Raw genomic sequence first — 576,716 nt, 5'->3', positions numbered from 1 at the left:
TGTTTCAGGTGAAGGTACGGTTGTGTTTCAGAGGGAGCATGGAGCTCCCCTCACCCTGCTGATGTAAAGTATGTACTAGTTCTGAAGAAGAATCTTGTGTCTATCGCTATGCTAGAAGACAAAGGCTATGATGTAGTCTTTAGTAAAGGAAAAGTATTCCTGAGGCATATCGATACTGGACAGACAAAGCAAATTGGGATTCGAGTAAAGAATCTCTACAAGCTGGAGGTAGACGACTGTGCTGCATTGAGTTCCAAAGTTGAGATGGTGCAGAGCCAAGATGTTGGCGAGCTATGGCATAGAAGACTGGGCCACTTGCACCATGGAGCCCTGAAGATCATGCAGCAGATTTCTACCAGATTACCCAAGGGAAAACTTGAGCAGACGAATACATGCAAAGGTTGTACCTTGGGTAAGTATGCGAAATCTTCCTTTCCGGATCGAGACAGTAGAGCTGGAGCAATCCTGGAGCGAGTTCACTCAGATGTTTATGGACCTTTCTCTACAGCCTCCACCGCTAAACAAAGGTACTATGTTATTTTTATTGATGATTTTTCTCGTAGATGCTGGATCTACTTTATGCAAAATAAGGATCAGACCTTCTTGAGGTTTTGTGAGTTTAAAGCCTTGGCAAAGAAAGAATCTGGAAAGAAAATAAAAGCCTTGCGTAGAGACAATGGTGGGGAGTATGTCTTGCAACAGTTTAAAAACTTCTGCGTTGTAGAAGGAATTAAACGGGAACTGATGGAACCCCATAACCCACAGCAGAATGGGGTGGCCAAAAGGAAGAACAGATCGATTGTGGGAGCAGCTCGAGCAATGTTGCATGACCAAAGCCTACCACTGCATTTGTGGGCTGAGGCATGCAATACAGCAGTATACTTGCAGAACAAAAGCCAGCACCGTATACTAGGGATTAAGAAACCTATGGAGGCCTTTTCCGGGAAGCGACCTAATGTAGGTCACTTTCGAATCTTTGGATCATTATTTTACTGTCATTTGACCAAAGATGCTAGGAAGAAGCTAGACCCAACAGCTGAGTTGGGAATACTTGTGGGGTGCATGTATACACCCCACAACTATCAGGTGTACCTGCCTTCCACTCAGAGGACTGTGGTACGCAGGGATTTGAAATTCGATGAGAAGAAAGCCATGAGCTTATCACTTGAGAGGGAGCTCAAGTTGCATGCAGAGGAGGAACTTTCAGTTCCAAAGGAGGAGGAGCCTCAGATTGATGCGGAGCAGTCGCATGCAGAGGATTTGGGAGTGGAGACATCCACTCATGCTAATACTTCCAGAGATGGGCAGAAACGCTCAAGGGAAGCTGACAGGTTGATGTTGGATGCGCAGGAGAATGCGGGACAACCATATTCTCAGCGCAGACAGAGGAGGTCGCCCGAGCAGTACACTGGGTACACGGCCCTGGTTGGGGAGTGTGTAGATACCGAACCTTCTTCATTCGAGGAGGCAATGCAGCAACCAATCTGGGTTGATGCAATGGTAGAGGAGTACGACTCTATCATTCAGAACAGTGTGTGGGATGTTGTCCCAAGACCTCAAGGTAAGTCAGTGGTGAGTTCCATATGGCTTTACAAGGTAAAGCAGGCAGCTAATGGCAGTGTTGAGAAACATAAGGCAAGGTTTGTTGCCCGGGGTTTCTCACAGGTTGAGGGGATCGACGACGATGAGACTTTTTCTCCCGTAGCAAGGTACTCATCGATTAGATCGATGTTGGCACTATCAACTCAGATGGGGTGGAAGATCCACCGGATGGATGTGAAGACAACATTCCTCAATGGGAATATTGAGGAGGAGGTGTACATTGAGCAGCGAGAGGGTTTTGAGACCTTCAATCATGAGTCACATGTGTGCCGACTCAAGAGGGCTTTGTATGGGCTGAAGCAATCACCCTGTGGTTGGTACACCAGGATCGACAACTATTTCACCAGGTTGGGCTTCACCAAGAGTGAAGCAGATGTGAGCCTTTACCACATCATGGTAGAAGGTAAATCATTTATCATTGTTCTTTATGTCAATGATCTGATTTTGACAGGTGATGATCAGGTGATGATCAGTTGATACAACCTTGCAAGGAGGACCTTGCAAGAGAGTTCGAAATGAAAATACATGGGTCTTATGCACTACTTTCTAGGCATGGAGGTGTGGTAGAAAGATGGTGAAGTATTTGTGTCTCAAGGCAAGTATGCTAATGAGATACTCTGGTGCTTTCACATGGAGAAGTGCAAGCCCATGCAGACTCCTCTAGCTGGGAACTGGAGGAAGGAGGATGCTACTTCAGGTGAGGTAGTAGCTGCTATTGTCTATCGACAACTGGTGGGTTCATTTATGTATCTGGTGAACACACGACCCGACTTATGCTTTGTTGTGAACCAGCCGAGTCAAGCTATGGTTCAGCCTACCAAGCTGTTTTGGAAGGCAACGAAGCATGTGCTAAGATACCTCAGAGGCACATCTTAGTTCGAATTGTGGTACAGACGAACAGAGGGTGTGAAGCTTCAGGGCTTCATAGATGCGGATTAGGCAGGGAGTCCATCAGACCAGAAGAGCACTTCTGGAGGAATCTTCAACCTTGGTTCAGTTGCAGTTTCCTAGTACAGCAGGAAATAGAGATTAGTTTCACTTATCTCAGCAGAGGCTGAATACATGGCTACTAGTCAGGCTACATGTGAGGCCATTTGGATGCAGAAGATTCTAGTGGGATTGTTTGGTCAGAGGATGGATCTAACCATGATCTACTGCGATAATCAGAGTTGTATCAAACTCTCTAAGAATCCAGTTTTTCATGATAGGTCCAAACACATTGATATCTGGTATCTGATATCTGGTGGATTATGTTTCGACCAAGGAACAGGATGTAGATATTTTGACAAAGGCATTGTCAAAATGCAAGTTCGAGTTCCACAGAGACAAGATTGGGGTTACTGATAATCCCTTTCTTGTTGAGAGGGAGTGTTGAAAATAGCAACAAGAAATGCTAAATATAGAAGTGTTAAATTTAGTGCTACTATAAATAGCATTCTAGGATACCTTCCTATTTTAGTCAGTCCCTAAACTAAAATAGAGAAGTAAATTTCGAATTTGATCTTAGCAGCTGTTTGTAAAATAATTAATTAATTCATCTTGAGTTAATTAGTTAAGGAAAATCAAACATGAAGGCTATGTGGGGACATGCAATAGTTTCTCCATTAATTGAGGAATTTATCCATCAGTTAAAGAGATAATGATGAGTTGTAATATTGAGTTGTAATTAGTTGGCTCAGTTATCTAAGTCAAGTCCAGTTAGATTAATTCAAACAGTTTGTTGAATTAATGTGAGTTCAGTTAGTTAATGCATGCATGCATGTAACTGCTGCACTTCAGATAACTGAATATTCTCTCATAAATAACTCATGCATGTCAGTTCAGACAAAGACCCAGTTGAGATTAGATGGAGGGGCAGTGTACTATCATTTGCTAGAATATTCCATTGTGAATATTCCTTGCATGCAGAAGGAATTCTTTTCTTGAGGCATGCGCAGTTACGTCTTCAGGTTTTGTGAGTGTGATGAGGCCAATTCACACATGTGGCTTCACTGGACCCCAAGAAAAATTGCACAAGGAAATAGGAGGCTTGGAGGGCTTTAGGAGGACATATACAGTGTCTATTCAGTCGGTGAGTTGTATTGTTTGATTGCAGAGAGAGCAAGATAGCTTGAGAGTTGATTCTTTTTTGTAACTTGAACATATTACCACTTGTATGATAATACAGAGTTGGGGTTTTAGGCTGAGGCTTTCCCCGGGTTATTTCTTCTATGTTATGTGTGATTGATTTCTCATTCTTAGTTATATGTGTTCTCATTGATCGTGCTCAAATTGATTAAGCTTCCACAAAGTGTTGTAGAAGTAGATCTTGTATTGCGTTTTAGTATATTGCATAATCTGTTGATCTACAGTGGGAATTTCTACAATAAGAAAAATTAAGAAGTTGAATATTGATGATGCCACACCCTTAGAGGAGCCATCTAGTCCTCGTCCAAAAAAACTAAAGTGGTTGTTCAAGATATTTGAAAGTGCCTATCCTTATGAGACCTGAAAGACTAAAACCAAGAGTTCTACTAGAGATGACAATAGAGGTGCAAATTCAAGTGATGTGGATGCCACAAATATTTTGTATAATTTTGAACTAAATTTGTCTATTGACTTTGAACCTACTTCCTTCAAAAAAGTTGCTTCTCATGATGAATGGAAAGAATCCATGTAGAAGGAATATGATGCACTCATAAAAATGGAACTTGGAAGTTAGAGGACCCTCCATACGGGGAACCAAACCAATTGGTTGCAAATGGGTCTTTAAAAACAAGTATAAAGCAGACACTTCACTTGACAAGCACAAATCAAGGCTCGTGGAAAAAGGATTTGCACAAAAATAAGGTGTTGACTATGAGGAAACCTTCACTCCCACAGAAAAATGGGTGACCATCTGGACCATATTCTCTTTGGCAACACAGAAAGGATGGAAAATCCATCAAATGAACTTGAGGACAACTTTGTTGCATGGGTATCTGAAAGATTTTTTTTTATGTCTTGGCTTGAAGCTTTTGTTGTGAAGGGACAAGAAAAAAAGGTATGCAAGCTTGTCATCCTTGTATGGTCTAATAAAGGTACCACGAGCGCGGTATGAAAATTTAGTTGAGAATATTTTGAAGCTAAATTTCAAACACTGTAATCTTGATGATGCAACTTTATTTGTTAAAATGGTTGGAAAAATAGTTGTGTATCTTGTAGTATATGTACATGATATTTTAATAACATGCAACAATGAAAATTATGTTGCATTCATGAAGAAAGATATGAAGAAAGGTTTTGAAATGATAGACTTAGGACATCTTCATTATTACTTAGCCATTGAATTCAATCAAAATCATATTCATTTCCCAAAAAAATCACATTGGAGAACTATTGAACAGATTTAGCATGGCAATATGTAGCTCTCTCTCCACTCCAATGGAACAAAACTTGAAGCTTACATCAAAAGAAAGGAATCAATTTGAGGATGCAATGAAGTATGAAAAACTTGTAGGAAGTCTCATCTACCTCTCCACAGCCAGAACATATATCTCATATGTTGTGAGCATCCTTTCCAAATTTATGCAAAAACCATGTGAGGTCATTGGTCTACTGCAGAAAGAGTCTTGAGATACTTAATGGGAACTCAAGAGTATGAATTAAAGTACACCAAGGTGGACGGCTTCAGTCTTATTGCACATTCTGATTCAAACTTTGGTAGGGACAAGGAAAATGGAGTGTCAACTTTAAGATATCTCATCAGTCTAGGATCAGTAGTTGTCTCTTAGAGGTCACACAAACAAACAATTCCGCTAGATTCCAAAATAGAGGTAGAATATGTGGTATTTGCCGAAGTAACAAAGGAAATTGTGTGGCTCAGGAAAATGCTTGAAGTCTTGCAAGAGAAACAAGTGAACTCAACTCCTCTAATTTCGGTCAATACTTTTGTAATCAAGTTGGCCAAGAATCCTAAATTCCATGATTGATCCAGGCACATCAACACTAAGTATCATTTGATTTGACACCATGTAGAGGCCAAAAAAATCATTTAATACAATGTTTCATGGTTGAGAAAATTGCAAACATCTTCACCAAAGCACTTAGAAGAGAAAAATTTGAAAATTTCAGAACGATGCTTGGGCTCACAAACACCCCTTCAGATAAAGGGTGAGAATGTTAGACACCTTATTCCTATGGGATTATGGTAAATAGTAATTACGTGTCAATATGTAACAAATACTTCATTGGGAAAACTAATATCCCACGTATTTAGAGAATTGTTTCTCCTTGTAATAAATTTGTGTCTTTCATTAATGAATAATGTTGGAGATTTTTGTACGATGCTCAATCTGACGCAAATCATTTAATTTTCAATGAATTTTTTGCAAGGCATTAATTGTAACCCTTTATGATGACCTCTCCATTGACTTGTATATCTTTGACTATCATTTTCTTACATATATGTGGATGCCACTCACCTTCACAACAAGTCTTAACATTTTAGCAATAATATATTTGAGTAAAAAATTGTTCTTTTGAGTTTTATAAAAAATGATTCATTTGAAACATAACTCAGAACTAGCACAATCATATAAATTAAATGGTTCATAAATGCCGACAGGTATCAATCATAATAACCAACAAAAGACTTACTTCATGATACATCTCATGTTGCTAAAAATTAAAAGACCATAAAAACTAACTAAATTATAACTTTATTTTAAATTATTTTTATTATTATTATTTATAAAAAAATAATATATAAGTTAAACATATATACATTTAGAGAAACATGGAATGAAATTCTTAATTATGGAGATTTACCTCCTCTTTACTATGGAGATTCTTCATTTGTAAATAAGATTTATTACAATACAATGGGTCAATATCATGGCTTATCAATACCACATGCTCAAAAGCCATAACCCACTCCATATGACATTTGCTTTAATTAATCAATTTAATTAAAGAGGTAAAAGGAGCATAACTACTTTGGAGATAAATCTCAACCATTGATTTGTGTATACAATTATCAATATCCTAAATTATTCTATGGAAGTAAAATCCATACCATTCACCTAATAATTATTGATAATTAAATCAAAATTTTGAAAATCTTATTCCAAAATAAACACACTTCTTAGCATAATAATACTTGATTTGTATAATATATATAATAATGATAAAAAATTACTAATTAGATACACAACCTAAAACTATAATAAATAAACACATAATAATCTTGCGCATTAAATCCCTAAAATAAAATATATATTTTTATTTCCTACAAGTAAAACAATCTATCATTCATATCATCTATATATCAGATAGATGGTATAAAAATCTATTTAGCTAATAAAACTCATACTCTTGGTAAGAGATTAACACATTTTCCATGTATCCTTACCAAGATTTAGAGATCATTGATGGTTAGAAAGAAAACTATAAAGGAAAATGTTTTCCCATATGCTTATTAAATTTTTATTTTAATAAAAACAAATTGGAATATTACTATATAGATAGTTTTGCCACGAAATATAAGAATTAAGTATTCTTGATCTAAACAATCTCATAAACGCTATGAATCATTCTCATAATATTAATCATGATTAATCCATTTACTTATTTTTAATAATAAAATTATATATTAAATAATAATAAAAATTATAAATTATAAATATTTTAATCTTCCATATTTACAATCCTCCATCTATCAGTGCATGGTTCCTTACGGGTTACACTCACCTTCAAGTTCAATCGTATTTACTATTTATGAACGTTTTGTATTCAAAACAAGGGCAGCTGCGAGGCAGCGAGTCCCTGCATTAAGTTAAGAACAGGGAGCTGGGCAGATAGCGCAGTGGAGAGACAGTTGCAACTTCAAGCAAGCAATATTTCAATAGTTCCAAGTCTATTGAGCCATAAATAAATTGGAGCAATACTTCCAAGTCTATTGAACCTATATTAAAGAAATTAAAGAGACAGTTGCAACTTCAAGCAAGCAATATTTCAATAGTTCCAAGTCTATTGAGCCATAAATAAATTGGAGCAATACTTCCAAGTCTATTGAACCTATATTAAAGAAATTAAAGCAATATATGGGCCGCGTATTCTTGCAGTGGGTGTAAAAAAAATGTTTCAAGTGGATATTAAGTCAATTCAACTGATACAAGAGTCCAAAATAAGAGTTGCGAATAGTTACAACAACATTTTCCAGTTGCAGGATCAGATCAATCTCTGTTTTTAGAGAGAACAAAATGAACTATAGAGAGATGACTGATCCCTGATCAATGCATTGACATCTAATCAGTCCAAAGAGCAAGGAGATCCCCCTCCTAGATAGGAGGTCCACTTGAGAGCTCTGTTCCTTGAAGATGTGGCAGAAAGAAATCGGATTGAATCATTCTTTATAGCTTAGATTTGCAAGAGCCAGTGGGATAGTGAGGGGACAGTTTCACTGCAAAGAAAAACAAGAGAGTTTAGAGAGTTTTGTGTAAGATTCAAATTCACATGTTATTAAAATAATTGAAAATTTGCAGTTCAGGCATGCAGATATAAATTAGAACATTTCCAAGAACCAGATTCAAAACAGCATGAAGAATTAGAGACAGAAGAACCTTATGCATACATGGACAATAGAAACACAAAAAAGAATAAATGCTCCTTGCTTACCTGCTGAGAAGCATCGCTTAGCTCATGTTCTAGATCCTGGAAAACCTTGTCTTCCTCAACATTTGAAGAAATCAGTGCTTATTAACGGGCATTTTATCAATTAGAAGGACAACTTTTATGAAAGCAGGCATTGGACTATGTGCTAGGAATTCAATTATGAAAACAACACAAGGCATATAGGCACAAGCAGATTACAAATTATCGTACTAATCAATTGAAAAAAGATCTTGGAAAAGTACGAATCCCACAGAGCATCTTCAACCATATGCCATATGCGTGGTTGCTTGAGCCCTGTGATGTGAACTTGTTATGAAATAAGGTACAAGGCACATGACCACAAACAGATTTTCTATTACCATACCAAGCAATTGAAGAGGTTGAAAAAGTACAAATCCAAAAGACCATTTATGTTCAACCATATGCTGGTTGAGCCCTGTGACGTGAGCTGTTTGTTTGTGTCTCTGCCCTTAGATTGACATTATCAATAGATGCAATGCAATTATATTCGTACTTAAACCTGCCCATTGTATTTACGTCAATTGAATTCCTCATGGCTTGCCAAATTTCTTGCCGGTCACAATACTGTAAACTCTTCATGAGATAAATGTTTGCATGAATACAGTCAAAGCACACTGCTTTCCTGTGCAATAGAGGTAAAGGCTCCACTAGAAGGCCATGATCCATATGGTGTATGCTCTTTTAAGCAATTAAAATCAATGTCTGCACAAACCTTTTCATATTTTTGGACCATTAGTATCCAAAATATCCAAAAAAAAATGGCATCCCAACTCGCTATGTCATAACATCTAGCAGTGCCAATGTCATCATTCAGAGATATTGAGTTCACTAGAGACCCTTGTCTGGAGCACCGCAAACACTGCTGAACCTTGAACATGGCTTCTCTAACTTTGAATTGCCTTGGAAAGACATGATCTGTAGATCTTTCCTGTACTCATCAAACTGCAAGTAAATAGTTACAGTTAGATTAGACGTCAAAGATAATTTGCAAGGCAACTACATGATATTGGAAGTGATAGTTTGGCACAGACCTTGTCCTCTGACATTTCTGTGAAGCCAAATTTGCTTATCCAGATGGACTCAGCTTCCTCCGCAGCAGGCAACACCAGATTTTCAACATTCAAGAATCCAAGCAGCCTCTCAATACATGAAAATAATGACTGAAAATAACCCTGTAGAAAATTATCCCTTGTCATTCATACTGCTTTCTTTCTGTCCGTTACAAATTCTAATTCTTTCTAGCCAATGATGGTTTGCTAACAAAATAATTATACAAATTCTAATTCTTTCTAGCCAATGATGGTTTGCTAACAAAATAATTATTCAAACAGAATTGTATCAATGAAGTCACAAAAATTCAAAAAATTCGGACAGCATAACTAATTTCAATCATAGACAAACAAGCATCCCAAAAATTTCTTGGCTAAGTGGAAAACAGTCCAATAAGGACAGACAGGGCAGGATAAGCTTCATGTCAAAACAAGTAGTAATTGGAAAGGTTTTTCATCTCTAAACCAAGTTGGGTGTACAGGAAAATTTGAGAATAACATGATCAAAATAAACCCTCATGATCAAACAGTCACCTGTCCTTGACTTCTCGGGCTAGTAGCAACAAGTGGTAACTCTGCAACTTGCCGTCCAAAAATTCGAAACACTGCAGCTGAAATCACTACTGAGCTGCAAATACATAAGAAAAATCACATATTTGTGAAATAAGTACTAGGTATACACCACAGCCTATAGGAAATAAAATATCATAATTTCAGTATCACTCATAAGCAAAACTGATCAATCTTTTAGAATTGAATATTTCAGATACTAAAAACACTGCATCTCAAAACACCAAAAGGAATTCTTAAAACACTTACTCTGCTGTCAAAACTGCACAATACATCCCTCGAAATTCCTGAGCCTTCATGCTTTTACTGCAGAAGAAATGCCAGTGCACAGTTTCAGCAAGAAGGACTTTCCAGTATCAAACATACATACTGAAATCCAAAGGTAGCCTGTTAGAAAGACGTTACAACAAACAAATATATGGGAAGGGGCTCAATCACCTGTAGACCAGCAGCAGCCTCTGAAAGTAGTACCCTACTGTCAGGGTCCCCTGTTTTGGCATGAAGAAGCTGCCAGGATATATTGGCACTAGAAACTTCTTCCAGACCCTTATCACGTCGCTTCTTCATCAGCTCATCAGTTATAAAAGAAGGTAGGCTTTCTGGTCCATGTGAAACCAATTTTTGCAGTGCAGAATGAATTTTTGTACAATCATTGGAGCAGAACCATTCACCCTCTGGCAATTCCTGTTGCACATAAAAATCCCTATCAGGATTAACACAATAAAGTAACAAAAACGCTACTCTGTCAGATACCTAAACTGCTCAGAATTCTTAATTAAAAACCAATCCTTTGCATCAAAGAAATAAAACAGAAAGTATTTACAATGAAAATATCCTTAAATTGGTTAAAAGAGTAGCATTTCTCATATGGAGTTCAGACATAAGGATTTGACCTACTTTTAAATCTGCCATGCCCCGTTCTCTTAAACAGCCAACGTGGAAATCCTTCTCACACTGACCATGCAACATATGATAATTAAGCATTCACTACTCAAAACGACTAAAACAAACAATATGCAACAGCATGAAACAGGAAAGTATCTGTACTTGGTCACAGAGCATAACAGTGCGATCCCCAAATGCCCGTTTATCGAAATCATGAAGCCTGAATCCACATCACAAACATGCACGAATAGTGTTAGCTCATATTTGTCTGTTCCAAAGGCACTATACAGTATAACTATAATGAGAATGAGCATCCTCATCTATTTTGAATATATGCTTATACTGTAATGGAATCTGAGACCAAGTTGCTTAAACATCCATCCAGCCTATATACAAGAAGCTATGTTGTTAAGTTCCTCAAACACAGTAACCAAAAGTGAGGTTCGCAATTTGTTTAGGAAGCATAAGCATAGAGAAAGAAACTGTACCAGAGTCGAGTGACAGGACCTTCAGCTGCTGTGCAATAAGAATCCCTGGATACAGCCTGCACTGCTCAAATCTGCCATTAAAGTCACTTTCAGCTCTCTGGTAAGAACAGAGCATATAGATACAGAACTTTTAAAGAAGAAGTGCTGGCTTTAATTAGGACTCACCCCTGCAGCTTTGTCACATTGTATGAATTTTTCTTGCAGCTCCAGAATAGCCCTTTTCCAGAAATCCTCCACATGAAAGCATGCCATGAGACCTGACCCCTTCACAGAGAAACCAGAAGAATGAAACTGCGAATGAAACTGGTGCCCTGTGTGACCTGTGTAGGAGACGAGCGAACCGAACGGGGTTTTGGGCACGGAGCTGTTGATATTGGGGACTCTCCTGAGCCGGTAGGCGGACACCTCCCGCCATGCAACCCTTTAGCATACGGCCGACACCTGCAAAACAGCAAGCAAACCGACACCTGCAAAACAACAAGCAAACCTTAGCATATGTATGCCTGTTCGCACATAATACGAATTAACATTAAACATTAACGAATTAATGTTAGCATTAAGAGGAAACCGCTCACGGTCAGGGCCAGTTCATTGTGCGTAAATACCAGTTTAGGCTATGGTCCGGCCTCTTCCGCCTCGGGAAGAGGCCAAATAAGATGGCGAACGCAAGCTGAACTCCAAACTTTAGAATATAACTGCAAATAACGCTAAAAAACCTTGCAAATTAATGCTAAGTGCCCTCCGAACGGTTACTATAGTCCCTGCCGGATGCCAGATGGCAGGGACTAATAATACCACTTTGTTAAGTAATAATGTTTTTGTTCATCCCAATATATACCAAATGCATGGGCTTTTCCAGCTTTATACTTTGGTATTTTTTGGTAACCCATAAAACTGAATTGTTTGTATGGCTACAAAATTCCAATTAAATATCACGTCAAAGTATTGAAATTAATATAATTTTATATTTTAAACCATAGTGAATTACATTAGATTTTAATGAGTAGTTCAATGGGTTAAATTACCTAAATTTTATCTCTTTCTTTTTGTCGTAAGACACAAGTTCAATTCTCTTTAAATTCATCAAAATCAACTCTCATCAAATTTATTAAAATCAACTCTAACAATTGAATTCACTAAATATGAAACTTTTTCAAATTAACTTATCTAAAAAAATATTAATAATAATAATAAATTAACAAATCCCAGATAATCTTACTTAACAATATCGACCCTCCAATAAAACTCTGAGGAAAAAATCTAATAATAATAATAATAAATTAACAAACCCCACATAATCCCACTTAACAATATCGACCCAATAAAACTCGGACCAAAAAATCTAGATGAGTTCTCTTAAATACAACGTTGTGAGATATATTAACTCTTTGATAAGGTTGTTTGAATCGATTGTTGTTTCATGGGAAGATAAAGTTAACTAGGGGAGAGATTCCTAATGTTGTGCAGGGACCAGTAATTGATATAGTACTGGTCCCACCAAACCACCAATAATTGATACTTTTGAAACCAAAATTTAAACAGAAATAAATAACATTATGTATAAATAAGTATTAATTTATGTCCAAAAATCACCCATACATTGACTGGGCCCACAACTGTCCATAAATAGTATTTTACTACTTAATATTGCAAAACATATTGACCCAAGTAGAAAACAGCTAAAGCCATAAAGGCTTGCAAACTAGTCTATTCCAGAAGTACAAAACAGCAGTCACTTCAACCCCCACTCATCAGAACTGCAACTTTGCATCCCAAATAAATATGCCTACCTACACATAACAAAAGGGAATGTATGTCAGCCATAACTGTTGTGTTGTTCAACAACTAAACACCCTATGTTCAATAAATGACACCCAGACCCAATAACTGCAATAAATGACACCCAACTCACTCTATTTCTCATTAAAACGGATCAAAGCACATGGATCAACAAATAACCAATTCCCAACCATTAGATCACATCAAATTAAATCCATACCACACATTCAAAATGAAGCCATTGCAATCCATGTACATCCATGTCCACCAATTAAATTCAAGTCCCCAAAACTATAAAAGAAGTCCACCCATTGTTGAAGTTGCATCTTATGCTTTCAAACTATTCAGCAAACTTGAAGACAACATCACAAAACAGTGGCCAATATATCCAAGTTAGTTATATGAATTACAACTCATTCTTCTTACAGTTCTGTTTTCATTGTTTTCATTTATCAGATTTCTTACATGGTCTGTCTGGCCATAACTGCTAGAAGGATACCTGGATGGTTTCACAAACAGCCATTGAAAGTCGTTGTTCTTACAGTTCTGTCCATAGGGTTACAGTTAACCTTTTTTATACAGTTACAGTTAACCTTTTTTATACAGAGTTTATGTATGTGTTCTAGCTTATTATGGCGACACTTATTCGATCATCAACTTAATATTGATTACAGCTTACATATCACAGAGGTTACGTATGTCATGTTAGTACTGTAGTCACAACTTGTTTAGCTTACAGGAATTGAACCTATTGAATACAGTCATATCCATCTAATCAACCAACTTGGTCATAGCTCTGATTACATCTTATGCTTAAGACGTGTTGTTTTTTGTATGTTGAATATGGATATGCTTACCTTATGAACTATGATGAAACGATACAAGCTCTGATCATAGCCGAAGCTAAGTAACTGTTTAGTGATACTAATGAAGCTTGCGACTAGTGATAAGGAACTTGTATTACTAAGGGTCTGTGTTTCTTACATGTTATGATAGTATTAATTAGGGATATACCTATACAGATTACTTATAAGTTAGAACAGGTATACTAGTATGATTACGGTCAGAGTACTGGAATTGATGAAACTCGTGTATCTTACTCAATATGTGATCTAGTATGAAGCTAAGTTGTATAAGCTATATAAGATAATACATTGAACAAAGGTATGTATCATATTCAATGGATCTCATTCATCTTATCACTAGTAAGCTCTATACACTAAAAAGCTCATATTAGTATCTGAGCATGGTTTCAGTTCACCCTTATCTATGAGTGAGCTAGAACAAAGCTCTGTATAATTACATATGTTATATCTATATTAAAGCTGAATCCAGTCTATTAGGGAGATAACCAACCTGTGATACAGGTACTTTATCATATCTATACATGTATTTCTTAGGTTAGTACTGATAGGTCAACCTTTAGATGATGCTACTTATAAAATATATGTGCTATTACTCATGTCGAGTGTAATGAGAATGAGACAAGCAAGTGATTAGGTAAACAAGAATGGTTAGAAAGAGTCATGTGTAACTACTGTGTTCTAATTCCATAGCTTGTCATAAGCTTAGATAAGGTACAAAGGTGACAAGCTAATCAATATACAACATGATATCCCGGGGTTCTCACTCTTAGTCATTCCTATTATATAAATACCTTTTTTCTTATTGGTATATAGAGTACCGTTCTCTCCATAATCAATACATATGGATAGACTGTAATCACTGTATACGCATATCCTAATGTAACAAGCTCTGTTTCCTCATTACTTTGATTTCCATGGTTCTACTTATGGCATTGATTCAACCATTAGTAATGATTACACTCTACTCTATAGGGTAAGTACATATTGAATAGACCTGCTTATTACCTGTATTCCCTAATCTTTAACAGATATAAGGAGAATGATGTAATTCATACATGTTTACATACCTCATTGATTTAGCTGTATAAAGTTGTTAAAAGTAAATGGAAAATGATATTTGAAACAACTATCATAGAATCTACTTGAATCCACATAAAAGTTGCTAAATTGATGAACTATGGATTTACTTGGAATGACATTTGCAAAATTTTGACACTGCCCTATGAAAGTGAAACATTTACTCTCATTATGAAAACAGTGACATACATGTTGATAATTTCCTGTAATAGAGGAAAAGTATTTTTGCAGAAGTAATAAAGCATAATTTGACATATATTCTAATGTCTAAATGCAACATACATGTTGATAATTTCCTGTAATAGAGGAAAAGTATTTTTGCAGAAGTAATAAAGCATAATTTGACATATATTCTAATGTCTAAATGCATGCAATAATTTTACAGGTTGTTGCATCTATGGCAAAAGGAAGTTACTCTGCTCGTACAAGGAGAAGTGGCAGGAGAGTGACAAGGGGTGCGCAGCTGCGATGCACATCGTCTGATGATGACAGGCCAGCTGATGTTAATGCCGGCAATGCACCAAGGAACATTGTTGAAGATGACCATGTGATAGCCGCTGATGTTAACACACCATCAGCCACAGAACCACCATCAACAACAGTCCAAGGGGCAAGCTCAACTAAAAAGATCAGTGCTATAAGAGAATGGACAAAAGAACAAATGTTAGTTGCAATTGATGACATAGAGTTTAATGGATACTCAGTTCGGGCATCTGCAAAAAAACATGGTATTCCTCCCTCATCAATACATTATTGGATAAATGGACTGACTCATACAAAACATAGAGGGCCTCTTACAGTTATGACTGAGGAGGAGGAGGTCGAGGTGGTTGAGTGGTGTAAAGAGATGGCCCAACTAGGACATGGGCTAGAGTTGATACAACTCAAATCAACAGTTGCTCAAATCTGTCAAGGGAGGCCAAACCCATTCAAAGATGGGTTTCCTGGTAAATCATGGTGGTTTGGGTTTAAAAAAAGGCATCCAGAACTTGTATTGCGTACTGCTAAGGGCCTTGACAGAGACAGAGCATTAAATTTGCGCCCTGCAGTTGTGCAAAAGTTCTATGACACACTTTCTAGTGCTTACGATAAACATTCTTATGGATTAGACCATATATGGAACTGTGATGAAACAGGTTTACAAGCAGGGAGGAACTGTGGCATGCGGGTAATTGCCAAGATAGGGAGCCGAAATGTGCCAAAGATTTTGCCCAAGAGCAGGGAGTGGATAACTATTTTATGTTGTGTTAATGCAATTGGTACTTCAATCCCAGGATTTTATCTATTCAAAGGTAAAAATCCACTGAAAAACTATATACAGAACTGTGAACCAGGTGCATGCATGGCTGCACATCCCCATGCATGGATGACTAAAGAACTGTTTCTAAGTTGGATTTTTCACTTTGCTGCATCGGTACTAGGTGGCATCTCGCCTAATAACAGACACCTTTTGATATTAGATGGACATGGGAGCCACATGGCTGTACAAACAATTGAGGGAGCAAACAATTTAGGCATCGACCTGTTGACATTGCCTGCTCATACCACTCATAGGCTGCAACCCCTTGATGTTAGTGTGTTTGGCCCTTTCAAGAACTATTTCAGGTCGGAGCGTGCTGCATGGATGGCAAAGAATCCAGGGGTTGAGGTGAAAAGGTTTGAGCTAGCAGAGCTTGCAAGTAAAGCTTTTAAAAGGGCTTTGACACCATCAAATATCAAGGCTGGCTTTAGGAGGACAGGAATTTGGCCACTAAACTATGATGCTCTTATGCATGATACTGGTTGTAGCCAAGCGTTTCATGTGGATGGTCAGGAAGAAGGGAATGTCCAAACAGGTGTTGAAGTGCAAGAAGTAGATTACCAAGATGATGTTGTTGCAGCTGGTAATATGACTTCCCTGTCTCAAGGACACTTATATGCTAAAGATGATGAAACTGTATGTGAAACACAATATAACAATGAACAAATTCCTAGTAACATGGAGATTGTTCCACCAACTCAAGAACATGAAATTCCTGTTGCTGATATTGCTAATGATATTGTTGAACATGCAGTTGACAATGACCAATTGACATTGCCAAGCCAAGTAACCCCACCTTCATGGCTAGCAGAAGCAATGATCAATATGAATGCACATAGTGTCTCAACAACCAATGAAGAAAGCATGAACATGCCCTCACAACCAGCAGAATTGAACAGTGAAATTGTTCATTTTTTTGTGGACAATAGATCAATGGAAGAAGATGAAGGACATAATGAGGCATCAAATGAAGATAATGATATGGTTCAATCAGTTCCAACAGATACTGAAAGGGAAGTACCAAGCAATGACATGCAGGTGGGAGGGGTGGAGAAGACACTTGGACGGTTCCTAAAGCTACTAGTAGAGAGAGTATCAATGAAAAAAATCAAGGTGCACCGGGTAGTCTTCGTCTGGGCCGAAGCTCACAGTTACTCACCTCAGAGGACTATATAAACCTGTTAGTTGAGTCAGAAAAAAAGAAATTTGAAATGCAAGAATTAAAACAGAAAAAGAAGGATATAGTCAAGGAGAAGAAGGAAGCAAGGATTGTTGCAACACAACGTCGAGCAGAAGAAAGGATTGAAAGAGATAAAGCAAGGCAAGTTAAGGACCAACAAAAGCAAATGGAAAGACTGGAAAAGGAAAAACGAAAGGCACAACAAATGCTTGAAAAGGAACAAGGGATGATCAACGATACAAGAATAGCTGATGAAACCAGGATTATTTCAAACTCATTGGACTCCATTGCAGATAATACACCATTATTCCAAGATCTCATAAACATTCAAGTGCCCCACTATCAAACTGAGGGTTTACCCACTTGCCTTGTTCCTACCAGAGCTGGTGTCAATTCTCTGTATGCTCATTACACACCTCCACTTAATGCAGGGGTCAGTAGTGCAAATGTGAGGTATGGGTACTCAGTACCTCCATGGTTGGAAGTTGCAAATTGGAATCAATCATATGGCATCAATCAACCATTTCCTAATCAGCCCTTGACTGGTAGGCCAATCTACCTGGCTCAAGAAGGTAACTCAGGGAGTTTTGGCACTCAAGATTCTCAGGGCCATAAAGAATAGGGGTGTCATATGTTTTTGGTTCTAACCACATTATGATGTGGATTTTGGATGGATTGTATCTTTTTCTTGGCACAGAAACATTTTGGATTACAACCTAGTAGTGATTTCTTGTGGCAACCTAACTGTGTGTTGATAAGAAATTTTCAATGGAATATGTCTTTCTGTAAAATATTAATTATGATAAAACTATTTCTATAAGTTATTCTGTGCGCACTGTACAAAGCTCTAAACTCACTTATGGCTCCAATAAGTGGACCGTTATCTAAAGGAACACCATTCAACTTATAAAAAATAAGTGCCATTGTAAATCTCTTCTAATGGGTCTGCATTCACTACACCACTATACTGTCCTGATTTAGATCGAACATATTTACCATATAAATTTTATTAGAAACAAAAACAGTTATAATGTGATGACAATGCTGGGCAAGTCCACAATCACTTAACACTGAATAGAAGTCTACACTCGCAATTAGAAACACCTCCTGCTCGCTTCTAATGTACAAACCATAAAAACACAAACGTTAACATGCAAGAATAACTCAGCATGTTGCCACAAGAAGGCAGTTAAGGAGTTGACAATATTAAAGTTGCAATAGCTATTGTTCAAATGTGTAGATTATCTTGCAGTTTTGTCTTGACTCTGTTTATGTTAGCAAAAGTTTCCTGGTCAGGTTATGATGCTAGAGCCAACCAAACCAGAGAAACAGTTCAAAAACTAAACTTGCTAAAATGTACAAAAGTAGTCATATCTACATGGAATGAAATCCCAAATTCAATGAAAAAAATACTATAGCAGGGACAGTAAAAATGCAACGTTTTTATCTATAAAGCAAACGCAGTAACAAGGGGCTACTCTGATAGGCATGTCAAAGTGATAAGCCAAGTCCACTTGAAATTTACATGAATTCTACAGAAAAAGATGATGGTGAGATTTTTCCAAAGGATGCCTTCGATCTCAACATTGAAGGCATCAAATTTGCAGCACTGTACAAAGCTCTAAACTCACTTATGGCTCCAATAAGTGGACCGTTATCTAAAGGAACACCATTCAACTTATAAAAAATAAGTGCCATTGTAAATCTCTTCTAATGGGTCTGCATTCACTACACCACTATACTGTCCTGATTTAGATCGAACATATTTACCATATAAATTTTATTAGAAACAAAAACAGATATAATGTGATGACAGTGTTGGGCAAGTCCACAATCACTTGACACTGAATAGAAGTCTACACTCGCAATTAGAAACACCTCCTGCTCGCTTCTAATGTACAAACCATAAAAACACAAACGTTAACATGCAAGAATAACTCAGCATGTTGCCACAAGAAGGCAGTTAAGGAGTTGACAATATTAAAGTTGCAATAGCTATTGTTCAAATGCGTAGATTATCTTGCAGTTCTGTCTTGACTCTGTTTATGTTAGCAAAAGTTTCCTGGTCAAGTTATGATGCTAAAGCCAACCAAACCAGAGAAACAGTTCAAAAACTAAACTTGCTAAAATGTACAAAAGTAGTCATATCTACATGGAATGAAATCCCAAATTCAATGAAAAAAATACTATAGCAGGGACAATAAAAATGCAGCGTTTTTATCTATAAAGCAAACACAGTAACAAGGGGCTACTCTGACAAGCATGTCAAAGTGCCAAGCCAAGTCCACTCGAAATATACATGAATTCTACAGAAAAAGATGATGGTGAGATTTTTCCAAAGGATGCCTTCGATCTCAACATTGAAGGCATCAAATTTGCAGCACTGTACAAAGCTCTAAACTCACTTATGGCTCCAATAAGTGGACCGTTATCTAAAGGAACACCATTCAACTTATAAAAAATAAGTGCCATTGTAAATCTCTTCTAATGGGTCTGCATTCACTACACCACTATACTGTCCTGATTTAGATCGAACATATTTACCATATAAATTTTATTAGAAACAAAAACAGTTATAATGTGATGACAGTGCTGGGCAAGTCCACAATCACTTGACATTGAATAGAAGTCTACACTCGCAATTAGAAACACCTCCTGCTCGCTTCTAATGTACAAACCATAAAAACACAAACGTTAACATGCAAGAATAACTCAGCATGTTGCCACAAGAAGGCAGTTAAGGAGTTGACAATATTAAAGTTGCAATAGCTATTGTTCAAATGCGTAGATTATCGTGCAGTTCTGTCTTGACTCTGTTTATGTTAGCAAAAGTTTCCTGGTCAGGTTATGATGCTAGAGCCAACCAAACCAGAGAAACAGTTCAAAAACTAAACTTGCTAAAATGTACAAAAGTAGTCATATCTACATGGAATGAAATCCCAAATTCAATGAAAAAAATACTATAGCAGGGTCAATAAAAATGAAGCGTTTTTATCTATAAAGCAAACACAGTAACAAGGGTCTACTCTGACAGGCATGTCAAAGTGCCAAGCCAAGTCCACTCGAAATTTACATGAATTCTACAGAAAAAGATGATGGTGATATTTTTCCAAAGGATGCCTTCGATCTCAACAAGTTATGCAAGTCAATTGAGAGCAGCGATAGAGAGTTTCGAGGGTTTGTTTGGGGTCATTGCTGCGATGTTCCATTTTCCCTTTGTCTTTCTGCTCGGGGTCGGCTGTGGGGCGAAGCCCTCCGTCGAGGATGGCATGGGATGGCCAAGGGCACAGGACGGCCGAGGATAGCACGGGACGACAAAAATAACAGTGAAAACAGCAAAAATAATAGCGAAAACAACGAAATTTCCAAAAAAACCCTAAACCTTCAACAACAAACAGCATCAAAATATCCAAAAACCCTAAACCCTCAAAAAAATCCTCAAAAAAATGCCATAAAATGCCATAGAAAGTTTACAAAATATCCAAATAGAGTTGCTTGTGTTGAAAAACATAGAGAAATTGCTGGTAGGATTAAAATCCTACTGGATACAGGGCATGGATGGTCGCCGACCTCCCCCACCTTCCCCGGAGCTCGCCAGACCTTCTCCACACCTACAACGAGAAGAAAAAGTCATTAGGGAACAGAAAACCACCAAAAACACCAGCACAAAACAACAAATTCTTATTTTACCTCGAGCTCAGTAAAACTGCGACCAACTCCTCCCCAAACAACAAAATCGCCGAATAAGACCACCACCAAAGAAATGATAAACAACCAGCATTCCATGCTAAACAACCGGCATTCCAGAACGACCAAGAAATCCAGGCAGAAAAGCACAAGAAAAGCAGAACCGTTGTTCCAACCACAAACCCTGAAACTCCAGCAAACATTTGCACCAGCACCTGCATACCAGGCGAAGCGCGCAGGTACACAAACCCTGTCAACCGAACAAACACTTCAAACAACACACGAATAAACGACGAAGCGCGCAGGTTCTGGGGTCGTCCCGCGCCATCTTCGGCGGGGGGCTTCGCCCAACAACCGGCCCCGAGCAGAAAGACAAAGGGAAAATGGAACATCGCAGCAATGACCCCAAACAAACTTGTGAAATGTCACGAACCCAAAGTTTTATGCAATGATATGATGACCAACACATGGAGCTCCACAGTGGACAGGTGTCATACCGGCTCCATGTGGTTTGACGCGTGGTTTTGTGACGTGGCGGGGAGGGCACACATGTAATGGCGACCTTCCCCTAAATAGTAAAAAATGTTCTTATCAATATTTCATTATTTCAATAATTAATAAGAGAATTTTCTTAAGCTTATTTTATAATTTTCGTTTTTATAAAAGTAAGATTTAAGAGTTAACACAATGTGGCAAAACCATCTAATTTCAAAAATGTAAAGTATAATCTATATTTCGAGATAGCCGTATAATTTCAAGATGTAAAGGATAACCTATATTTCGAGATGGCAGTAGAGATTATAATAAATTATTTCTCGTTTAATATTAATCTTTGTATACATGTCAAAATATTTAACCTAAAGTTTAGCTCCAATTGTATTGAATGCCTTTCCTCCATCTTATTAAATATTTATAATTATTTTGTTTTCCCAATCACAAACTTTGTGGCTTTATTTGTCCTCATGGCAAAGGAACGTTTTCATGAAATAAATTTAGGAAACCTATCATATGTTTACATTGTCTTTTGTTGAGATCAATTATTGTTAGATTTGAGGTAGTATTAATTTAAATATAAAATGATATTGTATTTTTCATAAATTAATTTTGGGTAAAAAAATTTATGGTCTTATTATTAAGTGTAGGCCAAATGGTTTCATGTTTTGGTTAATGGTGTGTTAACCGTTTTCCATGATTATTATCATTGTGAAAACAACAATATTTCTTTGGTCATAGTGTTTTTTCATTCACTATTTAGCTATTCACCATTTATCGTATTCATGATGTTGTGCCTCTTGGGTATGATCAATTACCCTATTCATTAGGCCACTTGCAATTTGAGGCACTTAGGTTTCCATTTGTAATTTGAGGTAGTGATAAAGGCAAGAGAGTAGCTTCAAATCATTGTAGTGCTACCTCAATCGAACATAATTCACAAACAATTGCTACTTACATTAATAAAAAATCAAGCAAAAATGGAATTTCATTCTATAGCAATTTCTATGATAAAATTCATTTATAATAGTTTCTACAATTTCTATGATGAAATTCATTTATAATAGCTTTTACAATTTCTATGATGAAATTCATTTATAATAGCTTTTACAACGAAATTAAGTAAATTAATTGTAGCTAATCAAGAAGTTGGCCATGGTTGCATTGTTTACAAAAAAATTGAGTTCTAAAACGTTCTTGGTATATATTCTTATGTTGATGGATTTCATATAACAACTAAAATATATAAATGAAAATGTACATGTTTTGAAAATGATAAGTATTTGCAGTGGCCTATGGTGATGATCAGAACATCATTGCAATAATGTTTTTGAATAAAAAAACTCACTACTAGGCCATCCATCTTGATGTTGAGAAGATTAATAAGTTACTAATGAATTCTTCTATCAGCTTGAGATAAAACTTGTTTTTCTCTTATTTTCTTCATTTCTAGTTGAGTTTTGCTTAAGTTTATTCCTTCATGTAGGTTAGCTTCTCACCCATACATTCAAGTAACAAAGGTACATAAGGAGGGATATATGCACTAGGAGATAGGTATAAAGAGAGCTTAATTGGAAAAACATTGCTTTAACCATGGCATCGATTCTAATCCATGTTCACTACATGTCTTTCATCTCCCATTCCTCAGCGAAGGAGACCATTTCCATGGAGGTTACTTTCAAACATATACACACGAATTAGGGTAACTTATTCGTGTCACTTAGTAAAAACTAGAGTTATACTAATTCGTGTCACTTAGTAGAAATTAGAGTTACACTAATTCGTGTCACTTAGTAGAAACTAGATTTATTTGAAACATAAACCAATTGAGAAACATAAAGGCATTGATGAACTCGCAAACGCAAATCGAAATGAAATCATCATATAAAAGTAAGTTATTAAAGTTATAAAATATGTTATTAAAGTTGTATACAAATCAAATTATTAGATTTAATTGAATTATAACTTGTTAACAATAATAAATTTTATAGCTTCCAAAGGTAACTCAATTGGTGATGGTCGGGAAATTGAAGTGTTATTTATGAGGAGGTTCGAGGTTCAAATCCCTCGATTCAAATGTGCTTGCAAAAGGAGCATATGTAGGTATGTAAAGGTTGTAAAGGTTATAATGGTAGCAGTTGGAATCAACCTCGTGTCACACAAATACAGTGGTAGCAGTTAGAATCAACTTCATGTCACACGAGTACAAGGCTAGCCCAGTTGTTGATTTTTAATCAACCTCGTGTCACACAAATACAGTGGTAGTAGTTAGAATCAACCTCATGTCACACGAGTACAAGACTAACCCAGTTGTTGATTTTTAATCAACCTCGTGTCACACAAATACAATGGTAGCAATTAGAATCAACCTCATGTCACACGAGTACACGACTAGCCCAGTTGTTAATTCTTCTAAATGCAATAATAAATAAACAAATAAATAATTATAATAAATGTATATAAATATATTAATATTTTACAGTACCATTATGAACATAAAATTATATTATAAGAACAAATTATTAAAAGTTCTTAAAATTTAATTATTAAATTAATAAACATATTATAAATTAATTATAAATTTTACTTATGAAATATATTATATAAATTTATATTATAAATTAAGATATTTTAATTATAAAATGTATTATATAAATTTATATTATAAATTAAGATATACAATATTAAAAGTTATATTAAATTATTATTATTAAAGTTATACTAAAAGTTATATTAAATTATTAATATTAAAGTTATACTAAAAGTTATTATATTAGGGATGTATTATAAACCAACATGACACAAAAGTTATAAACTTTAAATTATATTATATTAATTATACACCAATGTTTAAGTGTTATTAGTTTTTGTTATTAATATATGTTTTATTAATATTGACATTTATTACATTGTTATGTTAATGTTGACCATGGTTGATGTTATATTAATGCTAATGTTATTGTTACATTAATGTTACAAAAATGGTTAAATTAAGGGTTGAAGAGGGTTGAAGAGAGTTGACTATTATTAATCGAGCCAAACCATGGTTGAACAAGTATCAGGGGATAGATTATGGTTGGTTATGGTTGACCTTAGTTTACCATGGTTGAACTTAGCTGACCATGTTGAACCACAACTGACCATGGTTACAATGGTTACCTAGGGATGAGGAGGATAGATCATGGTGGAGTGATTGTGACCGTGGATGACTATGTTGACCATGGTCATCAAGTTGACAATGTATTTATGTTACGATAATCTAACAATGTTACATAATTTTTGACAGTTGTTACATTAGTACATTAATGTTAACCATGGTTGACCTTGGTTGACCATGATTACCATGGCTGATTTTGACATGTTGATTTTTTATAGTTTGGGAGGTAATCCAAGCCCTAGGGTTTGGGATTTGGAGGTTGGAGCACCAAAAAAGTCACTTGTGGGCTTGGAACCCAAGGTTGGGGTTTTGCACCCAATGATGTTTGATCCTAAACCATGGAGCATTTTGTACATATGATGGATGGAGATGATAGAGGACGTTGAGGATAATCCAACACAACAAGAATCATCAAATTCCAAGTTGTCTAGGATGAGATATGAATTTTTGAAGGTTAAGGATGGGTTTTTAGCACATTAGTCATGTAGGCTTAAGATGAAATGTGCCAAAATACATGTCTCTTCAAGGAATTCGTGGAGCCCTTGTATTGGTATAAATATAAGGTGATTTTAGGATCATTTGAATCATCCAAGAGCATCAAATCATAGAGAATATATCTATGAGGAAGCCAAGTTAGAAAGAAGGCAGATTGAGCTTCTTTGAGGCTAGTTGTGTGGGTTTATTTGTCTCTTACAGGGTTGAGATTCTACAGGAGGAGGCCGCAGGCTTGAAGGCATGTTTGATGATGTTTTAGGGTCTGTTTTGGGTGGGTGTCTCTCCTAAAAGGAGGTCGCAACCCTAGCTATAACTTTCAAAGAAGTCGCAAACCTATTTTCACTTGGAAAGGAAGGTCGTAAGGCTAGTAGAGGCTACAAGTGGGGCTGCAGACCAGAAAAGTGGGTTAGGAGTTGTGTGGAGGCATTTTATTAACCCAAAGTTGCAACAAAGAAGTCTTGGATGGAGGTCACAACCAAACATAGGTCAGATAAGCATAAAGAAAGGGTTGTAGCAACATTTTGAGCAAGCCCTAACCAGTGACCAGTTTGCAGAAAAGACATCAGCCTTCAGGAATTGTAGAGGTATGTAAATTTTGATATATTTGTGTTGATTTGATGTTAGGTGGAAGGTTGTCCTACTGTTTGGACAATTTGTGCAGCTTGTGGGAGCCAATTGGAAGGCTTAACTTGGCCGTTGGAAGCCTTTCCTAGGAGAAAATTTCATAGTGGAGTTGTGACAGTTGTATTGGGCATCATTGGATTGTTGGAGGGAAACATGTTGGTGTCCAAAGTAGCCCTAGATCATCGTGACAAGAAGGACATTTATAGTTGTGCGTTGAGTGAAGGAATCAACATAATGTGTAGCTCTTTGATGGATGAAAGAAGCTACTAGATTGATAGTTTTATGCTCAGGGATTAGCCAGCCTAGAAGAGAAGATTGGATTAACACGTGTTCATTGTAGCAGAAGCGACTTGCAGCAGTGATAGGTGGCAGCCCTCCTAAAGTCTCTATGTGTTGTTCCTTAATGGACTAAAGGGCAGCTAGAGAACAAAATGGAAGTGAAGGACCGATAGAACGAGATACAACATAGAGGTTGTGATTGTGAACTAGAGCAACGAGATTGTCATTATATCATGTATTCTTGTACTTACGAATATTTGAGGGGCATTATCCCTTGTAAAAGAGCCCTAGACTATTGTATTATATGTTGATAATATAATGAGGTTGGGTTACATATATTGTTCTTATTGTACATGTCATTGATTTACTGCATTATATTGTTCTATTTTGCAAAGTAGCTTTGTTGAGATTCTTGGTTTGGTATCATCAGAGATTTAATATTCTATCCTAGCACCAGGGTTATGGAAATTTAACATGGTATAAGAGTGTGTCTGAGCTACTTTGAGAAACAGTGAATCAAAGAGCACCAACGAAGTATGGCTTAAGAGGGAGTTGGTATTATAGGTGAAGGGATCACTACAATGTCAAAGTTGCAGGTTGGTCTCTAGTACCAAGACATGTTGGAAGGGTTGTCCAATTTTAGTCCTTGGAAGGAAATAATCAAGTTGGTATTGCAGGTCAACAGGATTTGGGAGTTCACCAAGAAAGAGATCAAGAAGCAAACCAACCCTAAGGAGTTGGAAGTGTACGAGGAATTGGATACAAGGGCGAGATTGATCATCCTTGATGGTGTGAAGGATCCCCTAATACATCATTTTTCCAGGAAGAACATTGCACATGAGATGTGGATGACTCTTCAGAATTTGTTCTAGAATAAGAATAAGAATAGGGTACTAGTATTAGAGGATAAGTTGAAGTCCACCAAGATGATACGGGGTGAAGTGACTTTGTATCTAACGAGGTTGTCTCTAGTCAAATATGAGCTTGCTGTCGTCAGTGCGACTATTCGAGATTCTGATATGGAGAGGATTGTTTTGAAAGGGTTCACTGAGGAATAGAAGCCCTTCATCAAGGGGATCATTGCTAGAGAGAAGTTTCTAGACTGGAATAGACTGTGGGACGACTTCATTCAAGAAGAGTTGCGAGACGAGGATCTTCATCTGAAGAAAAGGGCTTCAAATGATGATGTGGCACTTGTAGCATGAATGAAGGGTAAGTAGAAGAAGGACTTGAGCAAGATCAAGTGTTTCAACTATGGCGAGATGGGCCATTTTTCGTCGAGATATCTAATGAAGAAGAAGACAGGAGATGATGTGAAGAAGAAAGGGAAGTAGATCATCAATGTTTCCACCTCTGCTGAGATAGATGCTCTCACCAGGAGGTTGGAGGAGGAGGAATTTGCTATGATCTCTCATTTTTCACGGGGTGCCATCGATGACGATGGATGGTACATGGACAGTGGTGCATCGAAACATATGACAAGGTCACAGGAGGCATTCAAGACTCTAGTTGAGTGGGACTCGAAGTTGCACATCGTGTTGGACAATAAGAGTTAGAAGGAGATCTGAGGATCAGGAGTTGTGCCATTCAGGATGGAGTCAAGATGAGTAATGTGGGTCCACGATGTACTGTTTGTACCGAGACTTCGATATAGCATGATATTTGTCTCGGTGATCGAGAATAAATGGTTTGAGGTCTTATTCCATGATGGGAAGGCAAGACTCAGTCCCATAGGCTCCAGCTCCACAGGTATTGTGCTTCGAGTTAGAGAGCATGGTCTATACAAGATGACAAGCATACCTATGGATCATGGGAAGAAGATGCAGGATGACCAAGTACAGGTTCTAGAGAAGTCGTTGCAGGTGCAGGCTTCAAAGGTGCAAGTACAAGTTCCAAAGTAGAAGGTCCAGGTTCCGAAGGCTCAGGGGGAGTCGAGTTCTAGAGGGAGTTTGTAGGTTCAGAGGGAGAATTTGCAACCCAAGAAGAGCACATGGTCATTGGTGAGAAAGGGTGCTTCTACAGCTTCCAATAAGAAATCATGGATGGATTGGAAAATGATATATGAAAATAAGAAGAAACAGGAAGCTTCCAGCGACAATGATACTTTCGAGAGAGGCGTAGTTCATACTACAAAGATTGTTGCAGTTGTGAGTGCCAGGAATTGGGTGATTTTTGTGAGCAGTGATGATGATGATGAGCTAATTCCTAGTCTTGGAAGTACCTCCCTCGAAAAGAGGGAGTGCTGATTTTGGATAGTTTGGGAGGTACTCCAAGCCCTAGGGTTCGGGGTTTGGAGGTTGGAGCACCACAAAAGTCACTTGTGGGCTTGGAACCCAAGGTTGGGGTTTTGCACCCATTGGTGTTTGGGCCAAAACCATGGATCATTTTGGAAATTTGATGGGTTGAGCTGATAGAGGATGTTGAGGAGAATCTAATGCAACAAGAAACATTGAATTCTGAGTTGTCTACGGTGAGATATGAATGTTTGAATGTTAAGGATGTGCTTTTGGCACATAAGTCATGTAGGCTTGAGATGAAATGTGCCAAAAGACATGTCTCTTCAAGGAATTCATGGAGCCCTTGTATTGGTATAATATAAGGTGATTAAGGATCATTTGAATCATCCAAGAGCATCAAATCATAGAGAATGTATCTTTGATGCAGCTGAGTTATAAAGAAGGCAGATTGAGCTTATTTGAGGCTAGTTGTGTGGGTTTATTTGTCTCTTACAAGGCCAAGATTCTACAGGAGGAGATTGCAGGCTTGAAGGCATGTTTGATGATGTGTTAGGGTCTATTTTGGGTGGGTTTTTCTCCTAAAAGGAGACCGCAACCCTAGCTGTAACTTTCAAAGAAGTCGCAGACCTATTTTCACTTGGAAAGGAGGGTCAGAAGGCTAGTAGAGGCTATAGGTGGGGCCACAAACCAAAAACATGACTTAGGAGATGTGTGGAGGAATTTTATTAGCCCATAGTTGCAGCAAAGAAGTCTTGGAGGGAGGACGCAGCAAAATAGAGGTTAGATGAGCATAAAGAAAGGGTTGTAGCAGCATTTTGAGCAAGCCCTAATCAATGGCCAGTTTGAAGAAAAGATATCAACCATTAGGAATTGAAGAGGTATGTAAATGTTGATATATTCGTGTTTATTTAATGCTAGGTGGAAGGTTGTCCTATTGTTTGGACAATTTTTGCAGCGTGTAGGAGTGAATTGGAAGGCTTGACTTGGTGGTTGGAAGACTTTCCTAGGAGCATATTTCATAGTGGAGTTGTGACAGCTGTATTGGGAATCATTAGATTGTTGGAGAGCAGCATGTTGGTGTCCAAAGTACCCCTAGATCATCGTGACAAGAGGAACATTGACAATTGTACATTGGTGAAGGATTGAACCTAATCTGTATCTCTTTGATAGATGAAAGAAGCTACTAGATTGGAAGTTTGATGCTTAGGTATTGGCCAACCTATAAGAGCAGATTGGATCAGCTTGTGTTCATTGTAGCAGAAGCGACTTGCAATAGTGATAGGTGGCAACCCTCTTGGAGTCTCTATGTGTCGTTTCTTGATGGACTAAGGGGCATGTAGAGAGCAGAATAAAAGTGAAGGACCAGTAGAACAAGATACGACGTAGAGGTTGTGATTTTGCACAAGAGTAACAAGATTGTCATTCTATCATGTATTCTTGTACTTGTGGATATTTGAGGGCCATTATCCCTTGTATGGGAGACCTGAATTGTTATATTATATGTTGATAATATAATAAAGTTGGGTTACATATACTATTTTTATTGTTCTTATCGTGCATGTGATTTATTTACTGCATTATATTGTTTTGCAGTGCAAAGTAGCTTTGTTGAGATTCTTGGTTTGGTAGCATTAGAGATTTAAGATTATATCCTAGCACTAGGGTCGTGGAAATTCAACATGGAAACCCCAGGATAATTCCCATTTATTTTAAATATTTTATATATTTTGATTATAATTAAAATTCCTAAGAATTGGGACACAAATTCTAGAGTTTGAGGAAGGAATTTGCTTAGGATTTGAAGGAAGCTTGATTTTCTTTATGAAAGCCATTGAAGGCTAGTAGGTGTGCCTTAAAAGGACTGGTTTTACAAATTGATTGATCTAGAAAGAAGGACAAAAAGTACCATGCTTTCCTTGGATAAATCCACAAGGCATAAAGGAAAAAATTAAAAGGAGAATGGGTTACATTGGTAGTTGGGGGATAATGACATCAACCAATAGGAAGTGGGTCGGAAAGGGAGATGACACAACAACATCCCCACCACTACTCAAGACAGAACCACTGTAGTCAAGAAGGAATGGGGCGCCAACAATGTCTACCCACACAACCAAAATTAATGGTTGCAATGGCATAAGGAAAAAGGCAAGTGTTCTCGAGGATCAAGACACCCCACACACTGCAAACAATAGAGAGAACTTGCTTGCATTGAGGGAGAACAATTATGATACTGAGAGAATAGAGAATGCAATAGAGCATAGTTGAACAGGAACAAGAGAAGAAAACTCAGAGATACTACCAAAACATAGGGAGTAGATTGATCCTTTGTTTAGGAGGTGGAAGAATAGCTTTCAGGTGAGGACAATAGCCTTTGAATTCCCTATAATATTGGATGGTTGAGATGGGTCTCTTTGGATTCTCTTGACAACTTAGGCAGAGGCTTGTTCCTTGGACTCCTGGAAGGAGAAGTTCTTTAGCGCCCTCTACTTGTTTTATTGGTTTTTATAATAAGATTTGGACTCCCTCATTGATTTAACAGTGGAGGTATAGCCTTTGGATTACCTTGTTGATTTGAGTGTGGAGGTATAGCCTCTGGACTCCCTTGTTAAGTTGAGGGTAGAGGTATAGCCTCTGGATTGCCTTGCTGAATTGAGGTTAGAGGTATAACCTCTGGACTCCCTTTTTCGATTTGAGGGTGGTGGTATAGCCTTTAGATTCCCTTGCTAATTTGAGCGTGAAGGTATAGCCCCTAGATTCCCTCGTTGAATTGAGGGTGGAGGTATAGCCTCTGACCTCCCTTGCTAAATTGAGGGTGGAGGTATAACCTTTGGATTCCCTTGTTGATTTGAGGGTGGAGGTATAGCCTCTGGATTCCCTTGTTGATTTGAGGGTGGAGGTATAACCTCTAGATTCCCTTGTTGATTTGAGGGTGGAGGTATAGCCTCTGGATTTCCCTTGCTGAATTGAGGGTGGAGGTATACCCTTTGGTCTCCCTTCTTGAATTGAGGGTGGAGGTATACCCTTTGGACTCCCTTGTTGAATTGAGGATGGAGGTATAACCTCCCTTGTTTATTTGAGGGTGGAGATATAGCCTTTAGATTCTCTTGTTAATTTGAGGTTGGAGTTATAGCCTCTGGATTCCCTTGCTGAATTGAGGGTGGATGTATAGCCTCTGGACTCCCTTGCTAATTTGAGGGTGGAGGTATAGCCTTTGGATTCCCTTGTTGCTTAAGGGTGGAGGAATAGCCTCTGGATTCCCTTACTGATTTTAGGGTGGAGGTATAACTTGCAGATTATGTTGTTGATTTGAGGGTGGAGGTATAGCCTCTGGATTCCCTTTCCGATTTGAGAGTGGAGATGGTGGACCTTTTGGATTCCTAGTGAGGTATTGACTGCATGAAGTAGTTAGTGGGTGGAGGTGGATGGTCCTTTGGATCCCTATTTCAGCCAACATATTTGGTTTAATCTCTTAAGCACTCATCTTTAAGCTCTTGAATCAAGCTCAGGGGTGACTACTATAGGAAAGGCTCGGTTGTAGTGTGTCTAAGGTTGGATGGAGAGTTGAAGTCCCAATCTCAGTTGCTTAGTTCAATCTACCAAGGATTAGTGTCTTCTTATGACTCTTATGTTCTAAATATTCAAGTGTTAAATTGAGCATAGTCCTTGTCTATGTGGCTTTTCTGCAAAGAATGTTTGAATTCATAAGTTCTTGATTCAGAACTATGGTCCATGTGCCTAAATATAGAAGAGATGGGTGAATCTATGCAATGATTATACTCTGTTAAAAGAATGTCTAGTAGGTTATGTTTCTAATCTGTAAACCCGTGAAGGCTAGAGATTTTGCATGAAGTAATGTGCTAGTTTAATACCTATGATATGTTGAGGAAAATTAATTCCTATATAATGTCAAGTTTTATGCCATGGATGAGGAATGGTTCAGTCCCCCTCGGAACTGATATCTATGTTCTGTATGTTTCTTGTAATGATTATTATAGGCTAGTGCAAGGCTATTAATTTTATCTACTTAATGAATCATCTATTTGGCTTCCTGTAAGCTCAAGAAGAAAAGTTATGATATACATGCATGTGTGTATTTATGTGGCCAAGTTTGGCATGTATTTAATATATATATATATATATAGCCAAGATAGCCTGGAGTTTGATTGTAAGCTCAGAAGAGATAGTGGGAGACCTGTGAAGGCGTATTCATTGCAAGTATTCCATATATATAGGTTGTATACCAGATTGATCAGAACCCTTAGCTCTTTGGAGGAATGGTGTTAAGCCTCATAAAATCATGTGAACAAGAGCCATGACCAAGGGCATAAGTGAGAGAGATTCTAGTTGTCAGATTTCACAAGGTGTTAGAGCTATCCTGGTGTCCCATAGGTTTGTCACATCAGAGATTTCAATAGGAGGCTAGAAAAATCTTGCCAGGAATGAAATGTCAAGACATCATGGCACGTGGGGTCGTTTGTTCAATGATTAGTGCATTGAGGTGGAGGACCCCCAAAACACTTATAGCATGAAATTTGAAATTATTGTGCAGTGGAGGGATAGGCAAGGCCCCCAGTTAATGTGGTAGGTGACGTAGAATCAAATCCATGTGACATCTTGGAAGGAAAACATGTGTCAACTAAATTTGAGGGTTTTGTGAGCCCAAGTGGCCTAGATTCGAGTGACATATGGCACACTTAGAGTGTATCCATGTGGAGGGTGACGCCACCCCAATGGAAAGGGTTGTTGGCGTCACTCTAACACCTTGTCCCTAACGATTTCTATTGGGGTCTGGTGCAATCCTACTAGGATTTAATCCCCGGGATGATGTGGCTTGATAGATCCCACCCCCACAGGCATAAGGGGGACATTGTTGACGTCACTCTGACACCTTGTCCCTAACAATTTCTAATGGAGCCTGGTGCAATCTCGTTAGGGTTTAATCCCTGGGGTGATGTGGCTTGATAGATCCTATCCGCACAGGCATAAGGGAGACATAATTAGTTAGAATTGTGTTGATGTGGCGGGTGGCTAGGTGGTTGTTCCACGTAAGCCCCAATCCATATTCCCCATAAGTTTCAATGGGGAACTGCATGGGATATCGCCGATATTTTATTCCCGAGATGAAATGGTCATAAAGGGGCCTGAGATCACATACCTTTTGTGTGATATATCTATATGAGATATGTGTGTGTGTGTGTGTGTGTGTGTGGACCTAGTGATTTATGGAAGGGGTAATACGTAACCCAATATGAATGGGTTGGCGACTAAGGTTGAGCTACCAAGTGTTGATGAGATGAATATGACTTGGATAGCCATGTGGGCACCACATGTTAGGTCAAGATGATGTGGCATTATCTCATAGGAAAATCTTTGAGCAGCCATATCTTTTGATCCGAGAGTCAAATTGAGGAAAATTTTATATGATTGGAAAGGACTCGATGATATTGCAATGACGACATCCATTTCAAGTTTTGAAAAAGTTGAAAAGAGTTGAAAATATTAGACCCCATTTCCTAACTTGATTTTGGAGGTTGGTTCAACTTAGTAACTACCTCCTTCTAACCTTAGGAGGGGCTAGGGATGGTAGGAAACATGTTACACATACCATGGGTAAAGAGGATCGATTATCATTGACTTTGACTAATTATGGTTGGTTATGGTTAACCTTAGTAAATTATTGTTAAACTTAGCTAACTATGGTCAACCATGGTTAACCAAGGATAAAGAGGATAGATTATGGAGTAAACGTGACCATGGATGATGATGTTGACCATGGTAGGACATGGATGGGTATGGTTTGAAAATATTATTTGCTATTGATTATGGTTAAGCATGGATGAGCATGGTCACCATGGTTGACCATTGTTAGGTATTTATTACAGTTGTTAATCAACGTATTGGTACAATTATATAGGCTTGAACATGGTTAACCAAGGCTATCAATGGTAGACCATGGTTTTCTATGGTTGTGCATGGTTAATGATGGATGAAGAGGATAGATTATGGTGGAGTAAGTGTGACCATGGATGACCATGTCGCCAAGATTAGGCATGGTTAGGTATGGTTTTACCATGTTGTTTACGGTTGGCTATAATCTATGGTTGAGCATGGATGAGCATGGTCACCATGGTTGGCCATTGTTAAGTATTTATTACAATGGTTGATCAACTTATTGATTACACTTGTTGAGACCTTAACATGTTTTCAACATGGTTAAAAATGGTAGACCATCGTTGACCATGGTTAATGATATTTGAAGAGGGTCAACCATGGTTGATAATGGTTGATGAGGATCGACCATGGTTGATGTGGATTTACTATTAGTGAACATGGTAGACCATTGGCGACAAGGCTTGAACATGGTCAACTATGGTTAATTATGGTTGACGGTTTGAAGATGCTTGAATATAGTTCACCATCTTGTTCATGTTTAATTGTGGATGAACTTGTAAGAGCATGGTTGAATATGGGTGAACATGGTTTGCAATGTTTGAATATAAATGAATATGGTTGAGCATGTTAACTATGCTTAATAAAGTGGTTGACCATGGATGACCATGGTGGCCATGGTCAACCATGGTGAACATGATTGACCATTGTGAGGCCGTTTCAACCATCATTGATTTTGGTTGTACTTATTGACCATGTATGACCATGTTTGTCTGTGGTTGAGCTTGTTTGACATTGTTTGAATATGGTCAAGTTTAGTTCATTATGGGTGAACATTGTTGACTATGATTACATGTATTTAACTACAGATAAATATGGTCGATCATGTTGATTATGGTTGATAATGGCCAACCATGCTTCCCATGGTTGACTATGAGAGATGAGAAGAGCATGGTTGGTTGAATATGGTTTTTCCCATGGTTGACCTTCATTGATTATGTTGGTCATGTTGACCATGGCTAAAGCAAGGGTTGACCTTGTTGTCTATATTGTCTAGATTAAAAGTGGTTGCTATATGTCGATTGAATATGTTTGACCACATTTGACTGTGAAGACCATATACGACCGTGTTTGGTCATTACTAGTTATGGTTAACCATTGTGACATTATGACCATGTTTGATCGTTCTAACATTGTGATATTCGGACCATGTTTGATGTGGGAAAATTGTGATATGGTTCGTTGACCATGTTTCTATGTTAGTTATGTTGGTTATGGTTGATTATATTGATTATGTGATGATGTTGATTATGGTTGACCTTTATGACGACGTTGGCTATGGTTGAATATGTTGATTATGGTTTACCATATTTGACAATGAAGAGTATGTTAGACCATGTTTTTCCATGGTTGAATATGGATGACTACTATAACATCATCACATTGTGACACTAATACTTGGTTGTCACATTGTGACATCAATTTTGTATTGTCTCATTATGATGTTGATGTTTCTTGATTGCATTGTGATGTGAATTTCTTTTCACTGCATTGGGATGTCAAATGTTGGTTGGCATGTTGTGACATTATTATTTGTTTGTCACAATGTGACATCATTTTTCTATTCATCATATTGTGATTTTGATTTCGTGTTCGCCACATTGCCAAGTTAACGACATGCAATGATGATATTTGTTTGTCACATTGCGATGTCAATTTATTTGCGTCACATTTCGATGCCATTTTTTTGTTCTTCACATGCAACGTCAATGCTTTTATGTTAAATTGTGATATTGAATTTTGTTTGTCACATTGTGATGTTGATTTTAGTTCATCACATGCAATGTCAAGTTTTGTTCGACACATTGTGATGTTGATTTTTCTTTGTCATGTTGCAACATTTATATTTGTTATGAAATTGTAATGTCAACTTTTATTTTTTCACTGCATTAAGACATCAACTTTTGTTCATCACATTGCAATGTTGATATATTTCCATAACATTGTGATATTGGTTTTTGTTCGTCACAATGAGACATTGTTGTCACACTGTGATGTCAATTTTTTGGAACAAAGTTGACCTTGTTTTGAGCTTGTTTGAACATGGTTGAATGTTTTTGAGATTCCTTGACCATTGTTGAGCTTGTTTGACCATGGTTATCAAGGTGTTACCAAAGATGTATATGGTTGACCATATTAAATAGAAATATATTATTATAGAGGTTATATTTTCAAAATAATATTATTAAGTTATAATACAATTATTATTTAAGTTATATATTTATCTTATAAGGTATGTTATATCATTAAAGCAGGTTTTAAAGTTGTATACAAGTTTTTTAACCAAAAAAAAATATTTGTATATAATTATGTGTTTAGTTTCCAATAAATACATAAAGTGTTAGAAAGTTATTCATCAAAATTTTCCAATTGTTTTCTCCTTCCCAAAAGGAATATATGATTTCCTTATGAGAATATATTTGAGCAACAAAAAGAGGGGTTTTATAGTTGAATACATTACAAAATTGCCCAAACAAAACACAAAATTTACAACACATCATGTTACTAGGGAATAGTTTTTAATAGATTTCATATAATGTTAGGGAATTATAACAAGCTTGATTTGACAATTAATCTTTAATTCACCTATCTTCAATTTACACCCACTATTGTCTACTCCTATATTGATGTCTCTTAAGACATAAAAATATTCTTTGGATGGGATATCTTCTGCAATTTCCCTTATTCTTTTCATGATATTTTCCATATATTTCTCCTTTCGGATGGAGCTTTTGACTAGATGATGTAGGATTAGGAGAGAATCTTCTATCACTGTTATTTCTTAAGTTAAAAAAAGTCCCTGGTAGAGACCATATATTTGCGCTTGATTATTTGTCAAATAACCAAAATTCCATAAATACTTAAATATTTTCTCTGCCTTAAAGCCATATAATACTCCTCCCTCTCCTACCACTCATTAAAATTGTATACAAGTTACTGTTCAATTAAATTATCCTTATTAATAATAATTTTTATATAAAATATATTAATAATTTTATAATACTATTGAAGGCTATAAAATTATATTATTAAAAGTACTTAATATTATTATGATTATAAAAGTAAGTTATAAAAGTGGTATACAAATGAAATTATTAAATTGAATTGAATTATAACTTAAAAATAATAGTTTTTTTTTTTATTATATCAAATGCATTCATATTTTTATAATACCACTAAGAATATAAAATTATAATAATACATTTTATAATACTATTAAAATTATAATAATACATTTTATAATACTATTAAGAATATAATATTATATTATTAAAAGTAACTTAAAATTTATTAGTAACATCGTAATATAAAAGTGGGTTATGAAGGTTGCATATGATTTAGATTATAAAATTTAATTTAACTATAATTTATTATTAATAATAAATTTTATAGTGAATATATTAATAATTTTATAATACTATTACATTATAAAATTATATTATTAAAAGTGCATTATATAATTAAAATGATAATATAAAAGTAAGTTATTAAAGTTATATATTTGTTAAAATATGAAATTATAATACAAGTGCTATTATAAAGTTAAGTAAACTTTCTACTATTATAACTTATTAATAACAATAAATTTTATATCAAATATATTTATAATACCATTAAGAGTATAAAATTATATTATTAATAGTAATCTAAAACTTATTACTAAAATCGTAATATAAAAGTAAATTATTAAAGTTGTATACGATTTAAATTATAAAATTTAATTTAACAATAATTTTTTATTAACAATAAATTTTATATTAAATGTATTATATTTTTATAATACTACTACATTATAAAATTATAAATAAATTATATTATTAAAATTGTAACCTAAAATTAAGTTATTAAAGTTATATATGGTTAAAATATTAAATTATAATACATGCTCATCATAAAGTTAAGTTCTAATATTTAATATGAGAAAATTCTATTATTAAAATTGTATTATAGAGTTATATTATAAAAATAATTATTAAAAGTTTAAAAATTTAATTAATATTTAGTTTAGATATATTATAAACTAATTGTATATTTAAATTATGAATTATATTATATTAATTTATGTTTTTATAAAGAGGCATATTTTATATTTGTTGTTCAATATTGGGTGTTTAGTATATGGGTGATATGTGATTTTGTTCATACTTAATTTGGAGTTGACACATATCTCTTTTAGAAAAAAAAAAAAAAAAATCTGTAATTAGAAAAATAATGTTGGTTATAATAAAAAAACAAAAATGAATATGTATGTTTAGTAACTTTAATTAAAATAATGTTAGCTATAATAAAAAAATCGAAAAAGAATATGCATGTTTGGTTATGTTTAATTAAAAGCATTATAAAACATCAATAATCTCAACCTCACTATGGCCACTCCATTTGTTGTTGATATTACAATTCAATGTGGTAAAAAAAAATGTGAGGAAGAAATTTAAAACTTATACTTTCCAAAAATATTTCAACACATGATTTAAATAAACCATTTGAAGATCTATATTAACTAATTTATAATATTTCGACCAATAATGGAGAAGGTAGGTGGATGATTATAGGGGAGCTCTTTGCAACTATGGAGATAGCTTCATTGATCAGTGTTTTTCCCTCACCTAATTCCCTCGTCTCCTCGGTTATCTGTAACCAGTAGTTACATGGAGGTTTATTTTCATAATTTCTGATCGAGGGGCAGGGGTGTTTCCCCTAGGTTTTTTGGGGCCATCCTGTCTGCTTTTTCTGGTATCTCTTTGTCGTATTTTGCCTTTCTATCACTGGGTTTTCTCTACCTTCTAGTGTTTTCCTCCTAAAATGACATGAGAGCTTCTTGTAGGAAAGCCAGATGGTGTTATTGTGATGTCAAAAGGGAATGTGGAGAATATGGTCTCAAGATCCTTTCTTTCCCCTTCCTATTGGGATGGGGTCTCCCAGTCTTCTCTCACAACTCTTATTCCTGGTATCGAGAAGCCTAGTGGTACCTTGGGTAGTGATATTGAAGTGAGTTGTGTTGTGAACCTCTTTGTGCATGCTCTGATGGGTAAGTTTCATTGCATATCTCTTTCAAAGGACCAAATATTCATTAGGGGAATTTTGAGGTCTAAAATGGGCCTCCTAAGGAATTATAAAATAATAGCGGAAATAATAAAATAAGATTAGATTACATCATCAAATTTAAGAGGGAAAAAAGAAAAAACTATTTTTTCAAGTTGTATTTTCAATTTATCTCCCTATGGGTTTACTCAAATTTCAGGCAACAACACTTGTTGAATGCATAATTTGATTCATCATCCAAGGAGTATCCATGTTGCATACTTTCGATGAACCCTGCTACATGAAAAATGAGAAATACATGAATAATGTAATTGCAATCACATTTTTTCACGTATTTCTCATTTTTCATGTAGCAGGGTCCATCGAAAGTATGCAACATGGGTACTTCTTAGATGAGGAATCAAATCATCCAATGAATACTCTTGCTCGAAATTTTAGTAAAACCTTAGAGAAATAAGTTGAAATTACGAGTTGAAAAAAGTAGTTTTATTATTTTATTATTTTTTAAACTTTTTACCTTTTTACTCCAAAAATGGTGATTCAGCCCCATGGTTTAAATCATCATCTTGAATACTATTGGTTCTTATAAAGTTTATTTTGGTTGTACATTTTTCTTAGGAGGCCCAATTTAGACTTCAAAATTCCCCTAATGAACCTGGTTGACCATCCACTGAAAGCCATTTCTTGGATACTACCTTACCTTCAATTTCCTGATGAATAATTGGATTCATTTCCATTTTTTTTATGAAGGTGACTTGCTAACTATCTTTTTGTGTGCTTGGGTCATTAGTAGAGGGTTTTTATGGCTGTAGAGATAGTAGATATGGTTCAAACCTCTCACTGCAAATTCCAAGTCACATTACTTATGGGTTAAACTAGTAGGGTTCCCACTAGAGTTAAGTGTAACACCCTCCTCCCACATTTACCCAAGCTAACCATTCCACTGGGGTAAACATGTGACGAAGAGTCACTATGATATTATTCAACTCCCCATGTATAGTTAAGGAAGTGGAACTGACATGACAAGACCAATCTGACCTTCCTCAAAAGCTACAGAACCTTCAGGAGCCAACCAACCCCTTCAAGTGTCCAACCCTTGAGAGAACTTGATTTTTCACTACCCTAGAGCCTCAGTGGCTCCCATGACAAGGAAATCATGCGACTGGGACCCTCCAGTCACTCCCATAACAAGGAATCCATGCGACTGTGGCCTTTTTCTGGGATTTATGTGCTAGTGACCCCAGATTTTGTGCAACTTTTTTAGGGCTAGGACTCAAGTCACTACCCACAACTTTATGAAACTTCCATAAATGAAAAATAACATCGAAACAAGGATACTAATGCAAACACTTGAACAAGGACTTGATCTGATCCCTACTAACCATGATAGCAATTTCGTCAAACATATCACAAACATGTAATCTATAGGTTACAACAATAGATCTGAGAATAGGGGTCTCATACTTATCTGAGAATCGTCAAAGAGGATTGATATTTCCTCACAGTGGCTGAATTGTTATCTATTAGGTTATGCATTCATTAACATTTCATATGCTAATCAAAACATGATGAGAGACATACATCATAACTATTACAAAACATACTTATAATAAGAAAATAACCAAAGATACATCAATGAGGAAACAATCATTAAATCCACATAATATCAAGCACATTTACTCATGAACATACCAAGGAAAAGGAGCTCTTTATAACATATGCAAATCCAACCAAGTCAGGGACTTCCATGTACCACCTGACCATAGATTGGGCTCAATCAAATCTCTCTTTCATCCAATCACCCCCGCGCCATATTCCAGGCACGAATGTGGGATCCCATAAAACAAATCAACCAAAACCAAATGAGGGCTTCTAGGGGCCAAACCATCTCAACCCTCAACCAATGATTCCACCTCACGGTCATACGTCACTAACCATCACTAGATCGGTCTCTACCCAAGTTGTACAGTGCTCTAGAGAGTTTGTTCCAACCAAGGCTTCTAGGATTAGTAATGCAACCCACAACTGATGTCAGGCTCTAGCATGTTTGTCCAACCGGGCTTCCAAAACTAGTAACTCAACCTACCAAGGGCTCTAGAGTGTTTTTCCAACCAAGGCTTCCAGTACTAGTAACTCAACCCAAGTTGTTATAGGGCTTCTAGAGCGTTTTCCAAACCAAGGCTCCAAGAACTAGTAAATCAACCCACATTCATAAGGAACATGAGAACCAACCAAAAAGAAAAAGGAAGAAACCAGTAATACCATCAATATCCAGGAAATGGAAAGGCTAGGCAAATCCACTGTCAATCAAGGCAATCCTCCATGCTAATGATAGATCATAACCAAGAAACCACATGCATGTTCCATGCATGCCAAAATTAGCAAGGGAATCATACATGCAACTCGGTACCTGCAAGAAAAACCCATTGTAGTTGTTGATCTCGATGTCCTCTTGTGCTTTCATGCTCTTCTTTTTCTTTTTTGCTCAAAATCCCAAGTATGCCACACTCCTCCAAGAGTGCTCCAAGAAAACTCTAAGTGACCAAGAGTATGAGAGAGAGACTGAATAGAATGAGAGCTCCAAAACTGAACTAACAAAAAGCTACAAACTGATCCTCATAAGCCTTTTTATCAATGAAGTCTCTATTTTCTTCAATTTTCCATTATTTTCCTTCATTTTCTCCTCACATGCAATCTATGACCTTTCACCTCCATTTTATCCAATTGTCTATTATTTTCATAAATAAAATTTCAATAAATGTTTCATGCCTTTCCAAAGCATTTGTCATTGCCTTTTTGAATTTCCATACCCATTAATTAATCACAAGTGATCTTCCTCACTATATTTTTTCCCAACACTCAGCTTGGAATACGTGTCACGTGACATTGGTTATCATTTTGTCTTTATTAACTTTATTACATGAATTTTTGACCAGGGCTATTACAGAACCCTCCCCTTGGAGGAACACCGTCCTCGATGTTCAATGACACCTATAACCACCAAGACTGTTGAGAAGCAAAACATACTTGTCATGGAGATTTATAACTTAGCTCGTTGCAGTATTTACAACAGTCGTCATGTTGAGAAGAAAACCAACATAAGAAACATAACAACATGACACCCATACCACTTATTGGAGCTTTATAACACAGTTCATGGTGGTATTTACATCCATATAGATATATACACATGTACTAAAACACCACACCAAAACGTATGTCAAAAACATTCGCTCAACCATCGAATGGAGAAGGATACTTAACCTGCATCTGATAAACCATTTCCCATGTAGCTTCATCGAGCCCAAAGTGCTTCATTTTCTCTTTAACCTACTCGATTGCTCGGTTCCAGAGCAAAAACATCTTTCTCTGCAAAATGCATTGAGGTTTCGGCAGGGATTCTCCTTCTAGCTCCACCTGCAATACAAACCAGTCAAGCATATGATTAACATCTTTAACATACTTCTTAAGCAATTACACATGGAAAACATCATAGAATTTCATCGTCGAAGGCAGTGCAATTCGATAGGCTACTGATCCAATCCTTTCAAGAATATTGAAAGGTACACAATACCAAGGTGACAACTTGATAGATGATCCAATCCTCAAGGATCTCTTCTTGGGCTTGATGCATCAATACACTTGTTCTCCAACCTGAAACTCCTTAAACAACCTATTATAATCTGCATAAATTTTCTATCTGTCTTGTGATGCCTTCAAATTCTTCTTGATTACCTGCATCTCATGTTCCATCTCTTCCAACATGTGTGGTCCTATCAACACCCTATTAACTGGATCACTGCAACTGATAGGAGTGTTACAACTCTGCCCATAGAGTGCCTCATACAGACTCATTCTCAGAGACTCCTGATACCCATTGTTGTAAGCGAAATCAACAAGTGGAAGATACTCTTCCCACTTCCATTGTTGACGCATCACATATATCCTCAACATATCCTCCAATATCCTGTTGACCCTTTATGTTTTTCCATCTATCTGCGAACGATAATTTGTATTAAATACCAACTTTGTACCCAAACCTGCAAGTAACTCTTTCCAGAACCTAGAAGTGAACTTCGCATCCCTGTCTAACACAATCTTCTTCAGAACACCATGCAATCTCATTACATCTCTACTGAATACATGTGCTACATCATTAGTTGAAGAAGTAGACTTCACTGGAAAGACGTGTGTTATCTTTGTCAACATGTCAACCACAATCATGATAGAATCATGTTTTCTGGATGTCCTCAGAAAACCTATAATGAAATCCATGGAAATGACCTCCCATTTCCACTCTAGAATCAGTGTCATCTGTAGTAGACCACCTGGATACCTACACTTTACTTTTACTTGTTGAAAATCCAAGCATCTAGCCACAAACTTTGCCACTTCCTTCTTCAAATTCAGCAAGTAGTAGAACTTCTTCACTGTTGTCAATGCCTTACGATATCACGGTTGACCTGAATATGGCTTAGCATGAAACTCCCTCAAGATAAGCTTCTTGAGCTCACTATTGTTTGACACAAATATCTTGTCCCTAAATTTGACCATGTTATACTCCTATAATAATAGGTGTCATATTTCATGATTGACTGGTTGAGCTCTGTAATATGTTCATCCTTTCCTTGCTGTAAAGGTTTCCATATTATGAAAAAATAAAAAAATAAAAAAAATGTAAAGAGGGTATACCTTAAAAGAAAAATCAAAGGGTGGAAAAAATAAATGGTCAAAAGAAAAAATGAGGAAATGAACCCCAAACAAAAAGACCAGGAAAGTGTGCAAGTCCAAATGCCACTACTATTTCATTTTCTGTAAATAAAGCATTGTGTGCAACTTGTTAAAATCATTCCACAATTGGTGAATGGCCAAACAACTTAATCTTGGCCAGTTCATGTTTGAATTTCCTGTTTCAGAGATAGAGAATAAAATCTGTCCAAACTGTTTAATCTTGGCAGATGAGTAGATAGGTAGAGAAGCAAAGGAGCTCAACTGTTTAATCTGAGCCCTTGGAAGAAATAAGTGTAGACTTAGATAGGCTTACAATGAAAAGAAAAGAAAAATTGATGAGGGTTTCCCTATCCAAGTGCACCCAAAAGAAAGAAGAAAAAATGTTAGGCAAAGTAAGCTGGATAGGTAGATGAAGTTGCATAATGAGACTTGTGATTGATTTTGTCTCTCAAAGTGTTAATTTTACCTCTATCACAAGTGTTATGGCAGATATTTCTTTGGAGCAACTCAAGCGAGGCATGTCTAATCTCCCATTCATATTCTTCCCTAAATCACTTACTAATCTCCCCCAAAGGTATTGAGATCTGCTTAATATCCTTAAAATCACTCATTCCATTTTTCATCAGATGCCTAAGTAAAACTCCATTTTTACTTAGGAAAATGGCCACATTTCTGGTATAAACCCCCTTCAGCCTAAGTGTTAAGTGTTAAATTTCTAACATTATACTTAGCGTTGTTTATTTCATAAATTCATATTAACTGTTAACATTATTATATAAATCCCTTATAATTGTCCCCTTCCCCGTATTATATGTACATATAATAAAAATCCCCAATTGTTAATATCCCGCCCCGGTTTAATTATAAACCATATCACTGTGCAAATTGGGAATTAATGGTTTGTCCGAAACCCATTAAGAACCCTCCCCGCTCCATTCAAAGGATTAATTGACATTTGGTTAATTAATAACTTAACCCAAATCAACCCCGATAACCAATCAAATCCGCTCCGAAACCATTAAAAATGTGGTTTATAAGCCCAGGCTCGCACATTAACTCCTCGTCATGTTTCATTCGCGCCTGTCGTCCGATCAATCGCTCCACCATCCGACGGTCCGCGATCATTTCGCGACCCCCACCATTGCCGAAAGTTAAGTCCCGGGGAACTGGTGGTTTTTGCGCCGTACCCGGGACACGCGTCGTGCTCCCGCGTTGATCGCTCCCTCTCCGCCCAAAACCGCCCTAGCCCAAAAGCGGTGCGGGCGAAAACAACTTACAACCCTCCTGCTAACCCTTCGCTGACGTCAGCTGTCCCCTGCTGAAATCATTGCCATGTCACCTGATACGACATCCTTACCGTACCCCCACTGACGTCATCCGTACCTTGAACCAAATTTTCCCGCCAAAAATCATTTTTTGTCCATTAAAAGGGGAAAAGGTCATTTTTCTATGTTTTTCGCTGCAAAACTATGTTTCGCGCTCCAAGCTTACGACCGACTCAGTTCCAGTGTTTTAGCTGCCTCCGACCAGAATAGCCCCAGCGCCAGCTCCACAAGACTACCATTCAAACCGCCATTTTGCAATAACACAGTTGAACCAGCAAAAAGAAGGATTTCTAAGCCCGCAAAAGAGACCAATAAATATGTACAGGGACATTTTGTTACTCCGGCCATTGGAAACCTGCAGAAACATGAATGGCCAAAGTAAAGGCGGTGAGAAGACATTTTGCAGTTCCATTTTGCCAGAAAAGCGACGAGCAGGGGTCAGATCAACGATAAAGAGTATCAGAGGAGTCGATTTTAGCAAGTTAAAGAGGATCAAATCAAAGTCAAAACACATTAAAGAGTATCAGATCTGCCATAAAGAGTATCAGTGGAGAATTAAAGGCAAATCAAATCAGTAATAAAGGGTATCAGAGCCGACTAAGAGAAGCAGATCAGAAAGTTTAAAGAGCAGTTAATACAAACAGTCGGCACAGAGCTACAAAGGACACTTGCAAGCCGAACCCTAAAGAGGCAGCCTCCAGCACAGCATAAGTTAGTTGTTTATACTTTTCTTGTAAATTACTTTAGGTTAAACTTAGATATTATCTCAGAGCTTTAATGAGATTTTTTGTACATATTTTGTTGTATAAATACCCCCTTCATCAGAGTTTTGAAGAGGTTGGGTATGTGTAGATTTCTCTAGACTTTGTTTTAACTCTGAACTTTGGAATAGAAAGGTTGTTGGTATTAAGCTGTTGTCTGGCCTACTGGATGAAGAATTGATGCAGAAGACCTATCACATAATTCTTGAATCAACCTATGGATCAATAAGTACCCTTATATCTTGTGTTTTATAGTTTTCATGTTTACTATATCATCGGTGTTTCATGATTTGAATGATAAAGAGAAAGATTAATTCAGAATTTGCTTAACTGCACTCTGTTTTCAGTCTTTATTATTCTCCTTGTTTTCTTCAGAATTAGTATAAACAGTGAATTCTTAATTGCTCCTGTTTCCCCTGATTCTCTCATGTTGATTATTTGATAAAGAATTCTTAATTGCTCTTTGTCGGTAAGCTTTCACTTTCCCTCTTTCAATATGATGAAGGATTCTTAACTGCCCTTCACCCATTTGAGTCCATTCCATCTGATTCTAGCCTTTAATTGTTCCATTGTTTGACTACCTTGCTCTGTGATGCCATCCTCTGTTAAGAAACCAAATCTAGGAAGCCATTCTCCTTTTTGACTCCATCATGCCCAATGGACTAACCTATTCAGTTTTGCCTCACTGTTCTATTGTATCTCACCACCCAAACTCAAAACAAAACCCTTGTACTTCATAACTAGCATAAAACCTTTAAAAAATAAAGCTAAATCATAAAGAGAGAGCCCTCTCTGGATGCAGATTGGCTAGAATCTGTATCTAAAATATTGGTATGTGGTTACCTCGGTCGTATTCCCTTTCTTACAACTTTTGGGAACAACCTGAGTGATAACATCATTGGCGACTCCACTGGGGACCTAAATAACTGTTTGTTTCTACTGTTTTTTGTATAAGCTACAGATGGAGCTTGAAGTTAGCCAGGTAGCCTTTAAACTGCTTTTTCTTTGCAATTGCAGAAGTAAATAAATGCTGCTTCAGTCTATTTCAAGTCTAGTTTATGTTTTGAACAGTTGTTTCAAATTTTTGATCAGTTCCTTCTTTCAATAAATCTTTAAGAAAGTTCAAAAATTCTCACATTCAAAACCTCCTAGAAGGTATTGTTAAAGTCGTATTATCAAAACTATTTCAAGAAAAAACCAAAAACAGACCTTGAAACTAGCTCCAAAAAAGATTCGTTACACTAGATCAAATCCTGATCCAAATCCTCGACCTATGTATAAAAATCCTAATCTGATTTTTAGGATTCTTAGAAGTCAAGAGAGCCAAGAAAAATCTGCTAGTTCACATCTTGACAGACCTTTGCAGAACCCTATTCATTCTGAGCTTACCTATGAAAAAATACCAATCTTTTTTGTCATTGTTGCAGCTTCTTTAAGTTCACCCTTAGCACCTCAACCTATCTTTTCCAATCCTCCATCTACAACACACATTTCCATTGTTATCCCTACTCTTCCAACTGTCACATTTATCTCTGCAAACATGGCAAACCGGTATACTCCCATAAATTTACCTGCAAATCCAGGGGCTATTCCTCAAGATTATCAAAGAAAAATCACCTATTTTGATAGTGCTGGCACTTACACAGCTCAAAAACATACCAAGAAAATGACCGACTATTTTGAAAACTATGAGATTGATGATGATGATGTCAGAATGAAAGTATTTGTTCAAAGTTTGACTGGAGATGTTAGAACCTGGTTTAGAGCCCTCCCTGCAAACAGTATCATTGACCCACAAGCTCTTTACCAGACCTTTTTGAACAGATGGGAAAAGAAGAAAGATCCTCACCACATTTTATCTGAATATGAGAACCTAAGAAGAGGCACACAAGAAACTGTCCAAGATTACTGTACCAGATTCAACAATATTTACAATGCTATTCCTCAGAATCTCAAACCTCCTCCAGATTTAGCCTTGATCAAATTCCCTGATGCATTTGACTCTGATATGGCATACCAACTTAGGGAAAGAGCTCCCCGAAACTTAGAAGAAATGCAGAGTATATCTGTCAGTGTGGAAGCCAATCTAATATCCAAACGGTCTAGGGCTAGAGCTGAAAGAATGATACCTTTCAAAGAAGAACCTTCTGCCGTGGAACAAAAACTAGATGCAATTATCAAGGGAATGGATCGACTGGGAGATAGAGTAGAAACAATCGAGAGAAAATCCCCTTGGGATGGTCAACCAAGCAACACTGTGAGAAATCCAAATTTCAGGAAGAATCAAAATCCTAACACTGGAAAGACAGGGCCTGACCAAAATATTAGGCCCCCATTTCAAGAAAATTATGCTGAAGCCTCTACTTCTGATGAACCAGAAGAAGACACTCAAATAAATTTGATGGGACTCAATAATGAACAACAAGTTTTCTTGACCCAAGAGGATCAAGAAGCTAACATTCATCAACAATTCCAAACTTAGTCAGGTGAATCATTTGACTTTAGGGAGGGATATGATACAACCATTTATGAGGTCCACAAACAATACAATCTGAGAAGTAGAAGGATAGATGTCCTTAAAAACAGCAAATAGAATGATACCAAACAGCCTAACAAAGGTAAGATCAACAACCCCCCTGTACATATTCTTTCCAAAACAGATCCTAGCCCAACTAATCCAATTGTTGAAGATATATCAGACATTCAACCACCTAACAGACAGTGTTCCACTGCTATTCCTGCTAAAGGAAGAGAAGAACAACCTATAGAACATGATTTGGAAAACATTTCAGCATATAATCCCACGCCTGAAGAAGAGAAAAATGTAGAAAATTTATCTGTCCAAATTACAAAAACTCAGACCGAGAAACCTTTTAATTTCGAGACAGAAGTAGGCAAACTAAATATTTTTTATGACCAACCTGAACTGATATTTGGCCCTGAAGTAAATGGAAAAATAGCAGAGGGACAAGTTCCTCCTTTTTATGTGGCTTTAAAAATACATGATAAAATACTTCACAATGCCATGTTTGATTCTGGTGCTTCTCATAACTTAATGCCTAAATCTGTAATGGAAAAGCTTGACCTTGACATCACCAGGCCATATAAAGACCTTTTCTCTTTTGATTCAAGTCAGGTCAAATGTTTGGGTTTAATCAAAGATCTATGTGTCTCACTAGTCCAGTATCCTGCCAAAACCATTTTCATGGACATAGTAGTAGCAAATATTCCTCCAAAGTATGGTATGTTATTGTCTAGATCTTGGGGTGCAAAGCTTCAAGGATTCCTGCAGTTAGGCATGTCTTATGCTACTATTTCAGTGTTTGGTCAACCAAAGAGACTATACAGAGAAACCTTAATGAAGTATGTAGTGAGTAGTCAAGAGAAACCTCAAAATTTCCCTATCTACTCAGTACATTCAGATATGGATTCTTTTATCTTGTACAATGCTGAACTTGATCCCTCACATGAATTGAAAGTCCTAACAGATAAAATAGAAAAAAACAGCACATGAAAAGTCCAGTGCCCCAATCCAAGAGATCTCCGAAAGTCATGAAACGTTGGATAAACCAAAACAGTCTGAAAAACCAGATCTCCCTGCTGAAAGGATCCCTGCAAATCCAGACACTAACTATAAACATGAAATCCTTTGGTACTTAGAGTTTGATGGTTCAGTAAACAAATTAGGAGCAGGGGCAGGGGTATGGGTGCACAACCTTGAGAACAAACATGCTGAAGGTCATGCCTACAGGTTAAACTTTAGATGCACTAATAATATGGCTGAATATGAAGCTCTGCTGCTAGGTCTTAAACTGCTGAAGAAATTAGGAGCAACTAGAGTGTCAGTCCTAGGAGATTCTAATTTAATCATTCAACAGATAAAAGGGAAGTTCTTGACAAATGATCCCAGATTAAAAGAATACAGAGGAACAACCATAGAAATTCTTAACACATTTTTGGAAACTCAGCTTGCCAAAATTCCAAGAAAACATAACTTGCAAGCTCATAGCCTAGCAATGTTTTCCAGCGCCTATAAATTGCCATTCGAACCAAATCATCGATTCACAGCAGAAATTAGACACAGGCCAGCTATACCTGACAATCTGAAGAACTGGCAAGTGTTTGACAGTGATAAACAGATCAACGATTTTTTGACCCTAGAAGAGGAATTTTCCAGCACTAACACAGATGAAGGCATAACTAGTGAGTTTGATTCAACAAATCAGATTGAAGCAGACATTTCAACAGAAAACGCAAGTCAAATGCTTCGTACAACGAGATTTAACAAAGAGGAAATACAAGAGCTCGAACAAACAGACATTGATGAAATTATTGAAGAAGATTATGAAATTATCAATTTGAAAGACAATCACTTGCCTAAATGATTAGCTCCTTTGGAAGATCTTTTTGATTTCAATGACATTCCAAAGAAACCTCAAATGGAACCTCCAAAAGCAGACATTGAAGACTACAACATAGGAACTCAACATAATCCAAAAATGATAAAACTCTCCAAATCTTTGCCCCCTGATCAAAAGCTGAAGTATGTTGAACTGATCAAAGAATTCCAGGATGTTTTTGCCTGGAGCTATGAAGACCTGAAATCTTATGACACCGCTGTAATCTAGCATACAATACCCCTCAAGGAAAATAAAAAACCATTTAAACAAAAACTTCGAAGAATCAACCCTGTACTACTTCCTTTAATTGAAAAAGAAATCAGACGAATGTATGATGCAGGGATAATTTCTCCAATCAGGTTTTCAGAATGGGTGTCTAATTTAGTGCCTACCAGGAAAAAGACAAGGGAAATCAGATTATGTGTTGACTTAAGAAATTTAAACAAGGTTTCTTTGAAAGAAAGCTATCCTTTACCCAAAATGGATCATATTTTACAAAGGGTAGTAGGTGCCTCCAGGATTTCACTTTTGGATGGGTTCTTAGGTTTCAATCAGATTCTATTTCATCCTAATGACCAAGACAAGACTCCATTTACAACACCATGGGGTACATTCAAATATGTTAAAATGCCTTTTGGACTAAAAAATGCAGGGGCAACCTTTCAACGAGCAATGGACATAACTTTTGCAAAAGAGATTCACGACTTTCTGGTTGTATATCTAGATGACCTCACTGTGTTTTTCAAATTAGATCAACAACATTTAGATCATTTGAGACAAGTGTTCCTAAAATGCAGACAATATGGTATTTCACTGAATCCTAAAAAATCTCTGTTTGGTCTAGAAGAAGGCAGACTCTTAGGCCACATCATCTCCAAATATGGCATTCGAATTGACCCTGCTACAATTGAAGCTATTTTGCAAATACTTCACCCCAGAAATGTCAATGAACTTCAAGCTTTCCTAGGGAAGATTAATTTTCTGAGAATATTTATACCTAATTTGGCTGAATTAATTAGATTGCTGAACAATATGTTGAGAAAATATTCAAAGGCTAAATGGACATTAGAAGCCAAACAAGCATTTGAAGAAATCAAAATGGCTTTGACCAAGACACCAGTCCTTACAAGCTCAAAATTTGACAGAGAGTTCATAATTTTCTCATTTGCATCAGAACACACCATAGCAGCGGTTTTTCTTCAAAAAGATGACCAAGGATGTGAAAAACCCATAGCCTTTTTCAGTAAAGCACTTAATGATGCACCTCTGAAATACAAAATCATGGAAAAACAAGCTTATGCACTTGTGAAAGCCATTCAAGACTTCAGAGTTTATATATTGTACTCACATGTAATAGCTTATGTGCCAAATGCTGTTGTAAAAGACATCCTGACTCAGGATGGAATTGAAGGCAAACGAGGTAAATGGATTGCTAAAATACTGGAGTATGACATTGAAATAAAACCTACAAAGCTGATAAAAGGACAGGGATTAGCTAAACTCATGACTGAAACAAACTTTCAAGCCCTAGACATCAATGAACTGGATAATGAACAGGAGATGGCGACTCCACAAATCAGCCAGGCCTTCTTAGAATCACCTTGGTATGCTGACATAATTCATGTATTATTAAACCTGCAGGCTCCTACAGGGTTATCCAGAACAAAGAAAAGGTTTTTAAAGATGAAAGCTTCAAAATTCTGTATTTTAGATAATGCTCTTTTTTGGAAAAATCATGAATGTATTTTATTGAAGTGTTTAATAAAAGAAGAAGCTGACTAAATTATCAAAGAATTTCATGCAGCGGACTGCGGTGGACACTTGTACTGGAAATCAACTGCAGACAAAATCCTAAGGGCTGGATTTTACTGGCCATACTTGTTCACTGATGTGAAGAACTTTGTCACTGCTTGCCATAAATGCCAAATTTTTGAAGGTAGAAGGAAACTATTGTCCTTACCCTTGAGACCAATTCCCACTGAAAGACCATTTCAACAATGGGGTTTAGACTTCATTGGAGAAATACATCCTCCATCTTCTAGCTAGCATAAATGGATCCTTACTGCTACAGACTATTTCACCAAATGGATAGAAGCCATTCCTGCTAGACAAGCCAATGATACAGTGATAATAGGATTTCTAGAAACCAACATCTTGTGTAGATTTGGCTATCCTGAAAAGATCATAACTAACAATGTTGCTGCCTTCAAATCCAAGAAACTAATAAATTTTTGCAGCAAATACCATGTCACTTTAGGTCATTCCACAACATATTACCCTCAAGGTAATGGTCTAGCTGAGTCTTCCAATAAAAGCCTGATCAATATTATCAAGAAACTGCTGGAAGAGAACAAGAAAAACTAGCACAAGAAACTTACAAATGCACTATGGGCAGACAGACTTACTACAAAATGATCAATTGGAACCAGCCCTTATGAGCTAGTTTATGGCATGGAGGCCGTGTTTCCTTCATCTTTAGGAGTGCCTGTAATGAAATTGCTGCAAGAAGCTCAAGTGGAACCCAATTCCATTCAAAGAAGAATAAATCAAACCATCCATTTGCAGCAGATCAACGAAGAAGTGCACCGAAGATCCCAGGTGTTACAAGAGAAACTTAAGAAGATGTTTGATAAAAGGACCAAAGCAGAAGATTTCTACATTGGAGACAAAGTTCTGAGGTGGGATTCTAGGAGAGAAGACAGAGGAAAACATGGGAAGTTTGACTTCCTGTGGAAAGGGCCATTTATCATCCAAGCATTGCAAGGGAACAATACTTACTTTCTGAAGAGCCTGGATGGTACAGAAACAGAAGAAGGACCAATGAATGGTCGAATGCTGAAACATTATTTTGATCCATTTTTTTGATATTTTTTGACTCTAACATGTATTTAGGGAAATTCAGGTTCAGACAGCTTGAAAGAAGCAATCAGCTTGTTCATATCAGCAATGAGAATGAGGAGGAAAGAGCAGAAAATTTTGAAATCAGTAAAGTAACTTTACCATTTTTGTTTTGCCTCATTTCATTTATTAGTGATTGCAGAAGAAGAATTGGGAGCAGCAACATAAGATCAGATAATTCAAGTGGACTAACCAGAAAAGATGTACAATTGTTTGAATCAGCTCAGCAGTAGTGTATATATTTTACATAATCATTTTTGTACAGTTTCTACATTCAGCAAAGGAAGATTTCAGAGCACAGAAAAAGGTATTCATAAGGCCATCTGACCTGTTGTTCTTGACTTTCCACTAGGGAAAGCCATCTCCAAGTGGAGCTAGTGTTATACTCCTATAGTAATAGGTGTCATTTTTCATGATTGACTAGTTGAGCTCTGTAGTATGTTCATCCTTTCTTTTCTTTAAAGGTTTCCATATTATGAAAAGATCAAAAAATTAAAAAATGTAAAGAGGGTACACCCTAAAAGAAAAATCAAAGGGTGGAAAAAATAAATGGTCAAAAGAAAAAATGAAGAAATGAAACCCAAACAAAAAGACCAGGAAAGTGTGCAAGTCCAAATGCCACTACTATTTCATTTTCTGTAAATAAAGCATTGTGTGCAACTTGTTTAAATCATGCCACAATTCGTGAATGGCCAAACAGCTTAATCTTGGTCAGTTCATGTTTGAATTTCCTGTTTTAGAGATAGAGAATAAAATATGTCCAAACTATTTAATCTTGGCAGATGAGTAGATAGGTAGAGAAGCAAAGGAGCTCAACTGTTTAATCTGAGCCCTTGGAAGAAATAAGTGTAGACTTAGATAGGCTTACAATGAAAAGAAAAGAAAAATTGATGAGGGTTTTCTTGTCCAAGTGCACCCAAAAGAAAGAAGAAAAAATGTTAGGCAAAGTAAGCTGGGTAGGTAGATGAAGTTGCAGAATGAGACTTGTGATTGATTTTGTCTCTCAAAGTGTTAATTTTACCTCTATCACAAGTGCTATGGCAGATATTTCTTTGGAGCAGCTCAAGCGAGGCATGTCTAATCTCCCATTCATATTCTTCCCTAAATCACTTACTAATCTCCCCCAAAGGTATTGAGATCTGCTTAATATCCTTAAAATCACTCATTCCATTTTTCATCAGATGCCTAAGTAAAACTCCATTTTTACTTAGGAAAATGGCCACATTTCTGGTATAAACCCCCTTCAGCCTAAGTGTTAAGTGTTAAATTTCTAACATTATACTTAGCGCTGTTTATTTCATAAATTCATATTAACTGTTAACATTATTATATAATTCCCTTATAATTGTCCCCTTCCCCGTATTATATGTACATATAATAAAAATCCCCAATTGTTAATATCCTGCCCCGGTTTAATTATAAACCATATCACTGTGCAAATAGGGAATTAATGGTTTGTCCGAAACCCATTAAGAACCCCCCCATCCATTCAAAGGATTAATGGAAATTTGGTTGATTAATAACTTAACCCAAATCAACCCCGATAACCAATCAAATCCGCTTTGAAACCATTAAAAACATGGTTTATAAGCCCCGGCTCGCGCATTAACTCCTCGTCATGTTTCATTCGCGGTTGTCGTCCGATCAATCGCTCCACCATCCGATGGTCCGCGATCATTTCGCGACCCCCGCCATTGCCGAAAGTTAGGTCTCGGGGAACTGGTGGTTTTTGCGCTGTACCTGGGACACACATCGTGCTCCCACGTTGATCGCTCCCTCTCCGCTTGAAACCGCCCTAGCCTAAAAGCGGTGTGGGCAAAAACAACTTACCGCCCTCCCGCTGACCCTTCGTTGACATCATCTGCTAATCTCAGCTGTCCTCTGCTGACATCACTGCCATGTCACCTGACACGACATCCTTACCGTACCCCCGCTGATGTCATCCGTACCTTGAACCAAATTTTCTCGCTAAAAATCATTTTTTGTCCATTAAAAGGGAAAAGGTCATTTTTCTATCTTTTTCGCTGCAAAACTATGTTTCACACTCCAAGCTTACAACCGACTCAGTTCCAGTGTTTTAGCCGCCTCCGACCAGAATAGCCCCAGCGCCAGCTCCACAAGACTACCATTCAAACCGCCATTTTGCAATAACACAGTTGAATTGGCAAAAAGAAGGATTTCTAAGCCCGCAGAAGAGACCAATAAAGATGTACAGGGACATTTTGTTACTCCGACCATTGGAAACCTGCAGAAACATGAATAGCCAAAGTAAAGGCGGTGAAAAGACATTTTGCAGTTCCATTTTGCTAGAAAAGCGACGAGTAGGGTCAGATCAGCGATAAAGAGTATCAGAGGAGTCGGTTTTAGCAAGTTAAAGAGGATCAAATCAAAGTCAAAACACATTAAAGAGTATCAGATCTTCCATAAAGAGTATCAGTGGAGAATTAAAGGCAAATCCAATCAGTAATAAAGGGTATCAGAGCCGACTAAGAGAAGCAGATCAGAAAGTTTAAAGAGCAGTTAATACAAACAATCGGCACAGAGCTACAAAGGACACCTGCAAGCCGAACCCTAAAGAAGCAGCCTCCAGCACAGCATAAGTTAGTTGTTTATACTTTGCTTGTAAATTACTTTAGGTTAAACTTAGATATTATCTCAGAGCTTTAATGAGATATTTTTGTACATATTTTGTTGTATAAATACCCCATTTTTCAGAGTTTCGAAGAGGTTGGGTATTTGTAGATTTCTCTAGACTTTGCTGTAACTCTGAACTTTGGAATAAAAAGGTTGTTGGTATTAAGCTGTTGTCTGGCCTACTAGATGAAGAATTGATGCAGAAGACCTATCACAGAATTCTTGAACCAACCTATGGATCAATAAGTACCCTTATATCTTGTGTTTTACAGTTTTCATGTTGACTATATCATCGGTGTTTCATGATCTGAATGATAAAGAGAAAGATTAATTCAGAATTTGCTTAACTGCACTCTGTTTTCAGTCTTTATTATTCCCTATGTTTTCTTCAAAATTAGTATAAACAGTGAATTCTTAATTTCTCATGTTTCCCCTAATTCTCTCATGTTGATTATTTGATAAAGAATTCTTAATTTCTCTTTGTCGGTAAGCTTTCACTTTCCCTCTTTCAATATGATGAAGGATTCTTAACTGCCCTTCACCCATTTGAGTCCATTCCATCTGATTCCAGCCTTTAATTGTTCCATTGTTTGACTACCTTGCTCTATGCTGCGATCTTCTATTAAGAAACCAAATCTAGGAAGCCATTCTCCTTTTTGACTCCATCATGCCCAATGGACTGAATTCTTCAATTTTGCCTCACTGTTCTATTGTATCTCACCACCCAAACTCAAAAAAAAACCATTGTACTTCATAACTAGCCTAAAACCTTTAAAATACAAAGCTAAATCATAAAGAGAGCCCTCTCTGGATGCAGATTGGCTATAATCTGTATCTAAAAGATTGGTCTGTGGTTACCTCGGCCGTATTCCCTTTCTTACAACTTTTGGGAACAACCTGAGTGATAATAGACCAAACCATATTCTGTAAGCTGATAGTTTACATCCTGATCACCTGTACCCTGCGGTAACCTGTGCATAAGCTCCTTATACTTGTTATCCCGTTGTCCTGCCTGTAAGATCCGATCTCGTAAGTCTATCACATAGGAACTCATAGCTAATATATGATTCACTTGCACTCTTTTGCTAAGAGCATTTGCAACCTTGTTCTCTTTACCTTTGATGTACCTAATCTCAAAGTCGAACTCATTGATCGTGGCCAACCATCTAGCTTGCCTGGAATTCAGATTTGGTAGGTCAAATAGATATATCAATCCACTGCGATCACTCATTGGTACAAATCTCCTGCAAAGAAGATAGTGTCTCCACATATTCAATGCATGGATGATTGTTGCCAACTCAAGATCATGTGTCGGATAATTCTACTCGTGCTCATTCAGTTTCCTTGATTCATAGCATACCACTTGTCCTTCCTTCATAAGGACTCCACCAAGCCCTCTCTTTCAAGAATCTATACATACCACAAACTCTTTGTCTAGACATGCAATCTTTAGAACTAGAGCATTTGTCAACAGTTGCTTTAACTGCTCAAAATTGGTTGCACAATCCTCTATCCATTCAAACTTTTTACCTTTCATTTGCAACGATGTGATAGGATAAGCGATATGTGATAATTTCTTGATGAACCTCCTATAATACCTTGATAACCCCATGAATGATCTTACCCCATCCACATTCCTAGGAGTTTCCCACTCCATAATAGCTTGTATCTTTTTGGGATCTATTGGTACGCCTTTCTTGGAAACCACATGCCCCAAGTAGTGTACCTTTTTCTGAAAGAAACTACATTTGCTAAGCTTGGAATACAACTGAGGCTCTTTTAACAATCTCAATACTGTTGCTAAGTGTTCAATATTCTCTCCCACATTTTTAGAATATACCAATATATCATCAATGAATATAATGGCAAAATTGTCCAAATAAGGACGCAAAACACTATTCATCAAGGACATAAAGGTAGTTGGAGCATTAATCAAACCAACTGGAACTACAACAAACTCATAATACCCATCCCTGGTCCAGAAATCAGTCTTGTAGATGTCCTCTTTTTTAATGCGTACCTGGTGATATCTAGATCTCAAGTCAATCTTCGAGAACACTGTTTCTCCCTTCAACTGATCAAAGAAGTCATAAATCCTCGGCAATGGATACATGTTCTTGATGGTCACATTTTTCAACTACCTGTAATCAATGCATATCCTGAAAGTACCATCCTTCTTCTTCACAAACAAATCTGGTGCATCCCTCAAGCATTTCCTTCAACTGCAAGTTCAACTCCACCAACTTCGGTGTGCTCATTATGTATGGTGCCTTTGACACTGGTGCAACCCCTGGTACCAACTCAATAGAAAATTCCACTTCCTTGTGAGACGGAAACTCTGAAATCAATGCCAAAAACACATCCTAAAATTGTTATAAAACTGGGTACCTTCTCAAGACATCTGCATCCTCAACTTCCTTACCTTTTCCATTGGAACACCCTTTCCTAGGGTTTCACTTTGCATGCATAGTTGTCACCATTCTAACTGATGTTTCCTTCTTCTTACCCTGCAAGACCCTTTGTTCCCCATTGTCATTCAGGCACTCAATAGCCTTGTCATAACAATCCACCTTGGTCCTATTAAGATACAACTAGTCCATACCCAAAATCATACTATATGATCCCAACAACAGTACACTCAAATGTCCTGAGGTAAGCATACCATTCAACTCAAATGCACAAGCTCTTACCCAATGATGAACTATCTTCTTTGTACCTATAGCCAACTACACTAACCAAGATTATGCATGCACTTCTTTATTCAAACCACACTTATCGAGCAGGTCAGGATTAATATAACTATAATCAGATATAGGGTCAATCAAAATAAAAACAACTTGATCATGAAGCTTACCGTCCATCTCGATAATAGACACCTGGTGATTTTCCTGCCTATTATCCAGTGCTGCATAAATCCGAGGAATACTTTTTCCAACATCCCCCACTATCTGTGCCTCCCGAGCACTGTAGATCTATGGTCTACCACCATGATGTTGTGGACAATCTCTTATGTGATGCTCTCCTCTACAAGTCCAGCACTGCAAGGGATTCCTACCATCACCCTTGTTCTACTCCTCAAACCGAAATCCTTGTCCTCTTTTAGATGCATTGAACTTCTTAAGAAGTGTTGCATTCTCTTTGTTACTTGTGTCCTGAGGTCTTGTTCGCTTCTTATCCCAATTCCATTTATTCTTATCATTACCTTTCCATACCTACTTAGTCTCATATATGCGCTTTGATTAATCATAACAATGCTTTAGCTTCCAGATGGCCTCCTCCAATGATCTAGGTTCATCAAACTCAATCCTTTCCTTGAATGCTATCAGCAACCCACTAATGAATCTATGAATCTTGGCCTTCTCCTTGAGGTAAGGCACATATCTCAATAACTCCAAAAATATTCTTGTGTATTCGTCATCGGTCATAGATCCCGTCTTCAGCTTATGAAATTCCTTTACCCTGTCGTCATAGTATCTCTTTGATAGATACGTCTTCCTGAATAGTCTCTCGAACTCACTACAAGTCAACTCCTCTTCATAAATACCTCTGACATTCTTTACATCTTGCCACTAGATATCTACTTAACCTTTAAGACTGAATGTAGCTAGTATGGCCTTCATGTTCGTTGAGTAATCATGCAACCTTAAGAACTTATTCATCCCAAGCAACTATGCTTTGGCATCCTGTAACTTCTTCATTTCTCCATCAAATGTAGGTGATTTTTCTTTCTTAAACTCATCCAGCAAATATCCCCAGTCACTCCTCCTATAAATATGATAGTGATGATGACCATGATACTTGTCTAAACCAGAATTAGAGTAAATCCCATGTCCACTACCTCGCCTATCAGGTGTATCCAGGAATTTTTCATCTCTGACTGTTTTATTTCTATCCAACTTATGACCACCATGTGACCTACTACCATATGCTTCATTAGTCCTATCCTCCTATCCATGACTAATTCTAACTGGTCCTTGTCTCTGCAAGTCTGACAAGCTCTGAAGGATCATCGCATTGACTTTTGCTTATTTCTTTTGTGCCCTGGTAAGTCTCTCTTGTGATTGAATGATTCAGTCATTATCTTCTTTGCAAATCCTTATTTTTGCCTTCAAACTTCTCAAAGCATCTGCTATGTGAGGGGAGTACTCATCACCATGTTTCTCATCTGATATATAGGGAGAATCTCGTGAACTGTAGTATACCATCTTGCTAGTCATCTTTGTTCTTCTCTTCCTGCAAGCTATATCATGTCAACTAAACCAAATCATAAAAAAACCAACATACCTTAGTTTAGTTCGGGAAGGATATCTCATCTGCAAGATCAACCAGATTAGCACAATACATGTATAATCATAATCATCATAGTATATAGACATCATCTCAATCATCATCCAGTTACCATGCATGATTCCACAACTACAACACCAACCAGACACAATGCATGCATAACAACATATGTATGACACACATGCATACACAATACATACAAACACTAACATGCATTCATGACGAACACATTCTGACAACAACACCATCAACTTCTGCATGACATCACAATGAAAACCATGACCACCACCATGCATACACAAGCACATAGACCACAAGCATAAGGACACATGCAACCGACATGTACATATGACAACACATTCATCCAAGGAGAACGGAAACCATACATCACCTAAGGAGAAAAGAACCATGCTCTGATACCACTCTGTAACACCCTCCTCCCAAATTTACCCAAGCCAACCATTCCATCGGGGTAAACGTGTGACAAAGAGTCACTATGATATTATTCAACTCCCCATGTACAATTAAGGAAGTGGAACCAGCATGACAAGACCAATCTAACCTTCCTCAAAAGCTACAAAACCTACAAGAGCCAACCAACCCTTGAGAGAATTTGTGTTTTCACTGCCCTAGAGCCTCATTCACTCTCATGACAAGGTAAGCATGCGACTGGGACCCTCCAGTCTCTCCCACAACAAGCCATCCATGTGATTGTGGCCTTTTTCAGGAAGTTTTGTGCCAACGACCCCATATTCTATGCCACTTTTTGAGGGCTAGGACTTTGGCCACTGCCCAAAACTTCATGAAACTTCTAGAAATGACAAATAACACTGAAACAAGGATACTAACGAAAACACTTGAACAAGGACTTGATATGACCCCTACTATCCATGATAGTCATTTCATCAAACATATCACAAACATGTTATCTACAAGTCACAACAACAGATCTAAGAATAAGGGTCTCATACTTATTTGAGAATCGTCAAAGAGGACTGGTATCTCCTCACAATAGTTGCATTGTTATCAATTAGGTCATTCATTCATTAACATTTCATATGTTAATAAAAACATGATGAGAGTCGTATATCATAATTGTCACAAAACATAATTATAACAAGCAAATAACGAGAGATACATCAATGAGGAAATAATCATGAAAGCCACATAATGTCAAGAACATTTATTCATGAACATACCAAGGAAAATGAGCTCTTATTAACATATGCAAATCCAACCAAGTCAGGGAATTTCATGTACCACCCAACCATAGATTGAGCTCAACCAAATCTCTCTTTCATCCAAACACCCCCACACCATATTTCAAGCATGAATGTGGGATCTCATAAAAAAAATCAAACAAAACCAAACTAGGGCTTCCATAGGCCAAACCACCTCAACCCTCAACCAGTGATTCCACCTCATGGTCGAACATCACTAACCATCACTGGCTCGGTCTCTACCGAAGCTTTCCAGGGCTTTAGAGCGTTTGTTCTAACCAAGGCTTCCAGGACTAGTAACTCAACCCACAGTTGTTATCGAGCTCCAAAGAGTTTGTCTAACCAGGGCTTCTACGACTAGTAACTCAACCCACCAAGGGCTCAAGAGCATTTTCCCAACCAAGGCTTTTAGGAATAGTAACTCAACCCAAGTTGTTACAGGGCTTCCAGAGTGTTTTCCCAACCAAGGCTCCACGAACTAATAACTCAACCCACATCCATAAGGAACTTGAGAACCAACCAGAAAACAAAAGAAGAAACCTACAACACATTTCTATGTAGGAAATGGCAACGATGGGCAAATCCATTATCAACCCACGCAATCCCCCATGCCAATGACAGATCATAACCAAGAAACCACATGCATGTGCCATGCATGCCAAAACTAGCAAGGAAATCATACATGCAACTTTGTACCTGTAAGAAAAACATGTTGTAGTTGTTGATCCTGATTTCCTTGTTATGAAACCAACTCACAAAAAGATAGAAAAGATAGATCAACACCTTAGAAATAAGTCTATTCGAGGGGGCAACCTCCTTTACATTACACAAATGAACAATTCTTAGATGATTCAAATGACAAAACCTCCTTTCTATATATAGGAGTCTACAGGGTCACAATATAACCAAGCCGACCTAATAATAATAATATAAAGGCACAAAAATAACAATAGAGGGATTCTATGGGGCACAATAAGAACAATATCGGGACAATAGCGGCACAATAATAACAATAAGGGATACAACGACAATAATAATGGGGGGATCACTAATATGATAGGGACCTAACATGCCCCTCCTTCAAAAAAGTGTTGTCCTCAACGCTTGAATAGTTCTTGATGCTTCTATATAAAATTCTCATCCTCCCATGTGGAATCTTCAACGGCTAAGTTCTTCCACTTGATGAGATACTCTAAAAGTGATCTATTTCGTAGCTGTCGAGTTCTTGTTTCTTTGACTGCTTCAAGTTCCAATATGATTTTTCCTTCCTCATCAAGTTCTGGAAATATTGTCTGAACTGGAAGCTTGTCACCTATAACCTTCTTTAAGCATGAAACATGGAAAACTAGGTGCACTCAAGAAACTGCAGGAAGCTCCAATTTGTATTCCATAGTACCTATCTTTTGCAACACTTTGTACGGACCATAACTTTGGTGATAATTTGTTATCCTTCTTAGCTTGTTTGAGGGACATTTGTTTATATGGCTGTAGCCGTAGGAATACGCAATCACCTACATCAAAACTTTTTTCGCTCCGATGTTGATTTGCTTGCTGTTTCCTTCTATTATGTGCCAAGGTGAGGTTATCCTTTAAGAGTTGGAGAACTTGTCTATGATGCTCAATGTGATCTTCCACTGCTTGAACCTTAGAATTTTATCTTAAATATGATGTGATGGATGGTGGATGATATCCATAAAGTGCCATAAATGGGGTCATTTTTGTTGCAGTATGGAAGGAAGTGTTATACCACCATTCAGCTAGAGGCAACCATTTGACCCATTGTGTCTGTTTATAAGATACAAAGCAACGAAGATATCCTTCTAAACATTTGTTTACTATCTCAATTTGCCCATCAGATTGAGGATGATAAGATGAGCTATGAGCTAACTGAGTACCAAGACAAGAAAATAATTATGTCCAAAAATTTCCAGTGAAAATGGGATCTCTGTCACTTACAATAATCTTTGGGTTTCCATGTATCTTTTGAATTGTTTCCATAAATGCAGTAGAAACTGTACTCTCTTTAAATGGATGAGATAATGCACAAAAGTTTGCATACTTGGTAAGTTTGTCCATTACCACCATGATAACACTCTTTCCTTCGGACTTGGGTAAACTTGTGATAAAATCCATTGAAACCTCCTCCCAACGTTGGCTTGGAATGGATAAAGGTTGTAATAGTCCTGGAGTCTTAATTGTTTCAACTTTATTTTGTTGGAAAACCAAACATTCCACCACAAACTTTTGAATATCCGATTTAAGGCCATCCCAAAAAAAATCCTTCTTAACCCTGTGGTAGGTTTTTAGAAACCCTAAGTGCCCTCCTAAGGTAGAGGTATGCAACTCCCTAAGAATCTTTTGTTTGAGTTGGGAATTTTTACATAGGTATACCCGATCCTTGTACCATAACGAATCATTTTTCCAAATAAATGTATCAGATGTACTGGGATCTTGTTATATCTTTTGAATGAGTGCCCACACTTCCTCGTCATTCTTCCATTCATCCCTTGCTTCATTTATCCAATCTGGTTGGATAATAGAAATGGCACAAAGAAATGCTTCCACATCCTCATCCTTTCTTGAGAGTGCATCTGCCACAACATTTTCTTCCCTTTTTTGTAGATGATTTCAAAGTCATAACCCAACATCTTTGTGACCCATTTTTGTTGCTCTTCTGAAGATAATCTTTGTTCTAAAAAGTATTTAAGACTATCATGATCTGTTTTTACCTTGAAGTGTCTTTCCATTAGGTAGGGTCGACATTTATTAAGTGCATGTAGTATTGCCAACATTTCCTTCTCATAAATAGCCTTGTGTAAATACTTTCCTTTGATTGGACAACTTTCAAAAGCAATGGGTCTTTCTTCTTGCATTAAAACAACACCAATTCCATTTCCTGAGGCATCACATTCCACACTAAAGGTTTTTGTGAAGTCTAGTGTAGCTAATACTGGTGCTTGTCACATTGCCTCTTTAAGATGTTCAAAGGCCTTTGTTGTTTCTAGAGTCCATGAAAATGCATCTTTCTTCAATAATGTTGTTAGAGGTGCTGCTATTCTCCCATAATTCTTAACAAACTTGCGATAATACCCTGTCAACCCGAGAAATCCTCGTAGATGCTTTATGGATGTGGGGATTTTCCATTCCTTAATGGTTTTAATTTTGCTAGGGTCTACCTTAACACCTTCATGAGATACAATATGACCCAGATATTCCACCTCTTGTACTCCAAAGAAACATTTGGAGATTTTTGCATATAATTGTTTCTCTTCCAATAGTTTGAGCACCATGTCAACACGTTGGACATGATCCTTCCAAGACTTGTTGTAGATTAGTATATCATCAAAAAATACTAACATAAATTTTCTAAGGAAGGGTTTGAAAATGGAATTCATCAAACCTTGAAATGTAGAAGGTGCATTAGTAAGGCCAAAAGGCATGACCAAAAATTCATAATGACCCTCATGAGTTCTAAATGTTGTTTTTGGAATGTCTTCAGTCTTCATTCTGATTTGATGATATCCTGAACGAAGATCCAATTTGGTGAAGTAAATTGATCCATGCAATTCATCCAATAATTCATCAATGACAGGAATGGGAAATTTATCTTTAATAGTGAGCTTGTTGAGCTCCCTATAATCTAGACACATGCGCCATGATCCATCCTTCTTGTGAACTAATACTACTGGAGCAGAGAAAGAACTTTGACTAGTTTGAATTATACCAGCCTCTAACATTTCTATAACCATAAGTTCAATTTCACTCTTTTGGGCATAGGGATATATGTACGGCCTGATGTTTGGAGGAACACTTCCTGGAATCAAGTGAATAGCATGATCATGATCACGATAGGTGGGAGACCTTTAGGAGTCTCAAATACCTTGGAATGATTGTCAAAGACTTTTTGGAGATCTGGAGAAATAGACGATTTCGATGTGGGAACCTCTAGCGAACACAATTGTGCAATTACACCTCGTTGTTTCTTCTTTAGAAGCTTTGTCATATCATTAGAGCTGATTATCTTTCCCGGTTTCCCTGCGATACTCCTTAATTCAACTTCCTTTCCTTCTGTAGAAAATTTCATGAAAAGTTCTTGAAAATTAAAAGCTATTGTACCCAAGGATTGTAGCCATTGGACTCTTAGTACAACATTAGCACCACCCATTCGAATGGAAAGCATTGGGCTATTCAATACATATTTTCCCATGGATAACTTGATATTATGGCACTTTCTAGAGAAATTTATGGTTCCTCCACTTGCAACCATCACTTAACACTCTGGTGCTGGATATAGGAAGCAATTCAATTCCTTTGCTATCTTACAATGAATAAAATTATGGGTACTTCCCAAATAAATCAACACTATTACCTTTTTCTTCTTGATATGTCCTTCTATCTTGATAGTTTGAGGAGTGGTAATTCCAGCCAATGCATTACAAGATATGGTCAGATTCATTTCTTCTTTATTTAAGGTTTGTTCTTGGAGTATATCCTCTTTTTTTGACATTTCTTGATCCTTTTCTTCGTCCTTTTCACAATCTATGTAGAATAATTTCTTCTTAGCACACTTATGACCTTTAATATATTTTCTATCACAACTGTAACAAAGCCCTTTTACTCTTTTTTCTTCCAATTGTTGTGGTGTCAACCTTGTAGGTTGTGGAAGGCTAGGGGAAGCAACACTTCCATCTTTATAGTTGTGAGTGGTAGGCTTCCTGCTTGCCATAATTTTGCTTTCCATTTTTCTTGCTAACCTGAATGCCTTCTCCAATGAATCAAGTTCCCAAAGGCGAACCTCATGTTGGATATTATCCTTTAAAGTCCCTATGAACACATCAATCTTATGCTCCTCTGGAATATCTTTTACCCTTATGTTCAATTTTTGGAAGTCCTCAATGTGCTCCATCATTGAACCCTTTTGTTTGAAATTTATCAATTGGCTAAAAAAGGTGTTGCTTTTTGTATCCTCATAATGTGCTATCATTTCTTCTGTAAAAATTGCCCAAGTGACAATTTGTTTACGAGAGCAAAGCCATCGATACCATACAAACTGATTTGGTTCCAAATATAAAGTTGCAATACGTACCTTTTGTGTGTTTTTCACATTATGGAGATCGAAAAATTGCTCCATCTGTAGTATCCATGTTCCGGGATCCTTGCCATCAAAATTCCTCATATCAATTTTTGGAACATGGTGGGTCTTCAATACAACATTAGAGTCTATGAAATCATGATTAACATTTATTTTGTTCTCATCATGTGTTTCCTTTACTACCCTTTCACCATTAGCGACCATCTCTTGTAGCAACTTATTCAAATTTATCTTCAATTCTTCCATCTTATCGTCCATGCCATTCATCTTAGCGTACATGCCATTCATCTTATCTTCCATCTTAGCATCCATGCCATCCATCCTAGCTTTCACACCGTCCATCTTAGTTTCCATGTTGTCCATCTTAGCTTCTAAGTCATTCATCTTAGCTTCTACGCATTTCTTTAAACCATCCATCTTAACTTCTACGTCTTTTTTTAAACCATCCATCTTATTTTCTATTACCTTTTGTGCGAGTGAAATTTGTTGCATTTGGTTTCGTAATATCGATATATCATGTTGCATTTCTTCCTCTTCTTCATCAGTCATGCTAGAGCTTTCAGGTTGCTTACTATGTGTTTCCATTTTCTTTCTTCGGGGCATCAATTACCGATAATAATGCTTCACTATGCCCTTTGAATTCCTTCAAACTAATTTTTCAAACCAAGCTTATGCAAAAATTTAAAAAATACACACCTTTTTTCACTTGTAGGAGCTCGATATTGAATATGATGTACCTTTGTAATTTTGGATCTCCCAGTTCTGAAATCGTGACCTGCAGTAGCCCTCTACGTCCTCTTTCCAATGCCACCAGTCTGATCAAAATTGGATTCTCCAAGGAAGAGTTATGCCAAATCTCCCATGGTGACCTGATTATAGACTAGTTCAGTAGAGTGAACTTGTACGACATGCCACGTGTCATTGTTTCGACCTTAGTACCTGAAACTGATACATAGAAAACTAGAGGTCGTCCTATTTCTGAAACTTTACGATATTTCAATCTGATGCTCAAAAAGAAAGTTATGACGATTTTCCCCAGGTCACCTATTTGGAATGTAATTTGGGAATCTACAAAAACGCTAAATTCCTTAGATCATATCTCCGCAAATACAACGAGAAAAGCTCTGAAATTTGGACTGAAGTTTAGAACTATTTCAGCCCAAATGGGTTTTTTTTTAGCTTCTGAAACGTCGCAGAAAAAAAGTTATAGCGAAAATGGAACGATGGCTTGTTTGGAGCAGCGAAACCCTAGAATCCGCAGCTCTGATACCAAATGTTATGAAACCAGCTCACAAAAAGATAGAGAAGATAGATCAATGCCTTAGAAATAAGCCTCTTCGAGGGGGCAACCTCCTTTACATTACACAAATGAACAATTCTTAGATGATTCAAATCACAAAACCTCATTTCTATATATAGGAGTCTACGGGTCACAATATAACCAAGCCGACCTAACAATAATAATATAAAGGCACAAAAAGAACAATAGAGGGATTCTATGGGGCACAATAAGAATAATATGGGGACAATAAGGGCACAATAAGAATAATATGGGGACAATAGGGGCACAATAATAACAATAAGGGATACAACGACAATAGTAATGGGGGGATCACTAATATTATAGGGACCTAACAGTCCTCTTGCGCTTTCCTACTCTTATTTTTATTTCTTGCTCCAAATACCAAGTATGACACACTCCTCCAAGAGTGCTCCAAGAAAACTAAGTGTCCAAGAGTATGTGAGAGAGAGAATAGAATGAGAGCTCCAAAACTAAACTGACAAAAGCTACAAAGTAATCCTTAGAAGCCTTTTTATCAATGAGGCCTCTATTTTCTTCAATTTTCCATTATTTTCCTTCACTTTCCTCCTCGCATGCAACCTGTGACCTTTCACTTCCATTTTCATAAATAAAATGCCAATAAATGTCTCATGTGTTTCCAAAGCCTTTGTCATTTCCTTTGTCAATTTCCATAGTCATTAGTTAATCACAAGTGATACCCATCACTATGTTTTTTTCTCAACTTTCAGCTTGGAATACATGTCCCATGAACTTGGTTATTATTTTTCCTTTATTAACTTTATTACATGGATTTTTGACTAGTGTTGTTACATTATGGACGAGGAAAATAATTATGAAAATGGCTAATAGTGTTGGGAAGTTCATTTTCTTTGAGGAAATGTCTTTGGTTGCCTTCGATAAGTGGATTTTATGGTTGTTAGTAGAGATGGACCATAAAAAGGGTTTTCCTACTGAAATGTATATCTTCTTGCGATGATGTTTATTTTACACGACAATTAGATTATTGGAATGCTTCATTTTGGTGCCCAGCCTGTCACCAAATGGGACAAATAAAAGCATCTTGAAGTAATTTGAGCTCGAAGGGCAATCAAAACCCTAGCCATGGTATACTAGATGGATTCCCTCTAGTCCAAAACCTAGGATGTCGTAAAATCTCGGATTGAAGGTGTATCTCACGGGAAATCTCATGGTAATGGCCCTATCAAAGGAGTATGTTGGCATTGATTGTTCCTGGAATGGTGGAGGTTGCTCCATCCCCTTTAGCTTCGGTGCCTGAAGTGAATGGGGATCCCTATTCTAGCTAGTTTGTCAGCTCTAGGAATCCTTCTTCTTCTACTTCGGGCTCTTCAGCCTTTATGGACATTATTTCAGGTAAGATTTTACATTCTCTCATGACATATGATGTTCAATTATTGGATAATATCGCAAACCCTGTTTCTAAAGAATTTGATGTTATTAATCCCGACTCTCGAAGCTTACCCTTATTCCACTATACATCCTTCTTCTATAAATGATTCCCTCTCCAACCATCCTCCTCCATTTGTCACCCATATCCCCTCTATATTCAATCCCTCTTCATCATATCGACATAACCCTTCTCTCCACTCCTTCAGTACTTCCATATCCTTTCTATTTACCTCTCACTTTTTATAAAGCCAACAATCTTCCCAGGATAGGCAACCACAAAACTCATCTTCTTTCGAGAAGGCCCATCAAGAGAACATATACCCTCTAGTACCTTCCTACTCCTCACCATTAAACCTTGAAGTCATTCCATCCTTCCCCTCCCCTTTGTCCAATACTCCCTTCCAAGATAAATAGTTTGCATCCTTCAATAATGTCACTGTTAAGAAGAAATGCCCGAATAAAAAGGAACTTGCTCGAGAATCTATCTCGTAGGGTGATCCCTTTGTAGAATCCATGCATCTTTCTGAAACTGATAGGGCCCATGGAGAGATGATACCCTTATCTTTATTTTCCTAATGATCATCATGTCCCTGAATATCAGGGGAGTTGGGGGTCCTCCCAAAATTTGATCCCTTCGTAGATTAATGTTTATCTAACATCCCCCGATTATCTTCTTTCAAGAAACCATGGTCACTGCAGATAAAGCTAGAGATGTTCTTCTCAAAATCTTCCCAGATTGGTATATATGTTTTGTGGGTGCAGATGGTCGTTTTGGGGACCTTCCTTTCCTTTGGAATCCAAGGGATGCTACCCTCATACCTTACTCTTCCATGGGGCTATCTATTAAATAATATTGAAGTAAAAGTGAACAATTGGTGCTATGGATGGCTCTCAATAGGTGGAAAAATGACTCTGCTCAAATCATCTTTGGAAAGTATACCCATGTACTGGTATAAGACTTGGAATAAGTACATCATTTATTTTTTATGTGTGATTTTTCTAAGACACTCTGGTCAGAAGCCCTTAGGTTATTAAACATTCTCGCCAATGGCCCAATGGCCACCTCTTGACTCATGCTTTCTATGGTGGGAGTAAAACATGAGAATTTATAAAGCTTTACCCATCTTCATTACGTGGGGCATCTGGAAAGTTTGGATTAAATTCATCTTTGAAGGCAGACATATAGAAATTGTTGAAGAATCTAGGGCAAAGTAGTGTTGTGATGATTCTTCATTACTAGATAACAATTTGTGGAGTCTTTTTACTTTTCTTGTTAGCTTATGCTTCTTCTTCTTCTTATTAGTGTGTATGTGTGCACTTCATCAAATTGTTATTAAAACAAAATAACAATAACACAAAGTTTGGAATCTGCCAGGGACAAAACCTCTCCACTCTTGAGAGGAAAACGCTTTGTAAGTTTTCTCTTATTGAAGCTTCTTATTTGAACAACTGACAAACCCTAGAACCTTAATTAGGATATTCTCCAAGCATAATTCAAATCCTTCCTTTTTCTGCACTATCACTTCTGGCACTTCTTTTGACACTTTGTCTTCCAGCATTTCGTCTTCCAATTAGAGTCCTTTTTACTTTAGAATGATGGGCTCCTTCACTAGGCTTGTGAGTCCTTGGAGGCTTGATCTCTCACCCAAACAAAGAATTGTTAGTTGTTGTCATACCCTTACTGCACCTCGCACGTGTGACTATTTCTAGCCCTAGAAACAATCCTCTTCTTCCTCGGCTTTCTCTTTTCTTCCTTCGTTTGTGAGGGTCTCTCCTTCACTTTAGAGGGAGGCCTTGTAGACCTTAAATTCCAACCCAAACAATGATGATCCTTGAACTATTATTATTTTCTGCTATGGCCACAATCAAACCTTCCTTGACCTCGCATGTGTGACTGTTGTTTCTTCAAAAATGTCCTCCTTTACTTCGTTGTTATGTCTTCTTATTACGCTACCCTTGTAGCCCTCTTCCTTGTCTTCTCTTCGTCCTTTCCAACCCTCTTCCTTGTCTTTTCTTCGTCCTTTCCAGCCCTCTTCTTGTGTGCGGAATTCAGAGTGATTTCATTTTCCTTTTGAGGAGTGGACAACCTCTATAAATAGAGGTTTGTCCCTCGTCTTCAAGCTGACATGACAATTTATTAGGTTGACTTAAAATTTGCACTATAATTCAACTTTTATTCATCGTTTTGCTACTTGGAGACTTCGTTGATGCTAGGAGAGGATTTGACTATGCTTGGAGGTGTTCCCATGACCTTGTATGATGATGTAACATGCCCTCAAAGGGTCTTATCATAATTACATTTTGAATTTGACTTTCTAGAAGCACTTTAAAATGTGCTTGACTTATTTTCAATGAGCAAGAAACTCGTTGAAAAATACTATAAAAATAATTTCTGTTTTTCATGAATAAATACAAATATCAAAATTACATTTATGAAGACTGAACCTAGTTACATTTCCTTCAACACTCCCTCTTAACTAGGAGGTATTCATACAACATTACAAGGTGTTTGGAAATTTTCAATCTTGAAGAATTCACATAAGAGAAACCGTATTTGCAATCCATCTGTTATAACATCATAATCATCAGCGTTGTCATAGTGCAAGGCCTTGCCTAACAACTTCATCTCTTTACGAGACCATGAGCTACAATGCTGGCAAGACCAATGATTTATAGACACCTTCATCATTGTCTCTCAAGGTACATAACCACCTAGGTGTTCTCCGAGTATGACCTTCTAGGACTATTCTTATCTTGGGTTCCCAACCCTCAAAGAATATCGGTCCTCTTGCCTACTCTTGTCTTGGATGCCATACACATCCTCAAAGAGTATGGGATGTCGGATGATTACCTAATCCTCCCATTATTGCTTCCCAAGAGAAGACAATAATGTTGTGTCTATCTTGTGTCTACATTTCCATTCATGGTCTTCATCTAGAATTATGGCTATTAGTCCTGGTCTAGTGCATGACCCATGAAATGGAAAACACAATTGTCACTCCTTTGTAATCAGGGGTGATCCAAAAACCTCCCTCTTGATCAGGGACCTGTCAGAGCTCCTTCTTGACTAGAGACTCTTTCCTTCATCAACAACTTCTTCTCCTTCAGCTACTTGATTTCCTTTCTTTCTTGATGTCATGAAGTCTTTGTTCAAACTTCTTCTAGGTAGTGCACCATCCATTGATCACTTTCCTTCTTGGTTTGTCATGTCATTGCTTCGTGGGAAGTGACTATCAAGTTTTCTTGTCATCTTGGATACTCCTTTGTCATCTTTTCCATGCTTCGGAATACTCTTCTCGTGGATGCTTCATAGTACTTGCTAGGTTACATGCTTTGACCTAGTGGCCCATCATGACTTCATCTTGATATTGCTTCAACATTTCTTTTTATTTTTTTGGATGGATTCTTCATCGCGACATCTCTGTAGAGTAGAATCAAGTATCTACACCTTTTGTATCTCCAATGCCTTCATAGGTGTCAAGGGTCCTTTCTTTATCAGAGTTTTCATGCCTTCTTTCGGGAGATATCTTAGAGGCCTTTGTGAGATAGTGATTCTCGTGATCATGGTGTTCTTCACATGCTTGATCTATTTTCTTCATTTTCTTCTCCTCAAATAGATAGGTCAACCATCTAATGCTTCTTGTGAGAGCATTCCTTCATTGCTTGCTTTCTGGACTTGTCAGCATTTCTTCTTGCTTCTTAGTCAGCAATCTTATGCTCCTTATGTGAGCATATTCTTTTGTTGACCTTCATCACATTGTAGTGCATGCCTTCGAGCATGTCCTTGGTGAAAGAGATCATTTCATGCTTGATCATGTTATAGAACTATACCCATGACTCAATAATATACAAATGATAACATGACTTAAACTTTGATGCATACATACCTCATCTTGATTCTCCTTTGATCATCCTTGCTTCATTTGATTGACCTTGGTGTGGCCCTTCTTGCTTCATCTTAGCTTCCCTGCATATCATCCCTTTTCTTGAATCCCATGAATGGGATTCCCAATGAGACATCTGCCTTGGTTCATGAACCTTCTTTTGAATATTCCATAATAGGATCTTAAAGATCCTTGCCTTTCAATTGTTTCCTTTCTTTTTGATGAAGTAGGTCTTCTAAGATTCTTAACATGAGCAATTTTTCTTTCATCATGTATGAGGTCCTATACTAGGTATGCTTCTTCTACATTAATATCTTGAGCTATATTTGCCATGCTCCTATATTCTAGAAGATATTTCTACTTATGCATTTTTGTTCTTCTCATAAATGCTGCATCTACATGAGTGTCTAGAACTCTCTGTACATCATGCTGCTAGATTCTAGAGGGTGATTCTAGCCATGAAATTAAATTTATTCCTACATGCTCCTATATTCTACTCAAAACTTTGAAAAAAGCTTAGAAGTAAAGAATTTTACCTAGTCATAGTAGAGATCTGGAGGATCTTCCTTCTTTTGTTTCTTTCCTTCTACTTTCATCTCTCGAGTTATGTGAACTTCTTCCCTCTTCCTTTGTTATTGTTGTCCTCCTTAAGCTTAGGACAATTCCTTTTGAAGTGTTCATATTCTTGGCATCCAAAACATTGGATCTTGGACATGTCTTTGTTGTTTGTTCTTCATGGACCAAACTTTCCAAATTTACCCTTTCTTTTGGCCATGGTAGCAAATGCTTGCTCCTTTGATCCCACATCTTCTTTTGCCTTAAGCCTGATTTCCTCTGTTTTGCATAGAGACCACATTTCACTGAGAGTTGTTGCTTCCTTCTTGGCATATATGCTTGATGTGAAGTTTCCCCACTCCTCAGTTAGAGCGTTGAGTACAACAGTTGTCATTTCTCTATCAACATGACTTCCCCAAGCTCTTGAAGTTGATCTCTCATTTCAGATATTTTCATGAAGTAGGGCGCTATTCCTTCCTTTTCTATCTTCATCTTGTAAAATTCATTTCTCAGAGATATTACTTCTCCAGTTGTGGATACTGAGAATAGCTCTACTAGCTTATCATAAATTTCTTTGGATGTATCAAACTTGGAGACATAAGGAATGAGAGATTCTTTGATTGATTCTATCAGAATCCTTTAAGCTATTGTCTCATCCTTATTGTACTTGGCTAAGGCTTGAGTCTGCTCCTTAGCAGGAATAATAATATTCCCTTTGACATGTTCTAGGAGTTCATTCTCCTTGAGTAGTAGATCAGTCCTCTTCTTCCATGCAAAAAAGTTATTGGTACCTACCAATTTATTTCTTTCCTTGCAAAAAGACATTGATGTATATTCAAAAGGGGACATGTACTTGATAGATTTTGAAATGTAATGGATTTTCTTCCTCCTTGAAACCTTGATGGCTTGTCTTCCCTGGATCTTGATGTCTTTCAAGTTGTCTTCTTCAAGTGGACTTGCTTGGTGATGAGGTTTTCTTGTGTTAGGTCCCTATACTACTAGTGTAACCCCTTATTGTTATTATTGCAACCCCCTTATTATATTGTTGTGCCCATGTAGTCCCATATTTGTTATTATTGTGCCCCATAGAAGCCCACTATTGTTATTGTTGTGCCCTTAAATTATTATTGTTATGTCGGCTCTGATGATATTATGACACCTTAGACTCCTATATATAGAAAGGAGGTCTTCTCATTTGTATCATCCAAGAATTGTTCATTTATGTAATGTAAAGGAGGTTGCCCCCTCAAAGAGGTTGATTTCTAAGGCATTGATCTTTCTTTTGTATCTTTTTTTGAGTTGGTTTCATAACATTTGGTATTAGAGCTTTGGATTCTAGGGTTGCGCTGCTCCAAAACAGGTCATCGTGGAAGTTTCGCTATAACATTTTCTCTACACAGTTTTAAAAGCTAAGACAAAAACCCATTTGAGCCGAAATCATTCTGAACCTCAGGTCCGAATTTCAGATCTCGTCTACTATAGTTTTGGAGATATGATCTGAGGAAGTTAGGGTTTTTGCAAGCTCCAGAATTCCATCTCAAACAAGTCATCGTGGCATTTTCACTATAATTTGTTTTCTACAAAGGTTTAGATTCTGCAATTAAAACCCATTTGAGCCACAATCTTGGTGAAGCTTAGGCGCAAATTTCAGATCTTGGTTCTCTATATTTTTGGAGATATGGTCCAAGACATTTAGGGTTTCGGCAAGCTCCCGAATTACATTATAAACAAGTGACCTTGGTAAAATCATCATAATTCTCTCTCTCTTAGCATCTGATTCAAATTTCATAAAAAGTGACAGAAAGCATACAGACTGTAGCTTGTTGGGTATCATTTTCAAAACCTAAGGTTGAAACAGTGATGCGTGGCACGTCGTATAAGTTCGTTCTACTGAACCAGTCTATAATTAGGTCATCATGGGAGATTGGGCATAACCCTTTCTTCGGGAATCCAATTGCGATCAGACTTGCTGGGTTAGAAAGAGGACTCAAGAGAGCTATCATAGGCTGAAATTTCAGAACTTAAAGATCCGAAATTACAGAGTTACAGTCGTTTCAGGATTGTGCTCCTAAAATCAAGAAAAAGCAATATGAGGAAGTTTGATGGCAAGGATCCGGTAAATTGGATACTACAAATGGAGCAATATTTTGATCTACATGAGGTGCAATTGTTACAAAAGGTATATATTGCATCTTTATATTTATAACCAAATCAATTTTTATGGTATAAAGGGCTTTGTTCTCGTAAACCACTTGTCACGTGGTCAATTTTCATGGAGGAAATGATAGCACATTATGAGGGTACAAAGAGAAACACCTTATTTAGCCAATTGATAAATCTCAAACAAAAGTGTTCAATGGCAAAGCACATTAAGGATGTCTAAAAATTGAATATAAGGGTAAATGATATTCCATAGAAGCAGAGGATTGATGTCTTCATAGGGAATTTAAAGGATAACAGTCAACATGAGGATCGCCTTTGGGAACCTAATTCATTGGAGAAGACATTCAGGTTGGAAAGAAATTTTGAAAGAAAAATTATGGCAACAAGAAATCATACCACTCAAAATTATAAAGATGGAAGTGTTGTTGCTCCTAGCCTTCCACAACCTACAAAGTTGACACCACAACAATTGGAAGAAAAAATATCAAAAGGGCTTTGTTACAATTGTGATAGCAAATACATTAAAGGTCATAAGTGTGCTGAGAAGAAATTATTTTACATAGATTGTGAAGAGGAGGAAGAAAAGGATTAAGAAACGTCAAAAGAAGAGGATATACACCAGGAACCAACCCTAGAGAAAAAAGAAATGAATCCGACCATATCTTGTACTGCATTGGCAAGAATTACCACTCCTCAAACTCTCAAGATAGAAGGACATATCAAGAAGAAGAAGGTTCAAGTAGTGAAATATCAGGAAGAAAAGGATCAAGAAACGTTAAAATAAAAGGATACTCACCAGGAACCAACCCCAGAGAAAGAAGAAATAAATCTAACCATATATTGTAATGCATTGGCAGGAATTACCACTCCTCAAACTCTCAAGATAGAAGGACATATCAAGAAGAAAAAGGTTCAAGCAGTGAAATATCACATCGAGCATCAACAACAAGTTCTCCAACTTTTAAAGGATAACCTCACTTTGGCACAGAATCGAATGAAACAACATGCATATCAATATCACAACGAAAGAAGTTTTGATGTAGGTGACTGGGTATTTCTACGACTACAACCATACAAACAAATGTCCCTCAAGCAAGCTAAGAAGGATAATAAATTATCACCAAAGTATTATGGTTCGTACAAGGTGTTACAAAAGATTGGTACTATGGAATACCAATTGGAGCTTCATGCATCTTCCCGAGTGCACCTAGTTTTCCATGTTTCATGCTTAAAGAAGGTTATAAGTGAGAAGATCCCAGTTCAAACAATATTTCCAAAACTTGACGAGGAAGGAAAAATCATATTGGAACCGGAAGCAATCACAAAAATAAGAAAATGAAAGCTACGAAACCAATCAATTTTAGAGTATCTCATCAAGTGGAAGAACTTACCCGCTGAAAATTCCACATGGGAGGATGATAATTTTATACAGAAGCATCCAAAACTACTCAAGCATCGAGGAAAACTCTTTTTGAAGGAGAGGGGCATGTTAGGTCCCTATACTACTAATGTAACCCGTTATTGTTATTAGTGCAACCCCCTTATTATATTGTTGTGCCCATGTAGTCCCCATATTGTTATTATTATACCCCATAGAAGTCCACTATCGTTATTGTTGTGCCCTTACATTATTATTGTTATGTCGGCTTTGATGATATTATGATCCCTTAGACTCCTATATATAGAAAGGAGGTCTTGTCATTTGTATCATCCAAGAATTGTTCATTTATGTAATGTAAAGGAGGTTGCCCCCTCGAAAAGGATGATTTCTAAGGTGTTGATCTTTCTTTTCTATCTTTTTGTGAGCTGGTTTCATAACAACTTGTAGCTTGATGTAGGTTTTGTTTCAATATTCTCTTCTTTGTAGGTGCCTTTATATAAGGCTCTTCTTCTAGCTTTGTAGACTTCCTTGATGAATGATGGATTGTAGACCATTCTTGTCCTTGAAGTGATTGAGACTTCTAGGATTGATGCTTCAACCTTGTAGATGCTTCTCCTTGATGAGTGTTCTTGAGTTGCCCTTGATGTGTCACCTAACGCTCTAATACCATGTTGAAGAATCTAGGGAAAAGTAGTGTTGTGATGATTCTTCATTACTAGATAACAATTTGTGGAGTCTTTTTACTTTTCTTGTTAGCTTATGCTTCTTCTTCTTATTATTAATGTATATGTGTGTACTTCATCAAACTGTTATCAAGACAAAATAACAAGAACACAAAGTTTGGCTCTCTGCCAGGGACAAAACCTCTCCACTCTTGAGAGGAAAACCCTTTGTAATTTTTCTCTTATTGAAGCTTCTTATTTGATCAACCATCAATCCCTAAACCCTTGACTAGGATATTATCCAAGCATAAGTCAAATCCTTCTTTTTTCTGCACCATCACTTCTGGCACATCTTCCGGCACTTCTTCTAGCACTTTGTCTTCCAGCGCTTCGTCTTCCAATTAGAGTCATTTTTACTTTAGAATGATGGGCTCCTTCACTAGGCTTGTGAGTCCTTGGAGGCTTGATATCTCACCCAAACAAAGAACTGTTAGTTTTTGTCATACCCTGACTACACCTCGGACATGTGATTGTTTCTAGCCCTAGAAACAGTCCTCTTCTTCCCTCATCTTTCTCTTTTCTTCCTTCATTTGTGAGGGTCTCTCCTTCGCTTCAAAGGGAGGCCTTGTAGACCTTAAATTCCAACCCAAACAATGATGATACTTGAGCTATTCCTTTTTGTTGCTATGACCGCAGTCAAACCTTCCTTGACCTCGCATGCGTGACTGTAGTTGCTTCGGAATTGTCCTCCTTTACTTTGATGTTCTGTCTTCTTATTATGTTGCCCTTGTAGCCCTCTTCCTTGTCTTTTCTTCGTCTTTTCCAACCCTCTTCTTGTGTGCAGATTTTAGAGTGAGTTCATTATCCTTTTGAGGAGTGGACAACCTCTATAAATAGAGGTTTGTCCCTCCTCTCCAAGCCAACATGACTGTCCATTAGGCCGACTTACAGTTTGCACTATAATTCAACTTTTATTCATCGTTTTGATGCTTGGAGACTTCGTTGATGCTAGGAGAGGATTTGACTATGCTTGGAGGTGTTCCCATGACCTTGTATGATGATGTAACATGCCCTCAAAGGGTCTGATCATAATTACATTTTGACTTTGACTTTCTAGAAGCACTTTAAAATGTGCTTGACTTATTTTCAATGAGTAAGAAACCCATTGACAAATACTATAAAAACAATTTCTATTTTTCTTAAATAAATACAAATATCAAAATTACATTTATGAAGACCGAACCTAGTTACATTTCCTTCAACAGAAATCACCAGCATCCTAACCCAGATTATGGGATTCTTTTCAAATTATGTCAAGCCTTGGAAGCCTCCCTAAAGTCGATGCTTTCACTTTCCCCTAGTCTCTTATCTACAAAATATGGCTTTTTTGATGGAGCATATCAATCTAGGGTTTATGGAGAGGGTGCCATGACCTTCAAAACATAACTTAAACTCACCCTCAAACACACCCAGATTTATCCCTCAAAACATGCCTGATTTTTTGCGTTCTTTGTACCAAAAAATTAGTGTTCAAATTTTGCCTCAACAAGGAAAGATCACTACTCTCATGACATTCCTATAACTTGGCCTTCCACACTAGAATTTGACCCTCCACAAATCTATAATTCAACCTTCAAAGGGGACTGGATTTGGCCCTCAAGAACAAGTTTGTAATAATCCTTCTAACCAGGACCAACAACCTTCAAAAAGTGTGCCAAAATCCTTCCAAAACAAGCCAAACAAAACATTTCCAAAATAATTCAAAAAACCTTCACAAATATGCCAAAAGTCCTTCCCAAAAAATTATCTCCAAACCAGATCCTCTTCACTTCTGGTTCATGAGGTATGAACCTTAGAACTCCTTTAAATCCACACTTGCTTGAACAGAACTAAACTTACTTGAGTGAGTGACTTGAAATGCCCATTCTCATGCCTATTTATAGTGCAATCGAAGTCTAGACTAGGTCAACTTGTCCACTTGCTAGGCTGACTTGTCCACCCGCTGGGCCAACTTGTCCACTGCTTGGACTGGCTTGTGCAACTGGAAAAATCATTTCTCCTTAACCGTGAGGAGTTATATGGAGTGCCATATACCATTGGAAAGGCCTCAGAATAATATTTCCAACCATATATGTTATGGTTCCATTTGGTCCAAGTAAAAGGAGTAAAAACACATTCAAAGATAGAGTATCCAAATGGGGCATCAGAAATACAAAAACCATATTTTGAAATATGTTATTGGAATATGTATCTCTCTTTTATTTGGACAACCTTTGACATCAATGACAACTTCTTTCAACATTATTTTTTTCTTCTATACCTTTATGAAAAATATTGGGGTTGTTAATAAACATCATGAATTGGTTTTGCAGGTTTTCTTGTAGCTAATGAAGAGTTTGGCTACAAGTTTTCAATAACTTTCCCACATCTTGTCAACAATATAGTTGTGGGATTCTTGTAGCTTTCATGCATCATGTACATAGCTTGGGTACGATATTTTTAAGTATCTTTCCCCACAACATGTTAATTATTTATCTATAAGAGTTTCATGTAGCTAGATATAGAATTCTTTGGGCTTTCCTATAGTTGGCTTATGGTTTGTGAAACCTCAAATGTTGCAAATGAGCTTGGAATAACATGGTCCTGAAATTTCTTTTGCATAGGTGACTTGGTGGTATTCCTATTTCATAAAATTAGTCTTCAAAATTACTCCTTTATGATGATTGGCCTTTTTTATCTTGTTGTGACTTGCAAAAAAAATAGCACTTATGTCCAATAAAAGGTGAGATTATTGAAGAAGAGAGGTGTCTAGACTATATATATATATATATCTTAAGGAAAAAAACCATAATTTTATTCAACTTGAAGCAAGGAACAAGAGTCACATTTTGTAGGATGATGTAAGCATTCAAAAAGATAATCCTCTCAACATATGATCAAGAAGAAAAAAAACTAAAATAAATACATAAAAACTTTCGAAGTTAGGTATGATAATAATCACATAGCCTCTCTTTTTTTTCTTTCTTTTTCTGGACCTTTTGCCATCCCCCGATGTTGGGATCAACCAGAACCATTGCCAAATTGTTTCTTGTTCTCTTCAGTGGAAGTTCTTTGTTTGGTTCTGAGCTCTCTTTGCATCCCCATCTTGTTTTCATTGTCTGCCTCCTTTTTTTGTTGCTCTGGTGCTTGGTGTTGGAAAATGCAATGTGGCAGCTATTAATTCCAATTTCCTTAACCTTAATACTTCGTTGTGAAATTTATTATTCTTCTTGTGATTTTTAATTAGATTGTTTTCAAAACAAATATCAAGAGAAAAACAGCAAAGACAGTGGACACAGAGATTAGGCTCCAACCCAGGGCAAAACACCTCTGAGGGGAAAACCCATAAAAACTCTTCTCTTCTTATAGAATCTACTTTAAATGAGACAACAAAGACCCAAACCCTAGACCAAGTCCTCCTCCAAGTACAAATTCATCCCTTCCAATAGAATTAGATCACCATAGCTTAATCCTACATCAACTACCTTCTAGATGCAACTTTGACCACTTCTTCAACCCTACAGCTTCGTCTTGCAACTTCGGCCTTGTAGCTATTGCAGAAACCCTAACTCAGTTATTCAAGAGATCCTCCTTGATCAAGACGGATCCTTCCAAGGTCACCAAATTCAAAACAAAATATTTCATTTTTTAGCAACTTGGTACTTCAAGTCGTACTCTTGCAACTCGGCCCTGCAATTTCGACCTTCCTAGAATTGTAGAAACCCTAATTCTTCGCATGTGTGAGAGCAATAGAGCCCAAAAAAAAGTTTTCTTCCTTCTTCTTTCCTTTTAGGCCTTCACTCTTCTTTTCTTCTGCTTCCCAACTACAAATCGAACTTTCTCTGTTGAGATCGAACTTGTGAGTAAGTGCCAAATGAGGTTGAATCTGCTCCTTTATATAGCCATTCCAAGAGGTCAAATTCCCTCCTTTAGGCAGACTTGTACTTTGCAAGATTCCAGTTGCAAGATTCCAAGACTTTCTAGACTCAAAATAAATTCTTTTACAAGATATATTTTGCTTGGAAGGGTCTTATAAACATGATGTTGACTCTCTTGACTCATGACAATAAATCCTATGACCTAACAAACCCTAGAAGCAATAAGAACATGTTTCTACTTAGAAGACCATCAATAAAGAGCATGAAACCCATACTTTAAAATAATAACTTTTTCTTTTCTTCTTTTGTTTGTTACATAAGATAAATATTGAAATGAGTACAAAAACAATTATGAAGATTGAAACTAGTTACATTTCCAACACTCCCTCTTAAATAGGGAGGTATTCATAATTATATAACCAGTTTAACATCATTCTCAAACTGAAGAGTTCGCATATGAAGAGTCAGAATTATAAGCCAACTGTCAGCATCAACATTATGATTGACATTGTCTTTGAGGCCTAACTTGACAAGTTCATCTTCATTCAAGAGCATTATGCTAGGAGGCTTTATGTGTGATACCATAGTACCTCTACATGGAACATACCCCATATGGATGTTCACTAGGTATGTCCTTTTAGGACTATTCTTATCTTAGGTTCTTAACCCTCAAACCTAGACACATGTCCTCTCCTCAAAGAGTGTCAATCAATTTCCTTTCTTGGATGCTTTATCCTCAAGGAAATCACAAATTCTTATCCAATCCTCCACCATTCTCTCTCCAAAACCTTCACTTTGACGTATGGTTGTTAGACCTAGTCAAGTGCATGACACATGAAGAAGAGAATACACAGGTGATGTCCAACATCACTCCCTCTCAACCAGAGAGGATATCCCTATTCCCTTTTAATTAGGGAATAGATCCTTGCTCCTATTCAAGGAGACTCATTTACTCCCTTGCAGATCTAGAGGAGATTCACAACTTCCTTTTCTACTTGATAAGTCATAGCCACAATCTCTATAACTTATTTCCATAAGAGCATTCGCTACTAGTTCTGCATAGCTGCATGGCTCCCTCTTTCCTTCACATCTCATTATATTGAGCCTCCTTCCTTCTTTAATATTATGGAGCCATCTTCATTCTTCAATCTTATGACGGAATCCAGGTCATCCATATTACACATCATTTTCATCTTCTTATCTTCAATGAAGGCATTATCTTGAGCCTTTTCAAACCTCAAGTTGATCATAGCTTCCTCATGAAAGTGATCTTGTTGTTGTTGTACGAACTTGACCTTCAGGTTATCTTCTCACACTATTACCTTTCAATCCTAATATGGAGACATATTGACTTCACAATTACCAACTATCATATGTTGAGCTTGTCTCAACATCCTTCATATATTTCTGCAATGTCCTTCCAGGTAACAAAACAATATGTTAACCAGGTAACCAACAACAATTAAAATTAGACTTATCTCGCCATGATGACCTTCTCATCCAAGAATTAACATCCTCATGGTCCATCTCCATGCAAATCTTCCTTCATGCATTAGAGTACCCAAGGATCGAACTTGATTACCAAGTTAGAACTTTCTTCTAGAGATTACACTGAATGTTAATCAATATTCTACATAATCTAGAGGTAGTCTTAATTATTTATTCATCCTCGAGTAAGTCAAATTCTTCTCTTTAAACATCACATAATCATACTAATCATATTGCACATATTATCTAAGAGTTACTTTCAATATTCATTCTTGTGCTCTTATTCCATCATCTAGCTATGTGACCTATAATGAGCCTGCAACCTAACCAATTGCATTCCTCCATCCCTTAAGAGTATTGTTTCCATACTATATGGAATGTATACTAACCTTGTCATAATGCTTCTTCTAAAAACCTTCCAAGATGATGGTTCTTACCAAGATCATGATGATCCATTTTAGAAAAATGACTACCTCTAACATAATATTAGATAATGCTTGGATGAATATTATGTGAAAATGGTCCCAATCTTCTCAATTTTTTCGTAAGACTAGATGACTCCTACAAAGAAACTCAAAGATATTGTCATAAGATTCTATCTATGATGACATAAAACAAAAACTTCTAGAGTAAACAATAATGAATTCTATCCTAAAGGAAAGACCAACTTCACAAAGAACCTGATAGAGAGGATGCCTTATTTAATAGTAAAGATCTTTGACATCTTCTTTATTTGGCTTCTTCTCAGGTTCTCCCATTTCGTCAGCTATGTGTGCTTCACTTATTTCATTTCTTTTGTTGTTGTTCTTGTTTGGACAATCCATCTTAAAGAGTCCATATTCATTACATCCAAATAATTGAACCTTGGACATATCATGCATCTTCTTAGACTTTCCAAACTTTCCCTTCTTCAACTTCTTGATTCTAGCAATGAAGGCTTGAGATTGTTCATCTAATTCAATGTCAATTCATCAAAAGGAGTTGAGTCTTTATTAGAGTAGATACTCATTGTAAAACTGCTCCATTCTAGTGGCAAAGCATTTAGTACAAATATGGTCATTTCGGAGTCAAAAATTGTAATATCCCCAAGCCCCTGCAACTGATATCTTATTTGAGAAGTATTCATTAGAAAGGAGGCCAATCCTCATCCTTCGATTTCTTCATCTTATATAATGTATTCCTCAAAGACATCTTTTGCCCTGATGTACTTTTAGAGTATAAATTCACTAGCTTGTCATACATAGCCTTAGAAGTCTTCAAATTAGAAAAAAAAATGGAACAAGTTGATCCTTAATAGACTCAACATTGATCCTTTGTGCCCTTACTTCCCCTTTCTTGTATTTTTCTAGTTATTAAGTCTTGTCTTTGCTAAGTTCAGTAATTTCACCAAGAAAATATTCCATTACTTCATGTTTTGTAAGTGCCAGATCAATCCTTTTTTTCCATGCCATGAAATTTGTTGAGCCAACGAGCTTATTTCTTTCCTTGTAGAAAAAAACCCATATGACTTGCAGATTCAGACATAGAGTAAAAATATGATGCTTACTTGATAAGCAAGAGTCTTCTCTTCTTTGATGACGTCTCCAAATATCTCAAGGCTTTCAAGATCTTCAAGGATAATTCAATAATATCTTCCAAAAGTGATGATACCAAAATCCTTTGATGCCTGCTTCAAAGATGTCTTCCAATGATCCTTTGAACAACCTTCTTGTAACATTATTCTTCAATATTTCCTCTAATGCAGGCTTGATATAGTCCTTTGAAAGTGATTCCCCTTAGCACACCCTTCTTGTGTCCACAAGATGATTCTTCAAGCTACTTTCTCTTGTTCACCTTAGATCTAATACCATGTAGGAAAATGCAATGTGGCAGTTATTAATATGAAATGATCTTATGTTAAACTAAAGTAGAATTGATTAATGCCATCATTGAATCTAATGTTAACTTAAAGTGCTTTAACCGTGAGAACTGATCGAAAAGGAATGAATTGACGACAGAATTGAAACATAAGTAAGATGCAAACAGAAGTGAAAAGCAGCAAAAACACAGTGATACCAGACATCAATATTGATTACGGAGTTCGTCCCTGATGGACTACGTCTCCGGGTCCACTTTCAAGATGGGCGTCTGCTTTATTAGGATTGAATCCGAGGAGGTCGATTACGCAACAAATTAAATAGATTGATTTTGCACACATGCACTTCTGGTCACTGTCACAAGAAATCTCTCTGAATTAGCTTTCCAACGCCTATCACGGTTCCCAATTCTGACTCCCAATGCTCTTGTTACACTGAAAACAAAACAGCCTATGTCCTCCAGAATTTGCATACAAAACTCTAAAACCACTCCCCCTTCTCTTCAATGATAAAAACTGGCTTTATAGCCCTCCAGATGCACTCTAACTCCTTCATTTTGATTTTAGGAGTGAATCGGCTCAAAATAGGGTTGGTTTAGGGTTTTAGGTTAATGAATTAATGTCACCTAGTGACATTCAACACTTAGGTGTAATTAAATATCACAAATCCGAACAAAAACCCAATTTTGACCTTAGAATAGCCCGAAAACTGTTAGCGGTTAGCTAACCGGGTGGAGGCTCTGACAGCGCATGTGAATAGGTGGATAACCCCTGCGGTTAGGGCTCCAGCGGTTCCGTTGACTACCCCACTGACTACGCGGTCTACAGTTATGTGTTCACACGCTGCGGTTCCGACGTTGCGTTATTGCAACCTCCTACAGTCTTTTCACTGTAGCGGCTATCTCCACCTGCACACATGACCACAGTTTATACCCTCGCGGTTCCCACTGTGGTTAACTGCATCCGATAGTCTGCTACCTGTAGCCGCACACCGTTCACATGTCAAGGTTTACTCTCGCGGTTCCGATGCGATTAAGGACTATTGGTTATGTGCTTTGTAATGTTTATTACATAGGTTTGTAATGTAAACATGGCCTAAATGGGTTTAGACTTAGGTTAATGCATTTGATTTTTAATGCATAGATTTAGGTTCTAGGTTTAATGTGTTAGGTTTTTCATTAGGTTTGTTGCATAGGTTTTAGCAACGATTTAGAGTTAGTCTTTTATCACTTGCTCTAAAACAAAATCCATTTACAAAAATTGTCACAATGTGATAGAAACCCCACATGATGATAACCATGGACCACAATTGACAACCAAACCCTGGCGGAACTGACGACGAACACATGTCAACAACCAGGTACCAACACCATAAAAACCATATCAACGATAACATCACTACCGAAGCTGAAGATACCGGAGATTGAATGCTAATGATGATCACTAGCAAAGTTGATAAAGTTCAAGACCTCATCGACCATGATCATTTAAAGACCACTTCGATTTTGAACCACTGAAGACTCCACTCATGCTGGACTGATAAGATCCTCCTGGATCAATTCTCTCCACTTGAAATCTTTTGGACGACAAAAGTTTGACTAGACGGATAGTAGGTGAGCATAGAGCTCCCTCACTCTCCATCTTGCCTCGATGATGTAACAATACATTCGATCAACAACCTGAAAGTGATGATCCTAATGATGTTGATCATGGTGCATTTTGAATTTGTGAACTGTTTCATCCATCTGCAGTATGCACAACTTGCGAATATGGTTAAACAATCTTTCATGAACATGGAAATTGACTTCTTTCCACGAAGTACCATGAATTAGTGTTAAAATTGGCAACTAGGGCCAAACTCCATGTGGGTCAGCTTATTTATGGTAGCTGATATTTTTATTGGATCCCTCTCATTGAGAGGTGTAGGATTGATCTAAATATCATCCGATTCCGATAAGTATTTATGGAGATATTAATTAATTTTGATTATGGAATTATTATCAAGCCGACCAGCAACTTGAGTAAGCTCAAAAGCCCAATAGTCGTGTCTACTCATCATCTACGTTTTTGGTATAAATATAGAGGACTTGAAATCATTTGTAAAACACACCTCTTCATGTGTGATCTCCTCCTCACCATGTCTTGGGTTTTTGGTGAAGGAGAGACACACAAGAAGATACGTTGGGTCCAGCAGATGATGCCCTAAGCTTATATGCTATAATGGAGACACCCAGCCGTAGTAAGGGAAGGAATATAGCATGGATGGAAATACTTACACAATGTATACGCTGTCATGGAGGCAATATATATGCATAGTTATGGAAATCCTATAAGCTGAGCAGGTAATGAAGACATCCACGCAGTTCATATGTTGTCCAGAAGCCCTAACACGCAGTCAAGTTATGAACGCAGTCAAGGGAACGTTATCCAGAAGCCCTAATGAACGCAGTCAAGGGAGCACTCATACGTTGTCCAGAAGACCTGTTCATGCAGCCATAAAAGCACAAAACTCATATTCGGATGGTTCTAAGATTGGAAGAGGAGCCGTTGTGATATGAAGGAACTCATAGTCTATATGCACTCAATCACTGTCTTGAAGACTTTAATATGCAAGACATAAATACGCAGTCATAAAGACCTTTCTGCACAGATAGACATTGATACACAGTCAAAGGAACTCCACACGCAGTCATGGAATCTCATGCATGTAATGCAGACCATATACGCAACAATGGAGCAAACGCACAACTACATGTGATAGCAAACACACAACTACATGAACCCTAATCCATTGTATATATGCAATTATGAAACCATATACGCAGTCATGAGAACAACGTTGTCATGATGGAGAACACCATATACGCTGTCAAGATATATGCAGCTAGAACACATCTTACGTTCTGGGCCAAAGCATTGAAACCCTGTTGACAGCATGAGATGGACATCATGTAAACCCTTGAGTATTGTAGGTGACAGCGTGGCATATAAGGCAGCCTTAAGGCTCGAAGGGTTGTTAGCAAGGCTGGAAGTTACATTCATAAAGGGCAGCATCATGATGAATGGGATCATGAGCATGAGCAACATAATGATGTATGATGATATGAGCATAAGCAACATGATGATGAATGAGATCATGGACATGGAAAGCATCATGATGAATGAGATCATTAGCATGGGCAACTTGATGATGAATAAGGCCATGGAAGATGCAACATGATGAGCAGCATGAAGATGATGAATGAGAGGCAACACTACGATAGGTGAAGTCATCACCTTGGAGAATCAGTTGACGCAGAATGTCTTCAATTGATCTCATCGTTATAGGAAATGATCTATGCTCAGATCTAGATAAGTCAAAGTGTTGACTTCTGTTGTAAATGTACTATCTCTCTCACTTTCTCTGCTGAACTTTGAAGAACATAAAAGAAGAATTGATCAAGGGTTTCCCCACATTGGGGTTTGTCCCTGGCTGGCGCCACATCTTGTGTCCTCTTTTCTTGGCTTGTCTTCTGCGATTTATATTTATGTTCTATCTGCGGTTTACTTTAATGTTGATGTGATTGCTAACTGTGAAAATTTAAATAAATTGCTCTAGCATAGAACATACCTAAAATTAACATGGTATCAGAGCTGAGGTGAAGACAATGCCCAAGCAAGAGTGAAAGGGCAATCACCAAAGATAGTTGGGACAAGACAAAAGGATCAATAGGTTCCTCATAATTCACTCAAGGTGAAGTCAGAGCAGAGAATGTAATCAGAATAGCGCAACAAAAGGTTCTGATGGCCCATCTAAAGATCACTTCATTGAGAAGTTTGGGTCTAAGGGTGGAAGGAAAGGCGGATGCTTAGTTTCAATAAGTTTGGTCGTTATGCGAAGGAGTGTCCGAATGGCAGAGACACATCTCTTGATGAAGATAAAAATCATTCCAGGGACATCTTCAATGATCAAAGGAATGACTGGTAATGCAGGTCATCAAGGAAATGGTCGACTCTTCAAAGAAAGCAAGGAACCCCAGAATCACTTTTATGTACCTGATCGCAAGAAGAACCTGGTGTCCATCTTAGAAATGGAAGTCAAAGGTTTCAGGGTGGCACTCATCGATGGAAAGGTACGTGTTTGGAAATAGAATTTTCAAAGATGTTTTTGAGTTCAGGGTTGTATCAAATTGAAGGAAGTCCACTGGGGACCATGTCCATTATCACGTATCACCGAAGGTCTGTGAGTCAGATGGTGACAGGGATGCCTGAATTCAAAAGGAGCATGAAAGTACATGTCTAAGATGTACCGAAGGAAAATCTTACAAGGGGATCATTCCCCTCATGTAGCAGGTCCACAGGTTTGGAACAACCCGAGGGGTTTGAGATTGATGATCAAGAATCTCACGTATGCAGGTGAAAGAAAGCCCTCTATGGCTTGAAGTAAAACACCCCGGGCATAGTATGAGAGGATTGATAGCTGTCTGATGAAGCTGAGATTCACTAGGAGTGAAACCAATCCAAACCATTACTCGAAGGTTGTGGATGATAGACCTCTCATACCAGCACCTATGTCTAACAGGTGCAAACCCTCTCATTTGTAGAAGACAGAGGGAGTTGGATTTCGAATGTGGAAAGATAAACTGCAAGCCTGTGACTACCTCAAGGATCTTAACTTTTAGAAGTTACATGGCAATGATATCGGACCAGATTTGGGAAATGCCTCTAAGTTTCATAAACTCATTCGCATTGATGTTCTTGGTGAACCTCCATCCGGACATATGTTTTGCAGTTAGTATGGTGAGCTCATATTTGGTTGAGCTTCACTGGATTGGTGCCTAGAATCTTCTGAGATGTCTTCAAGGCACAATCTCTCATGGATTGAGATACACTACCAGAAATATTTCAAATGCTGAGTGGGCAGGCAGTGTGGAGGATCACTAGAGCACTTCTCAGTGCTAGTTCTCCTTGGGATCTGCTTTGATATCGTGGATGAGCAGGAAGCAAAATTTGGTGGCTTTGAGCACCGCCAAGGCAAAGTATATTGCTGCTAGCATGAATACTTGAGAGGCAGTCTGGTTACGAAAGCTCTTCAATGAGCTGTTTGGATACCACTATGTAGCAGGATGATTAATTCTCTTGTGAGGTCTGGATGATGTGTTCTCCATGACGATTATGTAGCAGGATGATTAGTTCTCTTGTGAGGTCTGGATGATGTGTTCTCCATGACGATTATGTAGCAAGATGATTAGCTCTCTCTTGAGGCTTGGATGATGTGTTCTCCATGGTGATTGTGTAGCAAGATGATAAGTTCTCTTGTGAGGACAGGATTGATTAAGTTCTCCTGTCGAGGCATCCTACCCATGTAGTCTGGGACTCATGGGAAGTACCTCTCACCTAATCAATGAGTAGGGAAATGAGATAGGAACCATAGTAGTATCGATGGATGCATCGTTGTATCTATCGTACTCCTTATGCTAGGATGACCTTCATTGGTTTGGGATCAATGATACTGGTTTGGGACCAGTGGTAGGAGTTGCACCCACTATGACATTGACTTTGGGTTGGTTAAGGACTAGTCTGGAACCAGTGGTACACACTCTGAGACTGACTTTGAGTCAGTGGAGGATGGTATGATACATCCTTGTGACCTTCATTAATATGGGATCAATGATACTGGTCTGGGACCAGTTGTACCTACTATGACGTTGACTTCGGGTCTATTGAGGACTAGTCTGGGACTAGTGGTACACACTCTGAGACTAACTTTGAGTCAGTGTAGGATGGTATGATACATCCTCTTGACCTTCATTGATCTGGGATCAATGATAATGGTCTGGGACCAGTTGTATGAGTTGTACCTACTATGACGCTGACTTCGGGTCGGTTGAGACTGGTCTAGGACCAGTGGTACATACTCTGAGGCTGACTTCGGGTCAGTGAAGGACTGGTCTAGGACCAGTAAGAGTGGTACATACTATGACGCTGACTTCAGGTTGGTTGAGACTGGTCTGGGACCAGTGGTACGCACTCTGAGACTGACTTCGGGTCAGTGGAGAATGGTATGAGACATTCTCGATCAATTCTTCTTCTTCATGGTTTAGTAGAGCTAAGTAGAGTAGAGCAGAGCCAACAAAGCTGAGCTGAGCAGAGCAGAGCAGAGCGGTAGAGCTGAGCAGAGCCAGCAGAGCTGAGCAAAGCAGAGCCAGTAGAGCTAAGCAGAGCCAGCAGAGCTGAGCAAAGCAGAGCAGAGCCAGCAGAGCAGAGCAGAGCAGAGCAGAGCCAACAGAGTTGAGCAGAGTAGAGCAAAGCCAGCAGAGCTGAGCAGAGCAGTGCAGGGCACTGATGGTAGAGACAGTACAGTCGGACATATGGATCAGCGGATGGAGTTCTCTGTAGTTGAGAGGGAGTGTTAAAAATGGCAACTAGGGCCAAACTCTATGTGGGTCAACTTATTTATGGCAGCTGATATTTTTATTAGATCCCTCTCATCGAGAGGTGTAGGATTGATCTAAAGATCATCCGATTCCGATAAATATTTATGGAGATATGAATTAATTTTGATTATGGAATTATTATCAAGCTGACCAGCAACTTGAGTAAGCTCAGAAGCCCAATAGTCGTGTCTATTCATCATCTACGTTTTTGGTATAAATATAGAGGACTTGAAATCATTTGTAAAACACACCTCTTCATGTGTGATCTCCTCCCAACCACGTCTTGGGTTTTTGGTGAAGGAGAGACACACAAGAAGATACGTTGGGTCCAGTAGATGATGTCCTAAGCTTATACGCTATAATGGAGACACCCAGCCACAGTAAGGGAAGGAACACAACATGTATGGAAATACTTACGCAGTTTATACGCCGTCATGAAGGTAATTTATACGCACATTTATGGAAACCCTATACACTGAGCAGGCAATGAAGACATCCACGCAGTTCATACGCTGTCCAGAAGCCCTAACATGCAGTCAAGTTATGAACGCAGTGAATGGAACGTTGTCCAGAAGCCCTAATGAACGCAGTCAAGGGAGCACTCATACGCTGTCCAGAAGACCTGTTCACGCAGCCATAAAAGCACAAAACTCATATTTGGATGGTTCTAAGATTGGAAGAGGAGCCGTTGTGATATGAAGGAACCCACAGTCTATACGCACTCAATCACTATCTTGAAGACTTTAATACACAAGACATGAATACGCAGTCATAAAGACCTTTCTGCGCAGATAGACATTGATGCACAGTCAAAGGAACTCCACACCCAGTCATGGAATCTCATGCATATAATGCAGACCATATACGCAGCAATGGAGAAAACGCACAACTACGTGTGATAGCAAATGTACAACTACATGTGATAGCAAACACACAACTACATGAACCCTAATCCGTTGTACATATGCAGTTATTAAACCATATATGTAGTCATGAGAACAACGCTGTCATGATGGAGAACACCATATACGTTGTCAAGATATATGCAACTAGAATGCACTTACGTTCTGGGCCAAAGCATTGAAAGCCTATTGACAGCGTGAGATGGACAACATGTAAACCCTTGAGTATTGTGGGTGATAGCGCGGCATATAAGGTAGCCTTAAGGCTTGAAGGGTTGTTAGCAAGGCTGGAAGTTACAATCATAAAGGGCAGCATCATGATGAATGGGATCATGAGCATGAGCAACATAATGATGTATGATGATATGAGCATGGGTAGCATGATGATGAATGAGATCATGGACATGGGCAACATCATGATGAATGAGATCATGAGCATGGGCAGCTTGATGATGAATAATACCATGGAAGATGCAACATGATGAGCAGCATGAAGATGATGAACGAGAGGCAGCACTACTATAGGTGAAGTCGTCACCTTGGAGAATCAGTTGAAGCAGAATGTATTCAACTGATCTCATCGTTATAGGAAATGATCTATGCTCAAATCTAGATAAGTCAAAGTGTTGACTTCTGTTGTAAATGTACTATCTATCTCACTTGCTCTGCTGAACTTTGAAGAACATAAAAGAAGAATTGATCAAGGGTTTCCCCACATTGGGGTTTGTCCCTGGCTGGCGCCACATCTTGTGTCCTCTTGTCTTGGCTTGTCTTCTACGATTTATATTTATGTTCTATCTGCAATTTACTTTAATGCTGATGTAATTGCTAAGTGTGAAAATTTAAATAAATTTCTCTAACATAGAACATACTTCAAATTAACAATTAGTGATTCATAAACATCTTTGAAAACAGTTTCTGTAGAATATTGTTCAATACTATTGACATGTACTAACAATCTATTTTGCAGAATGACAAAAACATTCAAAGACATCCTTGACATCATATAAGCTACTTGACTTGATGGACTTTCCTGATTCTTGATTACTAAGTGAACTCGTTGCAATAAACCCATCAAATTGTAATGTGAAGACTGTAGCAACTTAGTTTGACTTTGAAAGTATTGAAGTGGTTTTTGATTTGTTTGAATCGTTGTTTCCTCACCCATTAAGTGATGTCTCCATTGATTAACACATTCCCTTAATGCATAAGTTTCCCTTAGATGTATTGGATACTTTGACACTGCTTTAGAAAAGGCTTTGACATGAAAACAAATAGGCTTCCTCTCCACTTGAAAAGAGGCTTCAAAACTGTTTGAAACATGAAATGGTGATACAATACAAGAGAAATGTAACACTAACTTTCCCCAATACTAACTTGCATCCCTGTAACTTATAACTCCCAAACTTGGACTGAAATGATACATTCTGACATTAGGAAGAGGAGCTTTGGACATCAACTGTAACTCATGTTGTATTTCCTGCTTATGAATAAGATGTTTGGGTTCTTTAAATAGAACTGAAAAAGTTTCTACCTCCTTGACCAAACTATCTTTAAACTAAGACTCACAACCTGAACAAGTATCCCTTACATCCTTATGTTGTTCTTTTACACACGAGTACAAATCTCTTATTTGAACTTATTAATCGCTTCATCTGAATAGCAATAACTGAATTCAAGTGAGTTTTACTTTTATGTGCCCTGATAATAAATTCAACCTCATCTTTTTTAAGGTGATATTTATGCTCCCTCCTATAAAACATTGCATCACGATCATAAAGATAAGGACTTCCTAAGACAACTCCACATATGTCTATTGGAACCACATATAATTCCACTTCATCAATGTAATTAGTTGTAATGGAAAATTTTAACTGACACTATGTTGTGACATTTATCTGAGTTGATTTATTCAGCCAACCTAATGGGTAAGGTCTTGGATGATTCCGTGTCTCCAAACCCAAGTTCTTAACTAAATATTTAGATATTAAATTTGCTTGTGATCCACTGTCAAACATTGTATCTATCTTTGTGTGCTTAGAAGTTATCCTTATGTGAAATAGTTCAACTCTTTTATCCTCATTTCAAGCATTTATGTTTGATGAAGATGTAGTGGTATTAGAACTTGAGCAAGTGTTACAAGTTTTACCTATCGAAACTATGGCAGTTATCCTCCTTTCATCACCTGAATCGGAGCCTAGATCTTGTTGGATCACTGCATTTGCTTTCTTTTCGTCCTTCTCCTTAAGGAACTTATTTGGCTTAAGTTCTGGATGAATTTTCCAACACCTAGATTCATCATGACCGACTCTCTGGCAATGAGAACAAGTAGGTCTTTCCTTTTGAGTTGTCACTGATTTCTTTCCCTTCGAATTGATCTTCCTTTTACTATCATTGGAATCCTTGATTTCCAACTCTTTGGATGATTGTGGTGAAAACTTGAATGGTCTGCCACCCGATTCAATATGTATGGATTGAACACACACTTCATCAAAGTCACCAGGATTAAAAATCAATAATGTATGCTACAAATATGAATTTAAATTGTCGATGTATTTTAATAAAGTTTCACGTGTATCTAATGAAATACCAAGTGTCGGTGCTTTCTTTCTGAACTCCTGAGTAAACTCCTGACCACTCTTCCCTTTAGCTTGCCTCAAGTGTTGTCAATCAATAACAGCTTGTTGCATGTATCCTAAAGGATAGAATTGTTTCCTAAGAGCTTTTAAAAACTTAGACCATGAAGAGATGACTTTACCTTTCCGTTTTACATCTATTTGAGTTTTACTTTCCCACCAGATTAAAGTTGTTCCCTCCATTCTATGTGTAGCCAACTGAATTATCGTTTTATCATCAAAAATGTTATGAATACAAAAATACATTTCTAACTGCTTAATCCAGTTATCTAGCTTTTTAGGATTCATTTCGCCATCATAAATAGGTAACTCAAATTTTACATCAAATTTCAAAAGAGATGTTTTCTTAGGTTTCTTTTCTATTCCAGATTCTAAACTGCAAGAAGAAGAAGATGATGATGATGATGATGGAGATGATGGAGGAGAAGGAGGTTTATCAGCCTTGCCTTTACCCTTGTCCTTCTTCGATGTCTTTGAAGAAGAAGCTACATCTCTCGCCTTCTTATCTTTGTAGAGTTCTCCCAACATCTGTTGCATGCTCAAGAATGCTTGTTGAAATTGTTCCTCGCTCATCTTAGTTTCAGGAGTTTCACCTGCATCAAATCCTGTCATGGTCGACTTATGAGCGACTCTTCGCTTTCCAATCTCTAGATCGATCTCCTCGAGGATTCCTTCTCCACATTGCGACTTTGACTTGGTTAACATTCACTGGAAAAATTCTACAAACACAACCTGCTCTGATACCAAATTATATGATTTGAAATGATCATATGTTAAACTAAAGTAGAATTGATTAATGCCATCAATGAACCGAATGTTAACTTAAATTATTTTAACCGTGAGAACTGATCGAAAAGGAATGAATTGACGACAAAATTGAAATATAAGTAAGATGCAAATAGAAGTGAAAAGAAGCAAAAACACAGCGATGCCAGACAGCAATATTGATTATGGAGTTCGTCCCTGATGGACTACGTCTCCGAGTCCGCTTTCAAGATGGGTGTCTGCTTTATTAGGATTGAATCTGAGGAGGTCGATTACACAACAAATTAACCAAACTGATTGTGGACGCATCCACTTCTGGTCATTGTCACAAGAAATCTCTCTGAATTAGCTTTCCAAAGCCTGTCACGGTTCCCAATTCCGACTCTCGATGCTCCTGTTACATTGAAAACAAAACAACCTATGTCCTCTAGAATTTGCATACAACAAACCACTCCCCCTTCTCTTCAATGAGAAAAAAATGTCTTTATAGCCCTCCAGATGCACTCTAACTCCTCCATTCTGATTTTAGGAGTGAATCAGCTCAAAGTAGGGTTGGTTTAGGGTTTTAAGTTAATGAATTAATGTCACCTAGTGACATTCAGTACCTAGGTGTAATTAAATATCACAAATCCAAACAAAAACCCACTTTTGACCTTAGAATATCCCGAAAACCGTTAGTGGTTAGCTAACCAGGCAGAGGCGCTGACAGCACATGTGAATAGGTCGATAACCCCGCAATTAGGGCTCCAGTGGTTCCGGTGACTACCCCGCTGACTGCGCGGTCTATTGTTCTGCGTTCACACGTTGCGGTTATTGCAACCTCCTACAGTTTGTTCACTATAGCGGCTATCTACACCCACGCACATAACACGGTTTATACCCTCGTGGTTCCCACTGTGGTTAACTGCAACTCCAATAGTCTGCTACCCATAGCTGCACACATGTCGAGGTTTACTCTCGCAGTTCCAATGTGGTTAGGGACCAACGGTTATGTGCTTTGTAATGTTTATTACATAGGTTTGTAATGTAAACATGGCACGAATGGGTTTGGACACAGGTTAATGCATTTGATTTTTAATGCATAGATTTAGGTTCTAGGTTTAATGTGTTAGGTTTTTCATTAGGTTTGTTTCATAGGTTTTAGCAACGATTTAGAGTTACTCTTTTATCACTTGCTCTAAAACAAAACCCATTTACAACAATTGTCACAATGTGACAGAAACCCCACATGATGATAACCATGGACCATAATTGACAACCAAACCCTAGTTGAACTGACGACGAACACATGTCAACAACCAGATACTAACACCATAAAAACCATATCAACCATAAACATCATTGTCGAAGCTGAAGATACTGGACATTGAATATTGACGACAATCACTAGTGAAGTTGATAAAGTTCAAGACCTCATCGACCATGATCATTTAAAGACCACTTTGATTTTGAACCACTGAAGACTCCACTCATGTTGGACTGATAAGATCCTCTTGGATCAGTTATTAATTCCAATTTTCCTTAACCTTAATACTTGATTGTAAACATTATTACTCTTCTTGTGTTTTTTTATTAGATATTTTTCATCAAACAAATATCAAGAGAAAAATAGTAAAGACAATGGACACGGATATTAGGCTCCAAGCCAAGGCAAAACCCCTCTGATGGGAAAACACGGAAAAACTCTTCTCTTCTTATAAAGTATGCTTCAAATGAGACAACAAAGACCCAAACCCTAGACCAAGCTCTCCTCCAAGTACCAAGTTAGCCCTTCCAATAGAATTAGACCACCACACCTCAAACCTGCATCAACCAACTTCTAGATGCAACTTCGATCCTACACCTTCGGCCTTGTAGTTGCAACAGAAACCCGACTCCTTTCTTCAAGAGATCCTCCTTGATCAAGACAGTCCCCTGCAAGAAGCTGTAGAAACCCGAACTCTTCGCATGTGTGAGAGAGATAGAGCCCAAAAACATTTTTTATTCCTTCTTCTTTCCTTTTAGACATTCGCTCTTCTTTTCTTCTTTCTTCCCATCTAAAAATCGAACTTCCTTTCTTGAGATCGAATGTGTGAGTGAGTAAGTTCTAAATGAGGTCGAATCTACTCCTCTATATAGCCTTTCGAAGGGGTCAAATTCCCTCCCTTAGGCCGACTTGAAGCTACTAGGGCCAACTTGTACTTTGGAGGTTTTTAGGACTTTATAGACTCAAAAAAATTATTTTACAAGATATATTTTGCCCATAAGGGTCTTATAAACATGAAGTTGACTCTTTTTACTCATGACGATAAATCTTATGACCTACCTAACAAACCCTTGAAGCATGAAGAACATGCATTTACCTACAAGACCATAAATAAAGAGCATGAAACCCATGCTTTATAATAATAACTATTTCTTTTATTTTTTTGTTTGTTACATGAGATACATATTGAAATGAGTACAACAACAATTATGAACACTGAAATTAGTTGCATTTCCAACACTTGGATCTCTTGTGACTCGGTGCCTTGTTGCATATGGGATTCATTGCCATTTTGTATCGAGACACCCCCTTCTACTCATTTTGTACGGTTCTCCGTGGATTCTTCTTCTTCCTCTTCTGAGAGGTAGGAATAAGAAGGTTGTCATCCTTTTTGTTTGTGGGTCTACTCCTTTTTCTTTTTTGGGGCATTTTTTGCCTACATGCATGTGTTCTACAAGTGTTCTATTTGGTAACATATTTAACAGTTGAATGCATTTGGAATACCTTTACTGAGGACTTTTTCTACACATATTATAACAAGGGTGAATAGATTTTCTCCATTCTTTCGAGGTCCATCTTTTATAATGATCTAAGGGTATTCCCAATTTCCTCTAGAACCTTTTGGTCCCAGAAAGGAAGAGGGAGGTTTGGTAGTCTCACTCATACTGCCTTTGTTGATACGACCATTGTTGTGGCATCAAAATATGAGAACCAAGGGGTAATGAAGAGAAAAACTTTTCCAAAAAACCATGGCCCATCATTAAGAACTTTCTCCAAATCTTCCTAAGTATCAAATTGAACAATAAAAAACCCTTTGAGCATAAGTAAATATCATAGTTTGGGGTTTAGGTTAAGAAGACCCATTGGTGTAAAGCATCAGATTTAGGCCAAAACCTGCATATCAGAACCCTAGATTGGGCAGTAGAAAAAAAATGGTTTACTTATGATAGATTAACCTCCATGGAAAGCACTTGTTTCATTTTCTATACATTGTAAGGTCCTTGGTTGTATTGAGGAAGATCCACAAATTTAGATCCCTTCCTTATGTCGCATCCTTATAGGAGATAGATCCACCCAGGTTTTTGGATCCTTGGGCACCTCCACGTAGCCTCAGAATCAAGATTATAGTAGAATTTCTAGTGATGCAATAATCCATCTAAGTGAAGCCATGAAGCATATTTCCTTCAAAAATAAGACACTATGTTCTGGCAGGAATACCCAACCTATTCTTTATGCACTACTTCAACTTTTTCACTGGGTCTGAATCTATGATCTAAAAAAGGGTAGATTTCCCATGTAGATTCTTGATGAATATTTAGAAGTCTACCTATTCCAGCTCTTCATTTCTTCCCTCCCACTCAAATCATTGAGAGCTACACATGAGAATGGGATTTGATCCACTAAGATTTTTCGTTGGATAAGGCATGGGATGATCTTTGGAAAAAAAGTGGTGGGGCAAGAGGATTTGACAGTCATGGCCATGTCATTGCAAGGGTGCATAACAACATAAGTAGGAACTGCATCGATGCCTTCCCTCCCAATTGCGGCTTTGAGATAGTTGCATTTTGAAACCATAGCCACCATTGACGAGATCCCATAAACACATCCATTATTTTGCACACAGTTGCTTCGAAAGCTATTTTTCTCATCTACTCCATCATCTTGAGTAGCTCTTAAGTAGATATGTGAATGTTTAATAACTGGAATGTGTTGAAACACCAACAACAAACTCTTGGTATTCACTATATATATATATATATATATATATATATATATATATATATATATATATATATATATATATATATATATATATATATATATATGCAAATAATGGATATAGAATAGATCTAAAAAAATACACAAAACAACTTTCATTTTTAATATGTTGAGAAAAGGTGGCCAACCTAGACTACTCAATAATGTTTTGGTCACAACTTTTATAATTGATATTTGATTGAAATGGTTCCAAATTCATATTAAAGTAGATTCATGAGGATATTTCCAGTATAAATAGGATTTTAAACTTCCTTAGAATGATATGTCAAATACACTAAAAACAAATTGCATAGTAGAGTTTTCTTGTGTTTCTACTTAAACCAACAATCAATATTTTGGGCATAACTCTTTCTTTTGATACCGAATTAACATGATTTTGTGGGAGATGTAAGTTTATCCATTTCCTTATATTCCATAGAAAAAATGTTTGGAAAAAATCAAGAAATAATACATCAAATAAGATGCAAATTGTTAGCAATATAGACTTTTTAAGACATGCGGCGACTAAATTGAGTATATCATTTTCTCTCGATGTTGGATTAGTGTGATTATAATTAGAGATGAAAGTATATAAATTCAATGGAAACAATTTTTTAAGGTATAAATAATTTTGATATGAAATATGTTGATGAATAGCCTAAATAATGAAGTTGTTTTCTATTTTCAACATGAACTAACAATTACTATTTTGAACACAATTTTTTCATCTGATGTTGAATTGACATGATTCTTGTATGATGGCAGTCTTGAACATTTGATTATTATCTTCTTTAAATATTTGATCCTCCTCCATTTACTCATAAGATTGTGATACTGATTGGGAACAAACCATACCTTTGGGCCAAATAATAGTACTATAGAGGGTGACTATGAACTTATTATACTCAAAGGCCTAACGTCTGCCTGAGGATGACTCGTGGGGATATTTCTAGTATAAACAAGTTTTTAAAATTCCTTAGAATGATATGTCAAATACACTAAAAACAAGTTGTAGAGTAGAGTTTTTTTGTGTTTCTACTTAAACCAACAATCACTATTTTGGTACCAAATTAACATGATTTTATGGGAGATAAAAGTTTATCCATCTCTTTATATTCCATAGAAAAATGTTTAGGAAAAATCATGAGTCGATACATCAATTAGGATGCAATTTTTTAGCAATACATAATTTTGGGACAAAGTGGTAACTAAATTGAGTATATCTTTTTCTCTTGATGTTAGATTAATGCGATTCCAATTAGAGATGAAAGTGTATATATATATATATAATCAATGGAAACAATTTTTGAAGATATAAATTATTTTTATATGAAATATGTTAATGAATAGCCTAAATGATGAAATTGTTTTTTATTTTCAACATGAACCGACAATTACTATTTTCAACACAATTTTTTCATTTGATGTTGAATTGACATGATTCTTGTATGATGGCAGTATTCAATATTTTATTATTATCTTCTTTGAGTTGATGAAAATGCACTTATGTCTTGTCCTATTTTTCTACAATGTTGGTTTGACTTAACTTTCCATGTAAGTACAAAATTTGTCTATAGAGAGATATTTTATTGAATATATCAAATGATGATGCTCCCCCATTTACTCATAAGATTCTGATACCGAATGGGAACAAACCATACCTTTGGGCCAAACAATGGTACTAAAGAGGATGACTATGAACTTATTGTACTCCAAGGCCTAACATTTGCCTGAGTATAAAAATTGAACCATTGATCATCCTATGGGCATATTACCATCTACCTAGACACCTAGGTAACTAGCCACAATGCTCCCTAGTTCTCTGAGACAATAGTATTGATACATGATGTATCAACGTCAATATTTCACTCTCTAACCTTTCTTTATGTTGCTGAAATGGACTTTCATACAGGGCTTCCATGATCTCATCGTCCATGAATTCATCATCTCCATAAACATTCTCAAGATTTTCAATAAAAGTATCAACATGTTTACAACAGTTCTGAACTAATATTAAGGATGGACAAGATTCTTTATACCTTTCAAAGAACATGGTATGAAAATCCTTTAAACAATAAATACAAGCAGGCGACAAACTTTCATACCAAGATTGGGCTTCACCTTCCAGAGTGGCCATGAATATCTTCATCAAGAAGTCTTCAAGAAAATCAATCTTTAATCTACGCACATGCATGTGAAATATCACCAGATGAAGAGCAGCATCATAACCTTTCACATCTTTGAACATAGGCAAATTTCTTTGCCAATTTACCTTAGGAATTTTATTTGGGAAACCTAGATTGCGATCTCTTTTCAGTGGAGCATACCTTCCTGCAATGGATCCCATCTTAAAAGTTCTTCAAGCTACTCATCTTAATGCAGTGGAGTCGCCAGGTGAATGGTACAACCTTCCTATGTGTCCAACTGTTGTTCACCATCAACAATTAGATCTAAGTCATTGTCGTTCTTTCCCGAGGAAGATAGAGCTTTCGGTCCCCGGCAGTGGCGCCAGTATGCTATCACTCCTCCAGATCCCCAAGGCTGAGGAAGAGTCTAGCTGAGGTAACCACAGACCAACCTTTTGACTTGGTAGCTAGCCCTACCAAGCCGAAGAGGGCTCTCTCCAAAGAATCACAGCCAAGAGGGTTGGATAGATTAGGGTTTTAGGCTAGATATAGTAGCTCAGGGGGTTGTTTGATTTGATTTGATTGGGGTAGTCACTGGATGAGTGAATTAGGTCAGAGAGTGAACTAGGTCAGGGCAAAAGAGAGTCAGAATTACAGACATCTGATGGGGCAAGGTAGGCAAGTTACTTTAACACTTTGTAGTATAGTGATGAAATGGTTTAGACTGGTGAGGTGCTAAAAAGAGCATGAAAACCATGAATTCTTTTTAAACTGAAGAAATGAAACAATTTATGATGATTTTCCCAAAACAGAGCATGAAAGATGAATTCAGCTTATCACACCTTGAAAATCAAACATATTTAAAGTGAAATGGATCATGAAAGGTACAAAACATTCACACATATGTAACTGAAGAGGAAACAATATCAAAATACCATGACATAGGAATCCCACCAAAATAGTTGCAACTCATCCATATTTCATGCCAAAGTCTGAAACACTAGTACAACATCCAATGGAGTCCAACCTGTAGAATAACTGAGAAATTACATAATGTAGGCCTCAAACCAACTCATCCTAGCCTCAGGGGTCAAATCGATGAGAGGAGGAGCAGTGGAACCAAAGACTGAACTGATAGCTAGAGTGTAGGGTGGTCAAAGTGACTCACCCCTAACTTAAGCAAACTGATTCATTACAAGTCATAGAGGCCATTTGCCTAATGTATTTACCCTAGGTAACCATAAAAACATAATAATTACATCATCCTTATCAATTACATCAGTAAAACACTAATTTCCCATAGGTAAAAATCAAATTGGAGAGAAACAATGAAAATCTAGGTTGACTGTCAAACGTGCAGCACCAGTGTCAAATGTGTAGCGCCATCTTCAAGTTGACTTTTACCTACCTTGTTGATGTCCAAATCTAGCCCGGGATATCTCATTGGAAAGCTTATCCTGTCTAGTTTCTAAAACTTCCTTTGGTTTTCAAAATGGGCTTGATTTGCCCCTCCAAAATTCCATTCTCCCAAGACTACTCAAACGCGCAACACCTGGTCCATAAATGAGGCAGAAACATGATTTTTAGGTGGTTTTTTCCTTTTTCACCCACCAGTTTTTCTTTCCAGGGCTGGAAACATGGTTTTCCTCAATGTCTTGGTCCTTCTAAATCCAATGGTGGTGGCCATTCCTCCAAAAAGTGCCTCCAAAAAGTGTGCAATGCCTAAGGCGTTACGCGTTTAACCAAACTGTTGATATAAAAATTGCCTTAAAAAGACAAGAAAAGCAAGATGACAAAAATTGAGTTAAGGGTTTTCAAAATTGTTCAAGAAGTTGATGTCTGAGGTGGCTAGGAATGGAGTGAAGCCTATGTAAGTATATCAAGCTTCTTCTTCCCCTCATGGTGAGTTAGGGCTTCAATTCTTGCCCTAGCATCTTTGAGCTTTTCCCTTGCTATTTGGTTTCTTCGGCAATAATATTTTTCCATCCTTCTTTGAATGTCAGTCTCTTTTGGCCTTGTCTAAGAGGCTTTCAAGATGGGTGTTTGTTAAAATTGGCAACTAGGGCCAAACTTGATGTGGGTCATCTTATTCATGGCTGATAATATTTTTATTAGATTCCTCTCATCGAGAGGTGTAGGATTGATATAAAGATCATCCGATTCCGATAAGTATTCATGGAGATATGAATTTATTTTGATTATGGAATTATTATCAAGCCGACCTACAACTCATGTAGGCTCAGAAGCCCAACAGTCGCATCTATTCAAACATCATCAGTTGTGTATAAATACAAGAGGACTTTTCCTCATTTGCACTCACTCATCTCATCACATCTCTCTCTCTCTACTGCGCAGAAAAGAGTCTCTTCTCTACTGTGCAGAAAAGGGTCTCTCTCTCACACATGTGAAGCCGAAGGCTGCTGAAACTGAAGCTGCAACTGTAGAAGTAAAGTTTGACCTGCGTGGACTAGAAGATCTCCTCATATGAACTGTGTTGTAGGTTCATCTGAACCTCCTCTGAAAGCCGCAACTTTTGGTGGTGGAATCAAGTCAATCTGACGGACAGTTTGCAAGATATCGACTACCATAGTTTGAAGGAAGCTGCTGAAACTCAAGCCGCAACTGCAGAAGTAAAGTTTTACCTGCGTGGACTAGAAGATCTCTTCATATGAACTGCGTTGTAGGTTCATCTGAACCTCCTCTGAAAGCCGCAACTTTTGGTGGTGGAATCAAGTCAATCCGACGGACGGTTTGCAAGATATCGATTGCCCTAGTTTGAAGGAAGTTGCTAAAAATGAAGTTGCAACTGAAGTAAAGTTTGACCTGCGTGGACTAGAATATCTCCTCATATGAACTGCACTGTAGGTTCATCTGAACCTCCTCTGAAAACCACAACTTTTGGTGGTGGAATCAAGCCGATCCAACAGTTGGTTTGTGAGATATCGTCTGCCCTAGTTTGATGATGAAGCCGCTAATGCTGATGCTGTTGATCTAGGGTTTGCTACTGCTAATATAAATTAGATTTATTGTACTATTTCTCTCTGCTGAATTATTGAAGATAAAAGAAGATTTGATCGAAGGGTTTCCCCACACATTGTGGGGTTTGTCCCTGGCTAGCCGCCACATCTTGTGTCTCTTGTCTTGGCTTGTTTTTTGTCAATTGTTGAATGTTCTATCTGCACTTTACTTTATCTACATGTGATTGCTAATCTATGGAACATAATAAGAAAAAGAAGTAAACTGTTATAAGCATAGAACATACCATAACTTAACATGGTATCAGAGATGAGGTGAAGACAAAACCCAAGCAAGAGCAAGAGCAATCACCGAAGAGAAGATTGGCAAGGCTATCCTAAAAGAACTATGGGGTCCTCAACATTCTTTCCTGTAGAAGACAAGCTCCATGAGAAAGATGACTATCACGGATGGAAGATGTCTATCGATCTAACCCTAGAAGATCAAGGAGTGTTGGACCATGTAAGAGGCAATATTATTGAGCCTCCATCAAATTCATCCGCTGCTACCTGGAACAAATGGAAAACCGGAGAAGTCAAAACAGAAGATCATCCGAGACTCTATCGACAAGCACTTGGTGGCCTACATCTCTGATCTGAACACCTCCAAGGAAATCTACGATAGACTGGTGAGTTTATTTAAAGTTAATGATGCAAATCAAGTTTTGTTTCTTAGAAATAAGCTAAGGGAAATCAAGAAGGGTAAAGATGAGAGTATGCAAGCATACTTCTTAAGAATCACTGAGATCAAGAACGATCTCCTATCTATTGGGGAGACTATTACTGACAGAGAAATAGCACTCACGACTCTTGGAGGATTACCATACGAATGGTACGTGTTCAGGACTACTCTTCTGAACAATAATGTAATTTCTTGTTTCGAGGAATTAATGGCTAGATGCATTCAAGAAGAAACAAGGGTAGAAGAGCAAGAAAATGCCCTTGCCTAAAGGTCCTCTTGCTGCCTTTTCTTCTCATGCTAAGAAAAGAAATAATTCCGCGACTAAATCAAAAGGAAAGGCTGGACCTAAAGGACGATGTTACATCTGCGATAAAGCAGGTCACTATGCAAGGGAATGCCCTGATAGAAAGGACTCTCGCTGTGACGATGATCAAAATCCCTCTCATGGTAATCGAAGGGATGGAAAATTCAATAGCAAAGGTAAGAGGAGAGTTGGGAATCAAGGAAGAGGACAAGCATTCAAGAAGGCTAGAAATTCCAGGATGTATTAAATGCACTTGACCTCCGAAAGAACCTGGTGTCCATCTCGACAATGGAAGACAAAGGCTACAAGGTAACCTTCAGCGATGGCAAGGTACGTATATGGAAAAATAATGTTAAAGATGCCTTTACTCTTGGGTTTCGTGTTGATTCATTATATTAGGTCGATGGAAGTCTGCTAGGTGTCATGTCTTATGACACATCTCTTTAGTTTGAACATTGGCATCGGAGGTTTGCCCACCTTCATTATAAAGCTCTACTCGGTTTAAGACAAATGGTGATAGGGATGCTCGAATTCCAAGTAGAGAAAGAAGGTGTATGTCCAAGATGTGCCAAAGGAAAGCTCAAAAGGGGACCATTCCCTTCAAGCCAAAGCAAGACCTCCAATATATTACAGTTGGTTCACTCAGGCATATCTGAGGCTAGCATTAAGAGGGAGACTACTACACCACATACTCCTGAGCAGAATGGTGTGACGAAAAGGAAGAACCATACGATTATGGAAGTTATCTCTATGGATAGATGATGCCTGATGTGGAGGAACCCATGGATCTTATTTATCCACCTGAGCCTCCCTCTTCTAGAAAGAGGCCTTCATGGCTTAGGGGGATACTTGATGATGCTGAAAGACATGTTGCACCCCAAGGAACCTTCTATCAAAGTAAGAAACCTAACAAGTTTCAGGGATACCTGACCATCATGAGCACGATCATGCAAAATGAGCCTTCATCATTCTCAGATGCCGTCAAGCATCAAGTATGGAAGGATTCTATGACCATAGAATATGAGTCTATTATGTAGAATGGTGTCTGGGAAGTAGTTCCCAGACCCCAGGACAAGACAATTGTCACTTCTAAATGGCTTTACAAGATAAAGCATGCAACAGATGGAAGTATGGAAAATTATAAGGCTCGTTTTGTTGCTCGTGGTTTCTCCCAAAAGGAATATAGACTATGATATTTGCAACTATTGCCAGATATACGACCATCTGCTTGATCATAGCCCTTGTGGCTTCACAAGGATGGAACCTACATCAGATGGATGTCAAGACCGCGTTCTTGCACAGCTCGAACAAAGAAGAGGTCTATGTGGAGCATCCCGAAGGATTTGATATTTATGATTCAAAACCTCATGTATGCAGGTTGAAGAAGGCTCTCTATGGGCTGAAGCAAGCACCCCGAGCATGGTATGAGAGGATCAATAGCTACTTGATGAAGCTGAGATTCACTAAGAGTGAAGCCGATCCTAACCTTTACTTTAAGGTTGAAGATGAAAAGCCTCTCATACTGGTGCTGTATGTGGATGACCTCTTTCTAACAGGTGCAGACCCTCTCATTCACAAATGTAAGAGGGAGTTAGCTTCTGAATTTGAAATGAAGGACCAAAGACTTGAAGTGTGGCAAAAGCCAAGGGAAATTTTCCTATCTCAAGGAAAATATGTGGTAAAGATATTGGAAAGATTCGGTATGATGGACTGCAAGCCTGTGACTACCTCAAGGATCTTAACTCTTAGAAGTTATATGGTAGTGATGTCGGACCAGATTTGGGAAATGCCTCTGAGTTTCATAAACTCATTCGCATTGATGTTCTTGGTGAACCTCCGTCCGAACATATGTTTTGCAGTTAGCATTATGAGCTCATATTTGGTTGAGCCTCACTGGATCAATGCAAAGAATCTTCTGAGATATCTTTGTGGCACAATTACTAATGGGTTAAGATACACTGCCGAAGATATGAGACTTCTTGGATATACTTATGTTGATTGGGAAAGCAATGTGGTGGACCATTAGAGCACTTCCGGGTGCTATTTCACCTTGGGATCTGCTTCGATATCCTGGATGAGCAGGAAGCAGAAGTCGGTGGCTTTGAGCACCACCGAAGCAGAATATATTGTTGTTAGCATGGCCTCCTGTGAGGTAGTCTGGTTGCGAAAGCTCTCCAGTGAGCTGTTTGGATTTACATTGGATACCACTGTGATTCTCTGTAACAACCAGAGGTGGGATTCGATTATTGAGGAATCTCGTATTCGTCGATTGCTCCAACAGATAGACATCATCTGGGATATGGTAAGTCGATGAGCAAGGAGGCTCCATCGCATTAAAATGATGTACAGGTCGATACACCTTGTCAAAGCCCCGAGGAAAGATCTAATCTATGATTTTCCCAAACGACTTGGAGTCATCCAGAAACCCTTGTATAAGGGTCTTGCATGTTGCATACATTGAGCTCTGGGAGCTCTGAGGGCTTGCGGTTCTTACTAGAGCAACATACGACCACAAGGTGACTCACCCTCCCCTAGTGGTGCACACTGGAACAAGATGATTCGCTCTCTTGTGGGACAAGATGATTCGTTCTCTTGTGGAACATGATGATTCGCTTTCCTGTGTAGCAGGATGATTAGTTCTCCTGTGAGGCCTAGATTGATGTGTTCTCCTGTGAGGCCTGGATTGATGTGTTCTCCATGGCGATTGTAGCAGGATTGATGTGTTCACCTATGAGGCCTGGATTGATGTGTTCTCCATGGCGACTGTAGCAGGATTGATGTGTTCTCCTGTGAGGCCTGGATTGATATGTTCTCCATGGAAGCCTGGATTGATATGTTCTCCATGGCAGCCTGGATTGATATGTTCTCCATGGCGATTATAGCAGGATTGATGTGATCTCCTGTGAGGACAGGATTGATTAGTTCTCCTGTCGAGGCATCCTACCCACGCAGTCTGGGACTCATGGGAAGTACCTCTCATCTGATCAATGAGTAGGGAAATGAAGTTAGGTACCATAGTAGTACCGATGGACGCATCGTTGTATCTACCGTACTCCCTACGCTAGGATGACCTCCATTAATCTGGGATCAATGATATTGGTCTGGGACCAGTGGTAGGAGTTGTACCATACTATGACACTGACTTCGGGTCGGTTGACACTGGTCTGGGACCAGTGGTACATACTCTGAGACTGACTTCGTGTAAGTGCAGTACTGGTCTAGGACCAGTGAGAGTGGTACATACTATGACGCTGACTTCGGGTCTGTTAAGACTGGTCTGGGACCAGTGGTACACTCTCTTAGACTGCGACACTGGTCTGGGACCAGTGGTAGGAGTGGTACTACTATGAAGCTGACTTCAGGTCGGTTGAGACTGGTCTGGGACCAGTGGTACGCACTCTGAGACTGACTTTGAGTCAGTGGAGGATGATACTGGTCTGGGACCAGTGGAGTTGTACTCACTATGACGCTGACTTCGGGTTGGTTGAGACTAGTCTGGGACCAATGGTACATACTCTAAGACTGACTTTGAGTCAGTAAGATACATCCTCGATCATTTCTTCTTCTTCATAATTCGGACAAAAGCAGAGCAAAACAGAACAATGCAAGAGCAGAGCAGAACAGAGCATAACAATACAGATCAGTACAGGGCAGAACAGGCAGAATAGAGCAGAGCAGGGCAAGGGTCAAGCTGTACAGGGTGGTGCATTTGATGGATGAATAGTAGCGACCATCAGACAGATTGCAGATGAAGTTCTCCCTAGTTGAGAGGGAGTGTTAAAATTGGCAACTAGGGCAAAACTTCATGTGGGTCATCTTATTCATGGCTGATAATATTTTTATTAGAATCCTCTCGTCGAGAGGTGTAGGCTTGATATAAAGATCATCCGATTCCGATAAGTATTCATGGAGATATGAATTTATTTTGATTATGCAATTATTATCAAGCCGACCTACAACTCATGTAGGCTCAGAAGCCCAACAGTCGCATCTATTCAAACATCATCAGTTGTGTATAAATACAAGAAGACTTTTCCTCATTTGCACTCACTCATCTCATCACATCTCTCTCTCTCTCTACTGTGCAGAAAAGAGTCTCTTCTCTATTGTGTAGAAAAGGGTCTCTCTCTCACACATGTGAAGCCAGAAGCTGCTGAAACTGAAGCTGCAACTACAGAAGTAAAGTTTGACCTGTGTGGACTAGAAGATCTCCTCATATGAATTGCGTTGTAGGTTCATCTGAACCTCCTCTAAAAGCCGCAACTTTTGGTGGTGGAATCAAGTCAATCCGACGGACGGTTTGCAAGATATCGACTGCCCTAGTTTGAAGGAAGTCGCTGAAACTGAAGCTGCAACTGCAGAAGTAAAGTTTGACCTGTGTGGACTAGAAGATCTCCTCATATGAATTGAGTTGTAGGTTCATCTGAACCTCCTCTGAAAGCCGCAACTTTTGGTGGTGGAATCAATCCGATCCGACAGTCGGTTTGTGAGATATCGTCTGCCCTAGTTTGATGATGAAGCCACTAATGCTGATGCTACTGATCTAGGGTTTGCTACTGCTAATATAAATCAGATTTATCAATGTACTCTTTCTCTATGCTGAATTATTGAAGATAAAAGAATATTTTATCAAAGGGTTTCCCCACACATTGTGGGGTTTGTCCCTGGCTAGCCGCCACATCTTGTGTCTCTTGTCTTGGCTTGTTTTCTGCCGATCGTTGAATGTTCTATTTGCACTTTACTTTATGTACATGTGATTGCTAATTTGTGGAATATAATAAGAAAAAGAAGTAAAGTGTTATAAGCATAGAACATACCATAACTTAACAATGTTCACCCTCTCAAGCCAATTCTCCTAGTTCTCATTTACCATTTTGGCAAATTGCTCATTTAGGGTGAGCTCATTAGCTCGCTCAGCCTCCTTTTGTTTTTCTAGCTCCAAAGCTCTCTTTAGGCCTCTATTCCTTGGTCTTTTTCTTGGCACCTGTTCCTCCAACTGGTCACTATATTTTCCATATGCTTCATCAAGTAAAGCCTTAGCCTTTTTAGCCTCCCTCTTTGCCTTGATGAGTTGAATCTCCATGAGCTCATGTTTGGTCTCAAACTGCTTGTTTTCTTGCTCATAGTATGAAATGATGTATTTTTCCCTTTGCAAATTGACCTGGAGCTCTCCTATGAGTGCATTCTTCTCTTTGATGACAATGGTTGTGCTTTCACTATCATCATTTTCACTTAGGTCAACTAAGTGAAAATCTTGCTCTGTCTCATGGAGGTCCTCCTCTTGCTGGATCTCTGCCTTTGTCACCTTTTCCTTGCCTTTCTGTACCTGCTTTGCTGATGAAGAAGGCAAGGCCCCTCCCACAATCTGTGGGGCAAACACTTTCCTATGCCCTCTCTGATAGGTATGAGCCAAAGTACCCAAACCAACCCTTTTAGGCTTGTTGATCTCACCATGTTCAATGTGCTCTTGCTCTCTGCCTTCATCTCTTCTAGGTGACTGAATAGGCTCATGAAATGGTGATGATGGAGGTGATGGTGTGGCTGACTCATCAGATGAGGATGCATGATGTATGGGCTGAGATGGAGGAATGGAGGTGGATGATGAGATGATGAAGGGATTTTTTGAATACTTTGAGTAGATGCATGAGTGAATATGGGAATAGCTATGAAGGTACTCCATGCAATGTTGAGTTCCTTGAGACGATAAAGGACTATGATCTTAATGAGGGAATGATGATATAGGCTCTTCATTTGATCTTTGTACTCCCTCTTTTGGGTAATGTAGGCCATCTTCTCAACACTTCGGAAAAGATAGTAGGGTATATTGAGCATTTTTACGCTAGTGAAATGCATTAAAAGTCGGATATGATAAGAATAGACCCTGGAGAATCTTCCTTCACATGAAAATATTTCATAATAATCTTCATCATTGGGGCATATCTGTCAAGGAGGCGTGAAAAAGGAAAATAGACCCTTCTTTCATTTCAATACCTTGGTTTATGTAAGGCTCATAATAATGTTTCTCCAAATCACCTTGTTTAAACCATTTTCCCCCAACATCTGGAATCCCTGTGGTAGCTGATATATTGGCGGTAGATAAAGTGAAAGTTATACCTGCAAGAGTGACTTGGTTGTCTTGGAGTTTAGAAATGAAGAGCCTAATCAATTTAGGATGATGTTGGATTGCTTGCACTTGCTCATAGAAATCATAACAGCCTAGCCATTTAAAGGATGTCACAGTCATAGGGGATGCTAAGAGTTCCCTGAGATCTGTGGGCTCAAACCTGTGTATCTGGCCTCTTTTGTGTGGCCTCCTCTGTTCCTTGTCTTCTTCTCTATCTGTTTCCTCTTCCTCACTATGTGGTCTGTATTCCTCCTCTGCCATGGTGTTTAGTATCAAACCCTAGGGAGGTGTAAGGTAGGGGGAATATAGTTTTTAGGGAATAATAAATGGGGAAGGGTAAATATGAGAATGATGGATGAAGGGATATATGTATTGGAGAGGGATACAGGGTAGTAGTATGATAGTTTGGGGATGGGGAAAATTGTTTGCAATATAGGGGTTTGGGAGCCTAGGTAGTTGTATCACCTAGGACTTAGGGTTTTGGGACAAAGGGTTAGAGGGTATCTGGAATAAAAAGATTTAGGGAAGGGAAGGAGGGTGGAGGGTAGTGTGCAAAAGGGAATGAGAGTGGAAGGTAGTTTTTGGGGAAGATCTAGGGTTTATATATAACAATTAAACCAAATTTTCAATGAAACCTTTCAAACACTCAGGAATTGAGTTGAGGAGGGGGAAAAGCACATCCCTTAGCTGCTACTTACTTGTATTGAGGTTGAAAGCAATTTGGAGGAGTTGAGGAGGTGACTGGAGCGTTGTTGGACAAACACGTAGCACCAATTCAAAGTGCGCAGTGCCTCAGGCAAACGCGCAACGCCAGAAGAGAACACATGGCGCCAAAAGGAAACACGCGGCACCAAAAGGAAACGCGCAGCACCTGCCCTGCTTTTGTTGATTTCGCCCAGAACTGTGAAAAGGCTCTCTTAGGGTTTGCTCAATGAGTGATAGCAGGCAAATGAAGCTAAGTTTGAAGCCAAGAATTCCTTTATAGGTGAGTGAATTTGATATTTTGCTTTTCAAACCCACTTTCTAATGTTTCATTTGACCCCTTTTTTAACCTCTTTGATAATTTGCTTTTTGACTTTTTTCTTTGCAGGTGGATGATGTTGAAGGTTTGGCAATGTTCACTTTTGACTTTTTTTTGGATGATATTGGCAATGGAGTTTGAGTAAATAGCTAAAAATAGTGACTTATTATATATGATAAACATAAAATTACATAAATAAATAAAAATTATTACATCTCTCTTTTTTGAAATAAAATTACAAAATGGAACGAAATTCTTCCTTAAAATCAAAATTGGAACTTTAGTAACCATGGTTACATGCTTGTAAACCATTATTTCACTGAAAAAGGGATATTATTTTCTTCACTCTCATACTTTGCTGGCTTTATGCAATGGAATTGAGTTTTATTGGACCTTGGAAAATAAAACCTAGTGACCTAATGGGACCTTGAATAACTGAACTCCAGGTGGACTTGAATGACACAAAACATGATGAAATGTGCTTTATAATCAAGGTATGCTCAGCAAGACACATGAAGGTGGGCCAACAAATATTCATTTTTTGAGAGGGGATGGGGTTTCAACTTAGGCTACCATTAGTGAGTAAATTTTTACATGATGACATAGGTGAAATGACAAAAATTTCAGAATGGGACCCTAATATGATATGAAAAGAAAAATTTTGATCACTGATGGCAGTATGCAAACACTGACACTAACAGAATTAACTCAAATGTTCAAGAATATGGACACTAACCAGGCTCAACTCATTAAGAACATGGAGCTTAACCAAGCTAGATTACTAGCTGATCACGTCAGGGAAATGGGTTCTATGCAGAACAAGTTGTTGGCTATAGAAGAAAAACATGTTAAGGAAATGACGATCATGGAATTTAATCACTACAATCAGATAGCCACTATGCAGAATCATTTCATCACCATGAAATAAAATCATGAGAAAGAAATGAACTCTATGCAAAATTGCTTGATGGCCATGAAAGCAAACAATTATAAAGTGATAGAGACTATGGAAGAAAATCATGCCAAGGAAGTCAGTGCCATAGAGGATAAGTATTCAAATCAAATGACTGTTTTTCATAATAAGTTGGACAGGATGGAAAGATCACATATACAGAAGCTCCAACCCAAGCCAGATAATAAAGAGTTGTCAACAGATCATAAGCCTCCATGTTTGTTGAAGCAAGATCCATCATATTATGAGGAGGTCATTTGCTCCATCGAAAAGTCGTTAATTGAAGGCGATCCAGATAAAAGGGAAATTGAAAGAAATCAGGATAACATTTAAGGTTAAACCATCACTCCTGACAAAGCAGATGCAGAATGAAGAAAGGCATGTCACGAATATCTTCGATACTTCATTTGAAATTTTTCAAGATCAAGCAGAATGTTCTACATCATCAACATCACAGCCCACCACAAAGAACAATATGAAGCGGAAGAGAAAAAGAAAGAATCTTGATAAAGTTGATGTCCATATACAACGTAACATTGGGATGAGTTAGAGTCCTAAAATGATTAAGATTGCACATGGCACATCTAAGAAACAACTTATGGATCTGCCAAAGAGCAGGCAGATGCTCAAGAAGGACTTCATTGAACACATCTGATGACATGGGGCATCCTCTGTATTGTATTTCTAAGCCTACTCCTTGTTATTTATTTATGTTGTTAAAATAATTTTAATTTCATCTTTTTATTTCATAGATTAACTTTTATTTTCAGTAGAGCTTCTATTTCATGTGCTTAATGTTATATAATGATTTTTTGATGGACACTGCTTATACAATTTTGTGTGTTGCTTGGGTGCATATTTTGGATTCTCACATTCCTTCGGTGAAACAACGTGTTCCCTAGAAGAAACAAATGTTGATCACTCCATGTCAACTACGCTATAACAATACACTCATTTTTTTGCAAAAGGGATTTCATCATGTTCCAGTGTTAAGATCATCTAAGAATCACCATCAATCAACTTTTTGTCAAATTTATAAACACATTATGCATGTTTGTAATATAAATGATCTTAATAAGACCATTATGTATGTAACAACCTAGGTAAGCCTATTATTTTGGTGATGATCTCTATTCAATGAGGTTTTTCGTCTCACTGTTTCATTTGTGTTTTTAAGTACAAATCACCGACATAGTTTTTCCCTCTAGCCTTACCCCAAAGCTAGGGTGGATTTTATCGTCAAGATCTGAGATAAGTCCTAATGTTTTAGTCGAGTCTTTTGTAAAGTGATCTGGGAATAGTTTTAGCTAATTCACTAAATTATTTTATTACAAATCACTTGGTCTACTAGATCATAGTTGAGTCGCAAAATTGGGTAAATAATTGAGGGTCTATAACAAATGGGTTTTCCCCCTTTGAGGGTTGAAATGTAATTATCTTATGTAAATAATATTTTAGCCATGATGTTAAAATATTAGAGGGTTGGAAAAAATTATTAATCCCCTCATGTGTCAATTAATTAAATTTTCTGACAAAAAATAAATTAAAAATCTTAAGCCAAAAATTTAATTAATTAGAGTCAAAATTAAAGGCTTAGGGAAAATAAATTTTCCAAATAAAAAATTTGTGGGTCCTAGAGAAATTAATTTATGAAGGTTCTCCACCAAGAGAATATTAAAAATTTCAAGAAATTTTGGACCCTTGGGCCTTGGTAATTAAATCAAAGTCAATTTTTGAAGAAATAACCTCAAAATAATTAATTTTGAGCTAATTAAAAATGAATTAAAAAATAAATTCGAAAATCCCTTAAACAATAAATATTTTGACGGTGGAGATTAAAAGATAATTAAATCTTTATCAACAGTCGATATTACTTTGACGAGGATCAAGCCAACTAGCCGTTTGGAGAATTTATCTATAAATTAGAGGTCATTTGTCTCACAAATCATTCAATCATTAAGTTGTGTACTTACTCTTGAAACTCTCTTGTAATTTTTTCTAGAATAATAGTAATGCAAAGTTTTTGGGGTTTACATTGATGGTGGTGTTTCTCTTATATTTTATAATAATATTGTTTTTTAATATTCTGCAGAATATTATTTTCATAAATTGTTGGTTAATAGCCTTTATGGAATAGTCTATTGCATAGGTTATTGGGTTTAAATTAGCATTTAAATTAATAGAGTTAGCGGGTATCTCTAATTATTGAAAAATTACATTATTATTTTACGTCTCTATTAATCTAACAGTTTAATATGAAGTGTGTAGAAACCATTTGGATTTTAAAAAATTGGGCGTTTGGGAAGTCCTCGGCCATACATGCTGACTCCCAAGGCATAATATCTGGAAAGTCTTCCTGATCTAAATTCCTAGACTTATCTTACAATTTTCCTTTTGCAGGATTTTTAGGGCTAGTACCTCAATTTTTTAAATCAACCATCTTTTATAATTTGTGTTCAATATATATATGGTTAGGAAGAGCTTATATCTACAGATTTGGGAGCGAAGTCGAACTAACTCCTCAAATCTATTATATTTGTATTTTACTTGTATAGATCTGAAATCTTTGTCAAATAATTTTGATTTTCTAACTTTTGGCGTTTTGGATTTTGATTTAAATTTTATGTTTTGGGGTCTTGAGCATACTTGTAAATATTTTTTTAGATTTATTTTGTAAATAATTTTAGATTTCAAAATTGTAAATATTTATTTTATTTATTTATTTATTTTTTAATTATAATTCTTTGTAATTAGATTTAACTTTTAATGTTTTTAAGTTTTTTTTGTATCCCACATTCAAAACTTGAAAAGAGTTTCTCTAATTTGTATCTATATATATTAATCTTCCACCTTGTATTATTTCACTAACTCATTTCATTTTAATTCCTTCTGGTATATATAATTTCTTTTTTCTTTTCTTTTCTTTTTTAATATTTTAATTGTCTTTTAAACTTTGTAAATATAAATTTTTTAAATGTTTTATTTTAAAGTTTAATAATTGTAAATATTTTAGATTTTTCCTTTAGACTTGATGACTAATTTTTATGATTCTTATGTCCATAATTCTTTCCGTATATTCGTGAGGCTATCATTTTCTTCTCCGCGTGTTTAAAGAATTTGTAGGTTGTAGAAACACATATTTTAAGAAGGCCGCAAGCCACGTGGCTATTCTAGCTACACTGCATTAACTGAGAAGATTTTGGAGAAGCTGTTAGCATTGACGACTTTCTCTCACCAATTTGTGGCATGATTTTGTGACTCAGAAATTTTAATTTGCATATCTTATTGAGGGTCACAATTTTATATTTGATTTCCTAGCTAGATGGCAAATTTTCTCTAAACTTATTCGTTGCCTCAATTTTATATTATCTAATCTTTGTCAAATTTATTTTTTGAAGATTGTGTAATAGATTTTTGGGAAGTCACAGCAAGATCTAATCATCGTTTCACAGGGATTCATCATAAATTTTGGACAAAGGGTTTCCATCATTTCTTGAAGGCAGAAGTTCCATTTAAAAGTTGATTTTCAGCGACAAATTTCTTTAGAAATATACTGTCAATTTGAGGTTTTTTTCTCAGAGCCGAGAGCTCCTAGAGGAGCCTTCTTTTAACTGGTGTATTGGGCTTGTATCTGTCATTGATTCCTTGTAGCAAAGATACGCTTGTAAGTCATTTACTTAACGTCTTTCTCATCCATCTCTCAGCTAGGCCAAAAGAAAAAATAATTATTCAGTGAAGGTTGTGGGATTTTAGGGTGTTGATCCATTGCTTTGAGTAAGTTTTCAATTCCATTCACAAGTGGGTCACCCCCTCATTCCAAGGAGTGTTGTTGTAAGCTTTTTTTTACTCATTGTAGTTTTCTTTGAAAAGAGAAATCAGTAATCTCTCACGATCTAAAAATATCAGACCTAAAGCATCACATACAGAGCTTGATCACTCAAGTATTAATCACATTAATTACAAGGTGGCGTAAATATTTTTATGAATCTGGTTCTTGCATTTTTTGGTAAATATTCTTGCTAAGAACAAGCTATCTTGTGACTAGTCTTTCTTGACTGTGGGTTATTTTTTGACTAATATCTTTGGCTGTAGTACCTCCGAGGTTTGGTGCATATTGCTCATCTCTCTGGTCTCTAATTGTTGGTCTATTTGAGGACTTTAACTCTTAGATTTACTTAGCTAAATCTGATTGCTAGGTACTACTCACTTAACTACCTTTAGTCAGTTGTGCTTGCATTTTATTTACATCTCACTTGCCCCTAATTGCTATTTCATAAGGTGAAGAGCATCCTAAAAATGTGGTGTAGCTAAAGGTATATGTTTTGACAGTGTTTCATTAATCTATTTGTGGAAAAGGCCTTACAATCATGTGTTTCACACATATTTCATAAATCTGTTTGCAAGTCAGTTACACCGCTCACATTGAAACGTTTGTCCATTTAATTGAAGGAACCTAATCCTTGTTCTTGCATATTTCTCTTGACTAACAATGGGTTCTAGCAACTGATATTTCTTTTTTTACAGTGGTATATTTGAAATCCATGCTCTCTTTCATCACTAGAATTCACTAATCGTATTTCTATTTTCTAGCCTCTGCATTTGGAAACTTGAAGAGTAGCCATTAGTGTTTGATTGCTCATTGTTTTGGAAGGTCTTCTTGAAGATACATATTTGCATTCATTAGCTAGGCATACCCTCAACTTGCTTCTTAAATAATTGTTACCAAATCATTTTCAAAATTCACTTCTTCCTAATTGCTACAAAGTGAAAGTCTCAGCAAGTCACATAATTACAGGTATATTGCATCATAATGATTCATTGACATATCTTGTGTTTCAAATATTGCAACGTTTGGATAGCAATAACCTAATTCCCAAAATCATATTCTGAAAAGGATTCCTATTTTTTTTTACATTTATATAATTGATTGATATTAAGAAGTTTTCATCTTCTCCTATTAGCAATCTCACCTAATATTTGTGCTTGTAATATTTAAAGTTCACCGGTTTCTGATTGATATATCATAGAAGTGAAGATTAACTAAACAAGCACAAATATTAAAGAAATTGAGTGTGTTGTCCCTGTTGGCATTGCCTCATTGGATAATCCTAAAGTTTCTCCATTGGATTTTTATTGGAATATTGTAACCTTGTGTTCTAAAGTGATATTTCATAACCTTGGTCAAAAGGGATTTGTATTTCTCACTTTGAAGCATCTAGCTATAATTGCATCTCCTTGAAGCAATTGTTTTCTTTGATTCTAGTTTTCATCTCTCATCATTGGTTTTATGAGCATTCCTAACCTACTAGCAGATTGCATTTATCTTGTACTATTCAGTGCTTCTTACATTATAATACTCATATCTCTTTAAAGTGAAAGTACTTATTTCATTTAATTTGCAAGTTGTGTTTTGCTCATATATTAGTCTCATATTTTTGCTAGCTTTCCCTTGCAGCATTGCTTACTTGATAGCTTGATATATCATATATTGTTGTGCAAGCACCTTTTTGAGCTTTGTATCTAGGCATTAGTCTCTTATGATTTCATCTTTAAGTGTCATATTATTCTAACTGAAGTTGTCTATCCCACATTGCTCAATTTAATAACTCGCCCTCTAATCTTAATTCAATCTATCTAGAAAAGTAATTGTATTGCCTCAGATCTCCTAGAACTTGTTGTTCCAACAAGTTTTCCCCTCATTATCACCTTTAGGAACTATCCCCCTTACCCTGTCTAGGAGAGAGTAGGGATCAGGGTGACAACCCCTACTCTAAGCATTACACCTTAGGTGTACACTTGGGGCCACAATATTTTTTGGCGTCGTTGTCGGGGATAAGAGTTTTTTCTGTCGTTGGTCCTCACGACACTTTTCTAATCTTCTAATCTTTTCCGTCATTCATTAGTCCATCAAGCAGCACAACATTTTTTGGCATCATTTCCGAGAACAACTTATTGGACTTTGGCTTTGCCACATTCATCTTAATCATCTTCATCTTCTCAATCTTTCATCATTTCTTATCCCATCAACGCCACTTTTTCTAGCGCCATTGTATTTCTTTATCATTTCATCACCTTATCTTTTTCCTCTCACTAATCCTTTCATCTTCTCTATCTACACTTTTAGCACCTAGACATTTTGATTGGTTTCTTATTTGGGTGGCGACTCCACTTATTCATCCATTAGTTCTTAGACAAGAAGCCCTCCTTGATATCCATCTGCTTCTCCCTGACTAATCTTTCGATTTTTTCCCTTTGGATCTTAGAGCTAGATTCATGTTCAAGTGGCCACTCCATTTCTTTCATTTCTTACAAAATCTCCATTAGAAACTCGCTTCCTGTGGATCTCTTGATTTTCTTGAGCGCGGATCTTTCTCTCTATCATCCATTTGGCCTTTAAGAAAGTTATCATGGATGATTTCTTTGCTCCTTATTACTAACATTCAAGGAGTTATGCATGATTATCCTTATGAAGTTGGTGAAACCATTGATGAATTCCCTCCTTTCCTAGGTGACAATGCTTTCACTGTCCAGACTCACTTTTAGAATTTCAGCCTTTGTATAAGAAAATGTCACCCATATTCCGACCATGAAGATGTGAAGAGGAAGATTTCCGTTCTCACCTTATATGGAGATGCCTTAGAATGGTTTACTGAGTTTCCTGATAACAATTTTGATTCTTTACAATCAATCATTGATGCTTTTGAAAATAAATATGGAGATAAGAGAAAGGTCAAAGTGAAAGCTAAGGTAAAGGAGACTAAAAAAGCTGAAAATGATCTTATCAAGGAATTAACTTAAATGGCCAAGAATATGGAGACTAACCAGGTTCAACTCATTAAGAACATGAAGCTTAACCAAGCTAGATTAACATTTGATCAGGGAAATCGGTTCTATGCAGAACAAGTTGTTGGATATAGAAGAAAAATATGTTAAGGAAATGGCGATCATGGAATTTAATCACTACAATCAGATAGCCACTATGCATAATCATTTGATCACCATGGAAGCAAATCATGAAAAGGAAATGAACTCTATGCAAAATTGCTTGATGGCCATGAAAGCAAATAATGATAAAGTGACAGAGGCTATGGAAGAAAATCATGCCAAGGAAGTCAGTGTCATAGAGGTTAAGTATTCAAATCAAATCAATGTTTTTCAGAATACGTTGGACAAGATGGAAAGATCACATATATAGAAGTTCCAACCCAAGTCAGATAATAAAGCGTCGTCAACAAATCATAAGCCTCCCCGTTTGCTGAAGCAAGCTCCATCCTATTATGAGGAGGCCATTTCTCCATCGAAAAGTGGTTAATTGAAGGCAATCTGGATAAAAGGGGAACTGAAGGAAATCAAGTTAATACATGTAAGGTTAAATCATCACCCCTGACAGAGCAGATGCAGAATGAAGAAATGCATGTCATGAATATCTTTGATACTTCATCTGAAAATTTTCAAGATCAAGCAAAATGTTCTACATCATCAACATCACAGCCCACCACAAAGAAAAGTACGAAGCAGAAGAGAAAAAAGAAAGAATCTTTATAAATTTGATGTCCATATACAACGTAACATTGGGATAAGTCAGAGTCCCAAAATGATTAAGATTGCACATGGCACATTTGAGAAACAACTTATGGAACTGCCAAAGAGCAGGGAGATGCTCACGAAAGACTTCATTCAATACATTTGATGCCATGGGGCATCCTCTGTATTGTTTTTCTAATCATATTCCTTGTTATTTATTTTTGTTGTTAAAGTAGTTTTAATTTCAGCATTTTATTTCATAGATTTTTCATTTTCAGTAGAGCTTTTATTTCATGTGCTTAATGTTATATAATGATTTTTGGATGGACGCTACTTATACGATTTTGTGTGTTGTTTGGATGTAGATTTTGGATTCTCACATTCCTTCGGTGAAGCAACGCATTCCCTAGTAGAGCTGGATATTGACCACCCCATGTTAACTACCCTATAGCAGTACACCCATTTTTTTGCAAAAGGGATTTCATCATGTATCAGTGTTCAGATCATTTAGGAATCATCATCAGTCGACAATTTGTCAAATCTATAAACCCATTATGCATGTTTGTAATGTAAATGATCTTAGTAAGACCATTATGTATGTAACAACTTAGGTAAGCCTATTATTTTGCTTACGATTTCTATCTTATGAGGTTTTTCGTTTCACTAATTCATCTGTGCTTTTAGATACAAATGTTAGGCATAGTTTTTTCCTTTAGCCTCTCCCCAAAGCTAGGGTGGATTTTGTCGTCAATATCTTAAGTGAGTCTTAATGTTCTAGTCAAGTCTTCTGTAAAGTGATTTGAAAATAATTTTAGCTAATTAGCTAAATTATTTTATTACAGATCACTTGGTTTACTAGATCATAGTTGACTTGCAGAATTGGAAAAATAATCGAGGGTCTATAACAAATGGGTTTTCCCCCTTTGAGAGTTGAAATGTAATTATTTTATGTAAATAATATTTTAGGCATGATGCAAAAATATTAGAAGGTAGGAAAAAATTATTAATCCCCTCACATGTTAATAATTAAATTTTCTTGTAAAAAAATAAATTAAAAATCCTAAACCAGAAATTTAATTAATTAGAGTCAAAATTAAAGTCCTAGGGGAAATAAATTTTCCAAATAAAAAATTTGTGGGTGCTAAAGAAATTAATTTTTGAAGCCCCCTACAAGAAAATATTGAAAATTTCAAGAAATTTTGAACCCTTGGGCTTTGGTGGTTAAGTCAGAGTCAATTTTTTGAGAAAATTAGCTCAAAATAATTAATTTTAAGCTAATTAAAAATGAGTTAAAAGATATTCGAAATTTCTCAAAAAATAAATATTTCGATAGTAGAGATTAAAAGATAATTAAATATTTATCAACAGTCGAGATTACTCTGACAGGGATCAAGCCAACTAGCCGTTTGGAGAATTTATCTATAAATTAAATGTCATTTGTCTCACAAATCATCCAATCATTGAGTCATGTACTTGCTCTTGAAATTCTCTTGTAATATTTTCTATAATAATGCAAAGTTTTTGGGGTTTACATTAATGGTGGTGTCCCTCTCTTACATCTTACGGTAATATTTTTTTCATGTTCTGCTGAATATTATTTTCAGAAATTGTTGGTTAATAGTCTTTGTGGAATAATCTATTGCATAGGTTATTGAGTTTAAAATAACATTTTAATTTAATAGAGTTAGCAGATATCTTTAATTATTGAAAAATTACATTGTTATTTTACGTCTCTATTAATCTAACAATTTAATCTGAAGTGTGCAGAAATTATTTGGATTTAAAAAATTGGGCATTTTGCGGATTCCTTGGCTAGACCAACTGACTCACAAGGCATAAAATCTGAAGAGCCTTCATGATCTAAATTCTTAGACTTATTTTACAATTTTTCTTTTGCAGAGTCTTTGAGGCTAGTACCTCATTTTTTTAAATCAGTGATATTTTATAATTTGTGCTCAATAGATATATCTGTCTAGAAAGATATTATATCCACAGATTTAGGAGCGGAGTGGGATTCATATTTCTCAGATTTAGATTTTTATTTTATTTGTATAGATCTGAAATTTTTGTGAAATAATTTTGATTTTCTAACTTTTGGGGTTTTGGATTTTGTTTCAAATTCTATGTTTTGGGGCATTTTAGCATCATATATATATATATATATATATAAAATAATTTTTAGATTTCAAAATTGTAAATATTTATTTGATTTAAGTTTTAATTTTGTAGTTTTAATTTTTTTAATTAGATTTAACTTTTAATTTTTTAAAGGTTTTTTTGTTTCCCACATTCAAAACTTGAACAGAGTTTCTCTAATTTGTATCTATATATACTAATCTTTCACCTTGTATTATTTCACTAACCCATTGCATTTTAATTCCTTCTTGCATATATAATTTCTTGTTTTTTTTTCAATTCTTTTAAGATTTTATGTTTTATACTATTTGTAAATATTTTAATTGTCTTTTAAACTTTGTAAATATAAATTTTGTAAATGTTTTATTTTAAATTTTAATAATTGTAAATATTTTAGATATTTCCCTTTAGACTTGGTGACTAATTTGTATGATTCTTATGTCCATGATTCTTTCCATATATTCGTGAGGCTATCATTTTCTTCTTCATCAGTTTAAAGAATTTGCAGGGTGTAGAAACAAATATTTTAAGAAGGTCGTAATCCAGGGGGCTATTCTATCTACACTGCATTTTCATAACTAAGAAGATTTTGGAGAAGTCGCTAGCATTGAGGACTTTCTCTCACCAATTTGTAGCATGATTTTGTGACTCGGAAATTTTAATTTGCATAGCTTATTAAGGGTCACAATTTTATATTTGATTTCTTAGCTAGACGGCAAATTTTCTCTAAACTTATCCGTTGCCTCAATTTTATGTTATCTAATCTTTGTCAAATTTATTTTCTAAAGATTGCACAATAAATTTTTGGGAAGCCACAGCAAGATCTAATCATCGTTTTGCAGGGATTCATCATAAATTTTGGACAAAGGGTTTCCATCATTTCTTAAAGGCAAAAGCTCCATTTTAAAAGTTGATTTCAAGTGACAAATTTCTTTAGAAATCTACTGGCAATTTGAGGCCTTTTTCTCAGAGTCAAGAGCTCCTAGAGGAGCCTTCTTTTGACTGTTGTATTGGGCTTGAATCCGTCATTGATTCCTTGTAAAAGAGATACGCTTGTAAGTCATTTCCTTAACGTCTTACTCATCCATCTCTCAGCTAAGCCAAAAGAAAAAATAAATATTCAGTGAAGGTTGTGGGCTTCTAGGATGTTCATCCGCTACTTTAAGTAAGTTTTCAATTCCATTCACAAGTGGTTCACCCCCTCATTCCAAAGGAGTGTTGTTGTAAGCCTTTTTTTACTCATTGTAGTCCTCCTTGAAAAGAAAAAGCAGTGCTCTCTCACTATCTAAAAATATCAAACCTGAAGCATCACATACAGAGCCTGATCATGTTTAAACATTAGCAATATTAAGCCTAGAACACTCAAGAATTAATCACATTAATTACAAGGTGGCTTAAATATTTTTCTGAATCTGGTTCTTGCATTTTTTAGTAAATAGTCTTGCTAATAGCAAGCTATCTTGTGACTGGTCTTTCTTCACTGTGGTTTATTTTTTGACTGATATCTTTGACTGTAGTACCCTTGAGATCTGGTGTATATTGCTCATCTCTCTGGTTTCTAATTGCTAGTCTGTTTGAGGACTTTAACTCTTGGATTTAATTAGCTAGATATGATTGCTAAGTACTGCTCACTTAACTGCCTTTAGTCAGTTGTGCTTGCATTTTATTTACATCTCACTTGCCCCTAATTGTTATTTCATAAGGTGAAGAGCATCCTAAACAAGTGGTGTAGCTAAAGGTATTTGTTGTGACAATGTTTCATTAATCTATTGGTGGAAAAGGCCTTACAATCCTGTGTTTCACACATACTTCATAAATTTATTTGCAAGTCAGTTACATCGCTCACATTGAAACGTTTGTCCATTTAATTAAAGGAACCTAATCCTTGTTCTTGTATATTTCTCTTGACTGACAGTGGATTGTAGCAACTGATATTTCTTTTTTTTACAATGGTATATTTGAAATCTGGTGCTCTTTTTCATCACTACCATTCACTGATTGTCTTTATATTTTTTAGCATCTGCATTTTTCAACTTGAAGAGTAGCCATCAGTGTTTGATTTCTCATTGTTTTGGAAGGTCTTCTTGAAGATACAGATTTGCATTCATTAGCTAGTCCTACTGTCAAGTTGCTTCTTAAATCAATGTTACAAAATCATTTTCAAAATTCACTTCTTCCTAATTGCTACAAAGTGAAAGTCTCAGCAAGTCACATAATTAAAGGTATATTGCTTTGTTGTGATTCATTGACATATCTTCTGATTCAAATATTGCAACGTTTGGATAGCAGTAACCTAATTCCCAAAATCATATTCTCAAAAGGATTACTATTTTTTTTACTTGGATATAATTGGTTGATATTAAGAATTTTTCCTCTTCTCCTATTAGCAATCTCACATAACATTTGTGCTTGCAATATTTAAAGTTCACTTTTTTCTAATTGATATATGATTGAAGTGAAGATTAGCTAAACAAACACAAATATTAAAGAAATTGAGTTTGCTGTGTCTGTTGGCATTAGCTCATTGGATAATCCTAACACTGCTTCGTTGGATTTTTATTGGAATATTGTAACCTTGCTCTAAAGTGATATTTCATAACCTTAGTCAAAAGGGGTTTATATTTCTCACTTTGAAGCATTTGGCTATAATTGCATCTCCTTGAAGCAATTGTTTTCTTTAATTCTAGTTTTTTTCATCTCTCATCATTGATTTTATGAGCATTCCTAACCTACTTGTAGGTTGCATTTATCTTGTACTATTCACTTCTTACATTATAATATTGGTATCTCTTTAAAGTGAAAGTACTTATTTCATTTAATTTGCAAGTTGTGTTTTAATCATATATCATTCTCATATTTTTGCTAGCTTTCCCTTGCAACATTGCTTGATAGCTTGAGATATCATATATTGTTGTGCAAGCACTCTTAGATTTCTTTGAGCTTATTATTTAGGCACTGATCTCTTATGATTTCATCTTAAGTGTCATATTATTCTAACCGAAGTTATCTATCCCACATTGCTCAATTTAGTAACTTGCCCTCTAATCATAATTCAAGCTACCTAAGAAAGTAATTTCCTTGCCTCAAATCTCCTAGAACTTGTTGTTCCAACAAGTTTTCCCCTCATTATTAGCTTTAGGGACTCCCCCCCTTAGTTTATCTAGGAGAGAGCTAGAACAGAGAGAGTAGGGATCAGGGTGACAACCCCTACTCTGAGCGTTGTGCCTTAGGTGTACATTTGGGGTGACAACAAGAAACATTAAAAAAATGTTTAATAATCTAATTAAGTCATCTCTAGGTGGAATTTGCAAAAACGATTTCAGGGTTTTGGAGATCTCATGTACTCTAGCCTCTCCGCCAAATTTTGTGGCTAGAAGGCATCCGATGCTACATAAACTAACACTTCTTTTCAGCGAGGACTGTGTTCTCTCTAGTGTTGCAAACCCTGCCAAAACACCCTGTCTCTACACAACTTTCGATGTTTGGCTACTACAGCACAACTTTGATGCTACATCTGTGTTGCTACTGACACTGCCAACTCTGCATCTACACTGCAACTCCCTCTCATATGTTGTTGCTGCAACTGCCACTACTGCAACTGAGAAGCATCCAAAATACTAAATCAACTGTGTTCAGTATGATGCATTTGTCTCCGGAGTCTCTGACTGTTACTAGCATTTGCACTGTCACTGAAGAATCTTTACTACCACGAATTTTGCACTGAGCCACCTTCTTTTCTATCAACACTGCAGTGCGCTCCTCAACATCTAACTGCTACTAGTCTGCAATTGTCACTCTGATACTGACTACATCAACCATCACTAATCCATCCTGCTACTGAATATTGTGGGCCCTCATAGCTTGGTAATGATCCATGAGGTGGACTCCTCAAGGACCCTTCCCAATATCTGAAGCTCTCTAGGGCTACAACTCCAAATCACCCCACTTCACTCCTGGAGGTATGGCTGCCATTATTACGAAGTCTTCCTCTAATTTGGAGTGTTAGCCACCATTTTGTGGGTGATATCCCTAGGAGATTTTTTTTTCTCCAAGATGGTTCTCAGCCGACAACCCCTAGCCCCTTGCAGCCACCAACTAGCTCATTGTGCCTTTTCTCCGCCACCCGATCCATCCATGTGGTCCCTCACCCATCTGCCATGATCGTCTGTTTGAAGGTGGGCCTACCGAACCTAAAGGTATGTCTTGTCATTTGGTAATTGAGTATTGTAGTTTGCTTATCATGGACACTTCTGGGATGGATTAATGGGGGAATTCGGCATAAAGAATGGGTTAGTTCTATGCTCATGTCCCCTAGACCCCTTTTGAATATTAACCTTAGATTTTAGTCTCGTGGGATCTCTTTTACTGACCATTTGGCTTTACTGATGCTATTTCACAGGAAACCCTGATTTTGGTTCCATGGTCTCGCTCCCTTATATGCTTATATTACCCCTCCTTTCCACTCATTATTAACCTATTCATCATTTCTCTCACTTGGGTCCACATTCCTCCATTGGGTCCACATAGGATTAGCTCACCCCTTCCCCTTGCCCCCACCTTGGGTCAAGCCTTGAATGATGCCCCAGAGGTTGATGCAGCTAAAAAGAAAGATAAAAGCATATTTCGCCACATTCAACAAGAAAATGTACCACAAAATGCAAAAGATGGTCGGGGCAATCACATTTAGCATGTGGGAAAAACTCAATACATGAGCTCTACCCCATCATCATGGCCATCACATTGGTTCCTGCAAGTTCTATGAGCCTCCTTCATCATATAGGAACCCATGATTGTCCCAACCCCTGGTAGGCAATGAACCGCCCTACCATAAGGGAGTATTCACTTCTATATCTTATGCATCATGCTCTTACCCCTTGAGCCCCGCGTAGTTAATCAAAGAAAATCCTAAAAAGTCAAAATGCATATAAAGAAGGGTGGAAAAATCAAGGTTGGGGCACCTTATGTGTGAAATAAATTATCTATTGCAACTATTGGAGATTATTCTTCTAACTCAAAAATTATTTTTGCAGTTTATTTTCTTACAGCAAATAATGAATAAAATCACAGCTGCAATTTTCACTATAAAAATACTGCAGAAAATAAAATACTGGAAACAGAGAAATTCTAGCACACACACAATAAAATTGACAGTTATTTTTGGACAATTGTCCCCAGAAAAACCCAACTTGCAAAAACCAGTGCAACAGTGAGGGTTTTATTATTAATGTTCAGCGGCAATTATGAGTACAATAATTTAGATGCCCAGCTAGCAATCTAATATGAAGAAAACACTGGCAAAAATATTGTGAGATTTTTTCTCACCCCACAACTATTTTTCTATCTTCGGAATAGCTTCATTGACCTCTATGCAGTCCCTACGTGGGCCCTGTGAAGATTTCAGCCTTCCTTCCTTCGACTCCTCCAGGAACTGAAAACTTCCTACCGAATTGTTGTTGCCTTCCTCTTCCTCCTGCTACTCACCTTGTGGCTCTATCTTGTCTGTTGAGCTATGGCTATTGAGAAAAACTGAAATGCCTGGTTAACTGAGTATCTGCACAGGATGATCTCCAACATCACATCGACTTTCTTTTATAGTCCACTGTTGGAGCACCAACAACCAAGATAAAAAATTAATCAATGGCTAGGATCATTTTTGAGTCGATCTGTGTGAGTTTCTAGATGATTCTCGCCTTATCTCAATTAATATTGATTAATTAACAATGTTCTCTAAGTTTAGACTTAGATTCTCGCCTTATCTCTATTAATATTGATTAATTAACCATATTCTCTAAGTTTAGACTTAGGAAATATTTAAAAATTGGTTAATAATCTAATTGAGAAACTTCTAGGCGGAATTTCCAGAAACGATTTTTGGGTTTTGGAGATCTCATGTATTCTAGCCTCTCCACAAAATTTTGTAGCTAGAACACATGCGATGCTACAAAAACTAACACTCCCTCTTAGCGAGGAATGTGTTCTAGTGTTGTTGCCCCCTATAGCAACACCTTGACATTGTATCATCTCCTGTCACTGCTAATGTCTGGTTGCTTTTGCCCACCAACTACTATGCAACTCTTATATTCGTTGCATCTGTGCTGCTATTGACCCTTCCATACTACTGCCAACACTGCATCCGCACTACAACTCCCTCTCATCTGTTGTTGTTGCAATTGCAACATCTGCGACATCCAAAATAGTTTGTCTCTGCTACTGAAACAGGTTCTCCACCATACCCATTTGTTCTCTGAAATAGACGAACTTAGCTCTCCCTAGAGCTTTCGTAAGTGTATCTGCAACCTGCTCTTTTGTGGGAGCATACTATAGCTGGACTACTTCTCGTTGTACACAATCTCTGATGAAGTGACACTGAATATCGATGTGCTTCGACCTGTCATGAAACACTGGATTCTCATAGAACTTTATGTAACTCTGATTATCACAATAGACACTGATTGCCTCCATCCTCTACCTGAACAATCTCACTAGCAGCTTCCGAAGCCATATAGCCTCGTACGTAGCTGTGTTGGATGCCATATACTCTGCTTCTACAAAGCTCAGTGCTATTGATTTATGCTTCATGCTACACCAAGAAACCATCCCTGATCCAACGTTGAAGCAGTACCCAAAGGTATTTTCCCTGTCCACTGAACTGCCTGCCCAATCTGCATTTATGTACCCATAAAGTATGACATCATCCTCTCAAGTGTATTTCAACCTATACTTAATTGTGCCATGAATGTACCTTAGAATATGCCTTGCTACTACCCTTTTTGGTTCCACCATGAACTAACTAGGGGTATTGACTATGAAGCAAATGTTTGGCCTAGTGTTGATCAGATACATGAGAGACCCAATGAGTTGTCTATACAAGGTGGGGTCGACATCCTTGTCATCTGATGCATTTATCTTCTTCCAGTTGGTAATCATGGGTGTAGACATGGGTCTGCAATCCTGCATTCTGAACCTCTTCAGAATAGTTGTAGTGTATCTTCGTTGCATTATTTCCTAGGGGTAGAAGGATGGGGAGATCTTCCTTTCCATTACAAAGGAAGATCTCCCCATCCTTCTACCAACCCTCCAATCCTAGGAAATAATGCATCAATCCCAAATCCTTCATGTCAAATTTTGTTGCCAGGTTTCTCTTGCAATCCTTTATGAGCCCTGATGATCCTGTCAAGAATAGATCATCCACATACAAAACTAGAATGAGAGGCTCATCCTCCACCATCAAACAGTAAAGGATGGGATCTGCATCACTCTTGACAAACCCCATCTGCTGCAAGTAGGTGTCAATTCTACCATACTATGCCCTGGGAGCCTAATTGAGCCCATATAGAGCCTTCTTCAATTTTCACACGTGTGCGCTTCTCTTGAGTCTCAAAGCCCTCTGGTTTTTCTATGTACACTTCCTCCTCTATCACTCCATTCAAAAAGGTTGTCTTGACGTCCATCTGGTGAATCTGCCATCCCATCTATGCTGCTAGAGATATAACTGATCGGATAGAAGTGTATCTGACAACTGGGGCAAAGGTTTCCTCATAATCTATCCCTTCCTTTTGTAGATACCCCTTTGCCACGAACCTAACCTTGTACTATTCCACACTATCGTCTACCGCATACTTGATCATATAGATCCACCTCGAACCTACAACTAATCTATCTTCTGGCCTGGGCACTACCTCCCAAACATCATTCGTCATGATAGAGCTATATTCTTCTACCATGACATCTATCCACACCTGACGTTGTGCGGCCTCCTGAAACTAGAAGGTTTTGCAACCTGAGCTACTAATGCTTGGTACCTATCAAGTTGTTTGTGTTGTCTCTTGCTCATCCTACAAGTTCCAATAAACTCCTATGCATCTCTTAATGTCTGACGAACCTCTCTTTTGGCTCGACCACTAGTCGTGGGAGGTTCTACCATCTCTTCCTCATCCTGTCTCAACTGCTCCATCTGTTAAGAACTCCCTAGATTTCCTACACCTAAGGAAATACTAGTACTGGTCACCGTACTTGACCCTTGTGACTATCCTTCTCCTTGTCCCACGAGTTTCCCCTACTGTTGGACTAAAGGAACTTTTTTTGACTGATTCTCATCACCCGCAGGGATCTCACGAGACCTGCTGAAAGCTCGATCCTCCATGAACTTCACGTCTCGCCTTACTACTATCTTCCTACTGCTAGGAATGTAGATCCTGAATGCCTTTGAGGTTTCGATGTACCTAACGAAGAACCCCTTCTCTGCAGTCTGGCCTAGTTTGGTCCTTTTATCGTCTGGCACGTGATAATAAGCAATGCTGCCAAAAATTCTAAGGTGCCTGACTTCTGGCTTCTTCCCTGTGAAGACACCTTCTAGTGTTTTCTTTCTCAATGCTCTATGAGGAGTCCTTTTCTGAATATACACTGCCATGTTACATGCTTCTTCCCACATAAATATGGGTAGATCCTGGTCATATAACATAGCCATTGCTTCTCCAACAGTGGTTCTATTTTTTCGCTCCGCTACACCATTCTATTGTGGATTATATGGAGTTGTCCATTCTCTCTTGATGCCTTCCTTCACATAGAAATTTGTGAAGTCTTTATCAATGTATTCTCCACCATTATCTGAGCAAAGCACCTTGATCTTCTTCCTTGTCGCATTCTCCACGAGAGATTTTAGCTCTCTGAAACGATCGAAGACCTCATCCTTGGTCTTCAAGAAGTACATCCAGGTTTTCCTAAAATGATCATCAATAAAGGTGACGAAATATTTGGCACAGCTGAGAGCTCTAGTGGACATTGGGCCACAAATATCTAAGTGTATAAGTCCTAACACGCCATCAGCTTTGTTGTCACTCCTTGGAAATGTCGCCTTAGCATATTGCCCAAGTACGCACCCTCTGCACACATCATCGTGTTCGGTTCCAAGTTCGGGAACCCCTATTACGGTTTCTTTGAGCATCCTGAGTGCTCCATGATGTAGATGTCCCATTCTCTTGTGCCATAATTCATTCAGCTCCTTCCCACTGCTACTATTATTGCCTATCAATTCCATTGGAGAATTGATTTGTAGCCGGTACAACCTGTTACTTGGAACTCCAATCTGTCTTACCTTTTTCTAGCGCGGGTGTTTGACATACACTTTCTTCCCTACGAAGTGAACATCATACCCCTCATCCTGTAACTTAGATACTAAAATCAGATTCATACCCAATCCTGACACATGCGATACATCCGAAGCGTTGGTGCTTGCTCCTGACTCCCCATGAAAACCTATGGTACCTCTCCCTGCTGGAGTACATTTTGTTATGTTTCCCATAGTAATATGGAAATCCATCTGCTCCTATTTGTAGTTAGAGAAATATTCTCTAACCCCTGTCATGTGAGTTGAAGCTCCACTGTCGATATACCAAACTCCCTGTGAAGCTCATCTTGCTAAGAAAGTGAATTCATCTTCGATTCTGGAAGACAAATCTGAAGTCTCCTGAATGTTACTTCTGTCCATGGCTATACTGGAACAATTTTAGTGTGTTATTTCTCTTTTTCTCCCGATGCAAATTCTGCTCTACAACCTACAGCAAAAACCCATTGTATCCAACGAGGATTCTGCTCAGCAAAAAATCTGAGCTGCAACAGCTCCCTCTGATTGTTGGAATCACTAATCTGGGTAATTTGATTTTCCTGTCTCACTTCAACTGAAAAATCGAACTACTTCCCTAATAACGTGAACTTGCCTATTATGGGCTCTGCGTAGTCTCTTCTAGGAACTTCAATCTATTGCTCCCTCTGAACAGCAAAATTCCTTTCTACTTCTAAGCTTCTTGGCTGATCAATTAAGCTCTGATACCATGTGAAAATTTTATCTATTACAACTACTAGAGATTATTCTTCTAATGCAAAAATTAATTCTACAGTTTATTTGCTTACGGTAAATAACAAATAAAATCACAGTTGCAATTTTCACCATAAAAATAATGCGGAAAATAAAATACCAGTGTTGACCACTACCGGTCAACCGCCCATAGCAGTACACCCCCTTTTTCTTTGCAAAAAGGGTAGCGCTTGATCGACATGTCCGTGCCATCCTACAGTCATCGACAGCTTGATCAATTTATGTTGTAAACCCAGTCTGCATGTATAAATTGTAAATAATCTTAGCAGATATGAGTCATGTCTGTAAATTGCCTAGGTGGACCTAATTTTCTAAGTGATAATCTACGTCCCGGAAGGTTTTTCGTCTCACCGATCCATGATCGGCAGAGTTTTCCTTCAACCTAACCCCAAAGCCGGGATGGATTTTGTCACTAGAATCTTAGGAGAATCCTAGTGTGTTAATCTGCTAGATTATAGTTGTGTCGTAGAACTGGGTGGTTTATGAGGGTCTATGTCAAAAGGGTTTTCCCCCCTTGGGATGTAAAGTTGTAAAAGTCATGATGTAAAGTGTCTTGAGGGATAAGAAATGTTTTAATCCCCTCATAAGTCCTAAGTCTTAGGTCCTAGGTAATTTTCCCAAAAGCTAAGTCCAAGGATCCATTTAAAAATAAATTAAAAAAATAATAATAAATAAATAAAAATAATAAAATAATAAAAAAAATATATAAAAAAGTAATAAAAAATATAATAAAAAAAAAACCTAAAAATAATAAAATAATAATATTTTGAGTAAATAAATGCAGAATTTCAATTTTTTAATACATTAAAAATTCGACGGATGAGATCAAGAGATATCTTGATCCTCATCGACGGTCGAGATCATTTTGACATGGATCACTTGAACTAGCTGTTGGGATCTTTTCCTTTAAATAGGGTGCTAGGGGTCATTTGAGATCATTCGATCTTGAAGTCTTGTGCTGAAGAAGCTCTCTTGTAAACTTTTCTGGTGCTAATAAAGAAAGACTTTGGGGTTCAAATCTTGCTGGTGTTACTCTCTGGAAGTGCTGTGAGCTATTTTATTTTCTGCATATTTTGATTTCCAGCCATTAGTAACAGCTTATTATAGAGTATTGTTGAGCACAGGTATCTTGTTCACATGCTAGGGTTTGAATGGTATTAGGTTTTCTGAGGTAATGGCAGGTATCTCCATTGCTGTCGAGATCTAGTATTGTTTTTCTCTCTTTATTGACGGTTGAAATGAGCTATGCAGGAAACCCTTATTAAAGAAGACCAGTGGGCGTTTGGGGAAGTTCTAGGCTGAACCAGCCAACTCCCGCAAGCATTCCTTGCAGAGCCCAGCTAGTTTTGATCCTGGGTTAATCATTTAGTTTGTTTTCTAATTTGCATGAGAGATTTCTTAAGTATTTTCATAAGTAAATCTGAATTTCTAAAGTATTGTAGATCATAACTGACAAATCTGGCTGTTGCAGAGTCACAAAACTGTAAATAATTTTTCTGGCTCCTAGGGTTTTATTTATTTTTATTTTTTTTAGGTTCTGGTTGCTTGTTTCATTGCTTTCAGGTCACAGGTGCAGGTTTTGTGGAGAGTTTCAGTGGTTTTTTCTGAGTACTCCGTTCCATCTCCGCGTTGCTGGCTCTTTCAGAAATCAAATCCGCAGCTGCAAACTCCTCGCCAGTCCATTTTCATCAGACCCTCATTCTTCTCGTTCATCCTGCGTCAAAATTACCCCTGCTTCCTCCATTTGTTGTGGCTCATATCTGCGTTCACTCTCATTTACGTTGCCAATCGCTCCTCAGTCTTGTCACGCATACCTACGTCCTATGCTTATCTACTCAAGTCGTGCCCACAGTTTCGTTCTTCTACTGTGCACACCTGCAAACGCAAAAAAGCGAGCAAACAATACGGGCCAGGTGACACACTTGGTGGTGTTGCATGTGTTTCAAAACTGTGTTGCGTGCTCATTTATCCGTTATACCTCCAAACTGCAATCGTGGCCTTGCCCACCCTCATCACCTGCAAAAACAACAAAAAGGACGCAATCCTTCAATACCCACACCGCCGCACAGTTTTATCCTCCCTTTTTTGTCAAGTCCTGCGACCCTCGTGCAGTTCTGAGCTGCTCATACCTTTTGACAGAGAGACATTACCTGCGAATCGCGCCCTAGCCTCCGTCTGCGTTTCAAACAGTTCACGCGGAGTCTCACGAGTTTTGCGTAAGGTGATCTCTGAATGTGCGTGTGGGTATCAGGTGAGATTTTTTTTTTTTAGCTCAAACACGATTCAAATTTCTCGACCTTTGCTGGACGGTGAGTATTAGAAACTGCGAATTTCCCTGATCATATCTTATCAGCGCGTTTTGTATTTTTGTAAAAGGTTTAGCATAGTTCTCTTTCGATGTATGCGTAGGTAGTGTTACGGTTCTTTAAAAAAAAAAAAATTGATTTCATATATTCATTTGAACGTAGATTTCTTTTAGTCTAGTATTTGTTTAATTGTTAGACTTACGTTTTAGATTTAGTTAGGGTATTAATTTTTTTTAATTTAGATTTAATTGTTTTATAATTAGAATTATATGCGTTTTAGTTTTGTTTGTTTTATGTCATAAGGAAAAAAAAACAAAAAAAAAAGGAAATAAAAAAAAAAAGGGTTCATGAAAAGTTCTCTTTTTAGTTTAAATTTAGATTAGTTTTTTTTGGTTTTATTTAAAGTTTTAGATTTTAATTTTATACTTTAGTTTGAGTTTTATTTCTATTAATCATAAAAAGTACAAAAATTATAAAAAAAATAAAAAATATAAACCTTTTTATTTAGACTTTATAGTCTTGTTTTATTTTGAAAAGCGTAAAAAATATTTTGGAAATATTTTGCCACATTCTGTCTTGGCTCGGGGATTTTATCACATTTTATCTTTTCAGCTAAGGCTAAATTTTTTTAATGTGGAATGAATGTTTATCATTTTATGCGAGTCTGCACATGAATGATCATTTTGAAGATTAGCTGCATGAATATGATATCTGGTTAATGTTCATAATTGCGTGGTTGTTTAAAGCATTTCATCTTTCGAAATTTTTAATCGCTGGATATCGTTATTGAGCTTTAATCAGAACATTGTGGTTGTTGATGGTAAATAATTGTTGTACATGGTTTACATCTCTGCAACATCTAGTAAATAACTGTTTAAACATCAAGCCCACAAGGCACTTGTCCATTAAAATTAATAAAATCTATTTAGTGTTGTTTTCCTTTCGTGTTTCCCAACCCAACTGGTTCACAGTTGGTTTTCATCATCTCATAGGGTCTACCCCCCTTAGCCGCGGGAAACAAGCTTAAACGAAGGGATCGGGGATCAGAGTGACAGCCCCCGGTCTGAGCGTTGTCGTGTCAATCTGTGCGACAACAACCGGAAATAGAGAAATTCTAGCACACACACAATAAAATTGACATAGTTATTTTTGGACAATTTTCCCCGGAAAAAACCCAACTTGAGAAAACCAATGCAGCAGATGAGGGTTTTATTATTAATGTTCAACAACAATTTTGAGTACAATAATTTAGATGCCCGGCTGGAAATCTAATCTAAAGAAAAAATGGCAAAAATATTATGAGAATTTTTCTCACGCCACGGCTATTTTTCTGCCTCCGAAATAGCTTCATTGACCTCTGCGCTGAAATGCCTATGTCAGCCTCTGTGCAGTCCCTATGCTAGCCCTCTGAAGATTTCGGCCTTCCTTCCTTCGACTCTTCCGGGCACTGAAAACTTCCTCCCGGAATGTTGTTGCCTTCCTCTTCCTCCTGCTACTCACCCTGTAGCTCTATCTTTTTTGTTGAGTTGTTGCTACTAAGAAAAATCGAACTGCCTGGGTAACTGAGTATTTGTATTGAATGATCTCCACCATCACATCGAATTTCTTTTATAATCCCTTGTTGGGGCACCAACAACCAATATTAAAACTTAGTCAATGGCTAGAATCATTTCTGGGTCGATCCATGTGAGTTTCTAGATGATTCTCGTCTTATCTCAATTAATATTGATTAATTAACCATATTTCCTAAGTTTAGACTTAGGAAATATTTAAAAAATGGTTAATAATCTAATTGATATACTTCTAGGCGGAATTTCCAAAAACGATTTATGGGTTTTGGAGATCTCACGTATTTTAGTCTCTCCACAAAATTTTGTGGCTAGAACACATTTGATGCTACAAAAACTAACATCATGTACAACGATTGCTCCCTCCTATACATTATAAACCCAAGTGTGGGCTTCCCTTTTATTAGCTACCCTTGTACCCAACATGTGGCCCAGGGTTGTCCCTTCTCATCCCCTACTTCATTCACCTATCTGTAACATGCCACCACCTTTTGAAGGATGTACCTTGAATATATTACCCCCTTTGGAAGTAGAAACCACCTAATAGGATACTTGGTTAAACCCATTTGGAGTTTACGAGACATTGGCACATCTCGAAGCCCATTATGGAAGGGCATGCCATTATGAAGTCCCCACCTGTGGTCCATGGTTGGTAAGCTCATTTACTCGATTTCCCTAATGACTTCTTGTACTGGAAGGCTAGGGGATGCATTGAATCTTATTCAGGATTGTAGATGGTCTTCATCTTGGGTTTGGTCTCCCTATACGGGATCTTAATCCTCCAGAAGGCTACACTGACACATGTAGAGTGTGTGTTGAGAGCCATGGGCCTCCACAATAGTAGAAAACATTCCATGGATTGTCGAGGATGGTCAGAGATGCTCGAGATACTCTTATTGGACGAGGAAGATGCACCTGGTTCACCTTTACCCAGTCGGCCCCATAGATATACCATGCACTTGGCAACTGACCCAGGACTTGTAAGATGATGTGGCATCACCTACACTATCATCAGAGCCCTTGCAGATGATCTACAGGCATCTTCGACTCATTTGAAGACCCATGAGGTTATTATTGTGCCCCCACACCCATTGGGAGCACCACAAGTTTATTGTTTGGAGAACAAGGGGCCAACCCCTTGTCCATCACTTTTGAAAGTCTTACTCTTCACTATCGCACCCATGGACCTCATCAGGGCTCTTGGAGGGCTCTACGACATGTATTATTCATCATCTGGCCTCTTAAGAGGCTTATTCTTTCATTTGTGGGCTGGTCTAGTGGGCTTGTCACCAAAAGTTAGATTATTAGCACATTATTTTATGTTTGGGGCTTATGTAGGCCAAGGACACTAATTCAAACTCTTCATTAGTGTATAAATGCAAGTGAGATGAGTTAATTTGCTCATCGTCACTTTGGATTGGATCTCTTCTCTCTCTTGAGAATTTTGCTCTTTTTCTTGGAGGATGAATTGGAGCTTTATGGATGAATTTTGATATGTGGATTTGGTTTATCTTATCTTGAAGCTTCTCTATTGTCAAATTGTGGATGGTTGGATATGTTCTATTACATTTAAGTACATGCTTTTAATTCTATTCTTGTTTTACTTTGTCATATGCATTGGATTGGGATTTTCACTATTTTTAGGGCTAATTGTTGCATGCATTTACGGTTTAAATTGTGAAATTTTGTCTCTATATAGCATCTCTCAATGTATGAACCATGTAGTTTGATTGAAATCTCCTAGGGATAATTTTATCAACGAATTCATCTTGATAAGCCATCACCTTTTGCACATCGAAGTATAAAAGCTGCAAGATTGCTTCTCTTTGTCCTAAAAGGATAGCGAGGTAGTCTTGAGGCCTCCTTGACTAAGAACCAAGGTCCTCATTCATATTTATCATAGACTCCATTCTCCCAAGACTAAGGCATTGATCTACCAAGAGGTGGTCACCTAAAATCAACTCTTTTTCACCTTTTCCTAGGTCTAGCCAAGTTGGGTCACCTAGGGCATCATTTTCCTGACAAAATAGCCCTCCAAAAAGTTCGATCTCCTAGCCTCTCCTGCGTTGGTGTCTCCTCAAGGCCTCCTCCAATTTTGAAGCCATTCCGATGGTGGAGTTGTGAGAAAATTCAAGCCCTAGCTCATAGATCAAAACTTTGCCCTAGAATCCCCAAGGCTATTGCCTCATAGGATCAATTCAACACCTTTAAGTGAAAAGTCTTTCTTTGGTCCTTTTCCCCTCCTTGTCTGGGTTAAGAACAACATTGGTTGCTAAACTCTTACCTCCTAACCTAGGCTGGGTCCGCTTGGTCTCATGTGGTCTCATTTCTTTGAAAAGATAATTCTTCAAGAACCATCCAAGGTACCAATTTCAACAAGGATTTTAGGGATTGGAAAACCCTTTCACAAGTCATATTCCCTAAACCTAACCCTCAAATCCTCCCATCCTTCTCCTAGAAGACCTTGTACCTTGCTTAGAAAGAAAGCAAACTCTATTCTTCAACCTCTTATGGAAAATGATTATTTGGGTCACTCCACATCCACTTACTGATTTATCCTTCATTAGTGACTCCATAATATACTAGGTCTCCGCCCATCAATGAAAGTTTGTAAATATTAGGGAGCCTTAGCTGAGGTGGCAGTGGGCTAAGTCTCCATTTGTTGCCCTTGGTTTAGCATTTGCCTTTTAGGGATCCCCTTTAGGTCCCCTGCTAGTTTGAGCAATAACATTTTGGCGTCGTTACTGGGGAGGAAGCGGGTCTACCTCCGTAGTGAATCATTGAGGAATTGATTCACTGACGATATCTATAAAGCATTCCTCTAGCGACTCCACTCATTATCCAAACCCGTAGTTTACTTGAAGGCGACAACATTCCTCCTTTAACTAGGGTTGCTGCAAAAAGGGGATAACGAACTCCATCACCTGTTGGAACTCTTTTCCCTGAATTTAAGAAGCCCAGTGATCCATCTCCAAAGATGACATCTAGTTCAAACACTGACCCCAAACAAGATCAACCCAAGATGACCAAGAGTGAAAGACACTTAGTTAGTGTCTTTGCCCCTTTGAAATTGAGTCATGATCCCAAACCACTACCTGAAAAATATAATTGATGGTTACCCAAATTCAAAGGGGATGTTACTTGGACTACCCATGGTTTTAGTGGATAATTTTATTGGCAAATGTCCCCCCCCAGAATGATCATTGATGAAGATAGGCTCATGATGCCTTTTGCCATATCACTTGAGGGACAAGCAAGAGATTGGTACCTTAGCCTTCCCCCTGCATGCATACAAGACTCCGATGAATTTGAAGACCTATTCATGAAAAGATGGTCATGCAATGCCCAAGGGACCTTCAATATCGAAAAATTCTACCAAATAACCAAGGGAAGGGAGGATGCATGAGAATTCATTCAAAAGTTTCATAGGGTAGTCAAAGGTATACCTAATCGTTTGAAGCCATCTGAAGCCAATATCCTTGATAAATTCATAAAGGTGATGGGTGTCCACTTCACCTATGTGTTAAGGGATAAGAAACCTTCCACTTTCGCTGAAGCTTAAGAGATAGCAATGGAAGTTGAAGAAAACATACGAATCTCGAAGGTTGATGTCAATGACCACCCTAGGGATAAAATTGAAGTCAACAAGGAGAAATCCAAAGATCAAGATGAGGAAACTCGCCTTTCCATCCTCGAAAGGATGGAAAATTGCACTGAAGAAGCCAATGCACGTGTCAGGGTTATCATGAACAAAATCACCACCTTAGAAAAGGCCCAAAAATCTAATTATATCCCTAAAGGAAATCATTTTCCCCAAAAGAAAAATGAAGAAGATATACCAAGCGCTTCTCAAATCCCAAATACTTTGGCTCCAACTAATGTTGTTGAGCCAAACTCTTCATCTGAGGATGAAGAAAGTGAAGGAGAAGAGAGTGAGGATGAGAAAAACTAATGAGTAGGCCAACCTTGTGGAATTTGGCATCTTCAACATTTTGTTGGGGGGTTATATACACATCCTCCCATTAGTAAGGTCACCCTTAAAGAGGAAAAGGAAGAATCCATTCTTAACTTTAATAGCCAGGGAAGATTCAAAGGGGTCCAACATTCACGAAAATAAAAGGGCAAAGACCCCTCAACTCCTAAGGAACCACCTAAAGAATATCCATCACCTAAGCAAGCCCCTTTCAAAGAATCCATCCCCAAAATTCCTCCCAAGAAGTATCCCCCAACGAAAGCCAATCTAAAAAAGGATCCTCCAAGGAAAGAATACATCAAGAAGAAAGAAAAAGGGAAAGAAATTAAACTTGACAACGACATAAGGGTTCTCGTAGGAAGAATGACAATACCCATTCCCTTGAAGGAGATTTCTAAGTTTCCTGAGCAACAACAACAAATCAAGAAGTCCCTTGGAATTCAGGAAGAAGAACTACATGAAGAATTGCAAAACATTCATATTCCTAACCGAAACCCTAGGCATGAACCTTTCTTGCTTACTTTGGCTATTAATGACCTCTTCTTACACAATTTTATGTTAGACTCAGGGGCTTCCGCAAATATCATGCCTTTGACAGTTATGAAGCAATTGGGTCTCAGCATCATGCGATCGTACAAGAAGGTGTGTGGTTTTAATTCCAAACCTATGGAAGTGGAAGGTATCATCAAAGACCTTAAGGTTTCTTTAGCTAGGAATCCTGATATATCCCTCCTCATGGACGTTATTGTTATTGATATTCCTGATGTGTAGGGGATGTTATTATCTAGGAAATGGGGGGCTACCGTTGGGGGGCACATTCAAATGGACTTATCATATGTGCAACCATTCCGCAATCCGATGGCACCCCTTTTATTCTTTATAGGGAACCTACTTAGTTCCTCATGTGATCAAGCCTGGACCTTACTATGAGGCATGCGAGATCAAGAAAACTTTTCCTATTCTCCCGACTCAAGAAGTTTGTATCCTCAAGTGGCCAATCTCTCAAACAAGTAAAAAGTGGAAGCCTAAGAAACAATATAAGGTTGGGGATTTAGTCTTGGTTGATAAAGATCCCATACCTGTCGGTATTCATGGAAAGGTTGGGGATGATTAATACTACATTGCCAAACTTAACGATGAACTTTGACCTTAGCCAGTCAAATTAAGTCATATCACCTCTTTCCTTGAGACTTGAAATTATATCATATGCATGGTAGAGTAGGATGCATGGCATGATGATTTTTGCATTAGAATTAACGTCATATGATATTTCCCATGGTAGATAGATGCATATTTGCATATTTTATTTTTTGTTGACTTTATGGCCTAACATATAGCATGTGCGATCATGACATGTCGTGAAAGCATGTTGCCCCATGTTTTTCCATCTATTATATGTGCAGGTGGCAGGTCTATGGTAACTAAGAGATTGTTGGAGTTCTTGTGACCTCCCATTCTAGTAGCTTCACCCACTTCTTCGAGAGATCATGCCCCAATTGGAGCCAAATTTTACCCACCATTTTGTGGATGATATCCCCAAGAGAAAAAAAGATTCTCCAAGATGGTCGTCAGCCACCAACCACCATCTAACTCATTATGCCATTTCTCCGCCACTTGAGCCATCCATGTGGTTCCTCGCCCATCTGCCATGATCATATGTTTAAAGGTGGGCCTCCCAAACCTAAAGGTATGCCTTGTCATTTGGTAATTGAGTATTGTAGTTTGCTTATCATGGACACTTCTGGGCATGGATTAATGGGGGGGACTCGGCGGAAAGAATGGGTGAGGTCTGCACTCTTGTTCCCTAGACCCCTTTTGGATATTAACCTTGGATTCTAGTCCCGTGGGATCTCTATTACTGACCATTTAGCTTTAGGGATGGTATTTCACGAGAAACCTTGATTTTGATTGTGTGGTCCCGCTCCCTTATCCACTTATATTATCTCCCCTTTCCACTCATTATTACCCCATTCATCATTTCTCCCACTTGGGTCCACATTCCTCCGCTAGGTCCACATAGGGTTAGCTCACCCCTTCCCCTTTCCCTCACCTTGGGTCAGGCCTAGAATGATGCCCCAAAGGTTGATGGAGCTAAAAAGAAGCATAAAAGCATATTTTTCCACATTCAACAAGAAAATGTACCACAAAATGCAAAAGATGGTCGAGACAAACACATTTAGCACATGGGAAAAAGCCAATACATTAGCTCTACCCCATCATCATGGCTATCACCCTGGTACCTACAAGTTCTATGAGCCTCCTTCATCATATAGAAACCCATGATTGTACCAACGCCCTTGTGGGCAATGAACCGCCTTACCATAAAAGCGGGTATTCATTACTATATCTTATGCATCATACTCCTACCTCTTGAGCTTCGAGCAGTTAATCAAAGAAAATCATAAAAAGGCAAAAGACATATAAAGAAGAGTGGAAAAATCAAGGCCGGGGCAACTCATGTACCACGATTGCTCTCTTTTATACATTATAAACCCAAGTGTGGACTTCTTTTTTATTAGCTATTCTTGTACCCCAACATGTGGCCCAAGGTTGCCCCTTCTCATCCCCTACTTCATTCACCTATCTATCACATGCCACCACCTTTTGAAGGATGTACCTTGAATATATTATCCCCTTAAGAAGTAGAAACCACTTAATAGGATAATTGGTTAACCCCATTTGGAGTTTAGGAGACATTGGCACATCCCAAAGCCCATTAAGGAAGGGCAATCCATCATGAAGTCCCTACATGTGCTCCATGATTGGTAAGCTCATTTACTCGATTTCTCTAATGAATTGTTGTATTGGAAGGCTAGGGGGCGCATTGGATTTTATGCAGGATTGCAGATGGTCTTCATCTTGGGTTTGGTCTCCCTATACGAGGTCCTAATCATCCAGAGGGCTACATTGGCATATGTAAGGTGTGTCGAGAGCCATGGGCCTCCACAACAGTAAACAAAATTCCATGGATCACCGAGGATGGTCAGAGATGCTCGAGATACTCTTACTGGATGAGGAAGATGCACCTGATTCACCTTTGCCCAGTCGGCCCCACAAATATACCATGCACTTGGTAGCTGACCCGGGACTTGTAGGATGATGTGGCATCCCGTACACCATCATCAGAGCCCTTGCAAACAATTTACAAGCATATTCGACTCATTTGGAGACCCATGAGGTTATTATTGTGCCCTCACACCCATTGGGAGCACCACAGGTTTATTGTTTGGAGAACAGGTGACCAACCCCTTGTCCATCACTTTTGAGGGTCCTACTCTTCATTATGGCACCCATGGACCTCATCAACCCTCTTGGAGGTCCCTACGACATGTATTATTCATTATATGACCTCTTGAGAAGCTTATTCTTTCATTTGTGGGCTAGTTTGGTGGGCTTGTCACCAAAAGTTAGATTATTAGCACATTATTTTATTTTTGGGGCTTATGTATGCCAAGAAGACTAATTCAAACTCCTCATTAGTGTATAAATACAAGTGAGATGAGTTCATTTCCTCATCATCACTTTGGATTGGATCTCTTCTCTCTTGAGAATTTCGCACTTTTTTTTGGAGGATGAATTGGAGCTTTATGGATGAATTTTGATGTGTGGATTTGGTTTATCTTATCTTGGAGCTTCTCTATTGTCAAATTGTGGATGGTTGGATATGTTATATTACATGTAAGAACATGCTTTTAATGTTATTTTTATTTTACTTTTTCATATACATTGGATTGGGATTTTCACTATTTTTAGGGCTAATTGTTGCATGCATTTACTGCTTAAATTGTGAAATTTTGTCTCTATATAGCATCTCTCAATGTATAAGTCATGTAGTTTGATTGAAATCTCCGAGGGATAATTTTATCAACGAACTCATCTTGATAAGCCATCACCTTTTGCACATCGAAGTATAAAAGATGCAAGATTACTTCTCTTTGTCCTAGAAGGCCAGCGAGGTAGTCTTGAGGCCTCCTTATCTAAGAACCAAGGTCGTCATTCATATTTATCATAGACTCCATCCTCCCAAGACTACGACACCGATCTACCAAGAGGCAGTCAACTAAAATCAACACTTTTTCACCTTTTCCTAGGTCTAGCCAAGTTGGGTCATCTACGACATCATTTTCCCGACAAAATAGCTCTCCAAAAAGTTTGATCTCCTAGCCTCTCTTGCACTGGTGTCTCCCCAAGGCCCCCTCCAATTTTGAATCCATTATGATGGTGGAGTTGTGAGAAAAGCCAAGTCCTAGCTCTGAGATCAAACTTTGCCCTAGTGTCCCCAAGGCTAGTGCCTCATAGGATCAATTCAACAACTTTAAGTGAAAATGATTTCTGTGATCCTTTCCCCCTCCTTGTATGGGTTAAGAACATCATTGGTTGCTAAAATCTTACCTCCTAACCTAGGCTAGGTCTTCTTGGTCCCGTGTCGTCCCATTCCTTTGAAAAGATAATTCTTCGGGAACCATCCAAGGTACTAATTTCAACCAGGATTTTAGGGATCAGGAAACTCTTTCACAAGTCATATTCCTTAAACCTAACCCTCAAATCCTCCCATCCTTCTCCTAGAAGACCTTGTACCTTGCTTAGAAAGCAAGCAAGCTCTATTCTTCAACCTCTTCTGGAAAAGGATTATTTGGGTCACTCCACATCCACTTACCGATTTATCCTTCATTAGTGACTCCATAATATATTGGGTCTCTTCCCATCGGTGAAAGTCCGTAAGTAGTAGGGAGCCTTAGCTGAGGTGACAGTGGGCTAAGTCTCCATTTGTTGCCCTTGGTCTAGCATTTTCCCTTTAGGGATCCCCTTTAGGTCCCTTGCTAGTTTGAGCGGTAACATGGAGGAAAGCCTATCAATCTCAGCATGTGCTACCGCTTAGTCCTGCTTCTCCTGCTTGTCCTTCTTTCTGAGAGGACATTGGGTACTGTAGTGGACAAACTCGCCACACCTGAAGCACTTGATCTTAGATAGGTCCTTCTTCTTGTTTTGCTCCCCCTACCCCTAACTGGGACCCTTTGATGCAAGGGCCATATTCTCCTCCTCCTTCACACCCTTTGATTCATTGTTACTACTACCACTGATGGAGCTCTTTAGAAGAGCTCGCATCAACTCCTCCTGCTGTAAGTCAGCCCACATTTTGTCTCATCCTGGTAATGTGTCTCTACCTAATAAACTTTGGACAAAGACTTGCCAATCCTCATAGACAATGTTCAGTGTCAACCTCACTAGCACTGATGGTTGAGGCATTGCCCCAACAGCGGCAAGCTAGACTCGGACCTTCTGAATCTTGGTGAGAAAGGGATCTATGCCTTCCCCACTCTGCATCCTTATGCATCTCAGATTTTCTTCTAGGAACATCTTTTGTCGCTCGAAAGTAGCCTAGTATAGCCTGGAGAGAGCTACCCACATTTCCCTAGTAGTATTCTTGCCAGAAATATGTGAGACTACGTGATCTCGGACTCCATCCAAAATCATCCTCTTCACCCATGCCATTTCCTTCCTGTATTCCTCTAGTTGATCTGCATCCTGGGGAACTGCCACCACATTATATATGTAGGCTTTTAGGCCATATTCATCTAAAAGGAAGGACATCCTAGACTTCTAGATGATATAGTTGGAACCACCCTCCAATCTATCTTGATCTCTAATCCTTGTTGTGGCCATCTTTGAACAAGTCGAAAACTCCATCTTTCCATCTACTTGGTTGTTGCTTTGCTACTTGCACTCCCTTCTGGAATGTGTGGATCTGCTAGCTGCTACTAGCAATCTACCTCGGACAATCAAACTTCTGAGACTCGAAGTTCCCTGAGGGAAACTTTACCTCCATTGTGTGTGCTTTTCTCTTCCACCCAACACTGATTTTACAACTGAAACTGCTACAAAACCCTCTGCGTCCAACCAAAAGTCCGCTTAGTGAAAATCTGAGTTGTCGTTGCTCCCTCTGACTGTTGGAATTACTATTCTGGGCAAATCAACTATTTTGCCAACCTACAATTGAAAATCGAACTTTTGCCCTAGCAATTCAGCCTGCCTCTTTGGGTACTGCACAACCTTTGAGAATTCTGGCTTGTTGCTCCCTCTGACTAGCAAAATTCTCAACTCCGCTTCCGAGCTTCCCGCTGATCACTCACGCTCTAATACCATGTGAAAATTTCATCTATCATAGCAACTGGAAATTATTTTCCTAATTGTTAATTTATTTAACAATTTATTTGCAGCTTGCTATGGCAAATACCAAATAATTCACATTGTGATTTTCACAAATAAATATTGCGGAAGAAAAATAGCGCTGGAAACTAAGAAAATATAGCACACACAAAATTGACACTATTATTTTTGGACAATTGTTGATCCAAATTGGATCCTAGAACACTCTCTAAGTTTACATGAACTCTTTAAAAATCATGCCAAAGTTTCAAAGTCTTATAAAGATCAAGCTTATCATAGATATCCTCGTAACAGTTGCAATTTGTGATCAGCGTGGAGCAACGAGGACCCTCGGTCAAGCGCGCAGACCGTCGGCCCATGGTAACGCGCGTTGTCACAAATTAGCAAAACCAAAGGTCATTTCAAGAAACGAGGGTCGTTTCCGATATGCGATTAGTGACAAGTTGCTAATCGCATATCGCAGGGCAAACCCCTCAAAGAAGGAAGGGCCACAAGCTCCGGACTTGAAAAATAATAAAATGCAATGGATATCGTTTCGATTCCGTCAGAAGCGGGGTCCCACAAAAACCGACAGGATATCGAAAGGGCTTCGAGCGATAAGCGGTTTCAACTGAGTCCCACCCAATGCCATACAATGGTTGCCACGTGTCCGCAGAAGAGAGAGAAAACCACTCACATCGGACGGATAAACATCATGTTACTTATCCGCCCGATATGGGCGATGACCATAGGATTTGGAGGCCCCAGATCAATGGCGAAGACACGTTCCGATGGATGACCAGATTTGACAGGGTCGACAGGCAGAGTTTTATAAGATTTGAAGTCCAATATGGACAATGCATTAGCAGAAGGTCATGTTTCGCGGGCATTCTTGGAGTTAATGGAATAAATGGTCGTTTCAAATATGTCCAAGAAAACTAACAATCATCTGTTATGAATTAGGTGGCCACCTCCCTGTGAGGTGTTATACAGTGATGATTACGTAGAACAAAGGGATTCAAACGGACAGAGGCAGGGGAATCGGAAAGCTGGGAAGTGGAAACGAACAGTCAGAAAGCAGATTGGCTTTAAAGCCACGAACTGACAGAGAGAGAAGCAGGCAAGTTAAGAAAGCTAAGAGCAGAGAGAAGAAGTCGAGCTGACCTACAGAAGCAAAAGCAACATCGAGCCAAAGTCAAGACAGAGACAGAGAGAGTCAGAGAGTCTGTGTGCTCCAGAGAAGGCTTGAGAGGTTCAAGTGCACCCCTCTGTAATGTCTGTCCTATATGAATCTCAGATTGAGCTCATACTACCGTGACCAATAGAGGTCGAGAGTCAATAAGGAGAGTCTGTGAACTCCAGAGACTTGGGGAATCCAAGTACAGTCTTGCTGATTTATATCTGTGTGTGAGACTCAAATTGATCTCACTGTTGTAAAAACTCTGCTTTGAAAACATAATAGAGAGGCCACCACTGAAGGCTGGACCAGGAGACGTAGCCCCGGAGTGTTGGGTGAACTCCTTATTAAACTTGTTGTGTTTATATGTTTGCCTATTATGTTTTCTTTAACTGCTTCATTGCCTGTGTATTTCGCAATCTTATCGATTCGTTGCATAAAATAACATAGGCACATCCATGCACATGAGTTTGTAATACCTTATTAATTGTCTTGGATCAATTCCAGATCAAGTGGTATCAGAGCTCTAGGTTGCTAAGGTTAGACAAGTTTGTGCTGGATTCTTTTGTTGAATGATAACTAGATCAAAGCTTAAATTAGGAGAAGGAGAGTTGGTTGAAGCTAACCCAGAAATTGGAAGAGTCTATCCTAAGAGGAAAATGTCAGAAGAAAGTCCCTTGGAATCAGACTCCCAGTTCATGGACAGTTTCATGACCATGAGAGCCATGATAGAAGAAATGTATGGAGAATTTAAGAGAGGTAGAGGTGGAGAGTCATCAACCTCCAAACAAGATAAAGGAGTAGAAGAACCTCTTCTAGTTGCCCACCAAGAAGGCAAAGAAAAAGAAGAGAAGCCCTCTCCACCATCTCCCCCATCATCACCTTCATCATCATCTTCTTCACACAAAGAAAGCTCTGAAAAGAAAAAGAAGAAACCTTCTTTGATTAAATTAGATGTGAAGTTTGATTTGCCAGTTTATGACAGAGAATTGAATGCAGAAAAGCTAGATAACTGGATTAGACAGATTGATGTATATTGTAGAGTGCAGAACATCGATTCAAAAAGGAGAAAGATTCAGCTGGCTAGCCTACGCCTTGGAGGCACCGCCTTGATGTGGTGGGAAGGTAGGACACAAGCTGATTTGAAGAAGCATGGTAAAATTCTTTCTACCTGGAGTGAATTTGTTTTTGCAATTAAAAAACAATTCTATCCACTAGCTTATATGCAGCAAGCTATGATGAGTTGGCAAACTCTTCGCCAATTGAAAGGGAAAAGTGTACAAAGCTACACCCAAAAATTTAGAAAAAGAGCTTTGATTCTAGGCATTTCTTTAGACGCACCTGAAACTTTGCTGAAGTATAGAGGTGGTCTACATAGTTATTTGAGACATACCATTCTCATGTTTAATCCCACTAGCATAGATGAGGTATCTGTTCAGGTTACACATCTAGAGGTTAGAAGAAAGAATGTGAACCCAGAAGTTGGGGGATCATCAAAACCCACTGCAAGCAAGAGCAAAGGAAAAGAGAAAGCAAAAATGGAAAGAGAGGAAGACAAATGTTGTACAACATACCAAACCTTCATGCACTCACTGCAAGAAGGATGGGCATGATGATGAACACTATTGGATTCTGCATCCAGAGCTGAAACCCAAGAAGTATGATGGCAAAAAGAAGAAGATTGTTGCAGCTATTCAGAAGGATTTGGGGTCAGACTCAGGGGATGAAACAACAATCGCAGCCACAAGTATAAAAGGTAAAAATTCTGAAGCATCTACTAGTAATTCTGCACAATCTATTGATAATGAAGAAAATGAGAGGAAAAGACATGAGCTTTTTCATATTAGAGTTATTTCCAAGCATCAAAAGATTGATACTTTGTTTGATAGTGGCTCACAAGTAAACTTAATTTCTGAAGCAATTGTAAAGAAACTGGGATTACTAACCACACCTCACAAGAAGCCATATCCATTAGGTTGGTTATGTGATAAAGCAAAGCTACAAGTAACTAGACAATGTAAACTTAGGTTTTTTTTTGGGTTAGCATTTGTAGATCAGGTTGAGTTAGATATTGTTCCCTTGGATATATGTGGAATTGTTTTAGGAAGTCCTTACTTGTATGATAGAAAAGCCATTTTCTATAGAGCTGAAAACAAGTATCAACTCGTTAAAAATGGAATTGAATATATTGTAAGAGCTCAGAAACTCAAGAATAATTACACTCTCATAAACTCAGGGCAGATTAAAAGAATTGTAAATTCATGCAAGCAATTTTTACTGATGGTTGTAAAGGAAAAGAAACTTGATAAAACCAATATATTTGGAGGTTGTAATGCTAAACAACAAGCTGATTTAGAAAAAGTTGTTTCAGAATATGATATACTATTTCAAGAACCTAAAGGTCTGCCACCAAAAAAGGAAATAGTATATGATATTAATTTGCAGCAAGATGCTCCATTGCCTAACATCGGAATGTGCAGGTTGTTCGCTTTAGAGAATGCAGAAATCAAGAAGCAGGGACAGGAGCTGCTCGAGAAAGGATTCATAAGACCTAGCACATCACCATGTGGGTCTCCAATTGTCTTGGTGAGAAAGAAAGATGGCTCATGGAGAATGTGCATTTATTACCGAGCACTGAATAAAATAATGATAAAAAATCGTTATGCCCTTCCTCGCATAGATGATCTATTAGATCAGTTGAAAGAAGCTGTTTATTTTTCCAAGTTGGACTTGCATAGTGGCTACCATCAAGTCAAAGTTGCAAAGCAAGATGCATAGAAGCCTGCTTTCAAAACAAAGCAGGGATTGTATGAGTGGTTGGTTATGCCTTTTGGCTTAACTAATGCTCCTGCTACTTTCATGAGAGTAATGAATGATGTACTCAGGCCTTTTATTGATGATTTTGTCATTGTATATCTAGATGACATTCTTATATGTACTAAAACATGGGAAGAACATTTGAAGCATGTAAAGCAGACTCTAGATGTTTTAAAAAGAGAAAATCTTTATGTTAAACTATCAAAATGTGAATTTGGCAAAACATCTTTGAATTATTTGGGTCATATTGTAGGGGGTGGTGAATTGAAGATAGATCCCTCTAAGGTTGCAGTCATTGTAAACTAGTCTAAACTCAAATCTGCTACAGAAGTTAGAAGCTTCCTAGGAACAACACAGTATTGGAGAAAGTTTATTTCTAAACTTTCCTTGATTGCAACTCCCTTACATGCTTTAACAGCATTGAACAACGTGTTTCAGTGGAAAGGCAAACAACAGAAAGCCTTCGACACCTTAAAAGAAAAGATTAGTACAGCACCAATACTAGCACTGCCCGATCTTCAAAGACCATTTGAGATTGAAACAGATGCCAGTGACTATGCCATGGGAGCAGTGTTGATGCAACACGATAAACCCATATGTTATCATTCTGAGACATTTAATTCTGCAGTAGTTAATTATCCCACATATGATAAAGAATTGTATGCATTAGTACAGAGTGTGAAAAAGTGGAAACATTATCTAATGGGCAAAGAGACAGTTATACATACTGATCATCAACCACTTCAATATTTACACTCACAAACTAAGTTGCAACAATCAAGACACTATAGGTGGATGGGTTTTCTACAACAGTTTCATCTTGTCATCAGATATAAAAAGGGCATACACAATAAAGTTGCAGATATGTTGTCCAGACCAATCATAAATGCATCTACTATACTTAAGCATAATTCAGTATTGCATGAAAGCTACATTGAACAATATGCTCAAGATATAGATTTCAAAGATGTATATGCAACTTTAAGTCATGGCAAACAAGTAGAAGAATTGGATTATCATGTTAAGGACCAACTCTTGTATCATTTGGGAAAGTTATGCATTCCTCAAACCGAAAGAGTAAAGATAATTCGAGAAGCACACACTTCTCTAATATCAGGTCACTTTGGTGTAAGTAAAACAGTTGCACAGCTGCAAAGATTTTGTTATTGGCCCAAAATAAATGAGACAATTTCTAGATATATAGGAGGGTGTACCATGTGTGCTAAAAGCAAGCCCAGCAATAGAAAACTAGGCTTGTACACTCTACTACCAGTTCCTTCTCATCCTTGGGAAAGTATTTCCATGGACTTTGTTGGGGGATTGCCTAAATCTAGAAAAGGTCATGACTATTTATATGTTATTGTAGATAGGTTTAGCAAAATGTGTATTTTAATACCTTGTAACAAACAGATTACAGCTAAACAAACAACAAAGTTGTTCTTTCAGCATGTATGGGTTCATTTTGGATTACCCACTTCCATTGTATCTGATCGAGATTCCCGATTTGTTGGGAAATTTTGGTCTAGTCTGTGGGAATTGATGGACACCAGACTAAAGAAGAGCACAACCTTTCATCCACAAACAGATGGCCAAACAGAAGTGGTCAACAGGAGAGTGATCCGGTTGCTCAAAGGCTATTGTAGCAAGCATCCCAAGCTTTGGGATGAACATTTCTGTTATGTGCAACATGTTTACAACCGAGCTAAACATTCTTCTACATAGAGATCTCCTTTTGAGACCTGTTTTGGTTTTATACCAAGGTCTCCCTTGGATTTTGTCTTTGGTAAAGACATAGCTGTTGATGGACACAGTGATGTGGACAAGGCAACCATGTTCATCAAACAAATCTAAGAGATTCAACAGGCAGTACAAGAACAACTGGAAAAGAGCCAAGCCAAGTACAAGGCAAGGCATGATAAGCATCGGATTGAGAATAGTTTCCAAGTTGGTGATCAAGTCTCGCTGTATATCAGCAAAGATAGAATGCAAGGTGAAGGTAAGAAGCTGAAGCCGATAAGGTATGGACTTTTCAAGATACTTGAGAAAATCAGAAGACACAGTTCTGGACAGGAAGGTGAGAACTACTCGCAAAGGGGATGTTGAGTACCTCAGGATTGGACTCAAAGGTTCAAAACCAAGCAGTGCAAGATGGATAGAATTTGGGCAAGCGAGGAATCTATATCCTCACTTGATTGATGCTTAAAAACCAACTTTTGGTGGTCCAAAAGCTTTTTCAATGGGAAGGTCGTGATCCAAATTGGATCCTAGAACACTCTCTAAATTTCATGAACTCTTTAAAAATCATGCCAAAGTTTCAAAGTCTTATAAATATCAAGCTTATCGGAGATATCCTCGTAATAGTTGCAATTTGTGATTAGCGCGGAGCAACGAGGACCCTCGGTTAAGCGTGTAGACTGTTGGCCCATGGTAACGCGCGCTGTCGCGAATCAGCAAAACCAGAGGTCATTTCAAGAAACGGGGGTCGAAAAACCCCTCAAAGAAGGAAGGGTCGCAAGCCCCAGACCCGAAAAATAATAAAATGCAATGGATATCATTTCGATTTTGTCAGAAGCGGGGTCCCACAAAAACCGACAAGATATCAGAAGGGCTTCGAGCGATAAGCGGTTTCAACTGAGTCCCGCCCAATGCCATACAATGGTTGCCATGCATCTGGCAGAAGAGAGAGAAAACCGCTCACATCGGATGGATAAACATCATGTTACTTATCCGCCCGATATGGACAATGACCGTAGGATTTGGAGGCCCCAGATCAATGGCAGAGACGTGTTCCGATGGATGACCGAATTTGACGGGGTCAACAGGCAGAGTTGTATAAGATTTGAAGTCCAATATGGACAATGCATTGGCGGAAGGTCGTGTTTCGCGGGCATTCTTGGAGTTAACGGAATAAACGGTCGTTTCAAATATGTCCAAGAAAACTGACACTCATCCGTTATGAATTAGGTGGCCACCTTCCTGTGAGGCGTTATACAATGATGATTACTCAGAACAAATAGATTCAAACGGACAGAGGCAGGGGAACCAAAAAGCCGGGAAGCGGAAACAAACAGTCAGAAAGCAGATTGGCTTTAAAGCCACAAACTGACAGAGAGAGAAGTAGGCAAGTTAAGAAAGCTAAGAGCAAAGAGAAGAAGCCGAGCTGACCTACAGAAGAAAAGGCAGCATCGAGCCAGAGTCAAGACAGAGACAAAGAGAGTCAGAGAGTCTGTGTGCTCCAGAGAAGACTTGAGAGGTTCAAGTGCACTCCTCTGTAATGTCTGTCCTGTATGAGTCTCAGATTGGGCTCATACTATTGTGACCAATAGAGGTCGAGAGTCAGTAAGGAGAGTCTATATACTCCAGAGACTTGGGGAATCCAAGTATGGTCTTGCTAATTTATATCTGTGTGTGAGACTCAAATTGAGCTCACTATTGTAAAAACTCTGCTTTGAAAACATAATAGAGAGGCCACCACTGAAGGTTGGACTAGGAGACATAGCCCCGGAATGTTGGGTGAACTCCTTATTAAACTTGTTGTGTTTATATGTTTGCTTGTTATGTTTTCTTTAACTGCTTCAGTGCCGGTGTATTTCACAATCTTATCAATCCGTTGCATAAAATAACATAGGCACATCCATGCACATGAGTCTGTAATACCTTATTAATTGTCTTGGATCAATTCCAGATCAATTGTCCCCGAAAAAACCCAACTTGGGAAAATCAGTGCCGCAGCTGACGGTTTTATTATTATGCAACAATGAAAAATTTAGAGTACAATCTAGATGCCGAAATTTGGCAATCCTACATAGAGAAATATTAGCAAAAATCTAGTGAGGAATTTTCCTCACCGCAGGGGCAAATCAGGGCTCTAACTGCAACTCCAGGTGAGTCGTCCAAATTGCCTATGCGCAGGCCTGCATCACCCTAGTGCAATCCCTTCCCACGCTCAAGCTTAATCAACTTCTCTTGTATCCATCTTGTCTGCCACAAGCTGAGAAAATATCTCTCCGACCTTTTGGAACCCTTTCCCGACCTTTGGAACTGAAACTCAGCTTCTCTATAGAAAAATCGAACTGCCCTCTTGAGGCTTCTGCGCAGCCCCTAGGTCAACTTCACTGTGGTTCTTCTACTTCTCTGCAAATGCATTCGCTGGATTTGGAAGACCTCCTCCAGCCTCACTACCCTTGCCCCTCACTATCTCTACTTCCTCATTGAAGCTCGAACTCTCGGGCAACTCACTGATGCTACTCTAGAAAATTGAATTCTTCAAGTGTCTCTAGTGTATTCTCCATCACCACATCGATCCCTTCTTATATCTTCCTATTGGGACTCCAACAGCCAAGATTAAATCTTAATCAATGGCTCACACCAATTATGGATCGATCCATGTGAGTTTATAGAGAATTCTCACCTTGACTTAATTAATTTTGATTAATTAACCAGTTTTCTTAAGTTTAGACTTAAAAAACATTAAAAAATTGGTTAATAACCTAATTAAGTCATCTCTAGGTGGAATTTCCAGAAATGATTAATGGGTTTTGGAGATCTCGTGTATTCTAGTGTTTCCACCAAATTTCGCGGCCAGAACACATCCGATGCTATAGAAACCAACAATTTAGAGTAGAGCTCGTCTCACCAATCGGACTACTTCCTAGACCCATAAGAGTAGCCAGAGATCCATTCAAAGTTTCCCTCTTTCAACCTCAAAGGCTAGGAGTATTCATCACTCGTACATTCCCCCTAGGACCATACAGTTGAACCCCTCAACGATTCTAGATGACTTTGACAACAAGCCAATGCCCTATTCACCCCCCTCACCCTTGACCATCAAACTCAAGAGACCTTGAAATCATTGGCCCCACTGTCTGATCTCTCTCTCTCTCTCTCGATAGGTTCATGAGTCGTCCAAATTCATTTAGTGTTTTGTATCATCATACCTTTGTCACAATTTCATACATTTGCGATGATGTTATACTAATGTAGGTTTCTTTTTTATATTATTTTCAGCATTTCTAGGAGTTGCGCTCGCACTCCCACATTGTATTCATACTAGTTGTATTCTTCAATCCCATTGACCTACTTTTGTGGTCATTTATCAAACATTAATACAATTATCTTATCTTATCTTAACTTGAACCATCTTATAACATTAATTCTTGTACACTACTCTCATAAATTCTTGGATCTTGCTTGGGTTCCCATCTTCATCATCCTCCTTGCTTAAGGAAGTGTTCTAATCATTGTTCATCACTCTTACTTCCTAGTTTGGATAATTTCTTTTAGCTTTTGGCTTTGGAAATTGCATCTCATGGTGGTCACAAAGCACTCCTCTTTTCACACTTCAATCGATCTTCTCTCCACTACAATCTCAAATAAATGTTTAAACATCAGTGTGAGAGGTAGAAGGAGCATCCTTCCCGTAAGGGGGATATATGTGTGTGTGTGTGTGTGGGAGATTGGGAAACTTGTTGAGATTTTCCAAGAGGATCAAAGCTACATTGTATAAGGAGTCCCCCAACAAAAATATCGTGTTCCCACATTTTGGAGACTTGAGGACCCTTACAAAACATGCCTAAGCTGCCAAGGACTTCATCAGGGACACTAGGACATGCCGGCTGTCCCCAATACGTTCTGGGCAGATTTTAAAGGACATTCCAGACAGATTTCAAGGATGTTTTGGGAATATTTCTGGGATGTTCCAGGATAATTTTAGGGATATTCTAGGCATATATATTCAACTTTGACAATCATGGACATTGATGATTAGAAAATATGCTCATTTTTCCCATCCATTATTTTTGTATTGCACTAAAATTAAACCTACCGTTCAAATTACAGCTCAAAACATGGGTTTTATATGATGGGTTCAATTTGGGTTTCTAATGATTTAAACAAGTTAACAACATTATAAGTTATAACAAGCAAAGCCTCCATATTAAGAAACATGGGAATGCAACATTTCGAAGAATTGATCCTTGTAGTTATTGCTCTTGTTCTTCTCGTTTTATGTGTATCTCAGCATTTACATATTGCACATGGGTTTTCAGGTGTCATTCAAGTCTACTACTTCCACCATCCCAACCTCAAGTATTGCATAAACAATCAAATAGCATTGACTCAGATTGGATAATAAATGTTTGAATAGATTCCTATTCAATCACCTTCTTAATCTGAAATATGAATTTAATTTCTTTACAAAACCAAAGTGTTTTATAGTAGTTTTAAACAATTTATTGAGAAGGAAATGCCTTTTATGTTTTAACATAATCATCATTAACAAGAAATATGAGGAAGAAAAGTTGCTATAGGGATAGTTCTCTGTCTTATACACCCTTTATGGACCTTATTGCAAATCGAAAATAGTTACACTTAAGTTTCCTAAAGCTAACCTGCATTTTTCTTATGCCTAGTGGCCAATTATGGAATGCCACTTTACCCTTTTTTAAATTGCTACAGGGTTTCCAAAATTGACAAGTGTAAGGGCTGTGGACAATACTACATAGTCTAACTTGTTATGCTTACAAGCTTGAAGCAACTACAAATATTATGGTAAAATATGAATTATTATTATTATTTCCATCCCTGTGAAAATTCCTTAAACCCGGGAATTCCTACTGCAACACTGATGATATTTCTCCTACTTGTTAGATTTACATAAACAAGTTATTCGCAGTTTGCTACAGAAAACATCGAAATACACACATTACAGCCTACACCAATTAAATTATCTGCCGAAACAAGAAACTGAACAATAGAGAAAGATACACACAAGTGATACAGTTGTTTTTGGACAAACGTCCCCAGAAAAAACCAATGCGGGAAAACCGGTGCAGCGGATTTGAGGGTTTTTATTATTAAGCTGAAGTATTTCTGAATACAACTATTGGATGTCTTCCCGACAATGCAATTACAGAGAAAATCACTTAGCAGAATAAACTGGTGAGATTAACTCACTCTACACTGCAAGTCCCGCCTGATCCGGCAGCTGAACTGCGAGTTCCCCGGCTACTTCTGTGTTGCCCCTGCGTCAGCTCAATTGAGAATCGATCTGCCTTCAAAATCCTTTTCCAGCCCTCCTAGCTCAGAAACATCAGCTTCCTCAGCAAATTCGAACTTCTGCGCTGGAAGCTAATGCATTGCTCTGTGTGGGGCTTGCATGAAACCTTCCTAGCTCTGCATCACCCTCTTTGCCCTCTCCGTTGCCTCCTTTATGTGTCTCTCTGCCTCTCTGTTGAGTATCCTTGGCTCCGGAGAAGATCCTCTAGCCAAAACTCCCTCTGCCCCTCTCTGCAAAAGCTCACTTCGAATTTCTCTTCCGGCAGCTGCTCTGCTTCAGAAATTCGATCTTTTGAACTCTCTGTGTGTTTTCCAAATGACCCTCAAGCTTCCTTAAATAATCTCCTCGTTGACATTCAACGACGCATATTAGAATCTAATCAATGGCTAAGATCATTTTTGCTTGATCCTCGTCTTCTTCTAGAAGTTACACCCACGGTTAAATTAATACCCATTAATTATTTTATTTTACTAAGTTTAGAATTAGGGTCCCATTGAAAATAATTAATTATTTTAATAAAATTGTTTCTAGGTGGAATTTCCCAAAATGCTTTTTGGATTCTTTGGAATACATGTGCCCAAGCCTCCCTACAAAATTTGATACTTAGATCACATCCGATGCTACCCGAAATCAACAATCCCCAACTTGTTGTCCCTTGAAAAATTTGGGGGTGCTCTATAGCCATCCCAAGGACATGCCCCCCAGTCCTCGCCATTCTTCCATCCTGAAAACCAATGTAACATGGATCGAAGCAATATCCAACTATGCCAAGAAGGCTTAACCCTCTCCGATTTAACTCCCTGCTCCTTGTCTTTCTTCTTTCCAAGTAGCATTGTTGTCTTATTAGATTTCAAATAGTTAAAGGCTTTTACCCACTTAGGGAATCAACTCTCTCTCTCTCTCTCTCTCTTTATTTGCATGTCAAAAGGAAACTAGAAATAAACCCATAATTTTTGTTGTTTGTCATTTGCATTTAGATTAAGGGGAAAGAAAATGGTTTCACTTTTGGTCCCCACAATTCTCATTGTTTGTCATTTGCATTTGGGTTAAAGGAAAAGAAAACGGTTTCACTCCTATTCTTTTGCTTTCCATTTCAGCAAATTCTAGATCAGTTAGGTTAGCTAGGAATCAAGAAGAGAGCTATCAAAATCACTTAATGCCTTATTAATTTTCCATTCTTAGTCATCTCAATCACTTGGATTAGCTGATAAATAAAATAAAAACAACTACCTTCAGCCACAGGACCCTAAATAACTTAGTGTGCCTTACCTTCCTGCCATCCCTTGTTTTCCCAGTTTTTCCCAAAAGCTTTGGCAACTCTATGCTACCAAGTCTAGTCATCATAGCTCAGCAAACATCATTTTGGGGATGTGCTGCCTCACTGCCTTAGGGGCTGTTCCTTTTACTCAGATGGCCACTCTCCTAGGTTAGTTGTTATCCTAGTCAGAACATAGTCATCCCACCTGTTCCTCCTAGGTTTGGGACGTCTATTGCTTCCATAAGTTACCCAAACAAATTTACAAAGAGGAAAATATTCCTCAATTTTTCTCATTGATGCAAAAAGCAAACATGGTGCAAAGCAAGAAAAATTTTCTTAGTTTCAGATACACTACGCACATGCATCATAAATCAGTCATTTTTTGTTATGAAATGAAGTACCATGTAAGATCTGCAGACTCAATATCATATTCCACAATAAATATTTAACCAGTTGCAGTGCAAATATATCTGCAGTCTTATGGTGCTACTAAGAGAGACACACAAATGAAGTTTTCCACTTAAATTCACCAAGAACCATTGCCAAAATCATCCATCAGGAATGAAACAAAGTTTTCCACTTAAATCTCAACTTTAAATTCACCCAGAACCATTGCCAAAATCATCCACGAGAAATGAACACGTTACCAGTAGAATGAGTGAATCTTCAAGAAGAGTACAATCTCAAACGTGACAAGATGGGTGCACGACATAAGGGGCAGTTCGACAAATTTTGGCTACAATCCCTACAAGTCTGATGAAACAAAATTAAGGTCATTGAAAAAAGAAAACTGAAGCATTATGCAGTGTTTTCTACGAATAGCAAACAGGAAAAGAATGATGTCTAGTTTTCTCTATACTCACCATATGTCCACAACCAAGTGCCATGTCTCTAGAATTGGTCAAACAAATGGGGCAAACCTAAATGCAAGATCAAACAGAATTTTCAGAACATCATATAGTTCCATAATTAGAATTAAAATAGCAGCAAATTGTACAGTTAACACAAAACACCCACAGATTATACACGATAAACATACCACAAAAGAACTGAAAATCTCTACCTGTGCCTCACTTTCAGAACTCATTCTTGTCGGGGAATTCCCTATAGAACTGATGCTATGTGAAGCTGTTGATTGGAGGGTTGTGGAGTCTGGATTGTTTGACACAGCAGCATCACGTTGAATCATTGGCAAAGGAGGATTATGTGGCACTATATTTGGAACCCTTCCTACACGTCGACTGTAAACAGGGCAAATCAAATTGATCTTCTGGAGTGAATAAACAAGAAGCATAGCCAACCTTCAAAAAACATTATATAAATGAAGTTGGTAGTATACAAGTACCCTAAAATATTGAGTTCGACTGTTGCTTTATACTGAAATGGGATCTCCATAAGTGCAGCAAGTGCAAATGCTGCTTCTTTTGCAGATTGTGGAAGATTTTTTGACATAATGCTTGTAAAGTTCACAAACTGCAAAAGGTATGCAACTCCATATCAGAGCCCAACATAAGTGTTGGCCAAGTTTGATATCTTTCATACGTAGCATTAATTCAATAAAAGTTCAGAGACTGCACTATGGATGCAACTTGAAATCAGAGCCTAACATATATATTTTGCCCAAGGATCATTTTCCCCCAATACAATCTTGACTGCGTGAAGATGGAACATATAATCAAAAGATTAGTATGACAAGGCACCAAACATGTTGACTATAGAAGTAAATTCAACTCAAATCAAACACCCAACTGAGAACATGTTAGGGGATAAGTGGCGCTTTAGACAAAAGCTATGATGCATGCATAACAAACTAAGGAAACTGATTCATCAAACTCGTTCACCAGGAGAATGAAGTCCATAAGATTTTTACAAACAAGATGCTAGATTTACTTGCTATGCTTATATGGCCATAAAGAAAGAAACCTCAATTTTATTAATCAAGGCTTTAAACTGGCTTCCTCCCCAAACCACTAGATTCAGCTTGCAGGTTTGAAATCCTACAGTCACTGCCCCCTCTGCCTCTCTCTATCCCACGAGCGAATGTGCACATACACATACACATACGCACAGTCTCTGTCACTCCAGAAGAATGGAACTGTTGAAACCATGTATTGCATCTATTCATGTTTGCCACTTAAATCACAACTAGCATACAGTTATATTTGCATCCACATAAATATAGATAGAAGTAAATAAAGAAAAACAAGAACTTTAAATGGAAGAAAATGGCACCTGAAAATTGTCAAATTCACGGCGAGGGAGTTTATCATCAAATTCCTGCATCACATCCCAGGGACCATCACCAACACCCACCAGTACTATTGATAGAGGATAATGACTGCACAAATAGAAAGGTGTAAGAACTACATCAGTTTTAAACAAAAACACATAAGCACTACTCCATATAGTGCAATGTAAGTGCTGTGACATGCCTTGCAGTAGCTATAGCATCGATTGTCTTCTGTTCTTGTGGGCTTATGTGCCCAGACATTGTATCACTGTTCCTGGTTACCTGCAAATGATCAGGCCACCATGGAAAAGCACTGATATGAGATGATATAATAAGAATTTCAATCATTCAACACTAAATTTTTGGATAATGGGAAGGTTTATGGCAAGGATAAACCATGTAAATCTGACTGTAATGAAGCAAGAAGCCACAAGTGCAGGCAATGAATTCCAATAAGATAATATAGAGTGAGTTGACATTGTTTTACTCCAGACTAAAAAGCAAGCAAATGGTATCTTTAATACCTGTCCATCTGCAACAACAACAAGAACATGATACTGACCACCACTGTTTTCCACAATGCCCATTGCAGCCTCAATGACTGGAGCAAAACTCGTTGGACCTGCCACAGAGCAATCAAAAAGATGATATGTCAACAGATAAAAATATCACAAAACAAAACATTATTCAGTTATCTCTTTCGGAAGTGACGAGCACAGGGAAATAGAACAGAAATATCACTATTCCTCAGTTCATTACAGAGAATTCAACATATCAAGCAGGGATAGAGTTTTGTTCATGACTATGCACCTTGATACACCTCCATGTTGACTGGTTTTACAACAAGAATTTATACAAACGTCATTGACATCCCTCCACTTACAAATTTAGGGAAAACATGAACAAAGCATATTGTTATATGAAAAGAATTTGTTTGTCCATCATGATTAAGAAGATAGATGAAACTAGTAACTTCCAGTCCTTATCAAGTTCACAGCTGCAAGAATCATGTACCAACGTTCTTAAATATGTGAAACAGTTATAGGCTACGATGGTAAAAGAGGATACATGTACTATTTACAAGAAAGAGAAATTACTTTCTTTTGCCGAAAATAAAGGACTAGTAGTCAATAACAAATTAGGCCATTTAGGGGATATCACTATAAAAATGGGTCATTTACCGATACGAATCTTGTTTATTGTTACCCACCAAAAGTGGGTAACCCATTAAGGAAAAAATTTCTCCTCATTTGACAGCCGCTAGCCAGCAAGCCCCATGATTGCCAGCACATAACATTATGCCAGAGTTCTCCACTCATTGCTCCAGTCAGATCTCTCTCCCTTCTGGCATTCTTCTTGAAGGAAGGTGGGTCGTTTTTCGGCATGTACTCTAACCATTCTTGCAATCATGGGTTTTCATTTAATGTTATGGGAATATTGATATCGATCACGGGGAAACCTGGATGATTGACCAATCTCGATTGTATCTTTGCACCCACACTTCACTTGGGAGGTTGGTCTTTGACTCTAGTCCAGGGGGACCTCCTCTAAGGGTTTATGGTTTAAGAATGACACTACTGGGGAGGCATTGATTGGGATAGCATGTCCAAGGTAATCCATACTTACCACTTTCCATCTCTCCCAATTATACATCGCCATTCTTTGGGTTGGTAGTCATTTGTCATTGGGATTGGCACCCTCTATCCACATCCTTAAGTCAAGGCTTAGAGAATTGGCTTCAAAGGTTGATGTAGTTGGAAGAACGTTAAAAGCATATAAATCCACAATGAAAGAAAATGTAAGATGCAAAAGCTCGCTGGAACATATTTAGCGTATGGGAAAAATCCTAGCATGAGCTTTACCCCTCATTAGCCATCAGTCGGTTCCTTAAGCATTTAATGCTTCATATTAAATAAAGGAACTCTTAAATGACTCAACCCCAATGAATGAGCTGCTACATCTCAAAGGGGTGTTGGAAAAGCATAAAGTAAGCATGGGCTCCTAAGATATGCACCAAATAAAGACAAATCATTAATGTAAAAGGCTGCTAGAAAGGTGGAAAAAGCAAGAAAGAGGAAAGGGATAACTCATGCCACCATTATTGCTCCCTCCTTAAATCATGTATGTTCTGTAAACTATTGTGGATATTCTACTAGACAGTTTTTCACAATAGATTTGATAAAATTATACTTAGAATTTTGAAATCTATACTATGCAAATTATTTTTCCTTGGACTTCTGGATTTATTAAGTTACAGCTTCGTGCATGCAATATGTAAAATGCGGAAAATAGAGAACAAACAAAAATACAATCACTCACAACGATAAGAACACAAGATATACCTTGGGAAACCCTTTCAGAAGAAAACACAGCTGGAAGGTGAGGTTTCTTTGCTCTCTTTCTCTAAATGGAAAATGGATGCAAATACAAAGAAGTGCGGCATGTAGCCAATGCACTGTTGCAATACACAAATACTCTTTATTTTATATCTCCCTATCCACTCTTGGCTACTCTGCTCATCTACGGAATAAAATGCACTCAAACAGAATGGAACCCCTTTTCCTCCTAGTGGCCCCATTATAACACAACCAGATAGCCTACTAATGGTTAAGTTTGACTCCTTCAAATCTTAACTAGAGTTACAATATGGACTCTTATAGAGTCTTTTTCTTCATGATCATAGGACAAGCCCCTTTTCCATGAGTAATGGGGCTTGATGCAGCATCCTCTCGAATCATGAGGTCAAAACAAGAAGGTCAACTTTCGAATGGCATGACGTTTACATACATACTCCAATCAAGGCAATTCTTGCATCATTGGAAAGGTCTTTGTGTGTAGAATAGCACAATATAGAGCGACATTTTTGTAGCAAAGTTTTACCCCCAAAAAACGCCATTTGATGCATCAAACTACTCCTAGAAGGTTTCAGACCCCAATTTTCCAAATTGGGACCCACTAGTAAAAAGGGTCCTATGAACTGATTCCTCCACTTCTTCCACTATGAAATCATTGAGATAGATGACAAACAATATAATGATCCATTCTAGATCACACCTCCCCATTTTGGGAGGATTTTAGTCAAAGCTTCTCTCTGTGCACTCGAACTATTTCAGACCTCGGTTCTCACTATGATTTCGGGCTTCCTACAGCTTTGGATGCTTCAATAAAGTCAGATTTCCTTCCAGACTTCGGACGACTCCACAATGACCTCAGATTAGTACAAATAAACTTCCTTTTCTTTAATGTCTCCTTGAATACTCGTGTTCCTCGTAGATAGTAGAACAAATTGTTACATACTTTACTACCTTCAGTTGACCTTGGATGGCAAACAAAAATGAACTTCTAAGCAACTCAGATTTGTATAAGAGAGCGACAAGTATTCCTTGTTTTGTAGCTCTTATTGGAGACCTTCACATGAGATGATGATGTTGAAATTTCTAAGTCTAACACGTTAGAAATCCCTACTACATTATCTGGTTTAATTTCTCCTACTTGTTCATTCCATTAACAAGTTATTTATAAATATAAATACTGAAATAAACACAAATGCAACCTTAACTCATATACAGATCAGCAACTGAAATAACTGAGACAATCACACAAGGGACACCATTATTTTTGGACAATCGTCCCTGGAAAAACCCAATGCGGGAAAACCGGTGCAACAGATATGAGGGTTTTATTATTATGCAGTTTTTGAATACAACTAGGGTGCCAGAAATGGCTCACCCAACAAAGAATGTCCTCGGCAGTAATACCTCTCCTCGGAGACAAATATTCCAGCTGATCAATCACCGGATGAACGATCCCACAGCAACTACAACAACTCCTTAGCTAGACAGCGAAAGCTGCTCCAAGCTTCTCTACTACTCTGCGTCACTCTGCAGGGACTGTGTCACCCTTCCTAGCTCACCAACACTCAGTCTGCCCCACAAAAAATCTCCCAGTGCTGCCTCTTGGCCTTGCGTTAGCTCTACTAGCCTCTGCACAGCTACTGAAGCCTCTGCGTCAGCCCCTTGGCTCTTTGCGTCAGCTCTCAAACCCTCTGTGTCACCCACACTGGCCTCTTCAGCCTCTGCATAGCTCCCAGCTCCCTCTGTGTCAACCTTTCCAAGATCTGTGATGTCTCTTTGGCACCATCTTTGTCTCTCTGCTATGTATTCTTGGCCTCATGCCGAACTGCCCCTCGCTACAACAGATCACTAGCTCGATTCTCTCAGCAAAACCCTACTCCAGAAAATCGAACTGACTGATCAATTTAGTGTATCTCCAATTGACCCTCATGCCTCCTCTTATACTTTTCCTATGGAGTCTTCAACGGCCGAGATTAAGTCCCTAATCAACGGCTAAGATTAGATTTGGCTTGATCTATGTCATTTAGAACATTCTCACCTAGTTTTATATTAATACCCATTAATATTTTAATTTTCCTAAATTTAGACTTAGGAACCCCATTAAAAATATTAATTATTTTAATATCTCCCTAACCGGGTGGAATTTTCCCAAACCATTTATGGGTCTTGGAGATCTTATGTGCCTTAGCCTCTCCGCCCATGGCTAGAGCACATTCGATGCTACCACAAATCAACACTCCCTCTTAGCGCGGAATGTGCTCTAGTAATGCTTCACCATGGAAACATCACACTGATCCTCCACACTGGTACCTTTGCTAATGCTTGGCCTACTGCCTCACATCATCTGCATTGTTGCTTCCTGTGCTACTGCCCACGACACTGCCACTGCCGCTACCACTGCTACATCTGTACTGCAACTCCCTCTCAATATGTTGCCCATGCTACCCCTAGCACTGCCACTGCTAACTGCTGCACTGCAACTCAATTACCGAGAAGTAGGTAAATGACTTCTCCCAAATACTGACATCCCAGTCAGTCTAGAAGCCTTGTGAAACTGAAGCTACCTCTGCTGCTATCCTGTGCTCCCTGCTGCCACCACGTTGCTGCATTCACCTCTGTGCCTCTCGCACTACTGCAACCTGTACTGTGTTGCCTCAGATTTCTGCACCCAAGCACTGCCTTGCTACTCCACTACACTTTTCTCCACCCGACCCCTGTCATCCCGCTATTGTCGTTATGGACTCCCGTAGCCGAATATGATCCAAGAGTTTGGGCACCTCAAGGATCCTGCCCCTAGTTTGTAGTCCTCCTGACTACAACTTGATGTCTCCGCACCTCTTCTCTAGAGGTGCATGAGCACTCATGGCACAATCGTCATCAATCTCGACTTCTTTCTCCGCCTTAGCTGGAGCTTCCTTGGAGTCGGAAGTCTCTCCCTTGTTTTTCTTCCTGGGACACTGGGATGCATAATGTCCCATCTCCCCACAATGGAAACACTTCACCTTGGAGATGTCTTTCTTCTTCCTCTTCCCTTGTTGTCCCGCAAATGCTAGAGTCGCATCCTCCTCCTCCTCTTTCTTGATTCGACTTCCCTTGCCACTACTCCCTGCCTTGGTCATCCGCTTGATCTCTTCTTGGCAAAGAGATGCCCACATCTCCTCCCATCCTGGAAGAGTGGCCTTGCCCAAAATACTTTGGACAAATGTCTCCCACTCCTCGAAGATTGCATTCAAGGCGGTCCTCACCATGAACTCTGGATCCGATGTAAACCCCGCGGAAGTAAGTTGGTCACAAATCTCCTGCAATCTGAGAAGGAAGGGATCTATCTGCTCTCCCTTCTATATCTGATACGACTGCAACTGATTCTCCAATAGCATCTTCTGCTGCACGAAAATGCCCTAATACAAGGTCGTCAAAGTGTCCCACATCTCCTTTGTTGTGTTCTTCTCAGCAATATGTGGTATGACATTATCTTTGACCCCATCAAGGATCATGCACTTCGCCCTCGCCATTGCATCCTCATACTTCTCTTTCTCAGCTTGGTCAACTGGGATAGCCACATTTCTCAAGGCAAAGTCGTTGATGCGATGTCGATCCAACGCTACCAGGATCCTAGCCTTCCAGATGACAAAGTTGGAGGCCCCATAAAACCTGTCCTGATCCCTTAGTTCGTTCACTACCATTTCAGCTCTTCTTCTGGACTCCCTCTAAGTTTTGATTTCCCTCCTGGAAATCCCCCTCTAAGTCCTGATTTCCCTCCTGGAAATCCTCTGGCCAACTATCGAACCGCTCCTCTCCAATCCTCCTTGCCGCTGCAACTTGGATCTGGATTTCTTAGCTAGAAATCCTCAAGGTAGCGGCTCCCTCTACCTTGGTTTCGTCTCCTTAGGTATTGTTCTATTCTGACAAAACCAACAACCCGCCAGCTTCTCAATCACAATCTACCCACAGCTCCCCAAGCCCCGGCAACTGAAGAAACTGAGCCTTTCAAGCTCTACGCAATCTCGACAACGGTGGAATCTGCTCCTCCTGGCCACAGCATCGATCCTTCCTGGCTGAGAAATATGACTGGGCACTGAGTAGGTTTGATCTACGCCTTTCTACCTCTGCGCTGACCCTCCTCTTAGCTCGAAATGATGACACAGGCCCTCTGCATCACTTCTTCTCTGCTGCTTCTACTACGGAACAACGTTGTCTCTCGGGACAGCTGCTATTGCTGCAAATTCTCCAGATTACTGCTGGTGTCTTCAGTTCTCCTGTGATCTGCAATTCTCTGATACCATGTTGAAATTTCTAATTTTGACACGTTAGATATCCCTGCTGCATTATCTGGTTTAATTTCTCCTACTTGTTCATTCCGTTAACAAGTTATTTATAAATATAAATACTGAAATAAGCACAAATGCAGCCTTAACTCTTATACAAATCAACAACTGAAATAACTGAGACAATCACACAAGGGACACCATTATTTTTAGACAATCGTCCCCAGAAAAACCCAATGCGGGAAAATCGATGCAGCAAATATGAGGATTTTATTATTGTGAAGTTTCTGAATACAACTAGGGTGCCAGAAATGGCTCACCCAACAGAGAATGTCCTCGCCAGTAATACCTTTCCTCGGAGACTGATATTCCAGATGATCAATCACTGGATGAACGATCCCACAGCAACTACGGTAGCTCATTAGCTGGACAGCTAAAGCTGCTCCAAGCTTCTCTACTGCTTTGTGTCACTCTGCAGGGACTGCGTCACCCTTCCCAGCTCACCAGCACTTAGTCTACCCCACGAAAAATCTTTTGGCGTTGCCTCTTAGCCCTGCGTCAACTCTGCTAGCCTCTGCGCAACTACTGAAGCCTCTGCGTCAACCCCTTAGTTCTTTGCGTCAGCTCTCAGACCCTATGCGTCACCCATGCTGGCCTCTTCAGCCTCTGCGTATCTCCCAGTTGCCTCTGCGTCAACCTCTCCAAGCTCTGCGTTGTCTCTCTGGCACTATCTCTGCCTCTCTGCTATGTATTCTCGGCCTCATGCCGAACTGCCCCTCACTGCAATAGATCACTAGCTTAATTCTCTCAGCGAAACCACGCTCCAGAAAATCGAACTGACTGATCAAATTGGTGTATCTCCAACTAACCCTCAAGCCTCCTCTTATACTTTTCTTGTTGAGTTTTCAACGGCCGAGATTAAGTCCTTAATCAACGGCTAAGATTAGATTTGGCTTGATCTATGTCATTTAGAATATTCTCACCCAGTTTTATATTAATACCCATTAATATTTTAATTTTCCTAAGTTTAGACTTAGGAACCCCATTAAAAATATTAATTATTTTAATATCTCTCCAACCGGGTGGAATTTCCCCAAACCATTTCTGGGTCTTGGAGATTTTATGTGCCTTAGCCTCTCTAGTAATTTTCATGGCTAGAGCACATCTGATGCTACCACAAATCAATAGATGATAGCTCACAACTCGATTGAATGATCCAACAATGAGAGTGTGAGGAGGCAGGTCGACTTGATCTTGATGCTAGTCAACTTAGCATTTGTGGGGCATTTTATCATTACAAATAAATAATAATTTTCCTTCTTTGATTGTCATGAAGAATATGACTTACAAAAATGTATCTTGATCAATATAAGCATGATAAACATGTTGGAAACAAACATAATAAATTGTTTTTCCAAATACAATGATAACAATGGCATTATGAAGACCAATTGTAGCTACATTCTCCAACACAAGGTCATGCTACCCCTATCTTGTAGTTATGGACCTCTTATGCAAAACAATATCCTCTATCAACTCTACCTAAGCATATGGTGCCCAATCCTCTACAAAAGGTAGGATCTATTGCTTTTCATGATCTAGCATGGAAGGCTCATAGAGTTACAGATTCTCTACATTCACCACTTAGTAAATATGCATGTATGGGGGTACATTAAGTCTCTAGGCATTATCTCCCACCTTTTCCAGTATCTCAAAGGGACCATATTACACGACCTTGATTTTCTTACCAGGACCCTATAGTTTCTCCTTGTTCCACTGTAACCATACTCTGTCTCCCACCTTGAAGTAATTCGTTGTTATGTGCTAATCATTCTTGGCCCTATATTTTTCTTGTGACTTCTGCAGTGTCTCTTGTACCTATAGATGGATCTACCTAATCTTCTCAACAAATTTTTTTGCCCTTAAGGGAAACCTTATAAGATCCTCCCTCACTCCTTGCTCCTCATAAGCAATATCCAAACGTGAAGGTGGAAAATATCCAATAAAAGTTTCAAATGGGGACATACCAATAGAAGTATGGACTGCTTAGTTGTAAGAGCGTTGTGTATGTACCAAAAATTCATCCCAAATCTTCATATATTTCTAGTTGTAACCCTTAAAAAGTTGCGCCAAAGTCCTATTGACTACTTTTATCTACCCATCGATATGTGGATGTAACGTTGTAAACCTCTTTAACTTTGTGTTTGTTTTTTCCCACAATATAGTCCAAAATGCACTGAGAAATCTTGTGTCCCTATTTGAAACGATACTCCTTAGTATCCCAAAGTGCACCCAGACCTGTCCAAAAAACAAATTTGTTGCTTCTTGCTTGCTAATGGTCTTTTTACAAGGCATTAGAACAAACATCTTGCTAAACATGTCAACTACCATGAACAGGTAGTCATGTCCCTTCCTAGTTGTTGGTAAACCTCCCACAAAGTCCATGGAAATGGTTTCCTAATGATGAGTGGATAAGGTAAGGGATGATATAGACCCTATTTCCTATTACTAGGCTTCCTGGCACAACAAAGCATGCATCCTCGTATGACCCTAGCTACCTGTTCTTGCATCTTGGGCTTGTTACCTGCCAAAATGGGTAACCTTATTGCAAAAAACTTTTCTCTGACATTCGACAGCCAAACAGACAACCAAGCAGCCGGAAGCCCTGAACAACCATTATTTGACAATGATATGTCATGTGCCTCTGCCATTTGCATCAGCCATATACCTTTCACCCATCTAGCACTGTAACCACTTGGATGAAGGTGGGATACTATTCAAAAGGTACTTTGATCATTTTGCAATTGGGTGCTTATACTTGTTTGTTATGGGCATTTATTATGCATAAAGGGGTGATCTGAAAGATTGACCAATCTTGACTATAAATCTATTCTCTCACCCTACCAAGGGAATTAATCTTTAGCCCTAGTCTAGTGGGACCTCCCTTAAGGCCTTAGGTTACAAGAGAAGCACTAATTGGAAAACCCAGATTGAGATAGCATGTTAATTTTCTCCTTACACCATACTTAACACTTTTCATGACACATTACATGCCCCATATCCTGTTGGAAATACTGAGAGGTGGGTGAATCAGTATTTCACTTCAATCGATTAATTTTAACTTCACATAGCATTAATTATCATTAGCATTAGATTAAAAACATAAGTTAACATCATATCACATCATAGGAACATATAACAACACCATTCAACAATGCACAACATCCAAGATAGTAGACAAGAAACTTTCTGGTGGAAACCCTTCCGAGAGAAAAACCACCGAACACTTCTTAATATAGGTCTTCAAAATTTACATCAATATAAAGCTCCAACCTCCAAGATCTTCAACATTAATTGAAGGATGCTCCAACCTCCAAGATCTTCAACATCAACTAAAGGATGCTCCAACCCCCTAGTTTATAGGCTCCAACTTGAAGGACGCTCCAATGCCCAGATTTACCAGCTCCAATTGGAAGGACACTCCCACACCCTAGTTTACCAAGTCCAACTAGAAGGACACTCAAATGCCCTACATAGGCTCAAACCTGTCGTAGCACCACCCCACTGCCCAAAAATGTTCTCAGGCTTCGACCTCAAGGAGATTCCAATCTCTTGCCTTGCACTACCCTGCCACCTTGAATTGTTCTTAGGCTCCGACTTGAAGGAGACTCCAATCTCGTGCCTTGCACCACCCTACCACCCTACTCAGTAAGCAGACTAGGTTTCACAACTTTTAGATTGGATCCACCTATGCTCAAAATCATAATAAATAACGATAAGAATAATTTATTGACTTTGTTGATCTTCAATATTGTTGAAGGAAAGGTAACTAGGTTTGGTCTTCATATATGTACTTTTGATATTTGTATTTATTCAAGAAAATAAATATTATTTTTATAATATATGTCAATGAGTTTCTTGCTCATTGAAATAGGTCTAGCACTATTTAAAGTGCTATAGGTGAGTCAAATAGTCAAAAGAATAATTTGAAGACCTTAAGGGCATGTTACACCTTGTATGTATATGTATCATGGTCGAGAGAATGCGTCCAAGCAAAGTCACAAGTCTCCTCCAAGCAATGGCACCATCAAGAAGAACCTTCAAGCATGCTACACCACCATGGAAAATGTGTGAATTCTACTAAGCAAATCAACCACCAAATCAGCCTACAAACAACCATCCAAGTCGGCCTGCTAGCAGCCAGTCAAGTCAGGTTACAAGTCGGCCTAAGTGGAGGGACAGTGCTCTATTTATAGAGGTTGTCCACTCCAAACATAATGTACTACTCAAGCTCTGAAATCCACAAGAAAACAAAGAGATAAGAATGTCGAAAGAAGACAAGGAAAAAGGGTCCACTTAGGCAGCGAAGAGAGGAGGATGAACAACAAAGTCTGAGGGATTGTTTCTAGGGTATACACAGTCACACGTGCGAACGAATCTGGGACAGACTGCGGCTAGATCAGCAGTGAAATTGAAGTGGTATATTCCTTATGGTTTGGGTTAATAACTAGGCCTACAAAGGCCTCCTACTCCAGCGTGGAAGGAAGACTCTCAAGCGAAGGGAAGAAGAGCATATGAACCTAGTGGTCCTCACACACGTGCTAGAGACTAGGGCAGTAGAATAGTCACCCACTCAATAAGGATTTCGGTTGGTCAAAGTTGAAGTATATTTGAGCAAGGGATCAAGGAAGAACATCTCATCTAGAAGACTCAAAGAAGAAGAACAAGATTCATAGTAAGAGAACTAAGGGATGAAAGAAGGAGGACAAAGTGTCAGGAAACAAAGTGTTGGAAGAAGTGTTGGGGTATATGATGGAGAAAGAAGTGAAGACTTGACTTGTGCTTGGAGGATCTCTTTGTCAGGAGTCTAGGGTTTGGCATTGATCAATGGAAGCTTCAATAAGAGAAATTCACTAAAGGGTTTTCCTCTCAAAAGTAGAGAGGTTTTGGCCCTGACTGTTAAGAAACTGTTGGAATTTGTAAGTCTATCCGTTAGAAATTCTTCTTGTACTATTTGATTTATTTCTTCCTACTTGTTCAATTACTTAACAAGTTATTTACCATGTAAATACTGAAAATAAATACAAGTATAGTGTCAACACATACAGATCATCAACTGAAGGAAAAACAAGCACACAAATGACACTATTGTTTTTGGACTAATGTCCCCGGAAAAACCCAATGCGGGAAAACTGGTGCAGCTATTCAGAGGGTTTTATTATTATGCAGTTCCAGAATACAACTTGGGTGCTAGAAATGGCTCACCCAACAGAGAATGCCCTCGACAATAGTACCTCTCAGTGGGAGACAGATATTCCGACTAAATCACCGGATGAATGATCCCACAGCAACAATACAGCTTCTGTTGCTCTGCGTCACCCTCTCCAGCTCTCTAGCTCCAATCTGTCCCACGAAAATCTCCCAGTGCTACCTCTAGGGTCTGCATCAGCCTCTCTGGCCCAGCGTCAGCCTATCTAGCCCTGCATCAACCTATCGAACCTCTACGTCTCACACGTTGGCCCTCTCTGTCTCTGTGCAGCTCCTGGCTGCCTCTGCATGGCCTCTGGCTGCCTCCGTGTGGCCTCTAGATGGCTCTGCGTCAACCTCTCCCGACTTCTGCGCTAATCCTCCCGGTACTAACTCTGCCTCTCTACTATGTATTCACTGCCCATCAGCTACAACTTAGATCACTTCACTCAATTTCCTCAGCAAACCTTGCCCCATAAAATTGAGTTCTTGATCTCTCTTGGCGTGTTCTCCAACTGACCCTCAAGCCTCATCTTATACTTTTCTCATTTTTCCATCAACGGCCAAGATTAAATCTCTAATCAATGGCTAAGATTAGATTTGGCTTGATCCATGACTTTTGGACTATTCTAACCCAGTTTTATATTAATACCCATTAATATTTATTTTTCCTAAGTTTAGACTTAGAAACTCCATTAAAAATATTAATTATTTTAGTATCTCCCAAACCGGTTAGATTCTGCCCAAACCATTTTTGAGTCTTGGAGATCTCATGTGCTTTAACCTCTCTACCAATTTTCGTGGCTAGAGCACATCCGATGCTACCCCAAATAAGCACTCCCTCCTAGCAAGGACTGTGCTCTAATAATACTCCTCATTGAGTATCACCCTGATCATCCAGCATCGGTCCCTGTGCTGATGATAGGCCTCCCCGCCCAACATCCTCTGCATTGCTGCATCATGTACTGCTCCCCATGGCCCTACCACTGCGACTGTTGCATCCGTACGGCAGCTCCCTCTGCATCCATGTTGCTGCCCATGGCCCTGCCACTGCCATTGTTGCATTTGCACTGCATCCCCTCTCATCATGCTGCATCGCGCTGCCCATAGCACTGCCACTGCTAACTGCTGCATTGCAACTCAGTTACTGAGAATTAAGTAACTGATCCACCCAATTCTAACATCTTTGTCAGGCTAGAAACGCTCCCGATGCTGAAGCTCCCTCTGTCACTGACAAGTGCTCCCTCTACTGACCTCTGCGCTGCTGCAACAACTCCATGCATCTCGTACCACATGATCCTTGACCCCGTCAAGAATGATGTACTTAGCCCTGGCCATTGCCTCCTCGTACTTCTCATTTTCAGCCGAGTCAACTGGGATCGCTATCGTTTTCAAGGAAAAGTGTTTGATGCCATACCTGTCTAGAATGGACAAGATCCTGGCCTTCCAAACTACGAAGTTCAAAGCTTCGTCCAGTCTATCCTGATCTCTTAGCCCATTCACTGCCATTTCACTGCTCCTCTTTCGACTCTTTTGAGTCTCTCAACTTCCCATCTGGAAGTTCTTGGTTTGACTCCCTCTGAGCCTTGATTTCCCTTCTGGAAATCCCTCTGCCAATGTCAAGATGCCCCACTCCAATCGTTTGGGTAACTGCACCACTGATCCAAATTTCTTGGCTAGAAATGCTCGGCAGCAACACCCTCCTCCTTGGTCTTGCCCTATTAGGTATTGTTCTGATCACAGTACCCCACCAGCTTCACTCCACAACTTACCCACAGTCTCCTATGCCCTAGCAATCTAAAGGTTAGAGCCTCTAGGCTCTGTGCAATCCCAGCATTGGCATAATCTACACCTCCTGCCCACAGTATCGATCCTTCCTCACTGAGAAAGATGACCGGGCACTGCGTAGGTCAGGTCTGCTCTTCTCTGCCTCAGCGTTGATCCTCCTCCTGGCTCGAAATGTTGACGCAGGTTCTCTGCGTCACCCCTTCCTTGCTGCTTTCTGCTAGGAATAGCTTCTGTCACTTGGGACAATTGTTTTTGTTGTTGCTGCTCTGCTTGGCTGATGCCTTCAGTTATCCTGTGATCTACAACCACGCTCTGATACCATGTTGGAATTTCTAAGTCTATCCGTTAAAAATTCTTCCTGTACTATCTGATTTATTTCTTCCTACTTGTTCAGTTACTTAACAAGTTATTTACCATGTAAATACTGAAAATAAATACAAGTACAATATCAACACATACAAATCATCAACTGAATGAAAAACAAGCACACAAGTGACACTGTTGTTTTTGGACTAATGTCCCTAGAAAAACCCAATGCGGGAAAACCGATGCAACTTTTCAAAAGGTTTTATTATTATGCAGTTTCAGAATACAACCTGGGTGCCAGAAATGGCTCACCCAATAGAGAATGCCCTTGACAGTAGTACCTCTCAGTCGGAGATAGATATTCTGGCTAAATCCCCAGATGAACGATCCGACAGCAAAAAAACAGCTTCTGCTGCTCTGCATCACCCTATCCAGTGCTCCAGCTCCAATCTATTCCACGAAAATCTCCCAGCACTGCCTCTAGGGCCTGCGTCAGCCTCTCTAGCCCAGCGTTACCCTCTTGGGCCTCTGCGTCAGCCTCTGGACCCTCTGCGTCTCACACGCTGGCCCTCTCTGGCTCTGCCATTGTATGCCATAGTACCAATTTTTTGCAACACCTTTAAGGACCATAATACTTTGGTGATAATTTATTATCCTTCTTAGCTTGCTTGAGGGACATTCGTTTATATGGTTGTAGCTATAGAAATACCCAGTCACCTACATCAAAACTTATTTCGTTACGATGTTGATTTGCCTGTTGTTTCATTCTATTATGTGCCAAAGTTAGGTTATCATTTAAGAGTTGGAGAGCTTCGTGTTGATGCTCGATGTGATTTTCTACTACTTGAACCTTAGAGTTTTCTCCTAAATATGATGTGATGGGCGGTGGGTGATATCCATAAAGTGCCATAAATGGGGTCATTTTTGCTACAGTATGGAAGGAAGTGTTATACCACCATTCATCCAGAGGCCACCATTTGACCCATTGTGTCTGTTTATTAAATACAAAGCAACAAAGATATCCTTCCAAAAATTTGTTTACTATCTCAGTTTGCCCATCAGATTGAGGATGATAAGATGAGCTATGAGCTAACTAAGTACCAAGACAAGAAAATAATTCTATCCAAAAATTTCCAATGAAAATGGGATCTCTGTCACTTACAATAATCTTTGGGTTTCCATAAATGCAGTAGAAATTGTACTGGCTTTAAATGGATGAGATAATGCACAAAAGTGTGCATACTTGGTAAGTCTCTCAACTACCACCATGATGACACTCTTTCCTTCGGACTTGGGTAAACCTGTGATAAAATACATTGAAACCTCCTCCCAACGTTGACTTGGAATGGATAAAGGTTGTAATAGACCTGGGGTCTTAATTGTTTCAACTTTACTTTGTTGGCAAACCAAGCATTCCGCCACAAACTTTTGAATATCAAATTTAAGGCCATCCCAAAAAAAATTCCTTTTAACCTTGTGGTAAGTTTTTAAAAATCCCAAGTGCCCTCCTAAGGGAGAGGCGTGCAATTCCATAAAAATATTTTGTTTGAGTTGGGAATTCTGACATAGGTATAAGTAATCTTTGTACCATAATGAATCATTTTTCCAGCTAAAGGTATCAGATATACTAGGATCTTGTTCTAACTTTTGAATGAGTTCTCACACTTCTTCGTCATTCTTCCATTCATCCCTTGCTTCGTTTATCCAATCTGGTTGGATAATAAAAATGACATAAAGAAATGCTTCCACATCCTCATCCTTTCTTGAAAGTGCATCTGCCACAACATTTTGCTTCCCTTTTTTGTAGATGATTTCAAAGTCATAACCCAACATCTTTGTGACCCATTTTGCCTGCTCTTCTTAAGATAATCTTTGTTCTAAAAAGTATTTAAGACTATCATGATCCGTTTTTACCTTGAAGTGTCTTCCCATTCAGTAGGGTCGTCATTTCTTAAGTGCATGTAGTATTGCCAACATTTCCTTCTCATAAATAGCTTTGTGTAAATACTTTCCTTTAATGGGACGACTTTCGAAAGCAATGGGTCTTTCTTCTTGCATTAAAACAACACCAATTCCATTTTCTGAGGGCATCACATTCCATAATAAAGGTTTTTGTGAAGTCCGACATAGCTAAGACCAGTGCTTGGCACATTGCCTCTTTAAGATGTCCAAAGGCTTTCGTTGCTTCTGGAGTCCATAAAAATGCATCTTTCTTCAATAATGTTGTTAGAGGTGCTGCTATTCTCCCATAATTCTTAACAAACTTGCAATAATACCCTGTCAACCCGAGAAATCCTCACAGATGCTTTATGAATGTGGGAATTTTCCATTCCTTAATGGCTTTAATTTTGCTAGCGTCTACCTTAACACCTTCATGAGATACAATATGATCCAGATATTCCACCTTTTGTACTCCAAAGAAACATTTGGAGCTTTTTGCATGTAATTGTTTCTCCTCCAATAGTTTGAGCACCCTGTCAACATGTTGAACATGATCCTTCCAAGACTTGCTATAGATTAGTATATCATCAAAAAATACTAACACAAACAAAGGGTTTGAAAATGGAATTCATCAAACCTTGAAATGTAGAAGGTGCATTGGTAGGGCCAAAAGGCATGACCAAAAATTCATAATGACCCTTGTTGTACCTTAAGAAACCAATTTCCTGGCTGTAGGGAAATTGTGCTTAAGACATTAATAAATATTATTTACTATCACTTATTTGTCACCTAGATATATGTTGCGTCTTTAAATGAAGGACTTGGAAACTTAGTCTTTAACCCTTAGTACATGAATGACCAGAACATCTCAAAATGCCATTTGTTGCTAGATATAAATGATGAATGAAGAAAGCTTGAAGGAAAAGTTAAAGATAGTATGCTGATCTTTCATAGAAACTACTATCCATCACTTAGAGGAATTATGGAAATGAGAACTGAATCATAGACAATATGCTGCTTAACACAGAAACTACTATCTGTGACTCTGGGAGAAATTAAAGATAATATGCTCGTCTTTCACAGAAACTATTATCTATAACTTAGAAAAGAAGGTGGGAACTTCAAGTATAGGAGCGCTCTTTTAACGAATTTTAAGTTTTAACTTTATCTACATAAGCAAATAAAGACCTGCAGCTTCATTACTATACTTGAAAGAAGAAAACATAACATGACACATAACAGAGAAGGTTACAAAAATATACCCAACAGCTCATGGAAACTTCTGATTCTTTCATTAATCAACAATGATATCAGGAATACAGTGGCCTAGTCTCCGGGTTCTCCAAAAATTCCAACCCTTTCTTAGTAAATTTTCCTCTTTTTATACATTGTGGAACAGTTGTTGATCTTTGAAACTACTCCAAATTATTTAACTACTTTTCTAACTATATCGAATAAAAACTATTACAGGGTTTTACAAAGGGTAAAAGACACCTCAAAGAACATGAAATAACAGGAACATAACTGAATTCAGAAGGGGACGATAATTGTTGGCTTGCTTTGTTAATCTGTTGCCGAATTCCTCTATAAATACCCTAATGATGCTTAATTCATTTTAGGTGTAATGAAATGTGTTTAATTCGTGTGATCCTGGGCTTACATGGGCATTTTGATTGGCCAAAATGCAAAGAAACATACCCGATTGTCTTCCTCTTCAACTCCGGCTCTAACTCTGATTTTCCACTTTACACAGCGAAATTAACGCGACCTTTGATTAATATGGAACTCACAAAGAGATAATCTTGCTTTATAAACCTGTCAAATCCGCCCGTTCAGCGCTCCGTTGACTTCCATCGCAAATCGCAATCGACCCGATATATCACTGTAAAACTTAACTTTAAGCACCCTTAGGCCACATAACTATGGAAGTGTTGGACTTATGCATAAATCCTTTATATCTGCGCTTTCCTATTATACCTTTTATAATGAAAATATACCATAAAACATGCTTTTTCCGCTTTTAATATGGTCCGTACAACTATCGAGGCATACCTTTCCACCGATATATCCCCACCGTAGATCTGCGCTTTTCGGATCAGACGGTCTATAAAGATTTCGGGTGGGACATAAGCCTAGAGAATACTCGCCTGAAATTGGCGGTTTTCTCTCTCCACCCAGCTGCTACGTGTTGAACAATAAGTGGAATCGGGTGAGTTCCACTAAAAACCGCTTACCCCTTTGCATCCGCCTGAAATTCCGCCTTTTAGCTTAAAATCCGCCTTTTCATACGTCTCGCGGACCGCGAAGCTTATATATATATACATTCAGGCCCGGTCTTTCTATTATAATCCTTTATAATAGAAATACACATAAAACTGCGTAAAAAAAAAATATATGAAGGGCTTTTGATATATCAATAAAACCTTTACAATCCGCGATAAGATGGACGCGCTCAGTTATAAAATATAGCATATAAACTATTGGGTCCGAAATTCCCATCGCTCATTGCAATCAGCAAAGGAACCAACATACATGCATAAAAGGCTTTGCGGACCCGTCGGAGTTATTAAACACATTATATATATATATATATATATATATATTCGGGTCCGGCCCTTATCGCAGATCACGATCGGCGAGATCACATACATATATAATAAGCGCTCTGTGTTATTTCGGACCCGTCGACATTATAAAACATGGCATATATAATATCGGGTCCGGAACCCAATTGCAAATCGCAATCGGCACTTTCATCATAACCAATCATCCATAATCGTTGCGGACCCGCTAAACTTTAAAGCGCAACATATATATTTCGGGTCCAGTGTTAACACTTTAACACTTGTTTCCTTTGTAAATCCGATATATTTCTTTATTTCTTTGATGTTTTGATTTCGATATACAATTTATTACATCTCCCTCTTGCCTTATCTTTTTTCAAAATATTTTTCAAGTGATTTTTTGAATGAAACAATGAATGAAAAAAAAAAAATAAAAAAAAAAAAATAAAAAATAAAAAATAAAAATAAAAAATAAAAAATAAAAATAAAAAATAAATAAAAAATATAAAAATACATGTTACAACATCTGGCTCCACCTGGGGATAGTGCTTTTGCCATAGAAGCACTAAGAACCGCAGATTAGTGCCTTCACTTCGGGAATGGAGTCATATATTGCTTTGCATAAACTGAAATGCTATGTCATTTGTACATTGATTTCACTCTGGTATTTACAATGAAATGATGCTTATTCTTTAGAACCGGAAGTAATGTTTTAAGTATTGCCCATTTATAGGCAACTGTAGAGTTTCACCATCAAGATTCTGAAGAATGAAAGTATTATTGGATCTCACTTCAGAAATTCTAAAAGGACCATACCAGAGAGGATCAAAATTCCCATGTTTACCCTTATCTTCTCTTCTGGTATCCCATCTCAATACTAAATCTGCAACTTTAAAATCAATTTCCTTGGCTTTTCTGTCAAAAATATTTTTTATCTTGGATTGATACATAATCAAGTTGTCTCTTACCTTGTCCCTGTCTTCTCTTAGCTCCACCACTTTGTTCATTCTTCTTACCAAAGCATTTGGCTCTTCTTGCGCCTCCTGAATCATTGCAATCACTGGCTTCACAAGTTGACTTGGAAATAGGGCATGAGTTCCATATACTAATTCAAAAGGTGATTTCCCTGTAGATATTCTTGTAGTTACTCTAGTAGCCCACAAAGCAAACTTTAACTTAGAATCCCAATCTCTTTGATTTTCTGCAATGGTTTTCTTAAGGATCTTCATCAAAGTTTTGTTAGTAGATTCAGCTAATCCATTTCCCTGAGGATGGTAAGCTGTTGAATGGGACAAAATAACATTATACTTGTGACAAAAAGCAATGAACTTACTTGAATTGAAGACTTGAGCATTGTCTGTTATAATTTTAATGGGGCATCCAAATCTGTTGAAAATATTTTCCTCCAGGAACTTCATTACTATCTGATCATTTGCTCTCTTAGTAGGAATTGCCTCTACCCATTTGGTGAAGTAATCAGTTGCTGTGAGAACCCACCTGTGTTGTCTACTTGAAGGCGGATTGATTTCTCCAACAAAGTCCAATCCCCATTGTCTAAATGGCTCCTCTATGAAAACTGGAATCAAAGGTAAAGGAGCTAATCTCTTTTTCTCAGCAAAAAGCTGACACTTCTGACAACTTCTAACAAACTTATACGTATCACCAAATAAAGTAGGCTAATAAAATCCAGCTTGAAGGATCTTATGTGCAGTTACTATCCAACTGTAATGTCCTCCACAAAACCCCTCATGATAATCTTTGATTGTTTCTGTAAATTCATCTTCTGTTAAACATAGCAATAAAATTCCAACATGATCCTTCTAGTACAATCTGCCTTCCACAATCACATATGGTTGTGCCTTGATCTTTAGTGCCCTATACTTTGTTCTATCTAAGGATTGGGGACAAGAAAGAAAGCACAAATAATGAATTATATGCTTATACCATTCTGAACACAAAAATTTATACCTGATCTTCATACCTGGATCTTGCTCTCCTTCACTTTCTTCGGCTGCTTTTTCATCCATAGGTGCCAACAAGTTAATTCTCAATGCCTGAAAGTTTGATTCTGTCAACATTTTTGCCAATCCTTGTCCTTTCACCAACTTTGTGGGTTTTATGTCCAAATCATATTCTTGGATCTTGGCAATCCACTTTCCTCTTCTGCCTTCTACATCTCCCTGTAGTAATACATCTTTCACTGCAGCATTTGGCACATAAGCAATGATTTGGGACTACAGCACATAAGTTCTAAAAGCTTTCAGGGCTTTTACCAAAGCATACGCCTGTTTCTCAAGAATATTATATTTCAGCTCAAAATCCCTAAGAATCTTACTGAAGAATGCAACTGGCTGCTCTCTCACTTCATCATTCTTCTGCAGTAAGACAGCAGCTATTGAACTTGATGATGCAAATGAAAAAACTTGGAAAGGCTTTTGGTAATCAGGGCTGATTAAGACTGGAGCTGCCTGTAATGCCTCTTTAATCCTAGAAAATGATTCTCTAGCTTCTTTGGTCCAATTCACTTCGTTCTCCTTCTTTAGCATATTAGTAATTTCTTTTACAATTTCTGCATAGTTGGATACAAATCTTCTCAGGAAGTTTATCTTTCCCAGAAACTTTTGAATATCCTTTTTACTCCTAGGCAATGGTATTTTCTGCACAGCTTGTACTCTGGCTGGATCTATCTTTACTCCTTCTCTGGAAACAATGTGTCCCAATAGTTTTCCTTCTTCCAGAGCAAAAATGGATTTCTTGGGATTTAAGGAAAGTCCAAATCTTCTACATTTATCAAAAGTCCTTTTCAAATGATCCAAATGTTCTTCATCAGACTTTGAGAAAACAGTAATATCATCCAAATATATTACTACAAACTTATCTCCAACAAAAGCAATGTCCATAGCCCTTTGAAATGTAGCACCTGCATTCATCAATCTGAAAGGCATTCTGGCATACATAAATGTTCCCCAAGGAGTTGTGAACGTTGTTTTCTTCTGATCCTCCTTATCCACAGCCACCTGGTTATAACCAGAAAATCCATCTAGCATTGACATTCTAAAAGATCCCGTTACCTTTTGCAGCACATGATCCATCTTAGGCAATGGATAGTTATCTTTCAAAGAAGCCCTGTTGAGATTTCTGAAGTCCACACACAACCTTATTTCTCCATTTTTCTTTCTCACAGGTACTAAATTAGCCACCCAATCAGAATACCTAAGTGGGACTATTATTTTGGCATCAAGCAACTTCTTGACCTCCTTTTCAATTGATGGTAGAAGCAGAGGATTTATTTGTCTAAGCTTTTGTTTGTAAGGTTTAACTCCCCCCTTCAAAGGAATCTTATGTTGAATAATATTTACATCATATGTTTTGAGATCTTCATAGGACCATGCAAAAACATCAACATAATTCTTGAAAAGTTGAATATATCTTTCTTGAAAATTAGGTGAAACTCCACCATATAATTTGACTAACCTGGGATTCTCCTAAGTTCCAATGTTGTGATCCTGAATATGTTCATCTTGTGAAATTTTTCCTGAGTCCACAGCCACATCATTGGAATTAAAAAGCCTTTCAAGAGGAACAAGTCCCTTTGGCAGAATATTATCTTTCAATTGAAAGATTTTATGATTTGCTATTGAATCTTTTAAACCACTGGCTTCTGCAATTTCTATTGTCTCTTCTTCATCCTGATCAATTTCTATGCCCTGGAACTCTTCAACCATAGTCAAAAACTCCTTAATCTGCTGGTCATCCTCAAAAGTTGCCAGTTCTTAACATTATCAGGAACAGAAAGTTTGTGTCTCATTTCTACCTCATATCTTAATCTTGGATTAATAGGAGGCTTGAAAGTACTAGCAACCACAGCGAATGAATCTGCCAATCTATTCTCATCTCTTGGAATGAATTGAATGTTAAAAGCTTCAAAAAAGTTCTCAATCAAATCCCATACCTCATTTCTGTATGCCCGAAGCCTAGGATGCTTTATTTGGCAATGATCTTTTATCTGCTTAATAATTAGCTCTAAATCTCCAAAAGCAGAAATTGACTTAACTCCCATTTGTTTAGCTGTTTGTAGAGCAATAATCAAGGACTCATATTCTGCCACATTGTTTGTCGCCTCAAACTCTAATTTAAAAGAAAAAGGAAACATATTACCTCCAGGTGCAATTAGAAGAAAACCAGCACCTATTCCCTCCTTGGAATAAGCTCCATCAAAGAAGCATTTCCACACTTCTTCAGTTTGCAGCTCTGTAATTACATTGGCTGAAGCAAGCTGCTTCTGATTATCTTCAGCCAACTCTGCATTATCATGCAGTGTGAAACAAGCAAAGTCATCCTTCTCCTAACTATATACAAGTGAATTGCTTGCTCCATTTTCTGTAATTGTTTTTACAAACCTAGTTTCTCTGTACAATCTCCTCTCCTCCCCACCAAAAATCAGTATAACAACATATGTAAAATCTAGTTTCAAAAACCTCCCAATTTAGCCCCCCAGGGCCTAGATAGAAGCATTCCAAATCGAGCAGGAATATCTACTACTACAACATCCATGACCAAGCTTCTAGCTGGAATCTGGGCTAATGACACTGCCAGATCCTTAATAACCCCTAGACACTTGACCTTGTTCAAATCAAAAGAATACAAATCCCTATAAGGGTTTGGTCACTTGTAGATTTAGTTGCTTCATCACTAACAAAGGCATAAGATTATGTGAAGCTCTCGAATCAAACATACAATTATGTAGGAGGAAATCATGAACCAATAGGGAAATATAAAAAGGAGGTATTGAAGAATCTACTTCCTCTACATGTGGACCAAAAACCACTACTGGTTTATCTTCCTGTAGATTCACAGTGTCATTTATATTCTCATTTTCTTTTAAATTAATAAACTCGGCAATCTCCTTTTGATAAGTAGGTGTTTTTGCCATTTTGTAAGGGGAACTTGTATTCTTACCTTTTCCAACTCCTTAGTAAGACTAAACAAGTGACCCTGTTTAGCAGTCTTTTCATTCTCATCTTCACCTTTCTTCATGACTGGAATTATTTGAGGAATTGAAACAAGTTTCTCCAAAGGAATTTTTCCAGTTTGATCTTGAGAAGACTCACCTCGAAGTATCTGTGTCTTGTCATTTGCATTATGTTGCTGCTTTCCTTTATTTACTTGTTTTACAAGCTGAGATTCTTGTGGAGTCGCCTTTGGTGAGGAAGTTGAAACTTGTTGCTCACTTTCATTTTCTTGATTTCTTGATCTTTTCCTAGATCTCAGGTCATATTTCTTATGTAGTTCAGCCTGCATAAAATCAGAGAATTGTTTCCAATATTCATCAATTTCATTTTCATCATGAATAGCATCTGCTTCATCATACACATATTCTTCTCCTTCAATGCCAAGTCCATCTTCATCTACTGCATATAATGTAGAAATCTTCAGGTTGTTCATCACCAGGATCTGCTTCTATATATAATGGTGCTTGAATTTGATTTTGATCTTTCCTTTCCTTTTGCAAGATTTTCAAAGGTTGTCTTCTGTATTGGGGATTAAAATTCTTATTAAACTGTGTTTGTCTCTGAGAATTCTTATTTTCTAACTCTACCCTATTTAACTTATTTGACAAAGTTTTAATTGCATTACACATATCCTCCAATGATTGACTTTGAGAGGATTCTATCTTTGCCTTTCCCTTGTCTTGGGTAGGCTGTGTTTCTGGTGCTTTTCCTGCAGCAACCAGATTCGCTTCTATCTCTAATGCATCTGTTTGGATTTGATCAAGGGTTGGAGCTCTTCTTTCCCTTAATTTGAATCCAAAATTTGATTCAAAAGCCCCTGCAAAAGTTATTTTTGCACCAGCAAGAGGAGGCTTAATCTCTGCTGGGAGACTATTGTACAATTTGTTAAATCTTCTGACAAATTTGGCCACAGTTTCATCAGACTTCTTCTTTATGACATTAAACTTTGTTAATGAATATCCATGGTCTCTTTTTTCTCCCCATCTCTGAATAAACACACGTTCCATCTCTTCCCAAGAAGGAATGGTATTATTGGGAAGTCCTTTGAACCATTTGCTTGCTTCTCCATCCAAGGACTGAACAAAGAGTCTTAGAACAACATCTAAATGTCAACATTTAGGCTTTCTGCAAAATTACAAAATAATACTACATGATTCTGTGTTGTCTGTTCATCTTCTCTTGAAAAATGAGGAAGAGTTTTAAGGTAATCTTGTGGCATTTGATTGAAAGGTTTTGGTAGTTGAAGAGGTGCATACCTATTCACTAAGAATGCAGGTGCTGCCATGTTTACTGAACTTTGATTACCAACAAATGTGGAACCTGATTGAGAGGTAAATGGAATGTGCATAGGTGGTAATGTGGCTATTGGTTGAGGTTGAATGATTATAGCAGATAAATGAAAAGTAACATATTCTAAAGATTGCTCTTGACAGTTAGGTTCCTGAAATGAAGATGATGAAAAAGATGACTCTTTATCAGATGAATGTTCAAGTGAATTGCTACCTAATGCAGACAATGTAGGAATTGGTGTAATTGGAATCCTAGACCTTCCAACCCTCCTAGAAACTAGCCTTTCAGGATCTGAAAGAGCTTGAACCTTCTGTTGTGAAGTGTCTGATCTTGTATGGGGCCTTCTTGAAGCCAGAGTTATTGCTTTGATTCAAAACAACCAAATATTTCCTCCTCACTGAACAACCAGAGGAAAATATTGAAACCCAGGGAAAAGTCTTCTTGTCTTCTCTCCCCGGCAACGGCGCCAATTAATGTTGTACCTTAAGAAACCAATTTCCTGGCTGTAGAGAAATTGTGCTTAAGACATTAATAAATATTATTTACTGTCACTTATTTGTCACTTAGATATATGTTGTGTCTTTAAATGAAGGACCTAGAAACTTGGTCTTTAACCCTTAGTACATGTATGACCAGAACATCTGAGAATTCCATTTGTTGCTAGATATAAATGATGAATGAAGAAATCTTGAAGGAAAAGTTAAAGATAGTATGCTGATCTTTCACAGAAACTACTATCCATCACTTAGAGGAATTATGGAAATGAGAACTGAATCATAGACAATATGTAGTTTAACACAAAAACTACTATCTGTGACTTTGGGAGAAATTAAAGATAATATGTTGGTCTTTCACAGAAACTATTATTTATAACTTAGAAAAGAAGGTGGGAACTTCAAGTATAGGAGCGCTCTTTTAAGGAATTTTAACTTTATCTACATAAGCAAATAAAGACTTGCAGCTTCATTACTATACTTGAAAGAATAAAACATAACATGACACATAACAGAGAAGGTTACAAAATTATACCCAACAACTCATGGAAACTTCTGATTCTTTCATTAATCAACGATGATATCAGGAATACAGTGGCCTAGTCTCCGGGTTCTCCAAAATTCCAACCCTTTCTTAGTAAATTTTCCTCTTTTTATACATTGTGGAACAATTGTTGATCTCTGAAACTGCCCCAAATTATTTAACTACTTTTCTAACTATATGGAGTAAAAACTATTACAGGATTTTACAGAGGGTAAAAGACACCTCAAAGAACATGAAATAACAGGAACATAACTGAATTTAGAAGGGGACGATAACTGTTGGCTTGCTCTGTTAATCCGATGTCAAATTCCTCTGTAAATACCCTAATGATGCTTAATTCGTTTTAGTTGTAATGAAATGCGTTTAGTTCATGTAATCCTGGGCTTACATGGGCATTCTGATTGGCCAAAATGCAAAGAAACATACCCGATTGTCTTCCTCTTCAGCTTCGGCTCTAACTCTGATTTTCCACTTTACACAGCGAAATTAACGCGACCTTTGATTAATACGGAACTCACAAAGAGCTAATCTTGCTTTATAAACCTGTCAAATCCGCCCGTTCAGCGCTCCGTTGACTTCCATCGCAAATCGCAATCAACCCGATATATCATTGTAAAACTTAACTTTAAGCACCCTTAAGCCGCTTAACTATGGAAGTGTTGGACTTATGCATAAATCCTTTATATCTGCGCTTTTCTATTATACCTTTTATAATGAAAATATACCATAAAACATGCTTTTTTGCTTTTAATATGGTTCGTACAACTATCGAGGCATACCTTTCCGCGGATATATCCCCACTGTAGATCTATGCTTTTCGGATCAGACTATCTATAAAGATTTCGGGTGGGACATAAGTCCGGAGAATACTCACCCGAAATGGGCAGTTTTCTCTCTCCACCCAACTGCTACGTGTTGAACAATAAGTGGAATCGGGTGTGTTCCACTAAAAACTGCTTAACCCTTTGCATCTGCCCGAAATTCCGCCTTTTAGCTTAAAATCCGCCTTTTCGTAATATATATATATATATATATATATTCAGGCCCGGACTTTCTATTATAATCCTTTATAATAGAAATACATATAAAACTACGTAAACAAAATATATATGAAGGGCTTTTGATATATCAATAAAAACCTTTACAACCCGCGATAAGACGGACACGCTGAGTTATAAAAGTAGCATATAAACTATTGGGTCCAAAATTCCCATCGCTCATCGCAATCGGCAAAGGAACCAACATACATGCATAAAAGGCTTTGCGGACCTACCGGAGTTATTAAACACATTATATATATATTCGGGTCTAGCCCTTATCGCAGATTGCGATCGGCAGGATCACATACATATATAATAAGCGCTCTGTGTTATTTCGGACCTGCCGACATTATAAAACATGGCATATATAATATCGGGTCTGGAACCCAATCGCAAATCGCAATTGGCGCTTGTCATTAGAACCAATCGTCCATAATCATTGCGGACCCACTGAACTTTAAAATGCAACATATATATTTCAGGTTCAGTGTTAACACTTTAACACTTGTTTCCTTTGTAAATCCGATATATTTCCTTATTTCTTTTATGTTTTGATTCCGATATACAATTTATTACATCTCCCTCTTGCCTTATCTTTTTTCAAAATATTTTTCAAGTGATTCTTTGAATGAAACAATGAATGAAACAAACAAAAAAAATACATGTTACAACAACCCTCATGAGTTTTAAATGATGTTTTTGAAATGTCTTCAGTCTTCATTCTGATTTGATGATATCTTGAACGAATATCCAACTTGGTGAAGTAAATTGATCCATGCAATTCATCCAATAGTTCATCAATGACAGGAATGAGAAATTTATCTTTAATATTGAGCTTGTTGAGCTCCCTATAATCCGGACACATGCGCCATGATCCATCTTTCTTGTGCACCAACACTACTGGAGCAGAGAAAGAACTTTGACTAGGTTGAAGTATATCAGTCTCTAGCATTTATGCAACCATACATTCAATTTCACTCTTTTGGGCATAGGGATATCTGTAAGGCCTGATGTTCGGAAGAACAATACTTGGAATCAAATGAATAGCATGATCATGATCACGAATAGGTGGGAGACCTTTGGGAGTCTCAAATACCTTGGAATGATTGTCCAAGACTTTTTGGAGATCTGGAGAAATAGATGATTTTGATGTGGGAACCTCTAGCGAACATAATTGTTCAAGTACGCCTCGTTGTTCTTTCTTTAGAAGCTTTGTCATTCCATTAGAGCTGATTATCTTTCCTGGTTTCCCTACAATACCTTTTAATTCAACTTCCTTTCCTTCCGAAGAAAATTTCATGAACAGTTCTTGAAAATTAAAAGCTATTGTACCCAAGCATTGTAGCCATTGGACTCCTAGTACAACATCAGCAACACCCATTGGAATGGAAAGCATGTTGGACTTTCTAAGTTTAACACGTTAGAAATTTTTCTTGTATCATCTAATTTATTTCTTCCTACTTGTCCAATTACTTAACAAGTTATTTACCATGTAAATACTAAAAATAAATACAAGTACAGTATCAACACATACAGATCATCAACTGAAAGTAAACAAGCACACAAGTGACACCGTTGTTTTTGGACTAATGTCTGCGGGAAAACCCAATGCGGGAAAACCGATGCAGCTATTCAGAGGGTTTTATTATCATGTAGTTTTCAGAATACACCCTGGGTGCCAGAAATGGCTCACCTAACAGAGAATTCCCTCGACAGTAGTACCTCTCAGTCAGAGACAGATATTCTGGCTAAATCACTGGATGAACGATCCCACTACAAAAACGCAGCTTTTGCTTCTCTGTGTCACACTGACAGGGACTACATCACCCTATCCGACTCTCCAACTCCACTCTGTCCCACGAAAAATCTCCCAACGCTGCCTCTAGGCCCTGCATCAGCCTCTCTAGCCCAGCGTCAGCTCTGCGCCAACTTCTAGAGCCTCTACATCTCACACGCTGGCCCTCTCTGGCTCTGCGCAGCTCCTGGCTGCCTCTGCATGGCCTCTGGATGCCTCTACGTGGCCTCTAGCTGGCCCTGCATCAACCTCTCCCGACTTCTGTGCTAATCCTCCCAGTACTAACTCTGCCTCTTTGCTATGTATTCACTGCCCCTCCGCTGCAACTTAGGTCGCTCACTCAATTTCCTCAGCAAACCCTACCCTAGAAAATCGAGTTCTTGATCTCTCTCGGTGTTTTCTCCAACTGACCCTCAAGCCTCCTCTTATACTTTTCTCGTTGGTCCATCAACGGCTGAGATTAAATCTCTAATCAACGGCAAAGATTAGATTTGGCTTGATCCATGCCTTTTGGACCATTCTAACCCAGTTTTATATTAATACCCATTAATATTTTATTTTTTCCTAAGTTTAGACTTAGGAACTCCATTAAAAATATTAATTATTTTAATATCTCCCAAACCGGTTAGAATCTACCCAAACCATTTCCGGGTCTTGGAGATCTAATGTGCTTTAGCCTCTCCACCAATTTTTGTGGCTAGAGCACATCCGATGCTACCCCAAATCAACACTCCCTCTTAGCGAGAACTGTGCCCTAGTAATACTCCTCACTGAATATCACCTTGATCATCCAACATTGGTCCCTGTGCTGATGCTAGGCCTCCCCGCCCAACATCCTCTACACTGATGCATCCTGTACTACTGCCCATGGCCCTACCACTACCACTGTTGCATCTGTACGACAGCTCCCTCTGCATCCGTGTCGCTGCCCATGGCCCTGCAACTGCCACTATTGCATCTGCACTGCATCCCCTCTCATCATGTCGCATCGTGCTGCCCATAGCACTACCACTGCTAACTACTGCATTGCAACTCAGTTACTGAGAAGTAAGTAACTGATCCTCCCAACTCTGACATCTCCGTCAAGCTAGAAACACTCCCGATGTTGAAGCTCCCTCTGCCACTGACAAGTGCTCCCTCTACCGACCTTAGCGCCAGTACAAAAACTCCATGCATCTCGCACTACTACCTCACGTTGTCCCGGGACTCCTGCACTGTAGAATTCTTTGTCGCTCCATCCGCATCCGTCTCTACCGACATCTGCCACTCCTGCTAATCCTCTTCGGGGCTCCCGTAGCAAGGTATAATCCAAGAGGTTGGGTACCTCAAGGACCCTACCCCTCATTGCCTGTAGTTTGTCTGAGCACAACTCGATGTCACCCCACTTCCTCTCAAGTGGCGCATGAGCACTCATGGCACAGTTGTCATCTATCTCCACTTCTTTCTCCGCCCTCGTTGGCGCTGCCTTGGTCTCAGAAGCCTCTCCCTTGCTCTTCTTCCTCGGACACTAGTTCGCATAGTGACCCAGTTCCCTACAGTTGAAGCATTTGACCTTGGAGAGGTCCTCCTTCTTTCGTTTCTCTTGCTTTCCCGCAGATGTTAGCACACCATCCTCCTCTTCCTCCTTCTTGATTCTGACCCCTTTACCGCTACTCCTTGCCTTGGTTAGCCGTCTAATCTCTCTTGATGAAGAGCTACCCACAGTTCCTCCCAATCTGAAAGGTTTGACCTGCCCAGTAAGCTCTGGACAAATACCTCCTGGTCCTCTGAGACTACGTTCAATGCAATCCTCACCAACATCTCCTCATCCAGCGTGGTCCCTATGGAAGTCAGCTGGTCCTGGATCTTAGTCAATCGCCTAAGGAAGATATCTATCTACTCTCCCCTCTGCATCTGGTATGACCGCACTTGATTTTCTAGAAGCATCTTCCTCTACACAGAAGTGTGCTTATACAAATTCTTCAGGGCATTCCACATCTCATTTTTCGTACTCTTCTCGGCAATATGTGGTGCCACATGATCCTTGACCCCGTCAAGAATTATGCACTTAGCCCTGGCCATTGCCTCCTCGTACTTCTCATTTTCAGTCGTGTCAACTGGGATTGCTATCGTTTTCAAGGCAAAGTGTTTAATGCAGTATTTGTCTAGAATGGACAAGATCCTAGCCTTCTAAACTACGAAGTTCGAAGCTCCGTCCAGTCTATCCTGATCTCTTAGCCCATTCACTGCCATTCCGTTGCTCCTCTTTTGACTCTTTTGAGTCTCTCTACTTCCCTCCTAGAAGCCCTCTGATTGACTCCTGCTAAGTCTCTCAACTTCCCGTCTAGAAGTTCTCGGTTTGACTCCCTCTGAGCCTCGATTTCCCTTTTGGAAATCCCTCTGCCAATGTCGAGATGCCCCACTCCGATCGTTTGTGCAGCTGCACCACTGATCCGGATTTCTTGGCTAGAAATCCTCGGCAACAACTCCCTCCTCCTTGGTCTTGCCCTGTTAGGTACTGTTCTAACCACAGTACCCCACCAGCTTCGCTCCGCAACTTACCCACAGCCTCCTATGCCCCAGCAATCTGAAGGTTAGAGCCTTTAGGCTTTGCACAATCCCGGCACCGACGAAATTTGCACCTCCTGGCCACAGCGTCGATCCTTCTTGACTGAGAAAGATGATCGGGCACTGCGTAGGTCAGGTCTGCTCCTCTCTTCCTCTACGCTAATCCTCCTCATGGCTTAAACTGATGACGCAGGCCCTCTGCATCACCCCTTCCTTACTGCTTTCTGCTAGGAACAACTTCTGTCACTCGGGACAGCTATTTCTATTGCTACTGCTCTGCTCGGTTGATGTCTTCAGTTATCTTGTGATCTGCAACCATGATCTAATACATGTTGGAATTTCTAAGTTTAACCCGTTAGAAATTCTTCATGTACAATCTGATTTATTTCTTCCTACTTGTTCAATTACTTAACAAGTTATTTACCATGTAAATATTGAAAATAAATACAAGTACAGTATCAACACATACAAATCATCAACTGAAAGTAAACAAGCACACAAGTGACACTGTTGTTTTTGGACTAATGTCCCTGGAAAAACCCAATCCAGGAAAACCGGTGCAGCGATTCAGAGGGTTTTATTACTATGCAATTTTCAGTATACAAATTGGGTGCCAGAAATGGCTCACCCAATAGAGAATGCCCTCGGCAAAAGTACCTCTCATTCGGAGACAAATATTCCGGCTGAATCACTGGATGAACGATCCCACTGCAACAACACAGCTTTTTCTGCTCTGCATCACACTGATAGGGGTTGGTCACCCTATCCAGCTCTCCAACGCCAATCTATCCCACGAAAAATCTCTTAGCGCTACTTCTAGGCCCTGCGTCAATTTCTTTGGCCCAATGTCAGCCTCTTTGGCCCAGCATCAGCCTCTTTGGGCTCTGCGTCAGCCTCTGGAGCCTCTGCGTCTCATACGCTGACCCTCTCTGGCTCTGTGCAGCTCCTTGCTACCTCAGGCTGCCTCTACGTGGCCTCTAGTTGGCTCTGCGTCAACCTCTCCCGACTTCTGCGTTGATCCTCCTGGTACTAACTTTGCCTCTCTGCTATGAATTCACTGCCTCTCAGCTGCAACTTAGATCACTCACTCAATTTCCTCAGGAAACCCTGCCCCAGAAAATTGAGTTCTTGATCTCTCTCGGTGTGTTCTCCAACTGACCCTCAAGCCTCCTCTTATACTTTTCTCGTTGGTCCATCAACGGCTGAGATTAAATCTCTAATCAACGGCTAAGATTAGATTTGGCTTGATCCATGACTTTTGGACCATTCTAACCCAGTTTTATTTTAATACCCATTAATATTTTATTTTTCCTAAGTTTAGACACTCCATTAAGAATATTAATTATTTTAATATCTCCCAAACCGGTTAGAATCTGCCCAAACCATTTCTGGGTCTTGGAGATCTCATGTGCTTTAGTCTTTCCACCAATTTTCATGGCTAGAGCACAACTAATACTACTCCAGATCAACAAAGCATTGGGCTATTCAATACATATTCTCCCATGGATAGCTTGATATTATGGCACTTTTCAGAGCAATTTATGGTTCCTCCACTTGCAACCATCACTTGACACTATGGTGCTCGATATAGGAAGCAATTAAATTCCTTGGCTATCTTACAATGAATAAAATTATGGGTACTACCTGAACCAATCAACACTACTACCTTTTTCTTCTTCATATGTCCTTCTATCTTGATAGTTTGAGGAGTGGTAATTCCGACCAATGCATTACAAGATATGGTCGGATTCATTTCTTCTTTCTCTAGGGTTTGTTCCTGGTGTATATCCTCTTCTTTTGACGTCTCTTGTTCATTTTCTTCCTTCTCTTCACAATCTATGTAAAATAATTTCTTCTCAGCACACTTATGACCTTTAGTGTATTTGCTATCACAACTGTAACAAAGCCCTTTTGCTCTTTTTTCTTCCAATTTTTGGGGTGTCAACCTTGTACGTTATGGAAGGCTAGGGGAAACAACACTTCCCTCCTTATAGTTATGAGTGGTAGGCTTCCTTGTTGCCATAATTTTGCTTTTCATTTTTCTTGCCAACCTGAATGCCTTATCCAACGAGTCAGGGTCCCAAAGGCGAACCTCATGTTGGATGTTATCATTTAAAGTCACTATGAACACATCAATCCTATGCTCTTCTAGAATATCTTTTACCTTTATATTCAATTTTTGTAAGTCCTCAACGTGCTCCATCATTGAACCCTTTTGTTTGAGGTTTATCAATTGGATAAAAAAAGTGTTGCTTTTTGTATCCTCATAACATGCTATCTTTCTTCCGTAAAAATTGCCCAAGTGACAATTTGTTTACAAGAGAAAAGCTATCGATACCATACAAACTGATTTGGTTCCAAATATAAAGTTGCAATGCATACATTTTGTGTGTTTTGCACATTATGGAGATCGAAATATTGCTCCATCTATAGTATCCATGTTACGGGATCTTTACTATCAAACTTCCTCATATCAATCTTTAGAACATGGTGGGTCTTCAATCCAACATTAGAGTCTATGAAATCATGATTAACATTTCTTTTGTTCTCATCATGAATTTCCTTTACTACCCTTTCACCATTAGTAACCATTTCTTCTAGCAACTTAGTCAAATCTATCTTCAATTATTCCATGTCGCCTTTCAGTTTTTCTTCTATACCATCCATCTTAGCGTCCATGCCATTCATCTTAGCTTCCACACCATTCATCTTAGCTTTCATGCCTTTCTTTAAACCATCAATCTTAGCTTTTGTTACCTTTTGAGAGAGTGAAAGTTGTTGCACTTGGTCTCATAATTTTGATATATCATGTTGCATTTCTTCCTCTTCTTCATGCGTCATGCTAGAGCTTTCAAGTTGCTTACTAGGTGTTTCCATTTTCTTTCTTCAAGGCATCAATTAATGATAATTATGCTTCACTATGCCCTTTGAACTTCAAACTAATTTTTCAACCCAAACTTATGCAAAATTTTAAAAAGACTACACACATTTTTTCACTTTGTAGAAGCTTGATATTGAATCTGTTGTATCTATGTAATTGTGGATCTCCAAGGTCTGAAATTGCTTCCTGCGGTAGCTCTTTGAGTCCTCTTTCCAATGCCACCAGTGTGATCAAAATTGGATTCTCCAAGAAAGAGTTATGCCCAATCTCCCAAGATGACCTGATTATATAATTTTTCAGTAGAGTGAACTTGTACGATGTGCCACGTGTCACTTTTTCGACCTTCGAATCTGAAAAAGATACACAGAAAACTACAGTCCGTTCTCTTTCTGTAACTTCTTACGAAATTTCAATCTGATGCTCAGAGAGAAAGTTATGATGATTTTCCCAAGGTCACCTGTTTGGAATGTAATTTGGGAGTCTGCAAAAACCATAACTTCCTCAGATCATATCTCCGAAAATATAGCAAGACAAGATCTGAAATTCAGACCTGAGGTTCAGAACAATTTCGGCTCAAATGGATTTTTTTAGCTTTTGAAACTTAGTAGAGAAAAAGTTATAGCAAAAATGCCATGATGACCTGTTTGGAGCAGCGAAACCCTAAAATCCATAGCTCTGATACCAAATGTTAAGAATCAGCGCACAAAAAGAAAGAAAAGATAGATCAATGACCTCAAAATCAACCTCTTCGAGGGAGCAACCTCCTTTACATTAAACAAATGAACAATTCTTGGATGTTACAAATGACAAAACCTCCTTTCTATATATAGGGGTCTAAGGGATCACAATATAATCAAAGCCGACATCACAATAATAATATAAGGGCACAACAATAACAATAGTGGGCTTTTATGGGACACAATAATAACAATATGGGGACAATAGGGGCACAACAATAACAATAAGGGCTACAATGACAATAGTAATGGGGGAATCACTAGTATTATAGGGACCTAACACTGGTAGAGAGCCAACATCTTGTGTTCTTGTTTTATGTTTTGTTAACAGTTTGATGAAGTACACACATATGCACTAATAAGAAGAAGAAGAATAAGCTAACAAGAAAAGTAAAAAGACTCCACAAATTGTTATCAAGTAACGAAGAATCACACTACACTACTTTTCCCTAGATTCTTTAACAAATACTAGTACACAACAGTCAACAGCAATAAAAGCTTCCTCTGCTCAAAATATCAAACCCTTGCTTCATAAAACTCACTTAACTTCTTCTCAAGTTACATCAACGTGTGAAACCCTAGCACTGGTCAACAATTCCAAATCCAAGCCATAAACAAGGTCAACTATGCCTAGCACATCAACATTGCTCAATGATACATTAAATGGTAATGGGAGCAAACTCGGGCACAAACCCTAGTTTGTCAATATCATCATGTACACTCAACCAAATTAACACATACCGATGCCTCTTATAATTTCAAATAGGAGATGAAGCAGTGTATGCAAGTCAATGATCAACCTCTCTGTAATGGCAACAATATGCAGACCATCAACAAACTTCGTCCTCTATATACTGATGCTTTTGTCTTTACTGCTGGAGATGAAGCCTCTTCACAAGAGGCCTAACCCTAATCAATGATTGTTGTGACCAGAAGTTACAGTAACCTTTACCTTGAGACCCTTGGAGATATTCTGAAATTGACTACCATATAACAAGGTCCAAAACTCTTATTCAACTAATGCTCAAAAATAATTCAAAGATTATGCACTATTGAGAGTACTTGATGTAGGGATTGATATATGTTACATGCAATTGCTAGTTAAAATCCAAAACTGTTCTTGGACCAGTCTATATCCAATAGAAGAGCTCGGAAGATGTTTTGTATTAGAACTCAGAAAATATGGTGCCAAGAAGTGCAACACAACTTTGCCTCTATTCACTTGTCAAGAGAAGGGACGAATGCACAAATTATATTCTTAAGAGAGACTCACAATGAGCAATAGGTCTTAGATCTGTGTCTTTAAATATTTCCACAAAATGTAAGCCCAAAGTGATCAAATTCATCAAAGGACAAAAAGATCAGAGTTTAGCTTCACAAAAGAGTCCAAGCTTCAAATCTTTGCCATACAATCTGATCAAGATCAATCGTAGGTGCATTGAATCCTTATCTCTAAACAAAACAATTCTAGAGCCACCAAAATAACACAAATGGATTTGCCATTTATGTTCTTCGAAGGGCCGAATAGGTTTGGAAAAATTAGTCAATTTCAAACCCTATTGAATTTGACACATACCTTAATTTCAGCGGCAGTCGAATGGTCTCCAAAGACTAGAGACCAGCCTCAAATCAAATGTCGCAATGATTCAATTCCAAATGTCACAATAATAGACTTTGATCAAGATGCCTAGTTAACTTCAATGATTAGAACGGTTACCCACCATTTTGTGGGTGATATCCCTAGGAGAATTTTTTTTCTCCAAGATGGTTCTCAGTCGGCAACCAACAGCCCCTTGTAGCCACCAACTAGCTCATTGTGCCATTTCTCCGCCACCTGAGCCAACCACGTGGTCCCTCACCCATCTGCCATGATCATATGTTTGAAGGTGGGCCTCCCAAACCTAAAGGTATGCCCTGTCATTTGGTAATTGAGTATTGTAGTTTTCCTATCATGGACACTTATGGGCATGGATTAATGGGGGATTCGTGGAAGAGTGGGCTAGGTCTGTGCTCTTGTCCCTTAGACCCCTTTTGAATGTTAACCTTGGATTCTAGTCCTGCGGGATCGCTTTTACAGAGCATTTGGCTTTAGGGATGGTATTTCACAGGAAACCTTGATTTTGATTGTGTGGTCCCGCTCCCTCATCCGCATATATATTATCTCATTTCCACTCATTATTACCCCATTCATCATTTCTCCCACATGGGTCCACATTCCTCCACTGGGTCCACATAGGGTAAGCTCTCCCCTTCCCCTAGCCCACACCTTGGGTCAGGCCTAGAATGATGCCCCGGAGGTTGATGCAGCTAAAGAAAGGTAAAATCATAATTGGCCACATTCAACAAGAAAATGTACCACAGAATGCAAAAGATGGTCGAGACAAACACATTTAGCACATGGGCAAAGCCAATACATGAGCTCTACCCCATCATCATGGCCATCACCCTAGTTCCTGTAGGTTCTATAAGCCTCCTTCATCATATAGGAACCCATGATTGTCCCAACCCAACGTTGCACGGAGCGAGGACGAAACGAGGATGTTTTTTAGAAGCGGGGACGCGAAAGCATCATTTTCTAAAAATCTAGGAAGCGAAGCGTCTCAGAAGCGTCTACTATATATATATTGCATTTATATTCAAAACAAGCATATCCCAAATACCAAATTAGTTGTAGAAGACATGAAAACACACATATTTTTACATAAATCAAGATAGATATGGCATCCATGATTCCATTGTACATCAATGATTAATTATTCGAGCATCAACCATCTATATTCTAGCAATTACAAATATACATCAAATTTTTAAGCATATTATAAAACATAAAACATTTAAACACATTATAAAACATAAAACATAAAGCATATTATCTAGCAAGTGAGCAACTGTCAACATCAGTCATGTCCAAAATTCAAATAATAATGTTTACAAAATAGGCCACTTGGCCACCACCAAGACAAAAAGGTTCAAATTCACAACAAGCCTACAAGTCTAATGATTAATCTATGACAAAAGTAGTAAATTGTGAATATATCTACTAATCTCTCCTCCTTCCACCACGAAGAGAACATGGCGGTGGGCCTCCACGTGGTGGCAATGAAGAAGATGGTGGAAGTTGTGGCACTGAAATTGATGAAGACGAACCCCCTGTTGTTGGTGTTGAACCATGGAACTTGGGAACCAAGGGACCAAATGGGGGTAGCATCTCAACTCGATCATCATCATCTTGGAATCGCTCAAAAAATTCATACCAAAAAAACTACTAGTTAAAAAAAAAAAAATTAAAAACAAAAATTAGAGAAAGGTGTTATAAGAAAAATTGACACATTTGAATTCAATGGACATAACACTTATTGACTGAATTTTGAAATTCATACCACAATGGACATACCTAGAAAAGAGCATCCTCTAATTGCTCTAATCGCAACACTCCATCCTCCAAATTGGGCTCCTCTGGATTCCTGTCCCAAACCTTAAGGTTTAGTCTTTGCATCATCACAGTAACGGGACAACAATCACAAGTTGTAATGAACATAAACCAAGCTCTATGCCCATTCTAAACTCAACCTATTCCTTTTAACACTATGGATGAAAGAATAAGAGCGCCAACACCTCTCTGCAGAATAAGTGTTTACCACCTGTGATAGCACCTGCAATGCCAAAGTCTGTAGAAGTGGAGTAGCACCTCTATGCATGTTCCACCACTCAAGAGAAGAAAAAGTCTCTAGATCTCTAATTGCATGCATGCTCCCAAATGGACCAGTGCCAAGCGTATAGTTGCTCAACTGTCTCCGTACCATGGTAGCCTCCTCCTCATTAGGGACTAATTTACTCAATGCAATCATATATTTTTCATGAACCTTTGGATCTAGGTGTGGTTTTCTCGTGCTCCGTGCCCCCCCCCCAGGTGTTGGTGTTGAAAGCCATGATGGGTGATAGTATTTAGGTGTCAAAACATATGCTAATGCGTGCAATGGAACATATAGCATTTCCCATCGGTTTTCCACCTCTGCACGAATATAATTGTACAAGGTGATATCTCTAGGCTCAACAATATCTTTAATTTGCCCCAACATGCTATGCATTTGCTCATACACCTCCCCAATTATTGGTCGATCTGAATCTGCAAATTTAATCATGTAATAAATTGGTTTGGTGATTTGCAAAACATATTTAACCTGTGACCAAAAGAACATGTCAAGAATAGTGTCCTTGGCTACATTAGCACCATCTCTATCAGTGTTAATTTCCTCCCATGATTCAATGGTCACCATATTAGTTAAAACTTGTCTCACCTTCACTAGCCACCTAAAGGTGAGGTAATAACTTGCAAATCTTGTTTTTGCAAGTTTAAGCAATTGCAACTTGGAGTAAGTGCCATAGAAGTAGTTTACCCTTATATGCCCTGTGATAAATTTAATGAGTTACTTCCCTCTCCTGTAAAGTTGATTAATCCACCGACAATCTTTATGCTTCACAATATCATGCATCAAAAGGTTCAATGTGTGAACCAGGCACCTAGACCAAAAGATGTGTGGATGAGTACGTTCAATGACGTTTCTTGTTGCCTTACAATTTGCTGCATTATCTGTGATCTCTTGAACCACATTAATCGGACCAACATCTCTCACTGATTGCAATAGGAGATCTGCAATGTTTTGGGAAGATGCACTGATGGAGGAGTCATGACATGTAATAAATACTGCACCACTAGCATAAACACCAAGAACATTTATCAAATGTTGGTTTCTATTATTTGTCCACCCATCTAATACAATGGATACCCCACAATCCACCCACTCATTTGTAAAATGTGTCAAAGCACTTTGAACCTTTGCTTTTTCTCTTTCTAATAACACTGTTCTAGCTTTCTCATAGTTGGGGAACTTGTATCCTTTTGGGGCTTCATTGATGGCCTTTACCATTTCATGCCAATAGGGAGAGTGAAGCACATTGAACGGTACACCGCAAGCACAAAGAAATTTGACTATCTTTCCATCCAAATCATCCCTCCCAGCAACATTCAAGAAATCCCCTATTGTTCTTTTACCTCCAGAGCTTGCAGAAGTACCATGAGGAAATGAGCTGCCAAATCTAGAGGTTGCACTTGATTCACACTGAGTTTTTTGTTTCTTGTTTTTTTGTTGTGCAACCTCCTCTGTTTGGATGTATTTTCTTCCTTGTTCAGCTGAAATGTTTAGGAAAATTTGTATCCCCACAACACCCTTTTTATCATCACTGTCCATCACCCCACAAAGATGCCTCCTCACACGGGTATATGAACCACTAAACGGTTTTCCTCCATGAAAACCATGAGGGCACAAAAATTTGTAGCTTCCACCACCCTTTCCCCCTTCAAGTTTGGTCACATAGTTCCACAAGGGTGTCAATGCAGTTTTCCCCTCTAGTGTTTCAGTGTTCCCTTTAGGTTCATCCCCTTCCTCTTCAAACCCTTCCTCCTCATCATACATTGGGTCACTAATATGGGGACCACTATCCTCTTGTTCTTCTTCCCTTCTATTCCTACTCCCCCTTGCCATCATTAAAACCAAAAGTGGAATGATGCATAGAAGCCAAAATAACACCATCTTAGAATATGGATATAGGTGGTGGGCAAACCACAATTAAATGAACAAGTAGAAAGAATGAGAAAGAGTAGGAGAGGGAGGAGAAAAATACAAAAAAATGAGGGAGTTTGGGGTTTGCACTTACCTCTTTAGCCCTTGTAGATGGAAGCCCTTCTTTAGTCCTCCTTCACTCCTCCTTCTCCTAACTCCTCCTCCTTCACTCCTCCAAGCTCTCCTCACGTCTCTCCTCTCTTTCTCCTATCTTTCTCCTCTCTTCTCCTCTCTTCTCCTCTCTTCTCCAAGCTCTCTTCTCCTCTCTTCCCCAAGCTCTCATAAAATAGAAGTGAGCAAATGAGAGATGAAAGGGTCTTTTAATCCCTTCACTCCTCACCCTAACCCATGTTGGACCACCCCCAACCAATAAAAATGAAAATAAAAATAAAAATACAAGTCAATTAGTGGCCCATGTGGCGAAAACAATCGGCTGCCCAGTGAAGCGGTCGCGATCCATACAGATCTAACCCAGAACCATCGTGTTTCTTATGACTGATCCACCGAACGAAATGTGGATCGAGTTGTATGGTTCTAACAGGGCAGGTACCGTATTTTCTGACCCGGTCCACGTTTCGGCCGACGGATTGCCCACAGATCCGTACAGATCACGTTTCGAGCTTTTGATCCAGTGGGGGGGGCGTTTCCTGTAACACTATCCCAACCCCTAGTGGGAAATGAACCACCCTACCTTAAAAAGGGGTATCCACTACTATATCTCACACATCATGTTCTTACCCCTTGAGCCCTGAGCAGTTAATTAAAGAAAAATCATAAAAAGGCAAAAGGCATATAAAGGAGGTTGGAAAAATCAAGGATGGGACACCTTATGTACAACGATTGCTCCCTCCTATACATTATATACCCAAGTGTGGGCTTCCCTTTTATTAGCTACCCTTGTACCACAGCATGTGGCCCAGGGCTGCCCCTTCTCATCCCTACTCCATTCACCTCTTTATCACATACCACCACCTTTTAAAGGATGTACCGTGGACACATTATCCCCTTTAGAAGTAGAAACCACCTAATAGGATACTTGGTTAACCCCATTTGGAGTTTGGAAGCATTAGCACATCCCGAAGCCCATTATGAAGTCCCCACTTATGGTCCATGGTTTTTAAGCTCTTCTACTCAATTCCTTTGATGACTTGTTGCATTGGAAGGCTAGGGGATGCATTTGACCTTATACAAGATTGCAGATGGTCTCCATCTTGGGTTCGGTCTCCCTATACGAGGAACTAACCCTCCAGAGGGCTACATTGGCACATGTAGGGTGTGTGTTGAGAGCCATGGACCTCCACAGCAATAGACAGCACTTCAGGGATCCTCGAGGATGTTCAGAGATTGCTCAAGATTCACCTATTGGACAAGGAAGATGCACGTGGTTCACCTTTTCCCAACCAACGCCACAGGTGCACCATGCACTTGGCAGTTGACCTAGGACTTGTAGGATGATATGGCATCACCTACACCATCATCGAAGCCCTTACAGATGATCAGCAAGAATCTTTGACTCATTTGGAGACCCACGAGGTTATTATTGTGCCCCCACACCCACTGGGAGCACCACAGGTTTATTGTTTAGAGAACAGTGGGGCCAACCCCTTATCCATCACTTTTGAGGGCCCTATTCTTCATTATAGCACCTATGGACCTCATCAGACCTCTTCGAGGACCCTACGACATGTATTGTTTATCATTTGACCTCTTAAGAGGCTTATTATTTCATTTGTGAGCTAGTTTGGTGGACTTGTCACCAAAAGTTAGGTTATTAGCATATTATTTTATTTTTGGAGCTTATGTAGGCCTAAAACACTAATTCGAACTCCTCATTACTGTATAAATACAAGTGAGATGAGTTCATTTTACCATCATCACTCTGGATTGGATCTCTCTTCTCTTTAGAGAATTTTGCACTATTTTTGGAATGACAAATTAGAGCATCGATGAATTTTGATGTTTAGATTGGAGTATTTTTATCTTGGAGCTTCTTTATTGTCAAATTGTTGATGGTTGGATATGTTCTATTACATGTAAGTACACACTTTTAATGCTATTCTTATTTTACTTTTGTCATATGCATTGAATGGGATTTTCGCTATAATAGGGCTAATCTAAGTCACAGGACACGTCCACCAGGGTCCCGTGTCCCGTATTTTACGTACTGGACACGAAAACGGCCCTAATACGTGTCGAATACGGTTTTTATCGTGTCCTGTAAAATGGAATACGTATTCGCCGGTTTTCGTCGTGTCCTGAATTTGGAAAACACGTATTTCGTTGGTAGAAAACGTTGCCTGCATAAGCTGCAATTTTTTTTTAAAGAAACAAATAATTTTTGAGTGGGGCAGCTTAATGATCAAGTCTAGGCCCTAGTATTGATATGTTATTCATGGTAATGTTAAATTCTTAAAGTAAAAGTGACATTCTCCTTAATCTTCATTTTCATCCTTTTACTTAAATTTTTAACATTACCATGAAATGACTCAGGATGTTTGAGAGTGGTTCCGGCCTCATTGGATTTCATATGGAGAAAGTAGAATTTTAGATTTCATTCAAAATGCAGCTGACTTATCAGTTTTTCAGGATTTCAGGATTGGGAGATTGTAATGTTTCCAGGTGACACCACCTGCCCGGGCTACCCCTACCACCAGTAGAGGACGTGGTCTAACTCCTATAGCTCTTACTTCTAGTTCTTCAGCTTCTAGAGCATAGCAAACTCCACTGCCAACTCCACCAGCACCAGCATCTACATCTAGAGGGAAAGGGAAAATTGTGGCATTTTCTCGCAAGAGGGGAAGAGGAAATCAATAGGATTAGACTTTAGTTATTTTCTTATGTGCTTGTAAGTTGTACATGAACAATGAACATTGAATATTCAAGAATCAAGACCAAGCATATCACATTCTAATTTCTAAATAGTAAATTTTGATTCTATTTATTTTTTTAAAGTGAACTATAAACTTTGAGAAGTGTAATTGTATTTTAATTTGATTAGATACGCTGCAACCTGCAATTTAATATGGATAAAAAACTATATTTCGGTATATATAAATATATATATATATATATATATATATATAACGTGTCCCCCGTGTCCTGTTTCCAGGTCGCTGCGTTTCGTATTGAATACTCGTATTTACGTGTCCTCCGTGTCTCGTGTCCTTGTGTCATGTGACTTAGGGGCTAATTGTTGCATTGCATAATTGCAAATTTGTGGAATTATTGTTTCTATATAGCATCTCTCAATGTTTGGAACATGTATGTGAATGAAATCTCCTAGGGATAATTCCACCGGGGAATTTATCTTGATAAGCCATCTCTTTTGCCAAGCGAAGTATAAAAGCTTTGAGGTCTCTTCCTCTTTCCCTAAAAGCTAAGCGAAGAAGTCCTTAAGGCCTCCTTGATCAAAATACAAGTTCCTTTCTCATCATTCTCCTAGACTCCATTCTCCCCAAGGGATTAAGGCATTGGTCCTCCAATAGGTGATCACTCAAAGAATACTTTTCTTCACCTTTCCCTCTCTTTTCTAGGTCTAGCCAAGTTGGGTCACCTAGGGCATCATTTTCCCAACAAAATAGCCCAAGAAAAAGTTTGATCTCCTAGCCTCTCCTGCGTTGGTGTCTCCTCCAACCCTCGTCCAATTTTGAAGTCATTTTGACGGTGAAGTTGTGAGATAAACCAATCCCTAGCTTTGAGATCAAACTTTGCCCTAGTGTTCCCAAGGCTAGTGCCTCATAGGATTAATTTGACACCTTTAAGTGGAAATTCTTGCTTTGATCCTTTCTGCTTCCTTGTCTAGGTCAAGAACATCATTGGTTGCTAGATTCTTGCCCCTTAACCTAGGTTGGGTCCACTTGGTCCCATGTGGTCCCACACCTTCGAAAAGTCGAATCTTGTGATATTCCCACTTAGCAACATTGCTAAGGGAAATATCAATTTTTGGCCAGTTTTGAATTAATTCGCATTAGCACCTATGAAGTGTGGGTTTAGAGGCCCCACACGTATTTTTGATCAAATGTGAGCCCAAACATTAGAGGGAGGAGAAAATCGAGCCATTGGTGTTACGTGGGGGCCACTCATAGAGAATTGCAGCCCACATGGGCAACACGCTCTCATTGGAGCGAAGTGGGTGGGAGAAAGTCAAGTTGGGCCCACATGAGCATCTTGGAGGCTCCTTGATAAATAGAGCAAGAGGCATTCATTTTGGTCATCCGTTCATCTTTGAGAAAATTGTCTTTTGACATAGCACGCTTGAGAGGAAGCCAAGTCTGCCAGTGTTGTTTAGCACACGAGTGTTTCCGAGCGAAAATCTCAACTCTTGCTTCGGTGGACTTCGAGTGCCAACCCAAGGAGGGAGTTCCATCTATTATGGTTCGTACTAGCAGCAAGGAGCGCAAGTTTGTGGAGAGGCTCAGCAACAACAACGCAGGGATTGCGTAGTTCTTGGAGGAGGCATGCTGGGAGGTTGAGGAGTGAAGTGATTTTGGGGTTGTGACTTGAGGTGGAGTCTGGGGAAGTACTTTCTTGGAGATTGCAACCATTTTGGGGGATTTTCCAGTACTTTGGAGGAGCAACAAACACAGAATTTGTTGCAGGTTACATTTTCTGCTTATGGAAGAGGACCAAGCATTTGGGGTCAATTTTGGAGCGTCAAAACAAGGACAAACCCTTTCTGGGTTTTTCTGAGTTTTTGACAAGGACCTCAGAAATAATTTGGAAGAATTTTCTGGGCAAATTTGAGGGAACAAACAGGGGTCCCAATTCAACTAGCAATTAGCAGAGCTAGGGGAAAATTGCGCCAAAATTTTGAGGTCAACATTTGGCCAATTCTGGCCAATTCCTTCGTGGGTTTTTGTGGGTTATTGGTGGAGATCCCAGGGTTAATTTCCCAGAATTTTCTGAGCATTGGAACAGGCCCTAGCAGCTATTATTTGTAGTCAGCAGTGCAGTTTTCATTGGGACAACGCAAAGATTGTTGGGGACATCCATATTGCATGTTAGAGCAGCTGATTTCATCACCTGAATATTGTTAGCTTGCCTTGAGCAAGCCCACGTGCATGCTTTCAGATTTTACCTTTGTACCTAGCGAAAATATTAATAAATGGCTCAACACAGCGAAGTTTATGGAGATTTCTAGTTATTTGATATGCTGTAAATTTTTGTATGTGTTTTCACTACATTTGCTTTGTTTATCATTGTAAATTTCCATTAGGAATATTACAGTGATATCAGAGCCTTGATCCTGGCCCAACTGTGGGTAGAAAAAAGGAACATGGGAGAATTGGATATGGACACACAGTCACGGGTGAAACTGTAGACAAACCCATGGCTCAAGGGAAATTCAATATGCAAAAATTTTGGGGTGGAATCTATTGGCACGATGAGAGGTTGGCCCAATTGGGGAGGGTGATAGACCAGAACCATTCTCACCCTTACAGCGAAGACACTAGAGGTGCACAGGCCGTGGGGGTGCAACCATCTACATCATGTGAGGAAAGTCGACAAAATCAGGGACAGTTAGAGGGTGAGACCAAGGGTCATTTTTGCTAGTGGAGACCTAGATTTAGACATCAGGAGCCTGAGGAGGAGGTTGAGAATGATATTGAGAGCCCCCAGGATGGTGAGGAGCACATCGATATACCCAGTGTGGCACAGGGGTCACCATTATTAGAGAACTCTTTGATAGCCCCATTTGACACCATGGTGGAGAGGATAGAGCCTACATCCATAGAGCCATCTGTTGAGTAGGTGCCACCCATGGATGAGATGCTGACAATTGTTGAGATATCCAGAGCTGTGACCGAGTTTGCAGGTGATAGATGCCCACAACAGTTTCATCAGGTTCAAGCCGACATTCTAAAAGGCCACAACAGTACGAAAGTCCATTCTGCAACAAAACGAGGGGCTAGAGGGCATGAGAGTGGTTTGTGCCAAGTCAACGGCGAAAATAACTCGCTTTGGGTAATGGTTGGATTCCCTAATGGTCCAACTAGAGTGCACATTAGAGCATCGGAGCAGCCCTCTTCAGACATACATAGATGGATCTAGTAGCACTAGTAAATTGCCTTTGCACATTGGAGAGGGAGAGGCAGAGTCACCTCGACATATTTTATGTGCTGACCGGGATGATGAGATGGGGCAACATGAGCTGCACAGGGTACAACATCCGCAGGATGGGGGGCTTGTTGTGTACGGGAGTTCATACATTCGATCCCTCTCTTGGGGTTGGATAGCGAGAGATTCTGAGTTGGTACCCAGTGGAGTGGGCCTGGATGAAGCTCAATGGGAGCTTCCGGCACTAGGGATACCAGAAGCCCAGACTGGCATTGGGATCCAGGTGGGACTACATATCGTTTCCCAGGGATGTTGGTTGACTACGACCTGGATGGTACAGTTGATCTAGCAGTTGAGAGTGCACATTCACTAGGGGAGTCTCGGTCAGCACCAGTGGTCAACTAGTTTATGGAAAGACTCCTTCGGTTGTCTTGGTATGACATTTGTACACGAGATCATGGGGCGATCAGCATACGCTGGCAAGAGTTTGTCAGAGGAGGTGGCGTTGGAAGGCCACCAAACGGTGCCTTGTATGGAGTTGGGTACTCTTCACTTTTGTGTGGGGCACAGAGGAAGCAGAGGAGCAGAGCAGTGGTGGTATCACTACTAACACATAGGGAGATTCACTTCTCAGATCCCTCAGGGAGGATTTGAAGTGAAGATCCATTAACCGGCGAGTATAGTGATGCGACAGTGGAGATGATGATACCGATCAGGTGTGGGGCGACACATAAAGACATAGTTCTAGGCCATCACATCCAGGGATGTGTGGGAGCATTTAGCATTGAGCAGTGGACTACCGGTGGACATGGAGGTGCATGGTGGTGTACCATAGTGTGTTGGATTGTGTTGTGGAGTAGGAGTGCCTTACATCACATTGAGTACACGTGGGGAGTGATTGGTGCCTTGACACAGACAGGATGTAGGACGGTCCAGGATGGTATAGTTGTAGCCAAGGATATCCAATGGTGTACAAGGACAGGTTGTGAGATACAATGGCATGTCGAGAAGTACGGTGATACTTGGTGGTATGCAGTGACACATGATGCAGTGCAGCAAGCTCTTGGAGTTCTGCCTCCAAGGAGACTTATGGACCGGGGCATTGGGTGTACCATTGGATGCAACTTACCTAGGATCGATGAGGACATTGTTGAGAATCTGGGGACACCATGTTTAGCAGAGACATGGCTTCGAGGGGGTTATTAGCAGATCTGAGGCGGCGAGAGAGTCGTCTATAGGATTACTCTTGAGCATTCCGGCAGACTTCTGATCATACCCTTTAGGACATATTGACCCATCATCCTCCAGTGTTGCTTATAGTCAGAGAGTGTTTGGTTGTTGCCTTTGGACAATCATCATTTAGGAAGGAAGGCGTAAGAGGCTTGTTGATTTTTGGTAGCTTGGGAGGTACTCCAAGCCTTGAGGATCGAAGGTTTGGAGGAAGGAGCTCCATAAGTGGCCTTGTGGACTTTGCACCCAAGCATGTGGGTGTGAATTCGTGATGATATTTTGACAAGTGATGGATGAGGATGATAGTGCACGTCGAGATGATTCTAATGCATCAAAAATAATCCGAATCCGAGTTGTCGAAATGGAGTTATGAATTTTTTAGTGTAGTTGCGGGTTAATGTGGCACCAAATGGAGCTCAGCTTGACAGTTTTGAAGTGCCACAAGTTATGTCTTAACATCGCATGAAATTGTATATATAGGAGTGACATTGGAGGTCATTTCTTCACATCCAAAGTGCATAAAACATCAAGATACCTCTGTGTTTGAAGTGTGCATCTAAAGCAAGGATAAGAAGACAGGTAGTTGAGTTTTGGAGAGGGTCTTTTCTGTGTTTTGGTGCAGATTTCTCTGTGGAGAAGACCACAGCCCTGAAGCAGCCAAGAGGGTGACATAAGGGCAATGTGTGGGCAGCGTGGGTATGTTTCCTTAGCCAGATGAGGCCGCAACAAAACAAAGGTATGTAGGATTGTTTTCTGTGCTATTTTGTAGAGGGTTTGTCTCTGTTTACAAGGCCACAGGGAGGTGCAATTACAGCAGCATGTGGAGGAGTATTTGAGAGGGTTGAGAGACCTATAAGGGACCTCCTTCCCTAGCCGCGGTCATCTCAAGCAATAGTGCAGGTAAACAGAGGTGGTTTCTTGTCCTAGGAAGAAGATTAGCATTCTGTTATGGGCAGTAGAGAAGGGTTGTTACAACAGTTTGGGACGTCTGTTTTCAGGGTATAGAGACATAGTTTAGGTCCTCTACCTAGGCCGCAGTCATCCCAAGGAACATCGTAGTCAGAACAGGTGTATTTCCATGCTTATGGAGGCCCAAACCTTGCTGTAGCAGACACATGGATTGTAGGAAGCGTGAGGAGGAACCTTAAGCCCTACAAGCAGTATGTTGGATGCCTAGTAGGACAGCTAAGGTGGTAGCACAGTTGGACAAGGAATCACGGTGAGTTGAAGCAGGGTTAGGGGGTTGGTGTGCCCTAACCAGAGCTCAAGCAAGCACAAATTCCAAGGAAAGGAGGCAGCGACAGGTTGTGGTTGTAGATGACTCCTTGATGATGGTTGAATGCTAGAGGATGGGTGTCCAAGGGTTGGACTATTTGAGGAGTCTGTTAGTAGCCAAGAGGAGGGTCTCCTAGGTGTGAGGATGCCCTAGCCAGAGGTAGATGCTACAGTAGGATTGGTCACTCGTGGACTATTGGAGGGCAGCATGAGAGTGGGCCAAGTGTGAATGTGGATTGTGCATTTATGGTCTACTGGAGGACAGCGTGATAGTGTCCAAGTTGGAGCCCTGTGTGCACCATCTTGAGTAGATGAGGAGCAGCAGTGGGCAGATTGAAAGTTGTGAACAACTTAACAAGAGTCTCGATGTATTGATGCATTGATGGAGGAACGATCAACTAGTGAGTAGATTGGATAGCCGAGGTTTAGTACCCAAATGGACTTGGATCGTTGATAGAGGCAGTGTTGTAGATCGAGGGCCGAAGGACTGGGCAGGTACAAGGTATGACCGAGAGGTGCTGAGAGAGCATGCGACAGTCAGATGGTCAAAGTATCTTGTTGAGGGCAGATTGGTTGTCGATGTACCGACACCAAGCCCCAATTTGTATTCTTGTATTAGTGGATGTATGAGGGCCACTATCCCTGGTACGGGAGCCCTAGACTGTTGTATTAAATTTTGATTAATATGACGAAGTTGGGTTGAAAATTGTAAAAAATTGTCCATATTTTGTGCACTAATAGATTTACTGTTGTTTATATTTCGTTGTGCAAAGTAGTATCATTGTGATTATTGGTTTGGTAGCGTTAGAGATTCTAAGATTCTATCCTAGACCCAAAATCATGGAAAAACAACATGGTATCAGAGCGTATCTGAACTACTTTGAGGGACAGTGAATCAGAGTGTGCATAATGAAGCAACTCAGAGGGAGTTGTGGGTGTCCAGATCATGGAGAAAAGGGTTCAGCTCAAGACATGGAAATGTGGTCTTGACTGGCTTGGGAGCGAGATTGGCTGGGAGTTTTGGTCGATTGGTAGTGAGCTTGGTGAACAACAGTTTGTTGTAGGGTAGATTGTTGATCATGGACTTTCGTTGATTTTTCATGGATGGTTGGGACAACTCAAAGGTTTCTTTGGCTTGGACAGATCAAGTTGATCGAGATGACTTCATGTGATGGATTTCAGGTTGGCAGGCTAGAGTCTTCATCGGATCGAGATGTTGCATATCTGAGATTGGAGGGATTTGCACAAGTGGTATTTGATCCAGGAGGATGAGTGCTTGTAGGACTGAGCCAATGGAGATCATGTAGGCTCAGAGGGAGTCTAGCCTTAGAGGGAGAAACCCTATGGAGGTTTGGTATCTTCAAGTTCAGATGTAATGAGGCAGAGGTAATACCAAGATTGTCAGGTTCATTCTACAAGGTATACTGTAGTGATGGATGTCAGATGGGTTAGTGTTGCCTGAGATGATGATGGTAACTTCCTAGTCTTGGAAGTACTTCCCTCGTTGAGGGATTGTTGATTTTTGGTAGCTTGGGACGTACTCCAAGCCTTGAGGATCGAAGGTTTGGAGGAAGGAGCTCCACAAGTGGCCTTGTGGGCTTGGAATCCAAGCCTGTGGGCTTTGCACCCAAGCATGTGGGTGTGGGTTTGTGATGATATTTTGACAAGTGATGGATGAGGATGATAGTGCACGTTGAGACGATTACGACGCATCAAAAACCATCTAAATCAGATTTGTAGAAATGGAGTTGTGGGTTAATGTGGCACAAAATGGAGGTCGGCTTGACAATTTTGAAGTGCCACAAATTATGTCTTAACATCACATGATATTGTATAGATAGGAGTGACGTTGGAGGTCATTTCTTCACATCTAAAGTGCGTAAAACAGCAAGATACCTTTGTGTTTGAAGTGCAGATCTGAAGGAAGGATAAGGAGACAACCAGCCGAGTTTTGGAGAGGGTTTTCTCTGCGTTTTGGTGTGGATTTCTCTGTGGAGAAGGCCGCAGCCTTGAAGCATCCAGGAGGGTGACATAAAGGCAGTGTATGGGCAGCGTGGGTATGTTTCCTTAGCCAGATGAGGCCGCAACAAAACAAAGGTATGTAGGAGTGTTTTATGTGCTATTTCGTAGAGGGTTTGTCTCTGTTTACAAGGCCGCAGGGAGGTGCAATTACAGTAGCATGTAGAGGAGTATTTTTGAGGGTCGAGAGGCCTAGAAGGGACCTCCTGCCCTAGCCGCAGTCATCTCAAGCAATAGCGCAGGTAAACAGAGGTGGTTTCTTGTCCTAGGAAGAAGATTAACATTTTGTTTTGGGCCACAGAGAAGGGTTGTTGTTACAGCAGTTTGGAAGGTCTGTTTTGAGGTTATAAAGACCTAGTTTAGGTCCTCTACCTAGGCCGCAATCATCCCAAAGAACAACGCAGTCAGAACAAGTGTATTTCCATGCTTATGGAGGCGTAGAGCTCACTGTAGCAAAGACATGGATTTTAGGAAGCGTGAGGAGGAATCTTAAGCTCTACAAGCAGTATGTTGGATGCCTAGTAGGACAACTAACATGGTAGCATAGCTGGATAAGGAATCACGATGATTTGAAGCAAGGTTAGGGTGTTGGTTTGCCCTAACTAGAGCTCAAGCAAGCATAAATCCCAAGGCCAGGAGGCAACAACAGGTTGTAGTTGCAGATGACTCCTTGGTGATGGTTGAATGCTAGAGGATGGGTGTCCAAGGGTTGGATTGTATGAGGAGTCTGTTAGCAGCCAAGAGGAGGGTCTCCTAGGTGTGAGGATGCCTTAGCCAAAGGCAAATGCTATAGCAGGATTGGTCACTCGTGGACTACTGGAGGGCAGCATGAGAGTGGGCCGAGTGTGAATGTGGATTGAGCATTTATGGTCCGCTGGAGGATAGCATGATAGCGTCTAAGTTGGAGCCCGGTGTGTGTTAGGGTCCTATAATCTATAGGATCATAAGTTGATTATTTGTAAATTTTCATGATTATGATTGTTGTAAACAATCTTTCATTCTGCAAATTATTTCCAAGAAAAAAGAAAAATAGGAAAAAAAAGGGGATACAAAAGAAAAATATATGTGTGAAAAAAAATCAAAGAAATAAAAAATATAGAAAAAACTAAAATACCCCCAATGAGTGAGCAAATTCAAATGCGGCTGCATTTCAAAAAATAAAAAATGTGCATGAGAAATACCTTTAGAAAGTTAAAATAATGTGCAACTAGTTAAAAATGCTACATTCCATTAAAGTTAAATAAATAAGTTTAATGGTTTAATCGCACCGTTTAAGCACGATTAGATTAATTAAATAAAGTGTATTTAGTTAGAATAAATAAATGTTTAACCACAATGTAATCGTGGTTAAAATAGTTAAATAAAGTTAAATTAGTGTTAAACAAAGTTAATTGGTTAATCGCATTATTAAACCACGATTATAAAAATTTAATAAAGTTTTTGTTTGACGCGACACCTTTTGTCGCTTGTAATAAAGTTGGCACGGATCTAAAAGGCCACAATCTCACCCGCCGAGATCAACGGCAGGTAACGAGTTCGGAACCCCCCCCGACAGTTAACCCAAGGGGGGAGGGTCTGAAAAGTTGTTTCCCCAAAACCATTTTTGCTACATGTCTCCTCCAAGTGCATTTCGTACTACCCCCCCTCCCCACCTAAAACCATTTACTGTCACCCCCTCCGAAATCCGCTTTTCTGCCATCCACTTAATATGACCATTGACCCCCGCTCTTTCGCGCCACTCCCCTTCCGCCAAATGGCACCTCCTATCCCCACTTCACTCCAATGCGTTGTTGCCACATGGCACCCCCGTTGCACCCGTTATGTAACCATTCCTGCGATAACGAACCCACTTTGTTAACGACCTAATCACAACGGTAAGCTATTTTCACTTATAAATCAAGCCAAAACTCGTTTATTCACCTTTCCCTTTGTCGTTCCGAGACATTAGAGACTAGAGCCTGTTACAGCGCCCAGTCAACAAACTACACTGCTACCATGACCTCGTCAGCAAGCAAACTACCAGTGCAACTGATCACCAAGCCATCAGTCTCAATTCCATTGATTCCCGAGTAATTTAAATCCTCTAGTTCATTTCCCTTCCAACATGGCTCCTAAAGGAAAAACTAAAGTTACAGAAGAAAACCCCCTCCTACCCTCTGTCATTGATTTGGACCATCAACCCCTAGTAGATCAGGAATATAAAATCGTTGAAACCAGTTGTGAGTTCGACCTCTACGAATTCCACAACTGGTTAAAATAGAAATTCATTGACCTCAGTGATGAATTGGGTCTGTGGGACTCCTCCCTACCCCAATTCATTTTCCCTCAGACCTACCACTTCCCTGAATTCATTTCTTGGTGCCATTTCCGATATATTCCCAGTCAAAGGGAAATTGTGGCCCAAAATAATGACATCCTTTTCACAATCACCTCTGAATCCATCTCCCAAATGCTCCAAATTCAAAACTCTGCCCCTCTAAAACCTTTTACAGTAGATTCCCTCATGGAATTCTACAAGAACCTCACCTTCCCACACAGAGCAAAGATTTTTGAAACATTTCTCCCTGAGGATGCCCAATTACCTAAGAAAAATCCCCCCTATTCATCCTCCATGTTCCCTGAGATGACCAAACAAATTATCTCCATTGTTTCATGTTTACTGGGCTATCAATCCGATCAGTGGGTTGATGAGGCCATCATAGGTTTTTTGTCAGTCTTTTCAACAGGTGAGAAACCCTCCATCATCTTCAACTACAGTGAGTTTCTAGCAGATGCAATCCATGAGCAGTTCCTGAAGTTTTCTACAGAGGGAACCTTCAAGTATGCTTCAGTTCTAGTCTATTTATTTTTATATCATCAGGTAGACAGGTTTTAGTTTCCCTTACAAAAATTGGATAAGCAAGGGAATGCTCAATCAGTAATTCATTGGACTTCCTTGGTAAGGAAGCATTCCAATGAATTTACCTTCACTGAGTATGTTGATCAGTTTTTATACACAATCTCTTGCTTATTAAATAGTAATGTTGAGCCAAGGATAGGACCTGAAATCAAAAGATTTCTTCATCTTAGCGAGCAGACCAAAACAGGTGACTGGTACTTGTACCAGAATTACATAGAAATCAGGGTCTATGGGTGTGAGTTGCCACCATACAGGTTACCAAAGTTTGTTCCAATGAGAATCTTCTCACTAGAATATATCAGACAGATGATCAACATGGATGAGCTACATTTTGTGGTAGCTAAAAAGAAATCCCACTTATAAATAAAAACACATGTGGGCCCTTTCATTTGCAATACCAGGGTAGTCACTAAATAAGTAGATATCCTCCTTAAGCAGAAGAACTTCAAACTCATCTTCACCTGGTCATATGACCCCTTCAGAGTAATTTCAAAGCTAAGAGTAATACAAAAGACTACTCCCAGGCCAGAAATAGAAAAATATGCAAATCAGAATCAATGGCAAGAGAATACTTTGCAGGAGGCAGAAGAACAAGTACTCTCAACAACAACATCACAGACTCCAACACCACATAAAAAGCATGATAAGAGGCCAAGGGAAGATGTTTCCCCTGCAGTCACAAAAATCCAAGAGAAAGATTTTCTGATTTACAAGAAGAGACAAAGGACCAATCCAATAGAAGAATCCTTTCAAGAGGAAAATGTATAGTCTACTATCATTTTGACAGACCCTCATACTGCTAGTAGGAGTGGTGATATTTTTATAGGATCTCCATCCTCTTCGGCCTCCCAAGAGCCACTAGATACCTCTCAGTGAGGGGAATTGGTTCATAACCAAGCTGAAAGAAATATATTTGCCAAGTATAGAGAAATTAAAAAGAAGAATGAGATGTTAAAGGCTAGAACCTATACATAGTTTTGGAAGCAGACAACATCCTCACAGCATAGGCTACTCTCTGCCTTTGACACAGAGAAAGGAAAAATGCAAATAACCTTCCTCCAGGCTGAAGTTCCCTTCCTAAAAACTACAAAAGATTACAAGAAATCCATCTTTTCCTTCAATATTGACCAAATTCATCCAATAGATCAAATAGACTTGCATAAGCAAACAGGGGAGATGTTGTATTCGACCTTGACAACTTCAGCAATGGCAACTTCTAGGCTGCAAGCTTCTGTCAACAACATTCAGTCACAACTCAAATTAGAGAAGATCTCTTCTCTAGCTAAAGACACAAAAATCAAGTCTTTAGAAGATCTAGTAATTAAACTGGGATATGATCCCAGCAATGTGAAAGTTGCAGAGGAGATCATTAGAAGGAAGAATGTTGACATTGCAGCACTCAAGAAATAGCTCAAGCTTCCCTCCACAAAAGACCCACAGACAAAAGAAGTTGGACAGCTAGAGAAAGAAAAGGAAGACATGTTCAGAATTATTATTGAGCAGAGTGGACAGATCAAAGAAATGGAGACCGAGATGGAGAAATTGCTAAAGGAAAGAGAACAATCAACACAGTTGGCAGCCATTCCACTCACAGCAGTGCCTATTGCATCTACATCAGCAGCAGGAGCATCCACTTCAGCGGCCACCACAGTTGAAGCACAATCTACAGACTCTTCAGGAGACCTAGTCAAAGCCATGGAGGACCTTTCTATCAGAGGGCAAGAAATTGAGAAGTTGAAAGCTTAGCTAAATAATCTCGAAGAGCAGAAGTTGAAAATTGATAATGTGTACATAATAGAACTTCAAAAGACTCATAGGTTAACCCAGAGAATTAAACAGTTGGAAAATGAGTTTGCCATGGCACAAACACTTGCACAGGCAAAGGATAACATTTGGATAGAAATAAATGGGGCCATGACTGAAATATGGCCCTCTATTGAGATTATTTTTTAGCAAGAGGAATTAGTACAGAGATCTAAAGGAGTCATTGAAGAGGTGAAAGAAGATTTATGACAGAAGCCAGGTGAAGCCACTGCTTTAATCATGATTTTGAATTCAAAGACTAAAGAAAAATTGGAGGAGTTTGAGATTAAAGACAGGACAAAGACAATTTTGGAAGTGAGTAGGGTCCTGTTGTAGTGGCTGCAAACACCCTCCAAAATTTTGGCCTGCACCCAATTTTGGAGCCTCCCTTGAGAGTTTCACTTGATGGTTGCATACACTTGGGTTCACTCTGTGATCCCGTGTGAGTCTTTGCACCCACCTTGCTTGTTCATCCCACCAAATCTTTTTCATGTTGATGTTAATGTCATGCTTGCGATCATGTTCTGGTCATGCTCAAGGTCTTCGCTTCGTGTGTACATGTTATGTTCACTATTAAAATATTTGTCGCACTCACACACGGAGTCACATTCACTGTTGCGCAAGCGTCATCACGGTCGATCAATGATCAATCACAAGTGTCGTGCTTGTCGCTTGCACCGTCAATCAGTCATGTTAAACATGTGTCTGGATGGTTTAAGTCGTCTCGTCATCGAGTCATGTAAGTGTGTGTTTGTAGGATCACATATGCATCTTTCGCTCATTCACACACTTAGTCATTTTGCTGAAGTTCCGACGACTGGACTCCCCTCTGACTGCTGGACCATCACCCCGCCATCAACTCGATCGACTGTCACCTAGAACAACACAAAAGCACCAAGCAACTTGTTGACACCTAATCCAAAACGGATGAGGTGAAGTTGGACAGTCATCTAGAAGATGAACAGATCCGTTTTTGTATATGTATAAATAATAATAGTCTAATGAATAAAAGACTCAGTTGTTTTGCGCTCATTAATTTCTGAGCTAACCTGGCCTGACATGGTATCAGAGCACAGGTCCCAGAAATAGCTCCTGCCTCTGCCATGTTTCTACTGCCTCATGAAACCTACCTCTGTCCTGACACTGCGTGCTTCTGGCGGTGCTATGAGCGCTTCTGGCATGACATGACTGTCCAGCTCTATGCGTTGATGCGTGGAATGCGTTGTTACCTATACGTTGATGCGTTTCTGCTGTTGGTAAAAACCTATCTCATTCCATTCAAACAAAATGGTATCGCTGGTGACTGCGTTTTTTTTATGACTGTGTTGTATTGTATAGAAGTTACGCTGCGCTATATTGTTCTTTTGAAGTCTGCGCTGCGTTTTTGTAAAGAACTGTGGTATCGTTTTTTTTAATGGTGCGGAGTCCTTCATCCGCTAAGAAAAAAACACTCAAAAATTTGTTGGTGAAACTGTGGTATCGTTTTTTAATGGTGCGGAATGTTGCATACAGTTCTGAATGGTGGTTATGCGTTGTATTAAAGTATTGAAGACTGAGACTGCGTTTTTTATAGACTGCATTGTATTATATGCGCATTTTAAATGTTGTGGACTGCGTTTTTTTTTAAGACAAGACATCTCATGGTATATACATTTTAAATGTTGTGGACTGCATTTTTATTTGAAGACTGAATGCTGTGATTATATGCGCATTTTTAAATGCTGTGGACTGCGTTTTTTGAAGACAAGACATCTCATGACATCTCATGGTATTCGATACCTTTGTGGCTTCTGCACATCTGGAAAGCAAACGAAGTCGAGGCTGTGGTGTGGTGCCTGACAGTGTTTTGAGGGTTGTTTCTTTGAATAACCCGTTTGTAATGTGCTAGCAGCGGAGTTTATTGTATACTTGGAGCAGAGTTTTAATCTTGTTAAACAAATACAAATGCCTGGACCATCTCAGAGTTTTATTACGCTGTCCTCTTGAACAGTCTTTGCATTAATATATATATTGAAATGATATATATTTGAGCGCCCTCTTTTTTCAAAACAGTGATATATGTTGAGCAGTGGTATATGTTGAACAGTGATATATGTTGAGCAGTGATATATATTTGAGCGCCCTCTTTTTTCAAAACAGTGATATATGTTGAGCAGTGGTATATGTTGAACAGTGATATATGTTGAGCAGTGATATATATTTGAGCGCCCTCGTTTTTTTCTTAAAACATAATATTATGGAAGTGATGGTGATATAAGAAATGCTCATGATATGCTGATGAAATGTTAGAAGAAAAATAAAATGCATAAGGCTATCATATAAGGATTTTTTTTTCTCTCTCAACAGAAGTGTTTTTGGCAGAGATATTTTTTTTCACAGAATGCATTCAATCATTTCTATGGTCGGAATAGTTCTCACTGGCAAGGAGAACTATTCTGAATGGTCTCGGATGGTGAAACACACCCTCATCTACAATGAGCTGTGGAAAGGAGTGTGTGTCGGAGAAGAAGACAGAGACCCTGTGCAGCCCACATCAGACAAAGAACTCGCCATTTGGGAAAACAAGAACAGCAAAGCCTTTGCATTGATCGCAGCATCTGTAAATGAGGAAGTAAGTCGTCATATTTCATCCTATTCCACTGCCTTTGAAGCTTTACAAAAGCTGAAAGAACTCTATGATACACATTCTGCACTTGAAGTTGTTCAGCTAATGATTAAACTCTTCACTCTTGAACTGAAAAATAATGATCCTCTTGCTCTTGCATCTAAAATAAAGTCTATAATGCATGATATAAAATCCACTAAGGTTGAGCTGGATATCTCTCTTATTGCCTTTCTCAAAGCACTCTATCCTACCTACTCTAATTATCTTGAGTCTTTACAAGCAAATGGAAACCTTAAAGATATAACCTTTGACTCTCTTGTGAAAAAGTTTGCTGAAAGAGAAAAGGCCTTTGGAAAGAAAACAGTCCCTGAATCTTCTGAAGAGACTGTTTGCCTTGCTCACAAAGAAAAGCATCATGCTCAAGATTCTGCAAGAGGAAGAGGTGGACGAAGAGGAAGAGGAAGGTACTTCAGAGGCAGGGGGGACAGAAATTCTCAAGCAGAAAAGTCAGATCTGCATTGCATTCGCTGCAAATGAATGGATCACATGATGCTTCTACATGCAAGCTACCATGGGACAAGGTTGAGCAGAGAAGAAATCAGCAGAAAGGTAAAACTGATGACACGGACAAAGGTAAAGCACCTGAATCCGCTCACTATATTGAGGCACAATGTAACATTGGAGTAAATGAAGACTTGTTTAATGCTTCACTTGCTTCTTCAAAAAATGACTGGTTGCTTGATTCAGGAGCAACCTGTCATATGACTCATAGGAAAGAATTTTTTGAAGATTTCACTGACAATGTTGATGGAGCAGTATACTTTGCAGATCAGTCAAAAATCAAGCCATCAGGGCTTGGCACAATCAGGCTTAAACTGCCTGGTCTTCCAGATTTTCTTCTGGATCATGTTCTATATCTCCCACAGCTCAAGAGAAACTTGCTGTCCCTGGTACACATCCGCCAGCAAGGTCACTCCATTCATATGTTTGATGGAAAGCTTGAGGTAAGAAAGGCATCTGACCATTCACTTGTCATGAGAGGTATAGAAGAAGAAAGACTTCTTAAACTGCAAGGAACCTCTGCTCATGCACAACATTTTTCATATATTTCTCATCATGATGAAGGTACACTTCCATCAAGTTTATTATGGCATGCTAGATTTGGACATCTAAACTATGATAGTCTCCACTTGTTGAAGAAAAATGGTGTTGCTGGTTTGCCTACAATTCCTAGAAAACATAAACAATGTGATGCTTGCATTCTAGGAAAGCATAGCAAACAGTGTTTTCATGATTCACATTCAAGAGCACATAGGAAGCTTGAACTTATTCATTCAGATTTATGTGGTCCAATGCCTGTTCCTTCTGCAAATGGAAATAAATATATCATGACATTTATTGATGATTACACCAGAATGTGTTGGGTTTACTTATTGAAGAACAAATCTGATGCTTTTCAAACATTCAAGAATTTTCATAAGTGGATTGAAAATGATGCACAATCTCATATTGGGTCTATTCGCACTGATAATGGAAAAGAATATACATCAAATGAATTTGAACACTATCTTCGCCAACATGGGATTAAACATCAAACAACTGTGCCTTATAATCCTCAACAGAATGGTGTAGCTGAAAGAATGAACAGAACAATTTTGAATATGGTACGATCCATGCTTTTCTTCAAAAATGTAAAGACAATGTTTTGGGCTAATGCTGTTCTATTTGCTGCATATATAAAGAATAGATGTCCATCTAGTGCTATAAGAAACAAGACTCCTTATGAATTGTGGTATGGACATGTTCCTTCGGTAAAATATCTCAGGATATTTGGTTCCACCTGTTATGATTTAATACCAAAGGTACATAGAAACAAACTTGGTGCTAGAAGTCGTAAGTGTATCTTCCTGGGGTATTCAAACACATCTAAAGCATACCGCCTTTATGATGAAGTAAATAAAAAGTTTGTTTTATCTAGAGATGTCATTTTTCTTGAATCATCCAAATCTGACAGTGTTGTTGAGCGGCAACTTGATCGCTTGGATAGATTCACAAAACCGAAATCATTTCAAGAGTTTGATAATCAGATTCCACATCTTGAAGGGGGGATTCCTATACTAGATCAACATGTGGAATCTCCTTCTGAAGAACAATCTCCCCTACATGACACTCCAACAACGGATGATGCTTTAAATGATGTAATTGATAGAATTGGGAGACTCAATCTTGATTCAGACCCAACTCAATCAACAGAACAGCCTGGACCATCTCAGAAAGGTCCCCCAAAGTGGCTGACAAAGACACTTGAAAGTGTTCATCCTGATGAAATTGGAAAAACAGGAACCAGAAATTCAAACCGACAAGATGGAGGTGATGTAGATAACTCTAATTCACCTGTTGATATGGATGTTACTTATGATTGTGAATTGAACTTGTCTACAGATTTTGAACCAACTTCCTTCAAAGAAGCTGCTTCTCATGATGAATGGAAAGAAGCGATGCAGAAGGAGTATGATGCCCTCATAAAGAATGGCACTTGGAAGCTGGTTGATCCTCCATTTGGAACCAAACCAATTGGCTGCAAGTGGGTCTACAAGAACAAGTACAAAGCTGATGGCTCACTTGACAAGCACAAAGCTAGGCTTGTGGAAAAAGGTTTTGCACAGAAGGAAGGGGTCGATTATGAGGAAACTTTTGCTCCCACAGCAAAATGGGCCACCATCCGGACACTCTTTGCACTAGCTGCTCAGAACGGTTGGAAAGTCCATCAAATGGATGTAAAAACTGCATTCTTGAATGGAGATCTAAAAGAGAATGTTTTTATGTCCCAGCCTGAAGGATTTGCTGTGAAAGGACATGAACACAAAGTATGCAAACTTGTGAAGTCCTTGTATGGCCTCAAACAAGCACCACGAGCCTGGTATGAAAAACTAACTGAGCATCTTCTGAAACTCAACTTCAAACATTTTGATCTTGATGATGCAACTTTATTTGTCAAGAAAGTTGGCAAAACAGTTGTATATCTTGTGGTATATGTAGATGATCTTTTAATGACAGGGAACAATGAAAGCTATATTGCATCCATAAAGAAAGAATTAGGAATTTTTTTTGAAATGACTGATTTGTGCTATGTTCATTACTATCTTGGCATTGAAGTAACCCAACATCCAAAGTCCATATTTCTTTCTCAAAGGAAATACATTGGAGATTTGTTAAACAGATTTGGCATGACAGAATGCAATCCCCTTTCTACTCCAATGGAACAAAACTTGAAGCTCACATCTATTGAAGGAAAGGAATTTGAGGATGCAACAAAGTATAGACAGCTTGTAGGAAGTCTCATCTACCTCACTACTACCAGACCAGACATTTCATTTGCTGTTGGAATCCTCTCCAGGTTTATGCAAAAGCCTTGTGAGGGACATTGGTCTGCTGCAAAAAGAGTTCTAAGGTACTTGAAGGGAACTCAAGACCTTGGAATCAAGTATACACAGGTGGACGACTTCAACTTGATTGGATACTCTGATTCAGACTTCGATGGAGACAAAGAAACTGGGGTATCTACTTCAGGATATGCTATGAGTCTTGGATCGGGAGTTGTCTCCTGGAGATCACGCAAACAATCAGTACCAGCAGATTCCACAATAGAAGCAGAATACATGGCAGCAGCTGAAGCAACGAAAGAAATTGTGTGGCTCAGGAAAATTCTTGAAGATTTGCAAGTAAAACAAATACAATCTACTCCACTCATGATTGATAACACCTCTGCAATAAAGTTGGCCAAGAACCCAAAGTTCCATGATCGTACTAAGCACATCAATACTAAATATCATCTGATCCGACATCATGTTGAGGCCAAAACAATCCATCTCCGTCATTGTTCCACAAACGAGCAAATTGCAGACATCTTCACCAAAGCGCTTGGAAGAGAAAAGCTTGAAAGATTCAGAACGATGCTTGGACTCACCAACATCCCTTCAGATTAAGGGGGGGAATGTTGACACCTAATCCGAAACGGATGAGGTGAAGTTGGACAGTCATCTAGAAGATGAACTGATCCGTTTTTGTATATGTATAAATAATAATAGTCTAATGAATAAAACACTCAGTTGTTTTGCGCTCATTAATTTCTGAGCTAACCTGGCTTGACAAGCAAATCAATCAGCCTTCAAGCTGGTCAACCAAAGGATTTGACCCAGCAGCCACCCCGGGACTCATTCCCCTCAAAAATTGCGCACAGGCTGCAAACCTTGCCCACTCCGCTCGCTGGGAAAATTGCGCAAACAGGCCGGACAGACGCCCAGTGCATGTTCCTGTCTCCCTCAGAGAATTGTGCAATTTTTCCAGCCAGTCCTCCCGACAGACGACCAACTACTCACCCAGAAAATTGCGCAATTTTCATGAGCAAGCCCTCTGCTGCCCAGCAATCCGCTCAGCTCAGAAATTGTGCAGAAGTGATCAGCAGGCCGGCCTCCAAGCCTCGGCGCAGTTTCTGCAGCCAACTGCTAGTTCCCTCCAGGAGTTGCGCAGTTTTGGCTGCCAAGCTCCCAGCCTGTTCCTCCAAAAAAATTGCGCAAATCCTGTCTTCCAATCCTCCCTGCAGCCCAGCTGGTTCCCCCAAAAAATTGGCAAATTTTGCTGTGAAACTCCCGTTGCCTGCTCATTCTAAAAAATGCGCAGATTTTGTTTGCCCTGCCTTCCCACAGCCCTGATTGCTCCTCCCAAAAATTTCGCAGTTTTTCCTTCCAGCCAAGCCAGACCTTGCAGACAGTCACTATCGTCTCGGATTGCCCATCTTCATCATCCAGTGACTCTTGCACAATTTTCATTAACAGTGCCCGGAGGCATCATCCTGCCTCGCAACCTTGCTACCCCTCCCGGTCACCTGCATCCGAAATGATCATGTGTCATGGTAGACTAGGAGGTTTTTGGATTTGATGTCGTCTCATCATGAGTGACTGCAGATACAAGTACACCAACAAACATGGCGCGACGACGAATGGAATGAACGAAGGGAGCACATGCAGAAGGAAAGGTTCACCCACAGACGAACAAACAATGCATGCGAAGAGATGTGCTCGCGAACGAATAATCATGCAAAGATGTATTCGCGAACGGACGGACGACCAAACATGCAAGATGTGCTCATCGACGAACGAACAGACAAACATGCACCTTTCGCGAACAAATGAGCCTGTCAAGCCTTCCAACATACAAGCAAGGAGTAATGTGCAAAAGCAACATCACGCAAACCAATGAACATCGAAGACTCCGCTCACTTTGCCATGCGGAGATGAAGCTATGACACACAATGAAGACATCCATCACCCAGCAGCACTGCAACTCGACATGTACACCAACAGCAGCACGAATGTACCAGCACTGTCATGTCGAGTCATGTCATCCACATCTCTACTGTGGGCCATACTGTCTATCAATGTAATGTAACATGGAAGTCCAAGAGACCCACTTGTTGTACAAAGAGTCATATAAAGTCGAAATTCATGGAAGTCAAACAGTCATGAGGGTAGTCGAACTGCCACAAGGGTTAGTTTCACCCTTGGTTATAAATACCCCCTCATTTGTACATGCAAAGGACTTTTCACCTCAGCTCCTCCCACATAGCCAAGAGAATCTGTAATCTTTTCTTTGAGGAGTACGTAGTGGCTCCAACACCCCGCACACGGGGTTAGTGATGTACGATGTAACGATGTGTCTTGAAACTTTCGCTTAATTCATAAGCCTGCTAACAGGCCAGCACATTTTCACACATGTATTGTAAATGTTGTAAGACTAATCTTGAACACTTGTAATGCATGTTTATTTAACCTGTGTTGAACACTTGAACTTATTTCACTTGTTGTAATACATAATCTGTTAATGAAAATGTATTGTATATGTTGTTAATGTTGTCTCGCCCGTGGTGGCTATCTCCCCGGACATCAAACAGGCCTTTCACATAAAACTTGTCGTAACAATTGTCGCACTCGTGCGGACTCATCCGCTGAGTGTTGTACGTGTTATCTTCCCTTGTGTGTTGTGACTGCCACATCCGTGTGGACTGCTCCTCCGGAAGTTGTGCACGTCCTGTTGTGTTGTGTGTTCCTAGCAGAGTTGGAGCTTCCTCCCAACCGACTTGGGACTCACTTTCACCCTCTCCCTCTACAGTGAAAGAACCATTGACACAAGTAACACTAGCAATCACCAAGCACGCGAACCTCACTTCTCGAAGACAAAGCAGACCACTCTCCTGTGCTGACAAGCAAGAGTTGAGGCAAATCCTTAAGACAATGGCAACTGGGCCATCATACCGAATGGGACTCCCACACCAAACGGTGTGAGGTCTAGTTGGGACTTCATACCAGGGTGATCCCCTAAATGTTGGCAGGTCCAGCACCGTCAACATTTATGGCGCTAGAAGGAGGGCCGCCAGTTGTATATGGCTGAACATCCTCTCACACTCGTTCATCAACCATCTAGTCAAAGGCAATAACTCGCACTCCCTCTCACCTACACGCAACTCTGCAGTTGGTTACTCCTCACCTCCCAGGATTGAACACGAGATTCTGTATCATCAACTTCACTCCGTCTGTCCCATCACTTGCCAGTTCGCGAAAGCAGTCGGACTAATCCCAGGCATACAACATCTTCCATATGCATCAAGAAAGCCAAAAGCCACTCCTACAGGAGTTGTTGTATCATCGGTGGAAGAAGCAGTCCTTGCCACACTTGAAGGTCTGGCAGAAGCTATTGAAGACGGAGAGGAGCCTTCGATCTTCCGGCAAGGCGAACAAGACACTCTTGTGATCTTGAGATCAAACTCTGGTATAGGAGGTGGAGGGGAAGGCAGCGGAGGAGACAGAGGCGGAGACGAACCAACGGATTTAGAGTCGAAACCATTGGGTTCTGAAAGAGAGTTGGAGGACGAAGAAGAAAAAGAAATGGCTAACCCAAATCTAGAATGGATGATTCAGGGACCATTGGCTCTCCTGGTTGTTCTGCACAAGATGCCGAAGCAAGCGGAGAGAATGAACATCAAGTTCAACCCTGACAGCACAGTGAAGGCAAAAGACCATTTGGACAACTTCTACCTGCAACTGCAGACCCTTGAGGTGCGGTATGACGATGTAGCATGTAGATTGTTCCCATGTATCTTGGATGGTCGCGCTGCTGCATGGTATCACAGCCTTCCACCGAACTCCATACAGAACTAGGGTGCATTCAAATGCATGTTCCTTGAAAAGTTTGTTGATGACAAGACCCCAGCCATGCTACTCAAAGAATTGGGAAGCCTGAACAAGGAGAGAAAATAAAAGGTAAACGACTTCAATCAGAGGTTTACACGCATGTTGAACAAGTTTGTAGCGGACACTAAACCTCATGACTCCACCACTGTTGATTACTACACGTCCACACTGCCAACTAGCATCACGCAGTTTGTCAAGCGAGTTGTGAAACCAACGCTCTTGGAAAGCTGCGAAGAGGCTATTGTTGTTGAGAAAGACCTGCGCGCAATTGGAGTCATCAAGGATGATGAACTAGCAAAGGACTCCAAAGACGTGAGTAGGAAGTCCCAAGCGATGGCGAGCAAGGGTAGAGACAAGGAAGCAATCGACATTGAGACCCTCACTCGCCTCATCAAGAACTTAACAACAGAAGTGTCTAAGCTTAAACAACGGAAAACGGACACATTTGCAAGCAGCCATCCGCCCAGGCAGAGACAGGCAAGTAGCTCATCAGGCAGCGACCGGTTCGCTCCAAGAACTGCGCAGAAACCTGTGTTTCAGGTCGAACAATGCACGGATCCTAAGTTTTGTTCTTTCCACGAAGAACATCACCCCGAGAACTCTTGTTCAAACTGGAAGCGAGTCCAAAGCTCTGTCTGCAGTCATGCACTCGATGAGAAAAGCAATATGCAGGAGCAGTCGGAAGACACCGATGATGACGAAGAGGTTCCACTTGATGAAGCATCAAGTTCTGGGCATGTGGTGAACACATATCAGTGCTCGCAAGTAAGGGCGAAGACGAACACCGAAAAGCAGCCCCAAAAGAAAAATGATCATTACAATCTTAGGAGTAAAGGGGCCCCCCTTACACTTGGGGAAGCAGAAGAAAAGATGAGACTGTTGTTGACGAAGGCTGATCCACCAGCCGACCCAACGCAGAAAACACAGAACAAGTCTGGGAAGACGCTGGCGGACAAGAGTACCTGCATGAGCAGCAAATTGCAAAACGCTCCACCAGAGAACACGAACATCCGTTCTACCCCTGAAAAATCGGTGAGTCTACCACCTCTGGACAACAACATTGTGGATGACATGAAGAAAACTCGGGCGAACATCAGTTTACTCGAGTTAGCTAAGATCCAGAGTCAGCGAGACATCTTGTTGCGCGCATTGGGACAGACAGCAACAAATAGCGCAACCTCTACAAGCAAGGGAGCAAGCACACCTCCTGGATCACTTTCTATTGTGCTCAACGCACTCTGGATGGAAGAAGCAAACTCAGGTTGCCCTCCATTTCGGCTATCATTTGAAATTTTTAACTACAACATTCACAACTGCTTAGTTGATTCCGGTGCGGCCGCCAACGTCATGCCACTCTCCATTGCGAAAAAGATCAATGCACAATGGAGCAAAAAATCTGCACAAATCATCTGTTGGCATTATGACGCAAATTTGGCTCTATGACATAGGTGTTGTCCTTGATGGCAACTCACTCAAATGACAAATCACAGTTCAAACTCACAGAATGAAGAAAGAGAAGAATACACAGGTTCCCCCATGACCAAGCCGTGTGTACATGCGGGTTCACAGACCAAAAGGAGCATATAAAGTACACACGCATGTTCATGGAAGGAAAGACGCGTACAAGTTGGAAAACTAAGTTTTGGTCCGTGGTATTTGGTCCATGGTATTTTGATCCATGGTATTGGTCCAAGGTATCTTGTCTGAAGTGTTGACCACAGGTATTTGGTCCAAGGTATTGGTTTTCACTGGTTTTGGTCTATGGTATTGAGTAAGGCCTAAGACTATAAAAGTAGGAGAAGATCATTAGGCAAAGGCACTCAAGCATTGAATATCTGATGATGAGCAAGATCTAGTGTACATGTTATTTGGTTATGGTCCATAGCTAGATCTGAACCAAGGATGAACCTTAGCGCTTGATGAAGGATAAGATCTAATGATGGGTCAAGACCTTAAGGCTTGAAGTGAAATATGTACGCAGGTTCACTTTAGAAAAGGCGCGTATACACGTTGGTTCTGCATATCAAAACAACGTATACATCTTAAATTTGATTTGCAGATCTGTACGCAAGTTAGCCTTGAGAAAAGTGCGTATGCACGCAGGTTCGACAGAGGGAAGTAGTGTATACCTTGTAAAATATGTTTTAGCTGCTTCTGTTTGCTATTGCAGTATTCTGGGTTTTGCTTGGGTTCTGGTTACAACATTCTGAAAGATCAGATTGAAGGGTAGTCAAAGTGGTTGATTGGTTCAGTTGTGAAAAGGAGCTTGGTTGATGCAGATATATTTGATGATTGAATGATGGATCCAATCTGAAAATTTATGAAACGTGGTCCCTGGAAGAAAAGAGAAGGTTGTAGCCTTCTATAGGCCGGCACTTACGTACTAGTAAACATATCAGCTAGTACAAGAGCTAAGGGGGTTGTAGCTCCCTTCCAGGAGAAGCTGGACAACGAGAGAAGGTTGTAGCCTTCTGCAGGTAGAAGCCTGCATACTGGTATAAGTCTACACCAATACAAAAATTGTAAAAAGAAGTTTCTTATTATTAAAAAAAAGATAGAGATGATTACAGCAAGTGGTTTTCACCCACATTGGGTTTCCACCTTATATCTTGTGTTCATGTGTGTGATTCTCTGTTTTGTTTTACTACACCTGGTTACTGTTTATACGGTTCTGATGCACTGATTAAAGATCAACATATGATGAACTGAATCTTAAGTTTGTAGTATATACGCTAGTTGCTTTAATCACAGTTGTGTATACACGTGTGTTCCACTAATTGAAGTAGCGTGTATAAATCTGATTATGGAAATGAAAAATTATTGACTTGCTAATACTGATTCACCCCCCCTCTCAATATTATTTCCAACAATTGGAATCAGAGCAGGTCCTTTAGAAGAAGCTTGATCGCTTGAAGGAAGATCCATCATCATGAGTAATCAAGAAAGAGAGGGATCCATCAGACCTCCAATATTTGATGGAAGCAACTTCGTTTATTGGAAGGTAAGAACCACAGCCTATCTTCAATCTCTTGGAACAGATGTCTGGGAAATCGTGGAAGGAGGATATACATTTCCATCAGCGATTCCTACAGATACGGCAGGTAAAAAGCAATATTAAACCAATACCAAGGCTGTCAATACATTATTGGGAAGTCTATCACAATTAAAATTTGTCAAAGTCATGCATCTCAAATCCGCCAAAGAAATATGGGACAAAATCATTCTAAGCTATGAAGGAGACACTCAGGTAAAACGTGCAAAATTGCAAACTCTCAGAATTCAATATGAAACTCTCAAAATGCACAATGATGAAAGTATAGCTAGTTACTTCTTACGTATAGATGAGATTGTTAATTTCATGAAGAATTTGGGCGAAGAGATAAAAGAAGTTACTTTAGTTGAAAGGGTTTTAAGATCCTTGTTTGCTAAGTTTGAATCAAAAGTATCTGCCATAGAAGAAAAGCAGGATCTTCATACTATTACTATGACACAGCTGCACGGGATCTTAACTGCTTTCAAGATGAGAAAATGAGGTCCATCAGATATGAAAGGAACCGCATTTAAAGTTTCAGGAAAAGAAGAACTTAATCAATCAGGACATATTTCAGAAGGAGAAGAATAATCAAACTTTGTCAAGAACCTCCAACAGGATTCTGGAAGATTCAAAGGTAAACTACCCTTCAAATGTTTTGCTTGTGGAAGAGTCGGTCATTATGCTGCCAAATGTCCTCATAAAGATAAGGTTGATAAAGGTAAGGAATCTGCAAAATGGAACAGAAAACAAAATGTAAGTAAAAAGAGCTACTATACTCAAGAAGAGAGCGATGGTTTATCAAATAGTGATGAAGATGAAAATAGCAATGATTATAGACTTCTGATGGCTTATGAAGATGATGAATTTTTAGATGCATTAGATGAAGATGACCTTTATGAAGAAATATCTAAACTCAAAATCTGTTTAGAAGAAAAGAGTATGATTATAGATACCTTGACATTCAAACTCGCTGAAAGAGAAAAACACAATGAAAAGCTAGAATGTGAAATTGTGGGTCTAACAAAGGATCTTGAGAAAACAAAAGCTCTCAATCTTAGATTTGCTAAAGGATCAGATACCTTAAATGAAATTATCAAAGTACAGCGCTCTCCTCTGATAAAGACAGGTCTTGGATACTCTGAAGAAACATCTCAATCACAGAAGCCATCAACCTCCACTAAAAGCTATCGTGATGCAGCAAAGAGCAGCGAACAGTTCGACAATCATCAGCAAAGGCATAAAGCAGATCACCAGGTGAATCAGGCTCAATTTACTTCAAGAATGAACAGAGGCCACAATCAACCTCAGGTAAACCACACTCAATTTGCTTCAAGGAATAACAATCAACAGGTCAGTAGAAGGAACTTCAACTACAATCATCAGGTTAGTAGATTCAATAATAGCAAGAACTTCTTTAATGGTTAATGTTTCTCATGTCATAATTTTGGACACAAAGTTGCTCATTGTGTTGCTTACAAAACTATCATGACTAGAGAAGCACGAAATCAAAGAAATGTGACAGGGATCAAGAAAAGTTCTTATAATAGCTTTTCTCTTCTTGAAAATGAAATGGAATGCTCAATCTATAACAACTTTGGCCATGAAGAATCTGAATGCAGGAGTAAATTTCGGCAAATAGCTCAAAAGGAGCAAACTCCATTAAATCCCAAAATATGGAGAAAGAAAGAATAGCAAACAGAAAGATGTGGTATAGCCCTGTATGCAGAAGGACAAGAAAACCAGTGGTACATCGACAGTGGATGCTCAAAACACATGACAGGTGACAAAGAAAAACTACACTCATATAATGCCTTAGAAAAGGAAAAGAGTGTCTCATTTGGAAACGACACTCCTGCTGTCATAAAAGGTGAAGGCTCTGTTTTCTTGAAAGAAAAAGTTAAATCTGGGAATGTTATGTATGTTGATGGCTTAAAGCACAATTTGTTGAGTGTGAGTCAAATGTGTGATCAAAGAAATGAAGTAGTATTTCGATCAAATGGATGTGTTGTTCGTGAGCTTGATACAGGAGAAACCGTGATTAAAGGGACAAGAACTCAAAACAACCTATACATACTCAAGGGAGGAGAAAAACAGTGTTATCTAAGCAAAAATGATGAACACTGGCTATGGCACAACAGATTGGGGCATCTAAGCTTCTCTCAAATAAGAAAAGTATGCAGATTCCAAGTTGTTCGTGATCTTCCTAATATCAGCATTCCAGAAAATACAACATGCAAATCATGTCAATTTGGTAAGCAAACCAAAGCACATTTCCCTGAAAAGGAAGGATCAGCTAGTAAGCCTCTTGAACTTGTTCATACTGATTTATGTGGACCATCAAGGAAAAAGTCACCTCGTGGAGAAGAATACTTTATATTGTTCATTGACGATTTTTCCAGAATGTGTTGGATAGGACTTCTAAAGCATAAAGATGAAGCATTTGAAAAATTCAAAGCCTTCAAAGCTTTGGTTGAAAATGAATTAGATCGCAAAATCAAATGCCTCAGATCTGATCGAGGGGAATTTACCTCGGATGAATTCTTCGACTTTTGTGAAGAACATGGAATAAAAAGGCAATTCTCCACCGCAAGGACTCCTCAGCAAAATGGAGTGGTAGAAAGGATGAACAGAACTGTTCAACAAATGGCTCGTGCTATGCTAGATGAGTCTGGAACTCCTGCAACCTTCTGGGGTGAAGCTGCATTCGCTGTCGTCACTATTCTCAACAAAGCAAATGTTTGGGTAAACAACACTCAAACTCCACATGAACTTTGGTATGGTAAGACTCCTACTGTAAAATACTTCAAAGTTTTTGGAAGCAAATGTTACATCAAAAGAACTGATAAAAAACTTGGTAAGTTTGAACCCAAAGTAGATGAAGGTATTCTCCTTGGTTACTCTTCCCGAAGTAAAGGATATAAATGTTATAATAAAAGACTTGGGAAAATCATTGAAAGTATTGATGTTGTGGTTGATGAAGCATGCAAAAATCCAAAACAAATAAAAACCGAAGATTATGAAGAAGATGAGGATTATCCTCCCACATCAAATCAGAGTAACTCTGAAGAAGAAACCAATGAAGCACCAGAAGAAGAGATAATGGTAGAAGAAAAGACTCCATCCAGGTATGTTCAGAAAAATCATCCAGAAGCTCAAATCTTGGGAGAAAAAGGGGCAAGTGTGCAGACTAGAAGAACCATTGCAGAAGCTTCAAGCTATCTAGCATTACTATCTTCCACTGAACCTCAAAATGTAAATGAAGCATGCAGAGATGAATGTTGGGTCAAGGCGATGAATGAAGAACTTGAGCAAATTGAAAAGAACAATACTTGGGAATTAGTTCCTAGACCTCATGATAAGAATATCATAGGAACTAAATGGATATTCAAAAACAAGCTAAACGAAAATGGAGAAGTTATTAGAAACAAGGCCAGACTTGTTTGTAAAGGATATGCTCAACAAGAAGGTATAGACTTTGAAGAAACTTTTGCACCTGTTGCTAGACTTGAAGCCATCAGAATGTTCCTTGCTCTTTCTAGTTTTCAGAAATTCAAAGTATACCAAATGGATGTAAAATCTGCCTTTCTTAATGGAGACTTAGAAGAAGAAGTCTATATTGAGCAACCAAACGGATTCATGATGCAAAACTTGTATGCAGACTCAGAAAGGCTCTCTATGGTCTAAAACAAGCTCCAAGGGCCTGGTATTACTGTCTTGACAAATATCTCCATCAACAAGGTTTTTCAAAGGGATCAGCTGATAGCAATTTATACACAAAGATTGACAATAATAAATTGTTAATACTTGTTGTGTATGTTGATGATATCATTTTTGGTAGCAATGAAGAAGCCATGAGTCGAAATTTTGCTTCGGTAATGCAGCAAGAATTTGAAATGTCCCTGCTTGGTGAACTTACATATTTTCTTGGTCTACAAGTTCAACAAAACAAAGATGGTATTTTTTTGTCACAAACCAAATATCTCAAACAGATCTTGAAAAAGTACAGCATGGAAGATTCTAAACCAGTATGTACTTCAATGGTAACAGGATGCAGTCTCAGCTCAAATGATGAATCAGCAGCTGTGTATCAACCAACTTACAGATTATTGATTGGCAGCTTGCTTTATCTAACAGGTACCCGACTAGACATCATGCATGCAGTGGGAATAGCTAGAAGATTCCAAGAAAATCCAAAGGAATCACACCTTCAGGCAGTCAAAAGGATATTCAAATATCTTCAAGAAAAACAAAATTTTGGTTTATGGTATCCTAGAGATACAGATCTTACACTTCATGCATATACAGATGCAGATTGGGCAGGAAGCGTTGATAACAGAAAAAGCACTAGTGGTGGTGCATTCTATATGGATTCCAGATTAGTGTCTCGGTTCAGCGAGAAACAAAGCTCAATTGCATTATCTACAGTTAAAGCAGAATATGTGGCTGCTACATCTTGCTGCACACAACTCCTTTGGATGATGAAAACATTACAAGACATTCAGATCACATGTACTCCACCCATCTCCATTCTTTGTGATAATACAAGTGCCATCAGTATTTCAAAGAATCCAGTCATGCATTCCAAGACCAAGCACATACCCATCAAATATCATTTTCTACGTGAACAAGTGCTTGAACAAAAGGTCAAATTGGAGTATGTTCCCTCCAAAGAACTGGTTGCTGATATATTCACCAAACCACTGCCAAGAGAGACATTTGAATATCTCAAACAGAAGTTGGGAGTAGTTGATGCATCATCCTGCTATTAAATCCTATCTGTGTTAGAGAAAGGAGGTTATACGCGAGTTTCATGAAGTGTAATCGCGTACATACGCTGGTTTCTGTGGATACAGTCGCGTATATGTTGGTTTGAAGAAAAGCAATGGACCAGACTCAGGAAGAAAGGGGTCTGATATGGTTCAAGTTCAGGGGGAGAACATGGTTGCTAGTTGACAGATGTTGCTGATGACTATCATGCTCCCGCTTAAAGATGTTTTGTCTTTGTTACATATATGTCATGTATATCTTTTAATGTAAAGGTCATGAAATGAAATAAGTTGTTACCCCACTATGCATGGGATGGATGATGTAATATTTTCTTGTTTTGACTTGTATAAACAATTAGTATATCCCCACTTGGTTGGGTGGATGAGTCAAACTTGGTATATCCCCACTTGGTTGGGAGATGGATGTATGTATGAGTCTTTGGTGATAGGAAGGTCATTGGTGATATGTGTATAGAGTCATGTTATCTTTTTGCAAACCTTGCTTATGCTCAGGGGAGCATGGACTCGATCATAGGAGCTCAATCAGCACACTTCATCATATCATAGAATTCAGCATGACCCTTTGCCCTTGATGACAGAGGGGGGGAGTGACTTGGGGCTGCCATCAAGTCCAAAGGGGGATATTGTTGGCATTATGACGCAGATTTGGCTCTATGACACAGGTGTTGTCCTTGATGGCAACTCACTCAGATGACATATCACAGTTCAGACTCACAGAATGAAGAAAGAGAAGTATACGCAGGTTCCCCATTGACCAAGCCGCGTGTACACGCGACTTCGCAGACCAAAAGGAGCATATAACGTACACACGCATGTTCACGGAAGGAAAGGCGCGTACATGTTGGAAAACTAAGTTTTGGTCCGTGGTATTTGGTCCATGGTATTGGTCCAAGGTATCTTGTCTGAAGTGTTGACCCCAGGTATTTGGTCCAAGGTATTGGTTCTAAGTGGTTTTGGTCCATGGTATTGAGTAAGGCCTAAGACTATAAAAGGAGGAGAAGATCATTAGGCAAAGGCACTCAAGCATTGAATATCTGATGATGAGCAAGATCTAAGGTATAGGTTATTGGGTTATGGTGCATCGTTGGATCTGAACCAAGGATGAACCTTAGCACTTGATGAAGGATAAGATCTAATGATGGGTCAAGACCTTAAGGCTTGAAGTGAAATATGTACGCAGGTTCACTTTAAAAAAGGCACGTATACACGTTGGTTCTACATATCAAAACAGTGTATACATCTTAAATTTGATTTGCAAATCTGTACGCAAGTTAGCCTAGAGAAAAGTGTGTATGCACGCAAGTTCGACACAGGGAAGTAGCGTATACCTTGTAAAATATGTTTTAGCTGCTTGTGTTTGCTATTGCATTATTCTGGGTTCTAGATTGGGTTCTGGTTACTGTATTCTGGTTATAGCGTTCTGAAAGATCAAATTGAAGGGTAGTCAAAGTAGTTGATTGGTTCAGTTGTGAAAAGGAGATTGGTTGATGCAAATATATTTGATGATTGAATGATTGATCATGTCTGAAAATTTATGAAACGTGGTCCCTGGAAGAAAAGAGAAGGTTGTAGCCTTCTGTAGGCCGACACCTACGTACTAGTAAACATATCAACTAGTACAAGAGCTAAGGGGGTTGTAGCTCCCTTCCAGGAGAAGCTGGAGAACGAGAGAAGGTTGTAGCCTTCTGCAAGTAGAAGCCTGCGTACTGGTATAAGTCTGCACCAGTACAAAAATTGTAAAAAGAAGTTTCTTATTATCAAAAAGAAGATAGAGACAATTGCAGCAGGTGGTTTTCACCCACATTGGGTTTCCACCTTATATCTTGTGTTCATGTGTGTGATTGTGTGTTATGTTTTACTGCACCTGATTATTGTTTATATGGTTCTGATGCACTGATTAAAAATCAACATATGATGAATTAACTGAATCTTAAGTTTGCAGTATATACGCTAGTTTCTTTAATCACAGTTGCATATACACGCGTGTTCCACTAATTGAAGTAGCATATATAAATCTGATTATGGAAATGAAAAATTATTGACTTGCTAATACTGATTCACCCCCCTTCTCAGTATTATTTCCAACATCATCCAACTTGATCGAACATTGATACCAGCCATTGGTGAAATGCGAGACGCGATCATCCGATTATCTCATGACAGTCGAGTCCACCAATGCATTAACATAGTTATTGTGGACATACTGGAAGCATAAGGTCTACTACTCGGTAGAGACTGGTCCAGTAAGCTGGACGGATATTTTGCTACAGACTAGTCCCACATGTGGCTTCCATGCAAGGGCAAATGAAACCAAATCTGGGTATTGTCCGAGAGGTATATGAAGCACAACGTTACCCCCCTTAACGGTGAGAATGAACCACTAGCCTTTGCAAAACTCATGTTTGGCCACGGCCTCCTAGAAACAACATTGGGGTGTTATCCTGCACGGCCAGCTCCAACCCCACCAAACACACAGTTGGGACTCCTTCCTTGCCCAACTAATGGTAATGAAACATGTATAGTGCATTGTACCATTAGTAGCAGTAGCAGTAATAGCAGTAGTAGCAATAGTACTAGCATGTCAGGTGGTCCGTGTACAAACATGTTGTGGCCATGGATTTTGATGAATCAAATACACCCGACGGCTCAAGGACCGGGTATATCTCAGTCGCCCAAAACAACAGAAAATGCATGATTTCAAGCTGCTTGAAGTTTGAGTGCACAAACAATGTTGCTGAGTACGAAGCACTCGTGTTGGGTTTACAAAGGACCTTCAACCTCAACTTGGTCGCACTCAAAGTGATATTGCACGCCGCGAACAGTGTGGATGCTTTCAAGGACGCAACAATTGATGAAGGTAAGCAAAAGCATCCCCTGAAAAGTGAAGTTGAGGAAAAGATAGGCAACCCCATGCCCAAAGGTGGGGTTTCTCTCAACAAGCTCTATGGTTGGCAGAATTTCTGTCAAGGGCCCAAAAATAGCAGAACCCACAAGACGACCACTACGAGCGAACAGAGCAACCTGGGAACCAATCACGATCTGAAGATGGCCAATCTCAGTGCAAACTATACACTGCAGCAGTGGCAAGTATTTCACCGGTTGATCAAACAGTACCGGGATATGCCCGCATGGGCAGATGATGACCTGAGTTCACACGACACGCAAATAATCCAACATGAGATTCCAAGTAAAGGAGGAGCCAACCCATTGCAGCAAAAGCCGGGTAAAGCACATATGTCGTTTGAACTCCTCATACAGAAAAAAATTGACTAAGATTTTGGATGTTCGGATTATTTGCAAAGTTCGTCATCATACATGGGTTTCTAATTTAAGTTCTACACGTAAGAAATCTGGGGAAATCCGCTTATGCATTGATTTCAAAAACTTGAATCGCTCTCGGAATAAATACAATTACCCCGTTCCATCAGCTGACCCTATGTTGCACGCACTATCTGAAGTGGTAGTGTCATCTTCACTTAAAGGTCTTTTGGAATACCACCAAGTTTCGGCAGCGGAACCCGGTAGCCTAATACTGGTCCGTGGGAAGCTTGGCACACCCACACGTCGTCTGCAATCACTTGGTGGGAGGGTTGAAAACCTTCTTGCCAACGGCCAAGATCTCAAGCACTGATTCCAGTAGGTCGGGCCACGCCCTGTGCCATGTACATAGTTTGCTTGTTGCTTATTGTTTTCATCTTGTTTGTTCTTCTTGCTATTTTTGTTTACGTTCATTTTGTTTGCTTGATATATTACTATTTTTGTTTCTGGAGATAAGTGTTGCCAAACTACTACGTTCTGGCTTTTGAATAGGGTTGTGGCTGAAGTATGAAGAGACTTGTGACACTGCAGCACTTGGCCAATCTTGTGTCTCTCTTCTCTGTGCTTGGTTACAACCTTTCGCCAATGAAGACTTAACGGAAAATACGAGCCATCTGCAAAGGAATTTTTGGTCCAACCATGAACTTGTGTCCACACTGGGAAGCCCCGTGCTTGTACTCAGAACTCATCCAACTAGTAGAAACGAAGAAGGGGAAAATCTAAACGAGCAAACCTATGTCAAAGGTCTTACATGCTTCTCTGAAGGAACAACCTCTTCTGCTCTCAATAAGTCGGGATCCCTCTTCCGCCCCAAAAATAAATAAGTGCTTATGCACAGTCCTCTTGAAAAATACAAAGGCGAAAGAAGAGAAAGGCTTCTTACGCAGAGAGGTGAAGCATGCAACTCCACCGAGGTACTGACCAGGCTCGCTGGCAATGGAGCAATGTGTGTGTTCCTGTGTGACTTCGTCGGGATACTGTCCAGGCCTGCTGGCAGTGGAGCAACATCAAAGATGAAAACTTATACTCTGAAAATCTTCAACTCGCAAGCTAAACTACCCTTCCCGGACTCGAAACATTGTGATCAAGCTGAACTTTTGATTGTGCTTGACTGAGTTGGCAAAAGGTGAACCATGTATGCCCATTGGGTAAGTGGGGAAGCCGAAATAACCCACACAGTGATTCAATACTCCCCAAAAGACCAAGGCCCTGTGCTATCAATGAACCAAAACAGAGAAGTTGGAGTTCTACTAGTGTGTCGCCAAGTGTTGTAGCAATTACAACCACCCTCCAAAATTTTGGCCTACACCCAATTTCGGAGCCTCCCTTAAGAGTTTCACTTGACGGTTGCATACACTCGAGTTCACTCTGTGAGCCCGTGTGAGTCTTTGCACCCACCTTGCTTGTTCATCCCACCAAAGCTTTTGCATGTTGATGTCAATGTCATGCTTGCGATCATGTTCTAGTCATGCTCCAGTTCTTTGCTTCGCGTGTACATGTTATGTTCTCTATGAAAACATCTATCGTACTCACACACAGAGTCACATTCACTGTCGCGCAAATGTCGTCACAGTCGATCAACGATCAATCACAAGTGTCACACTTGTCGCTTGCACCGTCAATCAGTCATATGTGTTTAGATGGTTTGAGTCGTCTCGTCGTCAAGTCATGTGTGTGTTTGTAGGATCACATATGCATCTTTCGCTCGTTCACACACTTAGTCATTTTGTTGAAGTTCTCACGACCGGACTCCCCTCTGACAGTCGAACCATCACCCTTCCATCAACTCGATAGATTGTCACCTAGAACAGCGCAGAAGCACCAAGCAAGTCATTTCAAGCTACGCTGCCCGCAAGAAAATCAATCAGCCTTCAAGCTGGTCAACCGAAGGATTTGACCCGGCAGCCACCCTGAGACTCATTCCCCTCAAAAATTGCGCAGAGGCTACAAACCTTGCCCGCTTCACTAGTTAGGAAAATTGCGCAGATAGGCCGGACAGACACCCAGTGCCTGTCCCTGTCTCCCTCAAGAAATTGCGCAATTTTTCCATCCAGTCCTCCCAACAGAGGACTAGTTGCTCACCCAGAAAATTGTGCAGTTTTCATGAGCAAGCCCTCTACTACCCAATAGTCCGCTCAGCTCAGAAATTGCGCAAAAGTGATCAGCAGGTCGGCCTCCAAAGCCTCAATGTAGTTTCTGCTGCCAGTGCCCTCTAGGAATTGCGCAGTTTTGGCTGCCAAGCTCTAGGCTCGTTCCTCCAAAAAATTGCGTAAATCCTGTCTACCAATCCTCCCTGCAACCCAGCCGGTTCCTCCAAGAAATTGCGCAAATTTTGCTGCCAAGCCTCCGCTGCCCGCTCGTTCCGAAAAATGCACAGATTTTGTCTGCCCTGCCTTCCCGCAACCCGAACTGTTACTCCCAAAAAAAATGCACATTTTTGCCTTCCAGTCGAGCCAGACCTCGTGGACAATCACTATCGTCTCGGATTGCCCATCTTCATCACCTAGTGACTTGCACAGTTTTCATCAGCAGTACCCGTAGTCATCATCCCGCCTCACAACCTTGTTGCCCCTCCCAGTGACCTGCATCCGAAATGATCATGTGTCATGGTAGACTAGGAGAATTTTGGATTTGATGTCGTCTCATCATGAGTGACTACAGATACAGATACACCAACAAATATGGCGCAACGACGAATGGGATGAACGAAGAGATCACATGCAGAAGGAGAGGTTCACTAACGGACGAACGAACGATGCATGCAAAGAAATGTTCTCACAAACAGATGATCATGCAAAGATGTATTCCCAGACGGACAAACGAGCAAACATGCAAGATGTGCTCACGGACGGACGAACATGCACCTCTCACGAACAAATAAGCCTGTCAAGCCTTCCAACATACGAGAAAGGAACAACGTGCCAAAGCAACATCAAGCGAACCAATGACCATCGAAGACTCCGTGCACTTTGCCATGCAGAGGTGAAGTTGTGACACACCATGAAGACAACCATCACCCAGCAGCACTGCAACTCAACATGTACACTAGCAGCAGCACGAATGTACCAGCACTGTCATGTCGAGTCATGTCATGAGTCATGTCGTCCACATCTCTACTATGGGCCATACTATCTATCAATGTAATGTAATGTGGAAGTCCAAGAGACCCACTTGTTGTACAAAGAGTCATGTAAAGTCGAAAAGTCATGGAAGTCAAACAGTCATGAGGGTAGTTGAACAACCACAAGGGTTAGTTTCACCCTTGGCTATAAATACCCCCTCATTTGTACATGCAAAGGACTTTTCACCTTAGCTCCTCCCACATAGCCAAGAGAGTCTGTAATCTTTTCTTTGAGGAGTAAGTAGTGGCTCCAACGCCCCGCGCACGGGGTTAGTGATGTATGGTGTAACAATGTGTCTTGGAACTTTCGCTTAATTCAGAATTTTGCTAACAGGCCAGCACGTTTTCACACATGTATTGTAAATGTTATAAGACTAATCTTGAACACTTGTAATGCATGTTGATTTAACGTGTGTTGAACACTTGAACTTATTTCACTTGTTGTAATACATAATCTGTTAATGAAAATGTGTTGTATATGTTGTTAATGTTGTCTCGCCCGTGGTGGTTATCTCCCCGGACATCAGACAAACCTTTCACATAAAACTTGTTGTAACAACCATTGCACTCGTGCGGACTCATCTGCTGAGTGTTGTACGTGTTATCTTCCCTTGTGTGTTGTGACTGCCGCATCTGTGTGGACTGCTCCTCCAGAAGCTGTGCACATCCTATTGTGTTGTGTGTTCCTAGCAGAGTTGGAGCTTCCTCCCAACCGACTTGGGACTCACTTTCACCCTCTCCCTCTATAGTGAAATAACCATTGACACAAGTAACACTAGCAATCACCAGGCACGCGAACCTCACTTCTCGAAGACAAAGCAGACCACTCTCATGTGCTAACAAGCAAGAGTTGAGGCAAATCCTTAAGACAATGGCAACCGGGCCATCATACCGAATGGGACTCCCACACCAAACGGTGTGAGGTCTAGTTGGGACTTCATATCAGGGTGATCCCCTACATGTTGGCGGGTCCAACACCGTCAATAGGTCCTTACAAAAAGGAACCTGATGCTTCAACTGGAAAACAAGTGCCACAACTTAGAGTCCAGCATTCAAAAGTTCCACAGGAAATTCAATATGCTAAATCAAAAGGCGTTAACAGGTTTGATAGGAATTGGAGAAAATTTGACCAAGATAGAAGATTATCACCAAAAGTTATATACCATAGCCAAGGATAAGTCAAAGTTTTCCACCATCAAAAGAAGCATCATAGGAAAAGCCTTCATGGAAGCTTTGGATTTCGACTTGCTTATCAAACATGAGATAAAGCATTTATTCATTGTCAAACCTACTTTTAAAAAGTACATCGAGGTGGATGAAACCTATAGGAATCTAGTTAAATTCTCCACTCCAGATGAAGATAGATAGGACAAATTGTGCCAATTACTTGGGTAAAACAATTTTTCAGCTTCCACAGCAATGCAGCGCTTTTTCAGACCACGTCTGTTAGGTCCCTATACTACTAGTGTAACCCCTTATTGTTATTAGTAAAACCCCCTTATTATATTGTTGTGCCCATGTAGTCTCCATATCATTATTATTGTGCCCCATAGAAGCCCACTATTGTTATTATTGTGCCCTTACATTATTATTGTTATGTTGGCTCGATTATATTATGACCCCTTAGACTCCTATATATAGAAAGGAGGTCTTGTCATTTGTATCATTCAAGAATTATTCATTTGTGTAATGTAAAGGAGGTTGCCCCTCGAAGAGGCTTATTTTGAAGGCTTTGATCTCTCTTTTCTATCTTTTTGTGAGCTGGTTTCATAATATTTGAAATCAGAGCTTTGGATTCTAGGATTTCGCTGCTCCAAACAGGCCATCGTGGAATTTTCGTTATAACCTTTTTTCTGCGACGTTTCAAAAGCTAAAAAAAACCCATTTGAGATGAAATTTCGCTGAAGCTCGGGTCCAAATTTCAGATCTTGTCTCGCTATATTCTCAGAGATCTGATCTAAGGAAATTATGGTTTTTGCAAGCTGCAGAATTCCATCTCAAATAGGTCATTGTGGTATTTTCGCTATAATTGTTTTTCTACAAAGTTTCAGACTCTGAAATTAAAATCCAGCTGAGCCAAAAACTTGGTGAAGCTCGGGCCCGAATTTCAGATCTTGTTTCTCCATATTTTTGGAGATATAGTCTAAGACATTTAGGGTTTCTGCAGGCTCCTGAATTACATCCTAAATAGGTGACCTTGGGAAAAGCGTCATAAATTTCTCTCTGAGCATTAGATTGAAATTTCGTCAGAAGTTACAGAAAGAAGACGGACTGTAGTTTTCTGTGTATCTTTTTCAAATCCGAAGGTTCAAACAGTGACATGTGACACTTCATACAAGTTCACTCTACTGAACCAGTCTATAATTAGGTCAACGTGGGAGATTTGACATAACTCTTCCTTGCAGAATCCAATCTTGATCAGACTTGTGGGGTTAGAAAGAGGACTCAGAGGGATACTGCAGGACGCAATTTCAGAACTTGGAGATCTGAAATTACAGAGTTACAGTCGTTTCAAGATCGAGCTCCTAAAATCAAGAAAAGGCGATATGAGGAAGTTTGATGGCAAGGATCCGTTAAATTGGATACTACAGATGGAGAAATATTTTGATCTACATGAGGTGCAACTGTTACAAAAGGTACGTATTGCATCTTTATATTTAGAACCGAATCAATTTTTATGGTATGAAGGGCTTTGTTCTCGTAAACCACTTGTCACGTGGTCAATTTTCACGGAGGAAATGATAGCACATTATGAGGATACAAAGAGAAACACCTTCTTTAGCCAATTGATAAATTTCAAACAAAAAGGTTCAATGGCAAAGCACATTGAGGACTTTCAAAAATTGAATATAAGGGTAAATGATATTCCAAAGAAGCAAAGGATTGATGTCTTCATAGGGACTTTAAAGGATAACATTCAACATGAGGTTCGTCTTTGGTAACTTGATTCATTGGAGAAGGCATTCAGGTTGGCAAGAAAAACTGAAAGCGAAATTATGGAAACAAGGAATCCCACCACTCACGACTATAATTATGGAAGTGTTTTTTCTCCTAGCCTTCCCCAACCTACAAGGTTTACACCACAACAATTGGAAGAAAAAAGAGAAAAAGGGTTTTGTTACAATTGTGATAGAAAATACACTAAAGGTCATAAGTGTGCTGAGAAAAAAATATTTTACATAAATTATGAAGAGGACGAAGAAAAGGATCAAGAAACATCAAAGAAGAGGATATACACCAGGAACCAACCCCAAAGAAAGAAGAAATAAATCCGACCATATCTTGTAAAGCATTGGCAAGAATTACCACTCTTGAAACTCTCAAGATAGAAGGACATATCAACAAGAAAAAGGTTCAAGAAGTGAAAGATCACATCTAGAAAGAAGAAATGAATCCAACCATATCTTGTAATGCATTGCCCGGAATTACCACTCCTCAAACTATCAAGATAGAAGGACATATCAAGAAGAAAAATGTTCAAGAAGTGAAAGATCGCATCAAGCATCAAGAAATGAATCCGACCATATCTTGTAATGCATTGGAAGAAATTACCACTCCTCAAACTCTCAAGATAGGACATATCAAGAAGAAAAATATTCAAGCAGTGAAAGATCACATCGAGCATCAACAAGTTCTCCAACTTTTAAAGGATAACTCCACTTTGGTTCAAAATCGAATGAAACAACAAGCAGATCAACATTGCAGTGAAAGAAGTTTTGATGTAGGCGATTGGGTATTTTTACAGCTACAGCTCAAGCAAGCCATTTATGAGAAGGAAATGTTGGCAATATTACATGCACTTAAATGGTGACCTTACCTAATGGGAAGACACTTCAAGGTAAAAATGGATCATGATAGTCTTAAATACTTTTTAGAACAAATATTATCTTTAGAAGAACAGAAAAAATGGGTCACAAATATGTTGGGTTATGACTTTGAAATCATCTACAAAAAAGGGAAGCAAAATGTTGTTGCAGATGCACTCTCAAGAAAGGATGAGGATGTGGAAGCATTGTTTTGTGCTATTTCTATTATCCAACCAGATTGGATAAACGAAGCAAGGGATGAATGGAAGAAGGACGAAGAAGTGTGGCCACTCATTCAAAAGTTGCAGAAGATCCCAGTTCAAACAATATTGCCAGAACTTGACGAGGAAGGAAAAATCATATTGGAACCTGGAGCAGTCACAGAAATAAGAACCCGAAAGCTACGAAGTCGATCAATTTCAGAGCATCTCATCAAGTGGAAAAACTTACCCGCTGAAGATTCTACATGGGAGGACAAAAATTTTATACAGAAGCATCAAGAACTACTCAAGCATTGGAGATAACACTTTTTGAAGGAGAGGGGCATGTTAGGTCCCTATACTACTAGTGTAACCCCTTATTGTTATTAGTACAACCCCCTTATTATATTGTTGTGCCCATGTAGTCCCCATATTGTTATTATTGTGCCCCATAGAAGCCCACTATTGTTATTATTGTGCCCTTACATTATTATTGTTATGTCGGCTCTAATTATATTATGACCCCTTAGACGCCTATATATAGAAAGGAGGACTTGTCATTTGTATCATTCAAGAATTATTCATTTGTGTAATGTAAAGGAGGTTGCCCCCTCGAAGAGGCTTATTTTGAAGGTTTTGATCTCTCTTTTCTATCTTTTTGTGAGATGGTTTCATAACAGAGTCATCACCAGCGATCCTCGAAGATAGTGACAGAAGACTACAACAGTTTTAGTTGCCTACATTTCTGTATTATTTTTGTAAACTGTTTTTAAGATATTTTGCCAAAAAACTTGATATTTCAAATCAAGATATTTTCTTAAGTTTTGTATAAATACTTCATAATTCAAAGTACAAATGTTGGGACTTGTATCAAGAAAGCATACTTTGATGTAAAGTTGTTCACTAAGATAAAAGTGATCATTTCATTAATATAGAAGATCGTTCAAGGATTCATGTGTCAGGCAAATTGGTGATGTTTTTTCTCTTGTAAAACTTGTTACATGTTTTTCATGTCTTTATTATTTGTATTGTTTAAAGGAAGATGAAGGGTTGAACTTGTTTAATTACACTCTGTCCTGACTTACAAGAAATATAAATGTTTTCAACTTGAAATTAAATATAGAATTCATGTTAAAATTCTCTATGTTTAATTGAATCTGAATCTTTTCCTCCCTTTCACTCCACAAAGCTTCAAAGATCCAATAGCCTGCCTACCTTGCCCTATTTCAATATGTTTTGATATTTTTGTATCTGATCACCCTAAGACTTTGACTCCATTGCCCAATGGCCTTTCCTTGCGGTTTCAACCAAACATTTCAAAAAACCAAACTCTAAACCTAATAACTAGCCTAAAATCCCACAACAAAAAATCTAAATCCAATAGAGAGATCCCACTCTAAGTTTAGAAGGGCTAGCTTTTAAGCTTAAAAGTGGTTCTGTGGTTACTTCTGGGTTTCTTTCACAGCATTAAGAAATTACGGAATGATAATAGTGTGCACCATCTTCATGGACCTAGATGGTTGCTAGAGTGGCAGTTGTTGAGATCAAGAGTCTGATCAACCAGGAGCAATTTGAGCAGCCCTAGACTTGTGTGTCGAGAAGGACTTCTAGAACAGATGATGGGCAGTCCTCCTAGCTCGTGTTCATTGTGGGAGATGGAAATCTTGCAGTGATAGGTGTCAACCCTCCATGTCCTATGTTGGTCTTCATTGGAGCAGCGCAAGAAGACCATAGTGGGTTGAAGTCCCTGAGTAGCTGAGGAGCAACAGTGGGCAGATTGAGAGTTGTTCACAAACGGAGTTGTGAACAACTCGACAGGAGTCTCGATGTGTTGATGCGTTGATGGATGAATGATCAACTAGTGAGCAGATTGGATAGTCGAGGTTCAGTGGCCAGATGGGCTTGGATCGTTGATAGAGGCAGTGCTACAAATCGGGGATCGAAGGACCGAGCAAGTACAGGGTACAACTGAGAGGAGCTGAGAGAGCATGCGATAGCCAAATGGTCAAAGTATCTTGTTGAGGGCAGATTGGTTGTCGATGTACTTACACCAAGCCCCAGTTTGTATTCCTGTATCAATGGATGTATGAGGGCCCTTATCCCTGGTACGGGAGCCCTAGACTGTTGTATTAAATGTTGATTAAGATAACGAAGTTGGGTTGAAAATTGCAAAAAGTTGTCTATATTTTGTGCACTAATAGATTTATCATTGTTTATATTCTGTTGTGCAAAGTAATATCGTTGCGATTCTTGGTTTGGTAGCGTCAAAGATTCTAAGATTCTATCCTAGACCCAAGATCGTGGAAAAACAATAAGGCTCACCTTAGACAATTGGATGAGACACTACGTGTCATGAGCCGAGAGGCGACTCTCCAGTTGAGACACTTGGTAGGTGCACGATTTGTTGGATACATGCTTAAGGATGGCGTGTTGATTGTCAAGATAGCATATGTTCCACCCCTAGGCTGACACTTGAGGGACAATGGATGGTATACTTCGTTTACAAGAGGGTACCCAGACACCGAGCAGTGTCCAGGTGTATCATCAGGAGTTGGGATAGCAGATTTCGTTGTGTGGTCTGGCAAGAGCAGATCAAGTTTGCATGCATGGGACATACTCTTGATACTTGGGGTCCACCCAGGGGATACATACAAGGGTCAGAAATGAGGTCCAAATGGCTTCTAGCAGGTATCGACGCTATGTAGTGACATTCTATGAGGAGTGGAAGTTATGAGCTCCCCGTATGTTTGGGGGATCCATGGACCCAGTTGACGAGTGGATCACTGCATTTTGTGTTGAGAAAGGTCATGGCACAGGGTGATCCAGTTCACTTTGGGTTTGACACATGGGGTATCACTGAGACCTCCATTGCATGGTGAGGCTACATGGTGAGGCAAACTTATCATGTTATGGCTCAAGGTTGAGATTGGCAGTGGAGGGGTAGATATTGGCATCATGGAGATGTCCGGGTAGGATGAGCTTGGCTCTCACAGATTTTTCGCCACTAGGCCTCAGGAGGGGAGGATGCACTCTACGCACGATGGGGAGTATGTCATGGTGAAAGTAGCGCAGCGTCAGAATGGTGGCACCACTCTGGGACTAACAGGGGACTGGAGCATCACAGCTCTTCATAGCTCAATAACCTTTAGGGATGAGCTGGCTACTACAGGGGGAGATCATGCAGATATTCCATTGGGCTTTAGTGAGTCACTTATGGAGTAGGGGACTTCATTAGCATGGCAGGAGGGCCAGCAGGATGATATCAGGAGAAGCTCACATGAGCGAAACTCTATCTCGGCAGGGATTGCATGGTATCTTCGAGAGTATACTCTTGGAGTGCATGAGACGGCCTACGTGGTAGGACAACTTCATGAGGAGTTGGGCATAGTGCCACATTATCACGATCCCGTACTCATTGATGGTATGCAGGCGACTCCTGGTACTTGCTCCGGGCAGGATAGTGAGTGGAGTGAGGGGAGCTTCACTTTGGACAAGATGGCTTGTGATCTTGGTATTGAAGGACTCTTCCTTGTCATGACAGTGCAGAGGTCAAGGACGATTCAATGGCACATTTGGGATGCTGGAACATTTTGCAGTGACAGTGGGGAGCAGCAACTAGAGAGGATGCTTGTTTGGGTATTGCTTGAGGACAAGCAATTTTTGGCAGGGAGGACTGTGATATTACCACTTAGCAACATTGCTAAGGGAAATATCAATTTTTGGCCAGTTTTGAATAAATTCGCATTAGCACCTAGAAAGTGTGGGTTTAGAGGCCCCACATGTATTGTTGATCAAATGTGAGCCTAAACATTAGAGGATGGAGGAGAAAATCGAGCCATTAGCAGTAGTGGGAGCCACTCATAGAGAATTGCAGCCCACATGGGCAACACGCTCTCATTGGAACGAAGTTGGTGGGTGGAAGTTGAGTTGGGCCCACATGAGCATCTTGGAGGCTCCTTCATAAAAAGAGAAAGAGGCACTCATTTTGTTCATTCATTCATCTTTGAGAAAATTGTCTTTGACATAGCACGCTTGAGCGGAAGCCAAGTCTGCAAGTGTTGTTTAGCACACGAGTGTTTCCGAGCGGAAATCTCAACCCTTGCTTCGGTGGACTTTGAGTGCCAGCCCAAGGAGGGAGTTTCATCTATTATGGTTCGTACCAATAGCAGGGAGTGTGAGTTTGTGGGGAGGCTCAACAACAACAGCTCAAGGATTGCGGAAATCTTGGAGGAGCCACAGTAGGAGGTTGAGGAGTGAAGTGATTTTGGGGTTGAGACTTGAGGTGGAGTCTGGGGAAGTACTTTGTTGGAGATTGCAACCATTTTGGGGGATTTTCCAGCACTTTGGAGGAGCAACAAACACATAATTTGTTGCAGGTTACATCTTCTACTTGTGGAGGAAAGCCAAGCATTTAGGGTCAATTTTGGAGTGTCAAAACTAGGACAAACCCTTTCTGGTTTTTTTGGGTTTTTGACAAGGACCTCATAAATTATTTGGTAGAATTTACTGGGCAGATTTGAGGGGTCAAACAGGGATCCCAATTCAACCAGCAGCTAGAGGAGCTAGGGGAAATTTGAGCCAAAATTTTGAGGTCAACATTTGGCGAATTCCTTCGTGGGTTTTTGTGGGTTATTGGTGAAGAACCTGAGGTTACTTTCACGAAATTTTCTAAACACCGGAGAAGGCCCTAGCAGTGATTATTTTCATCCAACAGTGCAGTATTCACTGGGACAACGCATAGATTGTTGGGGACATCCATATTGCATGTTAGAGTAGCTGATTTCATCACTTGAATATTGTTAGCTTGCCTTGAGCAAGCCCAGGCGCATGCTTTCTGATTTTGCCTTTGTACCCAGCAAAAATATTAATAAAACAGCTCAGCACAGCGCAGTTTATGGAGATTTCTAGTTGTTTGATGTGTTGTAAATTTTTGTATCTGTTTTTACTACGTTTGCTTTGTTTATCATTGTAAATTTCCATTAGGAATATTACAAATCTTCAAGAACCATTTGGGAAGTCAAGTTCAATAAGGATTTCAGGATTGGGAAACTCCTTCATAAGGCATATTCCTCTAAACCTGACCCTCAAATCCTCACCTCCTTATCCTAGAAATCTTTGTACCTTGCTTAACAAGCAAGAAAGCTCTATTCTTAAACCCCTTCTAGGAAAAGGATTATAAAGGTTACTTCACATCCATTGGTTGATTCATCCTTCACAAGTGACCTTCTATATAACTAGTCTCCTCCCATCAGGGAAAGTTTGTAAAGAGTAAGGAGTCTTAGCTGAGGTGATAGTGGGCTAAGCGTCCATTGTTGGCCTTTGATCTAGTAGTTTCCCTTTAGGAGTCCCTTTTATGCCCCCTGCTAGTTTGAATGGTAACATTTTGGTGTCATTGTCAGAGATACGAAACGTGTGTTTTGTTCCCTATACGACATATCGACATATCATTATTGGCAAGTCCATTGGAAGAACGAAGCCCTAGTTCTTCATTGAGCTTCGAAGTTAATGCTTGTAGGAAGAAGCAGGTATTTATCATGGCACTTTAATTCACCTTGGCGACTCCATTACAATACTAATATGCAAAATCATAGAAAATGGAGATTTCTCTGGGTCCTATATTTACAAAACTCAATAACCAAGAGGTTCAAGAACTACAAAAGAAAGCAGTGGAATATGCAGAATCTTATCAAAATATATTTGAAGGTATGGATATGGAATTCATGCTCATGTTTTATAGGTCGCAAGAAGCAAACTCGACATAGTAAGGTGTGCTTATGAAAAGGATCCTAGTCATCTCCTTGATCTTGCTCACATAACCTATGTTGTGAATATTCTGGATAACCTGGTCAATAACAATGAGAAAGGGAATACCTCCTCTGAGGATGACGAAGAGTTGGATCTTGTGAGCCTCCAAATCACGCAAGAAAGAATGGATGAATATAGTAGCTCATGCAAGAGGTTAGTAACGGAATGTAATTCTAATGAAGTATTCTCCTACTTATATGATGAAGAGGTGAAGCTTCATAAGATAAAATATGAATATAAAGAGAACCCTAATAATGCTCTCCTCCTAGAAGCATATTACCAAAATCATTTGACAAATACCTTAGCCATTGTTCTTCAAGAGAAGAAAGAAGAAGAGAGGTCTCGTTGGTTAAAAAACCTAGATGAAGATAACCTTGAGGATCTCGATGATGAGCAAGAAGATGAGTCCTCATTAGGTCCACATGATAACAAGATGACTTTGAAAACATAGGTGTTGGGAAGGATGAGTTTATGGAAAGCGAAATTGAGACCTTTCTCAAGGATAATACTCCCAATGACTCTTCTTTTGAAAAACTTAAGGAACTTAATCGCATTAACCCCTTGAAAGACAAAGACAAAGACTAGAGTTAGTTCATTGTTCAACAATTTAGATGGTAAGTTTGAACAATTTACAAATTACAACTTGAATTTTAAACAATTGAACTTAAAAAAAAAAAGCACAAAAAAATGGAATTGATTACTTGGTCCACATCTCTTGCAATCTTTGCCAGATTTTTCCAAATGCGCCTGTGGCCCTGTTGCACTCAAATTGTCAAAGTTCTAAGGAAGCGGAAGTACCAACTTTTTCAACAAGGATCAGATCACATATCAGGAGTCCGTGTGTCATATTCATCCCATTTTGCAAGTTATATATTGTAAATGATCTTAGTAAAACCGTGAGTCTATGTAACAACCTAGGTAAGCCTATAATTTGATGACGAATTCCATCCTATGAGGTTTTTTAACCTCACTGATTACTTGTGTTTTTTGACACGACTAATCAGAACAGTTTTTCCCCTCTAACTTAAACCCCCAAAGCTAGGGTGAAATTTATTGTCGAATTATTAGGTGAGTCCTAGTGTTTTAGTTGAGTCTGATGTAAAAGTGGTTTGGGAATAATTTAAGCTAATTGGCTAAAAATTTTTATTACAAATCACTTGGTTTACTAGATATATTGAGTCACAAATGGGTTATGTGTCTTGAGAGTCTAAGACGAATGTGTATTCCCTCTTTGAGTCTTTAAAAGAAAAATCATATGTATTAGAGGGTTGGAAAAATAATTAATCCCCTCATGTGTAAATTAATTAATTTTTCTGGCCAAAATTAAATTAAATATTAAGCCAGAAAAATAATTAATTAAAGTCAAAATTAAATTGTCTAGGAAAATAAATTCTCCAAATGGAAAACTTCGTGGTTCGTGAAAAAATCATTTTTTAAAGGTCCTCCACCAAGGGAATATTGTCTTTTGCAAGAAAATTTGGACTCTTGGACCTTGGTGGTTAAGCCAAAGTCAATTTTTTGAGGAAATTAGCTCTAATTTCTAAATAATTAATTTTGAGCTAATTAAAATGGAATTAAATGATAAATTTGAAAATTCCTCAAAAATAAGAAATCAACAGCCAAAATTAAAAGATCTTGAAGTATTTATCAACAACCAAGAATATTTTGACAAGAATCAAAGAATCTAGCCGTTATTTTTCCATTTGAAGGATTTATCTATAAATTAGAGAGTCATTTGAGTCTCTAGTCATCTTGATCTCTGGCTAGAATTGCTAGTGAAGCATTTTGTAAACTATTGTCTGGCTGAGAACTATTTTTTCTACCATAATAAAAGACTTTGGGGTGTAACTCGAGGTGTTCTTGTTTCGTTGATCTGTGGTATGTATTGACTACGGACTTCCTATGTGGTGTTTTATGTTTATTATTTTGAGATAATACATAGTGTTTGAAGGTACTCGATCCTTTGTCTCCAAGTTCACAGATTGTCGACAAGGGTTACTTTCCTTGGATCTCTAGTTTTCATATGGTGGATTTAATCTTTGCTTAAGCTATAGTAATCATTAATTTTTCTGAAGCGTTTTAACCATTCTTTCAAGTAAAAAAATATTATAAAAAATTATTTTCTCAAAATCCATTTGAAAACCCATGTATATTTTGCAAATAAATTTGTAAATTTAAGTTTTAAATTATTTTTCTAACTTGGGTTGGGATTTTAGATTTATTTTGTATATATTTGGGGTTTGGGTGTCTCTATTTTCATTTTTGAAGGTTAGATCAAGGAATTACGTGGAAGAAGAGCTAGATCTAGGCCCTTGAGGGTAAGATCTAGTCTTTTGGAATTTTTTGCGGGGTTTTCACGGAAGAATTTTCAAAAAATCAAAGAGTTGAAGCATAAAAAATTTTAGAGCAAGGGTTTCAAGTTTTTTAGGGCTTCCAGCCCTGGTTTTGCCTTCCTAAGCCTCAGCGTCAACCTTTCTGCCCTTTGTGTCTTGGTTTTCAGCCTTCTTGGGGCTAGTCGTGACCCCTTAGGGTTGCAGTTTCCCTTCCTTGCCTTGCATCCTCTCCTCTCGGCCTCCCTCCTTTCAGCCCTCCCTCCTCTAGCCCTCATCCTCCCCTCAGCCCTCATCCTCCCCTCAGCCCTCTTCCCTTCAGCCTTCTCTCCTCCTTCCTCAAGCCGCAGCCCTCTAAGGGCTTGCAACTCCCTTGTGGAGCCTTTAGGCCCTAGGTCCAAGGCCTTAGCCCCTAAACCCTTATTTCCCAAACGCTAGCCTCACTGGGCAAAGCGTTGGCCCTTCTTGGCCATTTTCTCCATCCTTGTGCCCTGATCTATCATCCTAGCCCATTTATCCCTGCAAATTCGCTTCCCTTGACCTTGTTCTCCAATTTTTGGCCCTTTTTGCCCTAAAATTGACCTGAAACCCTAATATGAAGTTTTAAGGCTAAATACTTGGCGGTTTTGCAGGATTAAGGTCTCAAAATTCATATCTAGCAAGTGGCAAGGTAATCCCAAAGTTTCAACAATTTTCAATGGTGGGATCTTCAAGGCCTTGGGCCTAAGGTTTGACATTCAAACCCTTATTTTGTTTTAGTTTCATTACAGCAGTTAAATCATTAATTTCTAAGCCCTAAAATCATATTCTAATTGGTCAAAATCGATTAAAATTGCAAAATCTAAGTTTTCACAAGTTTTGGCCACTTGGGCATCTCTAATTTGACCTAGATCTAACATTTTAGCTTGCTGGAATTTACTGCATAACTATGAAATTCAAGTCTGAAATATTTTTGAAGCATATACTTGATAAGGACTAAAATTTTGAATTTTCAATTCCCGACAAAAACTTACTATTTTTAGACATTTGGGGCAGCATATTCAGTGTTTTTAGCTTGCTGATCTGTAACTAACTTACTGTTGTAATTAGTTTATCAGTTCTGAAATTTCTAAATCACATTCTCTAAAAAACTCAAAAAGATAATTTTTTCAAGTTTGACAAAAAATTTCCATTTTTAGAAATACTGGGCATCTATTTTTGGTTTGATTAAATTGTTGATTTGAGGTTAACTCACTTTTGTAACAAACATATCAGATCTGAAAATTGCTAAGTCAAACTCACCAAAAGCCCTAAAACTGAAATTTTCAAGTTCTGGTGCATTTTGCTATTTTTGGGCATATTGGCCATCTATCTTGGGCAATTTTATCTTGTTGATCTGTCTTTACTTACTGCTGTAATTTCAAAATCAGATCTGAAATATCGCTGAATACACCACCGTAAAGTGTGCTAAAGAAGCTAATTTACATTGCTGGTCAAATTGGAAATTTTATGTTTCAATGTGTTGGGCAAGTTTCGTCATTTGAAGTAGTTTATGCACTATTGCTACAACATTGATAAATCTGAATTTTCTGAAGTAGTATTGCTGATATAAATTGTCATAAATCTGTGATCAGCATCTTGATTGACTATTGTTAGCATTTGGCATCTTGGGTTACTTGGTATCTTGTGAAATATTGTTGAAATTTGCACTTGTATCTATAAGCAATTTATCTTGTTTAAGATTGCAATTCACTACTGATAAGTACTCTTAAAAAGTTTCTAATCAAAGTACTTAAACAACTTAAGAAAATCTTAACTCAAGATAAATCTCACTCATATTATCTTGCATAAGCATTCTAGATATAGAATTGCATTAGTAATTTACCTCCTAGCATAAGCTAGATTGATATAGATATAGGTCAACCCTTCTTATATAGCTTGAGGGGTCTCAGCAACTCTTCGGTGGTTAACACGGTGACCTTGCAGTCGTTAAAGTCACAGTCTCTGCAGCGCTGGAGGCATCGAGTGATAGAAGCCTAACAGAAAGTATCGTTAATCGAGCCCTAGCCTGCTTCTTGTTAGCCTCCTTCCCACAACCTACCTTGGAACCAAGCTTCAATATAGTTAAAGGAAGGTTATACTTAGACTAGGCATTTAACTAAAATTTACCAAGATCATTGCATCTCACATAGGTCCTAGGATTTGCACATCATATAGGTTAATCAATCATTCAAGCAGCAAGTGTCCATCCAGTCATTTGGTTTCAATTCATAAGAAGAAAGAATTTGTGACTCCATTAAGGCACTCGTCTCAATAGAAAAATCTAATTTAATCAATAATCTTGCTTGAATTCAACCAAGTGACTAGGCCACTCATCTGTGTCTCCCAAGTAAGTTGATTCTCAACTTGTTTTCCCTCACTTCATTCCGTAGAGACTACCCCCCATAGTCTGTTGTTGGAAGGCAATTAGAACGGAGTAGGCGAAGATCAGAGTGACAGCCCCTGTCCTGAGCATTGTCATGGTGCCTGTACAATCTGGGCAACAACAAGCCCTATAGAAAGTAGTTAGATATCGATGAAGTTCCAACTGTTGTGACTCTTTAGGTACCATGCACTCCAAGCACTCGTAAAACCCATCTTTGACCTCCCTAGTCTGATCTTCTCCTCACTAAGCTTTATAATGATACTTTAGGTTTAGGAAAAATACCCAGTTGCATTTATAAGATGATGGAGTTGATTGTTCCATTTGTTATCAATGATCTCCCAAATAGGCCCATATTTACCTACTCTATCCTTGTAGGTTGTCTGTATCTACTCCTTTGCCTAATCCATAGCCTCATAGATGTAGCCCATGGCCAATTTTTCCCCATCCACCAACCGTAACACCTTAACAAGGGGCTCACCAATTTTCACAAGCTCTGCTACTTTTTTCCAAAAAGTGTTGTCAAAAACTTTCTTTTTGGTGTCTTTTCCATCTGCTCTACGAGCCCACCGAGATGCATTCCAATCATCACTAGAAAACATTTTTTGCAAGTTTTGTTGTTGGGAAGTGAGAGATTGCAATGTGAGGAAGTGAGTTGCAAATCTTGTGATGGCAGGCCTAACAAGCTCCTTGCCCCCAGTGTTTTTCCTCATTAGGCTCAATACCCATGAGTGGTTATAGATGTATTTTGTGATACACTTGGCATGCTCTATAATGTTCTTTACCCACTCCACTTTTCTTTTGTCCCCAACCATGAGGTCTATGCAATGTGCAGCACATGGGGCTCAAAATAAGATTTTATATTTGGATTCTAACATCTTTCCAACAAGAACATAGTTTGAGGCATTATCTACGATGACCTACACAACATTTTGCTCCCCCGCTGTTGTAACCATCTCATCCAAAGCTCAAATAATATATTGGCATCTCTCACCCTATTAGATGCATCAACCGATCTCAAAAACATGGTCCCTTTGAGGGCAAGAGGCAAGGAAATTTATGATGGTGCAGGCTTTTTCCATCAGTCCATCCATCTGAAATGATGGAACAACCTCTTCTGGTCCATGACTTTTTAAACTCAAGCAAATATCCTCCTGTTATCACTCAAAGGTTTTCTTGGCTGTGAGAGAAAACTCTTAAGGTAACCCCAAACTGCTTTGGGATTGAAAGTTGGCCCTTCAATCTGGAGAGGGATTTCTCCTTAACTCTACTACTCAAGGTCACTATAGTAGCAGGTCACTAATATGCTCATTGGCCAGATTTAATTTGTAACAGGTGAATTTGGTTTGGAAAGAAAAGAAAAGAGACCATTGGGCATGGAGTCTTTGACAAAAAAGATATCTGCTAGTCACGGGTCATATGAACAGCTCTAAACACAGGCAAGACAGATTATGATTTCTTAGACAAATTTGTTGTTATGCTCTTAACCTGCAAAATGATACCCAAATACAGAATATGCGAAGAAAAGATACCCAAAACACAGAACAACAATGATTTTATTATTCAGAGAGTAATGTTCACTTGCCTCTTCGAGGGGGCAACCTCCAATAGAGCAGAGCTCGCTTACAAAAATAAGACACGATGCTCCTCGCAGGGAGTCTCTATCCTTTATATATGACTCATACATGCAATACCACGGGTCAATACCGTGGGTTTTATTAATACCATCTATCTAATACTACGGCCCATTTGCAACTAACTGTGGTCCCGTCATTAATTGCGAGTTAACCACTTACAAATATTAATATGGGCTTTATTGACTCTTGACTATGACGTGATCCCATTACATAAATAAGGGGGTTAGGGTGGGACCCTAACATGCCCTCCCCCTTAAGACTAGCCTTGTCCTCAAGGCTGAAGCTGCGGAAACTGCTGAAGAATAGTGGCTGGTTCCCAAGTTGCATCTTCCGGAGAGGTGTCTTTCCATTTGACGAGGACTTCCTTAATCATGCGGCCGCGCAGGTGCTTGTCTCGTGTGTCTAGGACCTGTTCGGGTTGAAGCCAGATTGACCCTTCTTCGTCCAATTCAGGTAGACTGGTCTGAATTCTGCAATTGTTCCCAATCACTTTCTTGAGGCATGAGACATGGAAAACTGGATGGATTTTTGCAGTAGGCGGCAAGGCCAACTTGTAAGCCACTTCTCCAATGCGCTGAAGTACTTGATATGGTCCGTAGAATTTGGGAGATAGTTTCTGACAACCCTTGTCTTTGAGTGATGTTTGCTTATATGGTTGCAGCCGTAAAAAGACCTGATCCCCTTCTTGAAATTGGCGCTCTGAGCGATGCTGGTCTACTTGTTGCTTCATGCGGTTTTGAGCTTGATGAAGATTCTCTCGAAGATGGGCGAGCATGGTGGCGCAGTGTTGTAGGAGTTGATCCACTGCTTGTACCTTCGAGCATCCCTTAATATAAGAAGTAGGGGAAGGAGGGAGTTGACCATAGACTGCTTCATAGGGAGTCATTTTGGTGGTGGCATGATAGTTGGTGTTATACCACCATTCAGCCAGAGGTAACCATTGTACCCAAAGGTGTTGCTTTTCTGAAGTGAAACACCTAAGGTAGGTTTCCAGACATTTGTTGACGGCTTCAGTTTGACCATCCGTTTGTGGATGATAGGAAGTACTGAGTTTCAGTTGAGTGCCTTGTAGCCTGAAGAGTTCCTGCCAAAAATTACTTGTGAAGATTGGGTCACGATCGGACACAATAGAAGTGGGCATGCCATGCAATTTGAAGATCTGATCCATGAAAGATTGAGCGACCAAAGTTGGTGTAAACGGGTGGGGTAGGGCGCAAAAATGAGCATACTTCGAAAGTCTGTCCACAACCACCATGATGACTGACTTGTTTCCTGACTTTGGAAGACCTGTAATGAAATCCATAGAAACCTCTGTCCATATTGATGCCGGGATGGGCAACGGTTGTAATGTGCCTGGTGTATTGACTGTCTCCCCTTTGTGTCGTTGACAGACATCGCATTCGACTACGAAAGTAAGGATGTCCTTTTTCATACCTGTCCAAAAAAATGATCTTCTGGTGCGAGCATATGTCTTCTGAAAGCCTGAATGTCCTGCAATGGGGGATGAGTGAAATTCTGCCAAAATGCGACTTTTGAGGGTGGAGGTTGGTGATATGACGACTCTGTCCTTATAGCGAAGAATCTCATCCTGCCATGATTAGCCCTAGTTGGAATTTGGATCTGTCTGCAATTGAGAAATGAGTTGGTAGAGCCTGGGATGTGACAACCATTCCCGGCGAGCTTCTTCAATCCATTCTGGAATGGGAAGGGAGATTGCTAGCAGGGTACTTTCCTCCTCAAATTGGCGAGACAATGCATCTGCTACCCTATTGTCTTGCCCTTTCTTGTAAATGATCTCATAATCATATCCCAGCATTTTGGCTAGCCATTTATTTTGTTGTGGGGAGGATAGGCGTTGCTCCAAAAAATATTTAAGACTGTGATGGTCTGTGCGGATTTGGAAACGTCACCCCAATAAGTAAGGTCGCCAGGTCTCTACTGCATGTAAGATGGCCATCATTTCCTTCTCGTAGGTAGATTGGCCCAGATTCTTCCCACTAAGTTGTTGGCTGGTGAAGGCCAAAGGTCGTCCTTCTTGCATTAAGACTGCCCCAATACCCGTACCCGAAGCATCACATTCAATGACAAAAGATTTGGTGAAATCAGGTAGTGCTAAGACTGGAGTGGAACACATGGCATTTTGAGAGTTGTAAAGGCCTGTTGTGCTTCCTCATTCCAGAAGAATGAATTTTTCTTCAGGATTTGAGTGAAGGGCTTTGCTATGCGACCATAATTGCGGACAAATTTGCGATAATAGCCTGTGAGACCCAAGAATCATCTCAGACTTTTCAAGGTCTGAGGTTGAGGCCACTCCTGCATTGCCTGGATCTTTTTGGGGTCCACCTTGACACCTTCACGCCCCACAATGTGGCCCAAATACTCAACTTCTTTCATGCCAAACGCACACTTGGACATTTTAACAAATAATTTATGCTTGCGGAGCAGTTGCAGGAGTAGATCTACATGCTGAAGATGTGCGGCCCAAGTGCAACTATAGATGAGGATGTCAACGAAGAAGACAAGGACAAATTTCCGGAGATATGGTTTGAGAAGGTGGTTCATAAGGCTCTGAAAAGTAGATGGGGCATTAAAAAGACCGAATGGCATGACTAGGAACTCATAATGGCCTTCATGAGTGCGGAAAGCAGTGTTTGGAATGTCGACTTCCTTCATGCGAATTTGGTGGTAGCCTGAGCGCAGATCCAGCTTAGTGAAGAATTGAGCCCTATTGAGTTCATCTAGCAAATCATCAACCACTGGGATGGGAAATTTATCTTTGACTGTCAACTTATTGAGAGCCCTGAAGTCTGGACACATCCGCCACTCCCCATCTTTCTTGAGCACCATGACCACCGGTGATGAATAAGGACTAATGCTGGGACGAATGACACCTGCTTCCAAAAGTTCCTTGATTATTTTTTCTATTTCATTCTTTTGGGTGAACGAATATCTATATGGGCGCACATTTGGGGGTTGGGCCCCTGGAACCAAGGTGATGCTATGATCATGTTCCCCTCTCGAGGGTGGAAGCTCATGAGGCTTGTCAAAGACCGGCCGATGGTTATTTAAAATCTGTTGCATCTCCGGATGAATTGGCAGAGACTTGGTTGCGACTACCTGGATGGCATTAAATTGAGCTATAACTCCATGATGGCCCTTTTTTAGCAATTTTTCCATCCTATGCGAGCTGATGATAGAGGGAGCTCTCGCCTGGAGTCCCCGGAGGGTATGTGTGGAGTTGTTCTGCTTAAAACTCATATATAACTCCTGGAAATCCATTGTGATAGGCCCCAGAGTGCGGAGCCAGTCAGCGCCGAGGACAATGTCGCATCCTCCCATGTGTATGGCAAACATGTGGGTCTTCAACTGATAATCCCCCATTTGAAGTTTGACATTTTCACAGCGGCCTTCACATTTCATTGTGCCCCCATCCGCGATTTGAACTTGGAAGTTAGAAACTGCTCGTACAAAACAATGCACTGCTTCCGCGACTTTTTGATGGATGAAATTATGTGTACTTCCACTATCAATCAAGACTACTACTGGGTGATGTTTAATAAAACCTCTGATTTTGAGAGTTTGAGGTGAAGAAATCCCTGCCAAAGCATGCAGCGAAATAACTGGTTCGTCAGGTACATTGTCCTGTTGGTTGTCCTCCTTTACCTCCTCATGTTTCTCCAGTGGTGGATCTTCCTCCGATGAGCTATAGTCAGTGGCATCAATTTGAAAAAATTTGGGCTCCTTGCATTTATGACCTGGGGAGTATTTTTCATCACAGTAGTAACATAATCCTTGCTTTCTTCTTTCGGCCATTTCTGCAGGTGACACCTTTTGGACGTTAAGTGTTTGAGTGGTGCTGTGAACCTGTGGGGAGCGACCCTTAGCGGGGAAATTTGGGCGATTGTACTGGGCTGCTAACGCACGTTCCACGTTACGAGCTACCTTGCAAGCCTCTATCCACGTGGGAGGGTGGTGCAGTTGGACTTGGGCTCTTATGGCTTCTTTAAGACCGCTGATAAAACATTCCGTGTAGAACGCATTTGAGAGATCCCAGGTACGAAAGGCTAAGGCTTCGAAGGCTATAACATATTCGTCCACTGTGCCAGTTTGTCGGAGCTTAGTAAGACGACCCAAAAAAGAAGATTCTTGGTCAAAGCGGTCTTGAAGAGCTTTTTTGAAGGTGGTCCAAGTCCGAAAAGGTCCACTGCAACGTTGATGCCATTCCCACCATTGCCACCTTTCATTGTCCAAGTACATGCTCGCCACCATAAGCTGAGTATCATCATCTAAGATGTTATTCACATTGAAATACTGCTCCATTTGTGCTATCCATGTTGTCGGCTGAGACCCATCAAATTTATGCATATCCAACTTGGGACGTCGCTGACGAGATTGTTGGTGGGTGCCCCAGACGTGAGGAGAGTGGCTAGACTCACCCTCACTGTGTCCCTTGCCATTATACGCCTCCTCGTGGGCTTCCTCCTTGCCCTTCAAGATTAGTTTCGATAGGCTTTCAATTTGATTTTGGATGGATTGCAAGGTTGTTTCAAGGTTGTCCATCCTCTCATTGGCCATAGCTTGAGCTCTAGTTTCTACCATGCACCAATCAGATGTTCTTGAGATTTGGGACCGCCCAAAAAATATTCAGTAAGAATTGAATGGTACCACCTTGCTCAGCTCGTCGTCCTGATTCTGATGGGCTAGATCACCAATAAGCGCCCCGAGAGATCTCAGACTAGAAAACTCCTAACGGAGTTTTACTCCTTCCTTATGAATACTGCAGTCGCCAAATCTTCAAAATGTCAATGCTGCAAAAAGTCCTGCGAAAATTATGCCCCGGTATAGGAACCCCACACACTACTCAGATCTGGTGGATCTGAGAGATCTGAATGGCGGATCTGATGGCTCTGCGGCTCTGATGGATCTAATAGATCTGAATGACTGATCTGCGAACTCGAGACTGCGGGACTGATGTCTGCTGCTGCTGCACCCCTTTGCACAAGCGGATCTGGAAGAGATGATGCGTGATCCCCCGACAGAAAAGGGAACTATGGTCTTGAGGAGTGTCAAGTGCTACAGATCGCAATATACATAAGGGTCGGCAGTAGTACTCAGCCCAATGTTTCAGGGCTCTAACTAAGGAGGATTGACCGTACCCTTAGCCGTACAACCCGACTACCCTATCGTACGGGCGAGTAATCTCTCTGAGTGTTGTTCTCGGTGTACTGTAGCCGCAAGACGGCCAACGGTTTATCTATGGCAAGGTTTCAAGGGAGCCTAGGGGGCTTCCGATATACCCAGAGGGTACGTGGAAGACAGTCCATGCGCGGTTTTGTCTAATGCGCTACTACTCGAAGGGGTACCCACAGGGGTTACAAGGGAGTCCAACAGACGTGACCACCTCTTGTATTTCCTGCGTGCATGCCTCCCCAAATCCGCAGGTTTATGCGCTCAACGACAGATCCCGTGGTTTAAAGACGCCGGAACACGTCTCTAGCCAAAAAAAAAATTTGCTAAGAAATGGAGATCCCACCGGCCCTGGAAAGTGCTCTGATACCACTTGTTATGCTCTTAACCTGCAAAATGATACCCAAATACAGAATATGCGAAGAAAAGATACCCAGAACACAGAACAACAATGATTTTATTATTCAGAGAGTAATGTTCACTTGCCTCTTCGAGGGGGCAACCTCCAATAGAGCAGAGCTCGCTTACAAAAATAAGACACGACGCTCCTCGCAGGGAGTCTCTATCCTTTATATATGACTCATACATGCAATACATCGGGTCAATACCGTGGGTTTTATTAATACCATCTATCTAATACTACGGCCCATTTGCAACTAATTGTGGTCCCGTCATTAATTGCGGGTTAACCACTTACAAATATTAATATGGGCTTTATTGACTCTTGACTATGATGCGATCCCATTACATAAATAAGGGGGTTAGGGTGGGACCCTAACATTTTCTTCAACGTATGGTTGAAGACTATAGAAAATAAAAACAAAAAATAGAGCACTATGATTTCTGCAATGATATTTAGGTTGAAAAACACAAGTATTTTGAATAACATGAATTTGAGCATTCAATACAAATTCCAATTCATATATCTTTATTCAAATACTGAAGATTAATCGTCAAGGGCATGTCTAAGAAGAAATTAAACACAATAGAAGAAATTGACAGGAAATTATTCACACATGAATCTCTGAAAATTGCACATATAGGAACTACTTATAGAAAAATATATTAGTCTCTAAAGTATACAGCAATACACAAAGATTTGTCTTTTTTCCAAAATTTTGAACCCTTGGTTCTCTTTCATAATCGACTTTATAGAACATTTACAAACTGTAACCATGTTTTTAGAAAACTTTAATTACAAAATCTCAAATATCTACGTAAATCTCTAACTAGGATCAAATACATTGCATAAATATTTCCTTGATGTACTGCTTTGTTTAGTCATAAAACAAGATGATAAGATGCTGTATCTAGAAGTTGAGTTGTAGCTAAAAATCTGGCTAAAACTGAGGACAAAATCACTTGCTGATATCCTGCAATGAAATCTGGAAATGCTTTGTTTTATCCCACAAAATCTGCTCTATCTTCGTCAAAACAACAAAATCACCTCATATCTTGGCCTAGGACATCAAAATTGCCATTTGGAGCATGAATCCATCTTTCATAAGCTTTATCTGCTCCAAACTCCTTATCGTTGCCTCAAAAACATAGTTTTTCCCAATCACTAACAAATTAATTGGCACATATCTTATCGGGATAAAAACTGTGAACTGCTACCAAATTAATTGTCACCGCTTGAACGAAACAGAACAAAAATAATGCTGACAATTGAACTGTCAGCGTTGTTATCGCTCAAACTAGCAAGGGTCCTAAAAGGGGATCCTAGGAGGGTTACTACCAAATTAAGGGAAGCAATGGAGCAATAGCCCACTGTCACCTCGGCTAAGGTTCCCTACTCTTTACAGACTTTCACCAATGGGAGAAGACCCGTTCTGATAAGGATCATGAATTGAGTGGATCAATGATGGGATGAGAGGTGATCCTAAAAGCCTATTCACAAGAGAGCTCAGATATAGCTTGCTTGCTTTGGAGGTCAAGGTTGAAGGCTCTCAAGGAAGGGCTCAAGGAGAATTTCAAGGTTTAAGTTTAAGATATGTATCTTATAATGGAGGCCCTCAAACCCTAAAATTCTTGTGAAAGCTTGGATTCCAAATGACCTTTGAAGAATTATCCTAAATTGTGTGTGGGACCACACGGGACCAACTGGACTCGAGATTAGGTCAAGAGGGTGGGGTTTAGAAACCAATGATATACTTGACCTAATCAGGGAGGAGAAAGGGATCAAGAAAGGAATTTTCAATGAAAGATAATGCAATGATCCCAGTGAGGATTCTAGTCTAAGGAAACCGGGGGCAAGAATCAGTCTTCAAGCTAGGGCTTGCGATATCTCAAGATCCCAACATCAGAATCTCATGAAATTTGGAGGGCTTCTTGAGGACACACCAACGTAGTTGTGGACCAAAAATCAAAGTGTTTGGATGGCTAGATTGTGAGATAATTGATGCCCTAGGTGACCTATGTAGGCTAGGCCTAGAAAAGAGGGGAAGGTGAAAGAAATAAGCTTTGAGGTGATCACCTATGGAGGACCAATGCCTAATCCTTTTGGGGAGATTGGAGTCAAGTAGAATTATGACTATGGACTTTGGATTTTCTATGTCAAGGAGGCCTCAAAGACAACTTCAATTAGCATTAGGGCAGCAACAAAAGCAGCTTCAAGAGCTTTATACTTCATTTTACAAAATAGATGGCTTATCAAGATGAATTTCAATGAAGAAGCATATCTAGGAACATTCGTTCATAATGCATGGCCCATACATGAAGCATTACTAACTAGAAACCGAATTTCCACAACTTCGCATAAATGGATGCAGTAAATTAGCCCTAGTATAGCAAAATCCCAGGAACAATGTATGTGAAAAAATAGAAAGAAAGAATAGCATTAAATTGCATTTACATGTATTAAGAGTATATCCAACCATCAAAAATTTGCCAATCAAGAAGCTCCAAGACAAGAGAAAATGATCCAAACATCAAAATTCATTCCATGCTCCAAAAAATTCATCCTCCAAGAAGGATAGCGAAGTTCTCTATAGAGATACAAGTCCAATCCAAGTAAGATGCTAAAATGAATTCACATCACTTGTATTTATACACTCATAATGAGTTCAATTTAGCTAATTATCCCTATATTAGCACCTAGAATAAAATAATGTGCAAAATAACTAACTTTTGGCCACAAGCCCACCAAACTAGCTCATAAATAAAAGAACAAGCCTCTTAAGAGTTTGAATGATCAATAATACATGTCGTTGGGCCTTCTAAGAACCCTGACAAAGTCCATAAGTACCATAATAATGAATAGGACTCCCAAAAGTAGTGAACATGTGGTGCTCCCAATGGGTGTGGGGGCACACAAGTAACCTCATGGGTCTCCAAGTAGATCAAAGATTCCTGTAGACCATCTGTAAGGTCTCATATGATGGTGTAAGTGATGCCACATCAGCATACAAGTCTTGGGTCGTCTGCTAAGTGCATAGTACCACTGTGGGGTTGGCTGGGCATGGTGACCCAGGTGCATCTTCTTCGTCCAATAGGTGAATCTCAAGCAATATTTGAACATCTCTAGGGATCCATGGAGTGTTGTCTGTTGTTGTGGAGGCCCATAGCTCTTTACACACACCCTACATGTGCCAATGTAGCCCTCTAGAGGGTTAGGACCCCATATAGGGAGACCAAACCCAAAATGGAAACCATCTACAATCCTGCATAAGATCCAATGTGCACCCTAGCCTTCCAGTACAACAAGTCATTTAAATAAATTGAGTTAAAGAGTTTACAAACCATGGACAACAGGTGGGCACTTCATAATGGCATGCCCTTCCATAGTGGGCTTTGGCATGTGCTAATGTCTCCAAGCTCCAAAGGGGGTTAACCAAGTACCCTATTAGGTGGTTTCTACCTTTAAAGGGGATAGTATGTCCAAGGTACATCCTTCAAAGGGTGGTGGCATGTGATAAAGAGATGAATGGAGTAGGGAATGAAAGGGGCAATCCTAGGCCACATGTCAGGGTACAAGGGTAGCTAGTAAAGGGAAGCCCACACTTGGGTATATAATGTATAGGAGGGAGCAATCATGGTACATGAGATACCTCGGCCTTGATTATTCGACCCTTCTCTATATGCCTTTTGCCTTTTATGATTTTTCTTTGATTAATTGCTCGGGCTCAAAGGATAAAAGCATGATGTGTAAGGTATAGCAATGGATACCCTTTTAAGGTAGGGCAGTTCATTGCCCACCAAGGGTTGGGACAATCATGGGTTCCTGGATGATAAAGGGGGCTCATCTAGGGCCCATAAGAACCAAGGTGATGGCTATGGGTATGGCGTAGAGCTCATGCATTTGGCTTTTGCCCACGTGCTAAATGTGTTTGTCCCGACCTTCTTTTGCATTTTGCGATAAAATAAGCTTGAGTTATCCTTAGGATTTGGTCCCATTTAGCTTTTAACTAGGATCTCTGCACCCCCAAACGCCATGGCTTATCTTTGTGTTCATCTTTCAAAAAGAAGGGGATATCGATACTTGCCAAGGTTTGATTTTTAAATCACCGATCCCCATCCATCGAGAGGCTTGTAGCCTCTACAATCGTTTCCTCTGTAACCAGGAAAGAGATGCCAGCAATGTTGACCCCTTGGCCATCAAAACTCTCTGCAAACACCCGAGCCACTCCATCATGAAAACCATCACACCTGAAACAAAAATCCTCCCAGCCTGCTCGTCGAAATTTCTCTCAAATTTATGGGATGGCTTCGAGAGCTTCAAGACCCTCAGGCTCTCCTTTGTGAAGTCGATTGCCTTTCCCCATAACCGCTAACACTCAAAAACAAAAACTACGGAAGAAAAAACGAGATTTGTTTCACGCCTATGCAGGGAGCTTTAATTGATATTTACCTCAAAAGGAAATAATGACATTACATGATAATCCTGCAATGATTCCCTTCACATGAAATCTCGGGCTTAGAAAAGACAGGTGAAAACAAAAAACTAGTATAATCGCAATCATGCATTTGTGCCTCGATCATACCATCACTTTGATAATGATTATCACCCTTTGGCGACTGAAATTTAAACAAAATTTCATTTTGAAAAAATTAAATAACATGTCATACCAATTAATTGATCAGTGCCATCTGTCAAATGATGATAGGTTGTGTGAAAAACCGATGTGCCAACACTCGCTTGTGCAGAAATTTAAATCTTTGCTGACATTTGATTTGTCGGCGCCTTCATTTCAAAAAAATAATTGAATTAGCGTTGACAATTTAGTTGTCAGCATGCCTGAAACTTTTAATACAAACTTAAGACCACTGAACCCTCTACTCTGAAACTAAAATGTGATAACACCTCCAATGGACGAAACCTCTGTTTGCAAAAGAGTGCTCCTCAAGTCATGCATAGTAGGGTCTTTGAAGCCCTTTCCTGCAGTGAAAGCGGCATCCCACATAGCTTGGTAATAAGGTGAGCGGGAAGCGTTAAACGAGACATCTGCATCATACCACCATTTGGCAATGTATTCAAAATAAACATCTTTGCATTGCCTTTTCCAATGACATCTAAGGTGTGTTGAGTTAGACTTGGTTGGGAGGCAATGAATGGCAATAGCAGAGGTAGAGGTGGAGGAAGGTCTGAAATATATCTTAATGTTCATACTCATTTTACCTTTGGTTTGAGAGTGAATCCCAAGGGGAGGAGGAACATGATGGAAGGCGTCATGTGTTGGAAATACAGAGAGGGGGGTGAATCACTATTTCACTTACAATTAGTAAATTGTTAATTTCAGAGCATGAGCAGAAAACCAAAAAATAACAATCATCACATCACAAGAACAGTACACAAGAAATTTTTAGGTGGGTACAAATTTCTCAGTTCCAACTAAAGAAGAGGCTCCAACTTCCAAGTACTCTATGTTAGTTTTTGTAGCATCGGATGTGTTCTAGCCACGACATTTTGCAGAGAGGCTAGAATACATGAGATCTCCAAAACCCAGAAATCGTTTCTGGAAATTCCACCTAGAAGTGTCTCAATTAGATTATTAACCAATTTTTAAATATTTCCTAAGTCTAAACTTAGGGAATATGGTTAATTAATCAATATTAATTGAGATAAGGCGAGAATCATCTAGAAACTCACACGGATCGACCCAGAAATGATCCTAGCAATTAATTAAGTTTTAATCTTGGTCGTTGGTGCTCCAACAGTGGATTATAAAAGAAAGTCAATGTGATGGTGGAGATCATCTAGTGCAGATACTCAGATGCCCAAGGAATTCGATTTTCTCAGTAGCAGCAGCTCAGCAAAGAAGATAGAGCCACAGGGTGAGTAGCAGGAGGAAGAGGAAAGAAGCAGCATTCCAGGAGGAAGTTTTCAATTCTCAGAAGAGTTGAAGGAAGGCCGAAATATTCAGAGGGCCAGCGTAGGGACTGCGCAGATGCTGACGTAGGCGTCTCAGCGCAGAGGTCAAGGAAGCTATTTTGGAGACAAAAAATATTTGTGGGTTGAGAAAAATTCTCACAATATTTTTGCCAGTGTTTTCTTCAGATTAGATTGCCAGCTAGGCATCTAAATTATTGTACTTAGAATTGTTGTTGAACATTAATAATAAAACCCTCATCTGTTGCACCGGTTTTCCCAAGTTGGGTTTTTCTGGGGACAATTGTCCAAAAATAACTGTGTCAACTTTATTGTGTGTGCACTAGAATTTCTATGTTTCCAGTATTTTATTTTCCGTGGTATTTTTATGGTAAAAATAGAAGTTGTAATTTTATTCGTTATTTGTCGTAAGCAAATAAACTACAGAATTAATTTTTGAGTTAGAAGAATAATCTCCAATAGTTGCAATAGATAAAATTTTCACATGGTATCAGAGCTTAATTGATCAGCCAAAAAGCTCGAAAGCAGAAAGGAATTTCGTTGTTCAAAGGGAGCAGCAGATTGAAATTCCCAGAAGTGATTGCGCAGAGCCCAGAACAGACAGTTAGAGTTACTAGGGCATGAGTTTGATCTTTTTAGTTAAAGTGAGGCAGGAAAATCGAATTACCCAGATTAGTGATTCCAGCAGTCAGAGGGAGCAGTTGTAGCTCAGATTTTTGCTAAGCAGAATCCTAGTTGGATGCAGAGAGTTTTTGTTGTAGGTTGTAGAGCAGATTTTGCGTCGGGAGAAAAAGAGAAATAGCACACTAAAATTGTTCTAGTATAGCCATGGATGGAAGTAACATTCATGAGACTTCAGATTTGTCTTCTAGATTGGAAGGTGAATTCGCTTGCTTAGCAGGATCGGCTTCATAAGGAGTCTGGTATATAGATAGTGGAGCTTCGGCTCACATGACAAGGGTTAAAGAATATTTCTCTAACTACAAAGAGGAGTAGATGGATTTCCATATTACTATGAGAAACAGAACGAAACGTACTCCAGCAAGGAGAGGTATCGTAGATTTTCAGGGGGAGTCAGATGCAAGCTCCAGCGCTTCAGATGTATTGCATGTGCCAAGATTGGGTATGAACCTGATTTCAGTATCTCAGGTACAAAATAAGGGGTATGATGTTCACTTCGTAGGGAAGAAAGTGTATGTCAAACACCCGAGCTGGAAAAAATTAGGACAGATTGAAGTTCGAAGTAACAGCTTGTACCAGTTACATATCGACTCTCTAATGGCACTGATAGGCAATAATAGTAGCAGTGAGAAGGAGCTGAATGAATTATGGCATAAGAGAATGGGACATCTACATCATGGAGCACTCAGGATGCTCAAAGAAACCGCAACAGGGGTTCCCAAACTTGGAACCGAACACGATGATGTGTGCAAAGGGTGCGTTCTTGGGAAGTATGCTAAGGCGGCATTTCGAAGGAGTGTCAGCAAAGCTAATGGCGTGTTAAGAGTTATACACTCAGATATTTGTGGCCTGATGTCCACCATAGCTCTCAGTGGTGCCGAATATTTCGTCACCTTTATTGATGATCATTCTAGGAAAACTTGGATCTACTTCTTGAAGACCAAGGATGTGGTCTTCGATCGTTTCAAAGAGTTTAAAGCTCTCGCGGAGAATGCGACAGAGAAGAAGATCAAGGTGCTTCGCTCAGATAATGGTGGAGAGTACATTGATAAAGACTTCACATATTTCTGTGCGAAGGGAGGCATCAAGACAGAATGGATAGCTCCATATAATCCACAGCAAAATGGTGTAAAGGAGCGTAAAAAATAAAACCATTGTTGGAGCCGCAAAGGCTATGTTATATGACCAGGATCTACCCCGAATTCTATGGGCAGAAGTATGTAACACGACAGTGTATATTCAGAACAGGACTCCTCATAGAGCATTGGGGAAGAAAACCCCAGAAGGTGTCTTGACTCTTAACAAGGAAGAAGTGAGAAGTCAGCCACTTCAGAATTTTTGGCAGCATTACTTATTGTCACATGCCATACGACAAAAGGACCAAACTGGATCAGACTACAGAGAAAGGGTTTTTCGTTGGGTACAATGAAACCTCAAAGGCATTCAGAATCTACATTCCTAGCAGTAGGAAGATAGTAGTAAGGCGAGACATGAAGTTCATGGAGGACCGAGCTTTCAAAAGGTCTCGCGAGATGCCTGGGGTGATCAAAATCAGTCAGCAGAAGTTCCTTTAGTCCAGCAACAGGGGCAGCCAATGGTACAAGCAAGAGGACATTCACAAGGGTCAAGTACTGTGACCGGTACGAATATTTCCTCAGGTGAGGGAAATCGGTGAGTTCTCAATAGATGGAGCAACAGAGACAAGATGAGGAGGAGCTGGCAGAACCTCCCACGACTAGTGGTCGAGCTAGCAAAGATGTTCGTCGGACATTAAGAGATGCAGAGGAGTTTATTGGAACTCCTAGGACAAGCAAGAGACAGTGCAGACAGCCTGAAGGGTACCAAGCATTGGTAGCTCAAGTTGCAGAACCTTCCAGTTTTCAGGAGGCCGCTCAGCATCAGGTATGGATAGATGCAATGGTAGAAGAGTATAGCTCTATCATGACGAATGATGTTTGGGAGGCAGTGTCCAGGCTAGAAGACAGGTCAATTGTAGGTTCGAGATGGATGTATAAGATCAAATATGCCACATACGGCAATGTGGAAAAGTACAAGGCTAGGTTCGTGGCAAAGGGGTATGTACAAAAGGAAGGAATAGATTATGAGGAAACCTTTGCCCCAGTTGCTAGATACACTTCTATCCGGTCAGTTATATCTCTAGCAGCTCAGATGGGATGGTAGATTCACCAGATGGACGTCAAGACAGCCTTCTTGAATGGAGTGATAGAGGAGGAAGTGTACATAGAACAGCCAGAGAGCTTTGAGACTCAGGAGAGGCACACGCATGTGTGCAAATTGAAGAAGGCTCTATACGGGCTCAAGCAGGCTCCCAGGGCATGGTATGGTAGAATTGACACCTACTTGCAGCAGATGGGGTTCGTCAAGAGTGACGCAGATCCCAACCTTTACTATTTGATGGTGGAGGATGAGCCTCTCATTCTAGTTTTGTATGTGGATGATCTATTCTTGATAGGATCATTAGGGCTCATAAAAGATTGCAAGAGAAACCTGGCAGCAGAATTTGACATGAAGGATTTGGGGTTGATGCACTATTTCCTAGGATTGGAGGTGTGGTAGAAGGATGGGGAGATCTTCCTTGGGCAAGGAAGATACGCTACAGATATTCTAAAGAGGATTAGAACGTAGGATTGCAGACCCATGTCTACACCCATGATTACCAACTGGAAGAAGATAGATGCATCAGATGACAAGGATGTCAACCCCACCTTGTATAGATAGCTCATTGGGTCTCTCATGTATCTAGTCAACACTAGGCCAGACATTTGCTTCGCAGTCAATACCCTTAGTCAGTTCATTGTTGGCACTGAAAAGGGTACATTGGGCAACAACGAGGCATATTCTGAAATACATTCGTAGCACAGTTGAGTATGGGTTGAGATATACAAAAGAGGATGATGTCAAACTTTGTGGGTACATAGATGCAGATTGGGCAAGCAGTTCAATGGACAGGAAAAGTACCTCTGGGTACTGCTTCAGTGTTGGATCAGGGATGGTTTCTTGGTGTAGCAGGAAGCAGAAGTCAGTAGCACTGAACTCTGCAGAAGCAGAGTATGTGGCACCCAGCACAGCTACATGCAAAGCTATTTGGCTTCGGAAGTTGCTTGTGAGCTTGTTCAGGCAGAGGATGGAAGCAACCAGTGTCTATCTTGATAATCATAGTTGCATAAATCTCTCTGAGAATCTAGTGTTTCATGACAAGTCGAAACACATCGATATTCGGTGTCACTTCATCAGAAATTGTGTACAGCGAGGAGTAGTCCAGCTAAAGTATGTTCCCACAGAAGAGAAAATTGCATATATACTCACGAAATATCTAAGGAGAGCTAAGTTCGTCTATTTTAGAGAACAGATGGGTATGGTGGAGAACACGTTTCAGTAGCAGAGACTGGCTATTTTGGATGTTGCAGATGTTGTAGTTGCAGCAGCAACATATGAGGGGGAGTTGCAGTGCGGATGCAGTGTTGGCAACAGTGTGGCAAGGTCAGTAGCAACACAGATGCAACAAATATCAGAGTTGCGCAATAGTTGGTGGGCAACAGCAACCAGACATCAACAGCGTAACAGGTGATGATATTGAGATAAGGTGTTGCTACAGGGGGCAGCAACACTAGAACACATTCCTCGCTAAGAGGGATTGTTATTTTTTCTAGCATCGGATGTGTTCTAGCCACGAAATTTTGTGGAGAGCCTAGAATACATGAGATCTCCAAAACCCATAAATTGTTTCTGGAAATTCCGCCTAGAAGTGTCTCAATTAGATTATTAACCAATTTTTAGATATTTCCTAAGTCTAAACTTAGGGAATATGGTTAATTAATCAGTATTAATTGAGATAAGGCGAGAATCATCTAGATACTCACATGGATCGACCCATAAATTATCCTAGCCATTGATTAAGTTTTAATCTTGGTCGTTGGTCCTCCAACAATGGATTATAAACGAAATTCGATGTGATGGTGGAGCTCATCTAGTGCAGATACTCAGTTGCGCAGGCAGTTCGATTTTCTCAATAGCAGCATCTCAACAGAGAAGATAGAGCCATTAGGTGAGTAGCAGGAGGAAAAGGAAAGCAGCAACATTCCGGGAGGAAGTTTTCAGTTCCCGGAAGAGTAGAAGGAAGGTCGAAATCTTCAGAGGGCCAGCGTAGGGACTGCGCAGAAGTTGATGTAGGCATCTTAGCGCAGAGGTCAAGGAAGCTATTTCGGAGGCAGAAAATAGCTGTGGGGTGAGAAAAAATTTCACAATATTTTGCCAATGTTTTCTTCAGATTAGATTGCCAGTTGGGCATCTAAACTATTGTACTCATAATTGTTGTTGAACATTAATAATAAACCCTCATCTACTACACCAGTTTTCCCAAGTTGGGTTTTTCCGAGGACAATTATCCAAAAATAATTGTGTCAATTTTATTGTGTGTGTGCTAGAATTTCTCTGTTTCTAGTATTTTATCTTCCGCAGTATTTTTATGGTGAAAATTGCAGCTATGATTTTATTCATTATTTGTCGTAAGCAAATAAACTATAGAATTAATTTTTGAGTCAAAAGAATAATCTCCAGTAGTTGCAATAGATAAAATTTTCACACTCTAGAAAAGTGTAAAATTTATCAAGAAGCCAACTCCTGAATGGATGCTCCATACCTTAGCTTACTAGCTCCAACTAGAAGGACGCTCCAATGACCTAGTTTTATCAACTACAAGTTATAGGATGTTCCAACACCATGCAAGCTCCAACTTTCCCTAGCAAGACCCTACCACCCTAAAGTATTTTCAGGCTACAACCTGAAGAAGACTTCACCCACCTGCCTTGCACCACCCAACCACCCTTGAAATAAAAATGAAAGCGGAAATTTGTGAGCTCCCATACCAGGGACAAAGACCCACTCACAAGTATATTCAATGAAACCCTTTTTGTTAATGTGTACTTCAGATATACAATGAAAAACAAACTTCTTCAAAACTGCTACTAAATGATGAAACAATCAATCTAAACAACGCATGTGCATTAAGTCTTCAATCACTGACTGCCTGAAGATGTCTCCTTTACTATTGATCTAACCTTTATCTTGTCCTCAATATATTGATGCCTCTGCCCCTATTTTCATTGTTGTAAATGAAGCCTCTTCATAAAGGAGGTTTGAATCGAGTCAATAATTTTACTGCTATTGTGACCTAATATCATATTAAACTTGATCTCAAACAACTTTTGGAGATACTCTGAAATAGTCTTGTTGCCGCACAAACTAGCAGACCTTGTAAAGAGGCAGAAGCTAGAGGGAACAACAACACCTTGGGACAGAGGCCCATTGTCACCATAGCCTAAGTCCCCTTCTCTTCTCAGATTTTCACCGACGAGAGGAGTCGCAATATTCATCACTTGTGATAGATATTTCTATGACAGGCTTGGAATGAGACAAGGTGTCTCATTCAATGGAAAGAGTCAACAATGTATGAGCTTTGGGAGAATTTTGTAAGACTTTCTGTGAAAAACCCTTGGAAAGGATCACACACAATACTTAGGTTTGAAATTTGATATGATATGTATGTTCATCTAAGGCCAAGGTAGGAGAGAAAGAAGGCAAATGATGATTTACTCCAATGAGTAATAAAGAAGATGCATTGAAGAAATCCCCAAGATGAAGGATTAGCTTCTAGGGTTCCCAGTTGGTGCGAAGGATAGAGCATCAAATTTCCGGAGATTCCACCATAGGAAGTCAACCAAATCTTGAAGATCACTAGAGGAGACACTAAGGAAGGGGTTTAACCAATCGAACTTCAAAATGCACTCCTCTAATGGATTTCGCAGCAAACCCTAGAGAGGCCTCCTTAACTTAAAAGGGATGAGCAAAAGAGTTGAAAAGGGAGGTGAAAAGAAGAATGATTTATCAATTTAAGATTGATCACCAAGGATTAAGACCAGTGCCTAACAATTGGGAGAACTAGAGTCAAAGGTTATCTTGATATGGCAACTCGCTCTTCAAGGAGATCTAGAAGGAATTTTGCTACCTTAATGGAAGCAACAACAAAATGACTTCTAGATATTTGTACTTTGATGACACTTTTTGATGGAGTTTCAAGAATGCAATATGCAACAAAACCTCTAGGAAAATTCATTAATTCATCATCCATGAGTAACACATGCAAAATTTTCCCAATAGCTTCAATGTTTAAACAAAATTTCATTAATTAGGGTTAAAAACAATGAGATAACATTCCATGCATTAGACATTAATAAAAAATCAGAAATATAGCGTTAAATAGCTCTTACAAGGCAATGACGAATATATCCATCCATCAAAATGCCAAAATGAAGCTCCAAGAGAGAGCAAAAATTTCCAAACATCAAAATGCATCCAAATCATCCAAATTCGTCCAACAATTGCAAGTTTGAAATTCTCAAGAAGAGATATCGAAATCCAAGTGATGATGTTTTAGATGAGAGTAGCTCTCATCTATTTATACATGTGCTATGAGTTCAAAAATCAAAATACAAATCCCCTCCTATGCCTAATATGCTAAGTAACCCACCCATGGTTACAAGCCAACCATGATAGTTCAAAAATTAAGTCTAATAATCCTTCCTCATCCCACACAAGGTTGACGTGGAGCCTAGAAGGGCAGCGTTGAGGCCTCGTGTGCTAAGGTTGAGAGTGAGGGCCTCAAAAACAATGAATAAGGGGGGATGCCCTCAAAATGCTGCAAAACATCTCCAAACCCCTATTTGGGCTTTGTGGGCTCCAAATGGGTCTCATGGGTCTCCAAGTGGCTCATAATCAAGTCGATGCTCCATCAATGAGGGTTAGAAGATGACACATGCCCTCCCATGTCTCCCTAGGAAAGACATAACCTCCTTTAGGCCCTGGATCAACTGCCAAGTGTCGGGTGCAATGTGTAGCTAACTAGGCAACGTGGTCCAAGTGCATCATCATCTCTGTATAACTGGGGCACGAACAAGCAAGTGGTGGTGCTGAAGAAGCCCATGGCGTGGCAATCAATGCTCTGCATGGTTGGAGGCCCATGGCTCTCAACACTCACCCTACAAATGCCATTGTGATCCTCTAGAGGGTTTGGATCCCATATAGGGAGGCCAAGTCCACAATGAAATCCTATATAAGATCCAATGTGTCTCCTCACCTTCTAATGCAATGATTCATTAGTGCAATTGAGTAAATAAGTTTTCTAATCAAAGGCAGAAGTGGACACTTCATAGTGAGTTTCCCTTCCAAATTTGGGGCTTTAGACATGCCCAAGTGTTTCCTTCCTTGGAAAGAGAGGTTAATGGAGGACCCTATTAGGTGGTTTCAACCTCTAAGAGAATGACAGGTCCAAGGTACACCTATCAAGTGGCAGGTGTCATGTGAAATAATGATGGAATGAAGCGAGGACAAAGGGAAGGCTCCAAGCCACATGTCATGGTACAAGGGTAGCTATGATGAAGAAGGCCCACACCTTGGGTGTATGAATGTAAGTAGTTAGCAATCGTGGTACATGAGTTACCTCGACCTTTGTTTTTCCATCCTTCTTCATTTGTCTTTTTCCTTTTATTGATTTTTCTTCATTTCACTGCTCGGGGCTCAAAGGGATGAGAGAATGATGTGTAAGATATAGCAGTAATTACCCCCTTAAGGTGGGGCAATTCATCGCCCACCTGGGGTTGGGACATTCATGAGTTCCTTAATGATGCAAGGGGCACTCATAGGGGCCCTAGGAACCATGGTGATGGCCATAATGATAGGGGGTAGAGCTCATGTTTGTTTTTTCCCACGTGCTAAATTTTATTATCCGCGCCATCTTTTGTATTTTGTGGTACATTTCCTATTGTATGTGGTCATATTATGCTTTTATCTTTTTCTTTAGTTGCATCAACCTCCAGGGCATTGTTTCAAGCCTAACCTAGGGTGTGGGCAAGGGGAGGTTAACACCTTGTGGACCCAGATAGGAAAAATGTGAAAAAGGGCTTGTAATAAGCGAAGGGGAGTGAGATATATGGTATCGGGAAGCGGTACCATGGGACCAAAATCAGTGTTTCCCATGTAGTGCCATTCCTAAAGCTAGTAGCCAATAAAGGAGATCCCATGGGACTAGGATACAAGATTAACCCCCAAGCTAAGGTAAGGAAACAAGAGTACAGCCCAAGCCCTTCCTTCTTCCAAGTCTCCCAATAATCTACGCCCAAGTGTGCCCAAGAAAAACAAGCATAAACACACAATCACATAATGAAAAATCATACCTTCATGGCTGGATGGCCCACCTTCAAACATATGATGATGATAGATGAGCAAGGATGCACAACAGTTGGCTCAAGTGGGGGAGAATGGTAGTACATCGAGCTATCAGGTGGCTCCAAGGGGCTGCTAGCTACTGGCTGAAGACAAATCTAGGAGAAAAATTCTCCTATAGTGGTCACCCACTAGTGGTGGGTAACAAGTCCATAAGTTAATAGCAAGGTTTGTTATAAACTTATACCCAATGAGACCTGTATCAAACTGAAGTTGAAAATAAAATGACTAGCCCTGATAGAGAAGAGATTAGGCACCACTAAGAACGCATGAAGAGGCACGAATTATGGCTTGATGTCACAGGTAATTGCTAGTTTAATGCCAAAAACACCCCTGTTACAGTTTGCTATACATCTTATAGAAGAGCTCACAAAGTGTCTCAGAAATCACAGTGCCAAACAAAGATTACACGACAACTTGGCCACGGATCATATGTCAAGAGAGAGGTCTGAATGCACAGTTTATGCTTGTAACATGACTACTAAAAAACCTTTATCACAGTGTGCAATAGATCTCAGATCTGATCACAAGAAATGATACCAATAAATTTAAGCAAGAATTACCATCAAAGAAGCTTACGTCACAGGTATTAGGTTGGGATCTTGCACAGAAAAAGAGCCTCAGATGTTCAGATTGATGCCTCAAATTTCCACATAAAGATGCACAAGTTTTCTCACATTAGGGCTTGGACAAAAGGCTATAAATAATGCTCAAATATGTGCTTCAGGATCAACAAACATACGACACACCAGATTAACCTCAGAGAGGGATGAGTCAGCCTCTGCAAACTGTACCTTAAATCAGCCACCCAAAAAAACTTCAAAAGACCATAAGGAAACTCTGTCACAATCACGAACAAACTCAGAGAAATGAATCAAAGATGTTCCAGATAAATTTCAACCTATGCCAAAATGTGCCACCAATTTGTGCCCTAAAAGGGCCGAAAATCTCAGACAAGACTGCCAAAATGTGCCACCAATCTGTGCCCTAAAAGGGCTGTAAATCTCAGACAAGACAATGCCAAAATGTGCCAACAATCTGTGCCCTAAGAGGGCTAAAAATCTTATACAAGACTGCCCACAAAAATCAGATTAAAAGATAAACTTGTTAGCACAAGAAATCTCGTCCTCCACAAATATTTTCTTCGTTCCACAAAGGCTTCAGATCACGTACCTAGTTCTACTTCAAAAAGGGTCGAATTTCCTCAGCATGTGCATAATACTCCAGCGAAAATCATAACCCAAAAGATAAAACCATTAATCCCCAAACCTTCCAGAACCTCAACCTTATGTTTAGATATGCTACACTACTCAAGGTCGCGGAGTATCTCGGAGAATTTCACACAAGATGAGCTTTCAAATGCATGACTTTAAGGAAAAAAAAAGCCAACTTTTATAATGGCCATGGAGGCTTCTAGGAGGGGCTAGCCATCTTTCAAATTGAACTTGAAATTGAAATTTTTTGGAGCCAAAAACACCATAATCATTTAGGTCGTCTTTAATTCAATTAATTGATCCTTAATAAGATTCTCTTTTGACTTTGGCTAGGATAGACCCATTTCATTTTAATTTTCTTAGATAAAAGAAATAGCTTGAGGCATCTCTTTTGGGGTTCCTTAACCTCTTAATGGGGCTCCAATCTTTAAAGAGGCATATATCCTCAACCATGAGTAATTATGAGGCGTACAGCCTATCATTAGAATCAGATTGACGAGGGCCATCAAATGATGGTGATCTTGACCCTAGAGACTGTGAACATCCTTGTCATTTTTGTCATTAAAAGTGGGGCTTCTTCAGTTGTTTTCTTGGGTTGACATCAATGACAACCATGGTTCAACAACATGGAGAATGGTGGAAGGGATAGAGGAGCAATCTTGAAGGTCAAAATCATCAAGCGCACTTGCTTCTATCCTAGCCATAGCTTCTGCAAGTTCCTTCTTCCTTGCAATTTCTTCTCGTATAGCCTTTTCCCTAGACTTTGCCTCTTGAAACTTCTCAAAGTTTTCAAGGTATTTTGCCCTAATGTGCCCTATCACTTTAACTAGTGCATCGCACGGGATTACTTGGCCTCTTATACCAACCAAGTGTTGTTTCAACCTAAAAATACCCCCTCCTCCCATTGGGTGCTTGCAATATTTGCACAACATTTTGCCATCAACAACATCACAGTGAACCCATGCAACATCTTTGGCTTTTGGGGCCATGGTGGATGATGAAATTTTAGATTTGAAAGGAAAGAGATATGCAAATAAAAAAGAAAAATGCAAAACCTATGATCAACTACTAGTCTACTACAAGGGTTGTTGTTTTACTTGAAAGTTGAAATAGGGGTTAAAAAAAAAATAAAAACGGGGATAACAATGAAATGTGGAAATTTTAAGAGAAAAATCATATCTAGTAATGAAAACTAGTTGATAAAGCATCCTCCCAAAGATGCCAACTTCACTATACAACTCCAAACTAACTCCAAGAGGACAATGAACCTCCAAACTTCTTGTTATTGCTCCTAAACTTAATGTTGATGTAGCACTGTCCAAGCTCTCATATGCTCACAAACACTAGAAATCAAATGTGTGAGGGAAATAGGAGCTTCGACATCCCTTTATAAGCCTAGGGATGCAAATTTAGGAGGAAACTTGCCCATGGTTTGCAAAAAACACCCGTAGATCCCATCAACATGCCTAGCAGTGCAGCGCCCAAACCAATGAATTCCTAACCAGCCTTTGAATCGGGTTTGATGGGCCAGTTCGATAGGAGAGTTAGCTAACTGGCCAGTTTGGCCAATATTAGTTCAACTCGGTCGGTTTTAAAACTATGACTAAATATAAACCATGTTGTTCAACCTTGTTTGCTCCAAACAGCTCCTTTAAATAGCATTGGGGGGGTGGGCCAGAGTTGGCTTAGAGGTTGGTCATCCTACAAAATTTAATTAAATGTTAAAAAAATGGTTTTTAGGGGACAGAAGTTGCGTCGTACAAACTAGTATGAAATCGGTCAGTTAGGTGAAAAAAGGCCAATTAGGTACCAAACCAACCTTTTTTTATTCCAAGCCACCAATCAGATCGGTTTGGGGCTAAAAATGGTCGAACAATTAGTTACATTGATCTTGATAACATTGATAATTGATTACAATTAAAAGGGTCTATCCAACCAGTAAGGACAACCCTAATATAATAATAGAAATGTAATAATTCAATATCTTGGGCTTTACGGATTACGTGGTTCACTCTAAATCAAGAAGAATTGAGGCTTAGAGAGCAACTTTGGGTATAGATGTTAGGAGACAAGATATTTGGAAGCACTTGTGTCATACAAGATAGGCCCAATATTCCTTCAAGGAGATGGTGGCAATTTTATGGACTAAAGTCACCTGCATTGCAACCTTTTAATTCAAATTTTGAATAAAGAATCAAGTGCCTCTTCTTATGAAAAGAACTAGAGTAGATTTAACCATCTTGAATACATGAAAATCAACAAATTACCATCCACAAAGTTGGAAGACCTTGTTTACGTTCACAGTAATTTGCAATTGGCCTTGAACAGTGTGGCCAAAGATGCATCTAGTTCCTCTTAGCCATGCTTGGGCCTATTACCCACTAGCCAGTGGGTAACCCCCAAAGGAAAATCTTTCCCCCTTTAATCTGACTTGCTAGCCAGCAACCCCACTTTGATCCACAGATAGCCACTCACAGTTGCCACTCAACCACTCTCTGATTAATCATTTCTTTCATCTAGCCAATTCACCTGATGAAGGTGGGTCTTCATATATGAGGTACACTAACCATTTTGTATCAAGTGCTTTCATTTAATGGTTTGAGGCATTCTAGTGGGGATCACGGTTCAAATTGGATGATTAACCACTTTTGACTGTATCCTTGTTCCCCCACTTACCATGGTAGTTATCTCTCGCCCCTAGTCTATTGTAACCCTATTTTAGGCCTTTTCTTTTCAATGTAGGAGGCCTTGATTGAAGTTGTGTGTCCATGATAATCCATAATTACCACTTTCCACCCTTTCCCTTGTCCCATCTCCTCTCTTCGCGTTAACTGTTTACTGCTCACATTCCTTTGTTTCCCCTATGTGCCATGTTTTTGAGTCAAAGTAACGGCCCAAAAACTTGGCCCCAAGAGTTTAACACAGTTGAAAGATAGTTAAAATCCTATGTAGCCACACCAAAATAAAAATGTTAAAAGGAAAAAGATGGCTAGGACAAAATGAGAAGTGTGTGGATAAAAGTATAACCTGAGCTCTACCCCCATATTATCCCCCACTTAATTCTTTGCATATCATGACAGTTCCTGGCATATCATGATCTTTCTAAATAAAAGTAACTTTCGAATCTCCCAACCCCAATGAGCAATGAATTGCCACATCTGAAGGGGTTATTTGATGCATCTATTGAAGTTTGTAACCTAAATCAAGGTTTCCCATGTAGTACCATCCCTAAAGCCCAAGGGTCAGTAAAAGAGATCCCATGGGACTAGGGTCCAAGGTTAACATCCAAAAGAGGTCTAGGGGACAAGAGCACAGAGCTAGCCCACTCTTTCCATCGAATCCCCCCATTAATCCATGCCCAGAAGTGTCCATGATAAGCAAACTACAATACTCAATTACCAAATGACAAGACATAGCTTTGGGTTCGGGAGGCCCACCTTCAAACATACGATCATGACAGATGGGTGAGGGACCACATGGCTGTGAAAATTCAAGAAACCCTGAATCACTACTGCATCAACTGATTAAGTTCCTGCTATTTGTTAATTACTGAACAAATTATTTACTGCTTCCTACAGCAAATACTGAAACTAATACACTACAACCTTCACTAATTAAATTAATTGCAGAAACAAGAATCTTAGCAAGAAAGAAATAACACACACAAGTGACATCATTATTTTTGGACAAATGTTCCTAGAAAAACCCAATGCGGGAAAACCGGTGCAGCAGCTAAGGGTTTGTATTATTAAGTAGTAGTAATCTTAATACAATCTTTGGATACCTTGCTGGCTATCAAATACAAAGAATATGACTGACAGAGAGATGAGTGAGATACACCTCACACTATCACTGGTGATCCTGACCAATGTTGTTAAAAGCGCGATCGGGATTAAATCGGCGCCGGGAAAAAAGCGGAAAAAATCGGCAAAAGCGGGAAAAAAGCGTTTGGCACAAAAATATTCATTTTTTTTTCAATTTTTTTAATATCTAAACCATCTACAACATAAAATAAATACATTGACACATAAATATGATAAAAAAACTAACATATAAGATGTTTAATATCATTTCTAGCGCTAAAATCACACATAACATTGAATCATGTCCTGAATAGTAAGTCCTGACTCCTGAGTCCCAACTCAGCCTCAAAATATCAACAAAAAATATGATAATGTATCTCATCATGTCATAATGTCATATACAATAAAATGAAAGTCTAATCCTATTGATTTCCTCTGCCCCTCTTGCGAGAAAATGCCACAGCTTTCCCTTTCCCTCTAGATGTAGATGCTGGTGCCCGTGCAGGTGGAAATGGCAGTGGAGTCTGATGTGCTCTAGACGTTGAAGAACTAGAAGTAGGAGCTATAGGAGGTAGACCACGTCCTCTACTGGTGGCAGGGGTAGCCCGGGCAGGTGGTGTCACCTGGAAACATTACAATCTCCCAATCCTGAAATCCTGAAAAACTGATAAGTCTGCTGGATTTTAAATGAAATCTAAAATTCTACTTTCTCCATATGAAATCCAATGAGGCTGGAACCACTCTCAAACATCCTGAGTCATTTCATGGTAATGTTAAAAATTTAAGTAAAAGGATGAAAATGAAGATTAAGGAGAATGTCACTTTTACTTTAAGAATTTAACATTACCATGAATAGCATATCCATACTAGGGCCTAGACTTGATCATTAAGCTACCCCACTCAAAAATTATTTGTTTCTTTCAAAAAACATTGCATGAAAAAACCCAAAAAAAGTTATAAAACTATGCTGTCCTGAGCCCCCACGATTTTTTCAGTAAAAATCGGCAAAAAAAAAGTAGGCGATTTTTTCGTATAAAAATCGCGATTTGATCGGCAAGATGAAAAAATCGCGATTTTAACAACACTGATCCTGACTGATCTAGCCACAGAATGGCTAGTCCCTTGCTGCCTCTACGAAATCACTGCGTAGGCCCTGCGTCACAGCTTCTGGGGACTGCATCACTCCTTCTACTGATTGTTTTGCCTCTGGAACTTTGATAATTGCCCTCCCAGTCTCACACCCCGGCTTCCAGCTTCAGAACTCAACCTCTCCAGCAAAATACGAATCTCCTCTCAAGCTCTGCGTCAACCTACGCTGCCTAGTGTAGCCTCTACGCTGCCTCATTCCGATTTCTCTTTGCCTCCTCTGCAATGTATTCTCAGATCAGGAATTCTCCAACCGGAACTATCCCTGCCCCTCATTGCAAGAAATCATTTTGATCTTCTCTCTAGCAACTGCTGCGCTGCCCTCCCTGAGAAATTCGATCTCTTTATCTCTCTCCAATGTGTTTTCCAAATTCCCATCAAGCCTCCTCTTATAATCCTTCAGTTGAGAACCAACGGCCCAGATTAGATTCTAATCAATGGCTCAGATCATTTTGGCTTGATCCTCGTCTTCTTCTAGAAGTTTCACCCACAGTTTGATTAATATCCTTTAATTATTTTAATTTCCTAAGTTTAGACTTAGGCACCCATTAAAAATAATTAATTATTTTAATAAAACTGTCTCGGGAAGGAATTTCCCAAAACAATTTATGGGTATTGTGGAATACATGTGTCCAAGCCTCACTGCAAATTTTGAGGCTTAAAGCACATCCGATGCTACCAGAAATCAACACTCCCTCTTAGTGAGGAATGTGCTCTAGTAATGCAACCTACTGAAGCATCACCCTTCTCTGTAACATATCCCTCTGCGTTGCTAATATCTAACATCACTGCCCACCAACTACTGCACAAATGTTGCATCGTATTGCTGTTGACATTGCCACTACCAACACTACATTTGTATTGCAACCCTCATAAGTTTTGCATTTGTGCTGCTGTTGGCACTGCCACTGCCAACACTATATCTGCACTACAACCTTCTCCAACTGTTGCTGCTACTGCATCAGCAACAAAAAAGCATCCAAAATTACTGAACAGGCGTTCAGCATGATGCATTCGTTGCTAGAGTTCTGACTGCTGCTAGTCTTTGTGCTGACCCTCTGAAGTCTCTGCATTGTTGTTGACTCTGCATTGTGCCAACTGCACTGCTGCCAACTTTGCTTTGTGTTGCTCAATCTCTGGTGCTCCTAGCCACTGCAACTATCACTCCTGCACTCCTCTGCACTAACTGACACTGGTCTATCCTGCTGCTTCTGATCTGGACTCCCGTAGCAAGGTATTGATCCAAGAGGTGGACTCCTCAAGGACCTGCCCATCTATATTTCTTTCGAACTATAGTTCTAGATCACCCCACCTCTCCCTTGGAGGCACCTGGGCAACCATGGCAAACTCCTCCTCCTCTATCTTTGCGGATGAAACCTTTGGATCATGCTTCTCATCGTTGTCCTTCTTCTTGAGAGGACACTGTGTAGCATAGTGACCAAGTTCACAACACCGGAAGCACTTGATCTTCGAAACATCTTTCTTCTTCTTCCGTTGCTCCTGTTTCCCCTTAGTTGCAAGGGTTGCATTCTCTTCCTCCTTTGGCTTCATCCCACTGCTGTTGCTGCTACTATCAAGTTTTCACTTGAGTAAGTCTCTCCTCATCTCTTCCTACTGAAGAGCGGCCCACATTCCTTCCCAATCCGACAATCTTTCTCTGCCCAGGATGCTCTAGACAAGCACTTACCATTCTTCTAAGAATGAATTTAGGGTCAGCCCCACCATCTCGGTAGGCTGAGGTGTTGACCCCACAGTGGCTAACAAGTCTCGGATTTCCTGAAGCTTCGTTAGGAACGCATCAATGTGTTCCCCTTTCTGCATCTGCGTGGATCTCATCTTCTGCTCCAAGTAGATCTTCCACTGCTCAGAAGATCCTTTGTATAGCGTGGCCAATGCTTCCCACATATGTCGAGAAATATCCTTGTCGACAATGTGACATACTACGTGATCTCTCACCCCGTCGAGGATCAATCGTTTGGCCTTTTCCATCTCAGCCTTGTACTTCTTGGGCGAATCTGGATACGCGAGTACAGCTACCACACTGTCGACATAGGTTTTGAGATCGTGCTCATCCAGAAGGCATGAGATCCTTGCCTTCCAGATCACATAGTTGGATGCACTATCCAACTGATCCTGATCTCGCAACCCATTAGTTGCCATCATCGCCAATGAACTGTCGAACCGCCTCCTCTCTCCTCTGCATTGTTGTTGGGTTGGCCTACGCACTCCTTGTTTGAGTTAGTAGATCTGTTGCTCCCTACTACTACTCAGCAAATAAGAATTCAGACTTCTTGGTTGGAAATCCTCTGAGGAAGAATTCCCTCAATAGTGTCTCTCTTCTTCCTTCTAACGTTTTTCTGCCCCAACAATTGCTACAAAAAACTGCGTCACACCAGAAACCTCCTCTTCGCTGAAGCTTCTGCGTTGCTCCCTCTGACACTAGAAAACTTCGATCTGGAAGTCTTACCTCTCTGTCGACTCACTCAGAGAGGGACCTGCCTCGAAAATTTTTCCCTCTTGGCCTAGACTAAGCAATCCATCTGGGGATTTGATTTGTTGCCTATGCAGCACTTTGACCCTCTTCTTCAGCAATGGGCTCTTCTGGCTCTGTTCTCTTGCTTCACCTGCAACTCCGATACCATGTGAAAATTCGAGAAACCCCGAATCACTACTACTGCAACTAATTAAGTTTCTTCTATTTGTTAATTACTGAACAAATTATTTATTGCTTCCTACAACAAATACCAAAACTAATACACTGTAGCCTTCACCAATTAATTAATTGCAGAAACAAGAATCTGAGCAAGAAAGAAATAACACACACAAGTGACACCATTATTTTTGGACTAATGTCCCTGGAAAAACCCAATGCGGGAAAACCAGTGCAGCAACTAAGGGCTTGTATTATTAAGCAATGGTTTTCTAAATACAATCTTTGGATGCCTTGCTGGCTATCCAATACAGGGAATATGACTGACAAAGAGATGAGTGAGATATACCTCATACTATCACTGGTGATCCTGACTAATCCAGCCACAGAATGGCTAGCCCCTTGCTGCCTCTGCGCAATCACTGCATAGGCCATGCGTCACAGCTTCTGGAGACTGCGTCACTCCTGCTGATCATTTTGCTTATGGAACTTCGACTTCTTCCCTTCTGGTCTCACACCCCAGCGTCCGACTTCAGAACTCGACCTCTCCAACAAAATACGGATCTCCTCTCAGGCTCTATGCTGCTTTTGCGTCAGCCTACGCTGCCTAACGTAGCCTCTGCACTGCCTCTTCCGGATCTCTCTCTGCCTCCTCTGCAATGTATTCCCGAATCAAGAAATTCTCCAACTAGAACTATCCCTGCCTCTCACTGCAAGAAATCACTTCAATCTTCTCTCTAGCAACTACCACACTGCCCTCTCTGAGAAATTCGATCACTTGATCTCTCTCCAATGTGTTTTCCAAATGCCCATCAAGCCTCCTCTTATAATCCTTTAGTTGAGAACCAACAGCCTAGATTAGATTCTAATCAATGGCTTAGATCATTTTGGTTTGATCCTCGTCTTCTTCTAGAAGTTTCACCCATAGTTTGATTAATATCTTTTAATTATTTGAATTTCCTAAGTTTAGACTTAGGCACCCATTAAAAATAATTAATTATTTTAATAAATTTGTCTCCGAGTGGAATTTCCCAAAACGATTTCTGGGTATTGTATAATACATGTGTCCAAGCCTCCCTGCAAATTTTGAGGCTTAGAGCACATCCGATGCTACCAGAAATCAACAATGGCTGGATCAGGTGGCGAAGAAATGGCACAACGAGCTAGTTGGTGGCTGCGAAGGACTGTTGGTTGTCGGCTAAGGACCATCTTGGAGAAAATTTGTCTCCTAGGGATATCACCCACAAAATGGTGGGTAACATCTAGCTCCAATTGGGACATGATCTCTCGAAGAAGTGGACGAATCTATTTGAACGGGAGGTCACGAGAACTCCAACAATCTCTCGATTACTGTAGACCAATTACCTACACATATAATAGATGGAAAAAAACACGGGGCAACATGCTTTCACGTCGTCTCATGATCGCACATGCTTGGATTAGACCCATAAAATCGACTCGTAGAAATAAACTTTCAAATGTAGTTTTTAAATCTAAGTGCAACTAATCTATCATAAGAAATATTATATGACATTAGTTTTAATGCAAAAATCAGCATGCAATGCATCCTATCCTAACATGCATATAGTAAGCGCAATACTAAGAGTAATCATAAAGTCAATGCAACCAACATATCATGATATGACTATACATATGCCTGCCAGTATGATTACTCATGAAACAAAACTCAAAGTGAATGCGGACATAATCACATGGAGGGTGAAGTGGGAGGGAAGTGGGAAAACATGATCTCCATTTGATGTAAAAAGAAGCCTTAAGAGCAAGGGGATAGGTCAATCTAGAAGTGTTGGGCTTTCCCTCTAAGTACACAATGATGGAATCAAGGATCACTCTCAAGAACTCCTTATCACAATCATTGCTTGAAATATCATGCTTTAAAGATGTCACAAGGTTGTGATGAGAGGGGAGCAAAGGGTGAGGGAAAGGAGTGCAAGTAATAGGTTGCTCAATGTGATGGTCACATCGGAGAGGCGAGGTCATGGAGTGATCAAAACCTTGAGGGTGTGTCCAAGAAGGTAAAGCATAATCAATGAGGGGCTCATTCTTGACACTATACTCAGAAGGGGGAAAGGGCTCGCGTCACTTGAGATCATATGACGAGGGGTGAGGGAATCACTTGATGAAGACTCAAGATGATGAACAATAGAAATGGGAAAAGGGGAAAGTAAAATTTCAACGGGATCCTAAAAATCCAACTCTAGAGGCTCCAGTGATTTGAATATACTCCTGGAATCATAAGGGAGGTGGGTATGAGCCTTACTTCCTTCTTCATTATAAGCATCAAAGATTGGGTTTCCCTTAAAAGGATCATCAATTATTTCCAACTGTCTTTCTTCATGTAAGGGAAAATAATAATTCTCCTTCCCAGGGGTATCGATGGATATGTCATCGCAAGTAATGCCTGGGAGAAAGGGAAAACTACTCTCAGCCTCATCCTCTTTGTCGGTATCATAAATGGGAGCACAATCAAATTGAGGCCCAACAATTTCCCATTTCTCCTTTTCAATGCGAAAATAGTCTCCAATGTCATCTTTCAAGGAGCTCATGGGATCACCTTCCTCAAGGTTCTCAAAAGGAGAGTCATTAGGAGTGATATCCTTAAGAAAGGTAAGGTCAGCCTCAACTTTACTTTCTATAGCCTCATCATCCTCAATACACGTGTTCTCGAAATCATCTCGTTCATCATGTGGACCCAACAAGGACTCATCTTCTTGCTTATCAGACAGATCCTCAAGGGTATCTTCATCTTGGTTGGTTGACAAGCAGGACGTCTCTTCTTCCTTCTTCTCTTGAAGAACAATTGCTAAGGTATTTGTTACATGATTTTGGTAATATGCTTCTAGGAGGAGAGTATTAGTGGGGTTTTCTTTATATTCACATTTCATCTTATGAAGCTTCACCTCTTCTTCATGCAAGCAAAAAAATACTTCATTAGAATTACATTCCCTCACTAACCCCCTACATGACCTACTATATTCATCTATTCTTTCTTGCGTGATTTGGAGGCTTAAAGGATCCAAATCTTCATCATCAGGAGGTGTTCCTCTTCTCATTGCCATAGTCTTCCAATTCTATAACTGACATTTGCTCATCATCCTTACCCACACTTGAGCTTTCTTCAATGTCATCCAATTGATTTCCCATTGTGGGACTTTGCGGTTGACTATGACATTTATCATTGATTAGGTCAGTCAGAATATTTAGAGCATAGGTTAGGCGAGCAAGGTCAAAGAGGTGACTAGGATCCCCCTTATAGAAATCCCTCATTATGTCGAGTTGTACTTGTTGTGATCTATAAAACCCAAGCATGAGTTCCATATCCATACCTTCCAATACATTTTGATAAGATTTTGCATATTTATTCCCATTCTTTTGCAGTTCTTGAATGTCTTGGTTAGTGAGTTTTGCAAATGTAGAACCAAGTTCAATCTTTCTTTACTATAGTCCATTTTCTATGATCTTGCATATTAGGATTGAAATGGAGTTGTCCGGTGAATTAAAGTGCCTTGATAGATGCTTGCTTCACCCTACAAGCATTAAATTTAAAGCTTAATGAAGAACTAGGGCTTCATTCTTCCAACGAAGTCGCCAATAATGATATGTCAATATGTCGTATAGGGAACACACATTTCGTGTCCTCAGGAACAACGCCAAAATGTTATCGCTCAAACTAGCAGGGGGTTCTAGAGGGGCATTTGCTAGGTCAAGAGCAACAATGAAGCTAAAGCCCACTGTCACCACAACTAAAGCTTCCTACTCTTTATGGACTTTCACCGATGGGAGGAAACCCAATATATGGAGAATCACTTATGAAGGATAGATCAACTAAGATGGATGTGAAGTGATCTCGGGGACCCTTTCCTAGGGGAAGATCAAAAATGGGACTTGCTTACTTCTTAAGCAAGGTACAAAGCTTTCTAGGAAAAGGGGATGAGGATTTGAGGGCTAGGTATAAGAAGTGTGAATTGTAAAGGACTTCCCAATCCCTAAAATCCCTATGGAACTTGGTTTCCCATGTGGTTTTTGAAGAATTAATTTTGATGAGGTATGAATGTTGTCGCACAAAATGTCTACGCACCATGACAACGGCTTAGATCAGGGGTTGTGACCTTGATCCCCTCTTCTCCCTTTGTTGCTTGACCTGCAACACATTCCATTCTCCTTTGTGTGCTGTCATCATCGTTCTCCTATCGAACTTCCTTGCCGCCGCCAAACCTGCGAAAACAATTTGATTTCCTTTGTTTTGCCCCCTTTACTATGTTTTGATATGCGTTAGGTTTAGATTTAATTTTTTTTATTTAACATAGTTCGATTTATTTTTTAGTCTCTCATTTTAATTTTGTTTTGATTTTTTTATTTATGTTTGTTTTGGTTTTAAATTAAAAAAGAAAACTTAAACATTTTGATTTTAAATTCTTTTTAGTGTGTGACTTTGATCGAATCTTTTTTATTTTATTTTTTGCCTTTCCTTTTGGTTTTGATCTCTTTATGACCCTTTTTTTATTTAAAAACAAAAAAAAACAAAAATTTAAAAAAAGTTTTCATTTCCATTTTTATTTTTAATGTGACTTTGAGACTTCAAAAAAACCTTAAGATAATTTTTCACATTAAAAGATTTTAAATTTTTTATGTGGCCTTTGGCCCATTAAAAAAATTTAAAAGTTACGAAATCCTTTTGATTTGTTTTACCTTGGTCACATTAAAAAAATTCTTAATTAATCATTGGTCACATTAAAAAAAATCTTAATTAATCATTGGCCACATAAAACTTAGCACATCGAAGAATTTTTCCTAAGAAATAATTAAACTGTTAATCTAAAGTTCCTTCTTGGTGTCTTTTTATGTTAAGGATAAAATCTCTAAAAGAAAACTTTTGTGGTATTAAACATTTCAACTTCTCAATAGTCAAACACACTTAATTTTTTCGTATCTAAAGATTGACTATTGGAAAGCGACAAATTTTCCTAGATTTGGGTCACTAAGCACAAATCATTTTAAATCTAGGATTGTGAATTGTTTAGCATTTAAATTTCAAGTTTTTTTCAAAGTATTTAGATCTCTAGAAATTTAATTACTAGAATATTTTGCATCTATTGATATTGATCGTCATATTAATTGCTTGAATTATTGGATGTTCATTGCATGTTAAATATTTTGTGAATTGTAATGAATTGCATATTTTTTGTTTCCTAAGCTGAGTATTTTTTGAGCATCTGTTGGCATTGATATTAAATTGTAAAGAAGTTTTTTGTTCTCTTTGAACTATAATTGTATCAAAAATATTTGAAGTAAGCTTGTGGTTTAATTGTGATATTTTAAGGGGTTTATCTTTAAGTCTTCATCCAGTAAAGTGAACTTTTCATTTTGGTGATTAAGGGCTTTTGCGACACAAGCATTTCTGATCCTCAAGTCTAACTTCATCTCATCATCTCGTGCACTTGCATTTTAAGTTAGTTCGGCATAACTAAAAGTTACCTCCAAGCATAAGTTTGGTCGATAGAGAGATAGATATCCATCCATCTTTGCTTGAGAACCCTGCTTTTAATAGTACTTAAAACGATGACCTTGCAGTCGTCAGAGCCACAACTCTCTGCGGCACCAGAGGCACTGGGTATGTTAGATTTTCAGGAGAAGTATCGTTAATCACACCTTATTGTGCTTCACCTTATCTTCTCTCTGTCAATTGCTACGAAAGCAGGCTCAACACAGAAAAAATTGAAGGACTAAAACTTAGATAGGCATTTAACTAAAATTAACCAAGATTCTTGCATCTCACATTAGTTTTAGGATCTGCATTTCATATAAGACAGACATTCATCTAAGCAGCAGTTGCTAATCGATTACTTGGTCTTCATTTCCCTAGCAAGATTGTTGAATCCATAAGGCACTGGTATCAATCGTTTAAATCTAATCAAATCTTGTAAGTCTTGCTAAATTTTAATCAAGTACTTGATCGCTTCATTGTGTCTCCCGAACTGGTTGGTTCCCAACTAGTTCTCTTTCATTCCATTTCCATAGCGTCTACCCCCCTTAGCCTTCTATAGGGAGACAACTTAAACGGAGAGATTGGGATCAAGGTGACATCCCCCGATCTGAGCCATTGTCGTGGTGCCTAGACATTTTGTGCGACAACAGGGACCACACGGGACCAAGTGGACCCAAGCTAGGTCAAGAGGAGGGAGTTTAGCAACCAATGATGAACTTAACCTAGACAAGGAGGAGAAGGGGATCAAAGAAATGATTTTCACTTAAAGGTGCAGAATAATCCCTATGAGGAACTAGCCTAGGGAAACTTAGGGCAAAAACCAATCTCGAGGCTAGGGCTTGGGATATCTCACAACCCCACCGTCAGAATCTCCTCAAATTTGGAGAAGGCCTAAGAGACACCCAGCGCAGTAGAGGCCAAGAGATCGAAGTTTTTCTATGGGTGGCTTGTTGGGAAAGTGATGCCATAGGAGTCCTAATGTGGTTAGACCTAGAATAAAGAAGGAGAGGTGAAGAAAAATGGTTCTTTTAAGTAATCACCTTATGGTAGACCAGTGCCTAATCCTTTGGGGAGATTGGAGTCAAGAAGAATATGAGAATGGACTTCGTTTCTAGGTCAAGGAGGCTTCAAGATCAACTTCGCTTGTCATTAGGGCAAAGGAGAGTGACCTTAAAAGATTTTATACTTCGTTTTGCAAGATGAGATGACTTATCAAGATAAATTCAACCATAGAATTATCCCTAGGAAAATTCGTTCAACATACATGGCCCATACATAGAGAGATGCTATATAGAAACATAATTCCACAATTTCGCAGTAAATGCATGCAACAATTAGCCCTAGTATAGCGAAAATCCCATCATCAATGCATGTGACAAAGTAAAAGAAAGAATAGCATTAAATTTTGTACTTACATGTAAGAGAATATATCCAACCATCAACAAATTGCTAATCAAGAAGCTCCAAGACAAGAAGAGATAATCCAAACATCAAAATTCATCCATGCTCCAAAATTTTGTCCACCAAGAAGGAATAGCGAAAATCTCTAGAGAGATACAAGTCCAAACCAAGTGATGATGAGAAATGAACTCTCATCATTTGTATTTATACACTCCTAATGAGTTCAATTTAGCTATTTCAGCCTACATTAGCCCCTAAAATAAAAATAATGTGCAAATAACTAACTTTTGGTGACAAGCCCACCAAACTAGCTCATAAACAAAATAACAAACCTCTCAAAAGGTCGAATGATCAATAATACATGACGTTAGGCCCTCTAACAAGCCTAATGAAATTCATAAGTGCCATAATGATGAATAGGACTCCCAAAAGTAATGGACAAGGGGTTGGCCCCTTGTTCTCCGCATAATAAACCTGTAGTGCTCCCAATGGGTGTGAGGGCACACAAGTGACATCATGGGTCTCCAAGTAAGTCGAATATGCTTGTATACCATCTGTAAGGGCTCAGATGATGGTGTAAGTTATGCCACATCAGCATAAAAGTCCTGGGTCATCTACCAAGTGCATGGTACAATTGTGGGGTTCGCTGGGCAAAGGTGAAACAAGGTGCATCTTCCTCATCCAATAGGTGAACCTCGAGCAACCTATGAACATCCCTGGGGATCCATGGAGTGTTGTCTATTGCTGTTGAGGCCCATGGCTCTCAAAACACACCCTACATGTGCCAATGTAGCTATCTGAAGGATTAAGACCCCGTATAGGGAGACCCAACCCAAAATGGAGACCACTTGCAATCCTGCATAAGATCCAATGCATCCCCTGGCCTTCCAGTACAAAAAGTCATCAAGGAAATCAAGTAAAAGAGCTTACAAAACCACGGACAATAGGTGGGCACTTCATAATGGCATTCCCTTCCATAACGGGCTTTAGCATGTATTAATGTCTCCAAATGGGGTTAACCAAGTATCCAATTAGGTGGTTTCTACTTCTAAAGGGGATAGTATGTACAAGGTACATCCTTTAAAGGGTGGTGGCATGTGATAAAGAGATGAATGGAGTAGTGGATGAAAAGGGGCAGCCCTGGGCCACACGCTGCGGTACAAGGGTAGCTAATAAAAGAGAAGCCCACACTTGGGTATATAAAATATAGGAGGGAGAAATCGTGGTACATGAGGTGCCCCAGCCTTGATTTCTTCACCCTTTTTTATATGCCTTTTTCTTTTTATATGCCAGGGGTTGGGACAATCATGGGTTTCTGAATGATAAAGAAGGTTCATCTAGGGCATGTAGGAACCAGAGTGATGGCCATGATGATGGGGTAGAGCTCATGTATTGGCTTTTTCCCACGTGCTAAATGAGTTTGTCCTGGCCATCTTTTGCATTTTGTGGTACATTTTCCTGTTGAATGTGATCAATTATGTTTTTACTTTTCTTTTCAGCTGCATCAACCATTGGGGCATCATTACAGGCCCGACCCAATGTGTGGGCAAGGGGAAGGGGAAGGCTAGCCCTATGTGGACCTAGTGGAGGAATGTGGACCCAGGTGGGAGAAATGATGAATGGGCTTATAATGAGTGGAAGAAGGGTGATATATATGGATGAGAGCGTGGGACCACACAACCAAAATTAGGGTTTCCCATGTAGTACCATCCCTAAAGCCGAAGGGTTAGTAAAAGAGATCCCATGGGACTAGGGTCCAAGGTTAACAACCAAAATAGGTCTAGGGGACAAGAGCACAGACCTAACCCACTCTTTCCATCGAATCCCCCCATTAATCCATGCCCAAAAGTGTCCATGATAAGCAAACTACAATACTCAATTACCAAATGCCAAGACATACATTTGGGTTCGGTTCGGGAGACCCACCTTCAAGCATACAATCATGATAGATAGGTGAGGAACCACATGGTTGGCTCAAGTGGTTGAGAAATGGCACAACGAGCTAGTTGGTCGCTGCAAGGGGTTGCTCGCTGCCGGTTGAGGACCATCTTGGAGAAATTTTTTCTCATAGGGATATCACCCACAAAATGGTGGGTAACAGGCCTAATGCAAAGCCTCACTAGGCAACCTAGGCCTTACGGAAACAAAGAGATTAAACACCATTGTCACCTCAGTGGCCTCTCTCTAGCATTTTAGTGGTGGATGTTATCCCCACGAGGTAGAATTCCCTAAAGAAATCACCAACAAGGTATTCAACAAGCAAAGGCTCAATGGTGATATGAGGCCTAATGCTAATAGAAGAAGGTGCTAGCAAAGCCTTGATGGCCATGATAAGAGATGCAATCAATCAAGCACACTTTCCACCAGTTCCAATAGACAAGAAGAGGGTTGCCACAAACTAGGGTGTTATTGATAGGAAACTTTACATCTTGCAAAAGCATATAGGAGCTAAGAAATAGCCTCTAAGAGATGTATTCAGTAAAGTATAAAAGGCTATCAAGGGATAAAGCGATGGAAAAGGAAATTTTTAGAGTTTTAAATGGTTTAAGATGCATAAAACAGCAAGCTAAGACTAGATGTCAATCCTACATTTTAGGATAAAGCTACAATAAATGATAGATTTTGTCCTTTTAACTTATTCAATGCAACTTTTATCAATAGAACAATAACATATAGATGCAAATTTACCATAACATGCAAAGTTAAACCAAAGACTAACCCTAGCTACCAAGAAATAAGAAAGAGAGAAATTTAAGGATGACCACAATAGAAAATTTTAGGGGCGAATATTCGCTCTTGGGCGAAATTAAGGGGATTTAAATTTTTATTGGGCAAACTTTTTGTATCATAGTACATTATTAGAAATCGCCCCAAATTTATTATATAAAAAAATAGGTATGGAGGTTAGCCACCTTAATTTAAGGGAGAGGGGAAAAAAAATCAATTTATCCCTTGAAATTAGAAGCTACAACCTTTCATTCGCACCAATTTGCAAGAATATGTATTTATGATAGCTTTTTTTTCTCCCCATTTGGTGTAAAATAAGTTTCTTGCTTTCATTCGCCCCTATTTCATGGTAATGGGATTAATTTGGAGAAAATTGCCCCCATTTTTTGGAACAAATGGTCACAAAAGAATAATTCATCCCTATTTAAAAATTATTTCCATGTCTGTTTAAAGATTCAATAGTGTTCTTGCCATCTTCGAAGTTTGCATCTGTTTAGTCACAGTCATATCTAATGCATAAGGATTGTTCACAGAGTTGTGGAATTTGAATTAAGAAGTCAAGACTCAACACACAGTGGTACAGGGTTGTTCGCAAAGTAGTGGAATTTGAATTAAAAAGTCAAGACTCGGAACATAGTGTTACAAGTAACTGTGTATTTGTTCTAGTGTAGCACGACTCTTATAAGCCCCGTGAGTACTCGCGGGTCTTGACGGGTTCTATAGTAAGACGTGTCACTCGCATAGGACCCGCAATCTCTACTTGTACTCGTCCAAACCCGCATAGAACCTGTCTACTCGTATTGAACCTGTGAAGACCCGCATGCGACACCATAGGGCCCGCGTAAGACCTGTGGACCCACTCAAAATTCATATTTTAAAAAGAAAATTGAGATCACATTTTTTTAGTTTTTTTTTGTATTTTGCCGAGTCTTATACGGGTCGTTCCCGAGTCTTATACAAGTCACCAAGCCAATAGCCAAACGAGTCTTATATGAGTACGAGCCGTGCAACATTGATTTGTTCTACATTCCAATTCCTCTTATGTGCTCTCCCTTTTCCTCTTAATTTTTTTTTTTTTTCATTTTTGGGAACCATAACAATTTTTGTTTGGAAAAGTACTGGGTTTTGGTAATAAAATAAGTATGGTTGATTATCTCTACCCATTACAAATTAAAATCCATGATGTTCAAAAACAAATTGGCTTTTATCATCAAGTGCATCTAATGAGTAGTGATTCTCTGGTCCAGTGGCTTCGATCTCTTTTTTTGTTCACCACAATTCAACAAAGAGGGTAGATAAGAATAGATTGAAGGGATGACCTACTTAGTTGTAATGTTTACGAGATCCAACAAATTCAAAGCCATTCAATATTCAACTAAAGAAATAGCGAGAGAGGAGAAAAATCTAGATCGAAAAGAAACAGAGAGGAAGAAAACCTAGATCAAAAAGATAGATGGAGAATAACTTGTATTTATAAAGAAAAAAGACAGAAATATGTACCTTGCTCTGCGATGTACACACAAATCCAAGTTTATTGGAAAATTTTACATGATAACTAGGCCAAAATAAAACTAACTATAATATCATGTTCTAATACTAACAATTCAGGTGAATAGCTTACTCAAAGGAGTGAAGTCCATTTGTGTTGTAGCAACATTCACCGGAACTAAAGCGATTACTACTACTACCTAATTTCACCATATTGTAGCATGTATGATTACCGTGGAATGCAATGAATAAGGGAACATGAAAAGGGTTTTCCCATGCCCTTGAGGGTTTTTCTTACTGCATATGCATACGCTCAGATTCAAATCTTGAAACATTCATTTGCTTTATATATATACATAAGTCCAACTCTCGACTAATAAACACAATTTTATAACATGAAAACTTGTCGATGCTAATAGTTATGTTGATTGGTTAGTAAATATATCTAGAGTAGTGAATACATTTGGTTAGTAATAAATGGTTAATTGGTTAGTAAATATATTTGGTTAGTAATAAATTTTTTACTAAATATATTTAGATTTATATTTGTATCTTCTCATACATTTATTTTTCTTACTGTATGCCCTCAGATTCAAATCTTGAAACATTCATTTGCTTTATATATATACATAAGTCCAACTCTCGACTAATAAACACAGTTTTATATCATGAAAACTTGTCGATGCTAATAGTTATGTTAATTGGTTAGTAAATATATTTAGATTAGTAAATATATTTGGTTAGTAATAAATGGTTAATTGGTTAGTAAATATATATGGTTAGTAATTAATTTTTTACTAAAGATATATAGATTTGAATTTGTATCTTTTCATACTTAATTTATTTTTCTTATTGCATATGCTAAGATTCAAATCTTGAAGCATTCATTTGCTTTTTATATATACACAAGTCCAACTCTCGACTAATAAAGATAGTTTTATATTATGAAAACTTGTCAAAGGTAATAGTTATGTTAATTGGTTAGTAAATATATTTAGATTAGTAAATATATTTAAATGGTTAATTGGTTGGTAAATATATTTGGCTAGTAATAAACTTTTTACTAAATATATTTGTATTTAGATTTGTATCTTTTCATACTTAATCTAAATTTAGATTTCTTTGGTTCAACATCACACACCTTTGGGGGAGCCTTTCCAACTAGTTTCCCCTTGGGATGTAATAAGACCTTTGTGGTAGAGTGCTTCTCCAACTAGTTTCCTCTTGGGATGTACTAAGACCTCTGTGGTAAAACATGATTAAAACATGCAAAAAGATTTGTAGTAGTGTATAATAAGAACCTAGAGCAACATTACCCATGATTTTTCTTTTCCCAAACATGGAAAATTAGTATATTATAGTTTAACTAAATATTTTTCTTATTATTATATATGTTTCTATACATTATCAAGGAATCACCAATAATTTACAACGTTTTTCTAATGTTTTAGAAGATTAGCCAAGAATTTGCATTACTTTATAACCTGGTGAAAAATTCGCCAAAATTTAACAAAATTTTATAATTTAGTGGAAGATTCGCCAAAAAATCACATGTGTATATTATATTATTGAAAAAATAGCCTATACATTTTTCTATATGCCATGGGGATTCACCCATTTATTATACATATAAATTTGGGGGTTTTCTTAAAATTTTCTCTAACGATCACCACAACTAGACTAGCGCCTTCTCTCAACTAGGTAATGGAGTCTATTAGGACAAGGTCTATCATAGAGGGCCTTGGATGAAGGAGGTGGAAGAATAATTTTATTCTCCTAGAAATTCTAGCAACTTCTCTACATGGGGAGATTTAAATTCAAGGAATGCATAAACCAAGTTCCCTTGATGGATTCTTTCAAAACAAATTTTACATACCATAAAGAATCAAGATTTCAAAAAAGATATTGCACTTTTTAATATGGCACAAATAAAAACCCTAATTTCAACAAATATAGCATGCAAAATGGAAGATAATAACAATAAACTTAAACAATTTCCACAAGAATCACTTCATCAATCCCTGACAAATCTCTCCATGCAAAAATATCCTTCCCAAGAGAAAAGCACAAGAGAACTAGTGTGCTTCTTAAGAAAAAGAGAAGTGAGTCAATGTGTGATGAAACAAATGAAAGTGACTTTCATCTATTTATATGAGGGAAGCCAAGTCATTTTTTATAATTTTACAAGTAAAAGCCCTAAAAGTTTGCTTGAGCCTTCAACTAGGCCTAAAGGTCACAAGTCGACCTTAAGATAGCTTTAAAACATAATAAATACATCAGATCTCCCCAATGTGTGGGAATAAATGCTCTCCATCATCACGTCACCCTCCTAGAATGGACAATCTCCTTCAAGCAAGTGATAAAGTAGTCCATAAGTTCTCCGCACTCCAAGGAAATCATCAAAGTGCATGGGTATTGTTACCCCAAAATCTAGCAAGCCTAGTGCAAAGCCCCATTAAACAACATGGGTCTTGTTGACCCTACCGCCTACACCTACCTACAAGTCAGTGAGAAAAGCCTTCAATCGCACAAGGTGTGGTTGGTGGCAGGGAACTCAGAGAAGGGGTTGTCACACTAATCCCGATTCTCTCTATTTGAGCTATCTCCTAGGTTAGCTAAGGGGGGTGGTCCCTAATGAAAAGTTAAGTTAAAAGATGTGAGTTTCTAGGAGAGCATTATAGTGAAAATGGATTACTTTTAAGAATTTATGAGCAAATATGAAGTAAGCAACTTGAAATAACAATGTCAATCATTAATATGATTAAAAAACTATAAAACCAGTGCCTTATAAGGACTTTGCTCAACAATTTAAAGATATATTTGCTCAAAGTAAAATGCAATGCTCTCAAAAGAGAAAACAAAGTCACCCTGAGATGTAAATAAGAATTGTTAGCACAAGATATGTAAGACACAAAATGCTTTTGAGATAATCAACTTTATAAATCAAAACATGTGAAACATATCTTGCCAAAACCCAAAAATTAGTAATTAACTTGGAAATGTAAAAGAAAGGAAGTGTTAAACCAAGACATCAATATGCAATTAGACTTGAAACGTGAAAAGAAAACACTTGTTTGAAATGTGATTACAATACTTGCTTTTGGAATAGACTTTGCATATGAAAACTCAAACCACCAAGAGACAAGTAAAGTAAATGTAATGGAAAGTGCTCTTGGTTAATTTTATTAATTAGCTCTACAACAAGATTACAATTTAACTCTTCAATCCTCAGACCTCACCCTTGCCCAATGATATGGATCTCACAGTGAAGAGTCAATAGAGGAGTATAGGATCCCTAAGATGTCTACTTCAACCAACTTATGTTGGAGGTAAAATTTTAATGAAGCTTGGAGCCTTCCTACACTAAAATGCCTAGATGAAATGCAAATTGTGTTAATTCCCCAAATTAAAATAATGATACATGCAAATGCTTCAAAGAGATTGATTTGCAATGCTTGAAAATGAAATAGTGTTCAACATAGGTTGCAATTATAACTTCAATCGGAGGAATAAAATTATCTTACAAGTGTTGCATGCGTTTCATCAATGAATTAAAATGATACAAATAATTTGCTTGAAAGTAAAATTTGTTTCAAATAGACAATGACAATAAATTGCTCCAATATTCAAGATAACAATGTAGCATAAAATTGAAGCATGTTTTCAAGTGCTCATGAAACAATTTACCAAGGTAAATGGAAACAAATCAAAATTTGTTAAGAATATAAAATGTTTGCATGTAAAGGATGAATTGCCCAAACTAAAGCGTAAGCTTGTAGCTCCAAGCAACAATGAGAAAGAAAATGCAAAGCTCAAATGAAATTGTAACAAACTTTAACTTAACGAAATGTGATAGTGAGGTTGTGTTAATTCCCAATTTAAGCATGAAGTATGAAAGCTTAAACCATGCAAATGTTAATCCACCCAAGAGAAGCCTCCTTCTAAATGGGGAGATAGGATACCATGGGAGAATTCCCAAGCTCCCAAAAGCAAGTTAGATCTTTTATTAATATTACAATGAGAAGAGGGCCCTTCAAAGTTCTCAACTATACTTCTAGGAGAGTCCTCACAATAATTGCTTGAAACTTGGACACTAGACCTCTTTTCTTGAGAAAGTAGTGATAAGATCTCACAAGACTTATGCAAGGGAAACAAGGTGTGAGTTTCCTCCAAATGCCCACGACTTAGAGAGGAAAATGGGCAGCCCTCTAGTGAACTCGACTTGGCCAAAATAAGCCTCAAAATGGCTCACGACATCCTTGGAAATCGAACCCCCAACACTTCCCAAAGGTCCTACAAACACTTGTTAGATGTTGTGGGAAGTTGCTCTTCAAAATCTGTCACACAAGAGTTAGCAAACAATCCAAACAATGGCTGCAAAATAAGTTGAGTATTAATGGAAAAATCAGCAAGTTAAAATGTATATGTACAATTATAATGTACAAAAGGCTGAGCTAAAGAGTGAGAGTAAACTCTTGTCTTTGCTTAGCCATCTTCAAGCTCTTAGATAGCAAATGAAAGAAATGAAGTACAATGTTTTTTAAAAGAAATTTAAATTTAGAAGTTCTCGGCTTGTGAACAAGCTATGTGCCGAAGTCCCTGCAAAACCACTTTGTAAGATAAGACTATGAAGGTTCAAATAACAAATGAGAGCTCCTTTAAGAATGTATCAAGAGTGGGTTGGTCTCTCCAAAGACTTCCCTCACGCTTGATTTTGTAATCCCAACTAGATGCTCCCTCTACAAAACTTCAATCAAGAATTAGTTCCATATAGATTTAGCAATAAACAATGATAAGAAACTCTAGAGATTTATTTAAAACCAGCTAGAGCATTCTATACCTACAGAATAATTCTAAATCAAATGTCAATGCAAGATAGCTCTACATCAACAAATCTACAAGAGCATATGGAAGTAAATTAGAGCAAAGCATGAGTAAAAGAAATTATACCAATGCTCAACAATTCATCACACTCGAAAAGGAGGAACACCTCATGAATGAAACCCCAAAGTCTTTATTGATATTTTTGAAAGTGTACAAGGCAGCGACACTTCCGCAAGCACAATAGCTAATAACAATATTATACAATGTGAGAGCCCATGGCTCTATTATATAGAGAGTTGGGAGCAAATCCCAATGAAAAATAACAATGTCAAATGGCATTGGAGCCAATCCCAATGTAGAAGTGATTAAACAAGTGGCATGAGGTGACAATCCCAAAGAGAAATTCGAATTTGTTGAATGGAGCTCTAATGCCAAGTGTAAAAATTGAATTCTGGCAAGTGGACATCATTTTCTTCTTCCCTTATGTGCCAAATTCAAATTTTTTGATGGAATGACAAGTGTATATGGGTGGTAACCCAAGTGGGGACAATTTCCCACAAAAATATACACCAAATATTCTCCCAAATCCTCCCAAATGTCCATTAACTTCACAAATTCGAATTTCCAAGTAAGCAGCTTTCTCCTTTAATGCCAGAAATTTAATTTTATTTGAACATATGTCATTTTTTTGATTTTAGGAATCCACATCACCTTGGGACTTCACTTTAACTCCCCCATAATTTTCCACCTCATTTCCACAACATTTAGCATGTGTGGATATTTATTTTTCTCCATTTATTTAATTTCTGGCTTAATTAATTGCCAGATTTCCCACTAAACTTAGGAAAAGTGGGTTTTGAGGGTTTAAAACACATTGCTAACCCCTCAAAGTGTGTCATAGTAGAAAGTTGAGGATGAGAAGTGTAATTTTGATTACTCATACTCCATACAACTTCTCTAGACTGAACTTATTACAATTTAAATACAATTTTATTTGCAATTTCTGACCTGCGGGAAATCTAAAAAAAAAAATGACTACCTAGACTTAACCAAATTCCACGAAATTTTTTGTGTGATCTAGTAGGGTAATATACATCGACTCTAGACACTAAGAAGTTTCAGGGGCTCAACCTTCAAACCGTCACCCCGGCTTTGAGGTAAAATGTGAGTGAAAAAACCTAGAAAATTATTCGCCTCTGAAAAAGAAGGGATAATTAACCAGATAAAAAAAACACTCCAAGGTGTACTCATTTGTTGATCGAGTCCCAACATCCTAGGCATGTTACAGACTCAAAAACTCATCATTACTAGTATCACTTATTACAATTCCCCGCATGGTGTGGAATCTCGGTACAACAAAGATGATGAGAAGATAGAAATAGAGTTAAAAAACTCTGTTGACTGACGATATTTGATGGTACAAGTGTCCTCTGGATCATCCTTGGGCATGGAATCTTCATATAATCATCAGGTGCCACTCTAGAGGTCAACAGGTCTTATGGCAACAAAAGATCGGCCACCCTTGTCACCTCAATGGCTTCTCTCGCTGTTTAGTCATGAAATTAATCGCACAATGGAGGCTCACTACAGAGGATCACTATCAAGGTATTCAATTAAGAGGGGCTCAATGGTGATGAAAAGTCTAATGATTAAAGGATAGGTACCAGTAAACCCTTGTGAAGCTAAGATCAAAGTTGCCTAAAGTTCAAGTAGACTTCCCTAAAACCTTTATAATTTAAAACAGAACTATTATAAGTTAGGATTTGTAAGATATGCAGATTTATGGCACACAATGGCATTTAATAGCTCTAGAAAATAGCCTATAAAGGATAAGATCAATAAAAGACCAATAGCTACAAAAAAGGTAAGCTAGGGCTAAGTAAACAATATTTTTAAATGGCGGAAATTGCATATGACAACAATAAATACCAAGACGTGAACCCTAGTTTTGGGGTTAAAACATGAGATTAATGATATATTTTGTCTTTATTATTTATTAAATGCAACATCTTCCAGTAGGGCAATAACATATGGACACAAGATTGCTACAAAATGTTGATTTTAAGTTGACCCTAACCCTAATTACCATAAAATTAAAGAGAAATTTACTATGATCAATGTTAGTTTTTGTAGCATCGAATGGGCTCTAGCCACGAAATTTGTTGGAGAGGCCAAAATGCATGAGATCTCCAAATACAAGAAATCCTTTCTGGAAATTCCACCTATAAATGACTCAATTAGATTATTAACCAAATTTTTAATGTTTCCTTAGTCTAAACTTAGGAAAATTGGTTAATTAATCAAAATTAATTAAGTCAAGGTGAGAATTCTCTAGAAACTCACACAGATCAATCCAGAAATGATATGAGCCATTGATTAAGATTTAATCTTGGTCGTTGGAGTCCTAATAGGAAGATATAGGAAGAGATAGATGTGATAATGGAGAACACACCAAAGTCACTTGGAGAATTTTATTTTCCAAAGTAGCAGCATTCAGTGGCCAGAGAGTTCGAGCTTCAGTGAGGAAGCAAAGACAGTGATCCAGAGGAAGTTTTCCAGATCCGGAGTGGCAGCAACAAGGACACCGAGTTATTCCCAGTGAGGCAACACAGAGGACAGTATAGTTGCTTCAGAAAAGCAATTTGATTTGGCAGGAAGAAAAATTGATTCGGCTTCTAGAGGCCGGGAAAGTCTTCCATAGGGCCGGAGAATCCATTTCATCAGCAAAGACAGGAAAAACGACTTCATCAGAAGCAATTTCGTACTTAGACATCCAAGGCTCTACGCAAGCACTATGCAAACACTGACGCATAGGGTCCAAGATGACGAACTTCTGAAAGGAAGTTGCACTAGGGTTTCTTGTGGAAGAAGGGAAATTCTCTTAAATAATTTGGGCCAAATTTTCTTGATATTTGGATTGTCAGTTGGGCATCCATAGATTGTACTCAGATTTCACTGTTGCTTAATAATAAAAACCCTAATCTGTTGCACCAGTTTTTCCGGGGACATTTGTCCAAAAGTAACAGTGTCATTTTTATTATGTGTGTGCTAGTATTTTCTCAATTCCTGCACTATTATTTCTACAGTATTCTATTTGTGAATGTTGTAGTGTGATTTATTCAGTATTTGTCATGGAAAATAAATTGTTAAAATTAATTGAAATTAAAAGAATAATTTCCAGTTGCTGCAATAGGATTCCAGTTTTGGAATTTTCACTTGGTATCAGAGCGTGAGTGACCAGGAAGCTCAGAAGCGAAGGAAAGAATTTTGTTGCTCAAAGGGAGTAGCAAGCCGAAATACTTAGAAGCAGCGCAGTTGCTCAAACAGGCAGGTCGAATTAAATGGGTAGGAATTCGATTTTCAGTTGCAAGGTTGTAGAAAATTGAGTTGGCCAAGTTAGTGATTCCAACAGTCAGAGGGAACAACAGCAGCTGAGATTTTCACTGAGTAGATTCCTTGGTTGGACGCAGAGGGTTTTGACTTCGAGTCTTAGAAGTTCGATTTTTCCAGGAAGATTGGCAGTAGCAACTAGCATATCTATGCATTCCAAAAGGGAGTGCGAGTAGCAGAGCAACAACCAAGCAGAGGGAAAGAGGGAGTTTTTGACTTGATCAGAGATGGCCACAACAGGGCTAAGAGATTAGGATAGGTTGGATGGAGCTTCCCACTGTCATCTGGAAGGCTAGGATGTCCTTCCTTCTAGATGAATATGACCTGAAATCCTACATAGATAATGTAGTGGCAGTTCCCCAGAATGCAGACCAACTCAAGGAATACAGGAAGGAAATGGCAAAAGCGAAGCAGTTGATCTTGGATGGAGTCAAGATCATATAGTCTCACATATAGCAGCCAAGGGAACAGCCAAAGAGATGTGGGATGCTCTCTACACGTTATACCAAGGTACTTCCGAATAGCGGAAGATGTTCCTAGAAGAAAAGTAGAGACGCATCAAGATGCAGAAGGGGAAGGCATAAATCCCTTCCTAACCAGGATTCAGGAGGTTCGAGACCAACTTGCAGCTGCTGGGGCAGCACCTCAACCTTCAGAGCTAGTACGATTGGCACTAAACAGTGTCTTAGAGGATTGGCAAGTCTTCATCCAAAGCATATTGGGAAGAGACACGCTACCAGGATGGGACAGAATGCGGGCTGACTTACAGTAGGAGGAGTTGAGGCAAGCTCTTCTAAAGAGCTCCATCAGTGGGAACAGTAGCAACAGATCGAAGGGTGTGGAGGAGGAGGAGAATGTGGCCCTCACATCAAACGGTTAGAGACAAGGGCGAGGGGAGAAGAAGAAAAAGAAGAAGGACCTATGTAAGGTGATGTGCTTCAGGTGCAGCAAGTTTGGCCACAACAATACCCAGTGTCCTCTCAAGATGAAGGACAAGCAGGAGAAGCAGGACCAGGCGGCAGCACATGCTGAGATAGATAAGTTATCCACCAAGTTGGAGGAAGACTTTGCAATGATGGCAGCGATACCTCCAGGAGTGAGGTGGGGTGACTTCGAGTTATAGCGTTAGAGAGATACAGAGATTGGGTAGGGTCCTGGAGGAGTCCACCTCATGGATCATTACCTGGCTACGAGGGGCCCAAAGTATTCAGGAGCAGGATGGATCAGTGGCAGTTGGTGTAGTCAGTACCAGAGTGACAGTTGCAGACTAGTAGCAGTCAAATGTCGAGGAGCGCAGTGTAGTGTTGACAACAAAGCAGGTGGCTCCTTTCAAAGTTAGCATCAACACGAATTCTTTAGCGAAAGTGCAGACGCTAGCAGTAGTCAGGACTCAAGAGGCAGATGCATCATACTGAACACAGTTGATTCAGTATTTTAGATGCTTCTCAGTTGCAACAGCAACAGATGAGAGGGAGTTGCAATGCAAATGTAGAGTTGGAAGCAGTATGGCAGTGTCAGCAACAGCGCAAATGCAGCATCAGAGTTGCGTAGTGGTTAGTGGGTAGTGTGGTCAGACATCAACAGCATGAGAGGAGGTGATAAAGAGACAAGGTGTCGTGACAGGATGTGCAGCACTAGAGAGAACACAGTCCTCGCTAAGAGGGAGTGTTAGTTTCTGTAGCATCGGATGTGTTCTAGCCACGAAATTTGGTAGAGGCTAGAATGCATGAGATCTCCAAAACTCAAAAATTATTTTTGGAAATTCCAACTAGAAATGACTTAATTAGATTATTAACCAATTATTTAATGTTTCCTAAGTCTAAACTTATGAAAACTAGTTAATTAATTAGAATTAATTAAGTCCAAGTGTGAATTCTTTAGAAACTTACACAGATCGGTCCAGAAATGATCTGAGCCATCGATTAAGATTTAATCTTGGTCGTTGGAGTCCCAATAGGAAGATATACGAAGGGATCGATGTGGTGATGGAGAACACACCAGAGTCACTTGGAGAATTCAATATTCCAAAATAGCAGCAGTCAGTTGCTGGAGAGTTCGAGCTTCAGTGGGAAGCAGAGACTAGTGAAGGACAGAAACAGCGATGTAGAGGAAGTTTTCCAGATCCTGAGACGCAGCAGCAAGGAGGCTGAGTTATTCCAAGTGAGGTAGTGCATAGTACTGTGCAATTGCTTCAAAAAAGCAATTCGATTTGGTTAGAGGAAAAATCGATTCAAGTTCCAGAGGTCGGAAAAGTCTTCTAGAGGGTCGAAGAATCAGTGTCCTCAGCAAAGACAGGCAGAACGAATTCATGAGGCAGTGTCGGGCTTAGACATCCAAGGGTCTGCGCAAGCACTGTGCAGAGGCTGATGCAGAGGGTCCAAGAGGATGAATTTTTGAAAGGAAGTTGTGCCAAGGTTGCTTATGGAAGAAGGGAAACTCCCTTAAATAATTTTCCCTAGATTTTCTTATTTTTTGGATTCCTAGTTGGGCATCCATACATTGTACTCAGATTTCGCTGCTTCTTAATAATAAAAACCCTCATCTGTTGCACCGGTTTTCCCAAGTTGGGTTTTCCAGGGGACATTTGTTCAAATATAATGGTGTCATTTTTATTTTGTGTGCTAGTATTTTCTCAGTTTCCAGCGCTATTATTTTCACAGTATTTTATTTGTGAAGGTTGCAGTGAAATTTATTCAGTATTTGTCGTCACAAATAAATAGTTAAAAGTAATTAACTAGAAGAATAATTTCCAGTTGTTGCAATAGGATTCCGGTTTTGGAATTTTCACATGGTATCAGAGAGTGAGTGATCAATCGGGAAGCACCGAATCAGAGGAAAGAATTTCGCTGCTCAGAGGGAGCAGCAGGCCGAAATTCTTAAAGGCAGCGCAGTGCTCAGACAAGCAGGCCGAATTGCTAGGGTAGGGATTAAATTTTCAATTGCAGGGTTGAAGAAAAGTCGAGTTGCCTGGGTTCATGATTCCAGTAGTCAAGAGGAGTAGCAGCAGCTTAGATTTTCACTGAGCAAATTCCTTGGTTCGACGCAGCAGGTTTTGCAATAGCAGAACTAGCGTCAGGAGGAAGAGAAAAGCACACACAGCAAAGGGAAAATTTCTCTCAGGGAACTTCGAGTCTCAGAAGTTCGATTTTTCCAGGCAGATTCACAGTACTAGCTAGCAGATCTATGAATTCTAGAAGGGAGTGTGAGTAGCAGAGCAGCATCCAAGTAGAGGAAAAGAGGGAGTTTTGACTTGATCAGAGATGGAGACAGCAGGGCTTAGATATCAGGATAGGTTGGATGGAGCTTCCAACTATGTCATTTGGAAGGCTAAGATGTCCTTCCTTCTTGATGAATATGCCCTGAAAGCCTACATAGATAATGTGGTGGCAGTTCCCCAAGATGCAGACTAGCTCAAGGAATACAGGAAGGAAATGGTGAAGGCGAAGCGGTTGATCTTGGATGGAGTCCGAGATCATATAGCGGCCAATGGGAACGGCCAAAGAGATGTGGGATGCTCTCTCCACGCTATACAAGGGTACTTCCGAGCAGCAGAAGATGTTCCTAGAAGAAAAGCTCAGATGCATCAAGATGCAGAAGGCGGAAGGCTCAGATCCATTCCTAACCAGGATTCAGGAGGTCCGAGACTAGTTTCCAGTTGTTGGGGCAGAGCACCTCAACCTTCAGATCTAGTACGAATGGCACTAAATAGTGTCTCAGAGGATTGGCAATTCTTCGTCCAAAGTATATTGGGCAGAGACACACTACCAGGATGGGACAGAATGTGGGCTGACCTAAAACAAGAGGAGTTAGCTCTTCTAATGAGCTCCATCAGTGGCAGCAGTAGCAACGGATCGAAGGGTGTGAAGGGAGTTTAGGTGAGCTCTTCTAAAGAGCTCCATCAATGGCAGCAGTAGTAGTGGATCGAAGGGTGTGAAGGATAGGAGAATGTGGCCCTCGCATCAAAGGGCCCCAGTCATGGGAAGAGGGAGAAAAAGAAAAAGAAGGACAAGGTCAAGTGCTTCAGGTGTGGTGAGTTGGGCACTACAGTACCCCATGTCCTCTCAGGAAGAAGGACAAGCAGGAGAAGCAAGACCAGGCGGCAACAGATGCTGAGATAGATAGGTTGTCCTCCAGGTTGGAGAAATACTTCGCGATGATGGCAACTATACCTCGAGGAGTGTGGTGGGGTGACTTGGAGATATAGCCCCAGAGAGCTACAGAGATTGGGGAGGGTCCTTGAGGAGTCCACCTCATGGATCATTACCTAGCTACGGGGGGTCCATAATATTCAGTAGCAGGATGGATCAATGGCAGTTGGTGCAATCAATATCAAAATGACAGTTGCAGACTAGTAGCAGTCAGATGTTGAGGAGCGCAGTGCAGTGTTGATAGCGAAGCAAGTGGCTCAGCGCAAAGTTAGCAGCACCACAGATTCTTTAGTGACAGTGCAGATGTTAGTAGCAGTCAATACTTAGGAGACTGATGCATCATACTGAACACAATTGATTCAGTATTTTGGATGCTTCTCAGTTGTAGCAGCAACACATGAGAGGGAGTTGCAATGCAGATGCCGAGTTGGAAGTAGTATGGAAATGTCAGCAGCAACACAAATGCAGCATCAAAGTTGCGTAGTGGTTGGTGGGCAGTATGGTCAGACATCAGCAACATGACAAGAGGTGATACAGAGATAGAGTGTAGTGACAAGATGTACAGCACTAGAGAGAACACAGTCCTCGCTAAGAGGGAGTTTTAGTTTTTGTAGAATCAGATGTATTCTGGCCTCGAAATTTGGTGGAGAGTCTAGAATGCATGAGATCTCCAAAACCTAGAAATGACTTAATTAGATTATTAACCAATATTTTAATGTTTCCTAAGTCTAAACTTAGGAAAACTAGTTAATTAATTAGAAATAATTAAGTCATGGTGAGAATTCTCTAGAAACTCACAAAGATCTATACAAAAATGATCTGAGCCATCGATTAAGATTTAATCTTGGTTGTTGGAGTCCCAACAGGAAGATATAAGAACAGATCAATGTGGTGATGAAGAACACGCTAGAGTCAGTTGGAGAATTCGATTTTCTAGACTAGTAGCAGTCAGTTTCCGAAGAGTTTGAGCTTTAGTGAGGAAGCAGAGACAGCGAGGGGCAAAGGCAATAATCTAGAGGAGGTTTTCCAGATCCGGAGAGGTAGCAGCAAAGAGGTTGAATTATTCCGAGTGAGGCAGTGCATAGGACTGTGCAGTTGCTTCAGAAAAGCAATTCAATTTGGTTGGAGGAAAAATTGATTCAGGTTCCAGAGGCCAGGAGAGTCTTCCAGAGGGCCAGAGAATCAATTTCCTTAGCAAAGACAAGCAGAACGAATTCATCAGAGGCAGTTTCGGGCTTAGACGTCCAAGGGTCTGCGCAAGCACTCCACAGAGGCTGACGCAGAGGGTCCAAGAGGATGAATTTCTGAAAGGAAGTTGTGTCGGGGTTGATTGTGGAAGAAGGGAAATTCCCTTAAATAATTTTTCCCAGATTTTCTTGTCGTTTGGATTGTTAGTTGGGCATCCATATATTGTACTCAGATTTCACTGTTGCTTAATAATAAAAACCCTCATATGTTGCACAGGTTTTCCCAAGTTGGGTTTTTCCGGGAAATTTTGTCCAAAAATAACAATGTCATTTTTATTGTGTGTCTTCTAGTATTTTCTCAGTTTCCAGTGCTATTATTTCCACAGTATTTTATTTGTGAAGGTTGCAATGTGATTTATTCTGTATTTGTCATCGCAAATAAATTCTTAAAATTAATTAACAATTAGAAGAATAATTTCCAATTGTTGCAAAAGGATTCTAGCTTTGGAATTTTCACATGATATCAAAGCATGAGTGATCAATCGGGAAAAATAGAATCGAAGGAAAGAATTTCACTACTCAGAGGGAGCATCAGGCCAAAATTCTTAAAGGAAGCGCAGTGCTCAGACAGGCAGGCCGAATTGCTAGGGTAGGAATTCGATTTTCAGTTGCAAGGTTGTAGAAAAGTCGAGTTGCCCGAGTCAGTGATTCAAACATTCAGAGGGAGCAGCAGCAGCTCAGATTTTCGCTAAGCAGATTACTTGGTTCTCGCAGAGGGTTTTGCAGCAGTATAACCAGCATCGGGAGTAAGAGAAAAGCACACACAACAGAGGGAAAATTTCTCTCAGGGAATTTCAAGTCTCAGAAGTTCGATTTTTCCAGGCATATTGGCAGTACCAGCTAGCAGATATGTTCATTCTAGGAGTGCGAGTAGCAGAACAACATCCAAGCAGAGGGAAAGAGGCAATTTTGACTTGATCAAAGATGGCCACAGCAGGGCTTAGAGATCAGGATAGGTTGGATGGAGCTTCCAACTATGTCATTTGGAAGGCTAGGATGTCCTTCCTTCTAGATGAATATGGCTTGAAAGCCTACATAGATAATGTGGTGGCAGTTCCCCAAGATGCAGACCAGCTCAAGGAATACAGGAAGGAAATGGTGAAGGTGAAGCGGTTGATCTTGGATGGAGTCCGAGATCATATAGTCTCACATATAGCAGCCAAGGGAATGGCCAAAGAGATGTGGGATGCTCTCTCCATGCTATACCAGGGTACTTCCGAGCAGCGAAAGATGTTCCTAGAAGAAAAGTTGAGATGCATCACGATGCACAAGGCGGAAGGCATAGATCCCTTCCTAACCAGGATTCAAGAGGTCCAAGACGAACTTCTCACATATAGTGGCCAAGGGAATGGCCAAAGAGATGTGGGATGCTCTCTCCACACTATAACAGGGTACTTCCGAGCAGCGGAAGATGTCCCTGGAAGAAAAGTTGAGATGCATCACGATGCACAAGGCGGAAGGCATAGATCCCTTCCTAACCAGGATTCAAGAGGTCCGAGACCAGCTTGCAGTTATTGGGGTAGCACCTCAACCTTCAGAGCTAGTACAGTTGGCACTAAACAGTGTTTCGGAGGATTGGCAAGTCTTCGTCCAAAGTATATTAGGCATAGACACGCAACCAGGATAGGACAGAATGTGCGCTAACTTATAGCAGGGGGAGTTGAGGTGAGCTCTTTGAAAGAGCTCCATCAGTGGTAGCAGTAGCAGTGGATCAAAGGATGTGAAGGAGGAGGAGAATGTGGCCCTCGCATAAAAGAGTCCCAATCAGGGGCAAGGGGAGCAGAAGAAAAAGAAGGACCTATCTAAGGTCAAGTGCTTCAAGTGTGGCGAATTGGGCCACTGCAGTACCCAGTGTCCTCTCAGGAAGAAGGACAAGCAGGAGAAGCAGGACCAGGCAGCAGCACATGCTGAGATAGATAGGTTTTCCTCCAGGTTGGAGGAAGATTTTACGATGATGGGAACCATACCTCCAAGAGTGAGGTGGGGTGACTTAGAATTATAGCCCTAGAGAGCTACAAAGATTGGATAGGGTCCTTGAGGAGTCCACCTCGTGGCTCATTACCTAGCTACGAGGGGCCAACAGTATTCAGTAGCAGGATGGACCAATGGCAGTTGGTGCAGTCAGTATCAGAGTGACAATTGTAGACTAGTAGCAGTCAGATGTTGAGGAGCGCGTTGTGGTGTTGACAACAAAGCAAGTGGCTCAGTGCAAAGTTAGCAACAACGCAGATTCTTCGGTGACAGTGCAGAGGCTAGTAGTAGTCAAGAGTCAAGACTCAGGATACAGATGCATCATACTGAACACAATTGATTCATTATTTTGGATGCTTCTCAGTTGTAGTAGTTGCAATTGCAACAGCAATAGATGAGAGGGAGTTGAAGTGCAAATGCAGAGTTGGAAGCAGTATGGCAATGTCAGCAGCAACACAAATGCAGCATCAGAGTTGTGTAGTGGTTGGTGGGCAATATGGCCAAACATCAGCAGCATGACAGGAGGTGATACAGAGATAGGGTGTAATGACAAGATGTGCAGCACTAGAGAGAACACAGTCCTCGCTAAGAGGGAGTGTTAGTTTCTGTAGCATCGGATGTGTTCTAGCCTCGAAATTTGGTGGAGAGCCTAGAATGCATGAGATCTCCAAAACCTAGAAACCGTTTCTGGAAATTCCACCTAGAAACAACTTAATTAGATTATTAACCAATATTTTAATGTTTCCTAAGTCTAAACTTAGGAAATCTGGTTAATTAATCATAATTAATTAAGTCATGATCAAAATTCTCTAGAAACTCACACAAATCGATCCAAGAATGATCTGAGCCATCGATTAAGATTTAATCTTGGCTATTGGAGTCCCAACAGGAAGATATAAGAACGGAACGATTTGGTGATGGAGAACACGCCAGAGTCACTTGGAAATTTCGATTTTCCAAAGTAGCAATTGTCAGTTGCCGAAGAGTTCGAGCTTTAGTGAGGAAGTAGAGACAATGAAGGGCAAAGACAATAATCTGGAGGAAGTTTTCCAAATACGGAGAGGCAGCAGTAAGGAGGCTGAATTATTCCCAGTGAGGCAGCGCATAGGACTGTGCAGTTGCTTCAGAAAATCAATTCGATTTGGTTGGAGGAAAAATCGATTCAGGTTCTAGAGGCCGGGAATGTCTTCTAGAGGGCCGGAGAATCAGTTTCCTCAGCAAAGACGGGCAGAACGAATTCATCAGAGGCAGTTTCGGGTTTAGACGTCCAAGGGTCTGCGCAGAGGGTCCAAGAGGATGAATTTCTGAAAGGAAGTTGTGTCGGGGTTTCTTGTGGAAGAAGGGAAATTCCCTTAAATAATTTTGCCCAAATTTTCTTGTTGTTTGGATTGTCAGTTGGGCATCCATAGATTGTACTCAGATTTCACTGCTGCTTAATAATAAAAACCCCCATTTGCTGCACCAGTTTTCCCAAGTTGTGTTTTTCCAGGAACATTTGTCCAAAAATAACCGTGTCATTTTTATTGTGTGTGTGCTAGTATTTTCTCAATTTCCAGCGTCATTATTTCTGCAGTATTTTATTTGTGAATGTTGCAATGTGATTTATTTAGTATTTGTCATCGCAAATAAATTGTTAAAATTAATTAACAATTAGAAGAATAATTTCCAGTTGCTGCAATGGGATTCCAGTTTTGAAATTTTCATAATCAACACCGACAAGATTAGTGTCTTTATTTGGTTGGACAATGGAGTCAATTAGGACAAGGTCAATGACAGAGGTCCTTGGTTGAAGAGGGTGGAAGAATGAATTTCCTCACTAAGAAACCCTAGAGACTTCTTTATATGGAAGATTTTAAAATCAACGAATGCATGAACCAAGTTCCTTTGATGGATTCTTTCTAGACAAATTTTACATACCAGAGAAAATCAAGATTTCAAGAAAAGATATTACACTTTTTAATATGGCACATATAGAAACCCTAATTTCATAAATACAACATGAAAAATGGAAGAAACTAGCATTAAACTTACACAATTCCAACAAGAATCACTTAATAAATCCCAAAAATCTTTCCATACAAACATATCCCTCCCAAGACAATTCGCTCTACAAAAGATCAAATTGTGTCCAAGAAGAAAGACAAAAGCTAGTGCACACTCCTTTAGGGAAGAAGCGAGTGAATGATGATGATAAATAGTGAAAAGTGACTCCCCTCTATTTATATGAGGATAGCCAAGTCACTTTTCATAATTTTATAAGGAAATCCCTAAAAAGTTTGCTTGAAGCGTCCAACTAGGTAAAAGATCACAAGCCGACCATGAGATAGCTCAAAAAAATAATTAAAATGCCAAAATAACCCACAAGTGGGGGAATAAAGGCTCTCCACCATAACATCATCCTCCAAGAATGATCAATCTCAATCAAGCAAGTGATGAAATAGTCCATGAGTGCTCGTCACTCCAACAAACCATCAAAGTGCATGGGTACATATCCAAAAGGGACATCCTCCACCATGATGTCATCCACAAAATGTCTTATGTCACCCTCATAGGGCGCGTAGGGATGATGTGGCATTATCTAGGACAAGTTTTGGCATCAAGGCATGGTGTGCTAGCCCTCCCAAATCATCTTGATGGCATCCATCCCTATCTCTACTATGTGATGATGCAACATCCATCAAACAAGGTCAAGTCCAAATCAGGGGCATCATGGGTCCATCTCAGCACATCATCAAGCCAATGCCCAAGCTTTCTAGCTCAACATTTCAACATCTGGAGGTATGTTAAGAGGTTCAAAACCATGTGGAATCTGCTCAAGGCCCAAGCTCATCCCTAGAGTGGCAATGTTGGGCCTACAAAGTCACATCTACTTTCAGAAAAGGTTAAAAGGTCATCTGGAGTGTGCTAGAGAGCAGTCAAACCATCACTCAAGGGATCTCTATTGTATGTGTGATACCACCTAAAAGAAACCTCTCAAAATCAAGGGAGATGAATATCATTATGGACACAAAACCATTAAAGCATCGTAATGGACCATATCTAATGCTAGGGGCACATAAATACTTCACACAAGCCTTACCTTCAAAAGACTTACTAGCTCAGGGTTTGTAAACAGGTTATGTCACTTATGTTAGAAATGATTAGGTAAACAACCCTATTAGATGTTTCTATCACCCAAGGGGAGTGACATGTCCTAGGTAGACCCATCAATCCATAGTTGCATGTAATAATGTGGTCATGGAGTGGGAACTACTTCAAGGAAGAAGTCATAGCCATGAGACCAACTAATGGAGGTGCAACATCGTGAGTATAATGATGTAAGGAGTGAGCAATCAGGAGGCATGAGTTACCCCTTTCCTTGACCTACTTTTTCCACTGCCTCTAGTGCGCCTTTTACTTTAATGACTTATCTTGCTTTGTGTTTTTTCAATACACCTTAAAGATTTAATAGTTTCTCGCTTAGGGTTGGGACATTCAAGAGATCTAGCATGCCATCTTACTTTTATTCTTGCAATATGTGTGGAGAAGAAGATGTAGAGCAACTCTCAATTAACACTTCTACCTACTACATTTTGGGGTGTTACCAGTTTTTAAATAAGAAGCAGCAAAGCAAATCAAAGCTAAGCCAGAGAATTTTAGGAATGATGGATTCCTTCTTGAAGTATGAGCTAAGGATGACAAGTTATCCCTTCTTAACTATGTTGGGACATAAGAGAGAAGGCCAAACGACGCAGCCTCTATCTCGCTAATGTGATCCTACTATTTTGCAATATAATATAAAAAACACCTTTACAATTAAAAAAACTTAACCATTGTAGAACCTGATTTAATTGCATCTTACCAGTTGCTACTTTTCTGATTTGGCTTCATTTTCATTATCCAGGACTTGATGTCTCTATTAGTTTTTGTAGCATCGAATGTGTTCTAACCACAAAGGAGAGGCTAGAATACATGAGATCTCCAAAACCCATAAATAGTTTTGGAAATTCCACCTAGAGATGACTTAATTAGATTATTAGTCGTTTTTTAAATATTTCCTAAGTCTAAACTTAGGTAATATAACTAATTAATCAGAATTAATAAAGTTATGTTGTGAATCTTCTAGAAACACACACGGATCGACTTATAGTTAATCCTAGCCATAGATTAAGATCTAATCTTAGATGTTGAAGTCTCAATAGAGGATTATAAGAAGAAAGTCGATGGGGCTTGAAGAACACCCTTGTAGAGTTTGATTTCATGAGCAAATTGATTTCCTGAGTAGCAGCATTCAGTTGCCAAAAAGAGAGCCAGTGAAATCGAAGCAGTGGGAGAGGGGGAGGGATAGTGAAGCCGGAGGAAAGATTTTTCAGATCTGGGGAGGCAGCAGCAAGTGAGTCGAATTATCCCAGAGAATCGACGTTGAGGGAATGTGTAGTGCTTCATTGAGGCAGATCAATTTGGCGAGGAGAAAAATGTGTTCTCAGTTTTAGAGACCGGGAAGGAGTCCCAGAGGGCCGAAGAGGCGATTTTCTCAGCATCCAGAGGCAGAACGACTTCATCAGAGCCCAGTTCAGATCAAGCCATCCAGCGAACTATGCAAAGCAGCGCAAAGGCTGACGCAGTGCTCCAGGAGGCCGAGTTTTCATAGGGAAAGTCTAGCCAGAGATTGCCAGTGGGAGAAGGGTAATTCCCTTCAGTATTTTACTCAAATTTTCTTACTGTTTTGATTCCTAGTTGGGCATCCATAGATGTACTCAGATTTCACTGCTGCACCAGTTTTCCCAAGTTGGGTTTTTCCGGGGACATTGGTCCGAAAATAACTGTGTTATTAACTTATTACGTGTGTGTGCTAGTATTTCTTCCAACATTTATTTCTTCCGCAGTTTATTTGTGTCGGTTGCAGTGTGATTGATTCAGTATTTGTTGTAGCTCATAGTAAATAAATTGTTACATTTAATTAATAATTAGGAGAATTATTTCCAGTTGTTGCAATAGGATTTCAGAAGTGAAATTTCACATGGTATTAGAGCTCTAATGATCAGCCAGAGTGCTCAATAGTGAATAGGGAGTTTCGTTGTTCATTGTGTGAAAATTCTGAAGCCGGAATCCTACTACAACGACTAATAATATTTCTTCTATTTGTTAAAATAATTAAACAAACTATTTGCAGTTTCCTACAGCAAATATTGAAACATATACACTGCAGCCTTCACAAAACAAATACTGCGGAAGAAAAATAAATGTTGGAAAATTAGAGAAATTCTAGCACACACATAAAGATATTGACACAATTATTTTTTGAAATTGTCCCCAAAAAACCAATGCGGGAAAACTGGTGCAGCGGATGAGGGTTTCTTTATTAATTTTTCAGTAGTAATTCAAGTACAAGAATTCGGACAACAAAACAGAGGAAAAATACTGAGAGAAATTTAGTAACAAATTTCTCACTCTCCACAACGACTCCCTGACCCTGAGATGGACCCTCTGCCCATACGCTGGTGTCTCTGTGTCACCCTCTGCGCAGTGCTCTAGTGGACTGCGTCTCTCCTCACGCTGTCTCTTCCTGAATTCGTCCTGCACTTCCCGGACCACTATTGATACCCTCTCTCTCTCTCCTGCAACTCACCCTCTAGCTCTATCTCCTTTGCTGAACTTCAGCCACTGAGAAAATCGATCTGCCTGGGCAACTGAGTAACTGCACTGGTGTGTTCTCCATCTACCCATCGACTACTTCTTATAATCTTCTGTTGGAGCACCAACGGCCAAGATTAAAACATAATCGACGGCCTAGATTATTTCCTTGTCGATCCACGTCAGTTTCTAGAACATTCATATAATGACTTAATTAATTCTGATTAATTAATCATATTTCCTAAGTTTAGACTTAGGAAATATTAAAAATTGATTAATAAATCTAATTAAGTCATCTCTAGGTGGAATTTCCAGAAACAATTTCTGAGTATTGGAGAATACATATATTCTAGCGTCTCCACCAAATCTCACGGCTAGAACACATCTAATGCCACAAAAAAATAAAATTCCCTCTTAGCGAGGAAAGTGTTCTAATGTTGCAACTACTGCCACAACACATTGTCTTTGCACCATCTCTTGTCACGTTGTTGATGTCTAGCTACTGTTGCCCACCAACTACTGCGCAACTCTGATATGCGTTGCATCTATGTTGTTGCTGACCCTGTTGTACTATTGCCAACTACTACATCTGCACTAAAACTCCCTCCCATATGTTGTTGCTGCAACTAAGAATCCATTTGTTTCTGCTACTGAAACGGGTTCTCCACCATGCCCATTTGTTCCCTGAACTGGATGAACTTAGCTCTCCCTAGAGCTTTCGTGAGTATCCCTGCTACCTAATCTCCTGTGGGAACATACTGCAGCTGGATTACCCCACGCTGAACACAGTCTGTGATGAAATGACATCTGATATCAATGTGCTTCGACCTATCACGAAATACTGGATTCTCGTATAGTTTTATGCAACTCTGATTATCACAGTAAACATTGGTCGCTCCCATCTTCTTCCTAAACAAACTCATAAGCAACTTCCTTAGCCATATAGCATTGCACATAGCTGTGTTGGCTGCCATATATTCAGCTTTTGTTGAGCTCAATGCTACTGATTTCTGCTTCTTGCTGCACCAAGAGACCATCCATGATCCAAAACTGAAGTAGTTCCCGGAGTTACTTTTCCTGTCCACTGAACTACCTACCCAATCTGCATCTGTGAATTGCATAATCTGACATCATCTCCTCGAGTATATTTCAACCCATATCCGACTGTTCCATGCACATATCTAAGAATGTGCCTAGCTGCTGCCCAATGTACCCTTTTCGATTCTACCATGAACTGTCTAAGGGTATTGAAAGCGAAACAAATGTCTGGCCTAGTTTTAACCAGATACATGAACGGCCCAATGAGTTGTTTGTACAAGGTGGGATCGACTTCCTTGTCCCCTGATGCATCTATATTCTTCCAATTAGTGATCATGGGCGTCGTCATGGATCAGCAATCCTGCATTCTGAATCTCTTCAGAATATCTGTAGCATATCTACCTTGACCAAGGAAGATCTCCCCATCCTTCTGCCATACTTCCAATCCTAGAAAATAGTGCATCAACCCCATATCCTTCATGTTGAATTCTGCTTCAAGGTTCCTTTTGCAATCCTTTATGAGCCCTGATGATCCTATCAAAAACAGGTCATCTACATACAAACCAGAATGAGAGGCTTACTCTCCACCATCAAATAGTAGAGATTGGGATCAGCATTGTTAGTGTCAGTCTTTCCAGCCTTCCTCCAGTGATCAAATATGCTCTTACAAAGTGGTCTCAGAGTGTCAAGGTCAAATTTTGTCATTTCAGTGAGTCTTCAAGCAAAATTTGGTCACTAGGCATTAGGTCTAGGGTTTGCTTTCACTCTTTTCAAAATTGCCCAAATGCCAATCTATGTCACTATTTAGCTAAGTCTATCATCATTCATAGGGTTGTCATTATCATGTCAGTGTCTAATGAGTCATTTTGCACCTTGTTCATGCTTCAGTTGCGCCTAGGCAAGGTCATTTCCCTCTCCTAGGGTTTTGGAGGTAATTTCTCTTGGATGGTCAAATCATTAGCAAAACTTGTATCCAAATGTTCATACACCTTCCCCTATCCTTCATGTACCTTATTAAACACTTCTCATCACTGAGATTCCCCAAATTCCTCATTTTTCCACAAAACCTAGTTTCTTGCCACAACTTGGCAATTTTCTAGGTTGGGCCTGTGTTTTGCCCTTTTGGACCACTTCCCCTCACTCGATCTCCGCGATTCCACTTTCCCCTACTTCCTAACATCCCTCCCTACTTCCAAAAATCTCCCCAAGAATTTAGAAGTCCCTTATCCTTTTCATTTCACTTCATTTCGACATAATCCCTTGTTCCACACATCGGGCTAAGTTTCACTCAAAAGATGTTTCAGAGCAATCAAAGATGAATTTTGGAAAACTGAGAGAGGTTTTTGTTCACAACAGGCCAAGGAAGAAAAACTTCCTTCACTTTTTACACAGGTGTCATGATTTTAGAGAAATGTCAAAAATACCGTTGCCTCAGGAGAATCGAATGCACCTCTGAAGGGACCTTGGGAAAATCAAGTTTTCTCCTAGCTTGGTTGGCCAAATGACTTTCTTGATGAGTCAAATGATAACTAGACACAAAGATCTTTCCAATGAGCTATCATGAGCTCAATTTGGAGTTGAGGAAGGCATTCCAAAGTTGACTGCAACAGCACTCTTCCTTGAGGCAGCCTCATTTGGCACATTTTGACCAGTCTTGGGAGATTTGATTTTTGACAGGGCAAATGAAATCCAAATTGAAAAACTCCAGTTGTGTTGGAAAGTAGACTCAAAGACCTTTCCAACGAGCTATCCTGCGCCCGATTTCGACATCGGAAAGGCCTCCAAAAGCCTCCTGCAAAATGCACTATGTAGCTGGGTGTGCGCTACGCATCAGGATTTTTGTACAGTTTTCACCTTCCAGCTCAGGAATTCCGCCAGTCTTGACCAGTTTTGACTTGTGATGGGATTTTTCACCCTCCTTGATGTAATTAATGGAACTTTATGTTGACTTGACACTTATTTACCTATTCCAGATGATTCATTCATAAAATAGCAAAAATTTAATGAATGAATTGGTTTCCTAGCTTATAGAGGCAAGTTGTTTTGACTGCCTAGATTGTAGTGCTTTGTTTAGAATTGGTTGAAACAGCTCCTAGGATGATGAGCTCGACCCGTAGAGGCTAGGGAATGGGTTGGCATGGTCTATATTATGTATTTTCTAAATCATTTTCATGGTTGGAGAGGTTGGACTCTTAGGAATAGCTTGATACACTATTGTACATATTTTATCTGCAATTTTGGTAAAGGATAGACTAGGGATTTGCAGCACTATTTGGAATTCTTGTGGCTTTATGTCTTGATGGTGTGCTTCTTTCAGTACTTGTAAGTTTGTTATGTGTATCATTTTCCCTCTCTCATCTTCTGCAATTGAACAAATTAAGTGTTAAGGTAGAATCCATAAATTGCTATGCTCTGCCTTTAAATTTGTTTAAGTTTCCATGTTTTCTTCAGTTTAAGGAGAACCCTTGCACTTGCTTGCTCTCCTTAGCTCCTCACCTGTCTGATCTATTCACCTCATCACTTTAAAAGCATCAAAGCAATTGCCTACCTTGCTCCAATCAGACCTCTGCACAAACTGTGTCTCATCCCCGCACCCAAAATTGCTTTTCCTTTTGATTCAACAAAAAATCCCAAAAGAAAATCACCTTTAAACCTCTGCACTTAATATCTAGCCTAAGATCAGTATTCCTTATTGGTCATCTCAGCCCCTTTGAAACCTTTTGCCGAGATAGACCCGGAGAGAGCCCTCTCCTGTCCTCGTAGGGCTAGCTACGAGGCTGAGCGTGGTTTGATGTTGCCTCGAGTTTTGCCTTCTTCAGCCTGAGGCAGATTTGAGCGTTAACAAGCATCACTCTTGATGAATTCCAATTGTTGTAAATAATTGTCAATCCAACCATACCACGCCCTAGGTGCTTGTTTGAGCCCGTATAAGGCTTTCTTCAACCTGCATACATGAGTGTGCTTCTCATGAGTTTCGAAGCCTTCAGGGTGCTCTATATACACCTCTTCTTCTATCACCCTGTTCAAGAATGTTGTCTTGACATCCATCTGGTGAATCTCCCATCCCAACTGCGCTAGTAGAGATATAACGGATCTAATAGAGGTATATCTGGCAACTGCAACAAAGGTCTCCTCATAGTCTATCCCTTCCTTTTGTGCATACCCCTTCGCCACGAATCTAGCCCTGTATTTCTCTACACTTCCATCTGCAGCGTATTTGATCTTGTAGATCCATTTGGAACCTACAACTGATCTATCTTTTGGTCTAGGCACTACCTACCAAACATCATTTGTCATGATAGAACTGTATTCTTCTACCATGGCATCCACCCACACCTGATGTTGTGAGGCTTCTTGAAAGTTGAAGGGTTATGTAACCTGAACTACCAAACCTTGATATCTGTCAAGCTGCTTGCGTTGTCTCTTGCCTGTCCTAGGAGCTCTGACAAACTCCTCTGCATCCCTCAAGATCTAACGCACTTCCCTACTAGATCTACCACTGCTGGTGGGAGGTTCAATCAGTTCCTCCTTCTGTTCCTACTGCCCCGTCTACTAAGAACTCCCTGGATCTCCTACTCCTAAGGAGATACTAGTACTGGTCACCGTACTCGATCCCTATGATTGTCCTCCTGCTTGTCCCAATTGCTGCCCCTCCTACTAAACTAATGGAACTTTTGCTGACTAATCACCTGCAGCCATTTCTTGAGATCTTCTAAAAGCTTTGTCTTCCATGAACTTTACATCTCGCCTCACTACAATCTTCCTGCTACTAGGAACATAGATCTTGTATGCCTTTGAGGTCTTGCTATACCCTACAAGGAACCCCCCTTCTTTGCATTCTAATCCAATGTACTACGCTTTTCATCTGTGGCAGTAAGCCACACTCCCGAATATCCTCAAATGACTTACTTCAGGCTTCTTTCCTATGAAGACCCCCTCTGGTTTTTTTCCCCAATGCTCTATGAGGTATTCGGTTTTGAATGTACACAGTTGTGTTGCATGCCTCTGCTCATAAAAATCTAGGCAAATCCTGGTCATACAACGTAGCATTTGCAGCCCCAACTATTGTTTTGTTCTTTCGCTTTGTTACTCTATTCTGCTGAGTGTTTTTTCCCTAATTCTCTATGAGGTATTCGGTTTTGAATGTACACAGTTGTGTTGCATGCCTCTACTCATAAAAATCTAGGCAAATCCTGGTCATACAACGTAGCATTTGCAACCCCAACTATTGTTTTGTTCTTTCGCTTTGTTACTCTATTCTGCTGAGGATTATATGGAGTTGTCCATTTTCTTTTGATGCCTTCCTTCGCACAAAAGTCTGTGAAGTCTTTATCTATGTATTCTCCACCATTATCTGAACGTAGCACCTTGATCTTTTTCCCTGTCACGTTCTCTACGAGAGCCTTGAACTCTCTGAACCGATCAAAGACCTCATCTTTGGTCTTTAAGAAATAGATCCAGGTCTTCCTGGAATGATCATCAATAAAGGTGATGAAATATTCGCCATTGCTAAGAGCTCTAGTGGACATAAGGTCGCAAATATTTGAGTGTATCAATCCCAACATGCCATTTTCTTTGTTGTCATTTCTAGGAAACGCATCCTCTACGCACATCATCCTGCTCTATGCTGAGAACTGGAACTCTCGTTATAGTTTCTCTAAGCATCCTAAGTGCTCCATGTTGTAAATGTCCCATCCTCCTGTGCCACGATTCATTTAGCGCCTTCCCACTGTTATTATCACTGCCTATCAGTGCCATTGGAGAATCAAGTTGCAACCTGTATAACCTGTCTCCAAGCTCCAATCTGTCTCACCTTCTTCCAGCTAGAGTGTTTGACATACACTTTCTTCCCCACGAAGTGTACATCGTACCCCTTGTCCTGTAACCGGGACACTGAAATTAGGTTCATACCCAATCCTGGCACATGCAGTACATTAGTAACACTGGTGTTGGTTCCTGTTTTTGTCTGAAATTCTATGGTGTCTCGCTCTACCGGAGTACATTTAGTTTTGTTGCCCATAATGATATGGAAGTCCATTTGCTCCTCCTGATAGCTAGAGAAATATTCTCTAACTCCTGTCATATGAGCTAAAACTCCAATATCAATATACCAAACACCAGATGGCGTTGAACCTGACAAGCACGCAAATTCATCCTCCAACCTGGATAACTCTAAGACTGCTGATTCTATCCATGATTTTCTGTGTTATTTCTCCTTTCCTTCCTAACGCTGATTTTGTTGTTGCAAAATATTGCAGCCTAGCTGGAAATCTAATCTGAAAATAAATCAATAAATAAAATAAAATAAAATAAAAATATTGTTGCTCCCTCTGCCTCTGGCAATCCTCGATCTGGAAAATATAATTTCTCTGTCGACTCTCTCAAAGAAATAGACTTTTCCTCAAAAACTGACCCTCCTAGCCAAGGGGACTGTGCAGCCTCTGGGGTTTCAAGCAGCTGCTTACGCAGTGCTACGAAGCTCTTTCTCCTCTCTACAACTGAGCTCTCTGGCTTCTATCTGCGCTCTGATACCATGTGAAAATTTTGAAACCCACATCCAACTGCAGCAACTGATAATATTTCTTCTATTTGTTAAATTAATTAAACAAACTATTTGAAGTTTCCTACGAAAAATATTGAAACATATACACTGCAACCTTCATAAAACAATTACTGTGGAAGAAAAATAAATGTTGGAAAAATAGAAAAATTCTAGCACTCACATAAAGATATTGACACAGTTATTTTTGGACAATTGTCCCCAGAAAAACCCAATGCGGGAAAACCAGTACAACAGATGGGGGTTTCTTTATTAATTTTTCAGCAGTAATTCAAGTACAAGAATTCACACAGCAAAACAAAGGAAAAATACTGAGAGAAATTTAGTAACAAATTTATCACTCTCCACAACGACTCCCTGACCCCAAGATGGACCTTTTGCCCATACGTTGGTGTCTTTGCATCACTCTGCACAGTGCTCCAGTGGACTACGTCTTCCTCATGCTGTCTCTCACTAAATTCGTCCTACACTTCCCGAACCACTGTTGATACTCTCTCTCTCTCTCCTACAACTCACCCTCTGGCTCTATCTCGTCTGCTGAACTTCATCCACTGAGAAAATCGATCTGCCTAGGCCTGAGTAATTGCACTAGTATGTTCCCCATCTACCCATCAACTTCTTCTTATAATATTCTGTTGGAGCACTAACAGCCAAGATTAAAACATAATCGATGGCCCAAATTATTTCCCTGTCGATCCGTGTGAGTTTCTAGAACATTCATACCATGACTTAATTAATTATGATTAATGAATCATTTCCTAAGTTTAGACTTAGGAAATATTAAAAACTGATTGATAAATCTAATGAAGTCGTCTCTAGGTGGAATTTCCATAAACAATTTCTAGGTATTGGAGAATACATATATTCTAGTCTCTCCACCAAATCTCGTGGCTAGAACACATCCGATGCTACAAAAACTAACACACTAAGGGGAAGCAGTTTGAAACCCCAGAGGCAGTGCAATCACCTTGGCCAAGAGGTCGAATTCTCGAGGAGAAATCGATTTTTCTAAGAGAGGGACAGAAAAATTCGATCTCTCCAGACTAAGGGTTTGCCGAGGCGAAGGGAGCAGCCAATATTTTTCATAGAGCAGATCTCTAGCAGGACGCAGCAAGTTTTGCAACAGTTTGCTAGTGCAGAACTAGCGTTGCGAGGAAGAAGAACACACACTTAGGGAAAATTTTCTCAAGGAACTTCCAGTCTTAGCAAGGTCAAATTCCCTTGCAGATCAGCAATTGTTGTGAGCAATCTTTCTCACTCCAGAAGGGAGTGTGAATAGCCTAGCAGGAGCTGATCAGAAGGGAAGAGGATATTTTTGACATTATTTTGAAGATGGCCACTGCAGGACTTCGTGATCAGGACAAGTTGGATGGAGCTTCCAACTATGTCAATTTGGAAGGCAAGGATGTCCTTCCTTCTACATGAATAGGGCCTGAAGCCATATATTGATGCAATGGTAGCAGTGCCCCAGGATGTAGATCAACTGAAGGAATACTGAAAGGAGATGGCAACGGAAAAGAGGTTGATTCTTGATGGTGTTTGAGATCACACTGTATCACACATAGCAAGCCAGGGAACAGCCAAGGAGAAGTGGGATACACTTTCCACGCTGTACCAAGGCACTTCCAAGCAGCGGAAAATGTACTTGGAGGAGAAGCTGAGATGCACCAAGATGCAGAAAGGGGAACACATAGACCCCTACCTCACCAAGATTCAGGAGATCCGGGATCAGTTGTCAGTCGTTGGAGCAGCTCCTCAAGCCACAAAACTAGTACGATTGGCACTCAACAATGTCTTCGAGGAGTGGCAAGTATTCGTCCAAAGAATTTTGGGCAGAGAAACCTTACCAAAGTGGGACAAGATGTGGGTCGATTTGCAGCAAGAGGAGTTGAGGCGAGACTTAGTGAAGAGCTCCATCAGTGGCAACAACAGCGGGTCGAAGTAGGTTAAGGAGGAGGAGAATATGGCCCTCGCATCAAAGGGTCCTAGCCAGGGACAGTGCGAGCAATGAAAGAAGAATAAGGACCTATCGAAGGTCAAGTGCTTCAGATGTGGTGAGCTTGGTCACTACAACACCCAATGTCCTCTCAGGAAAAAGGAAAAGGAGGAGAAGTGGGACCAGTAGGCAGCATCAACAGAGATCAATAGGCTTTCCTCCAAGCTGGAGGAAGACTTTGCCATGTTTGTTGACATACCCCCAGGATTCAAGTGGGGTGACTTGGTGTTGTAGCCCCAGAGTACTATAGATGGGTAGGATTCTTGAAGAGGTCCACCTCTTGAATCAGTACCTTGCTACAAGGGGCCCACAGTATTTCAGTAGCAAGATGGATCAGTGGCAGTAGATGCAATCAAATGCCAAAGTGATAGATTCAGAGTCTAGTTGCAGCCAGATACTGGACAGTGCAGATGCCTCAGTGACAGTGCAGATACTAGTAGCAGCCAGAGACTCGGGTGACAAATGCATCATACTTATCACAGTAGATTCAGTATTTTGGATGCTTTTCAGTTGCAGATGTTGCAATTACAGCAGCAGCAAATGGAGAGGGAGTTGCAGTGTTGGCAGCAGTTTTGCAGGGTCAGCAGTAGCATAGATGCAGCACATATCAAAGTTGCGCAGTAGTTGGTGGGCAGCAGTAGCCAGACATTAGCAGCGTGACAGGAGATTGTGCAAAGATAGGGTGTTGCTACAGGGAGCAGCAGCACTAGAACACATTCCTCGCTAAGAGGAAGTGTTAGTTTTTGTAGCATCGGATGCGTTCTAGCCACGAAATTTTGTGGAGATGCTAGAATACATGATATCTCCAAAACCCATAAATCGTTTATGGAAATTCCACCTAGAGATGACTTAATTAGATTATTAGTTGTTTTTTAAATATTTCTTAAGCCTAAACTTAGGGAATATGACTAATTAATTAAGTAATGGTGTGAATCTTCTAGAAACTCACATGAATCGACTTCTAGTTAATCCTAGCCATAGATTAAGATCTAATCTTGGTCGTTCAAATCTCAACAGAGGATTATAAGAAGAAAGTCGATGGGGCTTAGAGAACACACTTGCAAAGTTCGATTTCATGAGCAAATCGACTTCCTAAGTAGCAGCATTCAGCTGTCGGAGAGAGAGCCAGTGGGGGAGGGAAAGGGACAGTGAAGCCGGAGGAAAGCTCTTCCAGATCCAGGGAGGCAGCGTTGAGGGACTGTGCAGTGCTTAAATCAGGCAAATCGATTTGGTGAAGAGAAAAATATGTTCTCAGTGCTAGAGGCCAGGAAGGAGTCCCAAAGGGCCAAAGAGGCGATTTTCTCAGCATCCAGAGGCAGAACGACTTCAGCAAAGCTGAGTTCAGAGAAAGCCATCCAGCCAGCTACGCAGAGCAATGCAGAGGCTGATGCAGTGCTCCAGGAGGCCAAGTTTTGATAGGGAAAGTCCAGCTAGAGATTGCCTGTGGGAGAAGGGTAATTCTCTTCAGTGGTTTGCTCAGATTTTCTTGTTGTTTGGATTGCCAGTTGGGCATCCATAGATATACTCAGATTTCACTGTTGCATAATAAATAAAACCCTCACTACTGCACCGGTTTTCCCAAGTTGGGTTTCTCTGGGGATATTGGTCAAGTGCTTCAGATGTGGTGAGCTTGGTCACTACAACACCCAATGTCCTCTCAGGAAAAAGGAAAAGGAGGAGAAGTAGGACCAGTAGGCAGCATCAGCAGAGATCAATAGGCTTTCCTCCAAGCTGGAGGAAGACTTTGCCATGTTTGTTGACATACCCCCAGGATTCAAGTGGGGTGACTTGGTGTTGTAGCCCTAGAGTACTATAGATGGGTAGGATTCTTGAAGAGGTCCACCTCTTGAATCAGTACCTTGCTACAAGGGGCCCACAGTATTTCAGTAGCAAGATGGATCAGTGGCAGTAGATGCAATCAAATGCCAAAGTGATAGATTCAGAGTCTAGTTGCAGTCAGATACTGGACAGTGCAGATGCCTCAGTGACAGTGCAGATACTAGTAGCAGCCAGAGACTCGGGTGACAAATGCATCATACTTATCACAGTAGATTCAGTATTTTGGATGCTTTTCAGTTGCAGATGTTGCAATTACAGCAGCAGCAAATGGAGAGGGAGTTGCAGTGTTGGCAGCAGTTTTGCAGGGTCAGCAGTAGCATAGATGCAGCACATATCAAAGTTGCGCAGTAGTTGGTGGGCAGCAGTAGCCAGACATTAGCAATGTGACAGGAGATTGTGCAAAGACAGGGTGTTGCTACAGGGAGCAGCAGCACTAGAACACATTCCTCGCTAAGAGGAAGTGTTAGTTTTTGTAGCATCGGATGCGTTCTAGCCACGAAATTTTGTGGAGATGCTAGAATACATGATATCTCCAAAACCCATAAATCGTTTATGGAAATTCCACCTAGAGATGACTTAATTAGATTATTAGTCGTTTTTTAAATATTTCTTAAGCCTAAACTTAGGGAATATGACTAATTAATCATAATTAATTAAGTTATGTTGTGAATCTACTAGAAACTCACATGAATCGACTTTTAGTTAATCCTAGCCATAGATTAAGATCTAATCTTGGTCGTTCAAATCTCAACAGAGGATTATAAGAAGAAAGTCGATGGGGCTTAGAGAACACACTTGCAAAGTTCGATTTCATGAGCAGATCGACTTCCTAAGTAGCAGCATTCAGCTGTCGGAGAGAGAGCCAGTGGGGGAGGGAAAGGGACAGTGAAGCCGGAGGAAAGCTCTTCCAGATCCAGGGAGGCAGCGTTGAGGGACTGTGCAGTGCTTAAATCAGGCAAATCGATTTGGTGAAGAGAAAAATATGTTCTCAGTGCTAGAGGCCAGGAAGGAGTCCCAAAGGGCCAAAGAGGCGATTTTCTCAGCATCCAGAGGCAGAACGACTTCAGCAAAGCTGAGTTCAGAGAAAGCCATCCAGCCAGCTACGCAGAGCAATGCAGAGGCTGATGCAGTGCTCCAGGAGGCCAAGTTTTGATAGGGAAAGTCCAGCTAGAGATTGCCTGTGGGAGAATGGTAATTCTCTTCAGTGGTTTGCTCAGATTTTCTTGTTGTTTGGATTGCCAGTTGGGCATCCATAGATATACTCAGATTTCACTGTTGCATAATAAATAAAACCCTCACTACTGCACCGGTTTTCCCAAGTTGGGTTTCTCTGGGGATATTGGTCCAAAATAATTGTGTTATTAACTTATTATGTGTGTGTGCTAGTATTTCTTCCAGTGTTTTTTCCTTCCATAGTTTATTTGTGTAGGTTGCAGTGTGATTGATTTAGTATTGTTGTAGCTCACAGTAAATAAATTGTTAAATTTAATTAACAATTAGGAGAATTATTTCTAGTTGTTGCAATAGGATTTCAGAGGTGACATTTTCACAGCCTCTTAAAGATTTCTTTGAATTTTGTTTTATAGTGCCTCATCTCACCTTTCCTACCCTCTAGTCTCATTACTTCCTTCAACCTTGTTTTGTAGTGTTTCTTGTTAAATCTCCTAATACCAACCCAAATTTGTTTTCTCACAATAATTATTTAATATTTAGTCCCAACAATTTCTTTAATTAACAAAATAAATCTTGACTTACCGAAAAATAAAATCAATGGTAATTTAACATCTAGAAATATATAGAGTGGAAATAAATTAGAGAGATCAATCACACATTGCAATAGACATAATTCACCCACAACAATTCTTCATCATTTATTGATCTGGAAAATCAGCGTTTCAACCCACAAAGAATTTACAAAGAAAGACACAATGACGAAACCTACAACTCAGCCTCACTAGAATAATTCTAAGTTACCGGATCCGACAGAGGCAAGAGGAATATTTCCAGATCCACAGATCTGAACCGGATCTGGATACGATACACCAAAAATACGGCTAAAATACATATTTTATAAAATACAGTTTTTGGAAACGGAAAATTTTCCCAGGATACAGATCCCGATGGTGGCTGCCGGAAACGGTGAAATGGTCGCCGAAAAGTCAGCAAAAAGCAGTTTTTTTTAGGTTTCTATTGTCGGTTTAGGTTTAGATATTATTTTTTACGTGTATTATAATGTGGTCGGCGTATATGTTATAACGTGCTCCGCTTTTGTCCACATTCACCAGTCGGCCCCTCCTGCACACTTTCATTTGTTTCGGGCTCACCGTCGGCCCCTCCTGCACACCTTTATTTGTCCCGAGCTCACCGTCGGCCCCTCCTACACACCTTTATTTGTCCCGAGCTCACCGCTGGCCCCTCCTGCACGCAGCACGCAGCACCTCTGCTCACGCTACTGGCCCTCTACACGCAGCACCGCAGCACTTCTGTTCACGCTGCTGGCCCCCCTGCACGCAGCATGCAACACAGTGACACTCAGCACTGACACTGTTCACGCCCGCACACAGTCAGGTAGTCAGGCAGCACACAATCGCCGGGTTTAACAAGGTATTTAAATTTTTAATATTCATTTTTTGTGATATACTGTAGTGTAGACTGTGTATTTAATTTAATTTTATGCATAGGATAATATATATTATGTACAAATGTCAAATACAAATTTAATTCATTATAATTTATAATATTTACAATATTTAGTAATTTATATTAATATTTGACTATTAAATTTTAATGTATTTAAATTTAATTTTAATGTATTTAAAATTTAATGTATTTAGGGTGCAATGCTATTTAAATTTAAATTTAATTTTTTTTTAATGTATTTACAATTTAATTTTTAATTGTTTATTGATAATATATTATAATTTGACTTTTATATGCAGTTGCAACTTGCAAGTAACCAATAGTTGAATAGAGTCTATACCATTATCATAATGGAACCATCACAAGATTCACAACATGAGCATAGTGAAGGGGAAATCATCAAAACAGACCCAAAATTTCCTCTATGGCAGTATGTGGAGATTATTGGAAAAAATCCCAGAGGTGGTTCATTTAAATGGAAGTGCAATGAATGCCAAGATATAAAAAATGGCTCATATACTAGAGTGAAGGCTCATCTCATCGGTCAAACTAACACAGGGGTGCAAGTATACACCGGGCCAAAAGACGCAAATGGCAAACCTGGCCAAGGTTTGAATCCTGGAAAAATAAATTCTATGCATCTTTGTAAGAAGCTGCTGATAGGAAGCTTGCTAAGGGAAAACACCCTGTGCAAGGCTCTACAACTAGGCCTCCATTGCCATCTAGGCCCGCTGCCACATCTAATAAAAGGGCCACTCTAGGCCCTCTTGAAGCGTGTTTCAATAATCAAGGTAGAGACATAGCTGATGAACATGTAGCTCGTTGCATCTATGCAAATGGGCTAGCATTCAATGTGGTGCGTTCCCCTTACTGGAAACAAATGATTAAGGCAGTTAATGAAGTGCCAAAAGGGTACAAAAGCCCTGGATATGAAAAGGTCCGCACTACTTTGTTGGCATCAGAGAGACAATCTGTGGATAGACAGCTACAGGCAATCCAGGATACATGGGCAGAAACAGGGGTGTCCATCATTTCTGATGGATGGAGAGACCAAAGAAACCGCCCATTAATTAATGTTGTTGCAGTATGCCCCCAAGGGGCAATGTTTTTGAAGGTTGTTGATTGCAGTGGAATAGAGAAAGATGCATCTTTCATATCCACAATTCTTATTGATGCAATAGAAAGTGTGGGGCCACATAATGTTGTCCAAGTCATTACGGACAATGCACAGGTTTGTAAAGCTGCAGGTTTGATTGTGGAGGGTCGATATGATCACATCTTTTGGACTCCATGTGCAGTACATTCATTGAACCTTATGCTTGCCAAGATTGGTGAGATTGAATGGATTAATGAAATATATGTAGCATCAAAAGAAATCCAAATGTTCATAACAAATCATTCAATGTCCCAAGCCATTTATCGGGGTTTTGCAAAGTTACTGAAGGTACTTTTTTTAATCAATACTACTTGTATTAGAAATTTTTATTTTTAATTACAAATTTATATATGGTTTTTTATTTGAGATTTGACTTTTTGAAACTTGTAGGTTGCTGAAACTCGTTTTGCCTCCCACACTCTTGTCATAAAGAAACTTGTGGAGGTGAGACAAGCACTACAAGCAATGGTCATTGACCCTCTTTGGGAATCATGGAGGACTTCCACTTCTGATAGAGGGCAAAAAATCAAGTCCATCATTCTTGATGATGCATGGTGGGACAAGGTTCAATATCTTATACGGCTCACTGAACCAATCTTGACCTTGATCAGGGCATTTGACACAGATACACCTTGATTGGGGGAAGTTTATGAAAACATTGACAGTATGTTGGAGAGGATAAGAGAAATTATCAGGGCAAGTGAAAATGACCCTTATGAAACATTCTATTATTTAGTGAAGGAAATAGTTACAGAAAGGTGGAACAAAATGACCACGCCATTACACCTTCTCGCATATGCATTGCACCCTAAATACTATCATTCTAAAATTTTGTCTTTACCTGGTAGAGCAGCACCAAACAAAGATTCTAAAGTGGTACAAGGATACAAGACAGCCTTGAAGAAAATTTATAGAGATATGGGAGTTGCAATGCAAGTCCGCCAAGAATTTGGAGCATTTGTACAATCTACTGGTAGCTTTTCAGATCCAGTAGCTATGGATGATCGAGAACACCTTGATCCTAATACTTGGTGGGGCTTCCATGGTGGGGATAGCATTCATCTCTCTACTCTAGCCACCAGGTTGTTATCACAGGTTGCTAGTTCCTCATCAGCTGAGAGGAATTGCAGTACATATGGCTTCATCCATTCAATGAAGCGAAATAGGTTGGGAGCGGCAAAGGCTGAGGACCTTGTTTATGTTCATTCCAACCTCCATCTTCTATCACATGTTGAACCAGAATATAAAAAAGGTCCGAGCAGGATGTGGGATGTGGAGCCTGAGATCTCTGACTTGAACCTGACACTGAATGCCATGACTCACCTCAACCTACTTGAGGATATTGTTTCACCACCAGTCCAGCCTACTAATGCAACTTCCTACATTCCAGGACCCCCATCATCTATTCATGATGTAGAGTTGCAATATGCAAAAGATATAGATCCATTTGATGATCTGTAAATGTATTTACTATTATCATTTATAATATTATGAATCATGATCCTTTTTGTTACTTTGTATGAGGGACGATGCACCATTTCAATGTTTCAATCTTCATATTTATCATTCAATGTTCTAAAAGTGTTTGATGGTTTCATGGAGTATTTGATTTTTTAGCTCTAAGGTGTTTTTTAAAATTTTAAATATATATATATATATATATATATATATTGTACGTGACGTATCCTTGCCGTATCCGGATCTTAGATTTTCAAAAAACTAGCGGATCCGGATCCGGATCCGTATCCGTATCTGAATCCTGGTAACTTAGGAATAATTCGGCCCATGCAAAAAAGGCCAGCTGGAAATCTGCCTCTAAAGAAATTTGGCTTGAAGAAAATCGACCCACCTCTCACCAGAAAATCAACCTCTGCGCAATCACAGCTCAACCCTAGCAAATCGGTCTCCCCGACAACTATGCCTCCTTCTCACTTCACCAATTTGAACTCTGCAATTCCCAGTAAATTGGCCCCCTAGAAACACCCCAAAATTATCCCTGCATTTTTCTTCCTTCTCCTCAATTGAATTGAGCCTCACGCTCCATAGAATTCAAACTCTATTTGGGAAAATCGCTTTCCCAAAAACGTTGTCGCTGCCTCTCTCTCTTTTGTGTTCTTGTTTCTTCACCTTTTTGCTAAGCTTCTTTTATAATCTTCATTATACCCAAATCTCTAACCCTAATCTCCCTTCTAGAAGATCTTGGAGATCAATGGTTGAGATTATTAATTAAAGTCACTTAAATAATTAAATTATTTATCATTGGAAAATAACTTAATAGTCCACAATAATTAATTGACTTCAATAATTGTACTTTTCCTAACTTAAGACAGGAAAGAAGACATAAATCACTTACTCCACCAAGCAAGCAACTAAATAGGCAATGAATCATCTTCCACATGCTAAGACACCAAGCTTATGCAAAAGACCTTCTAAAGCTACCACAAGCTTCAACATTTCTGATTTCAGTCATTCAATTTGAATTTCAACTTTCTTCATGAACAAAGTATATAGAAGTTATTTACTTTCACTGTTAAATCACAACTACTTAACAAGTTATATTTTTATTCTCAATTTTTTGTCCATTATATTTGAGAAGAAAACCACAAGAATAGTGACAAAACTGAATTATCGAATACTTTTTATCCCTTTAGTTCATAGAAAGCTCTTCGATGAACAAAGCCTAAGGCCCTAATCATAAGAAACATGTAAAAGGAAGATAAGCTACAAACCAGCCAATGTTAGATGTGGAACAATCTCCTTGTAGCACTCGAGTACTTGTTCAAACCCATGGCAGGGTTGATTGTTTTCATAGAAGCTGAAGACATCAACATCGTGTGTAGATGCTGTACCATGTATAACTAAGTATTAAATCAATTGCTTCTAAAGATACACAACAGTAAGTACTAATCTGATCATAATGTACAAAATCAAAATACATGCAATTAAAATGGATAAAAGCTTTATAGTTTCCAACCATCACCAAAGCCAAAACATGGGATTAGATTGTCCTCATCAAAAGGGGACAAAGTACGCCCTATGAAAGAAATAGCTTGTTCATATGGATTCATAATACTCCCAATCTCATGTAGACTTCGCCCACTAAAAGAGTGTCTACCTGCAATCACAAGGACTACTGAAATTAACAATTGAAGTTCACATCATTTCATCAAACCAACCAACAATATTAGTCATCTGATTTTCTCTGTTTCCTAGAAAAAAGAGATGGAGAGATGAGAATCTGTTACACTACCAGTCCATTCATTGCTCTTAGTGAAGTCAATACCAACAATCAAGTTAGAAGACTCAAGTCCAAACTGTCTCAATGCATCAGTTACCTGTAAATCCAATCAAATACATCAGTCATCGATTTCACATTTTGAATGGAAAAAGACCTACTTCCATGATATAAAATAATAGTTGAGAAGTTCACAAAAAGCTTTGCATTAAATGCAAGTTTACAGATCTAGCCCAAAATGCTAGTTTGTGAAATTCAAATTCATGTTCGAAAGCCTACAGAAAAGGTTCTTCACTTTCAAAATGGAAGTTTTGAGTTCTTACCAAAAAAATAAAATAGGAAACATTTTTGTTTCATATAGATATGCCACTTTTAATTCAATGGCACAGTATTAGTTACCAATAACTTAATGATGGCTCTATCATTTTGAGAATATCTTAATTTAGTTCTAAAATGGCTTATAACCTTGTGATATTGCGTTGTTATTTTGATGCAAGAATTATATCATTTTTAATGAAAAAATTATCAATATATTTTATCTTAGAGTTTCAAAATAAAAATCTTCATATAATAATATGCTTAAATTTCTAGAAAAATAACAATTAATGAAAAAGAGAAAATTCACCTCTACCCTAGAGGTTTCCTCGATATTAACCCTGTGAATTTTCACCCTCAGGGCTGTTATAAAAGACAAATAAAACAATAACAAAAGCAGGCAATATTTCAACTTTCAACAACCCCAATCATCTAGGTAATCCAAGAGAAAAGATACCAACGCATTCCGATAAGTTTCAGGTTTCCAACCCTCTAGGGCAATCTTATCATGAATAGACCAGATCTAAAAACACTTAGTTATAGTTGTAGATACAACAGCCCTTGTCTTCTTCAATTACAATGTTAGGTTACTTGACATAATCACAATTTAGTTATGTCAAATCAGCATGACATGTATAGCTAGGAATTACAAACCATGAAGAATATAGATGGCTGAAAATTAAATCTGCAATCTACACAAGTATTGGACAGCTGAAAACTTCATTCATTAATATATATAAAATAAAGTTCATTTACATACCATAGTGATATCATAAAACTAATACAATCCACTAGCTCTCTTTTGGCCTTCAGGCAACTGACACACTCATATAGATGTGATCTGTTGCTTCTTTGATGAGATTCCTACTCATCAACCTGGACTTGTTATTTCTAATTAATTCATGACTTTAAAGGCATCACATTTGCCGAGGCACGGGAATCATGCATAACATATGTAAGATTAGTTTATTTACCACTAGAGACAATGGGAAAGGTGCATGCCCTCCATTTTTGTTGAATTTTGTAACTATGATCAATCTTCATAATGTATATTTTAGCCCTTAATGTATTTGTAAGCATGTTCTTCATGCTAGAATCAAAAAGAAAAAATATTAAAAGACATGTTCTTCATGTCAGTTGTAAATGAGAAAAAATTGAATTTATAAAAGTTGAACTTTAGGCTCCAAAAAGATGAAGTTGTCCTCCTAGTCAAATCGGCCCAGTTAAAGGAAGGCACCCATTTGACCTTCAAGATGCCTATTTAAGTGGCTCGACCTCCTCTCCAAGAAGCAATTTTTTCGGATCTGATCATCAAGACATGTTATTTTCTGTTGATCATGTGAAGAAGGACAGAACTAGAAGGACGAAGATGAGGATAAGTCTCTTTGTTTATTACCCATCGATCTTATGGATTTAATCTTGTTCTAGGCTCTCACACATGTTACAAGGAAGGCAGAACCTCTGATGTATTAGAGGATTACAGGACCGAATTTATGGAAGGCCAAATTTCTGTGATGGAGCAAAGTTGCAGACCAAACTTATGGTTGAAGAAGAGAAGCCAAAGTTCTGCCCTAGGAGACCAGACCAGACGGAATTTATTGGGCAAACCTATGACTTGACTAGGTGGATGGACGAGGTTTGACCTAGTGGTTGACTAAGATGTATCTTTGTTGAATTGAAGGATTTCTCTATTGAAAAGGTTGATGTTAGCTTTTGTAGCATCGGATGCTTTCTAGCCACGAATTTTGTGGAGAGGCTAGAATACATGAGATCTCCAAAACCCGGAAATCGTTTCTGGAAATTTCACCTAGAAGTGTCTCAATTAGATTATTAACCAATTTTTAAATATTTCCTAAGTCTAAACTTAGGGAATATGATTAATTAATCAGAATTAATTAAGATAAGGCATGAACCATCTAGAAACTCACACGGGTCGACCCAAAAATGATCCTAGCCATTGATTAAGTTTAAATCTTGGTCGTTGGTGTTCCAACAATGGATTATAAAAGAAATTTGATGTGGTGATGGAGATCATCTAGTGTAGATACTCAGTTTCCAAAGCAGTTCGATTTTCTTAGTAGCAGCAGCTCAACAGAGAAGATAGAGCCAGAGGGTGAGTAGCAAGTGGAAGAGGAGAGCAGTGGCATTCCAAGAGGAAGCTTTTTAGTCCCCGGAAGATTCGAAGGAAGGAAGGCCGAAATCTTCAAAGGCCCAGCCGTAGGCACTCTGTAGAGCATGATGCAAGCATCTCAGCGCAGAGGCTGGGGAAGCTTTTTCTAAGGCAAAAAATAGTTGTGGGGTGAGAGAAAACTCTCACAATATTTTTGCTAGTATTTTCTTCAGATTAGATTGCCAGTTGGGCATCTAAATTATTGTACTCAAAAAACCCGATGAACATTAATAATAAAACCCTCATCTGATGCCCCGATTTTCCCAAGTTGAGTTTTTCCAGGGACAATTGTCCAAAAATAACTGTGTCAAATTTAGTGTGTATGCTAGAATTTCTCAGTGTCCAGTATTTTATTTTCCACAAAATTTTTAAGGTGAAAATTGCAATTGTGATTTTATTCATTATTTGTCGTAGCAAATAAACTGCATAATTAATTTTTGAGTTAGAAGAATAATTTCTAGTCGCTACAATAGATAAAAATTTCACATGGTATCAGAGCTTAATTGATCAGTAGGGAAGCTCAGAAGTAGAAAAAGGAATTTCGTTGTTCAGAGAGAGCAGCAAATTGAAATTCCCAAAGAAACTGCGTAGAGCCCAGAACAGGCAGTTCGAGTTGCTAGGGCAGCAATTCGATTTTGAAAGGAGGCAAGAAAATCGAATTGCCCAAATTAGTGATTCCAGCAATCAGAGGGAGCAGTCACAGCTCATATTTTCACTAAGCAGAAACTTGGTTGGACGCAGAGAATTTTTGTTGTAGGTTGGAGAGCAGAATCCGCGTCGGGAGATTAAAAAATATAAAAAAAGAGGAATAGCACGCTAATTTGTTCAATTATAGCCATGGACAGAAGTAACATTCAGGAGACTTCAGATTTGTCTTCCAAACTGAAAGGCGAATTTTCTTGCTTAGCAAGATCAGCTTCACAAGGAGTCTAGTATATAGATAGTGGAGCTTCAGCTCACATGATAGGGGTTAGAGAATATTTCTCTAGCTACAAAGAGGAGTAGATGGATTTCCATATTACTATGGGAAACAGAACGAAATGTACTCCTGTAGGGAGAGGTACCATAGATTTTCAGGGGGAATCAGGAGCAAGCACCAGGCTTCAGATGTATTGCATGTGCCCGGATTGGCTATGAACTTGATTTCAGTATCCCAGTTATAGGATAAGGGGTATGACATTCACTTCGTGGGGAAGAAAGTGTATGTCAAACACCCGAGCTGGAAAAAGGTAAGACAGATTGGAGTTCGAAGTAACAGGTTGTACCGATTACAAATCGATTCTCCAATGGCACTGATAAGCAGTAACAGTAGCAGTGGGAAGGAATTGAATGAATTATGGCACGGGAGAATGGGACATCCACACCATGGAGCACTCAAGATGCTCAAAGAAACCGTAACAGGGGTTCCTGAACTTGGAACTGAACACGATGATGTGTGCAAAGGGTGTGTACTTGGGAAGTATGCTAAGGTGGCATTTCCAAGAAATAACAGCAAAGCTCATGGCATGTTAGGACTTATACACTCAGATATTTGTGGCCCAATGTCCATTAGAGCTCTCAGAGGTGCCAAATATTTCGTCACCTTTATTGATGATCAGTCCAAGGAAACCTGGATCTACTTCTTGAAGACCAAGGATGAGGTCTTCGATCATTTCAAAGAGTTTAAAGCTCTCATGGAGAATGCGACCGAGAAGAAGATCAAGGTGCTTCGCTGAGATAATGGTGGAGAATATATTGATAAAGACTTCACAGATTTATGTGCGAAGGATGGCATCAAGAGAGAATGGACAACTCCATATAATCCACAGCAAAATGGGTAGCAAAGTGGAACAATAAAACCAATGTTGGAGTTGCAAAGGCTATGTTATATGATCAAGATCTACCCAGATTTCTGCGGGCAGAAGCATGTAACACGACAGTGTGTATTCAGAACAGGACTCCTCATAAAGCATTGGGGAAGAAAACGTTAGAAGGAGGCTTCACAAGGAAGAAACCAGAAGCCAGCCACCTCAGAATTTTTGGCAGCATTGCTTATTGTCACGTGTTAGATGATAAAAGGACTAAACTGGATCAAACTACAGAGAAGGGGTTTTTCGTTGGGTACAGTGAAACCTCAAAGGCATTTAGAATCTACATTCATAGCAGTAGGAAGATAGTAGTAAGGCGAGACGTGAAGTTCATGGAGGACCGAGCTTTCAGGAGGTCTCGTGAGATACCTACAGGTGATCAGAATTAGTCAACAGAAGCTCCTTTAGTCTAGCAGCAGGGGTAGCTGGTACAACAAGCAGAGGGACAATCACAAAGGACAAGTACTATGACCAGTACCAGTATTTCCTCAGGTTCAGGAAATCTGAGGAGTTCTCAGTAGATGGAGAAGCAGAGACAGAATGAGGAGGAGCAGCGCAATCCCCAGCAGAGGTGACGCAGAGACTGTGTAGCATTGATGCAGTTTTGCGCAGAGGCTGACGCAGAAGGGAAGCAGAGCCTCTTTCCAACAAGATCAGGGTCAGATTCTTCCAGTGATAGGGTGAGAGCATCTCACTACTTGTTTTGTCCAGTTTTTCTCTGTATCAGATAAGCCAGTTGGGCATCCAACAAATTGTACTAAAAATTACTACTGCTTAATAGTAAACCCTCATTTGTTGCACCTGTTTTCCCGCATTGGGTTTTTCCGGGGACATTTGTCCAAAACTAACTGTCTAGATGTGTTGTATCTCTTTCCTATTCAGTGTCTTGTTTCCAAATATAATTTAATTAAGTGAAGGTTGTAGTTGTATTTACTTCGATATTTATAGTAGAACACCATAAATAACTTGCATGAATTAACAAGTAGGAGAAGTAACATCAGTTTACTATAGTATGGATTCGGGGATTCTGAATTTTCACATGGTATTGGAGCTGCAGGTGAAGCAAGAAGAGCAGAGTCGGAACACCCAGCACTGAAAGAAGAAGGGAATTTGAAATTCCTACAGAGGCGGCAATTCGAATCCCCAGAGGGTTTGCGCAGTTCAGGCCAGGAGGGCTAGATTTTCGTGGTAAATCTCTCTCTGAGTGAATCCATAGAGAGGTAAGATTTCCAGATCAAAATTTGTCAGCGACAAAGGGAGCAACGCAGTAGAAGCTTCAGAGAAGCAGGGTTCTCTGGTGGGACGCGGTTTTCTGCAGGCAGTTGTTGGCCAGAAAGACGTCAGAGGGATGAGAGAGACACGGTTCAGGGAATTCTTCCTTAGAGGACTTCCAGCGAAGGAGTCTGAATTCTCACTAGTTGAGCAACAGCGAAGAGGGGCAGATCTACAAGCTCTAGCAGGGAGTGCGTAGGCCAGTCTAGTGTTGCGCAGAGGAGAGAGGAGGCTATTCAACTTTTTCGATTGGCAGAGATGGCAGCCAGTGGACTGAGAGATCAGGATAGGTTGGATGGGGCATCCAACTATGTGATCTGGAAGGCAAGGATGTCATGCCTTCTGGATGAACATTTTCTCAAATTCTACGTCAACAGCGTGCTCGCTGAGCCCGTGGATCCAAATCCGCTCAAGAAGTACAAGGGAGAAATGGCGAAGACAAAAAGAATGATCTTTGAAGGAGTGAAGGATCATATAGTCTATGACATCGTTAGCAGAAACACTGCCAAGGAGATGTGTGATGCATTGTCGATGTTGTATCAAGGATCTTCAGAGTAGCAAAAGATGTACTAGGAGCAGAAGATGAGATCTATGCAGATGCAGAAGGGGGAACGCATTGATTTGTTCCTTGCAAAGCTTCAGGAGACCTGAGATGAATTGGAAGTTGTAGGGTCAACACCTCAAGGTTCTGAGATGGTAAGCCCTAAAATCAGTATCTGAGGAGTGGAAAGTCTTTGTCCAGAGCATCCTGGGCAAGGCGACTTTGCCAAACTGGAATGAGATGTGAGCAGCTCTTAAGCAAGAGAAGCTGAGGAGGGACTTGGTCAAGTGTAAACTTGACGGAAGCAACAGTAGTGGGTCGAATCCCAAAGAGGAGGAAGAGAATGCAGCGCTCGCATCGAAGGGGCAGCAGGAGCAAAGGAAGAATAAGAAAGATGTTTCGAAGATCAAATGCTTCAGGTGTGGTGAACTCGATCACTATGCAACACAGTGACCTCTCAGAAAGAAGGACAAAGATGAGAATCATGATCTGAAAGTTGAAGCCACGAAGATCGAGGAGGATGAGTTTGCCATGACAGCTGATATACCTCCAGGAGGGAGGTGGGTTGATTTAGAGTTGTAGTTCAAAATAGCTACAGATGGGCAAGATCCTTGAGAAGCCCACCTCTCGGATCAATTCCTTGCTAAAAGAGCCCAGATCAGAAGTAGCAGGATGGACCAGTGTCAGCTGGTGCAGAGGAGTGCCGGAGTGACAGTTGTAGAGGCTAGTAGCACCAGAGACTGAGTAGCGCAGAGCAGAGTTGGCAGAAGTTCAAATGGCACAGAGCGGAGAACAGCAGCAGTGCAGAGGCTTCAAAGGGTCAATGTAGAGACTAGCAGCAGTCAGAACTCCAACAACGAGATGCATCATACTGAACGCCAGTTCAGTAATTTGGGATGCTTTTTCGTTGTTGATGCAGTAGTATCAGCAATTGGAGAAGGTTGCAGTGCAGATGCAGTTGGCAGTGGCAGTGGCAGCAACAGTACGAATGCAGAATTGAGAGGGAGTTGCAGTACAGATGCAGTGTTGACAGTGGCAGGGTTAGTAGTAGTACAGATGCAGCATTTGCGCAGTAGTTGGTGGACAGGATGTCAAACATCAGCAGCGCAAAAGGAGATGTTACAGAACAGAGTGATGCTTCAGCAAGTTGCATTGCTAGAGCACATTCCTCGCTAAGAGGGAGTGTTGATTTCTGGTAGCATCGAATGTGCTCTAAGTCTCAAAATTTGCAGGGAGGCTTAGACACATGCATTCTCCAATACCCATAAATCGTTTTGGGAAATTCCACCCGGAGACAGTTTTATTAAAATAATTAATTATTTTTAATGGGACCCTAAGTCTAAACTTAGGAAATTAAAATAATTAATGGGTATTAATCTAAACTATAGGTGTAACTTCTAGAAGAAGACGAGGATCAAGCCAAAATGACCTAAGCCATTGATTAAAAGTTAATCTGGGTCGTCGATTGTCCAACAGAAAGATATAAGAAGAGGTTTGAAGGGCACTTGGAGAACACACATAGGAGAGATCAGAAGTTCGATTTTTTGAAGCAAATCAGTCGCCGGAGAGATTTTCAATAGTGATCTTTTGCAGAGAAGGGCAGGGATAGTATCTAGTGAGGAGACTTTTCCTGGGCCAGAGAGTACAAGGCAGAGAGGACAGAACAACGTCCAGATAGAGGATGACGCTGGCCCACGTAGTGCTGACACACTGGCAGCGCAAAACCTAGAGGGAGATCGAATTTCCTGCTAAGGAAATCGAGTTTCAGGACGGGAGCCAGGGTGTGAGATAGGGATGCTGGAAATCGAAGTTTCTGGGCAGCAGAGTATCAGAAGGAAGGGCAGCGCATTCCCCAGCAGAGGTGACACAGAGACTGCGCAGGGTTGACGCAGTTTTGCGCAGAGGCTGACGTAGAAGGGATGAAGAGCCTCTTTCCAACGCGATTAGGGTTAGATTCTTCCAGTGACAAGGTGAGAACATCTCACTACTTGTTTTGTCCAGTTTTTCTCTGTATCGGATAATCAATTGGGCATCCAACGAATTGTACTAAAAAATTACTACTACTTAATAATAAACCCTCAATTGTTGCACCGGTTTTCCCGCATTGGGTTTTTCCAAGGACGTTTGTCCAAAAATAACTGTGTAGATGTGTTGTATCTCTTTTCTATTCAGTTTCATGTTTCCACATATAATTTAATTAACTGAAGGTTGCAATTGTATTTACTTCGATATTTAGAGTAGAACACCGTAAATAACTTGCATGAATTAACAAGTAGGAGAAGTAACATCAGTTTACTACAGCAGGGATTCGGGGATTTCGAATTTTCACATGGTATTGGAGCTGTAGGTGAAGCAAGAAGACCAAAGCCGAAAGACCTAGCGCTAAAGGAAGAAGGGAATTTGAAATTCCTATAGAGGCAGGAATTTGAATCCCAGAGGGTTTGCATAGTTCAGGTCAGGAGGGCTAGATTTGCATGGTAAATCTCTCTTTGAGTGAGTCGACAAAGAGGTAAGGTTTCCAGATCAAAATCTGTCAGCGGCAAGGGAGCAGCGCAGCAGAAGCTTCAGTGAAGAAGGGTTCTCTGGTGGGACGCAGTTTTCTGCAGGCAGTTGTTGGGCAGAAAGATGTCAAAGGGAAGAGAGAGACACAGTTTAGGGAATTCTTCCTCAAAGGAATTCCAGCGAAGGAGTCTGAATTCTCACTAGCTGAGCAGCGGCAAAGAGGGGCAGATCTACAAGCTCCAGCAAGGAGTGCGTAGGCCAATCTAGTGCTGCGCAGAGGAGAGAGAAGGCTATTCAACTTTTTTGATTGGCAGAGATGGTAGCCAATGGACTGAGAGATCAGGAGAGGTTGGATGGGACATCCAACTATGTGATCTGGAAGGCAAGGATGTCATGCCTTCTGGATGAACATTTTCTCAAAGTCTACGTCGACAGCGTGATAGTTGAGCCCACGGATCCAGATCCACTGAAGAAGTACAAGGGAGAAACGTCGAAGACAAAAAGAATGCTCCTCAACGGAGTGAAGGATCATATAGTCTATCACATCGCTGGCAGAAACACTGCCAAGGAGATGTGGAATGCATTCTCGACGTTGTATCAAGCATCTTCCGAGCAGCGGAAGATGTACTTGGAGTAGAAGATGAGATCTATGCATATGCAGAAGGGGGAACACATTGATCCGTTCCTTGCAAAGCTTCAAGAGACCCGAGATGAATTGGCAGTTGTGGGGTCAACACCTCAAGGTTCCGAGATGGTAAGACTGGCCCTAAATTCAGTATCTGAGGAGTGGCAAGTCTTTGTCCAGAGCATCTTGGGCAGGGCGACTTTGCCAAACTAGGATGAGATGTGGGCAACTCTTAAGCAAGAGGAGCTGAGGAGGGACTTGGTCAAGTGTAAACTTGACAGAAGCAGCAGCAATGGGTCAAAGCCCAAGGAGGAGGAAGAGAATGCAACCCTCACATCCAAGGGGCAGCAGGAGCAACGGAAGAAGAAGAAAGATGTTTCAAAGATCAAATGCTTCAGGTGTGGTGAACTCAGTCACTATGCAACACAGTGTCCTCTCAGAAAGAAGGACAAAGATGAGAAGCATGATCCGAAAGTTGCAGCCGCGAAGATCGAGGAGGATGAGTTTGCCATGACAGCCGAGATACCTCCAGGAGGGAGGTGGGTTGATTTAGGGCTATAGTTTGAAAGAGATACAAATGGGCAAGATCCTTGAGGAACCCACCTCTCGGATCAATTCCTTGCTACAAGAGCCCAGATCAGAAGTAGCAGGATGGACCAATGTCAGTTGGTTCAAAGGTGTGTCGGAGTGACAGTTGCAAAGGCTAGTAGTGCTAGAGACTGAGCAGTGCAGAGCAAATGTCAGCAACAGCACAAAGGCTTCAAAGGGTCAATGTAGAGACTAGCAACAGTCAGAACTCCAACAACGAGATGCATCATACTGAACACCAGTTCAATAATTTGGGATGCTTTTTCGTTGTTGATGCAGTAGCAGCAGCAGTTGGAGAAGGTTGCAGTGCAGATGCAGTTGGCAGTGGCAGTGCCAGCAGCAGCACGGATGCAGAATTGAGAGGGAGTTGCAATACGGATGTAGTGTTGACAATGGCAGGGTCAGCAACAGTACAGATGTAGCATTTGCGCAGTAGTTGGTGGACAGGATGTCAAACATCAACAGCGCAGAAGGAGATGTTACAGAACAGAGTGATGCTTCAGCAGGTTGCATTGCTAGAGCACATTCCTCGCTAAGAGGGAGTGTTGATTTCTGGTAGCATCGGATGTGATCTAAGTCTCAAAATTTGCAGGGAGACTTAAACACATGCATTCTCCAATACCCAAAAATCGTTTTGGGAAATTCCACCCGGAGACAGTTTTCTTAAAATAATTAATTATTTTTAATGGGACCCTAAGTCTAAACTTAGGAAATTACAATAAATAATGGGTATTAACCTAAACTATAGGTGTAACTTCTAGAAGAAGATGAGGATCAAGCCAAAATGATCTAATCCATTGATTAGAATTTAATCTGGGTCGTTGGTTGTCCAACAGAAAGATATAAGAAGAGGCCTGAGGGGCACTTGGAGCACACACAGAGGAGAGATCAAAAGTTCGATTTTCAGAAGCAAAGCAGCTTTCGGAGAGATTTTCGATAGTGATCTTTTGCAAAGAGGGGCAGGGATAATATCTGGTGAGGAGTGTTTTCTTTCAGAAGCCGGGGGCCGAGGTGTGAGACAGGGAGGCTGGAAATCGAAGTTTCTGGGCAGCAAAGGATCAGAAGGAAGAGAAGCGCAATCCCCAGCAAAGGTGACACATAGACTACATAGGGTTGACGCAGTTCTACGCAGAGGCTGACACAGAAGGGACGCAGAGCCTCTTTCTAGCGATATCAGGGTTAGATTCTTCGAGTGACAGGGTGAAAGCATCTCACTACTTGTTTTGTCCAGTTTTCTTCTGTATCGAATAGCCAGTTAGGCATCGAATGAATTGTACTCAAAAATTACTACTGCTTAATAATAAACCCTCAGTTGCTGCACCAGTTTTCCTGCATTGGGTTTTTCTGGTGACATTTATCCAAAAATAATTGTGTAGATGTGTTGTATCACTTTCCTGTTAAGTGTCTTGTTTCTGCATATAATTTAGTTAAGTGAAGGGTGCAATTGTATTTACTTCAATATTTACAGTAGAACACTGTAAATAACTTGCATGAATTAACAAGTAGGAGAAGTAACATCAGTTTACTGCAGTAGGGATTCAGGGATTCCGAATTTTCACAATGGGTTCTAGCAGATAGCAGCACTACGCAGCGACATCTTGTGAGGAGAGGGAGTTATGAGCTCCTCGTATGTTTGGGGGATCCAGGGACCCGTTTAGCGGGTGGATCGCTTCCTTTTGTGATGAGCAGGGTCATGGCAGAGGGTGATCCATGGCATGGCGAGGCAGACTTATCTTGTTATGGCTCAGGGTCGAGATTGTCAGTTGAGGGGTAGATATTGGCATCATGGGGATGCCCAGGAAGGATGAGCTTGGCTCTCACAGATCTTTCGCCACTAGGCCTCATGAGAGGAGGATACAATCCGCACACAGTGAGGAGTATGTCATAATCAGAGTAGCGCAGCTTCAACATGGTGGCACTGTTGAATTTTCTAAGTCTATCTGTTAGAAAATTAATCTATATTTTGCTGGTTTATTTCTTCTACTTGTAAATTCTGAACAAGTTATTTAAGACATTTAAATACCAAAATAAACACAATACAGTCACAACATCTACAGATCATCAGCTGAAAGAAAGCAAACACACAAGTGACACCGTTTTTTTGGACAAATGTCCCCGGAAAAACCCAATGCGGGAAAACCGATGTAGCTATTCTGAGAGTTTATTATTATGCAGTATTTCCTTGAGTACAACTAGGTGCCTAACCGGCTCACCCGACAGAGAAAAATACACAGCAACAATACCTCTATATTCGGAAACAGGTATTCAAAAAACCTATCCCATGAAACCCTCTCCAACAACTTTGAAGCTCAGCGTTGGCCCTTGTGGCCTCTGCGTTAGCCTTCTATTAACATGCGTCAGTCCTAGGACCCTCTCCTTCAGCCCTCTGAGGCACTACGTAGCCTCTAGGACCCTCTGCATCACTCCAATAGCGTCTGCGTGGATCACGCAGTCCCTCTAGCCTTTGCATGGATCACGCAGTCCCTCTAGCCTCTGCGTGGATCACGCAGTCCCTCTAGCCTCTGCACTGTCTCTGTTGGGCTCTGTGTGGCCTGAACTGGCTGCTGCTCTTGCTCTCTCTGCTTCTGCGCTGGTCTCTCAGTATTGTCTCTGCCTCTTTGTCCAGTACTCACTGCCCCTCGCTGCTAATCACTGATTCACTTTTGCTTAGCAACCCCGCTCTAGCAAAATGAATGATTGATCACTCTGGTGTGTTCTCCCACTGACCCTCAAGCCTCCTCTTATACTTTTCATGTTGGTCCATCAACAGCCGAGATTAAATCTCTAATCAACGACTAAGATTAGATTTGGCTTGATCCATGATTTTTGGAACCTTCTAACCCAATTTTATATTAATACCTATTAATATTTTATTTTTCCTAAATTTAGACTTAGGAACTCCATTAAAAATATTAATTATTTTAATATCTCCCAAAGCGGGTACAATCCGTCCAAACCATTTCTGGGTCTTGGAGATCTCATGTTCTTTAGCCTTTCCACCAATTTTCATGGCTAGAGAACATCTGATGCTACCCCAAATCAATAGGCACCACTCTGAGATTAGTAGGGAACATGATCATCACCGCTCTTTGCAACTCAATAACCTTCAGGGATGAGCTAGCTACTATAGGGGGAGATCATGTAGATCTTCCATTGGGCTTTAACGAGTCACCGATGGTGTGGGGGATTTCATTAGCATGGCAGGTGGACAAGCGGATGATATCAGGAGAAGCTCACGTGAACGAGACGCTATCTCTACAAGGATTCGGTGGTATCTTCGAGAGTATACTCCTGGATTGCATGGGATGGCCTATGCGGTAGGACAAATTCACGAGGAGTTGGGCATGGTGCCACATTATCATGATCCCCTACTCACTGATGGTATACAGGGGACTTTTGGTACTTATACTGCGCAGGATAGTGTGTTAGGGTCCCACCCTAACCCCCTTATTTATGTCATGGGATCACGTCATAGTCAAGAGTCAATAAAGCCCATATTAATATTTGTAAGTGGTTAACCCGCAATTAATGACGGGACCACAGTTAGTTGCAAATGGGCCGTAGTATTAGATAGATGGTATTAATAAAACCCACAGTATTGGCCCGTGGTATTGCATGTATGAGTCATATATAAAGGATAGAGACTCCCTGCAAGGAGCATCGTGTCTTATTTTGTAGTCGAGCTCTGCTCTATTGGAGGCTGCCCCCTCGAAGAGGCAAGTGAACATTACTCTCTGAATAATAAAATCATTGCTATTCTGTGTTCTGGGTATCTTTTCTTCGCATATTCTGTATTTGGGTATCATTTTGCAAGTTAAGAGCATAACAAGTGGTATCAGAGCACTTTCCAGGGCCGGTGGGATCTCCAATTCTTAGAAAAAAAAAAAAATCGGCTAGAGACGTGTTCCGGCGTCTTTAAACCACGGGATCTGTCGTTGAGCGCATAAACTTGCGGATTTGGGGAGGCATGCACACAGGAAATACAAGAGGTGCTCACGTCTGTTGGACTCCCTTGTAACCCCTGTGGGTACCCCTTCGAGTAGTAGCGCATTAAACAGAACCGCGCACGGACTGTCTTCCACGTACCCTCTGGGTATATCGGAAGCCCCCTAGGCTCCCTTGAAACCTCGCCATAGATAAACCGTTGGCCGTCTTGTGGCTACAGTACACCGAGAATAGCACTCGGAGAGATTACTCGCCCGTACGATAGGGTAGTCGGGTTGTACGGCTAAGGGTACGGTAGATCCTCCTTAGTTAGAGCCCTGAAACATTGGGCCGAGTACTACTGCCAAACCCTTATGTATATTGCGATCTGTAGCACCTGACACTCCTCAAGACCATAGTTCCCTTTTCTATCGGGGGATCGCACATCATCTATATCAGATCCGCTCATAGTTTTAAAAACAGCTCAGAAAAACCGGTAACCGGTCAAACCGGCCGGTTAGCTAGCTGGCCGGTCCAAACCGGCCTAAAAACCCGGTCAGACCCTTCATTTGCCCGATTTTTGGCCCTAACCGGTGAAAACCGGCCGGTTTAGGACAAAACCGGCCGGTTTTAGGCACAACCACCATAAAGTTAAAAAAACATGTTTTTGACTGTGTTTGAGGGGTTTTGGGGGGGGACTAAGGGTGTTTCAACCCTAACAATGTTGGCAATTAATGGTAATGTTAAATTCTTAAAGTAAAAGTGACATTTCCTTTAATTTTCATTTTCATCCTTTTACTTAAATTTTTAACATTACCATGAAATGACTCAGGATGTTTGAGAGTGGTTTCGACCTCATTGGATTTCATATGGAGAAACTAGAATTTTAGATTTCACTCAAAATTCAACAGACTTAATGGTTTTCAGGATTTCATGGTTTGGGGGTAAACAATAAATGCAATTAGAGCTCCAAATGATAAGAAAAACTCCTGATCTAGATCCCATTGCGTTGGACAATATTGATCCAACATCAGAATGGGTGGAGGAGACTGAAGAACCTGTGTTTGAGGCTGATTTTGATATCGACATGGCTTTGGCGGGGGATGAAGCAGATTATGTGGTGGCATCAGAACCAGGATCAATAGTGGCATCAAGGAAAGGCAAGGAACCAATGGAAGGCACTAGTCATGCAGGTCGACAAACTCGTGCTTCCATTAGGTCCACTTCTATTGTCATTGGTGGCATTGATACTGAGGTTGCAGATCAGGCTGAGGCATCCTCAGACTCTGAACCAGATGATGTCTATGTAGCTCCTGATGATGATCTTGTGTCTACTACTAGTAGTGGTAATGAACTTGATGATTGATCATGTGTATACTGTAGACTTGTAGTAGGCCAATGGCCTCATAGCTTGCAGCAATGTTTTTGGACTTTATAGGCCATTTAGAGCCTCATTTGTTATGTATTTTGCTATTTTGTTGATGATATGTATTGCACTCGGTGCCATTTTGATGTATTCACCTTTACATGGTATATAAATGAGCAAACTTTGCATATTTTGTCTCTATTGGCTTGGAATCATGGTTTTACATCTTAAAAATAGTTTTGTTTCATTAAAAATTGATTATTTAATGTATTTTTTTAAAACCGGTTCATTTAGACCAAACCAGTGCCGGTTAGACCGGTTCCGGTCGGTAAACCGGTTCATTAGGTGGACCGGTCCGATCACCGGTTCCGGTTTTAAAAACATTGGATCCGCTTGTGCAAAGGAGTGCAGTAGCAGCAGCAGACATCAGTCCCGCAGTCTCGAGTTCGCAGATCAGTCATTCCGATCTATTAGATCCAGCCGATCCGCAGCAGCAATCTGTTCCGCCGCCCAGAGCTATCCGATCCGCCATTCAAATCTCTCAGATCCACCAGATCGGAGTTGTTGTGAAGGATTCCTATACCGGGGTATAATTTTCGCAGGACTTTTGGCTGCATTGACATTTTGAGGATTTGGCGACTGCAGTATTGATCAGGAAGGAGTAAAACTCCGTTAGGAAAAAAAAAGTCTGAGATCTTCCGGGACACTTATTGGTGATCTAGCCCATCAGAATCAGGACGAGCTGAGCACGGTGGTACCATTCAATTATTAGTGAAAATTTTTAGGCGGTCCCAATTGTTCATCAGGTTGGTGTATGGTAGAAACTAGAGCCCAAGATGGCCAATGAAAGGATAGACAAACTTGAAGAATCCATGCAAACCCTCACCAATCAGCTTAACGGACTATGTCTCCAGGTCCAGCGATTAATCCCGAAGGGCAAGGAGCAAGCCCACGAGGAGGCGTATAATGGCAATGAATACAATGAGGGTGAGTCTAGCCACTCTCCTCACGTCTGGCACACCCACCAACCACCCAGTCAGCGACCTCCCAAGTTGGATATGCATAAATTTGATGGTTCTCACCCGTCGGCATGGATAGCACAAATGGAGCAGTATTTCAAACTGAATCGCATCTTAGATAATGCGACTCAGCTTATGTTGGGGAGCATGTACTTGGACAATGAAAGGTGGCAATGGTGGGAATGGCATCAACGTTGCAATGGACCTTTTAGGACTTGGACCCAATTTACAAAAGCTCTTCAAGACCGCTTTGAACAGGAAACCTCTTGTTTGGGTCGTCTTACTAAGCTTCAACAGACGGGTACAGTGGATGAATATATTACAGCTTTTGAAGCCTTAGCCTTCCGCACTTGGGGTCTCTCAGATGTGTTCTACACGGAATGTTTTATCAGCGGTCTTAAAGAAGCCATCAAAGCTCAAGTCTTACTGCACCACCCTCCCACATGGACAGAGGCTTGCAAGGTAGCCCATAACGTGGAACGTGCATTAGCAGCCCAATACAGTCGCCCAAATTTCTCCACTAAAGGTCGCCCCCCACAAGCTCACAACACGACTCAAACACTTAAGGTCCAAAAGGTGTCCCCTGTGGAAATGGCCGAAAGAAGAAAGCAAGGACTATGTTACTACTGTGATGAAAAATACTCCCCAAGTCATAAATGCAAGGAACCCAAATTTTTTCAAATAGATGCCACTGACTACAACTCAACAGAGGAAGATCCACCACTTGAGGAACATGAGGCGCTAGAAGAAGACAACCAACAGGACAATGTCTCTGACGAACCAGTTATTTCGTTGCATGCATTGGCAGGGATTTCTTCCCCTCAAACTCTCAAAATCAGAGGTTTTCTTAAACATCACCCAGTAGTAGTCTTGATTCATAGTGGAACTACACATAATTTCATCCATCAAAAAGTCGCAGAAGCAGTGCATTGTTTTGTACGAGCAGTTTCTAACTTCCAAGTCCAAATTGCGGATGGGGGCACAATCAAATGTGAAGGCCGCTATGAAAATGTCAAACTTCAAATGGGGGATTATCAGTTGAAAACCCACATGTTTGCCATACACATGGGGGGTTGCGACATTGTCCTCGGTGCTGAATGGCTCCGCACTCTTGGGCCAATCACAATGGATTTCCAGGAGTTATATATGAGTTTTAAGCAGAAAAACTCCACACATACCCTCCGTGGACTCCAGGCGGGAGCCCCCTCTATCATCAGCTCGCATAGGATGGAAAAATTGTTCAAAAAGGGCCATCATGGAGTGGTAGCTCAATTTAATGCCATCCAGGTAGTCGAAACCAAGTCTCTGCCAATTCATCCTGAGATGCAACAGATTTTAAATAACCATCTGTCGGTCTTTGACAAGCCTCATGAGCTTCCACCCTCGCGAGGGGAACATGATCATAGCATCACCTTGGTTCCAGGGGCCCAACCCCCAAATGTGCGGCCATACAGATATCCGTTCACCCAAAAGAATGAAATAGAAAAAATAATCAAGGAACTTTTGGAAGCAGGTGTCATTCGTCCCAGCATTAGTCCTTATTCATCACCAGTGGTCATGGTGCTCAAGAAAGATGGGGAGTGGCAGATGTGTCCCGACTTCAGGGCCCTCAATAAGTTGACAGTCAAAGATAAATTTCCCATCCCGGTGGTTGACGATTTGCTGGACGAACTCAATGGGGCTCAATTCTTCACTAAGTTGGATCTTCGCTCAGGCTACCACCAAATTCGCATGAAGGAAGTCGACATTCCCAAGACTGCTTTCAGAACTCATGAAGGCCATTATGAGTTCCTGGTCATGCCATTTGGTCTTTGTAATGCCCCCTCTACTTTTCAGAGCCTTATGAATCACATTCTCAAACCATATCTCAAGAAATTTGTCCTTGTCTTCTTCGATGACATCCTCATCTATAGTGGCACTTGGGCTGCACATCTTCAGCATGTAGATCTACTCTTGCAACTGCTCCGCAAGCATAAATTATTTGTCAAGATGTCCAAGTGTTCGTTTGGCATGGAAGAAGTTGAGTATTTGGGCCACATTGTGGGGCGTGAAGGTGTCAAGGTGGACCCCAAAAAGATCCAGGCAATGCAAGAATGGCCTCAACCCAAGACCTTGAAGAGCTTGAGAGGATTTTTGGGTCTCGCAGGCTATTATCGTAAATTTGTCCGCAACTATGGCCGCATAGCGAAGCCCCTCACTCAACTCCTAAAGAAAAATTCCTTCTTCTGGAACGAGGAAGCACAACAGGCATTTACCGCTCTCAAAAAACGCCATGTGTTCCACTCCAGTCTTAGCACTACCTGACTTCACCAAATCCTTTGTCATTGAATGTGATGCTTCAGGGACAGGTATTGGGGCGGTCTTAATGCAGGAAGGGCGACCTTTGGCCTTCACAAGCCAACAACTAAGTGGGAGGAATCTGGGCCAATCTACCTACGAAAAAGAAATGATGGCCATCTTACATGCAGTCGAGACCTGGCGACCTTACTTATTGGGGCGACGTTTTCAAATCCGCACAGATCATCACAGTCTTAAATATTTTTTGGAGCAACGCCTATCCTCCCCACAACAAAATAAATGGCTCGCCAAAATGCTGGGATATGATTATGAGATCATTTACAAGAAAGGGAAAGACAATAGTGTAGCAGATGCATTATCTCGCCAATTTGAGGAAGAAAGTACTCTGCTAGCAATTTCCCTCCCCATTCCAGAGTGGATTGAAGAGGCTCGCAAGGAACGGTTTTCACACCCCGGGCTATCCCAACTCATTTCTCAATTGCAGTTAGATCCAAATTCCACCAAGGGCTACTCGTGGCAGGATGATATTCTTCGCTACAGGGACAGAGTCGTAATAGCACCAACATCCACCCTCAAAAGTCGCATTTTGGCAGAATTGCACTCATCTCCCATTGCAGGACATTCGGGCTTTCAGAAGACGTATGCTCGCACCAGAAGATCATTTTTTTGGACAGACATGAAAAAGGACATCCTTACTTTCATAGCAGAATGCGATGTCTGTCAATAACACACCAGGCACATTACAACCATTGCCCATTCCGACATCAATTTGGACAGAGGTTTCTATGGATTTCATTACAGGTCTTCCAAAGTCCGGGAACAAGTCCGTCATCATGGTGTTTGTGGACCGACTGTCGAAGTATGCTCATTTCTGCGCCCTACCCCATCCGTTTACACCAACTTTGGTCGCTCAACCTTTCATGGATCAGATTTTCAAATTGCATGGCATGCCCACTTCTATTATGTCCGATCGTGACCCGATCTTCACCAGTAAATTTTGGCAGGAACTTTTCAGGATACAAGGCACTCAACTAAAACTTAGTACTTCCTATCATCCGCAAACGGATGGTCAAACCGAAGCCGTCAACAAATGTCTAGAAACCTACCTTAGGTGTTTCACTTCAGAAAAGCAACACCTTTTGGTACAGTGGTTACCTCTGGCTGAATGGTGGTATAACACCAACTATCATGCCACCACCAAAATGACTCCCTATGAAGCAGTATATGGTCAACTTCCGCCTTCCCCTACTTCTTATCTCAAGGGGTGCTCCAAAGTACAAGCAGTGGATCAACTCCTACAACACTGCGCAACCATGCTCACCCATCTTAGAGAGAATCTTCATCAAGCTCAGAACCGCATGAAGCAACAGGTCGACCAGCATCGCTCAGAGCGCCAATTTCAAGAAGGGGATCAGGTCTTTTTGAGGCTGCAACCATACAAGCAAACATCACTCAAAGACAAGGGTTGTCAAAAGCTCTCTCCAAAATTCTACAGACCATACCAAGTACTTCAGCGCATTGGAGAAGTGGCTTACAAGTTGGCTTTGCCACCTACTACAAAAATCCATCCAGTTTTCCATGTATCGTGCCTCAAGAAAGTGATTGGGAACAATTGCCGAGTTCAAACCAGTCTACCTGAATTGGACGAAGAAGGGTCAATCTGGCTTCAACCCGAACAGGTTCTAGACACACGAGACAAGCACATGCGCGGCCGCATGATTAAGGAAGTCCTCGTCAAATGGAAAGACACCTCTCCGGAAGATGCAACTTGGGAACCAGCCACTATTCTTTAGCAGTTTCCGCAGCTTCAGCATTGAGGACAAGGCTAGTCTTAAGGGGGAGGGCATGTTAGGGTCCCACCCTAACCCCCTTATTTATGTCATGGGATCACGTCATAGTCAAGAGTCAATAAAGCCCATATTAATATTTGTAAGTGGTTAACCCGCAATTAATGACGGGACCGCAGTTAGTTGCAAATGGGTCGTAGTATTAGATAGATGGTATTAATAAAACCCACGGTATTGGCCCGTGGTATTGCATGTATGAGTCATATATAAAGGATAGAGACTCCCTGCGAGGAGCATCATGTCTTATTTTGTAGTCGAGCTCTGCTCTATTGGAGGTCGCCCCCTCGAACAGGCAAGTGAACATTACTCTCTGAATAATAAAATCATTGCTATTCTGTGTTCTGGGTATCTTTTCTTCGCATATTCTGTATTTGGGTATCATTTTGCAGGTTAAGAGCATAACATAGTGATTGTAGCGAGGGGAGCTTCAGGTGGGACAGGATGGATTGGGATCCTAGTATTGAGGGATTCTTTCATGTGAAGACAGTGCAGAGACCTGGGATGACTCAGTGACGCGTTTGGGACCCTAGTATTACTAATGGTGATAGGGATTGATCAACGAATAGAGGAGGCGTTGGTTCAGGTATTGCTTGAGGACAAGCAATTTTTGGAGGGGAGGACTATAATATCCCCAATTTTTATTTTCAACATTAGAGATGAGTTTGGGGAGAGGACGCAATTCCAACAATGGGACTTAGGAGGAAAAGAGAATATTGTGGCTCTAGTGGTAAGTGGGGCCTACAGGAAAGAGAAATTTGACCCAAGGAGGGAACTCGCACTCTTGGAAGAGAGAGGAAAGAGAAGGGAGTGTGAATTAGGAGAGAGAGAGAGAGTGGGGACCACAAGGAGAGAAGGAGCCATGAATTATAAATAGAGCAAGAGGCACTCATTTTGGTCATTAATTCATCTATTCAAAAACTTGTCTTTGACATAGCACGCTTGAGCAGAAGCCAATTTTGCAAGTGTTGTTTAGCACATGAGTGTCTCCGAGTGGAGATCTCAACCCTTGCTTCGGTGGACTTCGAGTGCCAGCCCAAGGAGGGAGTTCCATCCTTTTCCGATTGTTCCAGCAGTGGGAGTGTGAGTTTGTGTGGAGGAGACACTAGCAGCAGTGCAGGGACTACGCAGTGCTTGGAGGTGAGACACTTGGGAGTCGAGGAGTGAAGGGAGTTTGGGTCTATAACTTGAAGTGGAGACCGGGGATGTGTTTTGGGGCCTTTTCCAGCATTTTGGCGCAGCAACAAACACAGCATTTGCTACAGGTTGCATCTTCTACTTATGGAGGAGGGCCAAGCATTTGGGGTCAATTTTGGAGCGTCAAAACTAGGACAAACCCTTTCTAGGTTTCTTTTAGGTTTTGGACAAGGACCTCAAAAATAATTTGGCAGAATTTTTTGGGAAGATTTGAGGGGTCAAACAAGGGTCCCAAGTCAACCAGCAGTTAGAGGAGCTAAGGGAAATTTGGGCTAAAATTCCGACGTCAACATTTGGCCAATTCCTTTGTGGGTTTTTATGGGTTATTGGTGGAGAGCCCGAGGTTAATTTCTCGAAATTTTTCAAGCACCGGAGGAGGCCCTAGCAGCTATTATTTGCAGCCAGTAGTGTAGTTTTCACTGGGACAGTGCAAAGTTTGTTTGGGATAGCCATATTGCATGTTAGAGCAGTTGATTTCATCACTTGGATATTGTTGTCTTGCCTTGAGCAAGCTCAGGTGCATGCTTTTTGTTTTACCTTTGTACCCAGCAATTATATTAATAATATGGCTCAGCACCATGCAGTTTATGGAGATTTCTAGTTGTTTGATGTGCTATACATTTTTGTATATGTTTTTACTCTGTTTGCTTTGTTTATCATTGTAAATTTCCATTAGAAATATTACAAAAATCGCTTTATTAGGGCTGATGTCATCAACCCTAAGCAATTTAGGGCCTCTTGAAACCCTAGTTCAGCAAGAAGGCTTCAACATAAGGCTTATTGAAAGTTTTTCATTCCATATTGTTGATCATACCCTTAAAGCAAACCTTTTTCTTGTGCTTGTATGCCTAGATGCATTGTTACTAAATCATATCTTGAAACCCTAGGCTTCAAGTTCCCTTCCCTAGGTTTCTTCAGTGGTATGTTGTTTTTTTATAAAAAGAATTGTTCCCTAATCTAAGTAAAATGTACCTTGATCAAATCTCTCTTACACCACCTTGATCCTGTTAACTTTGAACACCTTTACGTGATTTATGGTGGGAAGCCTCCCATGTGGTGAAATTCCACTAAAGAGCAGGAGGTGGAGTGCTAAGGTGATAGTGGTAGCCACCTCATTGTTGTATCTTAGTCTAGCTCTTGCCTTGTGAGGCATCTCACAAGACCTACTAGATTTTGAGGCAACAGGGGGGGTGTTAGGATATTTAGACACTTAGGATTTAGTTAAGATCGACTTGGTCTAATGTGTCTTTAGGTAAAAGTGTATTTTTTTAGTATGATTTGTGGTAATGTAATCTGACAATCACGATATGTTTTAGACATAAAGTGATTCAACAACTCATATTCTCCTCAATACTAATAGTTATTACTATGTGGCTTGACAACGAATTGGTCTATGATCTTTATTTAAAGAGCATGGAGGTGTTAAATCTCCTAATATCAACCCGCATTTTTTTCTTGCAACAATTACATACTCCCAGCAATTTACTTTATTAACTAAATAAATTCTGAATTGTTGAAAAATAAAATCACTGGGATTTTAATTTCCAGAAATTTATGTGCAGTGGAAATAAAATCAAAGAGAGATCAATTGCACATTTCAACAAATAAACACCCACAATAATTCTCCTTCATTAATTAATCTCAGGAAATCAGGGTTTCGACCCACAAAGAAATTACAAAGAAATGTGCATTGACTATGTTATCCACTAAAAGTGGGTAACCCCTAGAATAAAATTTTCTCCTCTTCATCTCTTCCAGTTGACAGCCAGCAGCCCCAAAGAGCCACTTTGTAGCTAATTTGACGTGCCATTCATATCTCTACCATCTACATCAGTCATATGTTTCCTCGCCCATTTGTCAAGAGCACATGTTGGAAGGTGGGCTTCTAATCAAAAGATATTTTATTCATTATGCAATCGGGTGCTTATGCTTGTTTGCATTTGGGCGTTGTGGCATGGGTTATGGGGTGACTTGTAAGAAGGAAGGGTCTTGGTCATAGTCTTGTTCCCTTGCCTTAAATGGGGGGAGGGGTTAATTTTCTATCCTAGTCCAGTGGGACCTCCCCTAATGGCCCATGGCTTTAGGAAGGGGCACTACTTGGGAAGCCATGATTGAGATAGTGTAGCCCCATCTATCCCTATTCCATACTTACCACTTTCCATCTTATATTATGAGCCCCTATTCCACCTCCCTTCTTCGGGTCAACTGACCATTGGTTCATTGGGATTTGGCATACACACATCCTCATACCTTGGGTAGGGCCTGAAAATGCACCCTAGGAGGTTGATGCAGCTAAAAGAAAAAGAAAGAGCATATGATGGCCAAAAGAAAAGCAAAAGATTGTCGGGACTTACAAATTAGCACATGGGCAAAAGCCAAGCATGAGCTCTACCTCTATCATATGCCCATTACCTAATTCTTGGGCCAATGTTGCCCTATTTAATAGAAGACAAGGAACCCTTGCATGTCCCAACCCCTGATGGGCAATGAACAGCCCCATCATAAAGGGGGTAATAACTACTATACATCAAAAAAAGCAAGCTCTTATTCCTGAAGCTACGAGCAGTAATATAAGGAAAAATCAAGAAAAAGTAAAAGGCAATATAGAGGGGCGGAAAAACAAAGGCCGAGATAACTCATGCATCCACGATAGCTCCCTCTTCACATCTATACACCCAGGATGAGGTATTCCATCATAGTCGGTCCCTTTGACCATTGCACTTGGTCATGGAGTTCTTTTCCCCTATGTTCCATCATTATTCACATGGCACCTATTGATTGAACGGTAGATTGAGGACATGTCACTTCCCTTTGGAGGTCGGGAACACCTAATAGATTCGTCTTTTTAGCCACTCCAACCGAGGTAGGTAACACCATTATGCGACTACAGCCACACTTTTGGAAGAGAAGCAACATATGAAGTGTTATTATGCCCATTTCTTTCAAGCTTGGTTCACTTATATGAACTAATGATTAATGTACCTGATGATGAAAGTTGCAACATTGGATATTGTGTGTAATCGGTTAGTGGTTCCATCTATTGGTTTGGGCAATTTAACTGGTGTCCAAGTCCTCTAAAGGGACATATTGACACCCACAAGTGATGTGTTGAGAGCCATGGGACTCCGAACAATTGTAGAGAATTATTCGTAACCATGGGCACCTTCAACACCCACAGCTTTTGAACTTTGCCCTATATTATTCATGGGATGATGCTATTGGACCAGTTTGCCCCCAATCAACTTAACATATATATATATATATATATATATATATATATATATATATATATATGTTGTGGTAGTTTATCTAGGGCCCAAAAGAGGTTTGTCTCGTGCCTTGAGACATGGGAGGGCTAGCACCATCTTCAATGCCCTCAACACTGGAGTAGAGACAGAGATTCTATCACTTTGAGACCCATGAGACCCAGTTTTGTGCCCCAAACCCACATTTGGGGGTCACAAGATGATTTGCACTGAGATATAGGGGCCAACCCCTAGATCTTGATTTTAGAGGCCTTCTACACTCGTCATCATACCAAAAGGTTGCAACATTAGCCTTAAGTAAGCCAACACAAGCATTATGTTAGCATTTCAAATAGCATTTGTGGAGAGAAATATAGTTTTACAAAAGCTACCAAATTAGCTTGTGACCTAGGCCTTTACTTGCACATTATTTCATTAGTGAAGGGGATTGTAGGCTAAAATAGGACTTGTTAGAGCACATATATATCAGAGAGATCTTATTTGAATCTCTCACCATTGTCACACTTGGAATTTTGGCCTCATAGTGGAATCCACACTTGTCCTCTTGTGGAAGATTTAGATCTCTTAGATGAATTTTGACATTTGTGTTGATTTGGGGTAGCATCGGATGTGCTCTAGCCACGAAAATTGGTGGAGAGGCTAAGGCACATGAGATCTCCAATACCCAGAAAGGGTTTGGGCAGATTCTAAACAGTTTGAGAGATATTAAATTAATTAATATTTTTAATGGAGTCCCTAAGTCTAAACTTAGGGAAATTAAAATATTAATGTGAATTAATATAAAACTGTGTTAGAATGGTCCAAAAGTCATGGATCAAGCCAGATCTAATTTTAGTCGTTGATTAAGGACTTAATCTCGGTCGTTGAATTGTCAACGAGAAAAATATAAGAGAAGGCTTGAGGGTCACTTGGAGAACACACCAAGAGATCAAGATTTCGACTTTCTGGGGCTGGGTTTGCTAAGAAAGTTGAGAGAGTGATCAGAGTTGCAGCTGAGGGGCAATGAATACAGAAGCAAAGAGGAAGAGATAGCACCGAGAGGATCAGCACAGTGGCCAGTGAGAGGGACGCAGAACCAGCCAAGGGTTCACGCAGAGCCAGCCAGGGCTCACGCAGAGGCAACCAGGAGTTGCGCAGTGCCTCAGAGGGCCAGCGTGAGTGACGCAGAGGGCCAGAGGACTGACGCAGTGCCTCCAGAGGCTGACGCAGGCCAAGCCAGAGTGATGTTGGGCTAACATTGGGCCAGAGGGAGCTGACACAGTCCCTAGAGGCTGACGCTAGGGTTTCGTGGGGCAGATTGGAGCTGTGGATCTACCGGAGTGTTTATACAGGGTTTCAGCTGGAATATTTGCTTTCGAGTAGAGAGGTACTACTGCCAAGATTTTTCTCTGTTGGGTGAGTCGGATTTGGCACCCAAATTGTATTATGAAACTGCTTAATGAATAAAACCCTCAGATAGCTGCACCAGTTTTCCCGCATTGGTTTTTCCGGGGACATTGGTCCAAAAACAACGATGTCACTTGTGTGCTTGTTTTGTTTGCTTCAGTTGATGATCTGTAATGTGTTGAGCATGTACTTGTATTTATTTCGAGTATTTACATGGTAAATAACTTGTTAATTAACAGAACAAGTAGGTAGGAATAAATCAGTAGAGTACAAGAAGGGTTTCTAACAGTTAGACTTAAAAATTCCAACATGGCATCAGAGCATGGTTATAGATCACTGGAGAACTAAGGACATCAGTCGAGCAAAGCAGCAACAGCAGAAAACAGTTATCCCGAGTGATAGAAGTTGTTCCTAGCAGAGAAGCAGCAAGGAAAGGGTGACACAGTGCCTGCGTCATCAAGTTCAATCCAAGAAGAGGCAGTGTAGAGGTTGAGGGAGGCAAAGACAGGCTCATGCAGAGCCACGCAGAGGCCAGGAGGGCTGATGCAGTTCGCTGAGGAAGCTGATTTGCCGGTGTCGGGATTGCGCAGAGCCTAGGAGCTCTAACTTTCAGTTTGTTGGGGTTTAGGAAGCTGTCGGTAAGTTGCAGAGTGGAGTTGGTGGGGTACTGTAGTCAAAACAGTACCTAACAGGGCAAGGCCAAGGAGGAGGGAGTTGCTACTGAGGATTTCTAGCCGAGAAATCTGGATCAATGGTGCAGCTGCACTAACGATCAGAGTGGGGGCATCTCGACATTGGCAAAAGGGTTTCCAGGAGGGAAATCGAGGCTCAGAGGGAGTCACACCAAGAACTTCCAGGAGGGAAGTAGAGGAGCAGCGAGATGGCAGTGAACAGGGTAAGAGACCAGGACAGACTGGATGGAGCCTCAAACTTCGTAGTCTGGAAGGCCAGAATCCTATCCGTTCTAGACAGAAATTGTGTCAAGCACTTCGCCTTGAGGATGATAGCTATCCCAGTTGACCCAGCTAATAACGACAAGTACGAGGAGGCAATGGCGAGGGCCAAGAGCATCATTCTTGACGAGGTCAAGGACCATGTAGTACCACATATTGCCGAAAAGGACACGGCAAATGAGATGTGGGAGGCCCTAAAGAAATTGTACCAGCATACTTCTGTGCAGAGAAGGATGTTACTAGAAAATCAGCTGCGATCATACCAGATGCAGAAGGGAGAACAGATCGACCCCTTCCTCGGTCGATTGAAGGAGATCCGGGATCAGCTAACTTCCATAGGGGCCATGCCAGATCAAGAATTGATGGTGAGAACAGCCCTGAACGCAATCTCAGAAGACTGGGAGGTGTTTTTCCAGAGCATACTGGGCAGGGTGACCCTTCCAAATTAGGAGGAAATGTGGGCTGCTCTTCGCCAAGAAGAGATCAGAAGGCTGAGCAAGGAGGGAAGCAGCGGCAAGGGGATCAGAATCAAGAAGGAGGAGGAGGTGGATGCTACCCTAGCATCTGAGGGAAAGCAGGAGAAGCGGAAGAAGAAGGACCTCTCCAACGTCAAATGCTTCCATTGTGGGGAGTTGGGTCATTATGCGACCTAGTGTCCAAGGAAGAAGAGCAAGGGAGAGGCCTCCGAGACCAAGGTTGTACCAGCAAGGGCAGAGAAGGAAGTGGAGACAGACGATGACTGTGCCATGAGTGCACACACACCACTTGAGCAGAAGTGGGGAGACATCGAGCTGTAGTCAGACAGACTACAGGCGATGAGGGGCAGGATCCTCGAGGTACCCAGCCTCTTGGATTAGACCTTGCTACGGGAGCCCTGAAGAGGAGTAGCAGTACTGGCGGATGTCAGTAGAGACGGATGCGAATGGAGCGACAGAGGGAGCTACAGTGCAGGATTCCCAGGACAGCGTGAGGCAGCAATGCGAGAAGCACGGGAGTGTTGCACCAATGAAAGATGGCACAGAGAGGTGTGCAACGATGTAAGATGCATGGAATAGTTGCAGCAGCATAGAGGTCAGAGAGGGAGCACTTGTCAGCAACAGAGGGACCTTCAGCATCATGGGTGTCTCTCGCCTAACGGAGATGTCAGAGTTGGGACATCAGTTACTTACTTCTCAGTAACTGGGTTGCAGTGCCGCAGTTAGCAGTGGCAGTGGCAAGGCCATGGGCAGCAGCACGGATGCAGAGGGAGTTGTCATACAGGATGCAGCAGTGCAGAGGATGTTGGGCAGCAGACCTAGCATCAGGACAGGGACCGATGTCAGATGATCAGAGTGATGCTCAGTGAGGAGTATTACTAGAGCACAGTCCTCGCTAAGAGGGAGTGTTGATTTGGGGTAGCATCAGATGTGCTCTAACCACGAAAATTGGTGGAGAGGCTAACGCACATGAGATCTCCAATAAGCAGAAAGGGTTTGGGTAGATTCTAAACAATTTGGGAAATATTAAAATAATTAATATTTTTAATGGAGTCCCTAAGTCTAAACTTACGGAAATTAAAATATTAATTTGAATTAATATAAAACTGTGTTAGAATGGTCCAAAAGTCATGGATCAAGCCAAATCTAATCTTAGCCATTGATTAGGGACTTAATCTCGGCCATTGAATTGTCAAAGAGAAAAGTATAAGAGGAGGCTTGAGCATCACTTGGAGAACACACCAAGAGATCAAAATTTCAACTTTATGGGGCTAGGTTTGCTAAGAAAGTTGAGAGAGTGATCAGAGTTGCAGTTTAGGGGCAATGAATACAAAAGCAGAGAGGCAGAGATAGCACCGGGAGGATCAGCGCAATAGCCAGTGAGAGGGATGCAAAACCAGCCAAGGGTTCACACAGAGCCAACCAGGGCTCACGCAGAGGCAACCAGGAGCTGTGCAATGCCTTAGAGGGCCAGCGTGAGTGACGTAGAGGGCCATAGGACTGACGCAGTGCCTCCAGAGGCTGACGCAGGCTAAACCAGAGTGATGTTGGGCTAACGCTGGGCCAGAGAGAGGTAACATAATCAATAGAGGCTGATGTTGGGGTTTCGTGGAGCAAATTGGAGCTGCCGGAGTGTTTATCCAAGGTTTCAGCCGGAATATCTGCTTCCGAGTAAAGAGGTACTAATGCCGAGATTTTTCTCTATTGGGTGAGACAAATTTGGCACCCAGATTGTATTCTGACACTGCTTAATAAATCAAACCCTCAGATAGTTGCACCGGTTTTCCCGCATTGGGTTTTTCCGGGGACATTGGTCCAAAAACAACAGTGTCACTTATGTTCTTGTTTTGTTTCCTTCAGTTGATGATCTGTAATGTGTTGAGCATGTACTTGTATTTATTTCCCGTATTTACATGGTAAATAACTTGTTAATTAACAAAACAAGTAGGTAGGAATAAATCAGTAAAGTACATTAAGGGTTTCTAACAATTAGACTTAGAAATTCCAACAATTTGGAGCTTATTCTTAGATATTTCTTGGAGATATTCTTTGGATAATGGAAGAAATTCTTACATGTTGTCTTGTAAGTGCTCTTTATTATTGAATATCTATTTTTTTATGTCTAATACATGGAATTATTGATTCTAGGTCATGGTAAAATTGTGCCCTAATTTGTTGAAAATTAATGGAATTGTAATCTAGATGAATAGTGCATACATTACTCATGCATAACATGTATTGAATAGTCCTAGTGGTAAACTTATTGTAGCTCTCCCATTAAAAATTCATTTTTCATTGAGTGAGTAAATGTTTCAAATTTGCGTCCTAGTGCATCAAATTTCGACCTCCTTGAAAACAAGTTTAGCTAACCTACATCATCTTAGACTCTATTATCCCAAGGATCAAGGCACTAATCCAACTTGTTGGTGATCAATCTCATATTTTATCCATCTTTTCTCTCTCTTAAATTCAATCCTTTCAAGGCTAAGGCTAGAAACTAGGGCTTAGGGCGAAATTCTGTGGAAGAGGTATTTTAATGGTTGGAGAGCCTAAATAGCAAGTTGGTAGGGTTTTCCACAAAACCTATCAATTTGGTGGGCATCCACTTCAATTTCATCCATAAATTCTCTTGCCCTAGGTGTTTTCCATAAGAGGGAAACCCTAGTTTTTCTTCCCTCAACTTAATGACTTTCTTTAAGGTTTCATGAGTCTTAGCTTTGTTAATATCCATTGTAAGAAACCTTTTCTCCTTTCAATGACCTTGAGTTACTCTGACACTCGTCAAGTTAATCAAACCCTAGGTTTTGTGCCCCTCATTTCTAGGTATCTTCATAGAAAGTGAATTACTTCCTTGTGAAGCCTTGGACCAAAATTGTGTCTTTCTTGAAGACCTCCTAACAAAATCAATTCATACCTTAACACTAGAATCTCTCTCTGACATCCATTAGCTCCTTTTCCCCTTAAGCAATTCATCATGGATGACTTGTTCACCCCTTTGCATTTTACTAACATTCCTCGTGGTATTCCGGAAAGGTCTACCAACAGAGTACCTTCTTTCACGGGTAATGATGCAACCATTCCTACAGATCACATCAAAGGGTTCGCAGCATTCCTACAAATATATGCTCATGCGACTACATACAATCATGAAGATGTCAAGATGCAACTTTTTGTCCTTACCTTGAAAGGTGATGCTAGAAATTGGTTATGTGATTTTCCTGCCAGTTCTTTTGATTCCTTACCAACCATCGTCAATGCTTTCAAAAATAGATATGAGGATCAAATTGATTCGCCTTGTGCCCCTAGTACTATGAAGAAAGATGAAAGTGATCTTGTAAAGAACCCAATTATCGAAAAAAGATTTCAAGAAAATACACCACATCAAAATGTGCCATATTGCAGACATTGTGACCATTCTCATGATGAATCCACTTGTGTCGTTGCAAGAAGAATCCTCGATAGTGGAAGGGCAGGGATGAAGGATCAAATTAATATTGATGATGAAAAGGAAAATGATAAGCATCTTATCAAGGAACTAAAGCAAATGATTAAAGACATGCAATTCAGTCAAGCACAGTTGATGAAAACCATGGAACTTAATCAAGAAAGATTAATAGCAGATCACGCCAAGGATATGAGAACCATGTATACCAAATTATTGGCCATAGAAGAAAAACGTGATGAGGAGCTAGAAATCATGAAAGTTAATCACTCCAATCAGATGACCACCATGCAAAATTATTTGATCACTATGGAAGAAAATCATAAGGAAGAAATGAGTTATATTCAAATAAATCATGATAAAGTGATAAAGGACATGCAAGCCAGTCAGATGGCTCTTCAGAATAGGTTACAGGTTATGGAAGTTATGCAGTATAATCAGACGATCACCTTTCAGAATATGATGGATACCATGGAGGAGAATCATGCCAGAGAAATCAATGCTATGAAGGATGAGCATTCTAATCAAATGAATGCCATAAGAAGCAAACAAATCATTCTTCAAAATAAGCTACAGATAATGGAAAAATCATAGGTTCAGGAACTCCAGCCAAGACCAAAGGATCTAGAACACGAGCCTCCCAACTCATAGAAACAACCTTCATCTTATTATGAAGAAGTCATTGATTCCATTGAGAAATGGTTAAATAAAGATGATCCAGGCAAGAAGGAAAGTGATAAGAAACAGGTTGATGCTTGCAAGGTTGATCCATCAGCCATAACAGATCAAGTTCATGAAAATAAAGAAGAGCAAGTCATAAAAGTCTTGGACATTCCAAATTTTCCATATGTGCATTGTCCAAATCAGATAGAAAGTTGCACATTGATCGCATCAACATCAACATCGCATCCTGCTGAGAGAAAACGTAAAAAGCGAAAGAGAAGAAGGAAGAGGTTTGATGCATCTGATGGCCACGAGCAACTCGATATTTGAATAAGACAGAGTACTTTGATATGCAGGATCAGGCATGGCACATCCAAGAAGCAACCCACAAAATTGTCGAAAAGTCAGCAGATGCTTAGTAGATATTCTATATACGCATGATGATTTTTATTATGAATGAATATCTATTTAATGGACTCTTATTTTCTTAGAAATTCTTATAATGACTCAAAAAACCCATTTTCTTAGCAGCACATTCATAGAAATGGACTCCTAATGGACTGCTAAGAATATCTATTTAATGGACTCCTATTTTGAGTCATGTTGCTGCACACATTTTGTCAGAGTTCCAAGGAAGCAGTGGTGCACATTTTTTTAAAAGATCAGGATCATTAGCCAGCAACATTTTGAGTCATTATAAACCCATTCTGCAAATTTGTAATGTAAATGATGCTAGTAAGACCATGTATTTATGTAACAACCTAGGTAAGCTTATTATTTTGGCAACGAATTTAATCCTAGGAGGTTTTTTGTCTCACTAATTATCTGTGTTTCTAAACACGGATGATCGGCAGAGTTTTTCCCTTCAGCCTCACCCCAAAGCTAGGGTTGAATTTATCGTTAAGGTCTTAGGTGACCCTAGTGTTCTAGTCGAGTCTTTTGTAAAAATGATTTGGGAATAATTTAAGCTAATTGGTTAAATTATTTTATTACAAGTCACGTGGTCTACTAGATCATATTGTGTCGCATAATAGAGTAAATTATTTGAGGATCTATAACGAACAGATATTCCCCCTTTGAGGGTTGAGATATTGTAAAATCTTATGTAAAAAATATTTTGGTCCATGGTCCCTCATATTTAGACACCATGGTTAAAATATTTGAGCATGGAAAAATAATTAATCCCCTCAAGTGTCAATTAATTAATTTTTCTGGCAAATATAAAATTAAATCCTAAGCCAGAAAATTAATAAATTAGAGTCAAAAATTAAAATGTTAGGAAAAATAAATTCTCCAAGTGGAAAAATTTGTGGGTCTTACAAAAATCAAATTTTGGAGGTCCCCTACCAACGGAATATTGGAAATTTCAAGAAAAATTAGACCCCTGGACCTTGGTAGTTAAGTCAAAGTCAAATTTTTTAGGAAATTAACTCAAAATAATTATTTTTGAGCTAATAAAAAATGGTTTTAATGAGAAATTCGAAAATTCCTCAAAAATAATTATTTCGACAGCAGAGATTAAAAAATCATCAAATATTTATTGGCAGTCGAGATTATTTTTACAGGGATCAAGTCAAATAGTCATTTTTTCCACTTCGAGGAATTTCTCTATAAATAGAAGGCTTTTGCTTCTATTTTTATCTAGATCTTGAGCTCCGCTCTGATGTAACTTTGTAAAAGTTGGTGTAAAGCCATTGTCCCGCTGGGAACGTTTTGATCATCATAATAAAAGACTTTGGGGTGCAGTTCATGGTGCCTTTGTCTCGTTGATTTGTCGTATGTGTTAGATACAGGCATCATTCTTATATTGTGCTTTAAATATTAAATGAATTGTTATTTCATTTGTAGATAATAGGAACATTTTATTGGTAAGTTTTGGGTTTATCTTAGGTGATCTGATTCATTGAATGTTCTAACAGTTTCTTCTAGAAAAAATATATAGAGTTTGCAGGTTCCCCCGTCCATGGGCTCCAAGTTCGCAAACTGTGGGCACAATCGACTATGTTTGGATTCTGAATATTTTATATGATTTTCTAACTTTGCTAACGCTGTGGTTTGACATTTAGCTTTCGAAATACATCTAGCCATTGTCAAGATCTACAAAAATTATATTTTTCAAAAAAAATTCCTCAAGCATTGAAAAATTGTATATAATTTGTAAATTATTTTTGTAAAATAAATTTTGGTAAATAAATTTTTCTAACCCTTGTTTTGCAACAACTGGGGTTTGGGGTTTTCATTTTACTTTTGTATAAATTGGGTTTTTTGGGAAACTTTCTTTTTATTCGTACAGGGGAAATCTCTCAAGGGATCAAAGAAAGCAGTAAACATTTGAAGTTTTCAACCTTTCAAAACCCTAGACGTCTAGTGTTTTTGAGCCCATTTTTGCAGGTTGCTTATTTTCAAATTGGGGAAGAAACTCATTTTTTGAATGCCCTAGCCCTTACCCAACCTAAAAAGCTAGTGTTTGGGACCTATTTTACAAGCATTGAGAAGGTTGTAAGCCCTACAAGGGTCAGATCTCATTGCAAACAAGGGTTTCTTCAAGGGATTAGCATTTTATCTCCAATCATTTGTGACTGCAGCAGTCATAAAGGTCCAATCTTTGCATTTTGAGCTAACATTTTTGTGAGTGCAGGTGTTGAGGAGTGATTTCTCTCACATCTCCAAACTTGGCATAAGCCATTAGGCCTTGGGGTTTGTTTCTATTGCCTTCATCTCTCATTTTAATTGACTGCATAATTTATATCAGATCTAATATATTGATATAACAATGGCATAATCATCATAATACAAGCCTAAAGAACCCACACATTAAGCTAATAACTCATACAAGACATCAAAATAAATTACAAGGGTTTGATCTATCAATTTTATTGTTTTATGTTGGTTGTCATATAATTTTCAAGGTCTGATCTAAAAGTTGCAGCTCATAGCATTCAATGTTGTTCGTATTGTACCTTCTGTTGTCTTCTAAACCTTGATTTCCATGCCCAGAAATCACTCCTTCAGCTTGCTACAACAAATTTCTCCTTCAGAACTTTTCTCCAGCTCTCAGCCTTCTTTCTCCAATCTGCTCATGAAGAATGAATGCAGTCTCTCTTTTCTTTCCCCCTTTTGTTTCCCTGAATGACTTTTGGGCAACCCTAAGATCTAATGGCTCAGATTCATTTAGATCAAGGGATGAGAATAAATGTGCATTTAATTCTCACTTTCTATTTTTAACTCACCCATTAAATAAAGTACCCACATTGTACTTTATGTCTAAAGTCATTTTTCACTTTATAATTTAACATTGACTTTACCACTTATAAAGTCACTTTCACTTTATAAAGTCACACTTAGGAAAAGAATTATTGTGGACACTTTTCCCTAAGTAGAGACTAACCCATGGGAAACCACTTGTCCAAGGTACATTAAAAATCAACACTCCCTCTTACTGAGAAAAGTGTTTCTCACCACACCCATTTTGTCCCTAAAATGGACATGCTTGCCTCTTGGCAAGGACTTCGTGAGAACATTGGCCACCTGCTCATCTGTTGATATATACTCCAGCTTCACTGCCCCCTTTTGAACATAGTCCCTGATGAAATGATATATGATGTCAATGTGTTTTGACCTGTCATGAAACACTGGATTCTCCATGAGTTTAATGCAACTCTGATTATCACAGTGAATAACTGTCGGTCTCAACTCCTGATCAAATAGTCCATACAACAACTTGCAAGCCAAATGGCCTCACAACTAGCCTGACTAGCAACCATATACTCAGCCTTAGAAGAGCTCAAAGCAACTGACTTTTGTTTTCGACTGAACCACGACACAACTACCGAACCCAATCCAAAGCAACACCCTAAAGTGTTTTTCCTGTTAGAAGCACAGTCTACCCAATCTGAATCTGTGTAACCTACCAACCTCACTCCATCTCCCTTCCTATAGTCTAGACCATAATCAACAGTTCCCTGCACGTAGCGAAGAATGTGCTTTGCAGCGACCCAGTGCACCTTCTTGGGCTCAACCATGAACTGGCTAAGTGTGTTCACTACAAAGCATATATCTGGCCTAGTGTTGACCAGATACATCAAGGACCCAATAAGCTGCCTATACAATGTGGGATCCACCAAACTAGAATCTGAAGCATGAAGCTTCTTCCAGTTGGTGATCATAGGTGTAGACATGGGTCTACAGTCTTCCATGTGAAATCTACTCAACACATCCACAACATACTGCCCCTGCCCCAAAAAGATATGCCCCTCCTCTTGCCACACCTCAAGCCCCAAAAAGTAATGCATCAACCCAATGTCCTTCATCTCGAACTCCATAGCAAGATCCTCCTTGCAACCACTAATCAGTCTCTTTGCCCCAAGTCATCAACATACAACACAAGAATGAGCGGATCATCCCCTACAACAATGTAGTATAGGTTCAGATCTGCATCACTCTTCGTGAAACCCATCTGCTGCAAGTAAATATCAATCCTCGAATACCAAGCTCTCGGAGCTTGCTTAAGTCCATAGAGTGCTCGCCTCAACCAGCATACATGGGTCTCCCGCCCAAGTACCTCAAAGCCTTGTGGCTACTCAACATACACTTCCTCCTCTATAACTCCATTCAGAAATGCGGTCTTCACATCTATCTGATGGATCTGCCAACCCATTTCTGCAGCAATAAAAATAAGGGATCAGATAAAAGTGTACTGAGCTACGGGAACAAAGGTCTCATCATAGTCAACTCCCTCTATCTGTGAGAACCCTCTAGCCACAAACCTCACCTTGAACTTCTCAATGCTTCCATCCACAGCATGCTTGATCTTGTAGAGCCACCTGGAAGTCACAACTGACTTGCCCTCAGGCCTAGGCACCACTTCCCAGACATTGTACTTAATGATAGAGGCATACTCCTCCAACATAGCCTCTCTCCATACCTCCTAGTTGGCAGCCTCCTCATAGCTAGTAGGCTCAAAGTCAACAACGCTGGTAGCCTTGGCTACATAACTACAAAATCGCTCAGGTGGCACACTCTCCCTGTTCACCCTCTTCGGAGGACCAACGGACTCCGCTTCCTTCAAGGTGTCTTGAAGCCACTTGGGCCTCCTCTTCCCTGAAGAAGCTTCCCCATAGGGAACCTCATCCTCTTCCCCCCAGTCTGGTGAACCTGAAGGTCTTCCAACTGACCCTGGTGTGTTTGTACCAGCACCTGTCCTCGAAGAACCTGTACTGGTACCTGTGCCTGTGTCAGCGGAAGTGCCACGTGAACTCTGTTCTAGTGGACTCCCTAAAGAAGTGCTCGGTGAACTCGCCACTGGTGCCCCAGATGCCACTGACACTGAAGTACCTCCTATACTAGTCGATCCAAAACCCTGAGGTCCTGCTCCCTATACATGACCTCCCTACTGAGGAGAAGTTTGTGACTCTCTCTCATCATACTCTCGTGATCTCTGATAGGCCCTCTCCTCCTCGAACTTCACATCCCTTCTAATCACCACTCTCCGTTTAAAAGGAATGAAGATCTGATAGGCCTTCGAAGTCTCGTTGTAACCCATAAAGATACCCTTCTCTACCATGGGTTCCAGCTTCGTCCTCTGCTCCTTGGGGATATAAGAATATGTGAGACATCTAAAGATACGAAGATGTCCCACATGAGGCTTCTCTCTAGTGAATGCCTCCACCAGAGTCATTCCCCAATACTCTGTGAGGACTCCTATTCTGAAGATAAACAGAGGTATTGCAGGCCTCAGCCCACAAAACAAAGGTAATCCCTGATCATGAATCATCGCTCTAGCAGCCCCAACAATAGCTTTGCTCTTCCTTTCAGGCACCCCATTCTACTGGGGGTTGTAAGTAACCGTGAACTCTCTCCTAATGCCCTCCTGTGCATAGAATTCAGAAAACCCACTATTGGTGTCCTCACCACCATTGTCTGACCTCAAGACCCGAATCTTCCTACCTGTCTGCTTTTTCATAAGAGCTTTGAACTCTTTAAAGCGACTGAAGATCTCACCCTTGGTCTTCAGGAAATATATCCAAGTCCTCCTAGAGTGGTCATTAATGAATATAACATAATACTCATAACCACCCAAAGACACATGAGACATACAGATACTAACATAGTATGAATCAAGTCTAGTATACCTATAGATCTGTTGTCGCTCGCCAGGAATGGTAACTTGTTGTACTTGCCCAAAGCACACCCTCTGCAGACCTCATAATGCTCGACACTGAAATCAGGAACTCCAATAGTGATCTCCCTCAGTACTCTCAAAACTCCATGATGCATATGCGCCATCCTTCGGTGCCATAACTCGCACAAGTCTCTACTGTTGGTGGTACTAGTGTGAGTGCTACCAGATGTGTTACTCACCAATGCTCTTGCCAACTAAAAACTAAACCTGTATAGTTTCCTAGAGCGAACTCCAATCACTTTGACCGAAGCGATGGAAGCTCCCCTAGGATGCATCAATACCTGCCCTCCTAAGAAAGTGACGTCAAACCCCTTCTCCTCCATAGCAGACATTGAAATCAAGTTCTTCTTCATCCCCGGAACATACAAAACATCCATGACTTTCAAAGGAGGCAAAGACTCCCTCTCAAAGGTCACAATCCTCACACCAACAGCTCTCGCAGTGCGGTCATCTCCTAGTACAATCTCAATATCAAGTGCCCTCTCTGCAAGCTCTGAAAATAACTCCCGTGCACCTGTCATATGTTGGGAAGCCCTATTGTCTATGTACCACACATTGGATGGTGTACTCCTACTAGATGTAGAAGTAATAAATGCAAAGTCCTGGTCAAATTGTGAAGCAAACTGCTCCACCTCTATTGAAGCTGCAGTACCCTTCTTCCCCTTGTTCTTCCTCTCAGGACGCATAGCAGCATAGTGTCCCATCTTCTGACATGCCCAACATTTGATTTCGGACATATCTATATCTTTCTTTTTCTTCATCTCCTTTCCCTTAGCCCCATCTGATGAGGCCCCTTTCTTGGCCTTCCCTTTGTTCTTCCCCCTGGCTGTCAAGGCTACATCCTCCTCATATGCTATCTTCACCCCACCACTGTCAGCCTTTCGTATCTCATGTTGCACACAATCATCCCAGAATATGTCCCAATTGGGAAGATTCTCTCTAGAGGTAACAGCATCTCCAAAGACCTCCCAAGACTTAGGAAGTCCCGCTACAGCTATCCTGACTAACTCTGTGGGTGCAACTATCTCACCAATAGTAGTCAAATCATCACGTACCTATTTGACCCTGCTAAGAAAATGAACTACACTTTCAGCCTTTGTCATCCTGATGTTCTTCAATTGTTCTTTGAGTACCATCTTCCTGCTCTCATTGGTACTCTGATAGAGAGTGGTTAGAGTTGTCCACATCTGATATGCATATGTGTTTCCTCTCACCTAAGGAACCACATGATCCTTCAAACTGTCCATAAAAATCCTTTTTGCCCTTGCATTATTTTTTGTGAATTCAGCAAGTTCATCTACAGCAGTAGGAGGTACAACCACTTGCCGCACTATGTCCCAAACTGTTGCCTCCTCAAACACTGTCTAAATTTTGTCCTTCCAAACGGCATAGTTCGATATCCCATCTAGTCTGTCCTCTATCCTTAAGAACATGGCCATGACTGCTGTCCAAAATTTACAAAACCAAGCAAATGGAGAAATGAACTTTCCAACACACCTTGCTGTCCCAAAAGTTCAATCTGTGTGAAATTTCACCTTGCTATCCCAAAAGTTCAGTCTGTGTGAAATTTCACCTTGTTGTCCCAAAATATCAATTTACTGTCCAAACTAAGTTTTTTGTCCAAAAATTCAATTTGTTGTCCAAACCACTTTTTGTTGTCCCAAACTACTCTCTGTTGTTCAAACTGCAATTTTCAACCTGTACCTTTGGTACCATGTTGAAATTTGATGACTAAAAAAAGTTTCCAACAATCCCAACTTGGTTTTAATTTCACCTTATCACTCCCATTCGGTTAAAAGTTCTTTCCCATAAACATACATTCAACATATAGAATTCTGGAAATGAAATTTTCAGATTAAAACACATGGGACTGTCAACACATGCTGAAAATAAATATGGACATAACCAGACCAGCAACACATATAAAAATACACACAAATTTTTGGTCAACTTAAACCCAGGCAAAACCCCTTCAATCTTCTCTGGGAAAAACCTGTTAGAGAGCTCTTCAAATTTATTTATCTTTCAAGTTTAGGAAAAATACATTTGTAGACAAAACAAAACAGCAAAATACAACTTATCTCTTAAGCCCAAAAATCCTTGAAAATCGTGCCCACTTTGCCTCGATCTTTGTGCCCACTTGAAGTTGAAAATATGTATTGTACGAATATGACTGTACAATTTGTACGGATTTCCATATTGCTGTACAGACTATACGGTGTTTTTTTCAAAAAAAATTCTCTCAAACAGCGTGCAGCTCACAGCGTTCAATGTTGTTCATACTATACCTTTTCTGTTGTCTTCTAAACCTTGATTTCCATGCCCAGCTTTGCCCAGAAATCACTCCTTCAGTTTGCTGCAACAAATTTCTCCTTCAGAACTTTTCTCCAACTCTCAGCCTCCTTTCTCTAATTTGCTCATAAAGAATGAATGCAGTGTCTATTTTCTTTTCCCCCTTTTGTTTCCCTAAATGACTTTTGGGCAACCCTAAGATCTAATGGCTCAGATTCATTTAGATCAAGGGATGAAAATAACTGTGCATTTAATTCTCACTTTCTATTTTTTAACTCCCCCGTTAAATAAAGTACAGACATTGTACATTATGTCTAAAGTCATTTTTCACTTTATAATTTAACACTGACTTTACCACTTATAAAAGTCACTTTCACTTTATAAAGTCACACTTAGGAAAAGAATTATTTTGGACACTTTTCCCTAGGTAGAGACCAACCCATGTAAAACCATTTGTCCAAGGTACATTAAAAATCAACACTTAAGACATTGAACATTAATCTTGTGGTTAAATTAATTGCATATAAGTTATTTTTTAGAACTGTTGGGCAATTTCCAGATCTGATATATTTGCTACAGCCATTTATGCAGTCATATAAACTAAATAAGAATCATCAAAATTGACTGAAAATCATATAAAAATCACTCAAATTGATTAGTTAATCATTGGAGCTTATTTGGCATTAATATTTAGGCACTTTGTTGGTTTATTAAACACTAAATCACTAAATTCCTGAGTTATTACAGATCTGATATACATCATTTTGAGGTCTGATTTTAGCATAATAAATCTGATCTATAGTGTCTAAGCAGTCCTATAATCAAGTGAATATCATTGGAAGTTAAACGCATTGATTTTCCAGCTTACCTTTGGCATATTGCATCACTTCTTCACTGCTAATATAAATTGCAGACCTCTGAATACAAAGTTGCAACGATAATAAATCACATATGAGTCTCTAAATTTGGGTAAGGAAATTTTACAATTCATAATCATTCATGGTTGAAACGATTTGGGCTTAATTTTAGTCATTGGCATCTTTTACACTCTTGCAATAACACAAGTGCTCTAATAAAGTGGTAAGTGTTTAACTGGATAATTGCTCTAAGTGACATGGTGGATTAATGCTCTTAATTTCTCATTGCCATTATTGTCATTGAGAGGATTCATTACTCATTGTTAAATTGGATATCTCTTGTGGATGTTATTCTGATCATAATTGTGATAAGAGATTTAAATTTCTCTCTTGTATCTAAGTGGCATATTGGTGATTTATTGATTATAATCTTGGAGATTGTTAATTGTCTTAAGTAGCATTAATCTTGTCTTTGAGCAATTGTCTATTTATATTACTACCGCATTTCTCTAGCACTGTTAAGCTTGAACACTTTCTCTTGTGGTTGAGATTTTATTCATTTATTGTTTAAGTACCTTATTGTTCTTAATTGAAAATCATTGTCATTAAGTACTTAACAAATTAAGTAATCTCACCTTAAGAGCATTCATCTCTTGCACTTGCATACTAGGGATAGCCTCTTGCATTAATAATTTACCTCCAAGCATAAGCTTGGTTGATAGAGAATAGGACCACCTTTCTCAATTTAGCTTGAGGGGCTTAGCACCTCTTTAGTGGTTAACACGGTGACCTTGCAGTCGTCAGAGCCACAGTCTCTGCAACACCAGAGGCATCGAGTGGTTAGAACACAGGGGGAGGTATTGTTAATCAAGCCTTTGTTTGCTTCCTGTTGGCTTCTATCCCACAACCTACTCTAGAGACTAGTTCCAAAATAGTTAAGAGGAAGGTTACACTTAGAATAGGCATCTAACTTAAAATCAACCAAGATTTTGCATTTCACCTAGCTTGTAGGATTTGCACTTCATCTAGGATAGTCAAGCATCCAAGCAACGATTGTTCATTCTATTACATAGCATCGAATTGATAATAAGCAAGACGTTGACTCCATAAGGCACTAGTCTAATTTAATCTTTAAGTCTTGCTAAATTTAACCAAGTAGCTAGGCCATTCAATCGTGTCTCCTAGACTTGTTGGTTGCCAAGTTGTCCTTCATCTTCACATTTCCATATGGACTACCCCCCATAGCTTGTTGTTGGGAGACAGCTAGAACGGAGAGGTCGGGGATCAGAGTGACAGCCCCCGACCTAATTCATTGTCGCCATGTCTGTACAATCTGAGCGACAACATTTTTTGGCGCCATTGTCAGGGACCAATTTATTGCGCTTTAGCGTTATGACAATTATCATCACTCTTCTTAATCTGCTAATCAATTTTATCTTCCTTATCCCGCCAATGCCACACAACATTTTTTGGCGCCGTTATATCTCTTCATCTTTTCATCACCTTATCTTTCTTCCTCTCACTAATCTTTTCATCTCTTCTATATGCACCTTTAGCACCTGGAAATTTAGGTTGGTTTCCTGTTTGGGTGGCGACTCCACTTATTCATCCATATACAAGAGCTTACTCTAGAAGAAATCTTGGTAGCTTGCTCAAACTCGCTCTCAAAACTTGGTTGAACAAACTACATTCTAGTAAGCATCCATTTTTTCTCAAGCAGGAAGCCCTCCCTGATATTCATTTGCTTCTCCCTGACTAACTTTTCGGTTTTTGCCTTGTGGGTTTTAGAGTTAGATTCATGTTCAAGTGGCGACTCCATTTCTTTCATTTCTTACAAGAATTTTTGTTGGAAGCTCGCTTCTTGTGGATCTCTTGTTTTTCTTGAACAAGGATCTCTCTCTGACATCCATTAGCTCCTTTTCCCCTTAAGCAATTCATCATGGATGACTTGTTCACCCCTTTGCATTTTACTAACATTCCTCATGATATTCCAAAAAGGTCTATTGATAGATTACCTTCTTTCACGGGTAATGATGCAACCATTACTACAGATCACATCAAAAGGTTCACAACTTTCCTGCAAAGATATGCTCATGCGACTGCATACAATCATGAAGACGTCAAGATGCAATTTTTGTCCTTTCCTTGAAAGGTGATGCTAGAAATTGGTTCTGTGATTTTCCTGACAATTCTTTTGATTCCTTACAAGCCATCGTCAATGCTTTCAAAAATAGATATGGGGATCAAAAGGATTCGCCTTGTGCCCCTAGTACTATGAAGAAAGATGAAAGTGATCTTGTAAAGGACCCAATTATCGAAAAAATATTTCAAGAAAATACACCACATCAAAATGTGCCATGTTGCAGAGATTGTGACCATTCTCATGATGAATCCACTTGTGTCATTGCAAGAAGAATCCTCGATAGTGGAAGGGCAAGGACGAAGGATCAAATTAATATTGATGATGAAAAGGAAAATGATAAGCATCTTATCAAGGAACTAAAGCAAATGATTAAAGACATGCAATTCATTCAAGCAAAGTTGATGAAAACCATGGAACTTAATCAAGAAAGATTAATAATAGATCAAGCCAAGGATATGAGAACCATGTATACCAAATTATTGGTCATAGAAGAAAAATGTGACGGAAAGCTAGAAATCATGAATATTAATCACTCCAATCAGATGACAACCATGCAAAATTATTTGATCACTATGGAAGCAAATCATAAGGAATAAATGAGTTATATTCAAATAAATCACGATAAAGTGATAAAGGACATGCAAGCCAGTCAAATGGCTCTTCAGAACAGGTTACAGGTTATGGAAGTTACGTAGTATAATCAGAAGATCACCTTTCAGAATATGATGGATACCATGGAGGAGAATCATGCCAAAGAAATCAATGTTATGAAGGATGAGCATTCTAATCAAATGAATGCCATAAGAAGCAAACAAATCATTCTTCAAAATAAGCTGCAGATAATGGAAAAATCACAGGTTCAGGAACTCCAGCCAAGACCAAAGGATCCAGAACACAAGCCTCCCAGCTCACAGAAGCAACCTTCATCTTATTATGAAGAAGTCATTGATTCCATTGAGAAATGGTTAAATGAAGATGATCCAAGCAGGAAGGAAATTGATAAGAATCAGGTTGATGCTTGCAAGGTTGATCCACCAGTCATAACAGATCAGGTTCATGAAAATAAAGAAGAGCAGGTCACAAAAGTCTTGGACATTCCAAATTTTCCATATGAGCGTTGTCCAAATCAGATAGAAAGTTGCACACCGATCGCATCAACATCAACATCGCATCCTGTCGAGAGCAAACGTAAAAAGCGAAGGAGAAAAAGAAAGAGGTTTGATGCATCATGCTCTTGACTTTTGAGCCCCGAGCAATTAATGAAAGAAAATTCATAAAAGGCAAAAGGCATATAAAGAAGGGTGGAAAAATCAAGGTCGGGCCACCTCGTGTACCACGATTGCTCCCTCCTATACATTACATACCCAAGTGTGGGCTTCCCCTTATCCAACTACCCATATGCCCCAATATGTGGCCCAAGGTTGCCCCTCTCATTCCCTATTCCATTCCACTTATTTATCACTTGCCACCCCGATTTCAGGGATGTACCTTGGACATACTATCCTCTTTGAGGGTTGAAACCACCAAATAAGGTACTTGGTTAACCCCTTTGGAGCTTGGAGACACTAGCACATGCCAAAGACCACTATGGAAGGGCATGCCATTATGAAGTGCCCACTTTGCTATCCATAATTTGTAAACTCTTTTACCCGATTATTTTAATGATTGGATGTACTGGAAGCCTAGGGGACGCATTGGATCTTATGCAGGATTACAGGTGGTTTTCATTTGGGTTTGGTCTCCCTATACGGGATCCTAACCCCCAGAGGTCTACATTGGCACATATAGGGTGTGCATAGAGATCCATTGGCCTCCACAGCAGCAGACAACACAGATCCACATCGATTCTCAGAGACTATTATCGATCCACTTTTGGGATGATGGTGATATGCTTGGTACATTATGCCCAGCAGGCCCCCACAGGAGCCCCACACTCTTGGCAGGTGTCCCAGGACTTGTATGATGTCATGGCAACATTCATTCTACCACTCGGACCCTTGCAGAGGATCTACAGACATCTCCAATTCATATGGAGACCCATGGGGTCATTCATGTGCCCTCAGACCCACTGGGAGCACCACAGGTCTACTACTTGGAGAACAAGGGGCCACCCCCTTGTGCATCATATTCCGAGGAATTTATTCCTCAGTATGGCACTTCAAGACATTATTAGGCCTTTAGAGGGCCCCATGACATGTACATATTGTTATTTGGCCCCTTGTGAGGCTTATTTTTTACACTTGTGAGCTAGTTTGGTGGGCTTATCACCCATAGGGGTTTTATTTGCACATTATTTTATCATTATGGGCTAATGTAGGCCCATATGCTAATTTGAACTCCTTAGGAGGCTATATATTGATGTTAAATACACTTATTTGGATCATCACTTGACTTGGGATCTCTCTAATCATAGAGAATTTCGCATTTTTTCCTTGGAGGATGTTTTTGGAGATAGATGAATTTTGACATATGGATTTGGGTTATTTTTCTTGCCTTGGAGCTTTGTCTTGCAAACGAAATGCTAGTTGGATATATTCTATAACGTTGTAAGTAAATTTTGACGTTGTTATTCTTGTTGTTGCATACTGCTAAAATTAGGGCTAATTGTTGCATAATTGAAATGTGGAATTAAGCATGTTTTAGTTAATTTAATGTATGGGCCAATGTTATATGAATGAAATGTCCTAGAGATTATTTGTCTCGATAAGATTGCATCATTCTCTTTGAAGTATAAATGCTTGAAGGTCACTTTTCTTTACTTTCTCTCAACTTTGGATGAAGCTGACTTTCCGAGCCTCCTTGATCAAGAAACCAAGTTCTTACTCATCATCATCCTTGACTCCACATCCCCAAGTGAATTAGGCACTGATCCCTAAAACGGTGGTCATCTCCTTCACCTTTTTCACCCTTTACCATTTTTTCCTAGGTCTAGTCCTCAAAGGTCACCTAGGGCATCAATTTCCTGGGAATTGACCCAAGGAGAAACTTCGATCTCCTATAGGCTACTACGCTAGTGGTTCCCCTCCCTTTCCTCCAAATTTGAGGCAATTCTAACGGTGGAATCTCCGAGAATCCCAAGCCCTAGCTCTAGGATCGAATTTTGTCTAGGCATCCCCAAGGCTAGACCTCAACAGGATCAATTCAACCTTTCGAAGTAAATATTATTGTTTGGTCATTTCCCTTCACCTTGTGTCCAGGATATGAACATCATTGGTTGCTACATTCCATCCTCGAACCAAGGTTGGGTCCACTTGGCCCTGTGTGGTCCTACTTCTCAATAAAGATTATTTGTCAAGGACCATTTGGGAATCCAAGTCTCCCGAGGATTATAGGGATTGAGAACCTCATTTATAAGCCTATTCCTTCTCCCTCAACCCTCCAATCCTCACCCCTTACCCTGGAGGACCAAGTCTCTTGCTTAAAGAGCAAGCAAGTTCCATTCTTCACTCCATCCTTGGGAAAGGGTTTACGGGATCACTTTCCACCTATCCATTGACATATACTTTACAAGTGATCCCTACACTACCAGGACTCCTCCCATTGGTGAAAGTCCGTAGAGAGCAGGGAGACTTGACAGTGGGCTAAGCCTCAACCGTTGCCCTTAACCTAATAGTTGCCCTCTTAGGAAACCCTTTTAGGTCCCCTGTTGGTTTGAGTGGTAACATTTCTGGTGTCGTTGCCAGGAACACGAAACGTGTGTTTTGTTCCCCATACGACATATTGACATATCATTATTGGCGACTCCATTGGAAGAACGAAACCCTAGTTCTTCATTGAACTTTAAGGTCGACGTTTGTAGGGTGAAGAAAGCATTTTTCTAGGCATCCTTAATTTCACCCTGGTGACTCCTACATATGTTTCATGTATACCTCAAATAGGTTGTCATTCTTTTGTAAATTTCCCGCTTTGGACATTGCTAGCATCCTTAGACATCCTAATCATCTCGCGGGAAGGATGGTACGTGTCCTGCCCATGTTTGATGGTGATCCATTCTCCGCAATTGACCACTTAGAAATATTTAATGCATATGCTTCAAGAGAGAAGGTTGTCCACCAAGATGTCCTCATGTTATTGTTCACGGGATCTCTCGGTGGTCATAATTCATGGTTGCATGATCACGAACCTAGGAACATCTTGTCTATTGAAGAGTTCGTTGAGGGCTTTCTTAAACATTTTTAAGTACACCCCGCATTAAGCATCCAAGAGGAAGCTTTCATTGAACATCATCAAAACATTGACAATCTCGGTAATGAGTCCTCCTTGGGTCCACTTGATTAAAATCATGATTTTGAGGACAAATGTGTTGGGAAGGATGAGTTTATGGAAAGTGAAATTGAGACCAACCCTACCTTCCTCGAGGATATTACTCCCGATGAATCCTCCTTTGAAAACCTTGAGAGAGATGATCCCATTAGCCCCTTGAAAGATGACAATGAAGATTATTTCCACATTGAAAGGGAGAAATGGGAAATTGTTGGTCCTCAATTTGATTGTGCTCCCATTTACGTCACCGATAAGGAGGATGAGGATGAGATTGGTCTTCCCTTCCCCTCAGGCATGATTTATGATGACATACCCATTGATACCCTTGGGAAGGAGAATTTTCATTTTCCTTTACATGAAGAGGGGTGGTTGGAAGTGATCAATTTTCCTTTTAAGAGAGACCCGAACTTTGATACTAAGGAAATTGATAAGGCTCCCACTTCTCCGAAGTATGATTCTACGTTCAAATCACTTGGGCCTTTAGATTATGATTTTGGGAAAGGACAACCCGTTGAATGCAATATTTCTTTGTCCCTTTTTCTTATTGATCATCATCTTGAGTCTTCGTCAAGTGATTCCCTCACCCCTGGTCATATGATGTCAAGTAACTATGAGCCTTTCCCCAAACCTGAGTATAGTGTTAAGAGAAAACCCTTCATCGATTATACTTTTCCTCCTTGGACACACCCTTAGGGTTTTGATCACTCCATAGTCTCCCCTCTCCAGTGTAATCATCATGTGCAACCTACTTGTGTTTCTCCATCTTATCGGCCTCCCTTTCCCACTAATCATAACCCAATGAAGGCCATAAGCCATGACGTAAATAATAAGGACAATGGTGGAAGTGATATGCCAGAGGTTGTCATCCATCAAAAGTTTATGAGCTTGGTTGTTGACATCTCTATATTTTGGTTGCAAGAGAAGATCTCACGGACTAGATTACATCATTTTCTCACCTCTTCTCACATAATCATCCATGTGTGGGCATCATATTTTCCCACCTCCCGCCCGCAACATCCTCCATGTGTTTGGATTTGCATTCGTTTTGGGATTTTCTACATGAGTAGTCATACTGGCAGGCATATGTATATTGATACGATGATATGTTGGTTGCACTAGCTTTATGATTACACTTAGCATTAGCATTATCACATGCATGTTAGGGTAGGATGCATTACATGTTGATTTTTGCATTAGAACTAACATCATATGATGTTTCTCATGATAGATTAGATTGCATTTAGGTAAAAAAAATGCATATTTTATTTTTGTTAGTTTATGGGCTAACATTAAGCATGGGTGATCATAAGACACCGTGAAAAACACGTTGCCTCATGGCTTTGATCTTTGACATGTGCAGATAACAAGTCTACAATGACCAAGAGATTGTTGGAGTTCTCGTGACCTCCCGTTCAAGCAGCCTCGTCCACTTCTTTGAAAGATCATGTCCCATCTGGAGCTAGATGTTACCCACCACTTCGTGGGTGATATCTCCAAGAGAATTTTTTCTCCATGATGAACCTCAGCCGGCAGCCAGCAGCAGCCTTCTACTAGCTCGTTGTGTCATTTCTCTGCCACCTAAGCCAGGCATGTGGTCCCTCACCCACCTATATTGATCGTATGTTTGAAGGTGGGCCTCCCAAATCTAAAGGTATGTCTTGTCATTTGGTAATTGAGTATTGGGTTTACTAATCATGGATACCACTGGGTATGGATTGATGGGGGAATTTGGCGGAAAGAGTGGGCTTAGTTGGTGCTCTTGTCCCCTGGATCTCTTTTTGAGGTTACCTTTGGATCTTAGTCCCGTGGGATCTCCTTTATTGACCATTTTGTTCCATGGTGGTACTACTTGGGAAACCCCGACTTTGGGTGCGTGGTCCCACTCCTTTATCGCACATATTACTCCCTTTCCACTCACTATACCCCCATTCATCATTTCTCCCACCTGGGTCCACATTTCCATTCTGGGTCCACGTAGGGCCAGCCTCCCTATCCCCTTGCCCCCACCTTGGGTCAGGCGTGGAATGATGCCCTGGAGGTTGAAGCAGCTAAAAGAAAAATAAAAAAGCATAATTTGCCACATTTAACAGGAAATTGTACCACAAAATGGAAAAGATGGCGAGGTCAAAAATAATTAACACATGGGCAAAAGTCAATACATGAGCTCTACCCCAATCCATGGTCATCACCCTGGTCCCATAGGCCCTAAATGAGCTTCCTTTATCATTCAGGAACCCATGAGTGTCCCAACCCCCGAAGGGCAATGAACAGACCTACCTAAAAGGCGGTAATCACTGTTATATCTTACACATCATGCTCTTGTTCTTTGACCCCCGAGTAGTTAATGAAAGAAAATTCATAAAAGGCAAAAGGAATATAAAGAAGGGTGGAATAATCAAAGTCGAGATACCTCGTGTACCACAATTGCTCCCTCCTACACATTACATACCCAAATATGGACTTCCCCTTATCCAACTACCCCTATGCCCCAATATGTGGCTCAGGGTTGCCCCTCTCATTCCCTATTCCATTCCACTTATTTATCACTTGCCACCCCCATTAGAGGGATGTACCTTGGACATACATTCCCTTTGAGGGTTGAAACCACCTAATAAGGTACTTGGTTAACCCGTTTGGAGCTTGGAGACACTAGCACATGCCAAAGCCCACTACGCAAGGGCATGCTATTATGAAGTCCCCACTTTGTTATCCAAGATTTGTAAACTCTTTTACCTGATTATTTTAATCACTGGATGTACTGGAAGCCTAAGGGACACATTGGATCTTATGCAGGATTACAGGGGGTTTCCATTTGGGTTTGGTCTCCCTATACGGGATCCTAACCCCCAGAGGTCTACATTGGCACAAATAAGGTGTGCATAGAGATCCATTGGCCTCCATAGCAACAGACAACACTTCACAGATCCTCATCGATGCTTGGAGACTACTAGCGATCCACTTTTGGGATGATGGTGATATGCTTGGTACATTATGCCCAGCAAGCCCCACACTCTTGGCAGGCATCCCAGGACTTGTACGATGTCATGGCAACATTCATTCCACCACTCGGACCCTTGCAGAGAATCTATAGGCATCTCTAATTCATATGGAGACCCATGGGGTCATTTATGTGCCCTCAGACCGACTAGGAGCACCACAGGTCTACTACTTGGAGAACAAGGGGACACCCCCTTGTCCATCATATTCCGAGGAATTTATTCTTCCGTATGGAACTTCAAGACATTATTAGGCCTTTAGAGGGCCCCACGACATGCACATATTCTTATTTGGCCCTTTGTGAGGCTTATTTTTACACTTGTGAGCTAGTTTGGTGGGCTTGTCACCAATAGGGGTTTTACTTGCACATTATTTTATCATTAGGGGCTAATGTAGGCCCATAGCTAATTCGAACTCCTTAGGAAGCTATATATTGATGTTAGATACATTCATTTGGATCATCACTTGACTTGGGATCTCTCTAATCATAGAGAATTTCACATGTTTTCCTTAGAGGATAATTTTTGGAGATGGATGAATTTTGACGTATGGATTTGGGCTATTTTTCTTGTCTTGGAGCTTTGTCTTGCAAATGAAATGTTGGTTGGATATTTTCTATAACGTTGTAAGTAAATTTTGACGTTATTCTTGTTGCTATATACTGCTAAAATTAGGACTAGTTGCTGCAAAATTGAAATGTCGAATTAAGCATGTTTTAGCTAATTTAATGTACGGGCCAATGTTGTATGAATGAAATGTCCTAGAGATTATTTGTCTCGATAAGCTTGCATCATTTGCTTTGAAGTATAAATGCTTGAAGGTCACTTTTCTTTTCTTTCCCTCAACTTTGGATGCAGCTGACTTTCCGGGCCTCCTTGATCAAGAAACCAAGTTCTTACTCATCATCATCCTTGACTCCACATCCCCAAGTGAATTAGGCACTGATCCCTAAAAAGGTGGTCATCTCCTTCACCTTTTACCACTTTTTCCTAGGTCTAGTCCTCAAAGGTCACCTAGGGCATCAATTTCCCGGGAATTGACCCAAGGAAAAACTTTGATCTCCTACATGCTACTGCACTGGTGGGTCTCCTCCCTCTCCTACAAACTTGAGGCAATTCTAACAGTGGAATCTTCGGGAATCCCAAGCCCTAGCTCTAGGATCGAATTTTGCCTAGGCATGCCCAAGGCTAGACCTCAACGGGATCAATTCAACCTTTCGAAATAAATATTTATGTTTGGCCTTTCCCTTCACCTTGTCCAGGATAGGAACATCATTGGTTCCTACATTCCATCCCCGAACCTGGGCTAGGTCCACTTGGCCCCATGTGGTCCTACTTGTCAATAAAGTTTATTTGTCAAGGACTATTTGGGAATCCAAGGCTCCCAAGGATTATAGGGATTGAAAACCTCGTTTATAAGCCTATAACTTCTCCCTCAACCCTCCAATCCTCAGCCCTTACCTCTGGAGGACCAAGTCCCTTGCTTAAAGAGAAAGCAAGTTCCATTCTTCACTCCATCCTTGGGAAAGGGTTTGCAGAATCACTTTCCACCTATCCATTGACATATACTTTACAAGTGATCCCTACACTACCAAGACTCCTCCCATTGGTGAAACTCTGTAAAGAGCAAGGAGACTTAGCTGTGGTGACAGTGGGCGAAGCCTCCACTATTGCCCTTAACCTAGCAGTTGCTCTCTTTGGAAACCCTTTTAAGTCCCCTACTGGTTTGAGTGGTAACAAGTCTTAGTGTTCTAGCCGAGTCTTGTGTAAAAGTGATTTGGAAATAATTTAATCTAATTGGATAAATTATTTTATTACAAGTCACTTGGTCTACTAGATCATATTGTGTCGCAGAATTGCATAAGTTATTTGAGGGTCTATAATGAATAGGTATTCCCCCTTTGAGGGTTGAATTATTGTAAAATCTTATGTAAAAAATATTTTAGTGCATGGTCCTTCATACTTAGACACCATGGCTAAAATATTTGAGGGTGGAAAAATAATTAATCCCCTCAAGTGTCAATTAATTAATTTTTCTGGCAAAAATAAAATTAAATCCTAAGCCAGAAAATTAATTAATTAGAGTCAAAAATTAAAATGTTAGAGAAATTAAATTCTCCAAGTGGAAAAAATCGTAGGTCTTAAAGAAGTCAAATTTTGGAGGTCTCCACCAAGGGAATATTGGAAATTTCAAGAAAAATTAGAGCCTTGGACCTTGATGGTTAAGTCAAAGTCAATTTTTTGAGGAAATTAACTCAAAATAATTATTTTTGAGCTAATAAAAAATGGTTTTAATGAGAAATTCGAAAATTCCTCAAAAATAATTATTTCAACGGCAGAGATTAAAATATCATCAAAGATTTATCAACGGCCGAGATTATTTTGACAAGGATCAAACCAACTAGCCGTTATTTTCCACTTGGAGGAATTTCTCTATAAATAGAAGGCTTTTTGCTTCTATTTTCATCTTGATCTTGAGCTCTGCTCTGATGTAACTTTGTAAAAGTTGGTGTAAAGCCACTATCCCACTGGGAACGTTTTGATCATCATAATAAAAGACTTTGGGGTGCAGTTCATGGTGTCTTTGTCTCGTTGATTTGTGGTATGTGCTAGGTACGGGCATTCCTATATTGTGCTTCAAATATTAATTGAATCGTTATTTCATTTGTAGATGATAGGAACATTTTATTGGTAAGTTTTGGGCTTATCTTAGGTGATCCAATTCATTGTATGTTCTAACGGTTTCTTCTTGAGAAAATATATAGAGTTTGTAGGTTCCTTAGTCCTTGGGCTCCAAGTTCACAAACTATGGGCACAAGCCGACTATGTTTGGATTCTGAATATTTTATGTGATTTTCTAACTTCGCTAAGGTTGTGGTTTGACATTTATCTTTCGAAATACATCTAGCCATTGTCAAGATCTACAAAATTCTATTTTTCAAAAAAAAATCTCAAACATTGTATATTTGTATATAATTTGTAAGATAATTTTTTGTAAATAAATTTTTCTAACCCTTGTTTTGTAGCAACTGGGGTTTGGGGTTTTTATTTTATTTTTGTATATATTGGGTTTTTTAGGAAAATTTATTTCTATTTGTCCACGTGAAATCTCTCAAGGGATCAAAAAAAGCGTAAACTTTTGAAATTTCCAACCCTTAAAAACCCTAGACGTCTAGGGTTTTTGGGCCCATTTTTGCAAGTTGCTTATTTTCAAATTGGGGAAAAAACCCATTTTTTGAAGGCCCTAGGCCTTACCCAACCTAAAACACTAGTGTTTGGGACCTATTTTGCAAGCATTAAGAAAGTCGTAAGCCCTACATGGGCAAGATCTCATTGCAAACAAGGGTTTCTTCAAGGGATTGGCATTTTATCTCTAATGATTTTTTATTTCAACAATCATAAAGGTCTGATCTTTGGATTTGAGCTAACATTTTGTGAGTGTAGGTGGTGAAGAGTGATTTCTCTGACATCTACAAACTTGGCATAGGCCATTGGGCCTTCGGGTTTGCTTCTATTGCCTTCATCTCTCATTTTAATTGACTGCATAGTTTATATCAGATCTGATATATTGATATAACAGTTTCATAATCATCACCCGGATGCGGGTGACTCTACCAGCATTCAATGATGGACTCCGCCAGACAGACATCTGGCCTGACGGATGGCAGGCGGAAGGATTGTATGGTACACGTCGTAGGATGGTATATCAAGTTCAGGGCAGAGGAATTAAATACCGCGCAGCCTCGAATTTGGTTTGAATTCAATGCAAGCATGGCTGCTCTGCATACACTTTGGCTCATTGACATGGATCCGCGTAACGCAGTTAATGACTATGTTTATTATGAAGCAAAGCCGCTTCAGATCCGCTGTATAGTCATTCGGGTCTGGATGTTAGAAAGGTTCTGGAAATGCCCTGAATTTCTCAGCGCTTTCATTACTTCTGGTTTGCTCTGTTTCAATCGTTCTCCCAGTCCTTCAGTCTCTGTAACCATGCCTCGAAGACGAGGAATCCCGCGCAGAGGCAGTCACTCAGGGAACAGAGGAAGCCTTCTTCGACATGCCCCTCAGAATGTTGCACCCATCGCCTTAGCTCCTCCTTCTTCTCCGCCTTCGGACCAAGATAGGCTTCTCCCGAATAATTCTTATCAGACCTCCAGGTTTACCTTCCAAAGTCGGCTCAACAGGCCCATGGTGACAGTAAATTTTACCATATTTGTCTCGGAGGAGGAGAGCAACCAGTTCAGTTCGTCTCCTTCCGTTCCCTCACTTTCTCAGGATGATAGTGTTCTGCTAGGGGACCTGACGGGGAGAGTGTTTCATGCGGACCACATGCAAGAGGATGCCCCTGTTTCGGAAGCGCCTCAGCAGCCTGATCCAATACAGGAAGATGATTTAGCTTGCAGGACATCTCAACGAGAAGCTGGTATTCTACATTTGGTTACTAATCCTGATGGAGGTGAGCCGGTACTGGACGAAGACGGTCTCGTGACCTGGGTAGCTTCTACTAGCCAGGCAAAGGAGGATACGCCAGCTTCACCAAGTCATGCAGATTGATCACAGCTCCTTTCTGCCGGGTCGCTTTCTCGCTTATATGCTATGCAATCTTGGTCTTGTGTTTTTGAGTCTGAAGTTAGAGGTCTATGTATGGTTTATTCTCATGCTACAGGCAGTAACAACAGCCAATACAGGCTTTATTTTTTGTCTTAAAAATGCCTATGCTAGTTGCTACTTTGTTTTTTTGGTCAATGTAGGTTATGAAGATGGTAGGTCTGGTAAGTTGGGTCAGTATGTCAGGAACCAAAGCAAAATTTTTGAAGTCTGTACTGTAAATCTGGTTGAAGGGCTGAACTGTAATGTCCCTGATTTTTTGGCTGAGGAAAGGCTTCGGCCTCCTCTGAGGTCTTGACCTCATTGTATATATTTTTTCACTTTTTTAATAGAATTAGTATTTACGGAGAAAAAACAGTGTCATAATCATCATAATACAAGCCTAAAGAACCCACACATTAAGCTAATAACTCATACAAGACATCAAAATAAATTACAAGGGTTTGATCTATCAATTTTATTGTTTTATTTTCGTTGTCAAATAATTTTCAAGGTCTGATTTGAAATTGCAGAGGTCTGATTTGAAAGTTTCGGGTCTGATATAATTCTTATAGCAGTGTATTCAGAGCATAAACACACATAAAATAAACCTAAATTCATTAACAAATCACTTAAGGCATTGAACATTAATCTTGTGGTTAAATTGATTGCATATAAGTTATTTTTTAGGATTGTTGGGCAATTTCCAGATCTGATATATTTGCTACAACCATTTATGCAGTCATATAAACTAAATAAGAATCATCAAAATTGACTAAAGATCATCTAAAAATCACTCAAATTGATTAGCTAATCATTGGAGCTTATTTGGCATTAATATTAGCACCTTGTTGGTTTATTAAAGACTGAATCATTGATTTTCTGAGTTATTACAGATCTGATATACATCATTTTGAGGTTTGATCTGAGCATAATAAATTTGATCTATAGTGTCTAAGCAGTCCTATAATCAAGTGAATATCATTGGAAGTTAAATGCATTGATTTTCTAGCTTATCTTTGGCATCTTGCATCACTTCTTGACTGCTAATATAAAATTGTAGATCTCTTAATACAAGGTTGCAGCGATAATAAATCACATATAAGTCTCTAAAATTGGGTAATGAAATTTTACAATTCATAATCATTTATGGTTGAAGTGATTTGGGCTTAATTTTAGTCATTGACATCTTTTACACTCTTGCATTCACACAAGTGCTCTAATCAAGTTGATAAGCATTTAATTGGCTAATTGTTCTAAGTGACATTGTGTATTAATGTTCTTAACTTCTCATTCTCATTAGTGCCATTGAGTGGATTCATTGCTCATTGTTAAACTGGATATCTCTTGTGAATGTTATTCTAATCATAATTGTGAGAAGAGATTTAAATTTCTCCTTGTATCTAAGTGGCATATTGGTGATTTATTGATTATAATCTTGGAGATTGTTAATTGTCTTAAGTAGCAATAATCTTATATTTGAGCAATTGTCTATTTATATTACTACCGCATTTCTCTAGCAATGTTAAGCTTGAACACTTTCTCTTGTGGTTGAGATTTTATTCATTTATTGTTTAAGTACTTTATTGTTCTTAATTGAAAATCATTATCATTAAGTACTTAACAAATTGAGTAATCTCACCTTAAGAGCATTCATCTCTTGCACTTGTGTACTAGGGATAAACTCTTGCATTAATAATTTACCTCCAAGCATAAGCTTGTTTGATAGAGAATATGACTATCTTTCTCAATTTAGCTCGAGGGGCTTAGCACCTCTTTAGTGGTTAACACGGTGACCTTGCAATCGTCAGAGCCACAGTCTCCGTAGCGCAGGAGGCATCAGGTGGTTAGAACACAGGGGCAAGTATCATTAATCAAACCTCTGCTTGTTTACCATTGGCTTCTATCCCACAACCTACTTTAGAGACTACTTCAAAAATAGTTAAGAAGAAGGTTACACTTAGAATAGGCATCTAACTTAAAATCAACCAAGATTTTGCGTTTCACCTAACTTGTAGGATTTTCACTTCATTTAGGATAGTCAAGCATCCAAGCAGCGATTGTTCATTCGGTTACATGGCATCAAATTGATAATAAACAAGAAATTGACTCCATAAGGCACTTGTCTCACATTTAAATCTAATATAATCTTTAAGTCTTGATAAATTTAACCAAGTAGCTAGGGCATTCAATCGTGTCTCCCAAACTTGTTGGTTGTCAACTTGTCCTTCATATTCACATTTCCATAGGGACTAGCCCCCCATAACCTGCTCTTGGGGGACAGCTAGAAAGGAAAGGTCGGGGATCAGAGTGACAGCTCCCGACCTGAGTCGTTGTCATAGTGCATGTACAATATGAGTGACAACACCTTATTGAGCCTCTCTTCGAATGAGCTCTAGATCCATCACCTTGAACCTTCAACCCTAGAATATCTACTGTAGGTGATCATAATCATACCGGGACTCCTCCCATCGGTGAAAGTTAGTAAAGAACAGGGGACCTTAGTTCTGGTGACATTGCATCATTGTCCCAATGTTGTCACTTAGTCTAATAGTTGTCCCATAGGTTTTCCCTCCTTAGGGCCCTACTAGATTTTGTGGTAATAATCCACACTCTTATTCTCAACATCAATATTTTGTTTCCCACATTGAAAACTTATGGGATGTAAAAGTGATGGAAAATCTTGCTGCATCCATTAGACCATTTTTTTTCGCAAATGGTATAGCTTTCAATGTTTGAACTTTGTAGGTCTCCTTATTAAAAGGAAATGGTGAGGGATCTAGTTAACACTGCACCTAAAGGTTACAAATCTTCTAGTTATGAAAATATGATGACAATAGTGTTATCTAAAGAAGGGCTCGGGTTGAAGCTGGACTTGATGACATTAAAGATAGTTGAAAGGAATTTGGCGTCTCCATTGTCTCCAATGGTTGGACAGATATCAACCATCGTCCCCTTATCAACATTTTGGTTTCTAGCCCGAAAGAAGTTATGTTCTTAAAATCCCATGATACCACAAAAAAGACAAAAGATGGTCCATATCTAATGGGTCTCTTCAAAGAGGCAATAAAGGACGTTGGAATAGAAAATGTGGTCCAAATTATTACAAATAGTGCCTCAAACAATGTCTTTACTAGGGAGTTGATTGAGGCTGAATTCCCAACAATTTTTTGAACTCCTCGTTCTATGCATTACATGAATATGCTCCTAAAAGACATTGATAACATTGCATGGGTTGTGAAAAGTATAATTGAAGCAAAGATGCTACAAAACTTTATTGATAATCAGGTAGCATCCATAACAATTTATAGGAAATATGCAAATCTTTAGCTTCTTCAATGTATCGAGACTAGATTTGCATCTGCATTCATTATGCTTCAGCGCCTTATTAAAATGCATCAACCTTTGAGATAATGGTGGTATCAATGGATTGGCAAAGGTGGAAGGCTTGTCATATTGGAGATAGCCCAAAAGTTGAAGACCTTATTATTGGTCTTTCTTTAGAGGATTTTTGGAGAAGAGTGGAGGATATTGTCACCATCATTACACATATTGTTTCCACCCTTCGTATATTTGATAGTGATCAACCATGTTTAGGGGATGTGTTTGAGAGTATGGACCAAATGAAAGAGAAACTTCATGACATAATGGAAGATGAAAATTTTAGGATCGACAAAGACACCAGAAACGAAGTGTGGAAACTTAGTTTGACAAGGTGGAAAGTGCTTCATAGCCCTTTTCATTCAATTGCATTCCTACTCAATCCTAAATGGTTTCATAGGAAACCATCTTCAGATGTAGAGGTGATGCAAAATTGGAATAATTTTATAAGTAAGTGTTATGATCGTCAGAACACATTGTTTTACGACTTGAGTTGGAAAAGTACTCGAAATTAGAAGACCACTTTGCAAATAAAGATTGTGCATACAACAGGGAACAACTTGGACCCATAGATTTCTGGATGCAATATGGTACAGGGACTCCCTTGCTTCATCGGTTGGCTATTTGTTTGCTTTCGTACATATGCTCAATAACAAATATCCCTTAATGTATTGATTTATTGTTTAAGCAAGTCTAATGTTCATTTTGGATTATTTTCCTTTTAAGATTTCAAATGACTATTGATAACATAATGTTAATAAATGACTAGTTCCTTTGCATGTGAAAAAAACTGGAGTGAATAGGATTTTATCCATTCAACAAAAAGGAATCGTCTAAGCACAAGATTTGGTATTTGTACACTCAAATCTACACTTGTTATCTCGACAACACCTAGAGTGCAAAACTAGACCCACGAGAATGTGGAATTAAGGTTTACAAAACGATGGAGATAATGATGATCTTCCACATGAGGTGCTACAAGACAATGTTGAAGACATACTTGATAATACCAAGAAGTCTACAAAGCAAAATAATGCTTTTGGAATTGGCTCAAGCTCAACAACCATTCTAGAAAATTAGCTTGAAAATCTAGATTATTAGGTTTACTTGCATTTTGCATATGAATTGTTAGAAGTGGCTTTAGAGATACATCTATATTCAAAAGTATACATTTAATTATTTATATTTCAAATCTCTTATGCTCATAAATGTTTGCTATTTTCTTGGAATTAATGATTGGCTAAATTTTTGGATCTACAAAATTATCACTTCTTGTTTTAAAACCAAATCACTATTTATGCATGCGTCTTTACAATTTCACAAGTGGAAACATTGGATGTTTAGGATTAATGTTTTGTTTTATATTGCTCACCTTTAATCTTGTTTTTTTCTCTCTCCTGGTTTCTTATACACAGAACCTCCAAACTCTGTTACTCGTACCATTCTCGTTTCTTGTTTCGTTTCCTGTTTCTCGTTTCTGGTACATAGATATAGCCCCCACCCAGATTCAAGTCTATCCAAGTGACATGCTTGTGCTTGTGGATGTGCCCCTGCACATGGTACATCAGTTGGGAACAGGGGCAAATCCTCGGTGACTTTGGCAGAATGGATAACCTCCTGGGAAGAATTTCTAGATTTCTTTTTATATTTCAGCAACACTTTGTCAAGTTATTTTGTTGTGGTCCCAATTTGTAAGGCAGTACACATACTAGGACTATATAGACTAGATTAGTGCAGGTTATGCCAAGAAATTTTGATGAACTATACTTTTGACAGTCTGCTGCAGCCAGACTTTCTATATTTTGTGTTACACTGCTGTCTGGTTCGACCACAACATTTTTACTACCACAAAATCTACCCATTATTGTGAAAAACCTTATAAATAAATTAATGTTGTCAACAGTAGTTTGCCAGGTCAGCAAAAGTAGGTAGCTAATATAGCCCCCACCTGGATTCGAGTCTATCCAGGTGGCATGCTTGTGCTTGTGAATGTGCCCCTGCACATGCTACAGCAGTTGGGATCACGGTCAAATCCTGGGCGACTTTGGCAGAATGGATACCCTTCACTTGCAGCTGCTTAGCCGAAATGCAATCAGTTTGAATGAGCTAATTGTTACCCTGTAATGCTAAATCTAAGAGCAATAGGGTCATCGTGAAAAGTGAAAGCTTAGCTCCCAAAAAAAACATTGTCACATTCACTATTATTACTTTTGTACAGAAAATGCATCATTTTCTATCAAACAAACCGTAAATAACTCTGAGAGGCCATGCCACCCAATTCCATAGTTAAATCACAAAGTTCTGCTGTGGTCCATAAGAAAGGTTGCAAAGATTGAAGGACCTGATCAACAGTTTCATACTGATCCGTGATAAGCTCATATTTCTGCGTCAATGACCTTTCACGACGCGGCTGCCTGGATGTCAATTGCGGTTGAGACTGATGTCTTTGGGTATGTGACCGTTTAGGAACTAGCTGCCTGGATGATTGTGGTTGAGATTGATGTGTTTGGGTGTGTGACAGCTGGCATGAGGGCCTCCTTGTCAACTTGTTACCCATTGCCTGGAATAAATAATTATTCTGTGAGCTCCAAATGAAAAGAAATTATAATTGAGAAAGCAGAAGTCACGTCGTAAAAGATGAAACCTAATTTCATTACAAAATGATACTGGAAAATTGAAAGAGCAAGGCAAAATATTGTAAAAGAGCAGTTCCATCCATGAGTGGTTAAAATCAGAAAGAGATAAATAATAGAACTGGGTTTTGGCCAATGGTCAAGCAGAGGTGGGTGATATTGCCCACCCAGGTTTAAATCTTCGATTCGCATCTTTTACCTCTTGTAAATCAATGGCACATGTGCAAGTGAGCTATTTCGAGTAGCTGAGGTCAAATAAAAGTCCTCTACCACTTTGACCAAACAGATACACCCACCCAGAGTTTCTGAATCATGGATCTTGATGTAAACCAGTTCCATTTTATTCTCATATCTAGAAGGGCATGTAAAGGAATCATCTAGTAAAAAATAAAGAAATAAATATACAACTTTTAGAGTTAATTTATGCATGCTGGAGATGTGATTATGGGAGCAAAGAGGGCAGTCCGGAAGTTTTGTTTCATTCAAATGTTAAATTTGAATTATTATGAAAATGTGCATATTAATATTATTATTTTATTTATTTTAAAAACTGAATTATGTGATAATCAAAAATATAAAATAATAAATAAACATATTTTTTATTTCTTGATCAATAAGGTTACAGTGTTAAGCCTTCCGTAACGTTCCTTTCTTAATGGCATGCTGTTATACAAACATGTGTTGCAGCCCCTCTTCCCAACAAAAATAAATCAACGAAATCAAGGAAAAAATTATCAGAAAGACAAATTAAAACCAGAATGAGAGCTATGGCCGAAGCACTTCCCAGCAAAAATAACTGAAATCAAGGAGAAAAATATCAGAAAGAAAAATTAAAACCAGAATGAGAGCCATGGCCGAAAGTTAGAAGAAAATCTAAGAGTTGAAGGAACTGAAACGTAGAATTCCCAACCAAAAAAATTCCAAAAATTCTATATAGTGGAACTTACAGAGGCAATTTTATGACGAAGAAATCGCCCAAGGTGACTCGAAAAACATGGAAAGACGCCGTACCTTAACTAATTTAGCCAGGCTGGAAATTTATTAGTGCGTTTTGCATATAAGAGGTGCTGCCTTTCCAGGAAGCGTTCCTCTTCGGCGAAATTGTCGGCGTTACCCTTGAACAAAAAAAGCGCCGCCGAATTCCATGTCGTCGGTTTACCACGGGCATTTTAGTTTATTAGAGTGTAAACGAATCAGGATGGAATAGCAAGAGGTGTGCTGTCACCTGCTTTTCCCCGCAATGGAGAATCTGTGGAAATAAATTTGTGGAATAAAGCCAGAATGGACCTGCCCTGCTTCATAAGGAATATCAACCAGATGAGGTTGAGGACTTGCATTGTGCCATTTTCCGTCTTCCGAAGTTGGTTGTGTAACATGCCATTCTCCTCCGGAGTCAAAAAAAAGTGAATTGTTAAATGGGACACTCTTGCAGCTATTCCTTTAATGATACATATTCCAATGGCTGGTTTCTGTTCTACAGACAAACTCATAAAATAGAATAGAATATTAGTTGGATTCTCAACGCATTTATATGAATAAATAAAATAAGTTATCTTGATGTTTACTTTGGAAACTGTTTTTTCCATATTCTCCCTTTTTAATTCTATAGTGTTAATAGTTTCTATTATAATAATTATGTCTCGACCATATTACATCCAATCTAAATGTTTTAATCATGTCAACCCGCAAATAAGTTTTCATTGTTGTGGATAGTAAATATTGCTCGTTTTCTCTAAATACGCCCTCCCAAAAACCTATTTAATTTAGTATGAATTAAAAGTTCTTTCACATAAATGGAAGTAACAATTTCATAAAAAATTATTTAATTTAGTATGAGTTAAAAATTCTTTCAACTAAATCAATGTAACAATTAATTCAGAATGAATTTAAAGTTCTTTCGACCAATGAAGTAAACAACTTCTTAAAAAATTATTTTATTTGATTTCAAAGTGAGAAAATTCTTCAAAGTAAGGAAATTCAAAACAAATTTCTTTCAATTTGCATGGTGGATGTATATTCGTATTAGAAAATCTAGTAAAAAATCTCTTTAACTCCTCTCAAAACTCAAATTTGCACCAGATACAAGTAAGCATGCCATTTTAGTAGATAGAAAGAAAGAAAATTGTGTTAACGTTCACAAGGCTAAAGATAGCTTATGGGACAGATTGCTTCTTCATCTAGTTGATATATTCAACCCTTTAATTGTGAAGCCTCACAATGAACGCTCTTAGCTTCTCCACAAACTCCTCGCTAAATAGATTGTCCCAAGAGCTAGCTATCAAAATATATGCATAACTTTCTCTATTGTCTTTGAAGACCTCACATTCTAAAATGAAATGCTTTTATGTTTCCACTTTTCTGGAAAAACAAAAAAATACACTCTTTCCTCCCACACTTCTTTTGGCCTTTTCCAATGCCTTGTTTCATAATAAAGCTGATGTGCACCTTTTGTTGATGATTATGAGTGGAATTAAACACTTCAATATAGTACTTTTTCTTTCTCCCTAGCTCCTTATCCCAAATATGCTTGTGGAAGTTATCCATAACAAAAACTTTTATCTCTTTATTGTTTATGGGACACATGTTCAAGTAAATACCCCATTTACTAAACCATTTGTTATTTTGTTGCATCCAAGTCTTTTTTCTTTTGCACAATATGTCATTAAAGATAACCTTAGGCCATCTGCCCTCTTCCATTTGCTCAATTTTTTTAAATACATTATGATTTGCACCATAGCAATTGCTTCAATAAGAGCAACCTGTAATGTCTCTTAATAATAAATAATTAATAATTAATAATAATAATAATATATATAATATTAAAATACAAGAAAATAAATAATAAACAATAAATAAATAATAGTAATAGTAAATAAATAATAAATAACAATACTAAAAGCTCTAAATAAATATAAATATACATAAAACAATAAAGCAGTAAAAATCAATAAAGTTGCGGGGAGACGCGGTTCCGGTTGGCACCGATATCCGTAGGTCTGAAGGTGTTGATCGACGCGGAGTGACAGGCGCAGAAAGGTCAAGCCGTTCGAATTTGAGTGGATTGCGGATTGATCCGGCCGTCTGTGAGCTGGAGTCGGTGGTTCCATCTGCGTCTTTCCAGCAGAGTGTCTCGTTGGTTGATGAAACCGTTAGTAATTCTGTTCCGGTTGGCATCGAGATTGGTAGGTCTGAAGTTGTTGATCCGCGCGGAGGCTCTGGTGGAGTGATAGGCGCAGAAAGGTCAGGCCGTGAGCTGGAGTCGGTGGTTCCATCTGCGTCCTTCCAGCAGAGCGTCTCTTTGGTCGATGGAACGGTAAGTGTTTCTGTTCGTAAAGAGGACCCTATTTCGGACAAAGTCTGTAGCGGTAATGGTAGTATGGATAGCGAGAAGGTTAAACATATTAATAGCGTTAACAATTGGAATTATAGTAATAAAGCTATATCACATAAAAATAACAAGGATAAAATCAATATTCATAATTATGATTTTAATAAAGTATATAATAATAATATTAGTAGTCGTGGTAATAAAGTTGGGATGGATAGCCGTTATGGTAAATCTGAGATTAAGGGTATGTCGGTGTGTAATTCGGGTTCCCTTCCTCAGGGCAATAAGGTGGTAAATTTGTCGAGTTCTTCCTTCCCGCCTGCGGTTTTTAGTCTCTTAGGGAAAGGTCTGAATTTTGCCTTAGCCCCCAGAAAGATCCCGATTGAAGACATCATTTGCGATGTGGAGTATGGCATTAAGAACCTTCCTGATAAGATTAAAGACACGATTAGGCAGGATTGTGCCGTTACCCTGAGGAGGGCTAAGCCTCCCCGTAGCAATATCAGCAAGGCCGAGTTTGAGGCTCTGAAAAGCTTGAACAGTAATCGTGACGTCGTGGTCTTAAAAGCTGATAAGGGTGGGGCTGCTGTTATCATGGATAGAAAGGATTACAGAAATAAGATGCTGGACCATCTTTGTAATAGTGGGAGTTATAAGAAGCTTTCGAAGAATCCCCTCAAAAAGGTTTCCAGAGCGGTCGCTCTTGCGATCAAGTCGTGCAATTCCACGATTCCTCTAGCCCAGAAACTTATTGAGGGTAACCCCATCACTCCTAGGATTTATGGTCTTCCTAAAATCCATAAGGAGGGGGTCCCCCTGAGACCCATAGTCAATACCATTGGTGGTCCGACTTACCTCCTGGCCAAGTTCCTCGCGGCAAAGTTGAGACCCTTGGTCGGGCAGACTGAGTCCTTTGTCAAAGACTCGGCTGCTTTTATTAAGGATCTTAAGAATATTAATATTGAACCCGAGGACATTTTGGTTAGTTTTGACGTGGTCTCTCTTTATACATGCATTCCTATCAATGAGGCCATGATGGTTATTAATAAGCTAACTGACCCTGATACGGCCAAGTTAGTTGAGCTGTGCCTTACCTCTACCTTTTTCAGCTTCGAGGGAGAATTCTATGAGCAGACTTGCGGAGTTGCCATGGGCTCCCCCTTGTCCCCTGTTGTCGCTAATCTCTTCATGGAGGATTTTGAGTCTAAGGCTTTGGCCTCCTCTCGTCTCTTACCAAAGCTTTGGAGAAGATTCGTTGATGACACTGGTGTTGTCTGGTCTCATGGTCCTGATGAGCTCGATCGTTTCTTCTGTCACCTTAATAACCAATCCGCCGCCATAAAATTCACGATGGAAAAAGAAGAGAATGGTTGTCTTCCGTTCTTGGATGTTCTCATCTCTAAAAAGGTGGATGGTTCCTTTTCTCATCAGGTGTATAGGAAGAAGACGCATACTGAGCAATACTTGCATGCTTCTTCCCACCATTTCCCCGCTCAGAAGTTAGGGGTTCTTAGCACGCTTGCCACCCGTGCTGTTAGAATTTCGGATGAGGAGAGCCTGGAAGCGGAGAAGGCTCACCTCCTAGAAGTCTTTGAGAAGAATGGTTACGATAGGCACCTCGGTCAAAAAGCCTTCCTCAGGGCCAAGAAAGAGCCTTCTATCCGAAAGGTTCCCAATGATCATATCATGGGTGTGAACCTTCCTTACATCCAAGGAACCACGGACAGGATTGCAAGGATTCTGAGGAAGTATGATGTGCCCGCAACCTTTAGACCTCTCAATACTATCCGTGGATCCCTCAGGTCGGTGAAAGACCCGATTGACCCTAAGGACATGAAGGGCGTCTATGTCATTCCCTGTTCCTGTGGGACCCCTTATATTGGTGAGACTGGTCGCTCTATTAATCAGCGGATTAGCGAGCATTCAGCTGACTTAAGACATGGGAGGACCAAGTCCTCGGCCCTGGCTGAGCATGCGGGAAAGACTATGCATCATGTGTGTATAGAGGAGGCTCAAGTCATTGCCAAAATTGCGCAGTTTCACCATCGCAAATTTAGAGAGGCCCTGGAGATCGAAAAAAGGCCGATCAACCTTAATAGGGATGATGGCTGGAAGATTAGCAGTTGCTGGGTCCCAGCCTTGTCTTCTTAGCCTCCTCTTTTCCTTTTCGTTAGGTCTTAGGGTTTCTGTCTTCCCCCTCCTTTATTTTTCCTTTGGCAGTTTTGTCCTATTATTTTGGAGCGGTTGAGTTAGTGATTTGTTTCGGGCTATTATTGTATCAACCTTACCTGTCTTTGATACTATTGGACATATTATAATTAGATTTTTTACCAAAATTTCAGTATTTATTCTATTTAATTATCTCTAGATTAACCTTAGAATTAAGTTTCCCTTTAACTAATTTCTAAAAAACGCGTTTTAAACCTTATAAATATTAATAATAAATAATATTGACATCGTTATCCTTAATAAAAATTTGGAATAAATATTCCTTTTAATAAATATTGTTTTAACCTTTAGGTTTAAAGATACCAATAATATTAATTTAGTAATAAACAGATCAACCTTGGATTATAAGTAATAATAGATTTAGGATTAGGTTTAAAGGTAATTATGATTTACCATAATATTAGCTATATTATTTACCTAATATAATTAAACTCTAGGAATAATAGTTTAACAAATTGTTTAGATCTATTAATTATCAAGAAGATTTAGATTATGTAATAAACTTTTATTAATTTATATAGCTTATTAATTTAATGGACCAATCTATTTAAATAATGAATATGAGATAGACCTAACTTATAAATAATAATAATAAATAATAATGACATTGTAAACCTTAATAAATTTGGAATAAAAATCTTTTTAATAAATATTGTTTTAACCTTTAGGTACCAATAACATTAGTTTTAGTATTAAACATATCGACCTAAAATTATAAGTAATAATAGATTTACCTAGGAATAAATAATATGGATGATTAGGTAATTATGATTTACCATAATATTAGTTATAATTTTCACCTAATATAACTAAACTCTAAGAATAATAATAGTTTAACAATTTGTTGAGATCTATTAATTATCAAGAAGATTTAGATTATTATTAAACTTTTATTAATTTATATAACTTAATGATCTAATGGACCAATCTAATTAAAAAATATTAAATATGATATAGATCTAACGTACCAAAGACCATTAAATAATTATCACACAACTATTTAGTATAACTAAATTCTTAGGATAATAGGGTTTGATTACCTTTACGTTGGAATAATAATTAAATATGGTTTAATTAATATATATTATGGGATATAATAACCATCTTAATTAAAATATGTACATTTCTTGATATTTGGGATAATAAGAATAATACACCTAATTATTTTAAATTTACCAAATGGATTCCTTTATTTACCTAAATTTAGCTTTTTTCGAGAAATATTAATTGACTTTTTTAGTAGTTTGACCAGGGTCTCTAGGTCAAATTAGCCGTTAGGAATTTAGCTGTTGGGATCTCTGCACGCTCTATTTAATCACGCTAAGCTGGATTGGTTCTTCAACTTGTCCTGACGATGAACCACACTGGTTGGTTCGAAACACGTCGACAAAAGATTCGTTATGTGATTTTGCCGAAGATTTTCTTACAATCAATAAAGCTATCAAAAAGTAAAAACAAGAAAGCATTAAAGTTGCATGTTGACACATGGAGTGTGTGCATGTGATTCCCCTTCCAATATTTGCTCTATTTAATAGAGGGTGAGGAAGACGAGAGGCATTCTATCATTCCATGATTCCATCATCCATTCTCTTGGGAGAATAGTGTTATGAAACAAAGAATACCCTAGTAGTGGTACGTTGATTGAGGGCTCGGGGGTGGCCAATTGTACAAAGATTTTGTACAATTGAGCCTACGATTGGGTGGAAAATCGTCCCCAAGACTTTGTTGCAGTTAGCAAAATTCAACTAGCGTTCAACTAGTGTTCGTTGTCTCTACCCATATTTTTGAAATTTAATGTTAATTTGTTGATAAATCACGTATTGATTATAAATCACATGATTAATCTAATTAATTACATGATTTTATTTCGAAGTTGTTACATATGGTATCAGAGCCTAGGTTCAACTCTTAGGGCCTATAGACATTTTAATATATTTCGAGGTTGTTACATATGGTATCAGAGCCTAGGTTCAACTCTTAGGGCCTATAGACATTTTAATGTAGAAAACTTCGATCTAAATTATTTAACGAAAAAGAAAATTTTCAAGTGTGGCTATGACTTGAAACTTTTGACTCTAGTTGTGACTTATCACTCACATAACGTGGCTCTGCAAGTTGCGGCTACAAATTTTCTCATTGTCCCTCTTTGGCTTTGGCTCTATTCTCAATGCTGCCAACAGTCCAGGATCTACGCATGTGGGAATTCCATTGACTTTATTGAAAGAGCACACATCCATCCTGAACGTAAGAGCACACATCCATCCTGAACGTCGCCTGAGAGATTCAAACTCTCGCAGGGAAACCCCATGTACTTAGCAAGCACACGCTTAACCACCCGGCCAAAGCAACAGAGAACGTGTTGTTATAGTCAAGTATATTAATAGCAAAAATCTTGTTCAATATATAGAATTCCTGTGAATAAGCTATTTTACCCTTTTGGCTCTTATGGCGTCAATTATCTGAAAGCGTTTTTTTATGGTACTGTGCAAACTCGTTCTCGACCATTTTCGACTCAGACAATTCCAAAAAAAGGTATGCAACAAAGTAAAATTCCTACTGTTGTTGGGAGCTTGATTCCACCGCCATTCCTTTTGTTCTTTTTTGTTTTTCTAGTAATGAAATGTTGTCATGCAGAAACCCAAAGTTTAAATTAACCAAGGTACTCAGAAATCAGAAACACCCTGCCTCTGCTGATGTTGTATCCGCTCAAATACAGAAAAATGGTTTGGAAAAAAGATTTGTTGTGTTAAATATTGAATATCAACGAAAACCCCTGAAACGACGTACACGGAGGTCAAAGAACGTGTCGGTCCAGATTCAGCGAGATGCGAGATTAGGATACTTTCACTTCTAACTAATGCACTTAATTATGCTTTTAGAAATATTCAAATGAATTTATTCTTTTGGAAAATTTTAAGTTAATTTTTTAACTTCTATCTTAAACTTTTAGGGCCATCTCCTTCCACCATCTTATTTGCAGCTTCAAATAAATGATAGTGGCGTATACTGCATCTAATAAAAGCCTGCAAAGATTTCTGGAAGTTTCCCTCTAGGAAAAGTTTTCTTATATTTTATTTATTTCTTTTTATATTTTCAGGAATTCCAATTATTTCATGATGGTTTATTCGAATGAACAAATAATTATTGCGACGGGATTCGAACACTTAACCAACAACATAATTGAACTTTTAAGAGGATTACAACAAAATTTCTTACGAAAACAGTAGCACAACACCTACATCAGATGTGAACCCTTAGCATGGTTGTGTTTTAATGGTTTACAATAACTTGTTTTAAAGAATAATTTAAAAATATATGAGTGTCAATCAGGTGTGAAATAGGCATTATAGAATGTTTTGCTCAACTTGATTCAGTGTTTTTATTACTAGTTTCAAATCCAATTTGTTGAACGAGATCTCCTCCTATAAATGCGTTACATTTCGGAGCAATAAGATTGAGAAGATTCAGAGTGTGTGTGAAAATTCTATCTAACTTCTACTTTTGTGATCTCTGATATGGTGTTAACGTTAAGTTTGAACAAATCATTGTCTACGGATTAAAAAGAAATTTGGTAAAATTCATATATCTCAAGCATCCAAGTCCACCAATCGATATCCAAGCCAAGAGAGGAGCGCAAGAAGGAGCCCATGCAAGTGCTCCGCACTTCTATTTATTGTATGATATCAATTTATTGTTGTTATTTCATTTTCTAGTTACATTTGTGCGTTCAGAGCCGTCACAAATCGCCGAAAGGGGGACCTCCACAGGGTTCGAACTCGGCTGGATGGAGCAAAAGCCATCCGCCCCAGCCGTCTTATCATGCACGCTGGGTGCTTGCGTTCAACTAGCTTACATGATCTCAATGTCTTTTCTCCAGTTTTTTCCTTTAAATTAGCATTTTAATGTCCCGATCTGGTAACTTAGAGTCATACTTATGCTAGTTTAGCTTGCACAATTAAAGTTATGTGAGAGTGATCTCATATTCAAAATTGGCTTTGCATATGCTTTGAGGAATGCTGAAATGTGTTTAAAGAATGGTTAAAAATCGTATAAATCTACACTTTAATACTTAAAGCGTGAGTTTCTTTACAAGAAGTTCATTTTTTCTTAAATAAAAGGTTAAAGTTGCAAATTTAGATGAAATGATCTCATCCTCAAATTTGAGCTTTGCAAAAGCAGCTCTCAGAGTGCGGAAATGTGGATAAGGATTGATCAAAATTCATATAATCTACGCTTTGATATTTTCCACGTCATCCAACTGAGACAAACTTGAGGTTGTTACAACCCAACGCTCGAGTCTAGTGCCAAGCCACCGAGGGAATCAAGTTATGTGATGAGGCGCTAAGGAATCAATAAAAGTGTTGATTAATAAATATAAAATATAGCTCGTATATTTTATTAAGTATCTTAATTTAATATAGTTAAGTTTAAGCCTTTTCTTAAGATTAAGATAACTACTCCATAGGAATATAAAGTTAGACTATTTTAATGTTTAATATAAAAAGTGTTGGCTATGTATATATACAAGGGGTTATGTTCAAATAAAAATGGAGAAATAAGAAAAGATTATAGTGATTAATAGGACGGTGATTAAAAAGTGGAATATAAAATTTTAATTTTAATTATTATAAATTGGTTAATTAAATATACACAGCGATATTTGGTAAGTTATTTTTGGAATATTTATTTTTAAATGTATTGGTCATTTTTTTTAAATGGAAGTATCATTTCTAAATTGTAATTATGATATATTTATTAAATTAATCATATATATATATATGGGAACAATATTTATTTAATTGATAAACAAATAAATACTATTGGGAATATATAGGTTTTAATATTGAGAATTGGATCAAATTTATGTTTTAAATTACACATGGATTTGGTGTTACTAACTTTGTGTTAGATAAAGATTATTGGTTTTAATGAGTAATGAAGAGATAGTCTAGATCCTAATGGATGGTGAATGATATTTGTTATTTTTTTTCATATGAGTAAATGAAATTGATTTTTTCTAATGAATTGTGAGTTCGCAAACTCAAGTTCCAGTGGAACCAATATAGCCTAGGGCCAACTATTTCGGAAGATGCAAATGTTATGTTTCATGATTTTCCATATCTTTTTGATTAAAAATGTGTGGTGAACTAAATATGAGAGCTTAACTTAGCTAAGATAAATACTTTTATGGAGCTTCTAAATCATGATTTATTTTTATAATTTTATAATACATCTAAATCATACACTATGATTTCAGTTATGGTTTAATTAACTGTTATGATATTGAGTATAATATTGGATGAGGTTTCATGACATGATGGTATGAGGATAATGATGCACATGTGGTTCTTATTGTTGTTACAATAGTGATGATATATGCTTATGATGACTATGATCTGCATAGGCATTATGATGTTATGTCGAGGTATATTGACATATTCATTTACTATGTGATGATAGGTATTTAATGTTGAATACTCATGATGGATATGATATGCATAACGTGGCATAGGAATTATGATGCTATAATATGAGGTTTATTGACATGTGGTTCATTTATTATGTGAAGTCATGATATGTCTTTGATGCAAATATGTTGATGTTATAACTTATGATAGTATTTCATGAGGTGAAGCATGTGATAGTTGCATACAAATTTATGACATGCATGAGCATGCAGTTCGTTATTATTCATAATGTTGCAATTAACAATGATGAATGTTCTGATGATGACATGCAAGACTTGGCATGTGGATTATTTTCTATGATACTATGATGGTATAGCTAATGCATTGGTTGCATGTTGAGGTGTGATGATTGACACGACTCCACAAATGGGCCGAGAGGGTTGATTTATTTGATGATCTCGTGCAAGCCCATACGCACGAGGGAGAATAAGTAACACCATATGGGCTGGGGACAAACTCAATCAACACTACATATGTCAGTGGTTGCTTTGTCTTGTATAGCTCTTGAGGGGCTATGGGACCATCTTGAGGGGGCCAAGTGCCTGATATTGTAGGCTAGGTGCCTAGTATTGGATTGGGATGCCGAAGTCTGGTGGGGTGTAAGGACTTCAATGCCTGGGGTTGTGTGCCTTAGTGAGTTGTGGAGGGAGTGAGCCAACCTTGCGAGATGCTCAGAGTCATTGAGTACCGTACCGGATGCCTGCCTTGGGGCAGATGAGGTCTGAGTCGAGCGCAAGCCTTGGGGCCAGCCTTGGACTAGGATACAAACCGAGGAGGCTTGAGCTTAGTTCCAAAAGTGGGAAAAAGGACAGAAACTCCTTGAGATTTCATGGGTGTTGTGAAACTTTCGATGCCTGTTGTTTATACTAGTTCAGCAGAGGGTGTCAACGAACATGAAGTAATAAATAACAAAATAAAATGTTAAATAATTCAACTTAACTTCGGGACGAAGTTCCTTAAACTGGGGGAGTATGTAATGTCCCTTAAATAAATAATAAATAATATAGTATAATATTAAAATACAAGAAAATAAATAATAAACATTAAATAAAAAATAGTAATAGTAAATAAATAATAAATAACAATACTAAAAGCTCTAAATAAATAAAAATAAGAATAAAACAAGAAAGCAGTAAAAATCAGTAAAGCTATCAAAAAGTAAAAACAAAAGAACAAAACAAGAAAGCAATAAAGTTGCATGTTGACACATGGAGTGTGTGCATGTGGTTCCCCTTCCAATGTTTGCTCTATTTAACAGAGGGTGAGGAAGATGAGAGGCATTCCATCATTCCATGATTCCATCATCCATTCTCTTGGGAGAATAGTGTTGTAAGATAAAGGATACCCTGGCAATGGTACGTTGATTGAGGGCTCGGGGGTGGCCAGTTGTAGCAAGATTTTGTGCAATTGAGCCTACAGTTGGGTGGAGAGTCGTCTGCAAGACTTTGTTGAAATAGCAAAATTCAACTAGCGTTCACCAAGTAAGTTGTCTCTACCCATATTTTTGAAATTTAATGTTAATTAGTTATGAATTACGTATTGATTATAAATCGCATGATTAATCTAATTAATTACATGTTTTTATTTCGAGGCTGTTACAAAGCCCATGCTTCACTTAACAAGATAGAATAAGGAACTACACTTTTAATTTTGAATTTGTTTGTAATCAAACGCTTTTGAATTTTCTCAATTTGTTTCCACTGCATGTCGGATGTACTATTGGCCCATACGTCACAACCATAAATAATCACCAGAATCACTAGAAGCCCAAAAAGAGTTTGAGTGGTTTTACAGTCCCATAACTCTACCTCGCTACACCTATTTTGAACAGCATAAAATGCTTTCCAACCCCCCAAAGTTCGTTTCTTTCTACGGTCATCCCAACTTAGATTTTTGTTGAAGTCAATTATGAGGTATATGTAATCCGCAACTTCTTCCAGAATGTTTCCTTCAAAGTAGAACTTATGTTGGTTATGTTTTCTTTTTTTAGAGAAAACCACTACTTTTGTTTTGCTAATATTGACTTGCACCCCCACCGTTCTACAAAAATGCTCAAGGGATAGTAAGTGCTCTTGCAAACTAAGAGCAGATTTAGCAATCAAAATAAGGTCATCTGCATACAAAAGAAGCCTTATAACAAACTTGCCCAAATGGATACCATCACCCCCTTGAAAGTTTAACCACTCCTCAAGTTTGTCGATATATAAACCAAATAGGGTAGGAGATAATGGGCAACCTTGCATGACCCCAATATTGCTTCTAAAAATTTCAAAAATGCCTACTGAAGTTCTAATTTTGACTTTCACCTCTTCATACAGCCTATGCACAGTTGCTCTCAATGTTTAGGAACCTCAAGTTCCTCCATTCTATGTCACAACTTATCCCTAAGAACCATGTCAAACGCTTTTCTGAAATCAACAAAGCAACAAAAGGCTTCTTCCTTTTTCTCCCAAAATTTTTCAATGATGTGCCTTAAAGTTATACAATGATCAACTGTGGAATGTTTAGGTCTAAAACATGCTTGCCCTTTAGCACGCTTATCTCTTTCTTCTACCCACTTGCTGATTTTATTTTCTAGCATGCTTCCAAATAACTTTGCAAACAAGGGGTTTATCATTATGGTCCTATAATTGGAGGGATTATTGACGTCACCACTCTTGAAAAGAGGTATTGCCAGACTAGTTGTCCAATCTGTGGGGAACCCTTGTTGTATGATGTTGTTGAAATTTTTTGTAATGTGAGGTGCAAGAATCTTTAAGCCCCACTTTAGATACTCTAATTGGAGTTCAACTAAGTCTTTTTATTTTCCAACACCCAACTTCTTGATACCCATCTCTATCTATTGCACCGTGAAGAGTTCAGTATCAGTGTTGACCAAGGGAGGAAGGTCAACCTTGGTATCTTGCTCATAGATTTGTCTTGCATAGTCAAACCATTTAGAAGATGTAACACTATTTTCAGTTTGCATCTTTCTCGGTTGGAGCTCCTTCCAAAATAATTTCTGGTTATTTTTTCCAAGGAAGATTAGTTCTTCCCTCCTTGAAACCATGAAATCGACCTTTTTATTTCTTAATATCTGCTTGTAAGCTTTGAGCTTTATGTTATTCGTGTTTGACTCTTTCCACATTCTCCTTGCCTTTTTGCATTCCTCATCAAACTAAGCATTAACCAGAAAGAAATTTGTTTCAAACTTTAGTTTTTTCTCTTTTGCACTCTACAAGTGCACTTTGAATTAAATGTGTTAATTCGTGACTATGAAGGTCATCAATTGGGATTTCCTCCTTCTTGAATCGCCTCTCTAGCGTCATTTTGAAGGTATTACAATTTTCTGGAGTCAAAATAATTCTTCCCTTTGGGAGATTTTGTTGAACACACTGAGTTTTTGACTCTAATTACTTCTTTCCAGTCCAAGAGAAACTTAAATAAATTGGCTTGTGATCTGATTTTAAGTCCCAAAGTTGATCTCCAATCAAAACTTCCTCCATTTTCTCACACAAACCATGTGAGCAAATTACATAATCTACTACACTTGCTCCATTGTAAGTATTGCAAGTGAAATTACCAGACTTTGCCCATCTAGTCAAACCATTACAAATGACTAAATCGAAGGCCCCACATAGAGTAAGCAATTTTTCACCAAAGAGATTGCATCCCTTGTCCTCTAAAATTCTTTCCCATCGATGATTACTCACTTCTGTAAGCCAAATAAGGTCGCAGTCTTCTTTACAACAAAGAATGCTAGCTTGCTCACTTGCAATCCTAACATTGAAATCACCCACTATAAGGATTTCACCTAGCTGAGAATATGTTGCAATATCTGTGTTTAAGGTTGCAAAGGGATTTTTGTGGTCAAGCCCTCTACTTTTGTAGATTTTTGAAACTTGTGGTGCAAAATAGCATGTTGCAATTCTGATGTGATTTCCATTTTCTGATATTTGAAACCAAATGAATTTTTTATTTGAGTCTTCTTTTTCTAACTGAATGAGACGACCTTCTTTTTCCATCACTAATACCATGATACCCTCGTGTCCTTTGACATTTCCTATTGCCTTGTTCCACATTGCCATCTTCCAATATCCTTGAAACAAAGGTGTCTTGCACCCTTCATGCTCATGTGTTTCTATGAGGCAAATTATGTCTCTATCTTCCGCAATGAGCCTTAACCCAGGTTCTCGTATCCATGGGTAACCTGTGCAGTTCCAACAAATTAAACTTAAGGAAACCGAGGTATGACTTGATTGCTATTTATTTTGACATGCAAGACTCACATTTGAGTCTTTGTTCGTGCTTTCCCATACTGACTGTGCTTTCTAATTTCCTGTTGAAGAATTTGTTGCCTCTTCTTTATTACCATCTTGTTGCTTTGTTTTGGAAGGAGGTCCAAATTGCGCTATCACAGCTTTACCTTTATAAATCCATTGTCTCTTGCCTTCATCTCTTGCTACCCTAACCTTTGACATTTCCTCCCTCCTTTCCTCATGTTGTCTTACTGTTAAGTCTTCCTCTAGAAAAAAGCGAGAACCCCTCAACAGATGTTTCTTGCTTAGAATGATATATTTATCACGCAAGCTAGTCATGAGCTCTTTCACCATTAAACTTACCAACCCTATATGCTTGGCATATTTGTCTTTTCCATAGCAACCTGTCTTTCAAGAAGTCCCTTGCAAGTTCAAGAGTACATTCCTTTTTCCTATAGTCTTTCACCCCTTTAATAATTATGTTTGTTGCTCTATTTTGTCTTTCCTTGCTTTCTCTATCTTGCATGTTGCTAACCCGAATGTTTGTTTCTCGTTCCGTATTAGCAGAATTGCTAATAACTTGAGCCCAAGTTTTGCAAACTTTTGTGGAGTCTCCTTTCTTTTCTTCTCTTTTTTCTCTTCATGGTTGTTTATTTCTACAACCGCTTTCCCTTTATCCTGGGATGGGTTCACATTCACCACCTTTGTACTTTCCACTACAGATCTCTTTATGTTTTGCACATCCGCCTTCATGCATTACCATTATGTCTTCCCTATCAGGAGAGCTTCCTGTAGCAATGCCACTTGTTCTTTCAAAATTTTGTTGTTTTATGTTAAAGCCTTGTTTTCAGTTGTTATTATATGAATTTTATGATCTCTTTCCTACTATTTAGCTTCTAAAACCTCCAACCTCTATTTTGCATTTAACAATTCTTTCACATAAAGATCAGATGACCAGGTGAGAGGTGTGGATGTGGGACTATAGAATGCGGAATCACCAATGACTTTTCCTCTGGGCTTGTTGTTGCCACATGCTTGAAGAGGGGACTCGTTTGAATTCTTATTGCGAAGGGCTTGAGTACTTTCCCTTTGAGACAATTTTTTTCCTTGTCTACTCCCATTTTTGATGGTCTAGTCTTCATTTTAGAATTCCCCGATACTGTTTGGCATTGACCCAAACCCACTTCCTAGTTTTGGCAGATGAAGTAATTTTCACTTGTCCTAGATTATTTGTTTCCACAGGTTCTGAAATTTCTTGTCTCATTGTCATGTTTGAATGCATTTCAAGCTTATTCTATTCTCTGGTGCTTGAAATAACGAATTTCAAAATTTTCCCCCAAAAAATTGTTGAATGCATAAGCTTGGTAGTCAACGACTCACTGCATAGGTTAGGTGTGAGTAAAGTATGCACTCTCAAAACAAATTTCTTTCAACTTGCATAGTGGAAGTAAATTCGTTAATGAGAAATCCTTTTGTAAAAGTAAATTGCTCCTAAATCGTATCTACCTATGAGAAAACCTTGTAAAAATTCTCCTTAAGCCCTCTCAAAACTCAAATTTGCACAAGATACAAGCAAGCATGCCACTTTAGTAGATATGCATAGGTTAGGTGTGAGTAAAGTACGCACTCTCAATAATTTGTGTAGGTCAAATATGCACAACACCCAAGTGTTTTACCTGGCATAGACTAATATAGAGCATGAGCACTAGACTAATATAAAGCATGAGAACTACTATAATATCTCATGAAATTATCTTTTTTTGGATTTCATAACATGTTAAGCAAGTCTCTAGAAGAACTAGGATGTGACAACCCACAATTAAAATATATAACTAATTATATCAATTATGTGATTAATAATCAACATACAAACTATTCAACTAATTAGCATAGAATTTTCAAAAAACGCGAGCAGAGAAGACTTACCTGTAGCGAATATATTCCTTACTTTTGATTTCAGAGTTGAACGCTATTTGAATCCTATTAACCACAACAAAGTTTTGGGGACGAATCTCCACCCAACCATAGGCTCAATTGCACATAATCTTTCTCCCCCTCTTTAAGGAACTATGTCTGGAAGTTAAGTTGAATCAATTAACTTTTTATTTCATTTTATTTAGTTATGTATTACTTCACATTTTATCTACACCCTCTATTGAACTAGTATAACCAGCAGGCATCAAATTTTACACAACATCCAGGAAATCCCAAAGAATCTCAGTCTTTTTAACCAAATTTCGAAACCAGGCACAATGCCTCATCAGTCTATACCATAGCCCAAGACTCGCGCTAAGTCTTAGACCTCATCTGGCTTAGACCTCATCTGCCCCAAGGTAGGCACCCAGCTCAGTACTCCAGGCATCTCGAAATGCTGACCCACTCCCTCCACACTCACTAAGGTGCACAAACTTAGGCATCAATGTCCTTACACCCCCACTAGACTTTGACATCCTAATCCAATATCAGGGACTTTGCCTCCTCAAGATAGTCCCATAACCCTTCAAGGGTTATCCATCAAGAGTTATACAATACAAAGGGACCACTCACATATGTAGTGTTGATTGAGTCTGTCTCCAACCCATATGGTGCTACATATTCTCCCTTACAGGTATGAGCTCCCATGAGATCATCAAATAAACTGGCCCTCTCGGCCAATTTTTGGAGTTCTTGTCAGTCACCACATCTTAACATGCAATCAATGCATTAGTTATAATCATGGTATCATAGAAAATAATCCACATGTCAACTCTTGCATGTCGTCATGACAACATAACATCATTGTTATTCACAACATTCTGAATAGTAAAGAGTTGCACACTTTTGCATGTCATAAAATTTGCATGCAATTACCACATGCTTCACATCATAAAATACCCTCATAAGTTATAACATCAACATATCAACATCAAAGACATATCATGACGTCACATAATAAATGGAACCACTTGTCAATATAACCTCATATCAATATTCATCATTCATATCAAAACTATATTTTCGTTTTCAAATCATATCATTACTACCAAATTTATAGCAACTTTATATCTTAAATTTTCTATACATATATCAACCTCGGAAGTATGAATTTTGAACATCGTGCATCTCAATTTACAATTAAATCTCTTAGTATAAATGCATTGTCAGAACAACATTATTATTAGTTGATCATGTTTTCTACCTTCATTCATTATAATTCAGTTACATCCCTTCCCTTAAATAAATAAATAAAAACTTTATAAATCCATATTTGAATTTGAGTTCCATCACTACCTGAAAATTCACAAAACTTTTACAAATTTAACAACCAATATTTCTTAGTTTGCATATGTATAATAACAGAAAAACTAGAACTAAAACTATAAACCCCTATATATATAAACCATAAGCTAAAACTATAACAACCCCCCCCCCCCCCCCCACACACACACATATCGTTTTTTACTAAACAACATCCCTTTACACACACCCACACACTCTCTCTCTCTCTAATTTATTTTATATCATAAAAAAATTATAATACTATTATTAATACTTTACATAACATCATTATATATTTTCATTTTATAATAGCTTAACATTGCTATTAATAATATATCAACACCAAAAAGAATTTGAAAACTAAATATGATATTTCATAGTATCCAATATTATTATTATTTTTCATATTTCTTTTCTTTTTTCAAAAAAATAGGTATAAATTTTCATTAATAAGTTGGTATCGGCCTAGGTTCCTTAGAATCATGGAGAACTTTGTCTCAGATTTGTGCAAATTTGAAAATAAAGAGACCCTATTGCTACCTATCTTATTTATATATATACTCTTTACATCCTTCAAACTATATATTTTCCAAAAAACTCCACAGTACATGACTATCCGACAAAACATAAGATTATATTTTTATAGGAAACAACTACCCGCGGCTTCCAGGCTCAAAATCTTCCCGAACCGCCTCAAATGGCATGCCTAGTTCCACACTCCTCCCGGCACCAAGTTCTAGTTTTCGACTTGCAGCATTAGCATTTCCCTCTGCCATTAGAGAAGAGCCATCACAAAGTCCGTACACCTCCTTCAGAACCCCCACAGTGGTCGTCTCCGCCCATAATTCTATATTTTTCCACTTTATGTTCCAGGTTTAGAACACCTGTATTCAGGTGTTCCATTGATTTTTGGAGCGGCTCCATGTCCTTCCTGAGGCCAGATAACTGAGAAAAAACAATAAGCACGTTTTCGTTGATCTCCTTGACGATGTCCTTGACAACCAGCTTGTAAGAATTGTCAACAATTTCCTCTATACTTTCGTTGCACCCGCATTCCTCAGCATCATTACCACTTATGTTGCTCACAGAAGACATTCTCCTTGCAATTCTCCCCTACACAAGAGATACGATAATTGAGTTTCTTAAGCCAACTCTAGTATATAATCGCCTGACCTTACCTACTATGATCAAATTTTGGATGCCTTTAGAGATGTTGATCTTAAGGCCTTGCCAGAGTCATAGCAATTTGGCTTGATTATTTTTGGCTTTCCCAAGCCCCTAGGCAAAATTTATTTCAGTTTTTTCTTCGAGGTTTATAAGCACCCTTCCCGCTCCAGCCTCCCTAGGGTTACCTTTTGAAGCACCATCGAAATTGAGTTGATATCGACCTATATTTCTTTGCCAATCTTTAAAGGAGTCCATAATCAATCTAATACAATGAGGAACTTTATGAGGTTTTGAGTTAATATCTCACGAGTTGGAAATAGGAATTATGAGCCACTCTTTTTCAATAATGTTCAAATCATTCAAATTCAAATCCTCATATCCCCTGGAGGATATCACCTCAAAAATAAACATCATTCCTTTGATTGCAACAGATTTTAGAGAACAACGTTTATCCTGGAAGATCACTTGGTTTCGACAAAGCCAAATCGACCAACAAAGATATTTAGGAACTGCCATCCAACAATACATTAAGATGGAATTTGAATTCTTTGAGCTAGGGTATTTATATTTCCAATGGATAAACATCTCATTCCACTCCTCAGGAATTGTTAGAGATTGAACCAAGGGAAAAATAACGAACTTCCAAGGTTTAATAGAGAAAGGACATTGAAAAAAATATGATTGATAGATTCCTCCTCTCTACCACAAAGAACACAGCGGGAGGGCCCATGAATATTCCTTTTCCTTAAGTTTTTAGCTGTGAGGATCTTCTCATGAACCATTTCCTAGCAAAAGATATTGACCTTAGGAAGCCCATCCCTATTCCAAATCTTTCCCCAGATTTTTGAAGGAGAAGGAGATGATAGATTCTTAATGAGAAGAGCATATCCCTCCTTAAATGAATATATTTTACTCTTTCCTCCCTACCAAATCTAACTGTCCAATTTACTGGTGACAATTGGCGTAAACCCCTTCAGATGTAGAATCATGGATTGCCAAAGATTCAACAAATGATTGGGTAGATCCAAATACTTCCACCCATTCCAAATTCCTTGATCATCCCAGCTGGAAATGTCAGTAAGACAGATATACCCATGTTCTTCCATCCAATTTTAGAATTCTACATACCCCCTTCTTGACACAAGATCAGAAAAGGGAGAGCAATCTTTCCAAAGGTGAATACATTTCCCATTACCCGATTTCTGACCCAAGTGTTCCAATCTAAACGACGTTGATACTTTACATAGTCTCCATTTTTTGTATCCTTTCCCCTCCCAAAGTTCTCCTTCAAGTCTAATAAGACGATTTTTGTGGAAATATTTTCTTGTGAAAGCCTTTTTCCACCACTCATTGGAGTTCGAGTGAAGCCTCCAAACAAGTTTTGTCCCAAGAGCTAAGTTCATGGATTCAGGATCCTTGATTCCTAATCCTCCTAAGTTTTTTTGTTGTCTTACCAAATTCCACTTGACAAGGTGAAACTTATGATCGTTATTTCCCCCCCTTTCCAAAGGAACCTCTGAATTAAACTACTTATCCGATGGTTTATATTTGTTGGAGCTAAAAGGTCAGCTCCCAGATACACCGGAAGGGAGGAGAGAAACAATTTAAAAAGAGTGACTCTCTCCGCAAGATTTAGCAATCTAACTCCCCACGATTGAACTCTTTTCTTAATTTTCGGCAAGACGAATTCCCAATCCTCCCCAAAGGCTTGCTTAAAAGAGGTTGGAATTCTCAGATAAGAGAAGGAGTTCTAATTGATATCCACCGGAAATCCAAGCAAGCGAGCAATTGCCATCAAAGTCGCCCCTGGGCAGTTCCATCCAATCAATTGGGATTTCAATTTTTTAGCAGTCCTCTAGAAAGAAGGAGATACCAGTGCAAAACCTTTTTGAATCTTGAGGCTATCGCTAAAGAGGCACCTCCAAGCAATAGAGTATCATCAACAACTGTGAGTGATTTATTTCTCAAACATTTATTGCTATGCTTAAACCAAGGAGAAATCCATCCAACCTTGCAGACTCAAGATTTCGGCTAAGAGCTTTGGCCATTATTATGTATAACAGATGCGACAAGGGACAACCTTATCGTAGTTTGTTGGATGCAGAAAAAAATGGATTTGGCCTTCCATTTATCAAAGGAGAAATCGAAGGGGAGCCAATGCAAACATTAATCCATAAAATAGAATCATTGTTGAAACCTAATTTTTCCAAGCCAAGTAAAAGAAAGGAGTGATTTACCTGATCAAACACATTTTCTATATCTAGTTTGATAACCATTCCAACTTCTCCCACTTCTTTACTTGAATGGATTGCTTCCTGAACCAAAATGATATTATCAAGGATGTTCTAATGCTGCATAAACCCTCCTTTATTCTCAGAGATGAAGGAAGAAATCAGGGGCTTAATTCTATTGGCGATTATTTTTGTCGAGATTTTATAGGAAGAATTACACAGCAAAATAGGGAAAAATCTAGAAAATTTTGTGGGATTGGTTTACTTAATAATTAGAGCAAGAAAGGAAGAGTTTGTGCACCCTGCAATCTTCTTTTTTACTTTGTTGTGATTCAACATTCTAATGATATCCTTCTTTATAATATCCCCATATAGCCAATAAAAGAAAATAGAGAACCCATAAAGGCCTGGTGCTTTCCAGGGCTCCAAGGACCAAACCGCTTTTCAAACTTCTTCTTCCTTTATTTTATTTAAGAGAGACTAATTGGCAGATGGAGATATCACTGTGGCATTGCTTGTAGAAAGTCCTTAGCCCTGTCAAGTGGAATATGTTCTTTATTTAGGAGGGTTTTAGAAAAGGAAAATAGCTCGTTCTTGATTTCCGTGAAAGTGCTAACCTTATGCCTTCCATCAGGAGTGATTTCACTTATTCTATTTCAGTTCTGCCTAGACATAGCATGTTTATGAAAGAAGGAGGTATTGGAGTCCCCCACCTTTAACCAAAGACTATGGGATTTTAATCTCCATAGATTTTCTTCTTGTCGACTTAAAGATAAAATCTTATTAGAGAGGTCCTTTTCCTATTGAATGTGTTTATCTTATATCTGTGCTTCCTCCATCAGATTGTAGTGCTTATCCAGTTCTTGAACTTTGTCTCGCCTTTTTTCCCTGGAGGTTGATAATTCTCTTTCAACCACTTCCTCAAATCTTTTTTTTACATTCTTTAGCTTGGATTCCCATACAAAACTCAGAGAGCCCTGGATAGGTGACATCCAAGCCCTCTTCACAAAATCCTCGACCTTTCCAGAGAGGCCCTAGTCTGCATTGAATTTGAATGGCAATGACCCAATATTTTCAACCTTCTCCATTTTAATCATAATAGGGCGATGGTATGAATCTCCTTGAGCTTCTATTGTCGATGAACATTCAAGACCTTAAAATAGCCAACTATTGTGAAGCAAGAAATGATCCAAGCAAACTGCGATATAGTAGTCTCATGTCCATTTATTAGACCACGTGTATTTCCCTATCTTAGCTTTAATGTCCATCATATCCCAACTCTCTATTGTCTCCTCCATTCTGTCTCTGAACGGGTCCCTAACTGTACTTCCTCCTTTGTTTTTTGTGGTGTTAAAGTCGCCTCCCATCACATTATTTAGATGATGGTTCCTCTCTTTTAGAACTTCTAAAGAATCCCAAAATTTAGAATTTTCGTTGTAGAGCACTATAGAACAAATATTTACGAAAGGGATTCTTTATCCCATTTCTCTAACCTCCAAAAGAGACATCACCCAAGATTTCATCTTTATTTCTTCCACAAGGGAGAAGTTCTTTTTTACCAAAAAATTTCCAGTCCTCTAGAAGCTCTTTTGGACGATTAAACAGTCCCAGAGCATTCTTTCCATAAGATTTCAACTGCTTTGGATACCTCATATTCCTCTAGATTTGTTCTTGAATAAAAACCACCATCGGAGATTCTTGTTTTCTTATGGCTCTCACTGCTAGGTTTTTAGCAGGGTTTCCTAACTCCCAAATATTCCAGGATATCACTTTCATTTATTGGGAGTGGTTTTAATGAATCCACAATCCTTTCCTTCGTTGTTTTTTATAACTTTACCTTTGAGAATTTCTGAAATTGGTTTCTCAGTTTTTTATTCAATTTGACTTATTTTTCTTGAAGTTCCCTCTGATTGGGTCAACTGATTTGAGTTTCTTGTTTCCTAGCTGCTGCAGACTTCTGCCCAATATATGTTTTGAGTCATGTGATGAGTATTGACTCTTTCTATATCCATGCTCACACTGCTTGGAGGTTCACACGGGGGGTCAGGGGCTGGAGTCACCTTGGAGGGAGAGGCTTCAAGCCCAACATCATTCAAACTACTCTCTGCTACTATTTCACCATCCTTGACTACCAAATCCATGTCCTTTCTTCTTCCATCTTCATACTGGAGAGGAGCTTCCATCTCAACATTTAAGGCACTAAGAACATTAAAAGGATTTGACAAGGAAGGAATTGTGTTATTAGCTATTATTTCTTGGGGTTTTTGGGTTCATTTTCCTATCGAAGCTCCTTTGTTTGGTTTCTGCCACTACTCCTCCTGTGCAGTAGGGGTATCCAGACTTTTGTTTTGCCTAGCTTTGGAGAAATCTCTTGCAAAATGTCCATAGTCATGGCAGTGTCTGCATTTGAAAGGAACTTGTTCATAATCCAAAATTTGTCTATGCTTCCATTCTCCAAAATTTAGGTTAATTTCCACTAGAAAACCTTTTTCCAGATCAACTTCTACACATATTTTAGCACAAGCAAATTGGAAGCCTTTGGGTTTAGATTTGTCCAAATATTTCCCTAACCCATTGCTCTTAGCTCTAAAGAAATCGTCACTCTAGCAGGAAATTGGGAGCTGAGGAAGCATGACCCACACTGGAATAGCAGTGGGTATGTCCTCATCTGGATTGAAGTCCAGAGTCCACATTTTTAGATACACACCTCTGGAGCCAAAGAGATATGGCCTGTTTCAAAACACTACATCCCTGTATTATTTTAATTCGAATAAGAAAATGAAAAATCCATTGTCAATAATGGACAAAGCAATCTCCCCTTTCATCATTGGCTTCCATGCTTTACCTATCCAAATTTCCATTGACCTTGGGGAGGGCCACATACCAGTAAATTTTCTTATCAGGGCATGCTCAACATAGGCAAGAGACATGTGATCCACACCATGAGGCAAGGACATGTTTTTTGTCTCTTCATTCCTCTTGACGAACTTAGACACATCAACAAACGGTCGTGGGCACTTGGGAAGAGATGTAACCATGGATTGAAAGGCAGTGTCGACAGAGTCGAAGAGAGGTGGAGGGGGAGCCTCCCCCTCCTCAGAGGTCGTTGGGAGGCAACAACAAAAAATGGTGGCAACAGAGAGTAGCAGAGTGCTCAAACTAGGTCATTAAATCATTCTTTTGGAAATTTTATTTATTTATTTATTTATTTCATATTTTAATTACCACACATTATGACCTTCTTTTTTTCTACCATAATTCACAACCGAAATGAAGTGTAACTATTAAAATAATAATTTTTATACATCCACGATTCTTAATATTAAAAAACACATATTTTTTGGCCTCACTTAGATACATAAAGTTCCTTCTAATCACTCAATTTATTGAAACAAGCATTACCTTTCTCTAGAGAAAAGTAAAAGTTGTTTATTTATTTATTAATTTGCTATTGATAAAGTAAACTAAAATTAAATTTGACTAAAATGGCTCAAGTTTGTGTTTTGGTTTCATTTATTTTCCATAAGAGAAATCAAGGTCGAAGTTATACACAAAAACTCCAAGATTACCTTAGCCAAATAATATATTCCTAGAACAACAATTTCTTTTTTGATAAGTAAGAGATGAACCTTCTATTAATCAAAGTAAGTTACATAATATACAGAAAGCTACAGATGGCAGGGCGGCAAGGATCCCAAAAGGACAAAAGCCTCTAGGCCACCGAAGCGCTAACTCCAGCCTCTCAAACATGCACAACAACAATAGAACGAGAGTCCCAGAACAGAGGGCAGCAAATAGCTAGCACAAGCAAACCCTGCCGAGGAGGACAAGAAACCGATCCAAAGGTCAGCGTGGAAATTGCAAGAGAGTGGTTTCCCCTCTTCTCAAAGTGCCACACGTCAACCCCCGAAAGGAACCACGAGCACTGACCAATCAAAGGTAAGGGATCCATGCCTGAGGAGAGGTGGAGTACCGGGCCCACAGAATGGGTATGGAACCTTTGAGTAACCTGCACGAAAAATCCTGACCGTTGAGAGAGGCAACCCGATCCCACGCTCCTTGACGATATCGCACAGCCGAGATGCACGGGGGTTAACTGTGCGATGAGAGCGGTTTTCTCTCTCATCTCGATGCCACGTGTCATAACCTGAGTGGAATCACAAACCCCATCCTCTAAACCAGAAACTGTCCAGAGCCTGCACGAAAAACCACTTGTGGTTTTGCGATCACGAACTCGCCAAAAGAGGATCGTCCGAGCAATCCCGCCAGCCAATCTACATCTGGCCAAACCGAGCTGACTAAAAGGAGTCTCCATCAGAGACCCGCTGAGCCAAGAGAGCAATGGCAGTCCAATTGTGTCACTGATCGACTCAAATCCTGCATCCATCATCCCTTTGATCGAAACCTGAAGTCGAGTTAGGCGATGTCTTCACCACCCCTGTCCCCAGTGTTAGCCCTGTCCATCCACAAACCCCAATCTGCATTTGCCATGGTGACACAGTCCTCCCGCAGCTTCCCTGCCAGAAGTAAATCCCATGGATACCGCGAATCCCTGTCTCCATTGGCCACGCCTTCGTTGGCCAACCTATCTGCAAGCATATTAGCCTTCCTCCTAACATGGACAAATCTTATCGTTTTAAGGATTCGTAAGTGAGATTGGATACGATGAAACACCTGCAGCAGCTTCCAGTGCTTTGACACTTTGTCTGGCGAGGCTCTATTTTGAATCTTCTTGGCTGCTTTGATGACCAATTCTGAATCCGATTCAATTAAAACATTATGTAAATTTGTTTCCACCAAGATCTTCATACATTGATCTAGTGCGAAAAACTCAACCATGTTATTGGCACCCCTTTCCAGATGGCTATGGAAAATGTATTTTATCAACCCCTTTGAATCCCTTATGGAACCCCTGAAGCCATCTTCCCTGGGATTGCCCTTGGAAGCTCCATCAATATTAACTTTGAAGAAGCCCTGTGGGGGGGGCTTCCAACCCTAATCCCCAGTGTTAATATTTCTCACATTCTTCTTTATTTCTTGAGGATTGAGGGATTGAAGATTCAGATTGGTAAGAATGTGCACCTCATGAGGTAGAGGAGGGTTTGAAGGGTTTGTTCTCAGAATGCTTCTAACTATTTCCTTGAGCTGTTTCAAAATCTGATTGATAATAAGCAGGGGTTCTCTGGCTTTATCTTTGAAGATCCGCATGTTCCGTTCTTTCCAAATATTCCAGATGACAAAGCCTGGTGTAAGCATCTAGGCCTTGTTGATGATTTCATTGTTTGAGAAGTTCTTTCTCCAATTCGTTAAAGTGTTGGAAATGCTGAGCCTATCCCTGTCAGTCTGTCTAAAGCTAGAGGCTACCCAATCCCAAATTTTAGCAGAAAAAGAACAAAGATTTAGAAGGTGTTCGATCATTTCCTCGTGTGAGCCACAAAGGTGACATTTAGAGGGTCCAATGAAACCTTTCTTGAGAAGGTTATCCCATGTGAGAATTTTCCTTTGATGAACTAGCCAGATAAATAGTTTGACTTTCATCCACTGAGGAGTTTGCCATAATTCCTGCCAAACTTTCTCAGCATTACAGAGCTCAATCCTGTGGTTGTCTGTTTCACCTCTTTGAGATTATAGTTGCCTTCATTATTATTTCCCCATCTTAATTGGTCAGGTAAGGAGGAGACTAGAATTCTTCTTTGCTCTAAATCCTTGGCTAGAACCTCTGCCATGGCCTTCAAAGGGCTCTCCTCAGTATAACTTAGGTTCTTCCATTTCCTCCATTTATCCTTGTCCCTCCCCTGATCCCAGAAATCTTTTACTAGTGAAAGCCCTTTGTTGTCTATGTCTCTCTTGAGTGCTGCCAATTCATTCCTGATCAAGATGGGTTCCTGTTGCCAGCTGTCCTCCCAGAAGCGAGCCCGGTCCCCTGCTCTAATTTCCCAAAAACAGTGTTGTTGAACAATACTTTTGTTCTCCCACGCAAGGTTCCAGATGTGTGAGCCTCTGATTTGTCCTGTCATTCTAATATGATCCTGTTCCTGCCAGTGCCTAGCATACTTTTGTGTCCAAAGCTTGGCCCAAGGTGCTCTCGGCTCCTTGATCCAACGCCACCAGAGTTTGGCTCCCGAAGCTTGACTTAGAGTTTCCGGATCCTCTAGCCCCAAACCACCATGGCTTTTGGGCTTGCAGAGCTTGTCCTAGGCAACAAGAGCCCACTTATTTTTCTTTTCCCCTCTACCCCACAGGAAGTTTCTTTGAATGCTTCTTATTTGTTGCTTAATGCCTTGTGGAGTAGGGATAGATGCAAACATAAAGATGGGAATGGCCTGCAAAACCGCCTGAGTGAGCACCAGTCGCCCTGCGAAGTTTAAAGCCCAGCAAGTCCAATTGTTGATCTTGTCCTGAAGTTTGTTTAAAATTGGTTCCCATATTTGCTTACATTGAGGTTTGTCAGTAAGAGGTATGCCTAGACATTTGGAGGGAAACTGATCCCTTTGAAAACCAAGAATCCTAGTGATGTTCCTATGTATAACAATATTAGTGTTAAAGAAGAAAACTTTGGACTTGTTTTGACTTACCTCAGTGCCTGCCGCCATATTGAAGTCGTTTACGATCTCTTTGATTGCCCTTGCCTCCTTAACTGTTGGTACACCCTGCAGCATAGTATCATCCACAAATTGTTGATGAGTGTTTGCCTCCCCATCGGGGGTGAGCTTGATTCCTTGAATTCTACCTTCAACATTTGCCATTTTGATTGCCCTGTCCAACCCTTCCATCATGAGGACAAAGAGGAAGGGAGAAAGCAGATCACCTTATCTGAGCCCTCTAGAAGGTATAAAAGTAGTAGAGGGAGCTCCATTAAGCAGAATGGAGAAACTGGTTGAGGTGACTAGTGCCATGACCCATCTTATCCAATTTTGGTTAAAGCCAAAGGCTTTTAGAATAGCTCTTATGTAAGACCAGTTGAGTTTGTCATAGGCCTTCGCCAGGTCCAATTGAATGATCATACCTGATTGCTTATTGCTTTTGAGAGAGTGAACCACCTCGTGTGCTTGGATGATGTTGTTAAGAATCTGTCTTCCTTCCACATAGCTTGTTTTCTCTTCTGAGATGAGCAAAGGTAGTAGTGGCTTGAGTCTGTTGGCTATCACTTTAGAGATAATTTTATACACCACATTACATAAGGCGATGGGCCTAAATCCCTCCGGAGTCATAGCATTCTCCTTTTTGGGGATCAAAGCTATAAAGGTCACATTCAGAGCTTTCAGAACCTTTTTGTGTTGTCTTGAGTCTTCCACCACCTCAAGGATGTCCTGTTTGACTGTATCCCAGCAGGATTTGAAGAAATCAACATTGAAACCATCTGGGCCTGGTGCTTTTCCATTCTGCATATCCTTGATCACCTCACTGACCTCCTCTTCCTAGATTGGCCTGTTGAGATTATGGTTGTCCTCCCTTGTGACCAACTTGGGAATGTGCTGAATAATCCTATCGATGAACCTAGTTCTGTCTTCCGTTGGCTCCTTTGCAATGTCAGAGAAGTGTTGTACTAGGGTCGATTCCATGTCCTTGTGAGTGACAAGCTCAATGCCTTGAGAATCCTTTAGCTTTGTGATTTTGTTGTGTGCCCTATGGGCCATAGTGGATTTGTGGAAGAACTTGGTATTTGTTTCTCCGTCTTTGATCCATTGAATTCTAGATTTTTGTCTCCAAAATGTTTCCTCTTGTAGGCAACGCTCTTCCCACTCTTTCTACAGAGAATCAGTTAAGTTATGTCTTTCCTTATTGAAGCCCTTTGTGATGTTCATCTGATTGATTTCCTAGAGTTTCTGTTCCATACTCTTTCTGGCCTTGATGACATCCCCAAATTCTTTTTTGTTCCAATCCTTAAGTTTAGATTTGATATGTTTCAATCTCTGCTGAAGCATGCACATCTTGGTACCCTGAATATTCAAATCCTCCTTCCACCAAGTGACGATGTTATTGGTGAAATTGGGGTGAGAGAGCTAGGCATTTTTGAATCTAAATGGCCTATTTCTCAGAGTGCCCATAAAGGACACCTCTAGTTGTATAGGTAAATGATCCAAGCCTCCAAAGGGCAGAATGGACACAGTGATTGTTGATTCTGTGAGTATGAGATCCTCAGAAACAATAAACCTATCTAGTTTTGAAGCCACTTGGGAAACCTTTCCTCTTTTATTGTTCCAAGTGAAGGTTCCATTTATAGTCTCCGTGTCCACCAATCCCATGTTCATGAGGAAACCTTGGAAGGCTTCAGAGTCCCTACTAAGTTGTCTTGTGCCTCCTCCTAGAACGACAATTTCAATCATACATATCAATTTGTGTTAGTGTAACTCACACATTCATATACATGAAAACCAAAAAGAGGTTAGGACAATCCAATAAATTTTCCTCGTTGACAAAGATGGGAACAGTGTTCATTGCTGGACAAAAGGGCGAGAAAATAAATTCCAAACATATTAGACCTTAAGGATGGGATTATTTTCTCTTACCTTAAGAAAACCACGCCACAACAGTTCGATAATGACCCTTTATATATTAAGAAATAATTGCAAGTATAATAAAAGGTCTCATAAAACTCACATTTACAAGGTAAAAAGCAGTTGAAGATCGTCTAAAATATGAAAACTTTGTAAAGGCATTTGTCAAAACATAGATGCATTCTTCCCAAAATAAGATATATGTCGTTTCTTTTAAACACTTATTTTTATTTTGTAATGATTTTTTTTTTAATTACTTAAAATGAATATTAAAAGCTAAATATGTAACTTATAATACATTTATCCACGCTAATCGCATTATGTGACTTCAATGCTTAGAGCATAAGATTGACACCCTACAATTAACAATCTATATATATATAGCATGTTTTTGTAGTCTTTGCAAAGGGAGTATGAATTTTACATTGAAATATTAGTGCAGGTGCAATTTTTTTTTAATGTCGTGGAGCGTATGTTGATACCTACAATATTTTTGATAATGATGTGCAACTCTTTTTTCTCGAGACTTTTACCTTTTATAAACCCATCTCTACAGTTCTAGAATCACGCTCCAATTGGGATTATCGAGTGTAGAAATCCGTTTGAACACAATTTCTCCACTTGCTCTTACCCCATCGTTGTAAAACCGTATGATGGTTTAAGATCTTCTTTAGAGTGGGTATAATTCCTTTTAGAGTGGTTATAATTCCCTTTAGAGTGGTTAACCAATTGCCTCAAATTTCACCATCCGCAACCTTCGATCCAACTTTCATATTTTTGTTAGACCACTTCACTCTTAGTAGTTCATTCTTAGATCATTAAACCACATTCCAATTAGTGGACCGGTTTATCAAGTAGTTAACTTTTAGTTAAAATTGAACGCTCAACACTAATATTCTCGAAGTGATAAGATCTTATGCTTATTTTCAACATTTTAATTTGGTTATAACGAGAATATAATAATAAAAGAGATAATTAGGCCGATAGACCTTCTTTGAAAGGGATTTTCGTCGTTTTTTTGTTTCTCAGGCTGACACCTGGCATCGGGCATAGAGCGGGCAATTTGTGGGCAATTTGTTTTCGTATTTGTTCAGCAACACGTCAGTCCCTACGTATTGGCCTTGCCGCAAGGAAGGGGCGGAGGTATTCAGGGGCGGTGGTATTCATGGATGCCGGGGTTGGAGGGCAGGATGTCGGCGTTCCCTGTGAGGGAAGCCACAAGAGACGCTGGAAGCCATGGCAATTTGTTTTCGTATTTGTTCAGCAACACGTCAGTCCCTACGTATTGGCCTTGCCGCAAGGAAGGGGCGGAGGTATTCAGGCGCGGTGGTATTCATGGATGCCGGGGTTGGAGGGCAGGATGTCGGCGTTCCCTGTGAGGGAAGCCACAAGAGACGCTGGAAGCCTTCGCATAGTTGGACGATGGGCCTGCGCCCGACGGAACAAAGAACGCCCCTTCTTCCATATCTGTCCGTTTTCTGCTCTCCCTGTTGTCTTCCACGCCCTCTGCAATAATTCTTTTGTGTTTTTCCGCTTACTCCTGCAATAATGTGTCCCGTTTTTGCTGCACAATCTGTTGTGCATGATCGAGGGTTTCTAACCCATTTTTGTTGCGCAATCTGTTGTGCATGATCAAGGGTTTCTAAGGCTAGGTTTATGGTCGTTATGTGACACCACGGGAATTAAACTTGTGAATGTAGTTTTGCAAAACCTGCCGGTGGAAAAACGTTAACCTAAATTGTTGGGTTAAGCATGGTATTTTATTTGTCTTCGGGGTTTACCATCAGGGTTTAGGGCAAGTTTGGTGATCAAGCGGCAACTATCCAGTAAGGCTTAAAAGATGTCAGGTTCAGTATTTAGCGATGAAAAGGATTTATTTAAAGTTATTTTAAATGTTTCTCATCTGATAAATCAGTAACCTGTTGCGTCTGATCTATGGGTTTAATTGTGTGAGTCTTGAATACTTAGATAAACGGTGGTAAATACATTGAAAACAATGACTATGTGATAGTTCAAAAGCCATGGGTGGTTAGAGATATAGGGCATTTCTTTAGCTCTCTGTTACCTATATCATAATTGATGTGCAAGCTTCCGTTGATCTCCATTGTTAATGTTACGTTCTGCACTTTTTCTCCTTGGGTTTAGGGGTTATTCAATTTTTCTGTGTAATTCTATTCAATATTCAAACTTCCATTGATCTTCATTGTTAACTTTCTTTTACACCTTTTCTTCCTGGGTTTAGGGTTTACTCCAGTTTTTTCTTTGTACAAAGAATTTGGTTTTTTGCTAAATTTGAAGCCAGGGTTCAATTTTCCAATCTAATTAGGACAGGCCTTTGATATGACATGGCTGTTGTCTGGTTAGCCAATGTCATCTGCAGAATTGTTTTATCACCTGACACAGAAATATCAAGTACTTGGGGAAAATTTTATCTTGTCAAGAATTCAAAATTATTTGCACGTGAATAAATTGTGACCATGTGTGTTGGATTGGTGGTATGCTTGTGCATCACTAAAATTTGATAAAGTGGAATGATACAGAGAAACTGCTGAAGAAGGAGAAATCAGTGGAAGAAGTTATGCCAATTGCAACTGGACTTGAGCGAGAGGAATTGGAGTTTAAACTTGAGGTCTTTTCTAAGAATCTGTGTTGTTTTCAGATCTTATTGTGTGCTCTGTATTGATTGTTGTTTGATGGTATCTAAAGCTTTTAAACTGTCATACAGGGGAAGCAGCGTTTTGAATTGGATCCTCCTTCTGGTCCTTTTGGAAGAATCTCCATCTCAATATATATTCAAGGAGCGTGGAGATTTTGAACTATCTCACCATTCACTACCTCATTTGATCCACTTCTTACATCATGGTAAACCCTGTCTGATACAACACTTAAATCTAAGATTTCAATATATGCCTCGGCTTGGAAGTCAGCTTGCACAGGGATCTTCTTACAGGAAAGTTTGTAATTTAACAATGAACCATTACTTTATTGGCCAGAAGTTCTTTTTTTTCAAACCTGATCCACTTCTTACATCATGGTAAACAACTCACTTATAATTTAGTTTCCAATTCCACTGTCCAGACCGGTCCTCTGAAGCCCCTAAATGGGAAGCATAAGCCCCTTACTTTTGCATTCCCCTGTAGGCGGACTTGTGCCTGGGTAAGGAGAAATTGTTGCCACCACGGTTGCACAATCCTAGCGATAATAGTATCTTATAAGTGAACAAATGATACTGATCCTTCCATCCAACATCGAGACTGACTGCTCTCAGCCTAATTAAAAAAAACAAATATCCTTTACCAGAGGCCGGCTGACGGGACTACTTTGCAAGAGTCTGATCGATCGATTCATAAGCAAAAGATGAAGTCCCAAAATGCCACGTATGAGTATAAATTATAATATAATATGTGGTGACAATCCACCAACATCCCCCGATGAATCTGTACCATTTTAACCTGCATTTTGCGCCTGCAGTGTTTCTTCCCCCAGTACGCCGTGTTTCAGATGCATCTGGTGGGAGTTTATTGACTCATATCGAATCTAAATACAGAAGATAGACGAGGTTCGAGGGGGAATGATGGCTCGAGGGAGGAACTTAGTCCGTAGATGAACAGTATAATAGGACCAAAGCCCTCAACATTTGTCCATGTCTTCTGTTAATTCCTGAAATGTTCATTCCACCTTCAATATCAGATGTTGTTAAAGGGGAAGATAAACAAACAGTACTGGAAATGGAATAATCATTTCCTTGGAGAATGTGCACATTCTGGCTCTTATAGTCTACAGTTGACATCCCTCCAATTCCTTCTGGTACATTAGATTCAGTTGCACCCAGGCCATATGCTAGCATTGGCATACGGTTTAATTGCCCTGAACCAGGAGCACCAATAATATTATTGCCAAGACTGTTATTGCCATTGGCTAGAGAAGATAAAGTAGCCCTCCCCCTAAATTCATTTGGAAGGACTTGTGGCCCAACAATACTGGCAGATGGCAACTTCAGGACTTGTCCACTGTGAAGCTGAGAACCTTGAAGTTGTCTGCCAGGTTGTTGTTGTGCTGCAGATCTCTGCAGTTGTTGTTGTTGTTGGTTTATTTGATGTAGTTGTTGTTGCTATATAAATTCCATCACCATCGCATTGTTTTGAGGATTAGATGCTCCATTGTTGTTTATCCCACAATCCACACTGCCAACTTCTGCACCTGTATTGTGTTGTTGTTGCAGCATAGAAAATCCTGCAGATGTATCATTGGTTGGTAAACCCAAATTTCCAAAGGAAGGAATATGTTGCTGTGGTTGGAAAAATTGCTTCAGCTCTATGCTTCTCGGGAGTCCCTAAAGTAAATTTCCCTAACTATTCATCAATGGTTGCCCAAATTTCCCTCTATTTAAAGGATTAGAGTTTACACCATGAAATGCTGCTTGTAAAAGCAGTGTCCGAGCAATGTTTGGCAGGCCCAACCCATTGTTTGGATTCACTTGTCCAAGAAGTTCAGCTGGTAATGTCACCAGTGCTTGAGGTGACATTTGACCTGATGCCGCAAGCCTTTGAAGATCCAGCCTTCCAAGTAAACCCATAGGTCCAACACCTGCTTCTGTAGTTCCCCCAAAAGAAGAGTTCATTCCACTTTGCTGTTGTGCCACTCCACTTAACCTTTTCAGATATAGCCTATATTTCTGAGCAGTGAAATAATAAGACCAATTAAAAAGTTACGTTGTTCTCAGTTGTAAATTCTAATAATATGACAACAATACTAACAAAAGCAAATATATTAAATACAGAGTAAAGTCAGTTGAATGATGAATCCTTTCCCCTATCTCCTCTCTTAATTTTAACTCTCCAATAAATACATACAACTCAGTTATGAACAAGAACCCAATAATAGGCACAACGTAGTTGTGATGAAATAGAAAGGATCTAGCAAAAACTCTAATAGCAGAGTTTGTGGAAGCTATAGTTCCGCACAATGTGACAACCCCATAGAAAAAGAAAGAATTGCCGAAAGGTTGAGCATCAGGTAAAATGACTTCAATGAAGCCAATTACATCTAAAAAAGACATGCCCACTTCCAACACTGCAATGCTGGATTGATACAGGCCTTTTATCGAAACCTACATTGAACATGCACAAGTTCATTGTCCTCTTCTCTATAAAAGGATAAAGGCGTTAAAAAATTTTAGCCATCTGTAAATTTTTCCTTTTTGACAACTACTAGAGGAGAAGGAACCTTTGCTGCTCTGCATAAGTGTAAGGTCATCTAAGTTTTTTAAAACTTAATGATCTTTCTATGGATCATGTTAATTCAAATTGTCTTATGTCAACGATAAAAAAAATCTGTCTATTGGTCCAGTTTGTATCGACATTGAATTTTCATAACATCATGTCTGATAGAAGCCGTGATCCCTTAATTGCATCTCATTTGTGGATGATATCTTTGGTTTTGGGCTGTTATCTAATTCAAACACTCTGCAATGCTAGATTGCTACATGCCATTAGGCTACAGGCCTTTTCTGAAGCTTCTGAATCCTCCGACAACCCGGCAGAAGTTCATTTGTCCTCCTTTATACTACATGCTATAGGTGGCAATGAATTTCACCCATTTGTAAAGTTTTCCTTTTGGTTACCACTGGAGGAGCCGGAACCGTTTGCTTCTCTGCTTACGTGTAGGTCCATCTATTTCTTTTTGAAACATGATCGTTATATGTATAAGTCAATTTTAATTGTCTTATATTGACTATAAAAAATCTCCAGCCTAGTGAGCTAGCTAAAGTGGTTAAGTGATTTGAGTTTCATGCAGGAGGTCCCCATTTTCTCTTTTTTTGTTTATCAACTCTTATCTATTTAAAATATTGTCTTTATGTATGAGTGATGGAATCCATGCATTTTCAGGTGTCCAGATGTATCCAAAATCAGAGCAAAGATGCTTTATGCTACAACTAAGGACAGACTGAAAAGGGAACTTGATGGTTTTCACTATGAGGTTCAGGCCACTGATCCCGCTGAGATAGATATTGAAGTGATTAGAGACCGTGTCGTTTTTGCCACATACCTTTCAATTTATTATTGCAGGGTAGTGCCATTAAATTTCTGTTATGAACTCGTTGCAGTGGGAGATATTTTTATAAGAAAAATTGCAGCCTTGTCTAACAGTTCTTGCTTTATTGTTTCATTGCTTATACATGGATATTCAGCTCATACAAAAGGTTGTATCGATCTGGTTGGTATTCAGAGTACTTGGTCTAAGGTTGTATCGATCTGGTTAGTTTTCAGAGTACTGGGTCTCAGGCCTTTTGCAGTTTGGTTTGCCTTCCATAATTTTTATGATGTAGAACTTTGATTGTGTATTACGTAGAACTATCACTCTGCAAGTACAGTTTCAGTGAGCTAGCTCAAGTGGTTAAGTGATTTGAGCTTCATGCAGGAGGTCCCCATTTCTTTTTTTTGTTTGTCAACTCTTATCTATTTAAAATATTTTCTTTATGTATGAGTGATGGAATCCATGCATTTTCAGGTGTCCAGATGTATCCAAAATCAGAGCAAATATGCTTTATGCTACAACTAAGGACAGACTGAAAATGGAACTTGATGGTTTTCAATATGAGGTTCAGGCCACTGATCCCGCTGAGATAGATATTGAAGTGATTAGAGACCGTGTCGTTTTTGCCACATACCTTTCAATTTATTATTGCAGGGCAGTGCCATTAAATTTCTGTTATGAACTCGTTGCAGTGGGAGATATTTTTATAAGAAAAATTGCAGCCTTGTCTGACAGTTCTTGCTTTGTTGTTTCATTGCTTATACATGGATATTCAGCTCATACAAAAGGTTGTATCAATCTGGTTGGTATTCAAAGTACTTGGTCTCAGGGTGTATCGATCTGGTTGGTTTTCAGAGTACTGGGTCTCAGGCCTTTTGCAGTTTGGTTTGCCTTTCATAATTTTTATGATGTAGAACTTTGATTCTGTATTACGTAGAACTATCACTCTGCAAGTATAGTTTCACTATTAGCTTTGTAAATATTTTTCCTTGGCAAGAACTATCACTCTGCAAGTACAGTTTCACTATTAGCTTTGTAAATATTTTTCCTTAGCAATAGCTTATGGCTTGGACAAGAAGGGTTGTTATGCTCTTAACCTGCAAAATGATACCCAAATACAGAATATGCGAAGAAAAGATACCCAGAACACAGAATAGCAATGATTTTATTATTTAGAGAGTAATGTTCACTTGCCTCTTCGAGGGGGCAACCTCCAATAGAGCAGAGCTCGATTACAAAACAAGACACGATGCTCCTCGCAGGGAGTCTCTATCCTTTATATATGACTCATACATGCAATACCACGGGCCAATACCGTGGGTTTTATTGATACCATCTATCTAATACTACGGCCCATTTGCAACTAACTGTGGTCCCGTCATTAATTGCGGATTAACCACTTACAATTATTAATATGGGCTTTATTGACTTTTGACTATGACGTGATCCTATTACATAAATAAGGGGGTTAGGGTGGGACCCTAACAAGGGTGGAGAGAAAAATATTGTTGTTTTTTATTTTGGCGATGGCACGTTTCATGTCAGCGTTCTGACTATTGACAATGGAGTTTTTGAGGGTTTGGCTACAAACGGTGATACCCATCTTGGAGGTAATCTCTCTGAACTTTGTCTAGCAGTTTTACATTATGAATTTGAATACGTGGATGGTGGTTATCATTGACTTTTTTGGTTGGCCTTCGAGCTTTGAACTTACCAGAATGTATATTAATATGCAGGGGAGGACTTTGACCAAAGGATAATGGAATATTTCATCAAATTGATCAAGAAAAAGCACGGAAAGAATATTAGTAAGGATAGCAGAAATGAAATAAGGCATTCAATGTGTTCCTTGTAATATAGATATAAACAAAACATCTAAAGAAAAGTAATTGCACAATGATCTAGTCCAAGAAAACAAGGTTTTCCACAAACCAATTAACTCTTTTAGAAAAATTCAACAATTCCAATTTAATAATCCTATCGGCCTCTCTTTGTACCTTTTGGGACAATTGCTAGTTTCAACACACACAAAAAATGGTTATTTTTTAGGTATAATAATGACAAATTATTATGTCGAGAGGTGCTCTACAACCCAGTGTGGGGGAGATGTGTATGTGTTAGGTGTAATGTAGGAAAGATTGTATGTCAACATTTTTTCAATATTTTATTTTAATTTAATTTTATAACATTTTTAAAATTTAATCTAAAAGCAAAAAGGTACGAGAGAGATGTATTGGTGTAAAATAATAATGTAACCATATTTAAATTTAATTAATAAACACATAAAAACTTAATACTTACAATAAACTTATAATATAACAAGATTCGTAACCATGGACATTCACCCCTTATAAATAGGATGTGTAAATAAGATTTGTTACAATACCATGATTTATCATGAATAGATGCCCAAAAACCACAACTCATTTCAAAATCAAAATATTTTATAAATAATTTATTTTAGTTTTTTTAATAACATTTTTAAAATTAAATGTAAGAGGAAAAATGTATAGATTTATTTAATTTATAAATATTTTATTTTAATTTTATTGCGTTGAGAGACACTAATGTCCTCTCTTGTCTAAACATTTTGACCATGTCAAATTACATTAAAAAAAAAAATAGAATTAATAATTAAAATAAGATAAAAGTTAAATAATCAATTTATCATTCATGGTTTATTGGTTCTAGGTTTTGCCAACCCATAGTTTGTTGCATGGTACTCTTTTATAAGAATATATATAAAATAAAACAGAATTAATAATTAAAATAAAATAGAGGTAAAATAGTCAATTTACCATTCATGGTTTCTTAGTTGTAGGTTTTGACAACACATGGTTTTGCCCATGGTATATATATTAGATAAGAGTACCATGGGCACAACTGCATATATATTTATATATATATAACCTCGGATCTACCAAGCGCCAAGGGGATCAATGTGCAAACTTCTTTTAGAGTGAAAAGGAATTTGATCCTTCTTGGCGCTTGGTAAATTTGGGGTTAAGATGGATCTACACTACTTAATATTTAAGTGAAGTCTTGAAACTAAACCATGCAAAATCCTTGATCATAGTTTTCTTTAATTTTTTTGTAAACTTGGCAGATCTTTATTTTTTATATTTTCAAAAGAACTTTTCACAACAATTCACTACTGCAAGTGGTTTTCCTGCCCGAAGGAAACAAGGTATCCACTTGTCGGTGTTAAATCCTATCCAAAATTTAAATAAGTTCATTACTATCCATCTAGCAGCATTTTATTGTTTGTCTATTCTATTGACTCTACTTGTCACAATAAAGATAAGCATATTGATACTGTTCATAGTCAAAACCATTTTGAAATAAACTAGTTCACTATGTCATTCCTCATCAGAGGAATTTACTGGTGCTGGTGCCTTTGCACTTGATCCTAGCATATCGCTTCGCTGCTCAATTCTCCATTTCAGGTTTGTCAGTGTCTGTTCAATTCTTCCTAGTGCTAGGTTGTTTCTATATGTCTGGATCTGGACAGCCGCTATCTCCCGTAATAGTTCTACATGGACTGGGTCCTATTCTTTGTTCTACTTCGGTGCCTCTCTTTCTACTCCCGCCGCATGCTCATACTCTTGGTGTAGGCTCATTGCCTGAGCCACCATTTCTTCATAATCCAGTATTGTTGTATGGTTTGTTTGAACAATGATTTCCTCCATCCATTGGTTCCTGGGTCTGTCACCATGCTTTCCCATTCATCCATGGGGATATCTCGGTTTTTGAGGTTGGCTCTTAAATCTCTCTCCCAGCTCGCAATCTGAGCTCTGACTTCCGGCGGATTTCCTTCCATGTAGGCGTCGATGATTTTCTTCGTTTTTTCTTCATCAGGTTTCCTGCCTCTTCTTTTTTGTTGTCTACTTGTTCCCTCCTCCTTCTTTGTTCCTCTGTTTCCTCTTTTGGGGGCCATTTTGCTCCCTATTTGGGTGTTGTTGTCTTGTGTCTAGTGAGTTCGGTCTTGGTCAGAGTTCTTCCTCTGGTGTATTGTATTACCTATCACAAAATCGATACATTCATCATATTTGTGATTTAGACATAGTTTAGTTCCCCAATTTCTCTTTTTCTTTCCTTTGCTTGGACCTTCTATCTTCTGATTTCCAGCTAGGGTTCGTGAATCATTTGCTTTCTTTTTCCCAGGCGGATTGGGTTTTATGACTGTTACATTCTTTTTTAGGGTCAGGTTTCTCTTTGGTACTCTTCGCTTAACCCCGCCTTTATAGCTTTCTCGGCCCTTACATTCCTTTCCCCTCGGTCTCGAGTTTACCTCCTTGGATGGTTTCAAGGTAAAATTCTTTTCCTTCCTTCCCCGGGCTTTCTCTGGCAGATTTATAGGGTTCTTGGAGTAGCACCTCTCATTCCCCTTAGGGCGCCTGAATTCCGGCATTCCTCTGGTCCTTAGGCTTATCCCTTCCTATGTTTCTTCCCTAATAGCTACTGACGCAATCACCTTCATTCCTACGAGCTTGGCCCGAATCGAGGGTCTTCGGGGTATACTGGAGGAAGAATTTGCAGGATGGCTCTCTCCCTGTTTGGGTGTCAGCTCGTGCCTTCTTTTTCCTCTGGTCAGGAATTGCCTCTGTCTGAAGGTATGGTGTCTATAACTAAGGGCAATCGGGAGGCTTTTCCTTTGAGATTGGCTATCTTAAACCTCGAGCTAAGCTGAATATCAATCTTCCAGTGGTAGAGACTCATTAAGATTTCAGAATCAGTGGGTAGAAGGGTTAGATACCTGCTTGCCATGCGCCTCCTTCTTCCTACTGCTATCTTCGTCTTCCCTCTACATCCACCTCTCGTCTCGCCACCTTTCCTCGTCTTCATCTGCATGCAAAGTGCTATTTGCAAGGTTACTTTGGCTTTAGTCTCTTTCTCCCTTCGACCCTCGACTCTTACCGGCATCTGGCTGTCTTGGTTACCGTCATGAATCCCTTCGAACATGTCTCGAGATCCTGCCCTCCTGTCCTTTCTCCCGAGGTCCTTCATTAATTACCACCTTCTCCTGGCTGCTCTTGCTGTGTCACTTCTGACTTCATTCTACCACTTGGTGTCCTTCCTCTGCCCGCCTCTCTGACCTCGGTCCTGCCTTCTACTCTGCCAGTTTGGTTCATACTCCCGGGTTGCATACCTTCCCTGCCCTACTCCATCAGCTACCCATTCACCTGTCATCCCACTTCATTCTCGTCGTCTGTCCTATCCTCCAGCTGTCCTCTTCCTTCTTCCTGATCTTTCTCCCACGGTCTCTCTAGATTTCCTCTCCTATTCATGTTTCCTTCCTTATCCTTTTCTAGTAGTTGTCGCAGGTCCATCATTTCCTCCTTTTGGCTTAGCTCAGCCTCGCTTTCATCCAGATGTCTTCCCCCATTTCTACATCCCCAGTTCGCCAGGCTATTTGTTGGTTCATTACCATTCCTTCTCACATGGGTGGGAGGATGTATGCTATCTTTCGCAGTAATTCGCTTATTTCCTCCACCAACCAGGCCATTCTCCAGCTTCGACTCATTTTTTCCGTTGGAGTGCCATTTTGTAGATGTTTCACGATGTCTATCACTAGTTTCGCATCTCCTTCTACCTGCAACTTTTGGTACTTCTCCCTTATGGCGATCTCTAATCCTCTTCTCAACGCATGAAGCTCGACTTCAATGTTGGTTGCGTTGTCGCAGTCCATTGCGTAAATTCTGAGTGTTCTTCCTCTGTCGTCTCTAAAGACTGTTTTCTTTAAATTATTAGATATATGTATCATTTGTCTTTGTATAATAAGGCTCACATACCATCATTAAAGTTATGATTCTACCCACATAAAGCTTCTATAACAAAATTTAGACATGCATTGTAGGGTTTATATATATTTAATTAGTATTTTATTTACAAAATATTTATGAGTTCTAAACAGGTATACATAAAATAAAAAAGAAAGATCATTTATAATTATTAGTAAACAAGATATAAAAATCCAGAGGTCCAATAGAGTTGAAACCTATGCTCTGATACCATATGTAAAAACCCACAATTAAAATATACAACTAATTATATCACTTATGTGACTAAAAATCAACACACAAACTATTCAACTAATTAGCATAGAATTTTCGAAAAAACATGAACAAATAAGACTTACATGTAGCGACAATATTCTTTACTTGCAATTTCGGAGTTGAACACTATTTGAATCCCGCTAACCGCAACAAAGTTTTAGGGACCAATTTCCACCCAACCATGGGCACAATTGCACATAATCGTTCTACAGTTGGTCACCCTCGAGCCCTCAATCAATGTACTATTGTCAATGTTTCCTTTGCCTCTCAACACTCTTTTCCAGAAGAATGAATAATATCATTCCCCTCTTTGTCCATTAAACATAACTAATTGTTCTAAAAATGGAAGGAAATTGGAAAGGGATGCACATGCACACAATCCATGTGTCAATGTGCAACTTTTATTTCTTTGTTTTAAGTTTTACTTAATTCAATATTTCTCTTAATTTAACTCTTTCTTGTTTTATTTCTTTTTACTTTTTGTTAACTTCATGTATTTTTATTATTTTTATAGTTTAGTTATATATATATATATAACTCCAATTTATTATTTATTTAATATTATTATCGTTTCTTTATTCTTTATTATTTATTTACTTATATATTAATATTGTTTCATTTATTTGTCAAGTCCCACTAGCACAACCGGTTGAGGATGGGCATTGTCAGAAAGGCGACTCAAGATCAAACCTCACGAGGGGTGGTTGTGCCCTATGTTATGGGGGAGGAGACATGCTAAAATATCCAGTTAGCTAAGGGTTGCTATGGCCCAGGCCAGGTGTGATCCCTGGGTGACTTTGACGGCTTAGATGCTCCTAGGTCGTGGCTCATCAAGCCACAGGTCAAGCCTGGAGGATCACAGACAACTTGAGAAACACAACAAAAGAATATTATTTTATTTATTTATTTATTGTTATTATTATTAAGGGACATTACATAGGGTTTTCTATAGGATTGAGACTAGTTGTAAGGTTATACTAATGGTTCTATGAGATGTCCTAACCTTCCCATGCAAGGTAAGAAAATTCATAAAATCCCAAATATCCAAACCATGAAAGCACCTTCTAAACAAAAATTATGTAAAAAATTAATTAAATTTCTAGAACCATACATCTTCCTCATGTGGACGTAGATGACTCTTCTTCTTAGCATTCAATTCCATGCTTGCTCCAAAAGATTGCTCTAAATTACAACTCCAAAATTATCTTTTACTTGTTGAATGAGAGCTTATCAATTGACCACCCTACCATGTTTTAAGGGTACTCTTCTTCCCCTAAAACCCTTAAGTTGCAAGGGTTGTATGAAGGCAATATGAAGGTTTGTACATGACACCAAAAATGCATGGTTTGCACCCTCCTTGTCAATGGATTGTGTGCCCCTTCAACAAGGTATGAAGTCCCAATTCTAAAACCAAACTTGACCAAGCATTTCCCACAATCAAAGACCAAAATTTCCACCATTTCACCCTTAAAATTTGCAACATTAGAACAACCATCCAACATTAGAAAGCATCATGTGTCTCTCATGGCCACCCTCCCTCTCTTCTTATAGTACTTATGTGAGATGCCACATGCCATCTATAGGGAACCATCTTGACTACCACCACTTGATTTGTGAGGTGTGGCTTTCATATAAGCATAACCAAATTATTGAAGCTTGTGTTAAGCTTCCTTGTTAAAGTTCAAATGAACTAATATTTTGAGACCGGGATTGTTTAGAAAGTTAATTTCATTATATTGATATAAATGATCAAATAATGGTGAATACATGTAACATGAGATGAACAATCATGGGATTTTATGGGTCTCTACACAATGCACAATATTAATACTATTCCTCTATGAAGGCCCATAATTATCAAGTTCATATTTTATTGCCATGTGGATCAAGAATAGAAGTATGACAAGTTTCAACCAGTCATCACCAATCATCCTTCATTTTTCATAATGTAAGTCATGTTTTTCTTTGTGCCATGCTTGATTTGCATGTCTTCTTAAGTCATTAGATACACATGCGATTGAATTATTGTGTGGTACATTTTATTAGCATTATAGACAATAACATGTGCATTTAGGCAGGTAGTTAGGCTACATTTTATGTCTAAGATGCATGCATGATATTTATAAAATTATAAGTAAGTCAGATTGAAACAATGCAGTTAAAGGAAATTTAGGGAGAGGAAAGTAGAAGAATTGGCATGCCCCTCCATTTGCCAAGGGTATGTATTATATTATTTTAATAAAGTGATTATAATAGGGAATGGAAACTTGTTGGGGTACATTCTATATTTTTTGGTTCTAACGTGAATTGATGTATTTATTTTAGTTTATTTATTTGAGTTTGGTTTATCTACAAATATGATTGGTCTATATCACTTTTGTGAATATTGGATAATGGTGTATGCATTTTGAACCATGAACTATAATTATTGAACTATTTGGACTCACCTAGGGCTAATTGACCAAAAAGGGGTGAGAGGCCAAGTATGTGTGCACAAAGGAATTCTATTAAAGAAAATTAATTGACCAAGGAAGGTAAACTAGTATAGTTCTAGTGGAAGTAAGCTCAAAAGGTTGTCGAAACCAAAAGAAAACATATATATTTGATGTATATATAGTGAAGTATGACATTATAAATAATAAATCACTTAGAATTGTATTTACCATTCTTGGACACTTTGTGTATGCATATCTTCTCAAATATTTATATTTGATAAGTATTAAATGTATTCTTAGTTGAATGAAACAATTTAGACTATGTTAGTTTCCTTTTATTAAGTTTAACCTTAAAATTGTTTAATTAATTTGAAGAGCAATGGGTTATTACGTTATATGAACATTGATTATACTAGTGCTTGGGGCTATTGTTGACATAAGTGAGGTCCTTCCACCTGGTATGGAAAAGTTTTGGGCCCTTAACTTTTCGACACAGTTTCTTGAAGGAAGGGTGTATGTAATAATCCATCCTAACTAGCTTTACTTGATTTGCAAGATATGACCTTAGTATGAGCATAATCAATTATTATACTTTACTATGATCAAATATTGAAATGTTATGTGTGTTACTCACTTTTGAGACACTCATGATATATGACTTCATGATTATTCCTTTGTTATGAAATGTGTGTGTGTGCGTGCAACATAGTCAAGAAAACTTTGTAACTATTCCTAGATTATTTATTTTACCAAATGATTTTATGGTCTAGTTAATTTATTGGTTATCTACGAAGTTCAAATTAGCTTAATACCAATTACATAGCAATGATATATGACCTTGAACCTTAAAAATCTTGTGTTTTTTATGTGAAACCAAATGCAGTTCACTATGATAACTGTTAAATTTAGGTATGTTTTGTGCTGAGAGCAATTTACTTCAATTTTTCATTTTAGCCCAATGACAATATTCAGATTAGCAATCACATCAACATGATAGTAAAGTGCAAATAGAACATAACATAAACATCAGAAGACAAGAGGACACAAGATGTGGCGCTAGCCAAGGACAAACCCCAATTTGGGTAAACCCTTGATCAGTTCTTCTTATATTCTTCAATAGTTCAGCATAAAGAGAGATAGTACAAATACATTTGAAGTCAACACTTTGACTTGCCAAAATGAGAGATCAGACATAAAAGATCTTCACCATGAAGATGACACAATGCAGCAGATGATAAGCCTAAAGCAACTCAACCAAATACCTAGATTATTGAAGCTTTCCTTCTATAAATCTCTTCCTCCTTTGTTGCTTCCCTAATCATGTCAAGGCTGCCCATATGGCACCTTTCATATGTAGCAAGGACTGATTCATTTCATGGCAGACCTGAACACTAGATAGAGCACAATCGCACAACACTCTAAACAAACCCCACATTCCACCTATTTGACTATAGCTTGCCTACACACATTTGCGCCAACAATACCCTGCCTTATAGGGTCTAAACACAACACTTAAGGAGGCCTCCAACTGCTGACTATGGCCCGTGGCCTAGCCCAACAGTTGACTGTAACCTTTTCCCTTCATACAATGATCCAATCAACCTTCAAGCAACAAGCCCATAGCTCCTCCTCATTGGATACTTTTTCTAGACATATCATACCCAAACATGGCCATGTTTTCACCTACATCACCAATGGCTAGGTGACTATGCAAGGCTTATTTCTGGACAGTAACCAACTGTTAGTACTGTCTATGACCTTCCTCCTGAAGTTGCAGATCATCCTCTAGCTGTGAAACAACGTGTAAGGGCTTCCTAGAACAATCATCCTGAATTGCAAATTGAGGCCTTTAATGACAACATATTTAAGACACCTTATTACAACGAATAAGGGCTTCTTTGAATCACCCTTCACTACGTATTAAGGTCACCTCTTCTTGACACTATTTAGGGCTTATGACTATGCCTTGATCTTGTTTAGAACAACAATTAGGGCATCTCCCTTTAGCCCTGCGATTAGATTACTTCCTAACTATTTGTGGGCTTCCTTATGACAACGTACTACATCTCCCTTTTTGCCTGCGACTAGATCTCCTCATTGTTCTTCTAGTGTATAGAACTCTTCTCTTAGAGTCTCCATTATGACATTGCATTAGGACCTTTAAAGATTGTGGATTAGGAGTTGCATAGACACTAGATCAAGGCTCTCTTATTGCTGCGTTTGAGGGTCAATTAAGGCAACAAATTAGGGTCCCTTCATGACCTGCGGTTAGGGCATTTGGGACAGTGTATGAGGGATTTTTCCTTCAACTGTGTGAAGGCCTCTTTTACTGCGGCTAGGGCTCACTCTAGGACTCCTTAGATTTGTGTTGAAGCTACCTTAGACTAGAGAGCCTTTTCTTGACTACGATGAGGGCTTACACTTCACTGCCCTTCTTGACTACAACTAGGGCACGTCCAAGACTCCTCCTTTACGGTTGCGTAGAAGGCATCTCCTCTAGACCTCTCCTTCCACAAAAAACCCAAACAAGTGGAGAGTGAGATCACAAGAGATGATTGTAAAATGACTTGAAGACCTCTCCTATTTATATTGCAACATTGAGGTTAGATGGGGGTAATTTGGTTGATGGCCAACCTTGACGAATTGTCACATAACACAAATAAATTCATATCTCCATGAATACATGTCAGAATCAGAAGACCTTTAGATCAATCCTACACCTCTCAACGAGAGGAATCCAAGAAAAATATATGTTGCTATGAATAAGAAGACCCACATGGAGTTTGGCCCTAGTTTCCAATTTTAACACTCCCTCTCAACTAGGGAGAACTCCATCTGCTAATCCATCTACCAATCTGTACTATCTCTGCCATCAATGCAATGCCCTGCACTGCTCCACTCTCCTCTGCTGAACAATGAAGAAGAAGAAGTGATCGAGAATGTATCATATTGTTCTCTACTGACCCGAAGTTAGTCCCATATAAAGAGAGTGTCTCATACCACTCTTACTGATCTGAAATCAGTTCTAGGATAAAGAGAGTGTCTCATACCACTCTTACTGATCCGAAATCAGTTCCAAGATAAAGAGAGTGTCTCATACCACTCTTGCTGATCCAAAATCAATTCCAAGATAAATAGAGTATCTCCTAACACTCTTACTGATCCAAAATCAGTTCCAATTGATCCCAGATCAATATCATCCTAGAATAGGGAGTACAGTAGTAACACGATGCGTCCATCGGTACTACTATGGTCCCTATCCTCATTTACCTACTCATTGGCCAGATGAGAGGCACTTCCCATGAGTCCCAGGCTACATGGGTAGGATGTTTCAACAGGAGAAGGATGAACCACTCATCATGCCAACATGTCACCATGGGGTATTGAACCACTAACCCTGTACACAACAAATCACTAGGGGAAGGTTGAACCACTCACCCTATGATTGTGTCTCAGTAAGAGAAGTATGAACCACTCATCTTGCCTACATAGCAAACCACTAGGGGAATGCTAAACCACTCCCCCTATGATTTTTCATCGCTGTAAGAAGTACCCCCAAGCCCCCCGGAGCTCCCAGAGCTCAAAGTCCATATCATACAAGACCTTCAGGAGAGAGTCTCTCCATGACTCCTAGTTGTTCATTAGAAAGTCAAGAATTTGACCTTTCCCATGGGCTTCATCTGAATAGCGGCAACCTGCACATTAGTCTGACAGTGATGGAGCCTTCTTGCTCCCTGTTGTCCCATATTCTAGATAAAGTGGAACCTGATGTCTATATGTTTGGAGCAATCATAGAACATAGGATTCCTCAACAATCGAATCCCCCTCTAGTTATCATAGTAGATCAGGATGGTATCCAACACATGTCCAAACAGCTCACAGAAGAGCTTCCACAACTAGACAGCTTCCTAGGATGCCATACTCACAGCTATGTATCTAGCCTGAGCAATGCTCAAAGCAACTGACTTCTGCTTCCTGCTCATCCAAGATATCGAAGCAGAACCCAAAGAGAACCAACACCCATAAGTGCCCTTGAGATCCTCCACACTTCCTGCCCAGGCATCATCAGAATTGCAGCTTCACATTCCCGACAGCGTATCTCAATCCATGAGTGATTGTGCCTTGAAGATATCTCAAAAGGTTCTTGGAACCTAACTGCAAAACATCTATCCGGACGGGAGTTCACCAAGAACATCAATGCTACTATGAGTTGATGAAACTCAGAGGCATTTCCCAAATCAGCATCGGTAACACTACTGCATAACCTTTTAAAGTTAAGCTCCATCGGGGTAGTCACAAGCTTGCAGTTCATCATTCCAAATTTAGAATCCAGCTCCCTCTTACTTTTGCAAATGAAAGGATCTGTACCTATCAGAAATAAGTCGTCCTCATAAGGTACCATTATGAGAGGTCTACCATCCACAACCTTAAGGAAATGGTTTGGATCGGCTTCACTCCTAGTGAACCGTAGCTTCATCATATAACTGGAAATCCTCTCACACCAAGATTGGGGTGCTTGCTTTAAATCATAGAGAGATTTCTTCAACCTGCATACATGAAATTCCCAATCATGAACCTCAAACCCCTCGGGTTGTTCTACATCTGTGGTCTTGCTATTACATGAGGGGAATCGTCCCCTGGTAATTTTTCCTTTGGTACATCTCAGACATGTACCTACATGCTCTTCTTTGAACTCAGGCATCTCTGTCACCATTTGTCTCACATCGGGTAGGGCCCCACAATGAATATGGGTAGACATCCAGTGCCATAGAAAAGATGTGTCACATGACATGGTCCCCATTGGACTTCCTGCGGCCTGATACAAATTTCCAACCTTGAACCCAAGAGTAAAAGCATCTTTAAAATTCCTTTTCCAAACACGTAGCTTTCCATCAATGAATGCCACCCTGTAATCTTTGATTTCCATTACCGAAATGGACACTAGGTTCTTCTTGAGATCAGGTACATAAAGAACTTCTTGCGAGTTACCCTGATCCATTTGAATAAAAACATTTTATGCACCCTTTACGGGATAGGTGGCATCATTTCTAAGTATCATCTCCAAGATTGTTTCCTTATCTATCATATTAGAGAGTGCTTCCTTATATCCAGTGAAGTGCCTTGAGGCATTACTATCAATAAGACAATTTCCCAAAGAGTCCAATGGAGAGGGCCAACATAAGATAATACTCCTTTTGCTTTATCAAAAATAACATTTGATTCTTCATACCTAGAGTTCCATGCTTTATTGAAGAGTCGTCCATTTTCATGATGCCCTGCATTCCTTTTTCCTTTTCCATTGTACCTGTCATTCCTTTGATCATTGAAGATACCCCTAGAATGATTATGATCATCATCATGAGATGTGTCCCCTCTTATTTGGACATTCCCTCGCATAATGGCCAAACTTATTGCAAGCAAGGCATCTCCCCTTCCTTCCACCCTTAGATCCGGACTTTCCATTGAAGTGATATTTAAGTAGGCTACTGGATGATTTCGTTGCGGCACTCTAATAATATTCTTCGCTTCGACTTCACCCTCAGTGAATTTGATATTTGGAGTAGCTGGTGCATTTGATGGAGGCTCAGGGATTTTACCCTTCACATAGTCCAACATTTCTTGCTCTCGAGAAGTGGGATGAGGAACCCATTGAGCCTTTGTGTCCTTTCCAACTGTCTTCAGTGATTGCTTTTTCACTCTTGCTTGGGCTTTGTCTTCACCTCAGCTTTCATACCATGTTAAATTTAGGTATGTTCTATGCTGAGAGCAATTTACTTCAATTTTTCATTTTAGCCCAATGACAATATTCAGATTAGCAATCACATCAACATGATAGTAAAGTGCAGATAGAACATAAACGTAAACACCAGAAGACAAGCCAAGACAAGAGGACACAAGATGTGGTGCCAACCAAGCACAAACCCCAATGTGGGGAAACCCTTGATCAATTCTTCTTATATTATTCAATAGTTCAACAGAGAGAGAGAGAGATAATACAAATACATTTGAAGTCAACGCTTTGACTTACCAAAATGAGAGATTAGATGTAAGAGATCTTCACCATGAAGATGACACAATGCAACAGATGATAAGCCTAAAGAAGCTCAACCAAATACCCAGATTACTGAAGCTTTCCTTCTATAAAGCTCTTCCTCCTTTGTTGCTTCATGATCATGTCAAGTGTTTGGTCTAAAATGTGATGCAAATTAGAGTTTCATTTACTATGAATCCGGGTAAGTAACCTTTGAGGATCATCCAATATATATGGACTTAGAGATAAACTAAACTAAACTAGGTGAAGAAATGCCAAAGCTCCCTTACAACAGGTTTTTCATTGGGATCTCCAACATCTATTTAGTCATTTAACAAAATGAAATCTAAATATTACAAGACATTGTGATAAGTGTAAGAAATATTAAAGCTCCCTTACAGGAGACTGCTCATTAATATTTCTAATCATCTTAATCAAAAAAACCTAATTCTGATTGATTGCATGAAATATTAAAGCTCTCTTACAAGAGACTATTCATTTATATCTCAAGCATATAAATCAGAAGCTTAAACTAATGAAATCAAACATTAAATAACACTCGGATTCATTGAAGGAAACGTTAATACTTTCTTACAAAAGGTCATTCGTTAATATTTCAAACATATGAACCTAAAAATTTAATCTAATGAAGTTCACAAACAAACATAAAATAAAAGCCTACCAAAATAAAAGTGTACTTGCTAGGAAATGGGGATCCTTCCAAGGATTCACAAGCACACCAAAAGAGAATCCAATGTAGAGGATCAAAGAAGCTCCCTTTTATTTATCATAATCTTCAAAGTACAATGGTTAAAAGCTCATGTGATCCTAGCCAAAACTATTCTAAATTCTACTAGGTTCTAAGATTCTAAAAATTAAGATTTCAAAGAAAATGAAGATTAAAAATGAAGGAGATAACACTCCTATTTATACAAAAGCTATGATAACAAACTCACAAATGTAAATCCACTATTCCCTCCTTTGATCCACATATTTCTCAGCCAATGGTGACACATAAGCCTATCCTCCATGAGGTCCATGATCTTCTCAAATTCGAATTTGAACATAGAGTGCCACATAAAGATGCCTTGGAAGCTTCCTTTGTACCTACACATGTCAACAAACTCATTCTAATTGTTAGGTATAAGTATATGGATATTATTTTCTAAAGTTTAACCACAAATTCACTTAAAAATACTAAGAATTAATAATGTTTTCGAAAACACAATGGTAACCCATTTGATGATGAAAGTGAAGCTGATGTGGTGACATGGTGGTGGAATAGAGATGAGAAAATGTGTGAATGGAGTGAAAGTGGATGTATTTGAAAGATAATTCTCAGGCCCAACATACCCCCAAATTGAAGGCATTGCATGTCCTCATGCAATCTATTACATTACTTGTTGATACTTGAGCTTTGGCTTAAACTTTGCATGATATCATTTAGTTGACTTTTGCAAAGTATTTTTGATGAATTGCAACATGGTTGGTTCTTGTGTGTCAACCATATTTTGTTTGTTGCATTCAATTTTAATGTATGATCTTTGCATCATGATAATTTGATTTCTATTGCAAAGTATTTTGTTGGAATGCATCATGATTGGTTCTTGTGTAACAACCATGATTATGTTGCATCCAATTAGCTTTTAAGTACTTTTTACAAAGCCATTTATATGCGTGAATATATTTTGAAGGTATGTGGGTTTTGGAATGTGATATATGAATATGGAAAAATATGAATGTGACAAAGTATGAATGTAAATGTACCCTCCCCCCAAACTTTCGGTTTTGGCAGTTTTATGAAATGAGAAAATGAAGTTTTTCCAAAAATTATCATTCTAGCTTTCAAGGAATTAAATGGTTAAAAGTCAGAAAATATCATACCTCAACTTACCCTTTCAAAAATGGATGAGATTTATGCATGTGTGGCTGCAAAATTCTGATCAGTCTTCTTCACTTCGCTATGAAAATGGTGGATGAAGTCAGAAAAGTGAATATTTTATTGTTGCTACATCTGTTGTTGGATCTTCTATTGAATGTTTGGAATCTACTATTGAATGCGGTTGAAAATTTATCAGGCTTGGAAGGTATACAAAATTTAGAATTTACACTTTCCCCCAGCCTTATTTATTGACTTGTCCTCAAGTCATTTACATCAAAAACTGAAAAGTAATGAAAGTAAATCTGCTTCCTCTGTTACAAAATCATTGGTCTTCAAGTCTTCAATGCTCTTTGGCACAGTCCTTGTCATATGAATAAATGTTTCGGTGTCAAACATAACAAGAAATTGTTAACTTAGTGGCCATTGATGGATGCCACTAGTCAACACAAGATCTCCCACCTTTGATGTGGATGAGAGTCAAGATGCCCCGAACACATCTTTCTAAGTATGAATGAATTTGTTGTTGTCAAATACTTAGAAGATATGATGAAAAAGGGACATTGATGTATTCCCTTGTTTATCGACATGATAGCTTGCCCTTAAGGCATGCAAGCTTCAAGGTGTTTTTAGAAAAATATTTAGACTCAAGGACTATGGACTCAATGGTGTGTGGAAGCAAGGTTTTATTTGCAAGCGTAGGAAAAAAGAAACTGACAATGAATATGTAAAGTGGAACGAAAAGCTAGTAAATGAGCTTCGTTGCTTTTACTGGTGGGTTAGGATTGAAGAAAATGTAATGAAGTGTATGTGGATAATGTGAAATGGATAATGACTCTTGTTGGGAAAAAGTGAATTACGACATGCAAAATCGCAAAAATAGCAAATTTGCTTCTTAATTCTGGAATTTCTGCTAGAATAGTTGAATTTGACCTGTGTTGACCAACCACCTGTAGACGTCGAATTCAAATGTGGATAGGTATTTCACCATCTTTGTACATTTAGGAACAAACCCCAAGTCTTCGAATTTTCTTATCTGTCATGCAACATATCAAACCATTAAACCCTTAAAGGAAGTTAAAAGAACTTGTAATTTTCTGGAAATGTCGTTCTTGTCATCATGGTCTTGTTCTTTTGAATTTCTCATGAAAAATAGTCTTTTGACGACTAATTGTCGTCACAATTTAATCTCCTTAATGATCAGTTGATCACCCGAAACCTGCTAAAAAACTTGGCATAAAGAACATAAGTTTGTTCAAGAAGAGATGGCCATTCCCTTCCTGATGCTTACACAAAAATTGTATGCCAAAATGACATAGATTATGGAATATCAAAAGCATAATTTTAGTCTATTTCATGATGTTAATACAATCTATTTTTAATAAAAACAAAACCATAATAAATAATAAACTTCCTGTTTGTGTCTAATGACTCATGGAATGTGCATGTAAAAGCTTGGCATTGTAGATTTGTGGTGTCAAGAATCTCAGCATGCCTAATTCACTAATAGATGGTGGAATAAGTCCTTTCACTGATTTGCTTGAAAGATCTCTGCAGAAACAACACAAATAACTCGTTCAAGTAGAGTCCCAGTGAACATAGTCAGTCCAAGTTGGAATGTTTTGTGCAGAAGGAAAAGGTCTTTCAAAGAGGAATTCCCAGCTCATAAGATAATAGGTTTTTATTGTCACAACCTTTAGACCTTAATGCCACAAATTTCTAAGCTATTTGCACTGAATATACAAAATCCAAGCAATGGTGGTAAAAGGTGTAGGTACAACTCTTATTCAGAGGTATGAGAACACGGATAATCTTGTAAAAAGGTAGAGATCCGAGATCCTTCTTTGCTCTACAAATAGAACCTTAAAGTTTTTGTCCTATTCATATGTTTGTGAGGAGAATTTTACAGTCCTAGTCACCACCTTTCCAAGATAGAAAACGTTTTTCATCATAGCAGTTTGCCAGAAACGCATAGCAATTTTGACACATCATTTTAAAACTCGATTTCTAGCCAAATAAAAATGAATTTTTAAAAAATAAAATGTGGTTTTTCTCAGAACAGGGGCAGTTATAAAACCCAAAAATGTTTTGCGCCAATTTGTAATTGATCGGGAGATATGTGGGGTTCTTTGGAGCTTTATTTGGCAAATTGCGTGTGAAAAAAACGTTTTTAAATTTGTGCAAAGATTGTCCTGCAAAACGTGGTATTAGAGATATTGAAGACTACAGAGAAACTAGGTTCCACACCATAAAACCCCAGTCATTGGTTGTTTATCCCTACTTACTATTCTTAAGTTGCTTTCACCTTATGTTGACTGTAATTTCAAAATTTATGGAAGTATATGGAAAACAGAGGAATGAGCTTAAAAAAAACAGGATAAATTTTTCAAATGCAGCCTACAGATTAAGCTCAGTATTAAAAATCAGGATTTGGCCCTCCAAATTCGAGGAGATGACTGAACTTTAAATGATGCAAATCGGTCTCCAAAGACTTAACAAAATTCTCCCCCAAATCTGTGTTTTCTTGGTCCTCCAAAAGAGAAATAAATTCAGCCTAATAGAGATATATCTTAGCCTAACAATACTTTTAGCCTCCAGCAACAATGAGGTTCAGAATTTGCAAAATGATTGGCTTGATTCATCTGCTAAATATTTTGAACACTTCTCGATCTAGAAAGCCATTTCAATATTTGCAATGGAGGCAGTGAAATCACTGGAGAATGAGTTAGGCTGATAGCTATCGATATCTTCTCTAATTCATAGCTTCACAATCTCTGCATGGAATCATCAAATCATTAAATTGCTCAAATCGTGCTACAAAATCTGTGTGTAATCATCAAATCGTTCAAATTGGAATATTGTTGTTGTAGGTTAGATAGATTTGTGCCATCACTTTTGTCCCTTCTAAATGAGGTAGTTGACACGATGTCATTGCACTTTCTGCTGCTGTAGAGTGGAGAAGGAAGCTGGGGTACTTCAAAAGGCAATTGCCAATTGCAAGCCTTGAATGCTCTCTTTTTCTTCTTCAGAGGGAAGATTCAAGCGTTTGTGAACCTTTTTCTTCTTCAATGATCCAAAGATGGAACTCGGAAAGTCGGTGTGGCAGCTGTAGAGCGCGCCAAAGATTTAAGTGAGGGCCATCATTCTTCTCGAATTGCTGAACTGGCAAGGAAAAATTCTTCTCAAATTGCTGAACTGAATGTTGTTCAAATTTATATTCTAGTTCTTCCTCTGGAATTTTCCAGAAGCTTTGTCACACCTCTCGCCAAGAATTCAAGTCTCTCCTCCTTGTGGTGGCGACGAAGAGGGAAATTTGTCTGCCTGTCTATGTTTCCGAATAGAAATCTGTTAATATTTGGTCGAGATTTGGGTTGAATGCATCTCAAGACACACACCAGAAACTAAAGTTAAAAGACATGAGAGATATGAGATGGGATGCACAATACACTTCCGCCATTTCTTCCATCCTACGCAAATTCTGCTTGCAAAGAAATAAATTTTCAATTTTGTCAAAAGTATCGTCCATCTCATATAACGCTTGTTTGGGTGGATGACTATCACTCCACGACATTCAAGTATATTTCATTGCATCAGACAAAAGTTCATAATGATTTTGACTTAACCAAAATTAGTTTATTGATTCATATGCATTTTACAGCACTTTAATAATGGTCACAAAAAGCAATCGTAATATATACGCTAATAATTTACCCTTACCGCTTATTAATGCAAGGTAATTTCAATATATGTAAAAACGTTAGTCTAATGAGGTTGTTGTTTTTTTTTTTAGAAATTAGGGAATCATTATGGAAATCTAGGTTAGAGTAAATTTTGAAAATCTAAATTACAGTTATAAAGTTTTGGAATTGGATTTTAAATACCAAATTTTTTGTATAATGCTAAATTTATTTCTAAAAAAAAAAATAAGAGTTGTTTTTAGTGTGATTTTTTTTTTGAAAGCGTTTTTTTTAGTAGATTAGCGTGGATGAAGTGACTCTTATCTGAATTTATTCATGAGAATTGTGGATGATTTTTTTTAATTATTATTTTTATCTTTTGAAAAGAAAACTAAAAGAAACTCTATGAGATCTCATTTTATTTATTATTTTTTTAATCTATTCTACTTTTAACTTGAAAGGTTTTTTTTTTTTTCCTAGGTAAAAGAATGCTTCCACGGAAGCCACCTACGGACTAAAAATTAAAAAATGCTCACATCTAAATTTAAAATTCTTACCTGATTATTTCCATGCATTGAGTAACCTGTTTCTTTCTTGGAGTTGGCGCAAGGTTCTTTTGAAACCAATCTTCAATATTGTCCTTACTCTCCAAGAAGTACCTGTTCAACATCTTCAATTTTCTCATCCGTAGATGGATTAGTAAGAAATGGGGGGTTTTAAAAAGACTGAATTTAAAACTAACTAAGTATGATAATAAAAAATGCTCCAAGCTTAAACTCCTTTATGAAGATCCTGTTGTCACCAGGTTTCACAAGTTAGCCCATAAAAAGAAATTGCAATAAAAATAACTTCCTAAGTCTATCTCTAAATCATCCTCTCCGGCAACGACGCCAAAATGTTTGGTCTAAAATGCAATGCAAATTAGAGTTTCATTTACTATCAATCCGGGTAAGTAACCTTCGAGGATCATCCAATATATATGGACTTAGAGATAAACTAAACTAAACTAGTTGAATAAATGCCAAAGCTCCCTTACAGGAGGTTTTTCATTGGGATCTTCAACATCTATTTAGTCATTTAACAAAATGAAATCTAAAAATTAAAATACATTGTGATAAGTGTAAGAAATATTAAAGCTCCCTTACAGGAGATTGCTCATTAGTATTTCTAATCATCTTAATAAAAAAACCTAATTCTGATTGATTGCATGAAATATTAAAGCTCTCTTACAAGAGACTATTCATTTATATCTCAAGAATATAAATCAAAAGCTTAAACTAATGAAATCAAACATTAAATAGCACTCAGATTCATTGAAGGAAACATTAATACTTTCTTACGAAAGGTCATTCGTTAATATTTCAAACATACGAACCTAATAATTTAATCTAATGAAGTTCACAAACAAACATAAAATAAAATCCTACCAAAATAAAAGTGTACTTGCTAGGCAATGGGGATACTTCCAAGGATTCGCAAGCACACCAAAAGAGAATTCAAATGTAGAGGATCAAAGAAACTCCCTTTTATTCATCATAATCTTCAAAGTACAATGGCTAAAAGCTCATATGATCCTAACCAAAACTATTCTAAATTCTACAAGGTTCTAAGATTCTAAAAATTAAGATTACAAAGAAAATGAAGATTACAAATAAAGGAGATAACACTCCTATTTATACAAAAGCTATGATAACATACTCATAAATGTAAATCCACTATTCCCTCCTTTGATCCACATATTTCTCAATCAATGGTGACACATAAGCCTATCCTCCATGATCTCCTCCATGAGGTCCATGATCTTCTCCATGAGGTCCATGATCTTCTCAAATTCGAATTTGAACATAGAGTGCCACATAAAGATGCCTTGGAAGCTTCCTTTGTACCTACACATGTCAACAAACTCATTCTAATTGTTAGGTATAAGTATATGGATATTATTTTCTAAAGTTTAACTACAAATTCACTTAAAAATACTAAGAATTAATAATGTTTTGGAAAACACAATGGTAACCCATTTGATGATGAAAGTGAAGCTGATGTGGTGACATGGTGGTGGAATAGAGGTGAGAAAATGTGTGAATGGAGTGAAAGTGGATGTATTTTAAAGATAATTCTCAGGCCCAACATCAAGGCTGCCCATCTGGAACCTTTCATATGCGGCAAGGACTTATGCATTTCATGGTAGACCTAAACAGTAGATAGAGCACAATCACACAACACTCTAAACAAACCCCATAGTCCACGTATTTGACTACAGCTTGCCTACACACATTTGCTCGAACAATACCCTACCTTATAGGGTCTGAATGCAATACTTAAGGAGGCCTACAACTGTTGGCTATGGCCTGCGGCCTAGCCCAACAGTTGACTGTAACCCTATCCCTTCATACAATGATCCAATTAGCCTTCAAGTAGCAGCCCCATAACTCCTCCTCATTGGATACTTTTGCCCAGCATATCATACCCAAACATGGCCATGTTGTCACCTACAACAAAAACGGTTAGGTGACTGTGCAAGGCTTCTTTCTAGACATCAACCAACTATTAGTACTGCTTATGACCACCCTCCTAAAGCTGCAGATCATCCTCTAGCTGTGAAACAACATGTAAGGGCTTCCTAGAACAATCATCCTCAATTGCAGATTGAGGCCTTTAATGACAACGTATTTAAGACACCTTATTACAATGAATAAGGGCTTCTTTGAATCACCCTTCACTGCGTATTAAGGTCACCTCTTCTTGACAATGTTTAGGGCTTATGATTGTGCCTTGGTCTTGTTGAGAACAAGAATTAGGGCATCTCCCTTTAGCCCTGTGATTAGATTAGTTCCTAATTGTTTGAGGGCTTCCTTATGACAACGTACTACATCTCCCTTTTTTCCTATGGCCAGATCTCCTCATTGTTCTTCTAGCGTATAGAACTCTTCTCCTAGAGTCCCCGTTATGACAGTGTATTAGGACCTTTAAAGATTGTAGATTAGGAGTTGCATAGACACTAGATCAAGGCTCTCTTCTTGCTGTGTTTGAGGGTCTCTTAAGACATCAAATTAGGGTCCCTTCATGACCTGCGGCTAGGGCATTTGGGACAGCATATGAGGGTTTTTTCCTTCAGTTGTGTGAAGGCCTCTTTTGCTACGACTAGGGATCCCTCTAGGACTCCTTAGATTTGCGTTGAAGCTCCCTTAGACTAACTATTCAAATATCTGCACAACACATAAGAATTATTAGCATAACTTAGGACCTTGTCAATTCTTACTCGGCTCACGCATTTTTTTCTAAAATGATAGGTGTAAGTTTTCCTTTTGATATGCTCGCAAATGAGTATAACTAATACTGAGTAGATCCTCATGGATCTACTAAATCCTCTCCCATCACTAGCTAAGAAAGCATTGCAACGCATTACTAGTCACCTTCAAACATCTTAGATATGCATAAATAATCATCCTAAATCCATATTTTGAGCATTCACATAAACACTAAATTGCCATTTTTTATGACATTATTATAACTAGGTGTCCTACTGAAATCCCATCAACAATGCTAGATAGTCATTTTTATTATTTCTTTTAATGTGTCCTTTTGTTTTCAAAGTAGGTGCCTAATGGCCTCAATCAACTCAATATTGACATTATTGTTAGATATTAACTATCCCATTGACATATATAGAATGGCTAGTGTTACATGTTTTAATATTACAATACTATATATTGTCACAAAGGTGGTTCTAATGTCCTAATCAATTGTTGTTCACCACTGACACTTTACTGTGAATATATTGGATTTCTCCTTTATAAACATATGCATATCAAGACTATGACAATATCTAAGATAATTGCATTGTGTCTCTTAAGACTTACAAGAAGTTACATTTAAGTTCTTCTCAAGAGAATACTAAAGGTGTGTAGGAAGTTAAGAAATATGCATGGCATCAAGCAACTTTTCTTAGCATAATGTAAGCAAACTTGTAAAAATTTCACTTAAGTTAATTTAAATTATTGGATATTATTCAAGGGGTATGAAATTACAGGGAAATATTAAATAAGAATCTTGTGTTAACGCAACTTAAAAAATCAACATTCTCACTAAATCTTCTCACTATGTGAATTAATATCATTGTAAGAAAATATATTTTCTGCAAAATACTATTTCTTTCTATTAATGTTTTTTGTTTGTCAAGTTGTCTGTGATCCTGTAGGCTTGACCTGTGGTTTGAGGAGCCACGACCCAGGGGCATCTAAGCTATCAAAGTCACCCGAGGATTGCACTTGGCCTGGGTCACACAAACCCTTAGCTGATCGGATTTTTAGCATGTTTTCTCCCCCTAGCACAGGGCACAACCACCCCCGTGAGGTTTGGTCGCCTTGCTTATGAGGCCCATCCTCAATCGTTTGTACTAGTAAGACTTAACTTCTTTCGATTAATGTTAAATTCAATTTTAAGAAATGATTTTACAAAAAAAACCCACTTAAATTACCATAAACTTTTATTTTTTTTAATATATATATATATAATTTTGTTATTTCATTCACTAAACTATTCGAAGAAAATTTCAGCAATTCTAATGTATTCTAAAGAGAATGTACTTCACTCACCTGATTTAAATACTCTCTTGTTTCAAAAGCCTCAAAATATTGATTAATTAACATGCCCTTAATCGATAATCAAACATAAGATTATGCTTGTAATTAATATTTAAATTTCCTTCCTTACTCTGCGTTTTGTTACCCCTCATTCTGTTGCCTACTAATCGTGTGTTTGGACAACACTGTTGTTTCTCACTAATAATGTTTAGTCAACCAGCAAAGCAATTATTTAGTTATAATCAGTTTAGCGACTATATTGTATTATAATTAAATGATAGATTTAACCAACTATTACTTGCAATTTCAAAATAACAATTACAACCCAAAAAAACATCTCGTGTGTTATTAATCTAATAATAATTTAGATTATGTAAACTTAAATTAGAAACTGTAATCTAATTATCAATGTGTATAAATGTTTGAGAACTCGTCAAGATGGAAACTCTAATTTTCCCTTTTGGCAAGTCCCATAAAAAAAAGTCAATATTTTGGTGAGAAAAATTGTTTATGGTAGAGTTTGATTGAAATATTTACTATTTCTATATTTCACGTAATTGTATAGTTTATGAAATATTTATATTCTCTGAAGTTGAATTTCATCCAAACTCTATTAACTAATATCACCTAATGGTGGTATGAGAGGGAGTAAATGGTGATTAAAGAACCACCCATAAAGTTGGAAAGAAAATTCCTAAGACTCGCAGTGGCTCACACTAGACAATTCATTATAGTATAGACATTACTAACGCATGCGCTAGTTCTAGTTCCAGTTATAAAAATATTAAAGTAACTATAAAAGAATCATGAAACAATTATTGGACAACATCAAATCTTTTAATTCAGATCACAAATGAACTATTTAATTGTTGTATCTTTGTTTTGGTGACAAACGCAAGGAAAACTCTTGGAATAATGTGCGGAGGCTATTATAATATTTAATCCAATTTATGATAATAACTTAGATGCATATGGATTTTTTTCTCCAATGTAATTAATTATATCTAATAAGAATTAAATATATATATATATATATATGTGTGTTAATATATAAATTAATAAAAATGTATATATATGATACAAATAGTAAAAGTAATTATTAACGATTGTAATTGGTTGTGAATCAAATATTATGTTAATTTAGATTTGGTTTCGTAGATCAGAGAATGTTAAGATTAGGTATGTTCTATGCTAGAGCAATTTATTTAAATTTTCACAGTTAGCAATCACATCATCATTACGATAAACTGCAGATAGAACATAAATATAATATGCAGAAGACAAGCCAAGACAAGAGAACACAAGATATGGCGCAAGCCAGGGACAAACCCCACAATGTGTGGGGAAACTCTTGATCAATTCTTCTTTTATCTTCAAAGTTCAGCAGAGAGAGAGATGGTACAAATACATTTGAAGTCAACACTTTGACTTGCCAAAATAAGAGATCAGACATCAGAGATATTTCATCATGAAGATGACAGGATAGTTCTGATGACAAGGACTACAGATCTGAACTCAGGTGAATGCACACATCTCAGTCCTCATACTTCAACTGATTCACCATGTTGCATCCAACCATGCTGCGTCCATCACTATGCTTATCCATGCCTTAGAACAACAGTATTTAACACGTTGTTACAGCGATTTCCATGCTGCTCCTTTACATCGATCTTCTCCTTGTGACTATTTTTCCTTTAAGATCGAGATCATAACTATGCTTAGATCATTACTGTACCTTGAAATATGTCAAGACAGTATATGCTATACCGAGACCATAATTGAGATCTTGACTGCATCTGGAGGTATGCCAAGACAGAGTGTTCTCTGTTGGATAACATCATTACATATATACTGAGACCATGACGGTGTTTTCTTCCTACACCGAGATCTTTATGAGATCGTTCATTATGCCAAGACAAGGATCATTGAGAGGCTTTACTTCTGAGTTACCCATCCGAGAAATATAGGACCACTGTACTCATCCGAAGTACTGAACCACTACACTTGTCTGAAGTCCTGAACCACTGTAATTTCCTCTGAAGAATATCAGATGAATCCTAGTTCTGTGTGATTGTAATTACCCCGAAGTTTTAGAGATATTCGAGATTCCTGTACTACTGTACTTGTTATGATTATGCCGAGAATGTATACCGAGACTGCTACAGGAATATCTGCATCAAAGATATGTCGAGACCAAAGTTATGCTTGGAGAGAATGTCGAGGTTACTAGAGGCAAATCCAAACCCTTATCCGCGATTGCTTCTGAGATTGAATACCCTTCATTGTAATGTCGAGGTTGTCATGATTATACCGAGAATGTATACCGAGACTGCTACAGGAATATCATATATATATATATATATGTCGAGATTGTCATAGCAACTGTAGGATCATTGTTATCACTGCGGTTATTTATTATGTCAATACTGTACCTTTGAAAGAGCAGGGATATCTTTATGCTGAGATTGTCATATCAATCTATTCATGTAATGCAGAGACTTTCATTATAAGGATTAGGTCTCTGTTGAGAATGTATATAGCTCAGACCTCACCGCAGTGTCCTTATCCGAGATCTTCATTTCCTTATCCATCTGAGTTTTGTGCCTTTGATTCATAGGTATGCCGAGAGAATATTTAGCCCAGTTCATAGATCAATTCTGTGTCCTCATCATACCTTCGAGTTCTGGTCATGACTGTACCTAATACCCCGGTCGAGGTGCAGTCATACCCTAATGCGGGCCTGCTTCTCCATGCGAGATTTCAGAGCGAGGAAATGCGAGATCTTCTTCCTTGATTGCGAGCTTTGTTCCTCCTTGATTGCGGCTCCTTGACTCGAAAATTCAGAGAGACAAATGTGAGATTTTCCTTGTGTTCTATCCAACCGAGATCTAGCTTGACTGCACCTTATACCCATCCGAGGTGCAGTCAAGCCCTTCACCGAAAATCCCTGCGGCTCTGCTCCTTCTAGTATATGTGAAATTTCAGAGAGAATTTGCGAGTTGTGTTCATCTTCTTAAGCTACGTCAACATAAACAAGTCTCTATGTACAGCGTATAAGGTCTCCTCCTGAACAACGTATAATTAATTGACTGCGATGGATCAGCTAGGGCATCATCTGCACCTAGGGCTCCTTTTTAGACCAGCGTATTCTTTTGGTTCTCTCCTTCTCCAAAAACCCAGACGTGGAGAGGAGATCACCTCAAGAATACGTGTGTGTAAATGATATCAAATCCTCATCTATTTATACCAAAATGAGGATGATGAATAGACACGTCGGTTGGGCTTCTAGAGCCTACATAAGCGCTGGTCGGCTTGACTATAATTACATAAACAAAATAAATTCATATCTCCATAAATACTTATCGGAATCGGATGATCTTTGGATCAATCCTACACCTCTCGACGAGAGGGATCCAATAAAATTATCAGCTGCCATAAATAAGCTAACCCACATGGAGTTTTGCCCTAGTTGCCAATTTAACAGAGAAGGCATGAGACACGTTTCATGTTTTCTCTGAGGCAATGGAATGCATGGAATGATCATGCTCTCTTTCTATACAAGCTCATAAGGGAAAATATTTTCAATGGAAGATCTTGTTTTTTTACATAGATTTGTGAGGTTGATGGTCAAATCACTGGCTTGTTTGGAGTCTTTAATGGTCATGGTGCTGCTTGCGATGCATAATATGTGAAACAAAAACTTTTGCAAACCACCCAAAAAATATTAATGATACAAAGCTGGCAATAGTTGATGCTTAAAAACAGACGCAAAAGGAATTTTTCAATACATAAAATAGTCAACATAGAGATGTTGGTTCAACTACATCAATTGTAGTTCTTGTAGGGGATCGATTGTTGGTTGCAAATATTGGGGATTTCCAAATAGAAATATTGAACGATTCCCAACATTTAGGAGAATTCATGGACAAATCAAATTCTCAAACAACTATTTTCAATCTTACCATACAGTGTAATGTAACATGAAATGCAAACCCTAGCAAAATAGGGGAAAAATAAAATCTAAAATATGAAGCATGTATTGACTTTAAACTTGCTTGAAATTTGTCGCAGTGACTTTAAAGATTGAAAGTGAAAGCTTGAAGTATTTGTCTTCTTTATGCAACGTTAAATGAATGGTATATCCTTGAGAATGGCTAAAAGCGAAATGAAAGACTCCACTGACAAAGACTGTGAATCAAAATTCATATACATGGACTTAATAATGGACTAGAATTATAAGCCAATGTTCCATACTTGAGCAATGGGATACCAAAAATAGCAATGCACGAGGCCAATGATGAAAGCATACAATTGCTAAAAACCATCAGAAAACAAGGCTAGTAACAGATCACTATGAGCGCATGACTAGGGCCCATAGTAAGAATCCCTAATGGGCAGCCATCTCTCCAATGAGCGTCCACCATTGACTTGCGTCAATCACACAACAAATTGTTATCACGGCTGAAACTTAGCGGAATAACCCAAATAGGGGGTGAACAACAGTCAGCTAAGGACTCAAAGAAGGGATTGTCTAAAATAAAAATTAGTTAAGGGCGTGAATAGGTAGATCTAGCACTGAGTAACACCAAAAACCCCACAAATAGCAAAAGGCTTGAAAATCAGAGGCTTGTGACTACAATAGAAGTCAAAGCTATCACCAATGAAAAAAAAACGAAGTAAAGAAAAAAATCACTACGTCCCACACTCTAATACCATATCCAAAAAAAATAACAATAATCGAGATGTTGCATGAGCTTGAACTCCATAAACAAAACCAGAAAACATCAAAAGAAATGGAATTGATTAAAATCTATATATATTTATATAATTACAAGGAGATCACTTGTATTTTATAATAAACTAGACAAAGCCCATCATTGAAGAGGAGTAGTTGAATATTTCACCTCTCAAAAAATGATAAGTCAATTTTGCGCAATGATTAGATCACAGACCTAAATAACCAAACCACATAGCTAAACTGATTTCTATGATGGTGGAGAAGGCGACCTTGACTCGACTTCTAATTCAAATGGAGCTTCAATAACAATTAGCATAGTTTTTCTTTACTCTATGTTTAGAGTTGTTTTTAGTTGTTTTAGGCCTCATATTTCAAATACGGGGTTCTAATGGGTTGGTGGGTTTTAGGCCTCAGATTTTGAATCTAGGGCTTTGATACCACATGTGAAGACCCAACCTAGGCTTTCTAACTAAACCCAAATTTATCACTTAATTTAATAAAAATATGAAGGAAAATAACATGTTTATAACTCAACAATTATTTGATAATAACATACAAATAAAATTTGATTTACAACATTTTTAACATTTAATGAAATTAAGTTGTGGAAATTTACATAAATAAAACAACAAACTAAAGAATACATGATTTGGTGATTTGGTTAGGGTGCTCCTGCTGGGACTACTCGACTAAATTTACCACCCTACCAACTAGGAATGTCTATCAACTTCCTAGCCCAGGAAACCTCCACAAGTTCCCTATCCCTCCAAGCCCAAGTCCAACAACAAACGTAGTGTGTCCAAATTAGAATCAATACTCTCCAATAAATCCAGGTTTGAGTTCTCTCACTTTTCTCTCCATTCTCTCCCCTCTCCGTCTCCACATTCCTCCTCGCAAAATAAAATCCTCCAACACCAAAAATAAAGAACAAGGATCCCCCCATCTCCTCTTATCCTCCTTTCTTTTATGTCTCTCTCACTCATCCACCTCTACCAACTATCATTAATGTCATGAATACCCCCCATCCTTTTAATTTAATGACCTTGACTTTCCTTCCCATATCTTACCCAAAAATAAATTTGAGAAGACAACTTGGAAAACCTTCGGAAATGAAATATTAATATTTAATTCAGAAATAAATTGGAGGAGACAATTTGCCAAACCTTGGGAAATGAATAATAATTAAATAATAAAATATTAATATTAAGTCATTTCAATAAATAAAATTAGAGATTCACAAGTATCTAATAATAGGTATATACCAATATTAATTAATAATTATATGTAAAGATTTTCAGATTAATTAAACACTAATCAAGATTAGCATAACAATTTACTTTATCATCTAAATTTTAAGCTTTAGAATACTAGTGCATTCATGCGAGGTGTGGGTATGTAGCTAGCATACACATATCTCATACTTATATTAATAATACTTATTGGAATCAAGCAAAAAAAAATCAATCACTCAACAGGTAAGTTAATAAGATAATGGGATCAAGCAGGGAATTACAACTTTCTTCTAGCTACTATTCCTCATGTGAATCATTCAGATGTCTACATACATAATCAAAATTAAAAATGCCATGAAACATGAGAGAGATGAAAAGTTTGTAGAAATTTGATAGAAATTGCAACTGCACAAGAATTTGAACTAAAATCAAGAGACACATTTCTACCCTACTGATCTACGGAATGAAATTCACAATTGAGAACAACATGCATAGACATGCAATAAGAAAAACCACAAATACACACTGATTTCTAGGAAAACTCAACTGGGAAAAACCACTCAAGCCTCTTTGCATTAATAAGATGAATAAAGAAACTATTACAATTTCCTACTCCAGCTCAGAGCTCAACCCGCAAAAGAATAATTGTTCTCTCTGCTCAATGAACAACTTTGGTCAACACTTAGCCAAATATCAGCTCACCTAGCCTCCTATTTCGTTGCACAAATCCTGATGAAATTAACCCCTATTTTTTAGAAATTTCCTCCAAATTGATTGCGCAATTCCCAAGGATCGATCATCTAATCTCATGCACCACTTGTACACTCAAACTAGTTTACAATTGCTTGTTACCTTGCCTTGTGTTCTCCACTTCAACCGAGGAACTCAAATTCCTTACATGCACTGTCTATTTTGGGTTGATTGATCAGTTAAAGAACATATATCTGAGTTAGATTGTTGTCCCAGTGCACAATTGACCTTCAACTGACTCTAGCAATAGTTAGAGATCAATTAATCGAATACAACTAAAAATAACTGAAGTGGATTACTAAAATTTAGCAATCACACATGCATAACTGAAGTCCAAGCCCTCTAAATCAAATTTACTAAGCTAACTGAGTGACAAGAGCCATGTCACACTAGTTAATTGCCTCCAAGTTGTCTTACTGATGTGGAAATTTGATTTACACAATTTTACTAAGGCAAAAGTCAAATTGAGCCTTTCTTGTTACATTTTTTCGACAAAGTTGTACAAACAAGGCAATCAAGTAAGGTAGCCACCATTGTCCCCAAAGAATTTCAAAGGCTACCACTTCGTCCTCTCCTTGTTTTTGTCTTCATAAACCTTACAATGAGTGACTCATGAGTAGGAATGAGAATGAGCAAGTTCTATAGGATATGCCATCTATGCAAGCAAAGCGTAAGGTTTATTTGAAAAAAAAAGAGCCAAAATATTGACAAAGAAATGACCTTGTCTTTATTTACAAAGGATAAGTAGTGTATTTGTAATAACATGACAACGTTTGTACACAGTCATTGATGGTGATGACTTTTTATGCTTCAATTGAAGTGGTTCTTCTAAGTGCCTTTTCAAGTTCACCTTCTCCTAGCAAGTTTGATATATTCAATATAATAATGATGATGCCCCAAATTTATGCTATTAAGATGGGTCAATTGTGAAACAACTATCAAAGAAATCATGATTGTGAAGGAGAAAGATAAAGGCATAACAGCTTAGCACAAATGCACTGCCTTGTATGCCACCATTTATCCAACAACCACCAACACTGCCAAAATGTTGTTCTGTCATTGTATTCAATAGATATTAAGATTGTCACAAGTTAATAATTTGTCCAAAGTATAAATTTAAGGTAATTGGTAATAATAAATAAATCATTTGAATCATTTCCCAATTAGCAATGAAGGCCCAATAATATCATCACAAAAAAATTATTTCATCTATGTATCAAATGAAAACCTCCCCTATGTAAGATAATGGAAAATTGCAAGAAAAAAAATAGTGCATTGGATAAAGAGAAGGGCTTTAATACTAAAAACTTGTAAATCAATCCAAATTGATTACTCAAAGTCTGCACTAAAGGAAAGCAAGGACCAATAAACATGTCATATAAAACAAGGCAAAATAGTGAATAAAAATCACCAACCTCATATCTAACATGCTTCAAAAGGATATAACCAATTTCATTTTAACGTTGAACCAAAATTTGACATATCCCAAGCATTACCAATACCTATAGTGTTTTCTATATAAATAATTACAAGTTCTCTAACAAATAAGTTGAATATATATTTCTAATGATAAATATAAACATATGTCCAAAAACAACATAAATTGGTAACAACATTCTAAAAAAACATTCAAGTTGATGTTAACAATACACATTCGTGACAACTAAGGCCTTTTCACAACCTTGCTAATAACAAGACCCTCTCCAACATTTCAAATAGAAATGATCACCACTCCTAGCTTATTGAATGCATCAATACTTAGGGTATTGAACATGGGAAACTCTTCAAATTTTTCAAACAAAAAATGGCCTCCACATTAAAAACAAATGTATAAATATTAGGTAACCTATGGGAGCATATGTTTCCCACCGTTTTGATTTATGTGTCAACTTGGATGATGTTATAGATAATTAAAACCTAGTTATTGAAAAATAAAGCAATATACCATTGTGCATTTCATTGCTTGGATACATCAAACCTATGATATCCCTTCCACCTAGGTGTAATTATCCCCAAGGTTGTCAAACAAATTTTCAAGGATGGAAATTTTATTTGAAGTGTAGAAAATTTGGTAAATCTTATTGATCCTTAAAATGCAAACTCTAAAATATTTGGCAATATTTTTGTAAAAATATTCAATTTTTTAAGGATTTTATATAGTTTCTATAAAAAAAAATTATGATTTTGAAGGTCAAATAAATTTATCTTATAAAATTTAGGTGAATCATTAAAAAAAAAATGGAAATTGGTGAATTTATTTTTTCTTCGAAAAAAACATGGAAACTTAGCCCATGGGCAAAATTTAGCGCCTAAAACTTTCCCTTAGATTATGGTATGCCATGTCCCTCTCTAAAAAGAAGTGTGTGAAGGTGGGGGGCAATGGCCATGAGTGCAATTAAGGCAGCGATGGTGATGGGAAAAATTCCTGGCCTCTAGTTCTTGTTGACATTCCCTTAATTTCGACATTAACTATGCAAATTGAATGGTAAGTAAGTAAACAATGCTTAATTTCTTCCTTAAAAAGAGTTGAAATAAAATATACCAAGTAGAAACAACATGGGACCAAATATTTGCACATTTATAGTTTACTACTAACCAAATACGACTAATCAAGGATCATGTAGTTTCCTTGACAACAACACAAAACTAATGCAAGTTTTGAAAACAAAAGAACTATAAACCCTTATAAAAAATATGTTGGCAAAGCACTTTATTGCATTTATAATATCCTAATGAAAATAATAAATAGAATAACAACAACTCCTATACAAAGTAATAATGGTTTACGCACTTTTGATCACATTACCCTTTCCATAACCATTCTGTAACAACCCTCGTGAAAATTCCATTTAATAAAAGTTAATAAAGGCACAATAATAACCAGAGTTGATGGGACACTTATTCCAAGTTGAATGTTGGGCAAGACATCCTAGTGTGGGTGTTCATTTGGTTTATGTCTAAGGAAATTAGCAAAGGCAATGGCTAAGGCTTTGGAAAAGCAAATGGCATTTTTGGCACATTTATTTGTGAAAATAAAGGAAAATAGGAGAAAAGGAAGGTGAAAGGTCACATGGTGCACGTGAGGAGGAAAATGAAGGAAAATATTGGAAATGAAGAAAATAGAGGCCTAATTGATAAAAAGGTTTTTGAGGATCAACGTGTAACCTTTTGTTAGTTCACTTTTGGAACTCTCTCATTATTCTCTCTCTATCTCTCTCTCTCTTAGACACTTCGAGTTTTCTTGGAGTACTTTGGCATTAGATTAAGAAAGGCAAAGAAGGAAAGAGGAAGGAAGGAGCAAGCGAGGAATAACATGATCAAGCAGCTACATCAAGATTTTTTGTAGGTATCGATTTGCATGTGTGTTTTCCTTGCTAGAATTGTCATGCATGGTATTGCATGTGGTTTTTTGTTGTTATGGCATGGGTTCTTCCAGGTGTGACAATGTTTTCAGTCTATCCTTGCCATTTCCAGATAACCATGGTGTGATGGGGTTCTCATGTTTTGGTTGAGCTGGATCGTTGGATGGATTCAAAGTTGAGCGAGGTGGATCTATGAATAATAGAACACATGGCCTAGTAACCCCTGAACCGGACCGTGGGTTCCGATAAAGACAGATTTTGTGTTGCCTCAGTGGGCCTAGGAATCCTCGACCAGTGAATGGCGGGATATACGGTAAATCCTAGAGGGTGGAGTCTCAGTTTAGGGCCTAGTCATCCCTAGATCGAACTGTGGATTACGGTAAAGCATGTGTTAGGTGTGTGTTATATTATTTCCATGATTAGCCCCACGTGCGATGTCGGGGGATGGGTAGTGGTAGCCCCCCTATACAGGGTTTAGGGTAGCGACTCAAGATTTTTTTTTTAGACCCTCTATTAGGTGGGTGAACCTACCTATGGTTTTGTACATGGGTTTTGCACATGGTTTTGGGCATGATGGTTTTTTGTCCATGGTATCTTGTAGATTGATTCAAGGGAACTACAGTTATGTTCTAATCCAAGGTTAATGGATGCTTCGACATGTATATATATGTATTGTAACATTGAAAGGAATATAATGAAAAATCAATCTGGTAGTCCCGGTTTTGGGATCCAGGGGAAAACCTCTGTGTATATCTATTTTATGATTTATGCTCTCACCACAGTTTATTTTATATTTTTTAAGAATTATTTTGTAGGTAATTTATGTACAGGGTTAAATCCTACAACTTGAGAGACTAGGAGACAGGAAAATTCCTTATAATGTAGGTAGAGAAACCCGATGGCATCCATGCTTGTTTTGGCCTAATGATCTAGTGGAGATCATGGTAAAGCCTGTTATTACATGTTTTATTGTGATAACCTAGTGATCCAGTGTGGATTGCGTTAAATCATGGCTTCTATTGATGAGGGTGAGGTGGTTTAGCCTCAGAATGCCCTGGTTGGTTCTTTTGGTTTGAGTCCCACATTCATATTTGGAATATGGCATGGGGGTGAATGGATGGAGAGAAAATTGGCTCAGCTATTCTATGGTCTGGTGGAATGTGGTAGTCCCATCCTGGGTTGACTTTTGCATTCATTAATAAGAGGTTCCTTCCTTGATATCTTGTGCAAATGTACTAGTTATATGTGGATTCTATGGCCAATGTATCCTTGATATTTAGGTTGTTGTTATGTTGGTTATAAGTATGTTTTATGATAGTGATGATGTATGGCTCTCCTCATGCTTTTATTTGTAAATGAATGAATAATGTATCTACGACCTAATAGATGATAATGCAACTAATGATATAAGGGAACAATGCTTCTTAGTGATTCTCATATAAGTATGAGACCCCTATGCTCACACTTGTTGTTTACACCTATAAATTACATATTTGTGACATGTTTGACGAAATGCTTGTCATGGCTAGTAGGGGTCCAATCTAGACCTTGTCCTAGTTTTTGCAAATGCATCATTGTTATGTTGTGTAAATTCATTTCTGAAAGTGCCATTGAGTTTTGGTAGTGACCTGGGCTCTGGGCCTGAAAAAGTGGCTCAAATCTCAAAGATGCAGGCACAACATTGGGCAGAAAATTTCCTAGACACATGCATACCCATGACGTGGAAGCGTCTGGAGCCTCCTAGACGCATGCATACCCATGCTGTGGAAGTGTCTGGAGCCTCCTAGACGCATGCATGCCCATATCAAGTGAGCGTCTGGGGTTTTAATGGTATAAAACCTCAGTTGGTCTCAGGGGCTGATTACCTAAGTGGTTGGGATGGCTCTTGGGAGTTTTGTTGTTGATGTGGAAGGTTTGTATGGTGTGTTTCCATCAATTCCACTTCCTTAAAGTCACCTAGGAGGTTGAATCCCATCATAGTAGCCTCTAATCACATGTTTACCTTGGTTGTTTGATTAATTGGGTGGATGCAGGAGGAGGGTGTTACAGAGTGGTATCAGAGCATGGTTCACCCCTTGGACTCGATGGGCGATGTGTGTTTATCATACATTCATGTTGGTTTCACGTGTGTTAATCATCCTTGTGGTCTATATGCTTGTTACATATGCATGGTGTTAGTCATGGTTGTAGTGATGTCGCCATGTGAAAGAGGATGTTGTTGTTATGAAGTGTGTCGTCACGAGTGTATGATTGGGTACATCTTGTTTATTCTTGCATATTGTGAGTGTCCATTAGTGTGGTTGTTGTTGTCATGCATGAGGTCAGGGTATGTGTAGCTGATATGGTCATGCATTGATGATTGGACTCTAGTTATAATGATGGTTACATGGTTATATGCTTATGTATTATATGTATATATGTTGTCATGATTATGTTATACATGTACTATGTTGATTGTTTGATATTGCAAATGAGATATCCTCCCTGAATTATGTTAAGGTACGTTGGTTTATTGTGATTTGGTTTAACTGACATAGTATGCCTTGCAGAAAAGAGATCATAAATGACTAGCAAGATGGTAGATTACAAAGATTCTCCCAATGAATCAAATGAGTAGGTGTTGGGCACTCTTCTAATTTAGCAGACACATTGAGAAGTTTGAAGGAATAAATAAGGAGTTGTAAGGCAAACAATGACAAAATCATGTAGGCACAAGAGAAATAAGCAGAGGTTAATGCAATACTCCTTCAAAGTTCGTCAGAATTGTAGCGACAAGGGCCACTTCGGATCAGCCATGGGCAGGAGGAAAAAACTAATGGGGCATATGGCAGTAGGTCTCATGGTGGTCAAAGGTTAGATAGAGATGACACGATTAGATGGTAGAATGTTGGATACTTAAGATAGGAGAGGTGACGGATACATGTATTATTCTAGTTCTGGTTCTGATAAGCATTATGATCGTCATCGTTATCATCCTTACAGGATGAGTGATAGGGATACTTGCCAAATTAATTTAAGAAAGAAAATCCACTTACTTTTGATGGAGACTTGAAGAAACTAGAAGATGCAGAGGCTTGGATACTTGGGGTGAACAAGTTCTTTGAGTGTCATGAGTACACAAAAAACATGAAGGCCATAATTGCTATCTTCAGCCTGAAAGGTAAAGCAAATATCTGGTGGGAATATGTGAAGCAGGGCAGAGACATCAGGACGGAGGACTTGAGTTTGCATGAGTTTAATAGGCTTTTTAGGAAGAAGTACTTGTCATAAAGGTACTATGACAGTAAGGCCAAAGAATTCTATGAGCTAAATATTGGATTGATGACAGATTAAGTGTACATGACTAAGTTCCTAGAGCTATTGAGGTATCAACTGTATCTTAAAGATGAGAAGGCTAAAGTTCAGTGATTTGTCAGTGGTTTTCCATTAGCATTTAGAGATCAGATTGAGTATGATGAGCCTCCGTCACTTGAGAAAGTTATGGGGAAACTGAAGCATTTCTATGAACAATAAAAGTGTAAGAATGAATCTCAACAAGGATGGAAAGGGAAAGATAAAGGTAAAGGTAAATGGAAGCCGAAAATAACAAGGCCTCTGAATGCAGAAAAGAAAGAAAATGTGACACCACAAAAGAAGTTCAATAAATCTAGACAGGGACATGGATTAGAACAACAACACAGAGGTGATGGTACTGGATGGTTGGAGTGTTGGATATGCGGCAAGGAACACCTTAAGAGAGATTGTCCACATAATTAGGGTGGTAGGCCTTAGATCTATAGTGCATAGGAGGAGCAGACTATTGGGGATGTTGGTCAGAGCATTCCTTGTATATGTGCAACACTCGACAACAGACATGCAGACCATCAGGCATCTATCATTGAGATGGACGGTAAACTTTATGATAAAGTTGTTTCTATTTTGATTAACCCTAGATCTAATTATAGTTATGTTAGTCTTAACTTGGTGGATAAGTGTGGTTTGGATAAAGAAGTGCATGCAAAATCTTGGTTAGCGCAGTTAGCTACAGGTACCGATAAGAGAGTTCATCTTTGGGTAAGAGCTTGTACATTTGATTTGAATGGTATGCCTACTGCAACACAATTGAATGTATTCCCATTGGGATCATACAACATGTTGTTGGACATGGATTGGTTGTACCTTCATAGGACCAAGATGGATTTTTATGACAAAATCATTGAGTGCTTGGATGACAATGGGGAACTAAGAGTCTTACAGGGAAAGAAGAAAGCCACATCAGTGTTGGGGAAATTATATGTGTAATAATTCCAACATTAAATTATCAATCCGTTGTTGTAAGACTTAGAGGCACAAGCGCAAGTAACGTAGGATCAGAGCATCTAATCCTAAACTAGGCTGAGAAATAAAATTACAGTCTAAGCACAAAATGATTGATTTTCTCTTTTCTTTAAGCACAAAAATGCCGAAGTGAAGAAGGCTATCTAATTTCTATTTCTTCTTTAGAAAAATGAATCAACCTATTTAAAAACATGCTCGTAATCAAAGCGAGCAACTAATTAACAAAGGAATTGTTCTACTACTCAAAAATATACAATTCAAATCACACTTATTTAAATGAAAGATCGCATTGGTTACTTGTTGTAAAAGAACACACACCATTCATCTATTGGAAAAGAAACTCTAATATCATCATTCATTTTGATAGAAAAAAAAATACTCTAATCTACCACTCATTTGCTGGAAAGAAAACTCTAATCTACAAGGACACACCATTCTGCTACTAATCAAAATAGAAAAAACTATTCTAATTGAAACATGAACTTTATTTCTAATCCCGGGTCACACAGATCTACTACTCCGTATTGATAAGGAAAATGCACTCTTCTATTTATTTCCACACCAACTGAATTCAATGCAAATGCTACAGTGATATAACTAAAAAGTAATCGAATCTTAAACTAAAACTCAATCTTAAGCCAAAACTCAAGAGACTGCATCTTAAATAAAAACGACATTTTAAATTAAAAACTAAACTAAACTTAAGAGATCAAATCTTAAAATAAAACTTAGAAAATTAAAAACTAAACTAAAACTCAGGGAATCAAATCTTAAATTGTCATCCTTAAAATAAAACTTAGAAAAAATCGAATCCAATGTCATAACAACAATCAGAAAATTCTACAGTAAATGTACCCCAAACTTTTGTAGGTTTTAACCTCATACAGAAATTACTTGCATACGAATTCTAAGAACAGAAAATAAACAAATGTGAGAGCATAACACATAAAACACATATACACAGAGATTTCCCCTAGATCCCAAAACCGAGACTACCAACTTAATTTTTCATTATGTTCCTTTCAATGTTACAATATATATATATATATATATATACACACACATGTTGAAGCATCCAATACCATGGACCGAAAACCATGTGCGAAAACCATAGGTAGGTCCGCCCTACCTAATATAGGGTCCCAAAAAAAATTCCCCGGGGCGCTGCCCCAGACCCTGTAGAGGGGGGCTACTTGCTCCCCTCAAACCCCCTGTGACCCCCCCCATTGCGCAATTAGCGCAATGAAGGGGGGGCTCCGCCCCCCCTCTAACCCCCCAATTAACTACGTAGGCTAGTCGTGGAAATAATATAACACAACCCAACAATTTTAATTCTGACTCGTCCCTTCCCTCATTGTATTATATCTGAAGCAATAAATGTGAAACTTAAGCATTCATAACATGACACCATCAGATTCCAGGACTATAAGCTTTAAATGCTTACCAAGTTTCAACTATAAACTCAAATTAACAAGATTTCATCATCACTCCTGTATGACAAAAATTCGTAAAAGAAACAGTAACATGTCAAGCCAATGGGTTGTTTTCCTCTTAAGAGGAAGCCCGGGAAATAGTAAATGGACATAACCAGACGGATCACTTTCTTTTGGACTGTTCTTAGTTCTTAATGGGTTGAAAACGTAACTGTATTTTTACGTCTTTCAACTGACATTAAGCCAGATTTTGAGATACAGAAAGGACTGTTTCTTTTTGTAGTAGCTCTATGAGTTTCTTCATACAACAAATGGAATGCCTTTGGCATATACTTGTTATTTTTATGTTTAATGAAAAGTTCGCTTTTTTCCTTGGAAAAAAAAAAACATGTCAAGCCATTACCGAGCACAACCTTGATTGGTTTATGTTAAATAAGGAATAAGATTTAACTCTGTCAACTTTGATCCACAAAACCACGATATGGATTTAAGTACAGAATTGATCTATTAATTTAAAATCTAAACAATAATTCCCCACACAAGATTTCTACTATGAATCAATTAAGAAAATCAATTCTAAGATCTAAACCGGTTGCAAAACTTGTTTCCAGGTGGTGGTGGGCCCTTGCCACTCCTGGAACAAGTTAAATTAACTCAATAAGGCTAAAAACTTAAAACAAAACCATAATACTCACAAGAAGATTAACGCTCGAACATAATTATATTTTGGTTCAAAATTCAGGTACAAATATCATATACATCACTGTAACATCTCATGGACAGAGTATACTTTCTCAAAATTAACCAACAATCTTCTCTGTGTCTTCCTTGTTGTTGCTGCAGCAAAACCATATGCCTATGTCACATAGCCTCTACGTATTTCTCCCTCCTTCCAGCATACATGCAAAGCTTTGGTTTTATACAAAGTTGTTGATGAAAACAAAGCATGACTATTTGCCAAAGAAAACATAACAACAAACTAAAAGATGCAATATCTAATTCTTCTGGAGAGCCTTCGAATAGCCTATGGTTGGATTCATTCTGATCAATGCATGGATGGAGGAACCACTTCCTTGTTTAGCACAAGGTCGTTCAGTAAAAGGCGTGCACAACCGAACCATAGCTGTGGCCGAAAATAGGCAAATCCGAATTTGACTGTTAAGTACAAATCTGGATATTTTATATAAATTGGCCTCAAAGAACCCTGCATATCTTCCAAACCGTAAGGAATTTTAGAAAATTGTTTCAGGGTTAGTAAATTGGCTATACTGGACCAAAACCCATGTGCCAGGTTGTCTTCTTTTGCCTTCAAATGCACGGAAATTGAGGCAAAATTTGGCAGTTTGAAACTTATTACAAATTTGGGCAAATTTTTGAATTTCCTTCTAGGGACCCACATGAGTGACCTAGGTGCAATCCAGGTTATGGAAAGGTATTAAAACATTATTTTTGCTAATAACCTCTCTCGGTTTTTCCAGAAGCATGCCGAAAATGTCAAAGCCCCAAATTGGTCATTTCCGTACTCTACTGGCTTGTAAAGAAAATCAACGATGGAACCATGTGAAAATATGAGCTTAGCGAAACCATCATTATTAAATCATGACTAAATCATCTCTAATCATCGAAAATCTAATAAAACCAATGATAATCAACCACGAGGCATAGGATGTGATTTGGCGATAAATGATGGAATTATGACGTGAAATGAGTATACTGGTGTCAGAATTTAGGTTATAAATAACAGTTTTGTATGATGGAAAAATGGGCATATTCGAGGCCCAACATCCCCTCGTGCTTGAGGGTTTTCATGTCCTCATGCAAACAAATCTCTTGCTCTTTTATAGGTTCTTGTGGGACAACATTACCTGGATATTTGAAGGCATTGGTTCTTATGGAACAGTACTTACTTGAATGTTCGGAGGTGTTGGTTCTTGTGGTGCAACACTCTTCATACTTAATAGGTCACACTAATTTATTGAGAAATATAAATTGAGGACAAGAAAGAGACGAGTGAAGGATAGATGAGTGATGGAGATGGTGAATGGGCGATTGATACTCTGTCTTCATAAGACCAATGTCTATAGGCGCTTCCTTTATCATTTCATGGCAGTAATGACTTCATCCTAATGTTTTTCATCATGGAAGGAGAAGACATCATAGAGGCTGCTTTATCAATGCACCATAAGGTTTTTGCTTTTAACATGGTCTTGTAATCAGAGTATATGCAGAGTGAATGGAAGGATAATAAAAGGATGATGGTTTATGAAAGATGAAATGCATGGAATGAGAAGTGGTGAATCATTAAGTTTCTTTAACCTTCTAATGAATTAGAGAATCATAAGCTAAATTTATCTCAAGTTTTACCTTTATCATTGATGTTCCCGGTGCTACACGATGAAGTGGAGGATGGAATGGTTGGAGGTGATGTGACTGTTGATCTGATTTGCTGAAGAAGAGCTAGAGCTGCAATGGAGGCTGATTTGGATTTGCTGAAGGAAGCTGAAGACCTGAAGGATGAACTGAAAAGATGAAGGATGAACTGAAGGTCCCCTTCTCCCCCATGCCTGAGGAGTTGTATGTCCCCAAACAATTGAGGAAAGGTGACTACTACTACAAATGATAATAAAAATGCTAATACAAAAATCCAAATTGCTGCAAATCTGTGTCGAGATCTCAAAACCATATAGTCTTCAACCGCTACATGCCCATGTGCAATCTTGCATATGTGAATACATGGTGTCGATGTCCAACATAAGCAAGAATCATTGGATTACCAACCATTGAGGAAATCGTTAACTAATGCGAGATATCCCACCTTTGATGTCAATGGGAATCAACGCATCAGGTACATTCTACTAGCCATGAACGAATTTTTCGAAGTCGAATGGACTGCAGACTTCATCCACTAAGAAACATTGATGTATTTCCTTAGTAGAGGACAAGGATACCTGCCATTAAGGCATGCAGGCTCCCAGGTACCTTATCTAACCCTAACCCTAATCCCAAATAATGTGTTGATGTCGATGGGATAAGGCTTGTTGGCAAGTGGGCCTTAACGAATCCCACATCAACTAACACGAATACAAGACATAATGAAATAAATGTTTTGAAGAACTCATACAAATTTACAAACTTTATTTAGAACCTTGCTCGCCAGTTACCTGGTTTTCAAGCAAAGTCCCTGTCCAGTTGCGCCGCACAATCAAGTTTTCACAAAAGGACTTATTTTTCTCTTTACTATTTTATTTATTTATTTACTAACTTTCCTACTATACTAGAGAAAAGATGTCCTCCGTCAAGTGAAAGAGAAATTCCAATGAAGCCATGTGCAGATCAGGTACAAGGATACATTCATGCTCAGATTTAACATATAAAATTTACAATGTACATGAGCATGTGAAACTAGCAGCTTCAAATTATATGATGCTAAGAGAGTGTGAAGAAGAGAATGATGCCTTTCTAGAGTACTGGTTTGGAACCAATGCTTAATGTAATCATAGTGGTCTTGGTTCATTTCTTCATTTGGACAATGTTGCATGTCCTCTTCATTGGCCTCTTCAATCTTTGGTTTTAGGGGCTTCTCTCCAATAGATGTTGTCCATAAGTCCTCAGTTTCCTCTAAAGATTGGAAAACGTGATTATTGGAGGATTCTATCTCTTCATGTGGTTGTGGCTCATGGAAATCAAGTTCTTCGATCACTTCTGGAGAGGTAGAAAGGTTCTTGAATGTTGTCAAGATCTGCTCTTCCAGAGCGGAAAAGACCCCAGCTGCTGCTAGGATTTGAGATAACTCCTTCAAATTCTTAATCATCCTTGAATCATGCTTGCTAGTTTACAAATCCCTGTCTCCACACAAGGATTAGTACCAAGGGGTTCTTACAGCACCCCAAAAATGATTTGTCGTTTAAGAGCTTGAAATTTCTAATGAATAAAAACTGACAGCAAAAAAACTCACCAAAATTGAACTCCTCGCTTACTTTTGGAGCGACCCAAACAAAATTGAATGCGTGGCTCTTCACTTATATCTTATTGTCATCTCCGCCCTCTGATTGCCCTGCAACTAAGATCACACAAAAATTTGTGAAAGAAACTATGCTCTGATCCCTTTAGCTCCTCCCTGGCAGTGACACCAAAAATGTTGGGGAAAATATATGGGTAATAATTCCAACATTAAATTATCAATCTGGGGTCGTAAGACTTTGAGGCACAAGCGCAGGTAATGCAGGATCAGAGCATCTAATCCTAAACTAGAGTGAGAAATAAAATTACAGTCTAAGTACAAAATGATTGATTTTCTCTTTTCTTTAAGCACAACAATGTCGAAGTGAAGAAGCCTATCTAATTTCTATTTCTTCTTTAGAAAAATGAATTAACCTATTTAAAAACATGCTCATAATCAAAGCGAGCAACTAATTAACAAAGGAATTGTTCTACTACTAAAAAATCTACAATTCAGATCACACTTATTTCTATGAAAGAACACACTGGTTACTTGTTGTAAAAGAACACACACCATTCATCTGCTGGAAAAGAAACTCTAATCTCATCATTCATTTTGCTGGAAAAGAAACAAACTCTAATCTACCACTCATTTGCTGGAAAGGAAACTCTAATTTACAAGGACACACCACTCTACTACTAATCAAAATAGAAAAAACTATTCTAATTGAAACATGAACTCTATTCCTAATCCTAGGTCACACAGATCTACTACTCCGTATTGATAAGGAAAATGCACTCTTCTATTTATTTCCACACCAACTGAATTCAATGCAAATGCTACTTTGATATAACTAAAAAGTAATCGAATCTTAAACTAAAACTCAATCTTAAGCTAAAACTCAGGAGACTGCATCTTAAATAAAAATGACATTTTAAATTAAAAACTAAACTAAACTTAGAGATCAAATTATAAACTAAAACTTAGAAAATTAAAAACTAAACTAAAACTTAGGAAATCAAATCTTAAATTGTCATCCTTAAAATAAAACTTAGAAAAAATTGAATCCACTGTCATAACAACACTCAGAAAATTCTACAATAAATGCACACCAAACTTTAATTTTGACTCATCCCTTCCCTCATTGTATTATATCTGAATCAAGAAATGTGAAACTTAAGCATTCATAACATGACACCATTAGATTCCAGGAGTATAAGCTTTAAATGCTTCCCAAGTTTCAACTGTAAACTCAAATTAACAAGATTTCATCAACGCTCCTGTATGACAAAAATTCGTAAAAGAAACAGTGACATGTCAAGCCATTACCCAGCACAACCTTGATTGGTTTATGTTAAATAAGGAATAAGATTTAACTCTGCCAACTTCGATCCACAAAACCACGATATAGATTTAAGTACAAAATTGATCTAATAATTCAAAATCTAAACAATAATTCCCCACACAAGATTTCTACTATGAATCAATTAAGAAAATTAGTTCTAAGATCTAAACTGGTTGCAAAACTTGTTTCCAAGTGGTGGTGGGCCCTTGCCACTCCTAGAACAAGTTAAATTAACTCAATAAGGCTAAAAACTTAAAACAAAACCATAATACTCACAGGAAGATTAACGTTGGAACAAAATTATATTTTGGTTCGAAATGTAGGTACAAATATCATATACATCACTGTAACATCTCATGGACAGAGTATACTTTCTCAAAATTAACCAACAGTCTTCTCTGTGTCTTCCTTGTTGTTGTTGCAGCAAAACCATCACCTTTGTCACATAGCCTTTGCGTATTTCTCCCTCCTTCCGGCGTACATGCAAAGCTTTGCCTTTATATAGAGTTGTTGATGAAAACAAAGCATGACTATTTGTTAAATTGGCAACTAGGTCCAAACTCCATGTGGGTCAGCTTATTTATGGCAGATGATATTTTTATTGGATCCCTCTCGTCAAGAGGTGTAGGATTGATCTAAAGATCATCCGATTCCGATAAGTATTTATGAAGATATGAATTTATTTCGATTATGGATTTATTATCAAGTCGACCAGCATCTTATGTAGGCTCAGAAGCCCAACCGACGTGTCTATTCAACCTATACATTTTTGTTATAAATAAGAAAGGATTTGGAGTCATTAGAGGACACACTCTTTAGGTGATCTCCTCTCCACGTCTTGGGTTTTTGGAGAAGGAGAGATATTAAAGAGTATGATGCCCTAGCTACAAGTACGATGCCCTAATCCAGCGATTATACACACAGTTAAGTGATGCCCTAGATACAGTTATACACTGTCAATAAAAAGGAACCGCAGTCAAAGCATATGGAATAATACACAGTTCATAATGGAAGTGATCATGGTTCATACGATGGACATATTACGTTGTTCAAGATATATACGGAGACATACATATTACGTTGTTCATGGTTCATGATTTACACGCTGGACATATTACGCTGTTCATGGTTCAAGATATATACGGAGACATACATATTACGCTGTTCATGGTTCATGATTTACACGCTGGACATATTACACTGTTCATTGTTACACAAAAATATCGTCACCATGATTATTTGCAGTCAATATGGGTCTATCATCACTTGTACTGTCCTCCTAAGCAAGTCTCAGACCTCAGCTCTTCAAGTCAAGCTTTGGAAATGGGAGAAAGACATTAAAAATCAATGAAACTCTGGTTCCGCACTTTCTCTCACTGTCACTTGCGGTCCTGCACCTTCTGTTTACAAAAACTGCAGACCTGCCCGCTCTGTCCCTAAAGGTGTGGGTGCGGACCCCTGTGAAAGTCAAAAGGCGCAAGTTTTATCTTAAAAAACTCACTTTGGGTTAATTCTAGAGGATTCTAGAAGGAATTTTGACGTGGATTGTTCGCTCTGAGGTGGTTCATGCATCCCAAAAGAGAAGGAGCTAATCCTTTGATGAGAGGAGCTATTCCTTTGAAGGAGGGCTTTATCCCTTTGAAGGAGGACCTAGTAACCTCCCTCCATTGCACTATAAATTCAGGCATTGGGCTAGTTGCTGGAGAGGTTAGAAGCTGAACATTTTTTAGGGTAAATGCTGATGAAATCAAGACTTCCTAGTTGAGCTTAAAAAGAGAGATCACATACCTTTTTGGCTTCATTGGGGAGTGAGTGAAACTTGTCAAAGTAGAGGAGACTTCTTGCTGGACCCTGGGAGGAGCATGTACAGCGTCAAGGCACAGGTTGTAAAGTTCTTCTTCTTTTGAATTAATACAATAAAACTCATTTTTCTCAACAAGTATCTCATGTTATTTGTTTCATGGACTCCTTGACTTTCATGTTAAATATGTTTTATGATATTGGCTTTTCAGGTGCTATTTAATTTGTTTGCCTTGTTTGTGTTTGCAGATTCGGGACAAAGGAGCTCATTTGGATCGAAGGAGCGTGGGCATCCACAAACTTGCGTTGGACCTAAGGTAGGCCCTAAAAACACTTGTTTGCCATTGTTTATTAAAGCATATTTAGAGAAAGATAGTGTCTGGTTGGTTTGCTTGTCATTAGGTCTTCTTAAGATTCTAGGAAGGTCTATCTTGTCTGCAACATCGACTTATTCCATGTGACAAAATGGCGACCATACTAGGGACTTGATTGTTTTCCTTGTTTTTACTTTGACCTGAGAAACTGTGTTTTTGTTTCTGTTTTTGGCTTGTTGTGTGTAAAATTGGGTAGAGTTTGTAAATCCAGGGTTATTTTTTGTTTTTCATAGCTTTGGGAGAGGACCGCACACTAACCCTTTGACACAGTGTGTACCAATCCGCACCTTTGCTTTTAGCACAGAGCGGGACCGCACCTATGTCAACTGTGGGCCTGCGGACCCTGTCAAAATTTTGAAAAACCTAAGATTTCCTCTGTTAGTCAGCTTAGTTTTTGTTTAGAAATTGTTATCTACTGCCCAGACCTGCATATAACTTGTCAGAAGCTTTCCTTAGGTTGATTTCATTAGTGTTAGGGTTTTAGGTGAAATTCCTAGGAGTTTTGCTTCTTGGGCTTGCTTTTCATTTTGGTTGTGTAGTGGCTCTGAGCTTAAAAGTTGTAGGGACTTCAGATCACCTTAGTGTTTACCAACCTTCTTATGAGTTTGACCATTTATGAAATCTCCCCTTGTTGAGGAATCCGCTTTGAGTTTTCTCTTTACAAAACTTCGAAAAGCTTGTGTTTAAAAGTTTGGATTTTCATTTTCAAAAAGAAAACAAAATTGGTTGTTCTTGACTGATTTGTGATTCTGCTTAAATTAGTCCTTAGCTTACATCTAGCTAAGTAAAACATCCTTTAAAAAAAAAACATCTAGTAGGCTTTGACTTCAAATAGGTTTTTATAATTTATAGATCTCAAAGTTAGTCATTCCCATAGTTTTGAGTGTTTTATAAAAATAAATAAAAAATCTCTTTTGAAAAAAGTTTGTTTTGTAGTGGTTGAGTGCTTTGAAACGAAAAAGGGAAATTTTTGTGAAATAACTAGTTGTCTCGTTTTGAGTGCATTGGAAAAGGCAAAAGCTCTTCTTTTAATTTGTTTGATTGAGAAAGATTTGTGTTTACAAAGTATTTGCATTCTCAAACTCTTTCTTAGTTAGAAGTTCATCGAAGAGAAAAAGATTGTTTAAATCATCTTAGGTGCATTTTTAGTGATTTTGAGTCGAGTCTTCATACCACAAGTTTCATCTCTACACCTTTTGACTTAAACAAAAACCAATAAAAATAACACTTAAAGTAAAATTCATCTAGTAACATTTTTATTTCTAGGGCTCTGATACACCAACATAGCTTAGGCTAGTGTCTTGGAGTAGGAGAGTAATTAACTCTCCAAGACAGTAAAAACAAACAAGTAGATGTATCTTGTGGTAGGGAAGAAATCTAATTGTTGCATTTAAGCTCTGGGAAAGCTCCTCTTAAAGGAGAAGCACGAGATCTTGTCCGAACCAGTGTGGGAATCAATCCTTCCTCATTGGGAACGATGCCAGATATTCATGTATTAAAAAAGATAAACCTTGGATTAACCATTGTCGAGGAGCCTGGGGTCACTTGTTGGTAAACCTTGGATTATGTCAAGGAGCCTTCAAGGGGATTGAGCTTGCTACTCTGCCCTTGCGTGCGTATCGGATCGTAGACTGTTCCCCCAGGTATATTTGTTTCAGTTGGTAACCTTAGTGGCCATATTCTTTAGGATTCTTCCTGAGGTGACAGTGGTGGGAAGATCCCACTGTACCTGGAGCAGACGTCAGCTAGACTCACTTGGATTTTCTGGGGGGTTCTCTTCACTCTAGACGGTTAAGTGGAGAAACTTGTGCCAGTCTATTCATTAAGCAGGTTGCCGGGGTAACTGTTCCAACCGCCATTTCTGTATTGAACTCTGCGACGTTGGATTTCATCACCAACTAGTGTTTTCAGTACGGAAAGTTATTGTTTGTGTGTGTTTGATCTCCTAGATTCTTTAGGCGTGTGATTCAAATTTGTTTGGTTCTTTAGAGGCTTTAGGTGGTATTCATTGAGATTTTACTTTGTTTGCGTGTGAAGTAGTTAAAAGTTTTTAACTGTGGCTGAATCACCAAGGCAGTCCCGTAGACTTCGGGGCCAACCTCCTGAGTTTGTAAACGTGGCTGAATTATTGAGGAAGTCCCGTAGACTTCGGGGCCAACCTCCTAAGGAAGTCCCGAGCCAACTTGAAGGCTTGAAAGTCCTCGTAACTCCTAGAGACAATAGAGTTGGGTCACCTGAAGAAGGAGAATCTTCTTTGATAGTGCACCCTGATTTTCAAACGTTAGTGGCAAATCATAATCCACAGTCAGTGTCTGTTTCTGAAGTTACTGGTAGCTTTTAATCTACTAGTGATATAGGTGAGGAACCTGAAATATCCGAACCTGAAAGTGAATTTGCTGCTACTCCGACATCGGGTTTGCTTCTCCAGCTTCTAGTGGTCCTGGTTCACCTAGGGTAGAAAGAGTAATTACCCAAGATCTTCCTTCTGGACTTATTTCCATTGAAGAACTTGCTACTCCGGAAGAAGAAGTAGGCATCCCTATCCCTGAAAATCAACCTGTTATTGAGTTAAGGGAGCGTGAATCAATTTTTTACAGTCCACCTAGGAGCAGTACTTGGTATCTTTCTTTGACTAATTTCTTAGAAAACCTAGGGTTAAGTTATTCACCACCTCGTGCTCCTTATCACCCAACACCTAGAGGTTATTATCCTCCTTTAAATATGTCGAATCAGTCGTCCATGTTTACTCAATCGCCTGAGTCCTTTTTGTACTGCGGTCCTTTTGTTCCCTTCGGGTATCAATCACTTTCTGGTACATTTTCGGGAGCATCTCCTCAACCCATTGAGCAAGGCTTATTAACTGGAAGCAATGGTACTAAGCTGTTGAGCGTAGAGGACATTCTCATGATGTCAGGTTCTATTCCCAATCCTCAACCTCAAGGTGGCCAGTTACCGCCTGGGGGGCAACCTCAAGGTACCCAATTTGCATGTGGGGGACAACCTCAAGGACAGTACATACCTACGGGATAGTACGTTCCTCAAGGTTAACCCCAGACTCAATATGTACCCCAAGGTCAACCCCAGTATCAATTTAGACCTCAAGGTTAACCCTAGTATCAGTACGTGCCTCAAGGGTATCAACCCCAAGGTCAGTACTCGAACCAAGGTTTCCAACCACCCTCCGGTCAAAAGTATGTTCAAGGAACGAGAAATGTACCTTTCAATTATCAATCCTACCCTCAACCCGGTTATGGTCCTCAGTATTCTCAACCTGTTATGCGTCAGTACCCTGGAATGAATATAGTGTGGGATCCATCGCAAACTCAACAGGTGTTGCAGCCAAATGTACAGTTGTCATCTCAAATTGGACAACCCTTAGTTTTTGGTACACCCCAGCAACCAGTCCAATCTAACATTCAAACTTCTGTACCTTCGGTAGTTTCTCAGTCTGGGCCTAGTACACCTCGTACTCCGCCTCAAACGACTGCTACAACTGCCGCAACATCTGTTTAATCTACCCCACCTAGTTCTGGAGTATCGACAGCTCCAGTTTATACTATTCCTGTATCTACTCCTTAGACATCTTTACCACTGTCTGGATCTACGATTCAAACTTCGGTTCAGATGCCCGTAGGACAACCTGGTTCAAGTACGGTTGTCACAAGTCAACCACAATTTACTTATCAACCGTACCAGGGACAGTACTAATTCGGTTCTGCTGTGCAGTAGCCAGTCTATCAGTATCAACCGTACCCTGGGTATACTTATCAACAACCTCAACAACCCCCAGTACGGTCCGGTTAATCCTAGTTTTCCGGGAGGATATAATATCCCAAATGCAATTCCTATTCCTAGTTATCCTGGATATCCTCCTCCTGGGGCTGGTCTCATGACCCAGAGTTTTAGGGACCCTAATCGTCAGTTACCGTTTATCGCAACTTTTGACTTGCCTGACTTGTCGCGCCTAACGAACGATCCCATTAATTATCTTCCGTTTTGGCCGCCAATGCCGAATAAGTTGCCCAGTGACATTCCTAAGTTCGAAGGTAAATCAGGAGAGGACCCGTCGAACCATGTGATGACTTACCACCTCTGGTGTGCATCTAACTCCATTTCAGATGATTCAATCCATCTTAGACTTTTCCAGCGCACTCTAATTGGTCTCGCGGCCAAGTGGTACATTGAGTTACCGCGAGGCACTTTTTATAATTTTAGTCAGTTAGCAACCTCGTTTTTAACTCATTTTCAGTTGCCAGTCTGATATGATAATGGCACGGAATTGTTAACTTCGTTAAAACAATTGACATCCACTTACATTTCATATCATATTCATGAGTGGAGACGTCGACGGCGTTTAGTGAAGGTGTTTATTCCGGATCAGATCTTGGCCGAGTGGTTTGTAAAATCTTTGTTACCAAAGATCACTGAAGATGTAGCTAAAGCCGGAGTTGTTACTGAGGAGCAAGTAATTGCTCAAGCACAGTACCTTGACTTGGTCTATACTCAGTCAAGTACGTTACACGAGAAAATCCTCGATCTTCCCAAGCAAAATCAAATCGCTGCAGCTCCTTCGGGATCTCATGCCGTCGATGGTATGATTGGTACGATTAACACTAAAAGTAAGAAGAAATCTTCCAAGAATTCTTCTCCTATCATAACCTTGCCTGATTCCCCAACAGTAGATTCTTCTGCAGAGATTTCTGCCGATATTCACGTTGTAGAGTCATCTACAGCCAAATCAAAATCCGGTGGGAAGAATAAAGGAAAGAAGAAGAATAAAACGGACAAAAATTCAAAGGAGAAACCTGAAAAATCGGAATCCAATGATGAAAAGCGCAAACCTTGTTATCCTTGTCTCATTTGTGACGATGAACATTTTACAAGAGACTGCCCTCATCTTGCAGAGGTTGCGAAGATTGTCAAAGGTTCCCAAACTCCTGTTGTTTTGAAGGATCCTTTTCCAGCTCAAGACAGTAAGATGATAGGTTCGTCCTCGAGTGCCAATGAAGAACCCATACTGATGATGTCCCATGTTAGGATTGCGACTCGATCGCAAAATTATGGTAGTAAAAGTCCTGTTGATGGTAAAGAAGCAGAATCTTCTCATTCTAATCCATCAACCTCAGCTCCTGGTTCCGATCCACTACAGATCGAGAAACCTAATCCAGACTTGGTAATCAAACCGCCCGCCAAGGGTATACTTCGAAAGTCAGCTTTCAATCCACATGTGAGAGCGGCTCAGAATTATAACATTGTTGAGGATTTAGCTGTTTCACCCTCAGCAATGTCGGCTTTGGAAGTGTTGCTATCATGTCCAGCACAACGTAAATTACTTTTTTCGGCTATAAGAGCTGTTGACGTTCAGGACTCGAACCTAATAATTTTCGATCTAGAAAATAGTACACCGCGTTTGCCTCATTAAATGGCTTTCTAGATTCCAGCGATAGTAAAAAACAGGTTGATTCATCGGACTGTAATTGATGAGGGAGCCTCAACGTGTATTATGTCGATACAGTGTTGGAGATCGCCTGGTTCTCCTTCGCTAAATCAATCCCCGACGATTCTAAAGGCCTTTGATGGCCGTGGGTTTCATCCTTTTGGCATTCTACGGGATTTGCCTATAGGGGTTGAAGAAAAAACCGTTAGTCTAGATGTGGAGGTGGTTGATGCCCCTCTAGATTACAACCTTCTCTTGGGTCGAAGTTGGTCTTACACTATGACAACGGTCGTTTCATCGGTCTTTCGAGTAATAAAGTTTCCACATAATGGGAAGATCGTAACAATAGACCAGTTGGCTTACTTTTCATCCGACCCAGCCTCTTCTGAAAGTATTCAGCATGTCAGTAAAACGACTATCCCATATAAGGATGTTGGAGTAGGACTAGTTAAAGATGCCAGTTTACTGGGAACTTTTCCTTTTCCTTCGATCAACGCATCGTCTTCATTTGCAACTATTCATATGATTACATCAGACAACATTGTTTATGATGATCCTTGGATCATTCCTTTTGAATCTGAGATAGACTCATTTGGTGAGGTCATGCCTTTGAGTCCATATGAAATTGCATATGAGGCCGTGCAATGGTTTCCCGACCCATCTTCAATCGAAAATGACTTCATGAATGTGGTCCGTGAGGAATCACTTTTCACATCAATCTCGGATTTAATCACGTTTTCTGAACTTGTTCACTCTGATGAGCAAATTCGTGAAATCCTATGTGTAGATGATTTACCATGGGAAGATCTCCATCACAGATCTTCGTTTTTACCCAAGAATGATCGTTTTGAAAATGATTTCGCATCAATTTTTACGACTGAATATGTCAAGGAACCTCAGAATCCAATGAAACATCCTGATTCGGAGTTAAATTTGGGAAACATCTCTCGAACTATTCCTATTGACATTTCGGTTAAGCCCAGAATCGTTGAGAACATTCATATAGGTGCCTCGTGTAGTGATGATGAAATTCAACTATATAAGGCCCTATTTCAAGAATTTCGCGACGTGTTTGATTGGTCCTATGAGGAAATGCCAGGAATTGATCCCGCGATTGTTGTTCATGAGATCAAGACTTACCCGGGCGCTAAACCCGTCTGGCAATGTTTGCGTCAGATTCACCCATGAAAAGCTACTGCAATTAAAGCAGAAGTTGAAAAATTACTGAAAGCAGGTTTCATTTATCCGATCCCATTAACGGATTGGGTATCGAATATTGTTATGATAACAAAAAGCAGGGAACAATAAGAATATGCATCGATTATAGGGACATTAATCGAGCCTGTCCAAAGGACAATTATCCAACTCCCTATATCGATCAAATTATTGATGATTGTGCCGGCAGCGAAATATTCTCCTCCATGGACGGTTTTTCCGGATACAATCAAATCAATATTCTACCTGCCGATCAACCAAAAACGGCTTTCATTTGTCCATGGGGGACATTTGCTTATTGCAAGTTACCCGTTGGGCTCAAGAATGCTGGAGCAACTTTTCAAAGGGCCATGTCTTATGCGTTTCATGACATCAAGCACATTGTGCAACCGTATCTCGATGACTTGCCTGCTCATTCATTACATCGAGCTGATCACCTCGTCCATTTACGAGCAATCTTTATGAGGTGTAGGCATTATCGGATTCGGTTGAACCCACACAAATGTGTCTTCTGTATAAAAACGGGTCGATTGCTGGGGTTTGTAGTTTTGAAAGTCGGCATTCGCGTCGATCCATCGAAACTCGAAGCTATCATCAAATTGCCTCCTCCTTCGAGTCTTCTCCAACTCCAAAGTTTGCAAGGGAAAGCAAACTTTTTACGACGATTCATTCTTAACTACGCCGAGGTTACAAAGGGTTTTACCCAGTTTTTGAAACAGAATACTCCATTCTATTGGGATGAGATAGCTCAGAAATCTTTTGATGCACTTAAACACGCGTTGACCCATGCACCGTTATTGCATCCTCCCAACTACAACAAGGATTACTTCTTGTATCTCGCCGCCTCTCATTCCACCATTGGAATGGTCTTAGTTCAGGAAGATGAATTCGGAACTGAACATGTGATATATTACGCTAGTGGAACTTTAAATCCAACTGAGCTAAAATACTCACATGTGGAGAAATTGGCATTGGCAGCTGTTCAAGTTGTCCAACGTTTTCGTCGCTACATTTTACTACGTAAAACTACAGTAATTTCCGATTGCAACCCTATGATCTACATTTTGACCAAGCAATTGCTAGGGGGCAAGTACTCTAAATGGATTGTTATCCTGCAGGAGTTCGACTTGGAATTTGAGAAATCTAAGTCTAAGAAATCTTTAGTTTTTGCGGAGTTAATGTGTGACTTCCTGCGTGCTGACACAGAAACTGTGGCGGAAGAGCCCATTACGGACGAATCCTTGTTTCTAATCAGCACTTTAGATCCGTGGTATGGGGATATCATCGTTTATCTCCAGACCCAATCCTTTCGGCCAGAAATTTTAAAGTCAGAACGTCGGAAAATACGATTCCAGTCCCAACAATTCAGGATTATTGGAAATACTCTTTATCGCCGTGGGGCAGACTCTATTTTTCGACGTTGTTTAACTCACAACGAAGATGAAAGGGTTCTAAATGACTGTCACTCTGGAGCGTGTGGCGGTCATATGTCTGGGTATGCCACAGCCCAAAAGATATTGTGCGCTGGCTACTTCTGGCCGTCTTTATTTAAAGATTGTATTACGGCGGTCCGAAAATGCCACAACTGCCAAATTTTTGATCGAAAGATGCACGCTCCACCTGCTCCTCTCCACCCTATAATTGTCGTTGGTCCTTTTGCCAAATGGGGTATCGATTTTATTACATGTATCTCTCACTCGGCCGGGGGGCATGCGTATATCATCCTTGCGGTAGATTATTTTACCAAGTGGGGCGAGGCGATGCCTACATTTGAGGCAGACGGCAAGACAATTGCAATTTTTGTGTTCAATCATATAATTGCTAGGTTTGGTGTCCCGCAAGCGATAATCACTGATCATGGGCGTCATTTTCGAAATGTTATGATGACCGAACTTACAGGCCAGCTTGGTTTACGTCACGATAGTTCAACCCCTTATTATCCACAAGCTAATGGTCTGGTTGAATCCATCAACAAAGTTTTAGTTATCATGATCCGACGAATCATTGGGATTCATCGGTCAAATTGGCATAACATGCTATTTTCAGCGCCTTGGGCGTACCGAACGTCAGTAAAAACATCAAAAGGGTTCACTCCTTTCCAACTAGTCTATGGTTTGGAAGCTGTGTTACCCATTGAATGCGAAATCTCGTCACTGCAAATGGCCATCGAGTTACTTCCAGCCACTTCCGAAGAGGAAAAGCGTTTGTTATACATGGCTCAATTAGATGAGAATCGACGTGATGCTGCATTGGAGATCGAAACTCACGCAAAACGCATGAAAGCTCAGTATGATCGAAATGTGACCCCTCGAAATTTTTCGGAAGGAGATCTAGTCTTAGTTTACGATCAAGCTAATGATAAATTAGGCGCTGGAAAATTCGTTCTTATGTGGCACGGTCCCTATGTCGTCAAGCAAAAGCTAGCAAAAGGGGCCTATGAATTGGTAGACTTTGACGGGGACACTTTGGGTAAACCCAGAAATGGTCTTTACTTGAAAAGGTATTATGCTTAAAGAATGGGTATGGATATTTTTTAGTTAGGATAGTTTTTCTTTCTAGCTGGTGTGTTTTAGTTTAAACAGTGTGCTTAGCTTAGAGAGTGTTTTTTCGTCATTATTCCTGCTTATCTTGGTTTTACTCTTGATATTGCAGATGTCGATGCCTCTCCAAACATACATTGGTTTCGCTAATGGTGCTTGTCGTAATACACGGAACATTTCTTCCGCAGCTTGGGTTATCTATTCGCCCTCTGACGAGTTAGTATCCATGCATGGGGTAAGCCTCAGTCAAACAACGAACAACATTGCCGATTATAGTGCAGTGATTGAGTTATTATCTGAATCTATTTCATTTGGGATTCGGAGTTTTATAGTGAGGTTAGATTCTGAACTCGTTGTATTACAGCTTAATAGAGTGTATGCCATTAGAAATCCAGTGTTATTAAGATTATTTTTGAGAGTGCCTTTCTTGGAACGTGAATTTGATTATATTGAATATCAGCATATTCCAAGATCTTTAAATACATTAGCAGATGCAATTGCTTCTCGAATGTTAAATAGACATTTGCAATAATCATACATGTAAATTTAAAACCATTCCATAACATGATTTACAAGATAAGCCGGTAATAGTGATATATATATATATATATATAGGAGTGTGTCAAAAAATACATTGTCCTCGATCATAGGTTGAAAAACACCTTATGATGGCAAAAATGATAAGTACAAAAAACAAAAATGTCATATGTGCCCACAATAGGCGATCATCCTATCATTGGTGATGATTTCTATAAGAACCCACTGCACTGGCCACCTTGCAAAGGAACCTCCTAAAAGGTCCCGGGACCCCAATCACATAGCGTTGAAGTCGACGAGTAATGTCATCTATAGTGGTTTCCGGAATATCTCCTGTCAAGCGCTCGAGATGACCCTCCAACTCGGCCAAAACCTCTGCTGATTCGTCCTGTGGGGCTGGTGCGAGTGCAACTGGTTGTTTCCTCTCGTAAGGCCGGAGAGCGGCTGGTCGCTGTGGACCCACATCTGCATTTCAAACTTTTGTTATCAGTTTTGAGACGATGGAAAAATAATAAAAAAATTAAAATAGGAAAAATGTTGAAAATTATTTTACCTTAGTCATCCCACTGCTCTCCTGGTGGAAGAACCATGTCTGGGTCACCACGAAAATCTACCCCAGTGTAAAGGAAGCCCTGAATAGAAAAGACCTGGTTTTCCAGCCATTCGAAATACTCAGGTTTGAATCGAGCAACCTCTGTCCTCTCGTCCGGGTGACGGGCCATAACTGCGACCCATCGCATCAGTGTGGGCTCTCGAGGAAGCCCAGCTCCAACAGTTAGGTGCTGCGGGATCAACATGGGAACCCTCTCCAAGCCAAAACTCACAACCAAATCCCCATAACCAAAGGTCTTTAGTTGTCCGTTCTTGGCCCTGGTCAATTGGCCTTTTAGATTGGCCAACATGGCATCGCACCAGTTGAAGATGGTGCCTCGAAAGCAATCAACTGCCATACGCATCTGGGATCCGGTGGCAATATGTAATGTGGCAGCCCCGCAAAGTCTGGTGACAGTAAACGCAATCACCATGAGTTCAGGACGGGATATGGTCTTTATGTCTATCCCTTTGTCTCTAGCCTGGCTGTTGCAGTACTCTAGCCGGAGGCTATCGACAGACTGGCCACTCGGCCTAGCCCCAAACAGAGTCAAGTCTTCGCCTCTCTTAGGCAAACCAGTCAAGAAATATATGTCCGCCAGCTCGATTTCGAGTTGGTGGCCACCAATGAAGAAGCATTGGTCCTGTATGCTCCATCTGCCAACCAACCACTGTAAGAAATCCACCTGAGCCCTCATGCCAGGAATGGCCCAGAATTTGTACAAGCCGCACGCCCTCAAAGCATCAAGTGAAGGCTAATGATTCCATGCGGCAGCATCTACGTCCTCTTGCTCTCGTTCGCGCTGTTAGCGCTTGAGATTTCACCCTAGGCTGAGGAAGGTAAACCTTCAAGGCAACATCAAACCATTTCACCTCGTAGCTAGCCCTACGGGGTATGAGAAGGCTCTCTCCGGTCAAACTCGGTAGATCTTTCAATAGGATGAGCTGACCCAATTAGGAACACTGATATTAGGCTAGTAAATTGATTAGAATGATTGATTTGGGGTTTTTTAATTAAATAACGGGGTTTTTCTGGGCTGCATGGGAAAAATCACAGCTTCAAACAGAGAAATACAATGAACAACACAGGTTGACAACTGAGGCAAGGTAGGCAAGGAATTTAGCATCAAACCTAGATTTTTAAATGGGACAGCAAGACTGGTGAGGAGCTGACAAGGGCAAACAATCACTTTGAATCCTTGTCAAACAGAAGAAAACATTGAACATGAGCAAATTTATAGGAGGAGCATACAATACTATGAATTCCTACCTAAACACTTCATTTGCTCAATTAGAAATGACCATGAAGTGAATGAAACATAACAGTTTACATATGTGACAAAGGGAAAACTTATGCTAAATTAACATACCACATGAATCTCAGAAGTTAGAGCTGTGAAATTTTCATTAAAAATCCCTGCAGAAAACTGTACATTGAAAGCTCTGTTCCAGCCTTCAGCACTCAGAAACTCTCTCCCCTTCCTGACCCTGTCTCCCTTCAAATGAATTTTTTTTAATACAATACATGAAACGCTGCCCAAAACAGGGGCGCAGTTTAACTAACATTACCAAAAATAAAATAAAAAACGTTACATCTATTCTCTACATGGTACAGCGTTTCTCTGACTCTTTTGACAATTGGCTCATTAAGAGAAAATCTGGTGCTAAGATCTCATAGAATCAGGGCTATGGATTAAAATAGGCAATGCGTTTCTTTTGAAATCCTCTGCTGGCTAACACATGGAGCGCAGATCTTCATAGGATCAGGATTGAAATCAAATCGCATTCTTTGGCTATGATAGACAACACAAAATCCTCCATTTGCTATTAAAGATAGAAAGCTTTTCATTATTCCAGCGTGAAGACCGAAATAGGCAAACGATCCTTGACTGCCACTTTGCAACTGCTCTCAATTTCTGGAGATACGTTCTGCTGCTTTACTAAAATACGGGTCAAACCGCCACATGCACGCATAACGCAATAACTGCCACCTAAGAAATGACCTCTGTATCGGTTGGAGTTGAGAGAACTGAGGCTATCCGTAAAGATTTTGTAACATGAGGGCCGTTGTAATCTAGCCACTTTGCAATGTCTGGCAAACAGACCCAATTGACACCACCTTGATGCCATGATTTTAAAAGTTTTCCAGCGATCAGCACAAGGATGACAACTAAAAACTGACAAGTGCTAAGTTGCTGAGCATGTAATGATCCACGTATACTGCTCTTCCTCCACCAATGAGCTAGATCCCAGACTAATCACATGAATGCACAGAAGCACGAATTTTACACTGTCTTCCATGACGAAAGAGCCCTTTTACTCTGCGGCAATTTGTATATTGGCACTAAGGAGAGCAACGCAGAGAAGCATGTGCCAAGAGGTCCAATCATAAACACTTCATTCCATTCGGTCCACGAGAATTGGCCTCATTGTCTCTGTCGGTGTTCATTCTGTTTCGATCTGCCATGCTTGTAGTGGATAATCCAACACTGTGGATTCTTTGATTGGAACAGGTCTCTCAGCATCTTACTGCTGGCATCCCAACGCATCATTAGGTCTCCATGCTCAGTGGAAGCTGCACCCCCCATCAGGTTGCAAACAAGGTTCCCGAGTTGTTCAACAACCTCTTTTTATTAGCACAACCATAAACAAGACTTAAAACCTTGTTTTGAAGTTCTCTTAGATGAGAGTTTCCCCGCTTATCTATCAAAATGACTTCCAACGAAGAATCACTTGCATTAACAGATTTCAATGATTTCAGTGATAGCATTCGACTACATTCCCTTGAGTCACTCTTTGCGCCCCTTGTGTGTTGCATTGCTCGCCATGTATCAGAGTTTGCCCTCTTTTAAATTGACTACTCCAACACCGCCATCATTACGCGAATCACAGGCATCACTTAGCTTCAGAATTGGGACCTCGATTCATATTTTGGATCTTTAGTATTCAAAGCAATTTCAGAATGCAATTTTCAAAGAGGACAACTTTTACACTGATGTTAACTCTGTTCTTGTGATTTCCTTCTCTTTGGAGTTAATTTTTTCATTGCCAAACTCTTTTTCCTCTACATACGTGCTGCCTATCATCGCACCGGGAATTGGAAGCAAGGAATTTTCAAGAGCAATAGCTTGATCCAAATAGGACTTTGAAAACCATCGCTTCAATTGAAGCTGATTGTATATAATGCAGCCATTGTTCCATGCAGCATAGCTAAAGGGTGCTGCTAGGTCCTTGAGAAATGAATGCACTGCCTTTGCAATGGGAAACCCTCTAGCATCGTTTTTCTGTCCCAATTCACCTTGTACAGTGACTATGCTGACAAGTTGAGGAATATCTTCTCCATCAAGAACCAATCTTCGTATATCAATAAGCCAGATTGAGAGGGATGTCAATGCAGCACCAACAGACATTCTGTGTACATCCAATGACCATACCAACTTAGTTTGTCGAAATGCTTCCAGGAAAACTCCTCGCTTCCTTGCCTCTTCAAGTACTTTGGCAGCCCTTGCCTTTTGGCCAAACCACCATAATGTGTCCAAAAGCACATTGTAGAATGTCATTCCTGATGAAGGAGGGTCACACTGCTTATTTTGTAGGCAGGGGCTTACAATATGTCTGAATTATTCTTTTCAAGGTTCCTTTTTATTGTCTCCATAAACTATCCAAGCAAGATTACGAAGACCATAACACATCATTGTCTCTATTTGCAAGTGTTGCATCTTGATAACCATCCGTGTACCATCTTTCAAAATACCACCATGAACTCGTGCAATTGATACTGCTGCAATTGGTATTTTCTCCACATAACCTTTTTGCCTCTGATTGCTAATGATATTCTGAATTGTGCTTGTGCAGATAGGAGCTTTTGAAGTCGCTGCTGCCTTTGGATAGCTGAAGAATAAATTACATAAATTTAAACAACACATTAATGATTTCTTCTTCAAAACAGGGTTTTGAAGAAGAATCAATCTCTGACATGAGACAGAGTCTAACATCGGCTCCATTTGGGATGGCAGCTGCCGCTCCGTGGAGGTGCCAAGAACCGCAGAACTTTGGGAGAGCAGACAGTGCCTCCACCCATTGGGCAATGGAGTCATCATCAACACAGCTCTTGATTTATTTTCAAACTGAAACTGAACTCAAACAACCTTCAAGCAAACTAAAACAAGATGCTGCCCTTATGGCTGCTTATTTATGTACAACATCTACTCTAATCTGCTGTACAAACACTAGATCAGGTAATACTAAAATGCCAAATTAACCATTCAAGTAAACCTGGAAATGAAGCCGTTTGAGAATGCTGCAACGAAGTCACAGATGCAGTTGTTGGCAGCCCTTCATGTGAGTACTGAGCTTGGTCACGGAAAAGACAGCCTGATCTGTCAATCAAACTGAAAAATGTGTCCATGTATACCGCAATAGGATCACGGACACCGGACTCTGTTGGCTGCCCCAACTCTGCAACACATGCTTCCAGCTGCACATTGTCAATGTATACCTCTATAGGCAAGTCTGTTATTGCTTGTTGTGAAGGAAGAAGGATTTCCAAGAACTTTTTAGGGTCTTGGAAATCATAAGACTGAATCTGCTCATCTAACCATTGAATCTCCTTCTCGATTCTTTCAACAAGTAACTCACAGACGCTAGGATGATAATTCGGAGATTTCAAACATTGAAGGAAAAAACTTAAAACTTCTTCATTAATTTCAACATCCACTAAGCATTCTCTAAATTCGTTTAGAGCTTCACACAGTGCAGGGTTTGCCACATACCCTACCATTGCATGAACAGATCAATAGGCACTGGAATGTCTGGATCGAATTGGAGTCGCCGGGTGAATGGTTCAGCCTGCATAAGTGTCTGACTACTGTCCACCATCAACATCAGATCTGAACTTGATACATGTACTGGGGTAAAATACAATCGAAGTGGTCGTATTCACAAGCTCACGGAGATTGACTGAAGCAGCATTTATCTACTAACGCTGATGTAAAACAAGAGCGTTTTCGAAGGCTCCTGGCGTAACTTCAGGCTCCGTCTAAGACTTATGAAACAAACACATCAACCCACAAACAAGTTTGTTCTCCCCAGTATGGTCGCCACTATGTTAGCGCTTGAGATTTCACCCTAGGCTGAGGAAGGTAAACCTTCAAGGCAACATCAAACCATTTCACCTCGTAGCTAGCCCTACGGGGTATGAGAAGGCTCTCTCCGGTCAAACTCGGTAGATCTTTCAATAGGATGAGCTGACCCAATTAGGAACACTGATATTAGGCTAGTAAATTGATTAGAATGATTGATTTGGGGTTTTTTAATTAAATAACGGGGTTTTTCTGGGCTGCATCGGAAAAATCACAGCTTCAAACAGAGAAATACAATGAACAACACAGGTTGACCACTGAGGCAAGGTAGGCAAGGAATTTAGCATCAAATCTAGATTTTTAAATGGGACGGCAAGACTGGTGAGGAGCTGACAAGGGCAAACAATCACTTTGAATCCTTGTCAAACAGAAGAAAACATTGAACATGAGCAAATTTATAGGAGGAGCATACAATACTATGAATTCCTACCTAAACACTTCATTTGCTCAATTAGAAATGACCATGAAGTGAATGAAACATAACAGTTTACATATGTGACAAAGGGAAAACTTATGCTAAATTAACATACCACATGAATCTCAGAAGTTAGAGCTGTGAAATTTTCATTAAAAATCCCTGCAGAAAACTGTACATTGAAAGCTCTGTTCCAGCCTTCAGCACTCAGAAACTCTCTCCCCTTCCTGACCCTGTCTCCCTTCAAATGAATTTTTTTTAATACAATACATGAAACGCTGCCCAAAACAGGGGCGCAGTTTAACTAACATTACCAAAAATAAAATAAAAAACGTTACATCTATTCTCTACATGGTACAGCGTTTCTCTGACTCTTTTGACAATTGGCTCATTAAGAGAAAATCTGGTGCTAAGATCTCATAGAATCAGGGCTATGGATTAAAATAGGCAATGCGTTTCTTTTGAAATCCTCTGCTGGCTAACACATGGAGCGCAGATCTTCATAGGATCAGGATTGAAATCAAATCGCATTCTTTGGCTATGATAGACAACACAAAATCCTCCATTTGCTATTAAAGATAGAAAGCTTTTCATTATTCCAGCGTGAAGACCGAAATAGGCAAACGATCCTTGACTGCCACTTTGCAACTGCTCTCAATTTCTGGAGATACGTTCTGCTGCTTTACTAAAATACGGGTCAAACGGCCACATGCACGCATAACGCAATAACTGCCACCTAAGAAATGACCTCTGTATCGGTTGGAGTTGAGAGAACTGAGGCTATCCGTAAAGATTTTGTAACATGAGGGCCGCTGTAATCTAGCCACTTTGCAATGTCTGGCAAATAGACCCAATTGACACCACCTTGATGCCATGATTTTAAAAGTTTTCCAGCGATCAGCACAAGGATGACAACTAAAAACTGACAAGTGCTAAGTTGCTGAGCATGTAATGATCCACGTATACTGCTCTTCCTCCACCAATGAGCTAGATCCCAGACTAATCACATGAATGCACAGAAGCACGAATTTTACACTGTCTTCCATGACGAAAGAGCCCTTTTACTCTGCGGCAATTTGTATATTGGCACTAAGGAGAGCAACGCAGAGAAGCATGTGCCAAGAGGTCCAATCATAAACACTTCATTCCATTCGGTCCATGAGAATTGGCCTCATTGTCTCTGTCGGTGTTCATTCTGTTTCGATCTGCCATGCTTGTAGTGGATAATCCAACACTGTGGATTCTTTGATTGGAACAGGTCTCTCAGCATCTTACTGCTGGCATCCCAACGCATCATTAGGTCTCCATGCTCAGTGGAAGCTGCACCCCCCATCAGGTTGCAAACAAGGTTCCCGAGTTGTTCAACAACCTCTTTTTTATTAGCACAACCATAAACAAGACTTAAAACCTTGTTTTGAAGTTCTCTTAGATGAGAGTTCCCCCGCTTATCTATCAAAATGACTTCCAACGAAGAATCACTTGCATTAACAGATTTCAGTGATTTCAGTGATGGCATTCGACTACATTCCCTTGAGTCACTCTTTGCGCCCCTTGTGTGTTGCATTCCTTGCCATGTATCAGAGTTTGCCCTCTTTTAAATTGACTACTCCAACACCGCCATCATTACGCGAATCACAGGCATCACTTAGCTTCAGAATTGGGACCTCGATTCATATTTTGGATCTTTAGTATTCAAAGCAATTTCAGAATGCAATTTTCAAAGAGGACAACTTTTACACTGATGTTAACTCTGTTCTTGTGATTTCCTTCTCTTTGGAGTTAATTTTTTCATTGCCAAACTCTTTTTCCTCTACATACGTGCTGCCTATCATCGCACCGGGAATTGGAAGCAAGGAATTTTCAAGAGCAATAGCTTGATCCAAATAGGACTTTGAAAACCATCGCTTCAATTGAAGCTGATTGTATATAATGCGGCCATTGTTCCATGCAGCATAGCTAAAGGGTGCTGCTAGGTCCTTGAGAAATGAATGCACTGCCTTTGCAATGGGAAACCCTCTAGCATCGTTTTTCTGTCCCAATTCACCTTGTACAGTGACTATGCTGACAAGTTGAGGAATATCTTCTCCATCAAGAACCAATCTTCGTATATCAATAAGCCAGATTGAGAGGGATGTCAATGCAGCACCAACAGACATTCTGTGTACATCCAATGACCATACCAACTTAGTTTGTCGAAATGCTTCCAGGAAAACTCCTCGCTTCCTTGCCTCTTCAAGTACTTTGGCAGCCCTTGCCTTTTGGCCAAACCACCATAATGTGTCCAAAAGCACATTGTAGAATGTCATTCCTGATGAAGGAGGGTCACACTGCTTATTTTGTAGGCAGGGGCTTACAATATGTCTGAATTATTCTTTTCAAGGTTCCTTTTTATTGTCTCCATAAACTATCCAAGCAAGATTACGAAGACCATAACGCATCATTGTCTCTATTTGCAAGTGTTGCATCTTTATAACCATCCGTGTACCATCTTTCAAAATACCACCATGAACTCGTGCAATTGATACTGCTGCAATTGGTATTTTCTCCACATAACTTTTTTGCCTCTGATTGCTAATGATATTCTGAATTGTGCTTGTGCAGATAGGAGCTTTTGAAGTCGCTGCTGCCTTTGGATAGCTGAAGAATAAATTACATAAATTTAAACAACACATTAATGATTTCTTCTTCAAAACAGGGTTTTGAAGAAGAATCAATCTCTGACATGAGACAGAGTCTAACACGCGCCAATCTAGCATGATGTACTCTCTGCATCAAGTATAAGGATAAATTAAATTGCTAGAAATTATTTTATTTGGTCCATTTTTGAGAATTTTTGGGTTAAAAACCCTTGTGGCGGGGACCGCACCCTCCGGGTTAGACACAGTGCGTGGGACCGCACCTTGTCTACATGGAATGTGCGGACCCCGAGTTTTATCCCAATGGAGAAAAATTTGGGGTCCGCAGACCAGCAGTGGTAAACCTGCGGGCCCCCGCGCGTGGGTTTTAAGCCTAAAAACCCTCCAAAAAATGAAATAAATGGCTAAAACAAAAATTGAAACGGTTAAAAATGAAGAGTAGGATGATGTGGATTACCTGGAGAAGGCGGCGTTCGATTCCGACGGTTGGATTTTCCGCAATCTTCATAGGAAGTTTTCTGAGCAAAAGCACTATTTTCTCACCCAAAACTCAAACGGTAAAAATGAATTGACGAAGGACCTTTTTATAAGTTTTTTGAGTAAATAAATTGCAAATTTGTTTATGTTTCACTTTGGAAAGGTATTTTTGTGACATTTTTATCCATTTCAAACAGGTATGAATAATGTTTGTGTTTTTGTGCAGGATAATGGATTATTCAGGCGAAATCTATCGTTTTCGACAAAAAAACATTTAGAGTCATCTTTAAGCCCTTTTCTGACTCCTGAAATATGAAAAGATTGCCGAGTTTTTCTTTTAAACTTGTTAAAACGGAATTAAAAGACGGTCCACTTACAGCTCTTTTCCGACCGTAAAAACATGAAAAGATTGCCGGATTTTTGTCGTTTCAAATTCGATATTGGTTATAAAATGACGTGTCGTTGATCGCTTTTTTACTTTTTCGGATCAAGGGCACTAATGACGAAAAGTACTCCTTGGTCGTAAAAGATCAAGCGGTTCTCTCAAGTATTATTTTATACTTTTTCGGGCTTGGGAGACACAAATTTACGAAAAAGGTCAACCCTGGAGTCTTCTTAAGTTTTTTCAGACTCTCTAAAATTGAAAAATGCCGAGTTTCTCCTATACTGGACTCGTTAAAATTTCACAGTAAAGGACCTATTCAATTACAAACAGGAACGAACCACTCCTTCTTAGGGTTCGAATTTAAACTAAGTTGGACTCATCCGAAGGATGAGCTTATAATCAAGAAAATGTTATCCTCCTCAAGCTTGTCAAAAATAAAGAGGTACTTGCCATAAATGGTGGGGGAAAAGAGAGAAAAATGAGCCTGTTTGTCATACTTTGTAACCACTCTTGAACACGACCCTTTTATTCACCTGGGTTGGGAAATCCTTTGCCTAACAGTTGATCAAACCACATTGAAAGTCTTCAGCCGGTTTCTGGGTATTAACTTTGGGTCAATTGTCACCAAACCATCTGTCGTGTTGTTATGTGTTCAAGAGGTCACTACCAATAAGCCATTCATCTGCAAAATATCTGTCATTCATCTTGAGCATCCCTGAGTTAGTCCTTGCAACTAAATTTCTTCGACTTGATCTATGATTTCGTGTTGTGGGCTTGCCTACGACGGATCGCTTTCTATCGACTTCAGCTCATTATCTAGAAAGATGATCTAGAAATCGTCAGTACCTCTAAATCTGCATGCCTCAATGGCATGTTTCTCGTCTTTGACGACAAGTTGCATCATTGACCTTCGATCAAAGGATTTCGTGACATGTTCGACATCAACACATTTATTCGCATCTCATGGATTGTACTGGGTACTTTGAGAGCCATTGACATCACTGGTGGTTTCTCTCACACTTGTTAACAGTTTACATCATTGACTGGTAATCAAGTGGTTTCTACCATGTTCGACATCAACACATTCATTCGCATGGATAGAATCGTACTGTTTCGGGAAGTAGAAATGAAGACCCTGGACCTAGTTTCTACAATCCAGGCTGCGAGGAATTTTGTATTCATTATATAATGGACTATTCATAAACAGATGGCTGCGTCCATACTGTGTCCACATGAGTCTATACTTGTGATGTTTTACAAGATCATTCCTGTATCAGAGCAGTAGTTAGTTTTCTAGTCAGTTTTGATCTGAGTATGGGAATGCCTACCTCAGCGATGATATGATCTCATATATATATCTTGCATTGAATGTTTTTACAGGTTCCAACCGGGCTCTCCACAAGATTATCCTCGAAATGATAAAGTACTTCACTCTTCCTAAATGATAAATGAAATCCTCATCTGCTACAGACTTCGCACTTTAGGGGGCAATCTGTTACACAAAAATATCGTCACCATGATTATTTGCAGTCAGTATGGGTCTATCATCACTTGTACTGTCCTCCTAAGCAAGTCTCAGACCTCAGCGCTCCAAGTCAAGCTTTGAAAATGGGAGAAAGACATTAAAAATCAATGAAACTCTGGTTCTGCACTTTCTCTCACTGTCACCTGCGGTCCCGCACCTTCTGTTTACAAAAACTGCAGACCTACCCGCTATGTCCCTAAAGGTGTGGGTGCGGACCGCTGTGAAAGTCAAAAGGCGCAAGTTTTATCTTAAAAAACTCACTTTGGGTTAATTCTAGAGGATTCTAGAAGGAATTTTGACGTGGATTGTTTGCTCTGAGGTGGTTCATGCATCCCAAAAGAGAAGGAGCTAATCCCTTGATGAGAGGAGCTATCCCTTTGAAGGAGGGCTTTATCCCTTTGAAGGAGGACCTAGTAACCTCCCTCCATTGCACTATAAATTCAGGCATTGGGTTGGTTGCTGGAGAGGTTAGAAGCTGAACATTTTTTAGGGTAAATGCTGGTGAAATCAAGACTTCCTAGTTGAGCTTAAAAGGAGAGATCACATACCTTTTTGGCTTCATTGGGGAGTGAGTGAAACTTGTAAGAGTAGAGGAGACTTCTTGCTGGACCCTGGGAGGAGCTTGTACAACGTCAAGGCACAGGTTGTAAAGTTCTTCTTCTTTTGAATTAATACAATCAAACTCATTTTTCTCAACAAGTATCTCATGTTATTTGTTTCATGGACTCCTTGACTTTCATGTTAAATATGTTTTATGATATTGGCTTTTCAGGTGCTACTTAATTTTTTTGCGTTGTTTGTGTTTGCAGATTCGCGACAAAGGAGCTCATTTGGATCGAAGGAGTGAGGGCATCCACAAACTTGCGTTGGACCTAAGGTAGGCCCTAAAAACACTTGTTTGCCATTATTTATTAAAGCATATTTAGAGAAAGATAGTGTCTGGTTGGTTTGCTTGTCATTAGGTCTTCTTAAGATTCTAGGAAGGTCTATCTTGTCTGCAACATCGACTTATTCCATGTGACAAAATGGCGACCATACTGGGGACTTGATTGTTTTCCTTGTTTTTACTTTGACCTGAGAAACTGTGTTTTTGTTTCTGTTTTTGGCTTGTTGTGTGTAAAATTGGGTAGAGTTTGTAGATCCAGGGTTATTTTTTGTTTTTCATAGCTTTGGAAGAGGACCGCACCCTAACCCTTTGACACAGTGCGTACCAATCCGCACCTTTGCTTTTAGCACAAAGCGGGACCGCACCTATGTCAACTGTGGGCCTGCGGACCCTGTCAAAATTTTGAAAAACCTAAGATTTCCTCTGTTATTCAGCTTAGTTTTTGTTTAGAAATTGCTATCTACTGCCCAGACCTGCATATAACTTGTGAGAAGCTTTCCTTAGGTTGATTTCATTAATGTTAGGGTTTTAGGTGAAATTCCTAGGAGTTTTGATTCTTGGGCTTGTTTTTCATTTTGGTTGTGTAGTGGCTCTGAGCTTAGAAGCTGTAGGGACTTCAGATCACCTTAGTGTTTACCAGCCTTCTTATTAGTTTGACCATTTATGAAATCTCCCCTTGTTGAGGAATCCGCTTTGAGTTTTCTCTTTACAAAACTTCGAAAAGCTTGTGTTTAAAAGTTTGGATTTTCATTTTCAAAAAGAAAACAAAATTGGTTGTTCTTGACTGATTTGTGATTCTGCATAAATTAGTCCTTAGCTTACATCTAGCTAAGTAAAACATCCTTTAAAAAAAAAAACATCTAGTAGGCTTTGACTTCAAATAGGTTTTTATAATTTATAGATCTCAAAGTTAGTCATTCCCATAGTTTTGAGTGTTTTATAAAAATAAATAAAAAATCTCTTTTGAAAAAAGTTTGTTTTGTAGTGGTTGAGTGCTTTGAAACGAAAAAGGGAAATTTTTGTGAAATAACTAGTTGTCTCGTTTTGAGTGCATTGGAAAAGGCAAAAGCTCTTCTTTTAATTTGTTTGATTGAGAAAGATTTGTGTTTACAAAGTATTTGCATTCTCAAACTCTTTCTTAGTTAGAAGTTCATCGAAGAGAAAAAGATTGTTTAAATCATCTTAGGTGCATTTTTAGTGATTTTGAGTCGAGTCTTCATACCACGAGTTTCATCTCTGCACCTTTTGACTTAAACAAAAACCAATAAAAATAACGCTTAGAGTAAAATTCATCTAGTAACATTTTTATTTCTAGGGCTCTGATACACCAACATAGCTTAGGATAGTGTCTTGGAGTAGGAGAGTAATTAAATCTCCAAGACAGTAAAAACAAACAAGTAGTTGTATCTTGTGGTAGGGAAGAAATCCAATTGTTGCATTTATGCTCTGGGAAAGCTCCTCTTAAAGGGGAAGCACGAGATCTTGTCCGGACCAGTGTGGGAATCAATCCTTCCTCATTGGGAACGACGCCAGATATGCATGTATTAAAAATGGTAAACCTTGGATTAACCATTGTCGAGGAGCCTGGGCTCACTTGTTGGTAAACCTTGGATTATGTCAAGGAGCCTTCAAGGGGATTGAGCTTGCTACTCTGCCCTTGCGTGCGTATCGGATCATAGACTGTTCCCCCAGGTATATTTGTTTCAGTTGGTAAACTTAGTGGCCATATTCTTTAGGATTCTTCCTGAGGTGACAATGGTGGGAATATCCCACTGTACCTGGAGCAGACGTCGGCTAAACTCACTTGGATTTTTTGGGGGGTTCTCTTCACTCGAGACGGTTAAGTGGAGAAACTTGTGCCAGTCTATTCATTAAGCAGGTTGCCGGGGTAACTGTTCCAACCGCCATTTCTGTATTGAACTCTGCGACGTTGGATTTCATCACCAACTAGTGTTTTCAGTACGGAAAGTTATTGTTTGTGTGTGTTTGATCTCCTAGATTCTTTAGGCATGTGATTCAAATTTGTTTGGTTCTTTAGAGGCTTTAGGTGGTATTCATTGAGATTTTACTTTGTTTGCGTGTGAAGTAGTTAAAAGTTTTTAACTGTGGCTGAATTACCAAGGCAGTCCCGTAGACTTCGGGGCCAACCTCCTGAGTTTGTAAACGTGGCTGAATTATTGAGGAAGTCCTGTAGACTTCGGGGCCAACCTCCTAAGGAAGTCCCGAGCCAGCTTGAAGGCTTGAAAGTCCTCGTAACTCCTAGAGACAGTAGAGTTGGGTCACTTGAAGAAGGAGAATCTTCTTTGATAGTGCACCCTGATTTTCAAACGTTAGTGGCAGATCATAATCCACAGTGAGTGTCTGTTTCTGAAGTTACTGGTAGCTTTTCATCTACTAGTGATATAGGTGAGGAACCTGAAATATCCGAACCTGAAAGTGAATTTGCTGCTACTCCGACATCGGGGTTTGTTTCTCCAGCTTCTAGTGGCCCTGGTTCACCTAGGGTAGAAAGAGTAATCACCCAAGATCTTCCTTCTGGACTTATTTCCACTGAAGAACTTGCTACTCCGGAAGAAGAAGTAGGCATCCCTATCCCTGAAAATCAACCTGTTATTGAGCTAAGGGAGCGTGAATCAATTTTTTACAGTCCACCTAGGAGGAGTACTTGGTATCTTTCTTTGACTAATTTCTTAGAAAACCCAGGGTTAAGTTATTCACCACCTCGTGCTCCCTATCACCCAACACCTATAGGTTATTATCCTCCTTTAAATATGTCGAATCAGTCGTCCATGTTTACTCAATCGGCTGAGTCCTTTTTGTACGGCGGTCCTTCTGTTCCCTCCAGGTATCAGTCACTTTCTGGTACTTTTTCGGGAGCATCTCCTCAACCCATTGAGCAAGGGTTATTAACTGGAAGCAATGGTACTAAGCCGTTGAGCGTAGAGGATATTCTCATGATGTCAGGTTCTATTCCCAATCCTCAACCTCAAGGTGGCCAGTTACCACCTGGGGGGCAGCCTCAATTCTCGCCTGGGGGCAACCTCAAGGTACCCAATATGCATCTCGGGGACAACCTCAAGGACAGTACATACCTACGGGATAGTACGTTCCTCAAGGTCAACCCCAGACTCAATATGTACCCCAAGGTCAACCCCAGTATCAATTTAGACCTCAAGGTCAACCCCAGTATCAGTACGTGCCTCAAGGGTATCAACCCCAAGGTCAGTACTCAAACCAAGGTTTCCAACCACCCTCCAGTCAAACGTATGTTCAAGGAACCCGAAATGTACCTTTCAATTATCAATCCTACCCTCAACCCAATTATGGTCCTCAGTATTCTCAACCTGTTATGCGTCAGTACCCTGGAATGAATATAGTGTGGGATCCATCGCAAAATCAACAGGTGTTGCAGCCAAATGTACAGTTGTCATCTCAAACTGGACAACGCTTAGTTTTTGGTACATCCCAACAGCCAGTCCAATCTAACATTCAAACTTCTGTACCTTCGGTAGTTTCTCAGTCTGGGCCTAGTACACCTCGAACTCCGCCTCAAACGACTGCTACAACTGCCGCAACATCTGTTCAATCTACCCCACCTAGTTCTGGAGTATCAACAGCTCCAGTTTCTATTGTTCCTGTATCTACTCCTCAGACATCTTTACCACCGTCTGGATCTACGATTCAAACTTCGGTTCAGATGCCCGTAGGACAACCTGGTTCAAGTACGGTTGTCACAAGTCAACCACAATTTACTTATCAACCGTACCAGGGACAATACTAATTCGGTCCTGCTGTGCAGCAGCCAGTCTATCAGTATCAACCATACCCTAGGTATACTTATCAACAACCTCAACAACCCTAATACGGTCCGATTAATCCTCGTTTTCCGGGAGGATATAATATCCCAAATGCAATTCCTATTCCTAGTTATCCTGGATATCCTCCTCCTGGGGCTGGTATCATGACTGAGAGTTTTAGGGATCCTAATCGTCAGTTACCGTTTATCGCAACTTTGGACTTGCCTGACATGTCGCGCCTAATGAACGATCCCATTAATTATCTTCCGTTTTGGCCGCCAATGCCGAATAAGTTGCCCAGTGACATTCCTAAGTTCGAAGGTAAATTGGGAGAGGACCCGTCGAACCATGTGATGACTTACCACCTCTGGTGTGCGTCTAACTCCATTTCAGATGATTCAATCCATCTTAGACTTTTCCAGCGCACTCTAATTGGTCTCGCGGCCAATTGGTACATTGAGTTACCGCGAGGCACTTTTTATAATTTTAGTCAGTTAGCTACCTCGTTTTTAACTCATTTTCAGTTGCCAGTCCGATATGACAATGGCACGGAATTTTTAACTTCGTTAAAACAATCGACATCCACTTACATTTCAGATCATATTCATGAGTGGAGACGTCGAGGACGTCTAGTGAAGGTGTTTATTCCAGATCAGATCCTGGCCGAGTGGTTTATAAAATCTTTGTTACCAAAGATCACTAAAGATGTAGCTAAAGCCGAAGTTGTTACTGAGGAGCAAGTAATTGCTCAAGCACAGTACCTTGACTTGGTCTATACTCAGTCAGGTACGTTACACGAGAAAATCCCCGATCTTCCCAAGCAAAATCAAATCGCTGCAGCTCCTTCAGGATCTCATGCCTCCGATGGTATGATTGGTACGGTTAACACTAAAAGTAAGAAGAAATCTTCCAAGAATTCTTCTCCTATCATAACCTTGCCTGATTCCCCAACAGGAGATTCTTCTGCAGAGATTTCTGCCGATATTCACGTTGTAGAGTCATCTACAGCCAAATCAAAATCCAGTGGGAAGAAGAAAGGAAAGAAGAAGAATAAAACGGACAAAAATTCAAAGGAGAAACCTGAAAAATCGGAATCCAATGATGAAAAGCGCAAACCTTGTTATCCTTGTCACATTTGTGACGATGAACATTTTACAAGACACTGCCCTCATCGTGCAGAGGTTGCGAAGATTGTCAAAGGTTCCCAAACTCCTGTTGTTTTGAAGGATCCTTTTCCAGCTCAAGACAGTAAGATGATAGGTTCGTCCTCGAGTGCCAATGAAGAACCCATACTGATGATGTCCCATGTTAGGATTGCGACTCGATCGCAATATTATGGTAGTAAAAGTCCTGTTGATGGTAAAGAAGCAGAATCTTCTCATTCTAATCCATCAACCTGAGCTCCCGGTTCTGATCCACTACAGATCGAGAAACCTAATCCAGACTTGGTAATCAAACTGCCCACCAAGGGTATACTTCGAAAGTCAACTTTCAATCCACATGCGAGAGCGGCTCAGAATTATAACATTGTTGAGGATTTAGCTGTTTCACCCTCAGCAATGTCGGCTTTGGAAGTGCTGTAATCATGTCCAGCACAACGTAAATTACTTTTGTCCGCTATAGGAGCTGTTGACGTTCAGGACTCGAACCTAATAATTTTCGATCTAGAAAATAGTACACCGCGTTTGCCTCATCAAATGGCTTTCTAGATTCTAGTGATAGTCAAAAACAGGCCGATTCATCGGACTGTAATAATTGAGGGAGCCTCAACGTGTATTATGTCGATACAGTGTTGGAGATCGCTTGGTTCTCCTTCGCTAAATCAATCCCCGACGATTCTAAAGGCCTTTGATGGCCGTGGGTTTCATCCTTTTGGCATTCTACAGGATTTGCCTATAGGGGTTGAAGGAAAAACCGTTAGTCTAGATGTGGAGGTGGTTGATGCCCCTCTAGATTACAACCTTCTCTTGGGTCGAAGTTGGTCTTACGCTATGACAGCGGTCGTTTCATCGGTCTTTCGAGTAATAAAGTTTCCACATAATGGGAAGATCATAACAATAGACCAGCTGGCTTACTTTTCATCCGACCCAGCCTCTTCTGAAAGTATTCAGCATGCCGGTAAAACGACTATCCCATATAAGGATGTTGGAGTAGGACTAGTTAAGCATGCCAGTTTACTGGGAACTTTTCCTTTTCCTCCGATCAACTCATCGTCTTCATTTGCAACTATTCATATGATTACATCAGACAACATTGTTTATGATGATCCTTGGATCACTCCATCTGAATTTGAGATAGACTCATTTGGTGAGGTCATGCCTTTGAGTCCATATGAAATTACGTATGAGGTCGTGCAATCGTTTGCCGACCCATCTTCAATCGAAAATGACTTCATGAATGTGGTCCGTGAGGAATCACTTTTCACATCAACCTCGGATTTAATCACGTTTTCTGAACTTGTTCACTCTGATGAGCAAATTCGTGAAATCCTATGTGTAGATGATTTACCATGGGAAGATCTCCATCACAGATCTTCGTTTTTACCCAAGAATGATTGTTTTGAAAATGATTTCTCATCAATTTTTACGACTGAATATGTCAAGGAACCTCAGAATCCAATGAAACATCCTGATTCGGAGTTAAATTTGGGAAACCTCTCTCGAACTATTCCTATTGACATTTTGGTTAAGCCCGGAATTGTTGAGAACATTCATATAAGTGCCTCGTGTACAGATGATAAAATTCAACTATATAAGGCCCTATTTCAAGAATTTCGCGACGTGTTTGATTGGTCCTATGAGGAAATGCCAAGAATTGATCCCGTGATTGTTGTTCATGAGATCAAGACTTACCCGGACGCTAAACCCATCTGGCAATGTTTGCGTCAGATTCACCCACGAAAAGCTGTTGCAATTAAAGCAGAAGTTGAAAAATTACTGAAAGCAGGTTTCATTTATCCGATCCCGTTAACGAATTGGGTATCGAATATTGTTCCGGTTAACAAAAAGCAGGGAACAATAAGAATATGCATCGATTATAGGGACATTAATCGAGCCTGTCCAAAGGACAATTATCCAACTCCCTATATCGATCAAATTATTGATGATTGTGTCGGCAGCGAAATATTCTCCTCCATGGACGGTTTTTCTGGATACAATCAAATCAATATTCTACCTGCCGATCAACCAAAAACGACTTTCATTTTTCCATGGGGGACATTTTCTTATTGCAAGTTACCCTTTGGGCTCAAGAATGCCGGAGCAACTTTTCAAAGGGCCATGTCTTATGCGTTTCATGAAATCAAGCACATTGTGCAACCGTATCTCGATGACTTGCCTGCTCATTCATTACATCGAATTGATCACCTCGTCCATTTACGAGAAATCTTTATGAGGTGTAGGCATTATCGGATTCGGTTGAACCCACACAAATGTGTCTTCTGTATAGAAACGGGTCGATTGCTGGGGTTTGTAGTTTCGAAAGTCGGCATTCGCGTCGATCCCTCGAAACTCGAAGCTATCATCAAATTGCCTCCTCCTTCGAGTCTTCTCCAACTCCAAGTTTGCAAGGGAAAGCAAACTTTTTACGATGATTCATTCCTAACTACGCCGAGGTTACAAAGGGTTTTACCCAGTTTTTGAAACAGAATACTCCATTCTATTGGGATGAGATAGCTCAGAAATCTTTTGATGCACTTAAACACGCGTTGACCCATGCACCGTTATTGCATCCTCCCAACTACAACAAGGATTACTTCTTGTATCTCGCCGCCTCTCATTCCACCATTGGAATGGTCTTAGTTCAGGAAGATGAATTCGGAACTGAACATGTGATATATTACGGTAGTCGAACTTTAAATCCAACTGAGCTAAAATACTCACATGTGGAGAAATTGGCATTGGCAGCTGTTCAAGTTGTCTAACGTTTTCGTCGCTACATTTTATTACGTAAAACTACAGTAATTTCCGATTGCAACCCTATGAATTACATTTTGACCAAGCAATTGCTAGGGGGCAAGTACTCTAAATGGATTGTTATCCTGCAAGAGTTCGACTTGGAATTTGAGAAATCTAAGTCTAAGAAATCTTTAGTTTTTGCGGAGTTAATGTGTGACTTCCTGCGTGCTGACACAGAAACTGTGGCGGAAGAGCCCATTACGGACGAATCCTTGTTTCTAATAAGCACTTTAGATCCATGGTATGGGGATATCATCATTTATCTCCAGACCCAATCCTTTCGGCCAGAAATTTTAAAGTCAGAACGTCGGAAAATACGACTCCAGTCCCAACAATTCAGGATTATTGGAAATACTCTTTATCGCCGTGGGGCAGACTCTATTTTTCGACATTGCTTAACTCACGACGAAGCTGAAAGGGTTCTAAATGACTGTCACTCTGGAGCGTGTGGCGGTCATATGTCTGGGTATGCCACAACCCAAAAGATATTGCGCGCTGGCTACTACTGGCCTTCTTTATTTAAAGATTGTATTACGGCGGTCCGAAAATGCCACAACTGCCAAATTTTTGATCGAAAGATGCGCGCTCCACCTGCTCCTCTCCACCCTATAATTGTCGTTGGTCCTTTTGCCAAATGGGGTATCGATTTTATTACATGTAACCCTCACTCTCGGGGGGGGCATGCGTATATCATCCTTGCGGTAGATTATTTTACCAAGTGGGGCGAGGCGATGCCTACATTTGAGGCAGACGACAAGACAACTGCAATTTTTGTGTTCAATCATATAATTGCTAGGTTTGGTGTCCCGCAAGCGATAATCACTGATCATGGGCGTCATTTTCGAAATGTTATGATGACCGAACTTACAAGCCAGCTTGGTTTACGTCATGATAGTTCAACCCCTTATTATCCACAAGCTAATGGTCTGGTTGAATCCATCAACAAAGTTTTAGTTATCATGATCCGACGAATCATTGGGATTCATCGGTCAAATTGGCATAACATGTTATTTTCGGTGCTTTGGGCGTACCGAACTTCAGTAAAAACATCAACAAGGTTCACTCCTTTCCAACTAGTCTATGGTTTGGAAGTTGTGTTACCCATTGAATGCGAAATCCCGTCACTGCAAATGGCCATCGAGTTACTTCCAGCCACTTCCGAAGAGGAAAAGCGTTTGTTATACTTGGCTCAATTAGATGAGAATCGACGTGATGCTGCATTGGCGATCGAAACTCACCCAAAACGCATGAAAGCTCAGTATGATCGAAATGTGACCCCTCGAAATTTTTCGGAAGGAGATCTAGTCTTAGTTTACGATCAAGCTAATGATAAATTAGGCGCTGGAAAATTCGTTCCTATGTGGCACGGTCCCTATGTTGTCAAGCAAAAGCTAGCAAAAGGGGCCTATGAATTGCATCCTCCCAACTACAACAAGGATTACTTCTTGTATCTCGCCGCCTCTCATTCCACCATTGGGACTCTTTGGGTAAACCCAGAAATGGTCTTTACTTGAAAAGGTATTATGCTTAAAGAATGGGTATGGAGATTTTTTAGTTAGGATAGTTTTTCTTTCTAGCTGGTGTGTTTTAGTTTAAACAGTGTGCTTAGCTTAGAGAGCGTTTTTTCGTCATTATTCCTGCTTAACTTGGTTTTACTCTTGATATTGTAGATGTCGATGCCTCTCCAAACATACATTGGTTTCGCTAATGGTGCTTGTCGTAATACACGGAACATTTCTTCCGCAGCTTGGGTTATCTATTCGCCCTCTGACGAGTTAGTATCAATGCATGGGGTAAGCCTCGGTCAAACAACGAACAACATTGCCGATTATAGTGCAGTGATTGAGTTATTATCTGAATCTATTTCATTTGGGATTCGGAGTTTTATAGTGAGGTTAGATTCTGAACTCGTTGTATTACAGCTTAATAGAGTGTATGCCATTAGAAATCCAGTGTTATTAAGATTATTTTTGAGAGTGCGTCTCTTGGAACGTGAATTTGATTATATTGAATATCAGCATATTCCAAGATCTTTAAATACATTAGCAGATGCAATTGCTTCTCGAATGTTAAATAGACATTTGCAATAATCATACATGTAAATTTAAAACCATTCCATAACATGATTTACAAGATAAGCCAGTAATAGTGATATATATATATAGGAGTGTGTCAAAAAATACATCGTCCTCGATCATAGGTTGAAAAACACCTTATGATCGGCAAAAATGATAAGTACAAAAAACAAAAATGTCATATGTGCCCACAATAGGCGATCATCCTATCACTAGTGATGATCTCTATAAGAAACCACTGCACGGGCCACCTTGCAAAGGAACCTCCTAAAAGGTCCCGGGACCCCAATCACATAGCGCTGAAGTCGACGAGGAATGTCATCTATAGTGGTCTCCGGAATATCTCCTGTCAAGCGCTCGAGATGACCCTCCAACTCGGCCAAAACCTCTGCTGATTCGTCCTGTGGGGCTGGCGCGGGTGCAACTGGTTGTTTCCTCTCGTAAGGCCGGAGAGTGGCTGGTCGCTGTGGACCCATATCTACATTTCAAACTTTTGTTATCAGTTTTGAGACGATTGAAAAATAATAAAAAAATTAAAATAGGAAAAATGTTGAAAATGATTTTACCTGAGTCATCCCCCTTCTCTCCTGGTGGAAGAACCATGTCTGGGTCACCACGAAAATCTACCCCAGCGTAAAGGAAGTCCTGAATAGAAAAGACCTGGTTTTCCAGCCATTGGAAATACTCAGGTTTGAATCGAGCAACCTCTGTCCTCTCGTCCGGGTGACGAGCCATAACTGAGACCCATCGCATCAGTTTGGGCTCTCGAGGAAGCCCAGCTCCAACAGTAAGGTGCTGCGGGATCAACATGGGAACCCTCTCCAGGCCAAAACTCACAACCAAATCCCCATAACCAAAGGTCTTTAGTTGTCCGTTCTTGCCCCTGGTCAATTGGCCTTTTAGATTGGCCAACACGGCATCGCACCAGTTGAAGATGGTGCCTCGAAAGCAATCAACTGCCATACGCATCTGGGATCTGGTGGCAATATGTAATGTGGCAGCCCCGCAAAGTCTGGTGACAGTAAACGCAATCACCATGAGTTCAGGACGGGATATGGTCTTTATGTCTATCCCTTTGTCTCTAGCCTGGCTGTTGCAGTACTCTAGCCGGAGGCTATCGACAGATTGGCCACCTAGCCTAGCCCCAAACAGATTCAAGTCTTCGCCTCTCTTAGGCAAAACAGTCAAGAAATATATGTCCGCTGGCTCGATTTCGAGCTGGTGGCCACCAATGAAGAAGCACTGGTCCTGTATGCTCCATCTGCCAACCAACCACTGTAAGAAATCCACCTGAGCCCTCATGCCAGGAATGGCCCAGAATTTTTACAAGCCGCACGCCCTCAAGGCATCAAGTGAAGGCTGATGATTCCATGCGGCAGCATCTACGTCCTCATGCTCTCGTTCGCGCCAATCTAGCATGATGTACTCTCTGCATCAAGTATAAGGATAAATTAAATTGCTAGAAATTATTTTATTTGGTCCATTTTTGAGAATTTTTGGGTTAAAAACCCTTGCGGTGGGGACCGCACCCTCCGGGTTAGACACAGTGCGTGGGACCGCACCTTGTCTACATGGAATGTGCGGACCCCGAGTTTTATCCCAATGGAGAAAAAGTCGGGGTCCGCAGGCCAGCAGTGGTAAACCTACGATCCCCCATGCGTGGGTTTTAAGCCTAAAAACCCTCCAAAAAATGAAATAAATGGCTAAAACAAAAATTGAAACGGTTAAAAATGAAGAGTAGGATGATGTGGATTACCTGGAGAAGACGGAGTTCGATTCCGACGGTTGGATTTTCCGTAATCTTCACAGGAAGTTTTCTGAGCAAAAGCACTATTTTCTCACCCAAAACTCAAACGGTAAAAATGAATTGACGAAGGCCCTTTTTATAAGTTTTTTGAGTAAATAAATTGCAAATTTGTTTATGTTTCACTTTGGAAAGGTATTTTTGCGACATTTTTATCCATTTCAAACAGGTATGAGTAATGTTTGTGTTTTTGTGCAGGATAATGGATTATTCAGGCGAAATCTATCGTTTTCGACGAAAAAACATTTAGAGTCATCTTTAAGCCCTTTTCTGACTCCTGAAATATGAAAAGATTGCCGAGTTTTTCTTTTAAACTCGTTAAAACGGAATTAAAAGACGGTCCACTTACAGCTCTTTTCCGACCGTAAAAACATGAAAAGATTGCCGGATTTTTGTCGTTTCAAATTCGATATTGGTTATAAAATGACGTGTCGTTGATCGCTTTTTTACTTTTTCGGATCAAGGGCACTAATGACGAAAAGTACTCCTTGGTCGTAAAAGATCAAGCGGTACTCTCAAGTATTATTTTATACTTTTTCAGGCTTGGGAGACACAAATTTACGAAAAAGGTCAACCTTGGAGTCTTCTTAAGTTTTTTCAGACTCTCTAAAATTGAAAAACGCCGAGTTTCTCCTATACTGGACTCGTTAAAATTTCACAGTAAAGGACCTGTTCAATTACAAACAGGAACGAACCACTCCTTCTTAGGGTTCGAATTTAAACTAAGTTGGACTCATTCGAAGGATGAGCTTATATTCAAGCAAATGTTATCATCGTCAAGCTTGTCAAAAATAAAGAGGTACTTGCCATAAATTGTGGGGGAAAAGAGAGAAAAATGAGCTTGTTTGTCATACTTTGTAACCACTCTTGAACACGACACTTTTATTCACCTGGGTTGGGAAATCCTTTGCCTAACAGTTGATCAAACCACATTGAAAGTCTTCAGCCGGTTTCTGGGTATTAACTTTGGGTCAATTGTCACCAAACCATCTGTCGTGTCGTTATGTGTTCAAGAGGTCACTACCAATAAGCCATTCATCTGCAAAATATCTGTCATTCATCTTGACCATCCCTGAGTTAATCCTTGCAACTAAATTTCTTCGACTTGATCATTGATTTCGTGTTGTGGGCTTGCCTACGACGGATCGCTTTGTATCGACTTCAGCTCATTATCTAGAAAGATGATCTAGAAATCGTCAGTACCTTGAGATCTGCATGCCTTAATGGCATGTTTCTCGCCTTTGACGACAAGTTGCATCATTAACCTTCGATCAAATGATTCCGTGACATGTTCGACATCAACACATTTATTCGCATCTCATGGATTGTACTGGGTACTTTGAGAGCCATTGACATCACTGGTGGTTTCTCTCACACTTGTTAATAGTTTACATCATTGACTGGTAATCAAGTGGTTTCTACCATGTTCGACATCAACACATTCATTCGCATGGATAGAATCGTACTGTTTCGGGAAGTAGAAATGAAGACCCTGGATCTAGTTTCTACAATCCAGGCTGCGAGGAATTTTGTATTCATTATATAATGGACTATTCATAAACAGATGGCTGCGTCCATACTGTGTCCACATAAGTCTATACTTGTGATGTTTTACAAGATCATTCCTGTATCAGAGCAGTAGTTAGTTTTCTAGTCAATTTTGATCTGAGTATGGGAATGCCTACCTCAGCGATGATATGATCTCATATATATATCTTGCATTGAATGTTTTTACAGGTTCCAACTAGGCTCTCCACAAGATTATCCTCGAAATGATAAAGTACTTCACTCTTCCTAAATGATAAATGAAATCCTCATCTGCTAGAGACTTCGCACTTTAGGGGGCAATCTGTTACACAAAAATATCGTCACCATGATTATTTGCAGTCAGTATGGGTCTATCATCACTTGTACTGTCCTATGCAAGTCTCAGACCTCAGCTCTTCAAGTCAAGCTTTGAAAATGGGAGAAAAACATTAAAAATCACTGAAACTCTGGTTTCGCACTTTCTCTCACTGTCACCTGCGGTCCCGCACCTTTTGTTTACAAAAACTGCGGACCTACCCGCTCTGTCCCTAAAGGTGTGGGTGCGGACCGCTGTGAAAGTCAAAAGGCGCAAGTTTTATCTTAAAAAACTCACTTTGGGTTAATTCTAGAGGATTCTAGAAAGAATTTTGACGTGGATTGTTCGCTCTAAGGTGGTTCATGCATCCCAAAAGAGAATGAGCTAATCCCTTGATGAGAGGAGCTATCCCTTTGAAGGAGGGCTTTATCCCTTTGAAGGAGGACCCAGTAACCTCCCTCCATTGCACTATAAATTCAGGCATTGGGCTGGTTGCTGGAGAGGTTAGAAGTTGAACATTTTTTAGGGTAAATGCTGGTGAAATCAAGACTTCCTAGTTGAGCTTAAAAGGAGAGATCACATACTTTTTTGGCTTCATTGGGGAGTGAGTGAAACTTGTCAAAGTAGAGGAGGCTTCTTGCTGGACCCTGGGAGGAGCTTGTACAACGTCAAGGCACAGGTTGTAAAGTTCTTCTTCTTTTGAATTAATACAATCAAACTCATTTTTCTCAACAAGTATCTCATGTTATTTGTTTCATGGACTCCTTGACTTTCATGTTAAATATGTTTTATGATATTGGCTTTTCAGGTGCTATTTAATTTGTTTGCCTTGTTCGTGTTTGCAGATTCGCGACAAAGGAGCTCATTTGGATCGAAGGAGCGAGGGCATCCACAAACTTGCGTTGGACCTAAGGTAGGCCCTAAAAACACTTGTTTTCCATTGTTTATTAAAGCATATTTAGAGAAAGATAGTGTCTGGTTGGTTTGCTTGTCATTAGGTCTTCTTAAGATTCTAGGAAGGTCTATCTTGTCTGCAAGATCGACTTATTCCGTGTGACATTCATGGTTCAAGATATATACGGAGACATATATATATATATATATATATATATATATATATATATATATATATATATATATATATATATATATATATATATATATATATATATATATATATATATATATATATATATATATATATATACGTTGTTCATGGTTCATGATATATTACGCTCTCTACATAATCAACGTAATACCCTCATCATTTATACGCAGGGCAGAGAGACCATGCTGGAAAATTCTGCACGCAATGAAGGCAACATACACGCTAGAAATTAAGCAGATAATGAATAAACAACACAGCAAGACGCAACAAGATCACACTGGCAATGAAGACAGTTACACGTTGTAAATGGAGACACTTAGCTGCAGTAAGGTACTTACTGTCTCACTAAACAGAAATAGCCAAGAGAATAAGCAAATCTCGAATGGATGAAAAAGGACTACGTATTAACATATGATATCAGTTTATATATGTGTGTTGATCTGTGCTCCTGCTAGCTTAGCAGTAATGTCTTGGCATCAATTTAATGATGAGCTTCTCAAACGTTGTGACAATAGTGATCTCTCAGTTATCACTACAATTTCTATATCGTGTTTATGTAATCATAATGAAACTTTCATTATAATAATGTAGCCCTAAATATCTAACAAAGAGCACAGTGAAGATCTCAACAGATCTCATCATTAGAAGGATGTTGTTGTAACAACTTCAAAAGATAAAACAAGCATGATCTCAGTAAAGGTGCCGCAATGATGCAACTATGATGAATGATGCAACGGGCAGCATCACGATAAATGAGATCATGATCATGGGCAGCATGATGCAGATCATGGACAACATGATCTATGGGCAGTATGATGTAGATCATGGGCAGCATGATGCAGATCATGGAAAGCATGATGTATGGGCAGTATGATGTAGATTATGGGCAGCATGATAAGATCATGAACATGGAGGGTAGCATGATAAGATCATGGACATGGGCAGCATGATGATTATCATGATTAGTGCAGCATGGTGCAGTATGCAGTGGTGCAGCTAGAGGACCAGATTTAGCACGATGATAGGTGAAGGAGTCACCTTGGAGAATCGGTTGAAGCAGAATGTCTTCAACTGATCTCATCGTTATAGGAGATGATCTATGCTCAGATCTAGATAAGTCAAAGTGTTGACTTCTGTTGTAAATGTACTCTCTCTCTCTCTTTCTCCGCTGAACTTTGAAGATAAAAGAAGATTTGATCAAAGGGTTTCCCCACACATTGTGGGGTTTGTCCCTAGCTCGAGCCATATCTTGTGTCCTCTTGTCTTGGCTTGTCTTCTACGTTTTATATTTATGTTTTATCTGCAGTTTATCTTAATGCTGATGTGATTGCTAATTGTGAAAATTTAAATAAATTGCTCTAGCATAGAACATACCTAAACTTCACATGGTATCAGAGCTGAGGTGAAGACAATGTCCAAGCAAGAGTGAAAGAGAAATCACCAAAGACAGTTGGGACAAGACAGAAGGATCAATGGGTTGCTCATAATTCACCTAGGGTGAAGTCGAACCAGCGAATGGCGCAACAGAAGTTTCTGATGGCCCATCTAAAGATCACTTCATTGGGAAGTTCAGATCTAAGGGTGGAAGGAAAGGCGGATGCCTTGTTGAAATAAGTTCGGCCGTTATGCGAAGGAGTGTCCGAATGGCAGAGACACATCTCTTAATGAAGATAACAATCATTCCTGGGACATCTTCAATGATCAAAGGAATCACTGGTAATGGAGGTCATCAAGGAAATGGTTGACTCTTCCACAAAAGCAAGGAACCCCAGAATCTCTTTTATGTACCTGATCGCAAGAAGAACCTGGTGTCCATCTCAGAAATGGAAGTCAAAGGTTACAGGGTGGCACTTATCGATGAAAAGGTACATGTTTGAAAATAGATCTTTCAAAGATGATTTTGAGTTCAGGGTTGTATCAAGTTGTAGGAAGTCCACTGGGGACCATGTCCATTGACTCAGCGCCAGAGGTCTGTGAGTCAGCTGGTGACTAGGATGCCTAAATTCAAAAAGGAGCATGAAGGTACATGTCTGAAATGTACCAAAGGGAAATATTACAAGGGGGCCATTCCCCTCATGCAGCAAGTCCACAGGCTTGGAACAACCCGAGGAGTTTGAGACTCATGATCGGGAATCTCATGTATACAGGTGGAAGAAAGCCCTCTATGGCTTGAAGCAAAACACCTCGGGCATAGTATGAGAGGATTGATAGCTGTCTAATGCAGCTGAGATTCACTAGGAGTGAAACCGATCCAAACCATTACTCGAAGGTTGTGGATGATAAACCTCTTGTACCGGCACCTATGTCTGACAGGTGCAAACCCTCTCATTTATAGGAGACAGAGGGAGTTGGATTCTGAATGTGGAAAGATAAGCTGCAAGCCTGTGACTACCTCGAGGATCTTAACCTTCAAGAAGTTATATGGTAGTAATGTCGGACCTGATTTGGGAAATGCCTCTGAGTTTTATAAACTCATTCGCGTTGACGTTCTTGGAGAACCTTCGTTCGGACATATGTGTTGCAGTTAGCATGGTGAGCTCATATTTGTTTGAGCCTCACTGGATTGGTGCCAAGAATCTTCTGAGATATCTTCAGGACACAATCTCTCATGGATTGAGATACACTACCGAAACTATGAAACCACATGATTATTCGAATGATGAGTGGGCAGGCGGTGTGGAGGATCACTAGAGCACTTCTCAGTGCTATTTCTCTTTTGAATCTACATCAATATCCTAGATGAGCAGGAAGCAGAAGTCAGTGACTCTGAGCACCACCAAGGCAGAATACATTGCTGCTAGTATGGCCTTCTGTGAGGCAGTCTGGTTGTTGAAGCTCTTCAGTGAGCTGTTTGTACAAATGATGAATACCACTGTGATTCTCTGTGACAATCAGAGGTGGGATTCAATTATTAAGAAATCTCGTATTCAACGATTGCTCCAACAGGTAGACATCAGATACTGCTTTATCTGGGATATGGTAAGTCGATGAGCAAGGAGGCTCCATTGCATTAAGATGATGTACAGGTCGATACACTTTGTCAGAGCCCTGTGGAAAGATCAAATTTTTGATTTTCCCAAACGACTTGGAGTCGTCAAGAAACTCTTGTACGAGGGTCCTGCATGTTGCATACATTGAGCTTTGGGAGCTTTGGGAGCTCTGGGGGCTTGTGGTTCTTATTGGAGCAACATACGACAACAGGGTGACTCACCCTCCCTTGGCGGTGCGCACTGGAACAAGATGATTCGCTCTCTTGTGGGACAAGATGATTCACTCTCTTATGGAATAGGATGATTCGTTCTCCTGTGTAGCAGGATGATTAGTTCTCCTGTGAGGCCTGGATTGATGCGTTCTCCATGGCAGCCTGGATTGATGTGTTCTCCATGGCGATTGTAGTAGGATTGATGTGTTCTCCTATGAGGATAGGATTGATTAAGTTCTCCTATCAAGGCATCCTACCCATGCAGTCTGGGACTCATGGGAAGTACCTCTCATCTGATCAATGGGCAGAGCAGTGCATGGCACTAATGGCAAAGATAGTATAGTCGGTCTTATGGATCAGCAGATGGAGTTCTCCCTAGTTGAGAGGGAGTGTTAAATTGGCAACTAGGGCCAAACTCTATGTGGATAAACTTATTTATGGCAGCTGATATTTTTATTGGATCCCTCTCGTCAAGAGGTGTAGGATTGATCTAAAGATAATCCGATTCTGATAAGTATTTATGAAGATATGAATTTATTTCAATTATGGATTTATTATCAAGCCGACCAGCATCTTATGTAGGCTCAGAAGCCCAACTGACGTGTCTATTCAACCTGTACATTTTTGGTATAAATAAGGAAGGATTTGGAGTCATTAGAGGCCACACTCTTTAGGTGATCTCCTCTCCACATCTTGGGTTTTTGGAGAAGGAGAGATATTAAAGAGTATGATGCCCTAATCCAGCGATTATACACACAGTTAAGTGATTCCCTAGATACAGTTATACGTTGTCAATAAAAAGGAACCGCAGTCAAAGCATATGGAATAATACGCAATTCATAATGGAAGTGATCATGGTTCATACGTTAGACATATTATGTTGTTCAAGATATATATATATATATATATATACGTTATTCATGGTTCATGATATATTACGCTCTCTACATAGTCAACGTAATACCCTCATCATTTATATGCAGGGCAGAGAGACCATGCTGGAAAATTCCGCACGCAATGAAGGCAACATACACACTGGAAATTATGCAGGCAATGAATAAACAACACAGCAAGACGCAACAAGATCACACTGGCAATGAAGGCAGTTACACGCTGTAAATGGAGACACTTAGCCGCAATAAGGTACGTACTTTCTCACTAAATAGCAATAGCCACAAGAATAAGCAAATCTCGGATGGATGAAAAAGGACTACATATTAACATATGATATCAGTTTATATATGTGAGTTGATCTGTGCTCCTGCTAGCTTAGCAGTAATGTCTTGGCATCAATTTAATGATGAGCTTCTCAAACGTTGTCGCAACAGTGATCTCTCAGTTATCACTATAGTTTCTATATCGTGTTTATGTAATCATAATGAAACTGTCATCATAATAATGTAGCCCTAAATATCTAACAAAGAGAACAGTGAATATCTCAATAGATCTCATCATTGGAAGGATGTTGTTGTAACAACTTCAAAAGATACAACAAGCATGATCTCAGTAAAGGTGCAACAATGATGCAACTGTGATGAATGATGCAACGGGCAACATCATGATAAATGAGATCATGATCATGGGCAGCATGATGTATGGGCAGTATGATGTAGATCATGGGCAGCATGATGCAGATCATGGACAACATGATGTATGGGCAGTATGATGTAGATTATGGGCAGCATGATGTATGGGTAGTATGATGTAGATTATGGGCAGCATTGTAAGATCATGAACATGGAGGGTAGCATGATAAGATCATGGACATGGGTAGCATGATGATTATCATGATTAGTGCAGCATGGTGCAGTATGCAGTGGTGCAGCTAGAGGACCAGATGTAGCACGATGATAGGTGAAGGAGTCACCTTGGAGAATCAGTGGAAGCAGAATGTCTTCAACTGATCTCATCATTATAGGAGATGATCTATGCTCAGATCTAGATAAGTCAAAGTGTTGACTTTTGTTGTAAATGTACTCTCTCTCTCTCTCTCCCTTTCTCTGTTGAACTTTGAAGATAAAAGAAGATTTGATCAAAGGGTTTCCCCACACATTGTGGGGTTTTTCCCTGGCTCACGCCATATCTTGTGTCCTCTTGTCTTGGCTTGTCTTCTGCATTTTATATTTATGTTCTATCTGCAGTTTATCTTAATGCTGATGTGATTGCTAACGTGAAAATTTAAATAAATTTCTCTAGCATAGAACATACCTAAACTTAACACTATTTGCCAAAGAAAACATAACAACCAACTAAAAGATGCAATATCTAATTCTTCTGGAGAGCCTTCGAATAGCCTATGGTTGGATTCATTTGATCAATGCATGGATGGAGGAACCATTTCCTTTTTTAGCACAAGGTCATTTAGTAAAAGGCATGCACAACCGAACTGTAACTATGGCCGAAATAGGCAAATCCGAATTTCACTGTTAAGTACAAATCTGGATTTTTTATTATATATAAACTGGCCTCAGAGAACCCTGTATATCTTCCAAACCGTAAGGAATTTCATAAATATATTTCAAGGTTAGTAAATTGGCTATACTAAGACCAAAACCCATGTGCCAAATTGTCTTCTTTTACCTTCAACTGCACGAAAATTGAGGCATAATTTGGTAGTTTGAAACTTATTGCAGATTTGGGAAAATTTGTGAATTTCCTTATAGAGACCCACATGAGTGACCTGGGTGCAATCCAGGTTATGGAAAGGTATTAAAACATTATTTTTGATAATAACCTCTATCGGTTTCTCCGGAAGCATGCTAAAAGTGTCAAAGCCCCAAATTGGTCATTTTTGTACTCTACTGGCTTGTAAAGAAAATCAACGATGGAACCCTATGAAAAGATGAGCTTAGAGAATCTGTCATTAGTAAATAATGACTAAATCATCTCTAATCATCGAAAAGCTAATAAAACCAATGATAATCAACCACAAGGAATAGGATGTGATTTGGCGATAAATGATGGAATTATGACATGAAATGAGTATACTGGTGTCAGAATTTACGTTATAAATGGTGGTTCTGTATGATGGAAAAATGGGCATATTCGAGGCCCAACAATCACTTAAGATGGTGACAACTATGCAAAAAAAGCGCAGTCACAGGAAAGGGTGTGTGTTATTTGCAGTGCATATTTCTAGCAACAACGGTAAGGAAGTTGAGGATGCAGATGTTTTGAGAAGGTATCCAGTTCTACAATAGTTTCAAGATGTATTTCCTGCAGAGATTTCAAAGTTTCCACCTCACGAGGACGTAGAATTTTCGATTGAGTTAGTTCCAGGGGTTGCTCCAACATCAAAAGCACCTTACAGGATGAGAAAACCTAAGTTGGTAGAGTTAAAGTTGCAGCTAAAAGAGATGCTTGACAAGGGATACATTAGGCCAAGTGTATCACCTTGGGGGGCATTGGTATTGTTTATGAAGAATAAGGATGTTACTCTCAAGTTATCCATTGCCTATAGGAAGTTGAACAAAGTGACCATCAATAATAGGTATCCATTGTTGAGGATTTATGACTTGTTTGATCAGTTCAAGGGAGCATCAGTGTTCTCGAAGATCGACTTGAGATCTGGATACCATCAGGTACGCATCAAGGAAGAGGACATTTACAAGACGACTTATTGAGCCAGGTATGGGCATTATGAGTTTGTTGTAGTTCCATTCGGTTTGACTAATGCCCCAACTACCTTTATGTGTTTGATGAATAGTGTGTTGCATCCCTATTTGGACAAGTTTGTTATTGTATTCATTGATTACATATTTTTATATTCTAAAAATGAGGAAGAGCATGTCAAGCATTTGGAAGCAATGTTGAGGTTGTTGAGAGAGCATAAGTCGTATGCTAAGCTCATCAAGTGCAGTTTCTTTCAGACTAAGGTACATTACTTAGGACATGCGGTTTCCAAGGGTGGCATAGTAGTGGATCCAAAGAAGATAAGAGCTATCATGGAGTGGTAAGATCCTAGAAATGTGGATGAGGTAAGGTCATTCATGGGGTTAGCAGGTTATTATAGGAGGTTCATCAATAACTTCTCACAAATTGGTTATCCTATCACATCATTGCAGAGGAAAGGTAAGAAGTTTGAATGGACAAAGGAGTGTGAGGCGAGTTTTAAGAGCTTAAGCAGTTTTTGACACATGCACCAGTGTTAAATATCGCATATCTGGACAAAGAGTTTGTAGTATGTACAGATGCTTACAAGAGAGGACTTGGTGGAGTCCTTATGTAGGATGGATAGGTAGTGTGCTATGAGTCACGGAAACTTAATGAACATGAGCAGAACTATCTGACGCATGATCTTGAGTTGGCAGCAATCATACATGCATTGAATATGTGGAGGCACTATCTTCTTGGCAGGAGGTTTGTATTGATGAGTGACCACAATGGGTTGAGATACTTATTTGACTGGCCGAATCTAAATGCTAGGTAAGCTAGATGGTTTACCACGATCAATGAGTTTGATTTTGAGATCAGATAAATCAATGGAAAGGAGAACAGGGTCACAGATGCTCTTAGTAGGCGGGTACAGGTAAATTATATAACAACTATGAGTTCCTATGGGACAGATCTATAGGGTAGGGTCTTATAAGCAGGTTAGCCGGATGTCAGGTATATGGAGATTGTGCACAGGTTGTAGCAGAGTACAGGTACAGGTACATGTAGTGGTACATGTAGTAGTACAAGTACATGTACATGTAATGGTACTGGTATAGTGCACAGGATGTGGACTATTGCCTTACAATGGATGGATTGGTCAGGTTTAGAGACATGATATATATGCCAGACAATAGTGAGCTCAAGAAGGTGATCTTGAGGGATTTTCATGCGAAATAATATTCAAGTCACCTAGGCTATCAGAAGACATTGACTGCAGTGAAGAAGTTTTATTATTGGCCGAATATGAAAAAGGATGTTGCAAAGTTTGTGGCTAGATTTTTGGATTGTCAGCAGGTAAAGGCAGATTTTAGGCATCCAAGTGGACTTCTACAACCGATTGCAATTCCAAAGTGGAAATGAGAGTTCATTTCCATGGAATTTATCACAGGTTTGCCGAGGACAGTGAGACAACATGATTCCATCATGTTTGTTGTGGACAAGTTGACAAAGGTTGCGCACTTCATTCCAATGAAGTCTACGTTCTCAGCTAGTGATGTAGCACATTTATTTATTAGAGATGTGGTTAGGTTGCACAATGTTCCAAAGAAGATTGAATCAGACAGGGATGCAAAGTTCACTTCCAAGTTTTGGAAGGAGTTGTTTGCAGGTTTGGGCACAGAATTTGCCTTCAGTACAGCTTATCATCCGCAAAAAAATGGACAGACTGAGAGGGTCAGCAAGATATTGGAGGACATGCTGAGGATGTAAGTGATGCATCAACAATGAAAGTGGGAAGAGTATCTTCCACTCATAGAGTTCGCTTACAACAATGGGTATTAGGAATCTTTGAAGATGAGTCCATTTGAGTCATTGTAATACTCCCATTAGTTGGAGTGATCTGGTTAACAGGGTGTTGATTGGACCAGACATGTTGGTAGAAATTAAACAAGAAATGCAGGTAATCGAGAAGAATTTGAAATCAACACAAGATAGGAAAAAGAGCTATGCAGATTAGAATAGGTTGTTCAAGGAGTTCTAGGTTGGGGAACATGTGTACTTGTGCATCAAACTGAAGAAGAGCTCCTTGTGGATTGGATCATGTGCCAAGATGGCACCACGGTTTTGTGGACCTTTCAGGATTATTGAGAGGATTGGGCCAGTAGCCTATCGACTTGCATTACCTCTGACAATGAAAGTCCATGATGTTTTCCATGTGTCATTACTTAAGAAGTATGTTAAATATTTTGATCATGTGATTGACTGGTTTGTATTGCACGTGGAGCCAGATGGAGAATTCCAGTTGGAGCCTTAGTGTATATTGCAAAAGAAAGTGCTCATGCTCTGGAACCGAGTAATCGAGCAGGTTAAAGTGCAGTGGAAGCACTTTGGGCCGGATGAAGCTACATGGGAGCTGGTTGAACGAAGTTTGGTATAGGTATTGGCATATGTTTAGGTGATGTTTTGATATATGTACATATGTATATAGATGTAAATACTGCCATGTGTTATAAAGCTCCAATAAGCGGTATGGGTGTCATGTCATTATAGTTGTCATGTTGTTATGTTGTCGTGTTGGTTTTCTTTTCAGCAGGGTGATCATTGTAAATACTGCATCGAGCTATGTTTTAATTCTCCATGGGCAATATGTTTTCTTTTTCGTGGTTTTGCTAAGGTAAATGTGTGGTTGAACACCTAGGACTGTGTCCCCCAAGGGGGAGGGTTGAGTAACAGCCCTAGTGAAAATTCCATGTAATAAGAGTTAATAAAGGCAAAATAATAACCATGGTTGATGGGACACTTATTCCAAGCTGAATGTTGAGCAAGGCATCCTAATGTGGGTGTTCATTTGGTTTACTATGGCTACAAAAATTGGCAAAGGCAATGGCTAAGGATTTGGAAAGGCAAATGACATTTTTGACACAATTATTTATGAAAATAAAGGAAAATAGGAGAAAAAGAAGGTGAAAGGTCATAGGTTGCATGTGAGGAGGAAAATGAAGAAAATAGATGCCCAATTGATAAAAAGGCTTATGAGGTTAAGTCTGTAACCTTTTGTGAGTTCAGTTTTGGAGCTCTCTCATTATTCTCTCTGTCTCTCACTCTTGGACACTTAGAGCTTTCTTGGAGCACTTTGGCATTGGATCAAGAAAGGAAAATAAGGCAAGAGGAAGGAAGGAGAAAGCGAGGGAGAGCATGATCAAGTAACTACAATAGGATTCTTTGCAGTTAATGATTTGCATGTGTGTTTTCCTTGCTAGATTTGACATGCATGGTATTGCATGTAGTTTTTTGCTATTACGACATGGATTTTTTCTAGGTGTGATAGTGTTTTTAGTCTAGCCTTGACATTTTCGAATAACCATGTTGTGATGGGGTTCTCATATTTTGGTCGAGTTGGATCGTTGGATGGATTCGAAGCTGAGTCGAGTGGATCTCTAAATAATAGAACACATGGCCTACTAACCCATGAACCAGATTGTGGGTTGCGGTATAGATGATTTTGTGTTGCCTCAGTGGACCTAGGAATCCTCGACCAATGAATAGAGGGATATACAGTAAAGCATAGAGGTCGTTGCCCTTGATTAGGCCTAGGAATCCTTGCCGGTGAATAACGAGATATACGATAAATCCTAGAGGGTGGAGTCTCGGTTTAGGGCCTAGTGATCCTTGGATCAGATTGTGTATTACAGTAAAGCCTGAGAGACTGGAAGACAGGAAAATTTCTCATGATGTAGGTGGAGAAATTTGGTGGCATCCATGCTTGTTTTGGCATAGTGATCTGGTGGAGATCACAGTAAAGCTTGTTATTACATGTTTATTGTGTTGGCCTAGTGATTCGGTGTGGATTGCGATAAAGCCTAGTTTCTATTGATGAGGGTGAGGTGGTTTAGCCTTGGGATGCCTTGGTTGGTTCTTTTGGTTTGAGTGCCACATTTTTGCTTGGACTATGGCATAGGGGTGAATGGTTGGAGAGAGAATTGGCTAAGCCATTCTATGGTTGGGTGGAATGCGGTAGTCCCATCTCAGGTTGGTTTTTTCATTAATTAATAAGAGGTGATTTCCTTGATATCTTATGCGTAAATGTACTAGTTTATATGTGGATTCCATGGATAATGTATCCTTGATATTTCCGTTGTTATTATGTTGGTTATAAGCATGTTTTATGACAGTGATGATATATCGCTATCCTCATGTTTTTATTTGTAAATGAATGAATAATGTATCTATGACCTAATAGATGATAATGCAATTATTGATATAAGGGAACAATGCTTCTTAGCGATTCTCAGATAAGTATGAGACCACTATGCTCAGATCTATTTTTTACACCTGTAAATTACATACTTGTGACATGTTTGACGAAATACTTGTCATGGCTTTAGACCTTGTCCTTGTTTTTGCAAATGCATCATTGTTATGTTGTGTAAATTCATTTTCAAAAATGTTATTGAGTTCTGGGCAATGACCTGGGCTCTTGGCCTGAAAAAGTGGTTCAAATCCTAGAGACATATGCACAACACTAGACAGAAAAGTCCCTAGACACATGCATACTCATGCTGTGGGAGCATCTGGAACTCCTAGATGCATGCATGCCCATATCAAAGGAGCGCCTAAGGGTTTAATGGTCTAAAACCTCAATTGGTCTCATAGTAGTCTCTCGTCACATGTTTACCCCGGTTGGCCGGTTACTTGGGTAGATGTGGGAGGAGGGTGTTACACATTCCTTGCAACCATGAAAGCATGGAATCAACATGGCTACAATTTAGAAATGTTTTGACTTTAGATATTTAGACAAACAAAGCATTTACATTCTAAATGTAGAAACTATTACAAACACCACAAACATATCACATATTTTTTTATTACTAACTAGATCTAAGATGATGACCCCTAGGCTTCCACAAGCCTTCCTTATGCATATGTTACTTGAAGCAAGTGTCTTTTATGATCCCTCAAATTAAGATATCACGACAATGAGATGATTGATAAGTTTTTTTTTTTAAACACAAATTAAGCAACAGTAACAAACACATACCATAATCATTAGATTGGAGAGTTTTTAAACAACCACATTGTACTAGGTTTAATAGATATTTACGATATTCCAATTTGATTTTAACAACCCTAAAATCTGTTTTTTTCCTTAAGGAGCTAAATTCTAGGAATAATTATGATTTAACAATTTGTTGGAATTATAAATTATTAAGTGGTTTATTTAATAAACATATATAACTTACTAAATTTAATTTTGAATAGACCCTTATATTTAAATAATAAATAAAAATAATATATTCTATAATTCTAACTTACCATTATTACCATTTACCTAATAATGTGTAGAAAATATATTGGAATTATATTAAATATGGATAAACGCGAAATAACCATGATAACTAGATTATTAAGATATGAATTCTCTTAATAATTAATATTAGATTTAATTATTTTTAATTAACTCCTTTATTATATAATTTTAAATATTGATTAACTAACTTGACTAGGGTCATTGGTCAAAATTAGCCGTTGGAGTCTCTGCACCTCTATTTAATCAAGCTAGGCCAGATTGGTTCTTCAACTTGTCCTGACGATGAACCACACTGGTTGGTTTGAAACGCGTCGACAAAAGATTGGTTATGTGATTTTGCCGAAGATTTTCTAAACAATGTTATGGATCACAGAAGTCTAAATTCCTAAATATGGCTATACAAATTAAACTATTTGATAGGAATTCCATAAGGAACTGTAAGCCAATGCCAAGAGTAAGGTTACAAGTAAAAGTTAAACATAGTAACTAAGACAACTCAATTGGACTAAGACACAAAATTAAAAATATTACTTTGTTTTGTAACGATGAAAGAAGACTCCATAAATACAATATTGATTCAGTGTAGTAGACCTAAAAAACAAACATTAAGGACATCCACACCAAGGAAACAACAAAATATATAAAAACTAAGGCTCCCAAAAAAATATATATATACTTAATCAAAATGATAGAAATGACTAAAACAATAACATACCACTCCTACAACACCAAGCTTGAGGCATCTATTTCTTATTTCCTTGGCCTTCCTCCTTAAGAAAAAAAATATGTTTTCAGGACAAAAAAAGGATGCTCTAGGTGTTATCCTTTTTCGACATAGATTTGACATCTTTTTTCTGTCCATTGTGGATCTACTTTATCAATCATGCACATTTTTCTTATTTTTGGGTCCTTCTGTGGCACTGCTAGATCTTATTTTGTTTTTAATTTGTGGGCACCTTGCCTTGGATTTCCACCTTTTATATGTCTCTCTTGTGATAAAGGATACAAAAACACACACAAAAAGATAAAAAATGATACAATAAGGATATAAAATAACAAAAATAAGACACAAAAGGACATAAAAGAATAAAAAGGTTGTGAATCGACACAAAAAAGGGATGCAAAAGGCCACTCAATAATGTTGTCATTTCCAATGTCAATCTCTCATTTGTATCATGGTAGCGTATTAAGTTTCAAACTCGTAACTTATTAGTCACTAGCCTAGTGACTTACCAATTAACTCTCGAAGTTATTGGAAGTAAAATCTAAATTATATATCAACTTAAAAAGCATAAGTTAAAATGACATTTATGGCCCTCGCTTTTTAGAACATTTGCCGATAGAATCAACCCTATGGAACCTCACACAAACAAATCATAAATTAAGATGTTTTCAAAATCTCAACCTACTTAGCAAATTTTCAATGTGTTGGCATTATTTTAAACAACAAAGTGCCTAATCTATTTAAAGGAAAAGTATTTTGAAGTTATGTCTACAAAACTTAGTCTCTTAGTCAAGAAAAAAAGATTAATGTGTGATAATCCAAAGGGGAAATAATTGGGCGTTTTGTATTAAAGATTTGCCATCATCGATGATGATTATGACCATTATATTGAGTTCCAAAATTCAAACTAATTTAAAAAGAAAAAGAAAAAAATTATTTGAACATGGTTAATGGGTTAAGGGCTAACTAGGTCAGGAACTAGTTATGGATTCATGGGATACATGATATGCTTGTTACTATTTGGATAGTTAAGGGTTAGCGAGATAGAATTATGAGTGTTAGTGGCTTATAAGTGACCAAGGATTAGGCCTTATAAGGATTCAAAAGGTTTGGTGGTTTAGGGTTAGTGGTTAGGGGCTAGGAAAGGGTTGGGGGTAAATTGATTAGTTGTTGTGGAGGGTATTGGCACTAGGAAATGGGCTAGTCATCTTTTAGGTTGTAATAAATAATTGGTAAACAATCTATTCCTTCTACTAGTTTATCCTTAGTTCTTTTAATTTCAAATTAATTTTTTGAATTTACCCACACATCCACATCTTGAAAACAAGAACTTTTAATACTACTCATGTAACACCTTTGAATCTTGCAAGGCTAGACGAAATAATCATGAATGCTATCTTGGGCTTATAATGCTAGTAATTTACAACTAGAATAAGATCTTGGTCTTTATATATGGTAGTCGTTGTTACTTTATAAGATTTTAAAATTTTTAGATATATGTCTAACCAAAAAGTAACTCATGAATACAAGGAATGAGGAGGAAAAGTAATTGTACTCAAATACATGAACGAAGTAAATGATAATAAATCAAAGCTAAATGAGCCAAATTTGAAAGAAATTAGCATATTTATATATTAAAAAACTAATTTGAGTTTCAACTAACCATCTATCCTTAAAGACCCTTGTGAGGGTCAATATTAGAGGCATTATTTAGATGCAAAGATGTAAAAGAATCATATAATGGAAACTAGGTGCCCAACAAAAGCAATAAACACAAGTCTTCACTAGATCACTTCATGTAATTGCTAAGTATCATTAAATTTTGCAAAAATCAAACTAGTCAACAATGAAATTGATTAAAACTTTTGAATAGAATGAACATAATTTTAAATAAAATAAATTAACCTTGAAGAAGAATTCAGAGAAATCCAAATTATCTTTCTTTGCTACCTTTCAAGTCGTCCCCTGCTCTTAACAAGACAATCTTAGTCCTAGAAAACTTCAGAAAGGAGAAATAAATGATGATAATAATCTTTCAAGATTTAGCACAACTCGACAAAGAATTCCTTCTCTTGAATTCGTAATCCCCCTTTCTTTTAATTTTGATGGAAATTGGTTTGGTAAATGAACTACCACATAACTAATTTTATTTGTTAATAACATAATAATAAGCAATTATTTTAAGGGAAGGGGTAAGTTATGAACTTATTTAATTAATAATAACTGTAAGTAGGTGGGGACCCACTAAATTCTTCCAATATTCATAAAATATTCACATTTCACCTTGTAACTCCCATTTAAAAGATAAATCAACATGTAATCATAAGACAATGACATAAATAAATGATATGTAAATAATGAATTCGACGACACATCATCATCATCATTCATTCATATATATATATATATATATATATATATATATATATCCTCCTAAAAATATAATGTATAATATCTATGCCATCAAAATATATAAGTTTCAACATGTCAAAAATATTATGTGCCAAATGTCAAAGAAGGAACAATAAATAAAACTCACCAAATCTTTAGATGTAAGTCACAAAAAGACATCTCCCTTTCGTCGTCCTCCTTGACCTTAGTTGTATGAGGTTTAGAGGTAGAAGTAGAACCAATGGAGCCGAAATCAGGCTTATCTATATGTCTCTTTCCCTTATCTTCCTAGATAAATGGGATGGGTTGTTAAGAAGAGATATGGTAAAAGAGGCAGTTGAAGGGAGCACATGATCAAGAGTTTGTGTAGATGAAATGTGTATAGGAATGGTAGGCCAATGCACAACACTAGAGGCAGGTTGCACAGATTAATGATTCCATCCACCATTAGTAGATCGCCTAGGATATTCATGAATGACATCAATGATAGGATGAGGCTAGAAGAGATCATTCGGTTGAGTTGGTGGAGGAAGTAAGGCAACTTGATTGCCAAGGTTGACCTAACTAATCCATAAAATTTGATTGAATTCTTCTTAATTGGTGTCAAAGTGTATGGAAAATGAATTCGTTTATTTCAGTTTTGTTGCTACAATATATTGGGCCTTTTTCCCCTTCCTACCATGTTTCCTTTGATATTTGCGCTAAAAAATCTCATATAGAATTGATAACAAAACATAAATAACTGAAATTATCATATTCAAAACAATAAAGTAATTGAATATCTCATTAAATATATTAAATATGACTCATATAAACACATAATCGTTCAAGCATAGCATGGATATGTTATAGGAAATATGATGAAGAAAAGTAATAATTTAAAGCAATCACCCAAAAACACACCTTATCTCTCCAATCAACAACATCAGAACACTGATATGTAATCTTTACATAACCACTACAAAATATTTACAATAGCCTCCAGTATATTCCATGACATATTCCTAACTACAATTTTCAACCTTCATTATGTAAAGTGAGAAAAAAAAAGGTGGAAACTTTAAGGAAGAGATTGTTTGTAAATAAGAATGGAAAGTGATAAAATGAGAGTGAAATGGATGAAAATCAACAAGCCTTTCATAATAGGTAAATAAAATAGGAAAGGAAATCACAGTCTCAAAAAACTTGTTAGTCCACCTATATAACTCCTTAAACTCTTTTTTTCTAAGTGTCGGGTATTCATAATAATTAAGTGACGTTATAGGTTGTTCTATGGTTAAGTATTCCATTATATTTTAACATTGATCTCCATTGAACAATAATGCATGTACTTTAAATGGGGAGTGATTTTTTGTATTTGCATTAATAGTTAAATAAAACTAGGGTTTCCATTTTTACTCATAACCTTGTTTAGTTCACATAGGTTTATTTTTTTAAACAATATTTTAACCCCAAGTTAATTGGCATTAGTCACTAGTGGTTAATTGATTCTTCTATGTGTACAGTCCAAACCAGAAATCAACACATAGATTCCTCAATAATTTACTGTAGGTATTTTTTTTAACATTATCTAATTCAAATATCATTGTTAAGTTTGAGCATGCTACAGTACTTAACAATATTCCCATGCCATTAATCAAGCATACATGTCAATGAGACACCGATAACTCTTTTATTCATGGCTTGGAACATAACTTCATCCTTTAAACAAAACAAGGGTCTCTTAAAAATCCATGGTCTTTCACACACATACTTTTATCAAGATAAAATAGCTCAATATGATGAAACAAAGCAAGCAAACATTTCATTTAATAACAAAAAGAAAAGATTCATTCAAGGTTTAAACTTTGCTTCCTTTGAATTGGGAGTCATTTCAAAAGAATTTGCAACAAAACTTATATCGAACTAGAGTAATAAACAATTCTTCATTTAAACTATTCATCAATAGTTTAACATTTTGAGCAAGGTTCCCAACATTCAATAGTAAGCAAGAAATTTGGTTTCCTCACACTAGAGGTCTATTATACTTATATACAAAATTTGCATCAAACAATACACCCAACTCAAAGATAGATGAGACATATTTTTACCCACAAAGAAACATAATTTATCTTTGTCAATCCATTTCTTTGAGACAAGCATACCAATTGAAAAACATGGTCTCTTTTTTGGAATGGGAAATGCAAAATATAGAAGTGAAGCGATAAAACCATATCAACGATAGACGTCTTACACCAAATTATTTCTTTATTAACCAAAACCAGAGCAAGAGAGGGGGAAAAGGGCCTAAATTCATACATTTGGATACTATTTTAATCCTTTAACAACATATTGAGCAACCATAGTTAATTGAGTTAAATACTAACCTCTTGCATGTTGAAATTTCTACTTAACCCAAATCTTGATTTCAACTCTCAATAAATTACTCACCACATATTAATGCAAGTAAACTAGCTAGCATTCAAATTTGATATTTATGAGCATAAATACATTGAGCTAACAAAGTTTCACAACATAAATGAACAATAGACACACATTTATTCTACATATTTGGAAAATGGTATTTCTAAGCAAAACCCGTAGAAAAACCGCGAAGGGAAAACCAATTAAGAGAGAGAAATTTTAGTAATGAGCACATAAGAAAAATTCTGAGTTTACAATGACAACAAAAACCATCAATAAATGAATTGTACATTCCTCAATTTTTGTGCCCAACACTGTGTATGGCCTGTATGACCCTGTACCCTATTGTTTCAACACCTCAAAATGTGTCCATAATTGATGTATGGTATAGCGTTGTACTGTACAACCTTCAAAATTGTTGCACGACCTGTGGAAAAATCATTGTACAATATTCCATTAATGTTGTCCTCTTCTTAGAAAGCATGCCCCTTTCTTGCCTTGGGAAATGCGCCCTCCCTCTTGTTGCCCCTCTTCTCCTTTAACTCTCCAAAATCTCTCTATAAAAATGTGTCTCTTCACTCTCCAAAATCTCTTTTTAGGTCTCATTAAAATGATAATAACTATAAGATCTTCAATGGTCAATATAAGATCTTGGTCCAAGAGATTAATGGATGTGACTTAATCTCTTGTTGAGATCACCTAAATCACTTAAGTTACCCAACTTTATAATATAAATTCACTTTGATTTTATAATAATTAATTTTAAAAAACACTTTATAAAATAAAGTCATTAATATAAAAAAACACTTTTTAAAATCATTTTATAAAGTCATCATCTAGAGTGCTTCGCTCGAACACTTCCACATGCTAGGCACTGCCAATGCGGAAGTACTTGCCCAAGATACCCCAAAAAACTAACATTGCAAGTGTGAGCATCTAGAACCAATAACAATTCGAAATAATTTAGAATAGAGCCACCCATCAACCAAGAAAATTACCAAATGAAAATATAAAGTTAGGTTTGCAAGGATAACCACTTCCAAAGGTTAACCAACTGCAAAGTTGGCATATAAAGGCAATATTCTAATCCCATTAATGCATGAGGAATGTAGTGGCCACATTAGGTCTCATCTTTTAATCCAAACAATTGATCCAAACACACAACAATGCCAACCCTCGTTGGAATTGATGCCTATATGTTATGTTTAATATGATAAATGCATATATAGTGGTGGAAATAATCCCATATAGCTAGCCTAAAACAAAACATCATACTATATAAATGTTAAACATTAAAACATAACTAACATTGTAACATGTGTTAACCATAAGTTCGGACTCCTTGTACCACAATTCATGGCATATCCACATTATATATTGTGTGTTGTATGTGGTAACATTGAACCGTGGCTTATAATCATATGTTTCAAATGTCAATATATGAAACCCCCTTTTACACTTTATTTTCTTCATTTTTTTTTATACATATATGAACCATTTCTCCATTATATATATATATATATATATACGCCAATATTCAAAATTTATAACCAATGCATGACCAAAATGATATATATAGGTATAATTATGTATACCATTCAAATATTCACCCTTGTCCCTCCATTCAATGCCACATTACAAAGGCATACATTAAAATTCAACCATGAACATATGTATATAAGTGCCATCATATAATATCACAACACAAATGAATTAGTGTATGAGTATGTCATGTATGCACATGGATTAATTGTGTGGATTGTGTGCACGAGTTATATGCATAATTAGATGCATCGCTTATCTTAGGTATGTCACTCATGTATGGCGTTGACACCTACACCCATGTGATAAAATAGTAATTGCAAATGTGATAATTAACATCATAGGTTGCGTCCCCTAGAAAGAAAGTCGACTAATTTTTTATTTGTATTATGATATTATATGATGACTCTAATATCATCATATAATACTGTAACACAAATGAATAGGCAACCAACTTTCTTTCTAGGGGACTCCACATACTATGTTAATTATTATATTTGCATAACAATAGAAAGGATTTGCAATACTTTGCAATTTTTATTTTTTATTTTTGTAATGCCTCCTCCCACATTTACCAACTTTTACAAGTTCTCCAGGGTAAACATGAGATGAGTGTCACTATGATATGACCAAAACTCCAAGTTCCAATTATGGAAGTGGAGCCAACTAACAAGAAGCAAACAACCATCCCTTAGAGACTACAAACCACTCAGGAGCCTAAGAGCCACCCCAAGTGGTCAATCCTTAAGCTGGAACTCTTTTTCACTAGCTTAGGTCCACAACTACACCCTTGATAGATTGTGCATGCAGTTATGAGGCTATAACCGCACCCATAAGCTTGTCTCCATGCGGTTATGACCCAAAATCCTTAGTTATGTGGCAACAGTTATGAGATCTGTGCCACCTTTTCAGGCTAGCCTCCAAAACATTGTCTATAACTATCTAGAATTTTAACTAAGATGATAACAATACTAAACAAACAATACTTGTGCAAGATCTTGACCTAGACATGCCTAACACATAGTAGACATTTCGTCAAACATATGATAAACATAGAGGCTACCAGTCATGAATGCATATCTAATCATAAACTTCTGAACTTCATCTGAGAATCACCAAGAAGACCATAAACCCTCTCAAGATAGCTGCAACCACACTTTTTAGCCTATGCATTCATCGACCATTCAATAACATATCAAATATTGAACAATAGTCATAACTAGAGCACATCATAGAACCATGCATATAACCAGAATAAAAACCGTGAAAAATTTGCCATAAACTCACATATTAACCAGTACATGTGCTCATTAATCATAATAGGGAAAATAACTCATATTGATTTATGAAAATGCCAACCAATTTAGGGACTTCCATGTACCACTTGGCCATAGATTGGGCTGAACCAAATCTCTCTTTCAGCCATCACCCCCGCGCCATATTCCAAGCATGAATGTGGGATCACATGGGCTAAACCAAAATAGAACCAACCAGGGCTTTCAGAGGCCAAACCACCTCAACCCTCCACCATAATGATTTCACCTAATTGATCCAAAAGTCACTAATACCAACCAGATTGATCTCTTCCCAAGTTGTCTAGGGTTTCAAGGATTCTATCTCAATCCACAACCCCCAGGGACCTAAGCTATTACAGGGCTCCAAAGAACTACCATCTCAACTCATAGCTTCCAGGGACTCAAGTTTTTCAAGGGATCCAGAGATTTTATCCCAACCCACAACCATAGGGAACTTCAAAACCAAACAAAAAATCCAAATAGGGAACCCACTACATCTTAACTATCCAGGAAATGGCAAGGCTGAAACCACTGTCAATCCAGACAAATCTCCATGCCAATGCCAACGCATAACCAAGGAACCACATGTATGTATCATACATCCAAAAACCAACAAGGAAATCACATATGCAACCTGTTACCTACAAAGCATCCCTTGTTATAACTGCTGATCCAATCTTCTCTTCTGCTGCTCACCAATTCCTTGCTTGTCCTTTGCTTGTTTTCTCCAAGTCCAAGTGAATGCTAGAACGCTCCAAGTGTGCAAGAGTGCGTGAGAGAACGAATAAGAGCTAAACCCAAAACTATAAAAATATAACAATTGTTTCTCTTGTGCCTTTTTATCATTGATGTCTCCTTTTTCTTCATTTTTCTTTTAATTTCCCTTGCATGCAAATTTGTGTCTCTTCACCTTCCTTTTATCCTATTTTCCTTAATTTCCTTAACTAAATTCCCTTTATCGCCTCTTTGCATTTGTCATTTCCTTTGCCAATTTACATAGCCATTAATAAACCACAAATGATGCCCATTATAATGTTTTGCTCACCAATCAACATGGAATAAGTGTTCCACGACCTTGGTCTTATTTATTTACTTGGAAAATCAACTAGGGGTTATTACAAACTATTTTTTATCATAGGGTTTGGGTGTCAAGATTAACATGAGTGACATACTCAAGATAAGTGATGCAACTAAGATATGCATCTACTTATGCATATAACCCAATGCACACAAACCACACAATTAACTCATGTGCATATGTGACATACTCATACACATAAATGATGCATCTGATTTGTGCCATACTTACATACCCATGCACAGTATGACACACCTAACCCAAACATGTCACTTACATCTATTTCCGGCACTTAACTTGTTCACTTACTTGTGCATATAACCTATATGCGCACACATGCATCTAAACAATGCACTTAATACATGTAGCTAAGTCATACACCTAGAACCCATGAACTCGACTCACGTACATAAGCAACACACATAAGTGATGCACTTTTTCACATAAGTAATGTACCTAATTTCTATACCTACATACACACCTAACCCACATATCCAACCCATGCACTTAACTCATGTGTATAGTTTATGCACATACATCCCCCACCCCCCTTAACACACATGCACGAGCACGTAAGTGACCCACATAACTTAAATGATACAACTAACCTACACCTACTGATGAAAGGAGATTTAGGGGTATAGAAAAATCCCCTTTCTTTTCATATTTCGATCCTGAGACCTGTGGGCTATGGGCCCACAAACCTATCGGAAGCGCTATTGAGGCCTTAAGCCTTTAAACCCGCGACCATACAACATATGAGAACCACATGAATACACAGGATACACGGGAAAACCCGCAGCCAAACCATAAGCCGAATCTCAAAAATTATCCACCGGCATCTATAATTATCTTCGGGTCCGTTCATCGCCCCTTCGCATTATCGCATGTCGCTTCACTTTCTCTGATCGCCGATCGGCTTCATCGGCGTATCAGCATTTCGGCACATCGGCACCCCACAGTCCACCAGTCCTTAACCTCCCCGAAATGCGATCAGCGACTAAATATTGACCGCCGATCTGGACTCGATCCGACGGTTGACGCTACATCCGATCAACAAAACTAATCGTTGACCCTGCGTCGTAGATCCAACCCTCATTTGATCCAACGCTCCACAACAATTTCAGGTGGACAACAAATACGAGGATTAACCGCCTGAAAAGTGGTTTCCTCTCTCCTCCTCACTGCTACGTGTCCTCCGCTAAGTGGAATTGGGTGATTACTCCTTTTTACCACTTATGGTTTTGAGGCTGCCCGAAATACCACTTTCTCTTGCGAAACCACTTCTTCGCAAATTAACTTCAGCGCTTTTCTGCCATGCGATGACCGTTGATCTAAATGATCGATGATTCTCGTTCTTTGTCACCTACATTGTTGATCTTCCAGATAAAACGGATCTTGTGCATCGTTTCTCCAACCTCTGCTTGGACTTGATCTCTTTCGATTTGATGGATTTCTGTGTTTTAACAAGGATCTGCCACATTCCATTTCACACACGACATTCATATAAACAATTAATCAATATCTTTGGATCACCATCGATCCTACAATGATCAATGATCGATCAAAACCTACAACACTAAACATTTAGACTATCTATACGATAACACAAAAGCGCACACAATATCAACACAAAACACACTTTTATATTAACATGATATGATTACAGATCTAAGGCATTTTAGCCTTAGAATGAGTTCTCCTCTTGACTACATTTTGAACACTCTGTTTACAAATCGTTATCTATTTCTCTGTTGTCTCTCTCCCCCTCATTGAACACGCAGGTTCATCATATATATAAGAAATATTGGATTGGATCACTGAAAGGATCCGATCATATCTCTCCATGATTTCCTCTAATGAAAGCCCTAAAGCTTGCTATATGCATACATATGTGGCAGATTACATTTAATGAAGTCTTATTGCTTCCACCAAACTAGCTCTATTATAACAAAATTTGTTCCCTGTTTTGCTCCAATTGTCCATGTCCTCCTTGCTCCGCTTTGGATTCCGAATTTGATTAAGAGTGTCGGATGCTCCTGCATCACCTACCAACATCCATATGCAACATGACAAGAATTGTGTTAATAAGCACTCAAGTGGGCATGTGGCTAGGTCAACTTGCTAGATCCATAATATTTTACCATAGCTTGAAATGGGGACTTCATACATGGATTATAAAGCTTGTAGGTGGGTCTAAAACATGAAGAGAAAAAACATTGTAAAAATGAAGTATAAAGGACACAAACATGGTGCAAAAAGGACTCAAAATGATTTCAAAATTTTCAAAAATAGACACGAAGAGGATTTAGAAGGATATAAATAAATTATAAAAAGGAAGCAAAAGGACTTAATAGGACACAATCATGATAGAAAAAAGATGCTAATGAGAAAATGAGTAGATGAAAAATATGGAAAAATGATGCATTAAGAGGTAAACTTCAACACAAAAAAGGTGTCAAAAGACTCTCATCTATCCCCTTTTTAATTTGTATAATAGATGATGCAGGCAGGGATGCTACAAGCCTATATAATAGTAGTATGTTGAACAAAAACACCATCATTTGTTGTACAAACACAACAAGCCAAACAATGACACATGCTATAGAGAACCATTTAACCTTGAACAATATATAGTGCAAATGTTTCAATAAAAAATAATATAAATGGATATTTTTCACCATGACCATGGATCTCATATTTTTAAATAAACACACTATCCCCATAAGCCAAAGATTTCAACACCACATGAATATATACCCATCAAGATAATTAAGAGTACAACTAATCTACTAACCTGATCATGAAGCATTAAACAAATTCATGATCGTGCAAGTGATATGTTGAGGTCTAATGCACCAAATTCAAACCACTCATTAACATCATTTTCCAAAAACCAAAAACATATATATTTTACCAAATTTAGAAAGAGAATGACATAATATATGTAAAAAATACCATCTTAACAAAAATAAGGTGAGTTATGTTATGGGAAACTAAGACAGTAACAATGAACACATACTGAATATGAAAACTAGTTATAGAATCACAATGAATGTTATAGAACATGAAACATATTATATTGGTTAATCAAATTACCAAGGAAAACAAACATGTTTATTCTCTTCTACTATTAATTAAGGAGATAGTTAATAAGTGGACAAATTCAACCTTTTTAATAAGTCTCTTTTCTTAGATGAGGTAAAGTCCCAACTTGATCGACTAATATTTTTGAAATTCATATAATTTGATTTGTTTTAAAAGAGGTCAAAATAAAATTTCCATTAATTATGTGGTAATATGACTATTGACAATTCTTGCTAGATTTAGGGGAATATGTTTACCAAAAAGGAGATAAGTTTGTCCCTATGTTGCATGGGAATTTGTCTTCCCCCCCAAAAATTCATAGTTGTTGTTTTAGTGTTTTCAAGTTTTGGGGAAGCCTGGGAAACATCCCCAAATTGATGGGAACTTCATCGAGGATTTGTGGACTTGATGACTATCATTAAGACATTTCGAGTAGATTTCATGGAAGTTCCAAATAGATTTTGGAGATGTTTTTAGTAGATTCTTTTAATTACATTGAATCTAAAATTGTTGTACAAGTCACAACTCAAAACATAGATTGTATGAGTTTTGACTTGGAAACCTATCGAGAAGGGAATTCCTTTTAAGTTTTAACATTAACATGAAATATAAGGAAGAAAAACCGCTATAGAGATAGTTCTTTATCCCATAAACTTTTCATAGACCTTATTGCAAATTGATTTTATTTTTTATTTTTTATTTATATTACTCTTCCTACCATTTGCAAGAGTTAAGGAAGTGTCAACATAGTTATGATATAAGTACAAAAGTGACTCCCAATGAAACATCATATCACAGTGAGACATAAACCTAGGTGGGGAGGTTATCATTAAACCCTCCCAACCACCTAGGATACATTCAATTTTTATAACCTATTATACTTACATGTAACTATAAATGTCTTTAATGAATCCTAAATTTTTAATATTGACTATAATTATTGATATCTTCAACTCATTATTTCTAAAAAAATTAAAAGTATTTTCTAATCTATTAAAAATAGATTCCCTAATTCCATTGTTTTCATAAATTCATTCCCTAATTCTCTTTCCAAAAATCAAAGCAACATAGATTTGTATGCTCATAACTTATGCAATTCAAATATGCTAAAATAAATAAATATAAATGATGGAAAAAATAAAAAAACATTATTAAATATAGAATTAACTTATTGGTTTGTCTCGTTGTTAAAGCACCTTTGTTATAGAGAAGTCAAGCTCTCTTGACATCTTTGGGGTGAAGCTCTATGGCACAAAATGATCTCTTTGGGTATATCTATTTGATACAAATATTTTGTAAATATAGTAGTATTCCATCTCTAGGTACGTGAACCACATAGATTACAAAAAAACTAAAAAATAATTAGATAGATTTTATAATATTGACATACAAAATGAAGCATCCTCCATAGGGTTGAGGAGATAGAGGAAAAATAAGATCAATTGAAGAGGTTGATGACATGAAATGAGCATGTAAGCTATGGTTGATGAGCTGAGATAGAGAGAAATAAATTATTATTATTATTATCCAATTTTAAGGTCATGGCCAAGCCAAACACCAAACTGGTTTATGAGACCCCCTTGTTTGTGGGACAAGGGACCCACCTCCGTGCAACGATTTCACTATTAAGTCTACGAAGGCATACATACTCTACCCCCTCTAGTTTTGAACCCGTGACCTCTTATTTGTATATCTATGTGATACAAATATTTTGTAAATATAGTAGTACTCCATCTCTAGGTACGTGAACCACATAGATTAAAAAAGAAACCTAAAAGATAATTAAATAGATTCTATAATATTGACATACAAAACGAAGCATCCTCCATAAGTTTGAGGAGATAGAGGAAAAATAAGAGCAATTGAAGAGGTTGATGACATGAAATGAGCATGTGAGCTATGGTTGATGAGTTGAGATAGAGAAAAATAAATTATTATTACTATTATTATCTAATTTTAGGGTCACGACCAAGCCAAACACCAAATTGGTGTATGAGACCCCTTGTTTGTGGGACAAGGGACCCACCTTCGCGCAACGATTTGGCTGCTAAGTCTACGAATGCATACATACTCTACCCCCTCTGGTTTTGAACCCGTGACATCTTATTTGTATATCTATTTGATACAAATATTTTGTAAATATAGTAGTACTCCATCTCTAAATACGTGAACCACATAGATTAAAAAAACCTAAAAAATAATTAAACATATTTTATAATATTGACATACAAAATGAAGCATCCTCTATACGTTTGAGGAGATAGAGGAAAAATAAGAGCAATTGAAGAGGTTGATGACAAGAAATGAGCATGTGAGCTATGGTTGATGAGCTGAGATAAAGAAAAATAAATTATTATTATTATTATCCAATTTTAAGGTCACGACCAAGCCAAACACCAAATTGGTGTATGATACCCTCTTGTTTGTGGGACAAGGGACCCACCTCTGCGCAATGATTTGACTGCTAAGCCTATGAAGACATACATACTCTACCCCCTCTGGTTTTGAACTTGTGACCTCTTATTTGTATATCTATTTGATACAAATATTTTGTAAATATAGTAGTACTCCATCTCTAGGTATGTGAACCACATAGATTTAAAAAACCTAAAAAATAATTAAATATATTTTATAATATTAACATACAAAATGAACCATCCTCCATATGTTTGAGGAGATAGAGGAAAAATAAGAGCAATTTAAGATGTTGATGACATGAAATGAGCATGTGAGCTATGGTTGATGAGCTAAGATAAAGAGAAATAAATTATTATTATTATTATCCAATTTTAAGGTCACGGCCAAGCCGAACACCAAATTGGTGTATGAGACCCCCTTGTTTGTGGGACAAGGGAACCACCTCCGCGCAACGATTTGACTGCTAAGTCTGCGAAGGCATACATACTATACCCCTCTAGTTTTGAACCTGTGACCTCTTATTTGTATATCTATAAATATTTTGTAAATATAGTAGTACTCCATCTCTAGGTACGTGAACCACATAGATTAAAAAAGAAATCTAAAAAATAATTAAATAGATTTTATAATATCGACATACAAAATGAAGCATCCTCCATACGTTTGAGGAGATAGAGGAAAAATAAGAGCAATTGAAGAGGTTGATGACATGAAATGAGCATGTGAGCTATGGTTGATGAGTTGAGATAGAGAAAAATAAATTATTATTACTGTTATTATCCAATTTTAAGTTCATGGCCAAGCCAAACACCAAATTGGTGTATGAGATCCCCTTGTTTGTGGGACAAGGGACCCACCTCCGAGCAACAATTTGACTGCTAAGTCTACGAATGCATACATACTCCACCCCCTCTGGTTTGAACCCGTGACACCTTATTTGTATATCTATTTGATACAAATATTTTGTAAATATAGCAATACTCCATCTCTAGGTACGTGAACTACATAAAAGAAGAAGAAGAAGAAGAAGAAGGAGATTTTATAATATTGGTGATCGAGGTGGATGTTGGTGGCCACCCACCTATCCCACTTGGACCCCCACAACTGTCTCTTTCATTTTTTCAATTTCCGTAATTGTAGCACAATTTACTATTTTTAGTAGTTTTTCGAGTCCTGAACTTCCGGAGCTGTTTTGAGGCCCTAAACGACGTTTTTTGGGAAATTTGGGAGCAACATGGGTCCATGGACTAGCTCGGATAGATATTTCTAACGAGCTATTGTACGCGTCAAACAAAGATCGGGTGCCAAAGTTACGACATTGGGAAGATGATGTACCAACTTACCCAAAACAGGGCCCACAATTTGGCGTTTCATCTTCTAGGGTTAGGTTTTGGGATGTTAAGGGTTTTCCATTATTTCTCAACAATAAATAGGCCTTCGAGCCTCATTGTAACACAGTTCAGAGGCATGTATCCGCCACATCTCTTTTCAGAGATAAGCCACCATCGCCCTAGCTGGTTTATTTCCATTTTTGTTTATTTCAGTATTTTACATTAATGAAATGAAGTATTGTTTACGCTGCATCTCTGTGTTTATGGTTATCTCTGTAATTTGTTGCGTTCATGTTTAAATCCAGGTCAGTGGTATCAGAGGGATCTGCTTTTTCTCTGTTTTTCTTTGCATGTCCCCAGCGAGGTCGGGATATAAGGAGCTAGAGCTTGAACTGGTCAAACCTTTGCAAGACCAACCTCGCAAATCCCAACGGTCTCCCATGGCAAATGAAAAGAAAGACAAGGGGGTAAGAGATCCTATCAAAATCTTGCTCGAAGAAGCCCTCGAGTGACAAAGGAACGTGATGATGTACAACTTTGCGTAGATCCTTTAGCAGCTACCCAGAGGTGACATATCGGCTTCCAACAACTACTCTAGAAATTCCACACCGTTTAAGGTAAAATTTAATTTTGAAAACCCCATATTCGAGGGTTAGATAGACGCAGATGCCGTAGATAAATGGTTAAATCTACTAGAAGGGTATTTTTTTTGTTTATGAATTTTCGAGTCAGGAAAATATTACTTTCGGTCTTCTCAAAGTAGCCCCCCACATCAAGGACTAGTGGGAAACCTATTGCGAGTAGAAGGACGAAAGTACGGGCTCACTATTTTTAGCCACACCCACTTGGAATTCATTCCGAGACGCCATCAAGGAACAATATTACCCTATCAAAAATTATGAGGACAAATACATAAAGTGGACCATGCTGCGACAGGAAAGGGACCAAGATGTGCCGGAATTCACAAACTTTTTTCATACCCTTCGCACACAGTTGGGTATCAAAGATTCTGAGATGCATCTAGTACTCAAATACCGCGGCTGCCTACACAGATATATCCAAGAAGAGATGGAGTTCCTGAACATCTCCTCGCTCAGCACAACGTACCGATATGCTGTCAAAATCGAGCAGAAGTTCAAACAAAAGAAGCCAGACTTTGGATCTACAAATCCGAAGACCAAAGGACAAAGCCAAGGTGGGGTGACCCAAGACAACCCGTCGAAGCCGCAAAACAAGAACAACACCATGAAGTTGAAGAAGGACACAGGAAAGTGGTGTGAGTTCCATAAGAGCCCCACTCACAACACAAGTGAGTGTTGGACCAAGCAGTTGCTGGTGGCCGAGTTGAAGGATTTCGAATTAGATGCATGTTCCGACCTTGAGTTAGAACTTGAAAAAGGGAATGACAAAGGGAAGCAGATCATTGCCGCGGAGCCCAACGCCACTGTTGCCACCGCCAAGATCTAGAAGAATGAGCCTGAAGATCCAAAGGAGGGGGAGTGTCTTTTCCACTCACAATGTGGGTGAAGGGTTCGTCGCTGCAATTCATTGTCGACAATGGTAGCCAAAAGAACCTCACTTCAGTAGAGGTCGTGAAGCGATTAGGCCTACCGACTACACCATACTTGCAACCATACGGTATTGGGTGGCTTCACCAAGGACGAGATCTACGAATTCACCAGTAGTGCCGCCTTCCTTACAGCATCAAACCCTTCATAAACGAGGTACTGTGTGATGTTACACCTCTGGATATTTGTGATGTATTATTAGGCCAGCCATACTTGTGGAGGCAACATGTTGTGTATGAGTCAAGGCCTTGTGCTGTCATCATTTCTTTGTGCAATTCATTATACAGGATACCGGAGGTAGCCCCACCTATAGCCACGTCTTTGATCGCTGCTAAGAAAGGCAACAAGCTCATCTCACAGACTAGGAAGTTTATTTTCTGTTTGGTTCGCTCCCAAAGTAAGGGGAAGATCGTCGCCACATCCATGACCCCCGCAAAGGGTTCCTCCATGTAGCAGCAGCAGCAGAGGGATACGGTCATGAAAGAACACAGGAACAACTTCTCCTCACCCACAGGGGTACCACACAAGTTTCAGGTGGGCAACAAAGTCTGGTTGCATCGACAGAAAGAACGCCTTACTAGAACCCATCAGAAGCTCAGACCACGCCGACATGGTCCTTACACCATAACCAAAGCTGTGGGAAATAATGCTTTGGAGCACAACATTCCTCCATTCCTTCGCTTGCACTGAGTGTTCAATGTGGAATGCCCTCGACCATGCTTCCCACTATTACTGGACACATCAGAGATTGCAGAACAACTCACCAGAGACCAAGTTTAGTAGATGGAGGAACTCAACGCAATGGGGAACATTGCTTCCTAAGGGGGGAGGAATGATCCAGGTGGATGTTGGTGGCCACCCACCTATCCCACTTGGACACCCACAACTGTCTCTTTCAGTTTTTCAGTTTCCGTAATTGTAGCACAATTTACTATTTTTAGTAGTTTTTCGGGTCCTGAACTTCTGGAGCCGTTTTGAGGCCCTAAACGACATTTTTTGGGAAATATGGGAGCAACATGGGTCCATGGACCGATGTTGCTCTTCCCAAAGTTGTAGTGCTCAGATAGATCTTTCTAACGAGCTATTGTACGCGTCAAACGAAGATCGGGTGCCAAAGTTACGACCCCAGGAAGTTGATGTACCAACTTACTCAAAACGGGGCCCACAATTTGGCATTTCATCTTCTAGGGTTAGGTTTTGGGATGTTATGGGTTTTCCATTATTTCTCAACAATAAATAGGTCTTCGAGCCTCATTGTAACACAGTTCAAAGGCATGTAGCCACCACATCTCTTCTCAGAGATAAGCTACCATCGCCCTAGCTAGTTTATTTCCATTTATGTTTGTAAGCATATTTCAGTATTTTACATTAATGAAATGAAGTGTTGTTTCCGCTACATCTTTGTGTTTATGGTTATCTCTGTAATTTGTTGCGTTCCCGTTTAAATCTAGATCAATTAACATACAAAATGAAGCATTCTCTATACGTTTGAGGAGACAGAGGAAAAATAAGAGCAATTGAAGAGGTTGATGACATGAAATGAGCAAGTAAGCTATGGTTGATGAGATAAGATAAAGAGAAATAAATTATTATTATTATTATCCAATTTTAAGGTCACGGCCAAGCCAAACACCAAATTGGTGTATGAGAACCCCTTGTTTGTGGGACAATGGACCCACCTCCGTGCAACGATTTGACTGCTAAGTCTATGAAGGCATACATACTCTACCCCCTTTGGTTTTGAACCTGTGACCTATAATTTGTATATCTATTTGATACAAATATTTTGTAAATATAGTAGTACTCCATCTCTAGGTACGTGAACCACATAGATTAAAACAAAACCTAAAAAATAATTAAATATATTTTATAATATTGACATACAAAATGAACCATCCTCCATACGTTTGAGGAGATAGAGGAAAAATAAGAGCAATTGAAGAGGTTGATGACATGAAATGAGCATGCGAGCTACGGTTGATGAGCTGAGATAGAGAAAAATAAAATATTATTATTATTATCCAATTTTAAGGTCATGGCCAAGCCAAACACCAAATTGGTGTAAGAGACCCCTTTGTTTGTGGGACAAGGGACTCACCTTCGCGCAACGATTTGACTACTAAGTCTATGAAGGCATACATACTCTGCGCTCTTTGGTTTTGAACCCGTGACCTCTTATTTGTATATCTATTCGATACAAATATTTTGTAAATATAATAGTAATCCATCTCTAGGTATGTGAACCACATAGATTAAAAAAAACATAAAAAATAATTAAATAGATTTTATAATATTGACATACAAAATGAAGCATCTTCCATACATTTGAGGAGATAGAGGAAAAATAAGAGCAATTGAAGAGGTTGATGACATGAAATGAGCGTGTGAGCTATGGTTGATGAGTTGAGATAGAGAAAAATAAATTATTATTATTATTATCCAATTTTAAGGTCATGGCCAAGCCAAACACCAAATTGGTGTATGAGACCCCCTTGTTTGTGGGACAAGGGATCCACCTTCGTACAACGATTTGATTGCTAAGTCTACGAAGTCATACATAACTCTACCCCCTCTGGTTTTGAACCTGTGACCTTTCATTTGTATATTTATTTGATACAAATATTTTGTAAATATACCCTCGTTTGTGGGACAAAGGACCCACCTCTGCGCAGCGATTTGACTCCTAAGTCTACAAAAACATACATACCCTACCACCTCTAATTTTGAACCTATAACCTTTTAAAAGAAAACATAGGCTCTTAACCATTAAACTTATTCTTTAACAAGAACCATACTAAAATAATTAGAAAAGACAAATAAAACCATTCCAAATACCAAAACTTTATTGGCGGAATTTGAAAATCCGATTTCGGAATAACATATGATATCATATGAGGTCAATAAAGGATTTCGAAATAACAAATGATATCAGGTCATAAAATATCATATGAGAATGGTATTGGAGCACACACGATGACGATATTTACCGTTGAGCGGACGGGTTTTGTGATATTGAGACCGTTTTCTTTGAAATTTTTTGAGTGAAAAAATTAATGGTAGCACAAAAGGCATTCAGAGAGCGGAGCAGAGCCAAAAGCGAACTAAATAGATCAGAGAACAACGCCGAGGTGGTTGCGCTCGTTCATCATTGATGTTCTTTTTGTTTCTTTGCTCGCTGTGCCACGTGGAAACAGGTTTATGGTTTGATAGTTTTGTGCAGGCAAGCACCTGTAGTAGGCTATGGGATTTTACTGTTGCCGGGTTTGAGAAAATAATCACAATGCTGTCATAATTTCTAAGCATCCGAGTAGTCTATAGCTTGAAAAGAACCATATTAGAGCAGAGCAGCGCCGAGGTAGGTGTGTCTGATCATCATATTTTCTCTCTTTTTATTTATTTTTATTTGTTTGCTTTGCCAATGCAGAAGAGGGGTCTAGGGTTTGATATTTTATGTAAGCAGGTAGTTGTAATTGGATAGAGAATTTACTGTTCCTGAGTTTAAAAAGAATATGACGATGCTATCACAATGTCGAGTCAGCTCTTTAGCTTGCTTTGTTGTCATTGCAAAGCAAGAAATCTCCGTATGTATGCGACTTTTACATCACTTTATCACTTTGAGAGATCCTGTAATTGTCTTCCTATTCATTAGCACTGGAAGTTTTAACTCGTTTCTATCGTTAAATTACCTAAATATAATTGCTTACGGTCTATATCACACAAAACCTGAAATAAATGATTGCCATGCTGCTCTGGAAATCTCTCTTTAGTTTATAATTTTGAATGCAACCAATCGGTTCTCCTTATTTTTTGCCATGTATTGCTCACGTTGCTGTTATAGTTGTGTCGTGGGATTTATTTTTACTTGCAAGCAGTAAAGGCTTCTTTCCCAAAGCCTCAAGGATAGCCATGGCTATGCCTATCCTTCAAGCCCTCGCTCACACTGCCCTCGCTCACACTCTCTCCCACGCTAAGGCAAAGTTAATTATCATTTATGTTTTTAACCATAATTTATACATGATAGCCTTGAGAATAAATTGTTCATTTTGATAAAATTCTGTCAATTATTAACATGTGGTTTTGGGATTTTGACCTTAAACTTAGATATTTTAATACTGACAGTGACATCAAAGTTACTGTGTAAATTAATTGTCAAATTCTCAACTGCATAGATTAATCATTTTGATAAAATTTTGTCAATTATTAACATGGGTTTTTGACCATGAACTTCCATATAATGCTTACAGTGACACAAAATCACATGTCGAGATTGCTCATTTTGATAAAATTTTGTCAATTATTAACATGGGTTTTTGACCATGAACTTCCATATAATGCTTACAGTGACACAAATTCACATGTAGAGATTCCTCATTTTGATAAATTTTTGTCAATTATTAACATGGGTTTTTGACCATGAACTTCCATATAATGCTTACAGTGACACAAAATCACATGGAGAGATTGTTCATTTTGATAAAATTTTGTCAATTATTAACCTACATATTTTAATACCTACTGTGACATAAAAGGTTACCATGTAAATTAATTGGTAAATTCTCGCATACATGGTTTTTCTGATGTTGTGATCTGTTTGTAACTTGTAAATTTGCATGCTCTCTCTCGCTCCTCTGTTTTTTGGTAAAAAAATGTGTGTGTGTTGTAAATGATCCCACATGGGTATTCATTCTGAGAAAGGGTTGTTTATGAAGCCTTACCTGCAACAACAACTTTGCCAATCTGTATGCTGGCTTTTGGGTGCAAGTCCCTCGATTAATGTGATAACATCCTTTCCACTATAGCATTGACATCCTCAATGGTATGGGTGTCATGCCTTTTTCCTCTCTAACTTGTACTTGTTATCGATGTGATGTGTTACAAGCTATTATTACAATTGTACAATCTATGGTGGGATTTCTTCCACATTAAGACTATTAATATTTTCAAAGTATATGCATATACAACATTTTTACAGAAAAAGGCCCTTGTGGGTGGCCACAATAAACTTGAGTAAAGGATGGTTAAAAGCCAACAAAACAGCCATATTTTCCCTAAATCATCTATCAGAACTATTTTTCAATTGGGCATACAACATTTAAGTCAAGTGTCCCGAAAATGCCATTTGGACACAAAACATAAACACTCAACGCCTTAAAAAAAGTTTCCCATTAAGGCACAAAAAGGAATGGAAACAAACATGAAGAAGTCTCATTTGTGCTGCATTGAGATCAGTCCCATACTGAGAGAAGGATCATCATTATCATTCTTGAAGGGCACCCACACATCATTGGTCGTTTCCATGCTAGGCACGATAGTGTCCTACCTGTCATTCTCACGTTGTTTTATTCTCTAAAATTTGACATCATAAGCATTAGGAATTTATCATCTAATAGCCATGTTGGAAGCCTTTGTGGCAATGCTACCCACTCTTTCTCATAACCCAACTAGCTTTATGCATTGGACTCACTTCACTCTATTGATGCTATCTATATCTAGCATAATGGCTCGAATGCTCAATAGGGGGTTCTCTACTTATGGTGTGTGGCACCCTTTCCGAGTATTTTAGGAGTGGCAAAGGTCCGCCATATCTTGTTCCACCTTTTGGACTTGAATTTAATTTTGTAATAAAATATTAGCATAATTCAAGGAAAGTTTTCTATATGCTTAGGCCTAAATTAACAAAATTACTTTTTTCTTTCTTTCTTTCGTTTTAAGATAAATATCTCAATTTCAATGAGTTGCTAGGCAACACATGAATTTTGTTGCTTCAACAAAGCATATTTCCATGAAAGGGCAACGACGAGGAGTTGGCCAAAAAACTTTGAGATCCACTTCTTGGTCAACTTGGGAAAAATAGAATCAAAAGATGCTTAATGCTTTCTACCACCTTTAGAAAGGGAGCAAGGGCTGAGGAATTCCAAGAAGAATCATTCTATGTCTTATAACATCCCACCCAACATAACATACCAAGCAAGAAAGGCCATGTTTGGATCTGTTAAATTTCATTAAACCTAGCATCCATAAATTATTAATCTAGCAAAAGTGAGATCTACTAAATAACTTACACAACTAGGTGCTTAACATTCAACAGAAGCAAAAATAACATAACGAATCTCATAAAACGACAAACACATTTTTCCTAATCAAAGTTTTTCATTAGTAAATCCAAACTTACGTGGGCTCCTGTCCTATGATAATGGCCTAACTGAGAAAATACAAAATACAAAATAAACATGGATTTGTTCCAATAGATATGCCCTAGATCGTTGCTCGATCTTCTCTGCAGATCTGGATCTCCAACCTCCTTGTACTCCCTTGGACCTAGCACATTGCTCACTAAGACGCCTTTCTCAATTTTGTGCTGCTATAGTGTGTCTTTCCCTGCTGCTATAATGCTTTTATAATTTTACATTGAGCTAAATCCCTAACCCTAACCCTAATCTCCAAAGCGATTAATGGCCGAGATTAGATTTCGCCTCACATGAGATCAATGACTAAGATTAAAACAAAATCACTAAAGTAAATTATTTACTTTTGTAAGTTTACTTTAGTTCAATAAGCCAACATAATAATAAGTGCTTTTCCTAATTTAAAAAGATAGGCTAAGTTACATTAGCAACTTGCTCACACTAGAGCAAGTACCTAAGGAGACTATGGGCGACTTTTGCATTCCTAGACACGTAGGTCAGTGCAGAAGTATTTGTCCTATCCACAAACATCAATAGGATCGACTAATGTTTTTTAAACATTACAAAGTTGAAAGAACAAAGTAGACTGCTTAGACTCAACCCTCCAAAGTTTACTAAGATGGGCATCAAGCACATGTTGCTATTCTTATCTTATTGTTTGGCTTATGTTTTTCACATGAACTAAAACCAACTTGTTAGTTTTGGGAAGTTTGAAGTGTTCCTTTAGTTAAAGCCATTAGATTTAATCTCTAGTCCGAGAGTGGAAGATGTCATATATAGTTCTAATTTCGCTGTTGGAGAATCTCAAGGCAAAAAACCATGGAGGTTCCACTAGAGTTTTTGCGTTTGTGTAGGAGAACCAAGTGAACATCAAATTGAATGCTCAGAAAGACATGCCAAATCTGAACCCTTGGCCTTTCCAATTGGAGGGTTTGATCACCTCCCAAGCCTTCCAAACGTCATGCACATAAAGTCCCCTCGACTTTAACCACGATTTGGCCAATGATTAGGGTTTGCAAATTCAAGCTCGACCATGATTTTATACCCAAAGGAACTCCTCGACTAAAACAACAATGGAAGAGCATCTTCTAGGCATCCATTCCTTCCAAGGCTTGAATGATCCATTTTGCACATAGAGCTTGGGCTTGAGTGTGAGCTTGGATGATCCTCATTACACCATAGTTAATGATGGTGCAACAAAGGTTATAGTTAACTTTATGAAAGAATTTTCCACCTTTGATATTTTCCCAGGAAGGCTTTGGAGAGGTTTTACCAATCTTTGGTAGGCACTAGTTGAAGGAGCCTAGCAAGAGGAGTAATAAACATGGGTGCAACCAAAATCTTAGTACATATTTGAAAAATAATGACCAAGGCTAAAGGATTAGGCATCCATTTTTCATTTTTTTTGACCACCCCTCTCGTGCTGCTTGAAAGGAATAGTTGAATGGCCATTTTCTTTGTTTGGATCTATGACTTCCATTTGTCTAACAACCAATTGTGGATACGATGGGGAGTTTTCCTATAACATTGGGTTTTGGAGATCGAGTTTTAGACCCATAAGTTGTACAAGAAGTTGGAAGATACTCCATAGTATTGCTTGTTGATTACTTCTTCTTAAGGATGGTCATGTGGTAGTCATCACATAAAGGGAAGATTGTGTCTTATATCTTTTATTTGTTTGTTTATTTTACTCCACTCTCTTTCTCTCTCTCTCTCTCTTTTTCTTTTTGCGGGTGTGTGTTATGATGGTGTATAATTTGAATCAAATAATGTTCTTTAGCCATGTAACTATACATAAGTAACTTCTTCATGGATTTATTAACTTGTTATTCTCGTACAACCACTTTTATAATGTTAGACTTTGGTTTATAGAGAGACTTGGTGAGATAGACATGTCTATGAAAATGCTGGCTACTTGCGCTTGCACAGGAAGACTTTATGAAGCTTAAATGTTCCCTAGGATTGTCCTTGGGTTCTTCTCGTACAACGTAGGTGGAGGGTGAAGAAGGCCCCTTTTAGGAAGGGTTTGAGCCATGTGTGAGATACCACTCTAGAGCACTTAGGTGAGGGAAGTGTTACTATTAATCTTAAGCAAATGCATTTACATTGTCTCTTTCCTATATTCGATTATTTGTTGCATAAATTACTTCATACTAGGCCATTGCACCATTATAGTTTGATTCTTTGACTTAATAGTTGCCTTGAGAACAATAGGGTGAGGAATTCTTATGGGTAATATGGTAATTTTGGCATAGTTCCTACAATTGACCATTTTAGAGTGATAGACTATTGTCATTAATGACAGTTTTGGAATATGAAATTATTATGCAATTCTTTTGGTTAAAGATGAAGAGGACAACGGTTGTCTTCCTAATGTAGAGTAATGCCACAACTTTTCCAATTGGTGAAATACTCCATCATGTTGATGATGAACTTGTTTCACTCTAAGGATGGAGGTCATTGTGGCTATTCCACTTGAACAATTTGTCACAACAAATCTGATAAATTACTAAAATATTTACTGTGAAGGTTAATTTTCGTTTTAGATTTTAGATTCTTCAATTACTGATTTTATGCTTAAATACAAAACAATTTAAATGCGAGAAATAGAAAATAGAAAGAAATACACATCATCCACAAAGGACACTAGTTTTGAGAAACCCTTTGGAAGAAAACCTAGCTAGAATGTGAGGCTGCTTTGCTCTCTTTTATTTGGTATGGAAAGTATGCAAGTACAAAGGAGGTGCTCTCTATGGAGTTACTTGAGACCTGTGGCCTGTAAGGGTGCTACCAAACTTTACCCCCTTTGTTCTATTCTCTAACTGTCCACCCCCTGTTACTCTGCTCAACTGTGGGAAAAAACACAATAGCATAGAATGGAACCCCTACTTCTAGCGGTTCAATATTTAACATAGCCCGATAGCTATTTAGGGTAAGGTTTGATTTCCTCAACTTTAAACTAGCAATAAGGTTCTTGGACCTGTTAGTGATTCGATTGGCAAGGTTGCAAAATTTCATGCAACCTGTTAGGATGGGCACAAATAGGGTAAGGGCCCAATGTCACCTTGGCTCGAACCCCCGCTCTTTAGGCCCAACTTCCTCTTGAAAGGCCAAGGTAAGATTTCCACTCAATACGTCAACTAACTCCAAATAAGACAAGAGGTTTAAATGGGTCAAGAAGAGGTGGAGTTAATTATGAGGGTTGTCCTGCTGATTTTGTGTGTAAATATAGAAACAGAAAAATAAAAACAACAAAACACTACACCAAACGATGTTAGATATAGCATGTGAGTATTCAAAATTGATATAGAAAAAATATACTAACTATTTCTAGAACTATTTTCAGTTTTGGGTTGCTGGCTAGAGACGTAACAGAGCAAATCAACCTGCTGCCCTATAACCGCGGACTATAAAATCTATAGTAAATTGCAGGGAAAACAACCAATTTCACTCAAATAGAATGCCCAATGAGTACCAAAGAACACTCCTAGATCACTGATCTAGGGGTGGGGCATTTGGAAGGTATGAGTTTGATCTTGAAAGACCACTTCCAAGCTTATGAACAATAGTAAATACCAATTTCCAACAAACTAGAAATTGTGTTTTTGTGTTCCTGGGATCAATCCCACTGTAGACTATGCTAATTTTTTTTCCATAATTGAACTTTAACAACAATTGGAAATAATTGTATTTTGACTCTAAATCAATAAATCAACAATAAAAATTCAAACTAGAGTTTAAATGCAAGGTTCCAAAAGAATTAGATACTTGGTATGAGCAGAGAACTTTGAAAATTGTTGCTGATTTCTTCAGTAATAGCCAATAAAAGCACAAATCTACAATGAAATCACTTGATACACAGGGGTAAAGATATCCAAAAATGATTCCAACATAATGTATCAAACCATGGCTTAGATTTAGCTTTATTTTCAAAATTCCAAGGTGAATATGCTTGTTGTTTGTGATATAACTTTGAAAAGTCAGAGAGTAAATTTCATAAATTAAAACATAAATAAAAAGTTTGATTTTTTATTTTTAAATAAAGTGGTTGCTACTATTTTTTACCTTGTACCGAAATAATTTTACCTCAATAGTTGAGTTGTGAAACCCACTTCTTTCTAAGTTGAACTTGCACTTTATTAGGGAAGTGGGATTGGTCTTCAAGAGAACTTGCCACCACATGTGACATAATATTTCTCCCACTTTTTAGATCCACCTAGGAGCAACCCCTAACATGGCATTCTGTGGATTTCGATTCGACTATGCCGTGAAATGCAAGCTTCCTTCTTGGTTGAAGCTCCCTGTTGGAATAGTTCAACCCTTGTTGGAACAACCCATCTGCAATAAAAAGACAAAGCAAGACTTTTCCCTAGTTTTCCCCCTCCACGTAGCCATGTAGCCACTCAATGGTTCATTCTTGATGGGAAGAGAAATTGGGGTTAACCAAAATTCCTTTCCCCTAGAAAATATCGATCTTGAGGCCTGTGGGTTATGACCCACAAAGCCTATCGGAAACGTTCTTTAGGCCTTAAGCCTTTATCCATGGACTTACATTAGACCCTTTCAACCATTCCACTATCGCCTTTCATTATTATTCGGAGCTTCCAAACACGAGTTGAGCCTTACCCCGACCAACACATATATCGAGACTTTCCTTCAAAATCGGGGTCTCCACCATTTAACGCAATACAAAGGAAACACGGGAAAACATGCTCCGGTACACATAACCGGATTTCAGATCTTATAGACCCGAATCCATATATCGTTGGGTCCTCCGATCCGCCCGAACTCCGATCCACCTAATCTCCGATCGCCGCTTCCCGATATCGGCGATATCACATTATCAGCCATCGCTCTTCCCTGCTCTTTGACCTCTTCGACATGCGATCACTGATCGCGTCTGGGCCGTCGATCTGGGCTCAGGATCCGACGGTCCAGGACCCATCGCCTTATCGCTGATCGCTCTGGGATGATGGTCGGGTCCGATAACACCCTAAGGGCTCTGCCGATGCGATAAAATCCTAGCGGTTGATCCATAAGATCCAACGGCCCTGGTTTGCCAAAACTTCATCTCTTCACTGTTCTTCCTTGGTTCGATCTCGCCGTTTGGATGGAATCTGCGCTTTAAACCCAATTTCTCTGCCACCTGCGTTCACAAATGATTCCAAATATAACAATATTCCATTGGATCGCCATTGATCCTACTGTGAACAATGGTTGTTCAACGCATTCTCAATCTGGGATTTAAGCCCTCGGCACATATACACATAACAGAATTGAAAGGAACATACTACACAAACACACGGAAGTTAAACATAGAACACATATCTATTCTTTATACACAACATAATTAAATTCTAAGGCATCTCAGCCTTAGTAATAGGTTCTCCTTCAACTACATTGTAAACACTCTATTCTCACAGTGTTCTATCTATTACTCTCTCCCTTAACACTTGAACATGCAGGTTCATATATATAAGGAACATTGAATTATTGGATCGGATCACTAAAGGATCCGATCAGATCTCTCCATGATTTTCTCAACAACCCCTACATTCTCTACATGCATACATATGATAGAATATATATATCTAAAGGAACACTAGATCGGATCACTGGGAAGGATCCGATCATATCCCTTCCTCAAATCTCTCAACTAATTCGCATACATGGCAGATTACATTTAATGAAGTCTTCTAGAGACTTATCCATTCCATCTTTAAATCTGTTTTAAAACAGATTTTTCCCTGTTTTGCTCCCCTGGTCCACGTCTTCCTCTTCGCTCCGCTTTGGATTCCTCCCTTTGTCTAAGGGTGCTGGATGCTCCTGCATCAGACTCCCGAGGCACAAAAATTTATGACCTCCTGGTCATATGCTTCTCCTTGTCCTTAGCAATTCTACCCACTGATACTTCACTTCTTCAGTGGAACTGCCTTCATGGTCTTCTGTGAGCTGCAACCAAACCTCTGCAGTAACAGTCTCCTTCTGCTACATGATACCTCACCAAGCTCTCCTCACTCAGTCTTTTGGCATCCTTTAGGTTCTCTCCTCTGGAACCATATGAGCACTCCATGCTCTAGGTTTGCTGCAATCTTCTCACCTTTTGTTGTCGTTCTCTGTGCGACAGTAAGACCATAACTCTCCAACTTCAACAACTGTACCTCCTTCTCCTTTGCTTTCTCTCTGGAATCCTTCCTTTCTCTTGCATGCAGAATCTTCTTCTGCTCTGATACCACTTGATGGGAAGAGAAATTGGGGTTAACCAAAATCCCTTTCCCTTAGAAAATATTGATCTTGAGGCCTGTGGGTTATGGCCCACAAAGCCTATCGACAGTGTTCTTTAGGCCTTAAGCCTTTATCCATAGACTTACATTAGACCCTTTCAGCCATTCCACTATCGCCTTTTATTATTATCGGGAGCTTCCAAACACGAGTTGAGCCTTAAACCCCGACCAACACATATATCGGGACTTTCCTATAAAATCGGGGTCTCCACGATTTAACACAATACAAAAGAAACACGAGAAAACCTGCTTCGGCACACATAACCAGATTTCAGATCTTATAGACCCGAATCCATATATTTTCGGGTCCTCCGATCCGCCCAAACTCCGATCCACCCAAGCTCTGATCGCCGCTTCTCGATATCGGTGATATCGCATTATCGACCATCGCTTTTCCCTGCTCTTTGACCTCTTCGACATTCGATCGCCGATTGCATTTGGGCCGTCGATCTGGGCTTAGGATCCGACGGTCCAGGATCCATCGCCTTATCACTGATCGCTCTGTGATGATGGTCGGGTCCGATAACACCCTAAGGGCTCCGCCAATGCGATAAAATCCAAGCCGTTGATCCATAAGATCCAACGGCCCTGGTTTGTCAAAACTTCATCTCTTCACTGTTCTTCCTTGGTTCGATCTCGCCGTTTGGATGGAATTTGTGCTCTAAACCCAGTTTCTCTGCCACTTGCGTTCACAAACGATTCCACATATAACAATATTCCTTGGATCGCCATTGATCCTTCTGTGATCAATGGTCGATCAACGCATTCTCAATTTGGGATTAAACCCTCGACACATATACACATAATAGAATTGAAAGGAACATACTACACAGACACACGGAAGTTAAACATATAACACATATCTATTCTTTATACATAGCATAATTACATTCTAAGGCATCTCAGCCTTAGTAACAGGTTCTCCTTCAACTACATTGTAAACACTTCATTCTCACAGTCTTCTATCTATTACTCTCTCCCTTAACACTTGAACACGCAGGTTCATATATATAAGGAACATCGGATTATTGGATCGGATCACTGAAAGGATCCGATCAGATCTCTCCATGATTTTCTCAACAACCCCTACATTCTCTACATGCATACATATGACAGAATATATATATATATATATAAAGGAACACTGGATCGGATCACTGGGAAGGATCCGATCATATGCCTTCCTCAAATCTCTCAATAATTCGCATACATGGCAGATTACATTTAATGAAGTCTTCTAGAGACTTATCCATTCCATTTTTAAATCTATTTTAAAACAGATTTTTCCTTGTTTTGCTTCCCTGGTCCACGTCTTCCTCTTCGCTCCGCTTTGGATTCCTCCCTTTGTCTAAGGGTGCTGGATGCTCTTGCATCAATTCCTCTAGCTTTGTGTGATCTTTCTAATTGGAAAAATTATTAGATTAAACCGAGTACCACAATAGATCAAGAAATGATAGTAAGATCCAACCCACACAATGCAAAAAAGTACTGCACCGATTTGCAAATGAAGTTATTTTATTAATGACCCTATTCTCACATGACAACAAAAACCAGTGTAGAGGAGAGACTAGCCTTTTATAAAAAAATTCTAATAGCCGCATAACAACTAGCTAATGGCTAGTTGGACTTCTCTTCTAGAAAATATTTTTTTACTAGTCATCCACATGTCAGAGACATAGTGATTTTTATTAAAATATGAAAATACATTTATGCGTTTTCTTACTAAGGGGTTGAAATGACTCAAGATTCCTTTGGATGTGCAACGTTCCCTTTGCTTATGGTCCATAAGTTGGAGAATCGTCTAGTGATGCCCCAATGTACCACTGACTGCCCATAATGGTTAGTTTGATGCTCTAATGTCTATATTTTGACTTAAACGACTAGTAGTAAATTGATTCACCACCCTTGCTTGAGATCTTCGATGCCTTGATGAATTTGCTAATTCTAACACTTGGGCTTGTTGGGACTCACCCTGATTTTATTCGACTCTTCTTCATTTGACCAAATTATGCTTTATGTTACCACATCATCATTGCCTCTAGCACATCATCACACCCACATAATGGATCTCTAATGCCCTTGGGAATTTGGAGAAACTGAGACATGGGTTTTATTTCTCTTTTTTTGTAGACTATTTTTAAGTATTGCATGTCAAATTCTGTCAAGATTTGCCCCTATTATGCCACCTGGAAACTTGTTGTACTTGTTGACCAAACTTGATCAGTTGTAAACTGCCACTACCTTCAATGATTGGAAAAATTCTCATCAAGCTAAACAAAATGAGGCCAAGTTGACTTTTTGACTTACGATACCACTTGCACTAGGAAACGTGAAACTACTTTTGAAAACGTGAAAATTTGTTTTTGTGAGATTTCCATGTATGAGAACTGTGTGAGGGATACTGCGCCCACACCAAGCTCACACACAGACTCGATAGACACATAACCAAGCAGTAAGACATAGGTGCATCTTTACGTGGGTTGGACTGGGCCATACACCAGTGATCACCCCTACAAAAGTAGGCTCCCTAGAACCATGATGTTGAAAAAATTGTTGTCATTCTTGTCAAAGAGCTTATGTCATTGATATTATATATGTGTGCGTGTGTGTGTAAGTATCCAAGTATGTCAAAAGGGAGGTGCTTGTGAAAAAGGTGAAGTCAAAATAAAAAATGAAGTTACGTGAAAAAGATGTAAAGTGAATTTACGTAAAGAAATCAAAAGGTGAAATGTTGTTTTCAGATCCATGGTTCATGAAACCCATATTATTTTCCCATGGTATTTGGAAAAGTGAACTAAAAGAGGAATTAATTATTTAATTAATGAATACATGCTGCGAAAGTTAGGGTTTGTGATGATGGATACAAAGAGGCATATTTGGAGGATGCAGACTTCAAAAAGATGTTTCAAGTTTCGACAGTTGTAGAGCTTGAGTCACGCACACGATTGTGACAACACAGTTGAATAACATCTCCAATACGGGTTACTCAATAGGCTGGGTAACTTATTTGTTCCTAAAGGTGAGCGACTACAACCAATTAGAGAGGCTCACACCCTTAAGGTTGCAAAGCACTTTGGTGTAGGGAGGTCAGTGGCCAACTTGCAGAGGTATGTCTATTGGCCCAGGATACAAGAACTAGTAGTTAGGTTCGTAAGAAGATGCATGATTTGTTGTACAAGGAAGCTTAGTAGCAAGAAACGGGGCCTATATCATCCCTTTCCTGTACCCACTCATCCTTGGGAAAGCATTCCCATGGACTTTGTGGGAGGTTTACCAACAATGAGGAAGGGACATGACTACCAATTCGTGGTAGTTGATAGGTTCAGTAAGATGTGAGTTTTAATTCCTTGTAAAAAGACTATTAGAGGGCTAGAAGCAACAAACTTGTTCTTTGGACAACTTGGGTGCACTTTGGGATACTAAGGAGCATCACCTTAGACAATGACACACGATTTCTTAGTGCATTTTGGACTACATTGTGGGAGATGATGGACACAAAGTTGAAGAGGTCTACAATATTCCATCCATAGACAGATGGACAAACAAAAGTAGTCAACAAGACTTTGGTGCAACTTTTGGGGGGTTACAATCAAAATCATCTAAAGACTTGAGACAAAAAATTGGGTATATATACAACACTTTTATAATAGAGCAATCTACATTTCTACTGGTAAGTCCTCATTTGAAACTTGTTTGGGATATTTTGCCCTCTTCACCTTGGGATATTGCATATGGACAACAAGGAGGAGTGAGGAAGGATCTTATAGGGGATGCCTTAAGGGCAAAAGAAATTGTTGAGAAGATCAAACAAATCATCTATAGGCATGAGAGACATTGCAGAAGGCGCAGGAAAAATGCAACGCTAGGAATGATCAACATAGAATAGAGAAGTCCTTCAAGGTGGGAGACAAAGTATGGTTAAAGTTGAACAAAGAGCTTCAAGGTGGGAGACAAAGTATGGTTAAAGTTGAACAAAGCGAGGCTATAGGGTCTTCATAAGAAAATTAAGGCTTTGTGATACTGGAAAAGGTGAGAGATAATGCCTATAGACTTCATCTACTCCCATACATGCGCATTTACTTAGTGGTGAATGCAGAGAATCTAATGCTGTATGAGCCTTCTATTGAAAAATCAAGTAGCAATATTTCTGAACTGTTGATAATTATTTGTGAGTTTATTTGAGCTTCTTTAATTCATTTTTTTCATAAAAAAATCACACTTCAGAATTCCAATAGATAACAGTGAAAAGAAAGCAGAAATCACAGTGCATAATAACAAGAGATACCATAGTTTAGGTCAGAGACCAGGGCAAAACCCCATGAAGGGGAAAACACACTCAAACTTTTCCTTAGAGAGATCCTTCAATAAGACATCATGACAAATATAATACTGCCCACAAGATAGCTTCCACAAGTGCTAAGTGTCCTCTTCTCAAAGTATTCCAATCAAGATCACAAACAAGAGGATGATCCTCTCATCATAACACATAAACAGAACTTGGATCCCTTCCTTTTGAGGCTTGGACTTAGGATAGGATAAAGATCCGAGGATGCACAAACTTGGACCAAATCGTAGAGACAGAGCTGAAGTGATCTTATATGTGTTGAGAAATCAATGCTAGTAGAATTAGGGTTTGATTTCTCTTTCTTGATAATTACTTGTGAATTATGTTGGCTTTTCTTACTTCTTTATTATATTATCTTTCATCAAGCAATTACCAAATTATATGTGTATGAAGATCACAAGAACAAGAGACATAAGATGTAGGCACTTAGCCAGGGAAAAACCCTTATCTAGGGGAAAACCTAGTCAAACTTCTTCCTTTAGTAGTTAAGACGAGATAATCCAAGACTCTTCAACCTAGACACAGACTTCCTCCAACCACCAAGTCAACCCTTCCTTCTAGCACATTCGATCTAGAATCTAGATCTTCGACTCTGTAGCAATAACACTTCGACCTAGCAAATCCAGAATTACGACCTTCCCAGCAGCAACACTTCAACCCAACAAATCCAAAACTTCAACCTTTCCAGCAGCAGAACTTCGACCCAACAAATAGCTTAGTAACTTTGCATAAAAGAGAGAGAGAGAGAGATAGCCCAAAAACTTTGACTTGTTCTTCTTCTGCAATCCTTCCTTCTTCTCTTTGAACTTTGCACTTTTTGTGCACTTCCTTCTTGAGTATCAAACTAGTTGAGTTGGTAAGAAATAGATCGAATTGCACTTGTATATATAGCCTATTATGTGGGTCAAATTGTTGTCTTGTAGGCCAACTTCATTGGACAAGGGCTGACTTGGTGTGGAGGTGACAAATTACATATTTGACTTAATAATAATTCTTTTTACATGATTCAAAAGCCCAGGAAGGGTCTTATTAAATGGACAATGACTCTAATGACTCAATATAAAACCCAGAAGTCCTCAATGGAGACTTTGACTTATAAAATGATGACCCATGTTTTAATAAGTCATTGTAATAATAATAAATTTTTCTTTCTCATTCTTTGATAAATACATTTCATAATAACTCAAATATGAAGACCGAACCTAGTTACATTCTTGAACACTCCCTCTTAACTAGGGAGGTATTCATAATTTACACATGTCTATACAAGTACAAGGAAGTTCTCAAAAGACAAGAACTACAAAGAGTTTAAGCACACACGGTGCCACAGATTAGATTCCTGGCCAGGGCAATCTATCTAGGTTGGACTAAGATGGACTAAAGCTTTTAGCCTCTTTAGGTACCATTAGGCTTACTTGCTAACCATTAACCCAGGGAAGTAGGTGCGTAATGCAAGGTCAGAGCTCTATGACCAACGCCACCCTCCCTACTTTGGGAACTAGACATCAACACATATGTCGGCCAAATGCCCTCCCATGCATTTTGTATCACATAAGATGCCTCCAAAAATCTCTTCCAAACATTTATCATCAACAAGATTAGTGATATCAAACAAACCAAGCATGCTTCTAAGATATTCAAACTTCTTATTAGGAAGAGACTTTGTTAACACATCAACTATCTGTTCGTTGGTTGGGACATATTGTAGCTTCACGATCCCATCTTGTACCAAACTTCTAATGTAGTGGTACTTATTGTTGATATGCTTCGTCCTTGCATGGAACACGAGATCTTCAGACATCTTAATGCTGCTTTAATTATCACAATTTATTACAGTAGAACTTATTTTTCAAACAAATCTGGTAGAAGTTTCCTCAACCATACAACCTCCCTTCCTACTTCACATGCAACCACATACTTAGCTTCAACACTACTCAAAGCAATAGGATCTTGCTTTCTACTCATCCATGAGATCATCGCAGACTAAAACATCCACCAAGAGTGCTTCTTCCATCAGTCTCACTGCCACCCCAATCATAATCTGTAAAACCTGTCAACTTGACTTCCTTGCTATCATAATTTAGGCAGTGTTGTATAGTGCCACGTAGATATCTTAATATATGCTTGGCAACTATCCAATGATCATGATGAGGCTCTAACTGAAATTGACTATGAATGTTCACAACAAAACATATATGTGATCTAGTGTTCACTAGATACATCAGAGAACCCACCAACTTTCAATAGGAGGTAGGATCTATGAGACTTGAGTTAGAGCTTCTCAACTTCTTGAGATTGGCGATCATGGGAGTAGTCATTGGCTTGGAATCCATTATACTGAATGATCTGAAATGGATATTAAATTAAGGAGAAAAGCTATTACAAACTCATGTGTAGGAATGCCTATATCATTTAGTGCAACGGATCAAAAAGATTGCGAATAACATAGACAATGAACAATTATAAAACATAATACACACACATCAACACAGTCAAAATAATAAAGGAGTTCACAAGACCCCCTGGCTACGTCTCCTGGTCCAGCTTTCAGTGTCGACCTCTATATTATGTCTTCAAGAACAAAGTTTACAAGTGTGAGCTCAATTAGAGCCATAACACAACAAACAGTGATATTACCCAGGGATTTCACTCGAAAACCTTGAGTCTAAAGAGTGCACAGACCCTCCCTCTTAGTGCCTCTGATCAATTGTTCGTAGCTGTGCGTTTTCTTTGACTCTTTGTCTTAATCTGTCTTCTCTTTGACTCTCTTTCTGTCCCACTCTGTTCTGCCATTGAGTGGTTTTTAAGCCTCTCGGCCCTGTCTGTTTGCCTTCCCTCTTTGGGCTCTCTGGCTCTCGGTCGCTGTCCCTTCATCTCCTTCTTGAGCATTTAAACAATCATTGTAAATGCTTGAATCAACAAGGCCACTTGTTTGTAACGGAAAGGACCACTAGCGCGGGTGAAATCCCTGGGAATATGTTTCTTTGTTTACACAGAGAAATACACCAAAACAATGAGAATTTCCGCAAAGCCGGACTTCAAATGATATTGAATTTGACCTATAATCCTATCGGGTCCGTGTTTTGTCGCAATCGCAAGTCGTATCGGCTATGGGTCATAATCCCTTTGTATTTGGTTCCGATCCCATAACTCCACCGATCACCGATATCGACGTATCGCATATCGCGGGGTCACGGGTCTCTGTGTTGTTCCACCACAACACTCGCCAATCGCCGATTGGCGCCGTCGGCCCATTGCAATCGCATTACTTGCGGCCTATCGACATCACCCCTTTGCATTGTTGCGATGCAATATTGCGATGCGATAAGTCGCAATCACATATCACTGAGTCTCTGGGCCTGCGGTAAGTCCTCTCTTTGGAAATCTGCGATGCGATATTGTAATCTCCACTGTTGATCTGTGCACTTGATCAACGGTCCACATTGTGTCGCCGATCGTAGTCGCATTTCCCTTAGGGTTGCCTCCAATATACTCGGCTGGCCTCTCCCGATGCGATATCCTGATTTAATCTGGGCCGTTGATCTGTCCGATTCGACGGCTCCTGTGCAACGAGACTTTACTCTCCACTTCACTCTGTTTTCCGCCATTCCTTATTGTTTTCCTCTGCGATCTCTGTTTTTCGATATATATGAAGACTTACATTTTTAGAGGGTTTAAGATCCATTTTGGATCACCCCTTACCACTGAAAAGCTTTTGGACCACCAAAAGTTGGTTTTAGGCATTGGTCAAGTGAGGATACTGCTCCCTCACCTGTCCAATCTCTATCCATCGTGCCTTGCTTGGATTTGAACCTTTGATTCCTACTCTCAGGTACTCAACATCCCTTTGACATGTAGTTCTTACCTTCCTATCCAGAACTGTGTCCTCCTGTAACTCATTGAGATACTCAAGCAACAAATCCCCAATAGAAGGCAACTGACTTTGCTCTTCAGGATCTTCAATCAATGAAGGTTCATACAATCTCAAGTTTTTTGCATTAACGATTGAATAGATCTGCATATAAGCTGGCAAATCAATGCGAAAAGCATTTTCACCAATTTTATCAAGTATCTTGAAAGGTCCATACCTTATTGGTTTTAGCTTCTTACCTTCACCTTGCACTCTGTCTTTGCTGATATACAGCCAGACTTTATCACCAACTTGAAAACTATGTTAAGCTCGATGCTTGTCATGTCTTTCCTTGTACTTGGCTTGACTTCTTTTCAGCTGTTCATGTATTGCCTGGTGAATTTCCTGGATTTGTTCAATGAACTTGGTTGCTTTGCCCACATCACTGTGTCCATCAACTGTTATGTCTTTACCAAAGACAAAATCCAAGGGAGACTTTGGTATATAACCAAAACAAGTCTCAAAATGAGATCTCTGAGTAGAAGAGTGCTTGGCACGATTGTAAGCATGCTGCACATAACACAAATGCTCATCCCAAAGCTTGGGATGCTTGCTGCAATAGCCTCTGAGCAACTGGATCACTGTCCTGTTGACCACTTCTGTTTGACCATCTGTATGTGGATGAAATGCTGTGCTCTTTTTCAACCTGGTGTCCATCAACTCCCATAGATTTCACCAAAACTTCCCAACAAATCGAGAATCTCGATCAGATACAATAGAAGTGGGTAACCCAAAATGAACCCATACATTCTGAAAGAACAACTTGGCTGTTTGTTCAACTGTAACTTGCTTGTTACATGGTATCAAAATACACATTTTACTGAACCTATCCACAACAACATACAAATAATTATGACCTTTCCTAGATTTTGGCAATCCCCCAACGAAATCCATGGAAACACTTTCCAAGGACGAGAAGGAATTGGAAGTGGAGTGTACAAGCCTAATTTCCTATTATTGGGCTTGCTTGTAGCACACATAGTACACCCTTTGATATATCTAGAAACTGTCTCATGCATTCTTGACCAATAATAGAACCTTTGCAATTATGCAACTGTTTTACTTACACCAAAATGACCTGATATGAGAGAAGTATGTGCTTCTTGAATTATGTTAACTCTTTCAGTTTGTGGAATGCATAACTTTCCCAATTGATATAAGAGTTGGTCCTTTACATAATAATCCAATTCTTCTACTTGCTTGCCATGAATTAAAGTTGCATATACATCTTTAAAATCTACATCTTGAGCATATTGTTCAATGTAACTTTAATGAATTACTGAGTTATGCTTAAGTATAGTAGATGCATTTATGATTGGTCTTGATAACATGTCTGCAACCTTATTGTGTATGCCCTTCTTATATTTGATGACAAGATGAAATTGCTGTAGAAAACCCATCCACCTATAATGTCTTGATTGCTGCAATTTAGTTTGTGAGTGCAAATATTGAAGTGGTTGATGATTTGTATGTATGATTGTTTGTTTACCCATTAGGTAACGTTTCCACTTTTTCACACTTTGTACTAATGCATACAATTCTTTATCATATGTGGGATAATTAACTACTGCAGAAGTAAATGTCTCAGAATGATAGCATATGGGTTTTCCGTGTTGCATCAACACTGCTCCCATGGCATAGTCACTGGCATCTGTCTCAATCTAAAATGGATGTTGAAGATCTGGCAGTGCTAGTACTGGTGCTGTACCGATTTTCTCTTTTAATGTGTCGAAGGCTTTCTACTGTCTGCCTCCCCACTTAAACACCCGTTTCAATCTTGTTAAAGCATGTAATGGAGCTGCAATCAAAGAAAAGTTAGCAATAAACTTTCTCCAGTATTGTGTTGCCCTTAGGAAACTCCTAACCTCTGTAGCAGATTTGGGTTTAGGCCAGTTCACAATGACTTCAACCTTAGAGGGATATATCTTCAATTCACCACCCCCTACAATATAACCCAAATAATTTAAAGATGTTCTGCGAAATTCACATTTTGACAGTTTTACATAGAGATTTTCTCTTTTTAAAACATCTAAAGTCTGCTTTACATGGTCTTCCCATGTCTTACTAAAAACAAGAATGTCATCTAAATAAACAATTACAAAATCATCAATAAATGGTCTGAGTACATCATTTATAACTCTCATAAATGTAGCAGGAGCATTAGTTAAGCCAAAAGGCATAACCAACCATTCATACAGTCCTTGATTTGTCTTGAAAGTAGTCTTCCATGCATCTTGTTCTGCAACTCTGACTCGATGATAACCACTTCGCAAGTCTAACTTAGAAAAGTAAACTGCTTCTTTTAGTTGATCTAATAAATCATCAATACGAGGAAGAGGAGAACGATTCTTGGTCGTTATTTTACTTAGTGCTCTATAATCAATGCACATTCTCCACGAACCATCTTTCTTTCTCACCGGCATGATTGGAGATCCACATGGTGATGTGCTTGGTCGTATAAACCCTTTATCGAGCAACTCCTGTACCTGCTTCTTTATCTCTGCATTCTCTAATGTTGACGACCTGTACATTCCAATGTTAGGTAATGGAGCATCTTGCTGCAAATAAATATCATGTACTATTTCTCGCTTGGGTGGCAGACCTTTTGGTTCTTGAAATAGAACATCATACTCTGAAACAACTTTAACTAAATCAACTTTCTGTTTAGAATCACAGCTTTCAAATGCATTGGATTTTTCAGGATCCTTTGCCTTTACAACCATTAGTAAAAACTGCTTACTTGAATTCACAATTCTTTTCATCTGTCTTGAATTATGAGAGAATAGTTGCCTTTGTGTTTATGAGCTCTTACAATATATTCTATTCCATCTTTAGTGAGTTGATACTTATTCTCGGCTCTATAGAAAATAGCTTTCCTATCATACAAGTACGGACTTCCCAAAACAATACCACATATATCCAATGGAACTATATCTAACTCAACCTCATCTACAAATGTTGATCCAATAGAAAACCTAAGTTTACATTGTCTCGTTACTTGTAGCTTTGTTTTTTCACACACCCAACCTAATGGATATGGCTTCTCATGAGGTTTTGTTTGTAATCCCAACTCCTTTACAATTGTTTTAGAAATCAAATTTACTTGTGATCCACTATCAAATAAAGTATCAATCTTATTGTGCTTGGAAATTACTCTAATACGAAAAAGCTCATTTCTTTCCCTCTCATTACTTTCATTATCATCAGATTGTGTAGAATTACTTGTGGATGCTTCAAAATCTTTACCTTTAATACCTGTGGCTGTAACTGTTGGTTCATCCCCTGAATCTGATCCCAAGTTCTGCTGAATAGCAACAACATTCTTTCTCTCCTTACCACTAAACTTCTTAGGTTTCTGTTCTGGATGCAAAAACCAGCAGTGTGCCTCATCGTGTCTTTCTTTCTTGCATGAAGGTTTATCCTTCTTTACAGTGTTTGCTTTCCTCTCCTTCTATTTCAGTTTCTTCTTTTCTTTGCTCTTGCTTGCAGAATATTTAGATGTTCCCCCAACCTCTGGGTTTACATTTTTACCTCTAGCCTCTAGATGTGTGGAACTGATACATCATCTAAGCTAGTGGGATTAAACATGAGAATAGTATGATTTAAATAGCTATGAAGACCACCTATATACTTCAATAAAGTCTCAAGTGAATCTAATGATATACCTAGAGTTAAAGCTCTCTTTCTGAATTCCTGAGTATAACTTTGTACACTTTGACCCTTCAACTGACGAAGAGTTTGCCAACTCATCATTGCCTGCTGCAAGCCTGCATGTAAGCTAAAGGATAGAATTGATTTTTGATAGCAGAAACAAATTCATTCCAGGTAGAAATGATTTTACCATGTTTTTGCAAATCATCTTGTGTCTTGCCTTCCCACCGTACTAGTGCAGTCCCTCCAAGTCGAAGGCTAGCCAGTTGAATCTTCTTTCTTTCTGAATCAACGTTCTGTACCCTGCAATATACATCAGTTTGTCTTATCCAATTATCTAGCTTTTCTGCATTGAGTTCTCCATCATAAATTGGCAAATCAAACTTCACATCTAATTTGATTAAGGAAGTTTTCTTCTTCTTCTTAGAAGAGCTAGTGTTAGGCGAAGAAGATGATGAAGATGACGAAGGTGATGATGGAGGAGATGGTGGAGGAGGCATTTCCCCTTTCCCTTTGCCTTCTGGAGGGGCAACTAGAAACGGTTCCTCTGCTCCTTTGTCTGGTTTGGGTGTTGCAGTGCTTTCACCTTGACCCTTCTTAAACTCCAGATACATCTCTTCTAGCATAGCTCGGATTGTCATAAAACTTTCTATAAACTGAGATTTTGATCCCAATGGAGCTTCTTCTGCCATTCTCCTCTGAGAATAGACTCTTCCAATCTCTGGATTAGCCTCAACAAGTTCTCCTTCTCTTAGTTTGAGCTTTAATCTAGTTAGCATTCAAAATCTAGCACAAGCTTGTCTAACCTTAACACAACCAAATGCTCTGATACCACTTGATCCGAAATGGATATTAATCTAAGGAGAAAAGGTATTACAGACTCATGTGCAGGAATGCCTATATTATTTGGTGCAACGGATCGAAAAGATTGCGAATAACATAGACAATGAATAGTTATAAAACATAATACGCACACATCAACACAGTCAAAATAATAAAGGAGTTCACTAGACCCCCTGGCTACATCTCCTGGTCTAGCTTTCAGTGTCGACCTCTATATTATGTCTTCAAGAACAGAGTTTACAGGTGTGAGCTCAATCAGAGCCATAACACAACAAACAGTGATATTACACAGGGATTTCACTCGAAAACCTCGAGTCTAAAGAGTGCACAGACTCTCCCTCTTAGTGCCTCTGATAAACTGTTCGTAGCTGTGTGTTTTCTCTGACTCTTTGTCTCAATCTGTCTTCTCTCTGACTCTCTTTCTGTCCCCCTCTATTCTGCTATTGAGTGGTTTTTAAGCCTCTCGGCCCTGTCTGTTCGCCTTCCCTCTTCGGGCTCTCTGGCTCCCGACCACTGTCCCTTCATCTCCTTTTTGAGCATTTAAACAATCATTGTAAACGCTTGAATCAACAAGGCCACCTGTTTGTAACGGAAAGGACCACTGACGTGGGTGAAATCCTTGGGAATACGTTTCTCTGTTTACACAGAGAAATACACCAAAACAGTGAGAATTTCCGCCAAGCTGGACTTTAAATGATATTGAATCCGACCTATAATCCTATCGGGTCCGTGTTTTATCGCAATCGCATGTCGCATCGGCTATGGGTCATAATCCCTTTGTATTTGGTTTCAATCCCATTCCTTCGCCGATCGCCAATATCGGCGTATCGCATATCGCGGGGTCGCGAGTCTCTGTGTTGTTCCACCATTCCACTCGCCGATCGGCGCCATCGGCCCATCGCAATCGCAATCGCATTACCCGCGGCCTATCGACACCCTTTGCATTGTTGCGATGCGATGTGATAAGTCGCAATCGCATATCGCTGAGTCTTTGGGCTTGCGGTAAGTCCTCCCTTTGGAAATCTGTGATGCGATATTGTAATCTCCACTGTTGATCTATGCGCTCGATCAACGGTCCACGTTGTGTCGCCGATTGCAGTCGCATTTCCCTTGGGGTTGCTTCCGATATACTCTGCTGGCCTCTCTCGATGCGATATCCTGATTTAATCTGGGTTGTTGATTTGTTCGATCCTACGGCTCCTGTGCAACGAAACTTTACTCTCTGCTTCACTCTGTTTTCCGCCATTCCTTAGTGTTTTCCTCTGCGATCTCTGTTTTTTGATAGTTTAATATATATGAAGACTTACATTTTAGAGGGTTTAAGATCCATTTTGGATCACTGAATTTCTGCAACAACTTAATTATATACTTTCCTTGCCCCATATATATCACCCCAGGTTTCTGCCATACTTCCAAACCTAGGCAATAATGCATCAATCCCAGATCCTTCATCTCAAACTTCGCTGCCAACATCTTCTTGCATTCTTGTATCCTTCACTTTACACCTGTAATAAATAGATCAGCCACATATAGTAGAATAATGACTGGTTCATTATCCACAACTTTGATATAGAGATTTGGATCAACAATACTTTCGACGAACCCGATTCTTAGATGGTATGCATCCATTCTTGCATACCATGCCCTAGGAGCTTGCTTCAAACCATATAGGGCCTTTTTGAGTCTACAAACATGAGTGTCTTTGCCATTTATTTCAATGGATTGTTCAATGTATACTTTTTCATCGATGGTTCCATTCAGAAACGCTGTTTTTACATCTATTTGATGGATATTCCATCACATTGTTGCAGCCAACAAAATCAAAGATCTTATAGTAGTATATCTTGCGGTAGGTGCAAAGGTTTCTTCATAGTCTATGCCTTCCTTTTGAGGGAAACCCCTTGCAACAAATCTAGCGTTATACTTGTCTATGCATCCATCAACAACGTTCTTGATCTTGTAGATCCATTTAGAAGTGACAACCGATTTGTCACTTGATCTAGGAACGATTTCCCAAACCCCATTCTTCATGATGGATTGATATTCTTCCTGCATAGCCTTTCTTCCATACTTCTGGATGGGAAACTTCTTCAAATGCAGTTGGTTCAACTTCTATTAGTTTTGTCATGTATGTACCATATCCAGAATATGTTTTTGGTCTTTTGCTTTCTCTAAAAGTTCCTTTTGCAGCTCTATGTCCTTCGGCATCTTCAAGAGTAGCTTTTAACCAATTTGGCCTTTTCCTTGTGTTGGGTATGATCACAGGTTGAATAGGCTCACTTG

The 576,716-nt window shown here is 39.1% G+C and overlaps 3 protein-coding genes, 1 long non-coding RNA gene and 1 pseudogene across 8 annotated transcripts in view; 1 reads left to right on the top strand and 4 right to left on the bottom strand.

Annotated features, from left to right (window-relative positions):
• Nucleotides 1-7,689: 7,689 nt before the first annotated feature.
• LOC149248640 (increased DNA methylation 1-like) lies at nucleotides 7,690-10,280 on the bottom strand. Its single transcript, XM_089458487.1, has 5 exons — nucleotides 10,125-10,280; nucleotides 9,840-9,933; nucleotides 9,288-9,428; nucleotides 8,239-9,198; nucleotides 7,690-8,023 (listed from the first exon to the last, which is right to left on the bottom strand). Exons 1-4 carry the CDS (start codon nucleotides 10,172-10,174, stop codon nucleotides 9,085-9,087), a joined length of 399 nt encoding a protein of 132 aa, XP_089314613.1. The 5' UTR covers nucleotides 10,175-10,280; the 3' UTR covers nucleotides 7,690-8,023; nucleotides 8,239-9,084.
• A 39-nt stretch (nucleotides 10,281-10,319) lies between these two features.
• LOC149248639 (uncharacterized) lies at nucleotides 10,320-12,030 on the bottom strand. Of its 3 annotated transcripts, XM_089458490.1 has the most exons (6): nucleotides 11,854-12,030; nucleotides 11,414-11,715; nucleotides 11,249-11,319; nucleotides 10,923-10,980; nucleotides 10,773-10,829; nucleotides 10,485-10,559 (listed from the first exon to the last, which is right to left on the bottom strand). In XM_089458490.1, exons 2-5 carry the CDS (start codon nucleotides 11,485-11,487, stop codon nucleotides 10,799-10,801), a joined length of 234 nt encoding a protein of 77 aa, XP_089314616.1. In that variant the 5' UTR covers nucleotides 11,488-11,715; nucleotides 11,854-12,030; the 3' UTR covers nucleotides 10,485-10,559; nucleotides 10,773-10,798. The 3 variants fall into 3 exon arrangements, with proteins under 3 accessions (XP_089314614.1, XP_089314615.1, XP_089314616.1); XM_089458488.1 differs by lacking the exon at nucleotides 10,773-10,829 and having other exon boundaries at nucleotides 10,320-10,559; nucleotides 11,854-12,023; XM_089458489.1 differs by lacking the exons at nucleotides 10,773-10,829; nucleotides 11,414-11,715; nucleotides 11,854-12,030 and having other exon boundaries at nucleotides 10,320-10,559; nucleotides 11,249-11,371.
• Nucleotides 12,031-160,570: 148,540 nt separating this feature from the next.
• LOC149248638 (E3 ubiquitin-protein ligase RGLG3-like) lies at nucleotides 160,571-399,967 on the bottom strand. Of its 2 annotated transcripts, none has more exons than XM_089458486.1 (12): nucleotides 399,449-399,967; nucleotides 398,210-398,428; nucleotides 337,490-337,574; nucleotides 337,214-337,354; nucleotides 336,969-337,082; nucleotides 162,913-163,010; nucleotides 162,591-162,670; nucleotides 162,391-162,496; nucleotides 161,504-161,631; nucleotides 161,222-161,399; nucleotides 161,022-161,078; nucleotides 160,571-160,911 (listed from the first exon to the last, which is right to left on the bottom strand). In XM_089458486.1, exons 2-12 carry the CDS (start codon nucleotides 398,423-398,425, stop codon nucleotides 160,825-160,827), a joined length of 1,290 nt encoding a protein of 429 aa, XP_089314612.1. In that variant the 5' UTR covers nucleotides 398,426-398,428; nucleotides 399,449-399,967; the 3' UTR covers nucleotides 160,571-160,824. The 2 variants fall into 2 exon arrangements, with proteins under 2 accessions (XP_089314612.1, XP_089314611.1); XM_089458485.1 differs by having other exon boundaries at nucleotides 399,513-399,967.
• A 32,543-nt stretch (nucleotides 399,968-432,510) lies between these two features.
• On the bottom strand, nucleotides 432,511-434,174 carry LOC149248637 (two-component response regulator ORR21-like; annotated as a pseudogene).
• A 117,974-nt stretch (nucleotides 434,175-552,148) lies between these two features.
• The window catches only part of LOC149248636 (uncharacterized), a 106,981-nt gene continuing 82,413 nt past the window's right edge, over nucleotides 552,149-576,716 (top strand). Inside the window, exons 1-2 of one of the 2 annotated variants that reach the window (XR_016266677.1) lie at nucleotides 552,149-552,343; nucleotides 552,436-552,570. This is a non-coding gene — a long non-coding RNA (uncharacterized LOC149248636). Of the gene's footprint in view, nucleotides 552,344-552,435; nucleotides 552,575-576,716 lie in introns of both variants that reach the window. The other variant, XR_016266678.1, reaches the window with a different exon arrangement.

This window comes from Pinus tabuliformis, chromosome 7, assembly GCF_031772625.1.
Source record: "Pinus tabuliformis cultivar Carrire ecotype Pingquan chromosome 7, CPIR1, whole genome shotgun sequence".
NCBI classification, from domain to species: domain Eukaryota; kingdom Viridiplantae; phylum Streptophyta; class Pinopsida; order Pinales; family Pinaceae; genus Pinus; species Pinus tabuliformis.
Note: the sequence above shows the minus strand (reverse complement) of the source record. Positions and strands in the feature narration are given on the sequence as shown.

Coding starts and splice junctions, on each gene's coding strand:
- LOC149248639 (XM_089458488.1), bottom strand. CDS start 11,487: ATGTGGAGGATTTCTGGAAAAGGGCTATTCTGGAGCTGCAAGAAAAAT. Junction 11,320..11,413: donor AATGTGACAAAGCTGCAGGG/GTGAGTCCTAAT, acceptor CTTTAATGGCAG/ATTTGAGCAGTGCAGGCTGT. Junction 10,560..10,922: donor CTGTTATGCTCTGTGACCAA/GTACAGATACTT, acceptor TATGTGCAACAG/GAATTGCCAGAGGGTGAATG.
- LOC149248640 (XM_089458487.1), bottom strand. CDS start 10,174: ATGAAGGCTCAGGAATTTCGAGGGATGTATTGTGCAGTTTTGACAGCA. Junction 9,429..9,839: donor GCCCGAGAAGTCAAGGACAG/GTGACTGTTTGA, acceptor AATTTTCTACAG/GGTTATTTTCAGTCATTATT. Junction 9,199..9,287: donor CAGAAATGTCAGAGGACAAG/GTCTGTGCCAAA, acceptor ATTTACTTGCAG/TTTGATGAGTACAGGAAAGA.
- LOC149248638 (XM_089458486.1), bottom strand. CDS start 398,425: ATGGGTAACAAGTTGACAAGGAGGCCCTCATGCCAGCTGTCACACACC. Junction 337,083..337,213: donor ATGTTTTGGCTTTGGTGATG/GTTGGAAACTAT, acceptor TACATGGTACAG/CATCTACACACGATGTTGAT. Junction 160,912..161,021: donor CACTTGGTTGTGGACATATG/GTGAGTATAGAG, acceptor TTGTTTCATCAG/ACTTGTAGGGATTGTAGCCA.